The sequence below is a fragment of the Prionailurus bengalensis genome, chromosome D2 (assembly GCF_016509475.1).
Source record: "Prionailurus bengalensis isolate Pbe53 chromosome D2, Fcat_Pben_1.1_paternal_pri, whole genome shotgun sequence".
Classification (NCBI taxonomy): domain Eukaryota; kingdom Metazoa; phylum Chordata; class Mammalia; order Carnivora; family Felidae; genus Prionailurus; species Prionailurus bengalensis.
This window is the reverse complement of record NC_057351.1, coordinates 12,534,472-13,022,058: the sequence shown is the minus strand read 5'-3', so window position 1 is coordinate 13,022,058 and position 487,587 is coordinate 12,534,472. Positions and strand designations below refer to the sequence as shown.

General features: G+C 44.1%; 3 protein-coding genes and 1 long non-coding RNA gene across 7 annotated transcripts; 1 reads left to right on the top strand and 3 right to left on the bottom strand.

Annotated features, from left to right (window-relative positions):
- Positions 1–2,408: 2,408 nt before the first annotated feature.
- On the bottom strand, positions 2,409–75,491 carry GNG4 (G protein subunit gamma 4). Of its 3 annotated transcripts, none has more exons than XM_043596257.1 (5): positions 75,383–75,491; positions 35,237–35,333; positions 31,871–31,988; positions 30,023–30,130; positions 2,409–5,675 (listed from the first exon to the last, which is right to left on the bottom strand). In XM_043596257.1, exons 3-5 carry the CDS (start codon positions 31,883–31,885, stop codon positions 5,547–5,549), a joined length of 252 nt encoding a protein of 83 aa, XP_043452192.1. In that variant the 5' UTR covers positions 31,886–31,988; positions 35,237–35,333; positions 75,383–75,491; the 3' UTR covers positions 2,409–5,546. The 3 variants fall into 3 exon arrangements, with proteins under 3 accessions (XP_043452192.1, XP_043452189.1, XP_043452191.1); XM_043596254.1 differs by lacking the exon at positions 75,383–75,491 and adding an exon at positions 54,387–54,586; XM_043596256.1 differs by lacking the exons at positions 31,871–31,988; positions 75,383–75,491 and adding an exon at positions 54,323–54,492.
- A 10,532-nt stretch (positions 75,492–86,023) lies between these two features.
- On the bottom strand, positions 86,024–266,579 carry LYST (lysosomal trafficking regulator). Of its 2 annotated transcripts, none has more exons than XM_043596252.1 (53): positions 266,491–266,579; positions 239,721–239,810; positions 235,470–235,668; positions 220,521–220,611; positions 216,700–218,779; positions 214,254–215,283; positions 212,066–212,227; positions 210,480–210,636; positions 208,048–208,274; positions 207,457–207,523; positions 202,446–202,555; positions 200,190–200,616; positions 197,356–197,500; positions 195,535–195,708; positions 192,320–192,480; positions 191,022–191,212; positions 187,810–188,055; positions 185,243–185,416; positions 184,164–184,313; positions 179,499–179,636; positions 175,400–175,598; positions 172,671–172,802; positions 169,098–169,713; positions 168,206–168,383; positions 165,921–166,090; positions 164,177–164,407; positions 161,694–161,860; positions 160,656–160,808; positions 154,506–154,697; positions 152,146–152,324; positions 150,081–150,287; positions 142,847–143,023; positions 142,012–142,088; positions 141,678–141,866; positions 138,848–138,993; positions 138,663–138,762; positions 137,398–137,459; positions 135,460–135,515; positions 131,437–131,589; positions 127,794–128,038; positions 123,553–123,619; positions 121,723–121,879; positions 118,346–118,486; positions 115,295–115,512; positions 110,154–110,384; positions 108,020–108,209; positions 104,339–104,475; positions 101,343–101,441; positions 95,675–95,814; positions 94,872–94,969; positions 89,948–90,104; positions 89,082–89,153; positions 86,024–88,199 (listed from the first exon to the last, which is right to left on the bottom strand). In XM_043596252.1, exons 3-53 carry the CDS (start codon positions 235,659–235,661, stop codon positions 88,061–88,063), a joined length of 11,397 nt encoding a protein of 3,798 aa, XP_043452187.1. In that variant the 5' UTR covers positions 235,662–235,668; positions 239,721–239,810; positions 266,491–266,579; the 3' UTR covers positions 86,024–88,060. The 2 variants fall into 2 exon arrangements, with proteins under 2 accessions (XP_043452187.1, XP_043452188.1); XM_043596253.1 differs by having other exon boundaries at positions 138,663–138,759.
- Positions 266,580–304,973: 38,394 nt separating this feature from the next.
- Positions 304,974–311,318, top strand: LOC122492707. Its single transcript, XR_006299739.1, has 2 exons — positions 304,974–308,651; positions 308,753–311,318. It is a non-coding gene; the product is annotated as an uncharacterized LOC122492707 (long non-coding RNA).
- A 36,811-nt stretch (positions 311,319–348,129) lies between these two features.
- NID1 (nidogen 1) lies at positions 348,130–433,622 on the bottom strand. The gene is made up of 20 exons (XM_043596250.1): positions 433,030–433,622; positions 404,551–404,850; positions 402,307–402,533; positions 399,437–399,819; positions 396,010–396,159; positions 393,641–393,892; positions 391,051–391,251; positions 388,383–388,628; positions 387,182–387,325; positions 382,697–382,822; positions 376,055–376,204; positions 374,246–374,368; positions 364,156–364,374; positions 361,821–361,993; positions 358,273–358,399; positions 354,618–354,789; positions 353,492–353,649; positions 351,947–352,070; positions 351,111–351,223; positions 348,130–350,158 (listed from the first exon to the last, which is right to left on the bottom strand). Exons 1-20 carry the CDS (start codon positions 433,252–433,254, stop codon positions 350,037–350,039), a joined length of 3,735 nt encoding a protein of 1,244 aa, XP_043452185.1. The 5' UTR covers positions 433,255–433,622; the 3' UTR covers positions 348,130–350,036.
- Between the last annotated feature and the right edge of the window lie 53,965 nt (positions 433,623–487,587).

Genomic DNA, 487,587 nt, shown 5'->3' with positions numbered 1-487,587 from the left:
AGAGAGAGAGAGGGAGAGAGAGAGAGAATCCCAAGCAGGCTCTGCATTGTCAGCATGGAGCCCGATGGGGGGCTCAAACTCATGAAACTGTGAGATCGTGACCTGAGCCGCAACCGAGAGTCGGATGCTTAACCGACTCAACCACCCAAGTGTCCCAAACTTTTATGTATCTTTTCTAATGTGGGATGGAGGAGCTGGAGACTTGTCTCTGAGGCTTTTGGTTTGACTCCAGGCAGAAGTATGGAGGTGTTAAGTCAGGGGCACTGACTGGGATCAAATTCAGCCCCTTAGAACTTGTCTGACTTTGGGCAAGTTCCTTCATTTGAACTAAGCTTCCTCAAATACATATGAGGAATAGACATGTACAGAATAAGGGCAGTAAATCTCACAACACCGTGGTTAAGAGGATTAAAAAGTGAACTCCTTGGCTTGGTGCCTGGCAGATGTAAACACTCAACAAATAACGACTTTCCTCCCTCCCTCCCTTGGGTTCTGTTTCACGGGGTCTTCGGAGGGTTCTTTCAGGAGTTAGCAGCTTCTGGAGAACCCTGAAAGAGAAGCACTTGGTGTCGAGAAACGACTAGCAGGGACTTGCATGCATTTATGTAGATAATGCTTATGGAGTGCCTCTCATGTGTCAGCGGATATGGTAGGTGCTGGGGCTACCTGTGAATAAACGCCCTTCCCTCATGGAGTTTACAGTGTAGCTGGGGAAGCAGATGGGCAGAGTGATCACATATACAAATGTAAAAAAAAAAACAAAAAGCGCTGTATGGAGAGCTCCACAGTGCAGTAAGAACCTATAAACACCGTTGACTTGGTCGGAGGGGTCAGGAAAGCTTGAACCCTCGCTGATGTTCAAGCTGAGATCTAAAAAGTAAGTAGACCTGGCAAAGGGAGGAGTGAAGGGTGTACTAGGCAGAGTTAGCAGCAGGTGCAAAGGCCCTGTGGCAGCAGGGATCAGGGTTGGTGAGGTAGGCTTCAATAATGGCCAGTGTGGATGAGCACAGGGTTTGGAGGGGGAGTGAGGTGTGAAAGCCACTCTGGGGAATTACTGGAGGCCAGGGCAGGCTGGGCTGATAGAGGCCACTCCTTCAAATGAGAATCCTTGAAGGTAAGTGGTTAGAGTAACATCGGTGTGTGATTAATTACCATACATGGGCTTGAAAATTTTAAAAGTTAGTACTAGTGACTTACAGCTAAAACAGAATCAGGTGTAAGGGTTTTATCAGAACCCGGATGGGATGTTCGGTTCTGACCCATGGAGGATGACACTGGCTCATCCACGCTTATCTCCAGAAACACTGAACCTGGGCACACGCCTAGTTTATGGTCCACTACTGGCTGTGCAACCCGGGGAGGGCCAAGCGGCATGGCCCCCAGGGGACGAAGCTCCCGGGTCAGGGTAGGGAGCCTCGTTCTGGTCCTCCATAAAAGATACCCGTGATCTGGCATCTTCCCAACATCCTGAAGAGCTGAAGGAAATGGGAGTGTGAATAAATAGTCTGAGCTATCTCCATGGTCCCTATTCTTTCCAGGTCAAAATGTTAGTTATTGCCATTATTATTATTATTATTTTCATCTTGAGTTTGAAGAGTCACCAGAACAAAATTCCTTCGACCTTGGTCTGCGCCCCTCCCGTGGCTTCCTCGGAGGGAGGCTGCCGACAATTCCTGGACTCAGCATTGTGTTCCGTGGGGGCTGGAGTTCAGAATCAACGGGAAGATGTCTTGACTCGTGTAGCGGGAGTCCCAGCGCGAAGCCAGTCTGTGATCACCCTGGGATTCAACGTTCACTCTCTGCAAGGACACTGGCCACGTGGTAGCTGGGAGCAAAGGAGACAGCGCTGGGGGACCCTCAGAAGCAATCAGAGGCTGGGAAGGGGACCTTGAAGCGGGAGCCCAGTTGAAAAGTCCATGTTTGTCTCCGTGTGTCTACGGGGTGGGCGGCCAGGGGCTGCGTTTGGAAGATGCACCATTGTCGTGGGGCCAGCTGGTGTCTTTGCTGCAGTTCCTTCCTTCAGAGGTGGTGTTTGAGAATAGGGTTTTGTGGCCGGCCACCCCCTGCATTCACTCCTGATGGTCAGGAGGCAGGAGGGGCCGGGAGGGACGTCACCGGCCTCATTTACAGAGAGGCTGATCCAAGTGGGAATTCTCAGCGGGATTCCTCACTGTTTTCCCAAAAGACACGGCTGGCACAGCATGGCACTCGAACATCTTACTGCCAAGGAACCATCTGCCTTCTGCTGAAAGCCGGTTCTCTGGCCAGATAGCTGCGGATTAGACGTATTTCAAATTTCAAAATGTTGTCAAATACACTCGTAAATGCTCCATTAATGATGTTCTACCTAAAGAGGAGTAAAAAGTTGAGCGAAGTGTCAAAAAACGAAACAAAAGAACCCAGTAGGATTGATTGCTAGCCACAAAAACTAAGTTTTTATTGAAGTGTAACATACGTACAGAAAAGCGCACAATCAGAAGGGTACAGCTCGAAGAATTTTCACACACCGGACACACCCAGGTCACCAGCAACCAGGTCAAGGAACAGAACATCCCAAGAAGCTCCCCTTGTGCTCCTTCTGGTTCCCATCCCCCAAAGAGTAATTAATAGTCCCCTACTTGCAACAGCATAGATCAGCTCGCTGGGTTTTGCCCTTGACATACGGGGTTTTTAGATCATAGGATCGGTACATCCAACCCAGGCTATTTCATGGAGGAATAAGAAATTTACTGGATGGAGCTTGGAGGCTAGAAAGGAGCTAGAAAGGGGACCTAGAAGGATGTGGGGGGAGGGGCGCGAGACAGCTTGTGGGACCAAGCAATGGAGCAGGAATGGTCTACTCAGGACTCTGCCATCCCTGGACACTGTTAGCAGTGGGCACAGAATCCCTGCCCGTCCTGGATGCCTCCCTGCTGGACCACCGCAGATCCCATAAAACGAATCTCAGCATCTTTTCACTGCTGTGCCATTTGCTCTGAGCTTATAGGCCCAGGCAAAGGAGTCCTAGCAGTTCGCGTCAGGTCACTGGCCCCTCCCTGGCCAGTCTGGTGCTGGAAAGGGGGTGCCCCTGAGAGACAGGGAAGACGTCCCCCCTCCAGCATCCACAGTGAACGGGAGTTCTACTGCACCCCACTAAGTTTATGTGTAGGGGGTGATCTCCCCCTATAGGAAAGGAGGTCAGATGCCGGCCGGACTGCGATCACAAAGTGACAACTGTCCACTGCAGAGGCACCCTCTTTTGTTCACTCCCCGGTGACTGCTAGCGGGGCGAAGGGCTCATTCACATGTTTGTGTATCTCCTAGCCTGACCTTGCCTCAAAGCCTGACCTGACCTTGACGTGCATGACCTTGCCTTTAGGAAGATGGCACTGAGTTCAGGGACACTTTAGAAGGGACAAGGGACAAACCACCCACACTGCCGCAAGTTTGGGAGGAAAAGGTGTGAGTACAAAGACAAAAAAGCATCTCGCGGAGGAGGGTAAGGAAGAGGAGGAAAAGGACAAAGGGGGAGAAAGGAGAGACAGTGAAAGTTAAACACAAAGGAGAGAAAGTTCAGAGGAAGCCTAGAAGCACAGTTTTCTTCCTGACCTGATTTAGCCAGCCTCCGTGCTGCCCCACTTTCTCGGTTTCTCTGATGCGCTTTTATGAATTGTGCTTTGCTTTATCAGGTTAATGATGTTGACATGGACCACGGAATAAAGAGATCCTGGTCGTAAACCGAGATACAGAAGGGTTTGAAGTCTTATTATCACACACGGCATACAACTCCGCACAGTCTGAGCACACAGCTTCTGACCTCACTAGTTGCGTGAGTGAGCTTTAGTGAAATAAAGAGCAGCTCTCAGGAAAAGAAGCGAAGAATAAAAATGCACTAAAGCCATTTGCAAGGTGGCAAGTTATTCACTGATCTGAAATTATATTTGGCTTTTTGTGGGCAACTTGACAGTATTCCTCCGGCCGAACCGGGGCCTCGTTGAAGCCCTGCTTTCCTGCCACTATTACATTGTGGCATTTAGTAATTTATTTAAATGATACATCAGAGCGTCCACCCATGGAGCACCTCTCCGTGCCCTCCCAGACAGAAAGGCAGGAGGAGCAATGACCGTTATCCCCGATTAGCAGGTCAGAACCTTCCAGGCACACAGCGGCTTGCCCCGCATCACACAGCCAGCTGCTGTCAGCGCCAGGGAGTGAGGCAGTTTCTACACAAGAGGAGCCTCACAAACTTGGACAAGGAGCTCTCTATCCCCATGGTTTATTCTCCTCTGTCATTTTTGTTTCAGGCGGGGTCTGCAAGTTTGACTCAGAAAAACCAAGAGCCGTCCGGCCTGCCGCTGGAGCATCCGCATATCTATCATCGTCCGTAAGCTACGTGCACCCACATGCCTCCTCCTGGCAAAGATGGGGGGACAGGTGTTGCTGCAGAGTGGGCCCGGCGAAGGTGCCGCACAGCCTGTGGTACAGGCGCTCTGCAGGCCTGTTTACCCGCAGACGGGTGGAGCCAAAAGGCAGCGTGGCTCGAGGGTTCAGGGAGCCCTGGGGCCAGGCTCAAGCCCCCGTGTTCCTGCTTACTAACGATCGCCTTGGGGAAAGCACAGAATCTGTCCGTGCCTCCGTGTTCCTCTCTGTAAAACAGACATGCCCTCGTGGCGTCTTACGGATTGCCGGAGGACGGAATAAGTGAATACGTGTCAACGCTCAGATCAGCGGACAGCGCGTTAGTGAGCTGCTGTCCCTGCGGATCACTGTGCTGGGCCACCCTGGTGAAACTCCACGGGGCCCCGTGCAGCCCGTGTTAGAACGACTGAGGAGGAGCCAGAAAAGGGGAGCAGGAAAGGGTGGCCCATGGAGAAGGGAGCCGGTGCCCCTGGCTGGCCCAGCTGGGGCACATTGACAGTTAACCTTGCTGCAATATTCACCCGGTGTCCACATTCGTAGCAAGCCCACCTCCCAAGTGGCCCGTGATAATCAGGGGGAAATGGGGACCTGCGTCCCCATCGGGGTTCGGGCCACACGGTCCCAGTGAGACACATATGAGGGAAACCCTTTGACGCTGTGGGTCATTTCCTTCCTAACAGGAGGACGGAAAAGCAGGGAACATAGAGCTGGTGGATGAAAAGAGAGAGGAACATTTACCCATGTGTCCTAGTTGGTCAAACTGCTCTCATTGGATAGTGAATTATTTGTGAAGGGGGGATTGCCAAGTACGGTTTTTCTTTGCGATAAATTATCTTATTCAATAAATACTGTAGTATTGAATGTACAATGTATTAGCTTGATGTATTTAAATACGGGAGTTGCTGTTTAGAAAGAAACGCAACCCTTAAACCCATACTTATTTGTTATTTGTTACAAAAACGTCGCTTTTCTTTGCCGATGACGCAAATAACACGAGAAGGGCAAGAAGTAGTGACATTGAACGCAGAGAAGAAAACCGATGAAGAGAGGCCGGGGACGGGGGTGACTGGAACCCCCCACGCTAAGAACATGCGGGCTCTACCGGGGAGTTTCCTGATGCACAAGGAGACGCTTCATAACGAACGGAGTCAGAGAATGGTACAAAAGAACTTCTTCTCTCGGAAGGGGTTTTCTGACGCAGGCACTGGTATGATGAGAGGGTCTTCGCGTACGTGGGCTTCGCAGTAGGCCAGGAGGTCGGCAGCTGCCTGGGAGACCTGCGGGGGACACAGCACAGGTGTCGGTTAGGGGCCAGCTCCCGCGGGTCCGGTGCAGAGGTGGCCGGGTGGACCAGCCCAAGGACAGGCCGTTCCCGACCCGGAGAGACGGGGTCTGTGCAAACCCAGAGGAGACCGGGTTTCAAATGTGCCTTCGGGGAAAGAGATGTGGCCCAGGGATGGCGGATCAACCTCCAGAGAGGAAGGAGGAGCCAGCAGGGAAGGTCCAGACACCCCTGTTCTGTTCTCCACTGCGTGATGAGTGGAGACCCCAGGCCGCTAGCTTCTCATTACTCTGCTAATCCACTTCTAGGCGGGTAAAGCCGAGTGCTGGCCCTGGGCAGGCCAGTGGGATTGTATTCAGTATTATTATTGTGAATTGTTTGATTGCAATTCCCCTCTCATGACCACGTAGTGAGTCACTTCATACTCAACAGAACACATGTTATTAGCATATTTTGTATCACACACATAAGTTATGTACTCTAAGTGCACTTTTCTTGTTTATTTATTTTTGAGAGAGAAAGAGAGAGGGAGAGCACGAGTGGGGGAGGGGTAGGTAGAGAGAGAGAGAGAGAGAGAGAGAGAGACAGAGAGACAGAGAGACAGAGAGACAGAGAGCGAGAGCATCCCAAGCAGGCCCCATGCATTCAGTGCAGAGCCAGACACGGGGCTCGAACTTATGAACCGTGAGATCACGACCTGAGCCAAAATCAAGACGCAGGATGCTTAACTGACTGAGCCACCCAGGCGCCCCTCTAAGCACACATTTTATTTTATCTTATTATCTTTTTATATATAATTTATTGTCAAATTGGTTTCCATACAACACCCAGTGCTCATCCCCACAGGTGCCCTCCTCAATGCCCATCACCCACTTTCCCCTCTCCCCCACCCCCCATCAGCCCCCAGTTTGTTCTCAGTATTTAAGAGTCTCTTATGGTTTTCCTCCTTCCCTCTCTGTAACTTTTTTTTCCCCCTACCCCCCCCCCCCCCCGGTCTTCTGTTAAGTTTCTCAAGATCCACATATGAGTGAAAACATATGGTGTCTGTCTTTCTCTGCCTGACTTATTTCACTTAGCATAATACCCTCCAGTTCCATCCACGTTGCTGCAAATGGCCAGATTTCATTTTCTCATTGCCAAGTAGTATTCCATTGTGTATATAAACCACATCTTCTTTATCCATTTGTCAGTTGATGGACATTTAGGCTCTTTCCATCATTTGGCTATTGTTGAAAGTGCTGCTATAAACATTGGGGTACAAATGCCCCTATGCATCAGCACTCCTGTGTCCCTTGGGTAAATTCCTAGCAGTTCTAAGCACACATTTTAATGCACAGCGGCCACTCCCCTGTGCAGGGAGTTGCTGTTGACCAGAATGCTCCCTGTCCTCCGTTCCTTCCACTCTTCCCTGAAGCCCTGCTGACACGAGGCAGTTGCGCACTGAACTATCCCCCTCGTTCAAGCCCAGGGGTTTTCGAGGACGAGACAAGTGGGAGGCGGCAGAGGGCTGAGATACACTGGCTAACAGGAAGATGAAGTTCCCAGCTCATTTCACCCAAGGTCTGGGTCACGTGCTGGGCAGATGAACGGCCTGTGCATTAATGCCTCCTGCCAATTACGTGGTTCCGCCCGCAAGTGCTTATTATGGGCTACAGGCGGGGTAAGTATACAGCAGGCAGATGAGGTCCTTTCCGTACATTCAAGGTCTTAATCTTCTGTAGAATGTTAAAAAACATTCCACAAATGAGTGAAAAAAATGTTTTAGAGCCTCCAGCGTATACAAGCCACATACATTCCCTACGGATTTTTAAAACTGACCTAGCTTCCAATTTTTTCCAGAAATTCTTCTTCTTTTTAAAAAACTGTCTATCTATTTTGAGAGAGACAGCGCGAGCAGGGGAGGGGCAGAGAGAGAGGGAGAGGATCCCAAGCAGGCTCCACGATGTCAGCACAGAGCCCAGCGCGGGGCTTGAACTCATGGAACGTGAGATCATGACCTGAGCTGAGATCAAGAGTAAGATGCTTAACCGACAGAGCCAACCTGGTGTCCCTTAAGTAATATTCTTAAAGCCACTTCACAGATGAGAAAACTGAGGCACAAGAGTTAAAAAACTTGGCCAAGGTCCCTTGGAGAGAAAGCTAGAATTTTTTTTAATATTTATTCATTTTTTGAGAGAGAGAGACACACACACAGATCATGAGCGGAGGAGGGGCAGAGAGCGAGGAAGACACAGAATTGGAAGCAGGCTCCAGGCTCTGACGCAGGGCTTGAACTCCCAAACCTTGAGATCGCGACCTGAGCCGAAGTCGGACACTTAACAGACTGAGCCAGCCAGGTGCCCCGAGAAAGCCAGAATTTGAAGCTAAGCTGTCTGGCCACAGAATTTTTATGTCACAGTAGCCCCCTGATTGATAATCAAACTGTAACTGCCAAGTGGACTGGAATGTTCCACTGGGCCAGCACACTCTCCCTGGAGACCAGCTATCTGGGAACCCACATGACCAAACAATTTATTTGCTTTGCTTCAGCATCTTCTCTATGAAACCTTGCCCCAGCTCCTGTGGGTTGAGCACTCCTACTCACTTTGGTTTGTGCTGCCTCATTTGAATCGATGTATGCTCAAACAAACGCTTGAAAACCTTGACCGTGCCTCCATTTACCTTTTAACGACACGATCCAGCTGGCCTGAAGCTAGCCTGCTAAATTATAATCACAGCTTCCTTCCCCTGGATCATACTTGTTCAGATGTTTGTCAACATCCTTCCTGGGTAAATGGGAATAGTCGAAATTCCAGAAAGCGACCGCAAGGGGGCGCCCCGCTGGGGGCTGCTGCATAGTTAACCAGTCTATCTGTCCAAGGCATTGGGGGAAGGGGCCCCACACATGTAACTTTGGAGGTACCAGCTTCCAGTTATAAACTAGCCACAGGGATGAAAAGTACAGCACAGAGAATACAAATAATATTTTAATAACACTGTATGGTGACAGATGATAATAACACTTATTGTGGTATTTTGTAAGGTATAGAATTGTCGAATCCGTTCCATACCTGAAACTGATCTAACATTGTACGTCAGCTATAGTTCAGTTAAGAAAATGAGGCTGTGTAGGACAGCTGGGTGAGGGAGAGATGGGGCTGGGCCATGTTCCCATCTCCTATCGTTTTATCTGCTGCCACACAGCTCCTTGTCTACACCACCCTGACAACTAAGTCGTTTATGTCTGGCCTTGCTAGTTTTAAGCAGATCTAATCTAGGGATTTTTCTATCACCTCTAAAGGTGATGCACTTATTCCCCAATGTTCCTTTCAGGAAAACAGGCTGTTCTTCGACTGCCTCCTTCTGCTGCTGTTGTTTTAGGATCACAAATGCACTTGCTGAGTTATAACTACACTCCTCCGGACGGCAGAGTCCTCTCTGGGCATCTGTACAACAGGAACGAATATGGAATGTAGCCTGTATTGGAGCTAAGTAGTGAGCGCCCACTTTCGGACCAGATGTGTGGATCTGGGTCGGTTCCATGTAATATTAGTATCCTAGAAGCCCTCGTTTTGTTGAAACAACACTCTAAAAGAATGTTACAAGGGAAGAATCAAGGGAGGTTTCTACCTCAGCCATCAGCCCCCGTATTTCACACAGTGTCCAATGTGCCTTTATTCCTGTATAAACAAAGTATTTGGATAACCCTTGAGTTTGTTATGGGATCTCTGGAAAGATAAACATACGTAACGAGCATCTTAATGAGCCTTACACGTGAAAGGTGACATCGTGACACACAGCTTAATATCTAGGCATTAATTAACCCCAACCTGCTCATTAGGTTGAGCGGGAGGGTTTTCTTAATCAGTCCTAGGTTGATTTTTATAGCTGAAAGTTTCCTTCAACGCATATCAAGTATGGGCTGCAGCCATTGCCAAATTGCATAAAACATCTGCCATCTTTGAAACAAAAAAACCCCAAATGATTTGCTTTCAAAGAGAAAATTTTATTTGGGTTGGAAATTGAAAACTCCCTTGCTGTTTATGCTTTCTCGTCAAGCCTCACGTCTGCTTTACCTAAAGTCCTCTATTATGAAATGCCCACAGCATCTCTGCCTCCTTCGTACCGAACTGTTATAAGACAACAGATGTTGAAAAGAATCGGCAGCCTGGGAACAACTGTGGAATTTTGCCATTGCATTTCAGAGTAAAAGAGGTGATTAAAACAGCCCAAGTTAGCACATAATCCTGTTAGTTGCACTATAATTACAAGCTTCAATGATGGGAGAAAATGTTGCAATTACTATAGTCAAATTCTTCGACAAGACAGATGACATAATTACTATTCTGCCTGTGACACCCACTGCATTTATCCTTTGCATCCAAAGCGGAGCACTCACACCTAGTTCTCAGCAGTCCTGGTCTATTTAACAATACTACTTGGAATCAATTTCAAGCCTCTTTGACTGGCTCTGCCTGTTCCTCCCTCCACCCCAAGGAAACAAAGCAGGATTAATTGTCGAGGGCACAGCCAGGTTGCAGCCCCCATGGAGCAACAGTATCTTTGACAAGGTCAAACTTGGTGCACACTCCCAATAGAAGAAATCATGTGCCTGTTTTCCCTAGTGGAACCCTTGGGACATTCTATACCTCACCTCTAAAGTCTGAACAAACACCGCAGGGTGAATCCTTGTGAATCTCGTCTTTCTTCTAATGTTGGGAAGTATTTGGGATCAACACACCGGTTCCCAAGCACACACTCAAGAAATTTCCATATTATGATGCTGTGAATGGAATGTCCGTGTCCCCCCCCCCACCCCAGTCCAAACGTGGAAGCCTCGATCTCAATGTAATTGTATTTAGAGGTGGGGCCTCTGGGAGGTAATTAGGTCATGAGGGTTGAACCCTTGTGTGAAGGGGATTAGCACCCTTATAAGAAGAGACATGAGAGAGATCTCTCTCCACCTGCCATGTAAAGTCACAGCATGGAGGTGGCCGTCTATAAACCAGGGAGAGAACTCCCACCAGAACCTGACCATGCAGGCAGCCTGATCTCGGACTTCCCAGCTTGCAGAGCAGTGAGAAATGAATTTCTTTGTTTAAGCCACTGGGTCTATGGTGCTTTGTTATAGCAGCATGAGCTGACTAAGGTATTTGGGTTCCAGTGGCTTGTGTTGATCCATTTCATTATAGGCAACACTATCGCTGGGTCCTAGGCCACAGATATAGCAGCTAGTTGGGGATGGGTAAGGGTATACCTGGAGGATACCAGAGGGAGTAGAAGATGTATGTGTGAACACATGAATAATATAACAGAGAGGCCCTCTCTGAATTCTGAAGTCCAATGTTCATAATATTGGATTAGCTGCTGTTTACTATTATCAGCATAAAGCTGGTTTTTTTTTCCTCCACATGAAAAGTTGACTGTATATTGAGAGGTAAATCCAAGATGCTTGAACGAGAGTTTTATTTTATTTTTAAAAATCTTTAATGTTTATTCAGTTTTGAGAGGGACAGAGAGAGACAGAGCATGAGCAGGGGAAGGGCAGAGAGAAAGGGAGACACAGAATCCAAAGAAGGTTCCAGGCTCTAGGCTCTGAGCTGTCAGCACAGAGCCGGATGCGGGGCTCGAACTCCCGAGCCGTGAGATCATGACCTGAGCCAAAGTTGGACGCCTAACTGACTGAGCCACCCGGGCGCCCCTTGAAAGAGGTTGGTACACGTCCTATATGACTCCGACTACCTCTCAGTTTTGACATATCCCGATTTTCCAGAAAGGAAACCATAATTCAACCATTTTGTGAGTTCACCACAAGAGGAATTTATTTGGTGATGGGAACCAGTGAGTCACTGAAGAGGTTTCTGTGACTTACTTAGAGGTGAAAGACGAATGTAACAAGTAGATTCTAGGCTCTAGGGGTTCTAGAAAGCCAGCGGCATCTCTTCTAGAAAAAGGACTGGGTTGTGAGTCAAGAAACGACCTCTCTGACGGAGCTGCGCTCCGCACTAATGAGCTGTGTCATTCCGGGCAAGAGAAACACCCTGGCACTCAGTTTTCACTCCTGTAAATGTGGATAGCATTACCTGCTGGCTTGTGACTCAGTGACAGAATGGATGCTGTTATACGCACGGTGGGCTCTTACTTCATTGATCATCTGGCTACTTCCTGGGAGGGCCCTGAGAAGCAGACATGTGGAGGTTTCTCCGAAATTATTGGGGCGATTTGATACCCACAGTGCCCCGACCCTGAATCCTCTCCAACAGGAAGCGTCTTTTGTCTTTTTCAAAAGACACCTTTTGCCTTCTTGTTCTACTATTTAATGTTCTTCTCTTTGTTTTAAGTCAAAGATTTTCCTCCCTTGATCTGATGGCTGTTCTAGAGCTGCTCATTCACACCCCCCCCCCTCTTTGAATTGATTTCTAAATCTGATGGTAGAAAGTTACCGTGTAAGGCGGTCCGGGGGAGATCCGTGGACGTGTCTGGGAGAGGAGGAGACAGCAAAGGAAAGGCTCATTGTTAAACTAGCAGAAAGTGGGGCAACGGAGGGGCACCACCAGGGTTCAGACGAGGCACACGGGAAAGGCAAAACTGGTGAGCACTGCCTTGACTTCTGGCTGGGTCATAGGGCATCATTTGTATTTATTTTCTTTTAGAAATGTCATTCTTTCAACCTTCACATCTTTTATCATCTTAATCATATCCCTTCCCTGGACTTTCTCTGGACCCTGTGAATCAGCTGTCAGTGACCTATGAGAACACGATGGGCTCCCTGATTTTGCTCTTTTTCCATTTTCCACAGGGAACACTGTGATATTTGAGCCCCGCTCATCTTCTGTTTTAACGATGACTGGCTTTCGCTTTAGAATTTTCTCTTTTGGCTGTGGATAACTCAGCCGTATGTGTTTTATCTTGGGGAAAAAAATGGAACCATAAAGAACACATTTTGTTCTTTTAAAAGAACTCACAAGCCAGCAGCACTGTCATGACTCCTAGGAAGTTCTAGAAAAAAAAAAATAAGGGTAAGACACGTGAAAGACGTGGGGCGCCTGGGTGGCTCAGTCGGTTAAGGGTCTGGCTTCAACTCATCACGATCCCGCAGTCAGTGAGTTCGAGCCCCACGTCGGGCTCCGGGCTGACAGCTCAGAGCCTGGAGCCTGCTTCGGGTTCTGTGTCACCCTCTCTTTCTGCCCCTCCCCAGCTCACGCTCTCTCTCAAAAATAAAGAAGCTTAAAAAAAAAAAAAAGACATGTGAAATACTTACCTGTTAGAAGGACTATGAGGAAAAACTCTGGCTCAAATACAAATGTGGAGCAAGAGCCAAAAAGGCTGATTGCCCAACAGAAATGTCTCAGCAAGCCTGGACACTTACTTACTATTCGGTTCTATTAAATAGCTCTGGATTATCCACACTGATGGGAGAAACCAGTAGAAAAGATAACCACAGCCTAATTTACACTTAAATTTGGAATATCATTTATAATTTTTATGCAGTGTGTTTACATGAAAATATGGCCCTATTTTGCATTTGGCTATTGGTGCCTAAGGGAATAAGGAGGAAGATACAGATTGTATACAAAATGAACAGCATGCATGCAATCACATTTGTTTAATTTAATTTACAGGAGTAAAAAGCAACCTCCTGGGTCAACACATAAGTTGCTTACGTTGATGGTATGGTGGAGAGGACCTAGGCAGAAAGAATAGAAAGGGTCTCCCTTTCCATTTACGGTCACTATGTGGTCACCTCCCATGGCACCCTCTGCCCCCTTCACATAGCATCATATGAAACCAATGGTAATAAATTCAGAGGAGGGAGTGTGTAACTGGGTCCTGGGGGTGTGGTAGCATCTCTGGGGAAGGGGTGAGTCCTACCAAGAAATTTAATTTTGAAACCGCTTTATTATCTTTACAATAATAATCCTTATTTGCTCGTAAAATAACCCCCCAAAAGTTCAAAGCTGGAAGCAAAAGTCAACCGCCACTTGGTGACAGCGCTCTGGTGAACATCTTTTTAGGTATCTTACTATTCAGCCTTCACATGCAATTTCAGATGCTGTTCTGCAACATGCTGTTTGTCACTCCGTACACACAGATGTCTGTCGTTGTTTATAATTATAGTGGAGCATTGTCTCTATGTAACTTACTTAACCAGTCCCTACTGATGGACAGTCAAAAATTATAATTTGTTGACACTGTACATAGTGCTCTGATGAAATTCTTACTTCCCATCATTATTTGCGAGATTGTCTCTGGGTAAATTCCTAGAAGGGAGAATACTGGGTCAAGATAGACACAACGAACATTTTGATACGTATTCCAAACTATCCTTCTGGAAGAGTGTTATCACTTTCCCCTGGACCATCGAAAGCCTCTGACTTCTTTGCTTCACAGCTGATGGATGACAATGGATTTCATCAAAGATTAAAAACATCGACAGTCTTATAATAATCAAGATATGGAAGCAACCCGAGTGTCCATCGATAGACAAGGGGATAAGGAAGATGTGGTATAGATAAGTATAGATACATACAAATGGCATATTGCTCAGCCAAATAAAAAGATGAGATCGTGCCATTTGTGACAACATGGATGGACTTAGCGGGCATTATGTCAGAGAACTAAGTCAGTCTGAAAAAAGATGAACACCACAAGATTTCACTCCTATGTGGAACCTAAGTACACAAAAGAATAAACAAACAAAAACTATCACACTTATAAATATAAAGAACAAACTGATGGGTTACCGGAGGGGAAGGGGGGCAAAATGGGTGAAGGCGAGTGGGAAATACAGGCTTCCGGTTATGGAATGAATAAGTCCAGGGAATAAAAGGCATGGGGGAGGGAACATAGTTAATGATACTGTAACAGTACTATGTGGTGACAGATGGTAGCTACATTTGTGTGAAATGACATCACATATAGAGAAACTGAGTCACCGTTTTGTACACCTGAAAGTAATGTAATATTGTGTGTTAACTATACTAAAAACAAAAACAAAACAAAACAAAACAAAACCAGTCTGGGTCTCAGCGTTGCTTGTTTGTTTTTGAGTAGATCTCAGTGTTGTTTGGAGCGTAATTCTTGTAATATTTAAGGAGGTAAATGTCTCTTCCTGTATTTGACCATGTTTATATTTCTCTATTTTAAACTACCCATTGGTGTTGTTCGTACAATTAAAGGAACAGAGGGTATTTTATTTTCTTACTGACTTTCCAGAGAAATTTCAGAGAGGTTTAGAGAAATTAACCCTTTATTACTCAGGTAGCAGATGTTTTTCTTATTTTGTGAATTGGGGGGTTTTTACCATCTCAAATTTTAAAAAATAAGGTCAAAGTTTCTAATTTATGGGGTGCCTGGGTGGCTCAGTTGGTTAAACATCCCACTCTTGGTTTCGGCTATGGTCACGATCTCACGGCTTCACGGGTTCGCACCCCACGTTGGGCTCTGTGTCGATAGCGCAGAGCCTGCTTGCAATTTTCTCTCTCCCTCTCTGCCCTTCACCCACTCATGTTCGCTCTCTCAAAAATAAATAAATAAACTTAAAAGAAACCACTTTTACTTTAGGAACCACTTTTGTGGTATGTTTGGCCTTCTCGGATGTTTACAAAAGCATTTGCTCCTATTTTCCTAGTGCTTTGTTATATTTATTTTTTTTTTAATTTTTTTAAATGTTTTTTTACTTTTGAGAGAGAAAGAGACAGAGACAGAGCATGAATAGGGGAGGGGCAGAGAGAGAGGAAGACACAGAATCTGAAGCAGGCTCCAGGCTCTGAGCTGTCAGCACAGAGCTGGACGCGGGGCTCGACCTCATGAACTACAAGATCATGACCTGAGCCAAAGTCGGACGCTCAACCAACAGAGCCACCCAGGCACCCCTATATTTGTTATATTTAAATGTTTTTTAAATAGGTTTTTTTTTCAACGTTTTTTATTTATTTTTGGGACAGAGCGAGACAGAGCATGAACGGGGGAGGGGCAGAGAGAGAGGGAGACACAGAATCGGAAACAGGCTCCAGGCTCTGAGCCATCAGCGCAGAGTCCGACGTGGGGCTCGAACCCACGGACCGCGAGATCGTGACCTGGCTGAAGTCGGACGCCCAACCGACTGCGCCACCCAGGCGCCCCTGTTATATTTAAATGTTTGATCAAAGTCAAGGAATGAACTGTGTCTAGTGAAATTCATATTTTGAAGCCATCAACCCTAATACGACTATTTGGAGATAAGTCCTTCAGGGACCTAATTAAGGTTATGTGAGGTCAAAAGGGGGGGGGGGTCCCTAATCTGATAGGACTGGGTCTGTTTAAAAGAATAACAGACACCAGAAAGTTCTCTCTTCCCCTGAGCACAGAGGGAAGGCCATGTGAAGACACAATGCGAAGGCAGCTGTCTGCAAGTCAAGGACGGAGGCCTTACCAGACATCAACCCTACTGGTACCTTGATCTTGGACTTTGAACCTTCAGAACTGTGAGAAAATAAATTTCTGTTGTTTAAGCCACACAGTCTGTGGTATTGATTTGAGATACCATCTGGATCCTTTTCCAAATTCCCAGTACACTTGGATCTATTTAGGACTTCCTATTATGTTCTGTTGATCTATCTAATCATAAATCTTTAAGTGCTCTGATTTTAAAATAAATTCTAATGCCTGGAAGGAAAATTCTACGTATGTTCCTCCTCGCACATATATACTTAAAAAATATTCCTGGATGCTCTCACCATTTATTCATCTACTTGAACTTTAGAATAGTTTTCAGTTTGCTTCCTCCAAAAACAGAAATAGAATTTTGATTAGATTTGTGTTGAATTTATGTTAATTTACAGAGAACAGACATTTCTACAATATAGACTCTGCCTGTTCAAGAACAAGAACACTTTCCTTTAATCAAATTGTCTTACCTTCCTGTTTTCAAGTCTTATGCCCTTTTATGTTTTGAGTGTTTGTTAAAAACATATATGTCTTACGGATTTACATATGGCATTCTCAAAATCAATTTCGCTAAGAGATAGTTTATTTATTTTATTTATTTTTTAAAGTTTATTTATTTTGAGAGTCAGAACAAGCAGGGGAGGGGCAGAGGGAGAGAGGGACAGAGGATCTGAAGAGGGCTCTATGCTGATCACAGAGAGCCTGATGTGGGGCTCAAACTCATGAACCATAAGATCACAACCTGAGCTTAAATTGGGCACTTAACCTACGGAGCCACCCAGGTGCCCCAAGACTCAGTCTGAAAAGGTTCCTGAGGCTGACATTTATTTCATACTATGGCCACCACTTTACGGCCCTATGGTCAAAGAATGTGGTATAACCATTTTTACTTTTTAGAATGTAGTGGTGCTTAGAGAAAATGTTCTTAATGTTTTCTGGATAAAGATCTACACCCTATCACCTATCTGTCTACCTATCTATCAGATCAACCTAATTAATTTTATTATTAATATATGATTACCTCTCTTTTGTCTAATTGATCCGCCATGGACTAGGAAAGACACCCTATACTCTTACACAACTTGTTCATCTTCCTTGACATTTCTTCAAATTTTGCTTTGTATATTTTTGATCTAATTGGATCGTATGGTAAGACTATGTTTAGCTTTGTAAGCAACTGCCTTCTAAAGTGGCTGTCCTCTTTTGCATTACCATCCATATCCTTGTCAGCATTTGTTACTGTCATTTTTCTAAATTTTACTCATTCTAATAGTTGTGTCATGGTCTACCAATGTTGTTTTAATTTGTCGTTCTCTAGTGACACATGATACGGAGCATTTTTTCCGATGCGCCTTTGCCATCTGTATATCTTCTTTGGTGAGGTGTGTGTTCAGATCTTTGGTCTTTTTTCTTTTTTTCAACGGGGTGGTTTGTTTTCTCACTGTTGAGTTTTAAGAGGTCTTTGTATATTTTGAATACCAGTCCTTTATCAGATATGTGTTCTGCAAAGATTTTTCTCCCAGTCTGTGGCTCGTCTTCTCATCCTTTCCACAGAGTCTTTGACAGAGAAGCTCTTAATTTGAATGATGTCCATCTCAGCAATTCTTTCTTTTGTGGATTTTGCTTTTGGTGTTATAGCTAGAAACGAATTGCCAGACCCAAGGTCATCTTGATTATCTCCTGTGTGCTGTCCTTTAGAAGTTTTCTAGTTCTGCCTTTCAGCTTGGGTCTATGATTGATTTTGAGCTCATTTTTGTGAAAGGTGTAAGGTCTGTGTCTTGATTTAGTATTTTCCATGGGGTTGTCTAGCTATTCCAGCAGCATTTGTTGAAGAAACTATCCTTTCTCCATTGTATTGCTTTTGCCTTTTTAGAGATCAGTTGACTATATTTATGTGAGTCTGTTTCTGGCCTGTCTATTCAGTTTCACTGATCTATTTGTCTATTCTTTTGTTGATATCACATTGTCTTGATCACTGCAGCTTTATAGTAGGTGTTGAAATTGGGTAGTGTCAGCCTTCCATCTTTCTCTTCTCTTTGTCTCTTTTTAATGTTTATGTATTTATTTTGAGCAAGACAGAGCATGAGCGGGGGAGGGGTAGAGAAAAAGGGAAACAGAGAATCCCAAGCAGGCTCTGTGCTGACAGCGGGGCTTGGACCCACAAACCACGAGATCATGACCTGAGCCGTAATTAAGAGTAAGATGCTCAGCCAACTGAGCCACCCAGGTGCCCCTCTTCTCTTTCATTATCGTGTTGGCTATTCTGTTTTATTATTATTATTTTTTAATTTAAAGTTTATTTACTTATTTTTGAGAGAGAGAGAGAGAGCGAGCGAGCATGGGAGCAGGGGAGGGACAGAGAGAGAGAGACGGAGAGAGATAATCCCAAGTAGGCTCCATGCTGTCAGTGCAGAGCCCAACATGGGGCTTGAACTCCTGAACCTTGAGATCGTGACCTGAGCCAAAATCAAGAGTTGGATGCTCAACCAACTGAGCCACTCAGATGCCCGTCCATATAAACTTTAGAATCAGCTTCTCAGTATCAAAAAGCCAACTTGCTGGGATTTTGACTGGGATTGTCTTGAATCTACAGATTAAGTTGGGAAGAACCAACATCTTAACAATATTGATCCTCCTATCTACGAACATGGAATATCTTCATTTATTTAGATTTTCTTTGATCTCTTTCATGGTTTTACAGTTTTTCCTCATGTAGATCTTGTACATATTGTAACCAGTGGTTACAAATGATTGACCTGAAATGGTGAAGGTGAGTGGATTAAACCTGAAGTGATAGCGGTAGACCCTGAAATCAATTGCGTCAAAGTCGATTGGGAGAAAAGTTGTGAGCGACGTGGCTGCTGATATAGGAAAGAGGGTGGGTCCTATTCCTATTAGAGTTGGAGTTGTGACAGTTTCAAGTAATGCACAGCATAATAGCTCTGGAGAAATTTGGAGAAAGTGGACTATTCAGCTGAAGCAGCTTAGTCTCCAATAACACTCAACTCAAGTGATATTAATGTAATACAATCTAGTAAACCAAAGCCCATTGGTAACCTGGGCTTGAGAAGATGGTTTGTTTTCTAGGTAGAACTGTGTGGTCAAACTAACAGCAAGATTCTGTTAAACATTAGAATGCCCAAAGCACCATCTAATGAAAAATACACAACATGACTAGAATAACCTCAAAGGTTGGGAGTAGAGAAAAGAACAACCACAATGGGTGGGTGTAAGTTCTTCATCAGATTATGTTTGCTTATGATCAACCTATGTTAGGGTCTAACTTTTGTAATGAAAGGTAGTGTTGAAGAAAGTATACTCTCAGGTCATTCCTATGGAAGAAGTTCACCCTCTGCCTCACTGGTGACGTTCGCCCTATAAGACATCTAGTATTCTTTTGGCTGCTGCTGCTGCTGTTTATATAGTCTATGAACTGACATAGATGGGCAGAGATCTCTTTAATCATTTGGTACCGAATGGAGTAAAAATGTTTTCTGATGCCCAAATCTGAAGTCTATAAAGAGTAAAAATTGAAAAGAGTGACCCTATCACATTAATATCTAGCAGAATTCCAAGACTGAATATTGACCTAGAAACCATAACCTGGTAAAGACTTTGTATACCAGTGATAGATTCTTTTCTTTTTTAATGTTTATTATCTTTGAGAGAGAGAGAGAGAGAGAGAGACGAGGAGGGACAGACGGAGAAAGGGACAGAGGATCTGAAGCAGGCTCTGCACTGACAGCTGTTCTAAATAGATTAAATTCATCCTTCAGCGTGACCAATGCCTGCTATGACCCATGTAGTGTGCGGATTGCAAGGACAAGATACTCAGCCCCGGCTTGGATGAAATTTCTGACCCGGTGAGAATTTCCCTAGAAAATGTCTTACAGTCTTAATATATGTTATTATGCATAAATTAACAGAAACTCTGCACATCTGTATCTCCTTTAGTGAAACCCAATTGGATAAAATGAAATAATTCTGCTAAAGAAAAGAAGCACAAATTTGCATTATATTTAACTTTCTGCCTAATTGAGAGTATCATTTTCTGTTGCCTAGGGCATCGATGACCGCTTGGCTACGTGGAGAATTCTTTGCAGAATTTGAGAATTTTTACATAATCTTAGGCTGCAATGAACGGAGATGCAATGCTGTCCAGACTGATATTTCTGCCCTTGGTAGGTAGGGCCCTATAATTCAATAATAAGACTGGAGGTTCTGCGTTGGTATCCCCACTTCATCATATAACTGTGAGCCAAAGTTTTCTTGTCTGTGAAGTAGGGTGGAATAGCACCAATATCTCAGGGGTGGGGTGAGGATTCAAGCACTTAATACATATGAAATTAGGAGTACTTGTCCTAAAGGATCGCTTCCTCTGCCTGTACATTTAATGGGCTTTTTCTTCACTGTTGAGAGTAAGTAACCTCAGCAGTATATGTGTCTATGGGCTTATTGTCTTCTATTATCGTCTTTCCTGGAACATGATGAGCTGTTTGCATCTGCAGATTCAAGTCTTCCTTTATTTAATGAAAGCTTTTTATTTATTTATTTATTTATTTATTTTTTAAATGTTTTATTGTTTATTTTTGAGAGAGAGAGGCAGGGTGTGAGCAGGGAGGGGCAGACACACACACACACACACACACACACACACACACACACACAGAATCCCAAGCAGCTCCAGGCTCCGAGCTGACAGCACAGAGCCCGATGCGGGGCTTGAACTTACGAACCGCGAGATCATTACCTGAGCCGAAGTCGGACGCTCAACTGACTGGGCCACCCAGGTGCCCCTAATGAAACCTTTTATATTTTACCCTTAAGAGTATTTTCTATGCCATTTGTTCTCTCTGCCGGGAACACCAGCATTCAAATCTTGGAATGTTCCTGTCAGTCTTTATTTGTATCACTCTCTCTCTAACTGCTTTTATCTGACTGTTCATCTTTTTCTTTTGCATTATGTAGGCGTTTCCTAAGCCTGTGCTCTGTGTCAATAATTTGATGTTCTATAGTGTGTGTTACACTCTTTGCTGCGTTTAATGGTGTTCCCTCTCCCCTGTCAACTTTTTTCCTTCGTTTTTCCACCTCCTCCTTTTCCAACTCATTCTTTTTTCTCTCCTTTGAGCTAGGGTTTCATAGATTCTATATTTGTTTTACATTTTTTGACTATAACACAGTTACCTAAAGTTTTCTTTGGTTTTCTGGAAGAAAACTTTTTCTTACGTGAATACTTTATTGGTCCTTTATATGCCATAGCCTAGTCTGAGGTTTTCTGGCAGTATATTTACATAGGTCCATAAAATTTGTATGGAGCTATGTAAATATAGGTCCCTGAAAGACCCCGAATAGCCAAGGCAATCTTGAAGAAGGAGAACAAAGCTGGAGGTTTTTGATACAGGGAGGAATCACAATGCCAGAGTTCAGGATATACTATAAAGCTGTAGTAATTAAAACAGTATGGTACTGGCACAAAGATAGACACATAGATCAGTAGAATAGAATAAAGAGCCCAGACATAAACCCACACTTGGGGCGCCTGGGGGACTCAGTCAATTAAACATCCGACTCCTGATTTCAGCTCACGTGGTGATATCATGGTTTGTGGGACCGAGCCCCACATTGGCCTCCACACTCACAGTGCAGATCCTGCTGGGGATTCTCTCTCTCTGTCCGTCCCCCGCCTGCTCTCACTCTCTCTCTCTCATAATAAATAAATAAACTTAAAAAAATTAAAAACACAAACCCATGCTTATATAGTCAGCTAATCTATGACAAAGGAGGCAAGAACATACAATGGAGAAAACACAATTTCTTCAACAAATGGTGCCAGGAAATCTGGACGGCTACACGCAAAAGAATGAAACAGGTCACTTTGTTACAGCATACATAAAAATAAACTCAAAATGGATTAAAGCCCTAAATGTGAAAACGAAACCATAAAACTCCTGGAGGAAAACATTGGCAGTAATTTCTTTGGCATCAGCCATAGAAACATTGTTCGAGATAGGTCTTCTAAGGCAAGAGAAACAAAAAGCAAAATTAAACTAAAAGGCACTCTACTAAATGGGAGAAGATATTTGCAAATTATTTATCTGATAAGGGATTAGTATCCAAAATACATAAAGAACTTGTGCAACTCAACACCAAAAAACAAATAATCCAATTAAAAAATGGGCAGAGGACCTAACTAGACATTTCTCCAAAGAAGACATCCAGATGGCCAACCGACACATGAAAAGATGCTTAACATCACTCATCATCAGGGAAATGGGAATTAAAACCACAGTGAGATGTCACACTTCACACCTGTGAGAGTGGCTAGAATCAAAGTGTTGGTGAGGATGTAGAGAAAAAAGAACCCTCACACACTGTTGGTGGGACTGCAAATTGCCGTAGCCACTGTGGGAAACGGTACGGAGGCTCCTCAAAAAGTTAAAAATAGAAATACCATATGATCCAGCAATTTCATCACTGGGTATTTACCCCAAGAAAACAAAACACTAATTTGAAAAGATATATGCACCCTTATACTTACAGCAGCATTATTTATAATAGTCAAGATAGGGGCCATTGATAAGTGGATGAAGAAGATACGGTATTTACGTACAATGGAATATTACCCAGCCCCAAACACACACACACACACACACACACACACACACACACACACACAATGAAATTTTGCCATTTGCAACAACATCAATGGACCTTATTGATGGTATAATCAATAAGACCTTAATGGTATAATCAATAAGAAGGTAAGCATCACAACAGAAAATGTGCTCTTAAAGTGGAGCAGACAGCCACATGTAAAAAAATGAAACTGGACAGTTATTTCATAACATCCATAAAAATTAACTCAAAATGGAGTAAATATTTGAATATGAGATTTAAAGAAAATTCTTTGGGGGCGCCTGGCTGGCTCAGCCTGTAGAGCGTGTGACTCTTAATCTCGGGATTGTAAATTCGACCCCACATTGGGTGTAGAGATTACTTAGAAATGAAATACTTAGATCTCGCGGTTTGTGAGATTGAACCCCGCGTAGGTGCAGAGCCTGCTTGGGATTCTCTCTCTCCCTCTATCTCTGTCCCTTCCTCTCTCACTCACTCTCTCTTTCTCTCAAAATAAATAACTTAAAAAAATGGAAATAAAATCTTCAGGGGCGCCTGGGTGGCGCAGTCGGTTGGGCGTCCGACTTAAGCCAGGTCACGATCTGGCGGTCCGGGAGTTCGAGCCCCGCGTCGGCTCTGGGCTGATGGCTCAGAGCCTGGAGCCTGTTTCCGATTCTGTGTCTCCCTCTCTCTCTGCCCCTCCCCCGTTGATGCTCTGTCTCTCTCTGTCCCAAAAATAAATAAACGTTGAAAAAAAAAATTTTTTTAAAAAATTAAAAAAAAAATGGAAATAAAATCTTCAAAAAATTGTGTTTGAAACAGAAATGTATTCCCAGAGTAGTGTGCAAAAGCATAAACTGAGGCTACTTGGAGGCTTCCCTCCCCTCCTCCACTGACTCCCTAGCTCTCTGAATGTGGCGGGGGCGGGGAGGGGGGGATGCAGATGAAGGGAATATGTAGCCACAATCAAAATGGTCTGGCTCAAAGAATGGCCTGGTGCTAGGAGAGTCTGGGGAACAGACTTCATTGCTGGTAAGATTTTAAACTGGTACCACTTTTCTTTTTATCTTTTAATGTTTTTTTATTTATTTATTTTGAGAGACAGAGAACTTGAATGCAGGGTGGGGCAGAGAGAGAGAAAGAAGGAGCAGGGGAGGGGCAGGGAGAGGGGAGAGAGAGAGAGAGAGAGAGAGAGAGGGAGAGAGAGAGAGGGAGAATCCCACCCAAGCAGGCTCTGAGCTGTCAGCTTGGAGCCTGGCATGGGGCTCGATCCCATGAACCACGAGATCATGACCTGAGCTGAAATCAAGGGTTGGAAACTCAACCCACTGGGCCGCTCAGGGGCTCCTAAACTGGTACCACTTTTCATGGGGAAATCTGATATGGATTCAAACACTTTAGAGTAGAACATATCCTTTGACTGAGCAATTTCAGCCCATAGGAGTTTATCCTAAAGAGACCATGAAACATGTGCAAATTTTATCTACCAGTGTGGTTGCTGCAGTGTTGTTTAAAAAGAAATACTGCAAAATTGGAAATAAGGGAAATGTCCAAGGATAGGAGACCAGTTAAATAAATGATTGTACATCAGGTGAGGAAGAGAAGAGACAGTAAAAAATGACATTTTAGGAGAGTATTTACTGACCTGGATGTATCATCACAATATACTGTTTGGTGATAAACCAGGTCGCAAAAGGTAACAACGCAATTTTATAAAAAGAAAGCTAGGCCAACAGGTAGATGGAAGAATATGGAAATGTAGTGGTTATAAATTATTCACATTTTCTTCCCTATACTTTTATCTTCCAAAACTCTCGCAAGTAAATGAATACCATTTTCATGAACAGTAAAATGCTGTTCTTTTCAAAATAGGAACTACAGCCTCCCGCACAGGCCACTTACATCTACTTTCTCACAGTCTCGCTCATATGGAGAAGGACTGTCATCACCTGTCATGATATACTCTCTCTTCTTCCATGTCAATAAGCTCCCACACTAATCTACTCCTGCTGTCGTCTTTTGGACCGTTCATCAACCGACAACGTTCTCGCTGCCCTGTTTTTAGTCATCTACGGAACGCAAGTTGACGTAAAACCCATTGATCTGTCAGCAATCTGCACATCAAGCTTGTGTTGACAAAATTAATCTCAGTCTAATGACAGCCCCCTTAGGGATGGTGAGTACATCCCATCGCTCTTAAAATCATCTGCCACAGGCCTTAGGGCAAATAAGGGAGAGACAGACAGACAGACAATTGAGCATATAGTCACTCGGCAAGTCCGTCAGCTGTTTCCTCCTGGTCCCGTTGGAGAGTTAGGTTTGCTAAAGGGTGTCGTCTACCTTCAGATCCCACCAAGTCACAGCCCCTGGCAATTCCTTTTCCCCCCGGGACCAGGGAAATCAAAGCACCCTCAGCAGTGCCCAGTGGAGACACAGCTTCCACAAGCCTTCCTGGGAGCCTGTGACCCAGCCTGCTCAGGACCTCTGTATTTTCCCCAAGGGACAACACCTTCTCCCCAGCTGCTCTCCTCTCGGGCTGACCGGCCAGCTCCAGAGACCACTTTCTCCACTTAAACCTTTTATGCTTTGCTCAGCTTGTATCTGCCACAACTGTTCGACAAATTCTCACTGTTTGGTGACCAATGTCATTTATGTACCTTCCTGGTAGAATTTTGTATAGCGTAAGCCTCTAACGGGTGAGTGAAGGAATAAGGCTATGGGGTATTCTTTTCCTTAGGACCAAAACAGTCTCCAGGATGTCATCTGAACGTGTTCTTTACTTCTTTTGTAGGATCCCGAGTATTATTTTCCAAGACTTTCGCTTTTGGGGAGGCAAAAAACTATGCTGGATCTTCTACGGTGAATCTTCTTTGCTCTTGTGATACATGGGGAATATTAGTAGCTGATACAGGTTCTCAAAGACAGCACCCATGTTTGTTGAGAGATGCCCTGATGAGCTCCTAGGTCGGACAGAGAAGAATCCCAAGGATGCTGGGAAGCAGGGCTGAGTTGGGGGAGGAACTCAATAAACATTAAATGAAGGTAGACAGGGCGCTGAGGTGGTGGGGAGGGGGGTCTCTGAACCCAACTGTGTGAGGGCCTGAGGCTGTGGCCTTTATAAAGCGTCCCTCCTATGTCCCCTGCATCATTTAGGACAAAGCCGACACCCGCACAAGTGCTCTTATGCAGGTGATGTTTTTAGGGGACAAACAGGACTTCGAGACCATAGTGGGTATTTTGGCTGCATTTTTCCGCCATGAACTGCCCAGACCTGAGTTCACGCTATTACTTTTTCTTACCTTTGCAACCCAAACAGCTGCTTAATGCAGTTACTTTCTCTTCTCTCCTCTCCTTTATTCTCATGAACCGCGAGCACGCCTTCCTCTCCGTCCACATAAGACACTCCCCCAAACACGGTAAAACCACACAGCCCAGAGGTGGGCTCCACGGTTGCCTATGTGCCTTGGCAGCCGGGTCCTTTTCTGCTTCGTGCCCGACACCTGCCCGAGCTCGCGCTGTCCTCCGGTCGTCATCGGAGGCTTCCACCTGGGGGCCAGCTCTGTGGGATGGCAGTCGCAATGATCTCCCAGTCGCATGGCAGTCGCATGAAGCCTTCAGAGGTTTCCCTCCAGCGTGTTCTTTCCTCTCTCCAGGGCCCCATGAAAGGCACTGCCCAGTCACCTCTTCCGCGTTCTCCCCACACACTCAGCCTGTCCTTTCCTCCTTCACGTGGACCTGGAATTCCCGTCCCTTTCTGTATGAGTTCAGCGAATTCTATGACCTGCTCATCTGCTTCCCTGGGGCTTCCCTCTGTCATTTACCGTCCAGGCTCCCCTTTTCCTTCCCCCCTCCTGCAGTGACCTCTCGCCCATTCTAGAAAGGCCACTTCTTCTCCCTGGTGACTCTCTTCCTCTTTCCTCCCTCCTCAAAGCCCTTATCGAGGTCAGTTCGGAGTGTCCTTGATGGCTTCTCTTTCTCTCCAGATTCCGTCTTTATTGTCTGGTTAATTGATAACAATATGCACCTCATTTTGCCAGGACTTGCATTAACTAGATTTTTCCCCCAAGCCATGCTGTGTTCAGAAGCAAGGGGGGGTCTAGTGCTTAAAACCACGTGTGAAGGGGCGCCTGGGTGGCTCAGTCGGTTAGGCGAACGGCTTCAGCTCAGGTCATGATCTTGGTTTGTGAGTTCGAGCCCTGCATCGGGCTCTATGCTGACAGCTCAGAGCCCACTTTAGATCCTCTGTCCTCCCCTCTCTCTGCCCCTCCCCTGCTTGTTCTTTGTCAAAAAATAAATAAACTTAAAAAAAATGGTTAAAAGGGTACTTGTTATGTGTATCTTACTACATTAAAAAAATAAATGTTGGGGCACCTGGGTGGCTCCGTCGGTTGAGCATCCGACTTCGGCTCAGGTCATGATCTTACGGTCCATGGGTTCGAGCCCCGCATCGGGCTCTGTGCTGACAGCTCAGAGCCTGGAGCCTGCTTCAGATTCTGTGTCTCCCTCTCTCTCTGCCCTTCCCCTGTTCATGCTCTGTCTCTCTCTGTCTCAAAAATAAATAAACGTTAAAAAAATTAAAAAAAAAATAAATGTTGAAGGTTTTATGAGCAAGAAAACACACGTGGTTGCACAGCAGGGATGTGGTTCTTCGGGGCCACCTCTCCCCTCAGGAAGCCCTGCATCATCTCCTCAATGACACAACTCTGCCACCTCTGAAGCAAATCTGACGTGGCTGTCGGTGGCCCCCCGCCTGGAGTTACCACAGAGTCTGAAGATGCCCTCCAGGAAGCCCCCTCCTGGGACCCGGGACCACATTTCCACAGCGGCGTCACTCCAGGAGCCAGACGACCTGCCCCCCTGAACACCATCTAACAGACTTGACTTTGAGTTGGCCTATGGTTTCTCTTCATTCTTTCAGAGACTGCACATGGGTCTCCAGTGAGACCCTTCGTGGCGGGGACATCCGGTGACTGTCGCAAGTGAGGATCTGGGATCTGTTATTACAGAATTTGTCTCCCTTGCCGGGGTCGGACTCCCCGGCGTGGCCACCGTCCCGTTGCCCAAACCGGTGCCCGTGGTTTTTCCGGTCTCTGGCCACGGAGCTCTGCAGTTGGGTTATAACGTCTTGCTCCCTGGCGTTTCCTATTTCGACTGCCCGACTTCCGCACCCAATTCTTGGGTGTCCGCTTCTCGGCCTCCACCTTTGCTCTTTGCTCCGCGCTGCACCTGCTTCTGCAGCTCCGGCTGCCCCCTGGCCTCTGACGACCGCCTCTGCTGCTGACAGGTCAGTTCACCACCGGGCCCAGGCTTCCCACTCACTCGTCTGTGTGATCCGCGCCTGCGGACCCGGCACCCCCGAGCTGCCCAAAGCGGCCCTCCCCGGCACAACCCGCAGCTCTCGGCCAAGTGCGGCCGCTGGAAATGAGCGCCGGTTAGCTCCCTTCTCGGGTATCCCCTCAGAACCAGCTCCCAGCCCCGCAAAGGCCTCTCTGAGCGATAGGACAGGACGGGGGCATCATTCCGCTCGTGTTTGTATCCCGGCACCACGCCTCGTGCAGAGCAGGTATTCAGGCACGTTTATCAGAAGAGCGAGGCTCACCAACAACCCCCCCTCCCCTCCCCCCCCCCCCCCCCCCCCCCCCCCCCCCAGCAAATGTCTGTCCCTGGGGAGCACTCACTGTCTGCGGCACTCATTGTCACATCCATCTCTACACTGGCGGGGCTCTCCCTCCTTTCCGGTGCTTTGTTTTCTCGCTCCCTCCTCTAGCCTAGACTTTAAGGGGCGATGCCTCATCTGTAGCTGGTACGAGAATGTGCACGGCGGGGCGCCTGGGTGGCGCAGTAGGTTGAGCGTCCGACTTCAGCTCAGGTCACGATCTCACGCTTCACGAGCTCGAGCCCCGCGTCGGGCTCTGTGCTGACAGCTCCGGAGCCTGGAGCCTGCTTCCGATTCTGTGTCTCCCTCTCTCTCTGCCCCTCCCTCACCTTTCCCCCACTCGCACTCTGTCAGTCTTTCAAAAATAAATAAACGTTTAGGGGCGCCTGGGTGGCGCAGTCGGTTAAGCGTCCGACTTCAGCCAGGTCACGATCTCACGGTCCGTGAGTTCGAGCCCCGCGTCAGGCTCTGGGCTGATGGCTCAGAGCCTGGAGCCTGTTTCCGATTCTGTGTCTCCCTCTCTCTCTGCCCCTCCCCCGTTCATGCTCTGTCTCTCTCTGTCTCAAAAATAAATAAACGTTAAAAAAAAAATAAAAACTTAAAAAAAAAACAAAAAAAACCCCAAAATAAATAAACGTTTAAAAAAAAAAGAATGTGCAAGGTGGCCCGTAATACTGGTCCACGTATGCCAATTTGCATGACGCTGGACCCCCTCCCCGTGTCTTCTATCATTATGTCACTTTCTGTGCATGCCGCTGCCTCCTTGGATAGCTCGAACCCCAAGGCCCCAGGGGAGGGAATAATTGTCGCGATGGAGGCAGGCGCTGGTGCTAGCTGGCCATAACTGCAGCGTGAGGTGGGGGGAGGGGGTCTTGGTGATGGGAACCTTGGGGAGGGACTGTCTGCTCTGCCAGCGGGAGGCTTTAGGAGTCACCCTTTGCCCCCTTGCAACCTCTCTTCTTTGAATCCCGGATGCCTGGCGAGACCCCTGATTCCAGGTGCCCAAAGGCCGCTGGACTTGAGCCTCCTAGTGTCAGACTCCTGGCGGGGTTCCAGCTCTATCACAGTCAATGGACCCGAATGCTATTTCAGAGCGACGTGCTCTGCCCGGCCTCCTGCAAATCTGAGTCACATCTGGAGAATAGGTGGCTTCATCCTGCTCCAGCTCTCCCAGCACGAACAGACCTACGCTGAGCAGCGAAATGAACATGGTAGGAGGCGACTGGCACCTTCCTTCACTTTCCCCAAAGGAACATTTGACAAACACGATGCACGGTTCAATGCTCCACTCTCAACAGCGCCCCTGTCAAAGCACCCGACACTGCCTAACCTCGAAGTCACTGGATCAGGCAGGAGAAGTCTGATTGATCTCACCGTTAAACTCTCTCGCTTATTGGCATGACAACAGGGCTAAATAGAGCTGAGACGAATATGAGTCTATTTTTGGCCATTCCTTACGGAATTCATGCACACTGTGTATTCTGCATCATTTGGATCCTTGAGCACACTTGGAACTCTGAGGCAAACACTCATTTGTAAATGTTACAGCTGCCAAGGCCGGCTGGCCGCTCTGCCGGGTAGCGTGTTAACTCTCGCAAAGAAATGGGAGGACCGTTCCGAGCTGGGTTTGGGGCGGGGGGTGAGGCCGGCTCGGGCGTGCTCACCTTCACCCTGTCCATACAGGCTTCCATCTTAAGCTGCTCGACGGCCTTCCGCGCCTGGGAGATGCTAGTGGTGCTGTTATTCGACATGCCTTCTTTCATTCTCTGCCCCTGAAACGAGCAAAGTCAGAGGGTTGGGAGTGCGGCTTTTCCCCAAGGTCGGGGGGAGCCCTTGCTCTTCTCCCCGCTCCCACCACCCACAGCGTCTCTGTCCACGGCAGGGAGCATCTGTGAGTAAACCCTCCGGGGACGAGCGGAAGAAATGCTTCACGAGGGGGATGGGAGCAAGACCTGATGCTTTTGCCTGGGGAGACTTTCTCAGCCGTGAGTAGAGGGAGCGGAAGATACTAGATGGTCCCAGCGTTAATCCCCTGACTTTTGTGTGGTACTTTGTTAGCAGTAAATCATTTCCCTACACATTTGTCCGTTCATCCCCCTAGCAGCCCCGAAGGCTGGCAAAACATATTAAGTTTGGTTTTGTTGAGTCAGGAAAGTGCAAAACTCAGAGAAATTAAGCCAATAGCTAAAGGTCTCACAGCCAAACTTTGTGGATCCAGAACCCAAACTCAAAGCTTTGAAGCCTAGGTAAGGGGTCTTTCTACAGCTCTGAGTACAAGTTTCCCCTGAATACAATTGCTTTATTATTAATGTTAATTTGCCCTCATTCGAAAAATTTTACAGACTTTATGCTGGGAGTTTTAATTTATTTATTTTAATTTTTAAAAATGTTTATTTTTGAGAGAGAGAGCACACACATGCAAGCGAGGGATGGAGGAGGGGCAGTGAGAGAGGGGGACAGAGGATGGGAAGCAGGCTCCACCCTGAGAGTTAAGAGCCCGATGCGGGGCTCAGACTCGTGAACCAGGAGATCATGACCTGAGCTAAAGTTGGACGCTCAACTGACTGAGCCACCCAGGTGCCCGAGTTTGTTTTTAAACAATCACAGACACACACACACACACACACACACACACACACACCCTATCCCAAGCAGAGATCTGTCTTTGTAGAAGAAAGAAATTCTCCCTGATCTGACATGTAAGGATGCCACATGACTAAGAAAACACTGGAATGCGAACTGTTCCACAAGAAAGCACAGACTTCTACACAGGTGCCTACGGTTCCAGTCGCCCCATCTAATGAGAGACCACTTGGAAGGGGCCTAATCATTCAACCTCAGAGCTGCAGGTGGGTCGCACAGGTGACAGTGGCTTCCAAAGGCACATAGTGAGGGTTGAGGAGACCCGGCCAGTATCTTGGTGTATAGACCACGCTCTGTGGGTTTTCCACATACGTGCTAACTCTGTGGTTCAGGCGAGGCATGGTGGCAGCTTCATTTGTCCATAGGCAGTGTTTTGAAAAATAAAGGTTTCTTGGTTTTTTTAATGTTTATTTTGAGAGAGAGAGAGAGACAGAGACAGAGAGACAGAGAGAGAGAGAGAATGAGTGGGGGAGGGATGGAGAGGGGGAGACAGAGAATTCCAAGCAGGCTCCATGATGTAAGCACAGAGCCCAGCTCGGGGCTCGATCTCATGAACTGTGAGATTATGACCTGAGCTGGAATCAAGAGGCAGATGCTTAGCCGACTGAGCCACTCAGGTACCCCCGAAAGTTTCTTGTTCTAAGATAGAGATCAGTCACCTAAATTAGAGTTTAACAGGTAGGTGTTCCTGTCTTGGTTGGGAACTTCTACTCAACAAGAAGAGAAGGAGAATAATGAATAGTTGGGGCTTGGAAACCCAGGGGGACAGCCACCTAAACCCTGCTATGTAGAGATGCGCTCACGTGTTCTGCATGTGTGTTCAGGTCTGTGTGTGTCCCTGTGTGTGCCCACAGGCCTGTGGTACGTGCCCTGTGCCAGTCCATGTGTGTGTAGCTGTTCCTCTGTGGGTGTGAGTGTTGATGTATATCAGCGTTCCTGTGTATCCACACAAAAGGAAGAAGAGTCTGGTTCTCAACCTTCCCCGGCCTGATGCAAGGAAAAAAGGACCCACAAATCATTGCTCTCAGATCCTGATCCTCTCTTCCCATTCCAGAATTCATCCTTCTCTTTCCTCATATTTGATCTTGGGATTTTAGAAGTTGGGGAAGGCACCGAAGCAGGGCACAGGGATGGCTCAGTAGAAGGAAGCCGAGGCCAGGGTCAGCAGGAGTGAAGACGGAAGACACGGGGGAAGGGCCAACCAAGGAGGAGGAGAGGGGCTCTGCACTGGGTGTGTGTGGGTGGGTGTGAGTGTGTTTAAGTGAGAGCAGGTGTCCCTGTATAGGAACTGTTACTAGCAGAATCAGAGCCTCGTCAGACCCCAGAGCGGCCATCTCCCTCCCTCTGGCCCCTGACTGGCTGCATTTAGAACACCCGAATCCCACCCCAATATTTTCTCATTCTTCCTCTGTTTACAAAGAGGGGCACATTTTCAACGACTCCACTCTGCAACACAGAGGAGAACTCTGGCTGAATGCTTAATATTCAGAAAGATCCCAATGAGCTGTGTTTGGCTTCTTGTGTCCTGGAGATAAAATAGGCTGGTGGGGTGGGGGCTCCAGAACCTGAGATACATGGACTCTTAACCCCGCCTCGTCCTCCACCTCCTTGGTGGCCTCTCCTGTGTCCCCTCCAGACCATGTCTGTCCACAGCCCCAGTGTCACCTTCTCACCACAACCTCTGAGCCTTCCTTGCTCACCCTTTTCCTCCCTCTCAGCCTCAAAGTGCTATGTCCTTCCATGGCTGTCTCCTTGGTGACAGCCTTCCCTAGTGTCACCCAGAGCCACAGTCAGCCTAGTGGACAACCCAACTCATGGTCCCTCTCTCCCAAGACTTGTCGTCTTTCCTTTGTCTTTCCCATCACATCAATCCAACACCCTCCCCACTCCACTCACACTAAGGGGCTGCAAGGTGCTTCCGTGGAAGCCCCCCATGTGCTGGGACTGGTGCCATCACACACAGTCAGCCTTAGTGGGTCCCCAAAGCTGCCCGCCATCTCACTCCCATTCCCGGTTACCCCGTGTTTACTTCCCTTGTTGAGGCATGAGAGGAGATACCCCCTCTCTGGCTGCCTTGACTGGGTCTTGCCATACTGGCCACTGGGGACGGACCCAGGGCAAAGTCAGGAGACTCGCAGGAGTCTCCTGGGTCATCTGGCACTTGTGGCTGGAAGCCCGGCCTCATCCAAGGCTGACACTGCACGTGTGGTGGGCCCGTCTCTCCTCAGGCTCTGCCCTGTCACTCACCCTCTTTCTCCTGTAACGTTGGTGTCTCTGGGTGCCCTATCCTCAGCATATACAAATAGTCTTTTTCAACACATGAAAACAAATAGCCAACAACGAAATGGAAATCCCTTGCTCTCCCCAATTTCCGCTCCCGCTCAAGAAAGAAGAGGAGGAATAACTACAGCTGCCCGTAACAGGGCCCCCCTCCACGACTAAGAGGGGAGATGCAGAAAATAAGGGCAGAAGGCACTCTTCCTGGGACACAGGATGACAAGCCTGCTCCACTTCGCCTCCTCTGCCCTGCTGCCCCCTGGCCCTGTCGGACCCCCTTATAGGACGTTGCTCTTACTGCCATCAGTGACCCGTACTGTTTCATGTCTGTGCATGCTCTCTCTCCGAGGGGCCGGTAAGCTTTCTCCCAGCACACGTACCCAGGACCTGGACTGTGACCGACCCCCGATCTAGACACCTGTACTTCACAACCTCCCGAGGGGATTCTGGGCATGGGCCACAGGGGGAGAACCATGGCTGGCTTTAAAGCTGCTCTATCACTCCTTGGCATCCACCAAATTACCTTGTGAGGTGTTCCATGCACCTTCGGGACTCTCTGAATCAGCCCTTTAAAAATTTTAAGAGGGGCCTGGGTGGCTCAGCCAGTTAAGCATCTGACTCTTGATTTAGCATCAGGTCATGATCTCACAGTTTGTGAGTTTGAGCCCCGCGTCGGGTTCTGTGCTGACAGCGTGGAGTCTGCTTGGGATTCTCTCTCTCTCTCCTCTCTCTCTCTCTCTGCCTCTCCTAGACTCATGGGCACACACATTCTCACTCGAAATAAATAATCTTATAAAAAAATTTAATGGATGTATGAATCCCTGGGGAGGTTGATAAAACACAGATTTTGATGGAGTGAGTTGGGGTATGGTCCAATAGTCTGCATTTCTTTTTTTTTTTGAGAGAGAGAGAAAGAAAGCGTGAGTGGGGGAGGGCCAGAGGGAGAGAGAGAGAATCCCAAGCAGGCTATATGCTCAATGGGATCATGACCTGAGCCCAAATCAAGAGTCAGATGCTCAACAGACTGAGCCGCTCAGGCGCCCCCAAGAATCTGCATTTCTTTTTTAAAAAAAAATTTTTTTTTCAATGTTTATTTATTTTTTGGGACAGAGAGAGACAGAGCATGAACGGGGGAGGGGCAGAGAGAGAGGGAGACACAGAATCGGAAACAGGCTCCAGGCTCCGAGCCATCAGCCCAGAGCCCGACGCGGGGCTCGAACTCCCGGACCACGAGATCGTGACCTGGCTGAAGTCGGACGCTTAACCGACTGCGCCACCCAGGCGCCCCAGAATCTGCATTTCTAACAAGCCTTCAGTCGCGGCTGATCCGCGGACCACATCTTGAGTAGCAAGAAACATTTGAATTGCTCAATGTTAACGTTGGAACGTAGAGGCCCCGGTCCGATCCCCTAACTTCTCAAATGAGGAAACCTATTCAGGAAGGTTCGATGACCTAATTGTGTGGAACTCCTAGTGAAAGTGGGAGGAAGCATCTCCCTAGTGTGGCTCCCAGCTTGTCCCCTCTCCGGGGCCTAGCGTGGCATCTGGGGCAGGAACAGGGTTTCCCTCTTGCCACCTGGTCTCTCCTACTCTCCCAGCACAGACTCACCCCTCGAGTGATCCTGAACTTTGCCTAACTTAGGACTGAGAAGGCCGTGGGGCCTCTTCCGTGGTCATCCAGTCATCAGTTCTCCTCCCTTCTCCCCCAACAGGGGGCCCACCCACTCACATGGGGGAGGACGTGAGGGGGTGGCTTCATAAGGGCCCTACATCTGCTACGGAAGGGGGCAGGGGGACAGGATGGTGACGGCTGCTGGGAGAAAGTGATGTGTGAGGACCGGGCCACACACGGAGATCCTGACAGCCCAGCCTCACCCGGGCCCACACGCGCACTGCAGGCAAAGACACCCGCTCTCCAGAGGGAACCCGCTCCTGGACACGACACACCATTTCCTTACCTGCTGAGAGGTGCAGTGACGGGCCTGGGCAGGTGGCAGCAGAGGCTGACAGTTGTCAGAGGAGAGGCTGATGCGCGGCTCCTGCTTTGAGGCTCACCTGGGGACACAACCAGAGATGGGTCGACAGGTGTGGCAGAAGCCGGCTGTCCCCCAACCGCCCGGCCCCCAGGGCCCTCTGCTCCTGCTTTGCCGCTGTCTCTGCAGCCCGCGGAGTCTCCTTATCAGATCACATGGGAGACAGTGAGCTACGGGCAGGAAGGGAAGCCCCGATCGCACACAGCGGAGCGGGAACACCTCGGGGCCACGGGCTGGCCCGGCTCTCCCTTCCCGGCCTGCTGGTCACCCCCAGCCCCACGCGCCCACCCGCTTCTAGCCAACCTCTGCCCAACGGAAACAGTTTAGATGCCTTTTCTTATTATAAAGAGCTAGGCCAATTGGAGGAAAATGTGAAGACAGAGAAAATTACAGCAAAGAAAAAAACCAATTATAGTGCCTCTTCCCATTAACATTATCCCTGCGCATATTGGAATAACCTGGTTCCAACCAAAAGACATCTAGCACAGAAGAGATGACTCAATCGGGTGGCTTTAAAGGTCTTTTCGATGCCAGGGACTCTCTGTGGAGAGACGCCTGGCTTGTTGCCTCCCTTGTCTGGGACAACGGGCTCGTCCCCCAGGGGTTTTGTGACCACCCCACTCTACAGCATCCACGTCCCGGGGATCCCCGTGAACCTGCAGCAAAACAAAGGCTGGCCAGGAATGGGCTGGACTTGGGGGAAGGATGGGTGAAGTCGTGCCCGGTGCATTTTCCCCAGTCCAGGGCTGAGGGTGGATCAGTTCCCACGGTGTTCCCCTCACCCCCACCATCTTCCAAAGGGAGACAGACAGACAGACAAAGCCCTAGAGAGGAGGCCTGCTGTCCTGCAGGGTCAGAGCGTCAAGCCTGCCCCCTAGGTAAGTGGCTTTACAATTTTTTTTAAGTTTATTTATTTTGAAAGCGGGGGAGCGAGCCGGGAAGGGGCAGAGAGAGAGAGAGAATCCCAAACAGGCTCTGGATCATCAGCACAGAGCCCCACGTGGGGCTTGAACTCACGAACCGTGAGATCATGACTGAGCTGAAATCAAGAGTTGGGCGCTGAACTGACTGAGCCATCCATGCGCCCCTAGGCAAGTGACTTTAAAGCTGGGCTCCAGGGGTCCTCCCTGCCCACCTTCTGGACAGTCAGGAAACCCCTGGGCTGAGCCACCCAGGCGCCCCGACCCCTCAATTTCTTTTAGTGTTTAGTTTTGAGAAAGAGAGAGAGCAAGAGAGAGACTGGGGGGAGGGAGAGATGGGGACAGAGGATCCAAAGATCATGACCAGAGCCAACGTCAGACGCTTAACAGACTGAGCCACCCAGGCTCCCCCGTGCAGCAAATTCTCTGGACTTGCTCCATGAAAAAGGTTCCCTGGTCACAGACGTTTGAGAAATGGCCATTATCTCACTCGTGCCTTTGGAGGGCCGTGCTGCACACTGGCAAATAAAGACTCTGAGGAGTCCTGCGGTGAAGAAACCTGTTGCCCGAAACCCGCCATTCCCCGAAGGACTGATTCAGGAACACCGGGTTTGGTTTTTGTTTGGAATGAACAATGCATCTCACACTTTGTCATCACACACGGGGGGTGAAGGGACCCAGTGAGCCAGCTGGCTGCACTGGCACTGGCTGCCCAGGGGGCTGAGGGGACGGATAACGGCAGCGCACCTGCGCGCCATTCTCCGTGCACCTGCTGTTCTCCAGCCCACCGTGGGCAGGTCTGCCTCTCTCGGCGGTCCCTACACTGGCAGAATCAGAAGCACCCGGGAACTCGGTACCGCCGAGGCCCGGCTCTGTTCCACTCCCATGACGCTGGGCCCCGGTGCTCTTTCTGGGCCCTCCAGGGGATTCTGACACCTCAAGTCCCCAAACCACTGCCCAAGTCCACTGGTTCCGAGGCTTTGCTGTGCATGTGAATCACCTGGCGCCTTAAAAGATGAGATGCCGCGGTCACACCCCAGACCACTAAGCCACACTGCCTTTCGAGGTAACTCCGGGGTGCAAGCCGCATCCGAAAAGACACAGCGCTAGTCTGCATCTAAGCTGGTGCTTGCCCTACTCCTGTCATGTGAGGCACGCAGATCTCAGACTCTCAGGGACAGAGCCAGGTGGGTCCGGGAAGGGGACAGACACACAATCTCAGGGCCCACCCAGACCTTTGGAATTACAGCCGCATTTTCACCGGAGCGATTCAGGTGCAAAATAGAGTTGGAGACGTTCTGTGCCAGGGCTGGGGTGGGGGTGGGGGGCAGTGCCACTTTATGCAGGGAGTCTGAGCCCAAGGTGAAGAGACTTGACTGAAGACACAGGAGTCCGTAGGTGGGGGATGCTAGAGTCACTGTTCTCCTGACCCTCCTGTTATTATTCACGGTCCCATCCAGCCTTTTGGGCTGCTCTTACAGATGATTTTGTTGACTCTGGTAGTTCTTTGAGAGACGGTGTATCGAGGAAAGATGATCCATTTCTCCTTGTCCACTTGCCACCTGCATAGCATTTTGTATCCAGTGCTTGGGGCTTTCTTCAGATGTCATCCCACCAAGTTGCCCTGGGCCCCAGGAAGGAGCTGTAGACACCTCCCAGTATCACTACTGCTTCTCAAAGCGAGACACATTATTGGGGCTGACAGGAACTGGCTCCTACTGGTCTGCTTGATCTGTCACTGAAAAACACTGCTTTTTAATGGCACTAAATATGCTGCCGTGATGTTCTCATGGCTTTTTTTCCCCCCCTTAAATAGGAAAAACATACTTATCTGTAGACAAAATGCTGTGGTGGTCTCATCGTGGAGGCCTCGAAAGTTCTACCGCGTGGCCATCAGCTGGCTGGGAGGCCCTCGAGGGCAGAGGGTGGTTTTACTAGTGTCTGTGTGCCCAGCACCATCCCAGGACAGGCCCACTGTCCACGTTCATATAACCGTGACTCGTGTGTACGTGAAAGAACGGGCTCAGGCTTCACAGCAATGATGCTGATTCTCCATGACTGCTGTGGTTTCGATTCTTAAAGCGGAGCTAATTCAGCTCCCAGTGGTGAAGTGTAATGACCTAAAGTCACGCATCTTTGCTGATGGCGTGGTGCTGGGTCTTGAGGAGCAAAAATCATACTCTCTGTTCTCACAAGGCTTACAGTCCGGTGGGGCGTATCATGCATTGTTCAAAAAACTGTACTGGTGAATTCATTCTCATACACGGAGGCATGCAATTCTTAGGGGGTGTATAGCCAAAGAACTTGACCTGACCTGAAGATCTATGTTGGTTTCTATGGGAGATTCTGAAGCCATAAGGAGGAATGAGACTTGCCGGCCCCACAGAGCTCAGTGTCTGAGTGGGAGAAAGTAAATAAGTAATGGTCATAGTGTGATAGGTGTATGTGGGGCTGAAGCCATTCTCTCCTTTTCTCATAATAATATAATTGTGGCTGATTCTGAGGGGAGCAGGACGATTCTGAGCTTACCTCCTCCCATGCACACACCAAGACTGTAACTACATATAGAGCAACCCTCTCTGAGGATGACCTAAAGACTGATGGAACAGATCTTCCACAGCTAAAGACATCAGGAGGGATATCAAAGGCATGAAGTCCTCCCTGGGGGGTGAGGAGCTCAAGATCCATACCAGGCACCCCTCTGCCCTGGGGATCTGCACCTCCAAGAAGACAAGCCCCCAATACACCTAGCCTTGAAAATCAGCAGGGCTTAACTCTGGGAGCTGACATGCTACAGGAAACCGAGCCTCTACTGTTAAATCTCTCATGCTCTGAGAACCAGAACTTTGAAAAGTACCTGGGTAATGTGTGAAGGAGATTTATTATTATTATTGTTGTTGTTGTTGTTTATTTGAGAGAGAGAGAGAACACGCACAGGGGAGAGAGACAGAAGGAGAAAGAGACAGAATCCCAAGCAGGCTCCACTCTCAGCATGGAGCCTGATGTGGAGCTCGATCCCACGACCCTGGGATCATGACGATCCCAGGGATCATAAGCCGAAATCAAGAGTCAGACGCTTAACTGACCAAGCCATTCAGGCGCCCTGCGAAGATTTATTAATTAATTTTAGGGCATGTGCCACAGGGCCAGGGTTCTTTAGGAACTTTCTCTGGGAATGGAAGTGCTGGCAGGTGGCATTCTTCTTGCCCTCCTTCAGCCTAAATGACAGCAAGAGGAAAGACAACAGTTATATACAAGGAAAATCTCATATGGCTATCAGCTGATTTTCCAGCAGGAACTTTGCCGGCATGATATCTTCAAAGTACAAAAGGAAAAAAAACGTGCAACCAAAAATATTCTACCTGGCAAGGTTATCATTCAGAACTGCAGGAGAGATAAAGAGTTTCCCATATAAACAAAAGTTAAAAGAGTTTATCACCATGAAATTGGTCTTATAAGAAGTGTTAAGGGGCGCCTGGGTGGCGCAGTCGGTTAAGCGTCCGACTTCAGCCAGGTCACGATCTCGCGGTCCGTGAGTTCGAGCCCCGCGTCGGGCTCTGGGCTGATGGCTCAGAGCCTGGAGCCTGTTTCTGATTCTGTGTCTCCCTCTCTCTCTGCCCCTCCCCCGTTCATGCTCTGTCTCTCTCTGTCCCAAAAATAAAATAAAACGTTGAAAAAAAAATTAAAAAAAAAAAAAAAGAAGTGTTAAAATGACTTGTTTAAGCAGAAAAGGCCATAACTAGAAGTAAAAAAAAAATTATCAAGAAAAAAATAAAAAATAAAAATATGTAAAATATGATATCAAAATATATAAACATGGAGAGGGAGTAAAAATGTAGTGCTTTTAGAATGTGTACAAACTTAAGAAGCTATCAACTTAAAACAGACTGCTATATCTCCATATGGTGTTTTATATGAACCTCATGGTAACCAAAAGCCACAAACCTATAATAGATCTACAAAAAATAAAGAGAAAGGAATCTTAGCCAAAGACTAAAGACAGTCATCACATCACAAGGGAAGGGAGCAAGAGAAGAAGAAAGGAACAGAGAAGAACTACAAAAGCAACCCGAAATAATGAACAAAATGGCAATAAAAACATAGCAATCAACAACTACTTTATTTAAAAAAATTTTTTTTTCAACGTTTTATTTATTTTTGGGACAGAGAGAGACAGAGCATGAACGGGGGAGGGGCAGAGAGAGAGGGAGACACAGCATCGGAAACAGGCTCCAGGCTCCGAGCCATCAGCCCAGAGCCCGACACGGGGCTCGAACTCACGGACCGCGAGATCGTGACCTGGCTGAAGTCGGACGCTTAACCGACTGCGCCACCCAGGCGCCCCTCAACAACTACTTTAAATGGAACGAATGCTCCAATCAAAAGAAAGAGAGTAACTGAATGATAAAAAACCCAAGTCTCATCTATATGCTGCCTACAAGAGACTCACTTCGTATCTAAAGACACATGCAGACGGAAAGTGAAGGTATATAAAAAGATATTTCATGCATCGGAAATGAAAAAAAGCTGGAGTAACAATACTTATGGCAAACAAAATAGACTTCAAAACAAAGACTGTAAGGGTGTGCACATATGTGGTTAAGTGTCTGATTCTTGATCTCGGCTCCGGTCATGATCTCATGTTTGTGGGTTCGAGCCCCACACTGGGCTCCGTGCTGACAATATGAGGACTTCTTGGGATTCTCTCATACTCTCTTTTTGTCCCTCCTCCTCTTCCTCTCTCTCCTCTCAAAATTAATAAATAAAATTAAAACTAAAAAAAAAAATACTGTAAAAAGAGACAAAGAAGGACATTAGGTAACAATAAAGGGATCAACCCAACAAGAGGATATAATTGTAAATGTTTATGCACCCAACATGGAAGCACCTAAGTACATAAAGCAAATATTAACAGACATGAAGGGAGAAACTGACAGTAATACAATAAAAGTAGGGGTCTTTAACATCCACTTAAATCAATGGCTAGATCATCCAGACAGCAAATCAATATAGACCAGTGGCATTGAACGACACATTAGACCATATGAACTTAACAGGTACATATGGAATGTTCATTCCCCAAAAGCAGAATACACATTCTTTTCCAGTGCACACAGACCATTCTCCAGGATAGATTACGTTAGGCCACAAAACAAGTCTCAGAGAAAAATTTAAGAAGATTGAAATCATCTGAAGCATCTTTTCTGCCCACAATGCTATGAAACTGAAATGACCGGTTTCATCATGAGAAAATAAACCTGGAAAAACACAAACACGTGGAGGCTGAACAATATGCTACTAAACAACCAACAAGTCAATGAAGAAATCAAGGAGGAAATTAAAAAGATACTTTGAGACAAATGAAAATGAAAACACAATATTCCCCAACCTTTGGGATGCAGAGAAGCTGTCCAAAGAGGAGGTTTTAGAGGTATAGGCCCTCCTCAAAAAAAGCCAAGAAAAATCTGAAATAAACAATCTAACTTATACCTCAAGGAACTAGGGAAAAAAACCCCAAAGCTCAAGGTAGTAGGAAGAAAGGAAATAAAGATCAGAGAAGAAATAGATGAAAAAGAGGCAAAAACAAACAAACAAATGGGGCACCATGGTGGCTCAGTTGGTTGAGCATCCTACTCTTCATTTTGGCTCAGGTCATAATCCCAGGGTCATGGGATCGAGCCCCATGTCAGGCCCTTCGCTGAGCATGGAGCCTGCTTGAGATTCTCTCTCTCTCTCTCTCTCTCTCTGTCTTTCTCTGCCCCTCTCTCCCACTTGCACTCTCTCTCTCTAAAAAAAAAAAAGTTTAAAATAAACAAAAACCAATAAAAAGGTCAATGAAACCAAGAGTTGGTTATTTGAAAAGATAAACACAATTGATAAAACCGTAGCCAGACTCATCAAGAAAACAAAAAGAGGACTCTGATAAATAAAATCAGAAGGAGGAGTTACAACTAGCATCACAGAAATACAGAGGATTTTAAGAGACTATTACAAAAAATTATACAAACAACCGTATAATTGGATAAATAGTTGTCCAAACAAACTGGACAATCTAGAAGAAATGGATAAGTTCTTAGAAACATATAATCTTCCAGGACCGAACCAGGAAGAAAGAGAAAATCTGAACAGACCAATTACTAGTAATGAAATTGAATCGGTAATCAAATCAACACTCCTAACAAAACTGAAGGACCCGATGGCTTCACAGATGAATTCTACTGAATGTTCAAAGAAGAGTTAAGACTAAGTCTCCTCAAAATATTTATTTATTTATTTATTTATTTATTTATTTATTTATTTATTTAATGTTTATTTGTTTTTGAGACAGAGAGAGACAGAGCATGAACAGGGGAGGGTCAGAGAGAGGGAGACACAGAATCCGAAACAGGCTCCGGGTTCCGAGCTGTCAGCACAGAGCCCGACGTGGGGCTCGAACTCACGGACCGCGAGATCATGACCTGAGCCGAAGTCGGACGCTCAACCGACTCAGCCACCCAGGAGCCCCTCCTGAAAATATTTTTTAAAAAATTTCAAAAAATAGAAGAGGAAAGAAAACCTCCAGATTCATTCTATGAGGCTAGCATTAACCTAATATCAAAGCCAGACAAAGACAGTACAAAAAAAGAATTATAAACCAATATCCCTGATGAACAGATGCCAATATCCTTGACAAAATATTGGAAAACTGAATTCAACAATAAATTAAAACGATCATTCACCATGATCAAGTGTGATTTATTCCAGGGATGCAAGGATGGTTCAATATTTGCAAATCAGCGTGATGCACCACGTTACCAAAAGGAAGGATAAAAATCAGAGGATGATCTTAACAGACGCAGAAAAAGCATTTGACAAAATTCACTGCCCGTTCATGAGAAAAACTTGAAAATACTTTCAAATCTTGACACAAAAGTAGTAATTTAAGAAATTCTACTTGGAAAACCAAATGCGAGGCATAAATTACAGCAAAGAGTCCACCTTGGGAAGCCACGCTCACTTTCTGGGCATAGACTGGTGGCGTGGGCCTGCCAGGTCCCACACGTCCCCGGGAAGCAGCTCACTGGAGACAGAGCCCAACACACACTGGAGACAGAGCCCTGGATCGCGAGCCACACCTTGGCCTTGATAGCCACACCTTGGCCTTGATAGCCACACCTTGGCCTTGAGTCACTGTTTCCAGTACTGCATGGTACCTGTCATGCAGATTTGCTCTTGGGTCCAGTCCCCACGGGTTAGGGGGGCTACAAATAGAAATGTAAGGATGCTGCTGTTTTCACCCTACAATCCTGTTAGATGCCAGGTGGCACTGCTTTGGGCATAGAAGCTGAGGAGAGGTTCTCCCAGCGTTCACAAAATCACTTAGTTAAGATCCCTCTTCCCTAGCTTTAAGATAAATCGGTTTCGGATTGCCACAACCATTTTATATACTGAGTCAACATGTTGGAGTGCCCCCCAATAACGGAGGTCACATCAGCTTCAAAACAAGGGATGTAAAAGGGAGAGAGATCTTTCACCTGAAAGGTCATAACCACTGTAGCAGCAAAGTGGTATTTGAGCCTCTCCAGGGAAATCTTGCTTCTTCCCACGGCCATTCCAGGACAGAGCTGGATATCCTGGGCCCTGAGCAGAGAATCAGGTGCTGTCACACCCGTCTTCAGTGGGAGCATGGTCCCCTCGGTCCCCTCGGTAGGGAACAAGGCCATGGCCAGCCCCACCCCTGCTTGAACTTGCACTCTGCAAAGTAGATACGGTGATGGTGGAGCTTGGGGCATTTTACAATCTGGGTCTCAGTTACTCAATTTACATCTTGATTCCCTGACAGCATCTGCCTGATCTGATAACATCTCATCACACCGATGCCAAACAAGCACAGAGTCAAGGAGCCTTTAGCCTGGCACGTACTGTAATGGGCCCAAGGGGCAAGAGATTCTTAGGAGAGCACTCGGAGTCTGAGGGAGGCTGGAACCTGCTGGTCACCAGTCACCACGTGACTGCCCTCCTTATCTGGCCCTGATTAAGGTCAAGAAAATTAGAAAGGGTTGGCAGACCAGCTGCTATATTTAAGGGCATTTGCCAAGTCGGTGCAGAATAAACAAGAGAAAGAGAAACCACGTCCGTCTTCCGTGTGACCCTTAATACTTCCCGCTCTCTCATCTACGTGGCCACCCCAGCCACCCTCCAATCATTTCTTTGGCTTTGCAGATAGAGTCCCAAAATCTTATTTGACAGGAACAAGCATTAAAAGGGCCAAGAGCTGTTGCTTTTCCACCAGACTTCATAGAGTACGAAGTTAATTCTTTTACTGCCTGCCGGATTACAAACTCATTACTCGAACTGGACCATGCCCTTGACCATGCCCAAAGACTCATGCCCTGTGTGTGGTATCTTACGGTATAGAATGAGATACTCTTCATTTGTCTCATGGCGACTCTACTGGTGGGGAGATCACTGCACCAAGGAGGAAGAGGCAGTTGAGAGGTGATGTGGCTGGGCCAGTGTGCTGGTGTCCTAGCACCATCATAACAAATCACAAACTCGGTGGCTTGAAACCTGGTGTCATTTATTCCCATGGTTCTGGAGGCTAGAAGTTTGAAACGAAGCCCATGTGAAGACCATTAAGACCACGTGGAGCCACGTTCTCTTTGAAGACTTGAGGGGAGGATCTTTCCTCTCTTTTTCCTGGTCTGGGGCCTCCCAGTGATCCTTGGCATTCCTTGCTTATAAACACATCACTCCAATCTCTGCTCGCATCTACACGGCCCCCAATTCTCCAAGTTTCTCTGTCCCCTGCTTTTCTTACAAGGGCACCAACCATATACTGGATATAAGGCCTTCCCTAATCCAGTATTGACCTCATCTTCACCAATTACATCTCCTATTTCCGGATAATATCACACTGTGATGTTCCAGGTGGGTAGGAATGGGGAGGGGAACTCAACCCAGTTATCAGCACGAACCCAAGACTGGGGCCGTAGGTTTATGATCATTTTTACAGAGAGTCATTATGTTTTGTTCTTTGTAAGACCCATAAGGAAACACTTCTCTGAGAATGGCATGGTGTTTCATGGATGTGTGAAAGAAACTCCTCTTGGGGTGACGGGAACACGGACTGAGAAGCAATCTGTAGAACAAAAGTAACAACCTACAATTCCCTTACTTCACAAATGACACGACTGAGGTCTAGCCAGTTATTTCCCCAAAGTCAGGAAACAGCTAATTAGTGAGAACCTCAAATCAATCACCCATTATTCATTTATTCAGCCTTTACTATGTCAGGCACAACACTCAAGAAATGAGGGGGTGATTCAAACATGGCTGTTGCCCTCTATTTAGTGTGGGAGACAAACTAAGAGCAGCATATGCAATCATAGATCCAAGGAGCCACCACAGAATCTGTGAAGGGGAGTGGGGCCCAAAAGGAGAGGATGGATTCTTCTTGGGGTGGACAGGGACAGAAGAGTGGGAGGGCTTCATACTCACTCTGAACCTGGGAAGGCGAAGAGGAGGCCACTAGGCAGAGGGAACAGCATGTGTACAGGCAGGCAAGGTATAAACAAGCCTGGAATGCTCTAAAAGCTGCATGCTTCTTTATTCCTGGAGCCCAGGGTCATAGCACGGAGGGTCTCAAATGCCACTCTAAGGAGGTGAGACCTGAATCAAGTAGGCAGTTAGAATCAAGTGAAGGATATTGAAGCAGAGAGGTAATGAGCGGCTTTTACATTTTAGAAAGATCACCTCAACCTAGTGTGGAGAATGTGCAAGAGGTGAATGAGACACACAAGCAGACCACTTCGGAAGCTCCACGAGTCTAGATGAGAGACCCGCTGCGTGCACCTGAAGCTCTGGCAGGGAGATGACGGGGGGTGATGGAGAGCTAGTACCGGGATGGAAGTGCGGAGAGGACGACATGGGATCTGAACGCTGGGGAAGGTGGGGAAGGAAGGTGGCTGGCCGACTTTCGGGGAAACTCACCAGGCTTAAAAAGAGAAAGCGGGGTTTTCAGGGGTGTGCGGTGAGCTCACGTGGGGCAGGCTGCACTTGGAGCGACTTTAGGACCCCGAAGAGACCATGCCCGGCAGACAGGTGGACTGATGGGGATGCAGCTTAGAAGTGAGCTTGAGCTGAAGATGGACAGAGAGTTGTCGGTCGTGCCTGTAGGGCCACCAGAAGTCCGCTCATGGAAAGGCTCAGAGGAAGAGGGGGCAGGAGTCAGAAGGCAGGGCCAGGTGAGAGCCTTGGCTCAAACCAGCGTGGCAGGGCTGGGCACAGGAAGGAGACCCCTGTGCTCATCTCTGCTCTGTTTCTTTGATCTTCAGTCTGTGTTTTCAGAATTGTAGAAGATTTAATACTGAAAAGAACCCACAAATGACTGGCTGTGGCTGACAGGCCAAGATGGCCGGGAGATGCACCACCTTCCCCGAGGATGCCTGGGCCAAGGAGCTGGTGCTGGTTGCGTCCTTTGCCATCGGGGGGCTCGCTGTAATTCTACCCCCCCTCAGCCCCTTCACCAAATACTCCACTATCATCAACAAGGCCATGCCCAGAACTACCCAGTGCCCGTCTGTGATCATGGGAACACACCCCACCCCATGTGCCCAGCGGCCCCCTGGACCCCCAGGGGAGGCTGCAGTGGTGGAAGAAACTGTGAATACCTCAAGGGACAGGAGGAGGCCCCCTCCCCTGTGGCCAAGAAAATGTAAAAAGCGAAAAAATACCAAAAACCCAATAAGTTACTCATCGTGGACCAAAGGGCACAAAATTGCTAGGACTGTGTCCGAGGCTCCGTAAAGTGCAATTTTGCAGAATGGAGAAGTGACAGCAGAGCTTCTGGGTCATGAAGGGCTCCAGCCTTTATGTAGTTGGTACAGACAGCGCAGTCTTAAATGAGGCTGTCGGCCATGGCCATTGGGTAGAACGTGGAGCTTGTTCTTGGAGAAACAGAGGTAAGCCATACAGGCAGCTGGCTCTGGGAACGATCTGAACTATATGCGTTTGAGCCTTGAACAACGTGGGAGGTAGGGGCGCCAACCCTCCGTGCAACCCAAAATCTGCATACGACCTCTGACTCCCCCCAAACTTCACTACTAACAGCCTACTGTTGACCGGAAGCCTTAACAGTAACATAAACAGTCGATTAGCCCTTATTTTGTATCTTCTATGCATTATGCCCTGTATCCTTATAGTAAAGTAAGCTAGAGAAGAGGAAATGTTATTAAGGAGATCATAAGGAAAATACATTTACAGTACTGTACTGTACCGGTCGAAAAGAATCCACATAGAAGTGGACCCTCACAGTTCAAATTGTGTAGTTCACGGGTCAGCTGTATGCTGTACCTCCCACACGATGCCATCAAAAACGCCAGCACACATTCAGTGGGTCATGCTCTTTGATGGGAGAGAAGCAGCTCATGCCGATTTGCCTGTTGGCCTCTCCCAGCCAGACCCCTTCCGCCCCTTGGTATTTTAGCCATCTTTCTAGGGTGCAGGCGAAGCTTCCAGTATCCGAGTAAAACCAGTGGCTATCGTGAGCCTGGATGCACTGCCTCCCTCTCTGGGAGGGTTTCTAGCACAGCCCTCTCGCCTCACTCTGGTGGTTCACTCTCTAACATGGGCTTCAAATGCCACAGCCTGTGTCCTGTTAAGAAGCAGTAGCCTTGGCGACAGGCCAAGCTACCCAATGAAGATGAGGCAGTTCCAACCTCTGGGACCGGTTCCAGGAAACACTATTTCTAAAGACTCCAGCTGCTGGCAACTGCATTTTATCTCTAACCATTTTTTAAGACACCATTTACAGGGAAATGCTGGGATTTCCAAGTGAATTTCTATGGAGGTGAAATTCACCTGGCATAAGTAACTATTTCAAAGTGAACATTTAGTACATTCACAATGTTGCACAACACCACCTCCGTCTAGTTTCGGTGCATTTCCATCACTCCAGAATAAAACTCCATACTCATTAAGTGGCTCTCCCCACAGCCCCTGGCAACAGCCAAGCTGCTCTCTGTCTCTATGGATTTTTCTATTTGGACATTTCGTATAAATGGAATAATTCACGATGTGCCCCTCTGTGTCTGACCTATGTAATGTTTTGAGGTTATATCCAGGGTGCAGCATGTATCAGTACTTTGTTCCTTTCTGTGGCTGAGTAATATTCCACTGTATGGATATACCACAATTTTTTGCCCTTACTTTGTTTGATGGACAGGTGAGCTCTCCCTGCCTTTTGACTATTGTGCTTACTTCTGCTTTGAACAGGCATATGCCTATATTTGTCGGAGTACCTGTGTTGGACCATTTTACATTCCGACCGGCAATGTAGGAGGGTTCCAATTTTTCCACATCCTCACCAACATTTGTTACTTCCCATTTTGGGGGGATTATAATCATCCCAGTAGGCGTGAGGTGGGACCTCACTGTGGTTTTCATTTGCATTTGCCTACGGGCTACGATGCCGAGCATCTTTTCATGTGCTCGTTGGCATCATTTACTTTTGAAGAGTGGCCTTTAATGTCAAACTTTAAACATTTTGTAACAATCTCAAGTGCACAGAAAGGTTGCAAGTGTAGCACAGAGAATTTTTTTTTCTCTGAACCACCTGAGTGTGAGTTGCCAGCTGACTCCCTATTACTCCTCAATCCTATGTGTTTCTTGGGGCACCTGGGGGCTCAGTCGCTTAAGCATCTGACTCTTGATTTCGACTCAGATCAACGATCCCATGCTTCCTCAGTTCAAGTTCTGCTAACCTGGGACTTGAGCCTGTTTGGGATTCTCTCTCTCCCTCTCTGTCTGCCCGTCCCCCCGCTCATGCTCTCGGTCTCTCAAAATTTATAAAGAAACTTAAAAAAAATATTATGCATTTCCGAAAAACAAGGACATTCTCTCCCATAACCACAATATGACCGCCCCAGTCAGGAAGTTTGCACTGCTCTATCGCTCTCATCTATGCCTCAGACTTCATGCAAGGTTCAAACAAAAAATACCAATAATGTTCTTCACAGCAAAGTGAAACCAACCCTGCCAGCACTTTGGTCTTGGACTTCAGCCTCCAGAACCGTGAGAACATAAATTCCTGCTGTGTGAGCCACCTGCTCTGTGGTACTCTGTTGGTGGCCAAGGAAGACGACTATAGCTCCTCATTGGTCGTAAGAGGAAAGCCAACCACTTTCGCCCAGTACGATGCTGACGACCGACCACACTTTCAGACTCACGTGACTGTAACACAACACAGACCAATCTATTCCGAAAGCTAGGACAGAAGCCCCAGCTGGCCAGCGCAACAGTATCGGCACATGCACGAGGAGTCCTTCAGAAGTTCTCACTGCAGTTTATACGGCGTTCAGGGATGAGATCTACAGTGGAGGGGCAGGGTCCACCTTGGTGCAACAGACCCCTGCCCGCAGAAGCAGCATCTCTTCAATAGAGCTTCCGGGTCCCCACAGGGACATGCCACTTACAGAAGTCACCAAACACTTGGGAAAGCCCAAAGTATCGTGTCCACGTGAGGTGTTTGAAGCTCCTTCACGGCTGCTTCCGGTCCATAAGTAATGCTTATGCAATCCGAACGATGCTGCCTGACAATACAGTTGACATATGCTGTCTTATCTAGTTTCAGGAGTATAGTAGGTAGGCAGAAGAGTGGCTTCCCAAAGAGGCTCATGTCCCGATTCCCGGAACCTGTGTATACACTATGTAACATGACAAGGAGGAATTAAGATAGCAGATGGAATTAAGGTTGCTGATCAGTTGACTTAAAAAAAATTAGCACTTATTTATTTTTGAGAGACAGAGTGCAAATGGGGGAGACATGGAATCCGAAGCAGGCTCCAGGCTCCGAGCTGTCAACACAGAGCCCGATGCGGGGCTCGAACCCACAAACCAAGAGATCGTGACCTGAGCCGAAGTCAGAGACGTAACCAACTGAGCCACCCAGGTGCCTCTAATCAGTTGACTTTAAAATAGGGAGGTTATTGGGGCGCCTGGGTGGCGCAGTCAGTTAAGCGTCCGACTTCAGCCAGGTCACGATCTCGCGGTCCGTGAGTTCGAGCCCCGTGTCGGGCTCTGGGCTGACGGCTCAGAGCCTGGAGCCTGTTTCCGATTCTGTGTCTCCCTCTCTCTCTGCCCCTCCCCCGTTCATGCTCTGTCTCTCTCTGTCCCCCCCCCCCCAAAAAAATAAATAAACGTTGAAAAAAAATAATAAAAATAAAATAGGGAGGTTATCCTGGATTATGTGGATGGGCCCAATACAATCACAAGGGTCCTTATAAGAGAGAGAAGGAGGTGGGAGAGTCAGTGTCAAAGTCTGAGATTTTAAGATGCTAACTGCTGGCTCTACAGATGGAAGAGGGCCACGCCTCAAGGAATGTATGGAGCCTCTGGAGGCTGGAAAAGGCAAGAAAACAGGCTTTCCTTCAGAGCAGAAACAAATGCGATTCTGCCAACACCTTAATTTTAGCCCAGCGAGACCCTTTTCCGACTTCTGACTTCTAGAAGTGCAGTACGATGAATGGATTGTTTTAAGCCACTCATTTTGTGGTTGTTTGTTACAGCTGCAAGGCGGGGCAAGAGAGCTAGGTGGTTAACAAGGCTGGGTTCTTATGCAGCAGGGGAAGAGGATGTGTGACCCTTTCACCCACGCCCGATATGCAGCCGGCCCCTCCCTATCTCCTTCAGCCTCACTTCGGGCACTCTCCAGCTGTATTAGTCTGCCCCGGCTGCCATAAGAGAGTACCACAGACTAAGGGGCTTATGCAACAGAAACTTATTTTCTTACAGTTCAGGGGGTCACAAGTCCAAGGTCAACGTGCTGGCAGGTTGGTTTCTTCTGAGGTGTCTTTCCTTGGCTTACACACGGTCATCTTCTTGCTGTGTCCTCATATGGCCTCTGTCTTTGTGTGTCTGTGTCCTAATCTTGTTTTTTCTTTAAAGTTTATTAATTTATTTTGAGAGAGAGAGAGAGTGTGTGTGTGTGGGAGCAGGGGAGGGGCAGAGAGAGAGTATCCCAAGCAAGCTCTGTACTGTCAGCACAGAGCCTGAAGTGGGGCTCGAACTCACGAACTGTGAGAGCATGACCTGGGCTGAAATCAAGAGTCAGAGGCTTAAGTGACTGAGCCATCCAGGCGCCCCATGTCCTAATCTCTTCATATAAGGACACCAGTCACATTGGATTAGGGCCCATCCACATGACCCCATTAATTACCTCTTTTAAGGCCTTCTCCAAATAGGGTCACATTCTGTAACGTTCTGAATTTGGTGGGGGATGCAACTCAGTCCATAATACTCCGCCCTCCGGACCCCCAAAGTTGATGTCCTTCTTACATGAAAAGTAAATTCACCCCCATCCCAACAGCCCCAAAGCTTAATCTTCTTCTAAAATCTCATCTAGGGGCGCCTGGGTGCCTCAGTCGGTTGAGCGGCCGACTTTGGCTCAGGTCATGATCTCGCGGTCCGTGAGTTCGAGCCCCGCGTCGGGCTCTGTGCTGACAGCTCAGAGCCTGGAGCCTGTTTCGGATCCTGTGTCTCCCTCTCACTGACCCTCCCCTGTTCATGTTCTGTCTCTCTCTGTCTCAAAAATAAGTAAAACGTTAAAAAAAATTAAAAAAAAAATCTCATCTAAATCAAGTATGGAGGAGATGTGAGTTATGATTCATCCTGAGGCAAAAACTCCACTCCAGCTGTGAACCCGTGAAATCAGACAAGTTATCTGTTTCCAGAACACAACGGTGGCCTAGGAGAGACTTTTCCAGGCCGAAAGGGAGAAAGCAGAAAGAAGAAAGCGGTCATGGGTCCCAAGCGAGTCCTCTGAAAGACAGTGTGGTTCTTCAGACTATGTCAAATCCCATCTTCGTGACACTATTTCAACAGAAAAGCTATTTTCACAAGGTGGGAAGTGTCTGACTGTCAGAGAAAAATGACACATTTGAATTGTCCATGTGACTTTTAATTGAGGAAAGGACAAACGCTGTCCTATTTCAGCTCTGAGCATTATTCAAGAATAATGAATTTTCCTATAAACATTCTTCAGCAAGCCACTAACTGGCACATTCCTGGAGAATTCGTCTTTTTAAGAAATGACATGATTTTGTTCCAAAGCATCAGGATTTAACTTTACATCGTGTGTGTGTGTGTGTTTGCAAATTTATTTCCCACCTCATTGGCTTCCTGTAAGATTTTTCGTGGGAAGACCGATCAAATAAGGTTTCTCTGTCGTCCTTGTCTCCATCACGATTCCCTCTCACCTCTAGAAACCTGTTTTTGTCTTGGTCAAGACTGCTGTTGGCAAACAGGCTCCTGACCCTCAGAGGAAGACTGTTAGTAAATTGCAGCTCTTGGAAAATCTGTAACACATTGCTGACCTTCTCACCCTGGGGAAGAGCTGACTCGGAAGGGAGCCCCCCAGCAGGACCCAGAAAAGAACGACCAGAAGGCAGGTGAGGCCCCCGCATGACAAAGGTATTCAGGGATCTTGGTGAAAGTATCTTTCGCAGGATGATCCTGTGACCTACACACAGCTCCAGGCATGCGGCCCCTTCCCTGGTCTCTCTCCTCTTGCTTAGGACTATACTTCCCTTTCCCACCTTCCAAACCTTCTTTTGCCACCCTCTCAACCTCTTAATTTTTTTTTTTTCAACGTTTATTTATTTTTGGGACAGAGAGAGACAGAGCATGAACGGGGGAGGGGCAGAGAGAGAGGGAGACACAGAATCGGAAACAGGCTCCAGGCTCTGAGCCATCAGCCCAGAGCCCGACGCGGGGCTCGAACTCACGGACTGCGAGATCGTGACCTGGCTGAAGTTGGACGCTTAACCGACTGCGCCACCCAGGCGCCCCCCAACCTCTTTTAAACAAAAATACTTCGTTTTTCAGAGCAGTTTTAGTTTCACAGCAAAACTGAGCAGAAAGTACAGAGATCTCCTGTGTCCCCCCCACCCCGACACCTGCACAGTGTCCCCACCACCAGCACCGCTGACCAGCCTCGTGCATCGGTTACAACTGATGAACCTGCACTGACACGTGATTAGCACCCAGAGGCCACAGTTCACACAGTCGTTGTTCATTCTTGGCGTTATACCTTCTATGGGTTTGCACAAATGTATAATGACACATGGCCATCATTAGACTGTCACACAGAAGTCTCACTGCCCTAAAATTCCTCTGAGGATGAGGTGTAATTATACCTGCCTTCATGGCAGTTTTGAAGATTAAATGAGATAATGTGAGTGAGGGGTCTAGAAAACTGCCTGGCACAGTGGGGGGGGGGGAGCCTCGATAAGTGGCAGTTATCAGTACGATGGAGGCACACGGGAGCAGGCTGGGCCAGGGGGCTTGTGATGTGGACCATCGGCTCTCCCCAGGGCTCTGTCAGGAAGTGCAAGCCTTCTGTGTGTGTTAACCTGTCAGGGAGGAAAGCCAGGCCGCCTGGAGTAGGGTGAAGCCTGAAAGAAAACCCGAATCAAGTGACCTCAAACACAGGGATCGTACCACACTTACAGATGTTGACCTACACCTCCCAATCCATGGAGGGACCGGTGTGGTAGGTTAAACAACAGACACGCCCAAGAGTCTTAGACTTTTGTTTCCAAAGCCTGAGCCTCAGAGGTGGGAAAGAATTTGGGAGATAGGACGCCAATGCCTTCACCAGAGCAGGGCGAACAGTGGAGTTGCCCCAGGACTAGAGGGTAACCCTCACCAATAGCCAGCGTGGCTGGGGCTGGGGGTGGGAGTCTTAGGTGGGGCATGGGGGGGGGGGTGGCAAGACCCAAAAACAAACTGGCCGCCTACTGCTCTGAAGCAGAGAGGGTCCCAGAGGAGAGTGTTGTGCCCCCAGGCAGGACCCGAGGCCACCAAGAGGCACTCGCCTCACGGGCCGATGCCCAGTTGGTGGGTGTCTCATTGGTCACCTGGTGGACAGATGCCTCGAGGACCAAGGGGGCACCTCTCCCACACCCTGGCCTTTCCTAAGTCCTGGGGAGACCCTGAGGCAATCCCAGGGAGGCTGGGGACACCTGGTAAAAACTGAGACTAAAGTTCCTTGCCAGCCAAAAGGATGCATGCTTCAGTCAAAGTCGAGTTATTGGAAAATCAGAAGAATCACCTTTCTCCCCCGCACCAGAGTTTGTGGATTGAGATTCACACCAGCCCGATTCACTCTGACTCACGGCGCTGGACGGTGGCCCGTGTTAATGACGGCTCCCCTGCTGCAGGCCCAGCTTCCTGTCCCGTGTGCTTCATTCAGCGGCTTCCCTCCACTTTTGTGATCCGAGTCCTCAGCCTCCTTTGATTCTGGGGCTTCATGCCAGTCCCTGGTCAAGGGCGCCTGCTCTCACCATCTCATCTGGCCTCCTCTGTAGCTCACTAGTCATTTATTACCAGCTGCCTCTTTGAAGGCTTGTTTCCTTGGAGTCTTTGTGACTGAACCCGCGGCAGCCAGAGTGCCCTCATGTTAATTATGCCAGTGCCCCCCACCCCCACCCCGCACAGAACTGAGCAGGACCAGAAACAGCCATGAAATCCCTCTCTGAGCAGAAATGGCATCTGCTCTACTTGGAAGTGATGAAGTTTAACACCTGCTTGGTACTTTTCACACAGGAGTTCATTAGTAAAATAGGTGAGGCTGATGTTCATATAAGGCAAGAAAAAGCAGAGGCTCAGATCAAGCTGTTTTGATTTTATTTCTGAAACCATATTTAATGTAATGGTGCGTGAACTCTTCTGAAACGTCAAATATGAGAGGCTTTAAAGAATTGGTACCACACTTCCTCCCTATAATATTCAAAATCAAATACAGTAAAACCTTGGATTGCAAGTAAGTTGTTCTGCGAGCGTTCCACAAGACGAGCAAACATTTCTAATAAATTGTAACTTGATAAATGAGCGACGTCTTGTGACACGCGTAGTACGCGACGCCGAATGTCACGTGATCACAACTGAGGCAGTGGTTGTTCTCTGTCTCTCTCTCTCTCTCTCTCACTATGGGATTGTGGGTAATCACCTCCCATGCTCGGATGCTCGGTCTCAGGCTGTGGTGTTTGGCAGAAATCAGTGATTTTTCAGAACGTTGGAAGGTGCCCACGACTGGCACTAATGTATTTGTTGTCACCTCAAAGCACCTGTGGACAGCCCTTTGCTTTTCCAGACAAGAGTGAGCTTACGGATGAATGCTTGCTTCATTCTAGGTCGGGCTGCCTGCAGATATAGACCCTTTCCTCTGCCACACTATTGCCGGTGACACGAAATACAGTGTATGACAAGAGTTTATTAATACTGCACTGTAGTCAACATCCATGTGAGCATATATAATGGCCCCCATGCAGTAAAGGGTTGAAAAGAAAGGAGGTGAGAAGACGATTACAGGAGAAGTTAGGAAGGAAATCATTGACAAGTACGAATGGGGTATGCAAGTGGCCAGCATTGCAAGACTTTATAAGAAGCCAGGATTGACCATTTGCACAACATTAAAGAAGAAAGAAGAAAGAAGGGGGCTAGGCGCAGCCAAAGGAGTCACGAGAATATCAAAGCAACGGCCACGTGTTCTGGAAGATGTAGAAAAGTTGCTTCTGGTTTATACAAATGAGAAGCAACTAGCAGGGGACACTGTGACCGAGAACTTTATCTGGGAGAAGGCGAAGGCCTTGTACACCGACCTTGTAAGTAAACTGCCAGGTACGTCAACGGAAAATAAAGGCTGCAAGGCAAGATGGTTTGATAACTAAGAGGAGAAGTGGCATCCACGCTGTTGTGAGGCATGGTGAGGCTGTGAGTTCAGATGCTAAGGCAGCTGAGGTGTTTACCACCGAGTTCCAGAAGCTCATGGTTTCCAAGCATTACCTGAAGGAGCAAGTTTTTAACTGCGACGAGATGGCGTTTTTGGGGGGGAGAAAGATGCCAAAGAGGACCTACATTACAGAAGAGAATGAAATGTCCAGTCACGAACCCATGAAAGACTGTCTCACCCTCTCGTGCTAACGCAAGCCAGGAGTTCAAAGTCAAGCCCCCGGTCGTGTATCATTCAGAGAATCCATGAGCCTTCAAGAAATGAAGGTGCATGGGGTGGATGGGTGGCTCAGTCAGTTTAGCATCTGACTTCGGCTCAGGTCATTATCTCACAGTTCATGAGTTCAAGCCCCACATCGGGCTCTGCTGACAGCTCAGAGCATGGAGCCTGCTTAGGATTCTGTCTCCCTCGCTCTCTGCCCCTCCCCTGCTTGTGCTCTCTCTCTCTCTCTCTCTCTCTCTCATGCTCTGTCTTCCCAAAATAAATAAACATTAAAAAAAAAAAAAGAAATGCAATGTGCAGAAGAGCCAGTTAAGCGTTATGTGGAGGGTCCAACAGCAAGGCTTGGGTCACTTGTATCTTGTTCGATTAGTGGATCAACGAGGTCTTGGGTCCTGCAGTGAAGAAATATCTTTTTGAAAAGAATCCGCCACTCAAAGCCTTGCTGGTCATGGATAATGCTCCTACTCATCCTCCAGGCTTTGAGGATGACTTACTGGAGGAGCTCGAGTTCATTAAGGTCAAGTTCCTTCCTCCCAACACCACTCCGATCCTCTAGGCCATGGACCAGCTGGTCATTTTGTACTTTAAAAAGCTTTACACCAGAGCATTATTTCAGCGATGCTTCGAGGTGACCGAAGGAACAAACCTTTCCCTCTGAGAGTTTTGGAAAAGTCATTTCCACATCGTGAACTGCCTCAAGGTCATCAATAGAGCATGGGATGGGGTCACCAAGAGAACCCTCAATTCTGCTTGGAGAAAACTGTGGCCTGATTGTGCTCTTGGGCATGACGTAGAGGGACTTGCACATGAACGGGAGCCACCAGTTGTCGATGAGATTGTGTCCTTGGGGAAGACCATGGGACTGGAGGTGAATGAGGATGACATTTGGGAGCTGGTGGAGACACATGGCCTGGAGCTGACCACCGACACACTGCCGGATCTGCATCGCAAGCAACCCCAAGAGGTTACGGAGGAGATCTTGTCTGCAGGGGAGGGGGAGGAAAAGGCAGAGGAATCCCTCACTTCGAACGAGATTAGGGAGAGGTATAAAATGTGGGAAACAGTGCAAATTTTATAGAAGAGCACCACCCAAATAAGGCCGTAGCAGTGCAAGCAATGAATTTGTTTAACGACAATGCAATGTCACATTTCCTCAAAATCCTCAAAAGGAGGCAAAAGCAAGTGTCATTGGATAGTTTCCTTATTAAAGTCGCACAGAAGAGAAAAAGATGCCATTGAGCCAATCCACAGCAATGATTCCATTAGCGACAGTGAAACCTGTCCTACACAATCACCCTCCTCCGTCTTGTCTCCCTCACACCAGCCACGGAGGTTTTCAAAGGTAAGTGGAATTAATTTCTTTTTCTATATATGTTGTATTTTCTTTATTATTTTAAATTATGTTACAGTATTGTCATCATTTTTATGTGAATATATTTGGACTGTGGAATGAATCATCTGAGTTTCCATTTCTTACGGGGAAATTCGCCTTGATGTACAAGTGCTTTGGATTACAAGCATGTTTCTGGAACGAATTATACTTGCAAACCAAGGTTTATTGTAATTCCGATCCAAACCTAGAGTTGGCTGCCTGAGTTTACTCTTTGGTGCCTGTAATGTTTCCACAGTCATCGTTTGCTTTCATTATTTTATTTATTCACCACCCCAACTCTTCCTGATAAAAGCTGCTTTACACGTTTTCAGGGTCTCATTCAGATGCTACTACCCTCTCAAACAAAAGTGTCTTGACCTGGCTTGCCACCTTGGTCCCTGGAGCTGAGCCCCACCCTCCATCACTGTGATGCTTCTAGACGTTTTATCGTCCTCACATCTTAGACTTTGTACTCTGGTATTCAAACAACGGTGCTTGTATATTTTCTTCCTTTCTAGACTACCAGCTCTTTTGAGAATAGGGAATTTTTAGGCTCATTTTTATAACCTCAGGGAAGACGGGAGTTTTCCACTTAGTACATATTTAATGAATTGAATTGAATGAAAAAACAAAAAACAAACAAACAACTCAGCATCACTCTTTCTCTGAATCAATACCTCGGGAACAGAAATGATGATGGCCTATCCAGAGTCAAATGTCCTCACCTGCAAGGACTCCAGGTCTCAGTAATCCTTTTTTTATTATAATGTTTTTTAATGTTTATTTTTGAGAGAGAGAGAGGAAGACACAGGGTCCAAAGCAGGTTCCAGGCTCTGAACTGTCAGCACAGAGCCTGACGTAGGGCTTGAACCCACGAACCACGAGATCATGACCCGAGCCGAGGTCTGATGCTCAACCAACTGAGCCACCCAGGCGCCCCAAGGTCTCAGTAATTCTTTTGAAGGATGTTTATTTCCAAATGGAATCAACCTAGTTTTCTTCCTCCCTACTTATGTGCTCATTATAAAATATCCAAACTCTACAGGAAAATATAGTTAAAATCATCTGTAAGTTATTTCAGTAAGACAATAAATATTTTTGTTTATATTTTCTTTAATTTCATTCCATGAAAAAAACCCAAAGTAGTTCTAATATTAATGACTCTTTTAAAAAAGTCAGTATTCAGTGGAGCAATTTCCAAATTGCTTTGTATTATGGAATATTTCAGACATATAACGCAATTGAGAGAATAATACATGAGACACCCTGGTCTCTCTACCACCCAGCTTATCAAATAAAACAAAAATATGGGGCTGAGGTGCCCTGGTACCTCTCCCCAGCAATCTCTCTTCTGAAGTCAGTTTATTATTCCTACACATCTTCAGACTTTTTAAAACATATGTACGTATCTCTAAGCAACACGGAGAATTATTTCCTATTTAAAAGTATTCGTAGGGGCGCCTGGGTGGCTCAGTCAGTTGAGCGTCCAACTCTTGATTTCAGCCTAGGTCATGATCTACTGGTTCGTGTGTTTGAGCCCTGAGTTGGGCTCTGTGCTGACAGTGTGGAGCCTGCTTGGGATTCTTTCTCCCTCTCTTTCTTCTCCTCTCCCGCTCGTGGGCTCTCTTTCTCAAAATAAACATCCAATAAAAAAAAAAAAAAGTATCTGTAGATGGGATACTATGTTTATCCTCCTGAACTGTTTTCCGGAGCAGTTCACTGACACACTGTTCCACTGTTATTTATCCCCCCCCCCCCATTTATCTTTTGTCCTGTTGATGCAGAACTGGTTATTTCCCGTAGTTTGTTATCTTGTACGATAACGTGATGAATGGATCTTTCGAGCAAGAATTTCTGTGGGGGGGCACACTAGGAATAGAAGTGACTGGTATCACCTTACATGCACTCTTCACTTTTACTCTCCCCTTGCCAATTAAACAGGACGAGAGTCAGATGTTTGAGGCCCCCATTCATTTGGCATTAGCTTCACATAAATCAAGCACAAGCTCGTAGAAGACGTCGCCACTCTTTATTCAAGAAATTTAAATTTTAAAATTTCGAGAAGATCCTCAAATCACCGGCACCTGCAAGCTGTCAGACACACCCTTCAGAAGACGGTAAGCACTGGACTGTGCTGTTGGGGACAGCAGCCCGTGGTCAGTGGCGACCAGCAGATGGGTGCCGTGGCTGTGTCATCACAGAAGCCCCGTCGAGGCGGGGCAGCCCAGGGCAGGTGTTGGGTTCATCCTGGGAACTCTGGTGCGAGCACAGGGTTTGGAAGGTGCCGGTCGGCGTGGCCCGAGATGCCAGTTCAAGGCCCCGGTGGGTCTGTCTGTCATAAACAAGGGCCACCCCCCGAGCGGTGTGGGCGCAGCTCGGCACTTCTCAGGGAGCGTGGCCCTCAGACGTGAGGGACACATCCTACAGGGGAGGAGCTCTGAACCGCTGTCATGGCCAGTCATCTGGCGCTCTGTGGACGGGAGCCTCTGTCAACCGACATCCTGGAAGAGGCAGTCCTGATGCTCACACCCCCGGACTCTCAAGTGACTTCTGACCTGACCCTGTTTACACGTCCAGCATCACTCCTTGCTTCTACTTCTTCTAAAAGTGGTGATACAGGAATTAATCCTCAGCTAACCAAACGATGGCACAGACTGACAGGAAAACTTCATTCTGGGACGATATCACATCAGAGTTTAAAATAACCCTGAGACGACCCGGAGGACCACAAGCAGAGGGCAGCAGCCGTGTGTGAGGCGTGTGGTTTCCCAGCTGGACGACGCCCGGCACAGGGCAGGGCTTCGTTTACGGACTTTTCATCTTTGTGCCAAGACTGAGCGAACTGAATCTGCCAGAGCTGAATTGGAGAATCCTCCTTCAAGTCCAGCTGGAGCAGCCAGAATATTCCAATGCTCCTTGTGAGATGAACTCTAGAATGTTCCGAGGCTCCTTGGGAGATGAACTCCTGGGGAAAAGATTTTTTTTTTTTTCTTTCCAGATAGGAAGTGTGGATGAGAAGCCAGGACACTGGCTTCTAATCCTATTTCTGTAATTGATTTACTTGTCTGACTTTGAGCAAGTTTCTATCTCTGCATTTGGGGGGGTTTCCCTTTGTAACAATGTGATCCTCTTGTCCCAAAAAGATTGGAGCCAAGCATGATGCCTCAGGTGGGAACAAAACCAGTAAGACAACTTAACAAATTCATCAAATATTAGACACTGTGGGGCGCCTGGATGGCTCAGTCGGTTGAGCACCTGACTTTGGCTCAGGTCATGATCTCATGGTTTGTGAATTTGAGCCCCGCGTCAGGCTTACTGCTGTCAGCACAAAGCCTGCTTTGGATCCTGTGTCCCCGCGCCCCATCTCTGCCCCTCGCCTGCTCATGTGTGCGCACGCTCTCTGTCTCTCTCAAAAATAAATACTAAAAATATTTCTTTAATGTTTGTTTATTTTTGAGGCAGAAAGAGACAGAGCATGAGCAGGGGAGGGGCAGAGAAGGACAGAGACACAGAATCTGAAGCAGGCTCCAGGCTCCGAGCTGTCAGCAAAGAGCCTGATGTGGGGCTCAGACTCACAGGCCGTGAGATCACGACCTGAGCCAAAGTCAGATGCTTAACCGACTGAACCGCCCAGGTGCTCCTCAAAAATAAACATTTAAAAAAATATATTGGACATTGTCACCTGACTTTCTGAGCTAAAATCTTAATTTTTTTTTTTAACGTTTATTTATTTTTGAGACAGAGAGAGACAGAGCATGAACGGGGGAGGGGCAGAGAGAGGGAGACACAGAATCCGAAACAGGCTCCAGGCTCTGAGCCATCAGCCCAGAGCCCGACGCGGGGCTTGAACTCACGAACCGCGAGATCATGACCTGAGCCGAAGTCGGACGCTTAACCAGCTGAGCCACCCAGGCGCCCCAACTGAGCTAAAATCTTAATGGCTTGATCGTGAAGAAAAAAACGAGCAAACAAAGGAAACCATTCTAGTTTAGAAGAACTTATGACCAATGAACACTTAGACAGTTGTCTCTAAAAGACAAAGGAAGGCTGCCATCAAAGGCTGTCACCCACGAACATTGCTGATCACTGGTTACAAACGTTAAAAGGATTTCTCCAAGGTGTATATTCACACTTTGCAGACAGACCGATTTGTGTTGCTCAAGTGAGCTATGCATGGAGGGGAATTTTTTAGCAGTAGTGAAAAAAACAAAACAAAACAGGACATACGAAATAAGCCTGCAAGTGACCTGGATTTTTTTTCCAGGAAAAAAGATGCAGAGTCCAACGTTAGTTTTTCTTTAATGTGTTGGCGGCTTGCTGGTGACCTCTGCAGAGTCATTGTCCATGGTGAACTGTCCCTAAGTGGTACAGGTGGTGGTGGTGAGTGGCAGGGTGGAGGCTGGAGGTGAGCAGAGAGAAGTTCCGCTTTTTCCAGGGCCCCAGGAAGCCCCAGACCACTGATCGGTGGAGCCGATCCGACCCATGCCAGCCACGCCCCACCCCTACATGAAACACCTGAAATGATGTGGACCGTGGTGGGAAATCCCTGAACAACATGTGAGCAAGAGAGTCTACAGGGGCAGTGGGGGGGGGGGGGGGGGGGGAGGGGTAGGCGGGGACTGGCTCTGGCTATTTCTCCTTTGAACCAGAAGTCAGCCAGTTGTTGGGATGAGGCACTTTGAGATGGGGAAAGTCTAATCAAGATAACAAGGCTATAACCAGCAGGAAAAATGGACCCGTGGTCCAGCTCACCTCAGTCTCTGTAAGACTGCAAAGACAAGTATCCAAATCTGAGACGCGGATAAAATGAAGCTCTGGTCCAAATGCAGGAGGGAGACTTCCTACCAGTCCCACCAATCACTAAGTGGTCGCCACTTTGCCAGGGAGGCTGGGGGACAAACAGCCAGTCTCAGAACGGCCCTCTATACCTACACAGGGAGGACCCATCCTCTGGAAATTCTCCACCCAGTGCCTCGTGGCAGGAGCAAGGCTGCTTGGTGATTCTTCCTGCTCTGAACCCAGCAGCTGATAAAGGAAGGCAATGTGGACAAAGGCAGAGAAGAAATACATTTACGGTATATTTAGAAAATTTACCGTAACATTTGTTAACAAACCACAGAGTACTGAAAAGAGAAAGGATTCCACAGACCAGGGCTCCAAAGGTTTTAAAGCATAAAAGTCCCTTTTTTTTTTTTTTTAAGTTATTTAATTTGAGAAAGAGAGAGAGAGAGAGAAAGTATGAGCAGGGGAGGGGCGGGGAGAGAGGAGAGAGCGAGAATTCCAAGCAGGCTCCACACTGTGAGCTTGGAGCCCTCCGGGTGTGGGGCCTGAACTCACAACTGTGATATCATGAACTGAGCTGAAGACAGACACTTACTTAACTGACTGAGCCACCCAGGCACCCCTAAAGGTTCCTTCTAAAATAAAAAAAAAATGCAGTGTCCCTATGGCAGTACTTTTAATATCTATTGACTCAGAAGACATACAGTGATATAAAGAATTCAGTAATACACTAACATTCATTTTATCTTACTGATCTCAAGGACATCTATGCACACTTGCAAATCAGCAGTAGACAAGCACGTGACATTCTGTATTGAGTCTACACAGGGTTCCTGGGCGGGACCTGCCTTCAAGGACCTCGTGTAGTAGTTCTGGGTACCACGTGGAGGAAGCTGAAGGCTGGGAGAGGGAAGGTAATGTAACCCCACTTGAACCAGCCAGCTAGTGGTTGAGAATCTCCTCCCACTGCCAGGGATCCTCTCTCTGGGGGATCCTGGGGTCTTTCCTTGCACGGAGTAGGTAAGCCCGGACTAGGGTGGGGAGAAACCAGCTCTCTGTGCAGTGACAGAATATTCTGATGGACAGGTCTGTGCTTTCTCTCCGCGCTCCCTTGTACCTAACCCTTCCTCAGCCAGCCAGACATCCATGTTGCCTCAGGGGGAACTCGTATTATTAAAGTAGGGCTAGAAAGACAAAGAAGTATTATGCTTTTTTCCTTCAAAGTAGGTTCTGAAAGCCCTTGCTTCAGGAACAAGTTTTGGATGCCAACGCTTTTGATTTATAAGAGAGGAAGCCTTGCAGAAAGGGAGGGCTCCAAAGATACCTAGAGAAAAACACCCCAGAAAGGCCAGGATTGACCTGTCCCTAGGACACCTGTGTTGCGAGAGGCATGGCGAGCGGTACAGAATAACCCAGGAGACTGGAGGACCCATGCGTAAGGAGAGCAGTGAGCACTGAGAAGCAGGCCTGCACCTGCTTTGTCTTTATCACACTGGGAGCCCATGCTTGCTAGAACCTTGTGGCCACTCAGGGGCACATCATGCATGCTAAGGCCATATTCTCTGAGGGCCTCCCGCCAGCAGACCTGCATATGGCCGTGGGTCCTCCGCAGGATGCCTGCCTGTGCCCCGAGGCAGACTACCCCGTAGGACCTCCTCATGTCGAAGACCCAGGGAATCTCGTGCACTCCCTCCAGAGGGTGGATGCCCCAGCATCTTGTTCCTGTACTTGGGAGGGGCACATCTGACCATCCAGAGGATGGTACCCTATTTCCCGATAAGGGCATTTGGGGCCATTTTTGCCCCCTAAGAGGCAATAGAATGCAATAGAAAAAGCGTGGAAGCCGCGAGTTTGCATCCTGGCCCTGCCGTGTTCCACAGCCAAATTATACTCAAGACTCAGTTTCTCATTCAAGAATGGGGAGAAAACTTCACGCCTCCTGCTGTTTCTGAAAAGATCAAGTGGACAGGTGACGTGAAGGCTTTCAGGGAACTAGAAAATGCGAATCAACTGTTAGCCGCTGCTCCTTTGAAAACCTAAGCACTGCCTGTAAAATACTTCGACCACATATTAAGCAGACATATCTGGAGTAGCGCTTTCAGGTAAGGTTTATTGTGCCTAATATTTTTTTAAAAACGTGGAACACTGTCTTAAAATTCTTCTGACCACTTATTTCAGTCAAAGACCGAGAGATAGGGATGTGTTATATGAAAGAACTCTTGAGATAAAGAATTGTTTCTATGGAAGAATGAGAATGAATCAAATAAGTCTGAGATAGAAAGAGATGTTTGGAGAGAGGAGGACCTTAAACGCATAAGGATGCTGTGCTCAACCAGAGTCTCTCCTTAATTACCTGGCCATAAAGGAGCCTTAAAACTATGTGATAATGGAGAAAGGCAGGGTTTCCATCAGCCCACAGCTCAGTGTGCACCTGCGTCCAGGGGAGCTGGGTGAGCAGGGACAGGGAGCCGGCTTCGCTTCCAGTGGGCACTCGCCGTCAGCACGGACACGAGGCAGAGAGGCCACGGAGGCCACCCCTCCACTCGGCCAAGAAGGGCTCAAGATCCAGCTCCTGTCTGCCCACCTTGTCGGGGCCATCTTCTGATGCTTCCGGTCCCCCGACAACCCGTGAGGCAGGACACAGGCAAGAGCGGGCAAGTGCAGGACCTGAAGCCAAAAGACTGAACTTTGAATCCTGGGTCTGCTCCTTGCTGGCTACGTAACTCTTTGGGCACATTACTTAACCTCTTGCTCTCTCCAGTTGCAAAGTGGGAAGAGCCACGGTTGGTACTACTTTCCTTTTGCTGCTGCAACAAATTACAACAGACTTACAGTTTAAACAACACAAATTTGTTATTTGAGAGCAGCGGGTGTTTGAAAGTGCACAGTGGCAGGAGGGCTCCTGGAGGCTCCGGGGAGAGTCTGTATCCTTGCCTTTTCTGGCTTCTGGTGGCTGCCCGCACGCCTCGCTCACAGCTCTTCCTCCAACTTCAAAGCCAGCAGCCTAGCACGGTCCAATCCCTCTGACACTCCCGTCCTTTCATAAGGAAATTGAGCGGGCTGGGGGGAGCCCAACATGGGGCTCCATCCCCCGACCCTGAAATCAGGACCTAAGCCAAAACCAAGGAGAGTGAGATGCTTACCCGACTGAGCCACCCAGACGCCCCTGCATCTCAAGATTCTTAATCACATCTGCAAAGTCTCTTTTGCTCTGTAAGGTAACATATCCACAGGTTCCGGTGTGGCCATCTTCGGGGGCGGGGGGGTGTTATTTTTCCTACAACAATAGTTGTCAAGGAATAAATACTTAATATAAGACACTTAGAGCCTGGCTTTAGTAAGCACTCAAAATGTGTTAGTTGCTGTTATTATTATTTGCCTGGGCAAAACCTCTCAGCCTTGAAAGTCTTCCCCGTTCATTAGCTGTGACCCAACCCTTTCATCTGGCCAAGTCCCAAGACCTCCTTCTGGAAGCCTCTCCTGACCTAGACTGGGTTGGGGGTCCTGCTGGATTCAGGTTCTTAATTTTGTGTTGTGTTTTAATCATCCATTTCTTCCAGTAGCTTGTAAATTCTTTAAGACCCGAGACCTCTGTTTTACTCATGTCTGTGTTCCTGCCTGCTGGCACAGTAGCACCTACTCAAGGACGAAGGGCCCTTCCTGACTCCCTGGCAAGCGAGGGTGGATGCTGGCTCACGAGCTCCCAGGGGTGCTCAGAACCGTGGAGCTCCTGCATCCTGCCACAGGGGAGCCAAGGGGATTGGAGGGGGGGGGAGTCTGTATTTTGGGGTCATCGTGCTCTGCACAGAGACAGTTCTTTAGGGCAAGCGGCTGGTTTCCCCATCAGTGAAGCACTCTTGCGAAAAGCGGGGAAAGATCCACGCTCAGCCTGGAAAGGAAAGCTGGGCTCCTGCAGGTGTCTCGGTCTCATGGTGTTTGTGGAAAGTCACTGTCACACAGCCCCAAGGGGGGTGGGGGTGGGGCAGGCTGGCACAGGAGACGGTCTGGAAAGGCTCAGCTAGTTTGGGTTTTCTGATACATGGAAGGATGACCCGAGAAGTCATCTGCTTTGGTGGTTTATAAGACTTAAAACAGATTCCCTGGCCCTGGCTCAGAACTGCCGAGTAAGAATGTGCAGGGGTGAGGGGGTATTTCTGCAAACTACCCAAAGTCATTCTGCTATGCCGCCAGGTTGGGGAGCCACTGATGGATCTTCCCCGAATTTTCCAGACAAGCCTGTGCTACAAATACATGGTTCCAAAAACAAGTGCGTAAAACCGGAAGGCACGGCCAGGGCGGCCCATCGTTACGCAAACGTGCTCTTTACCCACCGGGCCACACAGCACGAATACCCAGCTGTGTCTTCTAACCTACCTGGATCTCCTTCCTCTGGTTAGCCCCCAGGTCTTCAAGAAGTGGGGGTCTTTGATGTGGCCTCTGAGGGGCGCCCTCTAAGGTGACGCCACTGCTCATGGGCTCCAACTCTCTACTGCCTGCACTCGGCACCTGGTGCATCTGGAGCCACTCGGCTCACCAGGCCAGTTGCCGGAGCGGTGGGCATCCACAAAACAGGGAGAGCCTCGTGCTGTGCGTTATTTTGCCACGCGTCTCTTCCTCCGCCTTGAGTTATACTACCAAACGCTCCTTTTTGTAAAATGCAGCTTCCTCACAGGCGGGGGGTGGGGGAGGAGACAAGGGGAGAAGACCCCTGCCCCGTCAAGGAAGGCAGCTGGGCGTGAATAATCTGTGGGTCAATCACACGTTCACCTGCTTCCACTTTCCTTGCCTCCACACGCACGACACAAGTTCAATTCACGGCCTTGATCTTGGTCTTAATCTTGGATCCATACTGAGTCCTTCCATAAGCAGCTTATTTAAAATCTACAATGGCCCTTCCCTGGAGTTCTTTCTTTATCTCCCTTCCTTGTTCTAGTTTTCTCCCCAGCACTCACGCACATCTTAAATGCTTACTTATTAACTTACGCATTGAAATTACCTTTGATTTTCAGGCTTATTATTACTGGCCTGATCCTTCCACCAGAATGGAAATTCTATGAGCGCAGGGATATTTTTTTGTCTTCCCCTCCGCTGCCCACTGATGGTTCCCCCCGCACGTCAAAAGTACAGCAAGAAAAAGTCAGTCGGACAGACAGAGTGAGGAACTGTGAGGAAAAAAGACAGAAAACCCCACCACGGGGCGCATTTCACAGCGGACAGAGGTCCAACGAGAAGGCAGAGCAGGAAGAACCAGGGGAAAGCCGAGAGAGGCCGGGGGCCCTGGATCAACGTGTCAGTTGCCATGGTTACTGTGAAGGAAGGCCTGGGCCCTGCCCTCCCGCCTCAGGCCGCCGGAGCTGGGGGGTAGGTAGAGGGTGACCAGGTTTGGCAGAAGCATAAAACAAAAACTCACCCTGGGAGAGGCACGCTCTCACCGAAGGCTCATAAACTGTAATCCCCGCCATCCACATGCGGCGGGAGGCGGTGCGGTGGGCATCGGATCAAATTCGCGAGCGTTAGGGGGACAAAGAGATCATAAACAAGAGACAGAGCTGTGCCTGGACACAGAAAGAATGAGTCATCCAGGGGAGCGTGGTGGTGGCGGCAGCTGGCTGTGGCCTCCCAGAGACTGGCAGCCGAGCAGCGTCAGGGGCCGCCGGCCAGGCGGTCCCTTCCGAGGGAGGCCAACACGTGTAAACCTGCGGCAGAAAGAGCCTGCATTTCACAGCATCGTTTTTGTGTCGGCCCAAACTTCGCATCTGTTCTCTGAAGCCTCCCTACTGTGTCTACCATGACTCAGAACCCCCACCCCCCACCCCGGGGCTGTCTCCCCTGGCCCCTGCATGGCTACCTGACCCCCCAACCCCACCCCAGCCCGGGCTGTCTCCCCTGGCCCCTGCATGGCTACCTGACCCCCCGAGCCCACCCCAGCTGTCTCCCCTGCCCCCCACATGGCTACCTGACCCCCCCACCCCCACCCTGGGCTGTCTCCCTTGCCCTCCCCCGCCCCTCACATGGCTACCTGGCTCCCAGCCCCTCTCTGCCATAAGCCGGCCTTCTGTTCCACGTGGGCAGGACCTCCTCACCTGCCACGTCTCACTCTCTCTCCCCACGTGCCCAGCCCGCTCCCCCCTTCCACTCACTAAACCAGGTCATGTTGTCACCCTGGGCCACCCAGGCGCAGGCCTCTCCCTGCCCCGCCCCCCCCCCCCCCCCCCCCCCACCTCTGGTCAGACAGCAGTGCCGACTGATGCGAGGGCCTGGGCATCCTGGGGCCAACTGCAGCCGAGTCTTAACGCCCCACATCTCCAGCCTTCTTCCTCTGACCCGCCCCACACAGGCCCCCCCCCCCCCCCCGAATCCCGCCTCTGCTGAACTGCCCGGGATCCCCACTGGTCCCAGAACAGACTCCCACAGCTCAGTTGACAGTCCTCCTAACTGGGCTCGGGACACCTTTTCCTCTTCTCTGCCTGCACGCCCCCAACTCTGAGCCTCTGCACATGCTGGTCCCTCTGCCTGGAAAGCCCTTGCTCACTTGTGTGGGTTGGAAAAAATTCTCGCTCAGCTTTCTGGGGCCTCGGCTGTCAGGACCTTCCTGCAAGCGCTGCTCTCCGGAGGAATGAATGTTCCTGTTATCACCGCTCGCACAGCACGGCTGTCACGGCATTAATCCAGGGGCAGACGGGTTGTTTTCACACCTCTATCCCTCCTAGATTATGAGTACTCTCAGGTCCTTATTCATCCTTAAATTGTCAGTGCCTGAAATACCTGCTCACACGTTCATTAAATGAACGTCTTAGAAACACATGGCTTCTGCACAATCTCGTAGGAACGTATCTACGGCTCTGAGTCACACACATGCACGGAAAGGGGCCTTCCGCCGTGTCCCCTGATGAAGATGGCTTACAGCAGTAACGCACAGGAAAACCAGGGACAGGCAGGCAACCCCGGGAAGCCAGGTCATGGCGTGGATCGGCGGACCTCCGCGATGACAAATCCCGTGACAAAGACAGTTTCTGCCTGGTAAAAAAGTGTGCCTGGGTCCAGGCCAACGACTTAGTTCCGCTGCTGCTGACTATGGCGAAGTTCTAGCGCGAGGAGAGGGTTTGGAGAGAAGCTGGGAGGAATCTGACCCGTCAGGGGGGACAGCGGACCTGGGGTGTGAGGGCTGCTACTCCTGATGCAGGACACACAGGGCTTGTGTCCAGTCCCTTTGCAGCAGTTCTGAGAATGCAGAGCCCCAGAAAGATTGCACTGCAGTGCGGACACGGCAAGCCCAGAGAGATCGGCAGGAAAGAGCCCCAAACTCCCCAATTCTGCAAGGTCAACCACCTGGGGGAGAACAGCACCGACACACCAAGCTCTGACTGGAAGGGGCAATGAGGTGAAGCCACTCAAGACAGGGACAGGGTACCAGGGTGGTGGACCCAGAGTGGGGTCTACCCGGGTACCCAGAGTGAGCAGAAGGCTCCAGTGACCGTATCTCTGCTAGGTAAAATTCAGCTGAAGAAGAGACTACGTGATGCTAAGGAAGGCCAATTTACGTATCTATACCTCACCTCATTCCAGAAAAAATTCGGCGGCTGACATCACTGTCACTGTCCCTCGGTTATTTTCCTTAAGGTTCAAAGCTTTCGGATTCTCCACTCAGGCTCTGTCATCGTCCGCTCTTGGCCACACTCCATACTCACCACTGCCCTTAAGTTCAGGAGCCTGGGTCTTTCCATACTCATGACACCTGCTTCCTCTTCTAGGTACCCTTAAACATACACTTGTACTCTCACATCATCCGTGTCTTTAACCAGGACGGAGCCCTCCCTCATCCATGTGGCCCCACAGGTGTCGGGGGTAAACAAACATCTCCAGACCCCTGGAGCCCCGCGGTTGTAAGTGAAGTTAACCGGGGTTCAGGGAAAACAGAATTTTCCCCAAATTAATGAACAGAAACTAAAACCAAATAGGGGTTCTCACGCTTGTTCGGCATAACACAGGATTGGGACTCCAGGCTCCACCGAGGAAAGGTCCCGCTGGCAATCTTGAAGGGGGTTCAGATCATACCACCCCCTAATGGGCCACTTTGGCATAAGGGCTGTTTTGAGCGGAAGGCAATTAAGAAACAGCAGACACAGAAGGCATTCTCCGGCCTCACCCTTTCCACCTAAAAGCAAGACATGCATTTCCTTTTGTGAAGGTGTTCTTGCCTTCCATCTCCCACACTAGAAGGAAGAAAATCACCATTATCACTGGAGAGATAACGTTGGCACCAAGATGTATCAGCACAAGGAAATCTTGCTAAAGTAACTCTTATCTTCTATAAGTTTTTTTCCATGTATTTATCTTCCCACAATTTACTGCCCCTAGAACCCCTAACCCCTTTTTCCCTTTGTCTTGTCACTTTCCCATAACTCATCTCCCTTTGTTAAAACAGTATATAAGCTCTCAGGCCTAACTGCTTCTTCCGGTTTTCTCTTCTTTCCTGTGAAGCTCCTGTGTGCCCGTAGAACAAACTTTTTCTCCCATTAATTTGGCTCTTTTCTCCCGTTAATCGCTCCTGTTGTCAGTTTAATTCACAGGCCCCAGTCGCTAAATCTAAAAGGCTGGAGGAAAAGCTTTTTTTCCTTCTGGCCATATTAGAATGGGTTCTGCTGTTTGACCTGGAAAGCAGACCCTGCTGTATGAGGAGTGTGCAGTGGGGTAGTCAGCAAATGCAGGCTGCCCCAGCCTATATGCTGCCGAATCTCTGTCCCCCCTGCATCCAACATCCCAGGGACCAAGGATGAAGCACTGTCACCCACTGTCTGCCATCCCTGTCTCTGCCTCTCCAACAGTTTCCAGAACCTGAGCCACAGAGCCGGCTGGGCCACTGCTGAGGCCGCCGTCAGCAACTTCCATACGCGGCTCTGCTTTCTACCCTCTTTCAATATTCCCTTGCTTTTTCCTTTCTGTTTCAAATTCCATTTCTCCTACGTGGACCTTCACTCTCACACAGTGCTTTTGGTAAAGATCTCTCAATTTTAATATTTGCGTGATAACCATAAGTAAATACAGTCGAATTTGGGTGGTAGGCCTATGGCGACACATGTATTTTTCATATCAACACCTTGTGCTGTGGTTGTAAAGATGTTCTAATATGAATTTTGGGAGCAATATAAATGTTTCCCTTTTTCCTACTGCTATCTCCCTGCCCCTCTTCCTTCGGTGGTGACCCTAGGCAAAGGGTAGAAGAGAAGCCCCCACAGTAGCAAATTAGACATGAAAGCCAGGAGGAAACACAGGCACTAAGGAGAACTGCAGACAAGCACAAACCAGGTGCGGGTTCGTAGACCCAGGGTGGTTGCTCGTGTTGTGCACGCGATCACTGGCGGGGGAACCCACCTGGCCCCAGAGGGATGCTTACAGCATTTCTTCTACCTCTTCTTCCTCAGCCTCTCAGCACACACCCCGCTAGGGCGAGCCAACCCAGCCACCCAGGGTGAAATGGTTAGAGAAATCCAAGAGAGGAAGAAATCCGCTCTTTTGTCAAGAGAGCGCATGCGTCGTCCCTGGGCGTGGCTCTCCACGCACACCACCGTTTCTTCTCTTCCAGTTGTCTCAACGGCTCCCCCTTCGTATTTGTATAAGCTTTTCCTTGGTCACCACCACCCACCGAACACCCTGCCATAACACTCCTGGACAGTTTTTGTTTGTTTTGCTAAAGAGAAACCTTGCGGGTATGGCGTGAAGGTTACATGAGATCATCCATGTGACTCACGGACTCGAAGCCTGGTCCTCCCTCCCTCCACCCCGAGGCCGGCTAACCTGGGCTCCCTCCCGGGGATCGCCCTCTGAGGTTGGGCCATTGGTGACTTGCTTGCAGACACGCGGGAACCTCAAGGCTTCGGGGACCAGTGGCTTCTCCACAGCCACATATATGTCCTCACTCCTCCCAGGGCAGCAGAACCCACGCCACAAGCCCCGTGTGGGCACTCCCCCATCCCCGCAAGGCCTGCCATTTGTCCGCTGGTTTCCACTAGGAAAACTGGTTGCGCACCCCCTGCCATTTAACCTAACAAAAGCTCCTTGACAATTAAAGTCATTTGGAATGCTCCAGCTAGCTTACAAAGTACCCATTGTTTTCTCTGCAGTGAGGTTTTTTTTTTTCCTTCCAGCCGTAATTCTTGCCTCTACTTCCTTCCCTAAATGGAAATTGCATTTGCATTTTTCACTGATGATAATTTATCTGGTTTATTCTTCATATGGTTGTAACCAACTGGTTAAAATCTTACAGGAGTATTATGCTAGTGTCTATATTACAATTGGCCTCCCTGTTTCTCTTTTCTGACACTCAGTTAGCTTCTCTGATTTCCAGTTAAAACACCCTTGCTGGCCACTGTTAAGAGGATGTTTTTGTAGTATTCCTGGTGTATCAAAGAAGTTAAATTTCAAGGCGCCTGGGTGGCTCAAGAGGTCGTTCTGACGCTTCATTTCAGCTCAGGCCGTGATCTCGAGTTCGAGATCCCGCATCGGGCTCTGCACTGACAGCCTGCTTGGGATTCTCTCTCTCCTCTCTCTCCCTCTCCCTCTGCCCCTCCCCTACTCTCTTTCTCTCATAATAAACAAACAAACTTTAAAAAAAGTTATATGTCAGTTCCTGGTTTAAGAAAACCCAACAAATCATCTCTCTAGCTGTGTGATAATAAGTCCCTTTATGTCTATCATGTTTATTTACCAATGAAAATACCAAATAAAGAAGGGGGAAATCTGGGCGATTAGAGAATAGAATATGCTCCTAAGGGTATTCTGAGAACAAACCAGGAAACATCTTAAAGACACACTGTTTCAAACTTCCATGAAGGAAAAGAGCAATTTGCTGACATGCGTTGTTGCATCATTAGGCATTCTCCCCTTTTCACGTAGAACAAAAATGAGTCAAGGTAAGAAAAATGTGATAGAGAGACATGCCTACAAATACAGAAGAGTGGTTTGTCTTGCAGGGTTCTGTCTCAGCCATGTGGCTGTCTTCCTCACGAAGCAAAAGTGGTGACAGTGGTGGGGAGAAGTGGCATGATGCATGATCAGTCCTGAAGCCCCACCCCGACCTCCGGGGACAGCTATGGGGCACTTGCCACCCCAGGGCCCAGGGGGACGACAGGGCCCGAGTGCCCACCTAACGTTCTGCCGCTCCAAAGAATGTGCTGAGATATGAGCAGCTTTGGAGACTGTCACTTTAGCTTTAAAAGCTGTAAAGTGCGTATGGGAAAAGCTTTTTCCTGGTTTCTCTGCTGTCTACTTGCACGAGAAATGTCACAGGCAAATAAATGCCAAGCCAATCACTGGACTACTGGGAATGAGCCTTTTGCTGTGCTAGTTCTCAGCCAGCCAGACTTCATCCACAGGTTCCCTTTGGGCAATTTTATTTTAAGGAGGCTGAGGATTGGAGCCCTGGGCTGGCAAAGGAGCCAAGAGGAAGTCCATCCTCCTAAATAGTTATTTCAGCTTAATAACGCTGAGGTGAGACGACCGGTTAACTAGCAGAGCATCACAATAAACCTTGTACGTAATTAACCCCTACAACGTATTAAGTGCTGTATCCATCTTTTACCCAGACTGATAACCTAGTCAACTCCGCGCTCCAAAACTAATTCATAGTTTACGTCGTGTGTCTCAGGACCGAAAAAGGCTTTCCATTGAACATCTCAGTTGTTCCCACAGTAAGCGTTTTGCAGGGAACAGGGCCAGATCAGATGGCCGTGTGCCTCCCTTCCCCCGCAGCATGCGAAAATCAGGAAAAAGATTTCCCCAGAGCACCAAGGAGCCAGCCACAGAGCCCGGGGCCCCTGGCTGCTGCTCTGAGGCATTTACCGCTGAATTCTCCTGTCCCACTGTGGGAAGGAGGCCTCCCAGTGAGGACTCATGAGCAGATGACACGACTGACACGGTTTAATGGGCAACACCAGCGCAGCCCAGGAGGCCTTCTGCTGGGACAGAAAGGGCGGGCGCTGTGCCAGCCTGTACAGTCCTAGGAGCTAACGGAAAGAGACGAGGATCGGCAGCGGTGGGGAGCTGGGAAGAGGGTGGGAGACCCGGCGCCCACGATCCACTTTATCACTCGGTCAAACTTTAACATTTTTGAATTTCCTAACACCCTAGCCCAAAATACACGGAAATAAGCAAATCCTCCCAAATGAAGAAGTCTTCTCCAGCCACACCTCTGCCTGCCCTCCCCCCCCTCCCCCCCCGCCTCACTCTCCCGTTATTATTTCTAAGGCAATTCAAACATTAAACCAAAGCTCCCCCAATGCCGCTGTGTGCGCGCGCGGCGGGCGCAGCCCGTTTCAGCACCAGCCTCGGGGGACAGACGCCATAAGGGAGGGGAAAACCAAACCCTCGTCTGGTCTACTGTCACCACCAGAACTGCTCTGGGGACAGGTGTCCCAGGGTACTGCGAAATCATGAGGGCTTCTTTAGGCACTCCCCAAATAAAACATTTCCACAAATAAAACGACCAACTAGCCGCTCCAGCCCTTCCACTGCGGTCCTCTTCAACGGGGGGGACGTCCCTGCCCGGAGAATGGCAAGCGTTCGTGACCTACATATGGAAAAGGGGTCTCGGGGGGCCTCCCCCCGCCTCAAGCCCCAGAGATCGGGAGACCCCGGGCACCGGGAGACCTCCCGTAAGCGTTCGGAGCGGTCTGTCCAAACCTGCGCTCGGGTTTGCCAACGGCCCGGCCGAGGGTCGTGGGTTCGAGGGGCGCGCTCACCTGCCGGCGCCCCGCCGACGCCCACCTGCGCGGCAGCTCGAAGGCCGGCTCGCTGCGGGCGGCCAAGAGAAACAAGGTATTCGTTTCGCGTGCTGCCACGGACGGCAGGACCACACACGCACCGAACCGCGTCTCCAGTTGCAGAGACTTTCCCGCCCGAGTTGCCTTCTGGCTTCTGGCTCGCCCCGGGCTCGCCGGAGCCGGGGCCGTGCCGTCCCTTCGCCACAGACGCACCGGGCCCGGCCCGCCGGCGGGGCGCCCACTTACCCGGAGCCGGGCGCGCGGGCCGAGGGCGCCGCTCACGCGCGGGCTTTGTCTCCGGCGCGGTGCTCGCGGGGGGCGGCCAGAGCGCGCGGCATCGCTCCTCGGCCGGGCGCGGGGCTGGGCGGGCGGGCTCCGGCTCCGGCTGCGGCTCCGCGCCCCGGCGCCCGCGCGCCTCGGCGCTCGCGGGCTCGCGGTGGAAAGGCGCGCCCCGCACCGCCCCCGGGGTCTCCGGGCCGCGTCAGCAGCCCCGCCCGGACAGGGGAGGCTGGGGGCGGGGGTGCAGGGGGGCGAGGCCGTGCCCCGCGCGCGAGGGAAGTCACCCAGACCCAAAGTACTTCGGCCCGCTCACACCCGCCGTGCGGGGCTCCCGGGGCGCGTCCGGGTGCGGTGGGGTGCGGAGCGCCAGACCCCCGGACCCCGGCCGTCCTCCCGGCACGGTGGTCACGCCCACTCCGCGGCAGGGTCTCGCCCGGCGCCCGGGAGGGGCCGGGAAATCCCGCCCGCCGCCGCCGACGTCACTGGTGCGTCACCGGGGCTCCCGCGCCAGGGCTCCGCGCACTCCCCGCGCCCCCCGCCCCGCCGCGCTCGCCCCCCGCCCGCTCGCGCGCCCCCGGCCGGGCCCAGCACTGCGCCCGGAGCGCGCGCGTCGCCTGGAGGGGAGGGGAGGGGGGAGGGGCTGGGGGGGCGGGGCTGTGGCCGTGGGGTCGCGGTCCTCGCGGGGTTCCGGCACCTGAACCCCCGCGTCCGCCTCCCGGCCTGGAGGGTTAGTTCCGGGGACCAGCCAGGCTGGGCGCGGCCAGTTTCCATCCGTCCCCAAAGAATCCGTAATATGCCTCCCAGCCCCCCAAAGGAGGGCAGTGAGTGCAGAAACGCTTGATACCTGCGAAAATCCACAGGGCATTGTCTCCCTTTCCGGGCGCAGGGTAACGCTGACGTCGCTAAGTGACGGGAAACGAAGGGCCCGCCGAGGCAGCCCACCCTTTGGGGACTGAGGGCGAGCCGCGGGCAGCCCCCATCCCGGCCGGCGGCCAGGAAGGCGGGAACGACTTCCCGCTGTTCGTGGAGAGCAGAAGCGGTTCCCGCGGGGAAATCCAGGGCGACCCCTCGTTCCTTTTGAACTGTAAGCGTTTTGCGGTAGAGCTTTCTTAAGCCTCTTAATTATCATAGCCAGCCCTCCACCTCTGGGGGGAAGACAGCGTGATTGCCGTCCGTTTTCCGACTGCTGGTGAAATTGCGCAAAACGTTTGGAATGGAGAAGCAACAAAGATTTCCTTGGTAGGACGAGGAGGCCGATGTTAGTTCTTTTATAAAAACTATATAAAATCATGGCTGACAATTAGGAAATAAGTCTTGCAAATCTGCCTTCGCCGCGCTCACCCACCAAACAGCAGCCACTCCTTGATGTAAATGACACCAGATCACTTGTTTCTTAGATCTCTGATCCCCACTGACTTGACATTTGCCCCAGACAAATGTGCCGCTTTGCTGACTCCGAGTGCCTGACAGAACGCGAATGCAGAGTTCAGAGGTGCCCACCTGGGGCCCGCGAACATCTCACAGCTTTTTTTTCACAGCTTGCAAGTGCCCATACGAGGCACAGAATCGAACGATGGTAAAAATGACTAAGCCTGTAAATGCACCTACAGCACTGGCCTTTTTTTTTCTTTTCTTAAGTGAGAAAAGGTATATGGGTACTGCATTTAAAATTCAACAAATTGAAAACTGTACTATTTCCACCCCCAAGTTTATTTCTCCTGCATTTCTCGCCTCAACAGCACGTCCTGCCCCCGCCCCGCCCAGGTGGTTGGCTAAGGCAGAATCCTGGTTTCCTAGCCTCCCAACTCGCATCTCGACCAATCCGAAGGCATCAGTTGTAAGGGAAAGCAAGATCGACACTTCCCGGTACCTCCCTTCCTTGTTTTATCTTTCTAATTGATTACACCATCCCTTAAGGCTGGAGTATGCCCATTTTAAAGAAAAGGAAGAGAGTCGGTGGTTCCAGGGTGGATCCCCAGACCAGCATCAATGGCATCAGCTGGGAACTTGTTAGAAATGCAAATTGTCAGGACCCACCCCAGCCCTCCTGAATTACAAACTCTGGGGAAGGGGCCCAGCAATCTGCTTTAAGCCCTCCGGGGAATTCTGATTCTGGCCCTCTTCGTTTATCACCGGAGACTACTGTAATCACCTACCATCTGGTTCTAGGACCCTGGACCCCCGACTTCCTTTCTCCCAGCTAATAGTCCTTGTTCTCAACTCTGTTGTCTGATGCCAATATGGAGGCAGCAGATTTCTTAGACTGGTGTTTACATGGTGGATCTTTCCCCATCCTTTTACGTTTAACCTGTGTCTTTATTCGTAAAGTAGGATCTCTATTCTTGAAGACAACACAGAGTTGGATCCTGTTTTGTAATTCAGCCTGACAAACTGAGCCTTTTCTTTTTATTAAAAAAATTGTTTTTAACATTTATTTATTTTTGACAGAGAGACAGAGTGTGAGGGGAGGGGCAGAGAGAGAGAGAGAGGCAGACACAGAATCCGAAGCAGGCTCCAGCCTCTGAGCTGTCTGCACAGAGCCTGACGTGGGGCTTGAACTCGCGGACCGCAAGACCATGACCTGAGCTGAAGTCTGACGCCCGACCGACTGAGCCACCCAGGTGCCCCTAGATTTTTCTTCAAATCCTTGAGCATTTGGAACGGGTTTATAATAGCTATTTTAATATGCTTAGAGGAATTATATCATTTCCTTCCTTTCTTGATATAGTCCTGTCAAATGAGTTTTCTCCTGTTTTATGTCACATTTCCCTCTTTCTTGGCATGTTTAGTAATTTTTAAATTGGATGCTAGACATTGTAAATGTATGCTGTTGTATGCCTAGATTTTGTTGCTTTAAAGAATAGGGATTTTTTTTTTTTTTTCCTGGTAGCCCGCTAAATTGCTTACCCATGATCCTTTGATATTTTCTCTAAAGACTTTTAACCTTTATTCTATGACTCTTCTGGGGTCTTCTTTGCATACCGTTATGTTCAGTGAACTCTTCCCCTCTGATTGGTCAGAACTGAAATGTCTCCCCGCCCACTATGAGCTCTGGGAATTGATCAGCTTGTAGCTCCCTGGACAGCCTTTGCTCAGAGCAAAAGTATTCAGCCAGAGCCTCCAGGAGCTCACAGGAACCTGGTTCTTCTTGTCTGGCTGCCTTCTTTGGGCCACTCTGTGTCACAAACTCCAGTATCTCAGCCTCGCAAGTGCTAACCTCGGTCTCTTCTTCTCAGCAAGACTTCTTTCTAGGCCCTTCTTAGGAACCCCGCCCCCATGGCTGCTAAGTGCCCTCTGGCAGGAGGCTGAGGCAGCCTCTGTCCCAGGGATCACAGTCCTGTGCTGCTTGTATTTCACACTTTGACAACCCTGGTTTCTTGTATTCTATCCAGTTTCCAGTTGTGTAGGAGGGCAGGGTGAGTCTGAGCCCATTTTTCCCCGAAGTGCAGGGAAGCAGGAGTTCTTGGCCTGTCGTTTGAGTTCATTCCCCCATCTCTTCACTTTTGCCTTGTGTCTCTGATGCTTCCCTTCAGCCTTGGCTTCCTTCCACCCTGGGCCAAGTCTAGAAGTTTTCTCTTTTCTTCATGATTTGGCTAAATCATTGCTGTCTTTGAGGAACCTGATCTAACTGCTCCTCACATCCCAATCTTGTCATTCTGATATGTAGAAGCCTCTACTGGAAAATTTACTTTATTGTATCCTAATCCTTCCTTCCCTCAACCCTCATCTCCTTTCCCCTCCTTTCCTTTCTTTCTAAATCTCTCTCTCTACTGCTCTACTTATTCTTTGAGGGCAGATCTTATACATCTTTGTGTCCGCTATATTGTAGAGGCTCAAAAAATGTTAAATGAAACCCCATGTTTCATGGGACGTCAAGAAAATCCACGTGTTTATTCATTTGCTTAATTTTCGATATTTTTAAGGATCTGGCAAAGGCGATTTGGTGTAGGCAAAGGCAGTTTAGGGGGAAAATTACAAAAAGCCTTAGCTTTTGAACATTATTCCTGAATAAAAAGTTTCTAAGGATCAACTAACTGATAGAGTGATAATTAAAAACTGCAATGTTAGTCTGATATGGAGAAATTAAAAGGATCACCAGACTGAAAGCCGGCTTGCTTCTGGCACAGTTCATCCCTGAGTGATAACCACATTTTTGGTCTCTCATAGGCATCTAAGTTAGCTTTTTTTGGTGGCTCCATAAGGACCTGTTGTAATCCTGGAATGTCCACGTGTGTACAACCTCGTCATTCTTATCCTATTTGTATAAGAATTATCCTGAGATAAACATAGAACTGCGATCTACAAAAACCGAGGGCAAGAAAGGAAGTGAGACACTCTTTAGGGGAAGTCAAGTAAGTTCACTCCAAGGCAAGGAGCTCCTTAGCAGAGAAGAAACTTGAGGAAAGTGTGAAAGTGAAGATAATCCAAGTGTGGGCTTCATATTCTGTGGAAGACATTATCCAAAGATAAGGAAAGGCAACCTAGGACTTGGTAGGTTGAGTTGGGAAGTTTTCTTAAAAACAAGCATAGAAACAAACAAATGTGACACATACTGTCTATCTGTCCACCTACCCATCCCCTTGGCCATCCACCTCCCCCCCACCTCCCACTCCATCCATCCATCCATCCATCCATCCATCCGTCCTTTTCTAGCATGCACCTACTCTACCCTATTTCAATGATACTATAAATCGCCCAAAATATTTAAAAATTCCTCTTTTGGAATTACCTGCAGAATCACAATTTTTTTGTGTGTGTGTTATCTTGTAATTGTGCTTTGTTTTCAACTAAGGCAGTTATCAAATATTTAATTTATCTGATTCAGCTCTGGATGACTTTTGGTTGTTTTTTAAATGTTTATTTTATTTGGAGAGAGAGAGAGCACATGTGCATGAGCAGGGGAGGGGCAGAAGAGGGACACCGAGAATCCCAAGCAGGCCCTACACAGGGCTTGATCTCACGACCTTGAGATCATGACCTGAGCTGACATCAAGGGTCAGATGTCAACCGACTGAGCCACCCAGGTGCCCCTAGTTCTTTTCTTTTTTTTTCTTTTTTTTTAAGGTTTTTTATTTATTTTTGAGACAGAGAGAGAGACAGAGCATGAATGGGGGAGGGGCAGAGAGAGAGGGAGACACAGAATCGGAAGCAGGCTCCAGGCTCTGAGCCATCAGCCCAGAGCCCGACGCGGGGCTCGAACTCACGGACCGCGAGATCGTGACCTGAGCTGAAGTCGGACGCTTAACCGACTGAGCCACCCAGGCGCCCCGCCCCTAGTTATTTTCAAAACTTATGTATGTTCGTAGGAGAAAGATATCTCAACATTGAGTATATTCCGAATAGTCAACTGTAATAACTGAAAGAAATCATTCCCGGTAGGAAGTAAAGCAGTGGGGAAGAGGGTGGCTCACATGATAAGCACCAGGATCAGTGAGGCAGAACCGTAGCAGATGATGCTGACTCGGAGGGCCAAGGAGCATGGGTGTGTGTAAATACGCACCTGGTAGAAAGGGCTGTGGAAGACACCTGTTCTTTCCATCTCACTACAGGCTGTGAAACATGAGACCTCACAACTCTGTTCTCCAGATCATCCTGGGAAATAAAATAGATGTCTAATTCTTACGTAACTAGGAGCACACATGAGTAGGTTTTACTTTCATTTATAATAAAGTATCTATAGAAATCTTGTAATGATATTAGCTAATTAACCATTTGTGTTTAGGTCCTATCAACGCATCTGAAAATGATTGCTTGATTTTTCCTAAAATCTCAGAAAAGATAGTTTTTATTATTTATTTCTTTTGAGAGAGAGAGAAAACAGATAGTTTTTATTATTTATTTCTTTTGAGTGCGCGCGCGAGAGAGAGCGTGACCAGAGGAAGGGCAGAGAGAGAGGGAGAGAATCCCAAGCAGACTCTGCACAGTGCAGAGCCTGACATGGGGCTTGATCTCACAAACCGTGAGATCATGTCCTGAGCCAAAATCAAGAGTCAGATGTTTAACCTACTGAGCCACCCAGGCACCACAAGATTTTTTTTTTTTTAATTCTTGATGCTTGAACCTGGATTCCAAGGATTTTTAAAGCTCTTTTAACTAAATTAAAATCTGGGAATGAAAAAATGGTTTATTGTTATCAGCCCTCAAAAGTTTTGGCAAGACAAGTTTAATTCACTTTGGAAAGGAGCCCAACGTTGCCACAAAGCAATCTTTTCCAACCTCATCTCTCATTAACTTTGTTCATGAGAGGAGAAACAAGCTTAGCATTTGAGCGAGAATATTAAAGCCCAGCCTCAAATAATCATCTAGTCGTTTTGACCTCAAAGGACACGTTGCATTATTTAATTTCTCTCAAACAGCTGAGTTGCAAGCCTGTGTCCCCAAAGTGGCAGGATATATTTTTCTATTCTGGCCATATAACACACAATAAAATTAATAGTACCTCCTTCCCAGCTCATTGGACATTCAAGTGTATATATTTCGTATTGGCAAATATAGCTGCTTTTTTTTTTTTTTTTTTTATCGTGGAGCTTAAATTGGACATAACCTGAGGGAAGTATCTGATAAATATTGTCAACACTCCATGTGATGCTTCAAAATGCCAGTTTGTGCCAAACCTAAAACCTCTTTTGTTTGCCTCTGACCTTAATCTTGACTTGTTACTTCAAATGGCCATCTACTCCCCTCACTCCAACTGTTGATGCTTTTTGGTTGGTTTTCCTAGTTAAAGGTTTTAAGCCTGTAAAGTTTTGAAGTGCTTTGGCTTCATAGTATATGGAGTGTTATCCTGAGAAGGGGAAGATATTGAAAAATAATGCAGCTGTCCAAGAATTAGGACATATTGGGAACAAATGGGGACATGTTGGCCCCAATTTGGGATAGCTGAAGGGTAATCAGCAAAGTAAGGGTAATGTGAATAATCCAAGAACTCCATAATACTTTCAGTCTCCAAGTGTTAGGCAATTGAGTTTCTTTCCTCCTTACTCACTTTTGTAAACATTGACTTTATGACTCTTTAATTTTTGACACTTTAATTACAGCGTGTCTTGGTGTGGATCTCTTTGGATTCATCTTATTTGGAAGTCTTTGGGCTTTCTGGGTTTCAATGTCTGTTTCCTTCCCCAGGTTAGGGAAGTTTTCAGCCATTATTTCTTCAGACAAGTATTCTGCCCTGTTCTCTCTCTCTTCTTCTGGGATCCCTATAATGTGAACGTTGGTCTGCTTGATGTTGTCCTATGTGCCACTTAACCTATCTTTACTTTTTATTTTTCTGCTCTCATCAGGTTGAGTTTCCCTGCCCTATCTTTGAGTTCACTAATCCTTTCATCCACTGATCCTTTCTCGCTCTCCATCAAGTCAGCTATTAAACCCTTTTATTCTATTTTTCAGTTCAGTTATTGTATTCTTCAGCTCTGTCATTTCTGTTTGGTGCTTTCTTACATTTTCCTTCTCTTTGTTAAAATTCTCACTTTGTTCATGCCTTGTTCTCTCGACCGTGGTGAGCATCTTTATAGCCATTTTTCTTTTTGAACTCTTTAGCAGGTAAACCACTCATCTCTGTTTCATTGAAGTATTTTTCTAAGGTTTTCTCTTGTTCTTTCATTTGGAACATATTCCTATGTTTCTTCATTTTATTGGACTTGAAAAAAATTTTTTTAATGTTTATTTTGAGAGAGAGAGAGAGAGAGAGCGCGCATGAGCGAGGGAGGGGCAGAGAGAGAGAGGGAGACACAGAATCCGAAACAGGCTCCAGGCTGAGCTGTCAGCACAGAGCCAATGCAGGGCTTGAACTCACGAACCATGAGATCATGACCTGAGCTGAAGTCAGATGCTTAACTGACTGAGTCACCCAGGTGCCCCATTTTCTTGGACTTTCTATATTGGTTTCTATGCATTAAATAAAACAGCCAACTCTCTCAGTCTTGAAGGAGTGGCCTTCTTCTGTAGGAGCTGAACCTTATTGTTCACCCCCCCTCCCCAGCTCTTGGTTGCCTCTCAAAACTTTGTGATTATCTAAGCAAATTACTTGTTCTTAGTGGCCTCCAACAGTTGAGGGTGTGCCAAGACCAGTCGGTGTACCAAGGGAGGATCTCAGACAGCATCTAGATTCAGGCTCATTGGAGGCCAGACCTTCAGGCAGCAGCTTTTAAGGTTCCCAAATATACTTCTTTAATGCGAAGACTGAGAGATGGACATTTCTGTCTCCTTCCTCTGCACTGAGCCCTGGATGTTAAGCAGTTAAGAACTGTTTCTTTGCTCCTGTCCTGTTGAACCTATGAACATGAGCCTCACTGTCTACCAGAACCAGTCTATCAAAGGATATGTATTCTGGGCAGCAGCCACAAGGACCAGGATGCCAGATACATACATAAGCAGCTTTCTGGGAGACACCAGCACCAGGGGGCAGGGCAGAGGGAGAGCAAGAAGATGATGCCCGCTGCTCTCCCTGATCTCTGGAGAGGATCGCAATCTACCCCTAGATGTGTTTAATTAGAAGTCCCCCGCCCCCAACCCACACTTCATAGTGCTTCTTTCCTGTCTCAGAGGAAGACTAGGGTTTATGACCACGGCCTCTGTGCTGTACCTTGGTTAAGAACTATTTTTCGGGTCGCCTGGGTGACTCAGTCGGTTAAGCGTCCTACTCTGGCTCAGGTCATGATCTCACAGCTTGTGATTCAAGCCCCACGTCGGGCTCTGTGCTGACAGCTCAGAGCCTGGAGCCTGCTTCAGACTCTGTGTCTCCCTATCTCTCTGCCCCTCCCCTGCTCATGCTCTGTCTCTGTCTCAAAAATAAAAATAAAAACATTAAAAAAAACCAAAAACTATTTTCCATTTGTTACAGTCCCGTGAGAGCAATGAACATAAGCCCTACTGGCCACCAGAGCCTGGTGATCAGGGGGTGTCCCATGGGTGGTGGCTGCAAAAACTGGGGCCCCAGTCATGTGCACAACCTCCTTTCTGGGAGATAACCTGGAGGCAGAGCGAGCGAGCGTAGAGATGGTCCTTGCCGGCTTCTGCAGTCCGGTGGCCTCGAGATGTGTGTTGCTAAAGGCCTGCCCCTCGGGATGAATCTTTTAAGATAAACCACAGGCCTCTTTCACAGAAAGACTGGTTGCATTTCAGTTGCTGCCTCTGCACTGTGCCCTAGAGGTTTAGCCATGGTGAGTCCGGAGACCCCTTTAAATTTGCTAGAAGCTTGTGGTCCTGTGGATGCAAATCCCATTGTCTTCCAGAGCTAGAGGTTTTGGGGACTCATCTCTCAGGTGCAGGCCTTGAAAGTTAGGGGTGCCAGGTGTGGGGTTCAAACCCTTTGCCTCTCAAGGAGACGCTTAGGGCTTGAGTTCTCTGCTATCTGTGGGCGCCTCTCCGAGAGTGTGGTTTATGGTGACATTGTGTCTTCGCCTCTCCTCCCCGTTTTGATGTTGTTGTTTTCCCACCCTGCCCCCCACCAAGATGTAAGAGTTGCTCAGCTAGTTTTTGCATTTCTTTCAGAGGGAATTTTTCTGTAAGTAGCTATAGATTCAGTGTATCTGTGCAAGGAAGTGAGTTTAGCACCCAGAACAGGAAAACCCTGTAGCTCTTTCTTTGAAAACATGGAACAATTCCTCCATGAGGAGCAGATCACCAGGTGTGAGCTCAGAAGGGCTAGAATCTCCCTCCTCTTCTTCCACCCGACCCCATCACCTGGCCTTGGCCTTGTGCATAACTGGCATTGAGCCAACACAGTTGAAAGGAAGAGGGATCTGAGACTTGCAGGTAAGGAGGGGACACTGAGGCTGGCTGGCTTACACTGCCAGGTGCTCCTCCTGAGCTCTTCTGAAGACGGACATCTAGAAACAAGGGTGCTCTACTCCCGAGAACCCTGAAAACACTTCAGAGGCAAGGCAGACTAGAAGAATGATTCTGGGTTCTTGGGCTGCCGTTCCTTGAATTCACACACCACTTTGCAATGCCCACCGGCGAGGCTGAGGAGCGTAGAGGACGCTCTTTCCTTCACTGGGCCTTTGTTCGTTGATGTTCCTGCCTCCGGCGCTGGTAAACGTGCTGTCTGGAACACATCTGCCCCCATCTTTACCTGTCAAATTCCGATTCGTCCATTATTAGTTTGCAACAAAACTTTCCCTTTCTCAAGAGGCTTTTCTAGATCCTCTTGATCTAAATTGAATTCTTCCTGTTATATTCTCTCAGAGGACCCTACACTCTACCTTAACGGCACTTACCGTATTTTGTAACTACGGACATCGTATGTTACTGATAGCGCGTTTCTCTACCGGCCTGTAACCTCCAGGAATGCAGGGAACAGCTGTATCTTCAGCACTTAGCCGAGTGATACAGGGATGTATGCAGTAGGCTCTCGTGATAGATCGGCTGTTGGGGGTGGGAGGGGCAGATATATTTTCTTTAAAAAGTCTGCCTAAACTCTATTTAAGGGTAGTAAAGGCTGAAGTAAAATTTCTCATAAAGAAAGGAATTAAGAAACGAAAGTTATTATTTCTTAGTGACATCAGTGTATGGAAGAGCTAAAGAGAGAACATAGATGGGTTACAAAAAAAGCCACCAGTCTGAGATCTGGTTGTAATATTTAAATGGTATAAAGAATAGGTCTTTACATCTATTTTTATGAAATTTATTCCCAGTTTGAAGTGGCAGTGTATACAAAGATGACAGAGCTTGTGATGTTTTACAGAAATGTTTACTACAACATGCACATTATGAAGTGTTTCAAACATACACATATTAAGTTTCATGCTGAATAAATAATCCCCCCAAATTAATTTTTATTTTTACATAAAAATATAATATTGCACTCTTAACAAGACCAGTTATTTTGCATATTTTCTTTTTAAATAAATGATGAAATTCAGCCTTAAAAAAAAAAAAAAAATAAGAAGACCGAGTAGCAACCCTATTCTAATAGGGGACTAATTTAAAGTTCTTGGTAGAAAAAATGAAAGCCAGACAATAGCTGCAATTTTTTTTTTTTTTTTTTTTTTTTTTTTAAACAAAGCAAGATCACTTCAACGTGAATAGGAATAATCTCGTCTCTGCACCTTCTGGGCCTCAGAATGCAGACCTGGTCTGTGCAAACCGTGATCTAAATGCAGTCTGTGAGCGTGTCCGGTGAATAACAAGCATACGTGGCCGCTTGTCTCCTGCATCTATGGCGACAGCAGAGACGTTTGAATTGTATTTCATACAGTTTTTAAGCAGAATGTTTTAGAAAGTCTGGAAGTTACAAAAGTAGTTCTGTAAACACCATATGAATTAGATTTCCATAACAAACACGCAAGTTATTCTTAGGCAGGAATACATATTTTTATCCCGTGGTGACATATTACTGAGCTTATTGTACAGTGTTTTCAAAGCCAATAAAGCAGCACCCCAAGTAAAAATAGAGCCGGAATATCTGGTAGAGCTAGACCATCCCGAGATTTGTAGGAATTCTGGTTTATGGTGTGCCAGTTTTCTGAGGTGTATACCTAGATTTTTCTACTGCTTCTAGAATTCTCAGGTAGCGTTGGTTAGTAGAAACAGTGGAAACCGTTTCCTGTAAGAATTACTCTCTGTCCTGTTGGAAACAAAGTAAGCAGTCTCCTTTTCTTTTGAAATTGTTTTGTGGAGGAAAACACTCCCTGGACATTAAATGTCTTACCTAGAATATATTATTGATATCTGTGCCATCTTTTTGCATAGTGGAGGCTTTCTATTGCAAATTGTTAGGTATTCAGTGCTCGGTAAATGGCAGATATTAAGATAATTATCACTGCGTTTAAATCTTAGTGACTCACCAGTATCTAGTGTTCTGGATTTTAAGGAGTTTTACGAAGAAACAGAATGTGTCTGAAATCAAAGATACTTGTGTTCTTGTTTGTGGCCATCAAAAAATTCTGGTTCTACTTTGAGCTAAGAAGGCAACTGGAAAAAAACTGCTTAACATTGAGATTCATTAGTGGTTTGTTTTAGTATTCACGTGTTCCACAGAGTGTTCAGTGCCCAGACACCGACCGAGTGATTTACTTCTCAAAGAAAGCACTTATCAAGTTCACGATTCTTATCCCTTTCATTAATTTTCATTTTTTCTTTCTTTCTTTCTTTCTTTCTTTCTTTCTTTCTTTCTTTCTTTCTTTCTTTCTTTCTTTCTTTCTTCCTTCCTTCCTTCCTTCCTTCCTTCCTTCCTTCCTTCCTTCCTTCCTTCCTTCCTTTTCTCAGGGGGAGGGTGGATTATCTTGGCATAAAACTTTTTAAATATAATTTTTAGAGTATTTTATATAAACAATTAGGCTAACCAGTTGACATTCTACTGGCCCTTTTGGAATAACAGAAAAAGCAGAGACCCTAATCCTTTCTTTAGATTATGCTTATGGGTAAAAACTTTAAAGATACGATTTTAATTTATCGTGTAAGACTTGAATCTTGTTGCTTGGGACATACTGACACAGCCCTCTGGATTATCACTAAATTAGAACAAAACTGTTCTCTTAGGACCTTGTGAGGCTGCAGAATATTGTGCAGGTGAAGAGGGCTGATCGTTATTTGGATGATTTGTTTGGTCATCCGTTTCTTCAAGTTCAACCTCCCCAAAACCGGGAAGGTCTACAAATCGAGTTTGGAGCTAAAGTGCTTTGGAGGAGCGAGGTTCTCTCTCATTCATCCAGCTGCGTAGCTGCTGAGGAAGGAATAGAACATGGGCTGTTTGAGGCGCTGCTGGTCCTTCCGGCACCAGGCGATCACGGTCCCGTCACTGTTCGCGGTGTACAGATGGTGGCCGTCACAGGAAAACGTGAGGCTGTCAGAAAGAAATCCCGTCTGTATGTTACGTCTTAAAATTGCATTTGCAGACTGGTGATCACACAGGAATCAGTGTAAAGAAGCTAAGATATCTTTACCGGAGCAGAGAGCCCAACGAAATGCCTGCTTACAACCCACCGGTCTCCAGTGTAATCCTAATACAGTTTAATTGCCCTGCTGACAACTTTGTGAAGCTCATCCTGACGAGGTGATACGGAAGAAAATCAGGATCAAGGAGGGCAGTGCATTCTGTTCCTTCTTTGCATATTTTCTCTTATCGCCTTGTTTATGCTTTATTACTTAAACAACAAATACTTGAGTATAGGAAAGTTTACAAAAGATAACAACAGTGCCACATGTTCTCTTTATAGAAACAAGTGGTGATTATTTTAGGGAGATATTTTATTTCCCTGAAAAAGGAAAAGGTAAATGTAGTGCACTGAAAATAAACTAACGTAATAACGTAGAATTTGAATGATTGATTTCCAGTTGATTTTTTAAGGTCAAGTGTGTTAGTACAACAAAGGGTAACTGGTTGTTTATCAATATTACCAAGTATCCTCCTGCAGCTATCAGTCATCCTTATGGTATTTTCAATAAGAAAGGGAAAGGATATCATTTCTACAATTCAAAAGCTTCCCTGGGCACTCTCCCAGCATGTCTTCTGTTAGACTGGAGCTCCCAACTCAGATTTGAAGCCCTACGAAGATGTGGACTGTGTCTCCTCTTGCAAAAGGTCTTGGTCAGCTTGGTGTTTGATAAATGGTCAGCTGTTTATGACTGTCATCACATATTTCACATCAGTGTGCTTTAACAACTCTCTAACAAAAATACAGTCACAAAGTATATCATGAAGAATGGTGGGGAGGGGGGCGGTTACCTTACAATCGGCTTATTTGATTTAGGAAATGTGATTTCTCGCACAGGCTTTAGGTCCCATGTACTCCATAACCTAGAGAGGGAAGAAGTCATCATCTAATTATGCAAACTAAAATTTCCTTCACTAAAAAGTCCTAAATATTTGTTTATTTGTTAAAAATCATCTGGAAGGAAACACAATAAACAATTAACTATAGTTCCTTCTGGGAAGTTTGCAGGGGGTGTATGTGGGAGTAAGAAAACTTGGTAAATTTTCACAGACAATACACAATTTCAAAACTACATTACAGCTAAGTTTGTTATTTAAAAATAAAACAGGAATATGGGGCACCTGGGTGGCTCAGTCGGTTGAGTGTCCGACTCTTGGTTTTGGCTCAGGTCATAATCTCACGGTTTGTGAGTTCGAGTCCGGCATTCGGCTCTGCTGACAGCTCAGAGCCTGGAGCCTGCTTTGGATTCTGTGTCTCCCTCTCTCTCTGCCCCTCCCCCACTCATGCTCTGTCTCTCAAAAATAAACAAACAGTAAGAAAATATATAAATAAATAAAATAGGAATAAGCAAAGAACCTATATCTGAAGGTGACTTTAAATCTCTAAATATTAAATATTAACATGCCTAGATATGATCTCACAGTTTGTGGGTTCGAGCCCCGCATTGAGCTCTGTGCTGACAGCTCAGAGCCTGGAGCCTGCTTCAGATTCTGTGTCTCCCCTTTTCTCTGCCCCTCCCCTGCTCACACACACTCTCTGTCTCTGTCTCTCTCTTAAAAATAAACATTAAAAATTAAAAAAAACCAAAAACCTAATTTTTGAAACTGATGTGTCCTTATGAACAAGAGCAAACAAAGAGAACGAAAACTCCTCTTACCTTACAATTCCGTTTTCTAATCCCCCGGCAATCACATTGATAGATACTCCCTCTGGCTGGTTAGAGAAAGCAACAGAACAAATGATCTCTCTGCAGTGGACATGTCCAACGAGGTCCCCATTCACTGTCCAGAGTCTGAGGTCACTGCCTCCACCAGCTAGAACACCAAAATCGTTGGGCAGGTCACCAGAGTGTGGGTGTGTCCAGGACCCCGCGCCCTGGGTCCCAGAGGGCTGACTACCCCTACCCCTCCCACCCCCCCACCCCCACTGTGCACCAGGCTTGTTTGTTTCAGTGATAAAATTTACAGGGAAGTCATGACTGAAGTCTGTATAAATAAAATTACTACATTATAAGTCACACAGAGCTCTGTGTATTTACCTAGTGACAATGACCGGTGGGAAAATAAAAATATTAATGTATAATAGAGAGCAACAGGTAAGTTAATCATGTATCTGTGTGTAATTGTAATATTTTAGTATACGAACTGCCAAGTCTGAATTTGAAAGTACCTAGAGAGTTAAACAATCTCCAAAAACAAATGAAAATATTCTGTGGAACCATCTATAAGAAGTGACTTATGTGAATTTGAAGAGAAAAAAAGTTACAATAAAACTTAGCTGAGTCAAAAACTACTTCTTAAAGAAAAAAAAGAAATCTAATTCTCACAATGAATCTTGTAAATCAATGACTTATTAAACTAATTCTCCCTGTTCAAAGACCATGAGTAACAAAACTTTCTGTAGTTTTCCAGAGGGGATCAGTGCTCCCCATCCTCTATAAAAATGGGGCTGCAGGTTTGGGGCCTCGGGATGATGAGCCCAGCCTTCTTGGGAGAAATATTCTCAAGCTGATCAAGACAGAGGTTAAGAGGCTTGATAAAGTTTGGATGCCATAGGGTAACTACACTTGATTTTATCTCTCCATTAGAACTAGCAAAAAAAGTGCAGAATTTAACTTTCTCCTTTATTAAGGCAATGACAAGATTTCATAGACTTCATATTTTATAGCAAAGAAACAAACTGTGCAAATACTTCTTTATGTAAAGATACGCTGAAGCCCTTCAAATACCACAAGCCCAACGCCTTCCGTGCCACGGCACTGTTCCCGACCGCCGGGCAGTGGACACAGCCCAACTCCCGCGCACAGATGAACGGACACACCGAGTGTGGTAGGTGAACACACAGCAACATTGCTTGGCCATGAAAGTGATGAGGTTCTGACGCATGTTACAACATGGATGAGCCTCAACATCAGGCTAGGTGAAATAAAGGGCATGAACAAGACGAAGAAGGACAAATGGTGTAGTATGATTCCACTTACATGAAGTATCTAGAATGGACAAATTCCTAGCGATGGAAAGGAGGGTGGTCACCAGAAGCTGTGGGGCAAGGAGGAACACTTATGGTTGCAGAGTTTCTGTTTGGGGTGACGAAAAGGTTTTTGACGCAGACAGTGGTGACAGCTGCTCTACACTGTGGATGTGATAATGCCACCAAATCACATATTTTTAAATGGCTTAAATAGCAGTTATCACGTTAAATATACTTATCACATATGTAGAGAAAAACGATGAACAAATGGCCGGGTTTTACTTAAGACTTCCCATTGATTAGGGGAGATTACAGATTCAGTATACGAAAGAAATACAATTGTAGACGATAAACTCATTTTTTCCTTGAGTAGACATTTATTTCACTCTTTGTTTTGAATTTAGTGTTTGATAAAAGATTTGAAAAGTAAAACAACCAGACTTCTACTAGTCAGGTTAGAAGATTTATTGAAGGTACTGATGTAGGCGTTGATTGTTCCATGTAATCCATAGCCTCTGCACAGCTTAGTCCCTCAGAACAAAAAATCTAAATGTGGTCCTGGACTCTATGAAATATGGTACAGAACTTAATAGGCAAAGAATTACCCTAGAGGATTACCCAGCACGTGGGGCTACCACAAAACCAAGTAACTACTCATCTGCCGAAGACAGTACACAGCCAAGCTGAGGCCTTTACTCACTACCAGATGCTCTCACATAGAATTGAATTCAGCACATCAACTAAGAGAAAGTTGGGCATTCCTGAAAAAAAAAAAATTCCTCCTATACATCTTCCCCGAGATTAAAATAAATTGGAGAGTCACTGAATACCCTGAATTTCATAGTATTCACTCTCTAACGCCATTGGCACCACATGACCAGGCTATGAACCCCAGTTAAAAGGCACATATGTTGATCCAGTGGCAGAATGATTTTAAAAAATGCAGAAGCCATCTGTTACAACATTTACATAGTTTAATAAATTTCACTTCTCATCACTATAAAAACCACATCCCATAATAAGGACTGGGGAATTATGATCAAGGGTAAAGAGCTTGCATGTGGAACTTCAGCCCCGATACAGAAATTTTATATATGTATGTGTAACATGTACACACAGAAACGTACATACACACACATGTAACATCTATACACACACACATATATTTATTAAAATTTTGATTTTTAAAGTTACTTGGATGGTACTCACTAAAGGGTGAAGATCTTTGGTAGGCTACATCTGATGACTTTTTTCCCTTCTTGGAATTAAGAATAGAAGTCCAGTTTGGGTTACTAAACATAAATTTGGCCTGTCTTTTAAAAATCATTATTTTCATCATGTTCTCTTTATACCAAATTCTTATTATGACTTCTCTTATATATGTACCAAGAGACTTAAAAAAAAGTAGAGAAGGCCTTTTTGTTCAAAGTGGGGGGAAAAAAAAGTTCTAGCCATTACTCTGTTATGCTGTGTGCTACCTAGGGACACCTGAATAGCCTTCCAGCGAGTTAGTAATTGCAGCAAAAGTAATTTTGTTTCTTGTTCCCATATGACTAGCTGATATAATATCACAGATATAAATCACTACTGGCAGCCGGAAAGTAATTAACTTTACAAAATTCAGCTCCCTAAGGTCGATCCTAACTTCCAAATGTTGCCAAAACAAGAAAGTAGAGAACTCTATATAAATAATCATTATATTATTCCCCCAGATTCCTTCTTGATATGACATACTAAAAGCTGCTAATGTACAAATCAAGGAAGAACAATTATCGAAGTCATCAATCATCTGCCCACACTTGGATTATCAACGTCAACTGTTTAAAATCTTTCCCCTCAGTTATGATGATTAGGAAATAAAAATGTTTCCATGACATTATTTTATAACTGGATGCTAACACTGGCAAATGCTTTCATCTGATACCTTTAAAGCATGACTGAAGATATTACTTTTCTTGAATACAAGAATTAACGAATGTTTTGTAAAGTCAACAATAAAACTCCAAGAGGTATGTGTAGCATAATAAAAAAATAAGTATCTGGTCATCGTTCCAGGTTCCTGGCACAGAGCTCCTGAAACCCTTGTAGTTTACCATCTTTTGTATGTTAATGAGCTGACTCCTAGGGGGCAGGCCCTACACAGCTTCCGGATGGGGGCTGGTCGCCAGAAAAACCAAGGTGGGGGGAGGTGAGAATTTACAGTACTTCTCCACCTCCAGGGTGGGGAGAGAGGCTGAAGGTTGGGCTCAATTACCTACTGATGGCCAATGATTTGATCAACTGTGCCTCCATAACAAAACCTCGGAGAAACCCCTCAACAGCAGGGTTAGGAGAGTTCCCCGTGTTGGGGAGCACATTCCTGTGCCAGCAGGGGGGGTGCACTCAGACTCCACAAGGACAGACCCTCTGGATCTCACCCTATATCCTTCATCTGGCTGTTCATTTCTATCCTTTATAATAAACTACAGTAGTTAGGTATAGTGTTTTACTAAGTTCTGTAAGTTGTATTAGATATTTATTGAACCTGGTGGGGGGATCTTGGGAATTCCCAAATTTGCTAAAGAACTTCAAGTACTTTGTGTCAGAACTAAATTGCATTGTTGGGGCACCCAGGTGACGGCACAGGATTAGAGAGCTGTTTGGTGTCTGCAAAGACAGCATACATTTGGTTTCGGGAAAAAAACAAATGGGCGCCTGGGTGGCTCAGTCGGTTAAGTGTCTGACTCTTGATTTTGGCTCAGGTTATGATCTCACGGTTCCTGGGATCGAGCCCTACATTGGGCTCCACACTGACAGTGCAGAGCCTGCTTGGGATTCTCTCCCTCTCTCTCTGCCCCTCCTCCTCTCACACACTCCCTTTCTCTCCAAATAAATAAAAGAGAAAGAAACAAACAATATAAAACATGCAAGCAAAGGATAGAGGATCACCCACTACAGATATGTCAAAGATCCTCTACACTGAGTGGGCAGAAAAAGACAGTTTGTCAAAGGATCCTTTCAATGTTAAGATCTGCAAACAGAAAATTTATGAATTTTCCAACTGTTCTTTCCTCAAGTTTTACAACATGTATACTTGAAAAAAACCAAAACTAAAAATAAGACCTCTGATTAGGAGATCTAACTTTGTCATGCAAATTTTAAGGCAAATTATGCCTCCGTTTGTTATTCTATAATATTGTTCTCAGGAACTGGAAGAAATATATTCAAAACTGATCACTGGCTGATGCTTTGCACTTAGGAGGAAGGTAGTGAAGTTATTAGTAGTTAAAAAGCAGAAGCCAAAAAAGGATAGGAAAACAAAAGCGAAGAAAATTCAGATTAATTTACGGAATAATAATTTGTTTAACACATGTGCTCAAATGCAATCTTACATATATCAGAAACAGAGTTAAACTATGATAATACTAACTTTTGCATAAATTGGTGCCTAAACTGATGAGCTCACTCTTGGACCTCACTGTATTTTAATACACAAATATGCTATTACCAAAGTATTTGGATCTGGCAGGGACCTGAGAGATGTAATCCAACAGTTTCACCTACGATGGAAAGAACTAGTTGAATGCTGTTAGCACAACGACCTCTGGGCTCTGGTTTCGGGGCTCACTCACCTGAGTCACATACAGTGGCAATGTCACCTGTGGTTTCACTGGCAGAGACGGCTGTGACAGGGCTTTTGTGTCCTGCCAGGCTTTGTACATAGCACAACCTGAAAGACAAAGATATAAATTTGCATATGATCATTAAATATAATTATATTCTCTTACTTGTATAATTCCTTTCCTCAGTATAAGGACCTTGTACTCAGAAGGCACTCCTAACTTTGTTCTTAACTGATTGTTTGATTTCAATTAGATTATAAAGTAAAGGTTGTATTTCATGTTTAAAATTATTATAATGTAAAAGAGGTTAGAGTGGGAGACAGCCAAAGCATAAGAGACTCTTAAAAACTGAGAACAAACTGAGGGTTGATGGGAGGTGGGAGGGAGAGGAGGGTGGGTGATGGGCATTGAGGAGGGCACCTTTTGGGATGAGCACTGGGTGTTGTATGGAAACCAATTTGACAATAAATTTCATATATTAAAAAAATTATTATAATGTAAAGATATTATTAAATTTTTTTTAAGTTTATTTATTTTTGAGAGACAGAGACAGAGAGCAAGTGGGGGAGGGGCAGAGAGAGAGGGAGACAGAATCCGAAGCAGGCTCCAGGCTCCCAGCTGTCAGCACAGAGCCCGATGCAGGGCTCAAGCTCACAAACTGTGAGATCATGACCTGAGCCAAAGTTGGAGGCTTAACCGACTGAGCCACCCAGGCACTCTGGTAAAGACATTATTATAGTGCATCTGTTTCACACAGTAAGAACTGAAACATTAAAAACAGCTGCGTTGGAGTTACAGCCCTCCTTCTGTACCTGTTTAAATCCCATATGATGCAGGTGCCATCTCTGCTCACACTTATCATTATACTGTAGGGTTTGCAAACAAATAAGCTGGTTATCTCTTCCGTGTGCCCATAGAGATGTATCTGGGACTCCATTTCTATCTCTGAAGGCTGAAATTTAAGAAATTCAGTAAAGTATAAGATAAAAACCATGACAAAAGTTTTCCTAGTACTGTATCTCAAAAATAAAAAACTGAAGTGACTCAAACATTCAAGCATATCACTTTTCTTTTTTTTAATATTTATTTATTTTGAGAGAGAGAGAGAAAATGCACAGGGAAGGGGGAGAGAGAGAGAGAGAGAGAGAGAGAAAATGCACAGGGAAGGGGTGGAGAGAGAGAGACAGAGAGACAGAGAATTCCAAGTAGGCTCCATGCTGCCAGTGCAGAGCCTGACACAGGGCTCGATTCCTTGAACTCTGAGATCATGACCTGAGCTCAATCAAGAGCCAGATGCTTAACCGACTGAGCCACCCAGGCGCCCCTCAAGCATATCATTTTTCAATCCATTTCAGTTCAACTTTGTCCTAAAGAGATAATTAAACATTATCAAAGTTTTAATTGCCCATAATTTCATGAATATGCTTTTCATTTTTTGTCTTCTTGTCTGGTCTTTGTCCAAATGCTCATGTATTTTTGTAGGTACGATTATTGCTGTACAAATAATTTTAAAGTTTGTAGTTTAAATTCTCCTGTAAGCATTTTGCATTTTTGATTGTCTTCGAAATGACTTTTAATGGTGTTATAATATTTTATACAGTTAGAATGTCTTAATTTACTTGAGCATTTTTAGTTTTTGACAGTGTACTTTCCAAAGGCATTGTACCAATTCACGGGGTCACCAGCGGTGATGTGCTCCCATACCATTACTTGTCCATAGTTACAGATTGGTCTTCTACTTCAAAGACTGCAAACTGATGTTCCAAGGTCCGTGTTGGCTCACAGATGCCAGATGTCTCTGCTAGGTTTGACTCTTGCTTTCATTAGACTAAGCTGTTTATCGTCATAAATTATTTCAGTATTTTACTTCAAAGGATATAGAAAAGTAGAAAGATAAGTATAAGAGAAAGCTATTTAACTGGCCACTCAGGTGAACTAATCTTAATATTTTATCCGATCAGTTTATTTTTTAAACAGGGAAAAAAATGAAACATTGCATAGTTTGCATACTGTTCTGTCTTATTTCCTCTCTCATCAGAAGTTACCAGCATCCTGAATTTTGTATTTATGTTTCCCACATTTCCCATATGTTCTACCATATGTTACCATAACCATAAACAACATGGTGTTTGGTTTTTCGTGTTGATAAACTTTAAGTATGTGTTATTATTCTTTAGGTATCTTTTGCATCTTGCCTTTTTGTTCACCATTGTTTTTGAAACATATCTGTGTTGATATATTAGCTGTTGCTCATCTATTGTAAGTGCTATGTACTTCAGTGTTTTATGCACATAAAATACATATTTTACTCTTAAAGAATCAAGTGCCCAGGCAATACTAGGCCCACATTCTTTCTTGGAATGACCCACTTCAGCTGTGTGGCAGGGGCTTCTGCTCAGCTGGGATACGTGACCTTCAACCGAACACAATCACAGACAGTCACAGAGACGAGATGTGATTTCCACAAGGGCCAAAGTCCTGGGTCTGAGCTCCCCAGTCTCTCTCTAACTGGGACCCTTCCCACAGGGCCAGGAGTCTGCAGGGCCAAAGGGATGTACCCAGAGCCCTTCCAGACCATGCTTCAGGCTAGTTGGGTCCGAGGGATGCCCTGTCCGGAAAGGCCCGGGCCCCTCCTTGTTCTGCCTGGGCTCTGCAGCACCAGTCTGTGACTCACTGCTCATTCCAGGTCTCTGAACATTTCCCAACCTTTATAACAATCAAGGTTGCCTTGAATTGCATTTCTCTTATCATAACCAACTTTAACTTTTTCACGTATTTATGTTCTTACTTGTAAATTTGTGTTCCTGGTTTTATGTATCTGTGACTACATTTTAAAAAATCATTTGGAGGAGCTCCTCTACCTGTGGAAGAGAATGAACGACCTGGACCATCCTACCAGTCTACAGACACCTTAGCCAAAGTCAGGTCTTGAGATCTGGACACCCCAGGGAATTGTGACCCAGGCTGTAATGCCGCATGAAAGGTGGTCCCATGGGACTCATCCTCACTCTTAGGGGGCAGCCCTTCAGGGACCAGCCTTTGGAGAAGGGCCTCTGTGGACTCCCCAGCTTGCTCAGTCCCTGGGTATTGTTATTGATTCCTCTCACAAAAGCGTCCAACGACAGGGTCAATACTCCAGCATTGACAATGCCCTCAAGGCCAGAGCTCCCCCTTGCTTATTTACGTCTCTGGCTTGGGAGTTTTATGATAGTGTGTTAGCTCTTGGATGCTTTCATTGCACACACATGCGTGTGTGTGTGTGTGTGTGTGTGTGTGTGTGTGTGTGTGTGTGTGTTTACCCCATGATCATGAATAATATTTATGGGGTAAACACAGCATAGGACCCCTATAGTGGCTGTTGATAATTTTACAGATTTTACACTTTAAAATGGCTGTAAGAGTTAGTGTTACTAGATGATTCCCTGACAGGTCAGAAAATAATTTCCATGAGCAGAACAGGAATCATGGCCTACTTCATTTAAAAATTTCTCTTGAATGGCATAATACTATCTCGGATAAACCTCATATTTATTCTCCTGCCACCACTGATTTAGAGAACAGAAATACAGGTGTTCACATACATGATGATCATGTGGCCATACTAGTTAATTAGTGAAAAAACGGACTCAAGAGCAATTATTTTAAAATCAGTTATCACTTTTAGCAGACATTCTTCTCTAATCTATAAACAGCTTATAGATAATTCCTTCTAACAAGTCAACTCATGCACCCTTACGTGGAATACATTTTAGAAGACTATCTTGGGAGAATCAACAGAAACTTACAAGGCTTATGTGGTACGGTTAGATATGCTTCACTAGGTAAGGAATGTATTTCATAAGACCCTCTTGAAAATATTTCCTAACAGCTATTTTGGTCACACCCTGCACGGCCCTCGGGGAGCCTGTCTTTTGTCGGTGTTAAAGCTACCTCCCATGAGAACATAAATACTTGTAGAACCCTGGCAGTCAGTGGGTTGGGAGAACAGAAACTGGAGACACAAGGCGTCTCCTGCTAACCACACAGGCACCTGGTCACGATGCAGCTTTCGGGGGTGCCAAAATGGTGAGGGGGTCCCTGAGGAAAAGCAGCAACAACATCGACAAAAACCCATGTTACCTCCCCTCAAAGCAAACAGTGCTAACACCACATAGCTAACATGCATTTTTGGACATGGTTTAAATAGTAACTGTTAATCTCATGACTTGATTACTTAATACTAGTATCCTTGGGAGAAAAAGAAAACCCTTAGAAATAAAGCTGAAAAATCTACTTACAGGTAAATATATAACTGTGGAAGCGTAAGCAACATAAGATTTCCCAAGCTTCTAGTGACTTCAAAAGCAAAAGAAGCATGTCTTTCTGTATTCACACTGTGACAGCGAGGCCTCCCATCTGCTACATTCAAAGCTATGCTGTGCACAATTACTCCTGTACTGACAATTTCATCTTTTTTTAATCTGCACTACACGCTGTGTTAGTATACAATTAAGATTTTAAAGGATAGTAGGGCGCCTGGGTGGCTCAGTCGGTTAAGCATCCAACTTCAACTCAGGTCACGATCTCCCAGTTTGTGAGTTCGAGCCCCGTGTCGGGCTCTGTGGCGGCAGCTCAGAGCCTGGAGCCTGCTTCGGATTCTGTGTCTCCCTCTGTCTCTGCCCCTCCTCTGCTCATACGTGCGTGTGTGCTCTCTCTTTCTCGCTCAAGAATAAACATTAAAAACATTAAAAAAAAAAAAGACTTTAAAGGATAGTAAGAATGGAAGGAAGAACCAAGCACAGGCTGTTCAAAGGGTTGGCAAAAACAAAAGGAAAAGTAAAAAGAGAAGAGGAAGCTAGTTTCTAAACAGGAGTCATGGCGCAAAGTCATCTGAGTGTGCAAGCACGCAGCTGCTGTAGCGGCGGGGCTCCGAATATGTTTGGAGGAGAAGGAAACCGAAGGGTGAGCTTTGAAGACACACGTGCTGTCAGCAGTCAATATTAGAGATGATATAAATTAACATCCACTGTAGGCCTTTGGGAGCCAACAGGAGACGTTCCCAGAGCTCAGGTGCTTCTCTGCTTGCTTCCTCATCATTCTTTCTGTTCTGGTATAAAAGAAGTTACTACCCCAGGCCCCTTCTCCCCGGCTCTGACCTCTCCTCTCAGACTTTCAGACCCTAAACTACACATACAAGTATTTTCCACCCCCCAAGATACCATTCTTTTCTTGCCACGTTGCTGGTTTCCTGTGCCTGAAACACTCTTTCCTCTTTTCTCTACTTAGGAAACTGATCCTTTCCGATCCAGCTCAAGTGTAACTTGTCAGGTTTTCTGACATCCGGCCCCTCTCTGGTGTCCTTCCAGCCTGGGTATGAACTGTTCTCGGGGCACATACCTCACTCTCCTGTGAGAACCTGCACATGCCCATCTCTTGTGAAGAGCCACCCCCATGGCCCACCTGCACCACGACAGCGGCCTCTGGGCTTGGCACACCTGCCTCAGGCTCCTACGCCCCAGTGTTGCTCCTGGCAGGTGCACAGTGGGCTTCCTACAATGCTGGTTAGATCAAATTATACCTGCTTCAAGCATTTTAATGGTCCCTTAGGCTAAAAGACAGAAACACTATTATGGTCATATTTATACCCCAAGAATCATGGCAAAGAACCTTAATAAGAGTTTAAAAGGGAATAAACTTGGACAGAGAAGTAAGAGGAACCTAGCATCACCCCATGCTAGCAAGACCAGTTTACCCAGTAAAACATATTTAATAATGTAAGAAAGAAAACTGCAATGGGGTGGGGGTGGGGCAGAAAGCACAAGAAACAAGAAAGTTCTAGAATAAAATAATTACTGAGTTATTACCCTACACTTGCTATTTACCCTCAACAGCACCACAGAGAGTTGATTCAAGAAAGAACAACAGTAAATTAAAAATAAGTATTGCATAATATGTCTTTTCTTCAGTTGACTGCTTTATAATTTAATTTTCAAATCCCGGAAATTCAGCAAATGGCTAAAATAAATTTCTTTCAGAAAGTGGTAGAAATCAAGATGGGCTATTTGGATTTTGCTGCAGTCCAGAGGCTGTAGGTAGGTTAAATATTAGAGGTTCTAGGCTTCCAAATTTTACAGAATCCTGTGGTATACTCCTAGACGTTCAGGTCGACACCAAGAATACACGCAAACAAGCATCACAATGGCATGAAGAAGTATCATCACAAAAGAGATCATGACTCAAAATGCCATCTGTCTGTGACACCAAAAATAAGATCTTTATAATCATTTTCAGAAATTTTCGTGATCCTAATAAACCTGAAGAGTCAGATACATGACCTTTTATATTTTAAGAGCTTATGTGAAGAAAAGACTAAAGAACAAAAGATTAGAGTGCAAACATTTCCAGTTAATCTTCTACCAACGAATTATACTTCATAAGCATTTTTTTCCCCTCACGAACAGGAAAATCCCAAACTAGCCGCGACGTGAGCCCCAGGCCTACCGTGCTGCTGGTGAGCCTGTTTGCGTAGGCCGTGATGACACCACATTTGCTCCCAGTAAACAGCTGGCAGCTGTCAGGTACCCAGGCACAACTAGTCACCTTTGAAAGGGGACAAACCAAGGATCAGCGTGTTTCAAAGGCAGGAGAAATGTTTCTACTTCTCTGACAATTATTTAAAAAATATATAACCACAACATTTAATGAACATTTTACTTGAAGTGATTAAAAAAGGGCAAGATATAACAACAGAGTATTCTGTAACTTCAAGCCAGATGTCTAAAGGCTATTTCTGAGTATTACAGTATATCATCATCTATGATTTTACATTTTTCTGCACGCGCGTGCGCGCGCACACACACACACACACACACACACACACACACACACAGTCGTCTGTTCCTCAGAAGTTTAAATAAAATGATCCAGGCTGAATGTGTGTGTGATGTGTGCCTCTGTGCGGTTTTACACATTTACCTGATTTTTACTTTTTTTTTCTTTTTCTGCTTCTAGTGGGGAAATGGGGTACATTCAGATAGAGGTATTGCTTCTCACAGTTCTAAAGACTCTTAAATAGGAGGAGAAGGAAAGATAGAGGTGGAGAAGAAAATCTCGGATTATTCCTTTGGGGCTGTAAACCCTTCAGTCCTAACCAGGGAGGCCCTGTTCAAGGCCACTCAACTCTCTGCCTACTGAGTCTTCCTCTGGCTCCGGGCACCAGCTGACCCCCCCGTCCCCAGTGGCTCTGCTCCCCTGCGTCCCTTCTGTAGTCCCACCTGCCCCACGGCCCACGTCCCCTGACACTGCACTGTGCTGAGAAGACAGAGGTCATCAGCCACAGATCTCATCCTCTCCCCTCCTTCGCGCCTCAAGTGTCTCGGGGCTTCTCCTGATTGAGAGGAGAAAGCCCCTCGCTTTTAAGGCCAGCCCCACCCCCCACCCAGTGTTCCGCAGAACCTTTGTCTGTACTCTCTCTGAATTTCAAGCTGTCTTTTGCTGGCTTCTTCCCCTGGACCTGTACATGTGCTCAAATGTCCACGACTTTCTTCACCCTGGCTCTCCTTAACCTTCCAGACATCAGCATCCAGTGGATCCAATTTTATTTTTTTAATTTCTTTCTTAAATAGTTCTAACTATTTGTAAGGGTTAATATTTCATGACTTCTTTCTTAGAGGTCTTCCATAAGAACAAAGAGAAAATGTATTTGTTTTTTATATATAGAATAAAACTCACTGTCTTGCAATTACCATATGGGTCTGCTGAACTCTTTTATAAACCTAAGTTACAATTACAGGGTTTTAGTAATTTCATCTTCCCTCTGGCTCGAAACACTTTGCTGTTTCATCACTGTGGGAGTTATTTCATCAATTATTCCCAACGATGCTAACGCAAAACAAGCAAGAAAATGAAGAATGATGGATCTCCTGGAAGGATAATGTAGGATGTGAAATGAATTGTCATCCTTTGGTTTTCTCACTGCATTGTCCAAAGAGTGTTGTCATCTTTCAAGAAAACACAAAGGAAGGCCGGAGACACCATTTCTGTAGTCTGCTTTTAGCTTTCATTGACCACAGTTGGGAATTCAGAATTTTTCATGTTCTACTGATAATAGAAAAGAGAAGAAAACTGACAGGGGACTATGTTTCGCGATTCTGAGATCAGTCAGAAGGTGAAGGCAAGGGGATGGCAGGACTCCCATCTCTGATGATGAGGACGCTGATCGCTGATCGTGGAGGTGAGATCGGAGCGTGAGTCCTCAGACGGGAACATCCGGGACGAATTTTCTCAAGCTAAGGAACTGCTGAGGGAACGATATGTCTCTAAGGATGAAGATAAAATATGGCGCTCTCATCCAGGTAGCCATTTGACTGAAAGTTCTTCATCACACAGTATTTTTCTAAAAGAATCTGGACGATCCTGTTTTGCTAAAAGGGTTTATAACAGTACTTTTGTCTTTAATGATATGCTTGTGTGCCAAACTTTACGTGATAGAAATTAATTTTGTGATGCTCAAGTGCTTACTAAAATTTCTAATAAGGTTGTTTTTCATTGTCCTTTCGCTTACTTTTGTTACTTTACTGGTAACCAGACAACAAAAGGTCATGACCTCTTCTTCAGGTATTCTGAGGGTTAAGCAAAGGAGTCACTGCTCTCCTTTCTTTCACTGCCCCAAATCCCCACAAAACAGCTTACTCCATTCTCACGTGCCCAGGGAATGAGAAAATGTTAGGACACGTGAATAGGCACCAGGTGTTATGTAGATAATGGAAGTCAGAAAATGGCAAAAGAATTTCCCACGGAAAGAAAGTCACAGAAAGAGGGTTTAACGTACGATTTTCTATGGGAAAAAGTTGTGGCAGTATCGTGTGCCTGTTTGTGTGTGTGTGTATGTGTGTGTACATATGCAGTATACATACTATATATATACAGTTGGAGACATTTTTACAACAGCTTTATGAGAGAGTAGTGGGGAGTCCATTGCCCCAGTGTCAAAGAGGAGGAAAGAACCTCAAGTTTGGCAAGGTGAGGGTGCTTGCCGAAGGCCACACAGGAAATAGCCAAGCTGGGACACTAACACGGATCAGAGGGCTTTCGCCGGGCCCAGGCCCCTTCCACCCCATCGCGATGCCTAAACGCCCTGTCTATTTTGCAAAAACCAGGCAGAGAAGATGGCACTCTGGCTACAGAAAATGACACAGTGACAAAAGACAGCGAACACTGAGAAGGAAGCAATGCTGATTTTGTTCCAACAGCTGACGCTGACTCGGTGATTATAACACTGTCTCTGTGAGGTACTGGGGAGAAGACAGAAGCTGGGGACAGAGTCAGGACAGCAATGGTTGGGAAACTGGAGCGCTGGAAACAAGGCAAAGTCCAGCATCGTCAGCTTCTGGGCTGGGTTAACTGCAGAATATTAAAGACCAGCTGCTACCGGTCTGACTCCTTTTTAAAGCATTGTGTTTAATCAGTATTATAAAGTACTTCATAAAAAAGTTTACCTGATACTGTTGAGAACTTTGTATAAAGTTTATTGGAGGCTCACTTTGTTTGCTCTTCAACCTTAAAATGTTATCAGCATATCCCCAGCTCAGGATGGCTGACCACTGAATGTCGGTACTGTTCATGCTTCTCACACCTGGAGAAGGAGAAATGAAAAGTATCCGGTTGCCATCGCTCCACTGTTCCCGGCAGCCCCCCAGAATGGTGGGCTAAAAGCTGAAGTTTACGTAGCAGAACATAGTATCTTTCCAGTGCAAATCACCTTTATATTCATAAGATGGACCGATTTAAATTAGTTTTATTCCTTTCATGCTAATGGGATTCTAAGACCGGAACTCTATTTTTTTTTCACTTGTGATGCTTTGGCTGGGATTTGATTTAGTACTAAAATATCTGTTAAGGAATTTTTATAAAAGACAATGATAGTCAGGCTTACACTATTCATGTTCTATGACACTTGGACTTAAAAAAAAAACAAAAAAAACCCCAAAAAACAAAAAAAAACTAGGGACGCCTGGGTGGCTCAGTTGGTTAAGGTCATGGCTCAGGTCATGATTTCACAGTTGGTGAGTTTGAGCCCCGCCTCGTGCTCTGTGCTGACAGCTCAGAGCCTGGAGCCTGCTTTGGATTCTGTGTCTCCCTCTCTCTCAAAAATAAACAAACATTAAAAAAAAAAAACTTAAAAAATAAATAAATATAAACTAGATACTACTTAAATAACTTTGTAGATACCACCTGCTGAAGAATCAGCATAGACAACTAACTATCAATATTAGAAAGAGAACATGGCTACCTTAGAAGCAATACCTGTCCTAGGAAGGGTTCATTCCATCCTGTCAAGTGCAAGGACTTTGCATAGCAGACTTTGATTTAAAAGGGTTCTGTTTTCTCTTTTTTACAACATAGTTTTATGTCTTTGGGGGATAAAGATTTGGACATTCTGATATCCCTTTTCAGTACTATTCAAAATCTATTCTTGGTCGTGGGCTGAATATAGGTAATGCAGCATAGATGCCATATCCGGTACTGGCCTGAAATTTGGATTGCTCAAGCCCCTTTCGGAGAGACAATGTGCTTTATTTATTGCAGCACCTATATAATGAGCCCACATATAGAGGAATAAAACAAATAAATATTTGTTGAAAGAATCAATAGCACAGTGAAAATGTAATTCACAGATTGGTTTTGTTTTGTCGACTATAATACCAAATGTTGACATCAGTTTTGCAATAAAGGAACTGGAATATACTCACTTAATATAAGCTGCTCTAAATATAAGCTGCTGGGGAAAGGAACCACATTTCGGGAGTCTCAGGGCCTCTCAAATTCCACCATAATGTCTGGCATGCAGTGGGTACTCAGTAAACCAAGTGTTCAGTGAATGAAATACATAATATACTGGGGCGCCTGGGTGGCGCAGTCGGTTGAGCGTCCGACTTCAGCCGGGTCACGATCTCGCGGTCCGTGAGTTCGAGCCCCGCGTCGGGCTCTGGGCTGATGGCTCAGAGCCTGGAGCCTGTTTCCGATTCTGTGTCTCCCTCTCTCTCTGCCCCTCCCCCGTTCATGCTCTGTCTCTCTGTCCCAAAAATAAATAAATGTTGAAAAAAAATTTAATAAAAAAAAAATACATAATATAACCGTTCCCAGTTTCTCTTCCAGCACTTATAAGAGGCACCACCTTTTTTTTTTTTAAAGAAAAATAAACTTCTCCTTTACTGATTAGAATAGTAAAATTTAAATCACAGTTTGTAATAAAATGGCTTTTTCAGCATGCACAGGCTTGGACTCAAGCCCCAGAGGCTGATACAGTTGGCTCAAATGGGACCCAGGCAAGTATGTTTTGAAAAAAAGCATCTCAGGCACTTCTGAGGCACAGTTTACAAGTAATTGGCCTGTCCTGGGTTTAAGATCATCAAAAGGATCTCAGTTTAGTTGTTACATTGTGTTATGCATGTAGAGCTTAGCAGAACCACACAGTTATTTGATGCAAGGGTGCGCCACACCACGCAGCTGTTAACACATGACCGAACTCTCATCTGCAAGCTGAGCCCTCACTCCCGCAAGGCCGCTGTGGAGCACTGGGCTGTTGCGTGCCGGGTGCAGCGGTGAGTGCACACGGTCCCTGGGCCCAGGGCGCTTACAGCCTAATGGACATTTACTAAGCACTTAGAAGGAGTCAGGCACTGTGCTCATCATTCCCTGCATTATCTCATTTAATCTTACAGCAAATTACCTGTGAAGAAAATCTTTCTGTCATTCCCATTTTATGGCTCAAAAGCCAGGATTCAGAAGGTTTAGGTAATTTTGCCAAGGTCAGACAGCTGCTAAGTAGCAGAGCTGGGACACAAACTCAAGGCGCTGTGCCTCCTGAGGCTGTGGCCAGGTCTGTGGCGTTCCCTGCACGCACCTAGATGCCAGCAAATCCCAGACGTGTTTCACAAGGAAACAAAGCGTAATCTGAATGAACACAGCTATTAAGGGCACACTCACTAAGGGCTCTGGTTGAAATGGCACAAATACGGTAGACTGACGACCATATTTGACATATTTTAGTTCACCGTGCTAAGTGGTAACACTAGCCCTTTCTCTTCTGCTCAACGGAGACAAACTTCAATCCACTCTAATTAATTTTTCAAGGGAAATTATTCACACACTTTGGTACTTTAAGTATTATTGGCAGCAAATTAACTTGTAACACACCTCACAACTAACTGTAACATACTCGTGAAAATAAACTGCTGATATTACAGTAGGTATGATTAAACAGATTTGCCTTACCCTACTAATTCACTAAACTGCGATAAAACGATATGCAGCCTCTTATTACAAACAAGCATAAAGGCAATCACTGATTCCATGAAACAGACAAGAGTAAGTCTAAAAGAACTGTGGCCCAGCCAGCAGACTTAATTTCCTTAAGTGACCTCTGTCGTAATGCAGTGCTGCACGTGCTGGAAGCCAGCTGCACGGACCCCCCAGGAGCACGGTGTATCAAAAATAATGTTAAACACAAACACTGTGTCAACAGGCGTCTATCTAGGCCACACGCTGGCTTTTAGGTAAATCTGCACATGCCTGATACGAACAGATGAGCGTCCCAGGCATTCATTCTAGTGCCCAAAGCCCGTGCCTAGTAAGTAGGGAGAGTTCTTTTAAAGTGAACGAAATGGTTAATTACGTTAACCATGACGTAATTACAGCTCTTTTCCATGTGTTGCTGTTAGCGAATTAGGGCACAGAGGCTGAGACAAGAATTGCTTTCCAGGCATACCTGTTTTTAAGACCTATTTTCAAGGCTATCATGACTTCCTTGTTTTATTTTGTTTGTTTGTTTGAATCTCATGACTATACCTTCTGAGGTACTAATTTGCTAGTCTCTTCTGGGATTCAAGGGCCTCAAAAGATATATTTCTATAAAACGGATGCTTTCATCTTGTGAGCATAACCACAAGATACTTGTTCTTGGCTTTGACTCCTCCTCTTATTTCAAATGGCACTGCATTTAATCCCCCCCCCCCCCCCCCGGCCAGGTGGTATGTTTAATTCCTACTTTGCACTAAATAACCACACATTTGAAAGATTTTCACTATGGACTCAAGACTGAGAAATAAAATAGTAGCACAGATGAGCTGGAAACAGTCAAATCTCATGAGAGAGGTACTGAGAATGTTTTCTTTTACCTTGTTCTTTGCTGTATGTCATCAGCAGACAGAAATTTTGGGACAATCCACAGATGGCTCTGGTGGGCAGAGCCTGGAGAGAACCAAATCTTTCTCCGTGGGGCTGGCTGAAGCAGACCACAGGTACCGGAGCACTTGGAGAGCCGACATACTCCCCCCACTTCAAGCCTTTTATCCACGACAGAGGGCTCTAAGAAGAAAGGAAAAAGTCAAAGGTAGTAAATAGAGAATGACTTCTAACTGAAATTCTAAACAAAGAGTAAGCAACCTGATTATAAGCCCTTTGTAGGCAAGAATTATATTCTACTTTTTACTGCTCTATGCTTAGCGTATGGAAATCTGTGTTCCTTGTTGCTACATGCAGGGATGAAAGTACAGATGGGGCCCCAGTCCGCATGCAGCTGGGTTCTAGCTGGGCCGAGGGGCAGACGAGAAACAGACAGACGCACAGACAATATGGCAGGTGGTGAAGCTCTAGGAAGAACAACGGAGAAAGGGAAGAGAGCAGGGAACGAGGGGGTTACTGTCATAGATATGGAATGAGGGAACTGAGGAGGGGACATCTGAGCAACACCTCAAAGAACTGGGAGAGCAAAGTGGGGCTGTTGTCCGGGGAAAGGCCGTCCCAGCTGAAGAGAATGGTGGACACGTGGGTCCTCAGTGGGAACGAGGCGGGTGGGTGCCACGTTCCCGCTGCAAGCGGATATACGGCTCAGATCTATGTACCAACTGCAAACAGCTGATTAACACTAAGTATTAGTAGATGAAATCGCATTTATTACTTTTCAGGGATGTACTATTAAATTATTTTGACATGGTAAAATAATGGATTCCACTGAAAGACACAGACCCTGGTAATGATAATTACAGTGATTTGTGAGGCTTCAAAGTCTTAAGGGTTACGTTGACAAATAAACATGAAACAAAAAACACAGCTTTCAACTATGAAACACAACTTTGGTGATCTGGTTTTGGCAAAACATCATACTGATGTTTTCAATTTGAATTTTACTGGTTGTATCACTTTTGTTTGTGTTCAACACACACATGTGATATATGTGAGCTATGCGTATAAAGAATTTCCAGGTGTTCTTTTTTTTTTAATGTTTGTTTATGTTTGAGAGAGAGCGTGTGTGTGCATAGGTGCATGCAAGCCAGGGAGGGGCAGAGAGAGAGGGAGACACAGAATGTGAAGCAGGTTCCAGGCTCTGAGCTGTCAGCACAGAGCCCAAAGTGGGGCCTGAACTCAAGAACCATGAGATCATGACCTGAGCCAAAGTTGGATGCTTAACCGACTGAGCTGCCCAGGCGCCCCTAGAATTTCCATGCGTTCTATTTGTGTTCTACAGTTAGTGATTTAAGGAACCTTATTTTAAGAAGTGACTGTCAAAACAAGGTCTGTGAAGACCATCCTTACACTGGGTCACGGTTTATTGTAGCTGGAGACACGCCGCTTTATGTCACGTCCAGGACCCTCACAACCTCCTTCCCTCGCCTCTTTGCTTTCTGCTGCAAACCTTTACAACGTTTGACAGTTCACAGCCTCCCATCTTATGCTGCTGTGATAATGAGGAATTCAGCTGAGGGTTAGAATCCATTTTTCTCTTCAGGCTTGTTTGCTCTACTTCTGTATTTCAGAGGAAAAATTATGCCTATTTTCCACTTTAAGAGGCAACACTTCGTCATCACAGTCTGGTGGGGCCAAAGATACACGTAAGGCTCTGCTTTAATTGTGAACCAAACGTTCACGCTTCTGGTCGGTACTTTTGGTGGAAGATGATAACCAAGACCCTGCCACGCCCACGCTCAGACTATTCTCCAGTCCTGGACGGTTCCCCTCCTCTGGTGTGCGGGTGCCTGTGAGGCCCCTGCCTTGTGAGGCTTTCCCTGGGAATAGCCCTCTGGGAGCCGGCCGTCTGAGCGGAGCTCCCCAAAGCACTCTCTCGTGTCACTGACACAGCGTTCACTCCGAACACAGCGGCGCTGTTAATGGTGTGCACCTGTGCTCACTGGCTGGCTGGCTCACAGGCTGAGGCCCTGTTCACTGGGGTGTCCGTGGAGTTGGGGAGAGGGTCTGATATCTCTGGAGTCGGATCAGTTTTTGCCAAATACTATTAAAATTCAAATGACATACCGGGTAGGTAATTTCTTTGACCTGTTCTCGGGTGTCCCTGAAAGCAAACTGTACTAACAACCCCACGGCAGCAGGGAGCTCTCCTTCGATGTTGAGCTTGGATCCGGGTCTGCTCGCGTGGGCCGACTGGAACAACTGACGAGGGGTCTGGCCGTAGGTTTTTATCATGGTTTCTAGGGCCCGCCTCTGAACAGGGTCTTCAACTGCAGACACATCCATTCCGAAATACGTCTGAAGAGTAAAAGGGAGCGAGAGAGGTGGTATATACAGAGTGAGATTGGCAACGACACCAATGGGGAAACAACTTGTTTTATTCTCTAGGTAGTAGCTTACTCTTCTCTATTTCAATGGAAATGGCTTTTAATTGTGTTTGATCAGTTAGTAATTATTAATGGTCTTGATGAGATAAGAAGAGAAGTAATCAGTGTTCCTGAATGAGTGAATGAAAATTACGTATCTGGATTGATGGGTGCTAATTGTGTATGTTTATAAAATTGATTTTTAATTTAAGATCAAAGAATGTAAGACTTCATTTATATGCACAGCAGAGGATATCATCAACAAAATGAAAAGGCAGCCTACTGAATAGGAACAAATATTTGCAAATCATATCTCTAATAAGGGATTGATATCCAAAATATACAAAGAACTCCTACAACTCAACAGCAAAAAACAAAATGAAGAACCTGATTTAAAAATGGGCAGAAAATCTGAATAGATATTTTTCCAAAGAAGACGTCCAGATGGCCAACAGACACATGAAAAGGTGCTCAACATTACTCATTGTCAGGAAAATGCAAATCAAAACCACAATGATATATCACCTCACACCTGTCGCTAGTATCAAACAGATAGGAAACAAGTATGGGTGAGGATGTGCAGAAAAGGGACCCTTGTGTATTGCTGATGGGAATGTAAATTGGTGTAGCCATTATGGAAAACAGTATGGAGGTTCCTCAAAAAATTAAAAATAGAAGTACCATGTGATCTAGAAATTCCACTTCTGGGTATTTATCTGAAGAAAACAAAAACACTAATTTGAAGAGCTAGCTGCACCCCCATGTTCACTGCGGCATTATTTATAACAGCCAAGCCATGGAAACAAGCTGTGTCCATTGATGGATAAGTGGATGAAGAAAATGTGATACACACACACACACACACACACACACACACACACAGGAATATTATTCAGCCATACAAAAGAATGAAATCTTGTGACAACATGGATAGACCTTGAGGGCATTATGCTAAGTGAAATAAGCCAGAGAAAGCCAAATACATAGGATACCGATTATATGTGAAATCTAAACAAGCAAATGAACAAGCAAAAAACGAAAAAACTGAGCTCATAGATACACAGAACTGATCGGTGGTTGTCAGAGGTGAAGGGGAGGAGGTGGGGGTGAAATGAGTTAAGGTGGTCAAAAGACACAGACTTCTAATTATGAAATAAATAAGTCCTGGGGATGTCCTGCACGGCACGGTGACTATAGTCAATAACGCTGTATTGCACACCTGAAAGCTGCTAAGAGAGTAAATCTTAAAAGTCGTCATCACAAGAAAAAAAATTCTGTAACTATGCGTGGCGATGGTTGTTCATGAGACTGTGGTGCTCATTCCACAGTATATATAAATATCGAATCATTATGTTGTACGTCGGAAACTAAGATAATGTTACATGTCAGTTATGCCCCCAATTAAAAAAAAAAAAAAAGAAAACTAAATGAGGTTTTTCTTTGGACTTGTCTCTCAGTGAGGACTCATGAAAATGTAACCAGGATGTTCAATTAAGCTGATCCAAAATAACAGCTTCTATAGGCAGATTAGCAAGTGGACGTATTTTTTCTGTAACCACCTGTCAGATATTGGTCAGAAAACTAGAGTCAAGAGGTCAGCCAAAATCATTTCAGGGAGACAACGTAACTTTCAGCTTATGGCAACACAGGGGCAGAAGAAAAGTGGAGGACCCCGCCCTGCCCCAATTTTCTCAATTTGTAGAAATGAGGACTAGAAGTTCAAAGCCATTTGTATCAGCCTGAAATTATGTGATATCCAATACTCTTTTGTTCTTCGACATTAATATGCTCAAAGAAAGGTTTTGATTCCTCTTCTCCTAAGACACAATGGATGGTTTCACAGGATGGTTTTCTGTTGCTAACTCATGTAGGGGCCAAGGGCAGACTGCCCCAAGATGGGCTGCTTTGGCATACTGATTATTTTATTAAAAAAAAATTTTTTTTTCAACGTTTATTTATTTTTGCGACAGAGAGAGACAGAGCATGAACGGGGGAGGGGCAGAGAGAGAGGGAGACACAGAATCGGAAACAGGCTCCAGGCTCTGAGCCATCAGCCCAGAGCCCGACGCGGGGCTCGAACTCTCGGACCGCGAGATCGTGACCTGGCTGAAGTCGGACGCAGCATACTGATTATTTTAAATAAAAGTTACTTAAGAGACCGGCTGTGCAAGGAGACCCAGACCCTCCTCTGTCCCCCTGAGAGCTTCCTCCAGTAGCAGGAAGTAAAGAGACATCCTTATCACCAGAGATGGGAAATTTAGAGTGGAGAAGGTTGCATAAACAACTCTTGTTACTTTTTACTAACCTACTACCCCAGCCCAAATTCTGTTTAGAAATCCTTACTAACTGAAGCTCCCAAAGTTAGGTTTTCTTCGTTTTGTCAATCCCTCACAGATTTATTGTCCCTTTGTCTAAAAAGTGTAAAAACTGCCTGCCTGGGTCTTAATTTCATTTTTGAGCGTCTCTGTGCACATAAGTACACTTTGGATTTTTTTTTTTTCCTGTTAAGCTGTCTCATGTATATTTAGTTCCTACTCCAGCAGGAAGCACCTTGAAGGGTGGAGAAAGAATTTTTCATTCCCTTTACTCACATATGCCATCTTGGAGATGTCTATGGATCTCAGCTATTGAGGCATATTTTCTCTTAGTAATGAGCCTGGATTTTTGAGGTCTATATGCCTCCTGTTTTCCTGGATTGAAGAATCAGGACTTTGAACACTAGTATCATTGAAACCCAAGCAAAGTCTTTTTGATTTCCATCCTGTAAGTTCAAGAGCAACACATCTATGCCTTATGCATCCTTGGAGAGGATCAATTTAATCCTGATTTCCTGTCCCTGTGTTTGCTTTGGAGGTTTTCACACACACTGAAACTGACTAGAAGTTGGCGGAGAGAAGGCTGTGATGAGCCGCCATGTCCCTTCGGCCTCCCTGGGCCATCTTGGTGAGGCTGTCAGTGGAGGCCAGAGCACCGCTCGCTCTCCTCTGCAGGAGGCAGAAGACCGGATGAGAAACAAAGCCAAAGTATCCCATTGTGACTAAAACATGGTAGAGAGGGTGGTGTCCTCCATGCTGTCACCCTTTTTAGGACATGAAGCTGGAGAGAAAGGGGGGTTCGGGCAATAATCAGACTGGAAGTGGGGTAAAAATTCAGAATTTGTCACAGTCCTGATTCTTTCTTCCTCAGTGTTGGGGAAAAAAAGACTGTGTATAATGTTAAATTATGGAAAAAAATCATTCGTTAAAGTGATATCGAGGAAAAGGCAAAAATGAAGTTAAGTACGATGTTGGCAGGTAGTTCAAGTGTGGTGAAAATTCCAGGCTCTTTACTGTAAAGAATGCTACACTTTTCTCCTTCCTGCTGTTGTCTCTGAGGTCGGATGGGGAGCAACATGCATTGCCTTCTTAGCCGTCAGTAGTTGGGTACAGACCTGTCATGTTTTGTGCAGACCCACGTGTACAGTGTAGCTTTTAGCATTTAATCGTGCATAGCCAATTTCATTACATATCTAGACATAACGTTTCTATAAATGCCAAAATAAAATTTCAAAGATTCTTCAGAAACTAAATAATCTTCAACACTCACCACCACTGCCACCACAAGGGATTAAATACTTGTTATAAGTGCCTATCTAAGCATGGTCATTCTTTTTATTATTATTATTTTTAATGTTTATGAGAGAGAGAGAGAGAGAGAGAGAGAGAGAGAAAGAGACAGAATCTGAAGCAGACTCTAGGCTCTGAGCTGTCAGCACAGAGCCTGACGTGGGGCTCGAATTCACTGTGAGATCATGACCTGAGCTGAAGTTGGATGCTTAACTGACTGAGCCACCCAGGGGCCTCTCAGGATTATTATTTCTAATAGCAAACAGATACTAATTAAATATCTAACAATAGGGGATGGTTAAATAAATTATTGTTATATGGCCATCCTATGGAACAGTGGTGTAATATAAATGGAATGATATATATGTATAAAAAAAGTCTGGAAGGTGGTTTTGATATTTATCTCTGGATAGCGATATCAAAGTTGATTTTTAAACATCTTCCTTTTGCAGTCTGTACTTTATACATTTTTCTAACGAGGCACAAATATTGTTTCTGTATTAAGGAAAAATGATGCCATTTCAAAAGAGAATGCACATGTAGGATAGTGTGCAGGAAAGAGTCAACGTGGCAGGCCTGAGCTGCTCTCCTTGCAAAGACCCGCTGTAAGGCTGGCCCTTGGTTGCTAAAAGGGAACACAGGTTTCAGGAGAGTTCCTGCCGTTTCCTAACTCATAGGAGGGGCTCACTGTGCCTCAACTGTTTGCACAAACGATGTGCTTATACTGAACACCTGCCTTCCTTCCGGGAGTCTGGGATTTCAGTACGTGTGAGAGAGAGTACTTACATGACCAGCCCTCAATATAAACACTGGGCTCTGAGTCGCTAATGAGCTTCCCCGGCAGACAACAGCACACGTGTTGCTGGAGGAGGTCAGTGTGTTCTTTGTGATCTTCTGGGAGAAGACTCTTGGGAACCTGTGCCTGGTCTTCTCCAGCTTTGCCCTATACATCTTTTCCTTTTGCTGATTTTGTTTTGTATCTATCACTGTAATAATTGTTAGTATGACCATACACTGAGTCTTTAAGTCCTCATTTAACCTGGGGATGGTCGGTCCTGAGGAACCCGCAATAGTCTTTTTTTTTTTTTCTTAGTTATTTTTAAAGAGGCGAAATATAAAACCTGAAAAGTGTAGTGCTATTGCTAATTCTCTTTGATTTTAAAGAAACAGCCTAACAGCTAACCCTTCATTCAGGTTCTGCCTTACATAAATGCATATTTTTTAAAAAGCCACTTACAGCAGGATGAAAAACATTGATGGCTTGAACGGAAGCCTTCCCTTTTTGCTTATACCCGAATACCAAGTCAATCCATTGACAGATGTTCTGGGACACGTAGTCAGACTCTAGAGCCTGTCGATGAATGAGGATAAAAAGACGGGGATCGTTACGTGCCCAAGGAGGGAGGTTGACGTGATTAACCCGTTCACCGTTCTGACGCACACCAAAATCAAAACCTAGAAGAGAAGATTAATATTAATGCTTATCTCCCTAAAGCATGCTTCGTTTGGCCTGAGCAGGGTCTTAAGAGTTTCCAGAAACAGACATTACGTCCTATCACCAGGAAAAGCAGAGGCAAAGAGAATAGTAACATCATTGTTCATTTACTTACTTACCTACTGATAGAGCCACGTGGGTGAATGCTATCCTAATTAAATTTCAGATTTCCAACTTTATCCTTCCACCACTTTATATCATATTGAAAAAAACAGCAGAAAATCACTGCCCACTAATTTCAATATTCCACTTATCAAAACTTCTAATGTATTACGTGCTTAAATATCTATTCAATTATAAACTTGATTAAAATCAAATTGAGGCTTTGTATAAGCATTTCTTAAGTATTGATGTTAACATCATAGTAAATTTAAGACTTTATTTAGTAAATATTAGCATTCTGTCATTTAAAAAAAATGCAACTCATACAAAGTATGCACATTCCTAAATGAACTATTAACTTTATGGTAAGACTAGAGGTCTGTCCAGACATGATTTCTACTAAGCATTCCTATGGACACCAAAATTATGCCTACACACTGAATAAGAGCGTTCTTCTATGATGTAGATAAGCTGTTTTCTAATTGTTTGGAAGGGTAAACAAAAATCTTAGAAGTGTTTATTTTAAAAAACTGTCCTGAAAGAAATGTTGAAGAAATGTTTTTGCGCTACATTTTATGGACAGAAGATGTGGACACCATAACAGAATAAAAATGAAAAAGGATCTCTTCAAAGCTGATTATGCTCCATATAAAATTAAGTTGCTGTCTGCCTCCTTCTAGATCTTGTGAAACCAGATAGAAGGATAGTCGGTAAGTTTGGAAGTATTTTGAAATGATCTGGTGTGCAATATAAACCAAGGGCTTATATAAATTGACATGGAGTGCGGGTGGGAGCCCTCTCCAAAAGCTCAGCTCATCCTACAGACAGCTGCAGTGATTTAAGACAACTGGCCAAGAAACTGCAGAATCTGTGTGAGCAGCTTCGGGAGAAGCAGCAGGGATTTACCGATTTCACAGCAGTGAAAGAGGCACCCGAGGGCTGAGCTGGGGAGGGGCTGAGCAGCAGGGGGTCTGCATAAACCCAAATCATTCCCAACTGCCAAATGCTCTGGGGACACATCACACGGAGCAGATGACTGAAAGTACGATGAAAGGCTGATGGGAGTGCTGATAGGAAATGACATGATGTACATTACAGCAAACTATATTTTCCAAAAATAGCTATACCAGCACTTGCTGTGTTGCATGCTTTTCCCGGATCTCGCTACTCCCCCATCAAGTGGCACAGTCTGAGCCCCTTCCCTCCGAACGTGGGTGGGCACTTGTGACTGCAGTAGGAGTGCCACTACGTGACCACCAATTCGAGGTTGGAAGAGGCCGTGAAGCTCCCGCTCGTCTCTCTTGGGACACTCGCCTTTGGAACCCTGAGTTGCCAGGTAGAATGTCCAAGCCCACCATGCTGTGAGGAAGCCCAAACTAGTCCACATGGAGAGACCACATGGAAAGGCATGGGGATTACATAAAGAGAGATGTCCTCCAGCCCCCAGCTGTTCTGATCCCCTGGCTGGTCCAGCTCCAGTTAATCTGAAGGCAGACACCCAGCCAAAACCACTAAAAGCACTGGGCTGAGCTGTTCCTGAATTTCTGACCTCCAAAACCTGTAATGATGATAAAATTATTGTTGTTTTGAGGCACTAGGTGTTGGAGTTATTTGTTATGGGGCCATAGATAACTGAAACATACACAGACAGAGGAAACAAGCATGGATTTAAGGGAGTCCCAAACTGCAGGTGCTGACCATTCTTGGAGGCTTCTCATCTGGGCAACATTATGAAACGTGCTCCAGATAACTAGCAGCGTGGGTTTATTAATGATTCTCCAAACAGCTCCAGAGAGGCTAGTTAGTATAGAATAAAATTCCCCAGTAATTTTCCTAACATGAACTTCTCTAAAGCTATGACCATCAATTTCATATATTCCTAAAGGTCACACAAAAATACGGAATTAAGTAATGCACGAAAATGACCCACCAACATCTCTTAAATGGTTACCCGATCTTCTATTAAAAAACAGGTATGGTTGGGCAAGATTGTTGGGTCCCTGGCATCACAGAAAATTTGATTTTATCCTCTACTATCCCTTTTTGGTATTAGATGATTTTGGTTAGGGTGTTTTATTTCTAACTTGGTCACTCCTCATAAAATTGTTGAGATTTTAGGCAACTTACACTGTGCTTTCAATAAATTCATAACTTTAAAAAAACTTTATGTTTTTATTTTTGAGAGAGCGAGAGAGAGACAGAGCACGAGCAGGGAAGAGGCAGAGAGAGAGGGAGACACAGAGTCTCAAGCAGGCTCCAGGCTCTGAGCTGCCGGCACAGAGACATGTGGAACTTGAACTCTCGGACGGTGAAATCATGGCCTGAGCCGAGGTTGGATGCTCAACCAACTGAACCACCCATATGCCCCAATAAATTCATAACTTTAAAAAATAATGAGCATATTATAACCTTTGCAGTCCGAAAAAAGAATAAAGCAATTTCTATAACAAAATAAAAATACACGTTTACAAATACCCTTAACAGTTAAAAGTTACCCATTTTCCACACATATTTAGTCCTTTAAAATACTTAAAAATTTTTGAGCTCACTTGGAAATAAAATCATATACTTGATAAATAAAAGTATTTCTCTTATTTGGGGATTCAAATTGTAGGACTTTAAAAAGCAATTTTTATTTTTAGAAAATTATAAAATAGGCACAGAAATATAAATCAGAAATGATTTACATACCTTCACGGTTGACTAAGAATTCTGGAAGATAAAAAAACTCTGGGATAAGTTCTTTGACATCAGTCATGGACTCAAAAGATGAGAGGCGCCAAGTTGTATTTGTAGAATGAAAAGTTCTGTCTGGAATGTCAAAACTTTGATCTGCAAAGAAATACAAGTGATGCAGTTGAGACACAAAGACCTTTTTCCATTTGAAGCTTGTTACAATTAATTTACTTCTGCTACTTCAAAAAGATTAAAGTGATGCTCGTTTTGTTTTTCCACAGTTTAAAAGAGGTTATTCATGTTCTTGAAAGGAAATATTTCTATACATGAGACCATATTATTTTAAATCTGTATTATGTTTTCTTAGTACATATAACTGGATGAATTTATATCATTTATTTGTTTAACTGATTATTATCTGTCTACCCAAGCAGAATTAAAGTCCCATAACAGCAGGGGCCTGGGGTATCACCCACAACTAGCACATATAGGTGCCTGAAAATGATTTAATTATTGAATGAATGAATAAAAAAGGAAAATTAAAGTTCAAGTAGGTAAGATAGTTTTTTCCCCATCAGAAAACAAAAGTATTCCTCTACCTTTAATCATGAGGACTTTTTTTTTAATTTTTAAAAATTTATTTATTGTTTTTTTAATGTTTAATTATTTTTGAGACAGAGAGAGACAGAATGGGAGTAGGGGAGAGGTAGGGAGGGGGAGACACAGAATCTGAGGCAGGCTCCAGGCTCCTGAGCTGTCAGCACAGAACCTGACACGGGGCTCGAACTCAACTACTGTGAGATCATGACATGAGCTGAAGTCGGACACTCAACTGACTGAGCCACCCGGGTGCCCCTGGACTACTGTATTACTTTTTTTCTTTTTTTTTGGAGGGTGGCATTGCTTTTTAGTAATGTTCCAGTTCTAAGCTAAAGAATGAAGTACAGTTTCCTATAAATCCAAATGAACCTAAGCACAGTCACTCCTTTGTTAAGCTTTCCTGGTGCAGACTACTAACAGTCAAGAACTGAGTTTGATTTTGCCTCTTTTCTGTCAACAGTTGTCAGACTTTGTAGCCACAGGGCAGGCCTAGAACATTAAATGACAGCCAAAGGCCAGCCCCTGAAAACACCAGCTGTGTAGTGCTTCTTAGGAACCATGTTGTACCATCTAAAATGTCCTTGAAGTTGCTGAAATTCTGAACAGATCTTTTCGTGGAGAGAAGGTCACAGACTGACCTCAGCATCAAGCAGGCACAACTGTAAGAAGATATGTGGAATTTCTTCCCCGAGTCTGAGCTGCCCTGCCTTGCAACATTTCCTACTACTTTTATTACTTTCTCATCTATTCTGTTGTCAGTTGGCTTAGGAGAAAAAAGAAGCAATCTAAATGGAATCTAGAAAAATTAAAGGCAATCCCGTAAGGCTGCGGTGGAGTCACAGGATCCAGACGAGACACAGCATCTAGACGGAACCGTGGGACAAGAGGAGCACACTGAGGGTTCTGTTCAGATGTTCACTTTCTCTGCTGTTTCTTAACTTAAAGCAACACTACAAATCCCTATAATCTAGAATGTGCATGTACTAACCCAGTGGTTCTTAACCTAGCACTTCTGTCCCCAGGGGACTTTTAGCAATGTCTAGAGACATTTTTGGTTCTCACAACTGGCTGGGAGAGCGCCACTGGCATCAAGGGTGTAGAGGCCAGGAACGGTACAAAATATCCTGTAACACAGGGCAGCCCTCACAACAAAGAATTATGCAGCTCAGAATGACTACAGTACCACGGTGAAAAACCCTGGACTAAACCAAGAGTCTAGAGATAAATTCAAATGCCAACATAAATCATTTGAAGCTAAAGAGATGAAATTTATTGGGACTGCAGTAGCCTGTCCTTTTTCCAATTATCCTTAAATACAATGAAGAAAACTTAGCATAATAGCAGTGTATCTTTAAGAATCAAGAAATTTTAGTTGATTGGGTGTTTACATTAATAGATTCTTGGGCTACATGAAAAAAAATGGAGGGAAGTAATAGTTCTATTACACACATCAGTGGTCCCAAACTACATCAGAAACATTCTTTTTTGTTCTGACCACCGCGTTTTAATAATGGGATTCACAAATCAGAACATGTCCAGAAGGATTATCAGAATAGTAACAGGTTTGGAAACTAGAGCAAAAAAGATGGTTTACACATTAGTTTTTAAAACTCTCCTGTAAGTACAGAAAGTAAGCAAGTCTTATTTATTTTTTGTATTCCTTGCAGCAGCTGGGATAAGACCCTGCATACAGGAGGCTCTCAGCCTGATGTCAAATTAACTAAGGGTAATTAGCCTCGGGATAAACAGGAGTGAAAGGGAGAGAGGGGACAGGGTAATAATCTTCAAATATTTGAACAGCTGTCGTGTGGAACATTTGTTCTGTGTCCTTACACAGGCAGAAATATAGGAAAGCCCCTTCTATAGGCCAGGTAGAGACAATACAAAAATGCATTCCTCCAAGAGGTTGCATATGAATAAAAATATCTAAAGAAGTTCAAGAAGGGTTGAGTAAGTGAGCGGACGACGATTCCACAAAGGATTGTGGGTGCCATGAGGAACTACAGAGCTCATACCATAGTTCCCATTAGAAACCGAGAGGAGAGTATGTCCCTATTTGCACACAAGTCAGTAAATGCGTCTCTAAGTGATCTTCCGGCCTGCAGGCTTCCACTGAAAACACTGAGGTAGATTATTAACTAGAAAGTTACTAAGGTGAAGGTGGCGGTGTGGCTCTCCTCTTAACTGGTTACTTGCAAGAAATTACAGTAACATATTCCCCCAATGCGATAACTTATGTGACCTGAAATAACTATTAAGTTGAACATCTTTAAAAAGTGAATTTCATACCCTTGGACAGGGTAGATTTTATGGTATATGAATCATATCCTAATTTTTAGAAAATGAATGGCATTTTTATAAGCTTGGACATGTCTAATTTGCAGCTAAAATTTGACACATTAGCAAGAGAATTTGGCCTACTACAAATTTTTGGAAGAGAATTTTACTGAAGGAATAAATAGAATTCTTTTTCTTGTGGTTTTATTAGTCTCAATACATTCTCAGCAAGTATGTCAGGTTGTTTTTTTTTTTCCTAATGACCCAACAAGATATTTTAGGTGGTTATAAGATGATCCTTACCTTAAAAATAAGACAGAAACAGAGAGGATGGGGAGGGTGGGTGGGGGATGGGCTAGATGGGTGATGGGCACTAAGGAGGGCACTTGTTGGGATGAGCGCCAAGTGCTACATGTAAGTGATGAACCACTAAATTCTACTCCTGAAACCAATACCACACTGTATGTTAACTACCGTGAATGTAAAGTAAAAAAATGCGTTACAAAAATCCTTACCTTGGTAGGCTAAGAACATTTTCGTGAACGGAGGCATCCTGACCAGGAAGTGGAGCACCGTGCCACTATTGGAGTAGTGGGAGCCGTAGTGGTAGGGCTGCACGGGAGGCATGGGGTCGTCCTCCCTGGCTCCTTTGCGGTACTCCTCCTCCAGGTACTGAGGGAAACGGGGAACCAAGAGAGCGTTGGTGGGAAAGCGCTCCAGGAAACGCCGGAAAAGCCTCACTGGGTTTCTTTTCCATCCTCCGCTAGCACCCCTTTGACACCATTCTCCATGGCTGCCCTCCCACCTGTGTTCGGACCGTGTCCCCCTCGGTGCCCTGCTGAGAGGCCTGGCCACTCGAGAAGCAGGTCTCAGTCTGCACCTTCACTCTCATTCCGACACAGGAAACCCACCTGTTCTGCGCCCTGCCTCCCAACTAATGGCTTCTAATGTCTCAGTTGACCAAGCTGTCAATAAATGAGAGCAACCACTGTCACCAGAAACTCTGCATTTTAATGGATGAATTTCAAGCCATAATGCTATGTGCTTTAGAGAAATTCTCCAGCAGTGGAAAAGCAACGGCAATGGAAAAGCCGTATCACATTATTGAAATTCGTAGGCACTGATGTTTAACATTTTATGGCTGTCCTGCAATGTAGTTACACTGAGATAATAGAGAATACAGTGATTTTTCACTACTCCTATCTTCCCATCATGAAGTAGGAAGCTCAACCAAATATTTAATATCTGTCACTATTCTCATCTCCCATAGCTTCTGTCTGGCTCTGATAACAAGTCAGGCGATAGTGAAATTTGGAGTCACTTCTCCTGGATTCCATAGCACCGCCCCCTTTTCAACTGCTGGAGAATCAAGGAGTGGCAGTTATAAGATGCCTGGAGAGATCTTTCTGGAAATGTGACATAAAACAATGTGAATATTAGAAAACTGGTCCAGCTGCTCCTACCTTGATGCTGCTTAAGATAGCAGCCTGTTGGCTAATAGGTTTTTAAAAGGGTTTCCAGCAGAATTCCATTAATGTTAATTTTACAGAACTAGATAATTTATACTCTTTGAAAAATTTTTACATTTATTTTGAGAAAGAACACGAGCAGGGGAGGGGCAGAGAGGGAGAGAGAGAATCCCAAGAGGGCTCCATGCTGCCAGCACAGAGCCTGATGCAGGGCTCGATCCCGTGAACAGTGAGATCAGGACCTGCGCTGAAATCAAGAGTCAGACATTTAGCTGACTGAGCTATCCAGGTGCCCTGATAATTTATACTTTTAAACATTTAAAGTCTGGTAAATTTCTGATAATAAACCAATGCATGATTTGCTGAATGTGAATAATAAGGAATTATGGTACATTATAAATAGACTGATATTATTATATAAATAAAACTAGGGAATACAAATAGCAGGCACCTGAAAATCTGTGATTAAAATTTTTTTAAAATGTTTATTTTTGAGAGAGAGCGAGCACACGTGCGTGAGTGGGGGAGGGGCAGAGAGCAAGGGAGACACAAAATCAAAGCAGGCTCCAGGCTCAGCTGTCAGCACAGAGCCCGATGCGGGGCTTGAACCCACGAACTGTGAGATCATGACCTGAGCTGAAGTCGGACGCTTAACCTACTGAGCCACCCAGGCGCCGCCCTCTGATTTTCTTTTAAAAGGAATGTATTTAACGTTTAAAATCATATAATGATTTCCAGCTGTCTGCCAATCAAAGCACTTTAAGAAGGGGAAAACAGAAAAATCAATACTATAAATTTAAAATTAGGTAAAACACCAGTCTATAGAATAAAACTTGAGTTTTCATTTACCAAAATATGAGGAAAAACTAAACCTACCTTGTAGGTGTCCACATAACGATCTTCTTTTTCTTTATATTGCACAGCTATAGGCTTAGAGAGATTTCTACGAATGAAGAGACGATAGAAAAACATGAAATGTTTTGATACTGGCAAGATTGAGCTGCCTACACATCCATATCCCGTAAGTAAATCAGTGACCAGCAAATACTGGGCTCTTAATTTAGTGCTCACACATGTTGCTTTGCAACTAACAGCCATCTTTGAAAATCATGATTTAGTCAGTTGATTTAATTATGATTTAAGAGGTAGAATTTTTCTAAACAGATCCATACCAATATTAGGAATTCTTAAATTTTTCTTTTAATGTTTATTTATTTTTGAGAGAGAGGCAGAGACAGAATGCAAGTGGGTTAGGGGCAGAGAGAGAGGGAGACACAGAATCCGAAGCAGGCTCCAGGCTCTGAGCTGTCAGCACAGAGCCCGACACGGGGCTTGAACTCAGGAGCTGTGAGATCATGATCTGAGCCGAAGTCGGATGCTCAACCGACTGAGCCACCCAGGCGCCCCAGGAATTCTTGACTTATGAATAATCTAGACAAGAAGGGCTGTCCCTCCTCCTCTCCCCACTTCCTCTACTTCCTTCCGAATCACAGCTGATGTTGCCCAGAGCAGCGGATTCCTGCCAAGCCCTGAAGTTCCTGTGCCCGTTTTCCAGACCTACACCTATTAGGCAGTGAAGACAAAAGGGCAGTTTGGATGGGAAATATGATCATGAGGAGATGTTTTATGATTATTAGACTAGTTACTGAAAATTGAAGAAATGACACTTAAAAAATTTTTTTTAATTTTATTTTAAGTAGGCTCCATGCCCAATGTGGGGCTTGAACTCATGACCCCAAGATTAGGAGTCACATGCTCTACTGAGCCAGTCAGGCACCCCAAAATGACACATGTGTAAAGTGATCGAGTGGAGATTTGGAATGTGAGTAGTGAAGTAAGTATTTTGCTATCTAATTCATAGCTAGGGACCGACACGAAGTTTCACAGCGTAGAGCATGTCTGCACGCGTGTAAGGTGTGTCTGTGCTGGTGTTCACGCAGCATCAGGGAGGCGAGAGAACTCTACGATGAATCCTCACTCTAACAAGCCACACAGTCAAGTAGCATCCCTGGGCGGCATTTGAAAGAGCAAGAGGAAAACATCCAACGAAGAGCGGCCTCGCTGGCCAAGGAGCCATCTGGTCTGGCAGCGGGTGCAGCCACCTGGAGTTTCAACATCTGGCTCCCTAACGAGATCAACATCAGGATGTGCCCAAGTTTCAGTAAGTCAAACCAGGTCTGCTTAGCTTCATATATCTATGGGGGGGGGGGTAATTATTTCCCAGGAATATTGAAATTTGTGATACTAAACACTAACTTTATTTTTGAGAACTTTCTCATCCTAAAAAAAATTGTTAAAAAATAAAACAGTTTTATAGAATTGATGCAGATTCACATCGCAAAATAGGAGAAATCATGTTTAAGATCCAGGCATGCAGTTTTTTTCTAAGTAGTGTAAATAGGTTTTTTTGAACACATGTAACACTTATTGTTGTGGTTGGAAAATGAGAAATTACTGATGAGCAGGGTAACCCCAAAATCGGCTATAAAAACTATTACTCACAGGTAAAACATTTTGGTATATACCTTTCCAGGAGTTTTCTGGGTTATCTGCACATGTATACTCATATTTAGAATAAAAATAACACTTTTCCCCACCTGTATCATGTATTTCTAAAATACCATTTTTAATGGCAGCAACATGAAACAGTTTACTCAAACCTAGTGTGGGGCATTTAAGTTGTTTCTAAATTCTGGCTACTTAAAAAAAATGATGTAAGGACTATCCACATGGATAAATGTTTGCATGCAGGGCCAGGCATCACCAGCAACAAACTGCACAGAGTTCTTGCCCTCGTGAAACTTACTCCCAGTGGGAACCTTTCTGGTAAAGTACACGTTCTTAAGTATTCCCAAGAAAAAAGTCCCAGAAGTTAAATTGATAAAACAGAGTATGCACACTTGAAGAGTTCTTTGGCTACACACTCAAATTGCCTTCCAGAAAGATTGAATCTATTTATACCAACAGTGTATAAAACGTCTACATGTCCGTCAGGAATGTACAAAAATGTCTGGAAGATAAGTAACAGGCCACTCGCAGTTGCTTAAACTGACAAAGACATAAAACTGAATCTTATTTCTGGAAAACTATCTGAAGTAGGCCTACTTTTCAATAGTTATGATTAAAATACTCTAATATGCCAAGTATAATTTGGAGTCAATTTCTCTTGAAATTACATACAAGAATTTTTTTTTTTAAACTAAATCACCAGAATATTTCCTTATCAACAAAGACTATTTGGTTACTCTAAAATGTAGACCATTCAGGAAAGGCAGGATAAATGCTTAATTCTTTTGCTTTACTTATTTGAAATTTTTTTTTTGAAGTTTATTTCCTTAGTAATCTCTACCTGCAACGTGAGGTTCGAACTCATGACCCCACGATCAAGAGTCACATGCTCATCTGACTAAGCCAGCCAGGTGCTCCTTAATTCTTTTGCTTCGTTTGACAAATTTCAAAAGTAAGGAATTGGTGCCCATAACTAGGTCCAATGGTGACCAGCAAACTTGTCTGGGGGGGGGGGTGGCCCTTTAAAAAAGTATCATTATTAACTTAAGTGTTCTTTTTATTTAAATGTGTTTTAATCGATTGTAGTCATTATTCTTTCCGATGCTCAGATTGTGCTCTCTTTGGCAGTGAGATCCACTTATGGTTGGCTCCTGATTCCTTTACTTCTTTTGATTGTGGTAAAAAACACGCAATGCAAAATTTACAATCCTAACATTCCCCAAGTATACAGCTCAATAGTGTGGATCATATTTACATTGTTGTTTAACAGATGTCTAAAACTTTTTCATCTTGCAAACCTCTATACCCACTGAGCAACTCCCCCCCTCCCCATCCGCTGTTCATCCCTGACCCCAGCAACCACCATTCCACTATCTGCTTCTCAGTCTGTCGACCTTAGACAACTCACATAAGTGGAATCACACAGTATTTGTCACTTAGCACAATGTCCCCAAGGCTTATCCATGTTGTAGCAGGTGACACTCTCTCCTTCTTAAGGCGAAACAGCATTCCACTGCGTGTGTATACCGCATTTCCCCCAGCCAGCCAGCCAGCCAGCCAGCCAGCCAGCCAGCCAGCCAGCCATCCATCCACAGACAGACACTCGGGTTGCCTCCCCTACATGGCTGTGGTGAATTATGTTGCAATGAACTTGGGTATGCAAATATGGCCCCCAAATCCTTCTGACAAGACTGACAAGACACAACAAATATCCCACATTCATCTTATATGTCTTCTTTTAAAAAATGTGGAGGAAATGAGAGAATAGGAAATCACCATTTTGTAACCCCTAGTGAAATAAATGACTCCAGAAATAATCAGCAATGACAGAAACAAGTTCAGTGGAAGCCTGAACCTCTGGATCAATCTGAGCATCACTCCAGTGGGATATCATATGTCTCCTGATACAGGGCAATGTGAAGTTCACACCATCACCTATAAAGGATTCTTGCCAAAAAAAGTTGAACCTTAATCTAAGCAAGCCTTTAGAGCTAACTTCCAGTCTCTAGGAAATACAGAGGCTAAAGGAAGAAGCTAAATACTAACGCGGGAAAGGGGGATATCCTACAAGATAAAAGACCTGTTTTGTTTTGGTTTTTTCAACAAATCAATGTTAGGAAAAAAGAGAAAAACACATACAAAAAAACAAAGGCTTATTCTAGACATATGTCTTTAGAGACAGAGCAACGAAAGGTGTTTTTGAGCCTGATATAAACAAATCAACTATAAAAAGACATGTTTAATATACTGGGGGACATAGGAAAATGGACTGGGTATTGGATGACGTCATGAAATGATTGTAAATTTTCTTAGATATGGTAATGGCACTGTAACGTAGCAAGTAACAAAACATTCTCTTTTTTCTTAAGGAGATGTGTACTGAAGAACACAGGAGTAACATGACAAGATGTCTGTGATTTGTCTTAAAAAGGGAAAAAAAAGATGATACAAGTTTGGCAAAAATCTTCGTAACTGTCGAGTTGTGATGGACAGATGGAGCTCATTGTATATTCATTCTATATTGGTGCATGGTTGAAAATTCCAATAGGACTTCAATGAAACAAAGATAGCATATAAACAAAGGTAAAGGTAATGATGTGTTTAGTTACCTGTAGACTGAGGGATCACTGAGGTCAAGGGTCTCACTAACATAGTCAGCAAGTATAAACGGGAACACTGGATACTGCATGAGATCGTTGAAGGATCGGCCGGCATGTTTGTTTAAGTGAGTCAAATATTCAAAATTCGTAATTTGTCCAGTATACCATAAATTTGTCAGAGCGTTGATGTTGCCATATTCCAGGAGATTAGGGAGGTTATTTGTTAGTATACTGTGGTACACGTCATCCCGAACCTGCAAAGGAAGGGGAAAACAAGCCAGGTTTTGTTTTAGGCTATTGAACCTTTTCTCCAAAGATTATGCACGTTACTAATCCCAAGTCCACAAAGAAAGTACTTGTTGCCCAATTAACACCAACTGCCAGGGAACTGAGATTCATCTCTGGATCCTCCCCCAAAGGCTGGGCTCCTAACCATTATGTTTTGCTGCCGAAGAAATTAGTTAATAAGAAGGTAAGAAAAAGTCTGTATAGAAAAATCACTCATATACAGATCCTAAAAAAAAAAATCAATAAACAATGAAGAAGAACCTTCATCTAAATAAATGCAACATGATATCATAGAAAGGGCACGGCCTTCTTTTTCTTTTTTTAATGTTTATTTATTTTTGAAAGGGGGGTGGAGAGAGAGGGTCAGAGAGAGGGAGACACAGAATCCAAAGCAGGCTCCGGGTTCTGAGCCGGCTCAGAGCACAGAGCCTGATGCGGGGCAAACCCACAAACTATGAGATCATGACCTGGGCTGAAGTCAGACGCTTAACCAACTGAGCCACCCAGGTGCCCCAAAGAGCATGGTCTTCTTAATTAGACAGACGTGGCCCGATTCCTAGCCTAAAACCTTTGTGCTACAGTTACCACATCTATAATATGGGAATGATAATATTTATTTCATGAGAATGAAATAAAACATCCTATGTGAAACAAGATATTTGATTTTCACTACTGATTGAAAACTAATATATAAACTTTTTTCTTTTTTTTAGAAATTCATAAAACTTGTCACAGAAAAAGGTAATCTGATTTTTTTCTAAGGCAATTAAATGATGATTGGTAATAAATGGAAAAAAAATAGACAATCCAGGCCTTTACTAAAAACAAATTTGAAATATCCATCTTAAATGTGTATATGCGGGGCGCCTGGGTGGCGCAGTCGGTTAAGCGTCCGACTTCAGCCAGGTCACGATCTCGCGGTCTGTGAGTTCGAGCCCCGCGTCGGGCTCTGGGCTGATGGCTCAGAGCCTGGAGCCTGTTTCCGATTCTGTGTCTCCCTCTCTCTCTGCCCCTACCCCGTTCATGCTCTGTCTCTCTCTGTCCCAAAAATAAAAAAAATAAAAATAAAAAACGTTGAAAAAAAAATTAAAAAAAAAATGTGTATATGCTTCAGGCATAGGAATGAGAGCCACAGATGTGGCTAACCAGAGACAGGACTGAAAGTTAACGAGGAGAACGAGAAAATGTAGCTACGGTCTGGGACAGGCAAGACTGCAGCGTGTTGAAGAATCTACACCTTGAATCTCTTTCACAACAATGTGAATGTACTGAACACTTCAAATGGTTAACATGGTCATTTTATTTTACATATTTTTTTATCACAATTAAAAAAAAAGAAAAAAAGAATAGGCTCAAGGGAAGACAAACAAAACCCCAAAACCCGTGGTTTAAATCCGAAGGCTGCCAACTTCTAAAGCTAAGGTTGACAGAAGGGAATTTAGGACAGATTGCAAACGAAACTCTGCAAGAAAAGGGAAGCATTCATTCATACGGCAAATATTTATCAAGCACCTACATAGCACTGTGTTCAAGCTGCTGCAGTCACAACACTTAACAAAGCACTTATATTTTTTTGGAGACAATGTTGGATGTTATTAAGTCCAACAGAGAAAAACTGAGCAAAGAAAAGGAGACTTGGCGGTAAGAGTGACAGAGGGGTTGCTATTTTATTAACAGAGCAGTCAGAGAAGGTCTCTTTGATAAGGAGACATTTGATCATGGAGCCTGAAAAAGCAAGCAACTGAATCATGTGGATTTCAAAAAGGAAAAACATTCCAGGGACCAGTAAGTGCAAAGGCCCTGAGGCATCAGTGTGCCTGGTCAAGGAAAATAAAGTTATTGTGGATAGCATAATAGAAAAGGTGAGTTAGATAACAAGATACCAGATTACTCAGCGCCTCATTCACCTATTACAAGGACCTTGGCATTAACCAAGTGGCACAGGAAGTGATCGGAGGGTTTTGACAGGAGGATGGCACGAGCCTGCATACCTTAGCCATTGTGCTGAGAATAGGTTGAAAGAAGGGGAGTGTGGAAGCAGGGAGGACAGTTAGAGGCCACGGTAATGATTTAGGCAAAAGATGATGGTGGCTCAGACAAGGATGGTAGGCAGCTGTGTTAAGTGGTCAGATTCTGGATGGATTTTGAGGGAAGAGTCAGCAGGACTGACAGAGTAGGTACGGGGCATGAAAGAATGAGAGGAGTCTAGGATAACCCAAAAAGTTTGGGCCTGGGCAATCAGAAAGATTAGAGTTGTCATCTATTGAAATGAGGAAAACTGCAGAGAGATTTTGGGGCACGGAGGTTAGAACTTCGGTTTTGTATACGTTTAATTTGGGTGTGTTCGGGGTGGTATGGCCGTAGACTGTATATGTTAAATTTGAGATGCCAGTTTGACCTCTAGAGGGAGATACCAAGTACAGAGCATTCCTGGGAGACGTTCGGGTAGTGATACAAATTTGAAAGTTGTTACAACACAGGTAGGATTTAAAGTCACAAGAGCGGATGGGAAGAGGTCCGCGGCACGAGCCCTGAGACCCTCGGAGAAGCATCAGCAAAGAAGACTGAGAAGGAATGGCCCTGAGCCAGAAGAAGAGCTGAGGGAAAGTCATGGCCCAGAAACCTAGTGGGGAGGGTTATTTTTTTTAAGAGAGAGAAAACAATCATCGGTGTGAAATGCTTGGTCAAGCTCTGGGCTGACAGCTGGGAGCCAGGAGCCTGCCTTGGATTCTGGGTCTCCTTCTCCCTGCCCTTCCCCCCGTTTGTGCGCGCGCGTGCGCGCGCTCTCTCTCTCTCTCAAAAATAAATCTTGAAATAAAATTTTTTAAAAATGCTGCTGATAGATCAAGTAAAATGCGGACTAAGAAATATGACCGTAGGGTATAGTGACATGGAGGTCACTAGTAACCCCGACCAGAGGAGTGATAGGTGAGGTAGTGAGAAGAAAATCTGACTGGAGCATTTCGAAAGAGAACTCGAAGCAACGAGTCCACACAACTTTTTCCAAAAGCTTTTCTAAGTGGCAGCTGAAAGGATGTGGGGGTTCAGAAAGGGTTTGGAAACAACAGAACCTACTCTCAAGTTTAAATTACTCTTCTCAGGTCATTACGCATTCACTTACTTTTTACAGATAGTCACTTTGGAGAATCCGAATTTAATACAGTTTTGAAGGACAAAAATAATTCTAATATAGCCAAGGGATCGCTGTCATTGGGACTAAGAAATAAGGCAATTTTTATCTGCTGTTAGAAACAGGGAATCAAAGTTTAAATAGATTAAACCTTCATAAAATCAGTATGAGTCCAGTTACACCGGTCCCATGATAATTTCAAAACTATGTATCTGTTCATAAAGCTGAATTTACCTTGGTGTTATCAAATGCTAACAGGAGTGTCCTGCCATTTGTTAAAAAGATTTCTACAGCATTGTCTCTCAACTGCCACCAACGCTTGTGAACTTCTTTAATTTCTTCATATGTCCAGGAAAATGATGCTGGTTCCAACTCTCCCTGAAGGCTCTGAGACAAAGGAAAGAAATGAAACTGTTTGCTTTACATGAAATATAAATGATCACTGCAATTTTAGATTTTTAAAAATCTGAAAATGAAAATGTCTTCCTTTTGTGGCAAGACGGCAGATAAGATTCCCTGAGCCACCCCCGACCCCTCCCTCCCCAACCACGAAACACTTCAGAATACTGGATAAACGTTAAGGAATTAAAGAAATACGGGCTTTATTTTGTAGGGCAGTTTTAGGTTTGCAGAAAACTGAGCAGAGAGTGTAGAGAGCCCCCATGTATTCCTGGCCCAAACTCAGAATTTCCCTGTGATTAACATCTCCCATTAGTGTGATTAGCCTGGTGCCTTTGTAATAACTGTAGAGCCAATACTGAATACGTTATTCTTAACCGAAGTCCACAGTCTGCATTGGGGTTCAGTCTTGGTGTTATGGTCCCATGGGTTTTGACTAATGTTTACTGAAATGCGTCCACCCTTACGGGATCGTACAGAGTTCCCTTGTGCCCCACCTACTCACCCGCCCCTCCCCCTCAGGCTCCTGGCAGTCACTGATCTTTTTACCATCTCATAGCTTTCCCTTCGCAGAATGTCACGTGGTTAGAATCACACAACATGTAATCTTTTCAGACAGACTTCTTTTAAAGCTGAGCTTGCGGGACGTAAGGGAAAGTGAAATCCCCAGGAGCCAAAAATAACAAGAAATTTGAAAAACAGCAGTGAGGTAGAAGGGATGCTGGGGTAGGCTGGCTGTGCGTCCACATGCACACGCACATATGCACACACCCCAGCTTTAGAAACTTAGTGACTTAGGTTAACATCCACTTGAAGAAAGCAGATGAGGCCTTGGAGTTCTCTGGGTCAGAGTATGGAAGTGAACGTACTTCATTCAAATATCTAAAACCATTAAGGGACATTTTCCTGATGACAGACAAACACACGTGTCCATCAGTAAAGAGGAATAAGCAGGAGCCTGTCTCTTCTGGCCCGGGGACTGGGTGAAGAATAGAAAACAAGCCTCTCCCTGAAGATTCACATGTGGGTCTGCCCTCCCTCACATGGGTCTGGGTTAAAATGAGCCTAAGGGCATGGCCTGGGAGCTCCCCAGCGATGACACATAGTCCCCATGCCTCTGAACCTTCCCGGAAAGGCAAAGCACTCTCCTGCAAATTCAGCCCCATTGACTAAGCTCACAGATCAGCACGCACCAAGTAGCTATGTTCCTCTCCTGTGTGGTCAGCAGAAGGAAGGAAAAGATAAGTGGCCACCAGAAGGCTGGATCTCCCTGACAGCATTGATCCTAGCCTCCCTCAACAGATCTCTACATTTTAGAATGAGGGGTTAGGGGCCATAGGTCCCATACTTTTTTTTTTTAATGTTTATTTATTTTTGAGAGAGAAAGACAGAATGTGAGTGGGGGAGGGGCAGAGAGACAGGGAGATAACAGAATCCAAAGCAGGCTCCAGGCTCTGAGCTGTCAGCACAGAGCCTACGTGGGAATGGAACTCACGAACTGTGAGATCATGACCTGAGCTGAAGTCGGCCACCCAACCAACTGAGCCACCTAGGCACCTCCATAGGTCCCATATTTTTTTTTTTACCATCACTGGGCCCTTCTCAAAGTACAAAATGAAGAAAACTTTTAAAACAATTTGTCTAAATCTTTTGTAAATTGCAGTTGAATATGTGAATTATGTTACTCAATGCTTTTAATAGAAAAATCATGGTAAAAGCTCCTACCAAAGTTTGAAACTAGTTAGGATTTATCGCGTCAAATTAACCTGCATCCGAGGTTGGTTTGTTTTCATCAATTTTCCCTTTTGGAAAACTGCATTGACTTTCTCTGTTGTGTTGGAACAGGGGCTCAGAGCGAAATTTAGAAAGCAATTGCAATGACTACCTTATCCCAGGCTCTTCATCCTTCTAAAATCTTATTTGAAATTTTTAAAATTTGAATTGCTCTGTTGTATGTGTGCTATACTATTGTGCTAGATCCCAACTGACTTTTAGAAGTAGGGGTAGTAGATAATTACAAATGAAATTAAACTCTAATGAAAATGTAATATTCTCATATATAAAACTGAATTCCTTCTTAGTGTGCTTCCATATCCGTTCATTCATTCAGTTCAGCAGATGTTAATTAAGCGTCTACGAGCAAGGTGCTCTGCTAAGTGCTCTGCATGAAATACATCTGTGTAAGATGAAAAGGGGGCACAAGATACTTGTACAAACATTTAAAAGGCAAGACAGCAGGGGCGCCTGGGTGGCTCAGTCGGTTAAGTGTCCGACTTTGGCTCAGGTCATGATCTCAATGTTCTTGAGTTTGAGCCCCGTGTCGAGCTCTGTGCGGACAGCTCAGAGCCTGGAGCCTGCTTGGGATTCTGTGTCTCCTTCTGTCTCTGCCCCTCCCCTGCCTATGCTCTTTCTCTGTCTCAAAAATGAATACACATTAAAAATATACATTAAAAAAATAAAATAAAATGCAAGACAGCAAATGTCACATAGAAAGTAGAAACAAATATTATAAAAGCAGAGGAAAGAAGGATCTTTCAAACTATTAAAAAACAAGAGTATTTTTAGGAGAGTTTTAAAAGGGGGAAATGTCATCTTTTGGATCCAGGAAAGTGTTGGCTCGTGTATCAACTATTAAGTTCCCTGGTTGCTAAAAAGAGACATCTTGAAAAATAATGTGACCATACTTTTACTAGCTGGGATAAATGCTGTGGCAATTGCTACATAAATCACACTAAAGAATGCCTACTCAATTTTGGGGGCTATATTAAATATTTTCATGACTTTTTTCATATTATTTATTTTACAGCAAAATTTTATGTTTTAGCTCATTATTTTTTGAAATAAAATATGTATTCACTATTAAACCACATGTCTTCTTATTTAGTATATCTTTAGGAATTCCTGGTCTTAGAAATTTTCTGAAACAAAAAGCCTATTTCTCTTACTACGGGGATCTCTAAACAATATTTTAATGGTCTACAAACTGATTCAGATGGATAAAAATATGTGAATATATATATATATATATATATATATATATACACACACACACAAAATATGTGAGCTAAGAGTCATTTCTGTAATTTTCTGATTAATATCAGTACTTCCAGTAGAATAAAAATTATGATACCAAGACATGTGACTATCAGGATTAGTTAAGTTATTCAATTATACAACATTTTCCTTTCTTTGTGAAGGTAAATATATTTGATAGTGAATTGGGAGTGGCAGGGAGTAGTTTTTTGTTGCTACTGAGAACAGATAGAAGGAATAAATTAAATAAATTAATTAAAATAATAGGAGCACTTTATTGTTTTCATTTTCATTTTATTTTTTAAAATAGTTTTTAAAGTTTTTCTTTTAATTCCAGTTCATTGCCATACAATGTTATAATTAGTTCCAGGTGTACAATATACTAATTCAACTGTTCCTACAGCCCCTGTGCCCATCTCAAGCGCCCTCCTTAATCCCCATCCCCTGTTTCCCCCATCCCCCCCCCCCCACCTCCCCTCTGGTACCATCAGTTTGTTCTCCATAGTTAAGAGTCTGTTTCTTGGTTTGTCTCTCTCTCTCTCTCTCTCTCTCTTTTTCCCCTTTGCTCGCTGTTTTAACAGGAGCACATTAGAATCTAAATCATAATACTGACTGCTATGAGGTCAGACTGTAAGCCAGAGGAGATGGTATGGTCTTTTAAAAAATATCTTTAAAAGAAAAAGTTTGGAATTAAGACCAATCTGCACACCAGAGTGACAATATATGAACTCTCCTAAGTTCTACCTGTTTGCCAGTTATAACGAATTTATACATTTTGGGAATTTGTCTAGGTTTATATAGGTGCAAACTTAAGCCTCTACTCACCGAACTTTCAACTGTATCAGAAGCATTATCTTGCACAAAATACATTCCACATTTACCTATAGAAAGTAATGGGATATGAGTTTAAAACTATATGTGCACTTTTATCATTTTTGATTACAAATATGACCTCTGGAGTCAATTGGCCTGAATTAAAATCCCAACACCCAGAAACAGTTCCTGTCACTCAATAAATATATTTTTTTTAATGTTTATTTTTGAGAGACAGAGCATGAGCGAGGGAGGGGCAGAGAGAGAGGAAGACACAGAATCGGAAGCAGGCTCTAGTTTCTGCGCTGTCAGCACACAGAGCCTGATGCGGGGCTCGAACTCACGAACTGGGAGATCATGATCTGAGCTGAAGTCAGATGCTTAACTGACTGAGCCACCCAGGCGCCCCTCAATAAATATTTTTTAATGGTATCCATGAGATTTTGGGCAAGTTGTTTAACTTCTTTGTGTCTTTACTTAATAAAAAAAAGGGGGTGTGGGGTGCTTGGGTGGCTCAGTTAAGCGTCTGACTCCTGATTTCGGCTCAGGACATGATCTCATGGTGGGGAGATCAAGCCCTGTGTCAGGTTCTGTGCTGACGGTGTGGAGCCTGTTTGGGATTCTTTCTCTCCCTCTTGCTCTGCACCTTCCCTGCCCGCACTCACGCACACACGTATGTTCTCTCTCTCAAATCAAAACAAAAAACCCCTAAAATAATTTTTTAAAAGAGGGGTGAAGGAAGAGGACTTTATTTCACAGGGTTAATGTGGGAATTAAATTAGAATGTATGTAAAATGCTTATAACGGTGTTTGGCACTCAGTGTTAAAAAAATGTTGGCCATTTATTGCTACTCTTCTTATATGACTAATACATTAATTTTATTTTCTCACACATTAACTGAAGTCAACTTGTAAACAAATTTTCTAGTCTAAGAGGAAGACTTAATTTTTATTTAAACACTCAATAGGGCAGAATAGACCTTAGAAGACAGCCCCCAGTTTTCTCTGCTTTATAGGCTGGCTGTGTTAGCACATGTCCCTACACCACGTATCCAATTGGTGGGAATTTCTCTGGGGCTCCGCCCTGTGTGCCGGTCACCCGTGAGCACTGAGCACTGTTGGCTCAGAGAAGGGAATCACTTGCATCCCTGTGACCACAGTGCTTAGTCCTGGCCAGCCTGAAGCTCTGCATGTTGAGCCTTGGAGGCTGTAGCTTCAGTCTACGACTCTCAAATTGAAGGGTACATCAGAATTGCTGGAGGGCTCATGAAATGCAGATTTCTGGGGGTGCCAGAGAGTTTCTGACTTGATAGGTGTGGGCCGGGGCCCAAGAATGAGCATTTCTAAGAAGTTCCCATGTGATGCTGATGTTCCTGGCCTGGAGACCAGGCTTTAAGAAAACAACTGGCCTGTAATATACAAATTAGTTCTTTAAGGGAACAGAGATCTAGTGGTACAACTTTATTCCTTCATATCTTGAGGAAAAGATTTCTCACTGAATGAATCATACAGATATCCAAGGATTGACAACCTTGGCCTTTCTCTCAGAAGCACAATAGGGAGTATAAATTATGAACTATCTCAAGGTGGATATATTTCTTATGCACAGGTATATCTTTTAAAACAGTAGGCATGTGAGTATATCAATAATTCCTCACTTTAAAAATCAAAATTGATATATAATAAAAGGAATGTTTAAATACAAAAATGTGTACTTATGAAAAAAGTCAACTTTATAAAAATTAAAAGGCTATTCATGTGCTTTTTAGAAAATAAGATTGCCACTTCCTGACATTTGTAAGTCATATAATGTTAAGGCAAAATTACTGATGTGATGTTAGAGAGAGTTTATTTGATTCAATGGCATTTCTGCCAAACAATGCTTCAAATCGTCTAAGAATAAAATAAGGCAGGGTGAATATGTGTAAAACTCTTCAAAATGTGACTTACCTAGTAACAGCTCACCAGCTGTCTCTCTAGACGGTGCAACACTGATACATCTTCGATTCACTCTGTCAAAACATATATAAAATTACTATGATTAAATGTTTTGACCAATTTTAGAAAGTATATAGTATAAGCTTTATTTATCTAGTTAAAGATTTCAGCCCAGCACACTAGAGTTTCAAAAGCATGAGACGTCTTGCCTAAACCCACATGAAAATATTATCTTGTATTTTAACATTCTGGTTGAGGAGAAAATGAAATTTTTAGAGAAGGCTCGGAATTCCTGTGCCATGTATACAGGATATAGGCATTCAGTTTTTTAGGAGAAACTTTAATATTTTGTATTTTCTAGTAATTATGCAAACATTGGGTCATGCCTCTGGTATTTCAAACACATGAAAGCATCCTAGTATTCTAGGAAAAACGGGATTTAGACTCAGAAAAGTTCTTCTCCTCTTTAGACAAGGAACTCACCTCCTTCGAATCTCAGGTTTTCATCTAATAAACGGGCAGGGCAATTATCATTAGTGTCATAATGATAACCTGTCGTTAACATACAAGGACCCATTTAATACTCAACAATACTCTGGTACTTTGGGCGTTATTCCCTTCCTCATGTAACAGATACGGACATGGACACAGGAAGGCTAAGTAACTTGCCCAAGGTCAGACATGTAGTAAGACGAGGAACTAAAATTTGGACGTTCAGTCACCGTTAGATGGCGTCACGCGGAAACCATACCCATTTCACAGAGACCTTAGGACCAGTCAACTGCCAAGATACACACGTGCAGACAAGGGCCAGAGCACGGTGACTGAAGCCCAGTGAGTCCTCGCCATTGAGGATGTCTTTTCCTTTTGGATTTTAGCCATTCGACTGTGTCCTCTCTTGAGCCATATCTAGGGCCTTTCCTAAAACCCCAGCAATTATCTAAAACAAATATTACACAAACACTACAATAAACTATTTAAAAAAAATTTTTTTTAAATGTTTTATTTATTTTTGAGAGAGAGAGAGAAAGAGAGACAGAGTGTGAGCAGGGAAGGGGTAGAGAGAGAGGGAGACACAGAATCTGAAGCAGGCTCCAGGCTCTGAGCTGTCAGCACAGAGCCCAATGTGGGGCTCGAACCCGTGAACCATGAGATCATGACCTGAGCTGAAATCAGAGCTTAACTGGCTGAGCCACCCAGGCGCCCCTACAATAAATGACTAAAGTCTTTCTGACTCCTTCAACAAAAGAGAGAACATCTTATGGATTCACACTTACCTTATAGACTCACTTGCAGCTTTGTCTTTTACGGTCGAGGAGAAAGAAGAGTGAGTTTTATCTTCAAACAGGAAAGAGAGTGGTGGTTTGACCACATCTGCTAAGGAAAAAAGTAGGTATTATCTTTATCTGATAACTACAGTTATCTGCTACATTTGGATGCTGAGTCAAGAAGTCATTATTACCTTCTGATTTCTGTCTATCCCGAAGGAGATACTTATTTGGAATAGTTAAGTAACATCTCTGTAAACGTCTCCTCTCTCGATTTGGTCCTTCTGTTGGATCCAGTTGCCAGGAAGTTGGATAGTACAGGGGATCATACCAGGCCACTCTGCAAGGGGAAATAAAAGAATGTTTTAAGTGGCAATCTATAGTACTTGGAGCTGTAAATAAAATCATTACAGAAATTAAATAATCAAAAGTGATCTTTTCAGTTAAAACCCTCAACTGCTCAAGTAATTAGACGAGGAAGTGCATAAACATAGACAATAGAATAAGATAGAAAGCATAGACAATAGAATAATATAAAAAGTAAATGTCCTTCTGCTCCTGAACCCCGGCCTTCTAGTCCCCGCCTGGAGGCACACTCTGCCACTAGTTTCTTGTTCCTCATAAATTTTTAAAAAGATATATCATGACTACTCTGCTTTAGCAACATGTATGCTTTAGCAATACATTGGACTTAATATGGCTAAAGAAAAAAATCCATTTCCAAGTTAAGTTTCTATATTTCCCATTTTGCCTACTATCTAACAAATAAATTGGTTCATTGTTGTAGTACAAGCCATATTTCTTAAGATGTTTAAAAAAAGTTAATATTTTATTTTAATTTTTAATAAAAAATGCTTAATTATTTTGTGAGAGAGACAGTGCACTTGGGTGCATATGCGAGTGGGGGAGGGGCAGAGAGAGAGAGACAGAGACAGAGACAGAGAGAGAGGGAATCCTAAGCAGGCTTCGCACTGTCAGTGCAGACCCAATGTGGGGAGTGAGCTTGCAAACTGTGAGATCATGACCTGACCCCAAATCATGAGTTGGACACTTAACCAACTGAGCTACCGAGTCGCCCTCAAAATAAGTTAATATTTTAAATGAAAAAATAGAGAACCGTATTGAATATATTTTCAGAAATAGATAAGAGAAAAAAAAAATCATCCTTAACCCTACTACCCTAAACATACCACTTTCTGGTAGAAATTATTTTTTTTCATTTTTAAAAATTGCAGTTATAATTATTACATATATACATTTCTATACCCTTTCTTCTTTCACTGGACATACTTTAATCTTTATCGTCACCATTGAAAATGGCTGACTAATGCATGGAGGAGGTGCATCATAATGTATTTAGCAATTCTGGCATTATTATATACTTGTTTCCAGTTCATTCACTAGCATAAACAATGCAGAGATGAAAACCTTTACATTTACTGCCTTTATATATTTTGAATGTTTTCCTTAGGACAGAATCACCAAAATAGGACAACTGGAGCCAGAAATAAAATGGTTACAGGATTCCTGGTACATGCTGTCAAAGTGTGCAAAGCCACCGGACCTCTGACCATGGGCTGCGATATACATTTCTTCCTGCTCTGGGTATTAGCACCTAAAAAACTTTATAACAGAAAAGGTAAAATATGGCTTGTACCATATTTTATGGTAAGATGGTAATATTTCAAGGTTTTAAAAAATCAAATTAGTCTCTGGCCACATGGAATATTTTCCTGTTTATTAATTCTATTTGTCTTATGTAGAAAAGTGTAATCGCATCTTTTGCTCAAACTTTTCAGATCTTACAATTTACTTTTAAGTTGGCATGAATTTTTAAAACCATAAAAATATTAACTCTGTGGGGGTACCTGGATGGCTCTGTAAGTTAAACATCCGACTTCAGCTCAGGTCACGATCTCATGGCTCGTGTGTTTCGAGCCCCACATCAGGCTCTGCGCTAACAGTGTGGAGCATGGTTGGGATTCTCTCTCTCTCCCTCTCTCTCTGCCCCTTCTGTGCTCTCTCTCTCTCTCTCTTAAAATAAGTAAACTTACAAAAAAGTAAAAAAAAGTTAATTCTGATTTGCTGAAAATAAATTTTCATTTTGTTGCTGTTGTTATAGTTATTAAATACACTGGAAAAAATTAAAGCTCAAATCTATTTCTTTTTTTTTTTTTTTAACATTTATTTATTTTTGAGAGACAGAGTGAAATAGAGCATGAACGGGGGAGGGGGAGAGAGAGAAGGGGGGACACAGAATCCAAAGCAGGCTCCAGGCTCTGAGCTGTCAGCACAGAGCCCGATGCGGGGCTCAAACTCACGGACCTTGAGATCATGACCTGAGCTGAAGTTGGTCATTTAACTGACTCAGCCGCCCAGGTGCCCCTCAAATCTATTTGTTTCTTCTTGGTAGTTTGTTCTATTGTGTTTGAGCTTAAAAAGTTATCCATCTATCAGAGTTGATAAATGCCCTATTTTCTTCCACTTTATAAACTTAATGAATTTAATTCTTTTGCTCACCTGGAATTTTCTTTAGTGTATAATGTTTAGTCCATTTTAGCACCCCAAGTCATTCTAACCAGTTATCTTAACCAAATTTAGAGAACACCTTAATTTTCCTCTTTTCATGATCTGTGATGCATCTTCTAAGTTTTATTATTAAAGTCTTACCTAGAAAAAGATCTATTTCCCAACTATCCCGTTTCAGTGATTTCTCTATTCTCCTGCAAAGGTTATATTTTAAAATTAAAGTCAACATGTAGATTTTATTATCTGGAAGAGCTAATGCCTCGCTTTCTCAGTATCCCTGCCCACCCGCCCCTGCCTTGTCCCTAAGAATTAAAAAAAAAAAAAAAAGATTCTTACAGGATTATATATAGATTTCATTATTTCATGATGAAAGAAATCACAAGTGATTAAACAGAAAATATTTCAACTAATGAAATAATGCTGTGAACGTTTATTCTGAAATGGAAATAGCGTCTGCCATCACCATAGAAAACAACAAAGGCCCACTCTGCTTACCTATCATGCGTCAGCTGTTGGATAAGCTCCTGCCAGTGTCTGCTGGCACTCAGATCTACCTTGTACATGCCTCTGATATGCTGGATCACCTTTTTCCTCTCAATTCCCTGGGACAGAGATACTGCCTGGGTGATATCTGCAGCGATCTTAGATATATCCTTTGATTTTGAATCCAGACGCTGAAAGAGACTAAATAAACAAGCAAGGCTGCTCGTAAGGGAAGCCTAGGTGGGACGTTAAGGAGCTATGGAAGCATGATACTTGAAAACTAAAAGTACGTGTGAAATCTAGTGGATTCAGAAAGGCATGACTTTTAGAACACATAAAATCCTACCTTTGTTGGTTATTGTTAACTGTTTTCTGCCAGGTGTCTTTATTCGTACCTTCTTCAGTTTCATATTTCTTTTGTTCCTAAAAGATTTGGATAATAATATGCAATATAAAACTAATTGTTTATCATTTAACACTGGCACAAAGGCCAACAAACTAATTTCATTTTTTATTTTTTTTAATGTTTATTTATTTTTGAGAGAGCATGAGCAGGGGAGGGGCGGGAGAGGGGGGGCGGAGAGAGAGAGAGGGAGACACAGAATCCGAAGTAGGTTCCAGGCTCTGTCAGCACAGAGCCTGACGCGGGGCTCGAACCCACGAACTGCGAGATTATGACCTGAGCTGAAGTCGGATGCCCAACCGACGGAGCCATCCAGGTGCCCCCCAACAAACTAATTTTAAAACCAAGTTAATAAAGGAAAAAAATAATGTCCCCAGGAGACCAGAATATTAAAATACAAATAGCCACAAAAATAATTTGATAACTTCCCTTTGCTTCTACACAATCTGGGGCACAGATATTGGGGTGGGAGAATTAAATGGGCTGCCAGACCTAATGCCCAGGTGCTTGCTTCTTTATTTGTTTCGAGGCGGATGCTTCAACTTGCTCGTCACTATAAAAATCTTTCCTTCACCGAAAGCTACCGAAAAGGGATGAGGATGACAACAGAGGATAAAACACTCCTTGCAATAGCCTATTTATTCTCTCATAATAAAAAAACATCATTTCAATAAAATTCATCATAAATGATATTCCACAATAAAAAAATCTTTCACTCTTTAACTACATTCAATGGGATCTCCTTAGAAAACCGTGTCTTATGATTTCACTGACTCACCTCTTTGATCATTTTGATAAGGTCTGCTTTTGTTGTTGCACTGGGAGGGAGATACTTATGACCACACAGTTTTAGAGCATTCATAAGCAATTCCGCTGAGCCTAGTTCTTCTTCAGTCAATTCATCTTGGTGATTATGTATCAACTCTGACAAATACAAAACTAACTTGGCTCCATGCTTTAAGAAAAAGAAACACTTTTTTAAGTCATACAGTATTTTTATTTCTTACATTTAAATTGTTTCATAGTGGTTAAGTTAAATTATATACTAGATTTATTTGGTAACATTGGGTTTGAATAAAGAAGCTGCAAGAGACATGTTGGGGACAACTGAAAAAATTTGGTTATGCATTGAAAATATGATGACATGAGGGTGTAAACTAATTTTGTTAGGTACGATGATGTTATGGTTATGTAAGAAAATGTCTTTTGAAAAGATTTCTGTAATTTACTTTAAAATACTTCAAAACAGAAATGATGTCAATATGATAAAAATACTACCAATTGTTAAATCTAAGTGATGGCTATATATTAATACTCATTATACTATTCTCCATTTTTCTTATGATATTTGAAAATTTTCATTGTAAAAGGTAAAAGAAAAAAGAAAGAAAAAGAAAAGAAGGAAAGTAAGAAAAGAAGGAAAAGAAAAACAAGCAAATGAGCTTTGGGGGAAAATTTTTTGGAGGGGATTTGCTAAAGAAATATAGCAAATAATCTTGGGATAAAGGAAAATATTTCTTAGTTCTCAGAGAAAAAAAATGAACTGGAAGGGAAACTCTCCTCTGAACCTTCAGGTAAGAGAATTATGCTAATTTATTCTTTCTGCTTTGATTTCTGGTTGGTAGACTAGAAGTTGGTGAAACTTCCAGAACAAAACCCGTTTTTGGATTAGCTTGTAAGTACTCATTACTCCCTAAGGGACACAAAGGTGAAAAACTCTAAAACCAGTGAGACCTCAGCACTCAGTGGTCTGTGCATGTCCAGAGAAGGGTTGATCTAGGCCAGTCTTTTATGAACTGCCCTATAACCGAAATGAGAATGTTACTCAAGGTACTGACAACTGTCTTTCGTAAACCTACACCTATTTTAAGTGGCCTTCCATGCTATAGATCTTACACCTAACTGTTATGTGTACACTATGTGTTATTTCAACATTAATTATGCCAACAAGTGAAACATGCAGAATTTTACTTTTTACAAATTTACACTGATACAAATGCCACTACATTTGGCTTTATGACATTTTAAACTATGAACAGTATTAAATGTCAACAAATGAACTTGAGAACTCTTACATTGTGGGTGATATTTAAATTAACACACTGAATCGCATCGTGTCATTTCCCAAAAAACATAAGATGAACATATGCGATGATGGGAATAGCAAAGCTCATTTTAATGCAACATTTTAATTTAGTCAGGAGACAGCTGCTACCTGACCAAAAGAGAAAAAAGAACAGACACTCTACGAGTAAAAGGCCAGAAGAGTTGGCAAATAAAGAGAAATAGTAAATGGCTAGACTATTTTCATATGTGTGTCTTTTTTTTTCAACGTTTATTTATTTTTGGGACAGAGAGAGACAGAGCATGAACGGGGGAGGAGCAGAGAGAGAGGGAGACACAGAATCGGAAACAGGCTCCAGGCTCTGAGCCATCAGCCCAGAGCCCGACGCGGGGCTCGAACTCACGGACCGCGAGATCGTGACCTGGCTGAAGTCGGACGCTCAACCGACTGCGCCACCCAGGCGCCCCTTCATATGTGTGTCTTAAAGGTAATGCTCTTGATGTAATCTAAAAATAGTTTAGTTCGGGGCACCCGGGTGGCTCGGTCGGTTAAGCGTCCGACTTCGGCTCAGGTCATGATCTCACGGTCCGTGAGTTCGAGCCCTGCGTCGGGCTCTGTGCTGACAGCTCAGAGCCTGGAGCCTGTTTCAGATTCTGTGTCTCCCTCTCTCTCTGCCCCTCCCTGTTCATGCTCTGTCTCTCTCTGTCTCAAAAATAAATAAACATTAAAAAAAAAATTAGGGGAGCCTGGGTGGCTCAGTCGGTTAAGCTTCCGACTTCGGCTCAGGTCATGATCTCACTGTCCGTGAGTTTGAGCCCCGCGTCAGGCTCTGTGCTGACCACTCAGAGCCTGGAGCCTGTTTCAGATTCTGTGTCTCCCTCTCTCTCTGCCCCTCCCCTGTTCATGCTCTGTCTCTCTCTGTCTCAAAAATAAATGAACGTTAAAAAAAAAAAACATTTTTTTTAAATAAAAAAAAATTAAAAAAATAAAAATAGTTTAGTTCAGTATTCAGTGACATTCTCAAATCACCTTGAAAAACTACAAAAAATGTTTTTATTCATCCTGAATATCCAAAAAAACCACATAATTTTCTTAGATACTTAAGGTGTTTCTAGAATCTCATGCTAACACCTGATCAATAATTTATTGATTGTAGTTCCTGGGTCTAGAAAAGGTGTTATTAGGGATGGATGCAAAAAAGGAAAAGTCTTGTTTTCAGCCCTCAAAATACTGATTTAAGGAAATGAATCTATTAAACACAAATCCTTAGAAAATAATAAAACACTAAAATGTGTGAAAATAAAAATTTCAGGGATGTGTCTAAGAAGGAAGAGCTCTGAATGGACTGAAGAAAGGGGGGAACGTTTTGAAGGTGGGGCAAGGGCGACGGGCATATGGAGAAATTGACAGACGGGTATACAGACGGACAAGGAGAGGAGGGAAGGTCCTTCGTGCTGAGCGGACAGCACGAATAGAGCAGCATGTCAGTAAGGATACATAGGATGGGCAGAGGTTACAAGAGACAAAGATGAGCCGATCTTAAAAGAGGAGGCGCTACAGACTGAGGAATTAATCAGACTCAAGTAATAACGACAGGAGAGAGGCGTTGGGCTTTAAAAATCAAGTAAATTCCAAATGGAGCTTGTAGGCAGCTCTAAAAGGCACAAGAAGGTCCCTAAACACTGTTATGAAATGATCTCTGTGAGGTACTGTTTAAAGGGCAGAAGAGTGTGCATAGTTCGCTATCTTTCTCTGTGTTGAGAAGGGGGGATAATATATACACCGTGTCTGTGTGTACACCCTCTCTGAATGTGCCATGTTTCAGCTTTGATTTTGGAACCAGATAGACATTTCACATAATTAAAAACGAAGTTGAACAAATAAAACCCAATGGAATCCCTAAAAATAGAAAACCAATGGGAAAAAAAGAACATCACTAGTTAGGTGAAGTTGGTGGCATAATCAAATAGAGAAAATTATTTGAAGTGCTTTTACAATACCGTATTTTCATGGTACACTAAGGACAAGAGAATCATGAAGAATTCTTAATCTGCATTCACTGGGCTTGTTATTAGTGATAATGTTGGTCATCTTATTTTGAAAACGTTATATATACAGAGCAAAAAAGATAGAGCAAGTAAGTATCCTGATGGCCTCAGGAATCAAGATTATCCACATTAATAAAAGGAAATACAAATATGAAATTCAAGAAAATGTGAAAATATCAGTATGAACTCATGATTCATTTTTTTTTTCTAAAAAGATATGTATTTCCTAGCTTTGTCCTAGCTGAGAAGAAATGACAACCAAGCAGAAATGAAGGTACTTAGTCCCCAGATTTGTAATTTCTAAAACATTTTTAATGCTATTCTTTTTTTTTGTAATTTTTTCCTTAATGTTTATTTCTGAGACAGAGAGAGACAGAACATGAGTGGGGAAGGGGTAGAGAGAGAGGGAGACACAGAATCAGAAGCAGGCTCCAGGCTCTGAGCTGTCAGCACAGAGCACAACGTGGGGCTCCAACTCATGAACAGTGAGATCATGACTTGAGCAGAAGCCAGATACTTAACTGACTGAGCCACCCAGAAACCCCTAGATTTGTTATTTCTAAATACCATTATCCCATGAAAAGGAAACAGAGGCTTCTTGGGGAGAAGTCTGCTTCCAGATCTGGGAAGGAATGTGCAAGATGAGTCAGGACATTCTTGTGTTCCAGAAAGCAAAGAAGTTAATCGCATTGACTTGATAAAAATTGAAAAGGCTATGTTAAAAGAGCACAACAACTTGAATCTACAGAGGTGTTAATTTGAATATCAAATGGAATAATAACTGGAAAGGTTTGAAACTACTCATAACATGTATGAAAAATACCTGATTTCATAATGACACCTCAAAAATAAAAACAAAGACAAAAACTGGAGGTTGTTAGGGCACCAACTCATTATTCTAAAAATTAATAAACAGGGAAAAGAAACAAGCTTTTACCTGGCCCTTCCGACAGACTACATTTTGGGGTCGCCAAATAGATGATAAGAGAATATCCCTCCCTACAGAAAAATTAGTGCTAAGAGATGCTGGTGGAATGAGAAACCCTGAAAGATCACGATTTTACAACTCCTAACGGAAAAGTGGATCTTGGTAACGATCATCAGTGGCAGCTAAAACTATTAGGTTAAAGATTGAGGGTGAACTTTATAATGAATGGATCAGGCTGACGACGTCTGGAAAACCAGGGCAACTAGACATTCTCTGTCTCCTGCTATGCTGTAATGGAAAATGCAAAGTACTCTTAATAAAGTAGTCTTTTAAAAAACAAACACAAAAGCAAACATGAAATCAAGAGCAGGAATCTAGTCAAGCATCTAAACCGGTATCCTAAAGGATACAATCAGCTAAATCCAGAATATGGGAAATTCTACAAAAATGACCCAGTTTCATTAACATAAATGACATTTTAAAAAATGGTTGGGGAGGGTGATCACCATGGATTAAAAAGATTTAACATACTTCAAACAAATACTTTATGTGGGCTGGCCTTGTCTGGATCCATAATCCAGCAAACTATTACAAAAATTCTAAGAAAATTGGGAAAATTTAATGACTGAGTATTAGATTATTCGATTAGATTACTGTTAGAATGGATTATCGGATGTGATAAATTAAAAAAAATTTTTTAAATGTTTTTTTTATTTTGGGAGGGGGGTAGGGGCAGAGAGAGAGAGGGAGACACAGAATCCGAAGCAGGCTCCAGGCTCTGAGCTGTCAGCACCAAGCCCGAAGTGGGGCTCGAACTCACGAACCGCAAGATCATGGCCTGAGCAGAAGTCGGACACTTAACCAACTGACCCACCCAGGTGCCCCTTGAGTGTGACAAATTTTTTAAAAGTCCTTATCAATCAGAGATGTAAAGGTAAAGGTATTCACAGGTGAAATGATTTGATACCTGAAATTTATTTCAAAGCACTACAATGAAAAATTAAAGCTCGGTAACGGTCATGTGGGTCTCTGATTTCTCCCAACTTTTAGGTATGTTTGAAAGTTGCCCTAATAATCTTAAAAACCAGGTAAAATAATGTGGTCTTGAGGTGGACAGGAGGTTATTGTAAGGATCTGAGCACAAGAGGTGGAAGTTTGAATTAGGATGAGGCGGGAAGAAAATAGTTAAAGACACAACTAAATAAATGACTGGTCTTGGTGATGAAATGGATTCAAGGGAGAGGAAAAACTCAACCGTGGTTCCAAGCTGAACTTCATAAAGACACCACTGACAGAGATGATGCAACAGAAAAGGGGAACGGGGGTGGGGGAAGGAGGACTGTCAACTCCCGGGCTGTGTTTTGATGGACGGTAACTCTGTGGAGTATAAAGGCTTGAAGGAACATCACTGCGAATTCTCCACTGAAGGAGACTGTGGGCTGGATGTGCTTTTGCCTTGGGAGAGGGAAGACAGTGCCCTGAGGGCACGTGAGAGAATCTTAGCATTAGAAAGAACAGGTAAAAGCACCACTTCAAAACTATAACCTTTTGGTTCTTGATATATGAGTTTCCCAGGGAGTAAAAGGGATACCTGTCGGTATGTAGCATCGATTACTGTATTTATAGGTGTACAATTTAATACAGTAAAGCATACAGATATTAAGTGTTCATTTCCGAGTTTTGACAACTGCATACATCCATTTAACCACCACCCCAAATAAGATATAGTACATTTTTATTGCCCCAGAAAGTCTCCTAATGCCTCTTTCCAATCAACTCATTCTCCCTCCCCCTTCCTGACAGACTCAACTACTGTCTTGAATTCTGTCACATTATCTTCATTTTGCCTGTTCTTGGACTTCATATGAACAGAATCACAGAAATGTGGGCTTTTTTGTATTTGCTTGTCCTCTTAGTCCATACAATGTCTTTGAGCTTCATTCATAATGGTAGGTGTATCTATAGTTGGTTTCTTCTTATTGCTGTATAAAGTCTTTTATATAAATATATCACAATTTGGTTATACATTCTCTTGTTGATTGACAAGTTTGCGGCTTTTAGTAAAAAGGCTGACATGAATATTCTTATACAAGTCTTTTTATGGACATATGTTTTAATTTCTCTTAGGTAAATATCTAAAAATGAAATTTTAGGGTCACAGGTTAAATGTATGTTTAATTTTATAAGAAACTGCTGAACAGCTCTTTAAAATGGTTGTACCATTTAAACTCTCCATCCAGCACTCTTTAAGTGTTAGAATTTATAGACTGAAATTCTTTTAAGTATGTCAATTTTGATCATTACAAATGATCAACACATTTTTAAAAATTTTAACTTAATAAAAAAAAAAATTTAACTTGCTGCAAGTATTTTTGGAAATATACCATACATACTATTGTTTGAGCTACTCCATTTAGATGTTTCATGGATAATATAATGCTTTTAAAAAGAGAACACAAAGAAAACATTTGAAGATTTAGTAACAAACCACAAAGCATCTTTTAAGAGCTTAGATACAGAATTCCTTAATTTAAGCACTGGAATAAGGAATGGGAAAGAAACAGGGAGGCCAGTCTAAGTTTGGCATAGAGTAGCTGAAGAAACATCTCAGGTGATACTTGTTTGGTAAGAAAACCATATTTAGGCATGAAAATAGTTTAATGTCAGTTCTTGTTTTGAACAATTTTATATTTCACTACTATGGTTTTTTTTTTAATGTTTATTTATTTTTTGAGAGACAGAGAGAGAAAGAGAGAGAGACAGACAGAACATGAGCAGGGGAGGGGAAGAGAGAGGGAGACACAGAATCCTAAGCAGGCTCCAGGCTCTGGGCTGTCAGCACAGAGCCCAACACGGGTCACAGCCCACGAGATCATGACCTGAGCAGAAGTCAGACGCTCAACCGACTGAGCCACCCAGGCGCCCCTCTTTCACCGCTAGTTTTTACTTACGAAGTACTGAGATAACTTACTTGCAGGGATGGACTAAGACAGTCTCGCAGTATTTCCTGATGATTTGGTTCACGAACTATTTCGAAAATTTGCTTTCTCTCTTGAGAAGAGTGGGCTGGTGACACAATATGGACCAGGAGTCGGCCAAGCTGCATTCTGAAGGTTTCCTTACAAGACCATAAGATTTTAGTCCACTGCTGCTTGGAACCACTGGTTCTACCTGAACCCTTCAAGCAAAACAAGAATGCATTAGGATCAGACTTCCTAAGCAATAATATACTGACCTCTCAGAGCCCTAAAGAAGATCATGGGACATGTTTTTTTGTAGATTTTTTTTTAGTAGTCAAAATTAGAATGACACATACATCCCTACAAACGGGTGGTTATACTAACACTTATAACAGCAGTGCTCAAAACAGCCAAGAGGTGGAAACAATCCAAATGCCCACCGATGGATGAATGGATAAACAAAACATAATATAGACATAGAATGAATATTATTAAGCCTTAAAAAGGAATGAAATTCTGACACATGCTTCAACATGAGCTTGAAAATACCACGCTAAATGAAATAGCCACACACAAAAGGACAAATATTGTCTGAAATATTGTAACTTATATGAGGTGTCTAGAAAGTTAAATTCATAGAAACAGAAAGTTTAACAGTTGTTATCAGGGGCTGGGGGAGGGGTTATGAGGAGCTGTTGTTTAATGGGTACAGAGCAGTTTGGGATAATAAAAAAGTTTCGGAGATGGACAGTGGTAATAATTGCACAACAATGCGAATGCACTTACCACTAATGAATTGTACCTTTAAGAATGGTTAAAATAGGAAACTGTATATCACTTGTATTTTTTTTAAAAAGAGAGAGATAGATTAAGAAGCTAAAGTCATTCAAATTACCTAGGGCTTAGAAGTTAAAAAAAAAAAAAGAACCATCAAAAGAACAATAGATTGACTGATTTTACAATATGAAAGAGAAAGATTCATTATATATATTTTTTTCAACGTTTATTTATTTTTGGGACAGAGAGAGACAGAGCATGAATGGGGGAGGGGCAGAGAGAGAGGGAGACACAGAATCGGAAACAGGCTCCAGGCTCTGAGCCACCAGCCCAGAGCCCGACGCGGGGCTCGAACTCACGGACCGCGAGATCGTGACCTGGCTGAAGTCAGACGCTTAACCGACTGCGCCACCCAGGCGCCCCGAGAAAGATTCATTATAAAGAATATTAAAATACTGAGTAAAACGGTCGCAAACTGACAACTACATATAAACTGACCATCAATACGACCATCAATGTTCCTTGACAAATAACCAGACAAGCTGCTTCAACTGTGGCCCATTGGAGGCTAACCTGATCCTGATCAAATCTCCTCTATCTGGTTTAAAACTGGAATCAGGGGGCGCCTGGGTGGCTCAGTCGGTTGAGCGTCCGACTTCAGCTCGGGTCATGATCTCACAGCCTGTGAGTTCGAGCCCCGCGTCGGGCCCTGTGCTGACAGCTCAGAGCCTGGAGCCTGTTTCAGATTCTGTGTCTCCCTCTCTCTCTGACCCTCCCCCGTTCATGCTCTGTCCCTCTCTGTCTCAAAAATAAACGCTAAAAAAAAAACAAAACCAAAAAACTGGAATCAGTACATTTCAGAATTTATTCTGAGTTTTGGAGCTGGCTCTCCAATTACCCCCAGTCCTGAGGGCCCCGGGTAAATTATTTGGCTCTAAATAAAACCTGCAGACACCCCAATCTAGTTTAGATTTAGAGACTGGCAGAATCATGATTTATGAGTTCCACTAGAATAAGATTGGCTTTCGGTATCTCTAAAGTGTACAGACTGATTTTTCCCCTGGGGTCGAGCGTATGTAGCCCACAGAAACCTAAGCGTGTCAGTGATGAATGGAGCCTGATACTTGTTAGCATCCTCTATACAATTGTGAAGGTGTCAGATATGTGTAAGCCAAGACATAACCTTCCTAGTAATTCATAATAATAATAATAATAATAATAATTCAAGAGTAAGCAGACACATAAAACACCTACTCCTTTTGTGTAAGTGAACACGTCCCATGCAATTAATTTACTTACAATAGATATTTTGAATCCTTCTACCAGATATGTGAATATCTCCTTCTGAAATGGATTGAAAATGGAAGGCTGTTCCTGATGAACATTTTCTTCAGAAATTTCAGTCTGGGAAACTGAGGTCTTGCTTTGAGTCACATTTTCTGGAGTACTCAAAATGTCAATAATGTCTGGATTAAACTCTTTGAATTAAAGGAAAAATAAAAAATTAGATAACTAGCCATTACAAACGGTAAAAATATTCTGTGGAATCACCAATTCCATTGTCACTATATAAATGTGCAGCGAGTGTATTAGACGTAGAAGATACAATATTCTAGAGAAAGTAAATTCATCAAAAACAATGTAGAAATTTAAACCTACGTAAGTCATGCAATTCTGAACTAAATATTTGCTTTACTAATGAAGATGATTTAAACTGTGAAATTATTAAAGCTCCGAGGTTCTTGTACAAACCAAACATAATGACCACGTGATATTTACATTAGTTGGATGTGCAGAGCCATTTCAGTGCATGTGCTGTACCATTAAATCTGAGCATGTGATAAAAATGGTACAATTTCAGAGTTTAGCCTGGGATCCGGTTGCCCCAAGTACAAATTAGAAAAGTTACGAAGAAGAGCCTTATTTGTATGTATTATGCTTTTCTAGTGATGAACAATTACTGTGTTCTTCTTCCTGTTTTCTTGGGGTTACTTGAACATTTTTTTTGAATTCCATTTTGACGTATCGATAGTGCTTTTGAGGGTATCTCTCTGCATGGCTTTTTAGTGGTTACTGTAGGTATTCTTTTTTATAAATAAATACATAAATCAGTAGCCCCTAGAGAAAAATGCAAATTGAAACCACAATGTGGTATCACTAGACATCTATCAGAATAGTGAAAATTAAAAATTGTGACAATTCCAAATACTGGTTAAGGGTGTGAAGAAAAATGCATCACTCATACACTGCTGGTGGGAATGTAAAATTTGACAGTCATTCTGAAACATTTGGCAGCTTCTTAACAAAAACACAGCACACAACATCCCTTATTGCAGGAGAACGGAGACTTACACTCACACAAGAACCTGCATGTAACTGTTTCTAGCAGCTGGATTTATTTGTGGTAACTAAAAACTGGAAAGCAGCCCTGATGGTCTTTCAAAAGGTGAATGGCTAGGCAAACTCCAGTATGTCTGTACTGTGGAAAACTACTCAGCAAAACAAAGAAGCAACAAACTGCTGATACGTGCAGAAGCCGGGATGACTCTCCAGAGAATCACCCTAAGTGAAAATAGCCAGTCCTAAAAGGCCACATACTGGATGATTCTATTTATGTAAAATTCTTGAAATGATAAAAAATAAATGGAGAAGAGATTAGAGGTTGCCAGGGACTAAGGAAGGGGTAGAGGTGGGAGCAAAGCGGGTGTGGCTATTAAAAAAGCGACAGGGGTGCTGGGTGGCTCAGTAGGTTAAGCATCGAATTCTTGGTTTCTGCTCAGGTCATGATCTTGCGGTTCTTGCTCTTCTCATGGGTTTCAGTTCCACATCGGGCTCTGTGCTAGCAGCACAGAGCCTGCTTGAGATTCTCTCTCTTCTTTCTCTCTGCCCCTCCCCTGCTCATGCTCTCCCTCCCTCCCTCCCTCTCAAAATAAATAAATAAACTTCAAAAAACCCCCACAAAACAAAAGGCAACAGAAGCACTCGCATGTGACAGAAATGTTCACCTTCTTGACTGTATCAATGTCTATATCCTGGTCATGACCCTCCACTATAATTTGGCAGAACCCACTGGGGGAACTGGATAAACGGGATATGGGATCTCTCTGCAATATTTTTAATAATGGTATGTGAATCTACCATTATCTCAAAGAAAAGTTACGAAAATATATTGGAGGTGCTGTCTTGTTTTAAACTCAATGGTCACTCTAGGCCTGCATTTAACACATTAAGAAGTAGACTTTTATTCAAGACTATTAGTTCCAAATAAATTCTTTAAAAAAATTTGTTTAAAGTTTATTTATTTTTGAGAGAGAGAGAGAGAGAGAGAGAGAGAGAGAGAGAGAGACTGAGCACAAGTAGGGGAGGGGCAGAGAGGGAGACACTGAATCCAAAACAGGCTCCAGGCTCTGAGCTGTCAGCACAGAGCCTGATGCAGGTCTTGAACCCATGAACCGCAAGATCATGACCTGAGCTGAAGTCGGATGCTTAACTGACTGAGCCACCCAGGCACCCTGCAAATGCATTCTTTTAATAGTGTAAATGTTACGAAAGAAAAAATGAATGCTGTTGAGAATTTTGAGACCTCATCAGTTTCCTCTTAAATTATTTCCCTTTTAAGTGCATATGTGAGCAAGCACATATTCATCCTCTAGTCCCACCTTGATAAATAATCCTGTTAACTGCTAAAATGGTGAGCCTCTGTAGTCTCTGAGCAAGCTCTGTCTCAGATGCCTGCACGGGGTTCTCCTGGCTCATTCTCCGTTGCATCATCACATGCAGTTCATCGCTTGCCACTGAGCGCATTTTCATCAGGAGAGAGTCAGTCTGAGCAAGGGGAAATTTTCGAGCACCTTCAAGTATATAAATTAAAAACATCAAATGCCAGAGTTAACAGGGATCAAGGAAATTATTTTTGCTGCAACATTTTGATTAGTGGACCATGAAATAAATCTTCACTAATACAAAGGAAAGAGCATGATTCAGAGAAAGTGACGTTTCTCCCTCGTTAAAGAAATGCAACAGTACTTCTGATTTCAAAGTCCAAATCAGAATAGTGAAGCTAGGGACATAGCTTAGTGGGATGGACATCGTTTGGCAAAGTTTGAGTTTTCTGAAAAACACAAAAGAGTTAGAAGGGTATATGTAGGTAGTTCAGAATGTTCCGACAAAACATTTTCAAATACTGTTGCACTTCCTTGTGTTCCAAAATAATCAATAGGTTTTTAAAGCACATCGTGTTTCAGTAACAACATTACTATTTCCAGATAATTCCCATTGCTGAATTTTATAAAGTAGTTTTGAAAAGCATATATAAGTGAGATAGTGGAAAGCAGTCCAATGAAAGTGAAGAGATCGGAAAGGTGAGTGTAATTCCAGTGCTTTGCTATTGAAATGATTTGGTGCGTATGCATCATTTGGAATTCAATCCTACAAAAGCGTTCCCTGAGCAGTATCTCCTCAGATTGAGCAGTTAGGAATGTCATTCCTGCATCATCACTGCACCTGCTCCGAAAGGTACCACACAGGTAGTGGATCCAGGAGGATATGGGGAGAACGAATCTTGATTTAACGGACTGAAGGAGAAAGGCATCGGAAGTTGACCATAGGAACCAAAATGACGTCTTGGTCGGTGAGGAATAATGGAACCCTTCATTGGAATTGAACCTTTGTTTTAAATGATAAAAACATGTATCAATTTCCATAAATACCTTCCATACACATTACTTACATATGACTGAATTATGATAGGTTTTAACGACTCCTCCTGTAAGATATTTAAATATTTTAATAGCACTTTAGATTGTCCAGTATCTCAGGTACTCAGTATTTATCAGTTAATACATGTTGGTGGGTGCGGTTGCGTTTGAGACAAAAACAAAGCAAATAAAAAGTATTCATATCCAGGATATATTCAAGAATAATACTGTCAGACTACGTCTTCAGTTTAAGTAGATTCTTCCTGATGTCTACATCTCTGGCAGCTTTCATGCTGTCTAAGCAGCAGATAATCCTAATTCAGAGGCAGAGCAATATACTGAGTAAGAAAATGTGAGGTCTTCACAACTACACATTTGAAAAAGAGGGAGGGCATTTCAGCACCGAGCTGGGGTAGCCTCAGATATACTTCTTTCAAAGCCTCAGTTCCCTCATATGTTAAGATGTAGATTAGAAAGTAAAATAGAGCTCATCTCAAAGGTAGATATTTGTCACTATCTGATATTTTATTAAATGTATTTGTTTACAGGTTTATTGACCATTTTCTACAGCAAAATGTAAGTTCCATGAAAGCAGATAAAATAATACCTGACATGTGGATGGTGCCCAATAAATATTTGATGGTTGAATGAATGGATAAAGAAGGTTGTTCTATGAATTAAATAGTAAATAAAATAATGGATGTAAAACACAATGCCGATCTCATACAAAGCATCAAAAGTTGTTAATGGTTGGTATTGTTACTGATGGCTGAAATATAAAGGAAATTCATTTGTATGTGGATCATAACACAATGTATATATTTATATTTATTTCCGACAGTTTATATGTATGTATAGCACTTTATTTTTTTTTAATTTTTTTTTTCAACGTTTTTTAATTTATTTTGGGACAGAGAGAGACAAAGCATGAACGGGGGAGGGGCAGAGAGAGAGGGAGACACAGAATTGGAAACAGGCTCCAGGCTCCGAGCCATCAGCCCAGAGCCTGACGCGGGGCTCAAACTCCCAGAGCCTGACGCGGGGCTCGAACTCCCAGAGCCTGACGCGGGGCTCGAACTCCCAGAGCCTGACGCGGGGCTCGAACTCACGGACCGCGAGATCGTGACCTGGCCGAAGTTGGATGCCTAACCGACTGCGCCACCCAGGCGCCCCTGTATGTATAGCACTTTAAATAATACCCTAATGCTTATTTCTACCTTCACGAAATAAGGTGATGCGTAAAGTTTCTCATAATGATAAGCAGACAAGTGGGAAAAAAACATATAAAAGAACGTACATTGCTATGCTGTTTATAATAGCAAAAACAAGTAAAAAGTAAAGTAAAGGGATCAGGGGATTAAAGAGTAAAGTAACACAAAGTTGTTTAATAAACACAAAGTTATTTAAACACAAAGTTGTTTAATAAAAAGTAAAGGGATCAAAGGGATTACTGTAAGACAAGTAAAAAAAAGAGAAACTTTTGGTTTATTGATAAAGATTAGGAAACAATTGATGGCAAATCAATATAATGGATTATTATGTGTTCATTAAACATAAAGACTATTTTTATTATATGGGAAGATGTCTATAAACACATTAATTAAAAACAGAAGGTAGAGTCCGATACCATTTAGTGACATCTCTCTCTCTCATCTATACCAAAAAAAGATACAAAGGCTAAGGAATTTGAGATCTGTTAACTGGGTAGTTGGAACCATTGAGGCTGTTGAGCAAGATAATGGCACACGAGCCAGGCTGTAAAAAGATTAATCTGGCAATCAAAGAGTATCTAAGAGTATGAGAACTTAAAATCTACATATGACTAAATGCTGCGGAAGAAGCTTCGGTCCCAAGCCGTGGATATCCTGGCGCTGACAGTCTGAGGAGACCTGTCGATGACCAGCGCAGGGGGTGTGTGGCCAGAACAAGCTGCAGCTGCCGGCTGTCCCCGCGAGCCCTGCTGGAGGTGGGGGGGGTGGCCGTGGGGCTGGGGTGTCACATGTCTCAGCAGTGTGCAGTAAATGCTAAGTGAGTCTATTTAGGAAAAATCCATCTCCCCAAAACATTGACCACTAATGAGAACAGCTTGCTTCAAATCTTGGAAGGAACAGCTTATTATATCTCAATGATGGACACGACGGCAGTATAAATCCTTCTTAGTAACTTAGCATCGTGAGCGGATAGACCTAAATGGGCTGTTATAACCATGCTGCTCCAAGGCACAGGAGCTCTGGTATCTTGCAGCTTTTGCACCTACGGCGTACAAAGCCGATACCCTTTTGACTGAGAATGAAGAAATAAAACACAGTCTTTCCCAAATATCTGTGTAGAACAGTGTGGAAGGAATTACAAAGCAACAGCATAACACATATAAAGTGGTATTTCTCAACTGGAATCAGAGACAGGATTTAAATAAGGGCCGTAGTCAAACCAGGAAGAATCGGTGGGAGAAGCCCACAAGAGATGGTCCTAGAAACACGACAGGGCTGGAACGAGCAGATGTGCTGTAGGACTCGGAGGGAGGAGTGTGGGTGCTCCTGTTCCAGCAGGAACTTACTCCAGTGCTTCTATAAAATGCAGGAACTGGTCTGGTGCACTTTTAAGGTCTTTTTTTTTTTTTTTTTTTAATCAAGCTTGAACTCTGTAGGGCTCTACAAACCTCATGCGGCTTACAGCAACTGCATTTACTCAGATACAGTGACAAATTTAAGCTCCGGATAAGAGACCAGAGGAGTCAGGAAAAAAAGGAGAGTAAGGTTTAAAGAAAGGACTACAAGTCCGTCATGCACTTTAACAGGACTCACACAAACAAAAAATAAACAAGGACAGGCTTGGAGTTCCGCAGGGCTCTGAGGCTCAAGGTGATAAAAATTCTGGTATCAAAAGAGAGAGATGACAGACTGTTAGAGAAATCACAGAACAAAGAGAAAACAGCAAGAGCGCTGCTGTGGCAGCCCTGGTGTGAGCGGATCAAAAATGAAACCACAGATCTAGGTACAAAAGCGCAGAAGAAATGGACATGGCAATGAGAAATGTCGGCAGGAAAGAAACGGCTCCTGTGACTCACGATACTGGCAACAGAGCATTTTCCTGTATCAAAGGGGGGTGAATTCCATCTAAGCAGTCACTGACTATCTAAGGAACCCTGCAACGAAAGGTGGTTTGAAAGCCATCTTTCGGCATGTGGTCAGCTGAGCATGACTGCTAGACTTGGTGAAAGGCAGAATGCTACCTAGATGAGAGAGGAGGTCAGTTCAAGAGGAGAGGCTGAGTTCAGATGTCACATTAAAGAAGGATGTACAGGGGCAATAAAGTTGTGTGGCTGTCTTAGAAGTTTTATTTACATAGCTTATATTTAACATAATCTAAACATACTACTGCAAAAAAATGTATATTTAATAGCTTTTCTCTACAAATGAGTTTTTCACATGGTTGTAAAATTTCGCATAGCACTGAACAAAACAAAGTTGTTTAATACAGGTAGAAGAAAGATTTGGATTTAATTAAAAAAATTTTTAATGTTTACTTTTGAGAGAGAGAGAGAGAGAGAGAGAGAGAGAGAGGAAGAGAGAGAGGGAGACACAGAATCCGAAGCAGTATCCAGGCTCTGAGCTGTCAGCACAGAGCCTGATGTGGGGCTCAAACCCACAAACTGTGAGATTATGACCTGCACCAAAGTCAGACACTCAACCTACTGAGCCACTCAGGCTCCCCTGATTTCGATTTAATTTAAAGGCCCTTAAGATAGTAAGGGTGATTAAACTTCAAACAAATTACCAACTACTCTGGGGATACACGTGTGCATTTGTGTGTGTATATATATGCTGTATATCCGTATCCATCCATATATATGTATGTGTATACGTGCATGTGTGTATAAATCCTATGTGTGCGTGGGGAGGTGTTTATACTGTCTTTCCGGATTGTGTGCATAAATATCACAGAAGATTTTGCGGGAAAAATAAGGAAGGCTAACGATATTGACACTTGCCGATATGTGCTAAATCACAGCAAGTCCTGATGTCACATGCACTCTACCCACACCCGAGCCACCGTCTTCTCCCGTCTGGACCGCTGCAGTAGCCTCCTACCCGGACCCCTACATTTCTTGCTCTCCGCTAACCCACTCTCTACACACAAGCCGGAGCGGTCTTTACAAAATGGAAACCTGCTTATGTTAGAACTCCCCCTTAGGATAAGATCGTTAACGCGGCCTATATGATTATCTATGCATTGGCCCGTGCCATCCTATACAGCCCCATCTGGCATCGCTCTCCTAAATCTCTCCAGAGTATTCCACTCTGGCTAAATGACTTTATTTCAATTCCCGGAAGCTTAGCCTTTTCCTGCTGTGCAACATTCCTTCTGCCTGGAAAACTCTTTCTCTGACTCTCTACCTTGCTAGCTCCTTTCTCTCATCCTTTACATCTACACTGAAATCTCACTTCCTCAGATACTTCCCTAACTCCTGATGTAAACCACGTTGCCTATTAGAGTCTCTACTCTGATCCTCTACATTTCTCTACTATTTTGTAATCTCTACAAGTGCAGAATCTGTGTCTGCTTCTAATCATCACTGTATCTTCAACATTTACACAGTGCTTGGCACACAGTAGTTGCTCAAGAGATAACTGAACAAGAACAGCACTGAAAGAAATCAGTAGAACGGTTTTTCCAGGGAGGAAACCCTTCTCAAATTTTGTAGTTTAACTTTTTAAACTAAAAGATATTTTATTTTATTTATTTATTTTTTTAAAGTTAATTTTTTTTTTAAATCTCTTCAGACGATTCTTTTTTTTTTTTAATTTTTTTTTTCAACGTTTATTTATTTTTGGGACAGAGAGAGACAGAGCATGAACGGGGGAGGGGCAGGGAGAGAGGGAGTCACAGAATCGGAAACAGGCTCCAGGCTCTGAGCCATCAGCCCAGAGCCCGACGCGGGGCTCGAACTCACAGACCGCGAGATCGTGACCTGGCTGAAGTCGGACGCTTAACCGACTGCGCCACCCAGGCGCCCCTAAAAGATATTTTAAAAGTGTGAATGGCATCAGAGTACAGGAAAGTCATGCCACCCTCAATTTATAATTATTAAAATATTATTTCAGTACTCACCAGCGATGCTCTTCCGTGGTTGAAATATTGCATGATGAGGAGGAGAGGGTAACCGGAATGTATCTGCAAGGTTTTCAGAGTCATGATTTGCTGTGGTCCTTATAAATTCCATAGCAGCTTGGAGAACTCTAAACTGCAGTGCAACGGCCATACCTGAAAACAGAAGACACTAGAATGTTTTCAAGCTATGTGGATGTTAATTTTTTACACTGAGTTGCTTTTTATTTTCATGCAACATCTAAATTGCCAGTAATGTTTTATTAGACATAGATTTTAAAATTTTGATCAATATGGGTTCGTGATTGTAGTAAACATTTTTTTTTTTAATTTTTTTTTCAACGTTTATTTTATTTTTGGGACAGAGAGAGACAGAGCATGAACGGGGGAGGGGCAGAGAGAGAGGGAGACACAGAATCGGAAACAGGCTCCAGGCTCTGAGCCATCAGCCCAGAGCCTGACGTGGGGCTCGAGCTCACGGACCTCGAGATCGTGACCTGGCTGAAGTCGGACGCTTAACCGACTGCGCCACCCAGGCGCCCCGTAGTAAACATTTTTAAACTGTCTTTAAAAGAAATTTTAGAGCAAATTTCCAAATGGTCACTATAAAAAAAAATTCAATGGAAAAAAACTAGCTCACAAATTTATTTCCTCTTATATCACTGTCTTAAAAAACGGGCTTTTAAATATATAAGGCAAAATTGAACCAGAAATTGTCACATTTCATACTCATTTAATATTTGCCATTAAAGAAAACTAAAGAGGATTTTTATTCAACATAAACCTTTCAGTTCTACTTGGTAAAAAAAAAAAAATCAAACTTTTTTTAATGATGTATTGCCAGCTACTGATCATATGAACGTATCGTTTGTTTAATTTTTGCCACCTAAAAGACTTCTTTTTAAAGCTGATAGATATTATCATAAAATGAAGGATGAACCTTCAGTAAAATAGCTTCCACAAGAAAGAGATTTGGTTCAAATGACATTTTTGGCTCCTCTATAATCCCAACCCCGGAAATCCATAAAAACTAAATCTTACTTTGTGTCCTCTTGTTTTTGCTATTTTGAAGATAGCCAAGCAGTACGATGAGGTCTTCGATGACTCTAAAATACTGGGGGCCTGAGGAACTGCAGGCATGAATGGTCACTGCTACGAAAAGCTGTTGTATATCACAAGCAAGCAATTTGTATTCATTCAGAGGAACGCTAAAGAAAAAGAACAGAAAATTTAAGGCAAAGAGAACTGGTTTAAATTCTTGTTCTTCCAGCATTTGCTCACCCATTCAGTATTTATTCGTGCCTACTGGATGGTGGGGAGTTTGAATTGCACGCTAGAAACAGAAATGAGAAAACATGCTTCGACTCCTGTCAAAAAGTCTACTGTCTTTTCTTTTTAAATGTTTGTTTATTTATTTATGTGTGTGACAGAGAGAGAGAGAGCGTGAGCGAGAGGCAGGCACTGAGAGAGAGAGGGAGACACAGAATCCGAAGCAGACTCCAGGCTCCGAGCCGTCAGCAGAGAGCCCGACGCGGGGCTCGAACCCACGAACTGAGAGATCGTGACCTGAGCCGAAGTCGGATGCTCAACCGACTGAGCCACCTAGGTGCCCTGGAAAAAGTCTACTGTCTTGAAGAAGACCAGACAAGGAAAGAGAGAACTATGAACAGTAAATGGTGGTAAGTGTAAAAACAGGGATTGACACACTACACCATGGGAACACATAGATCCCACATAGACCCCAGGAAAGGTGAAGATTTAGTAGGTGTGAACAGGGACGTTCTGAGATGGCTCCTCAGAGAAGGTGAATTTGAATGCATTACTTAATCTCTCTGAATCTCACACCAAGTTATAGTTATTTTAAGGATTAAAGGAGATAATAGATTTGAACATCTGTTAATCAGTTATAAATAATAAATATGAATTAGTTACTACTGTCCCTCAATTAAAAAAAATTTTTTTTAATGTTTATTTTTGAAGGAGAGACAGAGTGTGAGTGGGGGAAGGGCACAGAGAGAGGGAGACACAGAATCCGAAGCAGGCTCCAGGCTCTGAGCTGTCAGCACAGAGCCAGATGTGGAGCTCGAACTCACGAACTGTGAGATCACGACCTGAGCTGAAGTTGGAGGCTTAACCGACTGAGCCACCCAGGCGCCCCTGTGCCTCAATTTTTAACCTTGATAACCTTAATATATGATAGTAAGCCTGAATACTTCTCACCATTTATTTTTTCCAAATCAAGCCAAGAGTTAGAAATGGTAACTGGGGTCAATTAATAGGGTAGCATGTAACGACATTCAGTAAGTACAAGTTATTAAAACAAAACAACAAACAACAACACACTACTTTCAGAAGCCCGTAGGCAACTCTTCCCAAGTGTTGTGTTATAACACATGCATTGTGTTATAATCAAGACTACGTATTTTGAGGAAATAAAATGCTTTGTATTTCTTATATGCCCAGCACACAAATCCTGAACTTAATAGGTACCCCCCAAAAATTGAACGGAACTCACTACAAGGAGTCTCTCTTATACTCAGAGAGCCTCCCTGGCTTCTGCCTTCTCTTAAAGGTTATTGTCTGCCTTCTCTTAAAAATTATAGATAATATTTAATGCCTTAATGTACAGTAATGTGCTTCTAGAGATTTATATTTTAACATTTTGCTAATAAAAATGGTATGCTGTACATCATAAATGCAGAAACCAAAGGCACAAAATCCAAGTAGAAATATAATCTCCTCAAATATTTTTTAAGGCTGTTAATCAGTTTGGTAGGCAGCCATTTGCCAATGTACTTCTGGAAATGAGAAATTAATTTATGGTAGTAGAAAGTAGGAGCATCATAGTTCAAAACATAAGTGTTTGAAGGGAGACAGGTTCAGTTTTAAACCCTGCGCTATCCACTAGCTACGTGATCTTCAACAAGGCTCTCTCTCTCTTTCTCTCTCTCTCCAGTCCTCAATTTCCTATTCCTTCTGGGGATAATAACTTTTATAAGACCATTGTGGAAGTGTGGTAAATCTATTTAAGGACAGTGAAATTTATTCAACTTGCCTTCAGGTTCTAAACACCTAAAAGTAGGCCATATACACATCTTCCTTTTCAGTAAACTTGTTGAAAATGATAGAAAATATGCCCCCTCCAAATACAATTTAATTAATCCAATCTAATTAGTTTGGTGGGAAGGATATTCTTTGAGAGTGTTTTGAAAAATCGGATGCTTTAATGTAACCTATTACTAAAGTCTTTCCTTTCTAAAGTATTTGTCAGATGACACAGTTTTGTTTTTATTTTTGTTTTAGTTTTTTGCGAGAGAGACTGAGCGCAAATGGGGGAAGGGCAGGGTGGCAGGAAGACAGAGAATCTTAAGAGGCTCCACGCCCAGTGGGGAGTCAACACAGGGCTTGATTCCATGACCCTGGGATTATGACCCGAGCCCATATCACGAGTTGGATGCTTAATTGACAGGGCCACCCAGGCGCCCCTCAGATGATAAAGTTTTAAATAATGATTTAAAACTTACTTTTCTTCTAATCCATTCAGGGCTGCTACTGTATTACATAACACGTACAGTAGACCATTATCCAATAACATATCTGCTACCTTAGAACAAGAATTTAATATTTGGAGAAGAAGTAGGAGAGCACTATGCAAGAGCATGTTGTCATATAGAGAGGTCTCTATTAGTCCCAGAACAGGAATGACAGACCACTTCTGAAACAGTCCCATGTTTTTCACATCTTCCAGATCAAATCTGCGATAAAGAACACACAATTAAGAGCACGTTAGAAGCAATTAACCACCAAACAAGGAAAAAGGATTGCAGTGTGGGTCATTTTGTTAACTTGATTTTGAAGCTCTAAAAAATAAACGTGGAGAGAAAGGAATCTCAACTTGTAAGATCACTGACCTCTCCAATAAAATACAAGTATTGCTAGAAGTCTGTCCCAAGTTTGTAAATATACAACATTCAAATGAAATATGATACAATTTCATGGTTTTTAAAATTTTTAAGCTTATTTATTTTGAGAGAGAGAGAGCGAGAGCGAGCGAGTGTGTGTGTAAGTGGGGGAGGGGGAGAGAAATAGGGAGAGGGAAAATCCCAAGCAGGCTCCGAGCCGTCAGCGCAGAGCCCGGTGTGGGGCTTGATCCCGCGAACCGTGAGATCATGACCTGAGCCGAAATCAAGAGCTAGATGCCTCACAATTTCATGGTTTTTAATTGACTTGCTTTAATTTGTCCATAGGCCCCTTATGTGTCCAAAAGAACCCTACTTCAGGGGCCTATATAACAAGTGCACAGGAAGTTATTGTTAATTGATTATTAATAGAACTATTAACAATAAACTAGCATACAATTACTAGCATAATCATAACATACAACATACATAATTTATATAATAATCATATACTATTAGATTAACATACAATAATAATGATGATGATGATAGTATCCGAGAGACAGTGAACTAGTAAAAAGAGTTCTGGTGAAAGGAACGAATCCTGAATTCCTGTCCCGAGACAATTTGCCTCTGCGATGGAAGGAAATGTAAGCATTTTGTACCTTATTTTCCTTAACTGTCAAATACGTGTGGTGACATCTGCCCTACTTTCTTCTCAAAGCTCTTGTGACAATCAAATGAAATACTGCAGAATTGCTTTGACAGAGCTAAAAGCTGTATGCAGATGAAAGTACTGTTGTCATTACTGCAACCAGTAAATTCCTCAAGGTCTGAGTCAGTCTACTTAATAAGCAGAAGACACCTAATAACGAGGAGACACACATTTCTCACTGCTTGAACACAGACGGGGATAACAGGTGCACTTCGTGGCCCAACCAGGAATTCCAGGTGAGGGATGACTCTTCTCCCAGATGACCCGGAGGCTGAGGGATGGGGGAAGCCTCTCTAAGGACCAGTCGTGTGATCTACTGCTGGGACAATCAGTCGTGTGATCTACTGCTGGGACAATGGGAGCCACCTTCTTTTCAGTTACCCTCCTCGTGTTAACACTACATGTCAAATCCTAAACGATCACCTTCTTTCCTTTGATGAAGCACTGGTTTCTAGTTTGTAACTAGTGAATGAAATACAAAGGCAGAAGTTAGAAACAATACCACATGGAAAATAATAAATTGATTCACCTGGAAATACTTTTAGAGGATTTTTTTCTAAAAATGACCAAATAACTTTGTTAAGAGTCCACTTAACAAATTTTATTTTTAAGACAAAAGATCCCCAATGACGGTGGAGGGAAGAAGCCACTTACTCTTCATCAAGGCCAATACGTCGACCAAAGAACATTTCAATGAAGCATTCTAACAATTCCTGAGTTCCCCGGTGAAGATACAACTGGTTGGCTAGCAAGGAGAAGCCACGGTTCTTTAGGAATTTATCTTTTTGTTCCTTAGAAGCTCTATTAAAATATGCATCTAATAGCTAAGAAAAAAAATTAAGACAATTTACATAATGCACTAAAATTTTATATAATGTACACAAATCAGACAATACTTGTAAGTTGTTATTTAATTTCATATGTATAGAGCACAGAAAGCTAAAAAACAATGCCACCTCCATAGCAAACCAAAAATAATCTTTGTTTCTGACTAGTTTGGAGTGCTCACGCTGACTTTATCTTGGAGACCTTAATACTTTCGTTATGGGGAAACTAACTTTTTAGTTGAGCATTGACACCTGGTAGATAGGTAACCTTAGTCGAATATAAGTATAAAAGCTATGCTTTATTCTGAAGGAAAAAAATCGGCGAGCACTGTACTATCCTCTCTCTCCACACGTGTGTGTGTGTGTGCACGTATGTATCTCTCCTAGACCTCTACTTCCAGACTTCCGGATGGATTCCATCCTGAGCACAGAGCCCTATCTCCACCCTTCCCTAGCATCTTAAATGCAACATGTGTAAAACTCAATTACTTCTTTTCTTTCCACACTCATGTCTTTCGTGGTTCCTGTCTGAGAGCACACAGCAGTGCCACGCTCCTAGACTTCACGGCTAATTTTATTTGTGGCTCCTCCAGTCCTGATTCCTTACGTGTGATTACTTATTCCAGCGAATGTCTCTCAAATCTGGGTGTGCTCTGACTTGCCACTTGCCCGAATCAGGAACTCATCATTCTCCCCTGGACTACGGTGCAAGCCTGCTAAACAGAATACTTCCACGTCTCTCTCCCCTGCAATCACTCCCTCACAGTGGTGACAGACTGACTGTTCTTCCCCAAACACACATCTGTTTGCTGCCCTACTTAAAAAGCTTTCTGAGTTTATAGCACAATACAAGATACACTTTTTGTACGAATCCTTCTCTGGTTCCCCCCATCATAATTAACTGCTTTTCCCATGCTCCCATTCTTCTGTATTAATATTCCGTTGAAGCACTCATCACCAGAAGTCCTTATGTTTTACTTAGTGGGGTCTATGTCTCTCTCCCTCACTGGACTACAAGCTCGTTGAATGCGGGGCTTCTATCATTCCACCTTGTATCCACATAGCAACTAGCCCAGTGTTTTGTACCTGGGATGGAAGCTCAAAAAATACTGGGTTGAATTGCAAGTGATTAAAAAACATCCTACATCAGACGAACTAAAGAAAATGAGAATCGTTACAAGACCCTTACAATATTGGCCTGTTTTCTAACGGAAAGCATTAATATGAAACGCTTATTCATTCGACACTACGCTTAGTCCCTAGTATATACTAGACTCAAGCTGCCCGCCCTCATGGAGCGGAGACTCCAGTGTGGGAGACTGAAAGATCAAGCACACAGGTCAACTAAAAAGATAATTACAAGACAAAACGAGGATGCTATGATAGGATAAATGAGGAGTAGGGTGTTAGAGGGAAGCTGTTCGGAAAGGTGATCAGGTCTCCGTAAAGGTGACACCTGAGCTAAAACCTGAGGTAGATGTTTAAATTTGATACTACGCTGCAGGGAAGGTTTCCAATGAACTATGTGTTCCTTATAATTGGTAGACTTAAAAAATGTATTGATATGAATCAATATATGGAGGAGAGCTTAAAATTGCATGATAATTCGTATAAAAATATGAGAAAGAAGGAACCAACTACGGTTGACCCTTGAACAACATGAGGGTTAGAGGTGCCAGCCCCCCCCCCCCACAGTTGGAAATCTGCATATTACTTGACTCCCCCAAAACTTAACTACGAGTAGCTTACTGGTAACCCGAAGCCTTCCTGACAACAGAGACAGTTGAGTAACACACATCCTGTATGTTATATGTATTCTATACTGTATTCTTACAATAAACTAAGCTAAAGAAAAGAAAGTGTTATTAAGAAAATCATAAGGAAGAAAAAATATATTTACAGTACCGTATTGTACTTATAAAAAAAAAAAAAGTCCGCATATAAGTGGACCCACGCAATTCAAAGCTGTGTTGTTCGAGGGTCAGCTGTGTATCAGTTCATTCTTCCTTAGACTAAAGTTTTAGGTCTACTTTAACAGATACATTCAAGTTTTAAATCAAGCGCACATTTATTTTTCTGAATTAAAACAACGCATCTAGAATTGGCCCTTACTTTAATAACTCCTTGTTGTATAGCAGGTGATGGGTGGTTCACGAGGACTAAAAGCGTGTCTGCCTGGATGAGCTTGTCCATCACATCTGGAAGCATAACATCAGGCAGGATGAGAAGGACTCCACTGAGGAGCTCGTATAATCCACAGCAGATAGGTACCAGACAGTCTTCCGTTACGCTAAAACAGAGACCCCAGAAGTCTTGTGAACACAGTATCAGGAAGAAAAGCGCACGGTGATTTCCTTCAGAACTGTGAGGAGCAGCAGTGATTTCAACATGTGAAACAGAAGGTCACACAAGTAAAAAAAAATGTTGACCTGTGACTAACAACCTTGCCGTCACTTGTTACCATTTTATTTCTCACCGATCTACTTTAGGCACGGGGCCCACTAAACACCATTCTATTCCACAGCTATGACGTGCAAGAGGGTGGTGGTCACCAGCCGCTTGCGCAAGGGAAACCATCTAGAATGACATAAACAATTTGGCCCTTTGGTCACACTCGCCACGTTTCGAGGGCTCAACAGGCACACGTGGCTGGTGGCCCCTGTACTGCACAGCACAGGAGAAGCATCCCCACCACCGGGGAAACTCTCACCGGGTGTTGCCACTGGCTACTATAAATCTTATAGTTTCCCTGAGGAGTTTTTCTCTAAATGTAAACCACAAGGCACTTTTTCTTTAGGAGCCATTTATGGTTTAGCCTTTGGTAAAACATGGAATTCAGTATTATTTAGTATTAGACTAAAGAGAAAGGTACCTTTCTGTTTGCTATGAATATATATGTTGTATATGAGAAGTGATGGAAGACATTTCCAAAAGGGTAGACATCCTTCAAAGAAGAGTGAAAGAAAAAGTGGGGGCGGGGGCAGCATGCGAAAGCAGTGAGTACCTGTGAGTACTTGCAGTGCGGCTGGAGTTCAGCTGGTAACTGAGGGAAAAGGCGAAGTTTTCCCAGTCATCCGGGTTCCTGTCAAGGAGACTCGGCCAGCGTCCAACGGCTGCGGATCCGTTGTGTGAAGGAAAAGCCAGCCCCAGGCTTGCGATAGTGCTGTGGCTCTGCTGGAATGAGGCCAGTCCCTTCAGGTGATCAGGGCGGCGTGGGTAGGACTCGTCATCTTCTGATTTGGGTTCTGCTCCCAACTCTTTGTGATCTACTCTGACCCCCAGAAGTTCCAAGGTTCCTTTTGGGACACCATTGACAGAGGCGCGGGCGGAAAGGGCAGGTTCCGTTTCACACACGGTTTTTGCGGACTCACAGCTACTGAGGAATGCATCCTCTTTGTCTTTCTTCAGTGTCCCGGAACTCACCAGAGAATTCAGTTTCTCTGCTTGGGAAGCAATGTAATCATCTGCAATATTTTGTAACTCGTCAATACTACAACCCAAACTTCCAGTCAGTTTTTGTGGTTGCATTTGAGGTGAAGCGGTAGGAAATGCTGGTAAGCTTCTAGAACGCAGAATGTTGGCGATCGTCCGTTGTGGGATAATCCTGGAGGAACTGTTTCCTGGAGAGAGTGGACAGAAAAACACTCGTTAAAAATCCACTAAGTGGGACCACTTGTGTCCCGCACTGTCAGTCACAACCACAGCAGTAACCCATTTATCTAGCGATGCTAAAGAATCCACACAGGTTAATGTTAACTACTGCTTAACATTCTTTTAAAAAAAAAAATGTTTACTTATTTTTGAGAGAGAGAGAGAGAGAGAGAGAGCGTGTGCATGTGAGCAGGGGAGGGGCAGAAAGACAGGGAGATAGAGGATCCGAAGTGGGCTCTGCGTAGAGAGCAGAAAGTCTGACGCGGGGCTTGAACTCACAAACTGTGAGATCAGGACCTGAGCTGAAGTCAGATGCTTAACCAACTGAGCCCCATTACTGCTTAAACTTCTTAAGTGCCCCGACTATTTTTTCTTTTAAGTACTTTTTATTAAAATCTCCCCAAAATGTATGTCTTTTCCTGTCTCCTTAACAAAATACAGTGTTGACTGAATGATTCAAAGTCATTAGGATTAATGGCTCTACTATCGTGAAATTAAGTGAAACTTAATTTGCCTCAGGCGAGCAGTCACTAGGATGCAGTTTGACGTGGTGTGAAAGTGTGGGCTTTGCGACAAGACAGAACTGGATTCAAGTGATGGTTCTGTGAGTTAGGTGGTCTTTTAAGTAAATCATTTACTTATCTGGGTATTAGTTTTTACAAATGTAAAAGGAGGGTTCAGAATATCTTCTTTGCAAGGCTGCTTTGAGGATTAAGTGAGATCATATTTGTGATGCTCCCAGCATAGTGTCTGGCATATAGCAGGTGCTCAATAAAGGGAGTAATACCCATTCTTGCTGTCATTACTACTAGACCAAATGGCCCTAGACTGTTTTGTCTCTCATCCATTTCCGTAGTCGCTTCTTCATGAGAAGCAATGGCGCTTTGTCTTCCTGTGATAGCTGTCCAGTTTGCTGCTTCTAGTACTCCATGTACAGGGAGACCAGAAAAATCACTGCCATTCTCAGTGCACGGTGGTAAAGCGAGTGCTGTTCAAGGTGTGGTTCGTGGGCTAGCAGCACGGAGATCAGCACTACCTGTGCGATTGTTAGAAATGCACATACTCTTTTTTTTTTTTAACGTTTATTTATTTTTGAGACAGAGAGAGACAGAGCATGAACGGGGGAGGGCAGAGGGAGAGGGAGACACAGAATCCGAAACAGGCTCCAGGCTCTGAGCCCGTCAGCCCAGAGCCTGACGCGGGGCTCGAACTCACAGACCGCGAGATCGTGACCTGAGCCGAAGTCGGACACTCAACCGACTGAGCCACCCAGGCTCCCCATAGAAATGCACATACTCTTTAGGCTCACCCTAGATCTACTGAATCAGAATGCATGAAGGAGGGCCCAAAGGTCTGTGTTTGAACAACTTCTCTGGTCTTTTTTTTTTTTTTTTTTTTTTTCATGCTAAAACTTGAGAAGCACTGATATAGAGTAAACAGGCACTGGGTGAACTGTTTTAGAGCACAGGCCTTTTGGCAATAATAGTTCTATAGCTCAGAAGTTTTTCCTAATTATTTCTACATTTTGGCTGGAGGGCTAAGGCTGCTAAAAGATTCTGTTCAAAGGATGTGGAAAAAATGGGGGCATGATTGTATTTGAAAATGTACATTTCCTATAAAATTCCAAATAAAACTAATTAAAACACAGCTTTAAAATACTATAATAAAAGGGCATAAAATGTGCTAGCAAATAACTGAAACACTTTGGGAGAGAAACAAAACTGGAAATTAATATATATTATTAATTATATATATTAATAAAAACTGGAATATATATATATATATATATATATATATATATATCCCGTCCTATCTGTTCTTATCTCTACCTAACTTGCACTACTGATTAATTTATGCTAGAGCCAAAGATAAGACAGGTTGGGCAGACAATAAGGGCAATGTCTCAGGCTAGAAGAGACCAGCTGTCAGAAAAGGAAAAGATACACAGCCGGTTGGCAACTAGGAAACACGTACCTACCTACTGTTTTCTCTATTAGAGATGAGGTAGTCTGTTAAGAGTGAATTAGGAAGACAGAAAAGTACTGCCTTAAAGATTTAAGCTTAAAGACTTGAATAGGCTTGCTATGGAAAGAGAAGAGGGAATTGATTTTGAACTTACTGAAAAACTACAGGGCAGCATTAAAAGGCCAGCTACAGTTAGAGACCCTTGTAAAGACAGGGATTCTCTCTAGCAGCTTTCAGCAGTATGGGGATGGTTAGATGGAAGCAAGGTTGGGGTTTTTAGGTCAAGAATGCCAAAAGGCCAAGGGGACGAGGGAGCTGAAGACTGTGTCCGGGAAATGACTGGCTAATGAGATGTAGGCTGGATAGGGAAAATAGGCAGAAGGGAACACAGGATGGTGATAAAGAAACCAGAGAGGAGGTTATTGTCAGAGAGTGGGATCCTGGAGTTTCAGAGGTGAGAAGTGTTCTTGATGAAGTCCAAGACAGAGGCATGCATACTGGTGGATAAAGGAGAAGGAAAGGTACCCAGGGTCAAGGGGCGAGAGGTTGGAGCACCGGATGGCCATTACGTGGCGAGTGAAATTGTCTAAAACGATGTTTAGGTAGAAGGGAGAGAGTAAGGCAAACAGTTTTTGAAGAAAATGGGAAAATAAATCAGAAGCTTAATGAAAGACAAATGACTATGATAAAAGGAAACAGAGAAGTCCAGAACAAGACAGCACGAGCCTCATCTGTTTCCTAAGTCTTCTGCAGTATCTCTGGTTATACTGAGTGTGAGCCCTGATCCCAGAGAGTAGTGAAATGGATTCCTTACGTATATTCTACAATTTTTAAGTCTAACCTTCCATTTATTTGGTCTGAATGTCAGTATATCATACTGTTACACATGCAAAATTTATTTATCTACAAATACTCAGAGCTAAATCAGGAAGGGTTACACTTCCATTATTGTTATAGTTACCTTCAGGGGGCGAAGCAGTAAAACCAGATGGGCTTATTACCATAAATCCAGGACTAGTAACAGACTTTCCTCCACTGCTAGAATGTCTCAGGTACATGATTGACTGTACTTTCTCCTGAAAGATCTTGCCATCTGGAATCAAAACAAATTTTTGAAACAGTAAAATTTTTTTAAAGGATGAAACAAATATACAACTTTAAAAGCAAATCACTCAATATACATTTTTACAAAAAGATGTTCAAAGTGAAAAATATGGCATAGCTTATACTAACGCACATTTGGTATGTAAGTACACACTATAGTTCTTACTACGTGTAGATTTTTTGACTATTATTTGCCACATTAACTTTTATTTTCTTTGAATTCCAACTACACTTACAGTTACTTTTATATTTTAATAGCTAACTTTACTCCTTGAGGAAAGTGCTATGTCCTGCAGTTTTAAATATCCCCTTCAATGTCCAATATGACTCAAAATTGATACCTCCAGCTTAATTATCCTTTCTGAGCTTCATACGCATACATTCAACTGCTCGATTTATTGAATGCACCACAAATGCAACAAATCTAAATCTGAATCCTCTTTCTGTCCTAAATTCAGTCCTCCTGTTTTGTTCTCTGGTTCATTTGGCAGAAGTACCCATTTCTCAAGTATAAGCCTGGAGCCCCCCTTGACCACTACCTTTTCTCTATCCACAGCAATTCAGTCCCCAGGTTCTACTTGATTCTGTTCTTGAACTCTCCTCATCCCTATCATAATGTTATAATTCACGCACTTAAGCCTCTCACCTGGAGTCCTGTTGTAGACTTCTAAATGGTATTCATGATGGACATCTGGTCACCCTCAAATCCTCACAGCAATCAGAATTCTGTCAGATGTCAACTCCTGCCTAGAACCTTCCAGTGGCTCTCTGTTGCCTCCTTACCACTCTACATAAAGTCCAAGCTTCTCGTCTATGAGAATCTTCACAATCTGTCTCCAGATCCCTTACTCTAGACCCCCTGCCAGCCTTGTTTCTCCCATTACACTTCGGCAGCACCGATTTCTCACAGCTCCCAATCAAGCCATTTGCTTCGTCTGGAAGTCCCTTCCCTTCAACTCCTACTCAACCTTTAAGACTCAGAGAAGACATCATCTCCTCCAGGAAACATCTCCTCACTATGCCCTACACTATGAGAAAACAAAATATTTATATCAATTTCCACACAATGTAACTAACTACTTGTTTATGGCTCTTTCCCCTCAACTAGCCTGGAAGCTTCCTATGGGACTGGACCATATCTTACTCATCTTTGCAACTACCCTGTTTCCAGAATCTTGACAGTGCTTCGTTCACTAAATTGTGTGCTGAACCTAACACAAAGTCACGTCGTTTAATTTCATTTGGATTTTTACTGCTGTTGAATCATTTTATTCATTTATTACATTCCTAAATGCCTGTTTTACCACCAGTTTCCGTGCTAAACGTCCTATCTAGTTTTCTCATAGGTACGTTCTCGCTTGCTTTCTTGCTGCATTACATTTTCCTGGTTCTTTTAAAACTCTGATTATTCCATCCTTCTCTTCTACTAATTACTCTTTTTTATCGTTCTGTCCTTAGCTTCCTTCTTCCTTCTCTGTGTCTACACTTTCATTCAGTGGTGTCGTCTATTCTCAGGGCTTCAAACTCACTTCTATGTCGGTAGTTTATCTTTCCTGGATCTTATTGTAGTAATTTACTTACATCATATTTCTTTGCTCAAAACAAATAAACACAACAAAACAAAACCCTTCAGTCACCCCTAAATAGAATATAAGTTCAAATTCTTTGGCATTTCATTTGAGGACCCTTTTAATATGGCCTCACAGGGCAAAATAAATAAATGGTGGTCCCAAACTACATATATATATATATATATATATATATATATATATATATATATACATACATACACACACATATATATATATACACACACACACACACACACACATTTATTTATTTATTTATTTATTTATTTATTTATTTATTTTTGAGAGGGGGGGGGGGAGGGGGGGGAAGGAGACACAGAATCCGAAGCAAGATCCAGGCTTTGAGCTGTCAGCACAGAGCCTGATACGGGGCTCAAACCCACTAACTATGAGATCATAACATGAGCCGAAGTCAGACACTTAACCGACTGAGGCACCTAGGCGCCCCCTGCCTTTTTTTCCCCCAAGCTATATTTATGGTATTATTTCTCACTAATCCTTTATAGATCCTGCATATTTAGGTAAAACTCATTATTCTTTATTTTCTCTATTTTTTCTCCCTTTAAATCATTCTCTTCACCTGGAATGCTAATTCTCCAATATACCTGTCAAACTGTACCTAAATTTGTCAGTGTCCATGTCAGATTTGGAATCTATTAAATCTTCTCTCTCCACAGCTGCCTGATGAAACCCTCACTCCTTTAAAATTGAATTAGTCCTTCTTTTGTATCTATTAGGTACTTACCATATATTGTTTCTTACTATAGTTATTTGAGTTATTTGTCCTCTCTCTCTTCTTGGCATTGAAGCTCTCTGAAGGCAGAGACCATGTCTGGTTCATTCCATGGCCTATGCCCTGTCCCAATCCCAGTGTGTAATTAGGGCAGTTCTAGCACATAGAAGCCATTTAATGAATATCAAACAAATGTGAATTGAGTGGGAATTAAAAGAACAAAAACGAAGATAGCCAAAATCTAATAAAAATGATTATACCTACCTATGTGTAAAGAAAAGTAGAAGTTTGTGGGGTTGTGACAAACGTAAGTATTAGTAGGAGGGTGAACTGCTAAAAGGAAATTGAAGATAATTGTCAATAATTCCAAATCTGGAGGAGATCCAAGGACTTCTGCTATAATTTTCACAAATGATCTACAAACCTCTCGGGGCATGGATGTAAGCTGCCCCTCTTTGTGTTCCTGAAAAAATAAAAATCAAACTGTCTTTAGATTTAAAGAGAACTGTTAACTAACATTTTTCATTTAAGCAAGACACTCCTTTTAAGACAGAATTGTGTTGTCTACTACTCTAATCTGACCATATTTACCATTAAACGGAGTTGCTACTTCCCAATCCAAGCAATCCTGTCGTTAAAAATTCATTAAAATTGACGGCAACTTAATTCTAGCTCATTTATCTTAACCAACAAGACAAAGTTACATCAGGGCACTCACGAGCATGGCTCAGGAGCCAAACCGCCTCGCTTTGCACTCTGGCTTCTCCACTCACTAGCTATGTGATTTGGGGCATATTTAATATCTCCATGCCCCAGTTTCTTTCTCTATAATACGGGAAGGATTGTGTTACTTCACAGGGTTGTCATCAGGGCTAAATGACACAAAATTCTGAAGAATGCCTCACATACAGTAAGCCCCATATATAAATGTTAGCTACTATTCGTTCTATTATGACAACTACTGGCACCCCTCGGTACTCCCACGATGGGATCAGAAGGGGAAATTCACAGTAGACAAATCTGGTTACATTCCTGCACCGTGAGCCAGTCTGCAAAGCTCTTTCTCACAACAGCTCTGAGAGGTTGCATCCTTCCTTTCTACAATGTGAAGCTCAAAGTGATTGTAGGACTAACTCTGACCACCCAGAAAACATGTAAGTAATGCCACTACAACTCACACCCAGACCTCTGAGCCGTCTCTACTGTGTCATCGATTGTCTGGTAGAGGGAGACCTGGTAGGGTGCCAAGTAATTACTAAACATAAAGACGGGTATAAATAAATAACTTATATCCTCCAACCCCACCAGGAGGGAGCAGTTGGCCTCTAGATCAAGGCCGAGGGAGTTAAACTTCCCCATCTTCCCTCTCCCTATACATGTGATACATCCGAATATATGAAACATCTCCACACTCACTTTTCTTCATTTGCTCTTATGTATTCCTGAATCAGAAAACTTAAAACCTAGATGTTCACTCTGAAACCTCAGATTTGAGAAGAGAACACGGAGTCTACAGAAGAAAGCCCAAACTCCTCTGCCAAGATCTCACAAGTGCCAAGTGGCCTAGCCAAGGCAAGCCAAGCAAGCACACAGGTCTCTTGCCTTCCAACTCAGGGCTACCTCTGCCACAGCCAAATAGTGCCCCTTGTGCCTTCCACCATCCTGGTCACCACCTCGGCCCTTCGTTCCCAAGTCTATCCCGGCCCATGTTTCTTCAATCTTGTCCTCTCCACTGACTCCTTACAAATAGTCACTGCTGTCTTATATCATTAAAAAAAAAAAAATCCCATAACTTGAACTTTGGGAAACTTTTGTTAACTTTCTGTTTCTCTTTTCTTTCCCTGCTGAACTTTTTAATCGTAATTTATTCTCACTGTCGCCAATGAGTCTACCACACATGCTGCTGAAAGTCTCCGAAACCTGGTCATTAAGAATTTCTATCAGTGGCCCTTTATCTGTCTACATTTTCTTTGAACCTTCCACATTATTTGGCTCGAGAGACCACCTTTTCCTCCCCCCCCTCTGCCCACCCTTGGCTTTCACTTTGTTGTTTCCTGGTTCTTCTCTGAGCTCTTCGACTACTCTTTCTACATCTTTCGACAGCTCCTTTTTCCTGTTTCATACGTGGAAATGGATATTTCTGGAGGTGACCGCCACAGGCCTTTCTACGATCCTTTTACTACACTGTTCATCTTATAGAGCTCATCTGTCCATCTCCATTGCTTCACTGTGACATCCATGCACACAATTCCCCATCTGTCCTCCTCATCCCCCTCCCCAGTTCCAATCTTGCACATCTACGTGCCCAGTGGTCACGACCACCGAACGTCCAACCATAATCTCAAATGCAGAATGCGTAAGCTGCAGAACTTGTGTGTTCAATTCCTTCTTTGATGATGCTATCATCCTTCCAGATTCCCAGCTTGAAATTGTGCATTATATATTTCACTTCTCCTGCAGCTATTGAGACAGAATCAAGCCCTATTAGTTCTCTTTACAATCTCTTTCGTATTTGCCCCCTACTTTTACACTCCTGTTTTCATCACCTGAGTTCAAGTTCTTTGCACTGTACTCATGAACTAATGAAATCGCCCCACATCCAATAAACTACCAATTTACCTATCTTCCTTAAATACTCTGAGATGTATTAAAGGCAACAATTAAGTTCATTTCTTTACATACTTCCCACAATACCTAATATAAAACTATTCTTAATTAGTAACTGTTAATTGGATAATGGGCTCTCTGAATGAAGAAGGGTGAAGAAGTATATTTTTCAGGAAATGGAACTGATACCTAGATTTTTCTAGCATTTTTATAAATATATGAAAATGAGAATATATATATATATATAGAAATCTCCAAGCTTACAAGTGTTACTTTTCTGACATGGAAAGACTGAATAAGATCTTCACACTGTCTTGTGTGCTCTTTGAAAATTAGTCAGCAAGTTTCAAAGTGGATATACAAAGAAAGTGATTTAGAGAAAAACTGCTGTGTAAATGTTACATAAAATATTCAGCAAGCAAGGGGCCTCAGAGATCACTGTATTATATTCCTGAAGACAATAGTCTAATTTACCACAGGGCCCAAGAAAGCCAGTAAAATGTTTTTGTTTTTTAGAATTGATTCATTCATTGAATATTTATTGGATGCCTATTATGTGCCAAGTACTGGGGTTACAATGAGATCAAGAAAAAACATTATCCCTGCCCTCAGCAGGTTTACAGAGGGAAATAAACCATAGTTTCATAAATGACGATGTGACACTAACAAATGCATGTGTGTGGAGAGAGAGAGCGAGTGGAGGGAGGGGAAAGGGTTACACTAGATGGAAAGAGAAGGGAGGGCTTCTCTCAGGAAGTAAATTTAAAGTCGAGGCATGAAGGATTAGCCGGGCGGCCAGATGGAAAGAATGGGATCAAAAACTTCTCAACCAGAAAAACTATGTGCCCTGCGAGCGAAAAAGGTTCAGGAACCTTTTAAGGAAGGTTTTAAGGAAGAGAAAAAAAAAAAAACAAAAAAACCAGGGGGGCTGCCCTGGCATGAGATGAGGCTGGAGTGGTCACTGGAGCATACATGCTTTCTTTAAATATTGCCATAGGTTCCGGATTTTATCCCAAGTGCAATGGAAAGCCAGTGGTGTCACCGAAACAAAGGCATTAAAAACATAGGATTACCACTCCCAGGGAACATCTGTACTTATCTGACCTGATCAAGTTCTACTAGAGGCCTCACTGGAGAAACAAATGAACTTGAAAAATATTCTCATACATCAACCAAACTGATAAAAGGACAGCTGTGAAAGCAGAGCCAAAACATCAAACCAGAAGCCAGGCCACAGCACAGACACTACTGGTGAGGTCGGTGCCACTTTTTCACTTAATATTTTGGATACGTTTTCAATATGCGAATTCTAGAGATCTTCGGCAAGCTCACACTTAGTCAAACAAAACACACTTGCACTTGTTATTTAAGGAGTGTGGAGTAAGTTTCAGTCAGCAATAATCAAGCCTCAGACGGGCCTCACTGGCTACCGGACCGCCACTGTGCCAAGCTTGCGACAAGTAGCCATTTTGCTATGGTTGATACTCAAATGCCCCAGCATAAAGAAACAAGGCAGAAATAGAGCTGTTCTTCTGAGATTGAGTTAGGAATGACGACAGTGTGAAGACTGAGCAGTAGGAGGCTGGGGGTTGAGAAAGTCCTCTGCCGTTTGCTGAAAGAAGGGATCCAGGAGATCAGGGAAGGCGGAGAAGAGAAAAAAATTCCACTGAAATCCCACAAAAATTTGAGTTCATAACCTTGAGCGAGTAAATAAGTGATTACAGAAAATCTCCCCGAAGTAGAGTTACGAAAGTACCTGCAAAACCTGACAAGTCAGTAGAAAGTGATGGACCACGCGAGCCTTCAGTAACTGCTTTATATTGAAGACGTGCTGCTGGTGATCTGCTCTGATGAGGACCTCCAGAGCCGCCAGCAGGGCTTCCCAGGCTCCGCGCTGAGAAAATAAACACACACCAGTCAGCACGTGATTACTGAAAGCCGTGCCACACGCGTTTTAGAAGAAGACACGTAACAGCTCAGTCTACCCATTGCGTACATACTCAGGGTCAAGGATTAAATGTGTCTGAAAAAGCACATCTTAACATTTACTCCAGACTATTATTATTGTTACTATTTTTTGTCAGGAGGTCATTTCTAAATACGTTGAAGGGGCGCCTGGGTGGCGCAGTCGGTTAAGCGTCCGACTTCAGCCAGGTCACAATCTCGCGGTCCGTGAGTTCCAGCCCCGCGTCAGGCTCTGGGCTGATGGCTCAGAGCCTGGAGCCTGTTTCCGATTCTGTGTGTCTCCCTCTCTCTCTGCCCCTCCCCCGTTCATGCTCTGTCTCTCTCTGTCCCAAAAATAAATAAACGTTCAAAAATAAATAAATAAATAAATAAATAAATAAATAAATAAATAAATAAATAAGTTGAATTCCATGTGGCATTAGGTGCTTCACTACATTAACCTTTCTGTGATGTTATATAATATATAGTATTTTCAAAAGATGAAATATCTTGAGGGATTTATTCGATACGGAGAAAACACACACATGATCAATATAATTGTTTACTAATAATGCGTTTTCAAAGAGCATTATTGCAAACGCATAAACTTCAATGCTTCTTTGTGTATACAGCATTTAAGTAAATAATTTTAGAACAAATTGTACTGAATTGAGAAAACTCACCGATAATGTGAAAATTCTGCATTTTAGGCTGATTTACTTTTAAGTCCAAATAACAGAATTCTCTGCATAATTACTGTATATCTTCAAACATCCTTGTAAAGTCCCTTAAAAATCATTCTCCCATGTGGAATCAATCTTAAATTACACTCAATAATGTAGAAAGAGGAATCTTATACAGACAACCAATATTGAAAGATAATCTTCACCTCATTTTGTTATTCCAAATGACCTTTTAACAAAGCCGCTAACAAAAAACAAAATTAACTGGCTTGGGCCACAGGTCTTGCTATTTCTCCTGCTGTTATTTGATAGTAACAAACAATGAAAAGGCCAAGGAACTGAACGACTTAATCATATTATTATAACCCAGGCCTCTCTCCTCATAAGATAGGGCCACGAGGCCCTAAAAGAAAAAGGCATATGAGAACTTGGAACACAAGGCAGGTCAGGTATGAAAACTTGCCTCAGGTCTGAAAAAACAGTACCAAATAGAATGGTGGCAAAGTAAACAACCAACCAAAAACAAAAGACAAACTCAGTTAAAAATTATTAATTAGGACAGAAAATCTTATTTCAAATTCACAGAAGTATTTGTATCACTTTTGAATTCAATAAGAAATGTTTTGTTTTTTGATCAACAACCTCAAATTAGCATCTTCTTTTGAAATACTAACCAAAACAACTGTCTACCATTTAGTTAGGTTCTGTCTTCCGTCTACAACTGAGCTGATTCTTTCCTATACGTTTGTATTTATGCTGCCTTTGTTTATATCTGCTATCACTGTACATTTGCTTTTTCCCCATGCAACGTTACACATATTTTTATGCATGCATATATATATATATATATATATGGTTATTATTTAGTCTGAAAGTGAGAATTTATTCAGAATGAGAAAAGAAATCACGACAAATTACAAAGTTTTAAAAATTGTGAGTACCATAAAATCTAGAAAAAGCAATGGTTCAATTAGCTGCTTAACACAACACTATGAGACTTCCCCATGTATGGCTGCATATTCTTTGATGTCTTTTTTTTTTTCTTTTGAAGAATAATTGACATACAATATCATATTCATTTCTGGTATATAACACAGTGAATCAATATTTATATATGTTATGAAATGGTTACCACGAGAAATACAGTTACCATCTGTCACTATACAAAGTTGTTATCATATTATTGATATGGCTTGGGCCACAATATATATATCATATTATATCCTTATGCTGTATATAGACATCCCCATGTCTTATTTATTTTATAACTGGAAGATTATATCTTCATATGAGAATACTTTTGTAATATAATTTTCTATAGGAATATTTAGAAAAATAATTCTGTCCTCTAGGATGCTTGGTCAAAATTTATCTTTATTAATAATAGATTACAAAGGTTTCTTTCAGCTTTCCAACAGATTACTGATAATGAATAAATTTGGGCAGACTACTGCCAAATTTATGAATACCTGCTTTTTAAAAAAAATCTAAAGGTGTATGCTGAATACCTATATAATAAATTGGTCTTTAATTATGTTTGACGGTAATGTTGTTATGCTCTAAATAACTCTAGAAAATCTATAGTCTACACTACAACTAAGGAGCTTATAAGAGTTATACCAAAAAGATTGTTAAAAACTAGGGCAGAAAGGAAATAGTCCTATATTCATTCCCTGGCTGGATCCTTGTGAAGATCATCCAGTGGTTGAGATGCTGTGCCTAGACCTAAGATCACACCATGTTCCTTAACTTATGCCTATAATGAAGTCAAGACTTTATAGCCTTTCCCTATATATTCTGATTCAGCTTTATGACTCCTGGGCAACTTGGCTCCCCTACTTAGAAGCGTGTCCATTTCCCTCACCTTGACCTGACTCTCTAGACTCTTAGCATGATTCCCTTTCAGAGTTTATGATAGATTTAAGTTCCCAGTTGATTCAAATGAGCTCCATGTTTTCCAGCCTGCATACTGCTCTTAGCTAATCCCAGTTAGCTCAAGTTCTCATGCTGACCTTCCAGCTCAGCATTACCCATGGCTGCTCAAAACCTTGCACAGGAAATAATCGCCACACTTCCATTAACTAACATTACACTGAAGTAGTAAGTCTGTTCTGTTCTTTAGAAGAATGATTAGATGAATATTTAATTTAACTTAGATGAGTATTTAATTTTATTTATTTATTTTTTTTTAGAGAGAGGGTACACTCATGAGTGGGAGAGGAGCAGAGGGAGAGAAAGAATCCCAAGCAGGCCCCCCACTCAGCATGGAACCCAATGTGGGGCTTGATCCCATGACCCTGGGATTGTGACCTGAGCCAAAACCAAGAGTTGGACGCTTAACCAACTGAGCCACCCAGGTACCCCAAGAGACATGTACTTTTAAATATTCATCTAGGGGTGCCTGGGTGGCTCAGTTGGTTATGTATCTGCCTCTTGATTTCAGCTCAGATCATGATCCCAGAGTCATGGGATTGAGCTTTGTGTCGGCCTCTTTGCTGACAGTGCGGAGCCTGCTTGGTATTCTCTCTCCCTCTCTCTGCCCCTCTCCCACTTGTGTGTGCATGCTCTCTCTCCCTCAAAATAAATAAACAGTTTTTACAAAGTACACATCTCTCTGTGCACAAAGGAAACAATCAATAAAGTGAAAGAAAACCCTACCGAATGGGCGAAAATATTTGCAAACCATGTATCAGATGAAGGATTAATATCTAGAGTACATAGAGGACTCTTAAAACTCAATAACAAAAAATCAAATAGTCTATTTGAAAAATGGGCAAAGAACTTGAAAAGACATTTCTCCAAAGAAAATATACAAATGGCCAACAAGTATATGAAAAGATGCTTGTCACTAAATATCAGGGAAATGCAAACCAAAACCACAATAAAATATCGTCTCGTACCCAATAGGATGAGCACTATCAAAAAATCCAGAAGATAACAATTGTTGGCAAAGATGTGGAGAAATTGCAATCCTTGTACCTTGGTGATGGGATTGTAAAATGGTGCAGGTCTTATGGAAAACAGTGCAGGGGATCCTTAAAAAATTAAAAACAGAGGAGCACCTGGGTGGCTCAGTTGGTTAAGCATGGGACTCTTGGTCTTGGTTCAGGTCACGATCTCACAGTTTGTGGGATCGAGCCCTGTATCAGGCTCTGTGCCGTCAGCACAGAGCCTGCTTGGGGCTCTCTCCCTCCCTCTCTCTCTCTTTAAAAAAAAAAATTAAAAATAGAATTAATACATGATTCAGCAATCCCACTTCTGGGTATATATCCAAAAGAATTGAAAATAGGATCTCAAAGAAACATTCACACACCCAAGTCCATTGCAACATCATTCACAAAATCCAATATATGGAAGCAACCTAAATGTCTATTAATAGAAAGAATGGATAAAGGAAATGTGGCATATACATACAATGGGATATTATTCAGTCTTACAAAAGAAAGGAATCTGGTCATCTGCTATAGCACAGATGAACCTTAAAGACATATCCTAAGTGAAACAGCCAGTCACAAAAAGACAAATACTGAATGGTTCCGCTTCTACGACATATCTAAAGTAATCAAGCCCTTAGAAACAGAAAGCGGTATGGTGGCTGCCAGGGAGAGGGGCAGAGGGCAGGAGAGATGCGGGGTGTGCGACGGGGCCAGTTGCAGCCAAGCAAGATGGAAAAGTCTTAGATACCTGCTGTTCGACACAGTGTATGTACTTAATACCGTATGGTATGCTTACAAATTGTGACGAGGGTAAATTCATGTCATATGTTTTTTACCATTAAAAATAAAAGCACATGCCTTGGCTTTATTCCATATCTTCCAGTCAAGCAGGAGCTCCTCTAGCAGTTTAACATCTTGGATTATAGCATTAGACTCTACATCCAACTTAAACTCTCCACTCTCGTTGACATGAATGATATCTTCACCACAGCAACCTTCAAAAAGAGTCTGTGGAAAATCAGCGTTAATACAAGATGCATTAATAACTGATTAATCTAAAAATTCAACAGAAACATTATTCTTTCCATCTTTGCAGTCATAACATTAAATTCACAGGAAGACTAGTGAAGAATTCAACCTTTCACAGAGTGTCTTTAATCTGTTTTGCAAAACAGTTCAAATAATTAGAAAAACACAAACTTTGAAATATTTATAAATGATTATTCAGTTTCAAACATGGGTAAAATAAACATTCCATTTTATTTATTTATTTTTCTATTTTTCTTTTTTAAATTCAATGAATCGGTTAGGCTTTGAAACCTTTTCCAAAAAGTACTAAGGATTCATGCCATAAATGTATGGATCTTGAGGACATGGGTGAAAGCAGTTTTTGCCTTAGTACTAGCACCCTCAGACAAATATTTTCACAATGTTACCAAGTGCTTTTAGCTAGAAAGGTATTTAAGTATCTGATGAAAGCTGGATCAAAATAAAAACTAATATAACCTTAGAAAACTAACTCTCTATCAGCACTGCCTACTGGAAATGGCACAGTACTAGTTGTCCAGAAAACTGGGTTCTCTTCCGTAACTGGGAGCTGAAGCAAACAACAGTGTCTCTGTGGGTCTTAATTTCAGCGTTCTACAGAAGCAGGGGCCAGCCCCTAAGGGATAGCAACACTTCATCCAGATCTCAAATTCTAGGAGTTAATTTTCTTCTCTCACTCTTCTCAAATGTTTGAAAGAAGACAAAAATGTAATTATGTCAATGATGAAGAAAGCCAGAAGAGCATCTTAGTTTGGTTAAATATACACTGTTGAGTTTCCTTCATTATCTTCAGGAATAACCGAAACATGAAACTCTATTGTCGGAAGACTATAATGAAGAGAAGTCTCATTGCATATGAAACTATGAGAATAAATTTTATGAGGACATACCTTCAAAACATGAAAACCAACAATGCATTTTTGTTTAATCAACACCTGATGAATCATGGAAAGTCCATTACAATTTTCTAATTCATGTATTCTCTGTTGGTTGTATTTAATTAATGAGAGTATAACTCTCAGTGCTAATGCTTGAGTTTCTTCACAGTTGCTGAGTTCCACAACCTAAAAAATAATTTATTGAGAGAAAAATTTAACATGTGGGATTATATATTATTATATAACATCAAACCATCAGTTTTATTTGAAAGCTATTTTTTTTTTTGCTCACACTTTGTCATCATTTAAGAATTATGAACAAAACTGAAAGACATAAATCCTACAATTTTAGTCTCTTGAATATAGTATAAATGAGCTAAAATAACACTTACAACTGTATAAGTCAGTAGCATTTTATTAGTGATTTGAAATGTCAGCAAATGTCATTTCAGTGAATCAACAGATAGGCTGTGCGTTATATGCTGTGGGAGATAACAAAGAAGTAAAGGCATGATACGTGCCCCCAGTGGGGCCTACTATCAAGTCAAAAGACAAGATGTATGTATGAAAACCAGAGATTTGCCTTGTACTTCAATTAAACCAGTGATTTCTGACAACTACTATGTATAAGAAAAACACACCTTACTATCACGATTAAAGGCAAAGAAGAATGAGATAGTATGAATGTCACAAGGGCACAGAAACTACTCCTGACTCTACTCTGCTTGGGTTAGGGAAGTCTAAATGGAGAGAAGATGGCCTGGAAAGACAGTAAAATCCTAGAAAGTAGGAACAGCAGGTGGCTGGGAGCGAGAGACAAGAGACAGGTGAGGGTCTAAAACTCGAAGTTCCCGGTACAGCTCGGAGGCTGCAGTTTGCTTATTTGGCTGGATGGCAGAGATCTGGTTCAAAAGGCAGGCTATGCATGGAAGGTTTTTTTGTTTTTTGGGTTTTTTTTAATGTTTATTTATTTTTGAGAAAGAGAGAGGGAGGGGCAGCGAGAGAGGGGGCCAGAGGATCCCAAGCAGGCTCTGTGCTGACAGCAGGGAGCCTAAAACTCACAAAGTGTGAGATCATGACTTGAGCTGAAGTCAGACACTTAACTGGCTGAGCCACCCAGGCACCCCAACACGTGTAAGGTTTTTAAGGAGACTGAATTTTCTTTTTGTAGCAGAGAAGGAAAAATACTAAAGAAAGTTTCTAAGTTTTAAGTGTTACAATGTACTTTAGAAGTCTTATTGGCAAGATCCTGAATGTGTGTAAAAGATGAGCCATTTTCTCTAGGATCTAGTCATTGTGTGAGAGTAATCATAACAAAATTATGTGTAATAACCTGATGAAAGAACAAAAACCAAGGATATACATTTTGAAACTATAAGTTATAAAAGTTGATCACAGAATGTTGATGAGTTAAAGAGCTTTTCATTTTAAAACACGAAGGGAAAATCTACTCAACTAGATACTGGATGAAAAAAAAAAGCTTGAAAAAGGAAGAAGAAAAAACAGGTTAGAGTATGGTGAGTCAATGCTGACAAAACATTTATAAGAATGGTAATGATAATAACACACACTGATATGCCTATTATTGCAAAATTAATCAAAGGTGGTCCCACTGAAGGAAAAAAATCCAGTTGGGGAGGCTGTGGAAATTTGCAAATGTTGCAGAAGTTACACTTAGGAATAAAATTCTGGAGAAAGAAGATCAAGCCTGCTTTATTTAAACAAGGATATGGGCCTTGAGGAAGGAGATGATTAGTACCATTTGTACTCCTGATTTTGGATTTCAGCGATCCCTGTAAACAGTCAGTATATATTTATTGATTGTCTACTCTATGTCAGGAAAGATATTATCCCCACCCTGAGACGACTAAGTAGAACAGATAATTTAAACAATTTATTCTAATATAGTAGTCATGACACAAGTCAAACTTTTTACATTTCTCCTTTTCTTTAAGAAAGCTAAACAAACTCAAATTATTTTTGGGGGAGTTACTTGCTGACCCTTGGGTTTGTTTTTTTTTTTTTCCCCATACAGCTGGAAGCTTGGGAAAAACAGGCTTCACAAACCTTATTTTAAAGAATACATTCCTTGTCTACAGCCATGCCACCTTGAATGCACCCAATCTTGTCCAAAGAATATCTTTCTTCTTTTTGTTACTATAATATGTATTCCTCCTCTCATTGACAATTTAAATATTATTTATTTATTTACGTATTTTATTAATGTAATCTCTATGCCTGATGTGGGGCTTGAACTCATGACCCCGACAGAGATCAAGAGTCGCCTGCTCTACCGACGGAGCCAACCAGATGCCCCATTAAATCTTGTATATTTCACATTTAATTGTCTTAATTACATTTCTGGATAATAGAAAACTTCTAAAATCTCCATAAGAGAAATTTTCACCACGTGTGGCAGAAAGCTTGATGACATCATAAACAACATGATTTCTTTATCTTAAAAGTTTAATAGAGTTGATGTATAACTGTCTCTGTAATTAAAAAAAAAAAACACTGAAATTTAACAGTATTAAAGAAGTAGTTTGGTTTCAGATAAAACCATAATCAGTGATTCTTACCCTAGCAAAGAGAAAAACAAATATACCAGTTCCACCGATCTCGTGCAGGACGCCTTGAATAGTTTTACATTCCGTAGGCCGGAGATTCTTTAGATAATGAGGTTCTAACAAGATGCTCTGAACTTCTTTTGAGCTGAAGGGCCTTTGAGAGAGTTGGGTTTTCATCTGGCCTTTAAGTCTAATAACTGGCTCATAGATGGTATACTGAGCAGGACAGTTAGTTGTGTAAACAATGGAAAGACTTTCCTGAAACACAAATACATTCCTTTAGCAACTAAACAAAATTGACAAAAGTAAGTTATCAACCAGCAAACAAGCATTTCAAAGTGAAAAGTTACCCAACAAATTGTTCTCTTTGACAGACGGTACACGAAACAAAGATGAATGTGGGAAGCAAGATGGCTCCTCAGAAAGGAGAAGATCAGTTTCAATAGCAGCGAACAATTGTATAAACCTTGTCAAGGCCGAGAAGATTCCAGGTTTAACCATTTTAGAATAAACACGAAATTACACTGTTACTACTAAGAACAGCTGAGTCTTACACACCACACTCATTACATACCAGGCACTGTTCTTTGCACTTACAAATATTAACCGATCTTGACAACCTTATGAGATGGAAACTCTGCATCAATGTATTCAAATTTTTTGCTTTGGGGAATGTGTTTGTTCACAGGCTGGCTACTCATTTACAAGTGACTCTAAGTCAGATCTTCCTACCAGAATAAAATTCCAGACTATCAGCATTCCTACTAAAACTGAATAGAATTTTCAATATTTCTCCCACGCAGAGGGCAGTTTCAATCAGGTTCTGACTCCGGTGGGGCACTCAGGCTTAGGGAAATCATGTACCCTGATTCAGTGTTTTCTCCCAGAAGCTGTGGGGGCCTTAGGCTGTGATCATTTTCAACCATGGCGATTTAAACTTAAACACAATTTCATCCAGACATCATCTAGCATATTTGCATACCAACTAAAGTGACAACACGGTCTTATTGTATATGATATGCTGGGTAAAACAAAATCTTAAACCTGCAGTAGTTTTCAACAGAAAGCTGACAAACGTTCATCTACATGAAACAACTCCCACCTGGCACCAGCGGCTTGCCAGACTTTTCGCTCATGAACTCATAATCCCCAAATTACTAAATCAGGCTTAAAAATTTGCTTTCTAAAAAGAGTTGTCGCATCAAATCCTTAGAATTTTCATTTGTGATAATTTATGTTAAATCTTATGACTTCAATATATTCTTTTCAAGCAAAATAAAAGGATTAAGGAAATGTGTGTGTGTGTGTGTGTGTGTGTGTGTGTGTGTGAAAACAAATGGATTAACCAAAAACTAGAGAGTTAAAATTATTATTTGAACAAACACTGGTTGTGTAAATCCTTGGTCTGCCTAAAGCATAGATTCTCAACATGTGGTCCTGAACCAGCAAGCAGCAGCCAACAGCATCGTCTGGGATTTGTTAAAAATGCAAATTGCTTGGGCCACACTTCAGACCCCTGAATCCAAAAGTCTGGCCCAGCAACTTGTGTTTTAATAAATCCTCTGGGTGACTCTGCTGTACGCTTAGGTTTGAGAAACATTTCCCTAAAGCATGTTTTCTTTTTTTTTTTTTTTCAACGTTTATTTATTTTTTGGGGGGACAGAGAGAGACAGAGCATGAACGGGGGAGGGGCAGAGAGAGAGGGAGACACAGAATCGGAAACAGGCTCCAGGCTCTGAGCCATCAGCCCAGAGCCTGACGCGGGGCTCAAACTCACAGACCGCGAGATCGTGACCTGGCTGAAGTTGGACGCTTAACCGACTGCGCCACCCAGGCGCCCCATAAAGCATGTTTTCTTAATGGTGACACATTTGGGGTAGGATAATTCTGTGCTCTATATAATACTGCCCTTGCATTGCAGAACATGTAGCATCCCTGGTCATCACCCAATCATAATGGACAGCCCAAATGCTCCCAACCCCCCTTTTTGGATACTCCTTAGGGAGAAAACTATTGTATACACAATATCAGATCATAAGTCAAATTCCATACGTATCTACTCTCTATCCGCTTTACCACAGTTACATATTTAACACCACTTAAGACTTAACATGTATTTTACAAAATATCTATGCTAGAACTTCTCCTTTCCTTTAGTCAAATGTTACAGCTTTAAAATACTATTTATTTTGATTGCGCAATACACATCTCATTAACAACAGCAACAACAACAACAACAAAATACATTCCAAACTAGTAGTCTCCTTCAAGTAAAATCTCTGACCTATAACTGTACCTCTCATAAGAAGCAAGAGAAGGAACCCAGTTTCATGGCCAGATCTACCAGTTTTTAGTAGATCTTCTAAGACTACGAAGGCTCAGCTTTCTAGTTGCTATAATGAAAAATATCTACCACAAACTCCTGAACTATACACTTGGACAAAAAATTACAATAGTGTATAAAAAAACAAGAGAGTCTCATATAACCAGAGTCAGCAATATTTTGCAAGCAAAATTCCTGGTTGTTACTGATATCAAAGAATAAATATTTTAAAATCGGAATATTTATAAATAAAAATAATACTATAAATAAAAATTACTACTTATTTATAAGTATGGAAATGAAATGTAATGAGCAATTTTTTTATGCTAACAGATGTTATATTTTCACCATATCATAAACATTTTTCTTGAATAATTAGTACATATAAACTAAACTAATGCTTCGTATGGAAATATAGTTCTAAGGAAAAGGGAATAAACATTTGAAACCCGAAAACAAATTCTGAGTATTTCAGGTTGCTTTTTTTTTTTTTTTTTTTTAAGAAAGAAACATGTTCTTGGGGCGCCTGGGTGGCGCAGTCGGTTAAGCGTCCGACTTCAGCCAGGTCACGATCTCGCGGTCCGGGAGTTCGAGCCCCGCGTCAGGCTCTGGGCTGATGGCGCGGAGCCTGGAGCCTGTTTCCGATTCTGTGTCTCCCTCTCTCTCTGCCCCTCCCCCGTTCATGCTCTGTCTCTCTCTGTCCCAAAAATAAATAAACGTTGAAAAAAAAAATTAAAAAAAAAAAAAAAAAAAAAAAAGAAAGAAACATGTTCTTGAGGAAAGAAAATGTTGAGTAAGAAAGAAGAGAAACTTTAGAAATCTAATTCATAGCTAATTACACATTTTATAACCATGAATTATCAGTTACTAAAAAGTTTAAACTTATGAAATGAAAACTTACAATTAAGAGACCAATGTCCACTTCCTTCTTGGTCATAAAAAGTTCTCTGATTTTTTCACATCGCAAAATGTCCTTATTAATATATTTGGAGAAGTCATTCGCAGGCTTGCCATATTTACATGGCATTATAGATGTATGGTTGGGTCCACAAGCATATAGATAAAAGGCCTCTTGTGAATCAATCTTAGCTCCTGAACAAGAAAATAAAGTTATTTATTTACCATACTCCAACCAGAATTTTTCATAAAAAGCAAGAAATCAAGAGTTAGTTATTTTTGTCAGATTCTTTTATCTCTATAAAATTGATAAAGTCTCACATTCCAAATTGGTGTCATGAGCAAATAACCTATGCCAAGTATGGACGGGAAATGAATTAATACACATAAAGTTAACTGTGAAGCTTGTGATAAAATAATAAAATTTCTATTTTTTCCTTCAGATAGAAAACAGTTACTTTGGTTTTGTTTTGCCTTTTTTAAATAAATGGAAACCATACTTCAGTAAATTCTTTTTTGAAATAAATATGAATTGATATCTCATTCCTCCATTCTTCTATCTATTCAATAAACGCTGCCTGAATGCTATTATGTGCCAGATTTAGTGATATACATTTTTTATTTTTATTTTTAAGTTTTTTAGTGATATATATTTTTAAATCATATATTTCTTTTTTTCCCTAAAATTTGATATTCTTACAGAATATACTAAAATTGGGCTGCCTGGGTGGCTCAGTTGGTTAAGCATCTGCCTTCGGCTCAGGTCATGATCTCATGGTCCATGGGTTCGAGCCCTGTATTGGGCTCTGTGCTGACTACTCAGAGCCTGGAGCCTGCTTTGGATTCTGTGTCTCTTTTGCTCTCTGCCCCTCCCCAACTCGTACTCTGTCTCTCTCTCTCTCTCTCTCGCAAAAATAAACATTAAGAAAATTTAAAAAAAGAATATACTAAAATTATAAGTAAGAAAGATAATCATTCTAAGTTTACTTGTCAATACTGTATTTTCCTAGATTATAAAACAAAATCGATTTGATATGCGCTTCCCTTTTGGGGGAGGCTGGTAGGAGGTATGACGTACACCCTTGCATTAAACATATATATCAATTCTAAGAAACATCTATATTATAAAAATGTTGAAATATTTCAGAAGTGCATCTTGGTATCTAGGAAATGTAATACTTACTAAGTACAAGTGAAGGAATAGGGATTAATATCCTGGATTATTATCCAGGATAATTTACTAGTTTAATACTTGTTAACTGAAAGAAGAAACTGGAAACGCTTTGAAGGAAAAAAGTATACCGTTGAAGAGGAGTAAATTTCCCAGGTCCCATTTTCCAGTCAATTGCAAAAACTCTTCTTGGGATGATGAACAGTGGCCAATCATGCAAAATGTTTTATTGCTATCAGATGACAAGCTTGTTCTTCTCGGAAGCATAAAGTCCAAAGTAACATCAGGTTTCCTGTGTTAAAAACAAAGTTAAATCAATTATTTCAGTGAGGACTTGAATAGTTTAAAAGTATAAATGTTTAATAATGGGAAGTTCTTGAACAATGTTCTCGGTTCAGTATCAAACAGTTGGTGATAGGGAGAAACAGAGTGGATTCTGCTGTCTCCTGGTCCCCAGTGCTAGCAGTACACAAATTCCAGAAAGAGGGGAGTAGAACAGACATGCCTGATGGCCCCGCAGCAGGCCATGGGAGGAGGGACCGGACACCTGAGGCAAATTTTCTTTGCCATTCGACCTCTGCGCATGCGCCTTCCTAGTTTATAAATACAAACCAACCACCTCCCCCTAATTTTACCAAGAAGTCTCCCACCTTGGTAAACCATTCCTAAAACATCACCTTCTATGAAGCCATCAAAGACTACTCAGAAAAGGAGTATCATTTCTCAAGGTTTGGTTCTGACTAGCCACTGAAACGCAATGCTTTTCTGCATTTTCTATTTTTTTCAATGCTCAGTCATAGAGTTTGGGTTAGTCTGTTGTATTTACAGGAATCCTTACAAAAGACAGAGTAGGAAAAAGTAAACTGACACTTCCTCAAAGAGAGACACACACGACGAGAGGATTTCATCATCCAGTTGGAAGTCCGGAGTGCCAAGTTCTACCCCTTTTGGGGGAATATTTTAAGCTGCATATAAAGATAATGAAGGCAACTTATAAAGGCAAAGTTTGTGAATAAGATAAAGACTTAGAATATGCTAATGTTCATAGAATTTACCAAGAAATTCTATGTTGGTATGTCAATTTATTTAAATTTAAAAACTTTTCCCTAAGGCTTTCTGTTTCATATTTAACATAAAAATGTAACTATTTTAACAGAAATATTTTCTGATAAAAATGTGAGATAACTTTTTTTTATTGAGGTATAACAGACATACAGCAATACAGTGAGATCATTTCCAGATTGGATGCATCTTTCTTGAACCAAATACATGGCTGTGACCGAAACACTATTGCCACCTATTGGCAGTATGACTTAATACAGTTTTTAAGGGTAAAGAACACTTTGCAAGATGAATTGAACAAATGTTAAGTACCTACTATGTGCCATATATTCCTACCACATTTGTGTGCTGTTCATTAAATAAGAATATAAACCATTAATAATTTGTTTTCAGTGTTACATACTATTGAAAATGTTCTCCTGAAATATATTATTTATAGAAATTATTCTATTAATTCAGAAAGTGCCAAGTTTAAATCAACAGAATAATATATTCGTCCTTGGTCACTTGCTCGTTGCTCTCTTAACAGATGAAATCATCACTTTGTACCAATGGCAAAAAAAAATTCCTTCAAAGTAATGTAGAAATATATGAACTGCTATGCTCACCAACCATCCACAATGAACATCTAAACCCTCATTCTGAACATGTCTAGTTAGTTTATGACTCCTATACCTGTCAGGTGGTCTGATTCAGAAAAAGGCTGTTGGGGTGGCAAAACACAGGGTTCTAAGGCATGGGCTGTATCTGGGTTCAGGTTTCAGCTGTACCCCATACTTGTGGAATGAATTTACCCGCTCTGGGTCTCTTTCAATTGCCTCACATGAGCCTTCCCCTCTGCCCGGAAGGCTCTGCCTCTCCCCTGCTCAGAGCACGTCCCGTCTCCCCGAGAGGTCTCAGCTTAAATAATCCTTTCCCAAAGACGCCTTCCCTGACCTACCTTTTAAGTAGCAAACCTGATATTTTCTGTCTGGGGACCTGTTTGTTACCTCCACAGTATCTGTCATGATTTGGATATAATCATTTCATTATGTTTGCTCCTTGTCTGCTTCCCCATTAGACGGTGAGTTCCAAGAAGGCATGGAACCCAAGTCTTTTTTTTTTTTTATATGAAATTTATTGTCAAATTGGTTTCCATACAACACCCAGTGCTCATCCCAGCAGGTGCCCTCCTCAATGCCCATCACCCACTTTCCCCTCCTTTCCACTCCCCCCCCCGCCCCATCAACCCTCAGTTTATTCTCAGTGCCAAGTCTTGTTTACCATTGCCCTCAGGCCTGACACAAGCACGCTGGGCACACGGCAATTCCTCAATAAATATTTAATGGATGAACAAATGAATGAATAAGAATCGGCTCATTTATGCTAAGGACATATGTTATTTCTGTGGTCTCATCTACTTCGAGGGATTTTTAAGAGAATTGGGAGATAATGCACGTAAGGCACCTAGCAAAAGGTGTGCAACGTAACAGGTATGAAATATTTTATAGTCCATGCGATTAAATCTAGCCTCCTCATCTTGACATGCATAACTTGCCTATCAGGTAGCATGACCACACCCATTGCTTTTCTTTCTCATTACTGAACTCAGACTCTTCCTTCCAGCCAGCTTGATCCTGTCCCATGCTGCCCACTATCCAATTCTGTATCCCCTTTCATGGTTACTTCATTCATAAAATACTTCGCAACTCTTACAAATCCAAGATACTTTTTAGTTCTCTCTGGCTTACTTTACATTAAGATATTCCAGAACCCAACTCTTATTAACTCGACCCACAATTCTCCTGGTCGGTAAAAATCACACAGTATACCTGAATCTATCACATGGCATGTTCTAGGACCCCATTTTAGTCTATTACCTGATACACACTAGCTTAAATTTTGCTCCAGTCATTCTAATTTCTTTTGAAACCCTGACTTAATTTAGGTCTTAGCCTTATTATCCACTTAATTGAAATAATTGCTTGTGGATTCATTTTATAAATTTGTAGGCATGAAAGACCAAACTATAGGTTCTTTTCCTTGATCTATCATATATTCTATATAATCGTCTAAATGTCAGTTTTCTGCATGTTCCCTCAAACCCAAGTATTAACTTGCATGAGAGATTAATCTTGTATTAAAGTGATACACAGGAAAAAGTATCCGACTCTGACATAGACTCCTGCATTAACATACAGCACATCGTATCTATAGTTTCCTGTGATCTGCTTCAGAAGCTATGACAAACTAAACTTAAAATTTTAATGGAAGTTAGTAAGTATTTACTAAAAACGTTTCCTACCTCTGCCCAGAGATCCATATGGAGATTTTCCCATGGTTATTCTTCTTCCCTTGGGGCTGCTGTAGGTAGGTGAGGACCAAGTGTTGCCATTTGCTGGGGACGAAAATATTCTCCTGTGATTCAACCTGTGCCAGTAAAATAGCTTTCATGTCATCGTTTGAATCCATGCACATACTACAAAAAAGAGAAAAAGTACAGGCTGAAAACATGAAATTTCTGATCTCAATATTTAATAATGTCTAATAGCTATAATTCCAGGTATTTGAATTAGATTAAAAATCAGTTCTATTTTTTCTAAAGTGTATTTATTTTGAGAGAGAGAGAGAGAGAGAGAGAGCGCGCACAGCAGGGGAGAGGCAGAGAGAGAGGGAGAGAGAGAATCCCAAGCAGGCTCTGCACTGTCATTGCACAGCCCAGTGTGAGCTTAGTCTCACAAACCATGAGATCATGACCTGGGCTGACATCAAGGGTCAGACGCTCATCTGACTGAGCCACCCAGGTGCCCCAAAAATCAGTTCTATTTTTTTTTTAATGTTTATTTTTGAGAGACAGAGAGAGACTGAGCACGAGCCAGGGAGGCACAGAGAGGGAGGCACAGAATCCCAAGCAGTCTCCAGGCTCTGGGATGTCAGCACAGAGCCCAATGCCAAGGTTCGAACCCACGAACCATGAGCTCATGACCTGAGTTGAAGTTGGAGGCTTAACTGACTAGACCACCGAGGTGCCCCGGTTCTATTTTTAAACTAATTTGAAAAGTCAGTAGATCTTTGTTTTACACCATAAAATCTGCTTAGTTATTTTATTATATTATTACCTCAATTCACGAACTAAAATAGATGAAGCTCATTTGCTGGTGTGAATAATTTAGGCATTAATTTTCAAAATTCAATTTGAAAAAAAAATGTATTGTTACTATTTATTAAATGCTTTACTTTATTTATTTTTGAGAGAGACAGAGCAAGCGGGAGAGGGGCAAAGAGAGAGGGAGAGAGAGAGAATCCCAAGCAGGCTCCGCACTGTCAGCACGGAGCCTGATGTGGGGCTCGAACTCACAAACCATGAGATCATGACCTGAGCCGAAACCAAGAGTGGGACACTTAACTGACTGAGCCACCCAGCTGCCCCTGTATTGTTACTATTTATACAGTCATTGCCTTTTTAGAAATTACAGTGTAATATTTGGTTCATACAAAAATTAATACATGTTGTACATAAATGTCTAAATGCCAAGATGTACTAGGGGGGTCTATCCTACTTGGAGGGATTGCTGAGAGAATTGGGATATAATGCATACAAAATACCAAGTAACCTTTATAACAAAAAGCATATATCCTCTAAATACCATATTTTTGTTTAAAGTTTTATAAAAATTGTATCATACTCATTCAATCCAACTAAAAGATTTGTATACCAGTTAACAAAAGAGGTAGGAAAAAAAGACAAGACTGCAAGAAGAATTGAAGTTTATCAGGTAATGGCTATTAAACATATAATCTGCATGGAAACCAGCTGTCTGATAATACCATCTTAAGGCGATTGCAATCTGATAGAATATTTCCATAGGTAAGACTTCAGTGAGCATTGGTCTAAAATCTACTTGAGAATTAACATAATCTACTTTCAGAGTTTAGTTATAGATTTTTGGATAGAATAATATATGGTTACAGAGGTGGTATTAATACTTGTTAGAATGTATCTTTTTAAAAACAGTTTTCTGATTTGCGATTTGCTGTAATTATCTTTATTAGATTTCACATCAATGTCTGATCTAAATTATTTAAATATGCGATCTATTCGCAGGGGGTTGAGGATAATCGATACCGGAAGATAAAAGTGCCATTGCGGGCGTCAGCCCACACTTGCATCATCAGAGCTTTGGATCCCAAGGAAATCATATGAATACATCCTTCTTCTATGAGCTTTTCACCAGGATTTATGTACTCGGCACCTTCCAGTCTGTTGTTCTCTATGATAAAAAGACGTTAGAATAATCAGTAAAGCAGTTGATAAAATGAGGGGAAACGTGAATTTAAAAGAATACAAAGCATGATTGTTCATTTGCGGTAAATTATTTACCTGGATGTTCCAAACAATATTCCCAAACTTGAGATGTTAATTCCAAAAAAGCACCAGGAGCGAAGACAGTAACTGGGTACACTGGAAGTTATTAAAGTCTTCAAAATATATGATAATTAAGGGCTAATTGTGGGAATGAACAGATCATTGTGATGTCACTGTGGTGACCTATTACAAACTGTGCCACATTTCTCTTATTGATTGGATTCGGTCACTCTGACATTACAGACCCTGTCCCACAGAGCACACACCATTGTCACATGCGCGACCAAAAATCATCCTATAATTATTACAATAGCATGATTTAAAAAAAAAATGGTTTTTGAAAAATTGTGCTGTTTGAATATATTCTTTGTTTAGACTCCCTGATGAATCATCTTTGCATATAATTGCTAAGTGATTCTGAAACTCTAAAATGTTATTCTAAGGCAAGCTAAGGTAATGCCATATGCTTTGGGCTATCTGGTTATTCATCTTGACTTCAAGTGGTTTCTCACCACACTGAATCCTCAAGCCATCTTGAGGATTAGTACACTGCCTGACTTCACATAGAGCTATGTTAATGAAGATGCACCAAAATACAGAATGCATGTCCAAGGGCTCAGACTTTCAGAGAAGATGAACACTACCAGCTCTTAGACTGCTTATATATTTGTTGCCATTTTCCAACAAGTATAAACACCACCAACTTTTAAGAATATTCCCCCTAAATTCATTATTTTGAGGACTATTGCCCAAGATATGAGATGTATAGAGAATTCATATCTGATGTGCTACTAATGTTTCCATATCAAATCTGACGTTGCATAAATAAAAGACCAGAACAGAAACCAGTGTGTACCCAGCTACTATAAAGTAGAAATATAACAAATAGTTAATACAACAATCTTCTGAAGTAAATTTTATTGTCCCCATTTAGAGGGTGACAGAATTGAGCTGCTGAGATGAAGTAACTTGCTCAAGGTCACAAAGTTGGTTTAGGGCAAAGGATGTGTCATCACTATAATACCTTCTTACTCTCTCCCTTCAAAATTTTGGTATATATACTATTTTTAAATGTTCTTTTTTAATATTTATGCAGAATTGTCATTCTAAAATATATGTCTTCTAATATATTTCTACAATAAAAAAAATTTTTTTTAATTGCCCACTACTCCACTTTTTCTCAGGTCATTGTGTATACTTATTTCATTTTATCAGAGACTGTCTGCATTGTGATTGCCCCCACTTAAATCTGAGAAAGAGATCTGCACAGTTTACAGTACAGGGGTGGCACTCAAGCTCTGAATTAAATATAGGTGAGTCTAAATCCCTCCCCATCACTTACCAGCTCTATAAACTGGTCATGCTGTTTCACATCATCTGTGAATATGGACAGTGCGAGCACTCACCTTACCGAACTGTTGTGAAGATTAGATTGAAAACGTAAGTAGAAAGAGTGGGGCAAAGTAATGTACATACAGAAAACACTCAATGTACACGGGGCAGCAGCAGAGCTATCAATCCTTAGTGGCAAAGTTCAACTCACAAAAGAAAATGCTAGAACTATTTGTTTTTGTTTTGTTTTGTTTTAAGTTTGGCTTCCTAGGCTAACCCGCAAAAGTGCAGAAGTACACTATGCTAACAACACGGAAATGTGTCTGGAGAAGTGGATTCCGAGTTCCAGCTGCGGACATCAGGTGACACTTCTCACTCTCCCATCTTGACAACGTCATTAAGGATTTCTTTTCTATCAGTGTCAGTGGTGGAGGACCTTGCCCGAAGGCCTAGTGTTCCGAAGCAGGGAGCCAGCGGGATGTGTCAGCTTTGCCCCGTGAAGAGCCCCTGCGGCCAGGACCTCCATGTGACCCCTAACCAGCTGTCTCATCCAGTCATTTCATCCATCCCATGGACCCTAACAATTAGCCGACCTGCTTGGCTTCTCACCGCCATAAACTGCTTTTTAACGAACAGGTCCTTCCTGCCCTCGTCATATGAGGAACCAGACCCAGTTTTGTGGCGGCAGAACAGAGATTGTATTGGTTATAGAAAGTACTGGAATGGAAATGATTCTAACCGTGGAGAAAGGCTGACTCACTCAAACGCAATGTGACAGGAACTAGCAGAGGGACACTGCGGAACGATGTGGCGCGAGGAGGAGAGCTGAGCTAAGAGAGAGAAAGGAGATGAGATGGGGGCTCCTGGGGCCTGGGGAGAAGGGGACAGAAGGACAGAAGAGTGGCTCTCGGGCTTCTTCCTTTACTTCTCTCACACCAGGAATCACCCTAATCCAGTGATGGGACCAGGAAAGAGGCAGGAAATGGGGCTGGTGATCCCCCACGGCAGTTGTACACGTGGGGGTCCCTCCGCCGCAGCCCCCACCTCCAGCCCCAAGGCCACAGTACAAAAGAAAGTAGGGTTTTTGAAGCTATCTCACCAGCCAGGCTTTGGGGAGGCAGGGCCTGCCATCACTAAGGCACCTAGCACGAAGAACATGTCCAGAGCCAGTGAGAAATCCCCATGTCCTTACAGCTCAACCCAAATGCCCACGTGAAAAAGCTCAGTGAAACAGACAACAGATAACAGCGGGAACATCATACCTGCGCCATCCAAACTACTGTCCCGCGACATTAAGGATTTGTTTCTTTTCTTTATCTTCTTTCCTTTCTCCATGGCACTCTCCGCTTCGTGGATGCACTCCACACTAAACCACAGTGAGACGCTGAACCCTTCTGACAGGTGTGGCCAGCAGTTCTGCCCCAGCAACGGCAAGTGGACTGGGGCTACGTGCCAGGAGGAGAGCAGCCGCTGGGGGAAACTTTCACTGTCGGCCTCTTTCCTGCTCTGCGAACTCTGTGCTCTCCGTAATAATCCCAGGGCCTTACTGTTTAGAATCCCAGGACTCCTTTGTGATGAAACGCCATTGCTTAAATTTGGCGTATGCAGTAAAGGGAAGGTTAGATACTGTGAAGGGCTCACAGCAATGTCGCTTTCAATAATTTTCAGAATACCCAAAAGAAGAACTTCCTAGAGAAAAAGCAAAACAAAACGTCAGGATCATGTTAAGGTACATAGTAATTTTGAAATTCTGGTTATAAATGACAGTATGTGCTGCCAGATTCTCTGTCTCCCTCTCCCTCTGCTCCTTCCTTGCTCTCTCTCTCTCTCGCTCTCTCAAAAAATAAACTAAAAAAACTTTTTAATAAAAACAAAAGAAATTAACTACAGTAATTATATCTGGAATCATTTCTACCAAAGAAAGATGTTTATTTCTAAGTAGACTATAGTTGTTTCTCTCAATTTTACTTTTTATTTTACTTTATTTTATTTATTTATTTTTTTAGAGAGAGAGAGAGAGAGAGTATGGGTAGGGGAGAGGAGCAGAGGAAGAGCAAGAGAGAATCCCAAGCAGGCTCCACATTCAGCGTAGAGCCTGATGTGGGGCTTGATGCCATGATTTCTTGGATCATGACCCAAGCCAAAATCAAAAGTCGCACACTCAACTGACTGAGCCACCTGGGTGCCCGTCTCTCAATTATTTTTAAGTGAAGCACAGAACCAGACACCTGACAAATTCTCCAGATTTCTGGATGATATTTCTAACATGACTGACTTCATAAAATTGAGTGGCTCAATTACTTTCCAACTTACTTTACATGAGTTTTCCCTAATCAAATTAATTTTCTTTCATCTGCTTTTGGTAAAACAAAATAAGTGTTTTTAGGTTTTCTTTATAAATTACAAATTTTTTGTTAAACTGAAGTGTAGAACTGTAGAAGAGACAAGAGAGGAAACGAGCATCTAATTAAAGAGAAAAGTAATGACTAAGGAGACAATTAAAAAGTAGAAAAGAGTAACCTAGTACAATGCCCTACCAATTATATGCCCTATGCATAAAATAACAGCTAACATTGATGATGATGATGATGATGATGATGATGACGACGATGATGAGAAATGCACTCAGGGAAAGTAATAGAAACATTTCGGGGTGCCTGGGTGGCTCAGTCGGTGAAGTGTCCGATTTTGATTCAGGTCATGATCTCAAGGTTTGTGGGCTCGAGCCCCATGTCAGGCTCTGTGCTGACAGCTCAGAGCCTGGAGCCTGCTTCGGATTCTGTGTCTCCCTCTCTCTCTGCCACTCCCCTACTTACATGCTCTGCCTCTGTCTGTCTCTCTCTCTCTCTCAAAGATGAATAAACATTTAAAAATGTTTTAAAAAAGAAACACTCCAAACTACAGTCACCAAATGTCTACATCAGTGGTTTTTAACCTTGTGCTCCATAGAGTCCTCTCAGGGTCCACAAGCGGGAGTAAGGTGGGGAAAAGGGCAGGGCTCAGTGACATTTAATCTTGCGTCACAGAAAGTAGCTCCCAGGTTTTCTGTTTGATTTGCATATGCTTCCAGTCAAGGTCTCATTATAAAAATGAGTTTCTCAGCAAAGAACAGTCGAAAAGTCACTAAGTTACACCAATGGAAAGAAGTGATACAAGATACCTCAAGAGTAGATACTAATTTTCTAAAAAAAAAGGATAATCCTTAAAATGGTAACAACTACTCATAATTAAGTTCTCTTTAGTAATTAAAATTACTTGGCATTTCTTAAGCACAACAACTAGGGGTGGGATGAGGTAATGGGACTATGATCCCAACGATAGGCTGGTTAGCCAAAACTGAAGTGAAACAGTTAAAATGTGGGGAAATAATAAAATGATTGAGAATCTCACACATAATACCATGGAGTTGACTGTATAATAATTACCACAACAAAAGAGAGAGCTTAGTGATTTCCAAATAGGTTTTAAAATATCCTATTAGGTATCCGTGAAAAAAAATTAAATTATAGCATATTTACTGTACAAGGAGATTTCTCCAGAAATATTCTCAAAAGAAGGGTTAGCTCTTCCGAACACGTTCTTGAGCTCATCAAAGATACCAAAAGATCCACCAATACTCTTTGGCATGCTAAATTAAAGAAAGATGGGGGGGAAAAATTAAAGCCAATACAAAATTAAAGACACAGAACAAACAATTTCACTGAAAGGGATCAAATACTAGTTTCACATCTTCAGTGGATTATAAACAATCTAATAATCCAAAAATGTGCTGAAAAAATAGCAATATGATTAAATGCAAACCAACCAACCCAGTGACAACCCCCCCACCCCCACTTTTCTTAAAGGTTGGTTAGTTCCCAGTAAGGGTATTATTTAAAGAAGCATAAATTAATACAATATTTGTTAAGTAAGTTGACACTGTTAAATACCATAAAATAGTCTGCTACCTTCTCATCTTGAAACTGTTTAAATTATAAGTATTACTTTCTAATTAGATGACATAGATAAAAGGGTAAATATTAAAGATTATGAAGATAATTAAATATCACAAACTATTTTGAACGCTTTCTTTATTCCATTGTGGGGTTTAGAATAAAATATAATTGGTAGTACATACATTCACAGAACTTTTTAGAATAAAGTGATTAATTTTTGTAGCACACATTTTAGTATTCAAAGTACGTTTACATGCATTATCTCAGCTAATCCTCAGCAAAAAAATTCCTACAAATGAAATATTATCTCCATTTTAGACATGCCAGAAATAATCCTGATGTGCAACCTGAGAACAGAAGCCACGTGTAAGCATCATGTTTTGCAGAAGCAGTGAACTGACGCAACAAGACTAAAATAGCACTGACTTTACCCTGTAACACAAACCCATGAAAGGTTGTAGAGTAAGAACTATGAAAACTAGTCAATAAAGGAAAATAATTAAGTATTTATCCTGCCTTTCCTTTATGAACTCTATCTCAGGGTAACCAAATAGTTGATGACAGCAAGTTTTCTTTAAGTATTCCCGTTTATCAAAGAAGATGAAATAACAGCATGTTACCATTTTGCAGTCCCTAGGCTATGAGCATCCATGGCTCCTAGCACCTCCCCAAAAGAGACCACCAGACATTATGTGCCTCAGGTTGGAGGCACGGACTCCTGCCTGTAAAATATTCTGGTCAAAAAATGGAACCTAGTAGGGTCACCTGGGTGACTCACTTGGTTAAGTGACCGACTTCAGCTCAGGTCATGATCTCACAGTTTGTGAGTTTGAGCCCCGCGTTGGGCTATGTGCTGACAGCTCAGAGCCGGGAGCCTGCTTTGGATCTGTGCCTCCCTCTCTCTCTGCCCCTCCCCTGCTCACGTTCTGTCTCTGTCTCTTCAAAAATAAATAAACATTAAAACACTTTGTTAAAAAAAAAAAAAATGGAACCTAAGTCTGATTAGGTTTCTAGGTCTTACTACCAGTGAAAGGAAATATAAGGGAGAAAGGATCGTGTTAAACAACCTCCCGGGGACATAATTACCAAAACTCACAATGCAGGAGACGCCTCATGATAAAAGACCTGGCTTCTTTAACAATGACAGCAACAAAATTCAAGGACTGAGAGTAGACATCCACAGAAGAAAAGAGTTGAGACATATCTACTTACTGTAACGTATGAACCTAACTAGGATTCTGATTTTAAAAAACACTATCAAATAAAGTGTTAGATAATCACGGGGGTGGAAGGGGAGAAGTAATATGATCAAAATAAAGTATATATAGGTGCTTAGACTTTTTTTTAAGTTCAACACAGACAGGTACCAGTTCAAAATGAGGGGATAGAGATATATATTTATATTTCTTTGTCTACTACTGAAAACTTGCTGAACTAAAAGTACAGAATTACAAGAAGAAAAGAGATCCATAACAGCAATAAAAGGGGGGAGTCAGTGGGCATTGGGAGCACATCAGACTTAAAAACATTTCTTGAAGATGGAAGAGCAGAGAGATAAGAGAAGCTGCAGCCTAGAATCTCTCTGAATTACAAAGGGGCTCAGAGGAGGAGGAGGAGGAGCCAATCTGTGTCTGTCTACATTCTGGAGAGGAAGTAAGAATGAGGCTACAAATGCAGGGATTAATACAAGGTTTGTCTGGAAGCACCTACCTCTCTCCTTGATCCTGAATATAGGGCACAGGTAGCTCAGCTTTGACTTCTATGCCCACACCTTGATAACTCTTGAAAGAAACTCAACGGATTGCCAGGCAAAAGCTGAGCTGGAGAGTGGAACATTAGCACCAGGGCTACCAGTTATACAAGTACAGTCTGCAGACAGGCCAAGCAGCTTAACCAAGGGAGAAAACAGGGACTAAAATAAAACCCGAAAGCTATTCACCAAGCCATGCATCCTGGCATTGGGCTGTGTTGCCTGGATGAAGGGATGACTTTTTCTTAGCACGAAGACACTATTCACAAGCCGTATGTGTCGAGGAAATACTTTTCTAATGTACACAGAATGTCTTATGGGGTAATAGTGGCCCTAATAGCCCCCCAAAGTAAAGATTTCCTTATTATGGTATTTGGGGAACTTCAGTCATCAGGGATTGTCAACAGATTGCCTATTCAGGGAAGATGCCAAATAGGAAAACAAATTTACTTTTACATCATTAGCTCCAACGGCTTTCTTAAATAGAAATGGGCAATAAAAGGTTCAAAAAATATTTGAGAATCAGCAACATAAAAGAGAAAAAACAAGATATAAAAGACAAATTGATAAACTGACCCCAGAGAGAACATAAATAATTTAGGGTAGGAAAGATATCTTTCTAAGATGTTAATTACTAGATCCAGATATATACCCAGATATGTGGGTGTTCAACTAACTGAGCCATCCAGGTGCCCCTACATCCAGATATATTTAAGAAGATATTTTATCCTTATGTGAAAATGGAATAACCAAAAAATCAAATGAACAAAAAGAAGCTCTTAAATATTAAAAGATAATCGCCAAAATTAAAAATTGGACAAAAGGTTGGAATAGAATTGAAGAAAGCTCCCAAAACACAGCACAAAAAGAGAGAAGTAGATAATGTGAGAGGAAAGCTAAGACAATGCAAAGTCAATCCAAGAAGGCCTAAGATTACAATTAGGATGTAAAAAAGAAGAGAGCATAAAACACAGAGAGGAGAAAATTATTTTTAAAAATACTAAGTCTCAGGGTGCCTTGATTTTGGCTCAGGTCATGATCCCAGGGTTGTGGGATCGAGACCCACATTGGGCTCTGCGCTGAGCATGGGGTCTGCTTAGACGTCTGTCTGTCTGTCTGTCTCTCTCTCTCTCCCCCACCTCTGCCTTGCTCCCCATCTTGTGTACTCTCAGTCTCTCTCAAATAAAAATTTTAAAATTTTTTAAATTAAAAAAAAATACTAAATTTCTGTGACTGTTAGACCTTTCTAGATATGACACCAAAAGCATTGTGACAAATGCAAAAATAGATAAATTGGACTTCACCAAAATAAAAAATTTGTGTTTCAAAGTATACCATCAAGAACATGAAAAGATAAAGCCAAAGACTGGGAGAAAATACGTGCAAATCGTACTTCTGATAAGGGGTTTTTACCTAGAATACATGAAATCTCTTACAATTCAATGATTAAAACCACAAATTATCCAAAATAAAAATGGGTAAAGGACTGAATAGAAATCTCTCCAAAGATATCCAAGGAAGATACACAGATGGCCAATAAACACAAGGAAATAGGACTAACAACATTAGCCATCAGAAACATGCAAATCAAAACCACAATGAGACAGCATGTCACACCCACTAGGATGGATATAGCCAAAAACATAGGTAATGACAAGTGTTGGCAAGGATGTGAAGAGACAAGAATCCTCATACTCTGCTGGTGGGAATGTAAAATAAGTCAGCCACTTTGGAAAACAGTCTGGCTGTTCCTCATCTAGTTATACATAGAGTTACCCCTGGACTCAAAAGAAATGAAGACATATGTCCATGTGAAAACTAGTACATGAGTGCTCATGGCGTTATTCAGAATAGCAAAAAAGTGGTGATGGTTGCATAACTGTGAATATACTAAAAAACACTAAACTGCATATTTTAAATGGGTGAACTGCGTAGTATATGAATTATATCTCAATAAAGCTGTTATTAAAAGGTAATATAATAGAATTTCTCAGAGCTAAGCTAGAAATAAGTCTTCAGCTCAAAAGGATCCACAATAAAGTGTCTACCACAATAAATATAAACATACCCATACACTAAACAAGTAAATGGAAGAAGAGGAAAAACTTTTCTTTACAGTACAATCCCAATTAATAAATATAGAAGTAATAATGGGAATAGAAAATAGCTATTTGGCAAATACCACAGTAAACAGCAACTTTACAATGGAGAAACTCAACAAGACACCACTTTCACCAAGCGATCAAAGTCAACATCACAGTAATAAGATACAGATACACAAACCACAATACGACACACGCAAAAGGCACGTAACTTGTGAGGTCTATTTGCCAAAAACGCGTAACTTGAATTTAATCATGAGGAAACATCTGACAAACCTGAATTAACGTTTCATGCGTGTTATACTTCTCCAACTAAAATCTAGATTTCTCCGACTAAAAGCTAGGTTTCTATCTATTATATATAATACAGCCATTTTATATACTCATCACGAATTCCTCAAACGTCTGTGAAAGTACGGAGTGGAGAGTGGCACTCAGCATCTGATGAAGCAGCAACACAGTGTTTAGACTACAGTTGCTGTAATGCCACTTCTGCGTATATGACCCTGAACAACTCACTCAGTCCCCTGGAATCCAGAGCTTGCTCTCTATAAAATCAAGATACTTATAACACGTCTATTCTATTGGGTGTTTCTGGGGAACAAGAGAGATGATGCATATAAAGCTACTTTTGGAACCACAGAGCACCATGCCAGCGAAAGCCATTATTACCAACTCTTCATTTCACATAACAACAAAATAATTTTAAAGCTATTGTGTAAAACTAACGGTTTCAACGCACCTTGAAAATCAGAATCAGCCTGTGTTAAAATACTCAAGAACCCTCCTAAAAGATTTTTCACAGTTCCCTGAAGATTAAAAAAACAAAACATAAGAAATTAAATTTCTTACCTCATGAAAGCATGAAGCAATGGTAATGTCACAATAAATTGATAGTTTACTGTATATACATATATAAATACTTTAAAATAACTGGAAAGAATGCTATGTATATAATTACATACTTTTCATTATCTTTTTTTTTAGGTGGTGTATACATTTATTTTTTTATACTGTTTTTGTTTTCTGATTTTTCAAAAACAATGACCATATTAAAATTCAATGTAATTTTAAAACTATCACCCATTCTCAGAAATATACTAGGATTAGTTAGCCAATGACATTAATTTTTTTATGCTCCTTTAGAGGACCATGGAGTTAAAATATTTTCAGATTTTACCACTCATAGGTAAAAACATACCTGAAGCATTATAAAAGATTAAGTAGTCATCTCAAATAATTTTCAGGCAAGTTGGGTTCAAAATAAAGAGATGAGTAACTGGGGCATGAACATGATAAATACTGATCACATTTAACTAAATGCATCTTTTACCTGTTGCATGAGGAGAAATATATTCTTTTCTTTCTGTCTGATGATTTTCAAAAAACTCTCAAATACATGGACAAGTACATCAAGTTTGGCTTTACCGGCAGAAAGCAAATTTAATTCCAGCATAAAAATCTCAGGATATATTATTTCCCCGTCTGTGAGGTTTTCAAGTAAGTCCTTCGGATTGCCTGATGCGCTGAAAACTTCTACTTCAGGCTTTACGTCTACACCTGACAGGGGAAAAGAAAAGATTGTTTTTATTCCCTAAACACGGAATAAATATTTCAAATCTCATTTAACATTTAGGAGATCTTGTGGCAAAGTGCTATTTATAAGAAGATTCTCACGATGCCCTTTCCTACAAGGTGCCTTTTGATGACAGTAAGTATCCTGAATAATCAAGGCTTGTGGACATTTGAAGATAAGTGAGTGGCTTAAAAGTAGTTCTGGTCTTCAGCAGAATTACAAATATCAACAGTAAATTTTATAGACATGTGATACAGATTTAACACATTCCTCTGGCACAAGTGGAAAAAACCACTATCCCAAACTTTCTGCTGCCAAAATACCTAAATCACAGGGTGGTTCATTTGCCTGCCCATATCTCTGTGAAAATAATAGGCTTGGCTAGTGGTTGGGTGAATCCTATACTTTGACTTCTTCCTAAGTAAGAAAGATAGACACTGTCACCAAATATTACATTTTGGAAAATTTAACTGATGTGCTCTTAAAAGTGACTGCTTGGGATCTTTAAAAAAAAAATGTTCATGTAGTCAAGAAATGTATAAATGTCTATGTGGACTGGAGTTCTTTAAATTAAGATCTAGTTGAGGGGCGCCTGGGTGGCTCAGTCGGTTGAGTATCACACTTTGGCTCAGGTCATGATCTCCTGGTTGACAAATTCGAGCCCTGCGTCAGGTTCTGTGCTGACAGCTTGGAGCCTGGAGCCTGCTTTGGATTCTCTATCTCTCCCCCTCTCTCTGCCCCTGCCCCACTCATGCCCTGTCTCAAAAACAAATATAAACATTAAAACAAATATTTTAAAAGAGCTAGTTGACAAACCTATAAAAAGGGGGAAGTCTGTCATAAAACGTTAGTACTCTGGTAAAGCCAACCCCATTAAAGCATTATTTTTTTCTTTTCTTTTTCTTTAACGTTTATTTATTTTTGAGACAGAGAGAGACAGAGCATGAATAGGGGAGGGTCAGAGTGAGAGGGAGACACAGAATCCGAAGCAGGCTCCAGTCTCTGAGCTATCAGCACAGAGCCTGACGCGGGGCTCGAAACCACGAGCTGTGAGATCATGACCTGAGTCGAAGTCGGACGCTTAACCGACTGAGCCACCCACGCGCCCCAAGCAATATTTTTTCAAAAGCACTGCCTCAGAAGGTGGGGGGAGGGGGAAATGGAAAAAAAATTCAAAAGGTATAAATTTGCAGTTATAAGATAAATAAGTACTAGGGATGTAATGGACAACATGATGGCTATAGTTAACACTGCTATATGATATAAACATTTTTTGTTAACGTTTATTTATTTTTGAGAGACAGGGCGTGAGTGGGGGAGAGGCAGAGAGAGAGGGAGGCACAGAATCTGAAGCGGGCTCCAGGCTCCAAGCTGTCAGAACAGAACAGAGTACAACGTGGGGCTCGAACCCACAAACCATGAGATCATGACCTGAGCTGAAGTCAGACACTTTACTGACTGAGCCACCCAGGCGCCCCTACACTGCTGTATGATATAGAAGAAAGTTGTCAGCAGAACAGAACCTAAGAGTTCTCATCACAAGGAGAAATTTCTTCTTCTTTCCTTTTGATTGTACCTATATAAGATGATGAATGTTAACTGATACTATGGTGGTAATCATTCCACAATAGATGTAAATGAAACCATCATGCTGTGTAACTTAAACTTACACAGTGATGTATGTCAATTATTTCTTAATAAAACTGGAAACAAACAAGAAGAGTTTAATAAATCAAGTAAGCTATATGAGTATGTGTGTGTGTATATACATATACACATATGTATATTCTTTCAATTAGTGGCTGTGCTTTTCTTGTTTTCACTCTCTTCATGGTACACAAATGAATGAATGAATACTTGCTACGCGCCTATCAAGCCCTTTTATTTCTTGATACTCTTCACTTCTGACACCTATTGCTTGTTTTTTCTACTGGAATATATATGAAAGCAGGGACTTTCTATACCCTGTATTCTCAGGCATTCAGTTAATGTTTGTCATACCAAAATATATCTGTTTTAAGTCGCATATACAAATGCCAGAATTTACTGTTGAGATCAAATAAAACGGAGCAATGCCTCTTTTAAATTGCAAGGCAATACAAAATTCCAAGGTGGTATTATTATAACCATTTTTCTAAGTAATAATCTGACTTGCAAATCCGACCACAAGTACTTCAGTGGTATTTTACCATCATCTCGGGTTTCACTGTCCTCAGGGTTGCTCTCACTATCTGCTTCATAACCTTCTTCTTCAGCCAAAAGTTTAAGACTACAACACTGAGAATCCTCAGCTTCTTCCGAAAAATCACCAGGTTGGGATGACAATCCTTCTTCAGACTGATGACTCTATAAGATTGGTGCAGTTAGAAGGCAAAAGTAGTAATATTTGCTCATTTTTAATAATAGAATATTTATTACTCGAAAATGATTTTGAGGATAGCTTCAGTGTTTTCTTTATGAAAAAAATCTCAGGAATCAATATGAAGCACTATAAATTATGAATTTCATGCAGCAAGATTTTCCAGAATCTCTTGACTTTATTAACACCTCCAAAATGGGGGTCTGTAACAGAGTAAGCTATAGGTCATTTCAGTTTTACTGAAAAAGAGGTCTGTGAAATTTCACACTAGTTGTACAACAGCAAATGACCAAAAACCACAATGAGGTGGAATTATACTTCTTACAACTTTATGCTAGTAAATAAATACCATTTTTCCACATTTGTTCATGGAAAAAGATTTTTCCATAGGATTTTTATAAATGAAATGTTTCATAAATTAGATAACCAGAGTAGACAGGAAAATTGTTCAAAGGGATTAATTTTAAGATTTCAGAATGAGACTATCTACATATATTCTTGATTCTCAGAAATCAAGAATCCAGCGTTAACTTCCTGTGTAGTATCGTGCAGCCTGAAATCTTGCTTTTCTCATAAAAATGCTACTAAGATATTCACTTTAGAAAACATTTTCACTTACAGAATCTCACAGTGCTTTATCACTGCAACATTAATAGAAGGTAGATTAAAGGAGGTATTGTAACATTTTCCAGTTAACCCAACTGATCCAGCAGCTACTTCAGTAAGTTTTTAAAGTTCTGACAAACAGCAACATAAAATATTACGGCAGAAGATTATAAAATGTCATATACATGGCTAGACTGAGAAATTAAGAGAGAAGTTACATAAAGGACAGGTGACAATTAATTGAAGGTAAAGAAACAGGAAAGGAGAGGGAAGTAAACTAAATATGCATCACGGTTTCAGGAAAAATATTACAATAGTTCTTTTAGAAAAAAAATGCCAACATGAATGACTGAAAAACTGTGCTAATTTCTATGCAAGTACTAGTCATTTCTATGTTGAGTGATTTAAAATTAAAGTGAATAGAGAGTTCTGGAAATATTAACTGTACCAATATAGGATCAGAAAAGAGAGCTGAGTCATCACCATGCCTGAATGATCATTTAATAAACTATCGGTTATATGCGAGACTTAGCAAATCAAATAATACATTTCTGTCTCACTGAGAGCAATTTGTCAGTAAACTGCCAGATTAGATGAAAACAAGCGCGTCACGTTGCTCTCCTGCTTTTCATGAAATGGGGCACTGAGTGAATACTGTCCATCCCACGTGATGGAGATATGACTCACAGAAGGAGATATGACCAGATCCTGGCCCGTGTTCTAACCACATTCATCAGTGGCTGGTCCCATCCCACGCCCGTGTGCCTCTGCTAGTCATACCTAAAAAACACAACTGAATGTTATCCATACCTTCTCAGTCATAGCATCGTGGTGGTCAAAATCTACTGAGTGATTCCCCAGTGCGACTCGAAGCAGGGCATCAAATAAAGGCTTTGCTAATTCTGTTTCAATCACCTTTGACTGGGAGAGATGGTCCCTCATTTCAAACAGTATGTTTTCCACAGACAAATTCTAAGGTAAAATAAAGGATACTAAGAATATTAATAACGTGCTTAAAAAATTAAACAATGACAAAATAAATATTTACTTAAGATGTACAAAGTTATTAGTACATTTATTTGCAGCAGATACGAAAGTATAATGACTATAAATATCCAGCCCTATACAAATATCCTGTTATAATTAGTAACACTTATTTATCAAATGCTTTACTCATCTTATTTCATTCTGAATTTCAATGTATCATAAATTGACTATATCACATACAAAAAAAAATAGTTGAAACTTCAGAGTTTTGATTAACCACCTCTACATTTTACAAACGCCTTATTCTTAGAGATTCCATAACAGTCAAAGAAGCACTTATATTCTAATCCCTCCCTCCCTCTCCCTTCTTTACTCCCTCCCTTCTGTCTTTGAAGGAAACTCTTGCTGCTTATCTATGTACCTATATTAGGCAATGAAGCCGTAAAGATGGATACGAAACTGACTTCTCCCTTAAGGAATTGCCTCCGTCCAGCGAAAGAAACAGATACACATTGGCAAGATATCATGATGACCATACTAGAGCTATAAACAAAGTTCTCTGAGAGACAAAAAGAGAGAAGCTGCCTGAGAGACCTGTCAAAAGTGTCCCAGGGGACACCCAGGGGAGGGGTTGTGTGAGATGGACCATAAAGAACAGAGGTGGGCAGCACACATACAGAGGGAGAGAGTATACTAGGCAGAAAAATAGGCACAGAAGTACAGAAGTACTACGAAAGAGTGGCATCTTGAGAAGCTGTTGGCTAGCTCCATATGGCTGATGGCAGCATGGTGAAGGATGGCAGGCAATGAAGCCAGGCAAGGAAGTGGAAACAAGACACCGAAGGGCTTTGTGTGCTATCCTAAGGAGTTTGGGTTTTAACTGTGAGCAATGTGGAAACATCGCGAGTTTTTAGACAGGAGGAAATAGGGAGACAGGGACTGTAGTAGGGAGAGACTGTTGGCTGACAGAACAGTTAGGGATGAGTTATGAACAGGCGATCTGCCATATTTGAAGTTTCCTTAGAAGCAGGGCCTGAAACAGGATTCCTGTTTTAGTTGAGAGGTGCTCCCAGGAGAAATCTGTAAGGTCATGAGGGAGGCAGGCTATGTTGCGGGGAAAATCCAGGCCAAGAGGTCATTTCAGAATAAATGCAGAGCCCCAGCCCAATTCCATCGGAAGCTCCGGAGGCTGAACTACACCACAAAGATTGTCCCCACTCTGCACAGCTACATCCATCCATCACTGGCTATGGGCACCCTTCCCAGGCATCTATAGAAGGAGCATTTCCATGAGCCAAGGGCAGTCCTTGGGCGATGAGTGCAGATGTGAGCCCTTGTAGCAGATGGCAGACGGGTGCATCAGCGGGGTAAAGGGGATCTGAGCAGGGCACCAGACAGCATGACACCGAGACTGCAAAGTTTGAACTTTGAAACACAAATTCCACGATCACTCATGACATTTAATGCTTATCTAATGCCTTTCAGGGTTGGTAACTTTGACATACGCGGATTTTGCATTCCAAACTAAACTGTAAGCTTCCTGAGGGCAAGAACTGGGTCATGTACTCCTCTGTCCTCCCCAATACCTGGTACTGTGTTAACCATACAGGAGCTTCTCAAAACACAATCTTTGGAAAAACAAAATGACCTTTAAAACAAAGAAACTTAAAAACAAAGAACTTTAAAAAAAAAAAAGGAAAAAAATACCCAAAAACAGGGCACCTGGGTGGCTCAGTCGGTTAAGTGTCCGACTTTGGCTCGGGTCATGATCTCACAGTTGGTGAGTTCGGGCCCCATGTCGGGCTCTGTGCTGACAGCTTGGAGCCTGGATGAAGCCTGCTTCGGATTCTGTGTCTCCCTCTCTCTCTGTCCCTCCCCCATTCGCACTCTGTCTCTCTCTCAAAAATAAATAAACATTAAAAAATAAGAAAAAACAAAAAAAAGAAAAAATATATTTCTATACACATACATATATATTACATAATAGCTGAACAAAGGACCAAGTTATTACCTGATTAGGTAACTCTAATTCCATCTTTTGCTGACTAGCTCTGGTACTATGAAGACAAATGGCCAAAAGGGCTTCCAGAAGTCGTATGCTCTGAAGTGAGGTCTCACTTTCTTGACTCATAAATACCTTTGCTTCCTCAGGAGCAGCTTCAGTAGCTGAAACATGGCCCGTATTTTTGGAAGAGATATGGTATGACTCTAATTTACCTAAACTGTCAGCACTCTGTTTTGGACTACCCATTCCTGATGGCATGGAGTCTCTTTTCATAGTCAAAGATGATACATCTTCCTTCACAGTGATCTCAGATTGAGAAGTTCTATTTAAATCTTGGTTTTCAGGTACATGTAGGTCTCCTTCCTTTCCTCCTTGCTCTTCTTCATGACTTCCGAACAGTTTCTGTATGATCATAAATATTAATTTACGGCACGCTTGGAAACCACCAAGCCTATAAAACTGTTTCTGGAAAACTGGACTCAACATGTAGATCCAACGACACATGGACCAAATGTCTGCCGCTTGGTGCATGTGTTTGGGAGAAGGCAAGACAAGGCTCTCAGGAGACAAACATGGCGGCATAGGATGGAAAGGCTCGCTCGCTGTACTGTCATAGCCCGAAGTATCTTCGGAATCATTGGCCGACTCTCTATCAGATTCTGCTTCTTTACTTACACATAAGAATGCCACACAGAGGAACAGGTTTATCATGTTGATATGAACATCCTGATGAACAAACTTCCGTTTCCTTGGATAAGTGTCTTTGAGGCTGGCATAAAATTTGCTAAGACTCTGAGGAGAATCTGAATAAGCTTGCTGGTTACGAAAGGAAGTACCTGCATTTAAAGATGACAATTCCTTCTGTTCGCCGTCTAGCCCATCAATACCTGGAACTGAAGAATCTTTTTGTTGTTCCCCTAGGCTGATTATCAGAGTTTCAAATGCTTTTAGGGAATGACTTCGAACATCATCTAAGTAATTTAATTCAATTATTTGACTTACTCCATTAAGACTTAAAAACAAATCTCTTATTACCCTGTGAGGGAAAAAAAATACACGAGATTTTACAAACGAAACGTCATTTATACAGAGGCAAATATACCATTCAAATATGTCATTGTTGCACGTGGTATACACTACTCATCCAATTCATCAATTATTTTGCCAACATTCTTCATGAGATGAGGATCTCCAATTACTTTCTACTTGCTTTCACATCCTTCTTTAAACACTGCCATGACTCAAGCATCATTTAGAAAGACTGGATCACATGCATCCCAAGTTAAATGAAACAACTCAGGGAAAAATACTTTTCCCCAAATGGCAGATTCTATACAAGTTCTAAATGCCACAACCACCTCCACACTTCAGATGGACGAATGCCGCAAGCAGGCAGGCATTTGTGTGTCCATTTGTTTGTCTGCCCGATGGTCTATCGAGACTTTTTGTTTTACACCTGCCCCTCACAAAGGCAAGGAACCAAACGACCGAGCTGAAGATTTTCAGCCCTGTCTCAGGTGAGACTCTCGGGACTGGATCACTGGAATCCTAGTAACAACTAATATGAATCAGCTCAGCAAAGATCCAGGGTGTCCACAAATATACCAAAGAGTTACAAAACTTTGGAATAAAGTCAGTTCTTTTTAAACAATGTCAGAATGTCAGAAATTAATAAAAAAAAAAGACTGTAACGATAATGATAGGTTATATTTTATTATGTTTTTAAAATGATATATGCATTAATTTGAAAGGCCAGACTATCAGAAGCTAGCTTTATTCATAAAATTATTTTTTAAGTACTTGACAACCACAAAATCTAAAACACTCATTGGTAGAATTCTAAGTAATTTTATTTTTCTTCTTTTTGCTTATCTGTATTTTCTATATTTTTCTGTATGCATTGTATACGTAATAAAGGTGGCTATGGTATTTGAGAAATAACAATTCCCTTAAATCTACTGTCTTGACAAATAATTAGCATTTTAGGTAGGTGCATAGTTTACAAAGTTGTAAATAAGTGGGTGATATTTTTAATTTTGTATGTTTTATAAAACATTATAAGCTCTTTGTAAACATTCTTTTTAATGACTAATAAATATTCTATCAAGTAAATATAAATTAATTAATTTAACCTTGCCCCTGCTGTTGGGTATCTATGTTGTGTCCATTTTTTTCCCCTCAGCGATATATTTAAACTTCACTTTTCTTCCCCACTGAGAAATTAAAATCAATGGCTCTATGCTCTGCCCTATAACCCCTCCAGTAAAATGAAATAAATAGATCAATCAATCAATCAAGGTAACAAAAACAAAAAAACAAAAAAATCTGAGCTGAGATGGGAACATTCATTCTTTGTTGTTAAACTAAACTTAAATCCTAGGAAAGAATAAAAGGTCAAGACATTCAAAAGCATACAAGAAAAAAATATCTGCACCCACGCGCACATACAAACCTTGATTTAAGCAGAGCAGGCAGAGTTTTTAAGTAAATCTGAAGCACTTCCGGAGGCAAACACTGGTTATGATGGCTGCACACATGGGCCTGAGCTGAAGTAATGCTAAGGTGTTGACAGTGACGTGCTAACTCGACGCCTCTTTGGAGCACGGGATTAAATATGCAATTATACAGCTTCCACCGAACAATTACATTGCCCTTCTGGATTAAAGTGCAAATGTGATTTGCAATCTGCACACTACGGAACCTGTCTTCTTCAAAAACAAAATTCTGATAAGCCTCTAAGGCGCCCCATCTCCACAACAAGTCTTCGGACCCACTGCTGGGCAGGATCCCTTGAGATCTGTGAGAGGGACTGGACGGGCTTGGGGAAGGTTCAGCCTCACATGGGCTCCCCTGCAGTGCTTCCTCTAATTTGGCTAGCTGGTCAGGGTCAACGGTACAGATGTTGCAAGCTGCTTTTTTCATTTTCTGTGGGACCTCGGCTCCTCCTAACTGATCCAGAATAAGTTTGTTAAGGATATTCAGTATGTGCGGCTGAAAATTTTTCAGTGCCGGTGATTTGAACGCATGGAGCAAAGGAATGATTACGGATTTGGGATCCATGCAGCAGCATATTCCGACGTTGTGCACACCAGACAGCACCTGGACACAAGTGCTGCTCAGGGAAGCCTGCTGCAGCAAGCGCAGGCACTGGTGGGCGCACACCGCGATACAACAGCACCGCTCGGGGTAACAGACCTCTCCGTCTGCGGTCTCCTCAAATGGGTTTTTGGAAACCTGGTTTTTAAAAGCCGACACCAGGAGACCTGAGAGATCCCTGTGGTGGTGCATGAAGTGCGAGTATTCGCACCGTCTGTGCCTTTTTCTTGTGCACATTGAGTGATGAAGTTGCTCCGATTTCACTTTCTTGACAGTGCTCATTATTTTCATCACGCTGTTTATCAGGGCCTTCAGATGCTCTGCGGCCTCCGTAGGAGCTCCCTCTCTTAAAACCAGCCATTCCATTTGAAGAACTGTGGTTTCAAACAAGTTGAATCCATGGTGCTGGGTGAATTCTTGAACCAAATCCATGGCTTGACTGAAGAAGAAGGGATTAGAAGCTGCGCTTTGAAGACAACAGATCAGGATCTGCAGAACTCCTTCCAGAAGCTCAGGTAAGAGAAGGGCCCTGTGACGGTACTTTGAAAACACAAAGCCTTCTCGAACCTCCTGTAGTGTTCTCTTTTGTCTTGGTGCAAAAGGGTCAGGCTGCTTTTCGAGGCAAGTTCTAATTTTTAAAGCTGCTCTAAGCAATTCAGTTAAGTTTTTTCTAAGATTTTCTGGCATCACCTCTGCAGCACTAATATCCACTGACATAAGATGCAACACTGTTCGGAAGAGCATCCGTTGAACCAAAGCCACCGGTTCCTCAGTCCAGCCTGCGGAAACCATCTGACTCTCCAAATTGTCCCTTAGATTACAGCAGTCCCCAAAGCCCGCTAGGAATTCAGTCAGCGTGGGCACTACAGTGGCTGCTAGAGCAGAATTATGATTCAAGGTAATGTCGAACTTACAAACTTTCTCTAATAAAGATAACAAAACATGACATAAGTCAAATGGGGAATTGTTCATGTGACTGAGAATCGACAAGGCAGCTGGCTCACTCAAAATGTCGGTGTTTGACTCCTGTCTTGGAAGGATCTCCTTGGAATTTTCCAAAGCCATGGTGTCAGGAGGAGTCCGTTCTTTGGTTGCTAAGTGGTCAAGTTTAGCTGTAAGGTGGTCTTCTTTAGGAGACTGTGTTGCGAAATGCTGTAGCAGACGGGGCCTTCTGTGCTTATTCATTGCCACGCTCTTGTCATCTGAATTGGCTTCTGAATCTGAGGTGGAGAGCTGTGTCTTTCTTGCATCTCTTACAGAATAGCGGTGGGTGATTTTACGCTGTCGTCTGCTTTTTCGAAAAACATTTACTTTTGCAGAAACCTGACCGGATGGGGCACTTCCTTCTAAATATAATTTTTCCTGAGTAGATCTTTGTGAACTTGAGTTCTTTTCTTTGGCCAGGATTCTATCAGCTGAGAACGGTAGATTAAAATCTAATAAAATGAAGAAAGAAAATTTAGAATACCTTAATATGTTTTCAAACTCAATTTGTGTAGGTGATTATTCTCTTATTTATCTTCCACTTTAGGAGCTTTTCCTCTGTTAATTTTTACTGGGGCTGATTTCCCTTAGCGATGTGTTATGTCTCCAGATCACTTTCCCCCCATAATTATTTTTCTCATGCTCAGTCCCAGGTAGCACTGGTTCAGGGGATACAAATTGATTTGGAACACAACAAAGGAGAACAAAATTAGGGAAGAAAATCTAATTTAAAAACCATACTTTACACTCTGACATCAACAGACGAGACTCTAGATTATCTAGGATTTGGCACTACTCTTCATCCTATATTACAAATCTCCTTCAACAGTCCCATTAATTAAGAAACAAAGGCATATTATATTCTCAAAAATAGTACTTAGTCTATATTATTGATATAACTTAAGAACTTTAAGATTTCCCAAAATTATTTTAAAAGCATATAATAGATTATTCACAAAGATTGAGGTTAAAAGAGTTCTCCAAAATATTACTGAATGTGCCTCACAGTGAGCTAGGAACAGGCATCCCTGTTTTGTCCTCGGTGCCTCGAACTGAGGGCCCCAGCACATGGCCCACGCACAATACCTCCCTCCGGGGGAAATGCATAAATCTTCCTTACTAATTAAAAAGTTCAGAAAATCGGTCTTTCCCTTTGCACTGCTATGTAGAAAGATCTATGTGAAAAATATAGTTGCAATTTAGAACAAATAAATAACAATCTCTAAATAAAAGATATCGGCCTTAATTAAGAGAGGAAGGGGAGAAATTCAAAGGAGTTGGACAGATTCTACCGATGCAAAAGACGCAGGCAAGGAAGACAGCTTTCCCAAAAGAATACCAGATATCTTAAGCGCCAGACAATTTGTGAATTCTACAAAATCAGAAGTAAGTGAGAGCAGAGAGTTAGTGAATCAACCAATAAGCAGGATGGCAATCTTACAAGACCTTAATCCCCTGAAGAGAGCTTCATATCAGAAATTAAAATGCATATGTGGCATTAAAATACAATATATAAAGATTTATTTTTATCCTGAGAGATCACTAAGCATCTCACAATTCACATATCCCACGTATCACGTAATGGTCAAGAGGAAAACTGTAATTCCTCTACTGAAACATTTAAACAAAGTTTCATACACTTAATATGATATATGTGTGTGTGTAAGTTTTTTCAGTCAGACACTAACAACAGATATTGACCTTAGTGAAAGAATTCTACCCCGCCTTGAAACAAAGTATTCCTTCCAATTAACCCTTTCAAAGAAATGTTAAAACTAAACCAAACCAAACCCTAAACTAAACAGCAAAAGTCACTGGTAGAGCACTGGTCATAGAAAGCAGTCTTTAAAATAAGCGAAGGAAATTTCATCTCTTTTTTTGAACGTTTCACTATCCATTTCTCAGACAGGGTTGCATACCTACATTTACTCCTTCTGCTGAGTGAGCTCCTTCCTCATATGTTTTCCAATCGTCATTACATTTGAGTAATCCCCGAAGAAGCACCATGGTTTTTGTATTAGCAGGAATAAAAATGTGTTTGCGTAAAGAACTTCTCATGTCAAGTCTCACACTAACAGACACTGTTCTGAATTTGAACTGTATCAACTACCAAGGCAGAAGGAGCTTTTCAACGGAACTTTTTTTCCCCAGTGGAATTTTGGTAACGCAAGTGATATGATAAAAGAAACATACCTGCTGCCTTCTCTTCTTGAACAGGTATCTTCCATACCAGTGGAAGGAGTGACAGGAGTAGAGTGAGGAGTTCTTCTCTGCACGTCAATGCCTGTGTTAGAAACAAAACAATCCTTCATGTTCTGAGGTCATGAGACACGTAATTCCTAGTGCTTGGTCTTAAATTGAACCATAAGTTCCTTTTTTCTTAAAAGGTTGCATTTGAGAAGCTAAGAATCAAAGTAACTGATCTCAAATCCCATTAAAGTTGTGATACTTTTCAATTTATAAACCTTTCCAATGACAGAAGAATGTAGGAGTATTGGACGGTATTTAGCACACTCTTGCTGATTTTTCCCCAAATAGCTGTTATCCCCACCATGCGCATTGCAAGAATTCCTCATCTATGAAAAAAAAAAAAATGTGCTAGGTGGAAATGAAAAGTTCAGCCCTATTAATTAGCAAACCAATAATATAAAGCTACTAAACAAAAAGTCTTCATGCGGTTAAATGTAAAACTCAGAGAACACAATTTTAAAAGGAGAAACTGACATGATTAATGAAGAATATCTAGAAAGACTTATTAGTGAAGGTAATCTAATGAATATGTATCAACTGCACACTATGTCCACAGCACTGACTGTCTTACCCTTTCTGGAGGATATGGTCCAAGCCCTGGAGAAGGTCCCTTCATTTGGTCCGTAAAATACATACACACAAACAGTTAAAGAACAATAGAAGGCATGTGGTATAAATAAGTACCTGGGTGTGGTACAGACACTCGGTGTCGGAGATCAGAAAAAGGAGCGGTCATTGCCAGTCAGGAGTATGGAAGGGGGACTGGAAGCAGAGAGCCAGTCTGGACACTGACGTCATGGGCAGTAAAGGAATTGACAAATGAAGTTCAGATTCCTCACTTTAGTCAGTGGGCAGGGAGCCACAGCAATATAATTGCATTTGCTTCTTAGAAAGACCACTCTAGCCACTGTATAGAGGACAGAATTGGGGCGGGAGGGAGAGGGATTGATTGATCAGTGTTTAGAAGCAAGGAAAACAATAATCTGGATAAGAGATACTGATAAACAGAAGTGCTAACAGTAAATCTGAAAAGGAGACAGAATTGAGAAATTGCAAAGAAGAACTGAAGTAACTTACAGTTGATGATCTATGAGGTAGAAGGGGGGAGAAAAAAAAATCTGAAAGAACTTGGAGAATTCTGGTGTAGGCAACAAGGTGACTGGATAGATAGATCTGGAGCTTAAGAAAAAGATGCGAAGTACGCAACTCCCAAGTCTTTTGGGAGTCCCTGCAGCAGAAGTCAAGGGCACAGGAGATTTCCTAAGGAGAGCATGAAGAATGACAAGAGTGGACGGATGGCTTTGGAACACTCACCATTTCAGGAATGAAGAAGGTGCTGGAGAGAAAGAAGTCTGTAAAGGAGACTGAGGAGTAGCACCCCCAAAGAAATGCAGAACAAGAGAAATCAAGGGAAGAGAGCAGTTCAGGAGAGAAGAGAGGAAACCAGGTCAAGAGCTGCTGTTCTTTAGCTGTATAAAATGATGGCAGAAAAGCATTTATCAAGTAGAGGGTCACCAGGGACCTCAGCGAAGGCGGCATTAATGAAGTGATAAGGGTGCAAGTTAGGTGCAACAGGCTGAGAGTTGAAAGGAATGAGAAGAGCAGAGGCACGGCATTCAGACTGTTCCTTCTAGTGCCCTGGTTATGGAAAGGCTCCAAAATACTTCAAAGGGAAAATCCGAATTTCTTTTCAGGCTTAGAAGACCCTTCGTGACATGATTCCTACTGGCTTGTCCAGTGTCAGCTCCTGCCACCACGCCTGACCCAACCCCACATGTCCAGCTACGAAGGGTTTCCTGAACACTACTGGTCTGTACTCCCCAGTACGCCTGCCTCACACGCATTGCTTTTTTTGCAGCTGTCCACTACCGTCCTCCCATCGGCCAAACGCTAACTCATTCTTCAGGCAGGTCTTTAGTCCCTCTGTGGAAAGCCTTCTCTAATCCCCTCCCCAGGAAAGCTACATTTCAGGTTCCTGGTTTACTTCTCATACAGCAGTCAACTTGCTGAACTGTTCATGTCTAAATGTCTCTATTATTCAATCAGGAAATATTTACTGAGCCCCTACCATGGGCCAGACGCTTTGGATGGAGTGGTGAACAAAGAAGACAATATTCACTTTCTCACGAAACTGATGCTCGTGCAGAGGAGATGGAAAATAATGGGCACAAATAAGAAAACTCCAGACAGAACGCAGTGCTATGAAGAAAATTAACAGGACAGGGATTATAGAGTGACGGGCCACCTGAGTAGATACTTCAATGAACAGAAGAAGGAATCCACGCAAAGATTTGGGGGAAAAGGGCTCTCGGAAGTATACAAAGGGTAGGGAATGAGCTCGGCTATTTCACAGCACAGCAAGCGGGCCAGGATGGCTGGAGGGCGCAGGTTGGCAAGGTGGAGAGTGCCAGATCCAATGTGGCCTGTGGGCCATGTGAAGGAGTTTGGAGTTATCTATGTGTAATATGGTCTTTAAAAAAATGTAAACCCATTTTGGGCGCATCGTTCCTGTAGAGTCCTCCTAATCTGAGTCTTTCTCTTTGGCAGATGAACTAGTAACATTCTAATAGAGCTTGCAGAAACCTTAGGAGTGTGTGAATTGCCACAGCCCTTGCTCCAGGACAGGACAGGACACTGGCAAATCCTCATTGCTACGTGAACAGGCATTCCTGCCTCCCGACCTCGGTATGACACACTGTCTGGAACTTCTGTCACTCCCTCCCACTTAGCTAAGGGGTCCCTCACTACCTTCAAGGCCCAGCCCCAGCTAAACCTCTTTTGTGATGCTTTTTGTTCCGCACCAACCCAAGTTTACTGTTCCCCCTCTGGACTGCATGCCTGTATCCCCATTTCACCAAGCGGATTAGTTCTTGGAAACCATGGGCCCTTCAAAAGAATGGGGTTGTGGCAAGTGCAGGTTTTTGGGTTTTGCCATCTCTGCTGGAAGTGCATTCTGAGGAGAACACCCCTCGCCTCTCCGTGACCCAATAAATAGAACAGTGACAGAACAATTCTTGACTTCATTCAATCACAATTAATTTCTAACACAATTCATGACTGGGGAAGCTCTTGGTAATCCTCTGGACCTCTTACTTTCCTAGGTATTGCATATTTCCAGATTTACTTATCCTTTCGAATTCCAAAGAAACCACACATCTAATTCCATCCTTTTGCAAGTCATAAAATCGTTTTCTCTTATTTTGCAGGCATCCTGGCAAACTAGGGCAAACCGAGCTCTGGTTTCCTCTCCCAAGGTCCTAATTAGTCACAGTGTCCAGAAGAATGGGGTGTTGCCTCACGTCAACCAAGTGGAGAGTTCTCAACATGGCCTATTAGGCAATTGAGGCAATACATGCTATAAACAGATCCATTGCCTGGCTATTCCTGGACTGTCCGATCTGTAGAAATCACACCCCTTCTCATTTAATACTTACATTTTTATGTTTCTCCTCCTGCAGGAAAAATGACTGCAACATGTCTTTTTAAAGTGTATGCCAATAATAAACAGGAAAAGCACTCTCATGCAGGTGGTACGTTTTTAGTTCAATTCAAGAAATATATTTTAAGTACCTACCAGGGGTCAGGCTGTTCCTTTTACAATTCAAGGGTTTAGACTGGAATATTAATTGCCTACCCTGGTCGTCTAGAAGTAATGGTAGCAGGATGGGAGAGAAAGGGCAAATGAGCCAGGGGAAGGGCTGAGATGGGAAGCCAGTTGGATGTCCAGCAAGTCGCAAAGGCAGGTGGGTACCAGATCATGGGGTTCGAGGACCCCAGGATGACAGGCTAAGCTTAGAGCTTGAATTGCATTCAGAACGTGACGGAAGACTACTGGAGTCATTTTAATTGGTATGAATGGTATTACTTTAAATCAGCACTTCGACATGCTAATTAAATTGAATATTCCAGACATAAGCAGAAATATATGTTAAGTCCTTTATTCCTTCTGCCAGAGTGTTATAATTATTTCTAATATATATGTGTACACATACGTATATAAGAACATGACTCTATTAGTACTGTAAACAGCATCTTTTTTCTTTTATTTTCTAGCTGTATAGCTATAGCTAAAGGAAACAGTGATCTTCCGGAGTTTTCTGTACGTATTGCTTTTAAGAATGGCATTTTTGTCACTCCATCTTTCTCACATTGAGTTGTCATTACTTGCATATTCCACTTCACCATTGCATGTTTTTTAACTTTTTTTTTACATTTATTTATTTTTGAGAGACAGAGAGAGACAGAGCACAAGTGGGGGAGGGGCAGAGGGAGAGGGAGACACAGAATCCGAAGCAGGCTCCAGGCTCCGAGCTGTCAGCACAGAGCCCAGAGCGGGGCTCAAACCTACAAACCGTGAGATCATGACCTGAGCTGAAGTTGGACGCTTAACCGACTGAGCCACCCAGGCGCCCCAGTACTGCATGTTTTTAAAACATGATATCAAACAGAAATAACCATAGAGAATTATTCTTCTACTGATTCTATTGTGGAGCTTTTTCCTAAAAATATTACTGGTTTTTCTACCCTTTGCATATGGCACCCTCTGAATCTATTTTTTGAGTTTTTGTTAAGAAAAATGGATTAATTTTGCCAAATGCTTTTGATGTCTCAGGAAGCTAAACACGCTGCTTTTTCTCATGGATGTCAAACATTATGGTGATAGTTTTTCTTGAATTATAATGGGTGCCACACTTTTTTTTTTTTTTAAAGGACCAGATGGTAAACATCTTAGGCTTTTTGAGTCCTAAATGGTCTCTATTGCATATTCTTCTGTTTCCTTTAATAACTCTTTAAAAATTCACAACTATTCTTAGCTTGTGGGCTGTCCAAAAACAGATCACTGGTGGCAGGATTTTGGACTGCAGGCCACAGTTTGCCCAGCCAGTGCCTGGTGTCGCTCCTCTTTCCCTGACAGCAAAGAATGGTGATAAAATGGCTGTATTACTCTTTGCTAAGACTCCAGAAAGACTTTGGGTGGTACCTCGTAAATGTCATCAGCTAGACAAAAGTCCTACTCGGAATCTTGCGAGGATTATTCCATATAAGCTTTATGTGCCCAAAGTAGAGAGGTCTGTCTCAAAAACAGTTATAGATGTGGCTTTTGGGGAATGTAGTGAACACCATTAAAATTCAGAGGAGACCCGTTACATTTTTCAAGAAAGCTGTATTATTGAAAAATACCAACAGCCACTTTTCTCCATGCATGAAGCAGGGTAAGAAAGCTGCACATGATAAGCTATGTCTTACGGGAAAGAGAAGAAACCCCAGAGGAGGGAGCCAAGGGTCCTGGAGAATCATGGAGTAGGGCACAACCATTCCCTGTCCCAAGAATAGGGGGCATTGACAACACACGCCTGACAGGAGTTCAGGGGGGCAGTGACCGCTACGTGCCTCTGGTCACTCTCCTTTTCGAATGCAAGCATCTAGTGTGGTTAACTCGTCCCTCATCATCATTGTGGATGGCTGAGCGTGGCTCTCATATTCACAGGTAACTAAAGTGCTGCACCTGGAAGCCTCATCTGCATCCAGAACTGACCTTTATCATGAGATCATGAACTTCAAGCCTGATGCCATGATGGGACGAAACTTTGAGAGTCCTGCGAGAGATGGAATGTGGGAGGAATGCTAACAAATGTGGCCAGAGAAGGGGCTATAGTAGATAAAGTGTGGCCACAGACAATCTTCTGAAATGATGGAGTCTATGTTCCCATCCCTTAATTCTGGGCTGGCCCTGGGCCTTGCTTTGACCAAGAGAACGTGGCAGAAGTGATGTTATGTGACGTCCCACAGCTTCTCTTCTCACCCTCTCGGAATGCTGGCACAACCATGTCAAGAAGCTGAGTCTCTCCTACTGAAACGTGAGAAGCCATGTGGATGAGAACTGAGGCAGCCGGGCCAGCAGCCCCATCCAAAAACCCTTAGTCTTCTGCCGACAGACCGCACATTCAGAGATGAGCCCAGACGACACCGCAAGAAGCCAAGGCGGTGGTCCCATTTGAGCCTACCTGAACTTCCAACTCACAGAAACACAAGCAAATCAATGGTGTTTTATGCCACTAAGTCTTTGGAATGTGGTTTGTTACACAGCAATCAATTGACACAGTCATTGCTCCTATCTATTAGCCTGGGTGTAAAGGGAGATAACTCAATGGATTACCTACTCTCTGTGGCTAGCACCACTGTCTGGTGGCTAAGCTGATACTTTCACTACTCCAAGAAGCAGGCATATCAGCACCCCACTATGCCCTCATTAATGCTGGACTAATCATGCATGGATAAATCTTGACATGTGTGTAAACAGAATCTGTAGACCTAGATGCAGCAAACTAAAGTTGACTTACTATTATCACCTTTACTAACTTTAAAAGTTTGCCTTATTTTCCTACTGAAATAACTCTTGCTAATAAATATTACCAAAGACTTACTTGTCAAACTTGAAGAACAATTTTCATTGCCTATTTTCTTGTTGAAAAACCTCCCCAGTATTTTCAGAATAAACTAAAGTCTCCTTGATGTGGTAGACAAGGCTTGCCATCACGTGGCCCCTGCCTTCCAGTGTCTTCAGTAGCCAACACCACACACACAGCCTTTGTTCTAACTCCTCTAAACGACTGCTAGGTCACTGAATTTGTTCTTTCTCCTCTAGCCACCAGGGTCTACATGTGCAGTTTCTCTGGCCTCATGCTTCCTCCCTCTTTAAATAGCCAACCCCTACTTTGAGGTACCAATTTCTAAGAAGCATTTCCTCGCGACCCGCTCCTCTGCACTCCCCAAATGTTTCCACACTGTTTTGTCGTCACTGCTTTTTTTTCAACTTGTCCATCTCTTCAAAGGCTAAGAGGTCCTGGTGGGGCACCTGGGTGGCTCAGTCGGTTGGGTGTCTGACTTCAGGTCAGGTCATGACCTCGCAGTGAGTTTGAGCCCTGCGTTGGGCTCTGTGCCGATGGCTTGGAGCCCGGAGCCTGCTTCGGATTCTCTGTCCCTCCCCCGCTTGTGCTCTGTGTCTATCAAAAATAAATAAATGTAAAAAAAAAAAAAAACTAAAAAAATAAAACAGCCTCTTCAGTTAAAAAAAAAAAAAAGCTAAGAGGTGCTGGTACAGACCATCTCTCTTCTTTTATCTCTACATCTAGCAGAGGTGCTGGCATTTATTAGGTACTTAATGGTCTGCTGAATAAACCAGTGAACAAATTATGTAGCCATATTTCTAAAGGTCTGATGTGTCTTTATAATACTTATTTTATATATTCCAATGATAAACCATGTATGTAGTACTATGTATTAAAGTGATAATACTACAAAAAAATTAGGAAGAAAAAAGTACTCTCTTACAAAGAAAACAGCTGAAGATTAAAGAAACCTATTACAATTCTTTTTGGGTTTATTTTTTTTAATATTTTAAAAAATATTTATTCAAATATGTGCTGTCTGCACAGAGCCCGACACAGGCCTCGAACTCACGAACGGTGAGATCATGACCTCAGTCTACCTTAGGTAGACCTAAGTCTACCACATGACTTAACCAGCTGAACCACCGAGGCACCCCTTTTATAGGTTTATTTATTTTGAGAGAGTACACGCGTGCAAGTGGAAGAAAGGCAGAAAGAGAGGGAGAGAAAGAAAGAGAAGGAGAGAGAGAGAATCCCAAGAAGGCTCTGCTCCATCAGTGCAGAGCCCCACATGGGGCTTGATCTCATGAACTGTGAGCTCATGACCTGAGCCCAAACCAAAAGTCAGACGCTTAACCAACTGAGCCACCCAGGCACTCCAAACCTATTATAATTTTTAAATAGTGCTTTATTCATAAATGTATAACCTCCTCCAATAAAACTTCATATTTTACTCAGCAAAATAAGTAAAAACTTTATAGAACATTCATAAAGTGTGAACATATATGGAAATTATGTATTTATATATTGGAGTTTTAAATTTTTTTTTTCCAATGTTTATTTATTTTTGGGACAGAGAGAGACAGAGCATGAACGGGGGAGGGGCAGAGAGAGAGGGAGACACAGAATCGGAAGCAGGCTCCAGGCTCCGAGCCATCAGCCCAGAGCCTGACGCGGGGCTCGAACTCCCGGACCGCGAGATCGTGACCTGGCTGAAGTCGGACGCTTAACCGACTGCGCCACCCAGGCGCCCCTATATTGGAGTTTTAAAAAGTAGTATTTATACACTTGTGTTGGTAATAAGTCATTGTAACTTTCTATTCATTACGCCAGAATTAAGCTACTTATATTTATAACCAGGGTATAGAAGAAATCAGAAACCATTATTATCAATGTTATATGAAAACACATAGCAATTTTGTTGGAAGGGATCTTTTAAGTCACCCAACTTGAAGTATTTATGTTACTGATAAGGGTATGGAGATCTGAAGAGGCCACCCATCTCATTAACACTGGTGCCAAGGTTAAAAATCTATGATAACCCTTCCTTTTTGGGCTGGACAAATTTTCTTTCAAAAAACTTATAAATATCTGCATATAAACTTCAACTATGCCATCTTTAACCATTGAAAAGAATATATTTTTGCTACGTACGCAGACTATGCTTTCCCCCAAAGAATAAACAGATTAACGTGTCTGTGTATAACAGATCACGACCAAATGGGGTTTATCCCAGGAATGAAAATGATGGTTTCAACATTTAGAAACCATCAGTGTAATTCACCCACATTAACGGAATTAAAAGAAAATAATATGACGGTCTCAACAGATTCAGAAAAGGCATTGACAAAACCCAATATCCATTCAGGATAAAAGCTCTAACAGACTGGGAATAGACGAGAACTCCCTCTTTCTGATAAAAGGCATCTAAGAAAAACCTAGAGCTAATATCATGTTTAGTGGAAATACTGAATGTTTTCTCTCTAAGGTCAGACATAAGGCAGGATGTCCACTCTCATCACTGCCACCTACCTTTGTACTAGAAGCCAGTGCAAGAGACAAGAAAATGAAATAAAAGGTATACAAATTGGAAAATAAGTGAAATTGCTATCATTTACAGATGACATGATTGTGCCCATAGAAAACCCTAGGGACTCTACAGAAAACTTTCAAAGTAAACATAAATAAGTGAATTTAGCAAAGGCACAGGGCACAAGGTCAATGTACAAAAATCAATTACATTTCTATGAGCAACAAATGACAGAAAATAAAAAAAATTAAACACAAACTACAATAATATCAAAAAATAATATTCAGAAAAATTTACCAAAAAAATATGCAAGACTTCCATACCAAAAGCCAAAAAATATTGCAGGGCAATTAGAAAGACTCAAATAGGGGCGCCTGGGTGGCAGAGTCGGTTAAGCGTCCGGCTTCAGCCAGGTCACTATCTCGCGGTCCGTGAGTTCGAGCCCCGCGTCAGGCTCTGGGCTGATGGCTCGGAGCCTGGAGCCTGTTTCCGATTCTGTGTCTCCCTCTCTCTCTGCCCCTCCCCCGTTCATGCTCTGTCTCTCTCTGTCCCAAAAATAAATAAAAACGTTGAAAAAAAAATTTTTTTTAAAAAAAAGAAAGACTCAAATAAACAGATATTTACACCATGCTAATAGACTGAGAAACTCAACATTGTCGATTCTCTCCAAACTGGTTTCTCGATTCAATGCAATCACAGCTGAAATCCTACCAAGCATTTCTGCAGAATAAGCTGCTTCTAAAATGTATATGGAAATGCAAAGGACCTAGAAGAGTCAAACATTCTTGAAAATGAAGACCACGGGGCGCCTGGGTGGCACAGTCGGTTAAGCGTCCGACTTCAGCCAGGTCACGATCTCGCAGTCCGTGAGTTCCAGCCCCGCGTCGGGCTCTGGGCTGATGGCTCAGAGCCTGGAGCCTGTTTCCGATTCTGTGTCTCCCTCTCTCTGCTCCTCCCCCGTTCATGCTCTGTCTCTCTCTGTCCCAAAAATAAATAAACGTTGAAAAAAAAAATTAAAAAAAAAAAAGAAAATGAAGACCACATTGAAGAACTTGTACAACCTAATTTCTAGATACACTGTAATGGCCACAGTAACCCAAACAGTACGGTATCAGTGAAAGAACAGATGACAGATAAATGGAACAGAAGAGTCTAGAAATGAACTCCACATAAATGGTTAACTGATTTTTCACATAGGTACCAAGGCCACTGGGGGAAAGAGCAGACTCTTAAGAAGAAATGTTGCTGGAATAACTGGGTAACTAACATTAACTCAACGTGGATCACAGACCTCAAAATAAAAATACTGATTAAAAAGATTCTAGGGGAAAAAAAAAACAATATCTTTGTGACTTTGGGATGCAAGATAAGGATTTCTTAGAATACAAAACATGCTAGTCACACAAAAACCCCTGCTGTTCTAAAGGCATTGTTAAGAAATGAAAAGGCAAGCCACAAAGAACCTATTTGTAATCCAACAAAGACTTGTATCCAGAATACACTAAAAGCAAACAAACAAACAAACAAAACCCCCTGCAACTGGATACCAAACAAATAACCTGACTTTTAAAATGGGCACAAAACTTAAGCAGACATTTGACAGAAGTCATACAGCCAGTGAACACATAAAATAGCACTCAGCATCATTAGTTTTCACAGAAATGCAAATTAAAATCACAGTGAGATACTAGTTCATGTTCACATAGGATGACTAGTATTAAACAGATTGGCAATGCCAAATATCAAGAAGATACGGAACAACTGGAATTCGCATACCTTGTTGGTGAGAATGAAAAGTGGTACAAACACTTTGAAAAAACAGTCTGACACTTTCTTATGAAGTTAAACACCTACCCTTCGACACAGAAATTGCATGCCTAGATATTTACCCTGGAAAAATGAAAATATATTCACACAAGGGCTTTTTTAAGGATGTTCATAGCTGCTTTATTTGTATTAGCCAAAAGGAAATGAAAGCCAAATGGTTAAACAACAGGCAGATGGTCAAATGGTGGTATATCCACACAACAGAACACCAATGAGAAACAAAACAGTGGATTACTGATTCACGCACAACAGGTGAAGATCCGAGACGTGAGAGTACATGCTGCATGATTCCATTTATGTGAAGTTCTAGAACAGCAAAACTACACTGAGATGTTAGAAACTACAACTGTGGTTACATTGGAGTAGGAGAAGGGGAAGGGCTTCCTGAAAAGGCATGAAAAGCTTTTTCTAGAGTGGTGGAAACGTTCTAGACTTTGACCTAGGCCGTGGTTACACAGGTATCACCCAACTGTATACACTTTACATCTGTATGTTCTTGACATGTAAATTATACGGTAATAAAAAGTCTGTTTAATTCTTTATACTAAATATCTATTAATAAAGTCCTGGCACAAAGGTGGAAGGTAAGGGCTTAAATTATCTCTCCCCAGAGCACCCAGGAAGTGCTCCTTCATGAGAAGCACACACAGAAAAGCTGAAGTTCCTATTGAAATGCACAGCTTTGAATCTAGTGTTTTGATTCCACTTGAAATGATTAAACTTGTACAATTAAATTCCCCTTAAAGATTCAAATGATCATTCTCCATTTCCTGGTTGAAATAATTAAGTGTTAATAAGCCCTATTTTTTATTTATCTTTATTTTTAAATTAAAAAATTTTTTAATGTTTATTTATTTTTTATTTTTAAATGTTTTTATTTATTTTTGTCAAAAAGAGAGAGACAGAGCCATGAACGGGGGAGGAGCAGAGAGAGAGGAAGACATAGAATTCAAAGCAAGCTCCAGGCTCCAAGCTGTCAGCACAGAGCCCGATGTGGGGCTCGAACCCATGAACTGTGAGATCATGACCTGAGCTGAAGTCAGACACTTAACTGACTGAGCCACCTAGGTGCCCCAATGTTTATTTTCGAGAGAAAGAGACAGAGTGCAAGCAGGGGACAGGTAGAGAGAGGGAGACACAGAATCTGAAACAGGCTCCAGGCTCTGAGCTGTCAGCACAGAGCCCGACATGGGGCTTGAACTCATGGACCGTGAGATCATGACCTGAGCTGAAGTCAGATTCTTAACCAACTGAGCCACCCAGATGCCCTTTTTAATTATTTTTTTTAATGTTTATTTGTTTTTGCGAGACAGAGAGACAGGGTCAGAGGTCAGAGAGACAGGGGGAGGGTCAGAGAGTGACGGAGACACAGAATCCAAAGCAGGCTCCAGGCTCTGAGCTGTCAGCACGGAGCCTGACTTGGGGTTTGAATCCACCAACTGTGAGATCATGACCTGAGCCGAAGTTGGATGCTTAACCGACTGGGCCACTCAGGTGCCCTAAAAAGCCCTATTTTTTAAATGGCTATTTATTTGCTCCCTACTTCTATTTCTACTGTTCCTACTTCCATTGCTCTAAATAATTCCAAAAGTGAATGACTGGGGAAAAGGGAACACAAGATATTACCCTAGGAAAAAATATTGTTGAAATTATGACTTGAATGATTTCAGTCATTTAATAATACATTAAAAGGTATTTCATGACTTAGGGGCGCCTGGGTGGCGCAGTCGGTGAAGCGTCCGACTTCAGCCAGGTCACGATCTCGCGGTCCGTGAGTTCGAGCCCCGCGTCGGGCTCTGGGCTGATGGCTCGGAGCCTGGAGCCTGTTTCCGATTCTGTGTCTCCCTCTCTCTCTGCCCCTCCCCCGTTCATGCTCTGTCTCTCTCTGTCCCAAAAATAAATAAACGTTGAAAAAAAAAAGTTAAAAAAAAAAAAAAAGGTATTTCATGACTTAAAAGAGAAAGCATATAACTATAGAAAGAGAAAGTAGACTAGTGTTTGCTTAGGGCTGAGGGGGATGGGAAGGATAAGGGAGTGACAGCTAAAAGGAACCAGGTCCCTGTTCGAGGTGATGAAATGTTCTAAAATTGACTATGGTGACGGTTGCGTGTATCTGTGATTATGCTAAAAACCACTGAGTTGTACACATGAAATGGGTGAATTCTAGGATAAATGGATTATATCTTAATACAGCTTTCATTAAAAACCTCCTGAAATTTTGATTGGGATTACATTGTGGAATCTACACATAAATTTGGAAATAAAAAGTATCCTTACACTATTGACTTTTCCAATACGTGAAAATTACATAGTCCTACACTTATTTGGGTCTTCTTTAGTTTCCCTCAGTAATGTTTTATAGAATTCTGTGTAGAAATCTGTGCATATTTTATTAGATTTATTCCTGAGTATTTGATATTTCTGATGCTATTTATGTGTCTTTAAAAAAAAAAGAGAAAGCACTGAATTGTTCTAATGTGGGGTAAGAAAATGAACAGAGCATGATATGCTTATTATATCACCAAAATTTTGAAATAAAAATCATTACACATGATCTAACAAATAATTTTTTCTAACTTTAAGTTTTATTTTTGAAAAAAATTATACAAAATACAAAAATTAAATTATATGTAGCTACATAATTAATACATAAAATTCATGAAAAGGAATAAAAATATATAAACCTGAAAATACTCTGGAAAATTTCATGACAGGTGGACACCACAGTGAACAAATACTTCCTGATATATATGTTAGGCTCCTTAGCTTATTGTGAGAACAGAGGCATTGTTTAATTTTAGTCTCTGTCTTTACCCAATATATGTATTAGCAAAATGCCTTCATAGCAAAGAAATTTTAACAATGGTTAAGTTTATATCTGAAACCAGTAACATATATCAGTGTTTAAAAATGTCTGTCATGGGGCGCCTGGGTGGCTCAGTCGGTTAAGCGTCCGACTTCGGCTCAGGTCATGATCTCACGGTCCATGGGTTCGAGCCCCGCGTCGGGCTCTGTGCTGACAGCTCAGAGCCTGGAGCCTGTTTCGGATTCTGTGTCTCCCTCTTTCTGTGACCCTCCCCTGTTCATGCTCTCTGTCTCAAAAATAAATAAATGTTAAAAAAAAAATTTTAAAAATAAAAATGTCTGTCATATTGGTGCTATAGGGGCCTTTTCAAGTTAACTGAAATATTATTTAACCACATATATTAGTCTCCTGAAAGCAGATAGTGAAATTTTTCTTTCATAAAATACATATTTATTTTCTACTAAAACAAAGCAAAGATATAAATCACATTTGGGCTTCAAGTTAACCCTGTCTGAGTTACTTAATGTTTCTGCACCTGAGTTTTTCATCTATAAAAGAAGATTGGGGTGTCTGGGTGGCTCAGTCGGCTAAGTGTCTGACTTCAGCTCAGGTCATGATCTCATGATTTGTGGGTTTGAGCCCTGCATCCGGCTCTGTGCTGACAGCTCAGAGCCTGGAGCCTGCTTCCGATTCTGTGTCTCCCTCTCTCCTGCTCCTCCCCCCTCACGCTCTGTCTCTGTCTCTGAAAAATGAATAAACCTTAAAAAAAAAAAAAAAAAAAAAGATTGGATGACATCTCCATCTCCCAACTAGCTTTAAATTTCCGTTAATTCTATAATAAGGAAACAATAAAATGCTATACGTTCAGACCATACTTTAAGCAAACACAATAAGGTACAAAAAACTAGACGTACACAAAGCATTCTCTACTTTTACCCCAGAATTAGTAAGCTCCCTAAATATAATTTACACTAAATTTTTCAAAAAATATATCTGACATTTATTGAAAGTGCAAGTTCATAATGTTTCTGAATCATACTCTTATATCCTTAGTAATAATCATAGTTATCTCACACTGATATTAGGACAAAAAGCCTAATATGGATGAGGCCATCTTAGAATCCTAAGGCCATTTATAACCTAAGACACTTCTGACATTTTGGAAAGTATCCAAATAAATAGTATGTTCATAAATGAGGCTGCTTTTCTTTGTTGGGAGTGATGTGAGAGATAGGACTTTATCTCAAAGAGACTCTTACAAACTATGTAACTCAGAAATCACGTATCTGTAATTAACTACGATACACTGAGGAAAAAAATTATTTGATACGAAATGTTACCTGATCGATGATAGAATTTAACTTGGTGAGTAACAGAAATCCTCGGCCGTGGACAAGGTAATGTCCAAGGGTTGCCATATGTGTCTCCTCTTCCTCTTCCTCCCTGGCCTCCACCCTCTGGACCACTGCATTGCAAAGCCGGTTGACATCCGTCAGAAATTCACGTGCCAGTGAGTTACTGTCGGTGCTCATGACCGAGCTATAAGATAAATATTACAAAAAAGAAGATTAGAGAAATAAAAATTTACGTTTAAAACCAGGTGTTTTTAAGGCTGTTTGTTTTTAACTAAAGCCTGACTTTAAATTATTGGGCATTGGTACTTAACCCTATAATATTTTCAGACACAGATCTTATCTAGCCAGGGCTCCTTAAATATTCTTGCATGGCAGAAATTAGTCCCAGGTATGGAAATGGCTGAGCACAACCAAGAACGGGAAGTGAAAGCACCACAGAAGATGCACTAGTGACTGGTGGCAGTTAAGGTAGATCCCCACCTTCTTAAAGAGCCGCATCGTAGAATAAAAATACACTCATAAAACATTCTTGCTTTACATGGTTTAAAAATATGAATGGACCTTTTAAAAACTATAAACTATTTTTCATGTGATGGAGCTGACAATCAGTGATGCCCCCCCGCTGCAAACACCAGAGTTCAGTTAATGGAAAGAAAAAGGATTTACCACCAGGTAAATAAAAATTGAACAATTCTAGCAGCTTAAGTTATGCCACTTTGCTTCCTACTACACATTTAAATCAAATAAAGGGCAACGTGACATTTTAAGATGAAGGAAAATAAGGTAAAGCAGACCAAAGAGAGGGGAAACACCAATATAAAGAAAAACGTAACTATTTAAAATATTTTTTTAAATCTTTATTTATTTTTGAGAGAGAAAGAGCAAGTGGGGGAGGGACAGAGAGAAAAAAGGACACAGATTCCGAAGCAGGCTCCAGGCTTTGAGCTGTCAGCCCAGAGCCCGACGTGGGTCTCAAACACACAAACCATGAGATCGTGACCTGAGCTGATGTCAGTCGCTTAACCAACTGAGCCACCCAGGCGCCCCAAAATGTGCAACTATTTAGAAAGGAAAAATCACGAGCAATAAAATCTCCAAAGAACTTCAGAACAGTCTCATCTTAGGGCTAAAGGTACTTTTGGAACAGCCAGTAACCTTTAAAAACTTTTTAACCTGAAGAGGTTAAATTAAATAAGATGCATATTGTGGAGTCTTCCTTCACCCATGGGCGTTGGCAGGAACCTGCCTCAGAGCCCCTGCTGAGAAGGCAGTGGACCATATGACCATGCCTACTGCCAAGGGACAAGGCTGGCATCTGAGCACTAATCAACCGAAGCACACCTGATTCATGGGGCAGCCGATGAACATCTGGCTGCAAGATGTGACTTGTTCAATGCAGCTTGCAAAGAGGCATTGAGCTAATCAGGCTTTCTTTCTTTCTCATGGGAATTTGAATTAAAGGGCATAGCTGATGTGCTGAAAAGTCACATAAATATGGGCCCGTGGTGGTTATCAGGAGGTGGTTGAGGCTCAGAAGAAGCCAACTGGGTGAAAATGAACCACCAGGATGCAAAGAGAAGCAGATAAACACAAAAGGGAGAAAGCAAAGAAAGTCCTAATACTACTTTGGTTCCTGTTCAGTCTTGGGCTTGATCGATTTAATTCCTGGATTCCTATCAGGATCCTAGGTATTATTACAAAGCAATCCTTTCTTTAGTGTAACAAAGATCATTGCTTTTAATATTATTGATCACTAGGAAAAAGTATAAAAAAAAATGTACGTTACTCATTTATCCAAAATTGCAGCAATAATTTCTCTTACATAAATGCTGGTTCTCTATAAGCTTTCATAAGGTAAAAATTATTCCATACATCAAATAGTTTATAATAATTTATGATAACACATACTAATTATATATATGTATATAATAATATAAACTAGTTCATATTCAGTCCATAGTTATCCAATTTTATTGACTTATTTCACCTAATCTGTCACTGATTTTAAGGTACATAATTACTTACATAAGAGAAATAATGTTAGTGTTCCACTGAAACAGAAATAAGACTCCCAGTTAAAGTGTAACACACTGCCTTCTTATCACTTAGAATTTTCCATACAATATCCCCTTCTGGGCCATCTAGACCATCCACCCTATGAGACGCACCATCTCCCACTGCTCCTGGGATTTTCTTCCAAAGATGCTGACATCATTCTGTGAGTTCTGATGCAGGTGTTTTCTTGATCTTACCAGATGGGATCAGCAAAAAGTGTCCGAAAACAACCCGGAAACATTTAAAACTCATCAGATATCGTACCGATGGTGCATGTAACTCAGCTGCAGTACTGATATGAACAGCTGTGACCAAGTTCACTCGTGAGCAGGCACGAACAACCCCTTCGCGAGGGCAGCCTGCCGACAGGGCTCCCTAGACACCACGAAGTGCAAGGCACGCTGCAACTTGAGCAATATTAAAAATGTGAAAGATCTAAAAATTGTGGTAATAATTAGGGTCTATTTTCCAGAAACTAAGATAACACGAATGTTTAGTAGTGAAGAAATAATTTCAACCCCACTTCCTAAGAGCACAAGATGCCAGGTCAGCCAAAAGCATTATAATCCATGAGGAAATGTAGGTTATTCCTGATTTTTAAATGTACATAAAATAAACACACAGTTACATACACAGGATCTTATACATAAATGATCTACTATCTGTTTTGGTTCACTTTGGACATCTGTTCACCTGCGCTCTCTCCCACTCTTCTTTACGGCCCGGCATCCTGCTGCAGGTGCACATTACCTGTGTTTCATTACACAGATGTACTACTGACTATGCAGCCAATCTCTCATTGAAGATTTAGGTTATTTCTCATTCTTACTATCACAAACAGAGCTGCAATGAACATCCTTGCACTACGTGCACATTTATTCTCTATGTCCTTGTGGTGGAAACTTGTCGGAAACATGTATTAGGTTTTATACATGACTGGTTAGGTCTGCTCCTAGATGTTTTGCGGGTTCGCTGCTATTCTAAATGGGATTTTGTTTCCATTATACATTCTAAGTAGGATAGAAAACTGGTTTATAGGAGGCAAATAGGAAGTAGATTTATTTTGATATAGTAATCATATACCCAAACTTCTTACTAACTTTTTTTTTTTTTAGAAATTTCCAGACAAAAAACCTTGTCATTTACAAATAACAAAAATTCTGAATCTTTCTATCCAACATTCACATGCTTTCCACTCTTCTATCTAACAGCTTTAGTTAGCACTAACACAACAACATTGGTAGGGGTGACAGGGGACACTTTTGCTCTGCACATTTTTTTTTTTAATTTTTTTTCAACGTTTTTTATTTATTTTTGGGACAGAGAGAGACAGAGCATGAACGCGGGAGGGGCAGAGAGAGAGGGAGACACAGAATCGGAAACAGGCTCCAGGCTCTGAGCCATCAGCCCAGAGCCCGACGCGGGGCTAGAACTCACGGACCGCAAGATCGTGACCTGGCTGAAGTCGGACGCTTAACCGACTGCGCCACCCAGGCGCCCCTTGCTCTGCACATTAAGAAATATTCATTTCTTCTGACTCATCTACTAGGAATGTTGAATTTCACTGAATGCCTTTCAGCCACTCTGAATGCCAACTGAAAAGATGATTGCACGGTATTTTAAAAAGATTTTTTTAAATACTTTGAATACCCAGTAAAGTATAAAGGATACATAACATGAGGTTATAGCCAATACTCAGACTTGGCATGTATTAAACATTATGCTATGTTCAGATCAGTTTGTGTGTGTGTGTGTGTGTGTGTGTGTGTGTGCGCGCGCGCATGAGCAAAGAAATCAAACCTTACAGTACAGGAAAGCCACACCCCACCCAACTTCTTCCTCTCTTCAGTTGGTGTTCATCATTTCTATACATGTTTTTATAGCCATAAAATATTCGATATTGTTTTAGCTATTTTTAAAATGTATATAAATAGTATGCTGTATGTATCCTTTATAACTTTGCATTTCCCTCTTAATGTTACGTTTGTTCCTTTAAACCATTGTGCAATAATGCCACTGTATGAATACACCACAATTTGTATATCCGTCTCTACTACAGGAAAAGAAAGTTTAGTTGTTTGTACTTTGGGGTTTAATTAATGTCACATAACTATGTAGTTTCAAAGGGTTAGACTGAAACAAGTATTTTGACTGTTAATATCTATTACATTAAATACTTACCAATCTCTCAACACTTCTGTAACATTTAGAGTCCTTATAATTTGAGCTCATGAACTAGATGAAACAAATATTCCTAGAATAAAGTTTCACCTATTAAAAAAAAAGACATCCATATTAATGGTAATAGTAAGACACAAATAATTTTAATAAAGCTCTGACACAAAAATCAATGGCCAGTCTTCATATTTGATGTAAAGGAAGCCAACAAACTTTTTGAACCTCAAGAACACACTAAAAAGTTTCTGTAGCTCCAAGAACGGAATCTTGAGGCAGGGAGTGTTAGCACGTGATCTGAACAAGGTGACTTGACCACAGCTCCTTACTCCTTCTCTGCTCCCAGCTCCTTCCGACCTCCAGAGGAATCACCAGTTGACTACAGAGGAAGGAGAATCAGGCCAGGGTCGATCTCGATTGGAATCAGGGAGGCAGTGGCATACCACCTGCATGCCATGGGGAACCAAGTCGCTACTCTCCTGTGACAGTGAGAGGCATTTGAGGATCTATGAAAACTCAGAAAAATACTAAAACCAAATAATGAATAAACTACCACTAAACCTCATATCCATGGTGAATTTTTAAAAATGAATTAATCTCTTGTGTACAATACCATGAAGGCTATTTCTAGAATACTAAAGGATAAATTTCTACTCCTGGTGTAGCCGCAAGATGCTTCTGTTTGGTTACCAGTTTTCGCTCTATAGTTTTGACTAGACAGAGGCATAAAAAATATTTCCTTAACACAGGTACAAGGCAACCATGAACATTTATTTTGAATCACAAGTTTTAAAATCGGAATGATCTTTAACTCTTTCTAGATGCTCAAAGCTAGAGAACTTTCTTAAATTCCCTTCAGCTTGGCAAACAGTGCTTGTACCACATTGTTCTAGGCACCTGAGGATAAAGTCTGCCGCAATGGGATTGGCTGTTCGGCTACACAGGGCTTTATGTGATGTAGGAAAAGACACCCTCTCCCAGGCTGCGGCAGCCCCACAGCTAGCAAAGTACAGGCTAGATTTCGGTCCCACTCCTCCACTCTGAGCACCAGACATCAGTCCATCAACTGCCGGACCAACTGAAACAGTCCTGGAATGAAGCCTCACTACACCGTCCGTACCTGCTCCTGCTGCGTCCTGAACTACTAAAAATCATCTCGATATTTTGAACTCTAAAATTACAGAAGGGGAAGTTACTGATCAAGTTGTGAGCCTAAATATGGTATTTTATTAATTGCTTTGACTCTTACAAGGTGGAGCCATCAGAGATGTTATGTGTGATGCTATGGTGATTCCAGGTAACTCAGCACGGCCATTAGAAGTGGAAGCTGACAGGGGCGCCTGGGTGGCCTCGGCGGTTAAGTGTCCGACTTCAGCTCAGGTCATGGTCTCACAGTTCGTGGGTTCGAGCCCCACATCGGGCTCTGTGCTGACAGCTCGGAGCCTGGAGCCTGCTTCGGATTCTGTGTCTCCCTCTCTCTCTCTGCCCCTCCCCTGCTCATGCTCTGTCTCCCTCTCTCTCAAAAATAAATAAGCATTAAAAATTAAAAAAAAAAAAAAAAAACAGCGGAAGCTGACAGACAACTGGATCTGTCTGTTTTTCCCTGTTATCAGGGAACACTTCTAGGCCATGCTGAGGGACTTCTCTAATACTTGAAACTGATGGCTTCTTTATCTATATTTTACGCAGCCCAGCTTGGATATCCAGGGAGTTTCATTCTATCCAAGATTGTCACTCTATCAGCGGGCAGAGTCAGTTGTGCCCCCCACCTTCCTCTGCCCCCACGATCACACACACAGCTGCACTCCGACCTTTATCATCCTGTATTATACCGGAGGGCCATAAAGTCTGCAAATACAGCCTTGGAAACTAGATTGAAGATATCCTTAGGGCATTATAGGTATTTGCCTCTGTTTCCAAACTACATAAACACCCTGTAGTTACTTATGACTGTCTTACCCACTAGGTCATGAGTTCCTTAAGGCCAAGAACCCTGTCTTACTACTTTTTATACTTTATAGCTAAAACATCAAATTTAAAAATCATTATTAGTATCATATTCAACTTTTTTTAAACTTTAAGTTCATTTATTTATTTTGAGAGACAGAGAGCAAGTGAGTGAGTGAGCAGGGGTGGGGCAGAGAGAGAGAGAGAGAGAGAGAGAGGAGGAGAGAGAGAATTCCAAGCAGGCTCCATGCTGTCAGCACAGAGCCCGATGTGAGGCTTGAATTCATGAGCCATGAGATCATAACCTGAGCTGAAATTAAGAGTTGGATGCTCACCTGACTTAGCCACCCAGGCACCCTATCATATTCAACTTCTAATGCAACAATTTTTATAATGCCATAAATAAATAAAACTTTCTCCTAACAATATTATAAGAACTTTTATATTCTTAAAATAAATGAAAAGCATAGCAAAATACCTGTAATCACACAAAATAATGTTTCACCTCAGGAAAATAATGTTTCACTTCTTCTTTTCTTTTTTTTTCTTTTTTTAATGTTTATTTTTGAGGCAAAGGGAGAGGGAGGGGCATAGAGAGAGGGAGACAGAGGATCCAAAGTGGGCTCTGAGCTGACAGCAGACAGCTCGATGTGGGGCTTGAACTCACGAGCCATGAGAACATGACTTGAGCCGAAGCCGGACTCTTAACCAACTGAGCCACCTAGACGCCCGTAAGTTTCACTTTTTCTAATACAGTGACTGGTAAAGTGTAAAACACGAATGGCCGAATCAAAAAGCAAAAACCTGACAATGTATTAGCTATACCTCTTAGTTTTATTTCATCAGAAACTTCATCAATATGGCATTTACTTCAACAAATATTTATGGAACATTTACAACCTGCTGGCTCCTATTTTTGGCACTAGGAACAGTGCAAAAACAAAGTCCCTGCCCTCATGGATTCCAGTGAGATACAGACAGATGGAAAACAAACATATCGTAATGTCAGGCAGTGCTAAGTGTTACAAAAAAGTAAAGGAGTAAGGGTACAGAGCAACAGGAATGCTACTGTCATAGAGATTCCATAGCGATCAGGCTAAAGAGGTAATATCTGAGCTGAAGCCTGAACGAAGGAAGACAATGGGTCATGTGAGCATCTGGGGAAAGCAGTCCAGGACTCCGAGATTAGTTTCTGTTTGATGCACTGGATACTGAGTGCAAGAGAAGAAGGTAAAAATTATTACAAAGAGGGAGAAAAGCTACTCATTCCCACTTGCCAGGGACTGAAGTAAGGTGTGGAAAGGTGAAAAAGAAGTGTTCCCCTAGAACTGTTTCTCCTTAAGAATGGAAGTCTCCTTCCCGCCTGCCCCCCACCCCAAAAAGTCCACAAGACTTTTTAAGGCTGTGTGAAGAGCAGCACTGTTTAGTGATCGACAAGACAAACAGGACAGGAGGGTGGGAGGGAACATAAAGTTCTATTTTCGCTATGCTAAATCTGACAGGTGGCTTGAAAACCAAGTAGATATTTGGATACACCAAACTGGACTCCAGGTGGGGAGGCTGGAACTGGTGAATCAATTTGGGAGTTATCAGCATACGGAAGGATTTTAACAGGACGAGAAGGATGAAATAACCCAGAGCAGTGCTGTCCAACAGAACTTGCTGCAGTGACAGGACTGTGGCTAGTGGCCACACTATTGATCAGTGGGGAACAGAAAGTGAGTATAAATGAAGCGGAGAAGAGATTCTAAGGCTCAGCCCACGGGTTAGCATCCCCAAGTCGGGAAGCGGGGCAGGATCCAGCACAGGACACTGAGAAGGAGCAGCAGGTAGGGCAGGAGAAAAATAAGGAGAGCGGTGCCTCCCAGAAACCAGGTAAAGAAAGCTCGAAACAGGAAAGATTGATCAACTGTGTCAAATATTGCTGACAGGTTGAGTAAGATGAAGACTGGGTAATGACCACAGGATTTAGCAACGTGGAAGTTACTGAAACCCGTCAAAGAGTAGTCTCAGTGGAGTGGCAGAGGGTGGTGAGGAAACGGAGGCAAGGGGGTTAAGACAGCTGTTTTGGGAAGTTCTGCCCCTGGGTGGCAAGGAAATGGGTGGTAGCTTGAAGGGAACATGGGGTGGGGAGGTGGTGCTGTTTATTTGTTTTTTAATGAATGACATTATGGCACGTTTGTAAGCTGAGATACTATTATAGCATGTTTGCATAGCATGTTTCTCCAACAGGGGAAGGAAAAGAAAAGAAAAGCTAGAACGAGAGGAGGTAATTGCTGCAGCAGTGAGTAGGCAATATGAAGAGTATCTAGCACACAAGTGATAGGAACAGGGACGGTCCACGTAATGGAACAAAAAGGATGACAGTACGTGAGTACACGCAGGAAGATTAGCAGCTCTGGCAGGGAACAGACCAAGATTTGGGCGCTTTTGTTTCCTTGGTGAAACAAACTGCAAGGTTCCCGGCTGAGAGTGAGAAGTAGGAGGAGGTGTTAACCAATGAGTGGAACAGGGTCAAAACAGCAACCCCTAAGAGACTTCCCCCTAGGCTGCCATTAGTAACTAAGGCTGAGTTCTGGTGTTCAGTCCCTGGCCCTGTATTATGGTGCAATTCCCCAACACGTTCCCATGCACGGAATGATAGAATGGATGTCAAATACCGTTTGGGAGCCTAGATATATCACAGCCTCACCATCTCCTAACCTGTGCATGTGGCATCCCTGCCAAAAGCGGAAACTGGGCTACCTGGAATGAATTATTCCTAGAAAATCCCTGGAACCCTGACTGCTCATCTTTACCTTTTGTAAATATTGGAGACTCTTTTAAAATGATCTCTAGAATCTTCTGCGGAAGTAGCATCAAGCTCATCAAAATTTATGTTCATATATATATACACATGTATTTATGTTCATATATATACGTATGTACATATACATATATATGCATGTATATACACGTATATACATATATGTATATGTACGCATATATATATATATACAAATACCTACATACATAATTTTGGAACTTTAGTCCTCCACAGTCTTCTAACAGTTTTCAAATTCACCACAATGACTCAAAGATTACCAGTTTGTCAATGACATTAACACATTTTCTCAGAATCTGAACCTGAGATGTGACCTCATTTAGAGCAGCCAATGGTTCTGGTACAATCCCTCTCTAATCCTGGGCTTAAACTTTCTCCTATTATTATTCTTATATCCAGTCTTACTAGTCTATGTATAGATCATTCTTCATCATCAAAGAAGTCAGAAACACAACAGAAGCTGAGAATTTTCATTTACTCTCTGTATCCAATTATAGGGTCCGGGTTTTTGTGTATTTTTTTTAAATCTTTTTAAAACAGTGTGTGTATAGCTGACACACAATATTACATTAGTTTCAGGGATACAACATAGTGATTCAACATCTCTACACTTTATGCTGTGCTCACCACAAGTGTAGCTACTCTCTGGGGGTCAGTCTGTTTAAAAGAAAAAAAATCTATTATTTGCTTGCTGTTTTCATCTTCTACATATAAAATGTAAAAGGTCACCCTTAACCTCTTTCAAAACCTCAGCTCATTATTCTCTTAGAGTTGTACTCCATCCACCGCCGCCCCTTTTTCTGAGAGAGAGAGAAAGCGTGCACGTGTCCGTGATCGGGGCGGGGGGGGGGGGAAGGGGTGGGAGGTGCAGGGGGGCAGAGAGAGAGAATCCTAAGCAGGCTCCACGCCCAGTAAGAAGCCCAATGCAGGGCTCAATCTCACGACCCTGAGATCACGACCTGAGCTGAAATCAAGAGTCAGACACTTAACGGACTGAGGCACCCCGGCATCCCTGTATTCTCTTGTTATACGTGAGATCTGTACCTACATCTACATATCCTTCTTTCCCTCTTCTACACGTATTATTTTAAAATAGGAGTTCATCTGGCCACTTTACCTCTCTTTTCTTCACATTATCTCCAGTGGTTCAGTAAAAACTCTGCCTATGGCCACCTTACAACCACCTTCCCTTCTGGAGACTATATGCATGGCATCTTATCTATCTTTTCTTTGAAAAAAGAGAAGTACTTCTAATTCTCTAAATTCCAGCTTTGACCCATATTCCTCTTCCTGTTTTTTTTACTGCTCCATTTAGCTCCCATTTACTAAAACACCCACTCTGTGCTAGGCACTAAGAATGCAAAATGTGAAAGTAATTCCGTCTCTGCGCCTAAGAAGGTCCCATTACGGTGGCAAAGGCGAACCAATACACAGGTACTGTATACCGATGAGGGGACACTGAGCCCAATTTGAGTGGTCAGGGAAGCTTCATGATGGACACAATCTTTCAGTAAAAGTTGAGCATGTAAAGGGAGAAAGAAAAGGGCGGCAGAAAGGCATTACAGACAGAAAGAGCAGCTCAAGTCAAGTCCCTGAGAGAATTACGGTTAAGTGTGGTAATAAAATACAAAATGAGAAGCAGGAAAACAAGGATGGAGAGAGCAGGGACCAAGGGTGAACAAAAGGACCTCCTGGTGGGCTCAGAGCTCGGCAGAAGTTGAAAACCATGAACGCTGGGTAGTGTCACTTTTCTCAGATGTTTGCGATTCTCCCGCAGGGCTTAGCTGCTTGGATCTAACAGTAGATAACACAGATTGTGTCGCTGACAGAGAGATGGGAGTTTGGGTGGGTGAGGCGGCAGAAGTGAAGGGGAAAGGGAATCAAGGGTACAAGTGAGACAACAATCCATACAGTCAAAACTGGGCTGTAGACCGGGTAGGAAAGAGAAAGAGGCCAGGTAGATGCTGACATACAAGCTGAAATACAGGCAACCCACGTCTATGAGATTAAAGAATAAAAAATGAGGGAATTAAGGATATAGGAATTTTGGAATTTTTAGATTTCTGAAACAAGCAGTTCCAGATCATAACATCAGCCAGAGTGTGACCCTGCACGCAGGTGTCTGAAATGCAAGTTAAGGTCACTGCAGTTAAGTAACCATGAGGCTGGATCATGGTTAGCTCTTAAATAAAAGTTCCTTGGAGACAGAGATTTTGTCTGCTGCATTTACTGCAAAATCGACAGCATCTAGCACAGTATGTGGCACAACCTTTTGTTCAATTTCTTAAATGAACATCATGGATTTCTCCCAGGATTCCCATTATTTTCACCTGTCTAAGGAGCCCTCATTGTGGGTCAAAATTAGGCTCGGAGTTATCAGCTCCCCTGACTATTTCCTTAACCTTCTGGAAATGAAACAGTCAATAAAGTAAGTCAATAGCAGCCCTGCTTTTACTGAGTGAGACTTCCCACAGACATTTGGACAGCTGACTATGATATCTCAGCTCTGTTCTGGTTCTGTGATTAATTTCCACAACCTATTATCCAAAAGATCACAGAATTAAGCCATCACCGTCAGTCTTTTGGATTCTGACATAGTCACTTCCTTGACGTACAGTATAAAACTACTACACCTCCCCCCTACACCAAGTCATTACCACAGATATTCTTCAGTTTTAGGCATTTTTTAGTACCTTGTCATTTCTGTTTTAGTCAGTGCTACCAATAACATTACATTTACCACTGAAAATAAAATCTCACGCTCAACAATAGGACAAGAAAGGCTCTCTAGGTCACCAAGTTGCCTCCCTAAGAACCATCAAACCTATCACTAATTCATTCATTCATTCATTCATTCATTCATAAATTCAACCAAAATTTATTTCTTATTCAATAAATACTTACTAATCTGCTTACTCATTATATTTCCCTAGTTCTAAATCTGTTCTGAATAGTCAAACAGTCAGCATTGTGACAGTGGTGAAAATAAAGGCAGGACATTGGGAATCTAGCAAGTACTAGCCGCAACACAGAGCTGTGTCAAGTTTGGCTTCCTTTTCCATAAAATGTCTGTCCCACAGAATTACTGTGTGGATCTTCAAAGATTATATAACATCAGGAAACGTTCTTGGTAAACGCTACAGCTCTTTAAATGCTCAGCGCTAGGTGAACAGCAGAGAGTGCCATCTGCAGGAAGAAAAAGATCATCGCCACCTGTCCTCAGAACTGTGTATGGAAATGTTGATGTTCTGCTCTATGACCATATAGTTTCCAAGGAAGCACTGAAAATAAAAGTAGGGAGTACCTGTCTTGTGACTTTTATAGAAAAGGAAAAGAGGAAAAAGACAAGAAAAAAGTTTATAATAATGAACTTTATTCTCATAGCCTCATTAGAAATCACACATTTTCCTTGGGAAATGGTAACATTTGAAGGACTCAATTCCTAACTTTAACCAAATGCCAAAATCCTGGTAAATTTATCTTTATTTTTTTATTATTAAAAAATTTTTTTGGGGGGCGCCTGGGTGGCGCAGTCGGTTAAGCGTCCGACTTCAGCCAGGCCACGATCTCGCGGTCCGGGAGTTCGAGCCCCACGTCGGGCTCTGGGCTGATGGCTCAGAGCCTGGAGCCTGTTTCCGATTCTGTGTCTCCCTCTCTCTCTGCCCCTCCCCCGTTCATGCTCTGTCTCTCTCTGTCCCAAAAATAAATAAAACGTTGAAAAAAAAATTTTTTTTTAATTTTTTTTATGTTTATTCATTTTTTAAATTTTTTTTTCCTCTCTCTGTCCCAAAAATAAATAAAACGTTGAAAAAAAAAATTTTTTTTTTTAAAAATTTTTTTATGTTTATTCTTTTTTTTTTAATTTTTTTTTCAACGTTTTATTTATTTTTGGGACAGAGAGAGACAGAGCATGAACAGGGGAGGGGCAGAGAGAGAGGGAGACACAGAATCGGAAGCAGGCTCCAGGCTCTGAGCCATCAGCCCAGAGCCCGACGCGGGGCTCGAACTCACGGACCGCGAGATCGTGACCTGGCTGAAGTCGGACGCTTAACCGACTGCGCCACCCAGGCGCCCCTGTTTATTCATTTTTGAAAGACAGAGAGAGACAGAGCACAAGCAGGGGTGGGGTGGAGAGACAGGAGGACACAGAATCTGAAGCAGGCTCCAGGCTCTGAGCTGTCAGCACAGAGCCCAACGTGGGGCTCGAACTCACGAACCATGAGATCATGACCTGAGCCGAAGTCAGACGCTCAACTGACTGGGTCACCCAGGCGCCCCTGGTAAATTCATTTTTAAAATAATATTAAGTGCTTGCCTAAATTTCCTAATTATAATAGTATTAGGGAAATTCCCATTGGAAAGAATATCTTAAAACATTTCTTTTAAAATGTTTATTTATTTATTTTTCAGAGAGAGAGACAGAGACAGAGACAGAGTAGGAGCACAGGAGGTCAGAGAGAGAGGGAGACACAGAGTCTGAAGCAGGCTCCAGGTTCTGAACTGTCAGCACAGAGCCCGATGTGGGGCTCGAACCCACAAACCACGAGATCATGACCTGAGCTGAAGTCGGATGCTTAACCAACTGAGCCACCCAGGCACCCCAGAAAGAATACTTTTAGAAATGTATTATGTACCAAGAAGGAGGAGACTGCTATCAATCACAGGATTATTGTAAGGATTGACTACAATACTATACAGAATAATAAATATTCAGTGAATTCTTTTGAATCAGAACTTGCCACTATTTGAAGCAAACTTTTGAAAATAAAGGCTGGTTGTTATGGACTATTATTCATGCTAAATCCTATCTCTCCAGAGTTCAATATATATTGACTAGAGACTGATCAGTGACTTTCTCAAAGATCTCACATATTCTTTGTAACAAATCACTAAATCTAAAAACCCTTAGGAGAAAAATTTGATAACACTATACTATTTCATAAGTGACATAAATAAAGGTATGAATATGAATATGTTAGAATCATACATTTTCACAATGGCAGAAAAGTTTAGACATCATATTATCCAACCACATTCCACAGTTAACAAAAACTGAGGCTCACAGGTCCACAGTCCCATGGTTAGGTCCCATGACAGTTGTCTTGGGAGTTACATGATATGTTTAGAGCTAATTAAGTAGAACGAAAATAACCAAGTTTATTAACCAAGACGTGACCTTTCTCCTTCTGTCAGGTCAATTAAAAATTAGACAATGGGCAAAGAAGTTTCCTTAACACCAAATACTATCTCTGAATGTTATCCGGAACTTTTACTCAAGTCTGCTAGGTTTCAATCTACACACCTGGAAACATGCTTCAAGAACCTCTCTACAAACTTCTGTTTGTTGCACTAAGTGCAAATGCAACTAGACAGTAATCCTGCCTCTGTGTCCTATGCTGTGGCCTTCCACCAGTCAAATATCCTGCCACCCCAAACTTCTCAAGGTATTCTATAGCTTCGTGTTATCTTTTTGCATATGCTTCCACATTTCTCTTTTACATCAAGAAGTAAATGAACTGGAGAAAAAAAAACCCCACAAAACTCTGCTCCTCCTAGAAAGAAGTATTCACATTTTAACAAGAAGTAACACCTTCAGCTCTAACTGGAGTTACAAAGTACGAGACGCATTAGTCACAGAAGTCAGCTCTGATGTAGATGTTCCATATTAAAAACATAGGACTACACTAATCCTTAACCAATAAATGTGTGTGGGGGGGGGGAAGGGGGAAGAACAGTTGTACTGTTCCTACTTTTATTCTGTATTATGCATTTATGTATTTGTATTATAGAATGCAAAAATGTGCTGAAGTAATTTCAATTTATGTACAATTGCTTAGCCTGATTTAAAAAACTCAATAAAATGAAAATGGCAGTGGTGTGGGGGCAACAGGTGGAAATCTAAGCAGTGGCCCCAGAAAAATGAACATACTATTTTTTTTTTCACATTTCAGGAGTCGACAAACACCCACCTATTCCCCTCCCCCTCTCTAAGCCCACGAAGTCTTGGTTAACACTCTCCATCGTGGCTGCCTGGACACCTATAACTGGCCCAGAGAGAAGTCATCATGGCCCCTCATTCGACAAAGCTGGCCTGGGTACAACACAGCAAGGCAGAAGTTTGAAGTAAATTGAGAGGAAGCCACACCAAAATGTACCGAAGTTAAGCCCTTCCACAAACAGTTCATTTTCCCTACAACAAACAAATGGGGAACCAGATATCTCAGAAGAACCTGGGTTTGATCCTGAGCACCATAAAAGAATGGCGATTGAGACACTGTAGTTATAGTGAGGTGGCAATAAGAAGAACTACAAAGACTCATCAGGGTAAATCATCTCCTGCCGCTTCACACCCGCCTAGGAGGAATGTGCTAGAAGTTTTACACCAAATGGCTCATACATCTTGAAATCACATCTCTGGATTTTTATAGAATAATGAGAATGATGGTGATGATACAGCTAACATCTAAAACAACTACGAGACATGAGGCACTACTGTAAGCACACTACTATAGTAGCTGGTTTATTCCTCATAAGGATGTCGTAAGTACAATTCTCTCCCCACTTGTCACATGTCACAAACTGAAGCACTGTGAGGTTAAGCAACTGCTTCAGGCCACACAGCTACTAAGCGTCAGAGGCAGGATACAGACTCAGGCACTCTCTGGATTCTGCATACAAATTTCTATTCTCCCAAGCAAACATCAACTCCTCCCTCCAACAAACCAGCTCTTCCTTCCTCACTCCTATTTCAGTTGATGGGCTCTACCCAGTTACTCAGGGAGAAACCAGAATAGCATTTCATGTGGGGCCCAGTCAGTTCCTCCGTTTGACAGCTTTGCTGGTTTACCTCTGCATCTGCTACTTGCTAACTCTATGACCCTGGCTTACTTGGCTTCCTCTAAGTCTCAGTCTTATCTAAGGGCATGTAAAATTGCTGCGAATATTCATTCATTCATTCATTCATTCATTCATTCAAGCTTGTGCATGCAAATGGGAGAGGGGTAAGGGAGAAGGAGAGGGAGAATCCCAAGCAGACTCCACACTCAGCGCAGAGCCCAAGGCGGGGCTTGAGCTCACAACTGTGAGATCATGACCTGAGCTGAAATAAAGAGTCAGATGTTCAACTAACTGAGCCACCCAGCCACCCCTGCTGTGAATATTTTTTATTAATTTAAATTCAAGGTCGCTGACACACAGTGTAGTATTGGTTTCAGGAGTATCCTGTTGTGAATATTTAAATTACATGGGATAACTCACATAAGATGCGTTGCATGGGGAGGGGCAGACTGTAGGAAGATCAATAATTATTAGTGATTATGATCATTACCTTGAATGCCTGGATGCCGGAGCATCCACAGGCCCTCATCCCCTCTCTCACTTGTAATACTGACAACCTCTTAATTGGTTACTCTGCCTGGTCTACTTTCCATCCAATCCAAATTCTACAACTGCTAAAAATGTCATTCACGTTTCCTAAAATAATAAATGACACTCCAATTCCTGGGGAATAAGTTCCCGACTCCTTATTATCGTGCTATGTCATTCCCTCCACCATCTAACCTTTCTAATCTCTCGGCACATCTCAGAACACGTTCCAGCACCCCATAACTCCTCCTAAGGGTGCTCAATGTCTCAACACTATTTCACTAATGTTTCTTGGCATGTTGTTGCTGCTGCAGAAATTCCTATTCATTCCCAGTTCATTACTTTCAACATGCCTCTTAAGACTCACCGCCTTGTGTTAACGGTATTGTATTGTTTCTTTCCAAACAAGATTATACTCCCCTTAAGAAGGAAAATCAGGTCTCATTTGTTTAGAAAAAAAATTTTTTTGCCTAATACAGTGCCACAGATAGTAAGAGCTCAACAAACAAACACCAATTCATTTGATACTAACTTTGATAGAAAACATTTTAACATTCAAATTCCTTTAGGAAATTTTCCCACAACTTAAACTCTGAGAAATAAATAGCCACATTTACAAAAGCCTTTTTCTGTTCGATAGCAGGCATTTAAGGTACTGAGGAAAGTGCTACAGAAACACGTAAAAAACGCTACCAAAAAAAATTTTTTTTTTAATTTTTTTTTCAACGTTTATTTATTTTTGGGACAGAGAGAGACAGAGCATGAACGGGGGAGGGGCAGAGAGAGAGAGGGAGACACAGAATCGGAAACAGGCTCCAGGCTCCGAGCCATCAGGCCAGAGCCCGACGCGGGGCTCGAACTCACGGACCGCGAGATCGTGACCTGGCTGAAGTCGGACGCTTAACCGACTGCGCCACCCAGGCGCCCCAACTACCAAAATTTTTTTAGATTAAAAACAAAAAACTTTAGCAATAAAATCTTGGATGTTTATTCTTCCTATTTTAAAGATTATAATGCAGAGGACACAGTTTAAAAGTTCTTTAAAGTCAATTTTAGAAATAACGGTTTTCCATATCTCCTAAAGAAACAATAAAAACCCAGATTGGGATCTTATGCTAAATGTGAAATGAAAATAATAAAAATATTTTATATAGCAGCACCATGATCACCAGTTTTTAATATTTGTCTTGTATAAGGTAAAAGATTCTGCAAATTGTTTCAGAAATACTGAACACAGATATACAGAAGCTGTAAAGACACCACGTAAGTGTGCATGGCCATAGTTTCCTCTTATTCCTTCATAATTCTTATAGACACAGTGAAAATTAGCTTCCCTTCTAAAAACAACTTGGTTGAGGCAGTCAATTACAGACAAATGTGTTCACTGTTACAAAACGTGGCACATCAAGAAAGATTAGCAGTGAGATCAAGTTGAGACCCAGCTGCTTACTCTGCCACTCTCTAACCACCCATGAAGATGGATAGACAGATAGTAGGAGAGAAGGTACTGAGAGTGACAGAGAACAGAAATAAAAAAGGAGTATACATTAAGCAAATGCATTTCAACTTCAAACTATGCTTAATATTTTTTTCTACTACATTGAGTATCATCACAATTTAGTTTCTACCACTGTGGTAAACACGTAGACGCATGTAAAGAAGAGGGGTTAAAGTTATAAATGGATTACATACTGAAAACCAAATGCAATCACTTTTTATAGTATATCAGACATCTTTTGGTTAGGAGATTACTTTCATAAAGTGCATTAAAATGTTCAAGGGGTTGGCAGTATAGTCTAAAGAATACTACACTAAAAACCAAGAGACTTCAGGTTTTCTGGTTTTGCCTCAAACACTCTTTAGAATCTTAGGCAAATGTTTAACCTTTCTGATCCCCATTTTTCTCATACATATTAAAACAAAAACAGGGGCACCTGGGTGGCTCAGTTGGTTAAGTGTCCGTCTCTTGATCTCGGCTCAGATCATGACCTCACAGTTCATGAGATCTGCCCTCACATCAGGCTCTGCACTGACAGCACAGAGCCTGCTTGGGATTCTCTCTCTCCCTTTCTCTCTGCCCCTCCCCCGCTCATGTGCACACACATGAGCATACATGCTCTCTCAAAATAAATAAAAATAAAATAAATAAAAACAAAAACAAAACAGATGATTTCTAATTATCTTTTGGGCTGTGAACTTCCATGACAGTATAGTATGCAGAAAACAGAAATATAGTAATAGTAATATAGTAACAGTAAGCATCAAAGTTAATTTAAAATCAAAATTACACATTCTAAATGTTTCCTTAAATTGTGCATAATCAAGTTTTGTCAAAACTACATTACTGGGATTCTATTTTTAAAAATAAAGTGTAGGGGCGCCTGGGTGGCGCAGTCGGTTAAGCGTCCGACTTCAGCCAGGTCCCGATCTCGCGGTCCGTGAGTTCGAGCCCCGCGTCGGGCTCTGGGCTGATGGCTCGGAGCCTGGAGCCTGTTTCCGATTCTGTGTCTCCCTCTCTCTCTCTGCCCCTCCCCCGTTCATGCTCTGTCTCTCTCTGTCCCAAAAATAAATAAATAAACGTTAAAAAAAAAAAATTTTTTTTTTAAAAATAAAGTGTAGAGAAAACGAATATGCTTCAGTTGTATGGAACATATGACTTCAGAAATATTCTCCGGGGGTGCTTGGGTGGCTCAGTCAGTTAAGCACCTGACTCTTGATTTCAGCTCAGGTCATGATCTGGCAGTTCATGAGGTCGAGCCCTGCACTGGGCTCTGTGCTAATAGCACGGAACCTGCTTGAGATTCTCTCTCTGCCCCTCCCCACGTTCTCTCTCTCTCTCAAAATAAATAAATAAACTTAAAAGAGAAAAAAAGAAATTTTCTCCAAAATATTTAAATAAGGCTAACAGAAAAAACTTAAAGAACAGTTACCATCTTTGGAAGCATCATTAACGAGGAAATCCAGAAGACAGTAAAGGATTTTAATCTTTAATAAACTCTAAGTTACAATGCATTTAAGATCCAGTAAAGTCTAGACAAGTAAATATTAAAAAGTAGTATAAACGCAAGCTGATAGAAAGACACAGCTGTTCTGCAAGTTACACCCGTAAAACCTCCCTTTACCATCGACCAGGATACACTGAACTGTATATTTCAATGAATCAATACCCAGAAGGAGTAACAATGAGTGATTTTATGAACAGATAAATGTTTTGTTGCCCTTTCAAATAAGCCACATTAATATAATAAAAGAGGAAATCATTCTTACCATTGTTTTAATTTCACACCCATCCAAACTCAGTATAATAATTACACTGTTGAAATAATACGGACGCAATTACAATTATTATTATTCCATCTAAGGAACTCAGACAAATGAACCTACAGAACTAATTAAAATTCTATTGTACCAAATCACATTTTGATCAGAGCAATCTTAAAGATCGAAGAGAAAGAAGAAAGGAAAAAATTAATATACTACTATTGCTCTTTAAAAGTTCATAATACTCAAATGAGCATATAGAATTGATTTCACTTATGATAAATAAATTACTAAAAACAACACACTCAGCCAAAACCCAAATGCTACCACAGATAATTTAAATATATTTAACTAAAATATATTTCCACTAAGCAAAGACACAGTTAACTTTGAAACAGTTAAACGTAAGAACAAATTCCTAAAAAAATAGCAAATCCATCCCAACAACTATCTTGGGGATTGGACATGGTTAAACCATGCCAAAAAAAGCAGGCGTAAAAATAGAGAAAAAACAGAAGCACCTGGGTGGCTCAGTCGGTTAAGTGTCCGACTTTGGCTCAGGTCATGATCTTGCTGTTCATGGGTTAGAGCCCCGTGTCGTGCTCTGTGCTGGCAGCTCAGAGCCTGGAGCCTGCTTCAGATTCTGTATCTCCCTCTCTCTCTGCCCCTCTCCCACTTAAACTCCGTCTCTCTCTCTCAAAAATAAACATTAAAAAAAATTTTTTTTTAAGTAGAGAAAAAATAGGGGTGCCTGGGTGGCTTAGTTGGTTAAGCATCTGACTTCGGCTTAGGTCATGATCTCACAGTTCATGGGTTTGAACCCTGCATCGGGCTCTGGGCTGACAGCTCAGAGCCTGGAGCCTGCTTCAGATTCTGTGTGTGTGTCTCTCTCTCTCTGCCCCCCTCTCCAGCTTGTGTTCTTCCTCTCTCTCAAAAATAAATAAAATAGGGGCACCTGGGTGGCTCAGTTGGTTAAGCATCCGCCTTTGGCTTGGGTCATGGTCTCGTGGTTCGTGAGTTTGAGCCCCACCATCGGGCTCTGGTGCAGAACCTGCTTGGGATCCTCTCTCCCCCCTCTCTCTCTACCTCTACCCTGTTTGCACTCTCTCTCTCAAAATAAATAAACTTAAGTAATCAAAACAGTATGGTACTGGCACAAAAATAGACACATCAGTAGAAGAGAATAGAGAGCCCAGAATAAACCCATTTATATAGAACCACAAAATACCCTGAAAAGCCAAAGCAATCTATTTTTTTTAGTGTTTTTAAAAATTTTAATTCCAGTATAGGGGGTACAACAAAGGGGTACATGAATCCCTTTAAATTAGTTAGGCAAAGCAATCTTGAGAAAGAACATAGCTGGAGGTATCACAATCTCACATTTCAGCATATACTACAAAGCTATAGTAATCAAAACAGTATGGTACTGGCACAAAAATAGACACATCAGTAGAAGAGAATAGAGAGCCCAGAATAAACCCATGCCTACACAGTCAATTAATCTATGACAAAAGAGGCAAGAAAATACAATGGGAAAAAGACAGTCTTACGAGTTTCTTATACTATATGTGGAAATAAGTTCAAAAGGGATTAAAGACCTAAATGAAACCATAATACCTAAAACCATAAAAATCCCAGAAAAGAGCTCAGGCAGTAATGTGTCTGACACCGGTCACAGAAACATTTTTCTAGATATATCTCCTAAGGAAAAAAAAAAAAGGCAAAATTAAAACTATTGGGGACTACACCAAAAAAAAAGTTTCTGCCCAGTGAGGGAAGCCATCCAAAAAACAAAAAAGCAACCAAAGAAATGGCAGAGATACTTGCAATGATATATCTGAAAAGGGGTTAACAGTGAAAATATATAAAGAACTTATATGAATCAACACCAAAAAAGAAATAATCTGATTAAAAATGGCTAGAGGGCCTGAATACACATTTTTCCAAAGAAGCCATACAAACAGCCAACAGACACATGAAAAGATGCTCAACATTGTTAATCATCAGAAAAATGCAAATCTGGGGCACCTGTGTGGCTCAGGTAGTTAAGTGTCCAGCTCTTGGCTTCTGCCCAGGTCACGATCTTGCGGTTTCATGAGTTCGAGTCCTGTGATGGGGCTCTGCATTGGCAGTGCAGAGCCTGCTTGGGATTCTCTGTCTCCCTCTCTCTGACTCTCCCCACCCCCCGCCCCCACCTCTCTCTCTCTCTCTCTCTCTCTCTCTCTCTCTCTCAATAAATAAATACACTTAAAAAAAAAAGATGCAAATCAAAACCACGATACAATATCATCTTACAACTGTCAGAATGACTAGAATCAAAATGGCAAGGAATAATAAGTGTTGGTGAGGATGTAGAGAGAAAGGAATCCTTGTGCACTGCTGGTGAGAATGTAAACTTGCATGGCTGCTATGGAAAAGAGTAAGGAGGTTCCTCAACATATTAAAAACAGAACTACCATATTATCCAGTAATTCCTTTACTAGGTATTTACCCAAAGAAAATGAAAACACTAATCAAAAAGATACATGCACCCCTATGTTTACTGCAGTATTATTTACAAGAGGCAAGATGTGGAAACAACCCAGGGGTTCATCATTAGATGAATGGATAAACAAGATGTGATATGCATATACAATGGAATATTATTCAACCATAAAAAAGAATGAAATCTTGCCATTTGCAACAACAGGATGGAGCTAGAGTATAATGCTAAGTGAAAAAACTCAGAGAAAAACAAATACCATATGATTTCACTCATGTGGAATTTAAGAAACAAAACAAATGAGCAATGGGGGAAAAAGAGAAAGAGACAAACCAAGAAACAGACTCTTTTTTTTTAAATGTTTATTTATTTTTGAGAGAGAGAGAGAGAGAGAGAGAATGAGAATGTGAGTGGGGGAGGGGCAGAGAGAGACAGACAGACAGACAAAGAACACCAACCAGTCTCCTCACTGTCACTGCAGAGCCCAGAGTGTGTCTCAAACTCACGAACTGTGAAATCATGACCTGAACCGAAATCAAGAGTCGGACGCTTAACTGACTGAGCCACTCAGGTGGCTCAAGAAACAGACTGAACTATAGAGAACAAACTGATGGTTACCAGACGTGGGTGGGTGGGTGGGGGGTTGGGTGAAATAGGTAATGAGGATTACACATGCACTTCTCATGATGAACACTAGAGTAACGTATAGAATTGATGAATCATTTTATTGTATGCCTGAAACTAATATAACACTATGTTAATTATATTTCAAAAATAAGGAAAGAAAGACAAACAAAAACCAAAAAGGAAGAGGAAAGAACATTGATATTTCTCAGTATTTATCAAATGACTTCAAAAATTGTCCCAAATATATATAACGTAAAATATATGTAAATGATATATATACATACATAATATTACATTAAATATAATTTTATATACCTTAATATTCTCAAGTACCATAAAAGAGAAATATTACTGTTATGATTTTAGACAGTTGAAATATCCAGAGATAGTCAAGAATGATAGCCAGGAAATTGGATAAGGTATTCCCAGAAACCACATTTTTATGGTCTGGAAGTCTATATTCTTTTTGGCTTCTTAAAGAGAAGAGACTTCTTAAAAAGAGACTTTGCAAAAGAGATATCTTAAAACAAAGTTCAACTTTCCAAGAAGGGCTTGGAATAATTTAATAAAAATAGTAAAATAGTAAAAATAATATTACAACATGTTGTGATTTTCCAGTAAGATGCGAAGAGCATTTTGTTCATCTATCACATTAAATCCATACATTAAGACCTCTATTTTACTTATTTAGAAAGTTAGTCTTCTACAACCTGTCAAGTCAAAGAATGGAAGGAGAAGATGCCTCAGCAACAAGAAAGTAGCCTGAATAAAAATCTAGCAGGTTGTAGGAGATGCAGTTCTGGACTCAGAGTCAGACTGAGGCTCGGTGCCTCCACCTGTGTGCCAGCATCCCTAGATCTTTGATTCCCCGTGTAAAAAATGAGAAGGTGGAATGAGATTATCTCTTGTTGCTTTTCAAGCTCTAAAACGTTGCGTTGACAGTGTTTGCGAGATGGGTTAATGTTGTATCTAGCAAAAGAAACTTTGGTCCAAGAACTTGATAAAAATTAATCGATGAAAATTATAAAAATCATTAGTGTTATGGGATCAGGAATCCTGAACGAATAAACTTTATGCGCATGCTTCCCGCTCCCTCCAAAAACTGTAGAGAAAAAACAGAATCCTAGAGTTAGTCCACAACCTAGATGCCACTTTTCACTATTTCACCAAATTAGGAATTCTCTCTCTTCTTCCTACCTATTCCAGGTTCTGATGAATTGTAGTTATTACAAAGTTTGTCTTACTTGATTTACAATGTAGCTTCCTCTTACTTTCACTCTTCTCATTACAACAAAATTACTGACCTTACTAGGAGGCATTGGTTGGAAATCCAGCTCTCTCCTAGTTTTCAACCCCTCGTCTCCACTGACTTCTTCACTGTCTAAAATAAATAAATAGAAGTACAAATACAAATATAAATATAAGTATCCGGATATATCCTGTTGATACCCTTGTCTTTCAAGATTCCTCAAGGGTAATCTATACTTGAAGCAGTCCTCCTGCCTCGCCTCGGCTCACCTCTCTGTGCACTGCAGTCTGACTTGCGCTCACACTTCTCTACCAAAACTACTCAGGCCAAGATCAACAATAATCTTCTAATTGCCAAATCCAACCCAATGGACACATTCCAGTCCTTATCTTCTTTGACCTCTGAGGAACATAAAGCAAATGAGACTATTAATCATCCACTCTTAAATCTCTCTTCTTTCTGGATTTGTGAGATGACAAATCTTTTCTGGTTTTCCTTCTACCCTTCTGACCACTCCTCCTCAGTCTCCTTAGCTGGATTCTTCTTTGCCAGCTCCTTCATGTTGGGGAGCCTCTGGATCCTGTCCTATTCCTCACTTCCCATTCTTTGTGTTCTCTTTTGATGATCTCATCCACTTCTAAGGTTTCTAGTACCACCTATATGCTAATGGATTCCAACTCTTCATAGAGAGATGAATCCAGAACTTCCTTCAGATCCCCTGACTCTTCTAGAACAAGACGTACCCAGAACATGTCTGGGCAGTATTACAGGGCTGGAGAGAATAATCTCAGGCTAGTAAGCCCCATTCATGTCCCTCTAACTTAGGGCTCAATTTGTTCATTCTCAACATCCACAGCCCTTTTCCAAGATGATAGCTCCTCCTGTTACATATCACAGATATGACTACCCATCTTGATTTGCCTAGGACAGCCCTAGTTTATGCCTGCTGTCCCAGGGTAACTATTAATGACACTCTTTTCATTTTCAAAATAACACGTATTTGGTCAATAAATTATATGATGACCCTACCTGCCCACCTATCCTTTCTGATTTTTCATACGCAACTAGATGAGTGCTTCTTCCTCCCTGGACACTTCACTCCCTAGCTTTAGGAACCCTAGTTCTGTTGTGAAGAAATGTCCCTGTATCCTCTACCTTTACACAAGAGGAGCATTTAATCTTCTCCTCTTAATAAATCACTATATACACCCAGATCCCAGGCCAGGAAGACAAGTCGGTATTATTCTGGTTATCATCTGGTTCTCAAAGTGACTTGTGCATCACTATTACCCATTTTATCTACTCCTAAGGCTAAATTATAGCTATATTTATAGTTGTCAACTACTGACTTTGAGTCTTTCGTCTCCATTTATTGAGAACTTTGTTACAAAAGTCCTGTCTTCCTCTCCACACAAGATCTGTTGTTTCTGAGGGCTTCATTATCCATAAGAAAAAATAATCTAATCCCAACATACTAGGATTTAGAGCTCTTTGATTTCCTCTTCTTCAATGACCCCTACTTTGGAGAAGAACAGCATAGTGTATTAAGTGGGCATAAGGGCTTTGGGGCCAGAAAGAATCAGGTACTTCCTAGTTGTGTACCTTTGGGAAAGTTACTTTACTTCACCGAGCACCCATTTCTTCATTTGTAAAATAGAGTCCCTAATATGTGCCTCAAGGGATAGTTGTGAAAAATAAGTATGATAAACTATGCAAAGCATTTAGTATAGTGACGAGTATACAGCAGTACTTGATAAATTGTAGTTTTATTAATATTATGATCACTGCATAAGCACTATTAATCTTGGCTACCCATCATCACTGGCCATACTTTGACCCTTATCATCACTTGCAACTGTTATGACTCTAGAATCTTAAAGTTAGGACCTCACATCACATGCCTATTTTTCCATCTCTAGTACTCCTTTACTTCCATTAATCCTACAGCTTACTCATTGAAATTCCTACCCTCTTTGTTCTCCACATTTATCAGCTCCATCTTGGCTTGGCTGTCTTCTTCAATCAAGCAGGATACCTACCTATGGTTCAGCTCTTCAATTAGCAACTTCATTAGCACCCTCAGTTCCTTGACTCTGTACCACCCCCTTCCAGGTTCTACATCACAACCCCCCTTCCACTCCCCATCCAGATTTAGTCTAACCAAACATTTTCTGCACTGTTATGGAGAACTGCTGGAGAAAACTGCTTAACCATTCTGATTGGCTGCTCTACTCATTTGTGATTTCAAGGGTGTTTATCACTATTCAGTAATTAGGTTAGTGGTCCCTGGCCAAGTCCCTTTTCCCATCACAACAGTAACTCTTCCCATGAAATGTACCCCAATCCATGCTCTTCCTCCTCAATTTCAGCACATAACCTGATTCCCACAGAGACAAGAGATGCTATATTATATTATGTATCTAGTCTCTATTTCCTTTTTTTTCTTTTTTTTTTTTTAATACTAGGAAGATACATCACTGCTCTTCTACAGGGTAGCCCTTTCACCTGTGCTCTTGTTCCCAACCCTTCCATTTCTGCTGAGGTTATGTCTGATTATCTTCTTTCTCTTGTGACTTCAATTTTTTTGTGACTTCAATTTTCTTTCCTCTTCAATGGACTCTATCATTCCACTAAAGTTCCTTGGCTCTTTTATCTTTAAAGAAAAATAAACCTTCCCCAATGCCATCTCCCAGCTCAAGCTTCCCCACTGTCCTCCCTTCCTTACCAAAAGTATTTGAAAGGATATGTCTACTGAATGAATGAAGCCTTTTTTATTTGGGTTAGACTTTTCTTCTGAGCTCCAGACCTATATATTTTGAAAATTCTAATTATACCTGACTCTGTTCCAACAAAGAAAACAACTAGTCTCACCAAACTGATGTGAACTGATGAATTTCACATCTCCAAATCTGTTCCACCACCTATATTTTCAAAATGAAGATCAATTACCAGCATTACCATCCACCCAGTCAGACAGTCTAGAATCCCCAAAGCCCACTTTGATTCCTCCCTTTCTTTTACTCCGTATCTAGGCAAGTCCTTTCTAACATCTCCCACATCTGTCCCCTTTGTGTCTTCCCAGGGCTCCTACCATTGAGGACTCCCCATCTGACACTACTTGACAAGGATTTTGTGAGAGTTAAATAAAATAATAAATGGGAACGCAATTTGTAAGATGTGAGGTGCTTAAAAAGATTATTTAATACTATCATATCTTTGACAAAGTGAGCAAGAGGTTAATATGACTTGTTCTTAAAAAACTCACTCTGGGTCTTAATAATCAGTGCTGTGTTTTCTAATCACAGATTACAAAGCATCTGCTTGGCAATCTGGTCTATAATTTTTCTAGGAATCATTTAGTGTCAAAATGTTCAATGTATAGTTTCTAAGCTTCACTTTCCCCTACCTCATTTTTCAATTTGAAATATGTGATTCTTCAGGTTTCTGGCAAAAATCTTCTATCCTCTTTACCTTTTAAAGATGAATTGTATCAACATTTTCTAAGTATGCACAGTAGTCTTATCATTCATCCATTTCTTCCACTCATTTAAAGTAGCTAGAAGTTCTCTTATTTCCTCACACATTTTGAGTTTCAATTTCAAGGAATCACATTTGAATGGAACAATGACAAGCCTTTAGGAAAACCGTTTGATTCCTTTCTTGATTAATTAAGATGATCATACTTTAAGCACTACTTTTTCATATTGTTAAAAAAGATTTTTCTTTTTTTTTTTTTTTCTTCCCCACAATTAGACCTGAAAACCATTCAAAGTTTCAAAATGTATCAGGTCTCTCTCACTTACTATAAATCAAGGCCAGGAGAATTAAGAGAAAGAAAGACAAATACCAGTGAGAAACAATAGCAAAAGAAAGCAGTATCAAAGAACATATGGTGTTCCCATGGACTGTTTATAATTAGTTATTAATATGACATCTTTTTATGTACTTTCAGAATATATTTAGGTTGAAAATCCATTTAAATATATTAGTTTATAGCCTGGGTTCTTTTTTCGGAGGAGGGGGTACCAAATTACTTTATTCGAAGGAATGATACAAATAAAAGAAGTAGATGTCTTGGTACAACTTAGAGAAAAGGGAAAGGTAACCCGAACAGTCATGTACTTGTAGCCTGGTTCTTAAGGGAAGGCATAGACCTTAAACTCTAGAATCCTGATATATTTTGGATACAAGTTTTACAGGCCAAATTCTATGGCTCCAAATACTGCATAATTTGATGAAAAGATCTCCGTTTAACATGTGATGGCCCATTTATTTCAAGCCATCTTTAATGAAACAAAAGAATTAGGATAATCCCTGTATATTACTGACTTATTAATAAAGTATTAAAAATACAGGTCATTTCCATTGTAATTTCACAAAGGGCCAAGTGAAGCCACGTTTGATAACAAGATTTCTGAGACTTAAAAAAATTCTTGAACTTAAGCCAGGCATCTAAACATAATTTGGGAAAAGCTTAGTCATTTGAGGTGTTCAAGTTAAACACAGCAACAAACTAAAAAGGTACTCTGAAATTCTAGATTATACGGCTTTCTCTACAAATGAAACTAACAAACAGATGCTCTGAGTGCAAGCAAATAAAAGCAAAGCTACATTTCGTGAAAAGAATGAATAAGTTGGTCCAAAAGAGCTAAAAAGAAAAGGAGTCTGAAAAAGGTTGGCAGTTCATGGGTGAAATACTAAACCCCTGTTAAAGTCAAGATAATGTGAAAAGTGTCTTCAATACAAAGTTACCAGAATCTACTACCAATAATCTCTACTTGGATGTCTCATTTTGTGGTCTTCTAACCAACTCCTAACCCACTGCCCATCTCATAAACCTCATCTCAGTACCTGTCTACTGCATCTTTGCACTCACTTAGGACAAAAACTGTAGTTGTCTTTAAGTCTCCTGTTGAGTCTATCCTCAATTCGGCCAGAAATCAACCACTCCACCGATTCTACTCTGGTCCAAATGATAACCATCCATGGCCTGAATTATGGCAGGAGTCCCTGAGCTGATATCTCTGCTTCTACCCTCTCCTTCATCCAAAGTCTATTCTTCATCCAGCCACCAGAGTGACCCTTGTAAAAGTCTCATTATATCTCTTCTTTATTCAGAGGGATGAGTCCTTTTCTCACTCAGAGTGTAAGACCAAGCCCGTGCAAAGGCCTACAAGACCTCACCCAACCTGATTTCCCATTCCCACTCACCTGATTTCATCTCTTACTAGAGATGATCTCTTACTTTGCTCACTGCACCAGAGCCAAATCTGACTTTGAGCTGTCCACAAACATGCCCAGTACACGCCTGCCTCAAAGCTTTTGCAAGTGCCTTTCCGTCTACTTGAACACGCTTCCCCTAGAGAGGGGTACGGATTACCGTCTCCTTTCCGGTCTTGGGCTCAGACGCCACGTTCTCTAGGCAGTCTTCCCTGACTACCCCTAGTTAAAACCCTTTTCCAGTTCCTGATCTCTCCCTCTTCCCTGCTTTTTCTCTCTAGTCCTTGACACCGAATGACATAGCACATATTTTATTATCTGAGATCCCCCACTAGAATGTAAGCTCCATGAAGGAGGGGATATTTATGTGTTCAGAAAACTCTGACACACAGTCCATGCTCAATAAATATATACTAAATTTATAGATCATTTTATGGCTTACACACTGCTTTCATGTAAATTAAATTATATAGTAACTCATTTTCTCCTAATTCTTGTCTCCAAATTCTCAATCTTTAGGCAGTAACAATATGAAGGACAGCCAAGAGTTATTAAAAAAAAAAGTTGCTGACTACTTGTAAAGCTCTTTAAAACAGATACCCCGTATTAATAACTACATCTATAAAATGAAAGCTCATTGTCAACATCTTTATTAGCATAAGGTTTCTGGGTGTGGAAGTTTAAAGTAACAGCAGATCAGCCAAGAATCATCAGGAAGGAAAGCCCAATTCAGTTTGTCCTATCAATTTGTTAAACAAACCCTAGGAAAAATGCGGGTTGAATTCAATGTTCAAGGAAACGTTGGTCCCTATTAACACCCACGTACTCAACACAGGATGCAACTCCCTTAAAATTTTCTATCTGCTTAAAACAAACCTCATCAACTGCCAAGTGCTGTCACTGGGTGTGTATGGTCCGTTGAGCATCTAGGGAATGTTTGGTTTGGTTTGGTTTCGCACGATAAGAATTAAGGCTAGAGGGACGGTTCTTAAAGCCTCTGGCCTTATCCCCGCCACTACTAAACAACTCGTTGACCTCCACGCTGTGGTGCCAGGGTCTTCCTGGGTTATTTCCCGAACAGTTTAATCCTGCCAGAGACCAAGAGGCATCTCAGCCAAGGCTCCAATGATGCCGGAGACAGACGGCAGATGTCTCAGAGGATCCTCTGGAGAGTCTCTCGCCCCGGCAAAGGGTGTCACAGGCATAAGAAAAGCAGCAGACCAAGGCACACGGGGGAGATGACAGATGGGTGAGGACCGCGGGACAGGAGCTCAAGGAGCGACTGCAAGGGTGGTGGCGCGGAAACTGTCAACTCCCGTCCCCGACCTGCCAGTCTGGGCCCGGTCGGGGTGGAGGCAGTGCCACCGCACAGGACAATAAATACAATCAAGCTAGCAGCAAATCGCCGCCAGCCTACTCGACCTCCGCCCCTCCGTGCGCCGGCAAATAAAGTTGGTGGCGGGTGGCCGCTTGCAAGGGTCCAGGGGGGCCGGGAGGAGCTCCCGCCCGCCGCTCAGCTGCTGTCAGAGGCTGCCCGGGCGCGGGGGGCGGGGGGAGACATCTCGGAGACCCGGAGCCAGAGAGGACGCCTGAAGACGGGCTTGGGGCCGGGTCCCCAGCGCCCTCAGCCGGGTGGCGGCGACCCCCAGACCCCCGCGACCGCCGCCACCCCAAACCGCCTTCCCTCCAGGCCACGGATGGTATCCGGGAGCCCAAGCCCTCTGCCGGCGTCGTCGGCGCCCAGCGGCCGCCTTTACCTGCTCTCTGGCTGCAGCCGCCGCCGCGGCGCCCTTCCACTCACCGGGAGAATCCCGAGTCGTCGTCGCTGTCGCTGCCGCTGCCGCCGCCGCCGCTGCCACTGCCGCCGCCGCGAACTCTCCACCCCCGCCCCCTCAGGTAACCCAGGAAACCGGGAACACCACCCCCTCCCTTCCCCCGTCCGGACCCAGACCCACTCTCCTGCGCGTGCGCGCTTGCCCCTCCTGGCGCGCCCCGAGCCCCGCCCCTCGCTGGTAGGGCACCGTCGGCGTCGCAGGCGTGACGCGTGGAGCCACCGAGCCAATAGGGAAGGGAGGAGGGCGGGCCGAGCCTCAGGGCGGGAGGGACGGGGGGGTGGGGCTTGGGGTTTCTCCCGGTGCTGGGGAGGTTTGCCTCCGTTCTCACCCTGCTGGTGCGTCGCGAGGCTGGCTTTGTCAGACCCAGGAGAGAGCGACCATCGTTTGAAAAGCGTCTAGCACTTGCGCAGCGTCCGCTTCCTCCATTCAACACAGACACTCGTTCTGTCCTCCTTGTGTGGGTTCAGAGGATGGGGGCTGCAAGAAGAAATATGGGAAGGGGTTGAGAGAGGGAGGAAAGGTTACCCGAGAAGCCGCCTAGCCTTCCTTTAGGGCCTGGAAAAAGCCATTTTGCAAAGGTAACGGTACGCTTCTTTTCAAAAAACGAAGCCACTGTTGAAGTAATTCAGCACAAATGTGTATTTTTCAATTTAGCTCTCTTCAAACACATTTGTGTAGTGTGTGCGTACTGTCTACATTCTATACCTTAAAATAGCAGTGCCTCCAGCAGGTGGGAGCTGTAGGGTTAACACAGCATGTTTTGGCTGTATCACTGAGTGCCTGGGCCAGCACATGGCTGGTAGGCTGCTGCCGCCAGCAGTTTGGCGTTTTAGAGGACATCCCTGCTCACCACCCAGTCACCGTGACAGCCTTTGTGCGGAATGTTAGAGGTACTGGGGAAGATGGTGAACCGGATTCAAGTCTTACCTAATAATACAAATTACAAGCAAATAGTCTACAAATTGGCAGTGATTGCTTTAGAATCAACAACTCCTGTGATTTTTGCACAGGAATCAAGAACTGGAAATATTCAGGATGTTATGTCTTAGGGAAGTAACTAGTTGATCAGTGATGTGGTTGGAAGTAGCTCTTGGGGAAAATTCTGCACTTTAAAAGATCTCCCCACTGAAGTTCAACCTTTAACAGTTCGTACCTTTGGGCAGAGGTTGCCCACTTCCTCTGGCAATCCTTTAGAATGAATACTCCAAGGATGGGCAACATACAAAGTCACTAACAAATTAGTGAAAGATATGTCTTAGCGAAATCACCACTCATTTAACAAATAATGAGCACCTACTATGTGCTAGGTACCGTGCTAGGTGCTGGAGATACTTTGGTGAGTTTCCCTGAACTAAAAGAGGAAGAGGAAGCCAAACTTGACCTGTTTCACAGTTTTACCTAACAGTGAACCCACGCTTATTTTCACATCTACTTTTACCCGCTCATCTTAAAAACACCTCTTTTTTTTTAATGGACAAAGAAGTCATAGAAATAATAAGTAACAATCCAGTTTCTGTTTCTCTTGAATGTAAGATAATAGGCGATCATGATTTTATTAAAGCCAAACAGAACGAAACACTTTGTGTTACAACGGTACCCAGTTGGCCCTCAAAGTATTATTTATTTGTAAAAGGCACAAGGTAATGTCATTTGTGTCTACTCTTTTCTCTGTGTATCTGTGTACTAACTTTGTTCAAAAGTATCTAAGAACCTAAGGATGCCTGGATGGCTCAGTGGGTCAAGCATCTGACTCGTGGTTTCAGTTCTGGTCATGATATTATGGTTTTGTGAGTTCAAACCCCAGGTTATTGGGATTCTCTGTCTCCTTTCTCTCTGACTCTGACCCTCCCCTATTCACGCTGTCTCTGTCTCTCTCAAAAATAAATAAACTTTAAAAAATTAAAAATAAAGAGTATCTTAGAATCTAGATATTAAGCATACATAATTAGATAAACTTAGTTCAAAACATTTCAAATGAACACAAAAAATGTGTAATCAAGTACATTCATAGAAGAAAGATAAAAGAAAAATCAATAAATATATAGAAGGAAGCCTTACTTATGTATGTGTATCACATGTTGAAAAACTTTGTAAGTGGGAAGTCTAGATAATTTGACTCTAAAATTAGATTGTAAAATCAAGGTTTTAAAAGATGCAGTTAACGTACAGTTGACCCTTGAACAACGCAGGGGTTGGGGGTGTTGACCCCTGCGTAGATGAAAATCCACATACAACTTTTGGCTTCCCCAAAACTTAACTATTAATAGCTTACTGTTGACCGAAAGCCTTACTGAAAACATAAACAGTTAAGGAACACATATTTTGTAAATTTATTACATACTGTATTCTTTTTAAAACATGTTTATTTTGACAGAGAGAGAGAGCGTGCATGTGTGCACACGTGCACAAGCAGGGGAGCGGGAGAAAGTGAGGGAGATAGAGAATCCAAGCAGGCTCCACGCTGTCAGTGCAGAGCCTGATGCGGGACTTGATCCCACGAACCTTGAGATCATGACCTGAGCCGAAATCAAGAGCTGAATACTTAACTGACCGCTTCATGGATATCTATAAATCAGACCATGTCACACCTGTGCTAAAAACCCTGCAGTGGCTCCCCATTTCACCCGTGCGAACCCCAAATCCCTTACCGTGGCCCACAGAGCTCTACACCACCCAGATCTGCACATTCTCTTCTCTTCCTGCTCTTCCGTCCCTGAAGACCTACTGTTTATGGAACCTTCCAGACACATTCCTGCCTTAAGGTCTGTGCACTGGCTGTTCCCTCAAACTGAAATGCTTTTTTCTCCCGACAGCCACAGATATAACTCTCTTACCTCCTGTATCTTTGCTCATATTTCACCTTCTCAGTGAAGTCTATGTCAACATTGTCCTGAAACCTTGACAAGAGGAGTCTCTGTCCTGGGTCCCTCACTTGAGTGTTTGAAATTGTTCGGGCCCACCCCCGCCCCTCCCCAATGCATACGTTAAAGTCATAAGCCACAATGTGACTCTGTTTAGATGTTTAGAGGAAGAGCCTTTAAAGAGGTAGTTAAGGTTAAATAAGGTCACAAGGGTGGGGCCCTCATCCAATAGGACTGGTATCCTTATAATAAGGGGAAGAGACGCCAGAGCTTTGTGTGCATGCGCATGCAAACACACACACACACACACACACACACACACAGGAAAGGCCATGTGAGGATATGATAAGAAGGCAGCTATCTGCAAACCAGGGGAAGAGATCAACCCTGCTGGCACTTTGATCCTGGACTTCCAGCCTCCAGAATGTGAGAGAATATTTCTGTTGTTTAAGCCACCAGGTCTGTAGTATTTTGTTACGGCAGCCCTGGCCGAATACTACACCCCCCAAAATAATTTCAATAAGAGCATACTACATAACTTACACATCTATTACGCTTATCTTTATTGTCTCCCGCATATAGACTTCATGAAGGCAGCACGCTTTGTTCTGTTTATGATGTACCTGGAGTGCCAGAACACTACCTGGCCCATAGTAAGCATTCAGCAAATATTATTGAATGAACAATGTAATGAAGACAAGGTTGTTTACATTCAAATAAATGTCCAAATGGCTCATTATCATTTTAGCGGAAGCTTGAAACTTTAATGCCCACTGCACTGTACTGGAGCAGAACTAGATTTCTGAAGAAGTGGTAAAGCAATTGTGGGGCTTTCATTTCAGAGTAACATGGTCAAAATTATGCAGATTTCCACATTTGACTACAGATGGAACAATGGCTATATTAAAAAATTATATATAAATTTAGTTTTGGAGTGCTTTATGTTATTAGGATGTATTTGAATCTTTAAAAAATGCTCTTTTTAGTAGGCACCCTAAAACATTATTGAAGAAGTCAATTTTTTTAAGATTTTATTTTTAAATAATCTCTACACCCAACGTGGGGCTCAAACCCACAACCCCGAGATCAAGAGTTGCACAGTCTACAGACCGAGCCAGCCAGGGCCCCAAAGAAGTCAATTCTTAACTTATGTCTCTATTAAGTTGTTTAACAACATTCACTCTTTCTTTTTGCAAAAATTATCAAATTAAGTTTTAATAACATTCTTAATGTGATTTTCTCTAAGTCACTGATACCATTTTAAAACCCTCAAAGTATGTGTGTTTTACTTTAAAAACTTATGTCATTACAAGATTTGTAAACATCAAAAATATCCTAAGAGGTGCTCTTTTCAGCCAGTTAAAAGTGTTAAAACAACCAATCTCTCTTCTCTGTTGTGGAAACTTCATGCTGAGTTTCTTAATGTCCCACTTTCATGTGTAGATATTTGTGGGCAGCAGTGTCATTAATTCTCATAAAAGCATTTTTTTTCTTTTTAAATTCTGAATTGTCTTTCTGCTTAAAACAGAAAACATTTGTATAGTAATAAATTCAAATGTTAGGACAAATATACAATATAGAAAATTAAAGTCTTCTGTGATCTCCTCCCAGAAATACTCACTAGTAAGTGATGTATTTGTCCACAGATACACACAGATACACACACACACACACACACACACACACACAGCCATAAAGTTGTCACCATCATTGAAAAATGAGGAATTTGAGTCCACTATTGAGCATAATTCTTATCCAAGTGATTTACTTACCATTTCTTATTTTAATAGTTGGTATTTGTCTGTCTTAATTCCCAACATGTACCTGTGCTCAACAAGTTTATGATGAGCATTGAGTTGTAACCTGCCTGAGCTGTTTCTTTTGGAAGAGTCAACCCAGTCTGTCCTACACAATAGGCTATTAAGAAACGTTAATAAGAAATGCGTATTTGCTAGCCATTCCTGTTTATAAAACCAAGGGATCATAGCAAATTTAAAATCACAAGAACCCTCTAAATCTCACAGCATCTCATTTAGAAGACCAGAAAAACAGAGATAGTTCAAGTTATCCACAGGTTCACAGAGCAGAATATCACTTGACCAGTTCAAAGCAAGAGTTGGAAAGGGCTGGTCAGATTCAAGGTAAGGAACAGGTAAAGACATATATGTGTTTCACTACCTACTCAAAAAAAAAAAAAAAACCTCAAAAAAGATTCTTTTTTTTTTTTTAATTTTTGTTTTCAACATTTATTTATTTTTGGGACAGAGAGAGACAGAGCATGAACGGGCAAGGGGCAGAGAGAGAGGGAGACACAGAATCGGAAACAGGCTCCAGGCTCTGAGCCATCAGCCCAGAGCCCGACGCGGGGCTCGAACTCACGGACCGCGAGATCGTGACCTGGCTGAAGTCAGACGCTTAACCGACTGCGCCACCCAGGCGCCCCAAAAAAAGATTCTTAATATGTACACTTTCTCTGTAGTTTCATGTGCACCACGATTTTGGACCACTTCAAAAAATGTCTCTTACGCTACCTAAAACCAGACAACAGAATCCACTAGTAATATTGTTAGAGTGATCCATTATTTCAGGCTTTCATTCAGTCACTGGGTATTTTCCATGTACTTGCAATGTTCAAGGTTTTGGGATACAAAGGTAGAGGAAGGCCTAGACTGTTGGGGACTCCAGGCAGGTAGACAAGCAATAACAGTAGAGGGTGATGAGGGTTAGGACAGCGTCATGCACTGGGATTTCTCGGGCATTGTGGGGGGACATCCAACCTCATGTCTGGGATCAGAAAAGCCTTTTGGATTTCAGGCAGGCTAATTTTTCCTATATGGGCCTTCCTATATAGGCCCAGTCTAGGACCAAATTTTAAAAATGAGACTAGGGTAGCGAGTTTTTCATAAAGTTAAACTTCTTCAATTCTGAAGACTGTCTTCTATTCTGAAGCTATGGCCTTCCTCCTTTTTATAGAATTTAAATGTTTTGTGTGTGTTTTATTTTAGATTTGAAAGAGACAGAGAGAGACAGAGAGAGACAGAGCACAAGCAGGGGAGGGGCAGAGAGAGACGGAGACAGAATGGAAAGCAGGCTCCAGGCTCTGAGCTGTCAGCACAGAGCCCACCGTGAGGCTCCATCTCACGAGCGGTGAGATCACAACCTGAGCTGAAGTTGGACACTTAACCAACTGAACCACTCAGGCGCCCCTTTAAAAAAAATGTGTGTGTGTGTTTTATTTTATATCTGAGAGAGAGACAAAGACAGAGTAGAATTTAAATAGCCTTCCTTTAGGATATGGCAATATTAGCCACGCGTATGTTCAATGTCCTTTCTTGACACATTGATTGGCAATAAAAAGTTGGCAAACTAGTCCCTGAAAGGGTTTGTTGCTTTGTTCTTTTCATTGATGTGGTTGCCGTTGTTATTATTATTGTAGCAGTCTACAGAATCCATGTGTCCAGAAACCACTGACAGCTAGGCCAGGTGAGGCTAGGTGGGGTGCTCTAAGGCCATGCTCCTTCTCAGTCCAGCAGCATCAGCGTTACCTGTGAGAGATCCGGAATCTCAGGCCACAACCCCAGACTTACTGAGTCATACTTGGCATTTCAGCAAGATCCTCAGATGATCTATACACACGTTAAAGCTTAAGAAGCACCATCGTAGGAGAGGGAAAAGCATTATATAAAAACTGGTGGGAGAGAGCATGTTGGCTGGAAGATCCTTTCCAAAGTAGAAAGAGTAAAGACCATATTTCACAGAGGGTGAGGGTGATGTTAGCAGGGCCGGCAGGAGGGTGGGTGATGATTAATATTGTCCCTCTGCACCCACTATACCCACATAGATAACTGCTCCATATTTCATCCTGGTCATTTTATTTTATTTTTTTTTTTAATTTACTTTTTTAAAATGTTTGTTTTTCAGAGACAGAGACAGAACGTGAATGGGGGAGTGGGGAGGGAGGGTGCAGAGAGAAAGAGAGAGACACAGAATCTGAAGCAGATTCCAGGCTCTGAGCTGTCAGCACAGAGCCCGACGTGGGGCTCGAACCCACGAACTGTGAGACCTGAGCCGAAGTCAGGCACTTAACCGACTGAGTCACCCAGGAGCCCCTCATCCTGGTCATTTTAAACTAAGCCATGTTCCCTATTGCCTACAATGCTCAATCACTTCTTGCAGAACCTCAAAACATAGGTTAAACTCTTGTGGGGCAAATAAATATCTTGGGCCTAACGTGTGGCAGTTAGTGGGATGTTATCATAACGATAATAACAGGTCGTGCCGACTCTCCATGGTGGCTGGTGAGGGTCTGCTTTAATGAGGACCAGACACCAAAGGAGAAAGGCTTACCCTACGCCAGGGTGTTGCTACATCATGCAGATGGAAAGAGCCATGCCCCACCCGACTGCTTTGATATCTAAATGAGCCTTCGTCCTATGCTAACATAAGGCTGCATTGAATGTACAAGAGGTACTTGGTAATTATAAATTAAGATATAAATTAAAGTATATATTTTTTCTCTTTTATCTGCCGAAAAGGGAAGTGTAACGCAAGAGAGTGTGACAGACAAGCCAGACCAATCTCAGATAGTTTTCCTTAACTTCTCTACCTCCCCTTAACTATTGTTATTTTCGTTATCTGTTTGTCTTTTCAAATATACTTTGAATTACGTTACGTTGTGACGACTGCATTCTATCTTTTCGTGTTCATTGTGAGCAGATAGAAGCTGCTCAATAAAATTTTTGAATAAATAAGGGAAAGATACAGAAGAATACAAGTAGCTGGGAAAATTTTCTGCGACCTATAGTCAAGTCACATGGTCAACAGTTGTGAGAAGTTATGTGTCTTCTTTTTAAAATTTTTTTTAATATTTATTTTTGAGAGAGTGAGAAAAGCAGGGAGAGAGGGAGACATAGAATCCAAAGCAAGCTCCAGGCTCTGAGATGTCAGCACAGAACCTGACGAGGGGCTTAAACCCACAAACTGGGAGATCATGGCCTGAGCTGAAGTCAGACTCCTAAGCGACTGAGTCACCCAGGTGCCCCAGTTATGTGTCTTTTATAGAGATTGAATTCAAATCCTGATTTTCTTTTATAGAGATTGAATTCAAATCCGGATTTTCGTGCCTGGAATCTCAGAGTATTTTATATCTGTGTGCATTCTGACGTGGACTCGTTTGTCAGTAGAGCTCTGTTTTACACAAAGAGAAATCACACTTGTAAAAGTTACATGCTCACTTCCCCCGTTCATCATGTAAACCAACCCGAGAGGTGTAGCACTGTCACATATTTGGAATCAGAACTGAATGTCAATGTAGTGTGGACTCACCTTAAGCCTAAGCTATGTTTACCTACGGGATTCAGACAGTGGCAGATGTGGGGGTCCCGGTGGGACCCTCCAGGAATAGATTTGCTTGAGTGAGGGAAGGGTATTCTGGGTGAGTTGGCACACAAGCTCCTCTAATAACCAAACCTGGGTTGCAGAAGGGAAGGGATGATGGTAGGTACAGCATAGTGTCTGATACTCGAATTTGTTCCCCACCGGCATCCTCGACATTTCTATAGTTCTGAAATTTCAAAGATGTTTTAAAGGCACCTGCGATTAAAACTGGAAGAGCCTGTTTGCGTAGAATCCCTGGTCCCGGGCAGCACTATTTTCGTATCCATGCAACCACATAGACGCATCAGAGAAAACAGAGTGGCCCCATGAATATTTGCGTCATGCGGTGGGGCCTGCCGGGGCCTGCAAACCATCTGTCAGGTAAGACATATTAAAGCATCTTCGTGTGTCAGCGGGGGCAGAGTGAGACCACTTCATCAAACGTTTGCCTGGAGTCTTGAAGGGAAGCAAAAACCCTTCTCCCTGACCAGCTTGGGCTGACATCAGAGCCATGCGGGGACCGTAGGGCCCCGTGGGAACGTAGAATCCATTTCAGAAACCCTTAACTTGTGGTCAGGTCTTGTGTTTTTAACGCAACTATTCCAAGAGCAAAGTTCTGAGAAAGCGGTTTCACTCAGCAGTATAGATGCAGCCCACGTGTGCCATATTATTGAAAAGGAAACGTATGGGGGGCGGCTGGGTGGCTCAGTCTATTGAGCGTCCGACTTCGGCTCCAGTCATGACCTCATGGTTGGTGGGTTCGAGCCCCACATTGGGCTCTATGCTGACAGCTCAGAGCCTGGAGCCTTTTTCAGATTCTGTGTCTCCCTCTCTCCCTGCTCTCCCTTCCCCCCATTTGCGCGCGCTCTCTCTCTGTCTCAAAAATAAATAAGCATTTTTAAAAATTTTTTTAAAAAGAAAAGAAAATGTATGATCTGTTTGGAAGTATAACATCTGATACAGAAGAGGGGTCCAAAACACAGAATAACATTGGGGGGAAAACTGCAGACATTATGTTGGAAAATCAAGCCCTGAAATAGAAAATGCAGGCAAGGTATTTCTAGAGTCTAGGAATCTGAGAAAACCGTTTGTCAGGGAAGACATATGAAAGCATCTTTGTGAACTGCAAAAGACCTTAAATAAGCAAGTACTTAAAAATATCTGGGCCCATTGAATGACCCAATCTTCTGGATTTTTATCCGTAATTTAAAAAATATCATCGCATCACTTCACATGTGTTGGCATGGTAGAATAGTTTAGTCGGAGAACCCCCAAGGCAACACCCCAGGAGCAGGAAAACTCAGTCTTCGGCTAGATGAGGATTCCTAGTCAGGAGAGGGTCTCACCAAAACGCATTGCCTCCCCGGGCGAGGGGTAAGTGACTTTATGGCAAGTGACTCTGCCCCAATGTGGCCACTGTGCAAGCTGCTACTTGACTCAGATTCTCCTGGATTCTGTGATTTCTGAAAGATTCCCCCCTTTCCATCTTACCCCCCCTCCCCCAACATCAGACACACTCTCTCAAAGAACCAGGCACCAGGAACCAACAATAAAAATCGGGATCACAGCCCTGCTTCTGTTATTGTTGTTCATGCAGTACGGGTTTCTTCTCCAGACATTAAAAGCAGCAGCCAAGAATGCAAGGTCAACCAAATCAGAATAACAGATGACCAGGAAGTGTAGCATAAAGCATCATCTTAGGGTCGCTCACCCCTTAGGATAACCTCTCCTGACTGGTTTCCTGCCCAGCTTATAGTACCATTTCTGGAACTCCGCTGCTGACTGATAATTGGGTCTAATGCAGAGCAAGGGTTTCCTGATGGGATACAGACCACAGCGTCCTTACTGGCAGGTGTACCTCCGCTCATGGTTGGAAACCTGGTTTTGAGCCCTGCACCTGCCATCTATCATGCCCAGCTTAGCCAATCTAGTGGCCTGAGTTCCTCACACACGGATGCAGCCACCGGGTGAGCAGCTATCCCACCCAGCTCGGCTGTCTCTCCACAAAGACAAAGAGAACATTCACCACTGGGGAGAATGCCCTTGCGGGTATGTGGGGATTTCCTGAAATCTGATAAATTCCAGTCAGGTACAATAGAGATGTCTTTGACAATAAGAAGAATCCTTGGCCCCCGGGGACTGGTTTCGCCAAGGGGGTGGGAAATGCTTGTGTGCCAGCGATATTCACCTCAAGTGCCGCTGAAAGTCACCCGATGCGCAAGGCCTCTGGTTACTGGCTCCCTCACCAAGTGCCTGAGAATTAGTGCAAAAGACGCCATTTAAAGGGAACGAGAACGGGAACAAAACATTTGCCTCCGAATGGATAGTCTCTTGCTTTATTTTCTTTAAGTTCGCTTATTATTTTTGAGAGGGAGAGAGAGCACGGGGGAGGGGCAAAGGAAGAGGGGGACAGAGGATCCAAAGTGGGCTCTACCCTGATAGCAGAGGGCCCGATGCAGGGCCCAAACTCACAAACCACAAGATCATAACCAGAGCCAAAGGCAGACGCTTAACCGACTGAGCCACCCAGGCGCCCTGATGGTTTCTTGTTTCAACACCAGGCATTGCCCTCATCTCTTCCCCTCTAATTAGAAATGCGACCCTTATTTCATACTAAATTCCTTTCTATTTTCCAGGCCCTTTCTGAGCTCTCTAGAATAGAGAAATACAGACCCTGAAAGCCCTGAAAAGGGATCTTAATTGTCAGCAGAAATGCTTCAGAAGAACGACCACCTCAGCCTTTCCCCTTTGATTTAACTGCTATGAGTTAAATCACACAGCAGTGTGCCTTCTATCTTGTATACACAAGTGATTGATTGCATCACCCGAATCCTGTAATCGTTCCAAACAGGTAATCTTTGAACCGGCCACGGCTTCAATTCCAGGGAATGAAGTAAGAGGAACGGAGGAAGGAGACTACATCCCACTCAATGTTCATTTATCCGTCTACGTGGGGAAAAAAATCAGGAGTCTTGCCTTACGGTCCCTTCCCTTCCGGAGAAGTCTTTCTGAAAACACGGAAGAGAGGAATATAGTTGGTAAGATCTGAAAGTAACTTCAGTGGCCAGCTCTTTGAAGGCAAGAGCTGTGTTGATTTATGACGCAGTCGACGTGTCATAATTTGGCACCCGCATCTTAACAGTGGCTCTAAACATTTCTTTGGCAACTGCTATTACAGGCCAGAAATAGCTATGTAAAGTAGGGTAAAGTATTCTACCTGCCGGTTTTCATGAATACTCCTGCCAATTCTGCCCCGATGGAACGCACACACGCTATATAGGCCTTCCCATCTAATTTTACCGAGAGTATTTTTTAAAGAATTTTTTATAATCTTGGCTCAGGGCTTTCTTTTTCGGTGCCTCTTCTGTAATGACACAAAAAATTTTCTCTTCAACTGCCACATTTTAAAATCCCGCCAGCCACTTTCCTATCAGATACCCCTCAAACGTCCCTGTAATTCTGCTTTCTACTCAAAGATTCTTTTTTTAATCTGAGTAGGAATGATCACGTCTCGCTGTGCTCTACCCTTTAAAGGATTCCACGTAGCTTCCTTTGAGAGATGAATATGAATCCAACTGCCCATTTAGGCCTGCTAAAAATGCCCCAGGATGCATGGGGTGCCAATGGCTATGATAATTCAGATGATCTTTGTTGGTTTGTTGGTTGGTTTTGAGGTTACCAGCATGCTTTCATTTGAATTGCTCTTTTCTCATGAATGGGCAGGGACATTTGCTATTCTACTGATGATGAAATTAGAGCCTAAAGAACTAGTCACTCACCGAAGGGGGCGGGGCAGGGCTGGAACACAGGATTCTGGCCTCTAAATTCCCAAGCAGGTCACAACCAAGTAATAACGACAAAACATACTAACTGGATTTCTTGAAAGCATTTTCTTTCAAGAAGCAGCTTGCCAGAGTCTAATTTTAGAGTTCACATGTTATTAGCACTTTCACATTTCAAGGGGTTTGTAACTTCTCTACGTGGGAAACATTTTACTGCAGGGCAGAGTCAAATATTCTTTTCGGTGCCTTTGCTGTGCTTTAATCAGCTAACATTACTCCAAGGGAATGTATATGTGGCTACACGGCCATATTGAAGGTGAACACCTGCCACGCACAATTACCTTTGAGGAAGAAAGAATACGTGTTAGAATCATCATATGTTCCAGCAATTCCACCTCTAGGTGTATATTCCGAGAACTGAAAGCAGGGACTCGAATAGATATTTGTTACACTGATGTTCATACCAGCAATAGTCATAGTAATTGATAAGCAGAGCAACCCAAGTATCCTGGATGAATGAAGGGATAAGCAAAATGTAGTGTATCCACACAATGGAATAGTATGCAGCCTTAAAAAGGAAGTTCTGACCCAGGCTACGACATGGATGAACCTTGAGGACATCTTGCCAAGTGAAATAAGCCAGTCATAAAGGGAAATATTTTGTATGATTCCACTTCTCTGAGACACCTAGCATAGTTAAGTTCATAGAGACGGAAAGCAGAGTTCCCCCTGCCAGAGGCTGAGGGGATAACGGAGAGTCAGTGTTTCATGGGGACAGAGTTTTAGTTGGGGATGACAAAAATTTCGGGAGATGGATGGGATGACGGCTGCACAACCATGTGAATGTACTTAATGCCACAGAACTCTACCCTTAAAATGGTAAAAATGGTAAATTTTGTGTTATGTGTAGTTTATCTCACACTCGCACACATGCACACATACCGGGAGACAGAACAATTAACCCTGATCTGGAGGGAGAGAGGTGGAAAGGGCTTCTCAGAGCATATGGCTTTGTCTTGAAAGACGAGGAGAGGTGTGCTAGGTAGGACAGAAGAAAAATGTACTCCGGGCTGAGGGAATAACGCCAGGAAGTAATAAAGCCATTACAAGGTCATATTCAAGGAACAGCAAGTAATCCAGGTGCTGGGTACTTGCAGGTAAGTTACAGCAGATGAAGCCTTTATGGCAGAGTGTGGGGGCAGAATCTTAAACACTCCTGCGTGCCCTGCAAGATGTTTGGGCTTTATTCTGCAGGCAGTGGGAAACCACTGGACTCCTCTGTGTCAGCTTGGAGACATGACCGAGCTTACATTGTAGAAAGATAATGTTTGGCAGTAGTGTGAGGAATGGATTGGAGGGGGAAGAGATTAGAAGCAGGGACTCTGGTGGGGAAACTTCCGAGAGCCCAAGGGAGAGATCAGGAGGGCCCAGCTGGGAGGATGTGTGTGGGGGGGGGGGGGTGGGGGGGGCATTTGGAGAGGACATGGGAACCACAGAGAGGTGGGGAGAGAGGAGGCTTATGGAGTGGAGGGTAGCTCCCAGGCTCCACGCATGGCTTCATCCATACCCCCAGTCAGGCTGACCCACCCACACGCACTCCAGGTCCCCTGGGCCAGAACAGTTGCTCAAGACCCTGCCAATCGTGACGGTAACCGGGGCTTGTTCTCACCTCCCAATCTCTAAAATCCGGACTTCCACACTGTCCTCAGCCCCCTCCCAGTTGGGTGGGCACTGGGGCTCCTCTTGGCTTTCCTTCGAGTCCCATCCAGCCTTCCCCTGCCCCCACACTCCAGCCGTGGGATTTCTTACTTGTCCCTTCATGATACCCCACTCCGATCCTCAGCTCTGTGCGCACTCCTTCTTCCTCACAGACCGGTCTCTGGCCTCCAAGATGGGGTGGGGGGGGGGGCAGGGAGGGACTTGAAATCTCCCTAGCATAGATTAGGAATACGATAGAGGCTGAAGGTTGGACAGCAGTGAGGCAGAGAATGAGTGCACTCAGGGAATGCTGCATTTGACGCACCTGAAAATCCACCAGCACCCATTTCTTAAAGGAGTCTTTGTAACTACTCCATGCCCCAAACAATCTCAGTTTGCTGGCCTCCAAGAATCAGAGCTGCAGAGGGTCTTTGGCTCACCCCACCGCAGAGGAGTATCTTCATTGGCCTTCCTTTCCGCACAGTCTCCAGCCTCTCTGAGCAAGCAGCCCGTAGGAACCAGCTCCTGAGAGCACGAGCACTGCCAGCAGCCATCTGCTAATCACCTTCCCCAGTGGCTCTAAAGTTCTCCGCCTGTCCCCAGCCGGCCCGCCAAAGCAGCTCACACTCTTAGCTGGCCCTGGGAAGCCTCAGAAACGTGTTAACCTACCTGCACAGTGATTCCCTTCTTCGGGTGAGCAGGGAACTCTTCCCTTTGGTAGTCACACTGCAGGCTAATTAGCAACCATCTACTCTGTTAGCTGCAGTGAAACTGGTCTCCTCCATGCTGTTAGGCGAGCTGAGTCGCTTGTTTGCCGTGAACTTCTGGCTTCCGTTCAGCTGACTTAGGGGAGGATCATTCTCCTGGCATTATAAGAATGCGCACAGTTGAGTCAAACAGCCTGATAGACGGCGAAGGCAAACCCTGCCGCACTGTCTGATGTCACCGGGAGGAAGATACAGGAGCAGATGGTGAAGGCAATAACTTCATGTACCACAAGAACCTCAGAACACAACCTTCCCACAGAAGAATGGATGAGCTGCCGAAACAGGCAACGCACCGAACACTCTGGCACTATAGCTACTCTGATCAAAGCCGAATCGTCATTGGGAATGGCTGCCTGTTTGCCCTACGCCACTCTTGCCTTGGGTGATGGAGCTAGGCAATCTCTGTGTTGCCAGGAAAGCGAGCGGCCCTCTCTCCCTCTGGCTCTTTGGCAGGTGGCCACCCTTGCATCACATGGGGAATCTGGCAAATCAAGTCCAATTCCTTTGCAGTATAGCTGCAGCAAGGATTTCCAGTTAGTGATTTCGTGGTGACTCCAATGAGTCACAGCGCCCTGATTGTCCTGCAGAGGGGGAGGGCCTAAGTTTGTCCCCGTGAGGATCATCATTACTCTTGGTTCGAGAATTCTGCAGTCTTTGGAGCTCAACCTGAGAATGAGAGTCCTGCGTCCAGCCACTGCCACTAACCCTCTGGTTGCAAACTTTCACCAAATTGGTGGTGTAGATTTCTGCCCTTCCTTTGTGCTGACATCTGTCTCTCTCCTTTTTAAATCTGCTATCATTTCTTGTTTAAAGTTTTTATTAAAAACTGCTGTCATTTCAGGTGCCTGGATGGCTCAGCCAGTGAAGCATTGATTTTGGCTCAGGTCACAGTCTCATGATTCATGATCAACTGTATGGGGCACTGTGCTGACATCTTGGAGCTTGCTTGGGATTCTCTCCCTCCCTCTCCCTCTGCCCCTCCCCTACTCATGCTCCCATACTCTCTCTCTCTCAAAATAAATAAATAAACATTTTTTAAATGCTGTCATCTTTTATTTTCGTATTTTTGTATTTTTTAAAATCTACATCCAAATTAGTTAGCATATAGTGCAACAATGATTTCAGGAGTAGATGCCTTAGTGCCCCTTACCCATTTAGCTCATTCCCCCTCCCACAACCCCTCCAGTAATCTTCTGTTTGTTCTCCATGTTTAGGTCTCTTATGTTTTGTCCCCTTCCCTGTTTTTATATGATTTTTGCTTCCCTTCCCTTATATTCATCTGTTTAGTATCTTAAAGTCCTCATATGAGTGAAGTCATATGATAGTTGTCTTTCTCTGACTAATTTCACTTAGCATAATACCCTCTGGTTCCGTCCATGTAGTTGCAAATGGCAAGATTTCATTCTTTTTGATTGCCGAGTAATACTCCTTTGTATATATATATACAAAGCTCTTTCCATATTTTGGCTATTGCTGATAGTGCTGCTATAAACATGGAGATGCCTGTGTCCCTTCAAAACAGCACACCTGTATCCCTTGGATAAATACCTAGTAGTGCAATTGCTGGGTCATAGGGTAGTTCTATTTTTAGTTTTTCGAGGAACCTCCATACTGTTTTCCAGAGTGGCTTCACCAGCTTGCATTCCCACCAACAATGCAAAAGAGATCCCGTTTCTCCGCATCCTCGCCAACATCTGTTGTTGCCTGAGTTGTTCATGTTGGCCATTCTGACAGGTGTCAGGTGGTATCTCATTGCAGTTTTGATTTGTATTTCCCCGATGATGAGCGATGTTGAGTATTTTTTCATGTGTCGGTTGGCCATCTGGATGTCTTCTTAGGAGAAGTGTCTATTCATGTCTTTTACCCATTTCTTCACTGGATTATTTGTTTTTTGGGTGTTGAGTTTGATAAGTTCTTGATAGATTTTGGATACTAGCCCTTTATCTGATATGTCGTTTGCAAATATCTTCTCCCATTCTGTTGGCTGCCTTTTAGTTTTGCTGATTATTTCCTTTGCTGTGAAGAAGATTCTTATTTTGATGAGGTCCCAGTAGTTCGTTTTTGCTTTTGTTTCCCTTGCCTCCGGAGACGTGTTGAGTAAGAAGGTACTGTGGCCAAGATCAAAGGGGGTTTTGCCTGCTTTCTCTTCTAGGATTTTGATGGCTTCCTGTCTTACATTTAGGTCTTCCATCCATTTTGAGTTTATTTTTGTGTATGGTGTAAGAAAGTGGTCCAGGTTCATTTTTCTGCACGTTGCTGTCCAGTTTTCCCAGCACCACTTGCTGAGGAGACTGTCTTTATTCCATTGGATATTCTTTCCTGCTTTGTCAAAGATTAGTTGGCCATACATTTGTGGGTCCATTTCTGGGTTCTCTGTTCTGTTCCATTGATCTGAGTGTCTGTTCTTGTGCCCGTACCAAACTGTCTTGATGATTACAGCTTTGTAGTATAGCTTGAAGTCTGGGATTGTGATGCCTCCTGCTTTGGTTTTCTTTTTCAAGATTGCTTTGGCTTAGTCGGGGTCTTTTCTGGTTCCATAAAAATTTTAGGATTATTTGTTCTAACTCTGTGAAAAATGCTGGTGTTATTTTGATAGGGATTGCATTGAATATGTAGATTGCTAAGTTTCAGGATATCAAATCAATGCACAGAAATCGGTTGCATTCCTATTCACCAACAATGAAACAACAGAAAGAGAGATCAAGGAGTTGATCCCATTTACAATTACACCAAAAAACCATAAAATACCTAGGAATAAATCTAACCAAAGAGGTGAAAAATCTATACACTGAAAACTATAGAAAGCTTATGAAAGACATTGAAGAAGACACAAACAAATAGAAAAAGATTCCATGCTCCTGGATAGGAAGAACAAATATTGTTAAATGCTGTCATCTTTTAAATCTCATATGTATTATGGATTTCTGAGTTAATACTGTTATTACCAAACTCATGTGTATGTATCTATAAAGATGATAAATCACTCCCTTTTATTGAGCATTTAAGCCAGATCCTGGGCTAGCACTGCTTTTAAATGGTGACACCAGCACTTGAATTCAGGCCTGTCTTACTTCCAATTCCATTATTTTAACTACAGGCCAGACTGCTGATGGGTTGTGTGTGTGTGTGTGTGTGTGTGCAATATATGTATGTTCATATAGTCATCATAGAAGATGTGCATCATAGAAGATGTGATATGTTAGGTGCCATGTATGTGTTAGGCCCTCGATAAACATCTTTTCAATGAAGAGTGATTGCATTTCCACCCTGTAATGTCTATTACTGTTGGGTCATGTGACTCTCCCAGCCACTCAGAGTGAAATGAGTGTAGATGCCTGTATTTTCCATCCTTGCATCAGGTCTAGCGTAACTCCGGGACACACACCCAATGGAGCTCTAAGGGCCAAAGGGCCTGAAAGAAAGTTCTTTATCGTTCCAACACGAAAGCCATCTGAATGCTACAGATAATCAAGGCTCCAGGAAAATTCTTCTTAACTTTGAAAGGTTTGTTAGCTTGTTTCACATTGTGAAACACAAAAAAAGTCCCAAAGTATCCTGATACCTTAAAGATATCCCTCTCCAACTGTGACCTGTGTTTATCGTGATGTCTGCAGCCTTATTTAATTCTACCACTGTGTGATCACCTCCCACAACTGGATGGACGAATTAGTGTTTTCCTCCTGAAAGCTTTCTGGAGAAAAACATATCTGGGCCCTGTTACGAACTTAGAGACCCTTAAGGATGCAAATGATTCCTTTGGAAGACAGAGTACCTTTATGGGCTGCCACCATTTAGCTAAATGTTCTTCTGACGCACAGAGTCATATCAATGGCTTGGAAAAGTTGATGCAGGGGCCAAAATGCCTGATTCACATTTTCAGTAGCAGCGATCTTCTCTTAGAAGTCCTGATTTTGCCAGATAAACAGGTCAGTTAAGTCAATACACACAGAAGCTAGATTTACCCCAAGATGCTTCCACCTTGAAAAGTCTGTGCAGTCCTACTGTTCTATGATGATACTACACTTGGTGGGACTCCGGTAGCATGAAAGAGTTAACTTCCTGAAGGTGTGGTATTAATTTCATGTATTTAGAATTTCTATCCTGCCTAATTCTGAAAGGGCACCGGATAGTTTTCAAACATAAACATAATAAAATATAGGGTAATTTAAGATTGAAACTACAATAGAGGCTCTGTAAGTGGGTGACTATAACCAGTTACTTGAGATGAGCTGATTGTGATATTTAGGCTCTGAATTTGGCCCAGATTCCTGGTAACCAATGCAAAAAGGGAAATAGGAAGGGGCGCCTGGGTGGCGCAGTCGGTTAAGCGTCCGACTTCAGCCAGGTCACGATCCCGCGGTCCGTGAGTTCGAGCCCCGCGTCAGGCTCTGGGCTGATGGCTCAGAGCCTGGAGCCTGTTTCCGATTCTGTGTCTCCCTCTCTCTCTGCCCCTCCCCCGTTCATGCTCTGTCTCTCTCTTTCCCAGAAATAAATAAACATTGAAAAAAAAAATTAAAAAAAAAAAAAAAGGGAAATAGGACGGATATAATAGGTCAGACCAAAAAAAAAAAAAAAAGAGAGAGGAAATAAAAGAACCCACAATGGCTTTTTATCTTTTATCTGATATAAATGATATTAAACTGGCATTAAATTAATTGGCATTAGATTCCAGGAGGAATAAGCGATTTATCCCTAAAGAGTTTTCTGTAAGCCAGGCACAAAGGGACAAATACTGTATGATTCCACTTATATGAGGTACTAGAAAACACAATTTCATATAGATAGAAAGGAAAATGGTGGTTTCTAGGAGCTGGGGTTGGGGAGAATGGGGGCATTATAATTGAATGGGTACAGAGTTCCTGTTGGGGAAGATGAGGAAGTTCTGGAGTTGGATGGTGGTGGTGGTCATACAACATCGTGAATGTACTGAGTACACTTAAATGAGTAAATTAAAAAAAGAAAGAAGGGAAGCCTCAATGTCAGAGAATGAAAGCTGACCACAGACGTGGCCCAAGCTGTGTTCCAGTTAGTTAGTGTACTGGAATTTCCAGTTCAGCCCTGGGGAAGCAAAGTTCTTCAGGTCTCTACACTATAGGTACTCCCAGAATGAATTGTACGGAGTGCCCTTTCTCTGCATCTTGATCCACGCATCCATTCTCCTCCGTCTTGTGCTGGGATCCTCCACACTGTCACAGTATTGTCCCATCACTGCGAAACCCTTGGGGCACTGCGAGCCCTGCGTCAGCCTCTGTGCTGACAGCCCAGATGAGACTGCTTTGGATTCTGTGTCTCCTTCACTCTCTGCCCCTCCCCCGCTCACACTCAAAAATAAATAAATATTAAAAAATTAAAAAAAATTATTTGCCGTGGTTTCTGCAGATGTCTAAAAGATACAAAATGTACGACTGTGCTAAATGCAATGTGGTATCCCAGATCGGACCCTGGAACAACAACAACAAAGACATTAATAGAAAAACTGATGAAATCTGAATGAATAAACCATAATGCTTGGTTGTACCAATGTTAATTTCTCAGTTTTTTTTTTTTCAACGTTTATTTATTTTTGGGACAGAGAGAGACAGAGCATGAACGGGGGAGGGGCAGAGAGAGAGGGAGACACAGAATCGGAAACAGGCTCCAGGCTCTGAGCCATCAGCCCAGAGCCCGACGCGGGGCTCGAACTCACGGACCGCGAGATCGTGACCTGGCTGAAGTCGGACGCTTAACCGACTGCGCCACCCAGGCGCCCCTAATTTCTCAGTTTTGATAAACGTACCCTGGTTAGATATGATGCTGACGTTAAGAGAAACTGGGTGAAGCATGGATGGGAACTCTCTGGACTATCTTTGCGATTTTTCTGTGAGTTCAAAATTACTCCAAAACAAAACATTTACTAAAACAACCACCACGTTTTGGACATGAAATCTCAATGACACCTTTCTCCTGTGGCCCCTCCACAGAGGTAATCATTATCTGGAGTATGGTGTGTATCATTCAAACAGCCTAACGCAACTGTTGGTATAACTAATGGGTTGGCCAGAAGAAACACCTTTTTTTTTTTTAAATGTAACATTTTAACTTTAGTTTATTTAAGTGTAATTACCATACAGTTTATGTTGGTTTCAGGTGGACAAAACAATGATTCAACAATTCTGTGCATTTCTCAGGGCTCATCAAGATAATTCCCTTCATCTATTTCACCCATCCCCCAAACACCTCCCTTTGGTAACCACCAGTTTGTTCCCTGCATCTAAGAGTCTGTCTCTTCTTTTTTCTTTATTTGTTCATTTGTTTTGTTTCTTAAATTCCACATATGAATGGAATCATATGGTATTTATCTTTTTATGACCGACTGATCTCACCTAGCATTATACCCTCTAGGTTCATCTATGTTGTTGTAAATGGCAAGACTTCATTCTTTTTTTTTTTTTTATGGTTGAGTAACATTCCAGTGTGTGTGTGTGTGTGTGTGTGTGCACGCACACACACACGCTCACGCATCACATCTTTATCTATTTGTCTATCAATGGACATTTGGGTTGCTTCCATATCTTGTCTATTGTAAATGATGCTGTGACAAACATAGGAGTGCATGTATCTTTTCAAATTAATGTTTTCATTTTCTTTGGGTAAATACCCAGTAGTGGAATAGTTGGATCATAGAGTAGTTCTATTTTTAGTTTTTTGAGGCACCTCCATACTGGTTTCCACAGTGGCTGTACCAATTTGCATTCCCGCCAACAGTGCATAAGGGTTCCTTTCTCTCTTCATCCTTGCCAACACTTGTTATTTCTTGTCCTTTTGATTTTAGTAATTCTGACAGGTGTAAAGTGGTAGCTCCTTGTGGTTTTAATTTGCATTTCCCTGATGATTAACGATGTTGAGCATCTTTTCGTGTGTCTGTTGGCCATCTGGATGTCTTCTTTGGAAAAAATGTTCGTTCAGATCCTTTGCCTGTTTTTTAATTGGGTTATTTGGGGGGGTTTGGTGTTAAGTTATGTAAGTTCTTTATATATTTTGGATACTAGCCCCTTATCAGATACATCATTTGCAAATATCTTCTCCCATTCAGGAGGCTGCCTTTTTGTTTTGTTAATGGTTTCCTTCATTGAACAAAAGCTTTTTATTTTGGTGTAGTCCCAGTAGTTAATTTTGCTTTTATTTCCCTTTCCAGAAGAGATATAGCTAGAAAAAATGTTCCTATGGCCAATGTCAAAGAAATTACAGCCTATGTTTTCTTCTAAGGTATTTGTGGTGTCAGGTCTCACATTTAGGTCTTCAATCCATTTTGACTTCATTTTTGTGGATGGTGTAAGAAAGTGGTCCGATTTCATTCTTTTGCATGTAGTAGTCTTGTTTTCCCACAGTATTTGTTGAAGAGACTGTCTTTTCCCAGTCGCATAGTCTCACCTCATTTGTTATAGATTAATTCACCATAAAAGCATGGGTTTATTTCTGCACTCTGTATAAAGAGCAACACCTTAAAAAAAAAAAAAAGAAAAAAGAGGAAGAATTCTAAAGCCTTTGGACTCCAGCGGGATGCCAGGAGTGAGGTTCTTCCTAGACTGCCCCTCCTTCAGGTACCAACAATTCCAGGAACCCCTGTCCTTAATGAACCCCCTTTCTCCCTAACCAGCCACCCAGCCCACTATTGGTCCTACTATTGGCCTTGTCAAGGAGGTCACCTGTAGGTCACCGCTACTCACTCCCTGTAGCCCCTTTCACGCAACCCTTGTTTGAACACTGTGCACTGAATTTCCCCGGGCCTGAGGATAAATGAGTAGCCAGTTTCCACCACGGTCTAGGTCAGCAGGCAAGAGTTCTGGGGCTCCACCATTTTCTGTAGTAAACTCAGTATTCATGCCACGTGCCCGGAAGTCTCTGTATTTATTCAGCACCTGAGCTGTGCCCCTAGTCCGCCACCCTACCCCACAGTCCCTGCAGTGAGACGGGGACCGCCCCAGATCTCTGAGGACCCGCTTCTTGGCTTCCGAGGCTGAGGTATTTCCCTCACGTCTAAAGGTCATTAGAAGGGGTGACAGTTCCGGGACCTTATTCATCTGTTTATTTAAAGATACCCCCACTGCCCCATGTCTATTTACAAAATGGTAACTGTGAAGGTAGAGATTCACAGAGGCTCTCAAAGAGGAGGCAGAGAAAACCCGCCAGGGAGGACAGGCGGGAAGGCCCGGGGGTTGGCAAGGCTGTGTAAGGCTGACTGGGAAAATTTAAGACGGCAAGCACCAGCCAAAGTCTCTGGGAAGATAAATAGGCTTATCAATTGTTCTTTGACCTGCAGATACTGGTCTTGTGTCAGGAGAAACAGTCCCTGCAGATTTTAGATTCCCAAAAGGCATCCAGGGGAATGAAGAATTCACTTCCTAAGGAAATAATGTCCTAAATTCTTCCATGTGCATTGTATCCAATGCTTGACTCAGAGGTAGAAAGGCTGACGACGTGAAATGTTTGCTTTTTTTTTTTTTTAATCAAATTAACACAAAAAAACATGATATCCACGGGAAGGGAAGTAGGGATGGGAACTGAATCTTTCTTTTATTGCACTTCAGCTCTTAATAGCTGACAGCGCTAACCTATAAAGCAAGGACACCTGTGTGAGTGCGTAAGTCAATATTTGAGGTGATGTGTTCTTGTTTTCTCTGCTAATTCACCTAATTTCTTTTGAACTCTCTGAGCAGTGTACTGGATTGTGAAATGTGTTATGTAATACAGACACCTAGAAGCACAGTGTTGAATGGGGGAATCACCCTAGATCTTATAGTGCAATAGGATTTTGTGATACATAAAGCTAAGTCTTGTGGTTCTACTCTGTTGGGGGGCAAAAAGTAACAACACCCACAGTCTTATTAATAACCACGACCGTGACTGCTTATGTTTCCCGGTAGGAAAAAAAAAGTTTCACGTCTTATGCAGTGACGTGTGGGCAAGATTGCTGTGAACCGCAAGCCAGAGTCCTGAGGCCCGCCCCAGTCCTGCTCAACCAGCTATTTGACGGTGGGCCTCAGTTTTCTCATCTGTGAATGAGAAGTAAAACTCTTGTCTATGATCACTGAGAGGCTGCAATCGATATTATTCATAATGTCAGAGAGAAAAGTGGACATACACAAATATGAAACCCACAGGACAAGTTTACAGAGGCACATATTACGTATCGAGAAGTGTGGCCATCACAGATTTTTAGCCAAAGAAAGTTCTCGCCAAAGATGACCAATGTTGAAACTGGTTGAATATTTATGGGACGTTCGTCTTCTGAATGAGAAGGGTCTGCGTCTTCTATTCTAAATGGTTTTCAGAAAAGGAGTTTAAACAGCTTTGCCTGGTAACCGTCTGATGTTTAAAGAGCCTAATGGTGAGCAAGATAGGCCTTTCGTTGAATCCCCTGGGACCTTGGCTCTCAATCTCATGAGGTGGGGCCAAAAGGGCATGGATTTAGATCTGAAGCTGCCTTGGTTTGGCCACCTACTAGCTTTGTGTGTGAACTTGAGCAGGGCTGAATTACCCTCTGCCCCCCTCACCTTTTGCCCATCAAGTGAGGATGATAATAATGTGTAGAGCCGGTGTCTGTGGAAAGTGCTTTGTAAGCTGACAAACACGGGAACGATGATCATTCTAAGGATTCAAGTTTATAACAGACAAGGTGTTAATATTCTAACTTTTTAAACAATTAATATCATTGATTTGCTACAACTCCGGGCAACCACATGGAAGAATTGCACAAAATCATGTTGAGTGAAAGAAGCCGGACACAATAAGGTAGGTTGTATAAGATTTTACAAAGCAGCTTCCAGAAAGCTGAGACTGTTTTTCTCTTGTTCTGTGTGTTGTTTACATGCGTGTGTTCAGTTTGTGAAATTTTGCATCACATTGTGAGCATAGGATGTGTGCCCTGTTCTGTACATATGCTCTACGTTAATAAAGAGTTAAAAGTTTTGATTTAGAAAAATTAGATACTGCAGGTTAAAAAAAAAAAAAGCAACTAACAAAAATCTTCAGATTCTCTATCTTCCAGAGTTAGTGAAGGGGTTCAGAAAAAAAATGCTTCAAGATGTACCATGTTGGTATGTGGATTATTTTGAACTGATGGCAATGAAGAGCCAGTGGACTCAAGAAAAACTCTTACCTCTCTCTAAACTACCCAAAGGAATTTAGATAGGTGGTCTGGCCCAGAAAGAGAGCTGTTAACAGTGACAACTTTTTATCTGAAAGACCTGTCTACAGAGCAGGGCAAACATCTGATTACCAAACATCTATCTTTAAAAAAAATTTTTTTTTAATGTTTATTTTTGAGAGAGAGACAGAGTGTGAGTGGGGGAGGGGCAGAGAGAGAGGGAGAATCCGAAGCAGGCTCCAGGCTCTGAGCTGTCAGCACAGAGCCCGATGTGGGGGCTCGAACTCACAAACCATGAGATCATGACCTGAGCTATAGTCGGACGCTCAACGGACTGAGCCACCCAGGTGCCCCTCGACCATCTATCTTTATTGTCCTGTGAGCTACCCTCCCCACTTCCAGGGTTCCAGGCCGCTACCCCATTCCTTGGCTCAGGATGTTATTTAAGCCTCAATTGCCTGGCTTGCCCATGATTTTTATTGCCTTGGTGGGGTTCTCGTACATACATAATTAAACGTGTTTTTCTCCAGCTATCTGCTTTGTATCATTTTTATAGTTAGACCAGCCACCGAACCTAAAAGAGTAGAAGGAAAAACTTTTCCTCCCTGACAGTAGCCACTTTTAATATTTGGATGTAGATCCTTCCGGAATTTTTTTCTCTATATACTAACATATGCTACAAAAAACAGAATCATCCTTTGGTGACCCAATTTTCTCACTGGGCAATATATTGTAGTCTTTCTGAGTCAGTAAATTATCGGTTATTAACTGCATCATACCAGAGTTTGTTTTATCAATGCCCTGTTTTGCTGTCACAAATACTGATAAACACGACTTGTTCAGACATCTCCGTTCGGTAGCTGGTTTGTCTTTTAAGGATCCCTAAAACCGAAATGGGGGACCCTAGGAGCACACACATCTTTAAGGCACAGATTTTCTTCTAGAAAGACGGCACCAGTTTCCATTCCCATCTGCAGTGGGTGTGAACTCCCCTTTTCTCCGAAGCTTTGCTAAAAGCGGATGCTATCACTCTTTTTAATCTTCACCAGTCAGGAAGTTAGGTGCAACCAAGCACAAGGGTCCACAGTAGGGGGTCTAAGCTCTGACTCTGGGATAGAACAGACTTGGGTCTGTCTTCCAGCTCCAAGCTCTTCCCAAGTTCTAAAATGGGGTTAATGATAACATTTCCTAAAGAGAACCGTTAAATGGCTTAACCTCTGACTGTTCTCCCTTCTTTTCCCCAAACTCCTGTCTGGTCTCATCTCCACCCAGGAGCCTGGATGTTCTCCTGTGAATGTAAACCCCATTCCACCACTGCATTACCCACTTTCTTCCAACTTTTCCTTGAGCACCGTACATGGAACCCAGTCTCAACTCCTTCATCCATCCCAGCTGAGCACCTCTTCTGCGTCCGCCTGCCTCCTCAGCAAATGTTGTCAGGCCTCGCATTCCCTCGCCCACCTTTTCGAGGCTGCTCTGTTCTCTTTCAGCGCCTTGTACAGGTCAGTCCCCAGGGCCTGTTTGCTCCTGCTCCTTCCTGTCTTTGCCGACTTCAGCTCGAAAACCACATCCTTAGAGAGCCCTTCCCTCCCTCCTTGCTATTTTCTCTCACGGCATCCTGTTTCTTCCTCCGCAGTTCTTATTACTCTATGTAATTATAGATTTCTTTGTTCACGTTGGTATTTTCTGTCTCTCCACCCCTCGGTAAGCTCAGCGAGAACAGAGACAAGGCCTTTTTATTCCATTGCTGTGTGTTCTGAGGGCTAGCCTCACTAGTAGATACTCAATAAACACTGGGTGAATGAGACAGTCATTCATTCAGCATGTATTTATTAAGTGCCAAGCATTGTGGTAAGCACTCAGGATACAAAGATGCGTAAGATACAGCATTTCCTAACTTCAAGGAGCTCATAGTCTAGGGAGGGAAGCACATAATCGTACTATGTGGCAAATGCAGTGACTTGTTTCCAAGACAAAGACAGTATCATAGGGACAGGATGTCTAACCTCGTCTGGGAGAAAGGAAGATCCAAGAGGGTTTCCAGGAGGACATGTCATCTGATCTGAGCCACATAAAGCGGAGGAAAACATTATAAGCACAGGAACCGCCTGAGCCCAGATATGGAACTGAAAAGCAACATTTTGCGGGCAGGGAAACAGTCAGCAGTTTAGAAAATAAAGTGCAAGTCAGAAGATGCTGACAAAATATGTCCGAGAGATGGGCAGAGGCTGACCAAGGAGGGCATTGGAAGCTTGGATTTTTTTTTTTTTAACGTTTATTTATTTTTGAGACAGAGAGAGACAGAGCATGAACAGGGGAGGGGCAGAGAGAGAGGGAGACACAGAATCTGAAACAGGCTCCAGGCTCTGAGCTGTCAGCACAGAGCCCGACGCGGGGCTCGAACTCACGGGCCGTGAGATCATGACCTGAGCCTAAGTCAGACGCTTAACCGACCAAGCCACCCAGGCGCCCCAAGAAGCTTGGATTTTTAAGTCAGAAGAGATCACTGGGAGTTTTGATGGGGGCGGGCGGGGGGTGGGGAGGTGGCAGATTTTTTGAGAAGGACACATTTGGAGGCGGGGAGACCAGATAAAATACGATAAGGACCTGACCAGGGGCAGAGGTAACAGTGAGAGAGAAAGAGAGTCGGAGACAGTTTGAGAACCTTTCAGACGCAGAACCAGTAAGACTTGGTTACTGATTAAATGTGGGACCGTTTGGCGGGGAGGTTGCTGAGAAAAGAGGAGAGTCGATAGCTTGGCAGATGCGGTTATGACAGAATTCCATCAACCAAGAGAACACCTGGGAAGCAGGTTTGGCGAGTGGGAGGGAGTGAGGTGACACGTGAGGTCTGGGATACGCTGAATCCGAGGTGCTTGCGGAACCCAGGAGGCATGGACCCAGAGATCAGGGCTGGAGCTCTAGGTTTGGGAGTTATCACCCCCACCCCCGAGGCTGTGTGGAATGCAGTGGGGAACGGGGCCCAATGTGGATCCCAGGGAAACCCCCACATTGGCTCCCAGCTGGAATGAGAGAAAAATAGATGCAGTTAAACCACCCCCCACCCCCCCGGCTAGTTATTTACTGTTATTTACTCTTTCATGCTTGTTAATCTCATTCCCATTGCGTCCCCCAGGCTTGGGTGGCCAATCTCTAATAGCCAATAATAGCTGTGACTTACTGAGCCCTTGCTCTGTGCTGTGTATATTCCAAGCGCTCTGCTTGTATTGATAGCTTTACTCCTCACAAAAGCACTGACTGAGCCACCCAGGCGCCCCTCCAGTTAGCTTTATAAAGAAAATCTGTTTGGGGGCGCCTGGGTGGCTCAGGGGTTATGCGTCCGACTTCAGCTGAGGTCATGATCTCACAGTTCATGGGTTTGAGCCCCGCATCGGGCTCTGTGCTGACAGCTCGGAGCCTGGAGCCTGTTTCAGATTCTGTGTCTCCCTCTCTCTCTCTGCCCCTCCCCCGCTTGCACACACACACTCTCTCTCTCTCTCTCTCTCAAAAATAAATAAACATTAAAAAGATTTTTTAAAGAAAATTTGTTTTTTCTGTTAAATACATTAAATAACGTTCAAAACCGAATAAATGTTGCTGAGTACGGCAGGGTGCCACCATTTTGATGTGCACACAATTTCCATAAATATCTCTTATTTTAGAATAAGCATAGTAGGGAGGAGAGTGCAAATCATGCGAATAACAGTGGCACTCCCACATGTGTTGTAAACACTCCATGATTGAATCCAGCATCTATGGGACAAGGAAAGCCGTGAGGGTCTTACTTCCCTTTGCAATTCCTAAGGTGAATAATATATTATAAAACACTTCTCTGCTAAAAGAATATTATTATATAGCTTTATTTTATGTCGCTTCCTTATGTAACTTTAGAGAGTAGATCCAAGATTCACTTTATCCGTTAGTCATCTTAGGGAAGGCTTTTTCTGTAAATCTGGTATAATGTCACATTTTCTGAATTTCTTTCCAAAGCTGGATAATGATGACCTGAATGGGGCATTCAAAGAAAAAATATATAATCCTAGGAACATGAACATCTTATTGGTGTATCAGTGAAGTACTGGAAATATTCTAGAACTCTTTTATAGGCTTGCTGTTATAAGAGTGTAACCAAGAATTCCACTTAAAATTGGAAGTTAAAACTTTATGTACAAACAAACAAACAAACAAACAGGTGGCTGCCTATTGGCCATAGTTTGTCGATTCGAGTTTTTGAAAATATTGCATGAAAATATAATCTATCTGAAACTTTACTCTAAGATCAGGCATGGGACAAGGATGACCACTCTTGACCCTTTAATTCAACATAGTATTGGAAGTCCTAGCCAGAGCAATTAAGCAAGAAAAACAAAAAAAAGGCATCCGAAGCGGAGAGGAAGAAGTGAAACTGTCTCTGTTTGCAGATGACATCATATTATATATTTTTAAAAAACGCTAAAGATGCCACCAAAAAAACCCCCCGACACCTGTTAGAACTAAAAACAAATTCAGTAAAGTTGCAGGATACAAAATCAATATACAAAAAGAAGTTGTGTTTCTTACACTAATAATGAAGCATCAGAAAGAGGAATTAAGAAAACAATCCCGTTTACAATTGCACCAAAAAGAATAAAACACCTAGGAATAAATTTAACCAAGGAGGCGAAAGACCTGTACCCCGAAAACTAAGTCACTGACGAAAGAAATTGAAGAAGACGCACATAAATGAAAAGGTGTTTCATGCTCAAGGATTGGAAGAATTTATCTCGTTAAAATGTCCATACTACCCAAAGCAAGCCCTATCACAATTCCAATAGCATTTTTTTTTTCACAGAAATAGAACAAAAAAACTTCCATAAAACCACAAAAGACCCCAAACAGTCAAAGCAATCTTGAGAAAGAAGAACCAAGCTGGAGCCATCACAGCCATGAGTTCAAACTATATTACAAAGCTACAGTAATCCAAACAGTGTAATATTAGCATACAAACAGACCCACAGATCAATGGAATGGAATAGACCCAACACATAAACCCACACATATATGATCAGTTAATTTATGACACAGGAGGCAAGATTATACACTGTGGAAAGGACGGTCTCTTCAATACATTGTGCTGGGAAAACTGTACAGCCATGTGCAAAAGAATGAACTGAACCACTGTCTTACTATCACACACAAAATTAACTTAAAATGGAGTAAAGACTTAACTGCAAGATCGGAAACCGTAACACTTGTAGAAAAAAAAACATAGGCAGTAAGTTCCGTGACATCCGTTTGGAGATGAGTTTTTGGATATGACTTTGAAAGCAAAGGCAAAAAAACCAAACGTAAACAAGTGGGACCACATCAAACTAACCACACAGCAAAGGGACCATCAACAAAATGAAGACATAACCTACAGAATGGGAGAAGATATCTGCAAATCGTATATCTGATAAGGGGTTAAATATCTCAAATATATAAAGAACTCATACAATTCAATTTTAAAAATCTGATGAAAAATGGGCAGAAGAACTGAGTAGACAGTTTCTCAAAGAAGACATACAGATGGCCAATAGGTTTAATTTTCAGGGAAATGCAAGTCAAAACCACAACGAGACATCACCTCACACCTGTTAGAATGTCTGTTATCAAGAAGACGAGAAATCACAAGGGTTGGCAAGGATGTGGAGAAAGCAAACCCTTGTGCCCTGTTGGTGGGAGATAAATTGGTGCAGCCACTATGGCAAACAATATGGAGGCTCCTCCAAAAATTAAAAATAGAATTACCATATGATCCAGCAATCCCACTTCTGGATACTTATCTCAATAAAATGAAACCACCAGCTCAAAAACAACATTTGCACCCTTATGTTTACTGCAGCATTATTTACAATAACTAAGACATATAAACAACCTATATGTCTATCTATCATATCATATATCATATATATCATAATGGAATATATATTGTTACATATATTACACACAATGAAGTCTTATTCAGCCGTTAAAAAGAAGGAAATCCTGCTATTTCCTGCATATATGATCCTTGAGGGCATCATGCTAAGTGAAACAGGTCAGATGGAGAAAGGCAAATTCAATACGATCTTACTTACATGTAGAATCTGAAAAATAAAAAGCCTGACAAAACAAAAAACAAATTCTTTGATATAGAGACAGATCGGTGGTTGCCAAAGGCCAGGGGTGGGGAACAGATAAAGTGGGTGAAGGTGGTCTAAAGGTACAAATTCCCAGGGGCGCCTGGGTGGCTCAGTTGGTTAAGTGAGGGACTTTGGCTCAGGTCATGATCTCACAGTTCATGAGTTTGAGCCCCACACCCACCTCTGTGCTGTCAGCACGGAGCCTGCGTGGGATCCTCTGCCCCTCCTCTGCTCGCACCCTCACGTGCATGCTCTCTCTCTCAAAATTAAAAACATTAAAAAAATAAAGGTACGAATGTCCAGTAATGAAATAAATAAGCCATGGGAATATAATGTATAGCATGGTAGCTATAGTTAATAAGACCATATTGTACATTTGAAAGTTGCTAAGAGAACAGATCTGAGGAGTTCTCATCACAAGAAAACAGAATTTGTAACTGTGTGAGAATAGATGCTGACTACACCTATTGTGGTGATCATTGTGTAATATATTCAAATATTGCACCATTGTGTTATACACCTGAAACTAACATAATATTACATGTCAAGTATATATTCTCAAGAAAAATAAACACAAAATTTCTTACTCTCTTTTGACAGTAATGGAGAGCTATGGAAACTTAGATACTCTTTCCAAATAAGTCTCACAATAAGGCAAAAAAAAAAAAGAGAGAGAGAGAGAAAAAAACATTTCACCCATTAGTAGTAAACTAAAATACCAAAAATCCCTCTTAAAAATGTTGTAGGACATACCCAAAGAATGCCCCCAATTCTACATCTGCCCCAACCCACTCCTGGGACTCTAAACCCGTTCTTCTCATAGTGTAGGCCCCAACCAGGGGGCATCAACATCATCTGGGAACATGTTAAAAATGCATATTTTCAGGCCTCACACCTCACCGGTTGAATCAGAAATTCTGGGAGGTGGGGCCAGAACCACGACTCCAGAATCACATACTCCTGTTGAAGATTCAACTCAGCGGTTAGTAGTGTCCCCCATAGTAGATGCTAGCCATGCCTTGCCCAGGCTTCCCCGGGGCTCTGTCACCCTCACCATGCTGTCTGGCCTGAGATGCAAAGGCTCAGCCCCATCGCACCAAGGGGGACTCACTCTATGGTGCAGTTCCAGTTTCCAGAGCTGCCTGGAGGGGTGAGCTTGAAGCCAGCCTCCAGTCAAGACCCATCCCTGGTTGGGTTTCCGCTTGTCCTATCTGTCTCCCCCCACTGCCCTTCTCCTAAGAATACTTCCGCGATGAATCACTTGCCCAAGAAGCCCCCTGCTTCTTGGGAACCCTACCTGTGATAGAAGGGGCGACACGGGAGCGCTTGGGCAATTGGGAGGGAGCTGGTTGGCTATGGTTTCAGGAATCCACAAAAGTAAAGGAGGCACTGAAGAATTCTATTCCTTTGAGCAGAGGCTATGGTGATACTGATGGCAGCAAGACTGCCTTTCTCCAGAGTAACAAAATGCCTTTGTTGTGATTATTAATTTTGTCCTAAATCTGTGAATCTGAACCTTCCATCAAACTTCCTGCCTGGTGACTATTGAGGTCCTCGAGGCCTTGGGCAAGTTCCTTTTCCAGAATACTGTGCTGCCCCACCCCCCTCCTCTGCTCTTCATATTTGAAACTATTGTGACTAAACGCAGGTGTTCTTTGGTGGTTGAAATTGACCCTTTGTCACCCCCAGGCTGGGTGAGTGTCCTCCTCGGTCTCTGTGGTCTCCTTTGCTTCCCTAAAGCAACACTTGCCATACCCAATGTCCACGTCATTGTCCATTTATTGCTTCATAAGCCCGAGAAGACTCAAGAACTCTGAACATAATTCAGGCTAACATGGCCTGCTCCCTTGTTGTCTCATAGAAGGAAGGTACTTACAAAATGTTTGTCGGGAGATAAAAATGAGAGAGTAAATGAATGATTCATGTTACCAGAGTGCATAAGTTTTATGTGGATGCAAATTTGTTTTCACTCGTACAATGTCCCTTTGCTTTTTTAATTTGTTTGCTCTCCTGCCTCCACGATGGCAAAGACTATGTCTTCTAGTCCCCTTTCATCCCTGCAAAGACAATAGAACTAGTGTTTGATTGAATACTCAATTTTGAATACTTAATTAATCAGTCAACATGTATTCAAGTCCAAACTATTTTAAGGATACTTTAAAGACAGAGATTTAAAAATAAATGAAACACAACAGTCTTCAAGAAGCTCATGGCAGCCTGATTATTTGTTCTTTTTTTTTTTAATTTTTTTTTTCACCGTTTATTTATTTTTGGGACAGAGAGAGACAGAGCATGAACGGGGGAGGGGCAGAGAGAGAGGGAGACACAGAATCGGAAACAGGCTCTAGGCTCTGAGCCATCAGCCCAGAGCCCGACACGGGGCTCGAACTCGCGGACCGCGAGATCGTGACCTGGCTGAAGTCGGACGCTTAACCGACTGTGCCACCCAGGCGCCCCACTGATTATTTGTTCTTAAAGAGAGTCTTGTTGAATGCAAAACTAAGTTTGGTTTAATATTTGTTCTGTTTAATATTTGTTTTGGGTGGCTCAGTTGGTTAAGCATCCGACTCTTGATTTCAGCTTAGGTCATGATGTCACGGTTCATGAGTTCCAGCCCCACGTGGGACTCTTCACTGACAGCGTTGAGCCTGCTTGGGATTCTCTCTCTCCCTCTCTCTCTCTCTCTGCCCCTCCCCCGCTTTCCCTCTCTCTTTCTCTCCCTCTCTCAAAATAAGTAAATAAACTTGAAAAATATATATATATTTGTTTTGTTATACTTTGTTATCCTTTTCATGGAAATACATTCACAAATCATCAAAAGGTTTCTTCTCCAGACCACGTGACCCCATTTTGTCAGCAAAGTGGTCGGTGTACCAATCCCGCTCTGGCTGTCAGCACGATCAGTATGTGCTACCGCTTGGCTCAATCGTGGGGATTGAGAGGCAAGGTTGCAGGTTCAAGTCCTACCGTATGTACTTGTAGGGGAGTCAGGGTCCCTATGGCAGGACATGTTTGAATCTGAATCCAAGTCATAGAGGTGGGCAGCCTCACTTTAAAGCATGCACCTTTAAAGTTCTGGCACTCGGTCCCCCGCTCCGTGCTTTGAAATGAAATCAAAGCTTGCTTTGGTCTTGACTTTAGCTTTGGTCTAATAATGGTCTGATAGGTATGTCTATGGCAGCCTTTTTGATTTAACTTTTCCCCTTTAATGACAAGAACACAAAGTCTTTGAGTTTCTTGGCCTCTGTGAGGTGAGTCATGTGTTTTTACAGATACAGAAATTGACGGAGGAATGACTTACATAAGGCAGAGGAGCAACTCCAAGAATACAGTGAATCCTGTGCCACGAGACTGCCCAGAACTACTGGGCCCGCTGCCCGCCTTCTTGCCCCTACACTGTACCAGGCATAAACATTAGCAGAGGAAAACAACGGTGGCCCATTGAGGGGGGAAGAGATAGGCCCCGGTTGCATTTCTGTTCTCTCCAGTGAAGAACTACAGTTAATGGGGCTCTTCCTTTTTGCCTGCTCATGTCCCAGTTGGCCTCTGGAAGTCAGCCAGCATTCGTTCTACAGCAAATGTGTGGTGGGTTCTGGGCAAAAGAAAATTATAATAAAAACAGAAAAGGCGAACCATGACATTGGCTCTAATTGCCCCCGAGGGTCTTTTTCTCTAAGCTACAAGGTATGCAATCTTATATTTTCCTACTAGGAATGGAGACATTTTACTTGTCAGCCATAGAAATTCTCCCACTTTCTTGGGTATAACGGGTGTTAACAAAAGCATCCATCATAATCTGAACATCAACTTGAAGCAGATACCGCTGGGTCTTTTGTATGGTCTCATTTAATCCTCATGACAACAAGTATTTATTGAGCAACTCCCATGTGCCAGACACTGCGTTGAAGACAAAAGATACAAAAAATAAATTGGGCCCAGTCCCGGCTCTCCAGAATTGTATAGTCTAGGGTGGAAGATATAATCAAGATCAATATTATAATACAGTATTATAAGAGCAAAGTGGTGAGCCTAGGTTGCTCTGGGAACACATAGGAGGAGACCCTAAACCAGTGTTGGATGTCTTCTTGGAGGAAGTGATTTCTCAGCACTATTTGTTGGAAATTATTATCTCCAGGGATGCCTGGAGTCAGTCGTGGAGTGTCCTATTCTTGGTTTTGGCTCAATCATGATCTCAATGTTCATGGGTCCGAGCCCAGTGTTGGGCTCTGTGCTGATGACATGGGGCTGCTTGGGATTCTTTCTCCCTCTCTCTCTGCCCCTCCCCGGCTTCTGTTCTCTCTCTTTCACTCTCAAGAAAGAAAAAAAAAAACAGAAAACAAAAAATTATATATAAAAAAAGAAAAATTATTATTTCCAGAATTATCTTTCAGCCTAATAGAGTTTAGTGAAGACAGAATACTGGCCCCCAAAGATGCCCACATCCTAATCCCCAGAACCTGTGAATAGGTTACCTTATATTGCAGAAGAGCCTTTGCTGATGTGATTAAGCAAAAAATCTTGAGATGGGGAGATTATCTTGAGCTATCTGGGTGGGCCCAATGAAATCACATATAATCCCCTCTGAGAGGAAGCAAGAAGGTCAAAGCCAATAGTGGGAGATGTAGAAGCCGGAGGTTGGAGTGGTGGCAGGAAGGGGCCATGGAATGTGGGCAGCTTCTAGAAGCTGGAAAAAAAACAAACAAACAAGAAAATGGGTTCCCGTCCAGAGTCGCCTGAAGGAACCCACCTGCCAACACTTGTTTTTAACCTGCAAGACTCATTTTGGACTTGTTCTTGGGGCTCCTGGGTGACTTGTGAGTTGAGCTTCTGATTCTTGATTCCCGCTCAGGTCATGATCTCACAGTTGTGAGATGGAGTCCCACGTTGGCCTCCAAGCTGGGCATGGAGCTTGCTTAGGATTCTCTTTCTCCCTCCCCTTCTGCCCCTCCCCGCTACTTGTGCTGTCTCTTTCAAAAGAAAGGAAGGAAGGAAGGAAGGAAGGAAGGAAGGAAGGAAGGAAGGAAAAGAAAGAAATGGACTTTTCTAAAACTGTAATAGAATAAATCTGTGTCATTTTAAGCCGCTAGGTTTGTGGCAATTTATTACAGCAGCAATAGGAAATTTGCCCAATGTCACCAACTAGATAGGATGAAGCCATTTCTAAAACCGAGATTGGTATCCATTATATCTCAATAAAACTGGGGGGGGGTAGGAACCCCCCAAAACCCAAGAGTGAATACTCCAAAGCATGGGCAGTCCTTCCAGAAAGCTTATGTCACCTTTTAAGAAATTCCTTGGCTATTTGCTCAACATGTTTTGAGGAGCTAGTCTACCAGGCTCCTTCCCTGCTCTCTTGCCTAAGGCACAACGTACACTTCTAGAGACAGCAAAAGTTATCAGATGCTAGCATGCTAGAATGCTAGATCATCCATGGGTCAATGAGTTGTTTCTTGAGGAGCGTGGTGGAAAGAGAGCTGGATTTAAAGCTAAGAGACTAAATCTCCAGTCTTGGTACCCTTAATCACTAGCTCCAAGGCTTGAACAAACTTTCACATTTCTGGGCCACATATGCAAAACAAGGGCTTGAGCAGAATGGTTTTTGATGTTCCTTTAGTCTTAACGTCCTACAATGCCTCAAGACCACCGATATGCCCTATCCATCGCCTCCTGCACACACGCCCTGAAGCCATGAAGCCCCTAATGGGAGTTCAGTCATAGTAACTTGGATGTCAGTTCATTTATTATTTAACCAAGGAAAAGGAAAGAAACTTCTCCTCTTCCAAAGGGGCCAGTGTTAGCAGAGATCGTCTTAAATTCCCTGAGTTTCAAAACTCTGCAGAGCAAGCTGAAAGATTACTTAGCAGCTAGCAAAGTTGAAGGGAATGATCTTAGTGTGTAAGTTCTGTCAACGTGTATAAAGTATTACTTGAATAGTTCCAGATGAACAATAGTTGTAGCTAATTCTGGAAATGGCCATATTCCATGCCATCCAGTGACGGAGCCTGAAAGAAGAGCTTGAAATAAGATCTGGATCTTTGGCAAATGATCTCAGAGGCCCCAGGAACACTGGAGTCAAGGCCGTCTCAGATTATGTGTTCAACCTAAACACCAATTTGCTGACACAGAGTGATCCTGAGGCTTTATCTATGCTGGAGAGATACCCTATGGGTTTCAAGCAACCTAACGATAATACCTGCCATGTCACAGCTTTGCATCTTCAAAGCATGGAAGCCACCGCACAAATTTCCCTCTACCTTTCTGGGCTGGTCCTACGTACAATTCTGTGCATGCTGTTCCTTGACATTTCTCTGCTTTCTGCACTGTGGATGCCCTGAAACACTCAGGAAAACATACCGATTATTCACCCGACCAACCAACAATTAATAAACCATCTCGTGGCCTTAAAGTACTTTCCTTTCTTGACCTCCCTATCCAGCACTTGGCACCATCGTCATTCTCTTCTAGAACATGTTTCCACCTGATTCTGTGGTGCTTTCTTCTATCCAGTCCTCTCCTCGGTGGCTCCTGCTTAGTCTCTACCTCTGGCCCCTCTTCTTCCTTCTGCCTGTCCACTCTCAGTCTCCCATGTCCATTCTCGGTTCTCAACCCTTCCCTCTGAAGGTCATCTCCCTGGATAACCTCGTCCCATCCCAGTGTATGATCAGCATCCTGATGTGTAGCGCCCTGAGGTCTCAGAGAGGTCACAGCCCTCTCTCAGACCTCAGTTGCCACGTACTGGATTCACACCAGGATGAATCCCACCCCTGCCCCGCAGAACAGCTGTGTGAATGTGGACTAGTGACCTGAGCTTCAGCTTCCTTATCTATACAATGGGGAGAATTGAATGCACCTCATGGTGTTGTAAAAAGCATTAAAGAAGTTGGTTTTGCAAAGTGATTGGCACATGGTAATCACGTGATCTGTGTTCTCTGTAACTTTTATTCGAATGATTGAGCGTTTTAACTTGCATACTCTATTAGCACACTTCTCCTGTTTTTGCAAAACAACAGCACAACCCCTCTAGTGATTCCTATTTCTCTTAGTGATCACCTGCCTTCCCATGTTCTAGACTCCAGACTCAGAGGTCAACTTTGAGCCTCTTTTCTCTTTTGCCCCTATATCTAATGAATCACCAAGCCCCACCCCTCAGTTCAAATCTGGCCCTTCCTCTCCATATCTAGCCCTAATAGCCTGATTTGCATTGATTATTGTCTGGTTCCCTAACCAATCTTTCTCGCTCTCGTGTTTTTCTTACTGCCAACCCATCCCAGACCTGTGGAAATGTTCATCTTGGCACCTAGCTGTAATTACACACTTCACTGGTCCCAAACAAACTTCCACTGACTCACGCTTCTTGCTCAACACAAGGCAATTCCTCAAAGTAACATTCAGGTTCCTCCACGGTAGGGTTGAGGCTTGGCTCAGACGGTGTGAGGGGGTGGGGAGAGGGCGGCCCTCCGGATGGCATGATAACGCGTCAGCTCAGGGTGGGAGAAAATGTGAGTCACCTGCTTGTTCTCAGTAAGCAGCAGAGAGTATATAAAGAGAATGGGTAACTCCGTGCTAAATAGCAAAAAATACCAAAAGTCACACGGGCATGAATAACATTCAATCACAATTTATCAAGCATTTTCTAAAGTGCCAGATCCTATGGCTGGGTGTTGGGGATGTGGTGAACGTAAGTAATACAGTCTTTGCTCTCAAGGATTTAAGATCAGAGAGACAGACGGGTAAGTCGACGGCCATTGGAACACAGTGTGAACCCCACTGAGCTCTTTGATGGGAATACAGAAGGATGTCACCCGTGCATGTGGGGGTTGGCGGGGTGGGGGAACCGTCTTAGGAGGAAATGACATCTTAGTTGAGACAGAAGCATGAAGACTCAGTCAGCCAGGTGAGGGTAAAGGGGCAGGGTGGGGAGGGGGTGTTTCACGGTGAGGGGATCCCCTGGGCCCACCGAGACACAGACAGACCCTGCTGCTGTAGGGCTGAGGCTTCGCTGGGGGCAGACGTAAGGGGTGTTGAGAGATAAGGGGTTAGCAGGGGGTGGACTAGGAAGAACTGTCTTCACCATCATAAAAGGGTTGGAGTTTATCCTGGCGGTGAAGGGGAGCTTCTGATCAGGGAAGCGTCTCATCAGATTTTCTTTATTCTCAGAAGCTGAGAAAAGAGCCAGGAGTTTAGTTGGGAAGAGGCTCCGTACATCAATAATTAGAACTCAAAGAATTTCAGATTAATTTCAGTGGTTCTGTTTCAGCAGCGATTTCAATTTCAAGACGTTTCATCGGACTCGGTTCTTTACCTCTGACCCTTGCGGTTCATAAGTAACAAAAGTAGTCCTCAACTGATTTATGTGCTGTTGTCTAAATAAATGTTTATTAGGGTCATAATTATGGGCTGTCAGGGTCAGAAAGGACCTGCTTGAAAATAAAAGCACGGGTGGACAGAATGGTGGATCCTTTTTTTTTTTTCTGGGTGACTGCCTTAATTTAGCTCTGCCTGGCCTCTGTGGCTAACCCCGAGGCGGAGGCATAATGCCTAGAGGGGGACATTGAGGAGGCCTGTAGGCCCGGCCCGGCCTGACACCTCCCTTGTCAGGGAAATGAGGCTATGGTGAGCTCTCCACAATGAACCCAAAGCAGCTTCATTTGGCAAGAGTTGGGAATGAGCGGGAGGGGTCAGGCGTCCCCAAAGAAGGGAACCCAGGCCCCATTATGTAAATAGATACCACCCCCTTTAGTCCAATTTTGAAAGACAGAGATACAATCACCCCTCCACGTCCAGACTCAAAGGCTGCCTTAATAGAATCTGGCCCTATGCTGTATATGTCATTAGGAAAAAAAATCTATCTTGATGGCTTAGTCATTACAGAAGCGACAGTAGCATAATGCAACAGCCCTTGGAAAGGTTATTAGTCACAGAGTGGAGATGACTTAGATTTGATTACTTCCCACGGGGAAGGTTGAAGAAATGGCTCCCTCAAACCCCAAGTATTTTTTTTTTTAGGGTTACTGGAAATTTCAATGTCACCATTATCCTAGAATAACTGGTGTTACCTGTTATTTGTATAACACTGAGATTTTATATATATTATAGCTATGATTATCCCCATTTTAGATATGAGGAGCCAGAGACCCCTCAACAGAGAGGTTAAGTAACTTGCTCAGTGTTGCACAGCAGATAAGTGACGGTTCCAGAGTGAACCCAGCAAATTTCTGACAAGAGCTTGCACTATAAAATATTACCTGCCCATGAAATATCACTGTCGTATGGGTGAAATTTTAGAAAGAGAGATAGTTTATTCACTTATTAGATTGGCAAAGACTGGGAGGCTGAACGATGTCCAAGGTGAGGAGGGCTTGGGGAAAAGGGTGCTCGGCTACCCCGTGTAGACAAAGTGTTGGGTATCCATTCTTCCTTTCCAAGCAGGAGTCAGAGGTGTTCAGGTAGCCACCCGTCTCCAGCTCTAGAATGGAATCTGAGTATGTAAAGCCACTGCTTTCACACTATAACATGAACTTTGTTTGGCCAGTCGTAGCCCGTGTCTTTCCAAAACATGAAATCGAGTAAAAATAGTATTATACTTTTCATCTGGAGTACTGGTTTATGCGAGAAAAAGAAATATCTTTATTATTTAAGCTAATCTGTGTTGGGATTGTTGTTGCTTCACAGCTGAAAGCTCCTGGGTGACTCACTAAAAGTGTGAACTTTTAAAAGTGTGCAATACTTCTGGAGGGCAATCTGACTATATGTGTCAAAATCCAACTAAACATACTCAGTAATATCACTTCTAGGAATATATCTCAAAGAAGGAAATGGCTGTATGGGCAGGGTAAAAGGATGTTCATGCAATCAATATTTTTAAGAGTGAAAAAGAAAGAAACGACCTAAATAATCATCAAGAAAGATTATATATAAACTATGTTGTATTCCAGAGTCTATGCAACAAAACACTATGCAATCAGCAACATGATGGGATTTAGAAAGCAGTGAATTGTTCACATCCTGTCTCAGCATAAAAGCCATGAACAGGAAATTAGTCAAGCCATTGAGTTTCAATGAAAAGTTAAGATGTGTGTGTTTTTCGCAACCACTGATGCATAATTGATAGAGTCAAAGATCATCACTAGATGCTAAAACCATTGGGTAAAAGGTTGTAGGAGGAGGATGTCACTTGGTCTCCAAGGATCGCCCTTGAGGTTATTTATTGATTACAACGGGGGAAGTCACCACTATATTGAAGAGATCTGGCAGATGCTACTTAACCAAGTGATGAGACTTTGTAATCCCAACAGAGACAAACAGACCCCACGATGTGATGCGCTGTAAAGTACCGACCCCACTTAGGTCATATTCTTGTCAGAAAGATTTAACCAGAATCTAGTCAATCTACGCAAGTTCAGATTATAGGCCATTCTACAAGACAATGGGCTTTGATTCTGAAAAAACTCTGTCACAAAAGAAAAAAATAAGGCAGGAAAGAATATTCTGGAACACCACCGTCCAATAGAAATACGAGAGCCATATATGCAATTTTAAAAATTTACATTGCCACATTAAAAATAAAAGAAACAGGTAAAGTTAATCTTAGCCATTTAAAATGGTAATTATCAATTAACAAGTTCAACAAATAATTTTAATTTTATATTTTTAGTCCAATATATTCAATGTATTAACACTTCAGTATGCAATCAGTATACGGGATTGCCAGTGAGATAGCTTGCGTTAGTTTGTGTGTGTGTTGAGTTTTTAGTACAATGTACATTTCAAGCCACGTGTCAAGCACTCAATAGCCACATGGCCAGGGGCTTCCATAATGGATGGCTCAGTTCTAGATTACGGAGGATTAAAGAGATGTAATAACCAGATGAAACGTGGGAACCTGTTTTGGAACAGCAACAAAAATAGCTCTAAGGGAGATTGCGGGGGTAACCAGAGCAATTTATAGACTGCATGTGGTATAGACTGTGTATTTTTAATATTAGTATATATACATTAAAGTCCTTGAGTAATAACTATACTCAGTTGTGTAGGAGAATAGGGTCATGCTTAGGAGGTATATGCTGAACTGCTTGGGTGTAAGGTCTGATGTCTGTAACTTACTTTCAAATGGCCTGACAAATCACAGATAGACCGGAAATAGAGAGCAAGCAGATAGAGATACAGAGAGTGAGCGAGTGTTAATAATTGGTGAATCCGGGGAAAGGACGGTCAGATGTTTGTTGTAATGCTTTGTTTCAACTTTTTGAAGGTTTGAAAGGTCTGAGAGAAAACACAGATTCTAATCATGATGATGATGATCCTGCTGGGCTTTATAGTCTACGGTGTATTTTCACATATATTGTTAATTGGATCCTTTCAGAAGTCTGTGCAGGTAGATACAGATGGTATATTTTATCTTTGTTTTATAGTCAATGAAAACATTTCTTCACGTGCCAGGCACAGTACATACATTTGCTCTCCTAATTTCTGCAGGAGCTCCCAGAGACAGGCTGAGTCTCTCCCCTTCACCAGAGCTCGCCCCTGAGGCTCTGGGACGACAGAGGACAGTCAAGAGCCCCAACAAGAAAGTCCCAGCCTGACCTGACCTCCTTTCTCTCTTCGCTTCCTGTTTGTAAGCCCTCTTGGACGGATGCAGAAATGGAAGCCCAGAGACGTTAACTAACTTGTACAAAGTCACACAGCTACTAAGGGGCAAAGCCAGAATTCAAGCCAGACTTCAGTCTCCCATTCCAGGGCTCCTTTTTTCACAGCACCCAAGCCACCTGTGGATCGGCCCTCCTGCCTGAACCTACGCTCTGAAGTAGGTTCAGGCTCTGACGGTGACTCACATGAGAAGAGGTCTTGGCTCAAGGGCCCTCAGCACAGGAAGTTAATCGAGCTACTGAAGTTGAGCCAAGGAAAGGCCCATAGGCTCAGAGATCGCCTCGCCAGAGAGAAGCTTTATAAAAACAAAAGCACAGCCACATCAACTAAATCATCTGATGCTCTGATTAAGAAGCATGAGTGGCCACCCCATGTGATCTGTGATGTGATCCGTGTGCTCCAGCCCCGGAGACAAGATCGGGCACAGATTTCTGCCTTTGGGGTAGGAGGGTGGCATTCAGGCAGGATTACATTTGTGGGGCTGGGGAAGGGTGAGGTGATGTGGGAGGGAGGGATGGGGCCTTTCAGGCCTCCAGTCTCACAGCTATGCTGCATCTTTTTTTTAAAGCAAATATAATTCGGTTTTCAGTGAACTTTAAATGAAATCTAAGTTTTTAATGGAAATTAAAAGTTGTCATTTAGCTGTAATTATTTAAAAAACCGTGTGTGTTTCTGAAAGTCTTAGGCTGGAGAACAATGAAGTCATGTGTCAAAATACTCAAATAAGGAGAAAACAGCAACCATAACAGGAATCTAAGGGAACGGTGAGTTTTGCATCAGAACAGACTCAGTGCAGTGAGGACTTCCAAAGAGGGCTCGATAGACTCCTTCCTTCAAGGACCACCCCCTTCTCTCCCTTTGATGAGGGGATTCCAGCAGGGATCCACCAGGTAGCTGTAAAGCAAAGAAGGTCATCTATGGAGGGTTGACCTTGAACCCCAAAGCACTTCTTGAAGTGCTAGAAGGGGCTGCCCGGCTGTTCTGGAGATCGCAGGGTCCCGGTATACTGGGGGCAGCCAACCTCTCAGCTCTGGGGAAAAACGTGCACACGGGAGCAGCTGGGCACGCGCGCCAAGCCCCTCCCTCTGACTGTGGCAAGACCTGTGTTTAGGGGTTACACCTGCCTCTTTTCAAATAGCTTCTCAGTTGAAGATTCTGCAGCGACTGTCAATCTAGACCCTGAATCCAGGAATGTTCATAGTTAGTGCTGAGCGCGCATGACGGGACAGAGATTTAATCAGAGACCCGGTTTAGGGTGATGTTGGCGGTGGCGGTGAAGCCTGACGGTAGACACCAAACCCTTAGCAGAGTGGTCCTGGAGGAGCGAGTCCGGGTAAGCAGCCAAGATCCACCATCCAGACAGCCCTCGTGGCCTGACTGGTGAGTGAATTCTGCAGAACTCTGTCTGCATCCTGAACTGGTCAGGCCTGCCTGTGACCTTCATCCAGACCTGTCTGGAAGGGACCGGGACAGAAGAGTGGCAAAGCCAGCGGTGAAGGACTGTCCGGAAGCTCTCCCACGTGCTCTCTCTGGACTGGCCAACCAGCACATCTTCTCCATCGTTCAGCTCGAATCCCCCCCAGGCTTTTGGTGGTGGTGTTTAATCTGAGTCTTTACCTTGCTGAGCACTAGGACACATAGGACTTATGCAGCCAAGAGCTGACAAAAAGGGGGTCCCTACATGGGCGCTTGGTGATTCTGTAGCCCAGAAGGGCTCACTCTCCCCCTGAGACCCCATACCCCCTGAGTCCCGAGGTGCTCAATCAGCTCCCAGGGCTGGGAGAACCTTGTGCGCCTGTCTCAGAGCCGAGTCCTCGGAGCTGGAGGTATTGAGTGCGAGGAAAGCCAGAGGGGCCTCAGCCAGTCAACCCGTAGACTTGATGTTGGCCAGCGCATCTTGTGACTTCCGGTATCAAAGATTTCTCCCGCTGAAAGGAAGGGCTGGAGCTTCCACGGCTCAGAGGCACTCAGTGGAATGCTCTGTTCTATTTTAGTGACACAATGGTCACATTATCCTTAAAACGAAGAAAATGCACTTGGGGCGTAATAATACTGCTTCCCTCGCGTTCTGTCCCATTCTTCCTTCCTGCCCTTCACGGCACCCTCCCCTACTCTTTGCTCTATTTTTATTGATGTGAAATTTATAGAACAAACAATGAACCGTTTTTAAAGCATATGACTCAGTGGCATTTCGTGCATCACAGTGTTGTGCAACCATCACCTCCGTCTAGTTTCAAAACTTTTTCATCACCCCAGAACATCCCTGAAGGCATGAAGTGGCCTCTGTGGCTTCCCCTCCCTGTCCAGGCATGGCAGGAACCACTCATCTGCTTTCTGTCTCTGGGGATGTGCCTCCTCTGGACATTTCATATAAACGGAAACGTGCAATATGTAACTTCTTGTGTCTCGTATCTGTCACTTCATGTTATGTTTTTGAAGATCATCCAAGTTGTAGCAAATAACAGTACTTCATTCTTTTTAAAAAATATTTATTTATTTTGAGAGGGGGAGGGGCAGAGACAGAGGGAGAGAGAGAATCTCAAACAGGCTCCGTGCTCAGCGTGGAGCCCGACGCGGGGCTTGATCCCACAACCGTGAGGTCGTGAGCTGAGCTGAAATCAAGAGTCGGACGCTTAGCCCACTGAGCCATCCAGACAGCCCCAGTACTTCATTCTTTATGACCAAAGAGTATTCCGCTTTGTGGGTGTAGCAGAACTCAGGCAGTCATCCGTTGATGGGCATTTGGGTCATTTCCACCTTTTGGCTACTATGATTAATGCTGCTACAAACATTCATGCACACGTTTCTGGGTACATGTATGCTCACATTGCTCTAGGGCCATATGGTAACTCTGTGTTTAGCATTTTAATCAATTGCAAAACTGTTTCCCAAAGCTGCTGCATCATTGGGCACGGCCACCAGTATAGTCGGAGGGTCCCTCGCCCTCTTATCCAGTGAAACAAAACAAAACCAGCAAAACAATCTGCTCATCCTAAAGCACGGCGACTGCCAAGGGCCTCTCCAGAACCAAGTGCATTTCCTAACAATGATTCACAAAGCAGCTCTGGTAAAAGGTGAGCCTAAAACAAACACACCCAGCTGGTCCACAAGCTGCCCGCAAAGGCGGAAGAAGCTGGTCTGTCCGCCGCTTCAGGGAAAGAGACTCTAGTGAAGTTGTTCTGCTCCTGTGCAAGCCCCACCCCCCACCACGGTCAGCTGCTCTTTGCCCCCATTCGAACGGGTCCATCAGCAGGTCAGCTTGGCCAGCCCCCCACTGAGCATGGACCGAGTGCCTCCCCAGCTGGTGGGAAGACGCGTGGAAGAGGAAAGAGGTCAGGTGCAATTCAAGGAGCATGCGGCGATGTGGACAAGCCTGGAGCAGCACGAAAAGGGGTGGCATTTTAGAGCTGGAAAGGACTTTGTGATCTCAACCCCAAGTCAGGCACGAGGTCAAAGTTGAAGAAACGAAGGTCACTCTGGTTCAGGGAAGCCGAGGCGAGAAATCGGGTCCTGCTACGTCTGTGTTCCCAGACCTATAAGGTCCTATAGACCTCCTATAAGGTCCTATAAGGCTCACCTGGGGAGCTGGTAAAATGCAGATCCCCTGGCCAGGCCAACCAGACCCGACTATCGGGGGACAGAGGCTGTGCTTTTAGTGGGTCTGATCAGGAAACTTGGGGAAGATGCCACTCATTGTGAAGAAAATGATAAAGCTGATTTAGCAGCAGCAAAGTTGCCTAGTTCTTGATTTCATTGCTGATATCCCCTTGCATTGGAGTGAAAATGTGAAGTCATCATGTTTGCATGCTATGTGGTTTCTGTTAGTCTGCCTTAGGTTCTGATGGTCCCATGATTTAGATAGTCCCAGCCTATGGGATGCACACCTGCGTGCATGCACACGCACGCACAGAATGGATGGCGAGTTGCCCATCTCCTTTAAGCCAGATTATAGCAACTAACCTCACTGTTCTGCACCTCGCTTTTAAAAAGGAAAAAAAAAAAAGAGGGTGCCTGGGTGGCTCAGTTGGTCAAGTGTCTGACTTTGGCTCAGGTCATGATCTTACAGTTCATGACTTCGAGCCCCATGTCGGGCTCTGTGCTGACAGCTCGAACCTGGAGACTACTTCTGCCCCTCCCCCATGTGCACTCTGTCTCTCTCAAAAATAAATACTAAACAGATAAATAGAAAAGAAAAAAATATTGTCTTTAAAGATTTCTTTTCTTGTTTATTTTTTGAGAGAGGGACAGAGTGAAAGTGGGGGAGGGGCAGAGAGAGAGGAAGACACAGAATGTGAAGCAGCCTCCAGGCTCTGAGCTGTCAGCACAGAGCCCGACGCGGGACTTGAAGTCACGAACCGTGAGATCATGATCTGAGCCAAAGTCGGATGCTTACCCGACGGAGCCACCCAGGTGCCCCAAAAGAAAAAAAAAAATTAAGTGTGGTGTCTAATCTGATGAAAATTAAAAAAAAAAAAAAAAAGCCCGTAGGGGTGCCTGGGTGGCTCCGTCGGGTAAGCACCCAACTTCGGTTCAGGTCATGATCTCACAGCTAATGAGTTCAAGCCCCACGTTGGGCTCTGTGCTGACAACTCGGAGCCTGGAGCCTCCCTCTCTCTCTGCCCCTCCCCAACTTGCACTCAGTCTGTATCTCAAAAATAAATAAAACATCAAAAAATATTTTAAAGCCTCTGTAGTAGATATTTTTAAAATCCTGATTTCACAGATAAAGAAACTGAGATTCTGTGAGTCTCAGATACTTGCTCAAAGTCATGAATCTAGTCACTCACTGGCTGTTATGGGTTGAACTGTGTCCCCCTCAAAAGATTATAATGGTGTCCTAACCCCCCAGTACCACACAGTGTGACCTTATTTGGAGACAGGCTTTTTCCAGAAGCAGTCGAGTTGAAATAAAATCATTAGGGTGGACCCTAATCTAACATGACTGGTGGTCCTTATAAAAAAGAGAAATTTGGATCCAGACATGCACACGGGAAGACCACCATGGGAAGACGGAGGCAGAAACTGGGAAGACGCTTCTACAAGCCAAGGATTGCCAAAGATGGCTGGCAAACAGCAAGAAGCTACGGGAGAGACATAGAACAGACTCTCTCCCGCCAGCCCTCCTAAGGGACCACCCTGCCAACGATCGATTTCAGACTTCGGAGCCTCAGAGCTGTGACACAGTACATTTCTGTGGTTTAAAGCCACACAGTGTGGGACTTAGCACGGCAGCCCTACACTGGCCGAACTGAGAGGCAAACCTGGGCCTGTCCACACCTAATTAAAGTGCACCCGTCACTGCACTGCGACCACTTCAAAGAGCCCAGAGTGTAATGGGGGAAAGATGTGAGCAGATGAGCACCTGACTGTTCCACACAGCCTTACGCAAAGATCATGAGAGCACAGCGTAGGGAGTGGCTGGGAATGGTTAGAGGTGGTTTCAAGCAGGGTGCCTGGACGTGGCCTGTGTGCTCAAGTTGGTTCCAAGGTCATGGTCTAAACACAGTACAGCAAGCATAGATCTCAAGACACACACAGATACCCACACCCGTGCGCATGCACACACACACACACACACACACACGCACACACACACACACTAATACACACATGAACAGTACCATGGACAGCGGAAAGAGAAGCCCCCAAAAGGCAAATACACTGAGTCCAAGCCCCATTCTAGCTCTTGGACAAGTCACATAGTCTCCCGGGTCCTTAGTTATTCCTGTAAAATGGGAATAATAAATAGTAAACCTACCAACCCCAGAGCGTGGTAATGGACCAGACGCCCATTTATGGTCCATTTATACGGTTTATGTGTGGGAAAGGGTGGCTTGCCTTTCGGTAGCGGTTTCCAAACTTGGTTCAGTCCGGTGAGTTGTTGAAATCTACAGATTCCAGGTTGCCTCTCCCAGAGCCTCTGATTCAGTGGCCTGAGGTGCTGCCACGGAGTGCGTGGGAAAACACACTCTCCAAGGGACTGTCACGGGCTGCCAGGGGGAAGGTTCTAGATAATTGCCGAACACCCAGGCAAACGTGCTGTTGTGGGTCGTGGGTTCAGGGAGCTCACGTGTGCTGGCACAACCAGACACATACTTTGTCAGGCCCAGGGCAAAAATGAAAATTCAGGGACTCCTTGCTCAAAAATTGAGGATTGTAAGACACCAACACCAGAGCATTCAACTCAGCGCAGATTCTTCTGAGTGCAGTTCCTGTGCTGAGTTAGAGCAGAAGCTGCTGGAGGCCTCAGTGGTGATGCCCGCATTGGGGGAAAAACAGCTCAGAGGATGCCCGCTAAAGCCAGTCCGATGCGGAGTCTTTTGTTTTATTGGCTAAAAGCACCTTGGGATTTTGGAGATAGTGTAGCATGGTCCAGACAAGTCAGCCTAAAAGACAAAGCCAAGGACCCTCAAGGCTCATGTCCAACGATCCAATTACAGGGCCTTCCCCCATGTCAAATTCTGCACCCAGTCCCACGGGTTTCCATTCTGCTATAATTCAGACAGACCCACAAGTACAGTAGCAATTGTGCAAATAGTCCCGAGCGGGCAGGGTGCTGCTCACCACATTCATTACTTTTGTCACATTTCCAACATACTCTTGGTGCCAGAGATCACGGGCCCCTGACTATTCCGAAGGGTCTATTTCCTTTCTGTCGCGTGCAGCAACGCTGACAGGTGAGCACAAGAGTGGCAACTCGGTAATTGGATTCACACTCTGATGTTGTAGCAACTGCTGCCTGAGAACAGGTCACGGGGAAAACACATTCTTCCACTGAACTCAAATAACCTAAGCAATTTGTTGTCCCTTCTCCTTCCAGAGGGGGAAAAAAAGATGATATAAATGTTGAATGCATATGTGCATGTATGTATGAATGTATGTATGTATGAAAAGGTGTATGAATGGATGTGCATGTATGTATACGTGTGTGTGCATGTGTGTAGGTATATGTGTATGTGCAATATATGTATATGTGTGTATATATAAATATATACGCATATGTGTAAACATATTTAGGTACATTGTATCCATAAAACTAACAAGAGTTATGGTGTCTATGAAGGCAACTTTAGTCAGTCAATATTTATTTGGGGGGAAAATAATGTATTAGAGAGGCTATCAACTCAGTTCGGAGAAAACTATCACCTTGTATGGGGAAAACTGGTTTCCTCCATGTCTGCTTATGATGCGGGACTTAAATCACGTCTGTATGGACCTCAACCTCCCTTTCCCTCCCCTGCCTCCCCCCCTGCATATTTGCCAAGTCACAAGGTTCATAAAGCGTATTTCTCCCTCATGCAAAGAAATAGGGACGGGCGTCTGGGTGGCTCCGTGGGTTAAGCATCCGACTTCGGCTCAGCTATGATCTCACAGTCAGCAAGTTCGAGCCCTGCATCTGGGTCTGTGCTGACAGCTCAGCACCTGGAGCCTGCTTCGGATTCTGTGTCTCCTTCTGTCTCTGCCCCTTCCCGGCTCGTTCTCTGTCTACTTTATGCATGAGGCTGATGATGCCTGATTCAGAGGAACCAGATATTGAGACAAATAGCTCAAGAGCGTGAAAGACACTTGTAGGTCTTTCCTTGTGTTAAATAGAGGGTTGCCTGACATATAGCCACACCAAGGCCTCACACAGATATAGAGTCAGTAGTATCTCAGGCCGTTTACCATTTTACTTTAACAACATGTCAAAGATACATCCTGAAAAAGTATGAGGAAACCGTATGCCCATTTAGTTTACTTCATGTCAACCGGCCATCATTGGGTTTGGTCCTTGTGTCATCTAGGGGTACCAACTCGTTAGCAAGAAAGAGAGACTGAAGTTCTGGCCATTCTAGGAGAAAATAACTCATTTTTTGGAGAATTGTCTAGGGGTACCAACCCTTCAGCAAGAAAGAGAGACTGAAGTTCTGGCCACTTTAGGAGAAAATAACTCATGTTTTGGAGAAGCCTCGAAAACCAACACCTACAAAATCATGGTTGGTATCACTGCATGTCTAACATGAAAATAGAATAAGAGAGAAAGCAAGACAAAATATTAAGATCCATTAAACGCAACTGCTGGTTTTTTCCTGAAAATTAGACTGGCTGTTTTAATTTCCCTCTCTGACTCTGAACTCAACAAAGGCAGGGCTGTTCCCGTGTTTCTGAAGTGCAGGCTGTCGCTTGCAAGACGGACCCTGACGTCTCCAAGCTTGCATCCGACACGGGTAACGTTCAGAGGGTGGAAGAATGAATTAACAGTGGCATGAAGAGAAAGCTTGGGGACTGGGGAGAGTGGTGATCGCCCGACACTGTGAACATCCGTCATGCCACCGAGGTGCGTACTTTACGATGGTTACAATGGTAGTTTTTATCTTTCATGTATTTTATCACAATAAAACAATTAATTAATGGGTGCCTACCAGGCACTGATTCAGAAATGGAAATGGAGAATAAAAACCTCGAGGCTTAAAAAAAAAAAATTAATACTCCCTCTCTCTCTGCCCCTCCCCCGTTCATGCTCTGTCTCTCTCTGTCCCAAAAATAAATAAACGTTGAAAAAAAAAATTAAAAAAAAAAATTAATAAAAAAAAAAAGGGGGCGCCTGGGTGGCTCAGTCGGTTGGGCGTCCGACTTCGGCTCAGGTCATGATCTCACGGTCCATGAGTTCGAGCCCCGTGTCAGGCTCTGTGCTGACAGCTCAGAGCCTGGAGCCTGTTTCAGATTCTGTGTCTCCCTCTCTCTCTGCCCCTCCCCCAATCATGCTCTGTCTCTCTCTGTCTCAAAAATAAATAAACGTTAAAAAAAAATTAATAAAAAAAAGCTCGAGGCTTCCCAAGTCCATTTTCATAGGACCCCATACCATAGTTGATAGATACCCAAATGTTATACTCAAAAGCTCGAGGCTTCCCAAGTCCATTTTCATAGGACCCCATACCATAGTTGATAGATACCCAAATGTTATACTCAAAAGCTTGAGGCTTCCCAAGTCCATTTTCATAGGACCCCATACCATAGTTGATAGATACCCAAATGTTATACTCAAAAGCACGTCCACTCAAGGGGCGCCTGGGTGGCCCAGTCAGTTAAGCATCCAACTCTTGGCTTCTGCTCAGGTCATGATCTCATGGTTTGTGAGTTCAAGCCCTGAACTGGGGCTCTGTGCTGACGGCTCAGGGCCTGCTTGGGATTCCCTCTCCCTCTCTCTCTGCCCCTCCTCCACTCAAGCTCTATCTTTCTGTCTCAAATAAGTAAATAAAAAAATTTTTTTAAAAGGCACGTCCACCCAAGAACATATCCCACATACACTGTGGCAAGCCTACAAGGCTAGTGTCACATTAGAAGAAAAAAATAAATAACGGTGACTAGACATTATCCAAAGGAAATACTCTAAACCAGAAAAGGGGTTCGCAGAGATCGGCAAACTAGGGCCCTCTTGTCAAGTTCAGCCCCGTGCCTGTTTTTGTGCGATCTGTGAACTAAGAATGGTCTGCATATTTACAAATAGTTGAGAAAAAACCAAGAGAAGAAAACCATTTCGTGACTGGTGGAAATGAAATGAAATTGAAATTTCAGTTTTCCCAAGTAAACTTTTACTGGAAGATGTCCATTCGTTTAGGTACAGTCCCTGGTGCTTTAGAACTATAATGGCAGAATCTAATAGCTGTGATGTAGATCATATGGTCTACAAGGCAGAAAATGTTTCTTATGTGGCTCTTTAAGAAGAAGGTTGCCAACCCTTGCTCTGGAGGATGGACAGGACTTTCAGATGAGGGTAGACCGTCCTGGAGCCTTGATAAAGTCAGCGTGCAGAGAGAGGTTCATCAAAGAGAGAGAGTCCAGTCCAGCGCCTCAGAGGGTCCCGCTCTGCTGAGCTGCAAGGCCGGAGGCACAGCAATGCCAGCGAGCACGGGGGATGTCCTGGGACCTAGGCTGCTGTGGGTAACAACACTCCCACCTTCCATGTGCTTTAACACACCCTCACCCCAGAATCTGCCTCCTGCTTTTTCTCCTTTCAAAGCTTCTGCGTGTGCTCATGATATGTAAATATTTTAGCTGTACCAATGTTAGTAGGGGAGGGATGGGGGTGGGGCGCCTGGGTGGCTCAGTTGGTTAAGCATCCGACTGAGGTCATGATCTCACTGTTCCTGGGATCGAGCTCCGCGTCGGGCTCTGAGCTGACCGCATGGAGCCTGCTTGGGATTCTCTCTCTCACTCTCTCTCTGCCCCTACCCTACTCGTGCTCTCTCTCTCTCTCTCTCTCAATAAACTTAAAAAAAGACAGAAGGAGAGGGATGGAAGCATTGCTGAAGGACCTAACGGATGCCTGATATTTAAATGCTGGCTCTTCGATTCTTCTCTAAAACTCTCCCATAAGGTAGGCATTATTAACCCCATTTTATAAATGTTACTAGCTACGTTTCCTTTCTTTTTCTGAGTGATTGCCATAGGCCCTGGCCTTCCTCCATAACCTTTACATGCATTAAATCATTTACTCCTCAGGACAACTCTATAAGTAGGTACAATTATTACACTCACTTTACAATTGAGATCGTTGAGGCCGAGGTATATTCGGTAAGCTGCTCAAAAACAAAACACAGAGCCAGGATTTGAACCCAGGTGCTCAGCTAGACTGTCTTCCACCGCAAGCAGCAGAGAAGTTCTGGATCTTGCTCAAGGAAACACAGGTGGTAACGGCAGAGCGGCATTTCAGACCAAACCTACCCTACTTCAGCTTGTGTGTTCCCTACACTGTTCCTTACCTGATCTTCCTCGTAGGCTCCGGTTCTGGGACATGGGCCACCAGAAAATGTCCATTAGTCAAGAAACCACTAGATCTCTCAACGCCTTCTGATACCCGGCATCGAGGACAGCTGTCTTCGTCTCCTTCCCTAAGAAGAATTTGATTGGCGGTAAAGTGAAAAGCTGTCCTCTTTGTGATGAAACTGACCTTCGGGATCCGAGTTGGAAAAGTGGTTTTTCGGCTCGCTCTTTTCAGAACGGAGATGGATTTGCTGGAGGCGAAAAAGGAGAATATCAACTCAGCTACCATTGTATATAAGGCAATGACTAAGAAGACGAACTTCTTTCCTGATAGATTTAGTTGATCTAGAGAGAGACAGAGAGAACTTCTTTTGGCTCTATACTGGCTAGGGAGGCTGGGGAATCTCTGAGGGAAATTTTCCATGTGTAATAATATATTCGTAATAATCTGTGATTCAGGTAGCTCGTTCTAAAAAAAAAAGGCGTTCACGGTAAACGGCGTAAGGGAGTCAGCAACGAACTCAGAGTGTGCAGGGACATGAGCTCAGCACTCCGTGTTCATGCGACTCCTCTCTGCCTAAAATGGATTGCAGCTTGTCAGCAGCTGCTTGGAAGAACAAAATACTTTGACACGATTTGGAAGGCCAGATTCAGAACACCAAAGAGCAAAAGGAAACTTTGTTTCTTGTTTCTTTAAGCGTAAGAGTTCTGACTCAGCAGGTTTAAGGAAAGACTGGAGCCCAGGTGGCAGGAAAGAGATCAGCCCCTCTCTCCCCTCCTTCACCACTGTGCTTGCTCCCCACAGCTTTGCTCCCAGGGGGAGCCTGCAGTGTAGACTGGAGATGCCCCAGTGACCTTGCTTTGGAGAGTGAGGGAGAGGATGAATCAGAGGCATTTTGCAGGTGCATGAATCCTACTACACCAATGCAAACAGGAATGTACTATCACGCTGGCAAGAATGTTCCTGCGAACAGCATCCTGGGAGACCCTGCCGTTTGCATTTCTAAAGGGAAAAAAAAAATCTCAGAAGCCAATAGGTGGTGGGTGTGTGCCCTTCTGTCTGTAAGAGTTGGCGTTCATTTTAGCTGGCCGCACGGCAAAAAGATGTGACAGCCACTTTTGGTTTTAAGCTTTAATCAATTTCCCTCAACGCTTGGTTCTATTTTGCAAACACTTACAGAACAGCTGCTTTGAGCCCGGCCCTGTGCCAGCCTCTGGGAGAACAAGATCAATTAGGCACAGCCCCCGTCCACAAGGAGTGCAAAGTCTAGCACCTTCTGCAGACCTCTGAGAAGTCAATCCCAAGGGCCGCGCTTGGGATTGTTGACTTGTGCTTTTGAGGGCAGAAACGCATCTGGTGGGGGCTCACGGATGCATGTCCCCACTCCTCCCAGGGGGGCCCTCCTGTCCTCCTGTCCACCACACAGAGGGTGGAGCAGATCTGAGGGTTCTGTAGTCCCACCCACAAAGAGCTGCTTCACTTTCCTCCTGGTGAAACTCTGGGCCCTCCTGTCATTATTGCTACGCTGCCTCTGAGAAGTACAGATTTCAAAAGAGGGCTCATAATTCCTGCCAAAGCTATCGTGCCGACGTCAGGCATCTACACTGGCCTGGGCTGAGGGTTGAGTGCCCTGCCGTTAAAAGGAAAATCAGAGGTGGGAACTCAGCCACCACCTAGAAGGAGGGGACACACGCCTGCTCGCAGTCCCGGGTGCCCACACGTGCCTCCTTCCCGCTGCTTGGACCCAATCACTCATGTGACCCCATTCCAAATGTCCAGAAAGAAGAATCTGTCCTGAGCACCGTGTGTTGAAAACTAAACACGAGCAGTTCAGTAGCTTCCCGGAAAGAATATCAGCAGGGCAGTGCGGGCTTTCCTCCGGTTCAGTCATGGGAACACGCCCAGGCCGAGTGTGTGTACTGGAATGATCTTCAGCCCCTGATGCTGGAGGAGGGTCCAGTCTGCCATGTTTAGAAAGTGAAAGCCGCAGGCGTCATTTGGCAAAAGTCACCAGTACCCTGCCCAGAGCCTATCAAGCCGTGTTCCAAGCATTCCGAGAGCTGTTCTGGAGCTAGTTTGGCAATCTTCTTGTGACAGCAAAAGATAAGAGTGCTAAAAACTAAGAATTTCCAAGAATGCGCTGTGGTCCAGGTCTGGCGGTGAGGGATTTAAGGGCTTTGGCCCCCGGAGTCCTCACCACCATCCCCTGAAAGGATTATTATCATTCTCAGTTCACAGATGGGAAAAGTTAAGCAATCTGCCCAAAGATCGCGTGCCCAGTAAGTGATGGAGCTGGAACATGAACCGGGCCTGTGTGACAAAGTGACAGTAGTCACAGCCTGGGAGGGCTCCCTGCCTCGTAGTCCCCCACCTTCCTCCTGTTACCGGCTCGCCCCTGCCGCTCGGTTCTGGGGGCTGTGGGGGGGAAGGTACAGAGGGGAGAAGTGGAGAGAGTCCAGACGGCCCTAGTCCCAGAATGTAGGGAGGAAGGAAAGTCATTCATTTCTATGTCCTCGGCAGCAAAGTCCCCCTTCCCCTCTCTTTTTGGACCTCAGGTACATTCAACTGAGACACCTTGGCTCCTGGCCTCCTCTCATCCATTCAGGCGAAGCTTATCTGCTTCATTTTACATTGTCCCCCCTTTATTCCCTCGCCAACATCCATTCTCACTGCCATCTGGGTTACACGCTAACCCGTGTAAATACATATCTCTAGCTATACATGGACACCTGAATGCACACATCTACGTCCACGTCCTTAGATACAGGCGTATACCTGAATGTGTACACAGATATGCACGTATATGTATACATGCATATGCACATACAGCATCGCTTTGCGTATACGTCCTTAAGCCCTACAGATGGCCCCGTGCCATCGATTTTATTCTATGTCTTCTTCCCAGTGACCACGTTTTTAAGTTTTATTTACATTAGCGTTTGTAAACCTAGTTCGTTACTTCCGGTGATGCAAAGTATTCTCTCCCTGCCCTTCTCCCTGTAGCCCTGATATGCATTTGCGAGCGTGTGAGTGTGTGCACGTGTGTGCGCGCGTGCATGTGGGTAACGGCTGTCCGTTGTTTGTTAGCATTGAGAGCAGGGACTTTTTTTTTTTTTCAATGCTTATTTGTTTTTGAGACAGAGAGAGACAGAGCATGAACGGAGGAGGGCAGAGAGAGAGAGAGAGGGAGACACAGAATCTGAAACAGGCTCCAGGCTCCGAGCCGTCAGCCCAGAGCCCGACGCGGGGCTCGAACTCACCAGCTGTGAGATCATGACCTGAGCTGAAGTCGGACACCCAACCGACTGAGCCACCCAGGTGCCCCCAGGGACTTGGTTTTAATCACAGCTACATCCTCAGCAAATAGAACGGGGCCAGGCACGACAGATTCTCAGTTAATATTTGTTGAGTAAATGAATGAATACAACTCCACCACAATTTCTTTTCTCCCCAGTGAGGAATACCTAGCGGGTCTCGTACTCTTTTTGGCACAAACACGGAACGGAGGAGAGTCACTGGGTTAGGAGGTGTATTCATGGGGAACCCTCCCTTCCCCCCTCATGCCCTCTCCCCCTGCCCCGTCTCTCCTCTTTCTTTTTCATATATATATATGAAAGTTTGATATATATATATATCAAAGTTCTTTGTCTGAGTCCCCTGGAGGCAGATGACAAGAAGAATATTTGTGTTCTTGGAGGTCTCACTTCAATTAGCTATAAATGAAATCTTTCTAAAAGTATCTGCTATTCCTGAGCAGATACACAGGACCTCAGATCACATATTTTAAAAATTTGATTTGGATTTGACAAGTATATATGGAATCCCTCCTCTGTGCAAACCTCTGTGACAGGCAGGGAGGGGCATGAGGAGCAGGTCCCCAAAGTAGGGGAGAAGGGGGGCATGCGGGGAGGAACCCATAGCGTGAGGGAGGGCGTGGGCGGCCAGGTGCAGACTGAGTGCCTGTGGCATAGAGTGTGGGGCCTTCTGGTCTGTTCTAGAAACCACGGGGTACAAGTTTGAGAGGAACAGGATATTTATAGTCTCCTGGTATCTCCCCCACAAATTAAAAGTAACATCATGTGCCTCTTGGCACGATACAGTAAGAAGATAACATTTTTGTAGCATTTCTGCCAAAAGCTCATAATCTGAACCTAATCACAAGGAACAAATCAGACAGGCCCAAACGAGAGGCATTCTAAAAACCGTGCGGTTCCACATGAGGGACAAAACAAGGCTGAGGAGCGAGCCATCCCAGATTAAAGGAGACGAGTGCGCCACGGTAACTGAAAGCAACATGTGATTCTGGGTTGGTTCCCGGAACAGGGAAAAGCAGTTTCTCTAAAGGACGTTATTGGGTCGATTGGTGAAATTTGAATACGGGCTGCCTGTTAGATCGTATATTGTATCAGTGCTAAACTTCCTGAAGATGACAATTGTGTAGCGGTTTTCGTGTTTCTTTTTTTAAAAGTTTAGATAGAGAGAGAGAGAGTGTGTGAGCAGGGGAGCGGGGGAAAAGGAGACAGAGAGAGAGAGAAGGAGAGAGAATCTTCAGCAGGCTCCACACGCAGCACAGAGCCTGACGCAGGACTCGATCCCACCACCCTGGGATCATGACCTGAGCCCAGATCAGGAGTCGGACACTTGATCGACTGAGCCACCCAGGTTCCCTGTATGGTAGTTTATTAGTAATCAGTGGACCTGAACATTTCATCGTACGTTTCTTGCAAATTTTCGGTAAAGGTGATACTTTTTATTTTTATTTTTTTATTTTTTCGTTCAGTTGATATTTTTTAAAAAATGAAACGTTTAAAAAGCTGTCCTAGTGTTAAAGGCAGGGGTTGAAACATGGAGGCAGGTGTAGCGTAAGAAAAATAGAGATGAGCCCGTACGGTCCTTGCGATGTGCCGGGCACGTTTTACCTCTCAGTGATCTAATCGTCTCAACCACCTGCAGGAGATGTTATTATTACTGCCCCATTTTACAGGTGGGGACACTCACTCAAGATCTCACAGATAGTATGTTGAAGAGCTGGGTTCTGAGCCTGGGAAGGTTGGCTCCAAGAACGTGCTCTTTACTGCTGCTGTGTCGGAATTAAAGCCGAGGTATGGGGGCACCTGGGTGGCTCAGTCACTTAAGCCTCTGACTCTTGGTTTCAACTCAATTCACAATCTCGTGGTTTTGTGAGTTCAAGCCCCATGTCAGGCTCTGCGCTGACAATGAGGAGCCTGCTTGGGATTCTCTGTCTCCCTTTCTTTTTTTTCTCTCTCTCTCTGCCCCTCCCCTCCTCAAAAAAAATAAACATGAAAAAAACCTGAGATCAGAGACAAACATATCTTACGATTTCACTCATATGTGGAATTTGAGAAACTCCACAGAGTTTCAAACATAAGGGAAGACAAGGAAAAATAAGATAAAAACAAAGATGGGAGACAAACCATAAGAGACTCTTAAATGCAGACAACAAGCTGAGGGTTGCTGGAGAGGCGTTGGGTGGGGGGATGGGCTAAATGGGTGACAGGCATTAAAGGGGGCACCTTTTGGGATGAGCACTGGGTGTTGAATGTAAGTGATGAATCACTGGGTTCTACTCCTGAAGCCAAGACTACACTGTATGTGAACGTGATGAAAAAAAAAAAGTTGAGATGCCAATCAGACTACCTGGCTTCAAATCCCACATTCATCATGTTCCTGACTGGGGGTCCATGAATAAGCTACTAGCCTCAGTTGCCTAAAATATTTTTTTTTTAATGAGGGTTATATAGGGTGCCTGGCTCGCTCAGTTGGTAGAGTGTGCAACTCCTGATCTTGGAGTCATGAGTTTAAGCCCCACACTGGGTGTAGAGTTTTCCTTTAAAAAATGGCTATAAAAGCACTTACCTTATAGGGTTGTTCTGGCATTACCTGAGGTAGAGCATTGTTAAGGGCTCAAAAAAAGTGCTCGGTGCATAACAAATGTATCATTACGCATAACCTTCTGGAACCTGGGGCCCGTAGAGCGGTGGCTCCTAAATCCCACCAAGTGTATGGGTGACTGGGAGTAATTAGACACGAAAGGAGTGACCACAGAGGCGAAGGCAGGTTTGAGTCAGGGAAGTTGTTATGTGCAAAATTCACATTTAGCAGGGTGGATGTTCCACGGGACGACTAGAAACCACTGCAGACAACTGTGGAGGTTGGAATTTCGACCCTGTCACTTCCTAGGTCCTTCCTGGATTGTGCAAGTAAATATCCATGGCCAGAACCGTCATCTACACGGACTCCCAAAGGGAGAGAATATTTTGTCTACGCGATAAAACAAACAGCTCGTTCACTTTTGGGTCCTGTCTATACTGACAGAAGCCCCTTGGTAAGAGTTCTTGACTCTGTCTCTCGCTGTGTCTATCTGTCCCTCCCCCACTCCCCTGACACACACCATCACACCACCCAGGGTACTTTTGGTCGGAATCCCCATGGATTCATGTCTAGTAGCCCAACACTCAGCCTGACCACACTGACGGCCACTACTCTGCAGAGCATTTCTGTTGGGGATGATACAGGTCCCAGGAGTCCTCACGACAATCACCCCAGAGAACTCTGCTGCTTAAAGACAGATAGGTTTGGGGCACCTGGGTGGCTCGGTCGGTTAAGCGTTCGACTTTGGTTCAGGTCATGATCTCATGGTTCATGAGTTCAAGCCCCATATCGGGTCTCTGTGCTCACAGCTCAGAGCCTGGAGCCTGTGTCAGATTCTGTGTCTCTGCCCCTCCCCCGCTTGCACTCTGTCTCTCTCTCTCTCTCAAAAATAAATAAACATTCAAAAAAATTTTTTAAGTAAAGATGGCTACGTTCAATGGGCTATTTTTGACTACAGTTGTTCCTTTAGGGATAGAAAAAGTTAAAGTTAGAAGTTATTTGTGGAGACTGTCTATATAGACAGAGACAAAGACAGGGAGACAGAGAGAGAGACGGAGAATGAATTAGCAACCTGGAGGTCAAGGTTTGGCAAAAATGATAACCAACAGGTAGCAGTGGTTGGGAAATTTAGACCAAAGTATCCACAGAAAGGGAAAAGACTTGGAAAACCTGAAAATCGTTCGTGTAGCCCATCAACGAAAACCAGTCTAAACAGAGCTAGGAACAGGTCAGAAGAAAGCGAACCCAGGAATACGGGCCTTTTTGAGGCAACCACTGTAGTTAAGTGTTTCCTGTTCTTCTCAGGGCCAGGCTAGGCTGGTTGAGTGCCGAGCCCAGTGTGCTGGGGGCAGAGTGGGGGGCTAGTGGATGGGCTGGGCTGGGGGGTACCAGGGGCTCAGGTATCCCGCAAAGGAGACACAACTTTGAGAAGAAGCCTATAGGTAATGAAAGCCTCGGACCGCTTTAGTGTGGGTTTAAATTATTTGTAGGTGGCCGCAGTGAAATGTGAAATGTCCTCTGGGGCTCGATGTAACACCCGTTAGTTTAAACCGACATTGTATCTTTCACCGTCCCTTGCCTCCACATTGCCCATGAACTATGACCTCAACCTAGCCCACGTTCTTAAGATTTTTAAGGTGAGCAATCAAACTTAGGTAAACATCCCCACCAGAGAGAGAGAGAGAGTAACCATGGGCCCAGCTTCCTCCTGAAAGTGCGTGTATATATTTATGTCAAACGTACAATCACAACCCTTGTGTGTTACCGGACTCGCCTATGTTGAAAGAGAATGCTTTGTTGAAGAGGCTGAGTGCCCTGGAAGGAAGTTGCTCAATGTAAGTGGAAACCAAACCCTAGCTTTGGTTTCCTCGGGAAATTTTGCAGTAACTGCTTCTCTATAATTAGTTAGCATGGGCTTGACCAAGGCCTTCAGCCTAGACCCAGCCATCGGATGATAGACACTAGCCACGCACAGACCTCGGAGCCGTCCCACCAGTCGTCTGTTCCGTCCTGGAGCCTGGACGCCTTGGAGTCTTGCGAGTTTGCCTTTGAAGGAACCACCCAGTCTGGGGGTTTGCAGTTGTTTTTCTGAGTCTGCTGCGGATCCAAGAGAAGGAGTGAGGGGAGGAGAGAGGAGGAGGGGCGACGAGGGCTTGGTGCAAAGCAGACTCACTTCCATCTATCACCCATCTATCACAGGCACACATGTGAAAGGCGGTTCCCTTGTCAATAAAAGGGGGAAAGGAGTTAACAATCTCAGAGCTGTTTTTGCTTTTTCACTGATGAGGAAATAGATCCAGAGAGGTTAAGTGGCCCAAGGTTGTGAGTTTACGGTAAGTGGCCGAGACTTCTGGCTTCCCGCCCAGGGCCTGTTCTCACTACTGACCCGCTTCCCACCCCCAATAGAACACTGAGGACGGCAGAGTGACAGGTGCTGCTGATAAACCTCCTGATGGCTGATTGACCATCCATCACTCATCAATCAGCTATTGATGTCTTATCAGGCTGCCAGATGGTGCCTGGAAGGTGCAGAAAGGCTTCAACTCATGCCATCTTTCCCACAAAGAGCTTGATCTGTACTTTGAGACGTGACACATATTCAAAACATGTGAAAGACAGTGCAAAACCAGGGCGGGGGAGTGTGGAGATCAATGTCACGGCAATGAGAGGAGGGAGAACCCTCTTCAAGGAACCTCCCTGGTGGGCTTTGCAGAGGTGAGCCCAGCGCTGAGCCTGGAGGATGCCTTCCAGACACAAGGGCAGGAGGGCAGCCCAGGCCCCTGCAGGGACAGTGTCAGCAGCAGAAACAGAGGGGTCTGTGAGGACCTAAGGGGGTCTCCTGGCACGGGGGTATGGTCACACTAGGAGAGACGGCCGCCCCCGATCGCCTGGACCTACCAGCTGCCCCCCCTTCCCCTCCCGCCTGACTGATGAGCGAATCACGGTGATGCGGTTGCTTGCCAACACCCACTGCTGGGTCCTTAGATCAGACCTTCATTACCCCTCCCCCACCGGCCTTCTCCTTGCTCTTCGAGCCCTTGATCTGGCTTCCCTACCCTTCTCACGGCCACCAGAATTCTCTTGCTAAAGAGCCAATGTTGCTATGTCCTCACTCTGCTTTTAGATCCAACCAACCCACTGCCTGTAGGATAAGTCCCTGCTCCTTTGCAGGGCAGACCAGGCCCTTCAAAGGCTGACCACACCTACTTTCTCTCCACCCCCCACCCCCACCCCTGCATCCTTGGACCCAGGCTCATGTCCTCATAGCCCCTTCCTACAAACAACACGCATTACTCTCCATGAGGGTAATGAGAGCTGAATCTTCCATGACTTTCTGGCATAGTTCCTTCATCCAAGAAAGTCTCTATGACTATTTGCCTCCTGACTTTTCTATTGAGGCTCACCTCGAACGCATCACCTCCTCCATGGAGCCTCCCTTTCTTGCTGCTCAGGTTCCTGGCCCTGAGCTCTGATATCACATTGTTGTTCCTGTTCCCATATTTGTTTAAATATCTACCTCTTCTGTAAGCTGGGCACCCAGGGCCTGATTCTCATTCTGTTACGCCCAGGGCTTGCTATAGCTTATTGTTCGTAGAGTGTTCTTTTTTTTTTTTATTTTTTTAATGTTTATGTATTTTTGAGAGACAGAGCGCGAGCAGGGAAGGGCCAGAGAGAGAGGGAGACACAGAATCTGGAGCAGGCTCCAGGCTCTGAGCTGCCAGCACAGAGCCAGACGCAGGGCTCTAACCCATGAACCGTGAGATCATGACCTGAGCCGAAGCTGGACGCTCAACCGACTGAGCCACCCAGGTGCACCCATAGAGTGTTCTTAATAATGATCTGCTGAATGAAGGAGTGAATGAAGGAGTGGAAAAGTATGATAGAGAGGAATAAAAAATGCAGCCAGATTTTCAGGTCACTGGGGCAAAATCAGGAGAGGACACTGTGCAGATGTGGCCCCATGGAGAGGCCAACTCTGCCCCAAGAAAGGTTGGGGTTTGCCCCTCCTGCAGTCGTCCCCCTCTGTTACTGAGCACTCCACCCTCCAAGACTGAGATTAGGGCTGCAGAGTGACTGCAGAGGTCACAACAGCAGAACTTTCACACATTTTTAAAAACCTATTTTGATGGTAAAAGCCAAAAATAACACAGGAAGTCAGGACGAAAAAAGAAAGTTAGCGACGATCCCATGACCTCAATACGATCAATTACTATTGTTTTTTGATGTCCAGTCCAGTCTTTTTCCTTAGGTCTTGTGATGGTTAATTTTGTGTTAGCCTTATAGGCTAAGGGATGAACAGAGGGCTGGTGAAACATCGTTCTTGGGGTGTCTCTGAGGGTGCTTCCAAAAGAGATTAGCATGTAAATCAGAAGACTGAGTAAAGATTGCCTCACCAAGGCATGTGGGCATCATTCAGTCTTGATGTAGAGCACAAAGGCAGAGGACGGATGAATGGTCTCTCTCCTCTCGAGCTGGGGTGCTCATCTTCTCCTGACCTTGGCCATGAGTTCTCCTGGTTCTTAGGTCTTCACACTTGGACCGGTACTTACACCATTGGCTCCCCTGTTTCTCAGGCCTTTGGGTTTGGACTGGGATGGCACCATGGGCTTTTCTGGACCTCTCCAGCTTGCAGACAGCAGACTGTAGGGCTTCTCAGCCTCCACAATTCCGAGCCAGTCCCTCATAATGAATCCCCTTCTGAAATCAACACGCTGTACACCTTAAACTTACAGTGTTATATGTCCTTTGGGATGTGACATGTTGGGGTCGGGGAGTGAACGTTCACGAAAGGATTCTTGAGACGTCTTCGGTGCAAAAAAGGATGGTTTTATTAAAGCATGGGGATAGGACGTGTGGGCAGAACGAGCTGCCTTGGGGTTGGGAGGGGTGGCTGATTCTATACTTTCAAGTCGGGAGGGGGTTAGCGGTAGTGGAGTCTCCAAGGCATTTGGAAGCAAGGCTTCTAGGACCTTAGGAGCTATTTACTACCGTCTAGTAAACCATTAGTCATGAGACCCTTTAGATGTATATCAGTGGAGCCACGTGTTTGGAAGATGACTGCTAACATTTATCTTCGGGGGCAGTAGACATAAAGGAAGTTTCCAAAGGGATTTTTATATGTTAAAGAGGACCTACAGGATCCTGGAGAGGTCAGGCTAATGTCAAGCTATGGTTGCCTTTTGCCTCTAGCAAAGTATTCACATCAAGGCAGTTGAGCTCCCGGAGGAAGGCCACTCTGCCTCTCTCAAGTACTTGTCAATGGCTGCAAAGGAAATGAAATCTTTTTCTATATTTCTTTTGCCTTTGTTCTCCACATCAAACTATCTATCAGCAAAGCTGTAAAAAAAAAAACAACACAATCTTTTTCTATGTACCCATAAATCTCCTACTGGCTCTCTTTCTCTGGAGAACCCTACTTCATGTCTATAGTTGCAATTACGGTTTTTTAAGTAGAGCAGATAAGCAGGAAATCAAAATTCTTGAGAACATGTCTTTTAGATGCCTTCCAGTGTTCTGCATACAATGGGCGCTCAATAGGTAATTTTAGGCAGACTGGCCTGTATCCTGACCAAAAGCTTTTGTGAAAGGTGATGTCACCACCCTAGCAACCCTTCCAGAAGGAAGCCTGTGATAACATCTCTCCAGTACCTCCAGCCTTCTCTTTCCTGCCTGGAACACAACTTTCCTCCCTTCGTGTTGTATTTTTCATTACTCAACCAGCCATTCGGTCAACAAACATTTAGCGAGTGCCGGTTGTAGAGTGGGTCCTGGGCTACAGTCCCCATGCTTCCTGCCCTGTGGCTTTGCTGACCTGCAAGCCTGTGCCTCCACCCTCGTGACCATCCTGCCCAGAGCCTCCTCGAGACCCTTTATTGGTGGCTCACCGCTCAGCGCTTATCCAGTTAAACCAAAAGTCCATGTGTACTCAAGTTCCTTCTTTTGTCTGTGCTGCATCCAGAAGCAAAATAATTGTCCAGCTGTCCTGAGAACAGCCAACAGTTGGGATTGTGTCAGCGAGTCTTTGTTCAGTTCCTATAAAGGACTGTCTATTAGGTAATAATCCGTTCCAAATGGAAAAGACGCCTTTCGTAAGGCCTGAAATTAACGATTGCCACATCCCCCTTCAGGCCCACAAACAGTTCTTTCACTACGAAAGAACAAGCTTGACTAACTAGAGAGAGTCTTGAAAACGTCTTTTCTAGCTCTAAAAATCATGGGATCTGGCCGCAGAGACAAGCAGGGGATGACAGTGCATGAGGGGAGCTCCTGCGAAGAGAGGCGAGCCAGGGGCGGCCGGCGTGGGCCGAGCTGCCACGCTGTTGCCCACACTGCTTTTCTTCCGTGCAGGGAGCATCAGCAAGGGCGGGCTTGCGAAGGGCGACGCCGTCACAGGACGGCGCTTGGACGATGGCATCACCTCCACGCAGGCGGAACACCACGTGAGCTTGGGAGGAGCTCGTCCCACGTCCCGACAAGAACCGCGCTCACCCGTGGCGGCTCAGCACTCTTCGGCCTCCCCGTAAACTCACGAGGATGAGGCAGGACAGAAAGTCAGATTTCGGACACGCCGGCGCTCTTGCCGGACAGGCAGCTGGAACTTTCCATAAGGCGCACGTGTGTGTGTGTGTGTGTGTGTGTGTGTGCACTCACACGTTGTCACGGGCTGAACTTTGTCCCCCTGATATTCATACGTTGAAGTCTTAACTCCCGGGAGCTCAGCATGTGACTGTGGTTGGACACAGGGCCTTTCGAGAGGTACTTAAGGTTCAATGAGGTCATCAGAGTGGGCATTAATCCCTATGACTGGCGTCCTTATGATAAAGGGAGGTTGGGACACAGACACACAGTGGGACGACCACGTGGAGACACAGCGGGAACACAACCACCGTTAAGCCACGGAGATTGGCCTCGGGAGACGCCAAACTTGCCGAAGAGGACCAGAATATGCCACCCCAGATGTGCCACTTTTTGATTATGTTGAGCTGAAGGCAATGAAGACCTAGCACATTCGGAGAAAAAATTTTCTCTCTCCCTGAACTGCCTGGAAGAAGTGAAAAAGGGGCCTGAGCTAGAACAAGAACAACGGCCGGAGGTAACTTTCTTATCTGAAACTTACCTGCGTGGCAGGACAAACGTCTGACTGCCAAACATCCGCTCTTTCTCATGGTCCTGTGCTGTGAATCGCCCCCTCCCCTTTGAAGCCCCATAGGATGGCATGTAGGCCTCGGTTGCCCGACTGCCTTTGGGTTCCATGTGTTTATGGAGCGCCTGCACGTACAAAATTAAAATAGATTTTCCCCCTGTCGATCTATCTTATGTCAATTTAATTATCGGAGCAAAGAACCTAGAAGGGTAGAAGGAAACTATTTCCTCCCCTACATGGCCAACACCTTGGTCTCTGACCTGTAGCCTCCAGATCCGTGAGAAAATTAACTCATATTGTGTAAGCTGCCCAGTCTGCGGTACTTTGCGGAAGCTCAGGCAGACTAACGCACCCACTCCCACACGTTCACACACTCTTCACGCTCATGTAGAAACACTTTCACACACTCAGCCTCGCACACACACACACAGACTCATATACTCATACACCATCTACACAGACACACATCAAACACGCTCACTCACACATATATCCTTATACACTCCCCCCCCACACACACAGACACACGCACACACAAATCACACTCTCACATACTCACCCATGCAGACATGCTCACACTTATCTCAAACACAAACACTCGTACCCGTTCTTGCACAGACTCGCACTCAAACGCACACTCACCCACACAGATACATACTCTCACACACCCACACACGCCACACTTCACCCTCACACACACTTCCTGAGCCCCGAGACTTGGGCTGTTGCGGCTCGGGCCTGCACCGAGGCCAGTTCCCTTCCTTTGGTCTCTCTCAACCTCATTCCTCTTGCTAGAACCTTCGATCCATCGGGGGCCTTCTGCCTGGAGTCTGACTTCTGGCATTCCAGCACTCCCTGCGTGCCTGGCCCTTTGCTTTTCTGTCTCCAACTTTGGCCTGGACGGGAGCAGAGTGGCCGAGATGCTATTGACCGCAGGCAGGCCGCACACACTCTGAGTCTCAAGATTCTTATCCCTAAAATCAGTAATCTAAACTAGCACAGTGGTTCTCAAAGTGGGTCCCCAGACCAATAGCATCAAGGTCACCTGGGACTCATTAGAAATGCACATTCTCAGGGCACCCGGATCGCTCTGTTGGTTGAGCGTCGGACTCTTGATTTCGGGTCAGGTCGTGATCCCAGGGTCATGGGATCGAACCCCGTGTTGGGCTCTGCATTTAGCATGGCACCTGCTTAAGATTCTCTCCCCGCCCCCCCCCCCCCCCCCCCACTCACGCACTCTCTCTCTCTAAAAAAGTAAAAAAAAGACGTGCACATTCTCAGGCCCCACCCACATATACTGAATCAGAACCTCTGAGGGGGTAGAGCCCAGAAATCTGTGTTTTAATATGTCCTTTGGGAAGTTCTGATCCAAGCTAAAGTTTGAGAATCACTGAACTGGAATATCTCTAAAATTTCTGTTCGGTAATAAACCTCCCAGACTTGCTGTGTGTATTGGGTTATTTACGAAATGCCTTCAATGTGCCCATTCCCTTCCAAACATCATCTCTACAATCCCCTAAAGTAGGTGTCATGAAAAAGTGTTTTCCAGAGTCGCCTGGTGGCATCCAACTTTGGCTCAGGTCATGATCTCACGGTTCGTGAGTTCCAGCCCTGCATCAGGCGCTTGGCGGTCAGCACAGAGCCTGCTTCTGATCCTCCGTCCTGCTCTCTCTCTCTCTCTCTCTCTCTCTGCCCCTCCCAGCTCATTCTCGCTCTCTCTCTCTCTCTCTCTCTCAAAATAAATAAATAAATAAACTTTAAAAAACGATTTTTAAAAAGTGGTTTCCGGATGAGTGACACGAGGCGCAGAGAGGCTAAGTAACTCACGAGGGGACACACAGCTGGAGATGAGCAGGAGGAGGATTTGAACTGGGGCTGCCCCACCACGCTCTCTCCTGCCACAGTGACGAGGGCCTGACCCCCTATCAGCACGCAGGGAATGTCATTTTCTGGTGGTCCTATGACCCTCAGGTACCTGCCCTTCACACCTTGACCAGCATTGCTAGTGTCTACCACTGCCTACGTGAAGTGCCTTCCAGCTCCCCTCCATCTCCTCCCTCAGTGCCGCCTTCCTTTGGCTTTCCCAGTGGCGAGTGCCGAGGCACCCCAGCACTCCCCGCATCCCACAACCCTCGGAGTCAGCTTGGCTACTGGAGGAAAGCCACTGTCCTAAGTTCCGGACCGTGGTGGCCTGGGAAAATGCACCCTCTCTCCTCACCATCTCTCCTTACGAAGAGAACCTCCTCCTGCGGGTGGCTGTTGAGACCATCAAAGATCTGATCCCCACAAAACCCCAATACCTGTGGGGGAAAACGATGCTTGCGTAACGTTCCCATGGACGAAGGCTGAGGCACGTGGGCATTGAGCAGGAGGTGAGCCCTCTCCCAGTACAGGTATTTGGGGGCGGCTGGACCACCCTGAGGCATACTTTGCTTCTTTCCCATTTCAGAGAGGCTCACCCGGCCCCACCTGGTTCTCTCCCAGCAACAAACATCCTGCTATTCTCAGTAGTGCCTGCTTAGCGGTGCGCCCCCTACCGGGAAGACAGGGATTTTGTCTTTTCCCTGCTGTAGCCCTAGTCCACACACATAGAAGTGTCTAATCAATATCTGTTGATTGAACGAATGACTGCTGTGCCGTCTACCGGTTTCTACCTCACGGGAGAGCTTCACACACATGCATGCACATGCCTCAGGGCCGGTGGAGGAGAGGCCAAGTTAGGGCAAGGAGGTAGGACACGAGAGCCCTAACAGAGGGAGGGTGTTGATGGGGCAAGAGCCAAGCACAAGGGGCCGAGGGGGAGCCGAGAACGGGTCTTTGCACAGTTGGGACTGAAAATGAAGCCAAGCTGCGGGTGAAGGAAAAGTATCATAAACCGGAAATCAGTCCCAAGACCTGATAAGGATGTTTTTCAGATTATGGAGGAGGTCTGCTCACAGACAAATTGTTATTTGTTGTGCCGAGTGCACAACGGTCACTGATGTGGGTAAGGATGGTCGCCAGCCTGTGAACCTCCCCGTCAGTCTGAGTTCAGACCAGCTCGCGGGGACGCCTCGTGGGCAGGGCTAATTTGGTAACAGGCAGAGGTGCACCACGGGGGTTTTTGTGGGCTGGACTTTCACCCTAAGTGATGCTAGGTTTAGTTCTGTTTTCTGTCTGCAGAGAATTCCTGCACCACTTGTCCTTTGGCGGAAGCACTGTGCATAATGCGGTGCACAGGGTGCCCTGCGCCAGATTTCATGGCAGCGTGACCAGGCTGGAGACTCCAAGCCGTCTGTGACCAGGTTAAAATTCAGTCCTCCCACCTCAAGCTCCTCCTCTTCCCCGGGGCTCGGCCCCTCCGTTTTAATGGGTACTCTGGGCATTCCCGGTAATTCCGCGACCCGGGCCCCAGCCGTCAGCAGAAGGGCGTGGCTCACCTTCGGTTTCTACGCCGCCCGCGGTGTGCTTCTGGGCCCCGCTCCGTCTGCTACTGCCCTCTAGGCGCAGGCAGTGGTTACAGAGGTCAGCTCCGGAACCGAGGGGTGTGGCGAACAAAACTCCAGGCAAGGGAGGCGGCGGAAAACAGCAGCGATCTGTCCGCTCCTTTGCAGCGATAACCTGGTGTGTGAGGTTAAGTTCGCACTCGCTGCGGGCGCGCCCTGCCAGCTGCCTTCCCGTGGGAAGGGCCGCCGGTTGTAAGTGAAGACACATGGTTGCTAGACAAACTGCCTCACCACAAGTCAATCAGGGAGGCGTGGAATTATCCCAGTGATGGATTTACTCAGTCCTGGCAAAGCCGCGTGACCAGGATGATCCAGCTTCGTGAACAGCCTTTCTATTCAGTTGTTCTCCCGCTTAGGGGGTGTGTTCGATGTCAACTGAGGCTCTCCACTACGTGCACCGGGGACACCTATGGAGAGGAAAGTTGTAGGCCTTACGTTCCTCCTGCTCAGCGCAGCCAGGCGTGTGATGCCTTCTGATGTTCCTGTAAAAGTCATTTTATTAGGAATTAATAACTGAAGGCGGCAGGGGTGGGGGAGGGGAGCTAGGTGGCTCAGTCAGTTAAGGGTCCGTCCAGCTCTTGATTTCGGCTCAGGTCATGATCTCACAGTTTGCAGGATTGAGCCCCGTGTAGGGCTCCACAGCCAGTGGGAAGCCTGCTTAGGATTCCTTCTCTCCCTCTCTCTCTGCCCCTACCTCCCCTGCAATAAACAGACAAAAATAACTGTGAAGCGATGAAGGGGGTCAAAGGCACAAACTTCCACTTCTAAAATAAATAAGTGCGGGCCTTGTAATGCACAGCATAGTTAACAATACTGTATTGCATGTTTGAAAGTTGCTAAGAGAATAGATCTCAAAAGTTCTCATCACAAGGGAAAAAGTGCGTAACTGTATGTGGTCTATATGTGGTGATGGATGTTTTCTAGACTTTATTGTGGTGATCATTTTGCAATACATACAGATATCAAATCATTATGTTGTACACCTGTAACTAATATAATGCTGTATGTCAATTATATCTCAAGATAAAGCAATTTTAAAATTTTATTTGAAAAAAATTTTTAGTGTTTATTTTTGAGGGAGAGACAGAGAATCTGAAGTGGACTCCAGGCTCCAAGCTGTCAGCACTGAGCCCAACACAGGGCTTGAACCCATGAACCGTGAGATCATGACCTGAGCCAAAGTTGAATGCTTAACCGACTGAACCACCCAGGTGCCCCTCAATAAAAAGAATTCTTAAAAATAGCCGTGAAGTTTTGTCAGCCATCTCTAGGCACAGAGTGGATCTTTGACTAGTAAACGAATAATATGAAAATAATACAGCAAAAGGAATCTAATCACTAACTAAACCCAGGCTAAAATTCCTGATTCTTCTATATATTCAAAGAACTTGTGAATGATGAGCTAATGAGAGGCAACTGGGTGGCTCAGTCAGTTCAGCATCTGACTCTTGATTTAGGCTCAGGTCATGATCTCACAGTTTCATGGGTTCCAGCCCTGCATCAGGCTCTGCTCTGACAGCACGGAGCCTGCTTGGGATTCTCTCTCTCTCTCTCTCTCTCTCTCTCTCTGCCTCTCCCCAGCTTGCACACACTCTCTCAAAATATATAAATAAACCTTAAGAAAAATAAAATAGACCTCTAAAAACTGAGCTTATGACACATTGCCCCAGGGAAAGGAGGCTCTATCTTTGCTTGAACTCCAGATGTGCAAGTAAATACTATAAAAAGCAAATGGGTGACCAACAAATTCTAACTTTTTGAAATAGAGGAATTATTCCTCAATTATATCGCCAGGGTATGTCAATGGCAGGAAGAGGTAAGGAAATAAAAATAGGAAAGGAGTAATTAAGCTCCTAGCTGGGATGATCACAAAACCCAGGTGAAAATGTAGCCATAGAAAATGGACTCTCCACAGGGTGGCCGGCTTCTGGGCTCTGAAGGGGACAGTTCAGTGATCTGACCTTCCCCCAGGACGGGGGTGGGGGGTCCGAGGAGAGCCCATAGCAGCCCTTTGTTCCCCAACCCTCAGGCACCTCAGGCTTCCCTGAGACAGTCTGCTTTGCCTAAGGCTATTCTGTTTCATTTCCCACTTTCCCTTTCAGGCCAGGGTCAAGGGAACCTAATAAGCAAATGGTTACAAAACTTCCGGAACACAGAGCTCCCTAACATACAAAACCCAATTTCCCTTAAGAAATGGGCAGCTGTCTCCATTTCTTTTTGGAAAGAGGTGACGTATAAAATATTTATATTCATTAAATAGAATCATTTGTCCTAAAATAACATGTCAGCTTACCTCTGGGCAGGAAGTCTCATCTGTCCACAAGCGCACCCATCTGCTTACACTTAGGGCCATGGTGCCTGCCTGCTGGCGAAAGTCATCAAAAAGATGTGACCGCCGGTTGACCCAAGAGCTGGCCCCAGGCCATCAGAGGCTTCTCGCCCTCTCCTGTCCTTGGAATGTGGATGTAGCTCGCCTTTCCTGCTCCTACAGTCTCCTCCAAGGATACAGCCTTGAGATAATGATGTGTCGTTGAGAACACCTGCAAGGTATACTTAACCCAGTTACAGCCTCTCTATAGGTAAACTTAAGATGTGGCGGCAAGGGTGGGGATCCATTTGTCTTGCAGCCACCCAAGATGAGCCTCGTATGCAAGTTCCCTTTGCTTATTAAAGCTGCCTCCTAGGGGTGCCTGGGTGGCTCCGTCGGTTAAGCGCCCAACTCTTGGTTTCAGCTCAGGTCATGATCTCACGGGTCATGGGTTTGAGTCCCACATCGGGCTCTACACTGACAGCGCGGAGCCTGCTTGGGATTCTCTCTCCCTCTGTCTCTGCCCCTCCCCTGCTCACTTTCTCTGTCTCTCAAAATAAATAAATAAACTTAAAAAAAAGAGAGAGAGACAGAGTTCTTGTCTTCACAAAACTCGCAGGCCAGTCTTGGAAGTGGATTCAGAAATGGGTCATTTCTGTGCCTGGTGAGAAATGCCCCGGTGAGGGAAAGTTGGGGACAGTGGCGGTGGGGAAGGCTGTTGGCTGGGGGCGATGACAGAAGGGAGAGGGAGAGGCAGAGTGCCGGGCTCACCTACCCCGGGTCTGCAGGGACCCTGAGGGCAGCACTAGAGTGCATCCCCTGTCCTGGCCAGACTTTTGCAGGAGCCCTTCCTCCCCAGAGGGCAGAGCAGGTGGCCCCGCCCAGACCCCTTCTCTTGCTGTCACAGCTGCGTCTTCCTCTTTGTCACTTTCACGTGCTACCTTCGAGTAGACAGGAACTATTGCAAGACCCACATCAGCCATGGGTGAAGTGGCTCCGGAGATCGGGGACGTGGCTCGTGTGTGCCTCAGAGGCCACCCGCAGACTAAAGGGTACGGCCCATTCCCTGGGGTGTGCACCTTCCCCACCCCCACCCCCGCCGGGCACAGCACGTACCAGTGACCCCAGGAGGATGGACTCACGGGCACTAAGCTGTGAAGCAGAACCAAGGAGCTTCCCATTTTCAAGGTTCTGCAATTGGCAACATGGGGAAAATCTTTCCCCATCTCTCTCAGCTAGAAATTCTTTTCCTTGTAAAGACAATGCTTGCTTACAATAAAGCACTTTTTGGAAAATGTTTATTTATTTATGAGAGAGAGAGAGACAAAGAGAGAGGGCACAGGGGAGGGGCAGAGAGAGAGGGAGATAGAGATCCCAAGCAGGATTCTCGCTGTCGGCACAGAGCCCAATGCAGGGCTCGAACCCACAAACCATGAGATCATGACCTGAGCCGAAACCAAGAGCTGGACGCTTAACCGAATACGCCACCCAGGAGCCCCATACAGTAAAGCATTCTAGAGACAGTAGAGACATGGGCCACCTGAGCGGCTCAGTCGGTTAAGCGTCTGACTGCAGCTCAGGTCATGATCTCTCGGTTTGTGAGTTCGAGCCCTGCGTCGGCCTCTGTGCTGACAGCTGAGAGTCTGGAGCCTGCTTTGGATTCTGTCTCTCTCTCTCTCTCTGCCCCTCCCCTGCTCGCTCACTCATGTGCTCTCTCTCTCTCAAAAATAAATAAACATTAAAAAAAAAATTTAACACAGTAGAGGATAATCTACAACGGTGAAAAATTTGTGTCTCCTTCCGGGCCTTCCCCAAGTGTAAATACACATCCTTGACTGCGGAAGAATAGGTTGTAGGTAGGAGACACGGTGTTCTGTGACTTCCTTATTCACTTAATCTCTGCATTTTGAACATATTTCCACGATACTACAGATCACCTGATCTCCCTTTTGTTTTCATCAATACTTCATCTCTTTTTAAAGGCAGTTGATTATACCAATGAAATGCCCTAAACCAGAACTGGCTGGGGCCTGTCAGCCTCTTTCGTAGAGGGAAAAGGCAACAGATCGAAGTGGAAATAGCCTGAGACATATCAAGCTCAGAATTCTGACATGCTGGCTGTGTGGCCTTGATGGTGTCTTAACCTCTCTGGGCCCAGATGACATATCAGTAAAATACAGATTATATACATGATTTAGTCTAAGGACCAGAGTGTAAAAGTTGCTCCAGAATTGTAGCTCTTCTTAAACGAATGGAGAGACAATCCATGTTGTTGGACTGGAAGCTTCGATGTTATTTAGATGGTCGTTCTCTCCAAATTGACCTATGGATGCAACTAGATCCCTATCAGAATTTCCTCAGGTTCTTTTTCTCCCCCAGAAACTCCTTCAATGATTCTCACCTTGCTGCACATCGGAATCACTTATGAAGAGCCATAAGAGAACACTGATGCCTAGGCGCCTGGGTGGCTCGTTCAGTTAAGCATCCGACTTCAGCTCAGGTCATGATCTCATGGTTTGTGGGTTTGAGCCCCGCACCGGGCTCTGTGCTGACAGCTCGGAGCCTGGAGCTTGCTTCGGATTCTGTGTCTCCCTCTTTCTCTGCTCCTCCCCATTCATGCTCTATCTCTCTCTGTCTCTCAAAAGTAAATAAACATTACAAAAACAAGAGAGGGAATACTGTTGCCTGATCCCAGACTCAGAGGCTCTGACTTAAAACAGGGCTGACACTGCGAACAGAGGGTTGACTAGGACCACTGGGCTCTGCCATGGGGTTGCTGTTAGACAATGGCTCGGGCTGGAGTCACCTGGGAGGTCTCCTCACCTGAATATCTGGTGGCTGATGCTTGCTGTAGGCTGGGGCCTCAGCAGGGGCTACCAGGCCAGACACGTATACATGACCTTCCCATATGGCCTGGCCTTCCTCACATCACGGATGCTGGGCTCCTAGAGACAGAGTCCAATGGGACCAGGAGAAGCTGTTTTACTTTGCTAGATTACCGTCAGATTTCACACGGCAGGCCCTCGTAGTCACGGGCTTCCTTGGATTCGAATAGAGGGAGCATAGGCCCTACTCCTCGGGAGGAACGCCAACATCACATCAACACAAAATCGTAAGAATACGTGGGATGGGAGACAGTGTCACAGCCGTCTTGAAAAATACCATCTGCCACAGGGCGGAGTTTGGACACATTCGGCTCGTGACTTGTAGGCCAGTGCTTTTATTCTAGTTCACATGCACATGGTGCAGTAGAACAGGCAGGAATTGACTACATATAGATTAAAATCTCCTTTTAACAGTATTTGTCATATATATGACAAAAGGCTAGTTAGCTTTATTTTTTTTAATGTTTATTTATTTTTGATAGAGACTCAGAGTGTGAGTTGGGGAGGGGTGGAGAGAGAGGGAGACACAGAATCCGAAGCAGGCTCCAGGCTCTGAGCTATCAGCACAGAGTCTGACATGGGGCTCGAACCCACGGACCATGAGATCATGACCCGAGCTGAAGTTAAACGCTTAATGGACTGAGCCTCCCAGGTGCACCTTAACATTTTAATAATAGCAAGTCTTATTCTAGAGAAATGAGTAAGGACACTTTAAGTACAAGGGTGTTGTTATTTATCAGGAAGGAAGGAAGGAAGGAAGGAAGGAAGGAAGGAAGGAAGGAAAAATGGAAGGGAAAGAAAGAAAGAAAGAGAGAAAGAAAGAAAGAAAGAAAGAAAGAAAGAAAGAAAGAAAGAAAGAAAGAAAAGAAAAAAGGAAGAAAGAAAGGAAGGAAGAAAGAAAAAAAACAATGAAACATCCTAAATGTTTTTCAATAAAAGGGTTTGTGAGAGTTGATGGTCCTTTCACAGAATATAATACCATGTGGACATTAAAAGTGATGTTCATATGCACATTTATTTAAATAGAAAACAAAACCCCCAAAAAGTATATTTAGCAGGGCCCCATTTTTTGTTACATACATTTTACAAAATACATACAACACGGTTTTGTGTGTGTGAGTGAGTTTTCATTTCTGGGATAAGAGATCAATGTAAGAATGGGGTGATTGCTAAATGGTGAGCTTTCTGGTGATTTCTTTTTCTTGTGCCTTACCTTGACTTTCTAATTTTCTAAATGTAAAATGTGTTGAACACAAAGACATAAAAGTAAGATACAGTAAAAATAAGTTTGTTTAAAGTATTATGTAAAAAGGCTGGTGGGAAGGATGTGTACAGTGTGGCCTACAGAGCAAACTAGATCCGGACGTGGGTTCTGCTGTGATATTTAGTGGCTGACTGACCTTTGCCAAGTTACCTCACTTTGGGCCTCAGTTTCCTGACTTGCGCAACGGGTAAATTCTACTTCACAACGCTGAGTGCATGGCCCTGACTGGGTCCCACAGTCATCTGTAAATGTTTGAGGCAGATAAGGCTTTGGGAGGAACCCCCCAGGGCTACGTCCGGGGCGGGGGGGGGGGGGGGGGGGATTTGCATTTAAATTGCACAGGCTTGTGCACACGGAGAAACTGCGACATTTAGATTTCCTCTGGCAGCAGATGAGGCAACTAACCAATATTGGGAAAGTTCTAGAGCAACAACATGGGAAAGCTTGAGCACCATCTTTTGGGGAAGTTATCTGGGCCTTCAGGCCTTCGAGCCTCAACCTCCACCCCACCCCCACCAGCCAAGCAGGCACGGAGAGGCTTTTCCTGCCCTCTAGTGGTCTCTTCTGGAACTGCCTTTGAGAAGACCTGCCCAGGTGGGGAACCTTCCGTCTCACTCAGGCTGCCACCTAGGCCGGGCTATTCCCAGCTACCCTTCAAGCAAACAAGAAACCAACCACAGAGCCTGTTCTTGAAGGTGGAAGGCCCTTCCACCTCTTAACTCTGGTTGTTGTTGTTGTTGAATTTTCTTTACGTTCCGAGCAGGGGGGAGGCGTGGAGTAAAAGGAAGAAGGCCCACTGGGCGGGCCCACTCACTCTGGTGGGAGAACTGAGCCGGTAAGTGGGGGCATGGAGCCCTGCAGGGCCGGCCCACTCACTGCCCTGTCCCTCCTGGAGCGCACCTCACCCCTGCGGCAGAGAGGGCTGAGGGAGTCGCAGCAGCCCAAGCAGGCCAAGCGGCGGGGTGACGAGGCTGCAGAGTGAGGGACCGGGAGGACCACGGGACCAATGACTCCAAGAGCCACAGAGAGAGACCCCGCGAAGCCAAGCTGCCAAGCGCAGGCCCCACCGCTGGGGGTGCCAGGCCAGCCTAAGACTGAGGGGGCTGGGCTGGGGGCGTCCTCAGCAGCAGGCCCACAAGCCACAGAGACTTTAGACTGGGGTCTGGGTGGGGGGAGACCCCTAAGGAAGGACCCAGCGTGACGGAGAAATCACTGAACGGAACCGGAATTCTCCCCGAGTGAGCGGTCTGCCATCGCAGGGCTCCGAGTCTGAAAACCACAACGAGCTATGGAAGAAACTAGACGTTTCGGGTACATTTTTTGGGTACATCTGTATGATTCATACCCACTAGCTACACTGTAACATGTGTCCCAGTTGGACACAAGTGTATGTGAGGTGATCAGGAGACAGATTTTAACTTTTTTCTTCCCCTTTGGAACGAAACTACAAACATACAAGTAGAGATCACAGCGTTATGAACTCCTGTATCAGGTAGGGTCTCGATAGGCAGGTGCGCTCGCATTAGGATAATTTGAGCGAGGTTTCACATTACGGGTGGGGTGTGGGGAACCAGCCTGAGCTGTTACCTCCCTGACGCCCAGATTGACTAGGGGAGGAAAGGGGTTCTTGGGACCACTGGCGGGGTGTGGGGAGAGGACACCTGGAGAGGGGCTGTGACCTCTGGTCAAGAGATACACCCGGTCCTGGGAGGGAGACCCAGCAGGGAGGGAGTGGGCGGTACAGATCTGTTCTCGCTCTCTTCTTTCCCTCCTCTGCCTCCTAGGAGGCCAGGGGGCAAGGGAGTCACTATGTCATCCATGTGGTTTGGCCTCTTGGGGTTCGGATCAGGACGGGGAGAGCAGACGGACAAATGGAAAGTATCTGGCATAACCCCAAGCGGCAACAGCGTATTAGGTTTCTGTTGCTGCCGTAACAAATTACCCGACGTTTTGTGACTCAAAACGCCACACAGCTGAGTAGATGAGACGATTAGCACGGCGTGGCTCAGGTGGGTCCTCTGCTGAGGGTGTCATCTGGCCGTGACTGTGGCATCTGCAGGACTCCACCCCTTTCTGGAGGCTCTGGGGTTAGAACCCACCTCCAGGCCCATTCAGATTATAGCAGGACTCAGTTGCTTGTAGTCGTAGGACCGAGGTCCTAATTTGCTGGTCGCCAGCCAGGAATTGTTTTCAGCTTGTGGAGGTAACCTTGCTCCTCGCTCATAACTGCCTTCCTCCATTAAGACACCAATGTCCAGGCGGGTCCTTCCTACCCTTCCTTGTCATCTTGCCTGCTTTCTGTTTTTGCCTTAGTTGATTCTTCCGCATTCCTCTTCTGTTTGTTTTTTTTTTTTTTAATTTTTTAAAAAATATTTATTTTTTGAGAGAGACAGAGACAGAATGCGAGTGGGTTAGGGGCAGACAGAGAGGGAGACACAGAATCCGAAGCAGCCTCCAGGCACTGAGCTGTGAGCACAGAGCCCGATGTGGGGCTCGAACTCACGAGCTGTGAGATCATGCCCTGAGCCGAAGCCCGATGCTTAACCGACTGAGCCACCCTGGCCCCCAATAACCCTAGTTCTATTTGCAAAATCCTTTCGCACAAGTACCTAGACTAGAATCCTGGAATCTATACAATGTAGCCAACTACAACAGTGATCAGCATTTTGCCAACCTTTGGTAACAAGTTTTTTTTCTTTTTTTAATTACAGTGATTTTTTTTTTTTTGAAAACGAAGTTTTGGGGCACCTGGGTGGCTCAGTCGGTTGAACGTCTGACTCTTGATTTCGGCTCTGGTCAGATCCCAGGGTTGTGGGGTCGAGCCCCACGTCCATTCTCTCCCTCCCTCTGCCTCTCTCCCCACTCGCTCCCTCACTCTCTCTCTCAAATTAAAAAAAAAAAAAGCTTTATTGATATATAATTCACATGCCATATACTTCACTTATTTAAAGTACACGTTTTATGGCTCTTGGTATATTACATTAATTTTTAGAAGTTGTGATAGGATATATATATAACATAAAATTTGCCATTTTAACTATTTTTAAGTGTGTGATTCAGGGGCTGTAAGTACATTCACAGTGTCGTCAGGGCATCACCACCATCTACGTCCCCAACTCTTTCATTACCCTAAATAAAAACTCTGAAACCGTTAAGTGATAACTCTCTATTCCCCCTGCTACCCGCCCCGGTAATCTCTCTGGTAATCTCTCATCTACTTCCCCTCTCTGTGAATTTGCCTATTCGAAGTACCTCACATGTGTGGAATCATGCAATATTGGTTCCTTTGTGTCTGGCTTGCTTCACTTAGCATAACAACTTCAAGTTTCATCTATGTTCTTGGAAACCTTTTCCTCTTTATAGCTGAATATTTCATTGTATGAGTACATTTTATTCATCCTTTCATCTGTGGATGGGCCCCCGGGTTGTTTTCATCTTTGGTTAAGGTGAACAGGTGATACTTGTCCATGAACACTGATGGACAAGTATCCATTTGAGCCCCTGCTTTCAATTCCTCTGGGTGTCTACCTGGAAGTTATGATAATTTTCTTCTTCTTTTTTTAAAAGTTTATTTTTGAGAGAGAGAGAGGATCCAATGTGGGCTCCATGCTGACAGCAGAGAGCCAGATGCGGGGCTCAAACTTACGAATCGCGAGATCATGATCTGAGCTGAAGTCGGACACTTAAGCAACTGAACCACCCAGGCGCCCCAGAAGTACTGTAACTTTCTATTCAACTTTTTGAGGAACCACAAAGCTGCCTTCCTTCCTGCTACACCAGTCTACATTTCCACTGGCTATGCACAAGGCTTCCATTTTCCAAATCCTCCTCAACACGTATTATTTTCTGGTCTTTTTTGTTTGCCTGCTTGGTTTTGGTTTTCATTTTCTGATAGCCATCCTAACTGATGTGAAGTGACATCTAATTGTGCTTCTGACTTGCATTTCCCTAATGATGAATGGCGTTGGGCATCTCTTTGTCCACTTATTGGCCATGTGTAGATTTCTTTTGAAAAAAAATGTTTATTCAAATCTTTTGTCCACTTTTGAATTAGGTTTTTTGTTATGGTCACTGCTGAGTTGTAGTTCTTTATATACTCTGGATACTAACCAGGATTTGCAAATACTTTCTCCCCTTCCATGGGTTGGTTGTCTTTTTGCTGTCTTGGTTGTGTCCTTTGGTGCACAGAAGTTTTTAATTTTGAAGACCGATCTATTTGTTTTTCTTTTGAGGTTTGGGCTTTTGATGTCATCTACAAGAAACCATTGTCAAATCTAAGGTCCTCAAGACTTTTTCCATGTGCTGGCTCCCCAACAATTAAAAGCAGCAGTCAGCAATCAGAACACACAACCCTGATTTTTGGAGAACAAGGTCCTTATGGCCCACCCTGGCCCCAGCAATGCCACACTAGGAGCTTGGGCTGCTGTCTCCTCTGCCCCACAGTGGGGCTGCATGATGGCGGATGGCCACCACGACTCAGGAAAAGCTGAAATCGACCGAAATTCAGCAGCCTCTTCATCAAGCTCTCCCTGGGGTGCAGCTGTGTTTTCCTACATCTAGAGATCCAAAGTAGTTCGTGCAGACAGTTCCTGCCAGTGCAGTCCTTGTCTTGGTAGAGATGTATCTCTGGACCACCCCACTCTACCATCTGATGTACCCTTTAGGTAACTAGGTTTTATGAACCTAAAACACTATAAGTTTTAGCGCAAACAGAAGCTGTCCCCTTTAGGAAGTTCATGTTGGCAGGCTGTCACTGGTCCCACGGATGCTGTCATGTCCCACGCAGGCCCTCGGGTACCAATTCCCTTCTGCCTACAACAGCAGCTCTGAGCATCATCACCCCTGCAACTTCTGAGCCCCCTTCGCTCTATCCAAGTCAAAGCCCCATTCCCATCCCACCCAAGGGCCAGCACGGAACAGTCCAGGGATCTCAGGCCATGGTCAGTGCCAGGAAAGTGCCTTCTGGAGGTGAGGAGAGGGAAAAGAAAAAAAACACGGCTCATCTCCAGAACTGAGATAGGAAACTCCTCTGCCTGCGGTTGAAGAACAGTTTTCTAGAACATGAAAACAATGTCCAAAAGGGTGGTTTGGGGTCCCTGGTAGAATGATTTTTTAATTCAATAAGCCCCTACGTCTTTTGTGGGAAACAAACCACCCCTTGTAACACTAGGGGTGCCACAGATTTTGCAGATTTTTTTAAAGAATTTTATTTATTTGAGAGAGAGAAAGAGAGAGAGAGAGAGAGAGAGAGAGAGAGAGAGAGAGAGAGAATTCCAAGCAGGTTCCACACTGTCAGTGCAGAGCCCAATGCAGGGCTCGAACTCACAAACTGTGAGATCATGACCTGAGTCAAAATCAAGAGTGGGACACTTAACCCACTGAGCCACCCAGACACCCCAAGATTTTTCAGATTATTAAATGGCTATATTCTCATTGTGAATCAGCCCCCAATATTACATCTCTTTATTCAAAAAGCATAAAGACTCTTTTTTATGAAAAAAATTTTATTTTTTGCACTGATATTTATACAACTGTAAACTCAAGGAATCATCCAATACTTGTAAAAATCTGGGGGGAACAGTTAATAAGCACCTTCAGTGGTTTCCACAGTTTAAGAATTTACCGTCTGAAAACTTTTAGAATGAATCTAGGTAGAATGAATAAAATAGTTATAAAAATTATACAAAATCATGACGAACATTTGATATAGAGGGCTTGATATGGAATGATAAATATAAAAAGGTGAAACTAATTCATGGGGCTGGGCTGGATAAAAGACCCACACGTTCCCCAAACTGCGTGATTCTCGGGAATGTGTTTGGCTCTCAGAAGGAACTCCAATCATTCAGGGCAAGGCTCGTTCCCGGTCCAGGCTCCATTGTGATGCCGCAGCACATGAGGACAAAGTGAGGAGGGGATACGGGCTGGAGGGGTGATGAGTGTACTGAGGTTTGCAGGTAAGGGAAGGACCTCTTCCCCAAGGAGAAAAACAGACAAATCCTTCCACGTCCTCAAGCGAAGGCGTCCTTTGGCAAAATGTGCCATTTTCTCTTTGGAGAGTTTTTCTTCTTGCCGTTGCTAAATACCTTCTTCTCCCCTTTCCTCTTGGGTTTTCCACTCCTGCTCCTGACCAACCTCTTTGTGACACTTTCTCCTGAGCCTTCTCTGCGCCCTTACCCCAATCTTTACAGACTCCATCTCCTGATGCCCCACTTTCAATCCAAAATCCCTATTGTTTGGCACCTCGGGGCGGCAGCTGATAAAAAGATAACACTAGCTGCTCGTATGGCCAGGAGATGTTTCTAAACAAACTGTAGAAACATAAACATGAAATGTGGCGACGGTCCCTTTAATTACACCAATGAGCAATAACGGGTCTGGGTCAGGAATATAAATACTCACTCTGGCCCTTGTAGGTGGGAACACAGCCAGCAAGAGCCATGAACAGAGGGGGAAACAAAGGAGACGCGGGCTCATGCTGACTGACTGTAGGTTGGCTCTCACCAGCGGAGGTGGGAGACGAAGGCCTATAGACCCGTCACCACTGGCACCAGCCCCCAGTGGAGCCATGCTGCTCAAGAGACCAGATGCTCGGATCCAGGTGCTTTGGGCAAAGTGGGATCGTTTGGTATCCAATGGTGTAATTTAAGGCACATCCAAGAATCCTCGTCCTCAAAACCCAACTCTACGTGTTGAAATTCCTACCACTGGACACTCCTTTGATTGAAGCCCTTGGCCTACCAAGGGCTGCTGCCGAAATGCCAGCAACTTATCTGGGAGGGAATGCTGATGATCGACCATACGTATCCACATGGCCCTAAGACCAGGTGGGTTTTGAACAAAACGGCAGGGCTCGCTCACTATGATGGGGGCCTTGGGCAGGATGCAGGTGGTATAGAACTTGGGAGTAGAAAGCCAGGAGCATGAAGAGGGAAATCAGAGCACCAAGAGAAAAAAAAGAGGGGGAGGGTTAACTCCCTCCTTCATTCACGGCCTTGCCCAGGTAGCCCTGGCTGGTGCATCAGGGACTTAACAGGATGGTGGGTGTGTCAGAGTGAGGCTGAGCTTATAAGGCCACAGGGGGAGGGGGCAGCTCAGGCCTGGGCGGGCCCTGCTCATCACCAGGGGATAAACTGGGGACAGTTTCCAGAGCACTGGGATGGGCACATAATCCGGAGTCGGGGTTTTCTGTCTTCGTGGAGGGGGAAGGGGCTTTCCCATTCCAGAAGCCGGGGGCATATGTTTTGGGGGAACAGTGAGGGGAATACTGTTGGGGCTCAGGCTGGGTAGGACCTGGGCCTGATCGCCACCAGGTCGGACAGTTTTCAGTCTGGACCCTTTCAAGTAGGGTGACGCTGAGTACCTGCCGAGGGAATGAGGCCTTCTTGTCTTCATTTCCGCTCGATGCAGTCAACTCCCAGGGTGTTGTCAGGGCAACGGCAGGTCCTGCTTCCGGGGGTGGCCAAGCAGAGGTGGGTGCAGCCACCATTGTTTACCGAGCAGTAGTTGTGACCTGGGAAAGGCAGAGGTCAGTTCAACAGCCATCTAAGAGAAGAGCCCGCCCATCAGTCCCCTTCTCGGTTTCCAGGAGACCAAGTGTGTGGGTGCTTCCAGAAAGGGAATCCTCATGGTGATGGATTTGCCAGAGGGCAAAAACACTGATTTCTGAGTTGGGGACTGTGCGGATTTACCATGAATGTTATCGACGGTCTCAGGGAGGGTCGGAATTCTGACTCTGGTTGTAACACGCAGCTGGAGTTTTCAAGCACAGAGGGCTCTCTGTCTAGCTTGTCCACTCGGCTTGGCACTGGCCTCGGGGAGGTGGGGAGCCAAGGGAGGTGAGGGAGGGGAGAGGTCTCCCAAGAGGCAACACAGCAGGTCCTGGAGCCAGGCTGCCTGGCTGACCCTCCTGCTGCACCACTGTGAGCCCTGTGACTTCAGGCTAGTGGCTTCCGTGTCCTTATGCATAAAATGGGCACACAAATAGTACCTACCTCGTGCGGTCGCCATGAGGATTAAGCAAACTAGCGAACACAAGGCACTTAGCACACCGCGTTCACATATGTAAAGGACCCAGCTCACGGTAAGCACCTTGTCCGTGTCTGTGATTATTATTAGAGGTAATTACTATTGTGGCGTTAGGCCAAGTGGAGGGACCCTTAAAGCCACAGAGACCATAACACGGATGTTCCTATTTGGAACCCGGAGACCACATACTTCTAGACCTGGCCCAAGATTCAATACTCTTCCTCCCCCTTGTCCACCATTTCCAGTTCATTGCCTAATGTTTCCTAGGTATTGACTTGGCTCACTTATTAAACAATGCAGGCCCTCGATGGAAGGGAGTGCGTCTCGCCTGCCATGTGACCAGGGCAGGTGGAGGCCCCACGGGCAGCAGGCAGGGTGGAGGCGTGGAGCCACAGAGCATCCCTGGCCCCTGAACGGCAAGAGCACGGGGGTGTTACCTTGGGGACACTGAGACAGGGCCGCGGTGACACCGTACAGCCGGGTCTGCTTGTGGGGGTGGAAGGTATCCGTCTCTTTGGAAATGGCAAGGTCTACAGCAACCACAGAACTCCTACAAAACACCAAAGGGCAGCAAATAAAGACACATCTGGTGGCTCCAACCTTCTGTCTACTGGGCAGCGTCTTCTGGGGTTTTGGGGATAAACTGGAGGTCGTGAAGGGACACGCTGGGCTCACTTCCTAGCCATCCTCCCCTCCTCCTGTGGTGGGAACAAGCCTGCATTTCTCTGGCCTCTTTAAAAAAAAAAAAAAAAAGGACAAAGTTGAGCTAGCTCTGCCCCTCAGCTCTAAATTCCAGGCTGGGAAATCGGCTTTCTCTCCAGATGCCCGTGGCCACAGCTGCTTCCTCCTTTTTGCAGGAAGGGGTGGTCAAGAAGGGGCTGTGGGAATGTCGCAGTTTAAATAGAATGAAGTGGGGGCACGGGGTAGGCGGGGAGCCCGCCGGCCAAGTGAGCCTGGGCCAGCTCCTGGGGGAAGAACAGACAGGCTCATGAAGTCCAAGTTCACAGACTTGAAGCTGCCCATCCGGGAGCCCTGGGATGGTAAACGGCCCCTCCTGGCCCCCAAGGAGCCCGGCCCTCACCCTCCTACGCCCTCCCCTCCTGACGGGCAGAAGGGCGAGGCACAGGGCGGGTATCCTGGAAGGTCAAGCCGAGAGGCCACATGGGAAGGGCCTGGCCTCCCCGAGACAGGGTGGCAGGCTCCTGCTCCCCCGCCACCACATACCCCGCCCCCACCCTCCCCCCTGCCCCCCACGCTGCAACAGCTCACGTACATCTTCCAGTCTGTGTAATACAGATGCTTCCCGTAGCTCGTAACAGCGAAAGGATACTGGAGCCCTTCAAGAACCTTCCGTCTGCTCGGCTGCCCGGGCTTCAGACATTCCACCCGACTGGTGCCTGTGTGGAGCAAAGACAAGCCGTTCATAGAAGAAATGGCCCCTTGGTGTCAAAACGAGGAACGGAGGCAAGGGTGACAGAAAGTCAGCCTTACGATGACAGATCCCGGAGAACACACATGACTTGCTCTTCAGCAGCAGAACGCGGTCTCCTCATCCTGCCTTGCCCCTCTCTCTGGTCAACACCCACCTCTGCTGGGGAACCCATACCTGGTTCCCATGTGGGCTGGGCAGAGGACCATTCCTTGTCCCGCCCATTCCCAGAGCAGCTGGGGACCCGGTGGGAACAAGGACGTCTTCCAGCTCTCGCTCAAGTCCCTACGCCCCCTGAAGCCTCCCAGGCCCTCCCTCCCTGCCGTCAGAGCTCTTAACAACTAACAACTGCTAACCTGCACCTCGGCTGCAGCCCCGCACAGCCTCCTATCAGTGCCTACACTGGGGCCAGCTCACGCCTTGCATTTTAATTATGCGTGCTTCCCTCCTGTGGTACAGTCCCTGCACCGCCCCCCACCCCCGCCCTGAGCACCTGACAGTATTGGGAACAGGGCAGGTACTCCACAGGCACTCGAGGGATGACTGACCTTGCTCCCCGACTGAGCCCACATCCCTCCCCTGAGGGACACCCCAGGCCAGGGGCTCACATCAGGACCCCATGCCTCTCTTCCCTGGCTCAAAAAGTCTTGCCTGAGCCCTTGGGGAACAGATGCAAGTGACAGGATGGAAGCCACAAATTGCATAATGCAGAGATAATAATAGGATGAGAACAACTCTAAGGGTCAGCAAACTTGTTCTCAAAGGGCCAGACAGTAATTAATTTAGCGTTTGTGGGCCAAGAGGCACAATCGAGGACACTATGGAGGCATTTATTTATAGAACCTTTTAAAATGTAACATTTAAAAATGTAAAACCCAGGGGTGCCTGGGTGGCTCAGTCAGTTAAGCGTCTGACTCTTGATCTCGGCTCAGGTCATGATCTCGGCTCAGGTCGTGATCTCACGGTTCATGAGTTCGAGCCCCACGTCAGGCTCTGTGCTGACAGCATGGAGCCTGCTTGGGATTCCGTCTCTCTCTCTTTCTCTGTTGCTCTCCTGCTCTCTCTCAAAACAATGAATAAATAAAAACCATTTATAGCACCTGACTCGTACCAAAACAGGCGGCTGGCTGGATGTGGCTCACGGGCTAGGATTGGCTGACCCCTGATTTAAAGATGGAACACTTGCCCTGGACACCGTCAACCCTATAGAAACCATGCATTTCAGAGCAAAGACAGGCAGCTGATTTTTGTGTAGGAAAATAAAACAGGTATCTTATACTCTCTTCCCCACAACAGATCCCAGCCTACAGTGGGTGCGAATAACTGTTTAGGTTAAAAGGAAAAAGCAATGTTGCAACCCCAGCAGCCAGGCGCGGGGCTCTTGGTCACCTGCGTCCACCCAGCAGAGCTGAGCCGAGTAGGCATCGAATGTAAGCCCGTTGGGCAGGCCCAGATCATCCTGCACCAGAATCCTCCGGTTTGTGCCGTCCATATAGGAAGTTTCGATTTTGGGGCTTTCTCTGTTCCAGTCTGTCCAATAAAGGTTCCTGCAGTAGGAAAAGGAAGGGAAAGAGGAACAACAAAGAAAGAACAAAGATGGATAAGAAAAATTTTATTAAAAAAAAAAAAAACTTTAAGAGAACCCACGATGAACACATTAAAACCCAGGATGGCTAAAAGGGGTCTGGAGGTGATAAGACACCTTTTCCTTTGCAGGAGATACCTGGGTTTGGTTCTTGGTTTGAGTTTGGTTATTCTGGTACTAAATGACCTCACTTTCCTTAAACGTAACCGATACAGCATATCTCCATAAAGCTATTTAAAAGAACAACACAAAACAACACACACCTGAGATAAACATCTGGGGATTCCTACATGCTGTCACTACACAGGGGTGCATAGTGGACCCAGGGGCTCGGGCACAGAAGCAGATGTTGACAGAGTTGGTGGCTGAGGTGTCTGCCATAGGGGGGGGAGGTGGCCAAGCGGCCACAGAACTGGGGGTGTGGTCTCACGGGGAAGGAATCACAGCGTGAGGTGCAAAAGGTCTCGCAGGTAAGATTTAAAACTAACTGTAGGGAAAAGAAAAAAAAAGCATTGATGTGATGACAAAACCCCCCAGGAAGGGGTCTCCAAGGTGTCCATGCTGTGTGGGTCTCAGCCCCAGGGGTACATTTATGCCACTTGGACACCATTCTGGGGCTGGTACAAGGCAAGTGTTTATCCACATTCAACTCGAATGGAAATACCCAATTTCTGAGCTGTGAACTTAGAAAGTCCCTTCCTAAGAGATTTACAAGTAGAACATGGTTGATCAAGTCCATGGTCACAGGGAACTGTAATAAATGTTCTGGCATTTCACAGTGCATATCTGTAAGGCACCAGCTGTAGACCTGTTCATCCTGGAACTCATTCACTTCAGGAGACTGATGCTGGCATTAGAGCCTGACATTTGAGAGTATCTGAAAGAGCAGTTGCAAGTCGAGTATTTTTACACAGATTTACACAAAGATACCCTCTCACGGAATCCGTTACGATGCCTCTGGGATTCACCAAGTCAGTCTCAAACAGCACCCGGCGCTGGGTCCCATCCAGCTTTGCAACTTCTATTCGATCCAAGTGAGAATCAGTCCAGAAAATGTTGCGGCCAAGATGGTCGAGGGCAATGCCTTCTGGGCTTCCAAGATCTGGAATCAAACACGGCATACTTCTGGGTTTTTAAAGCAAGTGAAGATTAGGTCTTGTGGATTACTCAGTGTTATTCCCCTCGGTGTTCAATCCTTGCACTTTGGAAAAACAAATGGGAGCATGAAATGCATGTTGCTGATCAGATGAGCCACAGTCAAAGTGACAATGTCACTCGTTCACTCGGCGGACATCTCATTATGTACCAAGCCCATAATGACGCCTAAGGGGTGGCCCCGGTTTCCAGGAACTTGCAACCAATCTCAATTCAGACTGAGTTTTGGTTTTATGGGAACGTGGAGGGAGACACTAGACTTAGCCTGGGGAGACCTGGGAGGGATTTCTGAGGGAGACAACACCTCGTAAAGCTGGCTCCCCCAGGACCCACAGGAGTTTGTCAGGCAAAGATCCTGGATGCGGGCTTCCAGGGAGTGGGGGAAGATTGGATACAGCATGATTTTGTACGGCTGGAGTCCATGAGGACGGGAGAGTGCCCAGAGATGAAGTTAGGATGCCCGTGTTAAAGAGCTTCGAGCTTAACCCGCAAGCATGGGGGGGTGGGGGTGGGGGGAGCATAGCAAAATGCAACAAATCCATACACCTTGTTCATTAGTTATTGGGGGAATAGGGTCATCTCAGAGGAGTAACTGCAAGAAATCACAGCTGTTACTACTTTTGCACAGGTATCAGGAGTACAAAGAAGGGGTGTCAGTGGTCGCATATAGCACTCCCGGAAAGTCCTCACTAGGTTTTAAGTAACTGACTTCCAAGCCAGGGGCTGCCACAGAGTAAGCCAGCCGCAACAGGAACCTTCAGAGCCACCGAACTAATGGTTTCCGGACTATAAATAAAAGCAAATGAAACATCAGAACCCCACCAGGGTTTTAGCAGTGTCACTTAGGATTCCCTCCCCTCTACTGATCAGAGAACTGAAGGTCATTTAGTATGGCTGGACGTGTAAGCAGGAGGCAGAAGAGGCCAAGGATGAAGCCATCCTACCCGAGGGATCCTGGATATGAGGAAATCATGCCCACATGTGTTCTTTCATCAGCGTGGAAATGGTTCAGAACGTCCGCTCTCTCGTATCAGCCTCCACTAGACTCCTAATATGACCGTGACCCTGGATGCTGGAAACACCACAGCCCCGTCCCCCGGAAAGGACCCCAGCCAGAGGCAGTTTATTAAGAATTAGAAACAGCACTCAAACAAGATTTTTGTTATTCAAACCAAAAGTAGAGATTTGTAAAGTATGAAACTGTTTCCCACGTCCCTAGAGGTGAAGGGACAGCGAGCCTGACCTCCAAAGACCCCTTCCGACTTTCAGACAAAGGTAGAATAAATCATTCTGGGGGGGTATCTGGAATGAGCAATTCTCTGCCAGGACACCAGTCACTCAGACACACAGACAGAAGAGTGGGGGAGAAAAGGCTGTTCAGTGACAGTACTTTGCAAGATATCCAGAGGAACCCAGAAACTCCATGTCTCTCTGGTTCCTTATCAACAGCTCTGATCCTGACCTCAAACCCAAGAGCAATCAAACCTCCTCCAACCAGGAAAACACTACTTTATGGACTATCATGCCAAAGGAAAGGTCTGGAAAGCCTCCCCCTTTACTGTGCAGTCAGGGCAATTAGGGAAGACAGCAAGGCAATATATTCCACACTGCTGATGTCAAAAGGAAACAGATGATGATCCTGATTAAAGATGTTTGGTTAGGAGTTTAACTCAAGGAAATAAAGAGAAGCTTAGGATTCAGGCTGCATGAACTAGAGAGGAGATACATACCCCCTCTTCCACTCACTAGGGATGCACCAACCTGTACCACAATGAAGATTTAAGTGGAAGTTTCTTTCTCCTTTATTTAAACATTTTAAAAATTATTTTTCAATAACTATTTTTATTTGTAAATAAAAGAAAATTTATTCCCAGTGATCTTTCTTCTACAAAGATCGCATTCTAGTTTAATTCTGTGTTTTCACAGCGGACTTTTGGCCTGGAATGTTTCTTACTGTGCTTAAAGCTTTCTTGGATAATTATCAGTTCCAGAAGCAACAGGAAATAGCAATGATGACCTATTCCCCTTTTCCACTGGGTTTTGAAGTCAAATCACAGATAATAGCAACAACATTTTTAACACACACACACACACACACACACACACACACACACACACACGATGCAAAAAGGCATTTTCAAAATTCTGTTCATTAAACGAAACCATGAAAACTACCAGACATTATTTAAGTAGCATGTCAGCTTCCAGAAAAGGAGTCAGGGTCTATGTCCAAAGCTAGACATATTTAACTCAACCTCAGCCTGGTTCCTGTTGATCATCTTTTGTGAAGGGATAGAGAACGCAAGCAGGGGAGAGGGGCAGAGGGAGAGAAAGAGAGAATTCCGAGCAGGCTTCACGATCAGCACAGAGCCTGATGCCGGGCTTAATCCCATGACCCCACCCTGGGAACATGACCTGAGCCAAAATCAAGAGTTGGATGTTCAACCGACTGAGTCACCCAAGCACCCCCACGATGTCTTTCGATTGAAAATACCTGCAAGTCAGCTGCTGAGTTACTGACTTAGCAACATGTAATATTTGACCTTTTCAGTAAAGGTGAATTTGTACAGACCCTTGGATTTTGGCTGTAATGGTCTTTAATCTTGAGAAAACATATCCACATAAAATAGTCATGACTTGTTGAATGTAGGCATTACAATAACGCATAGAGTTCTTGACCTTAACCAACCTCTATAAGTTAAGGAATTGAGGTTAAATGCTGAGGGGTAGGCTGTGCCAAAGCGTCGTGCACCTCATTACCAGTAATGCAACTGAAATTTGAGGAATGTCTATGGAAGCCCTGCCTGATTTGCTGCACTCCTCTGACACAGGCAATCAGGACAGGTGCCAGTGGAGCTAAGGTAGAAAAGACATGTCCCCACCACCACCACGATGTCACAGGTTGAAGTGACAACTTTTGACTTGAAAACTGTCTTGGGAATAGACAACTATCAGGGACAATATTTGCCAATATGCTTGTAACCCTCCCAACTTTATGATCATCTGCCTGTTGCCTTTGGGGAAATCCCAGTGGAGCATACCGTGGGGCAGGCATTCTGAGAATCAAGTCTAGGCTCCACAGGCAGAGGAGAAATGCATATCCAAAGTGGATGGTGGAGTTTGGCCCTTACTGTTCATTAAAACTGGGTACATAAGCTTTTAGAGAAAGGCGTGGGCACTTACCTGTTTTAACTTTATTCATCTTAGGCCAGCCACAAGTCCCAGCTAAGGTGTTCACGATTTAACAATAAGTCCTTGGAGGACTTTTCAGAGAAGGCTGGAAAGGGTGGCGTTGAGGCCAAGGACCCAGTCAGCCTCAAATCACCATATCCTGTATGCAATCATACACCCACTCCTCTGCTCTCTCCCAGGAACCCTTTGGGCTTCCAGAAGCCAAACCAAGAAGGAAGAATGGTATTTGCTTGCCCACCTTGCCGAATGATGGTGGTTGGCTCTCCGCCATGCAGACTGGCTCTCCCAATGGAAGGCTCACTGATGTCGGTCCAGTAAACCATCTTGTCCACACAGTCGAAGGCCAGGCCAATGATGACTTTATCCTGGAAGTGCAGACCAGCCATAAGAGTGGCTCACTCACTAGCATTTGAGTGACCAGTGATGGTGGGAATCTTCCATGTGCTTCCTGGCATATAGACACCTTTATTTTATGAAAGGTCTTCAAGTCTTTAGTCCATTTAAAAATGTTTATTACTGAGCTGTAGAAGTTCTTTACATAGTTCAGCTAAAAACTTCTGTCATATGTATGTGTGTGTGTGTGTGTGTGTGTGTGTGTGTGTATTTCCACTCATTATGTAGTTTTTTTCAGTTTCTTTTTGTTGTTGTTGTTTTGGGTTTTTTCTTTTTGTTTTTTCTTAACGGTGTTTTTAACAAAGCACAAGTTTTAAGTATTTATTAAGTTCAATTCATGATTGCTTCTCTTACACTTTCTCTACATCATCTAAGCAACCTTTGCCTACCTGAAGATCATTTTTTAAAAAGACAAATATTGGAAAGGAAGAGGTAAAACCACTCTAAGACAACTTGATTGTTTCTGTAGAAAACCCCAGGGAATCTATAGAACTATTATAACTACCAATTGAATCCAGCCAGGTTGCAGGTACAAGGGCAATATAAAGTGGTGTTTCTACATACGAGCACAAAGTAAAAAATTTAAGAGAGTAATGTTTAAAATAACATTCAAAACAAAGTATTTAAGAACAAGTATTTTTACATGTGCACGATTCTACACTAAATGCTATAACACATCACAAAGTGAAATTAAAGAAGACCCAAATAAATGGAGAGATAAATTAGTTGAATAGATTGTAACATTTAATATTGCTAAGATATCAATTTCCCCTAAATAGAGTTAAAGATTCAATGCCATCTGTATCAAAATCCCAGTAGGCTTTATTTTTCCCTTTGGTAGAATCTTACAAGCTTACTCTAAAATGTCTATGGAAATGCAAAGTGAGGCAAAGCAAATATATGAAGAACTCCTACAACTCAGTAACAACAAATGACTCGATTACAAAATAGGCAAAGGATATGAGTAGACATTTTCCCAAAGAAGATACACGGATGGTCCATAAGTGCGTGAGAAGATTCAGGTATCGCTTGTTGGAGAAACACAAATCAAAACCACGACGAGGTAGCAGTTCACACATATTAGGATGACTAGCATTAATAATTAAAAATCTTAAGTATCAACAAGGATTTAGAGAAATTGGGATCTTTGTACCACGCTCGCGGGAATGTAAAATGGTGCAGCTAAGGAAAACAGCATGGCAAGTTTCTCAAAATATAAAGAAAACATACACAGAATTACCATATGATTAGGAAATTCCAGGTCTGGTTCATCCTTAAAAAAAGTGAAAGCAAGGACGTGAACAGACGTTGGTGCATACATCCCCGCAGCAGCAATATTCCCAAATGTCCATCGCAGGATGAACAGGTAGACAAAATGTGGTAAATCTATACAACGAAATGTTATCCAGCCTAAGAAGGAAGGAAAAGTCTGGCACGGGCTACAGCATGGATGAACCTTGAGGTCATGATGCTAAGTCAAGTAAGCCCCTTCCAAAAGGATAAATACCAGATGGTTCCAAATATATGAGGCACCCAGAGGAGTCAAATCCATAGAGACAGGAAGCAGACTAGAGGTTGCCAGGGGCTGGGGAAGGAGGGAGTTATTATCTAACGGGGACCGAGTTTCTGTTTGGGATGATGAAAACAGTTCTGGAGATGGATGGTGGTGACAGTCACACCATCATTGAGAAGTGGTTAGAAATGGTAAAAACAGGGGCGCCTGGGCAGCTCAGTCGGTTAAGCGTCCAACTTTGGCTCATGTCGTGATCTCGCACTTTGTGAGTTTGAGCCCCGTGTCGGGCTCTGTGCTGACAGCTCGGAGCCTGGAGCCTGCTTCTCTCCCTCTGTCTCTGCCTCTCCTCTGCTCACACTCTATCTCTCTCTCTCTCAAAAGTAAATAAAGATTTTTTAAAAAATTTAAAAATGGTAACAATACACAAGACACAAAATAAAAGAACAGTGAGTATCTCTCCTATTGTGTCAGTGCCCTCCCCTCCACCGGCTCCACCTCAATTTTCTGCTTTTCACAGCCTCCCTTGACATTTAACCTCTTCCCTTCATCGTGGGCGACAATGACTTTCACAGGGAACCCAGCCCACTCCCGCTACATAAGCATGTGCTTGAGAGGACACAAAATGAGAATGATGCTCACCCTCAAAGGGATTTGTGTGTCAGCGAGGCAACAGGACAATACAAAGATCACTTATTCGTTCGGCAGGTATGTTCTGAGTGCCAAGCACTGTTTTGGCTCTAACACCGCTGTGAAACAAATACCTCCATGAAACAGGTGGATGGTTTCTGGTCTGGCATGCTTATATTCCTAGCGGGAATAGATGCATCGGATACGGAACATATACACTGACACATAATGTATCAAGTAGTATTGAGTGCTATGGTGAACACAGAGCAGGATAAGGGGGCAGAGAGCAGTGCGGCCAGGGTGGCCAGGTCAGGCCTCTCAGAGAGGTGATGTGCCAACAGAAATCTGAGTGAGGCGAGGCAGTGCACTGCAGAAGGGTCTGGGAGGGAGAGGACTCCAGGCAGGTGCAAAGGTCCTGAGGTGGGAATGTGCGTGGTGTGTTGAGGACCAGCCAGAGGGTCAGAGAGCTGAAGCTGGAGAGTGGGGGGATAGTGGCAGGAAATGGGATGGAGGAGGTGGCCAGAGGACAAAGAAGAACTGGATTCATTCTGTGTGAAGGAAGAGCCCGTCAGAGGGTTTTGTGCAGGAGAAGAACACGAATCCAATCGAGGCTAATTAGAAGGGGATTTGAAAAGCGTCTTCACTCCTTACGGGACCTGAGGGCTGCCCCCCCTTCCGCCCCACTGCTCTGGCAACCCTGACCCAATCCCGCCGGAAGCCCCCAGGTCTCAGGTCTGGTTTCTTGGCGAGAGGGGGTCAGGATCACAGATGAAACAGAACAGCTTTTCAGAAGCGTCCAACCCCTAACAGACAAAAATTCCCCAGCTTGCAGAATGCATGTTTGATGCTCTGAAAAGCTCTAAGCCGAAGCTGTTACCGCCTCGGGGCAGATTTGAGGATCCTGAGGTGATGGTCTGCCAAACACGAGCCACTGTACTGAGCAGGAAGGGCAAGGTCAGACCTGGGAGACGCACACAGACCAGATCTGCCAACTCGTGTGATGCCCCACCCAAGGGGTCAGACGCCACAGTGGCCTCTCCATGGCCTTCCCGATTCTGCTCCTGCCCTCCCAGCTACACAGGCGGCTCGGGAACACAGTGGCCCCGTCTAGAGACGGACACCTGCGGTCACGTGGAATCAAGAGGCTCCTGCATCCAGGGGTCAAGCCCCAGTACTGGTCTAACTACACCCTGCTTGTTTTTCCGGGTCGCTGAAGCAGAAGCTGTCACCAAGTGCACTAAGCCAGCACTCACCGGGGCATGAAGCAGCGTCTTGGCTTCTGACTTCTGCATGGTGCTTCCTTCCAGGGGGAGGCGCTCTATCTTCCCGGTCTGAGCAAAGAGTAAGTGGGTCCCAGGTGGCAGAGGGATCACAGCAGTGGGGACAGAGGGTCCGTGGTGAATCGGGGGGGCCACTGTACTCAGACCTAGGTGGCAGGAGATGTCAATGAGCAAGGCCTATGTGCAGGAGGAGTGCACACAAACACACACATGGGGTCACGCCAGCTTCATGGCACCAGGCGCACCATGGCACAGCTACTCAATGCCCATTTGTATCTAAAAGCACAAGTTGCAGAAAGACCTCAGTCAAAGGGCATTTGTGAGGAAGAGGAGGTGGGGCATGAGTCTGCCATTAAAGGTCACTTGAAAAAAAATGGCCTGGACTTCCCTGAAATAGAAATAGAAATAATGCGACCATTCACGTCCTGCTTTGGGCACGGGCCGCGGCAGTGAACCAAAACAGCCCCTGGCAAGCCCTGCCCGCAGGGAGCTCACTTCCCAGTGGCAGGCACTAAGCTTCCCAATGCTGGGGGGACTAGCAGGGAAGCAGCCCCACGCACCCTGTCCCCGTGGTGGGCGAGGGTCACACCCACTGCCGTGCGGGAACACGCCCCTTCTGGGCTTTCAGGGACAGAACGAGGATCAGAGACTAATTCGCCCCCAGGTTCTGCCTCGCCTCCTAAATGCTGACCCCGATGCCCAGCACGATGCCCCGGCTCCCCTGACGACAGAGTGTCCCGAGAAGGGTGAGGGGCACAGAGTGGGGGTCAGGAAGCCTGGGTCCCAGACCCAGCCCTCCGTTCCCCTGCTGTGTGGATGAGTCATGGCTCTTCCTGGGCTTTGTCTCTTGCTCTCTGAAGAGAGAGGGCTGGACCCGGTTGTCACTGGGGCCATTTCCACATCTTGCTCCTTGTGCCCAGTCAGTGACGTAAACCCATCTGGCTGACGTCTTTACTCTCTCCGGAGTTCATCCCTCCTCTCCAAACTCACTGCCAGCCCCTCAGGTCCGTTCCCTCGAAGCTTCTCACCTGGATTAGTTTTCAGCACCTGGACGGCCCCGCCCCTCCCCCAGGGGCCTCTTACTCTTCTCTCGGCTTCCACGGTCCAACAAGCAATCTGTCTAAAACCTACATCTGGTGGCATCAATGCCTGCTCAAGACCTTCCCTGGACTCCCAGCTGCCCTCATGATCAACCCCGGGCCCCTCTGCTGGGCATCTCAGATCCTCACCTCGACTCCCCTCCCACAGGACAGACATCCCTGCAATGTCTGTGAGCTCTCAGCCTCCTCGGGCTGCCTGGAGTCGGCCTCTCAACCCCAGCCCCTCCCCCCCAATGACTTGGTTCACACCATCTGCTCTGGAAAGCCTTCCCCAACTAGCCCCCCATGCCCACAGAAGCCAGGGACACCTTCCTCTGGGTCTCCCGGCCCCCTCCTCTCTCACAGAACTCCTCTCCCTGCCCTGCACCTGTTCACCTGTCCTCTGACCTTCTGGGTGCCACACTGTGACTCCCCCTTCTGGACCCCCAGCACTGACCCCAGCATCTGAAGCTCAGTGAACGTTGGCCGGATGGATTAATGACCACTTCCTGCTCACTTAGCAGCCTCTTAGCAGCTTCCGGAAAATACCTGGTAGGGGGTCAATCCCTGATTATTAGCTGTATGGAGAATGGAGATTCAAGGACTGACTGCATCTGATTTTGGTAACTTGTGACAGCTACCATTTCCTATGTTTGAGACAGAGGCAGGATTTTAGAGCCGGGATCCATCCAAGAGACTGTTCTGCTCCTCTGCTGGGTGGAGGCTGAGGAAGCCGAGACTGAGGCCATTTGGGTCCCAAGCCGCACAGCCCCGCTGGGCCGCACACAGGCCCCTACTCCCTGCCCAGCGCCTCCCAGGGAAGGGCTTCGGTCGGCCTCTCCCAGGCCTTCAATGTCCCAACGCCACAAACACTGGAAGGCCAGGCCACCACTGCAGGGACTGTGCCCCGGGGGACCCACAGCACACGCACTCTCTGCTACCAACCGAGAATCACTGCGGCCAGTCCCGCTGGCATCTGTACAGAACAGGTCTGCACAGCAAAGGAGAACAAGTTTGAGGAGGGAGGGAGGAAGGACGGAGAGATGGAGGGAGTGGGGTTCATGCGAGGGAGACGGAGAAGAGGGCTGCAGAGGGCAGACACAAAGTGCCACCTGCGTCCTGGGCAAGGCCCCCGGTGACGCTCACGGGCACTGGACCCCCGGTGACGCTCACGGTCCCCCAGGCCCTTCTCAGACACAAGCCCAGCACGGCGCTGCCCTCGGACTTACAGGGGGGCCTCATCCCGGGCCTGGTCCTGGTGCCCTCCAGCTCACGGCCGTCGCGATCCACGCACCAGCAGTAGCCGGTGCTGCCGTGGCACTGGGTGGGCACGTAGTGCCCGTGCTCGTCACACTCGGGGACGAACAGACCTGGCCGTGGTGGGTCCGCTGCCCCCGCCGGCCCGAGGATGTGTTCTCGCTCCAGCTGGCACCGCGTTTTCTCCATTTCTACGACAGAGACAAACGGAGGGAGACGGTCAGCTGTGTCATCGGTCGGTGCTCACCAGCCGTGGCTGCGGGACACCCACGCTGGACTCGGGCCCCCGGAGGCTGCCCGCTCATCACTGGGTTTTGTTTTGTTCGTTTTCTAAAACGTAAACTATCATCCTGGTTGAGGGATTTGACAGTCAAGATTACGTTTGCGTTTTCTTTTGTCTGCTAAGCACTTTTTGGTTTCAGTTTGTAACAACTGAGGCAGAACGAACACGCCATAAAATTATTTCAAAGTGAGCGATTCCGTGGCATTTCGTGTAGTCACGGTGAGAGGCAACCGCCACCTCTACCGAATTCTGGATCCACTGTCCTCAGCTCCATAGGAAACCGTATACCTAGAGGCAGAGCACTGCTCTCTGTTTCCCCCTCCTCCCAGCCCCCGGCAGCCAGCAACCTGCCTTCTGTCTCCATGGATGGCCTCTCCTGGACACGTCCTATAACTGGGATCATATCACACGTGGCCTGTTGTGTCTGGCTGCTCTCCCTCGGCACAATGTCTTCGGGGCTCATTCACCCTGTAGCATCCGTCAGTATGCCATCCTTTTCGATGGCTGAATACTATTCCACAGGGTGGTTACGCCACACTGGCTTGTCCATTCATCACCGGATGGACATCGCTGAAATTTGCTTTGGGAAACTTTGCTTCTCTGAAATTTGTCCTTTTTATCATGTCAAGCTGCTTGATTATCCACGTTGAGTCGAGGTCAAAGATTTGGGGAGACCAAACACCACAGGGCACATTTTCCAACAACTGTGTTTTATTTTAATGATGAGCTCGTGTTTGGCATGAAACATGGCCTCTTAGCCTTGCAACTCAGATCCCCACGTAGGGAAATACTTCTAGATCTTTGGGAATCGCCGATAAGGAGCTATGGCCTGGAATCAACAACTTCCCAATACACAGAGTTCTAGCTCATTCTGAAGCAGCTGGAGTCCGGCCACCACAAGGGCCAGGCCAGCACCGCCCTCAGCCCTACAGTCTCCACCACACGAGCGATGCCCAGCCACCAGCAACGTTGACTGCTGACAGCCACCCTCCGGCCAAACCCAACTATGTCAGCTGCCTCTGTTTTCCAGGCCTTTCCATGTGCTGTGTGTGGTGGGACACTTCCTCCTTGACCCTGCTTTTCCTTCCTCCCAGTTACTTCTCCCAGGAAGCCTCGCCAGGCCCTCCAGGGCTGGGTCTTGTGTGCCTCCATAGCTCCCGGGGGGGGCCTGGGCTCACCTGCCCTGGAGCTGTGTCACACTGACAATGACACTGACTCTGTTCCTCGTTTGTCTCCCCAAGCGGATTCTACTGCATCATCCCTCACCTCCACTCAGGAAGCATCTGACAAGGGAAGGGCTCAAGGGGCCCACGGTCCAGAGGTGAGGGGACAAGAAAACACACTGTTACACTCTGTCCTGACAGAAGAGCCCAGGACAGGCCAGATCCACAGAAGACATCTCCTCCATGGGTCTCAAGGGCAAAGGGGTACCAAGGTGCTGTTTTGGTTTGTTTTTTTTTTTTAATTTTTTTTTCAACGTTTTTATTTTATTTTTGGGACAGAGAGAGACAGAGCATGAACAGGGGAGAGGCAGAGAGAGAGGGAGACACAGAATTGGAAACAGGCTCCAGGCTCCGAGCCATCAGCCCAGAGCCTGACGCGGGGCTCGAACTCCCGGACCGCGAGATCGTGACCTGGCTGAAGTCGGACGCTTAACCGACTGTGCCACCCAGGCGCCCCTGTTTTTGTTTTTAAAATTTTTTTTTTCAACGTTTTTATTTATTTTTGGGACAGAGAGAGACAGAGCATGAACGGGGGAGGGGCAGAGAGAGAGGGAGACACAGAATCGGAAACAGGCTCCAGGCTCTGAGCCATCAGCCCAGAGCCCGACGCGGGGCTCGAACTCCCGGACCGCGAGATCGTGACCTGGCTGAAGTCGGACGCTTAACCGACTGCGCCACCCAGGCGCCCCTGTTTTTGTTTTTAAAGAGAGAGAGAGAGAGAATGAGAGCAAAAGGCAGAGCGAGAGAGAGAAAGAATCTTAAGCAGGCTCCACACTCGGCACAGAGCTGGATGCGGGGCTCAATCCCACAGCCCTGGGATCATGACCTGAGCTGAAATCAAGAGTCCAGGCGCCCCCAAAAGTGCTGTTTTTTTTAAAATGTATATTTATTTATTTTTAATTTTTTTACATTTATTTATTTTTGAGAGACAGAGACAGAGCATGAGCGGGTGAGGGGCAGACAGAGAGGAAGACACAGAATCCGAAGCAGGCTCCACGCTCTGAGCAAGCTGTCTGCACAGAGCCTGACGCAAGGCTCGAACCCACAAACCGTGAGATCATGACTTGAGCCAAAGTCAAACACTCAACTGACTGAGCCACCCGGGTGCCTCCAAAGTGCTGGGTTGTTTTTTTTTTTTTAATGTTTATTTATTTTTGAGAGAGAGCGAGAGCATGAGCAAGGGGGGTCAGAGAGAGAGAGGAAGAGAGAATCCCAAGCAGGCTCTGCGCTGGGGCTCAATCTCAGGAACCGAGAGCTCATGACCTGGGCCAAAATCAAGAGTCAGAAGCTTAACTGACTGAGCCACCCAGGTGCCCCTCAAATGTTCATTTGTGACCGTGTCTATACATGGCCTTCGCGGTGACATTCAGCACGCATCCTGCCAACAAACGTTTAAAGTACCTTTGTCTATGTTGCCAGGTCTCATGTTAGCCTGCCTCATGTGGTTGCTCCCTTGATCAGAAGCAGTGAAGGTGCCTGGAAAGTGTGTGTTAAACCTGGCAAGGGAAAAGTGGGTATTGCTTTCCCTTTTAGCCCTAGGGGCTAATATTAAAAAAAAAAAAAATGATGTAGGAAGAGCCAAACAAAGATGCAACTAAGCCATGCGGTTGGGAATAAAATGTTGGGTCCTGTTCACTCTTGGACATAGAACTTATTCACTTCCTCAATACCTCCCGTGCGCACAGGGTTTTAGAGTTCCCGTACAAGGGGTCTCCGTTTACACGTGTTTCATTTAACTCTACTAGGATCCTATGCGACACGCAACTAACTGTATTTTTTTCCACCAAATGAGACCCAAGGCTCAGACTGGTGAAGGGCTCCCCAATCACAGCACGAGTAAGCAGCTCAGCTCAAGCTACAACGTGGGTCTTTGGATTCCTAGCCTAGCCCCCTGCCCCTCTGTACCCACAAGGCCAGTGCACGCACACAATGGGTGGGTTGCGTCAACAGTGACATACACAAGTGAGCTTAATACGCTCATGAAATCATCTGTGGCCCACAGACTCCTCTTCCTTCCATCACCATCTGTGTTTGATGTTGCCCTTCCAACTTGAAACCACACCTGGTGCTCTGCGTGCAATCAACCAAAGCAAACATCTGAGGAAGCAGAGGCAGCTCCATTCTACGAGGCGGACGGTTCTGCACGGACGTGGTGTTTGACCAACGTACAACATCTCAAGCGATCGGCAACTGACAGTGGAACTTTTAAGTGCTGTATCCTGAACTCATACAAAGGAGGGGAAAGCCCCAGTTGTGACTCAGGAGATGGAATTTCAAGTATGTTTATGGAAAGCTGTGATGTCACTGGGTTTCTTGGGATGGCTTCTCAGCCTGGCCACCAGGCAGTGGGAGCTGCTCCCGGGGCCCCAGCCCCCCATGGAGAATTTTCCACTGTGGGCAGGGTGAGGACGGGGTAATAACGATACATTTCCTGGCCCTTGTTTCTGGCTGATAAAATGACCACTCAGGCAAGATTCCTTTCACTCATCTAGTCTGATCTGCGCGGGGGAGGAAGCAGTCAAGACCTGCTATTTATCCAGGGAAAAGCAGGAAGTCTGGGGTGACTTTCTCAAGGTTGGGGACAAAGAAAATGAGAGAAAAATGAAAGAGAAGGAGAAATAAGAAAAAAAAATACCTTTTTAACTTTCTTGACTTACATTTCATTCTCTCGCCTGATTACATTTCTTTCTCTGTGCTAATTCACATAGATAACTATTGCAGCCTCTGATATACTCCATGGGGCTGAGGAACTCATTTGAGGAGGCACCATTTTTTTAGCCTCTTCCTGCCCCATCTGCCCCCAAGAGGGGCTGGCTGCTCCTGGGGGCTCTTCCACACACGGAGACTTATTTATAATAAAAATAATCTAACCCAACACCAGAGACTTTAAGAATGTCTTTCTTTTGGGGCGCCTGGGTAGCTCAGTTGGTTGAGCATCTGACTCTTGATTTCGGCTCAGGTCATGATCTCACGGTTTGTACGTTCGAGCCCCGCATTGAACTCTGTGCGGATGGTGCAGATCCTGCTTGGGATTCTCTCTCTCTCTCTCTCTCTCTCTCTCTGCCCCTCCCCCACTTGCATGCTCGCTCTCTCTCTCTCTCTCTCTCTCTAAATAAATAAACCTAAAAAAAAGAATTTCTTTTAAAAAGGGTTTTACTCGGGGCGCCTGGGTGGCTCAGTCGGTTAAGCGTCCGACTTCAGCTCAGGTCACGATCTCGCGGTCTGTGAGTTCGAGCCCTGCGTTGGGCTCTGTGCTGACAGCTCAGAGCCTGGAGCCTGTTTCAGATTCTGTCTCCCTCCCTCTCTGACCCTCCCCCGTTCATGCTCTGTCTCTCTCTGTCTCAAAAATAAATAAACGTTAAAAAAAAAAATAGATAAATAAAAAGGGTTTTACTCAATTTTGAGAAAAATTGCTATAGAAAATTCTTTTATATAAAAAGTTCAAGGAACTTTTTTGTAAACCAAGAAATTACTCAGTCCTCATGTTCTTTGTTTATAAAACAAAGGAGATGAATTATAGAATTCTAGAGCTGCTTCTAGCTCTGACTGGGAAATGCAAGTTTTCTATCATAGGGTTTGACTGAAGTGAAGTGCACACTGAAACACAAACAACAAGACACATAAAAAATAAAAAATGTACATTAAGTTGTTCGTCAGCTTTCTTTCTCTTAAACTGTATTATCTCCTCGATGTTTTCATCTTCTCTTGCAGCCCTGCTTTCTGAACTCTTGAATTGCCTTTGTGTCTACAGTTGTGTGATGTGTCTCTAGGTGCGAGATGCCGGTAAGTGTGACGGGCGCCACACGTGAAGAGATGTGATCAAACATCCATAGGCTTGGCATTTGCCCTTAAGGACCAAGCTTTGCAACTCTAGCCCAGGACTTTGTATTATGTATCTCTTGATCTGCTAAGAATCCGGTCTCCTACTTTCCAAAAATCTAGCCAATTACATTCCTCCAGACAGTCCTCAGGCAAGGTCATTGGCTCTGGTAGCCCGCCTCCAAGATGGCCCCCATCTCCCGCCTCCTGGTAGTTTCACATTTAGGCAATTCCCTTTCAACACTGTTAGGGGGCTGGCCTATGACTAACAGTATCACCAGAAGGGACAGTGTGTCCCTTCCGAGATGAGGTTACAGAAGACCATGGCTTCCAGCTTGGGTGTTCTCTCTCTCATCACTTGGTCTGGAGGGAGCCAGCTGCTAAGTGTTGAAGTCACTGAGGCGCCCTATGAAGAGACCCAGGCTGTGAGGATGTGAAGTCCTCAGTACAACAATGCATGAGGAACAGAGGCCTGTCAGCAACCACGGGGATCCTTCAGCCTCAGATGACCCTCAAAGACCACAACCCCAGCTAATCCCCAGACAACGACCTCATGAGAGACCCTGAACCAAGACCACCCAGCTAAGCGGCTCCTGAATTCCTGACCCACAGAAACTGTGAGATAATAAAGACGTATTGTTTTAAGCTGTTGACCTTGAAGATCATTTGTTACATCACAATAGATAACTACAAAGGACTCTTCAACAATTTGGGTCTGAACTGTGAATTTGTTTTTACCGAACAGAACTGTAAATGTATTTTCTCTTCCTTATGACTTTCTTCATGAAATTTTCTTTCTTCTCTCTTACTGCATTGTTAGAATACAGTATTTAATACATACCGCATACAGACTATGTGTTAATTGACTGTTTATGTTATCGGTCAACAGTAGGCTCTTAGTAGTTAAGTTTTTGGGCAGTCAAAAGTTATACGTGGATTTTCAACTGTGTGGGGGCGTCAGTGCCCCTAACCCCCGTGTTGTTCAAGAGTCAACGGGACCATGGTGGCTTTCAAACTTTCTGGCCATGACCCACAGGAATACACTCCGCTCAGCAACTCGATACACACATGTATACGCACACCCACATACTCATCCGTGCAGATACAAGCATCATTTCATGAAACAGTACTTTTTCCTACTATATATACTTTATATACTCTGATATCTTCTTGATTCTTGTTTTCGATTCCATTTCATTTAAAAGCAAATGGCGCTAGCGATCCATGGAACATACACAGGTTGTGAGCAAGAGTGCAGAAGCTTGGGGGAAACAAATCAGAATTTCTGGTCTTGCCTGTCACCCGTTGACAATGCAGAAGCTGTTGCCTCAACGGACTCACCCTCGAAGCCAGTTTAATTTTTTCAGCTAGTCCCTTCTGTATACAGTAGGTACCAAATTAAGTGCGGACTGTCCGACGCCCTGCACTTCATTGTGTTTGGCAATAGGCGTCTGGATGACATTAGTTTCCTCCCTGCTAGTATTTCAGAAAGTATTTTAGTCAGCCATAATTTAGAAATATACGATGAAAACCTCAGTGTTCATATTCCAGCTGAAAAATACAAAGTCTGCTCTTGTGTAACCTCCACAATCCCAACTGCCTCTCTCCTACATGCAGGTAACCCCCGTGCTCTGAGTTTTCGTTTTTCATTCCTCTGTATGCATTTTGTAGATTTCCTACATATGTATACACACATAGGTTTATTTTCATACAGCGTTATATATTTTTTAAGTTTATTTATTTATTTTTGAGAGACACAGAGACAGTGTGAGCAGGGGAGGGGCAGAGAAAGAGGGAAAGACAGAATCTGAAGCAGGCTCCGCACTGTCAGCGCAGAGCCCCACGCGGGGCTCGAGCTCACGAATAGTGGGATCATGACCTGAGACAAAACCAAGAGTTGGGTGCTCAACTGACTGAGCCACCCAGGCGCCCCAAACTTTTTAACATTCTTACATTGTTTACGTTTTTAACATTTTACTCATTTTAATTGCTGCCTATTATTTCATTGTATGAATTGTTCCAAAACTCCATTGGTCCATTCCTCCTACCAACAGTCATTTAGATTTCTTTTCTGTTACAAGCAATACGCGGTGAACATTGGTATGTATTTCTAGTGCACATTCTCTCTTGACTATTTAACTAGATGTTGAATTTCTTAGGAGAACAGGATTGAATACATAAACAATCCTAGCAGACTGTGCTCACTGGTTTTATCCTTGTCCCAGCTTCACATCCCAGCCTGCAGGGATGAATTTGTTTCTGTTTGCTTAACAGAGCCTTAAAGAGGGGGCAAGGAGTGAGGTTAAAAACAAAAAACAAAACCAAGAGATGAAGACATCTGCTTCTTTTTGAACTGGTGATATGAAGCAAGCTTAAGGAAATAACGGGATGTCAGTGATTTTTAGTAGTTGCTGGAGAGTCTTGACTAAGATCATCACGAGCTCCTCTCTATGTAATCTGCCTGTCAGAATCTATGGGCAGCACTAAGAGTTTTTACCCACAATTTCAGGAACAAAAAGTTGGCCCTGCCTCGGTTCATTCTGGCTGGGGTTGGCAAACATTTTCTCTCAAGGGCCAGGTAGTAAATATTTCAGGCTTTGCATGCCTTATAATCTCTGTCACAACTACTGAACTCAGCCTTTGTAAGATTAAAGAAGCCACAGACTATCCATAAACTAACAAGCATGGCTGTGTCCCAATAAAACTTTATTTATAAAAACAGGAGGTGGGCCAGATTTGACGTGTAAGTAGTGGCATGGCGATACTTGTTCTAATCAGAAGGGAACAATGTAGATCAGAAATATGTATTATATACCCAAATTTTAACTTAATCTATGATTCTTCCCCTTTTAGTTGGACAACTATCCTAAAAACTGGAAAACACCTAGTCCTGTTGAGAGCAGGGATAAATAAATACTTTTATATACTGCTGATAGGAGTGGAAACTGGTACATTCACTGGGTTCTTCAACAGTTATAAATCTGTGAGCACCATCATGGGCCACATGCTCCACGGGACACCGCCGGACATAGAAATAAAATGCATACGCACCCTACACTCACAGGCTAGTGAAGGAGACAGACATCGAAATCGCTATTAATTGCTTAAAAAGGTGGCGAAATGGGGGCTCCGGGTGGCTCAGCAGATTGAGCTTCTGGCTCTTGATTTCAGCTCAGGTCGTGGTCTTGTGGTTCGAGCAGCGCAGAGCTTAATTGGGACTCTCTCTCCCTCTCTCTCTGCCCCTCCCCCACTCACGCTCTCAAAAAAGTATATATATTTTTAAAGGTGGTGAAATGGATATTTTGTTGAAACATTATATATTTGTGTATTTATATATATATAAGATATTGACAGTGGCATGACTATATCTGGCTACAAACAGTAGCAGTCATTAAAAATAAGTAACTACGTGACTCCAGTCTACTGTGTCAAATACATTCTTAATCTCATGACGGAATACCATGTGGTTTAGAGGACTGAATCCAGGCTTAAGCCCATCAGACAGACCTGGGTTTGAGTCTCAGTTCTAGCACTTACTACCGGTGGGACCTTGATTACGCCTTTATCTTGGTAAGCGTCGGCATTCTCTGCCAATGGGGATCATAATAGTGTTTGCTCCAAAAGGACAATGGTGAACATTACATTTGAAAGAGTACGGGGGAAGCTTCTAGCACAGAGCAGGTTCTAACAAACAGCAGCCAATTACACGCATTCACGCAACAGCATCTGTCGAGTGCCTCCCACGTTCCCAGAATTGAGTCCAGATCCAGACCCAGGACTATCATTATTCTTATGGTCTAATGAGATGCCACCCAAGCCTTGGGTCAGCAGGTAACTTCAGCAGGTGCACAGTCCAGGTATAGGTGGTAATACGGACAATTCTGTACAGTCCGTGGCCTCCACCTTTCCCTAGTGGTGGCCCTTCACGCGTGCTCCCCACCTCCACCCTAGCTCTATTCCCTGTGACTCCTAGGAAGCTGGGATGGGTCACTTTTACGTGTGAACTTGACTGGGCCACAGGGTGGGGATATGCCAGATACGTGGGTGCCAGATATTTGGTCAAACATTCTAGGTGCTTCTGTGAGGATGTTTTGGATGAGATTTTACCTTCACAGACTGAGTAAAGCAGATGGCCTCAGCCAAACAGTGGAAGGCCAGGATAGAACAAAAAGGCTGGCCCTTCCCTGAGTAAGAGAGAATCCTTCCTTCCTAATGACTATGAACTGGGACACTGGCTTTTCTCTGCCTTCAGTGTCAAATGGGAACATTGGGTGTCCCGGGTCTCCAGTTTGCTAACTGTAAATCTTGGGACTTGCAAGTCTTTATAATCATAAGAACCTCCCTTATAATACATTCCTTTATAAACAAACACAGATAGGCAGACAGACAGACAGACACACACACACACACACACACACACACACACTATTAATTCTGTTTCTCTGGGGACCCTAATCTAGAGCAGTTCTTACCTGAACTGCTTGCTCAAGTTACAAGGATGACAGACTTTAGGTTGCCAGTACAGTTACGGTCTGTGTGGCATCCTCTGGAGTTGTGCAGTGCACAATCTGCATGCCCGTTCACTACAGCTGTGCTCTGATATCCCACCTTAACAACTCTGAGGACCCTCCATAGAGACTGCAACTTCCCCACCTCACCTCCTCTCCCAGGTTCAGGGACTCAGGATTCACGAATGTGGCAATGGCTTACCAACTCCAAACATCTCTGACACCTTACCTCCAGGCACACAATGGAAGCCGTCTCCACGATAGCCGGGTTTGCACTGACATGTGAAGGAGCCGGGAGTGTTGTAGCAGAAGGCATCGGGGTGACATTGGCTTGGCTGGCATTCATCCACATCTGCAAAAGAGCCACCAAGCCCAGGGACAATGACACTTGTTCTGGAATTCACAGTTTATACAATAATTTAAACCACTTCGTTAGCTCTAAAGGACTCTGTTTCTGATCTGGGAACAGTGATTTAAAGTTCACTAAACATTACTCATCAAAACGCAATCTCCCTGGGGCGCCTGGGTGGCTCAGTCTGTTAAGTGTCTGACTTTGGCTCAGGTCGTGATCTCGAGGTCTGTGAGTTCAAGCCGCACATCAGGCTCTGTGCCGACAGCTTGGATCCTGGAGCCTGCTTCAGATTCTGTGTCTCCCTCTCTCTGCCCTCCCCTGCTCATGCTCTGTCTCTCTCTCTCAAAAATAAACAAACATTTTTTAAAAAGCCGCTAACTCCCCAATTTCTATCTTGTGTATTTATAAATGTGTTTCACTTTGATGATTAACATTTTCATGGAAAATTAAGCATTCAAAAGGAAAAAAAAAAGAGAAGATTCCTTTGCATATTATATAAAATGATCCTTCTCACCACAAATGAGAGCTTCAAAAATGTCTGAGAGTTTGGAGACATTATTAACCACTGACAGAAAAACCTTGGAGACAAGAAAAAATTCACATTTACTTTTCTTTCAGTAACAAAAAGTAAATATCCCAGGTATGCCTGGGTGACTCAGTCATTTAAGTGTCCAACTCTTGATTTCAGCTCAGGTAATGATCTCACGATTCTTGAGTTCAAGCCCTGTGTCAGGCTCTGTGCTGAGGGTGGAGTCTACTTGGGATTCTCTCTTCCTCTGTCTCTGTCTCTGTCTCTCTCTCTCTTAAATAAATAAACTTAAAAAAAAAAAGTACTGTATCTCAGAAATTATAATCTTAGAAAAGCTTGGACTTTTCAGAAATACTACATGGTGTATTATTAAGTAACTTTGCAAATCAGGGGATCAGGGTACTTTTTTTTTACAGCTATCTTACCTAAAATCATCTTTAAAAAGCATCTTGGCAGCCAACAATGGACTCACCTCACGTCTGAAAGAATTCTGTGGAGACATTTACTCTCCCAGACTCTGCAGTCATTTATTTAATAAGGGGACTTGGCTTTTTCTGGAGCAGAAGGTGAGAGCAGACCAGGAGAATGGCTATAGCAATGTTACTAAAGAAAAAGCTGGACCTCAAGTCCCCATGTATACAAGGATTATCTGCCTTTTTGGAAAAGATAATCTCCTCAGTTCCTACCAGACAGCAGGGGTCTAATTGTTGCTTAAGCGAGCAAGTCACAGAACAAAATAGTAGGGGGAGGCTGAGCATCTTCTCCAGTGAGAACAGCTTCCAAAGGAAAATGCATGGTTCACACTACCAGAGACAAACAAAATGCAGCCCATTTACCCAACAGAGTTGAAAGGGTAATTCTCAGGGCACCTGGGTAGCTCAGTGGGTTGAGCGTCCAACTCTTGATTTCGGCTCAGGTCATGATCTCACAGTTCATGAGATTGAACCATGCCCTGGGCTCTGCTGACAGGGCGGAATCTGCTTGGGATTGTCTCTCTCCCCCTCTCTCTGCTCCTCCCCTGCACTCACTCTCTCTCAAAACAAATAAGCAAACTTAGAACAAAAAAGAATAGCTCTCTTAATTTCAGGATGAGTTGGTAATTAGCACATGGAATCTTTTCGGGTTACACAGGGAGAAAAATCAGAGGAACCACATACCTCGGCAGGCTCGGCCGTCCCCAGAGAAGCCCGGCAAACAGGAGCAGGTGTAGGAGGACCCTCCCATGTAGATACACTGCGCCCGCTGTGGAATGTCACAGTCATGGAGGCCCGTTGTGCAGTAGTTGATGGGGCGCTGGTCCACGACAGCTACAAACAAAATGTTGACACGGTGTTTGGAGCGAGGCGTCTGAGTGGTCCCAGTGACCTTCTAAGTTCCCTCTGCATCAGTGCTTTAGTCCACTGAGGGGAATGTGCAAGAACCCCAGACATCTAGGCATCTTGCCGGGCATCATCCTCCGCTCTCCACTGGGTGATACCCATGGACTTCCTGTTGTCTCCCACCTGGATCCTGCCTCTGATGGTCCTTTGCACACGGACACCATGGCTGCTCATCCAACCTGGTACTCACCCTCTCTGTCTCAGGCCACGCTCCATACCAGGTTCCCCCAAACCCAACTTCCCTTTCACCTGGAAGCGAGTTGGAACACCTGCAGGTGTATGTACACACCTCCCGGGCAGTTCTGTCAGAGCATGTGAGGAGAAGGATCTGAGACTTCCCCACGGCGTCTTTCCCCTTGGCCCACCGGGCAGGAAGAACACGGTTGAGCGTGGCTGAAGTCAAAGTCACCCATTTCCCACGAAGGAAGGAGAAATCAATTTTCCCCGCGCAGTGAGACAGGTGTTATAGAAAGATGGCGGGCTTTGCGGGGGGAGGGTAGGCGTCCCTGGGTTTCTACCAGGTGCATGCGTGTCCGCCACATGGCTTTGGGGAGATCACATAATTTCTCAGAGCCTCAAGTTCTTCCTCTGTAGGAATTACTTCCTGCAGGCCAAGCACAAGGAGGCCCAGTAGATGGAACTCCTGTTTTCTAAAGGGTCCTGATGATAGAACTCATAGAACGAGGGCTCAGGAAGTGGGTGAGTGACACAGAGGCTAGCCAATAACACCCCACCTTGTTCTCTTCCCTCAAGTTGGAAGTCAAGGGCTGAGGTCTAGGGCATATGTTCAGTGGCTGATTCAGGTTCTCTGGGGGTTCCCAAGGTACCAGTTAACTTCTGGTTTTAAAGCTCTAAGACCCAGGACAGAATCCTATCCCTCGAAATGGCAGAACAGAACCTCTCCTTCCCTCGAGGGGGCCCTCGGTTCTGGATTATCCTACAGGAGGGCTTCTCCTCTTTCTCCTGAGTCTTCCCAAGACTGAGTCCAGTTTTCCTGGTCTCATGTGCTTTGAGAGCGAGAACTCTGAGCACTGTCAGGGGATGCAGAAAGGAGAGGATACTCTTCAAAGGTCTGTGGGAAACGAGAGGTTAGCAAAGTAGTGGCGGAAGGAGGAGGTCTAGCCTGTGCACTTGGCAGCTTAGACTCCTGAAGTCAAGGCTCAATCAACTCCCATGGGACAGGCACCATCAAACTGAGTCTTATGGGCCAAAGGGTTGCTGGATTTTAAATTACTGCTAGCGGTCCACAGATATGTCTGGAAAACAGTGACCTAGATGATACCTAACAAGTCCTAACACGTTCTGCTTCCTTGGACCCTCCTGCTGTCTATTCTTCTATTCTATTCTTTTCTCTAGGGTCCCCTCCCCCAGCCCAACAAATCCTTCAGCTCCTGGTGTGAAAGGGGATGCTTTCAACAAATTAGGATCCCCAAAAGGTAGGGAAAATGCTGGCCGACAGAACAACCAGGAAATCAGCCTCACTCTGCTTTCTTTTCCCTCTTCCAAGAAATATTTATGTCATTTATAGTTTTTAAGCGATCATTTTATAAATTACGTTTGCCCGGGGCCTCGTTTTGCTGCACCCTTCTCAACAGAGGGGAACCTTGGTGCAAACACGTATGGGTTTCGGTGTTCTCTCCCAACCATCATCTTCACATATGTATGCGTTTCTATAATCTTCAAATCATTTCTAGAAAAAGGCAAGTTATAACTGAATTTCTTTCTTAAAAAAATTTTTTTAGGGGCGCCTGGGTGGCGCAGTCGGTTAAGCGTCTGACTTTATCCAGGTCATGATCTTGCGGTCCGTGAGTTCGAGCCCCGCGTCGGGCTCTGGGCTGATGGCTTGGAGCCTGGAGCCTGTTTCCAATTCTGTGTCTCCCTCTCTCTCTGCCCCTCCCCCGTTCATGCTCTGTCTCTCTCTGTCCCAAAAATAAATAAAAACGTTGAAAAAAAAATTTTTAAAAAAAAATTTTTTTTAATGTTTATTTTTGAGAGACAGAGACAGAGCGTGAATGGGGGAGGGGCAGAGAGAGAGAGGGAGACACAGAATCCGAATCAGGCTCCAGGCTCCCAGCTGTCCGCATAGAGCCTGATGCAGGGCTTGAACTTACAGACCATGAGGTCATGACCTGAGCCAAAGTCAGACATTTAACCGACTGAGCCACCCAGGTGCCCCTTAATTTCTTAAATCTAGAAATTTAAGAAAATTGAATTTCTTAAGTCATGTTTTTTTCTTTATGGAAGACCATGTTTCCATGCCAAAGCAATTTTCTTCTTAAAGAGGTTTTAAAAGCTCCTTTCACGATTCCAAACGGTTTCATTCTACTTTTTTCATTTTAAAATAATGACACCACTTTAAAAAATGACACACTTTTTGGGGCGCCTGGGTGGCGCAGTCGGTTAAGCGTCCGACTTCAGCCAGGTCACAATCTCGCAGTCCGTGAGTTTGAGCCCCGCGTCAGGCTCTGGGCTGATGGCTCGGAGCCTGGAGCCTGTTTCGGATTCTGTGTCTCCCTCTCTCTCTGCCCCTCCCCCGTTCATGCTCTGTCTCTCTCTGTCCCAAAAATAAATAAATGTTGAAAAAAAAAAATTTAAAAAAAAAAAATGACACACTTTTAGAAAAAGACACCAGGGTGCCTGGCTCTGCTTTCTGCAAAGGCCTTGACCTCGCAGAGCTGGTAACCTCTCTAGAACTCTGATCCTGCCCATTCAACTGATGGGCAGCTACAGGGTGGGATGGTGGGGCAAGTTTGGGAAGGAGAGAAAAATTGGGCCCAAATGGGAATTAAAAATGAACTATAGCTACAAGTAGATGGTACGTTGGGGTTGTACTTTACCAGCTCCTCCATTTGGGAAGACAACCCTGGGAAAGGAAGGGGCCCTGACCTCAGAGTAGGCTGGCTGGGGCTGAGCTGCTGCCACAACCCACCCTCCCGCTCCCCCCCCCCCCCCCCCCCCCGCCCTCCGGAGACACCTGCAGGCTGGCTCAGGCTGGAAATGAGGCAATGAGAGAGAAGGAAGAAGATGCCGGTAAGGAAAGGAAGGACAACTAAGGGAAAGAAGTCATGTGTTCAAAGGAGAACAAAGGGCAGGGTGTAAAGAGCTCCAAGTGGGGTGGCCTCACACAGCTTCGAGTTACTTCCAGTTCTGAAAATAAGGTCACAAAAATGAAGGATTTATAATAACTTTTCCTAGCAATATGACAGGCAAGGAGAGAGGAGATGGGCAAAGGAAGAGAGGGGAAAGGCAAGAGAGAACGATGGGTGAGGGAAGGTTAAGCCTAAGCCTCAGCCTGGCCCTCTTCCTGCCCTGAAGGAGGGGCAGGTGCACGGGGCCATGCACTGGGCAAAGAAACCCACGCAAGGGGTCAACAGGACCTCAAGTTTCCGCACGTTCCACACGCAAAGCCACCTATCCTAGAACTGTGGCCACTCAGAGGGGGTATCTGTGTCTTCATGTCAAGGTGATTTATGGGCTGTTTCCTTCGTGTGAACATACTCTGCACATTCTTTTTCTCTTTTTTAATTTTTTAAACGTTTATTTTTGAGAGACAGAGAGAGTATGAGTGGGGGAGGGGCAGAGAGAGAGGGAGACACAGAATCCAAAGCAGGCTCCAGGCTCTGAGCTGTCAGCACAGAGCCCGACGTGGGGCTCGAACCCACACACTGAAACGTCACGACCTGAGCCGAAGTCGGACGCTGAACCGACTGAGCCACCCAGGGGCCCCGTATTCTAATTCACTGCAAAAGTCTGCATGCCGTGGACAAGAGAAAGTCAAAGGTTTACAGAAAATGCCAAACACAGAAGTCCACGAAGCTGCCCCTCCCATAATGGATGCCAGTCCTCATGAAAAGTTCATTTCCTCCCGCCAGCTCATATCCACTGGGCATGGGCCCCAACCCCTCACAGCTGGCAGGGCACAGGACCAGCCTCCTCACCTGTCCAAATTCTTTTCTCTTCCTTCCTTGCTGTGACCAGAAGAAAACTCTTCCTGTGACCAGGAGAAAACACTGCTTATTCCTTATTCCCAACCCAGGCTTCCGACCCAGGACACAGTTTTCATGAGGAATTCTGGGATAGGTGAAATGGCCATGAAATTATGCAGTGATGAGCCGGAGTGATTTGTTTGAATGCGTTTAGGCAGACCTGGTTTTACCCCCTGAGCCATCCCTCCATGCAGTGAGTCTCAAAGGAGCTGAGTAAGAGGGGTTAAGAGCCAAGTGGGATGGAATCGAGTGGGGCCTCCAGGCAGTGGGAGAGTCAGGAAACCTCACAATGCTGGGACCCGTGGAGCACAGTGATCTTCAGGTGGTTTTCACATTTGTTTCCAAGCAACGGGATCCACCATTCGAACAAAATCTCGCCCAGAATCTGATATGTAGAGAAATCAAAGGCTGGAGGTCGGGGTGGAAGCCAAATCTGCCCAGGCTTCTCTGTGTCCTCACTGGCAGCTCCTAAGGCTTCTTCAAGGGCTCCAGGGGACACAGTGAACCAGGATCCAGTCTGAGGAGTGGACGCCCAGAGACATTAAGTGTCTTCCTCAAAATCTGATGCCTTAGGAGTAGACATTTGCACCCCACCTGCCTTGCACCCTGCCCTATCCTCCAGTGAGTGTGCATGGCAGGAATGGTCCGGCACAGAAACCCACGACATCACGCCTCACAGCCATTGGCCCCACGACTGCACACTCCACCACCCAAGTCTGAGCCCAAATGTAATGTAAACGGTGCTGTCATGAGAAGTAAACCTTGGAGGGGCGCCTGGGTGGCTCAGTCGGTTAACTGTCCGACTGGATTTCGGCTCAGGTCACGATCTCACAGTTCATGGGTTTGAGCCCTGCATTGTCTGCATGGACAGCGTGAAGCCTGGTTTGGATTCTCTCTCTCTCTCTCTCTCTCTCTCTCTCTCTCTCTCATAAACAAACATTTTTTTTAAAAAAGAAAATAAACCTTTGGATCACCTTCATCTCAAAAAGCATGGAAGTCAAGCCAAATACACAGAAATGGTTGTTCTCTATCGAACAAGAAAAAGAAGTAACCTTAGCAGCAGAGCTGAAATCTTCACTCTGTGCGAAGGGGACAGGCTTTTCTAAATCCACAGATGTTTGGGTCACATTCAAAATTTGAGAACTGCCTGTTCCCTCCCGCCCTCGAGACATCACCTCGCCCCGGGACCTTGGAGTCTCATCTGAGCTTCAAGACAGAGCAAACAGAAAGCACGCTAGGGTTTAGTGAACAGCAAGGAAGGGGCGATGAGACGGTTCACTGATGCCATAAAAGAAGAATCTGTTTTAAGTTGGGAAGAAATGTTGAGTTCAGATGGTCCATTCAGCATGCTGCCCTCCAGCCCTGGAAATCGCCACAAATCTTTGAACTTAAAATTCTTGGAACCAACAGGTCAAAGTGCAGCAGTAGGAAAAAAAAGGGAAGAAATCTAAACAATCTGGGTCTTTGTGGTTGGTCTATCTCCATCACCACTAAAATCATCACCAACCTAAAGCATTATTAGCCCAATTAATAGTTTTAAGTCACTCGCTTTGACGAGGCTACTACTTGTGGCTTATAAATTCGAAAGCCATGCACAGAATGGTCCCAAATGGAATTTTATTTATTAATTTTTTTTAACGTTTATTTATTTTGAGAGAGAGGGGGGAGACAGAGCATGAGTGGGGGAGGGGCAGAGAGAGAGGGAGACACAGAATCCGAAGCAGGCTCCAGGCTCTGAGCTGTCAGCACAGAGCCCGACACAGGGCTCGAATCCACAAACTGCGAGAACATGACCTGAGTTGAAGTCAGATGCTGAACCGACTGAGCCACCCAGGTGCCCCTGAATTTTAGAGGTAAATCACGAAAAATTCAATCTAAAGCATCTGTCAGGTGCTCCCTCCATATGAATTTCAAGACCACCGATTATGGGATGCCTGGGTGGCTCAGCTGGTTCAGCGTCCGACTCTTGGCTGCAGCTCAGATCATTATCTCACAGTTCGTGAGTTCAAGCCCTGCACTGGGCACTTGTCAGTATGGAGCCTGCTTGGGATTCTCTCTCTGCCTCTCTGTCTCTCTCTCTCAAAAATAACTAAACGTAATAAACAAACAAATGAAGAAACAAGTGTAATTGTTTTAACAGGTATTAAAACAATGAAAAGAATTAAAAGGAAATTTATAAGAAGGAACGTAGTGCAAAAAAGCTTATCAAAGGTGAGGGGACACTATTACTATAGCATAGACAATAACACTGCTTATTTGTTATATGTATGACCCTCTGGGTAGCTGGGGGTAGGGAATGAAGTCTGATTCATCTTTGAAAACTGCTTCCCTCAACAACAGAAGCCAGCACTCGCCAACCCAGCCAGGACAATTACCTGGGGCAACACCTTCGCCGTATGAACAAACGTTTTGGAAAGTTATCTACAGAACTTACCCACACACGTCCCCTCCTCTGAAAACTGATAGCCTTCCACACACTCGCAGCGGAAGGTTCCAGGGTGGTTATTGCAGATGGCATGGCTCCCACACACCGAGGGCTGTTCTGAACATTCATCGATATCTACAACAAATTTTTTCAACAGGCAGACTTTTAAAAACCACTTCTTCAAATATCACCAGGTATAATAAAATAGAAAGCATTTTGGCCCGTGAAGGGATCAATTTTGAAACAAACTGTTCTATATTCCAAAAGTAGCGTTAGTAAATAGTGGTTTTTTTCCTGGGCATAACTTTCGAGAGAGATCTCAAGGTCCTCCTGCTGTAAACGTGGGCTTCCCGTGCCTGTCCTGGGATTAGCTGCTGAGCCTGGAGTTCACCAACACCAGAATGGTACACACATGTCAGAAAGATGTGCGGACAAGTGTCCAGACCGTTGAGGGGTCCTTCTGAGGATGACACAAAATGGATGTAAGGCGGAGCAGCACCTAGGATTCTCAAGAAATGTAGCTATTATTCTAATTTTTAAGGATTCAACCTATACAACCAGCCATGGGGATGGATTTGGCCAATTCTAGGAACATGGCCTTCGCATGACCTCTAGGCATCAGGGTCCAATCTAGAGCTAATCCCACAGGAAGCCTGGTTGGCCCGGACAAGAAACTGAGCTAACCTGTCATGACCCTGGTTACCTGTCCACTGATGGGTTGAAATAAACACAATCACACAAGGTCTTTCCCATGCCAACCTCATTCTCAGAGGGTACACGGTTACTTCCAGCATTTCTAGAACTCAGACACATAGACAGATTTCATGATGGCTGAGAACAGACAAGTCTTCTCCACTGCCCCCCCACCACTCCCCCCCCCCCCCAATGCCTTAAGGTGAATCTTTCACACTTGGGAGACAAAGCCTCATGCATCCACCACCTAGTCAGTCTCTTCACTGGTAAAACAAATGCCCCGCTGGCCTAGTGGACGTGGAACAAGATAAGCATCTTTGCCACACCATTCCCGTACCCACGCAAAACCCCAAAACAAACGGTAACAGCTTTTTGAAAATATACTGCAATGAACATTCCTGCGACACGTTTAAGATACAAGGTCTCACACAAGAGGACGGCTCCAGGCACAGCTGGAAGGTCACGGAACAAAGCCCCCTCCCCCAGCAGCCTCTTCCATGAGACTGGGGTGCGGGCGTGGGGATATTGAGCAAGCGTGGCCTCCACAGCTCTATCCACCAGCTGCTGCTCCAACAACACAGGAGAAAAAAAAAATCATTCCGGCTTCCACGGTCTCCATGCGTAACCCTCAGAGGACACTCCCAGCACAGATGTCTGGACGCCCTGTACAGACTGCAGGACTCCACGGCTTCAACGCGATTGCCAAAGCACAACGGCACAGAAGCAAAGCTTTTCAATCAAAGGGACAGGACAAAATCGCTAGGGGAAGTTTTCCAAGTTCCATTCGCCCCCGGAAGGTTTATGGCAGGGCAGCTGTGAGTTTCAAAAAAGCTACACAAGTGATTAGGAGGGAGCTCAATCCCCTCATGCCCTAGGTGCTACTGGCCAACAGGATGGGGGCGGGGCTCACGGGATGATGGAGGGGACAGTCCCCTGGCACAACCCACACCTCCATAAAAGTCTGCACATATAATCCAAGCAGGGTAACACTTTTTCTTTAGAGCAAGACTCTAGCAGTTTCCCCACTACAAGTGCACAGTCCTTAGAGTGTGGAAACTCTTCCTAATGTCTAATTTGAACCCCTACCCTCCCCCCACCCTTCTGTAAATTGAGGCTAGGACTTTAATTCTTACTTTATTGGAAACAGTGCATTGGTGATAACTGTCCCTCCTAAAATCTCACAGTAGCTGTTCAAAGTTTATTTTTCTTATTGTATTATCTGGTCAAACTCTTCTTTGGGAAGACATTTCCTCGCACACAGCTCATTCTCTAACCCGAAAGGAAAATGCTGGACTATTCCTGTAATCACTGCTTCCTTTTTTCGTTTTTTTCAGAATGGCTACTTTTCATGCCTTTCCAACAACTCTAAATGTGTCCCTTTTATAAAGGCCAGGCTCTTTGAGGAGGGGACTTGTTCACTTTGATTTAAGTGTCTTGTGTGTGCTCAAGAGACGACAGGTTATCCACAACCATCTCTACAGACTCCCAATCGAGAAACACACAGAAGCCATTCTGCCAGGCACCCGAGCTCTTGTGTTTTCATCTGGAGATCTTCTCCAAACTACCTTCGAGGGTCACTCTGCAGTGTCTCGCCAACACCGGGCTTGTTCAGGATGCCAACTATCATTATATCCACATCACCCAAACTGAATTACAAAGGATCATTCCCTTCTAAGTCATTTTGCAGGTCAAAATAATGCATGAAGTGATTTGCCTAATGCAATTTCCTATCAACGGCCTCATGTCTCCATGCATTAACACTGTGAGGCATGTTCTAGTGACCCAGAACAAAAAGCAGCCTGACTGGGAATCTACCCACATTCCATGGTGCTAATCTGCCAGAGCAAGGGCTAACCCCAGAACAAAAGCAAGTCCCCACATGACCACCTGTCTTCCTGAGTGACTGCATCAGAGAGTTTTCTATGATAGCAATAGATTATGCAACGTACGGCTGGTTGTGCCTTGTGAACTGAATTAAGTGCTCCTTCTACAATAAGCTCAGGTACCAAGAGTGGAAGAATTAGCCAGATGTCATGGCCCAGCAGCAGCGGGTTGGGGCATCTCCATGTTTTATTAACATTCTGTTGGCATATGAAGTAGACACAGGGCCATGTAAAGACTAAGGAGGTATGTGCTTCCCCCAAAGAAATGAGGGACCCCCTGCATGGTGTCCATCACCATCTTCACAGCCCTGGGAGATCTCTGGTCACTCGTGCTCTCTCTCACCCTCTCTCTCTTACACACACACACACACACACACACACACACACACACATACACACACAGGACCATGCTTTTTCAAATTCGCCTGAGCCAATTCAGCCATTCAAAACTGTTGGGCTATTGGGGGACATATTGGAAAACTGATGATCTGAGGCGATCAGATCCCTTCCCAGTGGTATGTTCCAAGGAAGGTGAGCCTCCGATTGAATTCTATCCCATGTACAAAGCTATCAGCAGGCTGGCTAAACGACTATACAGTCTGCTCTTTTAAGCACAGGTCCTGCTCTCCATGATTTCAGATGCCCCCACGAGGACCTCACATAGAGTTCACTCTGCCACCCTTTCTGTTAAATCAGCACATGAAGCGTGCCATTCATCAGAGGGTTGGATTCCAGACCTAAGGCATCGTTCCCAAATTTCAGGGCTTCTGGGCTCACCAGATTCTTACGCCCGAGTCATTCAAGGGGGCTGCTCATCTTTCTGGCCAAACACACTTGTGTATGCTGCTCCTGCGCTAGGGGGATCTACTTCTAGCATTCCTTAGGGTCACCAGTGAGCCCTGTGTCACAGATGTCGGGAGCTCTGGTTGAAGCACCTGACTTCCTGGCACTAGCTGCCTCTGCCGTATGGACTCTTCACTGAGTCAGGAATCCACCAACTGGCCCTTGTTACTGGACCGCGATTTAGTCACGAACGTATCAGGATCCAGCTGTCTACGTGCATGTATTAAAAATTAAATTATAATGAGGGGCGCCCGGGTGGCTCAGTCGGTTAAGCGGCCGACTTCAGCTCAGGTCATGATCTCGCGGTCCGTGAGTTCGAGCCCCGCGTCGGGCTCTGTGCTGACAGCTCAGAGCCTGGAGCCTGTTTCAGATTCTGTGTCTCCCTCTTTCTCTGACCCTCCCCAGTTCATGCTCTGTCTCTCTCTGTCTCAAAAATAAATAAATGTTAAAAAAAAATTTTTTTTTTTAAAAATTAAATTATAATGAGGGGCGCCCGGGTGGCTCAGTCGGTTGAGCGTCCGACTTGCGCTCAGGTCGTGATCTCGCGGTCCGTAAGTTCGAGCCCCGCACTGGGCTCTGTGCTGACAGCTCAGAGACTGGAGCCCGTTTCAGATTCTGTGTCTCCCTCTCTCTCTCAAAAATAAATAAATATTTTTTAAAATTTAAAAGGCAGAAGCGAAAGAATGGATCTCTAGAGCTGCTGGAAGAAATGAGATGGGGTTTGCGGGACACTGGACACCAGCAGTGCCTGGGTTCCTTACAGGGACCGTTACATTATTAATGTTAGAAACAGCGCTGACTTCAGCTTCCCTTTAAACCTGTGTGCCGTGCGGCTTTCTAAATTCTACTCTGCTGCTGGGAGTCTGTGCACTGGACCAGATGGAAGAAAGGGGCGGTCCCCCTAACGTGACCACGGGAAACCCAGGGTGTGGGGCTTAACCAGGCTCGGCAGGCCCACCGGCGTCTCCCGCACCCACGCTCCCTCGCCACACCCAGCCCTCCAGTTTGCAGGATCTGGATACCCCCTCCCAGCTCGCTTCCCAGCCCCCCCACAAGTCAGAATGGACGGCTGTACCGGAGCAGGTCCTCCCGTCCCCTCGGAAGCCGATGGAACACTCGCAGGCGAACTGAACCCCGGGGCCGGGGCGACAGGCTGCGTTGGTGTCGCACCCATGAGTGCCGATGTAGCAAGGATTCTGAAGGGCATCGGGGGAGCCGTCTGTGAAGGAGAGACATTAAAGCCAAGTGAGTATTCAGAAACGCCTGCCGGTTTTCCTCCTTCCACAGAAAGGAAGGCACAGCTGATGACCAGGAGAACAGCAGTGGGTCCTGGAACAAGAAACCAGACTCCTGTGTCACCAGGGGGCAGCATCGGCAAACTACATCCCTCCAGATCCACCCCTGCTTTTGTAAATAAAGTTTTATTGGAAACCAGCTGCATGCATTCACTTGTGAACGGTCAATGGCTGCTTTTGCGCTCGAATGACAGAAATGAGATCCTGTGACAGACGCTGCATAGCTGGCAAAGCCTAAAACATTCACATTTTTAAGAAAAAATGCGCCAACCCCGATGCCTAGAGCTACAGTTGTCAAAGGATGGAGAAAGACACCAGCCCTCCTTGTCCTTTGTGAGGCTACGGAAGGACAAACGTGGTCAGCTGGAGAAATGACCCGGGTGTGGGGGGACCCCACCAAAAATAACCGACAAAGAGAAAGACCTTAATACCCAACCCCAAAGATATGGAACCCCTGGGGCTTGGAGATTCGGATAATGTGAAGTCTGACGCCGAGACGTCATGCTCGCTCTCCAAATGCCAGCTCCTTCCACGCAGCCAGAAGCATGCACAGACCCGACCTCAGCCCCAGCAATGTGCTGTCACAGGCAAAGAGTGTCATAGGCGCTGTGCCTGACTTTCATCAGACTTTATTCAGATTTCCTCAGGCTCTGAGCACACATTCCATTCAAGGCTGAGCATGAGAGTGCTCTAAATGCCCTGCTGAAGCCAGCCGTAGCCTTTTGGATGGTCCGCTCTGTGGGGTAACTCAACGGGTTAGCATTCTTCACCCCAAACAGAACAATGAAGAGGCTTTAGGTTAGCAGAACAGAGACGCCTAAGCTGAGAATCACAGGTGATGAGATTATTTCGTCTGTCAGGCCATATTTTAGCATATTTTCGTCTTCTCACTGAGAGTAAAACGTGAGAAGTAACGCGCAAAAGAGCGGAGATAGATGTGCGGGCAGACACGCGACGCCCAATCCGAGCTGCCATTCCTACCCTTCACGGGACCGATGGAGTTGCTGAGCGCATAGCGCAAGATGCTCTCCTCCTGGTTGTACAGGACGAACACACTGTCCACTGAGAGCTGCTGGGTGTTGGGCAGGGCCGGCCGGGAGGTGTCGTGGGCGCACTCCTGGAAGGTGATGGTCTGGCGCCACTGGTAAGTGTAGATGGTGGAAGGGGCAGCGCCACCTTGCTCAGGCTCCATCACGGTGTACTCCCGGGTGGAGGAGGATGTGATCACTGGGATGCGGTACGGTGCAGTGGGAAGAAGGGAGACAAGGCAGGGAGACAAAGGAGGCAAGAGGCTTAGTCAAGGGCTTTAAAACTACTGGCAGTATTGCCTGCCCAGATGAGAGATCAGATGCAGCAGGTTGCAGAAGGCCATGTATTTCCGTGTTGGGACTCGCTCTGCTACCTAGATTCCCATACTATTAATGGGATTGTCTGCATCAGTAATATGTATTCCTTTTTCTCATCATGTGCTCTTTAGAAGTTCTGAAGTCACCCGGAACCGCCCCAGAGAGTAAGGTCTGGTGGGAAGAGCACACGCGGGGAAGCAGATACATCTGAACTTACACCTTGCACTACCACTCACAAGGTGTGTGATCACAGGCCGGTTACGACTCTAGCCTCGGTTTCTTCTACAACATGGGTTGGGGCGCGAATGACATAATGCACGTAAAATTTCTGGTCTCAAGCGGGCCACCACTATTAAGATAAACTACCATCTACGGAGCATTGACCGCGTGACCAGCAGAGCGCTAACTGCTTCACGCAAGTTATCTTACTTAGGATTCAATAAATAGGGGCTGCTATGTGTGACCCTAGATTAAGCAGTTCTCCCATATAAAAAATGAGGCACTAAATGGGTTTCAATAACCAGTTTTTGAAAAATTACTAAAGTGCTGTGAGCCAACCTCAACAGAGAAGAGAGACAGCCCTCCCCACTCAGAAGAGCCTCCTTTTCACCCATATGATGAAACTCTCAACTTCCTATTTAAGAAAAAAAAAGAATAAAAGGCTCTTTATATTTGTGTGCTCTGATGTAGTTCATAACAAAAGCCAGAAGATAAATAAAAGATCAGTGTAAGCTGCCTCCTGTCCAGCTCCCATGTGCTTGTGCTGCCAGAAACACCATCTGGTTGCAGGCTGACCACAGACTGGGGTCCTGTTCCCCAGCTCTTGTCATCCCCGGGAGAGCCCAATCAAGCCACAAAGCCTTGGTCATTAGCACAACCTTTGTGGATGGCAATTTTATAAGAGCCTTCTAAAAGTTCCTGTTGTTTGGCTCAGCAGTTCTATTTCTAGGAATTGAATCTTAGAGAAGAATCAGAAATTTGGTCAAGATTTCTGATGGAGATGGTCATTTCAACTCGTTACAAGATGGGAAAATTGGAAATAGCTTAAACTTCAGAAAATACAATGGTTTAGGGGCACCTGGGTGGCGTTCAGCTCTTGATTTCAGCTCAGGTCATGAGCTCACGGTTCATGAGATCAAGCCCAGCACTGAGCTCTGCACTGACAGCATGGAGCCTGCTTGGGCTTCTCTCTCACTCCCTCTCTCTCTGCTCCTCCCCCATTGTGCTAGTGTGTGTGTGCACACACACGCTTGCTCTCAAAATACATAAACATTAAAAAAAAAAGAAAATAGAATGGTTTAAAGTAATAGCCGTATAAAAGTAGACTCACTAAGCAATGCTTTCAAAGCCCACTGAAAATGAAGATATGATAATGTGATATAATTGCAATTTTACTTAAATAACAACTATATACCCAACTGCAGAATGTGTAATAGAAACGCATCAACGTTAAATTTCCTGACTGTGTGATCATTGTACTGTAGCCACGTAAGAGAATGTTCTTGTTCTTAGGAAAAATAGGTGACTTATTTAGGGGACGGAAGATCACAACAACTACAACTTATTCTCAAAAAATATGTATAATTTGCGATATATATACACGTGCATATATATATATACGCGTGTATATATATATGGACGCGTATATATGTACATATATATATGTACATATATACGCGTCCATATATATATACACGCGTATATATATATACATATATATATACACACACACATGCGCAATGGAATGGTAAAGTAAAGGTAGCAAAATGTTAACAATTGGTGAAGGTGCATAAATGGCAAATGTAAACTGTGTTGTTTTCAACTTTTTTTGTAAATTTGAAATTATTTAAAACAGGTTAAAATATAGAGACATACATATGTACGTATATACATACAGTACATACAGATATAATATCCATGCTGTATGTTATATCCCCGGAGACTTATGAGATCTATGTTGAGATATTACATATATATGTTGGGGTATTTTATATATAAATATATACATATGTATATATATACACACACACACACATATATGGGGAAAAGGCTGAAAGAAAACAAATACATTTAAATCTAATAATAATGGCATGGTTTTACCATTATGCTTATTTTCTTTTTTGCACGAATTTTCTACAAGTGTGTACTATGCCTGTAATTAGGGGAAAAGGTGATTTTAATAAGCTAGCACCCATCTATTTCCTGCTCCGAAGCCCAGGAGACAGTGCTGGGGCTGCAGCGGTGGGCGGGCCGGAGGCCGGGACTGCCCCCCACCCCCCTCCCCCACGGCCCTGGCTGCTCACCCCCGGGGGAGTAGTGGTAGAGCTCTGTGTAGGGCTCGATGTGAACCGAGGAGCCGAAGGGGATCTGCGGCACGCGGCCCTCCAGCTCCGTGGTGATGGTCAGGTGTCCGTGCTCGTCGATGCCGCTGAACCGCTGCTTGATGACCAGCTTGCCCGGGTACCCCACGAAAGTCACCTCGGCCTGGCGGGTGAACTCGCCTCCTGGAAAGCAAGGGCAGTCTGTCACCTTGCCGTCTGGGAAGCCCCCTCCTGTCAGCCCTAGGCTCACAGTGCTTCGAGGGAAGGAGGCCAGAACCTCCTCTACAGGTGCTTTAGTCTGATTGCTAGAAACGGAGCTGGCGACACGGAGGACAGAGCGGGGATGTCCATGCGGCCCCACTGAGCGATGCGCATTGGAGAGACACTCCTTCCCAGCCCCACCCCTGCATCTGAGATGGGCTGGCTCAGGAATGGTGCTGAAGAACAGAGGACCAGCAGTGCTAGCTACCTACTGGGTAAACCAGCACATGTCCCCTAACCCTGCTGAGCCTCCATTTCTTGGTGATAAAGGAGTGATCCATTCTGCCTTGTGGACACCAGAAGAGGTAAAGGATGTTACAAACTGCTTTGCCAAGGGCACCTGGGTGGCTCGGTCGATCAAGCGTCCAACTCTGGATTTCGGCTCAGGTCACGATCTCACGACTTGAGGATCGAGCCGCACCTCCAGCCGCACCTAGGGCTCCATGCTGACAGCACAGAGCCTGTTTGGGATTCTTGTCTTCCCTCTCTCCCTCCCCCATTCTCTCTCTTTCTCTCTCTCTGTCACACACACACACACACACACACACACACATACACACACTCTCTCTCTCTCTCTCTAAATAAACATTTAAAAAAATGTTTTTAAAAAGTGCTTTGCCAAACGTCAAGCGTTCCCAGATGCCAGTTACAATGATGATTAGCGTAACAGCTAAATGGTGGTCAGGAAGGGGGAGTGGCTTAGGGCAAACCCTGGCCACTACCGGAAGCCACCTGAGGAGCACTTATAACAGGTGTTGGCTCAGGAAACCTCCTTGGTCTGTGCAGGGCAGTAGCCCCAGACAGGCAACAAAAATACCTGCCCCCTCTTCCGGCTTCTTCCCTTTTCCACATTTGCACACTCCCATTACAGCAGGGGTGCTGGCAAACGATGACCCCAGGGCTAACTCTGGCAGGCAGCCCTTGGGCCAAGAATGCTCCTTACATTTTTTTTTTTTTTTTTAAAGTCAAAAGAATGATGGGACGCCCGAGTGGCTCAGTCGGTTAAGTGTCCGACGTCGGCTCATGATCTTCCAGTTGGTGGGTTCGAGCCCCTCATTGGGCTCTGCGCCGACAGCTCAGAGCCTGGAGTCTGCCTCAAATTCTATGTCTCCCTCGCTCTCTGCCCCTCCCCCACCCATATCAGTCTCTCTCTCAAAAATAAATAGGCATTAAAAAAAATTCAAAATATCACCATTTTAATTAACCCCCATATAAAGCAACACCAGCATGAAACGCTGTGCAGGGAAGGAGCAGCGTCTGCGGGTCTGACTGCAAAGCTCAACTCTGTCTGCCAAGGAAAGAGCATGTCTGCATGAGAACATGAATGAGGTTATAATACTCAGGATATATATGCCTGAGAGGCAGAGAGAAGAAATATTAGGCCAAACATTAGATATCTTATGGGTAGGTCCACCCTTTTCCAAATATATATCCTCTCCTTTCTGAAAATGGCCACATTTCAGCATGTATTTACACTCCATCACTTTTGGAGGGTTACCCTTGTAAAGCCCAGAGACCCTGCTTTTGGGGTGTTTCCACAACAAAGCCATGGCTGAGGCTCCAGCGAGGGGAGGCAGTGGTGGAGAAAACGGAGGCAGCGGCTAGGTACCTGTGACCCAGAACAACGGGCTTCAGGTCCCGGAAGTGGCCGGAGAAGAAGAACAGAGTCTCCTGCACCCAAGCTGTTCCAGAAAAGGGCCTCTAGCACGAACAGGGCTGCTGGCCTCAAAAGAGACCACGACTACTCTACGGAAACCTTTCTCCCAACCATACGCCCCTGTGTCCAATAAAGACTGAACTTTCCCTGGCACAGCCTCTAAGAAGCTTCAAGGAAAGTCAGGTTTTCTAAGACGCAGGAGGATTATGTTTATCAGGCTTAATTTACCAGCTAGAAATGACGGGTTCCTTTTCTCCAAGCAGATACTAAAGAAACGTCAACTATCAGTTCAGATTGGTTGGGAATCTGGAGGCAGGCTTGATAACCAGAATGACGGAAACTGTGAGCCCCACACTTTGGGGTGTGAGGATGTATAAAATGACATCACTTGCTCTGCTGGAGACTTCTAAATCCCGCCCCACATGAAATCACTCCCTGATCACAAAGCAATTCTAGATAGCTTTAGTTAGTACACAATAATGAAAATATTGATGATTTTGCCTCAAAATCTTATTTCTGGAGCCACAAAATGTTCATCAGTACGTTTTTGCAGACAGGAAGTTCCCTTTGCATTCACCCCCCAGCCCCCCACCCCCCCCAGGGCCCCAGGCACCATCGTGTGGTCCATTAATTTCAACGTCTGAGATAAATTACCTGTGATGCTGAACCCATTCTTGAATCCCTCTTGTTCCACCGCAAACATCCATCCAATGATGCCTCCAACAGGGGCCAGAGGAAGCAGAGAATAGCCAACGGTCTCGGGAATGGTGCTGATGGCTGTGTACGAGCGCCCGTGGTTCATCACCACGTAAGAGTGGAGGTCGGTGTTCTCGAAGACAATGGGCACCGGGCTGTTCCCCACCAAAATCCTTCCTTTCACCTTGCCGTTAACTCGCTGAGGGGAACCTGAGCAAGAAACAAAGAAGCCAGCCTTTTAACAAAGAGTAACATGGTTGATGGGACCTGTACCTATAAAGCAAGTTAGATATTCCAACATCTTGGGGCACCTGGGTGGCTCAGTCAGTTGAGCGTCTGACTCTTGATTTCGGCTCAGGTCATGATCTCACAGTTTGTGAGTTCGAGCCCCGTGTCAGGCTCTGTGCCGACAGCACGGGTCCTGCTTGGGATTCTCTCCCTCCATCTCTCTCTCTCTCTGTCCCTCGGCTTGCTTTCTCTCTCTCTTCCAATCTCAAAATAAATAAACATTTTAAAAAGAAAGAATTAAATTCTATCAGTTACTGACGGCACATATCTTGTTTCTCTTCCTAGAGTATAGGGACAGGACTTTCCTACCCAGCTCCTTCACTTGGTCTCTGCAGAGTTTTCTGCACATATTTAAGTTCTTAATGAAATCTGTTGAGTCACACTAGACAGAGCGGCTTGTACCTGACCGTCATCCCCATGTTCAGAAGACCTTTCACTATGTTCGGGATGCCCAAGGGTCACTGACAAGCCAAAGCATACACACACAATAACTACGCACACAAATTGTGTCACTGCACTGGGGAATGCTATTAAGTTGGGACGACTAATATGAAAAAAATGCATCCCCTAAACAATTACAGAAACAGGCAGGAAAGCCAAGTTAAGGAAACCAAACAAATTTTTTCCACCAAACCTTGAGCCAGAAAAATGTTTCCAAAGTAGCAAGAATCCAACAAATATTTAAACCACAGAACTATTATGGGGCGTGTATAGAATATCAAAATATGTAGCTGAACAGTTTGTTATATCTGAGCTTGCAAAACAAGCACAAACTGCTCAGCATTTCCAGCTCTGATATTTGGCATAGAAAGAGCTAAGGAGGCTGCTCTTTAAGAAAAAGTTTTCAGTGTCGATTCTAGAAGCTTGTCTCAGGGTGAGAGAAGCATAAAAGCCAAGCCTCAAACAAAGAAGCAAAGGCACACCATACCTGGGGGGTGGGGTGGGATTTACATTTACAGAAGTTCAAAACATCCCCCTAAATTAACATGAAAAGTACACATAATTTTCTTTCATTGCTTCAGATAGTATTTAACAAAACTCACTTTATCTCATTGTGACCCAGAAGAAAAAGAAACGTTTTTAGCAAATTAACTGATTTTACCACAGCTATGGCTGGGGATGCGAAAAACAGAAACCATTTCTGCAACTGAGTTTTATTTAATCAAATCTGCAAAGCAGTTGAGGTTCCTGGTGAAACACAAGGAAAATGGCCGGTGACAAGTGAGGTGACTTGGTGTCTGAAGGGGACAAATGTTCAGTATGGTAGGGTTTTTGCTGGTTTTAATTTTATGGCCCTAACCTCCTGGAGGCCTCACTGTCTGATCCCCTAGACCTTCACCGAGAAGATTCTTTTCACCTGAGAACATCAAGACTGGCTGGTCCTCTTGGGTACAGAGCTCAGAGCTGATGTCCGCCCACAGCTGAATCCATTTTGGAGTCAGCCCCCCATGGGTCTGGAGCCCAGAATTAATTGGTGTGCCCCTTATGCTCTGCCATCATCGTGCTGTGATTTTAGAGGCATGGGGGAAGGACAACCCAAGGGGAAGGGTGACTGGACTAGACTTTTCCCCACTACAAACTCTGGTCTACAGCCGCCCACGTTGGCCCAGCTGGGGCTTAACAACCATTAGGCCAGTCAGATCTTTGAGCAGCGCCACACGGGAGGTTGGAAAGAAAGTGAGGGATACGAGAGGCATTAACGATGCCAGGTCCATCCAGGCCGCATTATTTCAAAACTTCAGCCTTTGTCCAACACTAGGGGCCGTTGTGAAGATGGGCTCATTTCAAAGATGGAGGAAAAAACAGCGCAGGAAAGAAAGAGACCTCACCGTGCTAGAAAAACAGGCATTCCCCGAGAAACACCCTTTAGGAGAGGATGACAAAGAATGGGAACGAGATCTTAAATATGATTGCCCTACTAAAAAGACTACCCACCTTTAGAGATCTGGGTAAAAGCCAACCTTTCAAAACAAGCACCAAAACAGAAACTCCACTCCCTCCTTCCTCCCGCACAAATCGAACACACAAAAGCCGAGTACCTTCTGCGACACACTGTCGACCGTTCCCAGTGTAGCCAGCAACGCAGCTGCAGCAGAAGCCCGTGGCGAAGTCCCTGCATTCCGCGTGCACAGAGCACTGGTGTCTGTTGTTGGCACACGTCTGGCGGGAATCCGTGTTGTAGCTGAATACTGTTTAGGGAAAACACGGCACACCGGTTAGCGTGTGCATGGCGGTGGACCAGGCTGGGTTAATGACACTGTGAGCCCCCAAGCCCTTCCCGTCTGCTGGGGGGATTCCAGGACAGTGCTCACACCTGTAGCTTCTTACGTAGTATGGTGGCTGCAGTACGCAAACCACCAAGGCAAATGGGTCTAAACGGGGTTTGAGACATCGCAAGGGTGAATTATTATAAAATGCTATAATCCTACGTACTGGGTCATGCAATCAATATTATCACTGTATTGACATTAGGCTACTACCACCAAATACAATCTTAATATGGGATCCAGGTAATGTAGCCACATGGGCTTGACATTTTGGGGCAGATCGTACTTTTTTTTTTTTTAATTTTTATTTATATTTGAGGGAGAGACAAGAGCGTGAGTGGGGAGAGGCAGAGAGAAACGGAGACAGAATCCGAAGCAGGCTCCAGGCTCTGAGCTGTCAGCACAGCCCAATGAGGGGCTCGAACCCATGAGCTGTGAGATCATGACCTGAGCTGAAGTCCAACGCTTAACCAACTGAGCCACTCAGGTGCCCCTGAGACCATAAATTTTTTTAAGTTTATTTATTCATTTTCGAGAGAGACAGAGGGTGAGTGGGGGAGGGGCAGAGAGAGAGAGAGAGAGAGGGGGAGAGAATCCCAAGCAAGTCCTGCACTGTCAGTTAGGAGCCTGATGTGGGGCTTGAACTCACAACACTCGAGGTGATGACCTGATCTGAAACCAAGAGTCAGATGATGAACCGACTGAGCCACTCAGGTGCCCCTAAATTTTTTTTTTTTTACTGTTCTTTATTGTGGTAAAAGAAAATTACACATATAGATCTATCTCATAAAATGTGTCATTTTAATGACCTAAAATATTTTAAAACTTTGTTGCCTCTTTCTTCTCCCCAGGGGAAAACTCAGAAGCCCTTATACTCAAAAGCTGATTCGAAGTAATTCATTTTTTTTTTTAATTTTTTTTTCAACATTTATTTATTTTTGGGACAGAGAGAGACAGAGCATGAACGGGGGAGGGGCAGAGAGAGAGGGAGACACAGAATCGGAAACAGGCTCCAGGCTCTGAGCCATCAGCCCAGAGCCCGACGCGGGGCTTGAACTCACGGACCGCGAGATCGTGACCTGGCTGAAGTCGGACGCTTAACCGACTGCGCCACCCAGGCGCCCCTCGAAGTAATTCTTTAGTCATTCTTGGTCCAAAGGCCTTTGACCCAAGAAACAAAAAGAATTTCTATTTCAAATTCCTACGTCCCAGGTTCATTTTATTAGAGCTATGAACTAGCTCATTAAATTTAATAATCCAGAGCAAATTAATTTGCAATGAACTTCAAAAGCACAAGAGGGATGGACTTTCAGAGGGGATAATGATCCAATTTATAAGTGACTGTTACGAGGGAAGATTAAAGTTTAACCTTTAGTGGTGGATTTGATTAGTCTACACCCTCCGAAGGGAATTTCCAGTGTGTATAAGGGTGGCGTTTGGAGCTGGGAACATTCGGGCCCTGAGCTGAACACACAAGACGTGACTAATTACTTCAGCTCTAGCTGTGGGCCCAGCTCCCAGTGGGTCCCTTATGGCCTGTGTATCTGTGGGTGACTTTTCAAAGAACACCGGGAATGTACTGCTGGCTACAGGAGACTGACCTTTCTAATAAAAACAGTGGGATTGGAGGGACAGGAAACATCTGTTCTGGACACATTTGGGGTTCAAGTCTAGGCTTTTACCAGTACCAAGTAATAAACCACCATAAGTTGTTGGTGCTAGGTATGATGAAAGCTTCACAAATGTTATGTCAGAGACACCTAGACAGGGAAAAGCAGAATAAGATTCCAGACTAAACACCTACAAGTAAATACACCCCACATGTCTGGGGGGATCAGTCTGGAACAAGTTCTACGAGTAAACACACCCTACATGTCTCGGGGAAATCAGTCTGGAACCAGCTGTAAGCACGGAGTGCCATATGCTGGCTGTTAGCATCACCCCAAGAAATCCAGGGCACAGCGTGTATAGGGGAGCCCTGAGACATGAGCCCATGTCCTCATCATGCCAGTAAGGGGTAATTTCCCCATTTCTGTGGCTAAAAAGTAAGCACTCTTCTCCTGCCCACCAGATCTTGTCCATGCTTTGGGATATTCGAAAAGAACAAACACGTATAAGGACCTGGGTGAAATAAATCAGAAGGAGAAATAAAACAGAGTGAATCATGTGCAACGGAGTAGATTTTCCCGGGGACCTTAAAACTTCGTAGTAGAAGCAGGAAAGAGTTGCAGTAAACAACATTTAAAGGCTTGGGCCATCTCATTTATATGAATGTTAATGGATTATGCGTCAGCCTGAAGAGCGAAACATAGTAAATACAGTTTAATTTGAACATCTTTTATAAGTCAAATCAAAGCACGCTGGAGCCCAAATGGTTTTCCCTTAGAATGCAGCAAAAATCTGACAGAATGTGGTTGACTAGAAGAGACTGTATTTTAAAACTATCTTTAGGGGCGCCTGGGTGGCACAGTCGGTTAAGCGTCCGACTTCAGCCAGGTCACGATCTCGCGGTCCGTGAGTTCGAGCCCCGCGTCAGGCTCTGGGCTGATGGCTCAGAGCCCGGAGCCTGTTTCCGATTCTGTGTCTCCCTCTCTCTCTGCCCCTCCCCCGTTCATGCTCTGTCTCTCTCTGTCCCAAAAATAAATAAACGTTGAAAAAATAAATAAATAAATAAAACTATCTTTAAAAGAGGGCTCTGTTTGTGTTGCATTTTTAAATCTTCACAGACCAACTCTGAAGCTGACAGGACCGGGGAGGAAAAATAATCAACCATTCTCCTTCCAAAACCAAGAGGAAATAAACGTCAAAGATAAACTGCGTAAATAGCCAAAGAAACTTCGAAAATGTTTTTTCAGGTGGGTGAATACATTTCTGATCCCAGAAGTCACCAATAAGAAAATCAGACTTGCAAAATAATTCCAAAGCACTTTTCTCTTTAAAACGACAGAAACGAGTAAGAGGAAACTTGAAAGAGCACCCGCTCAGCAGTCCTAATCCCAAAAGATGGCTTGGAGTCTTTGAAGCCATCAGGCCCATCCACCGAAGCTCTATGGCTGAGAACGGGGTCTGCCTCTACTTCCCCAGCTCACGTCCTCACAAACCACCATGTGAGACACACAACTGACATCCCCCCAGCAGGACTCCTGTCTGGAAGCCCAAGTGTCCAGGAACATACCAGCTGCAACCTCAAAGGCCTTACCCACTCCTGTTTCCTCAACTTCATCCACGTCTATGACCTGTGGGTGCTGCTGGTGAAACCTCTCCCCCGGCAGCTGGAAAGATCTGGTCCTCTCCGTAGGAGGTCCGGGAGGTCCCGGGGGCCTCTCGGTGGGCAGGCGGCGGGGGGAGAGGACCCAGGGCACGCTGTGCATGCTGGGGTCTCCGCTTCTCGGAGCCTCATAGGGGAAGGATGTTGTGCCCACGTCCTCTAGGCCCAGATGTGTCACCGAGTCGTAATCTTCATCATCATATTCTGCTCCGTCGTCCAGTCCGAGGCTCACGTCAGAGGGCACTACACCACTGGCCGTGGCTGGGCTCCCAATCTCAAACACCCAGACGCCCTGCTGCCCGGAGTTACTGCTCCTAGAGGAGAAGGATGGGCTTCTTAAAAACAGGCCAGCAACCGCAAACCGCCCCCACTAACCAAGCAGAAGGAGCCCTGGGGGTCTGGCTTCAGCCTGAAACCTCTGGTTCTGCCACGGTGCTCCTAAAATCCTTGTAGTCTCTGGAGTGACGAGATGGGCTTTTCTCTGCCAATGAACGAGTGGTGGCTGCAACCCTGGGGAGCTTCAGGACGGGGGCGGGGCAGTAGAAAGACCAGGGCAAGGTTGGAAGGTTGGAACTTTCAGCCCCACGCCCTGACTTCCAGAGAGGGGAGGGGGTTGGAGACTGGGTTAATCATCAAGGCCGATGAGTTAATCCATCATGCTTATGTAAAAAAAAAAAACCCTAAACGATGAGGTTGGGAGAGCTTTTGCGTTGGTGGGTGGTGTGCCCAGGGATAGCATGGAGGGTTCAAGCCTCCTCTCCCTCCCACACCTTGCCCTATACATTTCTTCTATCCGGGCTGTTCCCGACTTGTATCCTTTAAAATAAACTGGTGGGGTGCCTGGGTGCCTCAGTCGGTTATGTGTCCAACTCGGTTTCGGCTCACGTCATGATCTTAAGGGTTTGTGAGTTCGAGCCCTGCATTGGGCTCTGCTCTGACAGTGCGGAGCCTGCTTGGGATTCATTCTCTCTCTCTCTCTCTCTCTCTCTCTCTCTCTCTCTCTCTCTCTCTCCCCCACCCTCTCTCTGCCCTTACCACACTCTCACTCCCTCTCTCTCTTGAAATAAATAAATAAACTTTAAAAAAGAACGTTTAAAAATGAACTGGTGATAGTAAGGAAGTGCTTCTCTGAGTCTGAGCCATTCTAGCAAATTATCCAACCTGAGCGGGGTGGGGGTGGGGGTGGGGTCACAGAAACCCCCAATTTATAGAGCTGGTTGATCAGAAGTACAAGTGGCAACCTGGAAAGTGTGACTGGCATCTGCAGTGGGGCCGGTCTTGCGGGACTGAGCCCTTAACCAGTGGGGTCCGTGCTCACCCTGGGCTGTTAGTGTCAGAACTGAACTGAATTGTAGGACACCAAGTGGATGTCCAGAGAGTTAGAGTATTGCTTGGGGGCGGGGGGGTGCGGAAATCCCAGCTATTTGGTGTCAGAAGTGTTATGAGTGAACACAGTACAGACTTGGATGATCAGAACTCCCAAGCCTATCAGCCATGGAATCTTCGACAGGCCTCAGTTTACCTTTTTATGTTCCAAAGGTACAGTGAGATGCAAATGAGATTCAGAATCTAAAGGCCTCTTATAATTAAAAAACACAGCAGAATAACCCTAATCTCTCCTCTCGGCACCATGTTTACTGTTCTTATGTGTCTGTGATCGGAAGGGCTCCTATCAGAAACTACGCGAAATGACCAGCTTCTGCAGCGGAAGGAGGGGACAGACGTTCCTCAGTGGGGAACACTGAGCAAGATGCTGGGGTGGGACGGGGGGATGAGGATCCAGAAAGCCCTGCAGAAATAAGATGTGTATTCAATCTGTCTGCCGGGGGCTTCCAGGAAAGGCAAGGGTATACAGGACCTTGCTAGCACCAGCTCATGGGAACCAGTTGTTAAATGTTAGCAATTTTGCAAGCCAGTTATTAAACACAGCCATTGTAGGCCATTAAATTACGTAAACTTATAATTAAATAAATTACATTAAAAAAACAAAGGCAACAAATACTTGAAACTCATCACGTTGATTTATTTTACGATCGCCTACATGTTCTGGAAGTTATTGAAATCTATTGCATCTGCGTGCTGAGAATGGTTCTCTTCTGAGCTCCATGGTTGAGCAACACGAAGTGGGTAGCCGGAAAGCGGCCAATAAAGGAGAATTTACACCATGGAAATAGGCAAGAAGTATAAATGAGGGCTTTCCTCACCCATATAAAGCCAGTTGCTAAGCAGGCCATTAAGTCAAGGGCAGGGGAGTTTTAGAGTCAATTTGACAATATGATGTTGAGGGAGGGTGTTCTTTCTTCATTTGTTAAAGCATACTGGGAGAGGAAAGATTTTAGTTTCAGAAAAAGTAGTCTGAGCTTTCCCCGCTTCCGCCAAATTCTACGAAATAGCCCAAGAGAGCGCTATTTCCGTTGTGAGAATTTCTCCTCTAGTCCATGTGGCGGGAGAAGGTTTTTCTCAGCCCTGGGTTCATAGCAGGAGATAGGGTTTGAATAGCTTTTATTTCTAACTTTATACTTGCAGAAGAGATGGTAGAAACAGTTTCAAATGAGCGTGAGATCTAAAAAATAGGAAACCTGCTCATCCTAAGAGTGTATTACTTTTAGTTCATCAGGAAAAAAAACACTACATAATATAAAAAACTACATACAAAATTTACATCTGTGGGAACACTTTTAGGTAATGTTCCATAGTGCCCATTATATCATATATCATCCTTAGTAAAATAATAAAATGATCATCTTAATAATGAAATGATCACGAAGGGGATAATCGACTGAACAACAAAGAAAGCGTACTTGGCCAAATTTCCAATTGATTCTCTGTCGTTGGCAAATATGTTATAAGCTCCATCGCTCTTCCATATAAATCCTTGTACACCTTGACTGAATGCAACCACAGCGGGAACTTGGGTCTCATCCTTCTTTGAAAATGTCGTGTCAAACTGCAGACCGTCTTCAGGATAAAGGAAAATGGCGTAGGAGCTGGAATCGGAGGAGGCCAGAACAGCCTGGAATGTGTTTCTCTGTGAAGATGAGTTGAGGTTGAGTTACTCAGGAAAATATCGATGGATCTTAAATTGTTCTATTTCCCAGACTACACAGAGAACATCCAGAGATGGCAGTATCCTCACCTTATTCTAAAAGTATTTTTGTAGCTAAAACCGAGTATTCCAGGATGGCTCCACTTAAATATTTCTGAGCCTTTGTCAACATGAAATTTCCCAATTAATGAACGAATACTTTCTGCATGAAGGTTAGCCAAAAATTACAGAGACGTTACCTCTAGACCTAAATCTTATGTAAGTTAGCAAATTCTTATCCATAGAATTTGTTTCCATTACTATGAAATTTATTCAAACATCACGCTCAACAGCATTTAGCATACATCTGTTGAGCCCAAGCAACACAATGTAAGAAGAATCGTGAGCTCTGGGAGAAAACAGATGTGGATCCAAATCCTTGCTTGACTCATCATGGGTTGTGTGACTTTGGGCCTGTTACTTAAATTCTCTAAGTCTGGATTTCTGAATCTGCCAGATGGAGAGAAAACCATTTACTTCGCAGAAATGATAGGAGATCTGTGTGAAATATGAAGGGCCAGGTACAGAGAAGATATTCCTTAAATACTGGTTATCTTTCCTATAAATACATGGTCCCTGTGCTTGAAAATTTCTGGTCCAGATGGGAAGACTGACATGTGAAGAAAACATTGCAAAACTAGGGGACAGGGGTGCCTGGCTGGCTGAGTCAGTAGAGCATGTGACTCATGATCTTGGGGTTGGGAGTTCGAACCCCATGTTGGGTGTAGAGATTACTTAAAAATAAACTCTTAAAAAACAACGGGGGGCAGATTCTTTAAGGGAGTTGTATCCAAGTGCTATTGCAGCCACAGAAAGAAGTGCCCGATGCTGGGAGGGAGGGAGCAGACAAGGCTGTGCAAGTTGGGAGGCTCACAAGTTCGACACCAGCCGTGGGAGTCGGGGAGAGGCTGTCACAAGCAGAGAGGAAAGCAAGTGCAAGATATTGGAGGGGGGGGGTGGGGAGCAGGATGATCAGAGAATTGCTAATAATTTCGTGTAAATTGTGCTGCAAAGGGTGTGTGGAGAAGTAAGGGGAGATTAGGCCCAAGAGGCAGGCAAGGGCTCTGCACAAGGGGTTGGGCATTTATCACTCAAGTGACAGGGACAGACACTTCAGAAATGGCAGGTTTTAAGCAGTTTCCAAGGACGGCACTCACACAGATACAAAAAGCAAACTGTGTCACGCAGGCCCACGACAGACTTTCCCCAAGCGTGTTCTGTGGGATGTAACGGGTCTTATTCGGGAGGGGAAAAAAGAATCTGGCCAAAAGGTTTGGGGACTCCTAAATTTTTTTTTAAAAATTAAGCCAGTTTCGGGCCTCCTGGGTGGCTCAGTCGGTTAAGCACCTGACTCTTGGTTTCTGCTCAGGTCACAATCTCACGGTTGGTGAGAATGAGCCCCACACTAGGCTCTGTGCTGACAGTGCAGAGCCTGCTTGGGATTCTCTCTCTCTCTCCCTCTCTCTCTCTCTCTCTCTCTGCCCCTCCCCTGCTTGCATGCTCATATGCTCTCTCATTCAAAATAAACAAATAAACTTAAAAAGAAAATTACACGGTCTTCTTTATCGTAGGACTTTTCAGAGTGAGTCACCAGGAGAGAGAAAGTTTTGCATCTCCAAATGTATTTGCCCAGGGGGGGCTTTTTTCTCAAGGACTCTCGTGCAGGACTGGGTGTTCTATGGTACACACTTTGGGAACCACCAACCTGGAACCTCCTGTGTTTGAAGGGAGTGATTTGGGACCTTTCAAGGTTCTCTCTCCTCTGTAATACTGTAAACATTAAATAATGGCGGAGTGAAATTATTTTTCTAAGGAGAAACAGAGGCGTGTCCTAAACAGTGACTTCAGATCTAGAGATGGCTTCTCAACTCACTCAAGTATTTTCCTTCCTTCAAGGAAGAGTGAAGTGTGCAAAGCTAACCTGTGGAGTATTCGCACTTGTACCTGGGTGCGTGCTTACCTTGCCTTCCTGGGCGGGGTCCTTGCTGGGCCCTTGGTAAGGGGCCACGGATTCCCAAGTGACAACCACCGCGCTACTGGGCTGGAAAGAGATTTCTGGGAACCCTCTCTGGACACACTCCGCTGCCAGCCGAGTGACAGAAGGGGATAAGTCTTCCCGGTAATAAACCTTCCCAAAGCCATCTGTCGTGTCCAAGTCCGCCAGGAAAGGTGCAACTACTCCGAAGGTCGGTGGGAAGAGCCCAGGGGAGGATTCTTTGGCCGGGGGTTCACTCATGGCAATAATGCCATTTGTGGTGACCTGTACAAAACCAAGCATAGTTACGAGGCGTGCAGGGAAAAAAACCCGTCTTCCTCAGGGACTCTGAACTGCCACTCACGGAACACTGCCACAGGCACCCCCCGTCCGTCAAATACGACGCAACTGGAGAAGGGCAGGGTCCCAAACTGTAAGACTCGGGACTGCCCTCCTCAGCAGGATGACCCAGTGGAAGTTGCCAGGGGCGAGAATCACAGGACCTGACTCTGGCATAGACCAGTCACCCAACCTCGGACCAACCTCGGACACGTGTCTTGAACTTCAAATCTTGGGCTTTCCATGCACGCGTGCTTTGCCTCTCACAAAGCACCCCTCACACATAAGCCATTGTGAAAGCCTTCATCACGTTCCCCAACAAACTGAGCAGTCGTTACATACCAGGATTGTGTCAGGTGCTGTGGGTAGTACCCAGGCTCTGCCTTCAAGGATCCCATGATCCAGAAGGATATGGGGAAGGATTGACACAAACAGATGACGATACAATAAGTAACGAGTCAATTTGGGGGCACCTGGCTGGCTCAGTCAGTAGAACATGAGACTCTTGATCTCAGGGTCGTGCATTCAAGCCCCACTTTGGGTGTCGAGCTTACTTAAAAAAAGGTAATAATAAATAAATAAAATAAATTGGAAGCGTATCTCTTAAAAAAAGAAAAAAAGAAGAAGCACATGTCGGGGCGCCTGGGTGGCACAGTCGGTTGAGCGTCTGACCGTGGTTTCGGCTCAGGTCATGATCTCACAGTTGGTGAGTTCGAGCCCCGCATCGGGCTGTGTGCTGATGGCACAGAGCTTGCTTGGGATTCTGTCTCTCCTTCTCTCTGCTCCTCCCCTGCTTGTGCTGGCTTTCTCTCCAAGTAAATAAATAAACTTAAAAAAAAAAAAGAAGTATATTTAAATGGGACATTGTGGTATCATTAATTATTATGTCTGGTTTAATCTGTCAAAATAATAGCTAACACTTTGAGTGTTTATCATGTTCCAGGCATCTTTTTTTTTTTTTAAGTTTATTTATGTATTAAGAGAGAGACAGAGAAGCATGAGCGGGGCAGGGGCCGAAAGCGAGGGAGACAGAGAATCCCAAGCAGTCTCCTCACTGTCAGTGCAGAGCCCGACGCAGGGCTCGACCTCACGAGATGTGACCATGTGATCATGACCTGAGCTGAAAACAACAGGCAGATGCTTAACCAACTGAGCCACCCAGGTGCCCCCATGTTCCAGACATCTTATTAACATTTAATCCGGGGCGCCTGGGTGGCGCAGTCAGTTAAGCGTCCGACTTCAGCCAGGTCACGATCTTGCGGTCTGTGAGTTCCAGCCCCGCGTCGGGCTCTGGGCTGATGGCTCAGAGCCTGGAGCCTGTTTCTGATTCTGTGTCTCCCTCTCTCTCTGCCCCTCCCCCGTTCATGCTCTGTCTCTCTCTGTCCCAAAAATAAATAAACGTTGAAAAAAAAAATTAAAAAAAAAAAAACATTTAATCCTTAGAAGAACCCCATAAGACTAGATACTGTTATTTTCCACGTTTTTCTGGTGGAGAAAATGAGGTAAGTTGCATCAATTTGTCCAAAGGTACCAAGTGTCAGCACTGGGATTCGAACCCAGGGAGCCAGACTCCAAAGTTGGCCCTCTTTAATCACTGTGTACAGCCTCCTTGAAATCAGTTTTAACGCCCTACAAAAAGAGCTCAGTGTTCTCATCCAGCTAACCCCCACACTCCTTGGGGAAAAAAGGGAGGGGGACAAAGAGCCCCTTGATGGAAGGCACTTGGCAGTGGGAGTGCTTGGGTCTCCTGCAAAGCCATGCTAAGAATGAGGCTTTGACCCCTTTGCTCTTTCTTGTTAGTGCACAATCCTGTGATGACACAGGACACCGCTTCGGTTGCTCTTTTTACTCCAAGAGTTTGTGAATAAGAATGCCCTAGGGGCGCCTGGGTGGCTCAGTCGGTGAAGGGTCCAACCCTTGATTTTGGCTCAGGTCATGATCTGGCAATTCATAGTCTGAGTTCTGCATCAGGCTCTGTGCTGACAGTGGAGAGCCTGCTTGGGATTCTCTGCATCCCTCTCTCTGCCCCTCCCCCGCTTATGCGTGCGTGCGTGTGTGTGCGCGCGCGCGTGCTCTCTCTCTCTCTCTCTCTCTCTCAAAAATAAGTCAACTTTTAAAAAACTGCCCTAATCAAATGGGAGAGATTTTGCAAATGGCACCTTAGTGTGCTCTTTAAGAGTCTGTGGATCAGAAGAACATGAATGCAAACAAGGCACTCTTTATTGTTAAGGAGTCGATTAGAAGACTTTCAGGCGGGAGGGAGGTTGGGTTTTCCAAGTCACTTATTTCCCCCCACCCCTTCCCTCCTCCAGCCTTCTCCTCCACTTGCTACAGACCTCACTACTAGAGAAGGGGGCGGGGTAGACACTTAAGAAGAGAACTAAAGAGCAAACCCTGCAACAGGCCAGAGAACTGGGTGAAAAGGTTCAAAGGGATGGAGCAGATCTGGGCTCCGGGAAGAGAAAGCCACAAGAGTTCTGGGAGTTCTGCGTGGACTTTGCAAAACCCTCCCTTTACACCCGTCTTCACGGGCTGTTAACTGTTTAGAGGACACCACTTCCAGCACCATCTGGCACAGTGATGATCTTCCAGAGCGTGCTGCTGGCAGGCTGCGGAGAAGGGAGTCAGGGAAGGAGCGCTGCCAGCTCATTTCTCACCCTCTCGTCCCGCCAGCCCATCCACACATCTCCCCGCACGGACATCCCAGCGGGACTCGTGTGTGGGGGCGTGGGAAACAGCTCACTCTCCCAAAGCCTCCAGAAGCTGGCAGTTACCAGCCGCTAGTGGGAAGCGATCACACGGAGGCCACATGCACACAACTTAGTTTTAAAACGCTGTTTTCCGGTGGCATTGAAGTCAGTCCCACAACTTTGAAAACGTTCCCGGTGTCTTTTCTTATTTAGAATCTGGGCACGGGGCTGTTTCTATTATCACAAGGACTGCTTTGGGAATCGAGTGTTTAGACAAGTATCAAGAACACTGCAAATGCTTTGGACACAGACCACATAACCCTCATTAGGATCTGTCCTGCACAATTACTTTTCAGCCATTTTTTAATGGTACATGTGGCTCAATTGCTGGTGATAACGAAGAAAGATGACAACAGAGTATAAATGTCATAGAACATCCAGAAGTATCGTCTGACTCTTAGCTTTACACTTCTTCCTGGGGGCGCCTGGGTGGCTCAGTCAGTGAAGCATCCGACTTGTCCTTTCCACTCAGGTCATGATCTCACGGTTTGTGAGTCCGAGCCCCGCAGGCAGCTCTGTGCTGACAGTGTGCTGCCCGCTTGGGATTCTCTCTCTCTCCTTCTCTCTCTCCCTCTCTCTCTCTCTCCCTCACTATAAATAAATAAACTTAACAGAAATATGCTTTAAAAAGAAAAAACTCCCCAGTAAATGTTTCTTTGTTTGTTTGAGACATACCAATTAATGGCTGACTTGAACAATAATATTCTCTTACATTTGGATGCCAGTCTCACTGTACAAACCTCTCAAGGGTGTGATGCTCCCATTGTCTGGTTCCTTTTCTCCTTCTTAAAGTCGAGCAAGCAACAGAAGCACAGGGAACACAAAGGGAAGGGCCTAGAAGGTTCTTTTTTTTTTTAATTTTTTTTTTTTAACATTTATTTGTTTTTGAGACAGAGAGAGACAGACCATGAACGGGGGAGGGTCAGAGAGAGGGAGACACAGAATCTGAAACAGGCTCCAGGCTCTGAGCTGTCAGCACAGAGCCCGACGCGGGGCTCGAACTCACGGACCCCGAGATCATGACCTGAGCCGAAGTCGGCCGCCCAACCGACTGAGCCACCCAGGCGCCCCGCCTAGAAGGTTCTTAAGAGGCCAGGAGGACAGACGTGGGCCCTACAACCTCCAAAGGGAACAGAGTGGGAACTACTGAGAGATCCATGCCATTCGCCCCATTGCTTAAGCCAGGAAACTGGAGAGTCGGCCGTGATTCCTTTCCCTTTCCCAGCCCGTGTCCCATGTGTCCCACCTCCAAGGTCCCTGGCATGCTCTCCAGCCCTGCCACCAGCAGCACTGTCTCCCCAGCCCCATACAGTCACATAACTGGCTCACTCCCGTCCTCCAGAGCTCAGGGAGGTACAGCCTCTAAGAGAGGTAGCCAGCATAGTCTCCTCCTCTTCTTTCCTCTCTTCCCTCACTCCCTGGCCCCCCGTTTCTGTCCCCGCTTCCTGTTTGTGTCCTTCCAAGTGCAGAACACGCTGTGTAATGACCTTATTGACTCATGTGCTAGCTCTGGCTGCTTTCCCCGCGAGGCAGTGTGTCCCCTCGAAAGCCGGGACAGTGTCCACCTTGGTCACTACTGTAGCTGCAAAGCTTCGACAATGCCTGGTATGTGTTAGCCCCGTCCCTTCCTGACTTCCTCTAGAAAATAGGGTGAGGAGATTCATACAGAATAAGGCCTGAATACCAAGGTTGTTCTAGAAATAGTGCCCGAAGGTGTGTGAGTTCCATTTGTGAGCGCATGAAGGATCACGGCATGATGTGTTAACGGAGGTCCTTCCCACTGGTCATTGGTCCGTCACACCAATGATTAAAACAAGGAGTCTGGGGGCACCTGGGTGGCTTGGTCGGTTAAGTGTCCGACTTCGGCTCAAGTCATGATCTCACAGTCTACGGGTTTGAGCCCCGCCTCGGGCTCTGGGCTGACAGCTCGGAGCCTGGAGCCCGCTTCGGATTCTGTGTCTCCCTCTCTCTCTGCCCCTCCCCCACTCGTGCTCTGTCTCTCTGTGTCTCAAAAATAAACATTTTTTAAAATTTTCACTTTTGGGGCGCCTGGGTGGCGCAGTTGGTTAAGCGTCCGACTTCAGCCAGGTCACGATCTCGCGGTCCGTGAGTTCGAGCCCCGCGTCAGGCTCTGGGCTGATGGCTCGGAGCCTGGAGCCTGTTTCCAATTCTGTGTCTCCCTCTCTCTCTGCCCCTTGCCCGTTCATGCTCTGTCTCTCTCTGTCCCAAAAATAAATAAACATTGAAAAAAATAATAATAATAAATTTTTTTTTCACTTTTAAAAATAAAAAAAGAAAAAGAAAAAGAAAAAATAAAACAGAGTCTGTTGGGATGCCTTGGGTGGTTCAGTCGGCTAAGCGTCTAGCTTTTGATTTTGGCTCAGGTCATGATCTCACGGTTCGTGGGTTCAAGCCCTATGTCAGGCTCTGCACTGGCAGTGTGGAGCCTGCTTGGGATTCTCTCTCTCTCCCTCTCTCTCTACCCTCCCCCCACCTCAAAATAAATAAAAAAGCTTAAAAAAAAAACAAGAAGGAGTGAGGTTTAAAAAAAGAAGAGTCTGCATAAATATAAACTGGTAACAAGTCTCCAGATCTAACCACCAGTTTACAGGAAATACAGGGCCCAGAAGAACATGTTCAATGATACTGTAGGGACATGGTCAGCAAAATCCAGAGTATGGGACACTGTGAAGGGCAAATACCCAGTTTCTTTAATAAATACATTTCAAGAAAAAAGGCTGTGAGGGGAACCTGTAGATTTAAGAAGTCCTAAGAAACATATCTGCCAGATCTGGGTCCAATCTAAGCTGGCCTGGGTCCAGCATTAGCCTCGGGGGAATAAAATTTTGTTTTAAGGAGGAACAAACAGGTTGACCTTACCAAAGATAATCTTGAAATACAGTGGCCCACAGTGGAGAACTTTTAACCTAGATAAGCTTATCCATTTATGGGGTATCCTACAGAAAAAGGGGTCTCAGCCAAGCACTCACCATAAAAGGTAGAGGGAAAATTATTTTTCCTGCTCTCTGGTTTCTGGTGACCAGGATATGACCTGCTGGGACACCCCCCACTCCCTCCAGAGCCTACAGATGGGATCCTGGGAAAACTAGCAAAAGCCAGCAAATGGTGAGAATTCTCGCCAAAGTCAGCTGTCCCAGATCTCTATCTGTAGCGCCTGGTTGGGAGAGGAAGGTAAAATTTCATGCTGTCCCTTCCTTTCCAAATTCAGATTGGCAGGCAAAAAGACATTTGTAACAATGAGGTCTTTGAATTGTGACTCTCGAGAATTTACTTTTGGGTACCCATTGGTTGTTGATCCTTTCTCTCCCGGGGACAGCTACTGCCTTCTTATTTATCTTGCTTTGTGTCAGGTTGGGGGCCTCCCAAATTTGGCCAGAGATGTGCGTTGCACTCCATTTGCGGCTAGGGTCCTATCAACCATTGCCAGCTCTCAGGAGAACTAAGTCTTTCACTCTTTCCGTTGTGTTTGGGGGCGGCTGGTGGTTATCTTGGGCAGGCAGTATCCTCCGCACCCTCTTTGGGGATGCCTCTTGTATTCAAGGGATTGTTCAATACTGCCAGGAATATTTACCGTTTGTGCCTGTTGAAACCTGACAAGATATTTGAAAGGATCTTGTTAAGTAGCTCTATGGTCAGAAGTGGGCCAGCCTGGAAGCCGGTCTTCAGAGATGAGAGGAACACTTTTTAGGCCTTCTCACCTGAACTAACATGAAACCTTGTAACCCAGAGGGAAAGAAACACATTCCCAAGTCTTTCCTGGAAGGATTTACTAAAATATTCCAAAGACCAACAGCTCTAAATCTAGAACACAAGAATCTTGTGATTTCCATCTTGGTTGAAGATCTTCTCCCTGATAAAAAGAAGCAAATTGAAGCCAGTGTAGTTAGATGGGCGGTTCGGCCCCTGGATACCTTTAAGACTATAAGCCAGTTTTCAGAATTAAGAGCAACTGTCCCTATCTTACAAATCTTTGCAAAACCAGAAATGCAGCTCTAGAAACAATTCAAAGTCTACCTATCTCGACCATCTCCCAAAACCCCCCTATTCATCCCAGAATGGCTACAGATGTTGTAAAAGATCAGAACTTTGGAATCAGAACCTTCCTGCTTTTCAGAAAATGAAGGAACAATTTAAGTAGTAATTACCCTAGCCTTCTGATAATAGACAAATAGACCCTAAAACTCCTAGAAGAAAACTAGCTTTCTCCCAAGGTCCCTTGAAGATGTAAATGTTGCCACGTTTCTTTGAAATGTAAATACCCCAAGGAGGTAAGTCAAACAAGGCTCACAGTCACCTGAGACAGAAGGGAAAAAAGGGGGGAAGAGGAAGCTTTTAAAAATATAAACAGTTAAAAAAGCTCTCTGGGCCCATATCTAGTCCACAGCCTCCATAAGGTTACTTGCCAAGGACAAATACAAACCTCAAGTCTCTTCCACAAATATTACTAAAAAGCTTCAGCCACCTGCTATCTGAGCAGATAAACTTTCCATCTGCCAGAAAGAAAATTTGGATCCAACTGTTTGTCTATAAACTAGTTAGTTTTGCCTGTCTCACGGCAAAGATTTTAAAATAAAAGCCAGAATATCTCTGTTGGCATCTGTCTATGTGTTTACGTATGGATATTATAAATGTGTGATTTTTCTTCTACTTCCACATAGTAATGCCACAATGAAGTTGTAAAGGGCTCTCTTTCATTGGCTTAAAGATAAAAACACATTCTATAAATCAAGTATGCTCTCAGAAATATGAAACTAACCCAACGGTTTTTCAAGTGATCTAGGATAATATTTGGTACATAGCAGCTAGTTTAAGTTCGTTGGTTTAATTAAAACAGGCTTGTCTTTAGAGTTTCATTTAGAGTTATCAACGTTAAATATATAATACTTTTATTCCACATAGGTTTACTAAAAGTCAAATAACTACTGATCTCTCTATTACAGAAATTTGTCAATAAGAAAAAATAACTTCAGATAATGGGTAACCTGTTTCATGTCTTGTGAAATTTTCATCGTTTACCTAAACGTAACGGTTCAGAACAAGTGAGTTAAATGCATGCAAGTAAGATAAAAGTTTATAAATGAACTTTTCAACAATAATGATGCTTTACGATAGGTCTACATAAAACTAGTTTCCAAAATCTTTTTCGTAACTTGAAACCTTGAAGTTATACTGAGATAAGTTAAATGATGGATATTCACTGAATATCTAGATCGTTTCCAAATAAGATAAAACACCGAAACAGTAATTACTGAACACAGACTTATTTATCATCCTTTGGCTTTATTTTCTAGAGGAAGTCAAGATTTTTAGGGTGTATTAGTAAACATGTTCTGTGCCACATCGGAAAATTTACGATTAGGAAGAATATACTTCTAGAAATTATAAAATGTATTTATAAATTTGTCAGTCTACAATTGCTTACTTCTTAGTTTCCACCAGGAATTAAGGATTTTGATACTTAAGAATTCTAATTAACATATGTAATTAAAACTACTAGAAATAATAAGAGTTTTATTTATTTTTATTTATTTATTTTTTTTATTTTTTTTCAACGTTTTTTATTTATTTTTGGGACAGAGAGAGACAGAGCATGAATGGGGGAGGGGCAGAGAGAGAGGGAGACACAGAATCAGAAACAGGCTCCAGGCTCTGAGCCATCAGCCCAGAGCCCGACGCGGGGCTCGAACTCACGGACCGCGAGATCGTTACCTGGCTGAAGTCGGACGCTTAACCGACTGCGCCACCCAGGAGCCCCGAGTTTTATTTATTTTTAAAAAATTTTTTAAATGTTTATTTTTGAGAGAGAGAGAGAGAGAGCGCACAAGCAGGGGAGGGGCAGAGAGAGAGGGAGACACAGAATCCAAAACAGGCTCCAGGCTCTAAGCTGTCAGCACAGCAGGGCTCAAAACTCAGGAACCATGAGATCATGACCTGAGCTGAACACTCAGCTCAATCAGCTGAGCCACCCAGGGGCCAAGATGCTAAACTTTATTAGGTTATCTTGCACAAATGCATGTTACTAATATACGTGCTCTAGAAATTGTGTGAAATTGCTAAAAATCTGGTATGTCCTGGTGTAATGTTATCAGTCCCATTTCCAGTTATCTCTTAAAATGTTGTAGGTCACAGAAATAACCAAATTTTCTATTATAATTACAATTCTGTTATAATAACTCTCATCAGATGTTGAAACATGGTCATTTTATGTCTTTTGTCACTTACGGATGTTTATTTTACTCTGACGCTTTCGCAAAAGTGCCTCATCATCAGAAAGACTGGGGGAAAGGACTCAACAAATACTCGAGAGTACACGTTTCTGGGAACTTGAAGATTATAAAACTGCACCGGGTTCGAATTTCCAGAACTCATGGACAAACTGGATTAAAGCAGAACAAGAATTAATACCATGGGACTGAATGAACTAATGAGGATTATTATTTTTTTTTTTACAAATTTGTCTTTGAGACATTGCTGGTTCCTTAATGTTTTGGTTTTTTTCAGCTTCAAGGAAAGCATTTTTACTTTTTAATTTTGTAAAGTTTGCCTTTGTAAGTATAATTTTTTTAATTTTAATTTATTTTTGAGAGATGGGGGGGAGAGAGAGAGAGAGAGAGAGCGCGCGCACATGCGTGCGCATGCAAGCGAGGGAGGGGCAGAGGGAGGGAGACAGAGGATCCAAAGCAGCCTCCACTGACAGCAGGGAGCCCGACATGGGGCTCAGAACTCAGAACTCACAAGCTGTGAGATCATGATCTGAGCGGAAGTTGGATGCTCAACCAACCGGACCACCCAGGTGCCCATACCTTTGTAAGTATACATTAAATATTTACTTTTTCTCCCTACCTGGTTCCTCCAGAATGTGGAAACTTAGCATTGTTATTTTCATATCTATATTGATATTTGCATAAGTTCAGGAAGCATCTGTTCTCCCTTGGACACAACGGGAAACATTGGTTATATGACCAAGGCTTTGACTGGTATGTCAGATTTGAGAATGTGCACAGAATCAGATGGGACCAAACAGCTTTGAGAAACTAAAACTGACTTTGCAGAGCCAAAAACAGCACCTTGGAAAAACCAGCCTGGTGTCTTGCTTATAGGGTTCTGGGCAGCCTAACCAGGTAAGGACAGTCACTTCCCAGCAGCCATAGGAATCTCAGGATATCTTGGAGACCTCTTGAAGAGAGAAATTCACCCAAATCTACAGGGATTTCAGGTGAAGTCTGATGGTGAGTCTTTGGCCTGCTTGGCTTCTTAGTCTGGAGAGGCTTTTAAAAGTCCAATCTAAGATTCCTTATGAAAAGTTCCAGCAAAGTGGATTTTTAGAGCCTATACAGTCAATCACTATTCTTGTTGCACTTAACGCAAATAGTCTGGTCACATGTAATTTTTCAATTTATTTTACAAACAGATTAGTCTGACTATGATTATCTTTGATAGAAATAAGGGTGATTATTTCAGTAGAAACTGATAACACAACCTTGTAGATATCATAATTTTTTTTTAATTTTTATTTATTTTTGAGAGAAAGAGGGAGAGAACAGGGGAGGGGCAGAGAGAGAGGAAGACCTAGGATCCGAAGCAGGCTCTGTACTGACAGCAGTGAGCTCGATGCAGGGCTCAAACTCATGAACCGTTGAGATCGTGACCTGAACCAAAGTTGGACGCTTAACCGACTGAGCCACCCTGGCACCCTGTAACCTTGTGGATATCAGATTCTACTCCCGTTCATTTGTGTTTGAGGTTTTGTGATATACCTCTAAATTGGACCAGATTCTTCAAGGTTCCTCAAATCAATTCTTCGAGTTTCCTCAAATGTCTGGCTACAACTCTCCAGACTGACATTTCCAATTTTCTCCTACCCTTCTCATTTGGAATCACTAAGAACAAAGACTGCCCTTGAACCTCCATGTAAGGGACTATACCAGGCCCTCCTCACTACCCAGAGAGCAGTCAACCTTCAGGGACTTGAACCTCAAGTCCACATCTCCCAAATAAAAAGGGTTCCTCGAGATGCTTGGAACTGCACACCAGCTGGAGTTATAAAATTAACATCGACAAGGGAGGCTCCTCCCCAGAAGCAGACAGCATCTCGAGGTGGACAGCCCCTCCCACGGTCACAGATCAAGATCTTCACCTCCACTATGAAGATTTTATTCCTTTTTCCTTTTCACTACTTGCTTTTTCTGTTTATGAATGCATGCAAGGACGATGCTCCCTAACCGTGGCACCTACCTCTGAATCTATTGCTAAAGCAGTAACTGCCCAACACAAATCCTTCCTCCCCAAAATTGTTATCGATAATAGGACAGCCCTTGATTATCTTTCAGCTGAGCAAGGAGGTGTGTGTGCTATGGCCAGCATCACTTGCTGCACTCAGCTTAAGAAAGTGACTCCTTCAGGGTGCCACTGAAGCACCCTGGGTGGCTCAGTCAGTCAAGCGTCCGACTTCGGCTCTGGTCATGATCTCGCAATCTGTGGGTTCAAGCTCCGTGTCGGGCTCTGTGCTGACAGCTCGGAGCCTGGAGCCTGCTTCGGATTCTGGGTCTCCCTCTCTCTCTGCCCTTCCTCTGCTCACGCTTTGTCTCTCTATTAAAGAAAAAAAGTGACTCCTTCAATGGGGTCTTTCTTTGACTTTATTTGATTCTGACTGGTTTGGTTCTTGGATGCCATGGCTCCAAAGAGCACTCTAGACATTGGGAATTATCCTCCTTATAATAATCATAGTAGTCTCCCTGAAACACTGTGTTTTCTCAGAAGCTTTAAATGCATGTTTACGGCCACTAGCCACCAAGCAGATGATCTTCCTAAGACTAAATCATCAGAAAAGAAACAAAGAGAATAACTGACTTAAGGAATGTGAGCCCAAAGTCATGACCTGCAAATACCCCAGATAGATGCAGCAGAAAGGCGTACTGACCTATGAATACCACGCGGAGGCCGCGGCAAACGGAGGATGAGGCAATAAAACCTGCATGACCTCGAGAGCTGGGAGAAGCATAATGCCTTAAAATCTGATCACATCTCTCAGGCTGAGAGCCTGATCAAAAGGGGAGAATTGCCAGTGGAGCGCTTGGGTGGCTCAGTCAATTAAACATCTGGCTCTTGATATCAGCCCAGGTCATAATCTCATGGTTCATAGGTTCGAGCCTCACATCGGGCTCTGTGCTGACAGCACAGAGTCTGCTTGGACTTCTCTCTCTCTTTCTCTCTCTCTGCCCCTCCCCCAACTTGCATGCTCTCTCAAAATAGACGAACAAACTTTTTAAAAAGGGGGAGAATTGTTAAGAACAAAACAAAACAAAACAAAAAAACCCACAAGACAACAAGCCCCAGTGGAGTTGCTTATGCTAAGCTCCACATCACCAAACCAAGACTTGACTTAATTACAGTTTCAGCTCTCCCCCAAATGGAATCAGAAACCAGTCAATCAGGAATTGCCTGATCAGCACTAGCTAGGTCATCTGCCCTCCAGACAGACCCCTACCATCCCCTAAAAGGAAATGGACTGGGCCATAACCAATCCATTTTCCGCCTAGTATAAAAGTTCCTTGTTCCTGCTCCCTTCTGGCTAGGAAAGTCTTCCATTTTGTACAGCTCCTCAGAGCACATTTCCACCTGCTAGGTATGGATGCGGTCCAATACCAATTGATTTTTGTTCAAGTAAACCCTTAAAGTTTTTAATATGCCTCAGTTTACCTTCAAACACAGTTCTTACCTTGGAGCCCCAACTCAGGTGCCCTGACTCCCAATAGAACCAGCACATTCCTTGCTGTAGATTATGTGGTGTCTAAAGGGGGTGTCTCTTGATCAGATGGGGGCCCCACGTGTAGGGTGACGATCAGGTAGAAGCCCACCTGAAAACACCCCCCTGAGGCAGAACGAAGGAGACAGAAGATTACTGAATCCCACACAAGGGAGTGGTGGGCAGAACAGCAGAGGAGAGGTGGTCTGTAAGGAGGCAGTGGGAGGGGACTGCTTTTAAGGAGGGAAGGCGAGGCGGTATGGTGATGGATGGAATTTTCCCTCTTTTGGTAACTGTGCCTAATTGTTAGTAGCCCCTTGATCAGAGCCGAGGGTCTGTCTGTAGTCAGCCATGTGGTCAGTGTGTCCCTTTCTGCATTCCATTGCTCAAGCCTGTTTGCCTAAAAGTGGCCTCCACAGATTACACCACAAAACTCTTATGGACTGAATGTATTCCTGAGAAAGGCTGACTGAATTATCCTGAGTTCAAGCCCCAAACGGGGCTCCATGCTGGGCGTGTGGAGGGAGGGAGGGAGGAAGGTAGGGAAGAAGGAAGGAAGGAAATATCTAGGGGTGCCAGGCTGGCTCTGTCAGTGGAGTGTGTGACTCTTGATCTCAGGATCTCGAGTTCAATCCCCATGTTGGGTGTAGAGCTTATTTTAAAAAACAAACAAATAAATAAAAATCGAAAAAATAAAGAATGTATCTATTCACCCACTCCAAGGAACACACCAAACAACAGGCTCTTCATCCATTTGCACAGCGCAGAACAAGTCGCTTACATCACAAAACACCCCAGGGTGAAATGCCCAGCACCACATGGCTAACAGCTGGAGCCACTTAACGTACAACTCAGCTGACATTATGAAGAGGTAGAGCAACTAACCCTAACGGAGATTATTCCCCCTTTAAAAAAGCACTTCCTGTTTCATGTTTGTTCCTCTTTGAAGACAGACAGCATGAATCAGTGGAGAAAGTCTAAATGCAGACACCCAATAAATAACATGTTAAATTCCTTACATTCAAATGCACAGGGAAGAAGCTGAAACAACCATCTCTTGAAGCTTAAATGAGCCTAGTAGCGATCCCCAGGGCAGAAGGCAGCCTACGATTGTTGGGGAAAGCCCTCTCCAAAACAGATGTGGTTAAGAATACTGGAGGGTAGGCACAAATAAGAAACAAATGCGGTCGTTCTCCAAATGCAAATTGCTGTACTCAGTTGTACTGAGAAGACAATGAAATTGCATGCAGTTGCAAAAGCAAACTCCATGGGTGGGAGAAAGTGGGAATTTAAGGTAAAATTATTTGGGGTAAAGAATGGAAAGGCAACAAACACAGACTGTCTGCCAACTCAGGAGTCCTTTACTACAGCTGTCCGCAGTTTTAAAAATTTAATACGACCATACTTCTTTTCACATACATAAAAAAGACAAGCAAATGGGACATAATTTAGCTTAATGTCATACAGCCAGTAAGTGATGGAACCAAGATTTGAACTCACATTTGCTGGCATCCATAACCTCTGCTCTTTCTCTTGTATTTGCTGGCTACTTGGGAAGACTTGTGAGCCACAGTGGAAGTTGCAAAGCTTCATGGGATAGCTTCATGGATAAAGATTGGATAGCTAGAGAAAACTAAGAAACTAAAAGGGCCTAAGGAAAGGAAAACTTGATAAAGAAGTCCAGGAAAAAGCCAAGCCCGTAATACAATCAAGGAGGAGGTTGACTGATTTTAAGTCGAGGGCAAAAAAGGGATCTATGGCCTTACCCCCTTCTGTGGTACTTAAAAAGCATTTTTATTCCAATTATCTGATTAAATCTAGTAAAGCAGGCATTAATATCATCTTCATTCTTCATGTGAGAAAAAATGAGTTTCAGTTTATAGGTCTTGCCTAAGATCACACACTAGAAGTGCCAGAACAAAACTCTTGAGTCCAAACTGCAGACCTTTTCCAGTTACCCCACTGAGCCAGAGAAATGGCTCTGGCTTGAATTAGAAATAAAAATAAAAGTCTTCGCACATAAAAATAAGGGACAACCTAGGGGTAATAGTTAAGAGATTTGCCAGTGGTTTCAATTTAATCCAGTTAATGTCTAATGAGAGACTTTGGATCAGTTACCCATCTCTTCTGCAGGGAATTTCTACCTGAGATTACCTTCCAACATTTAAAAACGGTCAGGGTCTTTAAATGTTCACTTCTAGTGTGTCTATCAGAAAAGAGGTAGAAATGTGCCTCAGCAGTCCAGAATAGGAGCCAGTCAGGGAAGGGAGAAGGGCTGGTCTAAACTCTCAGTCACTGGGGAGAAGCATGCTCTTCTTTGATACCCTAGAGATCAATATCAGAAGTTTCCCTGTGGCAACTGGAGCCTCAGAAACTCCCCTAATTTGGATTACACCAGCCCTTTAATTTGAACACCAATCCCTTCATTTGAACATTAGAAATGATAAAGAAAGAATTAAGTATCCATCTGCCTTTCCAGAATGGACCATATGTCAATATCACCTTAAAGCCCCAGTTGATGAGGGAAAGCTACTCTTTACCAAGAAGTATGCCGGCTAGTAAGTATACAAAGAATTATAGAGGGGCGCCTGGGTGGCTCAGCCAGCTGAGCATCCGACTCTTGATTTTGGCTCAGGTCATGATCTCAGGGTTGTGAGATCTAGCCCTGTGCCTGCACTGAATGCAGAGCCTGCTTAAGGACTCTCTGTCTCTCTCTCTCTCTCAATAAATAAATGAATGAATGAATGAATGAATGAATGAATGAATGAATGAATGAATGAATAAATAAATAAATAAATAAATAAATAAATAAATAAATAAAGGGGAGCCTGGGTGGCTCAGTCGGTTAAGTGTCTGACTTCGGCTCAGGTCATGATCTCACAGTTCATGAGTTCAAGCCCCACGTCGGGCTCTGTGCTGACAGCTCGGAGCCTGGAGCCTGCTTCAGATTCTGTGTCTCCCTCTCTCTCTGCCCCTCCCCCAATCATGCTCTGTCTCTCTGTCTCTCTCTCAAAAATGAATAAACATTAAAAAAATTTTTTTTCATAAAAAAATAATAAAATATAGAAAGAATGATAGAAAAAAAACAAGCAAACCAGAAAGCAAACTAAAATACGACTTGGCAACCCTTAATTTAATAGCTGAGTCAAGCAATGATCATCAATGGATGCTAAGCATTAGTTGAAAGGTTGGTGGGAAAGGGGTCCCCTCCATAAGACCGAACTATCACCCCATAGCTTGCTTGCTGTTCACAAGGGAAAAAAACATGACTTGACAGACATGATTTCGCTGTCATCTCCTTATCAGTAGCAGATAGTACAGCAATAGCCAGATTATCACTTGCCTCCTGATGTTATACAGTATGCCACAACTTCATTCATGAAGGACTCTTGTTAAATAATCTTTAGCCTACTCTATAATAAAAATACAAATATCCCAAATAAAAAAAATGAGCAAAGGACTTGGATAAATGTTTCTCCAAAGAATATATATAAATGGCCAATGAGCACATGAAAAGGTGCTCCACATCATTAGCCATTACGGAAATGCGTATCAAAACCATAGTGAGATACCACTTGACACCCACTAAGTTGGGTAGAATCACAAAGTCAGATAATAAGTGTTGACAAAAGATGAGAAACTGGAACCCTCCATACATTGCTAGTGGGCACGTAAAATGGTGCAGCCACTTTGGAAAACAGTTTGATAGTTCCCCCCAAATGTTAAACAGTTACCACGTGACCTAGTGCTGGGAGGAGAAGTTTTCCTCCACCCTTAAAGGTTCTTCTGGCTGCTCTAAGAATTAAATTGACACGAAACAGATTAACAGGAGAAAACCACACTTAGTTTCAAATGTACAGGAACACCACATGCATGGGGGCATTCCAAGACAGGAAGGTAAAATGAGGCATATATGTTTATCCTGAGCTAGGGAATGAAATGGAAGAGTAGGCAATTCATGGGGTGATAAGAGCAGATTTTTCATGATCAGAGGTTTGCCCTGCCACATTGATGGGTCACTCAGGTAAAACTAATCTCTGATAAAAAGTCTCATCCTGGGAAAGACCCCCAACTGACATCCATTAGGTAGTTAAGGGAGGTGCAAATGTTTTCAGCCCACTAGGTCTTGATCACTTTCGGCGCAAAATAACCCACATGCTCAAGTGGCATACTTTATGGAGACTTCTTTTGAACCCCTTCACTTGCAATTCCAGATCTCATGACAGATTCAGGAGAACTGAAAGCAGATGTCCACACACAAATTTGTACACAAACATTTACAGTAGTATTATTCATAAACAGTCAAAAAAAAAAAGAGAGAGAAACAATCTGGGTGTCCATTAACTTATGAGTGGACAAATAAACAACAATATTACTCAGTCGTGGAAGAATAAAGTACCAATCTATGTTGAGACATGGAGGAACCCTGAAAATGTTATGCCAAGTGAAAAAAGCCAGTAACAAAAGATCACATATAGTATGATTCCACTTGTGTGAAATGTGCACAACAGGTAAATCCATAGAGACAGACAGTAGATTAGCGGTTGCTAAGGATCAGGGATGTAGGGCAGCAGGGAGGAGATGGGATGTGACTGCTAAAAGATATGAGGTTTGTTTTGAGGGGAATCAAAATATTCCATAGTTAGACAGCGGTGATGGTCGCACATTTCCTGAATATACTAAAAATCACTGAATCGTATACTTTAAAGGGGTATATCTCAATAAAGCTGGTATTTAAAAAATCAAGGAGGTATATAAAATCAGGGGGTAGTTGTATATACACGTATGTTTGTAATTTGTGAATCTCTCTGCAAGGAGATAAAAAAAACAACAACTCATGAATAGTGATTGTCTCTAGGGAGGGCAGTATGGGGCTGGAGGCCAGGGTGGGAAGATTTCCCTGTTCTCTGTTTTTACAATTTTCTTTTAACCATTCGCATTGTCTTCCTATTTCCAGAATTACTTTTAAAATAAAATTCTACATGCTTTCTAAAGAAAAAAAATGTTTAACCTGAATTATTTTCAAGATTGCCAGTTTTCAGAAAATACAGGGATGGAATAACATACATAGAAATGGTCATTACATTACATTACATTACACAGAAATGGTCAAATGCAGAAGGTGGGGCATTCTACGGGACAACAGGCAGTGATTCTTGAATAGGCTGATGACTCAAAAGGGGGAGGTCAAGATTAAAACAGACTACAGAGATTCAGTCAAATGTAATGCTTGTCTTTCTTTAAACCCATCTGAGTAAGTCTAGCTATAAAGGAAAGCTTTGGGAACATTGGACAGCTGTGATATGGACTGGATACAAACGGATAACAGGGAATTATTATTGATTTTGTTATGTATGATAATAGTAGGCTGGCTATATAGGGAAATGCTCTTTTCGTTTTAGGAATGGACACTAAAATAGTGATGTAAGTCACAAGGACTGTAATTTACTTTGGATACATCAGCAAAGGGAAATTAACGAAATAAATAGGGAAAACGGCTCACAACTGTTACATTTAGGTAATGTGCCTATGGGTGCTCATGATATTTTCTCCCTTTTATGTGTGTGTTTGAAACATTTATAATTAAAAATTAAATAAAAGAAAAAAATTTACCTGAGGACAAAAGCAGTTTAGAGACTTGCTCCCTAGGGGCTAAGAACCAACTTTTCTCACAAGTAATGCAGTGGTGAGTGGGGTCACGCAGGGGTGGGTAGTGCAGTGCACTGGCGGGTAATCTGATCAGTGTGAGTGGGGTCACACAGGGGTGAGTAGTGCAGGCAGTGGCGGGTAATCTGATCAGTGTGAGTGGGGTCACACAGGGGTGAGTAGTGCAGGCAGTGGCGGGTAATCTGATCAGTGGTGAGTGGGGTCATGCAAGGGTGGGTAGTGCAGTGGCGGGTAATCTGATAAGTGGTGAGTGGGGTCACGCAGGGGTGAGTAGTGCAGTGGCGGATAATCTGATCAGTGGTGAGTGAGGTCACACAGGGGTGGGTAGTGCAGTGCAGTGGTGGGTAATCTGATAAGTGGTGAGTGGGGTCACGCAGGGGTGAGTAGTGCAGTGGCAGGTAATCTGATCAGTGGTGAGTGGGGTCACGCAGGGGTGAGTAGTGCAGTGCAGTGGTGGGTAATCTGATCAGTGGTGAGTGGGGTCACGCAAGGGTGGGTAGTGCAGTGGCGGGTAATCTGATCAGTGGTGAGTGGGGTCACGCAGGGGTGAGTAGTGCAGTGGCAGGTAATCTGATCAGTGGTGAGTGGGGTCACGCAGGGGTGAGTAGTGCAGTGCAGTGGTGGGTAATCTGATCAGTGGTGAGTGGGGTCACGCAAGGGTGGGTAGTGCAGTGGCGGGTAATCTGATCAGTGGTGAGTGGGGTCACGCAGGGGTGAGTAGTGCAGTGGCGGATAATCTGATCAGTGGTGAGTGAGGTCACACAGGGGTGGGTAGTGCAGTGCAGTGGTGGGTAATCTGATTAGTGGTGAGTGGGGTCACGCAGGGGTGGGTAGTGCAGTGCAATGGCAGGTAATCTGATCAGTGGTGAGTGGGGTCACGCAGGGGTGAGTAGTGCAGTGGCGGATAATCTGATCAGTGGTGAGTGGGGTCACGCAGGGGTGGGTAGTGCAGTGCAGTGGCGGGTAATCTGATCAGTGGTGAGTGGGGTCACGTAGGGGTGGGTAGCGTCATGCCCTAGTGAGCTTCATGAGAGCAGAGACCATGTGTGATGCCACTCATCACAGCTGCCCCATAAACCCAGCCCAAAAGTCTATACAGAACAGAGACTGATAAAATACTGTCAAATTGATGGGGTTTGGGATGAAGGTAGGGTTCGCAGCTGACACCCAAGAAAGAATTCTTGAAGACGTCTTTGGTGCGAAAAGGCGACTGTATTAAAGCATGGGGACAGGACCCACGGGCAGAAAAAGCTGGCAGGTAACTGATTATATACCTTCAGGTTGGGAGGGGGTTAGGTAAGTCTCTGAGGTATTTTGGAAGCGACGTTTCCAGGAACTTGAGGCGCTAGGTGCTGTTAGGAAAACGCCATTTATTGCCATTTAGTAAAACCTCAGTCATGAGACCCTTCAGATGGATACCAGGGGCCATAAGCTTGGAGTATGATTGCCAGCATACATCTTGGGGGATTTGGGATAAAGGAAGTTTCCAAAGGAATTATTATATGTTAAAGCAGACTCACAGGATCCTGAGGGGTCAGGATAATGTTAAGCCAAGATCCCCTTTTGCCCCAGCGAAGTGTCATCATCAGGGCAGCTGAGCTCCTAGAGGGAGGTCACCCTGCCTGTTTCAAGCACTTGTCTATGGGCTGTAGGCTGTAAGAGAATTTAATTTTTCATTTGCCTTAGTTTCCCACATCACCATGCAAGCCCTTAAACCCCTTTCCTTTGTTCTTGGGCAGCCAGGAGCCTCTGGGGAATATCACACATATTCCACGTGGGGAGGGAGGGGGCCAGCCTGTATTCTTCCCTCGGCTCGCATAATGCTCCCTCATCAAAATGAATAAATGCAGAAAGGAAAGGAAGAACATGCTGTCTTACATGGCATAGTATAAAGACCGCAGAACTCAGAGTCGGAAGATCCAAGTTCAAGTTCCAGCTCATACTTATGAACTGAGTGAACCATGACAAGTCCCTTAGCTGCATGTGGCAGTTTCCTCCCCTGTGATACAAAGCTCATCCCATGATGCACCTGAGCCACCCTGCAAAGCGGCATGTCTCAAGTGAGCTAACACAGGAGCAGGCCTCCTCGTTCCCACCTTCCAAATGGGTCTGGAACCCACCGCCCTCATCCACACACCACCTCTCCTCTGGCCCCTGGCAGCAGGCCTCTCTGGCTCTGAAATTCACTCTCTCTCCTCCACCTTGCCCCCCAAAATCCTCTGGCTGGAAGGCAGCGTAATTTTTTAAAAACTTTTAAAAACCAGGGGCGCCTGGGTGGCGCAGTCGGTTAAGCGTCCGACTTCAGCCAAGTCACGATCTCGCGGTCCATGAGTTCGAGCCCCGCGTCAGGCTCTGGGCTGATGGCTCGGAGCCTGGAGCCTGTTTCCGATTCTGTGTCTCCCTCTCTCTCTGCCCCTCCCCTGTTCATGCTCTGTCTCTCTCTGTCCCAAAAATAAATAAACGTTGAAAAAAAAATTAAAAAATAAATAAATAAAAAAAAATAAACTTTTAAAAACCAGACTACTTACAAGGGAAAATGTCAACACACACAGAACAGCGTAACAAACATCCATATACTCATCAATCAGCTCCCACAATTACCAACATGCTCCACTTTCCGTTTTACCAATTCCTCCCATGCATGAGCATATTTTTTTTAAATCTTTTAAATAAAATCTCAGACATCAAATTATTTCACCTGTCAATATTTCCATATGTATCTCTTCTAGAAGAGCAGTATGTCTCAAAGATGTCCTTTTATGGCCACTTTGTTTCAATCGGGACACGACAAGGTGCTCCCCCTGGCATTTGGTTCACATGTCTCTTAAACCTAATCTTTTAATCTATAGGCTTCTCCCCCTCACACTTCTTCTTCTCCCATGCTGTCTATTCCTTAAAGAAAGTGGGAATCTTTTAGAAATAAATCATGTAACTCATCTGCTTAGAAATGTCTAACGGCATCCAGCTGATGATAAACGCCTAGGGTTCATTCATTCATTCAATAAATCATAACAGAGCACCCACTATGTGCCACAGGCCACTAGTGAATGGGGGAAATGCGGGTGAATATGGCAAACCAGACCCTGCCTTCACAGGGCTCAGACTCTAGTGGAAAAGAGAGCCAACAAACAGGTAAACTAATAAATGAACAACCTGGTTTTAGGTGGTGATGCATGCCATGATGTAAATAAGACAGCATGCCGAAAAAAAAAAATCACAAATGGGGGTCTGCGTGTGACCAGAGGCTGCACAACAGGAAGGGGTAGCCACAGAACAGCGGGGCCTTGTGTCCTAGGCAGAGGGAAACCAAGCACCAAGCATGACAAGCTGGCTGTGGTGGGGAGAGAAAGCAAGCTGGTGTGGCCGGAGCCTGGCCGGTGAGAACAGGGTGAGGGATGGGGGCGGAGACACCTGCTGGACAGGGCCACAGGAGGCTTTGGGAGCGTGATGGGAAGTCTGGATGTCGTGGAGAGCGAGGGAAACCTTTCGAGGGTTTCTGACCTGGGGGTGACAAGGTCTGATATAGCTCTCAAGGGTCTGCGGCCACTGCCCTAGCTCACAGTGCCTTTCATTCCTGTGACATTACATACTCCTTTTCTCTACACTCATGGTCTCATGCACAGTAACGTGCACAGTCCTGCCCACCTGCCATTTTCACAGGCCTCGCCTCTACTCATCCTGTAGCTCCAGCGGGGTTGGGAAGGTTCTCCTGACCCCTCCATCTAGCTCAGGTGCCATCACGGTATCCGGGCTTCTCTTTCATAGCACTTGTCACAGGGGCAACTGGTCAATTATGGGTATAATCATTGGTTCAATGTCTGCCTTCCCCAGCAGACTATAAGCTGAGAACAGAAACTGATCTTGTTTCAATCTGTATCTCTGAAGCCTAGCACCATGCCTGGCATATTAGGCAATAAATTGTTTGTTGAGTGAATGGATGGCATATCTTCACATTGCACTGAATTTTATGAGAAAAAATATCCACTGTCTTGAAATAGAAATGGACATATTCAACCCCTGGTCACTCAAAAAATATTAAAAATCTAAGATAAAACGGAGCTCAGAGATAATCTTGTCAAATCTCTTCATTTTAGAAAAAACAAGACCAGAAACAACATGAGGGTGAGAAATGAAGTGATTTGACCTCAGCTATAAGTTGATCAACAGGGGTACCTGGCTGGCTCAGTCGGTAGAGCATGTGACACTTGATCTCAGGGTCATGGGTTCAAGTCCCAAATTGGGTGTAGAGATTACTTAAAAATAAAGTCTTAAAAAAAAAAAAAAGTTGATCACCATAATGACTCAGTTTCATTTTAGTCCCAACTAGAAATTAATAATCCTGTAAGTATTCTATTATTCAACCAGGGCCTCTGCCAGACCATGGGGCACCTTTGGGCAAATCAAATGCAGGTGTCCTTTCCTGAGTGGCCCCAGTCCCAGGCTGAGGTTTAAGGCTTGGTCAGTGGCCTGTGGGATGGGCTCCAGCTCTCACTGCCCCCTTGGTCATGGCCCTTGTGCAGCAAACAACCTGTAGACCCTAGGCGCTGGCCCTGGGCTCAACCAACAGATTCATAAACTTCCCATGTGCCAGTAAGCATGTCCCTTCTATGGGTAACAGCAACGGGAATAGGATCTGATCTCTGGGAGCGGGGCGGGCCACCTCTCGACTAGGATGGGACCCTGAATGCCCTCCTAGCAAACTGGGGCCACTGCTCTGGGCTGCCACCTCCAAGGAAAGTCATGGGACTATGGTGAACATGGAGAAACATCTATTTAACTTGAAGTTTTCTGTGAAAGAGCTTAAAAGAAATGTCAAACACGATTAAGAAGGAGAGGCTGAGGGATGCCTGGGTGGCTCAGTCAGTTAAGCATCTGACTCTTGGTTTTGGCTCAGGTCATGATCTCCGGTTTCATGAGGCCGAGCCCTACGTTGGGCTCTGCACTGACAGTGTGGAGCCTCCTTGGGATTCTCTCTCTCTGCCCCTCCCCCTTCTCCTCTCCCTGCGTGTGCCTGCACGCGCGCTCTCTCTCAAAATAAACTAAAAAAAAAAAAAAAAAAAGGAAAGGCTGAAAAAGCTGAGAGTAAAAAAAAAAAAAAAAAAAACCCATTCAGAAGAGCAGCACAAATGTTTTGAGAACACACACTGAAAATGAAATCTGCCAAAAGAGCCAAGCAATTAATTTCTCGAGCAGGAGTGCTAAGGTTAATGCGGTGGGTGCAAGCGTTCAAACTGCAGGAACAATGGGCAAGAGAACGGAGGCCATGGCCATCTGGTTAAGTGGATGCTAACTGAGGGGTATGAACCTTGACAAGATTTCCGCCCTGATGGACCAAGGCCAACACCAAGGCCAACACCAATGTGCAATGCTGGATGTTTCTATGCAGCAAATGGTAGGCACAGGAGTAGCACCACTACCCTAACAATACTGCAAAACCAAGTACATATGTGGCTGCAAAAAATGACCCATGAAGCTGGCCTCAGTGTCCACATGGACAACCACCACAAGGTCAGATAGGTTCTGCAGATAGGTAGGTTGCTTCCCAGGGAACAGGATGAGCTATCACAGCCTGGCTCCTGATCAAGAGTAATTTAAAGAACAGGTGCTTCTGTTAATTTCACTTGCTTCTGAAATGTGTTGTGTGTTTATATAGATAAGTTGCACTTCAATTACTCTAAGAAAGCTGTGTATGGCAAGAAAGCTTAAATACTATTTGGATGGAATGCTTTCTCCTGCCTTGCTGTATTTCCCAACGCATTAAGAAATACCAGGGAGTTTTCACCTTGACAGATTTGATGATTGGTTATGTGTAAAAGCACAGGGGCATATTTTTGTAGATGCCTTTGATAAAGCTAGCATCAGCTTGTTACATATGAGACATCTTTTCTCAAAAGTTACATCAACTGTATAGCACCAAAGTACTACAGAATCAAGTGTAGAATAAAAGTTTGGGGCTTTTTCAAAAAAGACACAATCTCTGCTCTCAATGAAGAAGAAAGCCCGCAGTTTTAGAGCACATTACTACATGATAAGCTGTCTAAATACATGAATTCAGTGAATGTTCACAACTCCATGAGAAAGGCAATGATGTTTCCGTTTTGCAGATGAACAAAATAAGGCTTTCAGAGGTTGGATAACTTACCCAGGGTCCACAATAAGTAAGTGGTAGAACAGAGATTCAAGCCCACACGTATTGGGCTCCAGAGACCCCACTCTTGCCGCATTACCTACTGATACTCCCGTTGAACAGATTAAGTTATGTAAACATTTATCAATATACTAAGCTCCAAACCAGACAATATTGGAGTTACAGAAGAGTTCTAAGGACTGAGGGGTGAATGCAGTCTACAAGTACCGGTCAGTTAGGAAGGAGGAAGGGCCTAGAGAATGGGAGAGAATCTGAGAGGTTAAGAGATGGATAAAGTGGAAGAATGAAAGAATGAGGAAAGGGCCAAAGTGAGACATATTCTACTGTCTTAGAAGTGTTAAGGCAAAGCTGGAAATGAAGCTAGAATGGTAGGATGAGGCCCTGAATCCAGGTCAAGGAGTCCAGGGTCCTCTGAAGTCAGGATGGAGGGAGGGCACTAAAGAAATTGAACATCAGGGCACCTGGGTGACTCAGTCGGTTGAGTTTCCGACTCTTGACTTTAGCTCAGGTCCTGATCTCACAACTGGTGAGGTTGAGCTCCTCGTAGGGCTCTGGCTGACAGCATGAAGCCTGCTTGGGATTCTCTCCCTCTTTCTCTCTGCCCCTCCCTTGCTTGAGTGCACAAGCGCTCCCAAGCCCCTTCTTTTTCTCAAAAAAAAAAAAAAAAAAAAAAGAAAGAAAGAAAGAAAAGAAAAGAAAGAAACAACACTGTTGGAAAGTGTCACTGCAACAGGACAAGAAAGACACAGAAGCAAGAGCCTTCTGTGAAGGTGAAATGGGGAACTGATCACCATGTTACTCAAGCCAATGGGCAACTCTTCAGTCCTCACCTTTTGTGCCCATTTAACCTTGGTGGTTCACTCCCTCCTCCTTGAGACACTTTCCTCATTTGGCTTCCAGGACTCCACTTCCTTTTCATTTCCTCTCAACTCACTGGCCACATCCTGTCAGTCTCCACGGCTGACTCCTCCTCTTTTCCCTGACCAATGGAGGCTCCCTTGGACCTCTTCTCTATTTGCATATACTCCCCTGCAGGGGTCACTTTAGTTCTGTTTTAAATACCATCTATGTGCCAATGATTCCCAATTTATACCTAAAGCCTAGGCTTCTCTTCTAAATTTCTGATTCATATACCTACTCCATCCCAGACCCTTTACATTAGGGTATATAATTTACTTACTATGTTTGCTGTTTGTTTTCTTGGTCCCACTCCCCTGCTAGAATGTAAACTCCCTGAAGATAGGATTGTTTTGTTCACTTGCATTTTGAGTGCCCTAAATAGTGCCTGGTACATAGTAGGCACTTGGAAGGTATCTGTGGAATAAATGAATAAAAAGAAGGGGTAAGGCAGCCTCAAAACAGTGTAAGAACCCGCATAAGGTACTATGAACAAGGAAAAGCAAGTAGTAAAAGTATCCGAGGGGAGGAGGGAGGTGAGTGATTTTCACTTTGCCACGTGGAATCTGAAGTGACAGATGGGCATTTGGGTGGAAACATCTGGTAGGATTTTGGAATTCTGGGACCAGTGTTTATTATTATTTCTTCATCTGAAAAGAAGGAGGAGCTGTTTTGAGGATTAAATTGACACATGTGGTTATACTCACCCAATACTTTTCCTTCTCAGTGAATGTTCATATTCCTAGCCAAGTGCCCAGGACCGTGCAGACCAACTAGCTCAGACACACATCCCTGTCCATCCACCTTTTACTCAGGGCCATCACACAGTAGATGCCCCTCAGTCCTGGGAACGCAGCCCTCCAATGTGGGCCCTCTTTGAGGATTGCCTCCATTGAAAAACTGCTTGGCCCAGGATCACGCTTCCTTCCAAGGCAGCCCTTACCCGTGACTGATGGCTGCAAGGGCACAGAGACCGAGCCCTCTCAGGCACACTGGAGACAGCTCGAGACACCCCACCTCCAGAGCTCCCAGGGAGCTGGCTGAGACCTTTGCTGGCGGCTCAGCCTCTGCTCAGTTCTTCACCTCCCTGCCTCCGTAAGTGTGGAAGTGAGGAGCCCTCCCCCAAGAAATAACCTGCTGGCTAATCTCCATTTCACAGTCAGCTTCCTGGGAACCCTTGGGGGAGGGGCGGGGGGGGGGTGCAGCTACAACCAAGAGAGCTCCGGGATTCTTTCTCCCTGAAATGCAGAGTAAACCCAAATAGACCTGGAGGGTATGGCTTGACAGGAATCGTTTTTTTTTCAGCAATAGATTTTCTAGGTCTTTAGAATGTAATGTGGTTAGTCTGATGCCACAAGTGAAGGAGGGCAGGAGGTCTCAAATTTAACACAGGGGTTCTGAACTTGGGGCTCATGAATAGAATTCGGTGTGTCTGTTAAGAAGGGAAAAAGAGAAATTTTATTTTTATTTTCAATAACTCCTAAGCGATATTTTAGCATTTCCTTCCATTATGAATGCAGGCAACAAATCATGGTAGTAGGAACTCTTAATGACCTTGCCACCAATAGGAGTCACTGATATTCCCATTTCACGTTTTAGTCATTGTACGTGTCCTCAAACACTGTTCACAGTCCTCATGATCTTGAAAGTTCAGTAATTACCTGACCCTCCCCCCACCACTCTTACACCTTATATTTAAAATGGCTAAAAATACACACGTTACTTCATACAATTTCTAATATTTGTATCTGTATTTGAACACAACTGATTTCCTTGGCAATCCTGCGGATGCTATTCTATGTAATTAAAAAATCTTATTCTAAGAAGGGGTCCGACAGGCCTCACCAGACGGCCCACGGAGGTCAGCCCACAAGGGCAGCACTCTCTGTGGGTGGAGACTTGAAAGGCTCCTTCTTTTTAGGCAAAGCCGACAAGCTCCACGTGGGTGTTGTCCAAGGCACGGTCTGCGCCGGCCAGGCGACGAGCACAGCCATTTCAAGGGCAGGACAGGCTCCCGCCGCTGTTTGCGCTGTTCCCCCCACTTATGGAATGCGCACAGCTTTATATGAAATCCACATGGTGCGCGGCTGGGGAAGGCGGCGGCACGGAAGGACTTTACCAAGTTGACAGCGTCCCCGGGCCCGGCCAGTTCTGAGAAGGCTCCAGAGAACTAAAGGCCACCTGGGCCCGCTCCCTCTTTGGGGCCCCCCATGGTGACAGTGCTCTGCTACAGGAAACTGGATCATCGGGTCGCCCTGCTTTCCCAGCGCTAAACTCTGGACTGAAACGAGCTCAACTGGAGAGCAGAAACATTGCCAAGACATATCCGGAGTCCACACTCACACATGCAGGCTGTCGGCTAAATTCCCGGGGCAGAGGCCGGGTTTGGCGGTCTTTTCCTGACCCGGCACCTACGGAAGTCCCAGGGCCCGCGCGCCGCCTGCGACCCAGCTCTCGCCTTTGCCCGAGTCCCACCGGACCGGGTCCCGTCCCCAAGGGAACAGGACAATAGCGAGACGCGGACCGACTTCCCGGCGGCGATGCCGCCCACAGCCGCCGGAGAGGAAACTCCGCCCGGGGTCCCGGGGTCCCGGGGTCGGGAGGGCGCGCGCGGGGCCGCGCAGACGGGACGAGCCCCCCAGACCCGCGTGCTCCTCTGGCGACAGTGACCAGGCGGCGCGGAGACGTCGGCGGGCCCGGCGAGGGCGGGAGGCCAGGAGACCCAGCGCCGCGCCCCGCGCCCCCGCGCCCAGCGGGTCCCGGTCCCCGCCCACGACGCCCACGTCCGTCCGGCCCCGCGGGCGACCCTGCCAGCCTCGGCCTTCCTTCCGACCCCGGCTCGGCCCCCACGCCCTCCTCCCCGACGGCCCCCACCGCCTGCCCCGGGTCGCACTCACGTAGACCGAGTTGATGTCGGATTTGTCGAAGAAGCGGAGCGCCCGCCTCAGCTCCAGGGCTGGGGAGACTTGGTCATCCCCAGCCTCCAGCTCCAGGTCCCCGTGTGCCGGGCCGAACGGAAAGAGCTCCTGGCGGCTCAGGCAGCCCCCGGGCCCCGCCAGGAGCAGCTGCAGCAGCAGCGCCCGCGTCCACGCAGCCCCGCTCCGGCGGATCGCGGCCAGCATGTTCCCGAACTGCAGTCCCGCAAACCTAGCGGCTCGGCGGACACCGCCGAGGAAGGCGGAGACGTAACCGGACGCCCCTCCGCAGCCCCTCCACGCCTCCCGCCTGCCTCCCGGCGATCCCACCCCTGGAAATAGGGGAGGGGAACAGGGGAAAGGGAGAGGGCCCCGCCCCGTCCACAGGGCGCGCCGCCGAGGCTGCCCAATGGCCGCGAGGGGGAGGGCGTGGGCGAGGGGCGACAGCGAAACCCCCCGGCGGTTCCGGCAGCGTCACCCTCGACCCCTGCGGGGTCTTGGGCGCTGGTGGCCCGAGGTTCCCGAAACCAGCCCGGTTGCCTCCGAAGAGCAGAGCTTGGGACTTTGCACCACTGTCCCCGGGTCAGGGCTAAGTGGGAGGGCGGGCTACGTGGAAACGTTCTGGATTCAGGAACACAGCCCAACCCAGGGCTGCTCGGGGGCGTCCGGAGGTCGGACTCACCGGGTCACGCCCCAGTTAGAGGAGGGGGTAGGTGCTGGGAATTAGCAAGCAGGGACTGGACCAGGAGCATGTTCCTGAACACATCCATCCAGATTTTCAGCGTTATTGAGTGCGGGCGGGATCCTTTGCCTGGTGATGTGGACGTTCGGCCAAACATGGGGTCCTACCCGCGAGACAAACTCACGAGTGTATAAAATAATTCAGTGTCAGGTGGGTGGGGTCCCCAAGTGATAAAGGGCAGTAGGGCCGGAATAATTGCCCAAGGAGAGCTTCCTGGGGGGATTGGGGGGTGGGAACAAACCAGGTCTTCTGGAAGGGATGGAATTTCATCAGGAGGCTGGGGAAGGGACGTTCTGGAACGTGGAGCCGCGAGTGGATTCAAGGCGCCATCCCCCAGTTGAGAATTTGGAAAAGGAAAGTTGAGAATTTGGGAGGAAGGCTTAATACCAAACCTAGGAGGAATGTGAACTCACTCTAACACTCCCAGGACAACCATTGAGAGTTCTTGACAAAGAGAGATTAAGTGGTATCCTGACGAATGGTTGATCATTAATTTGGCACTGGGTTGAAACAGAGATGGGAGATTCAAGACTGTTGAAAGGGAAAAGGGAGTGGGGGGAGGATGAGAAAGGAAAAGGTGGAAATTGAGAAGAATTGAATCTACGAGGCATTACAATGAAAGAAGGAATGAGACCTGGTTTTGAATTTGATATGGGGGTTGGGGAGAGGACTTAAAACTGGGTGTAAGGTTTTGAGCCCCGAGGCTGCCTTTTGAAGTCAGGGGGGAGGACCCAGGACAGTGGGTGTTGGGTATGTATTTGCTGGCAGACCTGTTAAAACCTGGAGGTGTCAACAGGGCATTTTTCTTGCCTGTTGCCAACTAAAATTAAGGACCTAGGACCCAACTTGAAATAATTTTCCCCATAAACAGCAAATTCAGCATAATATAAGGAGCGTTGAGTCCCGAACCAGTAGAAAACATAAAAAGCAAATGAAGTCCACCCTCTGAACATAAAATCTTTGCTCTACTCTCGACATCTTTTTCCTTTAAATTCATTAGCCATCAGAGAAAATACTAAGTTTCTACAGGTACTAATTGGCTTTGCAACCGCAGTAACCCTCAGGAACAGAGACCCATCCCCATTTCACTCAAGAGGGGCACAGAGATTCAGAGAGGTTTAAATCATTCTGCTAAGGTCACATGGCTGGAAGGCTTCAGGTGACCCAAGCTGGTCCAGGATCAGCTCCAGGACAACCTACAACCTTAACCACTATATTAACCGTAACCAATACATAGCTTCTGTATTGTATTACTGTGTGTGTGTGTGTGTGTGTGTGTGTGTGTGTGTGTGTGTGTGTCTTGTTGTTAAAGTGACTAAGGCTGCTTGCAATCCGTGGCAATGCAGTGGCTTTTCCTTCAACTCCCTCCGGGAATTGCAGTGCTCTCTGCCTCTGTTCCCCTGCCCCAAAAGTACTTCCTGACTCCTCCATGCCACCCCTAGCTTCAGCTGCTGCACCTCTGGGCTTCCAGGCCCCAGCACTGCCCATTCGAATTGCCAAGAACTCCGTCTGGAGGCTCCTCTTCTTCCTCTGTGCTTACCTGCACACAGCATGAAGCCTGAAAACACCCAGCTGGCTTTTTCCTGCCTGTGCCTCAGACTCTCTCCTCCTTCAAACCCCCACCCCACCTCCTGTTTCGCTTCAGAGCTACGCTGAAGCTATTGCCTGTGCCTGGAATGCTCTCACCCCTCTCACGAATTCTCTCCGTTTTTGGTACTCAGGCAGCTTCTGAACCTCCTATTGGTTCACGGAATTTTCCTCGGCTAATAGAGGAGCAAGAGCACTTCTCCAGTTTACTGGTTCCAAGTACCAAGACCATTAAGACACAATCCCTTTTGTGCACAGCTCACGGTCTATGGAAGACAGACATACCAGCAACATGGTGGATGTTAACTAGTTTTAGCAGAATTAATACTAGCAACAGTTGCCTAAGTTAGTAGCTTCACGTAGATGTGGAGAAATGAGATTTACAGAAGTTAGATAATGCACCCGGTTCCAGAGTGGGAAAGCCAGGATTTGAATGTTTTCAAATTTCAGTGTCTCTGAAACCAAAGCTCAGATTCTGCCACACCCTCCCGCCTTTCTATAAATGGAGAGGTTTCTCCCTCAATTTCCATCCACAAGGTGTATCTGCTCTGTTGTTTATACATAATGTTCATGCTGTATTTACATATGCTTCTGTTCACTTATTTCATCAGTATGTTCTTGCTCAAGTAAGTCTCATATGTACTGTAAACTGTCTGTCGTTTCCTATTTATAGCCCTGCACTCAGTGAACACTCCCTGGTGCTGGGGAATGTGACATCTACGCTGTGCTGCTGACTAGGACAATGTGGGCTGGCTGCCAGCCAGCCACTCCTTTAGGATTTCTAGTTTTAAATACATGTAGATGCATAATCTTCATCATAGAATACTTAATTTTATGTAGTGCCCTGGTCATTTCCTAAGTGTATATAATAATTAGGTATTTTTCTCTAGTTGTCTTGAGTGTCTTTTCCCCCGATATAAGCTCTTTGGGGAAAGGCTGATGTGTTCTATTCTTTTCCAGAGTCCAGAGAGCCTCACTAATACTGTGTGCACATTAATAAAAGCTAACAGTTTGAAAACTCAGTAGTACTTTTAAGAACTATTTGATATCTGCAGTAGCATATGAACCCACAATGACATAATACACCAGTTTTTTTTTATTATCTTTTTTTAAACCTGCCACTTTAGAGACTCATACTTTTTCACTGACTGCTGTCATCTGGATGAGACAAAAGGAAGACAAAATTCAGGAAGCAGGCTGTATCTATAAGAAACCAAGTTAAACTTTCTATATGGTTTATTCAGACAAAAGTCCAGGCAAATGAGCAGAGAAATAGCTTAACTGGCTATTTCACTGAAAAAGACATCTGTTCTAATCTCACTCTCCTGTGAGCTTTGGCCACTGACCACATATGGTTATGGAAGATTCCTTTATTTACTAGATGTTATGTAGAAATAAATGTGTTAGTGTCTCAATTCCAGGGGAATTCACCTGATTTGTGAATAAGATGATCACTATTTTAAACAACTTAACCTCAATTATTATCTCAGATAAAGATAACATAAATTAAATAACCATCCCCTAACAAAGGGTGATAACTATTTGTGAAAGTATTTTTGTAATTATGTCATGTTCCAAAACAATGTTCATCCCAAGATAATATTATAGGAAACTATTAGGAGATCAATCCAAAAACTTTATGGCTTCTCAGATCCTACTTTTAATTATCTTATTCTAACAATGAGTTTTCACATGTTAATCACTTTTTTCCAATCTTTATTGAGGCACAAATGACAAATAAAAATTGTAAACATTTAAGGTGTACAATGCAATGATTTGGTATGCATATAATATGTGAAATGATTACCATAATACAGGTAATTAACATATCTATCATTTCACATATAGTCACCATGCCGTACGTTGTATCCCCAGAATTTATCGCATAACTGAAAGTTTATACCCTTTGACCAACGCTTCCCTATTTTCTCCACTCTCCAGCCCCTGGCAACTGCCACTCTACTCTCTGCTTCTGCAAAAGAATATTGTGACCCGTATTCATTTTAGATGTCCCACATGAATGTTTCATTGAAAATAATACTGATTTAGGGGCGCCTGGGTGGCTCAGTCGGTTAAGCGGCCAACTTCAGCTCGGGTCATGATCCTGCAGTCCGTGAGATAGAGCACCGCGTCGGGCTCTGTGCTGACAGCTTGGAGCCTGAAGCCTGTTTCAGATTCTGTGTCTCCTTCTCTCTGACCCTCCCCTGTTCATGCTCTGTCTCTCCCTGTCTCAAAAATAAATAAAATGTTTAAAAAAATTAAAAAAAGAGAAAATAATACTGATTTAGCCGCAGGAGTCCCACAAGAAAACAAATAGGAGGCATCCGTACTGGTAAAGAAGTTAAACTGTCACTACTTGCACATGACATGATATTTTATATAGAAAATCCTAAAGATTCCACCAAAAAAAAATTAGATCTGATAAATAAATTCAGTAAAGTCACAGAATATAACATAAATATACAGAAATCTGTTGCATTTTTATACATGAATAAAGGAGTAGCAGAAAGGGAATTTAAAAACAATACCATTTACAACTGCACCAAAAAGAATAAAAAAACCTAGGAATAAGTGTACCCAGGGGTAAAAGACCTATACTCTGAAAACTATAAAATGCTGATGAAAGAAGCTGAAGATGACACAAACAAATGGAAAAATATCCCCATGCTCATGGATTGGAAGAATGAATAATGTTAAAATATCCATATGACTCAAAGCAATCTACAGATTCAATGCCAATTCCTATCAATATACTAACAGCATTTTTCACAGAACTAGAACAAAAACTCCTAAACTTGTATGGAACCACAGAAGACCCTGAGTAGCCAGAGAAATCTGGGAAAGAACAAAGCTGGAGGTATCACAATACTGGGTTTCAAGATATGCTACAAAGCTGTAGTAATCAAAACAGTTTGGTGCTGGCACAAAAACAGACACATAGATCAATGGGACACTATAGGAAGCCCAGAAATAAACCCCATGATTATATGGTCAATTAAACTATGACAAGGGAGGCAAGAATACACAACGGGGCAAAGGTAATTTCTTCAATAAATAGGGCTGGGAAAACTGGACAATTATATGTAAAAGAATGAAACAGGACCACTTTCTAAACACCACACACACACACACACACACACACACACACACACACAATTAATTACCTAAATGTGAGAACTGAAACTGTAAAAATCCTGGAAGAGAACAGGCAGTAATTTCTGACATCAGCCATGGCAACATTTTTCTAGATCTGTCTCCTAAGGCAAGGGAAACAAAAGCAAAATTAAGCTATCAGGACTACACCAAAATAAAAAGCTTTTGTACAGCAAAAGAAACCACCATCAAAACAAAAAGGCAACCTATTGAATGAGAAAAGATATTTGCAAATGACATATCCAATAAGGGGTTAATATCCACAATACACACAGAACTTATACAACTTAACACCAAAAAGACAAATAATCTGATTAAACATGGGCAGAGAACCTGAATAGACATTTTTCCAAAGACATACAGATGGCCAACAGACACGTGAAAAGATGCTCAACATCACTAATCATAAGGGAAATGCAAATAAAACCACAATGAGATATCACCTTAGAAAGTTAGAAAGGCTAATATCAAAATGACAGCTAGAAAGGCTAATATCAAAATGACAAGAAATAGCAAGTGTTGCTAAGGACATGGAGAAAAAGGAACTCTAATGCATTGTTGGAAATGTGAATTGGTGCAGCCACTGTGGAAAAAGTGTGGATATTCCTCAAAAAAATTAAAAATAGAATCACCATATGATCCAGTAAATCCACTATTAGGTATTTGCCCAAAGAAAACAAAATCACTAATTTAAAAAGATATATGTACCCCTATGTTTATTGCAGCACTATTGATAATAGCCAAGATATGGAAGCAACCTAAGCATCCATCAATAGACAAATGGATAAGGAAAATGTAATATGCATGTGTGCAGTGGAATATTATGCAGTCATGAAAAGGGATGAGATCTTGGATGAGATCTTGTCATTTGAGACAACATGGGTGGGCACACAAGGTATTATGCTAACTCAAATAGGTCTGACTGAGAAAGACAAGTACCATGTGATTTCAGATATAAGTGGAATATAAAAAAAATGGATAAACAAAGAAAAAGCAGATTCAGACCTATAAATACAGAGAACAAACTGATGGTTGCCAGAGAGAAGAGGGGTGGCAGTTGGGCAAAATGGGTGAAGGGAAGAGGGACATGCTGGCTTCTAGTTACGCAATGAACAATCATCAGAATAAAAGGCACGACACAAGGAATGTAGTCAATGCTATTATAATAATGATTTCATGGGACATACGGTAGCTATACTCGTGGTGAACAGAGCATAATGTATAAACTTGTCAAATCACTAAGTTGAAATAAATGTAACATTGTGTGCCAACTATACTCAATAAATAACTAAAAAGCAATAGTGATTTGTGATAGATCATATTATCTTTGCCTGAGATTGTCAAATAACATTCAATCTGAGTCAAGTGCAAAAAAAGGTATTATTTCTTAATTTTGTTAATAAATCTTCATAAAGTCCTATTCCTAGAGTGCCTGAGTGGCTCAGTCAGTTAAGTGTCTGACTTGACTTCGGCTCAGGCCATGATCTCATGGTTTCTGAGATCAAGCCCTGCATGGGACTCCATTCTGACAGCACAGAGCCTACTTGGGATTTTCTCTCTCCGTCTCTCTCTGGCCCTCTCTGGCTCCTGTTCTCTCTGTCTAAATAAATAAACAAACAAACAAACTTAAAAAACAGTCCTGTTCCCATGTGGTAAACAATGTAACCAAACTTGAAAATTTGCATAAATTTTGCAAGAATTCAAATTTGCATAAATAAATAAATTCAGCATAAATTGTGATGACTGATTGTAATGTACTTCACTATATGACTGCACTCAGTCATACAGCAAGAAGGTTGTTAGACCATGATGGCTTATTACTTTGTCTTAGCTAATTAGAAGACAAGTACTTACAAAACTATATTTGTAAAAATCTCCTTGTTGGAATGGGATTATCAATAGTCACCATTTGGCTTCTGGCTCTATGTTTAATGCTGAGAGTCACTAACGACTTAGCAAGGTAGGTAGGCATCAGATCTGCCAAAATTTTAAAAAATTGTAACACATTTCCTTATAAGATCCTTATGAGATCAAGTGTGCTTAGCAGGGTAAAGTAAGTGACTATGTTTAACTAGAACTTCTGTAGACAATCCACGCCAATGGTATAAGCTACTTAGATGCTGCGATTAGAATCCAGACCTTCTGGGGCAAGGTTGCATTATAAAGCGTTCTCTGGATATTTTATCTTTCTATAAAATAGATTAGACAACTGGCTTCAGGGGATTATTTTAGAGGATACAAAAGACTTCTTTAAGTCCTGATTCACCCACCGGCTTTAATTTTAACTAATTTTGTTTCCCTAACTTAAGGTTTTCCTTCCAATTAAAATCAGAGGCCACCTAAGTTTGGGAGTTATGTAAAAGCATCTTTTCGTAAAGCAGAGAGAATTTCAGGAGACTAGATGTAAGGACATCCAATTGAGGATGGGAAAATAACAGACTGGGAAAACTGGGTGCTTAAGGCACAATTGGCCTGTTCCACATTCCCCCAGGGTCAGCCAGGTATAGCCATTCAAGTATTGAAGACAAGGCACACATTTGGTGCTAGACTTTTTTGATGGGTTAATTGACCCCGAATAATTTTACCTAGCATTTATATTTATGCCTTCAATAAACCTATGCTGATCATGCATTCATCAATTACTATTTATTGAACACTTACTATGTACCTGACACTGATGAACACCTGAGAACAAAATATTCCAGTTGGGGGAGATGAAAACAAAGGAATGAACAAGTAATTAGATACTGTGTGAAGTGTTGATGGGTAAAAGTGCTAATGAATGAAAACAAATTAAGAAAAGACTTGAGAGTAGAGTGATGTGGGTGGGTGTGAGAATAATTTATTTGGGAAGATCAGGGAAGTCCTCTTCAAGTGCTTATTCCCCTTGGAACAGAGGCCTGAAGAAGTGACGGAGCCATATGTGGACAGGATAAAAGAGCAGTGTAGGCAGATGTCTGGATGGGGCCCCATTTGGAGCAGATGTGGGGACCGCAGATGTAAAGTTCCTCAGCAAGAATGGGCCCCTCTGCTCAAAGACCAGCAAGGTCAGATGGGTGAGCAGGAGTAGACCCTTTGGCCTTATTAGCCACAGCAAGGGCTTGTGACAGTTGGTAAGCACCTGAAAGTAGTTCAACAGGCAATATCAAAACTGGAAGCAATCAACCAAATTACCAGAATACTTCCAAGACTGAATTCAACGGCTGCCTCTGAAAATGGTACAAATCTAGTACCAGAGAACCAGGAAGGAAAATGATTCCAGCGTGAGACAAAATGAGACATTATCATTGGAAAGGTATTATTAGTACAAAGAGCAAAATTCTATTGTCTTCTCACTGAACTGTAGGTACACTCAGTCCTGCTATAATGCTTGTTTCAAAACTGCAGATCTGTTCCAACACGAATGATATATTAGGGTACAATTTTAGCATAATGCGATTTTGCATTTGCTTATGCAAAATTTTGTCTTGGAGAAACACCAGATGACCACAGAAAACTGCACCCACTTGAACTGAGCCGTGTAGGAATGTGCAAAATGCACGCCAGCACAGCTCCGGCCAGGACAATGAGCCACGCCCAGTCCCATCTGGGGTTACAACTTTCTGTCTGATTTCAGATATTCCTCCTTCCACTCCTTATGTTAACTTGCAAGCAGCTCCTTTTGCAAAGGTCGTCCTGTCCCCCTGGGCCCAGTGATCTTCTCTTTAATTCCCACCCAGCCTACTTCGTATTTTTCCTCTCTGTTCTTTTTCTCCCTTGACTTCATTTCTCTCATTTTTCTCTCTTTTTTGTTCCCTTCCTCCAGCACCCTGACCATGGGCTTGGGAGCCGTGCAAATAATTCTACAGAAAGTTTCAGGTGTTTCTCAAGGGAAAGGTGCCATAGGTGCTTCAGTATGTATGCATTTCTCAACCACTGAGCATGTATCAAACTGAGATAATATGCGAATTTCATGTAGTGTTGCTGCTAAAGCATATATACGTTATTTCGTATTCACTTTTTTCCAATCAACACTATAGTATACTGATTTTCCATGTTGGGACATACCTTTCATAGTTATTTCATACACACTGCATTTATTAGAGCACAAGTGATCTGACCATTGCCCTACTGTTAGCATTTGTTTCTATTTTTTTTGGCTATTATTGAATCACATCTGCAGTAAATATTGCTCTTTCTCTCTGGGGATTATTTCCTAAAATCCTCTTCCCCAAAGCAGGATTACTGGGTCAAAAGATGTGAACATTTTTTTAAAAAAAAACAACTTTATTAAAATATGATTTATAGACACTAACCTGTAATAGGCATGTGAACATTTTCATGGTCCTTGGTATGTCACTGTCGGGAGTGAGGGCAAAGGGAGTTGAGAGGTAGGACAGGGACAAAAATCACAACCATCACTGGGGAAATAAGATGCATGTCTTTAAACCTTTCTGCATATCCAGTTCAAATGGATCTTCTGCAAAAATCCTTCCCATATCCCCCCAGAAGAATTAATCTCTCTCTTTCCTACATCCTATTTGTCAATGATTTTAACGCCACCTCATCTTGGCTGAGAACTCTTTAGTTTACATAGTATGTCTACAATCTCATTTCTTCTGCAGTTTTTACCCTCATTTTATAGATAAGGAAACTGAGACTCAGATTAAATGCCTTCCCAAGGACACCTAATGAGCCAGAGGCAATGCCAGGTCTTTAAACACAGGGTCCTTTCCTTTACAGAGATATGAAAGGACAACTCATATTAATGGTGAACTTTTCATTTTGGCTTTTGAAATAATGCTGACTTCTCCATGCAGCCTCTCCAAGAAGTTGGGCAGCCTCTCAGTTTTTCGAAACTCCATCAGGGACAAGAAAGCACATCCAGCTGTCTTCAGAACAGTGATTCCTGGCAGGGTGGACTGAGAGGTGGGAGGCAGAAAGGAGGGTAAGAGAATCACCTTCCACAGATTTTGATAACCTGGGGGTGTGCCAGGATCTGGGAAGGGGGTGGGGAGACAAGTGCAGCTTACAAAGAGAATCTGGTAAGCAGCCTAGATGGACCATCGTCAATCAAAACTTAAGATCTGCCAACTGTCCACGGGATCATTGTTTCTCACCTGGTTCCATTCGGGACATTCCCATCACAATGGGATTTCCTGCTTATGGACCATTTAATTCTGATTACAAACTATCCCTACACACACACACACACACAAAGGTGTAAGAATAAAGAACATTTGAACCAATACAATGGGAGCAGATCAAGGAAGGGCATTTCAACCCCTCTTCGTTATAATCCTGGGAAGAAATGTGTCCTACTAATGGCTGAGTGGCCCAGGGGGCAAAGGGCTGGCCTAGAAATCATGAATGCCAATGAACATGAAAACCAATGGGTTGTTAACAGTATTCTCTATATCTACCTAGTGAAAGCCTGCTGGGAAGTTCCTCTTCCTTCTTTCATCCGCTGCCTGGGATGCAGATGTGTTAGCTGGAGCTCAGCAGTTGATTGAAACCATGAGGTGTGAAACCATCAGGGAGAGTGCTGCAAGCTGCAAGGACCCCAAGGACTGCATGGACTGCCCCACTGCCTGCACTGGTGACCCCTGGACTTCTCTTATGTGAGAAAAGAATCAGAGTGAAGGGCCAAGTCCAACAAAGGGGATCAATCACAGAGAGTCTCCTGCAGAGTGTACCCCAACCCCTCATAGCTGACGGCGCAAGCTTCCTCTGCAGGGTACATCCTGATTCTCATCTTTTCCAATGCTTGCAGGTTGGATCTGGACTTTGGTCTGATAGGAGGCCTTGTACAGGATCCGGTCTGGAATGAGGGTATGGTAGAGGGTATGGGAGAGAAGAAACAACAGCTACACGGTCACTAATGTATCAGTGCAGGTGCCTGCCTGGAGGAGAGCTTTTCAGTCTGCGCATGGGGAAGGATTAGCTTTTATTTTATTTTCTTTTTATTTTTTAAAAATATTTATTTATTTTTAGAGAGAGAGAGACACAGAATGCCAGCAGAGGAAAGACAGAGAGAGAGAGAGAGAGAGAGAGAAAGAGAGAGAGAGAGAGAGAAACTCAGAAGGAGGCTCTAGGCTCTTAGCTGTCAGCACAGACCCCAACGCGGGGTTCCAACCCACGAACCATGAGATCATGACCTGAGCTGAAGCCAGACGCTCAACCAACTAAGACACCCAGGTGCCCCAAGGATTAGTTTTTAAATGCCCGATCTGTAGTGGACTGATACTTTTATAAAAAACAACTAAAATGAAAAAATTTTTAAGTGCTAAAACTCATACTTTTAATTACTAGATTGAACAGATATAAAATTACTCTATCAAATTGCTATAAAACTTTCTAATCACAGATGCTCTCAGGTTGTGTTCTTGTCTCGCTGAGTACTGGTCACAATCCACAGACTAATTCTGGTCTGTAGACCACACTTTGGATAGCATGGACCTTTTAACCTATACCCAAAAGGAATACCGTGTGTGTGTGTGTGTGTGTGTGTGTGTGTGTGTGTGTGTGTGTGATGTATATTAATTGAAATGTCTCATCAAGATAGAGTGAATAATCCTATGTTAGATCATTTTTATACTGAACAATGCTATAATAAATGTAAGTAATCTGACAAGGTCACCACTGGTTAGTTTTCACCAGCTTGTTGGAGGCAGTGAAGTGAGTGAAAGACAATTCACTAAAGGTCTCAGACTCCCATAGCTAAACACATTGTTGGGCCAATGAATCCACCCGCCCTGCCTCCAGTTTTCTGGTTATGTGAGATAATACAAATTACCTTTTGGCTCAAGCCATTTTGAGTAGGGGTTTCATTTACTTGTAGGCAAAAACTTCTTACAAGTTCTGGATGCTGACCTTCAGTCCATATGCTGATCCTTAAATAATGTGGCCATGCCCTCAGTCAGTAGCACTAAAGGTCTGCTTATAGTCTCTCTCAAAGACAGAGGTTTGCTGGTTAATAGTCAAGAGCCTGGTTGAAAGTTGTGGTTTTAAGGCCGGGTTTTCCTACTCATTCTTCTGATAACCTTGGAACATTCTGGAACATCAGAAAGCTGTACAATTTGATCAGGTTGTTTGGACCCATACATGGTTGTTCACACTGTGTTGTGACTTGGCTTAGATATAGTTGTTTCTGGCTCACAAAAGGGGATTCTGGAAGAGACACCTGTAGGAAACTCACATTTATCACCTGTACCTTGTTGAGGATATTGCTTACAATATTACCCAGAGCCTTAGATTGCCATTAAATCCAAATGCCAGGAAAATCTTCATCTTCCCTAAGGTACTAATATGGGTTTTCTTCCAGAAATTTAACTATTTTCTTTTTTGTTCCATCTGCTTAAGGAACTATGAGGGCAAAATATAAGGTGCACCTTTAATAACTGCAGACCCTACGTATTAGCTCCTTTAGCCTTTCTCCCATCTTGATCTTCCACTCCCATCTATATTATTCTCATTCTCAATTTTCAAATTTGTTGTAATTTTAATTGTAAAGCTCCTCAGATCAAACCTGCTAACCCTCTTTTCAATGTCTGACTACAGATTAAATCAGATTACTATGAAATTCAAGGGCAGGTTTGAAGAAAAAATAATTCATAAATATAAGACATCCTTAAGGGTGTGGGGAGGGCAAAGGGATGATTTTTGGTGATGGAAGGGGGATGGAAAATAGATGTCAGGTGACAACTTAAGCTGGTCCTCTACCAAAGAATTGGAAACCATCTGATGGGCAAATGGATTTGTTACCTACAGTTAAAGCTGTAGGCCCCCCTTGGGATGCCTGGGTAGCTCAGTCAGTTAGGTGTCCAACTTCGGCTCAGGTCATGATCTTGTGGTTCGTGAGTTCGAGCCCCACGTTGGGCTCTGTACTGATAGCTCAGAGCCTGAGGCCTGTTTCAGATTCTGTGCCTCCCTCTCTCTCTGCCCCTCCCCTGCTCATGTTTTGTATACCCTCCCCCACCCCCACCTCAAAAATAAATAAACATTAAAAAAATTGTTTTTAAGCTGCAGGCTTTCTTAATACCCTACTAGTATTTTAAGTATTTACTTGAAGCCCAGAAGGTGTTCACACTCCCAAGTCGATACACCAAAGCAGGCTTTGGCAAAGGTGAAGAGAATGCCTTCCTTTTGTAAAGTGAGAGGACAGTAGTTTTGAAAAGATTGCTAGAAAAGGAAAACTAGTGTGTATGGGCTGAACTGTATCTCCCCCAAACTTCATACGTTGAAGGCCTAAGCCCCAGTATATCAGATATGACTATATTTGGAGATAGGGCCTTTAAAGAAATAATTAAGTTACCATGTGGCCATTAGGATGGACCCTAATAATGACTAATGTCCTTGTAAGAGGAAATTCAGACACCCAAGGAAATACCAGGAGTGCACAGAGGAAAGACCGTGTGGAAAGGCATCACGATGGCAGCCATCTTTAAGCCAAAGAGAGAGCCCTCGTGGGAAACTAACCTTGCTAACGCCTTGAACATTTCCTCCAACATTTCCAGAAATAAATGTCCGCTGTTTAAGCTTCCAAGTGTGCTAGCAAACTAAGACACAGTGTGACACCTCAACTTTCTGAGTTTTCTCAGTCACATCTTTAAGTCTGTGCATTAGGACTATGTAAGAACATATACCAAGACAAAAAAGACTGGAAAGAAATCGGCCACATGCTAACGATGTATGCATTAGGATGTATACACGTCCACAAATTATTTTTATATCTTCTATTTTTAAAAATGTGACATAGTTGTATTCTTTTTCCTGCTTTAAAAATAACTTATTTTGAAACTGCTTAAAACTCACAAATAGGTGGATCATTTTTAAAAAGGAATGCACTGGAACTGGAGATCTAGAATGGATTCCTTTGAAACCACCCAAGTTTGTGTAGCCCTTGGAGGGTATACCCGACACAAACCCCAGTTGGAGGCCCTGCCGATTACATAACTTATTTGACCCATTTTGACCCATTTACTCTTTATATCCCATTCTGCATCCATCTGATAATAACCACGTGGACTGCCTGTCCAGCCACCTTTCACCTGTTGTCAGCATCTTGCTCATTCTAGGTCTAGATCTTATGCTCTGAATCCCATGAGTCTTGATCTCCCCCAACCCGGCAATGAGTAGTCCTACCTTGTCCTACCTGCCTTTTATAGTGTGGTTACTCTGATTTGCATCATACTTAGTTCTCTATGTTTCTGTGCTCTCTTCATTGCACAAATGTTTGCTGAGTAGCTACTATGTGTAAGCATGGATCTGAGGAAATAGTAGGGAACAAAACAAAGTCGCTCCTCTCATGATGCTTCCTACAGATGGGAAGACAGATAATAAACAAACGAAAACCTACAGTGTCCAGTGGTGACCCAGGCTGTGAAGAATAATGGAGCAGGGTGAGAAGCCAGAGAGAGGGAGGTGTGGGTAAGAAGGCATGCTAGTTGGATAGGGGCATGAGGAAGACCATGCTAGCTGGATAGGGGCATTGAGGAAGGAACCCCTAATGAGGGGACACTAGCTCAGTGGTTTTCGAAATGTGGGACCAGCAGCATCAGCAGCATTTGGGAACTTGTTAAAATGCACATTCTCAGGGCCCTAACCTAGACCTAACGAATCAGACACCCTAGGAGTGAGCCCCATATCTGTGTTTTAACAAACCCTCCAGGGCATTCCGATGCTGGCTAAAGCCCGAGACCCACTATGTAAGTCCATAAGACTCATCAGCTGGCATTTACATGGCCATCTCCGAATTATCCTCTAGAATTCTCCTCTGGTGCAGGGCCTTGCACACATATCGGGTGGTCCATGAATGTCTTTAGGCTGGATGGAGTAAGGCACTTTTCTTTGCTCAAGCTGTTCACCCCAGCCTCCATGAGGAATAGTGATGCTTTTGTCGCACATCCATGATGCCTTGGTTTCATAATCTCTTCTCACTTTTCCTTGCCCTCTTTCAATTCTCCGCCTACATATTTCCCTTTACACTATTACCTTTTTACTTTTACTTTGTTTGACATGTACCTTCTCTTTCCTCTCATATTCTCTAATAAACAAGAGACATACCCATGTACTTCCCCTTTGATCCAGGTAATTCTGAAAATCAAATTCCTCCTAAACACAGCCACATAGTTCCTGTTTGAGTTCAACTGAAAGTAAAATCGTAGTCATTCAGTCATTCACTCATTCATTCGTTTGTTCTTTCAGCATCTACTATGTGCTGGACATGGTTTCAGGCAGGGGTAGATCAAATCTATCTGTAAAGGGCCAGAGAGTAAATGTTTTAGGCTTTGCAGGCCAAGAAGCAATGTCCTCAACTCTTTTTTTTTTTCAAGATTTTTATTTTTAAGTAATCTCTCCATCCAACATGATGTCGGGGGGGGGGGGGTGGTTCTGATCTACAACCCCAAGATCAAGAGCTGCATGCTCTACTGAGCCAGCCAGGCGCCCCAGTAATGTCCTCAATTCCTGAAGCAGCTTCTCTCACCAAAAAGCCAGTAGTGGTTTTGTTTTTGTGTGTATGTGTGGTTTTTTTGTGTTTTTTGTTTTGTTTTTTTCAGATTTTAAAATGTAAAAACCATTCTTAGCTTGTTGGCTATATATAGGGTTGGGCTGGATTTGACCCCGGGCTATTGTTTGCTGACCCCTGGTTTTAGACACTGGCGATACAACATTGAATAGGATAGATGAACACGACTTCTGTCATAGAACTTACATTATGGTTGAGGGAGACAGGAAATAAATATAATAAATAAATAATATGTAAGAAATGCCTAGTGCTACGGGGAAAATAGAGAAAAGTGGGAACACTGGGAATGTGACAGGAGGGAACTATGAATTTTAAATAAGGTGGTGAGGAAAAGCTTCAATGAAAAAGTGTCAATTGAGCAAAGACTAAAAGAAAGTCAAGGAATGATCCATGAGGCTGTGCAGAGGAAGAGTATACCAGGCAGACAAACAGTCAGTACAAAGGTCCTGAGGTTAGAGTATGCCTGGTATGGGAAGTGGCCAGAGGAGCCAGAGAAAGAATGAGAGAGGAGAGTGGTAGGTGAGGTCAGTGTGTATAGTCATGTGTTGTATGTGTGCATGTGCTTGTGTGGTGTTTGGGATGTGAGCAGAGGAGCAGTTGTTGAAAAAGGGATGTTCAGGAGTACCTCCTGGTCCCTGAACTCTGTCTTACATCCTGAGCCTGATCCCAGTTTGCTCCTCCCACTTAAATCAGAAAGGATCTGATATCAGCCCCTGTCCAGAGTCATTCCACCTGATTCTCTGTCATGGCTGAACCCGGGCCAGCAGTGGGAGTACAAGCTGCTGAACAGGGCCTCGGTTCTAAGGGAGAACTGAAAACTCCACTAGAACATTCAGGTAACCTCTCAGATTTGAAATGCAGGGAACAAATAAAGGATTTCCTGTTAGAGTTGAAAGGTTCTGTCTTTGAAAGGACCACATCGGAAAGGACTGGGTGTTTTGGGTGGTTGTTTACAGGATCTTTACTGGAGGAGAGAAAATAAACCACTTCCTAGGAAAGGAAAGACCTCCCCTCCACCCCCCAATCAACGTGCATCATGAGGAAGGGAATGCAGGTGGCTCTGGTTTAGGGCATCCTTAGGCATATCCAGGCCAGCTGTGACTTGGGTTGCCAGAATTCAGGCTTAAGAGGGTGCACTCTTACGCTGAAATACAAACAGAAATGGACTTTGGGAATTGGGACCCTCGTTAACTCTGGTCTTGATCCTGAGTTGTCCCCAGTGGGCCTGCTACCACCCATTGGCTTTATATAAACTTGCTTTACTTACATAAAATTCACCTATTTATATGGATAACTATATATTGTGATTGTACACATATAATATGCAATGATAATGCATGTAATTTTAGACAATCTTACTGATAGAGTAGGCAGTTAGTTAGACATGAGCTAGAGGCTAGGATGGTGATAAGTTATAACATTAGAAGCCTGGGGACACAACATCCTGACTTTGAGGCTTCCAAGACCTCAGGGCTAAAAGACCAGGAGCCACAGGTGCAGAACATGTACCCTCCTCTTCAACCTTTGTCCCAGGGTAACCTACAGCTTCATTATATTTACTTGGGGTTTCGATCTTCCCCCGCCCCCAGAAGGGGAAGTTGGCCATGACACTTTGGACAAGGACCTTGTAGGGCCTAAAGCTTCCCCACCCAACTGGTGGGAAGGTGTCCCTGAGATGATTGGAAACAACCTAGCTATGACCCATAACCTGTGCAAACATATAACCCGGTGCGGACGCCACCTCTGGGCCTGCCCGCTCTCCCACCTTGAGAATGTACTGTCCTTAATAAACTGCTTTGTGCTTGCCACCTTCTTTCTGGTTGTCTTTACTTGAGCGTGGATATCACATAAACCAAGACCCGAACAAGGCCGGCCCCAGAACAGTGCCTGTGAGCAGTAAGCCGAGCGTGAGCTCCGTGACAGCCCACGAGGCCCTCCCCCAGCCCTCACGACCCACCCGTCACGCTAGACGCACCAGCTATTCTGAACCCCTGCCTGCCAGATTCCTGAGCTTCACCCTTTCTCCTCCCAGCCTTTGGGTAAGCTCCTGCTCGTCTCTCAAACCCTGCTCAGTTACCTTATTGGGTTTTCTTTGTTTCCGCGTCTTAGAAAACAGACTTGATTGGGCAGGTGCTCGGCGTGCTCCCGGCGGGCCCCGCGCGGCGGCCGCGTGCTCCCGGCGGGCCCCGCGCGGCGGCCGCGTGCTCCCGGCGGGCCCCGCGCGGCGGCCGCGTGCTCCCGGCGGGCCCCGCGCGGCGGCCGCGTGCTCCCGGCGGGCCCCGCGCGGCGGCCGCGTGCTCCCGGCGGGCCCCGCGCGGCGGCCGGGGACTTGTCCTGCTTACACTTGCACGTGAAGAACCCTGGCCAGCTGTGCGCGCCAGAGGCCGCGTTGCAAGGTAAGGTGTAGTTCTAATCACCAGCTAAGGAGGCAGAGAGAGGGCTGGGTGCCTGCCAGACCTTGGAAAGTGAGGGCCCTTTGGACCAGCTTCTCTTCAGAGAGACCCAGGGTCTCTTAGCCAACGTGCTGTGGCTGTCAGGCAAGGTTCTGTGAGGGGCTGCCCCGCGCGGTCTAGAATGGTTAGCAGCAAACATGGTCACCACCCGCTAGATGCCGGGCAACCACAAATGCCCCCAATTTTGCCAGCTGTCACCAATTGCCCCTTCCCCGGAGAACGACTGTGGTGGGGTGATGCAAGCCAAACACTTGTAGTAGGACCTACTGGTGTTTAACTTTCTGGCACCGGCTTGCTTGACCGGACCATAGGAGTCCAAGTCCACTGGCAATCCTGAGTAGCACTCGTTGACCTCGTGTTGTGTAGCAGTGAACTCTGTGAAGTGGGCACTGGCATCTTTTATACACAGGAAGAAGGAAAATAGCCTGACGCCCTTAAATCAACTGAGGAAGTCGTTGAAGACAAGGCAAGGCTATCCCCTCCTATTTTGGATCCTACTTTTGAGTCCTCGGAGGTTCAACCAGGGGTGGGAGCCTATTTAAAGGGTAGAACCTGGACCCAACTCAGGTGCAATCCCAAAGGCCTTCTGTTTTCTGGTTCTAAAAGTGTGAATATTTCTTCTGTATAACAGCATAAGGATATATTTTTTATAGCACTGATTAAAAGATGTTTGGAAAATAGCTATGTATTCCCGCTTTTGTACTGAACAGAGAGCATTAATTAGAAAGCCTGGCAACTCCACGGAAAGACAGTTATAAGAGTATTACATTATTCCAATATGTTAGGAAAAAAGTGCTTTTCTGCAGCATGACTACTTTTTGAAGTATCATTTCTTTGCCTAAAAAATGCATATTTGGAACCTATTGTATATCACAACCTAGAAGTAATGGTATGCATGCATATTTAAAAAAATTTTTTTAAATGTTTATTTATTTTTGAGACAGAGAGCATGAATGGGGGAAGGTCAGAGAGAGGGAGACACAGAATCCGAAACAGGCTCCAGGCTCTGAGCTGTCAGCACAGAGCCCGACGCGGGGCTCGAACTCACGGACCGTGTGGTCATGACCTGAGCTGAAGTCAGACACTTAACTGAGCCACCCAGGCATCCCCCCAAAAAAATTTTTTTAATGTTTATTTATTTTTGAGAGAGACAGAGCACAAGCTGGGGAGGGGCAGAGGGAGAAGGAAACACAGAATCTGAAGCAGGATCCAGGCTCTGAGCTGTCAGTACAGACACAGGCGCGTGAACCCACAGACCGCAAGATGGTGACCTGAGCTGGTGGGACGCTTAACTGACTGAGCCACGCAGGCACCCCCATGTTTCTTTTTTTTTTTTTTAATGTTTATTGATTTTAAGAGAGAGAGCATGCACAAGTGCATGTGCAAGTGGGAGAGAAGCAGAGAGAGAGAGAGAGAATCCCAAGCAGGCTCCACTATCACCAAGGAGCCTGATGTGGGGCTCGATCCCATGATGGGGCTCTGTCCCACAACCATGAGATCAAGACCAGAGCCGAAATGAAGAGTTGGACGCTCAACTGATTGAGCCACCCAGGAACCCCTGGGTATTTTTCTATAAACAATTACACAAGACTGCACGCCTCATTGCACATTGTTTTGTATATTTAGCTTAAGAAACCGGGTTAGTGGACCCAGGTTAGTGGAAACCACAGTTAGTGGACCTGGCTCTTCTTGTGAGGCAGGACATGGTAACCAAGGCGGGAGACCCCCGTAGCCACACCACTTCTGCAATCTTCATCCAGTATCACAACTGCTGAGGGGTCTTGCGTGAAGTCCTACCCAGAGTCTCCTGAGAACACACCTCATCCTACGTCAACAGCTCCATCATCTGGATCACAGCACTCAAGGAAAACTGCATCAGGATCCCAAGGGAATGGGAGTGCTGGGTAAGACTCGACTAAAACCAAGCCAAGGAAAAGAGAAAAGAGTGCTTCAAGCCTGTGTGGTGCTGAGGCTTACAGCGATGCGAGCCAGCCCTGCCACATCAGAGCGGCCGTTGGATGCTACAACCACAATGTGGGTTCCCTTTCCCCATTCACAAGTGCTTACTACAGGAATGGGATGGCTTTCCTGGCCTGTTGATGGGACTGTGACTGCAACAAAGGAAAGGCAATGTTATATTAAGGTGATTTCTATCCCCCTCTTTGCACAGAATACATACAAGTTTACCTTTTCTGTAATTAAAAAAAAAACCCACAAAAAACAAAACAAACCCAAAACATAAAACTTTGGTAATATGTCTAAACAGTGGGGTGCCTGGGTGGCTCAGTCAGTTAACTTGATTTCGGCTCAGGCCACAACCTCATGGTTTCTGAGATGGAGCTTTGCATGGGGCTCCGTGCTGACCATGCCAGAGACTGCTTGGGATTCTCTCTCTCCCTCCCTCTCCCTGCCCCTGCCTTGCTCGTGAGTGTCCCCCCACTCAAGACAAATAAATAAACGTTAAAAAAAATCTAAACATTAGCAAAGTATGTAGCATTCAGAGTATCATAAATGTTGGCATTTTAAAATGTTATATCACTCTTTGAAAAATATTGAGATAAACCTAAATTTAATGGTAGTCTGAAAACTGTCAGCATCTATGTTAAATTATATGAGTAAATTAATTAAAAGACAGGAAAAAATATTTTTTTTCAATCATGCCCTAGAATAGTATCATTTTTATATCTTTGTTATCATGTTGATAGAAAAAGAGATTCCTTTTCCCTGACTAGACTCAACATTCCAGGTTTATTTCTAGGTCCTGTCACAGAAGGAGCATAGTAGGTGCTCATGAAATTCTTACCAAACTGAACTGATTTTGAGCAAAAATTATCCTGTTCAAAGCAAAGTTTCCTTAATGAGAATGACTCAGACATGAGTCCATTAGATAACAAAACCACCTCCCTGGGGTATTAACATCAAATCCTACATGAGAGACCAAGTAACTATTCTCCGTCCAGAAGGGTCCTGAGAAAAAAACAATAGGTGTCCATACAGGTTAAAAGCAAATACAGTTTTAGGGTGCCTTGGTAGCTCAGTTGGTCAACTCCAACTCTTGATTTTGGCTCAGGTCATCATCTCACGGTTTGTGGGGTTTGAGCCCCGCATCTGCTTGGGATTCTCCCTCTCTCTCTGCCCCTCTCTGGCTCTGTATCTTTCTCTCTCTCAAAATAAATAAACTTTTAAAAAAATTTAAAAAATATATAATTTTAAATTGTTGCCCACAAAATAGAATCATTTGGTAAGATGATATTCCATAGATAATGCTAAGAAATAAAACACAGCTGATTGTCATATTGTTGGGGGAGGGGAAAGCAAATGAGTAAAACAGCGATCATGAAACTGTTGCTATCATTATCTTTAAAGGACATAATGTGTTATGGGTAGAGTTTTTTAACTTAATGTGAAAACTTAAAAAGAAAATATTATTCTCTATTAAGTAGTCTAACCTAGGTGCAAACTGTAGTTTTCACTTAAAACCTGCTGGCTTAGGGCTTACATGGGCTTCTGTGTAATGCGCACGCATTTCCTATCAGCCAGGAAGCCCTGCAGATAAATAACTGGACAGAAACTCCTAAGTGCTTGTTAGTTTTGCAAATCCAGTAACTGTGTGGACTTAATATCCTTCATTCCAGTTAGAAGATCTGAAACTAAAACAATCAGCAAACCACTCTTTTCATATATGGTGTAACATTTTGTCTCGGCACCCCCCCCCCCCCCCACACACACACAGAGTTGCCATGCAGCACAGGAGGGTTTACAAAAGTCAAGACTCATCTTCTTCCAGGAACTAGAGGGCTAAATATTTACAAATGCAAAGAGAGACTGTATGTCTGAGACCCTCTCAAGGGAGGAGTGGTTGACTGAGAGGGTCTTTTTTTTTCCCCTTTCTAGGTTTACGTTGAAGATATATCATAGCAAAACAAATGATGAAAAATGAGAAATGTGTCCAACTGCTTGTTTGGACAGCAGCAGCATCAGCTGGCTGGTTTGGCCCATCTGTGGAGCATTTTCAGACTTATTCTGCTGTCTTTGCATCAGATCCATCCTTTACCACTGTCTTGTGATATTAGGGCTCGGCACAGATCAGCTTTCCTGCTGTCTTTGAGCCTGAGCAATTAGGCCTGAAAAGTGAATTTTTTCTTCTTTTTATAAGTTTTATTTTAAATTAATGATACCACTACATTGTGGTTATTTTTTTACCAAAATATCTAGATTTAGAAAAAACTTTTATAAATTACAAAAATAATGCAAGGCTGTTATAAAAAAATTCAAACATTCAGAAAAGCGTAATGTAAAAAGGAGACTTTTTCCTTTTCCCTCCATATATTCCACATCCAGAGGTAATTTGGGATTTGTATTAGGAACATAGCCTCTGGAGTGCGTGTCCCAACTCTGCCACTCTTACTGGGAGACCTTTGGCAAGTTCCTGGGCCTTCTTGTGTCTTAGTTTTCTCATCGGTAGAACAGGGACAGTTACGGAACTCAACTCATAGGGTTATTGTGAGGGTTAAATTCGTTATTACATGTGAGGCACCTGGAACAGTGCTTGGCACACAATAAGCGCTAGATTTGTGAGTTACAGTTCTCAGTAGTGGTAATACTGTCAACGTGTTCTGTGTTACTTAGGATACAGGATTAGCTGCCGTAACAGAGACTCCAAACTACAGTGGCTCAAACACTATAGAGGTTTCTTCCTCTTTCTAGAAGCATTTGGAGGAGTGAGCAGGTAGTTGCCTCTGTTCCACGAAGGGGTCCTTGTCTGCATCAAAGGGTTATCTCTGGGTCCAGCTGCAGGAAGAAACAAAGGAAGTGAAAGACAACCAGCTTCCTTTTGAAGGATGTGACCTTTACTTGCATGCATCATTTCTGCTCACGTCCCTTTGGCCAGAATTTAGACCCTCTGCCAAACCTGGCTAAAGAAGGAGGCTTTGGTCATCCATGTACATGTAGGATTGGGCTACATTGCCCCCTGGGATCTCTATACCCACCCAAGCTAATGTAGTCTTTAGATGCCCATTTAAAACGTACAGGATTGGCAGGAGACCAGAATTCTATTACTAAATGAAATAAAGCAGGGATACTGAAAAACAATTAGCAAGCTCTGCCCCACAAGCTTTCTTTTTTTAATGGCATCATTTCACGCATATTGCTCTACACATAGATTTTTCTCTTAGCAATATGTTGGGTAGGTCTCCCTATGTCAGTATGTAAATATTTATGTTGCCTGTCAGTTCATTGTATTCTGGGAACAGAGGTCTCTTAATTCACTGAGCCAAGCCTTATTGATGGGCATTAAGACTGTTTTCAATTCTTACTCTTACGGAGTTTCCATGTGCATCCTTCTACGTAGATATTTTTTGCAGGTTTTTTGCTGGCACTTCTTTAACATAGGTTTGTAGAAGTGTATATGGGCTTAAAATGTTGTCACATACTATAAAATTCTACTCTGAAATTATTGTGTCAATTTGAGCTTTTCCAATAACATATGATAGTCTTCTTATCTATAGAGGAGAGAAGTCCCCCTTTGGAGAGACAACCATTTCTATCTGACAGCCTTGTCTGGAGGGACTGTGGTAAGAACCCCCACCCCACCCGTAAATGATAGTCCTGATTTATAGCTGGCTCAGTCTTATGGTACAGAAAAGGGACAAAAGACAAGAGGAAGAAACCTGACATTTATTGAGGACTGGGTATTATTATTATATACATGGAAATAGAGACACAGAGCTGTTATGTAGCTTGCCTACTTCACATACCTAGTAAGGCCTTGCTCCCCTCTCTGCTACCTTTTTTTGGGAAGCTTTCTTTATGTTTTCTTCTCTTAAATTGGCTTTATTGATGTATTACTTACATGCAGTACAGTTCAGTAACCTTAAATATGCAGTTTGGCAAATTTTAACAAATAGATACAGTCATGTAACCACCATCACAATTATGCTATGGAACATTTCCATCACGCCAAAAAGATCCTTTGTGGTTTTTGTTTTTGTTTTACAGTCAGTCCCTGTCTTCCACCCAGCCACTTCTCCATCTCAGTTTCCTCTTTTGTTAAATTGGCTAATAATAGCGCCTACCTTCTATGGTGTTTGCAAGGATTAAGTTATTCCATATAAAGTACTTAAAACAATGCCTGGTCCTTTAAGCATTAACGATGTGTTTGGTATTCTTCTTTCATGATCATCCTCATCACTTGTTACTGTGTACCTATAAGTTAACTAAACTTGATTTCATTGGCACTCTGAGATTTCCTTGCCCAGTACCAAATATAACTGTCTGGATTATACAGAGGAGGCAGCCTCAGGAAAATGGGGGACAAGGGCTATCATAAGGCAGCTACCCCAGCCTTTGATTCTGGGACATAGTTGTCTAATCCATAGAGGGAGCTATTGGGAGCATTTTTTGCAGATTTGCACTAATATGCCCTTTCATTACAGTGTGTGTGTGGGGGGGGGGGGATTTGACAAAGATTCAGGAGAGTTATAGCTCTACACTGACCTGCTGAGTTAGTGACCAAGTATTAAGTGTTCCCATCCATTAGTGCCCACTCAATCTCAGAACATGTGGCTCTCTTTGATTAAATTACATGAATACCGCTTTGTGCATACCCTAGACATGTATAGCACATTGTTGCAAAACTAGACATGCTTTAAAGTTAATTTGAAATCCATGTATCTTTTTCAATGCACAAGATTGTTGTTAAAGTAGCTACATTACATTCCCACAGACCTGCAACACTTACTTCCTTCCTGGCCAGAGTATTTGACTCACTTCTCAAAGCACTGGCTGTGTGGGGCAGTGTGCTACAGTAGACTGGGAGGAAGCTCTACAGAACCGGAAGGCAACACAGGACATCTGGTCTGGCCTGGCCCCACCACATAATGCTTTCAGGAGACCTGCTGTCTACACGAGGGCTGAGCCCGTGTGTAGCTACCCTATAAGCAAAGACAGAGGTGGGCAGAGAAATTGCAAGTGAAAATTATTTATTCATAAAGAAGAGAGAAGACGGAAAAGAGGCAACTGAAACAGAGTTGCAGTCCATTACAATGTGGTTTTTGAAGCTCCTGGGGCTTTCTTTTAAGTTCTGTGAGGGCCAGGCTGGTGTCTTCTCTTTATGAGCTGCTCAGCAGAAAGCAGGCACACAGTGGGTTCTGGGTGAACTGTCTTCTCCCTTGGAAGCACTGCGAGTGGACAGTCTCCCTCTTCCATCTGCGACAACCCCCAGGATCCTTGTCCAGCGCTCTTCTTTGCACCCCCTCTGCACGTTGGTGTTCTCGGAGTTTCCTCCTCTTACTGCTCTAATACCCCTTTTCAACTGATTTTACATCTTCTACTGATTTAAATGTCCTTGTTTGTGCTGTGAATCCTCTAAATCTTCCTCTCCAGCCCCGATCTCTCTACTGAGTGCCCAGTGGACATTTCCATTGCTGTCCCATAGACATCTTAAATTCAACATTTCCAAAACTGGAAATTAAAATTCTTTCCCTCAAGTGTGTTCTTCCACCTGATTCTTCATCTGGGTCCATGACACCATCTTTCCCTACTTAAAGGGAGTAGGGAAAGATGCTTTGTCTAGAAACCTAAGGCTTCTTCGATTCCTCCTTTTCCATCTCCACTCCCCATGCCTAATCAGTAGTCATAATTGTAGCTAATATTGATTGAGCACATCCTATGTGTCAGACACTATACTAATCCCTAATATTTTAATTTAGTACACTAACTATATGAGGTAGGTACTCTTAGCATCATTTTGTAGGTGAGGAAACTGAGGCACAGATTGCTTGCTCAAGGTCACAGAGTGAATAGATAGCTGAACTGAAACTTGGATCTGTTTAATTCTAAAACTTGAGTTCATCATTGCCACTGTGCACTACCTTTGATCACGTGTCCTAAACCCTCCTCACATCTGCATCTCTCTCTCCAACCCCTGCCCTGGGCTGGCCTTTTTGATACTTGCATCATTTCTCATGTGGACTAATGCCACCTTCTATTAATGTCTGCAGCTTCCAGCCTGCACTTCCATATGGCTAATGCAGAGTTCTAAAACGTTTCGGTGGTTTGGCATTGCCTGTAGGAGACAGCCTGACCTCCTAAGAGTGGCAAAAGGAAAACGAGCTCTTCACCCAGATCTTTGCCATCATCTCTCTGCTTGCCCACACATGTCCTGTATTTCCATCTACTCCATGATGGGTCGTGATCTTTCATTTCTTAGGGACTTTGCCCCCTTTGTTCTTTTTTGTGGACTGACCTTTTTACCTACACATCTGTGAATTCTACTTGTCCCTTAAAATTCAGCTCAAACGGTAACTTCCCTATAAAGACATCTGTGATGTTGTGCTTTATAATAAGAAATATATTATTTAGTCTTTGTCCTTTTTCTGGCACAGAGCTCCTTAAACCCTTGGAATTTCCTAAGTGATAAGAGTCATAAAGATCTCTTTGTTATTCATAACAAGCTCTTTTCAACCACACTGGGTTTATGTTAGTAAGGTGACTTTTTGAAAGACCCTGAGGATGGGGGCTGGATGCCAAATATAACTAGATTTGGAACTTTCAGTCCCACCTCCAGACCTCTGGGGACTCCAGCGGGACTGGAGGTTGGATCAATCACCAATGGCCAGTGATATAATCAATCATGTCAACATAATGAAGCCTCCATAAAAATTCCTAACTTAGAGTTCATTCATTCATCTGATAAACATTTAACACTTGCTCTGAACATGTCTTACACTAGGCATTTGGAGAGCTTCTGGGTTGGTGGACATAGGGAGGTATTGGAAGGGTGTATATATACATATATATAGAGACATACACATATATATTAAGCAGCCTGTTTTCCTGTTCTTCAAGCTATTCTAGAAAACTATCAAACTTGAGATGGGGGAGGTGGGAACCTCGGATTTTATAGCTGGTCAGAAGCACAGGTGACAACCAGGGCTTGCAATTGGTATCTGAAGTGAGGACAGTCCTATGGGACTGAACCCTTAACCTGTGGGATCTGACATTATCTTCAGGTAGATAGTGTCAGGACTGAGTGAATTGTAGGACACCTAGCTGGTGTTGGAGAATTGCTTGGTATGAGAACCGACCCCCCCCCCCCCCGCATGTCTGATGCCAGAATTATTGACAGTAGAATGGTAAATAGAGGAGAAACAATGAGTTCCTCCCTTTCAACATCACAGCCCTCCTAGGCACGATGAAATGTTCTTTCCTCTGTGCTATGTTACTTTTATTTCTTTAATAAGCTGCAGCAATAACTCCTTTATTTGCATGTTACCACAGAGTCCTGGCTGAGAACATACCGTTGCCATGTCCCATCTAAAGAGGACGCATTTCCATCGTTACAAGTGGATTCTTAATCATTGGCCATTTAGTCATTCAATAAAGTCTTACTGAGCTCCTTCACTTAAATCTCAGTGCTAAGTACAGGGGGTAGAAAATTAGTAAGACCGGGAACCATGCATTAAAGAGCTCTTAGCTCGTTAGTACACTTTCATTATTATGTACCTTATCTCTTAGGGCAGGGACCAGGTTCTAATCATACATGTATTTCCAATTCCTAATATAAGGTGTGCTCAGGGCAAGTGTTAAGTAAATGTTTGTCAAATGAATGAATGAACCTGAATTCTACTTCTGTTCCAACTTACGGATTAAAAACAGAAGTGAGGAGTAAGGATAAAATCTCTCTCCAGAGCCTGACATCTTGCTTTCCAATGAACATCCTCAGAGGATTCCAAAAACCCAAAGCACACTTCCAGAACCAGCACTTGCAGCATGAACCCCACCCACATGATCCATTTAGGGACCCCTGGCTTGAGGCCCAGATAAAATTATTGTGATCATGATGCTAATGGATAGGACTTTCATAAACCATGGAAGGGTAGGATTTTGTTTTCTCCTGTGTCTAGAACATACCAACCTCAGTGAAGCCTTTAACATAAAAATGGGACCTGCATGGGGCCCCTGGGTGGCTCAGTGGTTAAGAGTCTGACTCCTGATTTCAGCGCAGGTCATGATCTCATGGTTCGTGAATTTCAGCCCTGCATTGGGCTCCATGCTCAGCATGGAGTCTGCTTGGGATTCTCTCTCTCCCTCCCTCTCTGCCCCTCCCCGACTTGTTCTCTGTCTCTCACAATAAACAAGTAAACTTTGAAAAAAAATGGACCTGCAGTTTACTTCCAACCCCTGAAATTACTGCCTTGGTTCTCATGTTCTAAAAACCCAAAAGGAATTACTCATTGGTATTTGTGGGTCATTATCAGAGTCATTATGTGGTCATTATCAGGATAAACAGTCATTGTCAGAGGAAGAAAAAGAAGGGTACATGAGGATGACAGTGTGGGTCACAAGCAGAGTGTCCTCTAGATTAAGCCAGTTGAGGGGCACCTGGGTGACTCAGTCGGTTAAGCTCCCGACTTTGGCTCAGGTCATGATCTGACAGTTCGTGAGTTTGAGCCCCAGATCGGGCTCTGTGCTGACAGCTCAGGGCTTGGAGCCTGCTTCTGATTCTGTGTTTCCCTCTCTCTCTCTGCCCCTCCCTACTTGTACTCTCTCTCTCTTAAAAAAAATAAATAGATTAAGCCAGGAGTTTCTGCCATCACCATGGAGCAATTTCAGTGTGCACTGTCCCATCTCCAAGAAGGTTGGGAAACCCCAGGAAACATAGAAATAACTCCCAGGACTATAATTCATCAGGCCCCTTGGTTCCAGAAACTAGGCAGAGCTGCCACACTGGTCCAAGCCAGTGACACCGGATAGCCCCAGGCTTGGTCCTAGCAAAGCTCAAACAAGGCTAGAGTATGGAAAAGTAGGAAGAGACGGTCCTTTGTCGTCCCTCAGTTTTGGAGAAAACCTTCATGAATCTCAGCATCGTCAGTAGCAATGTGACTTGCTCCTCAGGTCTCAGGTGGAGGCGGGCCTCTGGGGCAGCCCCAGGAAAACTGAGGGATGGAGAGGGTCTGAGGGTCTTCCTCTGTGAGTATGTATGTTTGTGTGTGACTGAGGGTAAGTGTGTGTGTGGGTATAACTTTCTGATCCCAAATCATCCCTCACATCTGCTCTTCCACTTAGAGGCCCTATTAAAGGCCACCTGAGCACTCCTCTGTCCCTCCCCTGCCAACCAAAGGGACGTCTCTCCTCTGTGTCTCCTAGCACGCTTTGTCCTGTGATAGCGACCATTTCCTGCTATGCGTTGTGGTCATTTAACTTCTCTGCCTGACCTGACTGAAAGCCCCCTGAAGACCGTACGAGATCCAGTCTGGCTTAGGGCTCCCAGCACATAGTAGGTATTTGACGAGTATGTCATGACATTTGAATCAATCCCATGCTCAGCTGCCAGTGTTCTTCAGTACAGACTTGGAGAGTTTTCTCTCCCTACATCCGTCCCTTCAGCTCCAGAGAGCACCTGCTCAGGCAGCCTGGCACGGGGATGGGAACAGCAGCTGGCCCAGGCTTTGTCCTTACCACTCCACACAACGGAAGCCCCACCTGGCCCGGGGGCTTACAGGGCACCGGGTGACTGAAGGCCCAGCCTGGGAGCCAGAGGTGCTGGTCTGTGGGGTCTGGACAACAGCCCTCCTGGAGCCTTAGTTTCTCTTTGGTGGCTAGAGGATCAGCCCCTTTCTACCTTCCTCACAGGGTATTGGAGGTGACAGCAATGGCAGCTTTTAAAAAGCATTAAGCGAGGGGCATCTGGGTGGGTCAGTCGGTTAAGCGTCTAACTTCGGCTCAGGTCATGATCTCATGGTTCATGGGTTTGAGCCCCACGCTGGGTTCTGTGCTGACAGCTGGGAGCCTGGAGCCTGATTCGGATTCTGTGTCTCCTTCTCTCTCTGCCCCTCTCTTGTGTGCACTCACTCTCTCTCTCTCAAAAATAAATAAACGTTATAAAAAATGTAAAAATAAAAAGCATCAAGTGATGCACTAATACCAAGTAATATTACGATGAAAATAATTTTGGTCTGGTCTTTTTGGGGAGAGAAAAATGTAGTTATCAGTGTCCTACAAATAAGCCATTGAAAATGAATGTGAATGAAGTAAAACTCAAAAGAGGAAGAAGAGAAAACAATCCCGAGCCTTTCTGAAGCTGCTCCTTGGTGTGGAAATGAAGCCAAGGGACTTAGCATTAACAGATCAGGCTCCCCAGGTGTGACTTGCCCAGACCAATGGTGAAGGTCTGTCCCTGACCCAGGAGGCCCGGACTATCATGGGGAGAAACTTTCCAGCAAAGCTGCTGCTGGGCATGTGGCTTGTTGGTACACGCAGCTGGCATATCTTTTCTTGTTGTCTTTTTTTTTTTTTTTTTTTTTTTTTTGCTGTGGTTATCTCATGTTAGAAGTTGCTGGAAGTACATTTCTCTCTCTCCTGAGAGAGAAGGTTATGCTGGCTTTGCATGTAGAATCACTTCTCAGTTTCTCCAGACCAGTGGCCTTTCCTTTTCCCATTTTTCTTTCTCTAGTCTTTGGCTATTCTACTAGATGTTAGTATTTGAAGGGAGGGTAGATTGGAGGGGAACATAAGTAGAGTTAAAATTACATCTGACAGTGGATTTGATAAATGTTTTAGTAGGGGAGAAGTTAGTATTTAACTATTGTTTTATGAAATTTGTTTCCCATATTTTTCCTTTTTTTAAAAAAATTTTTAATGTTTAATTTTTTTCTACTTTTTTTTAATGAAATTTATTGTCAAATTGGTTTCCATACAACACCGAGTGCTCATCCCAACAGGTGCCCTCCTCAATGCCCATCACCTACCCCTCCCCTCCCTCTCACCCCCCATCAACCCTCCGTTCTCAATTTTTAAGAGTCTCTTATTTTTAATGTTTAATTTTGAGAGAGAGACAGACAGACCATGAGCAGGGGAGGGGCAGAGAGGGAGACACAGAATCTGAAGCAGCTCCAGGCTCTGAGTTGTCAGCACAGAGCCCAATGCAGGGCTGGAACCCACGAACCTCGAGATCATGACCTGAGCTGAAGTCTGATGCTTAACTGACTGAGCTGCCCAGGTGCCCCTCCCATATTTTTTCTTATAGATTTTCAAAATTGGCCATGTATCAGAGAACAGAATACAAAATATCTATCATATCAACTTTAGTAAATTCATACATGGCATGTAAAAACAGGAGCTTCCAGAAGGTGGTGCCAAAGTCTGCCTTTTCTCCACCTCCTTCCTCACTCTAGAGTTTCAGTCTGCACATTTCACTCTCAAGAAAATGAAGTCTCTGTATCAGCACAGCCCAGCTCTAGTAAGAGATCCACAGCAGAAGATGTTGAGGGGGGAAAAATAGCCTCAAGAGGTGTAGCCGTGGTTGACACAGCTAAGAACTTCCAGGTTTCCCGATTGTTGATGGGTTTTGTGCCAATTTAGGTTTGAAGAACTGTACCAGCAGGTAAAGGTCAGCCTCCCTCCCCATCTGCCACCTCTGCCTCCCACCAACCTCAGGGAGGTCAGATGTTTTGCTTAACAGTGAGGTACTGGGACCCCAGGGCAGAAGAAGGCTCTGAATTTGAGAGTAAGAGACTATAAATGTAAGACAGGAGATCCTGAGCCCCAGTGGCTGCCACTGCTGTCTTCAGGCTCATGACTCTGCCCCAGGCCACAGCAAGGACACAAATGGAGATGAAAGAAAGGGAAACCATCCAAGTGACAGGATTGTCTCTATGCATTGCCTCAAGTCTGGGGAAAAGGGCTGTGCAGGTGAGGAAACCAAAGAGAGTGAGAAATTGCAAAGCCAGGCTAACTAAACATTGACACCAAGCCTAAGCATCTGTTAATTGCTATCTAGGTACGTGGCATTATGAAAACGGAAAAGAGATGCAGTCCCTGGCCTCCAGGAATTAATAAGTAGGGGGAAGGAAAGATTATTCCATCCAGGAGTATGTTAAAGCTAGCTGGCACCTGTGTGCTAAGTGTGGACGTCTGTGTTCAGTAATACCGCGTCAGTAGCTTCGTATCAGCGGTGGTGGGAGTATTTACACCAGGGAAATCAGTAAACACTGCAAATCATGGCTCCCCCTCACCCAGAGCTGAATGTTAACCATTTACCAGCACACAGATTATTTGCCCCACAGCACAAACTGCTTAAATAAAGGGGGAGCGGGACATGCCAAGGCTGGGAAGCAATGGAGAGTGTTGTGGGTTTGCATTCAAGGTCAAGCTCTCCCACTTGTTGACCGTCTGACCCTAGCCTCAGTTTCTATCTGTCTTTGGGACTAAAATCCTATGCTCATTGCCAAGGTGACAGGGGTAACCTTGTAAAATTTGTGAAATGATGCATGTCTCATCCCAGTTTTATGAGAAATACAGAAGATAATGAATATTTATTTTTTCAATTATTCAATCATGTTTATTGATTTTTTCTGTATGCCAGACATTGTGCTACCTGGGCAGTCATAAAACATAAAAATACTTTGTAGATTATAAGGCTTTTGTACAAAATCCTTTATAAACTAGAAGGCGTCATACATGATTTTTTTTCCTCCGCTTTCTTCGTGTCTCCCAGTCTGGATACACTCAAGTTTGCCGTATGACACATCCTGCAACTCATTGTACTCTGATGCCCACATTTAAACTACAACACATGGCAGCCATCAAGAACAATGGTATGGAAAGAAAACTGAGCCAAGAAAATATCCTTGAAGTATTTCATTGACTGGAAATACATAATAACAAAATTTGTACCAAATTATCTCTACATGTATATATGAACCCAAGAGAATATACATTAAAATATTCACAGTAGCTTTCTCTAGGTGGTGAGATTGATGATTTTGATTTTTCCTCCTTGCTTAGATGTGATTTTACTTTTTCTACAAAAATTACCCATGTAATTTTTGAGTTAAAGATGAAGAAAAACATAAAAAATTTTCATTTAGCTATTTGTTCTATAAAATATTAAATTTAGATTTGAAAGGAGCCTTAGAGATCTTTACAGATGAGGAAACTGAGGTCCAGGGAGATGAGAACTGAACTAGTTGGACTTCCTTCTCTAAATTGGACATTTTCTTTCCCCTCTTTCCATATGTGTTTGCAGAGCTCTTGATTATTAGTCTGAATCTATGCACTTTGTAATTAGATTCTCATCTTTAATTATCTTCCTGACTTTTTGATGTCTCTCCTTACCCTAGTATGGTAGTTTTTCTTTGACTTGTTTCTTTCTTTCTTTCTTTCTTTCTTTCTTTCTTTCTTTCTTTCTTTCTTTCTCTTTTTTTTTTTTTTTTTTTTTTAATAATGTTCAAGTGGCTGCTTGGTTTCTTTGGCTTTTGTCTTTGAAAGACTCCTGAGGTAAATAAGCATTTTATTCTAATCAGTAGCCTCTTTAATTATATCTTCTCACATTTGCCCTTTGGTCTCTACCAACTAATTTTCTCAGAAATTTCCAAGGATGAATCATAATTCCTCAAAGCCATCATTCCTGGAATCAGAATATTTTTTTCTTTATCTGATGTAGGCTCAAGTAAGAGTTCTTGTATTATTAATACAAAGGTTTTTGCCTTCTGGGCCTCAGTTTCCATCTGCTAAGTGGATATTTTCTCTACTCACTTGATGACTATTTCTTACTGAAAACATCTTGGAAAATCTGAAGCCCCTCCAGCCTCAACTGGCAGACACTTGACTCCTTAGATTGCATCTGAGTGAATGGATCTGGGCCAGGGGTTGTGATGGAAGCTAAAGAATCAGAGCTGCCTCTCAAGATGGGGAAGCTTGGACTGTACATGGGGGAAGCCCAAAGGGCCACAGCTAGGGTCAGAGCAAGTGAATTTGAATTCGACTTTTTTTTTTTTTAAACTAAAGCCTCTTCTCTGACTGATGTCCCACACCCACTTACCCTGCTCAGGCCACCTATGACTACAGTTTGCTCCCTTTTCTGTGGCCATTCATGAGACTTAAACACACACACACACACACACACACACACACACACAGAGTAAATGAATTGATGTAGGCTTTCAGGTTTTCTCTGAGAGTCAAGGGTAACAGTGTCAAGTACAAATATATTTCTGTATATTCTATATATATGTTATATAGAGAATATGTAGGTGTTTATATTATAGATATTATATATATGTTTAATATATATGTGTAATAAATCTATATAATTAACATATATTAAATTAACATTTATATTTATATACTATGCATGCAAACCACAAAGGTAAGCTGCATATGTAATTTCAAGTTTTTTTTAGCAGCCTTCTTAAAAAAAAAGGAAAATGAGATGTGATAGTAATTTTAGTAATACACTTTATTTAACCCAGTGTATCCTAAATATTATCATTGTCACATGTAATGAATAGTAAAAAAATATATAATCAGGATATTTTACATTCTCTTGTTCCTACCAAGTCTTTGAAATCCAGTGGTCATTCCACATTGAGAGTGCCTCTCAATTCGGACATTTTAAGTGTTCATGAGGCACATGTGGTTAGTGGCTACACACTGGAGAACACAGTTTGGAGGTGTATCTATATGAATTGCCAAGGTTTGTAAGATGGAGAAGAATATAAAATGGGACTTCCAAGTGCATTTAATCTTACTAAAGGTGTCCCCTCTGTGGAATTGGAAACAGGGAATGAAGTTTTACTACACACCTGGCGTTATGAATATATGCAGTTATTTTTGTGTGTAAATCAAAACTCCCAACAACCCTATAAGACGAGTAGAGAATGCTTATTTTACAAGTGAGAAAAATGAAACTCAGGTAGTCTAGATGGCTACCTAAAGGTGCCCCAGCGAGCAACTGGAGGAGGCAGGGTACAAACCCAGGTCTTTGTAGTGCCAGAGCGCAGAGGTTTTCCCTGCCCCACACCCTCAGTGTTCCAAGCACACAGATGTCCTGGATATCTGGTGGGAGACAAGCAAGTAACCAAGTGTGATAAGGTTGCTCAAGGCCAGTGTGAGAACACTAAGAAAGGGCATCCAGCTCAGACTGGGTCAGGAACAGCTTCTTGAAACCTACTGAGTCTGCTGAGGGTGATGGAGCTGAGGGAAAGGCCACCTCAGAGAGCTGCTGCAGGAAGGTGTCAAGGGTGGCTCTTTGGGGACCGCAGATGTCTCCAGGTGGCTAGAACAGGGCCTCCGTGTGCTGTGGCAGATACATGGGCTGAAAGCAGAGAAGTCAGTGAAGGGTATAGAACCAAGGGATTTTACCCCCCAACGGCTATGGGGTTTTAAGCATGTGATTGATACGAAGGGATTTGACTTACATGGCCCCACACCCTGGACACAGAGTGGAGGGTGAACGAGGGACCCTGCCTGGGTATGATCCCACTTGTACGTTTCTTTTGTAAATTTAAATTTCAAGTCTAACCAAAGGGGGTGACCCCCAGCGGTTAGGACCTGCCCAGTCAACAGAATGAAGCAAGAACTCTGGAAGGTGCTTGATGTTCATGCCAGGACTTGGGGCCAGGCAAATCTAAACTCAAGTCCTGGCTTTGCTATTCTCTAGCTGTGCCACCTTCTCCAAGACTCAATTTCTACATCTGTAAAGTGGGAACCACACAGGGACTAACCCGGTAGAGCTCTTGTGAGGATTAAGTGAAACAGTAGTGGCCAAATGCTTAGCAGAGTAGCTGGTACCTGGCCAAGGCTGAATCAAGCGTGCCCGATGGTGTCACTGTTACCAAAGCAGTGACACAGCCAAGCATCTAGGACCATGGGTGGATGGCAGCACACGGTCTTCCCAAGTCACTTCCTGTGTCACATGCAACTTGGCATGTAGCCAGGTACAGGATACCTGTCCCATGACCGAGGTTAGTTAAATGATACAAACAATATGTAAAGTACAACTGTGGCCAGTGTTTCAGGGGAGAACTGTGCTCTAGTTAGAAGTGAAGAAACGTGCTCAGTGTAGTTTGCCAGGGCTGTGGTAACAAAGCACCACAAACTGGGTGGCTTGATACAACAGAAAGGTATTTTCTCCCAGCTCTGGAGGCTGGAAGTCTGAAATCAAGGCGTCCACAGCCATGCTCCCTCTGAAGTCTCTAGGGGACAATCCTTCCCTGCCTCTTCCAGCTTCTGGTGGTGGCTGGCAATCTAGCATTCTTGGCTTGTAGCGCCGGCTGCAAAGGGTGCACCTGCATCCCATTACCAGGTGTGGGTGCAGAGGCTTGCACAGGTGGAGGAATGTGGCGGCTCCTGTTCTTCCTCTCCTGTGTCCTGTTTACACTTAGTTCTGCCTTCTCTCCCTCTTTTTTTTTTTTTTTTTATTTTTTTTTTTGAAAGACAGAGAGAGAACGTGACCAGGGAAGGGGCAGAGGGAGAGGGAGACACAGGATCTGAAGCAGGTTCCAGGCTCTGAGCTGTCAGCATAGAGCCCGATGTGGGGCTCGAACTCACAAATCGCGAGATCATGCCCTGAGCCAAAGTCGGACACTCAACCGACTGAGTTGAGGCGCCCCTCTCACTCTTTTTAATATCACCCAACATGGAGTCAAATATATTTTAAAATATTTTTATACTTGCTGAAAAAAATCATCATGCCCTCTTCTCTAGCTATCTGGTGCATGAAAAAAAGTGAGTTAGCTTTCAGAATATACATTGCTAATCCTTCCCTGCAATTTGTCAGGAGATATCGAGAAACTTGGAGGCAGGAATTTCAGTCTGGGGACCTGCTCTGAGGATAAAGATATGTTCATTAAGATGTTTTCCATGTCAATATAAAACTTTTTTAGGAAGTGTACTTTATCTTTCTTTTAAATAAAATAGCTTTATTAGGCTATAATTGACATGAAGTAAACTGCACATATTTAAAGCATACGGTTTGATAAATCCTGGCGCATGAATAAACTCATCATTATGATAACATTTTGTAATTTATTTTTGTCTGCTATTTTATAATGTAGAATGTACATTTTGTCAAGTTATGAAATACTATTTTAGAAAATTATTTTAATGATTACATAGTATCTTATGGGATATAACTTATAATATTGAAAAATGATAGATGATTGAAATATTCAACAAGAGAGAATTGTTATTGGCGAGTGAATATACACACACATGCATGCACACACATACAGAGGAAAAGACTGAAAAAAATCTTAACTGCTAACAGTGACTATCTAGGTGGTAGGATTCCAGGTGGCTTTTTCTCTGTTTCTGTTTTTCTATGTTTTATGCACAGAACCATCATAATTAATTTTAAAAAACAAAAATAATTCATTTTTTTCTGAAAATTAAAAATTCAGTGTCTAAAAGTAGAATTTTACACACAACAGTGGGATATATTGTCATTTAAAATGTTTAGGTGGCTCAGTTAAGCAGCTGACTTCGGCTCAGGTCATGATCTCATGGCTCAGTGAGTTCAAGCCCCTCGTCGGGCTCTATGATGACAGCTCAGAGCTGGAGCCTGCTTTGGATTCTGTGTCTCCCTCTCTCTCTGCCCTTCCCCCATTCACACTCTGTCTCTGTCTCTCTCAAAATATGAACGTTAAAAATAATAATAATAAATTTTTAAAAGAATATTTCATGATATGAGAAAACATGTTATATTTAGTAAAATAAACAGCTTACAAAATAATATAGCTTAATTAAAAATTTTCAATGTTTATTTTTGAGAGAGAGAGAGAGAGAGAGGGGGGCAGAGCGTGAGAACTGCGAGATCATGACCTGAGCCCAAGTTGGATGCTTAACTGACTGAACCACCAGGCGCCCCAATAGTTTAAAGAGCATTGAAAAGACAAACTATCATTAATATGCCAAATGATCTCTAGACAGTGGGATTATGGGAGATCTGAATTTCCTGTATTTCCCAGATTTTCAACAATGGATGTAAATATATCATCTGTAAGAGAAGTTATTAAAAGTCATGTTATAAAATGCAGTATTTTCAGGTTGTGAAGCAATGGTTAATTTTTATCTTATTTGATGGCTTTCTATATTTTCAAATACTCAGTGAAAATAAAAATGAGCTTAAACTGTATCAGTTACTGCAATACAAAATAGTAAGATCAGGGGAACACTAATAATAACGTACCTCATGATCGTTTGACATGCGTTGTGTTATCCAGTGTTTTCGTGTATAGCTTCTCACTTGACCTCAAAGGAAGTCTGAACAGGTGAAAACAACCGTGTGGCTCTGAAAAGATGCTGCCTCCCCATGCCGGTTGCCCAGCCAGCATGTCCTACGGGACATGTCCAAATCTGCAGCCGAAGGCCAGTGCATGCTGCTTCTAAGCCTTCTACATAAGTAAACAAAATTGTACGGAATGCTTCAGTTTTCTGTAAGCTGGGTTTTTTTTTTAACCTGTTAAAGATCGAAATAGAACATAAAATTTACCATTTTCACCATTTTTTAAAGTGTACATTTCAGTGGCATTAAGTGCATTCACACTATTATGCAGCTGTCGCCTCCATCCACCCCCAGAACATTTTCGTCCACAGCCAAGGGATCGTAAAGGGTTCTGAATGGGTAGTCACATAACACATTTTATTCCTGTCCTAATGGTCAGGTAAAGAAACCGAGATTTTCTAGCTGTTCTTTCCTTGCCTTTCCCAGTTTCTTCTCAACACTTGCAGTCTGGCTTCTGCCCACAGCTGCCCTGGAACTGTCCCATCACAGGGCTGTCAGCATGTCCTGGTGGCAGAATGTCCTGGGCTGCTTACTTCTGGTCTGCAGGATTGGAAAATCTGTTTTCTAATCCCTCCTGGAAATTTTCTCCTTCTGAAATTTCTTTAACACCCTCTCTCCTAGGTTTCCTCTTACCTCTTGGATCTTTCTTCTGACTTCTCCTCGTCCTGGCTCAGGAACTCACCTCCACTCCCAGAACCACCTGTCTGGTTTCCCTGCCTCTAGGCCTGCCCTGCCAACCAGTGTGATATTTCTTAGAGGGAAATCGGATCCTGCCTCAAGTCTACAAATGTGACATGAGTTGACAGGATAAAACCTAAGCTCCTTAGTTAGATATGCAATGCTCCTTCTAACCTGGCTGTCCGTGACCTCAAACACTATCCTCGGTAGCACCCCTTTAAAGTCTGCAGCATAGAACCATTTGTAGTTCCAGTGTTGGAGATCTAGGCTGCTTATACATTGTCAGCATACGTGTAGTCCCTCTACTCTAGAATGTAGGTTATGATTGCTTGTGTGGCTGTCTCCCACCACAGGGCAATCTCCTGGAGGGCAGGGATCTTGCTTGCCCTCTTATATCTCAGTGTTTAGTATGACACCTTATAGTTGGACAAAAAGTTAATAAATGTAAGCAGCTCCAGAAAATAGATTGATGTCTTGATGGAGATCTCAAAATCATTAAAGGGTACAGCTAGGACTGAAAGCCAGGTCTTCAAAAGTCCTGCCCTTCCCACTATAAACATTCTTAGTACTGAGCCACCTGGTCCAGGGACAAGATGCCGAGAGGAAATGGATGCAGTTCCTGCACGGTCCTAGGAAAATAAGAAAACAGAGTAAGTGCTGCAACCCTAGACTAGGGTAGAAAGACTTATTACCAGAAATCATTTTACGGACAGCCCAAATTGAGGAGTTTTTTTATAGCTGGTATTATAAAGCCACACCACAACAGTGAAGAAGACCAGCATCTGGTGGGAGCCCCTCTCCCACCTCCTGCTGTATGTTCTGGAACAAGAGCCAGCACTGTGCTTCAGCAGAGGATGTCACTCTGTCCTCCCCCAGACTAGGGGGTCTGCTTGTCCCCGATCACAGCCTACAAGAGCTTGTGGCTGCATATGAGCTCACACAAGACAGAAAGGCAGAGTGCTATAGCTGAAAGAGAGCTACATCGGGGTCCTCTAGTCTTCTTTTCTAGATCGGCCACTAACTGGCTGCATGACCTCATAATGCCCAGGAGCCTTCTTCATATGTACACCAAAGGGATATTTAGAGATCTTTCAACTCTGACATTCAGAAAGAGGAAAATATTGTCAGTTAAAGATTGTTTAGTACTTTTAAGGCTAAACTGATTCACATTTTCCAAACTGTCAAAGGAATGGCTGAATCCTCTTAAGGTGCAGGTAGTCACAGACTTATCTCCACTCGCCCATGACTATGACCCGAGTCTTGATTACTGTTGCTTATGTAAATGCCCAATTTATTTGAGGTGCTTCTTGGGAAGAAAGGACTTTCACTGCACTCTTGGTTTTAACTATTTTCACATGTTATGAGTTGGGATAAATGACATAATTGATTCATCTGTGTGATATAGAACCTGCTCAGAGTTCTTTGAAAGATGGCTGTACTGAATGAGAGATCTGGCCAGCGCCACTGCTGAGAGGGAAAGGAGAGAGAAAAACAGAGAGAGACAGAGAGATTACCTCTTACAAACCCAGATGGTTTCCTTAGTGGTTGTGAGCGGTTTCCACAAAACCCACCTATCATTTAGTCAAGACTGTTAATTAGGGGGCACAGATTTGGACTGCTGTCTGTACCCCCCAAGCTGGTTATTAACCAGGAGGCTGAGCTCGTGGTTGCAGCAAACACTGGAAATTCACCAAGTGCTGCCCTGGGGGAGATGGTCCACCTCCATGTCCTAGATGGCCATGGGGTTCAGGCATTTCATTGTCCAAAGTCCTACATGTATCTTACTTTACTTAATATTCACAACCACAAAAGGGGTAGAAAATACAAGATTGAATCGCTAGATTAGGAAACTGAGGGTCAGAGAGAAAAAAGAACTCACCCAACATTACACAACTGGGGGTTCAAAACCATTCCTGACCCTAAGACCATACTCTGCCTCTCTGATAGCCTGATCCACCTGCTTCCTTTCCCTGCCTGTTAGGTATTCTGCATTTCACCATCTACCAAACGAATACAGCCACTTACATCCCTCCTTCTGTCTCCCCAGTCTCATGATTCTCTCTGACTCTGATTGTTTCATGGGTTACTTACCACCTGGTAAGTTTCCTGAGGCCAAGGAGCATGGCTCCTACTTTGTTTTTCATCCCAAATCACTAGATAGCAAGCTGGGCACATTTGATGGTCAATGGGGCAACACAGAACCCACAAATGACATGTTCAAAAACCACAGATTTTTGACTCATGGAATGACCCTTCCCTTTGTGTCCTCAACTTTTTTCTCTCCCACAGTCTTGTTTGTGTTTCACAGACCCTCCTGCAGCTCTTCGGATGTCAACCAAAATGTCATTCCACCGGAGTCTTCCCTGACCACTGGATTTCAAGTTTTACCCTGGTTATTCCCTTTCATGGTCTCCCTCTGTCTCTCTCTCTCTCTGTCTTTAATTTCTCTATAAATGTGTTGTTCTTTGTTTATGTTATAGAACCCAGAGTTCTAAGCCACATCTTTGAATTATTCTGTCCCATGTACATATGAGATGTGAGATATACATGTTAATAAACTTGGGTTTGGGGAGTTTTATTCGTTTTTGCCTTGTTAATCTTGCTTTTATTATACAATGTCACCTGAAATCTATGATGAGTAGAAGAAAATTCTTCCCCTACTGTGTGTCCCGATTGTTTTTTTTTTCCTTTGTGTATTTACTTGATAAGCTCCTGGTTGTCCCGAATGGCCTCTGCTGTAACAACAGCCTCCCTTTCTAGTGTTGATAGGTTTCAACTGTAGAGTGCTGGGGTCCACTGCAGTATTGCTAATAAGTACAAAAAAAAACCTTTGAATTTTCTGCTTGGAAAAAAAAAATCTCCCAAGAAATGTGTTTAGGCCTATTAAGTGTCACTGTCTGTTGACATGCTAAAAGTCTCTTCCTTAAAACCAGTTGTCACAGATCAGGATGCCAGCCCCATTGCTTCACTCACCTGTGACCATGACCTGCATCTAGATTACTGCATTGGACATAGATTTGCTTTGCTATTTTCTCAAGGCATCTCAACATAATAAATTATGTTTTTATTCAAGTATAATTAACACAGTGCTATATTAGTTCCGGTGTACAATATAATGATCAACAATTCCATAGAGTTCTTAGTGCTCATCAAGATAAACGTACTCTTAATTCCCTTTATCTATTTTACTCGTAACTCCTCCTACCTCCTCTCTGGCAATCACAAGTTTGTTCTGCATATTTAAGAGTCCGGTTTTTGTCATTTCTCTTTTTTTGTTTGTTTGTTTTGTCTCTTTAAATTCCACATGAGTGAAATTATATGGTATTTGTCTTTCTCTTACTGATTTATTTAACTTAGCATTAGAATTAGACCCCTAGAAGATTCTAGGTCCATCCATGTTGTTGCACATGGCAAGATTTTATTCTCTTCTATGGCCGAGTAGTATTCCATTGTGTGTATTACACCACTTCTTTATCCATTCATGTACTGATGGACACTTGGATTGCTTCCCTATCTTGACTATTGTAAATAACACTGCAATAAATATAGGGGGGCATATATCTTTTCTAATTAATGTTTTCATTTTCTTTGGGTAAATAACCAGTAGTGTATCATATGGTAATTCTACTTTTAATTTTTTGAGGAACTTCTAGACTGTTTTCCACAGGGGCTACACCAATTTGCATTCCCACCGACAGTGCGTGAGGGTTCCTTTTTCTCACATCCTCACCAACACTTGTTATTCCTTATATTTTTTATTCTAGCCATTCTGACTAGAGAAAAAAAGTGATTTTCATTGTGGTTTTAATTTGCATTTCCCTAATGATTAATGATGTTGAGCATCTTTTCATGTGTCTGTTGGCCATCTGTGTGTCTTCTTGGGAAAAATGTCTCCTATTCACATCCTCTGCCCATTTTTTAATCAGATTGCTTAGTTGTTGTTGTAGTTGTTGGTTTTTTTGGTGTGGAGTTGTATAAATTCTTTAGATATTTTGCATATTAACCTCTTACCAGATACATCATTTGCAAATATCTTCTCTCAGTAGGGTGCACTTTTGTTGGTGGTTTCCTTCACTATGCAGAAGTTTTTCATTTTGGTGCAGTGTCTATAGTTTAATTTTGCTTTACTTTCCCTTGCCAAAGGAGACATACCTAGAAAAATGTTTCTACAGCTGATGTCCAAGAAATTACTGCCTATGTTTTCTTCTAGGAACTTTATATTTCCAGGTCTCACATTAGGTCTTTAATCCATTTTGAGTTTATTTTTGTGTATGGTGTAAGAAAGTGGTCTAGATTCATTCTTCTGTATGTAGCTATCCAGTTTTCCCAACACCATTTGCTGAAGAGACTGTCTTCTCTTCGTTGCATAGTCTTGCCTCTTTATCATAGATTAATTGACCATATAATTGTAGATTTATTTCTGAGTTCTCGGTTCTGTTGATCTATGTGTCTGTTTTTGTGCCGGTACCATACTATTTGGATTACTACACATTTGTAGTATATCTTATAGTCTGGGATTGTCATACCTCCAGCTTCACTCTTTTCCAAAATTGCTTTGGCTATTCAGTCTTTTGTGGTTCCATACAGATTTTAGTATCATTCATTTTAGTTTTGTGGTGTATGTGCTCAGTATTTTTTAACATTTTTAAAAATGTTTATTTATTTAAGTAATCTCTACACCCAATGTGGGGCTTGAACTCACAACCCAGAGATCAAGAGTCACATGCTCTTCTGACTGAGCCAGCCAGATGCCCTTATACTATTGGTATTCTGATAGAGATTGCATTAAATCTGTAGATTGCTGTGGATAATATGGACTTTTAAACAATGTTAATTATTCTAATCCATGAGCCTGGAATATCTTTCCATTTATTTGTGTTGTCTTCAATTTTTTTAAATCAGTGTTTTATAGTTTTTGGAATATAGGCCTTTCACCTCCTTGGTTAAGTTTATTCCTAGATATTTTATTATTCTTGGTACAATTGTAAATGGGACTTTTTTTTTAAATTTCTCTATCCGCAACTTTATTATTAGTGTATATAAAAATACATATATATATGTATATATATATTAATACAACATTAATGTATATATATTCATATATGTATGTGTGTGTATATATATATATATATATATATATATATATATATATATATGTTGTATATATATACCGGAGCTGTTTTCAGGATGTGTTGTAGCAGGAGCCACTTCGGGGGGACACCTGCTGAGTGAGGTGAGTTGGATAGAGCAGACACAGAGGAGAACACTGGGGCCGGGCTGTGGTGTTGGCAAGATGGGTGGCGGGTGTTCACACTGGTTTCTGGAAGTGTCAGTCTATCCACGTGGGGGTTGGATGGGGGAGAAATGACCTCCGCCAGCTCTTTTGTTCTTGGAGAAGTCTCCAAAAGATCCCTTTCCTTCCAGCACACATTCTGAGATTAGTATAAATCAGTGTTCACATATACCGCAAGTGCTTTTCAAACTGTGCTTCTAATGCTGGATCGTGGTAGAGCTGTTTGTTATCCTTTTTCTTTAAGAGCAGGGACTTAGTTTCCTATCACTCTCCAGCTCTTCTAGAGCTAAGCCCCCTGACTTTTAAAGTACCCTCAGTTAAGCCCCACTGATTGTAAAATCTTGCAAAGCTAAGCCCCACCAGTTTTCAAAGCCAGATGTTATGGGGACTTGTCTTCCCAGAGCAGGTCCCCTGTGTCTGGGATGCTGGGTGTGGGGTCGGCTCCTCATCTTTCTCCATGCTTGGGACGTCCCTCCTGTTTGTGGTTAGTCCTTTCAGAAGTTTGCTTCCTGACCATGTTTCTGCCCCTCCTACCCTTCTCACCTCCTCTCTGCGAGTAACCGTAGAAAGTCTGTTCTGTCAGGATTCAGGTCATTTCCTGAGTTTGTTGCACTGATGTGCGTGTTTTCTAGATGTGTCTGTGGGTTGAGGTGACCTTGGGATCCTCCTACATTCCACCATCTTCTCTCCTCCTCAATGCATCTCTTTTCTTCTTTGTAGAACTTACCACAATATGTAATGATATGCTCACTTGAGTCTCTGCCTGTTTTTCCCCCTAGAACATGAACCCCCAAAGGTCAGGGACCGTGTACATTTTGTTTGCCAGAGACTCAAAATGTACTTGTTGAATGAATGATGATGGTATCTTTCATTATCTTCTTTCTCTAAGGACCAACTATGTATGTGGTGAGGAGGGGCCCAAGCTAGAAATCAGGGAATCAGGCCCCAGTTTAGGCTCAGTTACCCCCGTGTTGAATGATCAGTGCACACACTCTCTCTTGGGCTCAGCTTTTTACCTGCAAAGCAAGGATAATGGTTCCAGTCACACATGTTCTGAGGCTCCTGGGTGAAGAAGGTGGGATAATTTTAGATTTACCTCACTGTTAAAGTTAAAGCCTGATCTTTTATTATTACTTTTTAAAAATTTTTAAATATTTATTTTTAAGAAAGAGAGAGAGAGACAGAGCATGAGCAGGGGAGGGGCAGAGAGAGAGAGGGAGACACAGAATCAGAAGCAGGCTCCAGGCTCTGAACTGTCAGTGCAGAGCCCGACACAGGGCTCGAACCCATGAGCTGTGAGATCATGACCTGGACCCAAGTTGGACATTTAACCGACTAAGCCACCCCAGTTAGAGCCTGATCTAAATGTGACAAATTATAGGTGCCTTGGTGGGATGGGGAGGGAGGCAGCGGGGGTGCAGAGTTCACATCTAACTTTTTTTTAACCTAATTTTTGTGAATAGGCCATCCAGATATATGGTTCAAAAAATATCAAAACCTACAAAAAGGGATACAGTGACAATCCTCCAGGCCTCTGTTACCATGGGCCCAATCCCACCCTCAGCTAACCATTGCTGTTTGTTTCTTTTATAGCATTCCAGAGTTTCTTTATCCATATACAAGCAAACATGGAAATATTTCGCCCACAGGATTATGTCTTATACCTGCAAGTTTTCTAACTATCTTGCTCTGTGCCCAGTACTGAGTAAATAGATATCTGTTGGTGAAAGTGATTAACAGGTATTATAACCAAAAAATTGGGCAAGAAGGAATATGGCTTTGCAGTGTGCTTTAAGGAGGGTAATCAATGTACATGCTGAATATGGACCATTAAAATGAACAGTCTGCCTGCACTTTTCCTGCTCTCTTCCAAGACCATTGCCTACATCCGAGCCTTTGTTTGGTTTTGCTTTTTGTTTTTTATTTTTCTTTAACGTTTATTTACTTTTGAGAGACATAGAGCATGAGTGGGGGAGGGGCAGAGAGAGAGAGAGGAAGACACAGAATCCAAAGCAGGCTCCAGGCTCTGAGCTGTCAGCCCAGAGCCCCAACGTGGGGCTCGAACTCACGAACCGTTAGATCATGACCTGAGCCGAAGTCGGACGCCCAACCGACTGGGCCACCCAGGCGCCCCTTGCTTTTTGTTTTTTAATGGATGTCAGAAGTGTATTGGGAAATCGTAATTCATTGATTGTTACAAGGATAAAATTAGTTACTTCATGAAAAGGTCTTACAACAGTGTCTGGCACAAAGACAGAACCCAATGAGCACTAGAAATTGATATCACGTGCCTTCTTACCTCCTAGTCACAATTCACCTCGAATGCCCTGTTATTCCTGTCCCCCCCGAGATTCATACGTGGAAGTCCTAACCCCCTGTACCTTAGAATGTAACTGTATTGGGAGGTTGGATCTTTAAAAGGGAATTAAGGTAAAATGAGCTCATGTGGGTTGGTCGTAACCCAGTATGACTGGTGTCCTTATAAGAAAAGAATAGGACACAGACAACTCAGAGGAAGACCATGTGAGGACACAGTGACGAGTGGCCATCTGCCAGCCAAGAAGAGAGGCCTCAGAAAGAAAGTAACCCTGTGGACACCTTGCTCGTGGACTTCCTTCCAGCCTCCAGAAAAGTGAGGCAACGAACTTCTATGGTTGAAGCCACCCACCCTGTGGGCCTTTGTTTCAGGGGTCAAACGTATCCAACTAGAGAAGTTCCTTGTCTTGTGTTTTAGAGCCAGCCGCCACGCCACCCTGAGGCACAAGGCTCTGCCAGCCCCCGGTGAAGGAGTTTCTGCCCAGAAGGGGGAGGGAGGAGTATGTGTCCCCGCTGTGCCTGGGGACAGAAGCCATCTTCCCGGCCAACTCTTAGAAGGTGCGTGTGCACAGCAGCAGCCACAGCCCTGCTGTGGGGAGAAGCTGACCTGCGATGAGGGGACCTCCGGGGGCCCGCCCAGGCTTCACCCCAACACCTGAAGGCCAACCCTACCTCTGCCCCCCCTAAGCTCTGTTCATTGGAGGCGGTTTGGGATGTTCGCAACTTAGAGCGTCCTGACTAATGCCGTCTCTGCAGAATAAGATCCTAACTCAGCAGCTCCTGGTCAATGCTGCTGGCCAGGCTCCTCTCTCACTGCTGCCCCCTCTCTCGTGCAGGGGACGCTCCATGGGCTGGACAGAGGGGGGTCTGCTTTCACCTCTGAGCCCCCAGATGGTTCTCCAACCAAAACCACCACCCTCAGCTCTGCAAGTGCCTGCTGACACCCCCCAAGCCACCTCGGCCGGAGAGTCCCCCACCCAAGTTCCCCACCCGCAGGCTGAACCTCCCGCCTCTGAGCTTCCCCGGCTACACGGTGTTTGCGAGCGTCTCTGCCTTGGGCTCCTCAAGGCCAAGGCCTGTGTAGTAAACGCCTCTGCATTCTCAGAACCTGCCTCAGTGCCTGATGCCTGTGTTGCAGGTGACCAGCTGGGCGGGCCTGCTGGGGACCGGCTCGTCCGTGGTGGTTTGGCCGTTAGCTCCTGGGAGCCCACCAGTGCTCACAGAGATGCAGCCTACAGGCCAGTTTCGAGTCTCCTACAACTTGCTGTTGCAGAGTCATGTGGGATCCAGACTGAGGCCGAGCCCGAAAAGCAGCTCATAGTTAAAATGCCATTGCCAAGTGGTCACTTGAGCAGCTCTTACTGAAGCGTGACAGATTGGGCTGCCCCCTGGCCCGGGGGCTCGCTGTCCTTGCTGCGCTGACCAGAGTCCAGCACGTGGCTACATATTAAAGGAAGCAGGCCAGGTGGGGCAAGTTACAGTTTATAAAGTCACCTGCCCTGGTGCTGGGGTGGTGGGGGGTGGTGTGTGTGTGTGTGGGGGGGGGTGATCATCACTGTGCTTTTGGGCAGAACTGTACAGCATTTCAGAGCTAAATGCGAGACTTGCCGGGCCGGCTCTGCCCTCAGTGAGCTGTGTGACCTCAGGGACTCTCCTACCCTCTCTGAGCCTTTCATCACCCAGAGAGAACAGTATGTTAAATTAACGGGAATATGCTTAGGAATGCATGAAATACTATGCCTGAAAATGTTTTCTTTTAACACGTTAGAGATGATCGTTGTTGGTTTGTTTGCTTGTTTGCTTCTCCTCAAGCATTTTTAATTCCCATGCTCAGCCCTCCTCCCCCCACCTTCTCAGGTTCCAGCCTCCTCTGGTGATCCCAGGCCTGCTTCCCATTCCCCCTAACAGCCCACACGACCTGTGAGACCGGACCCCTCTTCTCTTCCGCCCGCCAAACCTTGTTCTGTGCACTCCTCGTTCTTACGTGTCCCCTGAGCCTTCCCTCATGCTGGACTTCCTTCTCTTTCCCTCTTGACCTTGTGATTCTCAGCCCTGGAGCCGAGGGGTCATACGTCTCCTACGTGACTGCTCGCTTCAGGGCACGTGTGGCTGAGTCACTCCCATCACAGTGGGAATGAGGTCGGAGGGGACCGAGAGAGCGGAATACACCTCTCACCACTGATGGTCCCCCATCACCACCCTGGAACTTTCAACGGCAGCACCGTTCACTGCTCCCAACTGGCGGAATCTTCTAGATACAGGGCTAAGAGCTCATATACATATTTTATTTCACTTTTTCACAGTAGACCTGTGTGTTGATCACCTGGTTTGGACAGAAGAGCCATGGTTATCAGCAAGGCTATGTTTATTAAAGTTTATTTATTTATGTTGACAGAGACAGAGAGAGCATGAGCTGGGGAGAGGGGCAGAGAGAGAAAGAGAGAGAGAAAATCCCAAGCAGGCTCTGTGCTGTCAGCGTTAACTCACAAACCATGAGATCGTGACCTGAACTGAAATCAAGAGTCAGACGCTTAACCAACTGAGCCACCCAGGCGCCCTAGCAAGTCTATGTTTAAAGCAGTGAGGCATGGTACTTGGCCATCGTTCCGGAGTGACCCATTTCTGGCCTCAGCAGCTTAGCGCTGGGCTTGTGAATGTCCTTCTTCCTCCTCTGGGGCTTCCGTGTGCTCCAGAAAGCCACGTGGCTCAGCCATCTACTCAGCTGACGGGCAGTGGCTCAGGCTGCATGCCTTCTGGTGGAGGGCTCTCACTGCATCGTCATGGGAGATTGTTCTGAAGCTTGGTAATTGAGTTTGTCCAAGCAGAAGGCTGGCGCTGTTCCCATGACCCAGATGCGCTGAGGCAGCATGTGGTGGACGGGCCAGGGCCGCTGTGGCTGTGGTGTGGCTTTGTGCTGTTCCTATGGGCAGAGGGGGGCAGCTCACCCACCCACTAGCTCCCCAGACTGGCTCTCACTGCTTGTGTGACTCCACTTCTCCCCAACTCGTTTGAGCCCTGTGATTCCCTGGGCTTTACCCTTTCCTTCATTTATATGCTGCTGTGAACTGAATGCTGTCTCCCCCAAAGGTCATGTGTCGAAAGCCCAACCCCCAGTGTGATGGTATTTGGAGTTGGGGCCTTTGGGAGATAATTGGGCTAGGAGAGGTCACGAGGGTGGGGCTCTCATGGTAGGATTAGTGCCCTTATGAGAAGAAACACCAGAGCTTACTTTCACTCTGGCATGTGAGGACACAGCAAGAAGGTGACCATCTACAAGCCAGGAAGAGTCCTCAGGACCCCTGGCCTCTGAGACCATGAGAAAGTCCATTTCTGTTGTTTAAGCCACATACTCTTTGGTACCTTGTTACGACAGCCCGAGCAGACGAACACTGTTAGTTTCCTTATCCTCAGTTCAGGACAAGCGATCGGGCATGACTGCCATTAGAATTCTTCTCCCCAGTGCTGCTTCCCACTTCAAGAGCCCAGTGGGCAAGCATTTTGTTTAGGATCTGCTGCTAGATACTCTTGCACCAGGTTTCAATTCTCTATCTACTCTAGAAGGCATCTGTCCAGGTCCAGGCCTCTGCTGGTGACGTCCTACCATCCCTGACCTCGCGGCCCGGCCCTGCCCACCGCACGGTCCTCAGTTTGCCTTCCGTCCTCCTCTTTCGCTCCCTCCTGCCCTGGTCTCCAGGCGGCTGATGGTGGAGGCCGCTCCCTGGCACCGTGGGCCGGGAGCTCATGCTTCCCTCTCCAAGCACAAAGCATCACTATGCACTGCCTCACAGGAGAAACGCAAATGAATCTCTGGGTGTGGCCCAGCCTGGGGCCCCAAGTGCTGGACTGCAGTTTTTCTTACTGTGGCCTTTGTTTTCCCTTCCAACAGGCTGGACCTGACATATAAAGATAGCCTGAAATTTTAATACACCCCAACAGGGACATCACAACCAACTGGGTAACAAGGGCCCTTGATTCAAAGACCACTTAACATTCAGCACTGCACAACAAAGCTTGAGATGCCCTACAAGCTATGGATTGTAAGTGAAAGAAAAGTTCATTGAAGTTTTCCCAAACGGACAAGAATCTTAAAGCTCTACATGACTAACATTACCAAGTGAGGAAGCTGAAACTCCCCTGAACTTTGGTAATAAAAAACAGTATTTGATTAATCATGTTCTAGGAAAGAATTATCTGTCTCTTCTCTCCACAGAAGATTATACTGCAGAATCATTCTTATGTGAAGAGGCGTATACAGCCAGAAAATAAAGGGAACAAAGTATTTAGAAATGCTTCAGGCAATTAATTAGTAAAATCCCTGCATTGTTCTTCTGGGTTTTGTGATATTTGTGGTGCTGATTGGCTTCTTAAATTTTGTAATTTGTTGTTCAAGTAAATATTCACTTTAACTAGTTTTGTATTAGTAGTTTTGTTTTTCTTTCCTTAAAGAGGGTTTCCGACATTGAGGAAGCTTCACAAAACCTGGATCGAGCCCAGCCTCTGGAACTGCTTTCTCAGAACGACTCCGAACACACACCTCTCACCCTTTTGCCCTGCCCTGTGGCTGTCGGCGAGCCTTTCTACATAGTTCACTGGAACAGACATTCCAGCCACGCTCCATGGCTAAATGTGCCATGTGTGTGCCCAGCAGACCCGTGGTCTAACCCTAACAGCTCATTCTCCCTGCTGTGCACGCACCTTCCTCTCCTGAAAATAAGATATGGTTATTCCCAGGCCCTGCGGAATCTGCTTTCGCTTCTCCGTGTCCTGTTCAAGCGCTACGTTGTCCGGAGACGATAATGGGCTACAAAGAGGAATATGGAGCATAGCAGGCAGCTTGGGTGCCTTTCCAAGAAATCCTGGAAAGAACTGGATCTAGTTCCCCTCCCCACCAAAACTTGAGCAAACCCCTGAAAAGTACTCCCCTGGAGAAGAGTGTGATGTTGCCAGGCTCTTGGGGATTCACTGGTAGTTCCGTTTCCAGGCAAGTAGGCAATATCCATGCTGTTGACCGCTGTGGGCCTCAGTTTGCACTAAGTTCCCTTTTTGCCCCAGGTCCACTTAATGCCAAAGTTTTAATGCGGTTACTGAATAACCCCGGGAGGCCTGCACCATCTGCCTGTTTGCTTAGATACCGGTTCAGCATTGTCCTAGATTTGGAGTTTGTTACAAATAATCCCACTCTGGCTACCTGACTGAATTTAAATCTGATACACTGCTTGTTGGGAGGGATGAAACATTCGAACACAGTTTTATGGAGATAGTTGCACTGCGAGGTGATGAAAAATCACTGAATTGTACATTTGAAATGGGTGAATTTTAAAATCCACTCATTTGGTGGATCCAATAAAGTCGTTTAAAAAAAAAATCTGATAGGGGCGCCTGGGTGGCGCAGTCGGTTAAGCGTCCGACTTCAGCCAGGTCACGATCTCGCAGTCCGTGATTTCGAGCCCCGCGTCAGGCTCTGGGCTGATGGCTCAGAGCCTGGAGCCTGTTTCGGATTCTGTGTCTCCCTCTCTCTCTGCCCCTCCCCCGTTCATGCTCTGTCTCTCTCTGTCCCCAAAATAAATAAACGTTGAAAAAAAAAATCTGATATGTTTTGTAGTCTTTTAATTTAGGAAGTACAAGCATGAGAGAAAAAAAAAAAAGAAAGAAAGAAAGAGGTGTGTAAGTCACTCGTATTTCACAAAAAGTGAGATTTGTTTGCTGAAATCTTGCCTAAGAATAATCTCAGCTTACAAAACCCTTCTCATTCATGGTATTTCACCTACTCCCCCATGAATCTCTCAGCGTTCCTGAAATGTTTGAAACTCTTAGCTTTCAAAGTTTAAGAATGCAAATGAGACCAGAAACCCACAAGAAATGGCTAAGAACAAACACTGCAGCCATCAAACATCTAATACGTGCTGATCACGAAAATGAAGCGATCACTATGCTTTTCTGTAAGTTTAGGTTTGCTGAGGCAGGACAAACCTATCGTCTCTTACAGCAAAACGAAACCTTGCAGGAGTGGAATGTAGAGACTGACAGCCACATGACACAAAGTTTTCAGGCGCTGAGTTTTAAAAATGTGAAACGACAATAATTCTGGGGCTGCTGGAACCGATGAGGTAGTTTTCACCTAACAATTCACATCTATTAATGTGAATAAGGACAGTTTCTGTTGCCTCAGGGGCCATGCCTTCTTCAGTTGACTGCTTCTCCCCGTTAGTGTGTGTGCCTTCGCAGGGCCTTTATTAATATGGTCAGGCTGTGGTGGTTATGTGGTTTCTAACTCTCATGCATTTCCGTAGCTGCAATCAGCAGTACCGAATAGGACAGCGTGCATTCTCCCAGCAAAGTACCAGCAAGGATTTGTTTAAGTGAGCTACTTACTACCTTGGAAATTCTAGTCCTCCGAAGTGGAACACAGATGCATTTTATGGGGCTTGGAGCATGGGGTGGGGGTGGGGGGTGCTGGAAAAGCCTGGAGGGTGGGCACGCTGTGGTCAGTAGGTCTGGGGCACCTGTGCGGCTGCAGGTTCCTGGATACCTGCACCCTCAGTCAAGACAGAAAGTACAGAGCTGGAAGAGAAGCCTGGTGGTGAGCTGGACCTCAGCAACAAGCCAAGGTGAAGAACAGATTTCCTTCTTTGGAGTGCTGCCTTCTCACCCTTTAAGTATTTAAAAGAATATTGGGGCGCCTGGGTGGCTCAGTTGGTTAAGCGTCCGACTTCAGCTCAGGTCACGATCTCACAGTCTGTGAGTTCGAGCCCCGCGTCGGGCTCTGGGCTGACAGCTCAGAGCCTGGAGCCTGCTTCCGATTCTGTGTCTCCCTCTCTCTCTGCCCCTTCCCCGCTCATGCTCTGTCTCTCTCTGTCTCAAAAATAAATAAAAACATTAAAAAAAAAATTAAAAAAAAAAGAATATCTGAGGACAGCTGACAGATAATTAAAAAATAATAATTTCATGCAAATATTCTGTTTCCCAAAAAAAGTTCATTCTCAACTTGTAACTGCCTACAGACGATAATCTGGGAAGGTCTACAACGATGTAGGAAGGAAGATGTCTGTCACCGTTTGGGCCCCTCCAGCATCTGAACTCTCTTCCTACATTGGGGAATGTCCTGCTTTAGGAAGTAGAAACTCCCACCTTGGCCGCTGAAGATGCTATAGATGCTTATGCTTCCAGCCGCCATTGCTGCTAGGATGTGGGAACATGGCCAAGGCTCTACCAAACAGATGGCCTTGCCCCAGACTTTGACTTAGAAGTTCTTGACTCAAAGAAGCGTGAGCTGCATAATCTATTCTAGAGAGAGATTCCCTTACCCAACAGCCCCGTACAACCTTTACAACCCCTTGCCTGCCCCTACTATATAGAGCCTGGTCCTGCCAAGTATGTACGTTCTCAGATTCCTTTTTGTCACTAGATGACTGTTCGGCACACTTCTGGCCAGGCTAATATAGGTGGAGTTTTGTCTTGAGATTTCTGGGAAAACTCTTGCCTTCCTGATATGAGAGTCACGCTTTCTGTCTTCTCCCAGTTTCTGCCTTGACAACACAAATGTCTTATCTGGGGCTTCAGCAGCCATGTTGCAACCATGAGGTTGCAACCACGAGGTAACAACTCTCAGGATTGTTAGAGCCAATATACTAAGGGTGGTAGAACAGACCAAAGAGCCAGAGTCCTTGGCAGACTTTTTGGACAGTTGAATCCATGCTTGCAACCACTGACTTCTAGATATGTGAGAAAAATAAGCATTTA

What these genes read in the sequence shown, in the direction of transcription:
- GNG4 (XM_043596254.1), bottom strand. Translation starts at nt 54,459, where the DNA reads ATGAAGCACACGGGACAGGAAGCTGGGCCTGCAGCAGGGGAGCCGTCA. An exon ending in ACGGGCCACCGTCCAGCGCC is followed by an intron (nt 35,334 to 54,386) that starts GTGAGTCAGAGT and finishes TTGTGTCCCCAG; the next exon opens with GTGAGCCTCAAAGCAGGAGC. An exon ending in CCTGTATGGACAGGGTGAAG is followed by an intron (nt 5,676 to 30,022) that starts GTGAGCACGCCC and finishes TGTCCCCCGCAG; the next exon opens with GTCTCCCAGGCAGCTGCCGA.
- LYST (XM_043596252.1), bottom strand. Translation starts at nt 235,661, where the DNA reads ATGAGCACCGACAGTAACTCACTGGCACGTGAATTTCTGACGGATGTC. An exon ending in TCAAGAAGAGAAGGCAGCAG is followed by an intron (nt 218,780 to 220,520) that starts GTATGTTTCTTT and finishes TCATTTTATTAG; the next exon opens with ATTTTAATCTACCGTTCTCA. An exon ending in CGTATTGGCCTTGATGAAGA is followed by an intron (nt 164,408 to 165,920) that starts GTAAGTGGCTTC and finishes TCTTTATCGCAG; the next exon opens with ATTTGATCTGGAAGATGTGA.
- NID1 (XM_043596250.1), bottom strand. Translation starts at nt 433,254, where the DNA reads ATGCTGGCCGCGATCCGCCGGAGCGGGGCTGCGTGGACGCGGGCGCTG. An exon ending in TCAATTGGAAATTTGGCCAA is followed by an intron (nt 399,820 to 402,306) that starts GTACGCTTTCTT and finishes CTTCTCCTCTAG; the next exon opens with GAGCAGTAACTCCGGGCAGC. An exon ending in GAATGGGTTCAGCATCACAG is followed by an intron (nt 391,252 to 393,640) that starts GTAATTTATCTC and finishes CTTGCTTTCCAG; the next exon opens with GAGGCGAGTTCACCCGCCAG.